Source organism: Leopardus geoffroyi, chromosome D1, assembly GCF_018350155.1.
Source record: "Leopardus geoffroyi isolate Oge1 chromosome D1, O.geoffroyi_Oge1_pat1.0, whole genome shotgun sequence".
NCBI classification, from domain to species: Eukaryota; Metazoa; Chordata; class Mammalia; order Carnivora; family Felidae; genus Leopardus; species Leopardus geoffroyi.
Window position 1 is genome coordinate 17,769,062 of NC_059329.1, and position 483,321 is coordinate 18,252,382.

At 50.2% G+C, this 483,321-nt stretch overlaps 1 protein-coding gene and 1 pseudogene across 4 annotated transcripts; both read left to right on the forward strand.

The window, feature by feature from the left end:
- Nucleotides 1–8,617: 8,617 nt before the first annotated feature.
- GRIK4 (glutamate ionotropic receptor kainate type subunit 4) lies at nt 8,618–440,027 on the forward strand. Of its 4 annotated transcripts, none has more exons than XM_045483193.1 (21): nt 8,618–8,797; nt 135,002–135,107; nt 140,667–140,798; nt 263,210–263,374; nt 275,217–275,314; nt 279,949–280,114; nt 289,859–290,037; nt 294,335–294,388; nt 321,725–321,886; nt 331,976–332,128; nt 332,786–332,890; nt 356,488–356,595; nt 362,936–363,139; nt 395,452–395,565; nt 407,788–407,897; nt 411,868–412,041; nt 415,623–415,788; nt 417,322–417,547; nt 421,453–421,581; nt 435,468–435,586; nt 439,571–440,027. In XM_045483193.1, exons 3-21 carry the CDS (start codon nt 140,717–140,719, stop codon nt 439,925–439,927), a joined length of 2,871 nt encoding a protein of 956 aa, XP_045339149.1. In that variant the 5' UTR covers nt 8,618–8,797; nt 135,002–135,107; nt 140,667–140,716; the 3' UTR covers nt 439,928–440,027. The 4 variants fall into 4 exon arrangements, with proteins under 4 accessions (XP_045339149.1, XP_045339150.1, XP_045339152.1 ...); XM_045483194.1 differs by having other exon boundaries at nt 332,030–332,128; XM_045483196.1 differs by lacking the exon at nt 362,936–363,139 and having other exon boundaries at nt 8,619–8,797.
- A 31,502-nt stretch (nt 440,028–471,529) lies between these two features.
- Nucleotides 471,530–473,150, forward strand: LOC123602207 (annotated as a pseudogene).
- The last annotated feature ends 10,171 nt before the right edge of the window (nt 473,151–483,321 follow it).

Here is a 483,321-nt window from a genome sequence, read left to right on the forward strand (position 1 = left end):
TCAAAATAAAAATTTTTAAACCGAACAAATAAATTAAAAAAAAAAAAATGTATGTCTTACATCAGGATGGCAAAGTAGCGGAAGGGGAATTTTCTGGTTTAAAATCGGAAAATACAACTTGAAGGCTCATAACTTACTACTAAATGGCTTACTCTCCCATCTTTGAGATGCGGATGACACCAGTAAGCCCAGGGCCGTGATGAACAACAGATACGATCGATCGATCGTGCCTTGTGAGAGCGTGTTATAAACTGTGAAGTGTTGTGCTAGTTGTTAGTGCCTGCTGTGTCAGAGCAGGTGGGTCAGGTGCCCACGTGATAGAATCGAAAGGTATTTCTCTTGAGAATGCCTGCTATCTATTTGCATGTATATGTAAGAGATTTATTTTGTTTTTAGTGAGTAGGGTGCATGGGCGGCAGTGTTGAGCTGAGGGCTGAAACTGAAAGGGGCCAACTCCTAAAGAGGCGCCTCTCCATGCCTCTCAGGCGTGAGGGAGCTTCTGGAGGGCAGGGACCACGTCTGCTCATGCGTGCGTCCCCAGCACCTGGGACAGGACCGGGCACGGAGCAGCCAGTGAGAAGAAATTGTTCACTAAAGCCAGCTGAACCCTGAACACCACGCCCCGCGGTAACTGTTATTTGACAAACTTTCTCCCCTCTGCCCCCATCCACTTCTTTATCCAACTATGTCACGAAGCAGATCTTATATATGAACGTGAAAAAAATAAAAATAAAAAAATCTTGTCTCTGGGGGTTGGGAGAGAGGAGACTCTCATTCTATTTTGGTTATTAAATGTCTACCCATCTATGTGTAGGTATTTTACGCTCAGGGCTGCTTTTGCCTTTTTTTTTTTTTTTTCTTTCCCCAAGTTCATTTCTCTACTTTTCTTACCCCGCCAAGAATCTTTTTTTTTTTTTTAATTTATTTTTAATGCTTCTTAACAGAATCTGAAGCGGGCTCCAGGCTGTCAGCACAGAGCCCATCGTGGGGCTCAAACTCACGGACCGTGGGATCATGACCTGAGTGGAAGCCAGACGCTTCACTCCTTAACCGTTTGAACCGCCCAGGCGCCCCTTAACCCGCCCAATCTTTAAGTCGACCGTCTCACCTCTACTGCCGGCCTAATTAGCGTTTGAAAAGCAGTGCATTCCATCAGACTGGGGTGGGGGGGAGCGGAGGAGACCTCGGAGTCGATTTGTATTCCGAGGAACAAGGTGTTATTGTGCAGGCTAAGATTCACCAAAGTGCTTAATGGTTGAAAATGCATGAAGAAAACCATCCTTCCTGCAGCAGGTGGTACAGCCTGACTCCAAGGCATAAAAGCAGTAGATATATTGAGATACGTGTTCATTTTCCTCTCCACTCACTGTTTTCCTTCCTGAGTGTGTATGCGTGTGTGCGTGTTGTAAGAAGTCATTTAAAAAACAAGCACGACGTTCATCTACTCAGATTGGTCTTATTTTGGAACTGCCGTCCTTTCTTGTAAACAGATTTCCTTTTTTAACAAGGCCATTAATGCTATTTACCTAATAACGCTTGAGTATATCAATCATATTAATTTTGTCGATGAAGCATTTAAGTGATTATTGCATTTCCTAATATTAAGTATATTCACTACATTTAAAGGAAAGTGCCCATGCATCTAAACAGAAAAACCCAAAAGCATACGGCATGTTTTTACTTTTGACAAGAGGAGTTACATTTCTCCCAAGATTGAATTTTTTTTTTTTTTTTAGCCTTGGGCCAAGGAGACAGACTGAGAATCAAGGAATTTAGAGATGGAGGAAACCTCATTCAACCTCCTAATCCAATGCTGGAATCCCTTCTCTGGCAGATGGCCATCCATCTGCTTGTATACTTCCAATGCTGGGGAGCTCATTATCTCCTGAGGCGACTCATAAATTCTTTCTTATTTGAGCTAAAATTGGCCTGTAATTTCTATCCGTTTGTCCTGGTTATGGAGCAAATAGGAAAGGTCTTAAGTGTCACATCTTCCTTTAGTCTTTTTTCAATTAAGGTAACCGGATTCTTCTAAATTAAGACTCTTGCCTGGAATCTGGAAGAACGGTAGTGGAAAGAGCTGAGGGTTAAGCCATCGCAGAACACAATACTTGTCACAACTGCGGCTAGCTGGTAAGCACCTCCTCTAGGGGCGCCTGGGTGGCTCAGTAGGTTAAGTGTCTGACTTCGGCTCAGGCCATGACCTCACAGTCTGTGAGTTCGAGCCCCATGTTGGGATCTGTGCTGACGGCTCAGAGCCTGGAGCCTGCTTCGGATTCTGTATCTCCCTCTCTCTCTCTGCCCCTCCCCAGCTCTGTCTCTTTTTCTCTCTCTCTCTCTCTCTCAGAAATAAATAAACATAAAAGAAAAAAGTGCCTCTTCTATATTCAAACTTGGGCATAGCCCACTACGTAGTACAGTTCTTGGATGTAACTCATCCCTCATTTAGCTAGGAGTCATAAGAAGTCTGTCCTGGGTGAAGAGAAATCCTACTATCTCATTCTTTTTACTATTCTGAATTCCTTCAGAGGGCACAGGCTCCTAAAACTCACTATGAGCTAAAATGTAAAGGTTTTCCTTTACAAGGGAAAATTAAGGGCACCGGAACATACATTTTTGAAAGTAGGAACCATGTCCAGTTTTTCTTTCTGTCCCCCTTAGTGCCCGATATCATTCCTGGCAGATAGAAGCTGCTTGCTGATTTATTATTGGTTTGTTGAGCTCAAAAAGAGAACTGGCCAACCTTATGTTGAAATATACACGTATTTGGGAATGCACATACACAGGCATCTATCATGTATCTTCCTACCTACCTATCTGTAGAGAGACACATCTATACACATACACATTTTTTTTTTTTTTTACCTTTATACTATCCTGGGGTCATTTCATAATAGTTCATAGGAAGACTTAATGCCACAGTACAGACAAAACCATTCTCTGGGTCAACTGCAGACCCTAAACACCTGGGGTAATGTGACATGTGGCATCTTATTCATTTATTTACTTATCTTGGCATCTTTGTATCCTGAGGTGGCTGGCTTGGGAAGGTAGACCCTCTCCTGTGTGCCCTCCCTTGCTAACGTGCTTGTGCTTTGCCCCCAGGTAGAATGTGCCCCCCCGGGCACCCCTATTCCTCATCTTCCCACCTCTCCCTCCTGCTCAACTGGATTGCCTGTTGTTACTCAAGTTACTCTTGTTATTGGAGATTGAGAAGGACAACAGTGGAAGGGGGAGAGAAAGCATAACTTCTTTTTTCGTATAATTTTAAAATTTTTATGTATTTATTGAGAGGCAGAGGAAGAGAGATTTTTAATATTTATTTTTAATAAAATATTTATTTTTTAATATTTTTAAAATTTAATTTTTAATATTTTTATATTTTAATTTTAATTTTAAATTTTAATTTATTTTTTAATATTTTTAATTTTTAATAAAAATATTTATTTTTTAATATTTTTAATATTTATTTTTTATTTTGGAGAGAGCCAGTGTGAGTGGGGGAGGGGCAGTGAGAGGGGGACAGAGGATCCCAGCGGGCTATGCGCTGACAGCAGCAAGCCTGATGCATTGGGGAGGGGGGGGGACTCAAACTCACCAACCTTGAGATCGTGATCTGAGTCAGACACACAGCCGACTGAGCCACCCAGGAGCCCCAAAAGTACAGCTTCTTCAGTCTTTGCCTAGTCTACCCAATTTGACTTAGGTGGGCTTACCCCTTCCTTCCTCACAGCGATCTTTGTCCGATGTCCTTCACGCAGCTCCCTCCTGGAGCCAGAAGCCCTGAGTTTTAACTCAGCTTTGCTAGATAGAAACCACTTCACTGAATGGTTTCTATCGATACCGTGGTATAATGGAACCTGCCTATACTGAGTGTGAGAGCAAATGAGGAAAGGTGGGTATGGAAGTGTAAAGCCCACCACAAGTAAAATGCATTTTACCCTACGACCTTGGTACCGGTGACCAGCCTTCATGGTGCAGGTGAATGCCACTGCCCCTTTCCCACACAGGATGCAGGTGCGGTCGAGCGGCGGGCCTCCAGCTGCAGTATAGGTCTGTAGAGGCTCCAGGCAGAGCATTCTGGGTGCCCACCCAAGCCCATGTGTGCTGAGGAACCTCGGTCCCAACGCTGGAATTGCCATAAGCCACATGCCCCTGCCGCCACCCCCACCCAGTCTGCCAGCCTAGACTACGACCCTGCACCTGAGTTAACTGTATGGGAAATATCATACAGAAAACGACCTGGTCTCAGAATTGGGCCATAAGCACTAGAAGGACATGTACTACCTCTACGAACCCCAAGAGGCCAAGCCCTGGATTCACCTCGTCTTCTATTTCGTCTCCAGTGCCTGGCACGTAATAGGCACCAAAGATTTCCTGAAGAAGAACTGACTGCCATGGCAGCTGATCTCCTCTGCAGAGCAGTAAATGGACACTGAGACACAGGGTGGGAACGAATCTGGTTCTTACATTAGGATAAGGAGCAGGACCACAGAAGGAGAGGCAGGTTGTATTCTGAGCGAGGAGGATCCAAGTTTTTGCTGCAATTTCAGTGTGAGCAGTATTCTGTATGTCTAGACTAAGCAAATGGAGATAAGAGAGGTTGGGGGAAGGGAGCTGCATGATAACATAGTTGTCAAGCGGAGGTGGGGCTTCTTCCCCGTTCGACAGAGTCTTCTTCCGAGCAGGCTTGGGGGCTATGTACGTCGAAACCCACATGCACACAACCCTTGGCCATAATGTCATTATGCAAAACCAACACTCAGTGCATCCTTTAAGGCATGAGTAAAAACTTGAAGTAAAAATCAAAGAACAATTCTCTCTCTAATTTCATTTCTGCTTCTAAACTGGTTCTGTTAGACATTATCCTTCAGGAATGAACCATTTATCCCCCACACAGGTGACGAGAAGGACACAGAATTATTTTCATGTAATCTGGAGTTTGAGCGTAGTATGCTAGCGGGGTTGCTGCATTTTTAACACCGCGTGGCGATAAGGATATTCAATCAGGCTCTTGCTGGCTTCACCCTCAAGCCCCTCAAGTCGAACCCCACCTTCAGCTTACGTTTGTAAAGGCTTCAAGCTTAGCAGGGACCTGTGGTTTCATACCGCCGGTCAGGTAATCCCATCTGGCTCATTTAGACCAGCGACAGAAGCAAATTTGATTTTCCGGAATTGCAGTCCTCCGTAGCCCTTACTTCATGTTGCTTCATTCATTCAACACAGTTACCAAGCACCTACTATCCCAGGCATTAAGCTGTTCATATGGATTTTTTAAGTCCATACTCTCATTATGAACTTGTGATCAACCTTCAAAGGGATCTTTGGAAAAGAGATGGTAGGTAAATTTAAGAACAGCTATTCTGCTTTGTGGATATACCTGAGGCTAATACAAAGAAGGGAGAAGCTAAAAATAAATCCAGGAGAACAAGTCTGTAGTCTTTTAGTGAACGCAGACATGAAACAAGTAAGCAACCGTAAGCTCTAATAAGTGCAAGAGAATTCTAGAGAGGGGAGTAATTAATTCTGCTGGGAAGAGACCAGACAGCAGGGTAGGAGAAACTTCTTGTAGGAGGAGATTCCTAAACTGGGTTTTGTGTATATGTGTGTGTGCATGGGGGTGGGGGTGTCTCCAGGCAGAAATCAATGTGTTAAAGCAGAGAGACATAGAATAGGAGAACCAGAGAACTAACTGTGGGCAGCCTGGCATTGATGGGGTATGAGACGGGCAGTGGTGGACGATGGGCGAGGCCGGAGAAGTCAGCAGGGAGCATATATGCTGAGGCGTGTTGGACTCAGTTTTTACTCTATAGGTCATAGGGGGTCGCGGAAGGGTTTTGAGCTGGGGGCTCATTTGAGGTCCATCCCTCGGGCAGCCATTTGTGGGGCGTTAGGAAGCCAGTCTAAAGGCGGGGGCATCAGTTCGAGACTGCACTGGTTTCTAAGAGACAGTGACACACTGATGGCATGTCCCACGAAGTCAAGCGTGGACAAGTCACTTGGTCACGGTGGTCCTCAGTTGGCCCTACCGATGCAGTGGGCTCGTTATGCACTAGTGATAAACCTCCAAAGGGACCTTTGGAAAAGACAGGGTGGGTAAATTTAAGATTGAGTGGTCTTTGTGGATATACCTGAGGCACTTTCAGAGAAGGAAGAAGCTATAAATAAATCCAGGAGCACAGACTCCTTCCTCAGATCCACTAGACTTCCCCATGATGCCCAGGCTGTGAGGGATGCTTTACTCTGCTTTTTCATTCAAGACACCAGGAGCACCCGGGTGGCTCAGTCGGTTAAGCGTCCGGCTCTTGATTTTGGCTCAGGTCATGATCTCACAGTTTGTGAGCTCGAGCCCGCGTCCAGCTCTGCACTGACGGTGCACAGCCTGCTTGGGATTGTCTCTCTCTAAGTAAATAAATAAACTAAAAAAAAAAAAAAAGAGAGAGAGAGTGAGACAGAGGAGAGCATCCTTGAGGGTAGCTGGGCTGGACCAGCCTCATTCCCCTTTGACATAGCCCTCTGTGGAATCTCCAAAATGGTCTGGGCTAACCTCCCCACCCCATCCCCACCCCCCAGCGGAGCTTGGGAACTTAGCTTGTCCGGCATCAAATTCTGATGGGCAAGTGGCACTGAGGTCGAGGAGTAAAGGAAGTAGAGAGCAAGCTGTGGGTACTCAGCAGCCGGAAGTAGAAAGAAGGCACAATCGGGGCGGGGCTGGCGCCAGGGTGGGGCTGACCGCCGCTCTCAACCATCTGACTTGGAAAGGGGCAGAGGCCTGAAGGGAAAGAAAGTCAGAATCACCCCCGCAGGGAGGGGAGCGACTGGGGTCCTCATGAGGTCACTGCCCAGGCCACCTCAGACCTGTTAGCAATCTCTCTGACCTTGTCAAAAGCTCCTTCCCGCCTCCTTGGTTAATAGGCTGGAGTTCACCAGGCAAAAGAACAGGAAGCATTGCACTTTGTGTTTTTCCTCCCCCACCCGACAGCTTCTATCGTCTTGCTGATCTTGCGACCTTCTAGTTTAGGGCCCTGGATCCACGCTTGGCATTTCGGAGTTTGAAGTAACTTTAGAGATTATTTAGTCTGCTTCTCTCGGGTTTAGAGACGTGGAAACGGAAGCCGAGGGACTTGACGTCCCTTGCCCAGGAAGGATCCCAGGGATGCCCCTCTAATGTACTTGCTGCTTAGCCCAGGGCCGTCCTTCTGTCCATTTCGCCAAATGAGGCGCCAGCCCCAGGGACTAGGGCTGGAATTAGAACTGGATTCTGTGTAGCCTGTTCGCCCCCGGCGTGGCTGGTTTGCGGGCTTCCTCCCCTGCGAAGTGGGGTTAGTGTCCCCTTGCAAAGTTGAGGCCAAGGTTATCGAAAACGGCACTGTTAAGTGCGGCAGTCACGGCACACAGTAGGTGCTAAATAATGTCTTCCCCGAAGAGCATGCACCACGCCAGCGTGTGGGGTGGGGGATGGGAAGTCAAGTCGGGAGCCACATTCCGGCCTGCGGCCTGGGTGGGTAGGGGAGTGGGAAGAGCAGGACGGCTGGCCTTCCCTGGGGAATGCACTGACCACGAGAGTAGCCCGTCCCTTCAAGCCCAACCGGTGGGGCTGGGGACAAGCGGTCCCCGGAGGGTCTGTTTAGGCTGTGGGTGTGCGGACAGTGGGTGTGGGGACCCAGGCCTCCGAAGACGGGAGGGCTCTGCGATCAGTTCGCTTGTCTCCTCCCCAAGGCCGACGTGCGGGGTGGAAAAGAGGAATAACGTTTGAGGAGGTCACGTGGCCTCGGGCCTCCTTCCTCGGGATCGGGGCCCGGGTCCCCAGCCTCCTCCTGAGGGCAGCCGCGCCGTAGTAAAACGCGCACCGCCCGCGTGTCAGACAGTTGGGTTGCCCTCCCGGTCCCCGCCCCTCGCTCTCTTGCTCACTTGGGGCCCCGCGCTCCGGGCTGGACCGTGCGCCTCTCCCAGCCTCGGGGTCCTCATCCGTAACCCGAGGAGACGGCTCCTCCCCAGACGCTTGTACTCAGAAAGCAGCGCCCGGGAACTCCTAGACGCACGCTGTGCCTGTCTCTCCAGCCCCCTGGTTACCATTCGCTCTTCTGCCTCCGCAAGCGAAACCTCCCGCTCTCCATCTTCGCCGCCGCGGGGCCGCAGTCTCCGGCCCCCGGGCACGCTCGGCCCCCGTGCGCTTCCCACGCGCCCCACCAGGGGGCGCCCTTCGCCCGCCGAAGCCGGCCGGGCCCTAACTCCGGGGGCCGGAGCGGGCTGCCCCACTCGCGCCGGGCGGTGCAGGGCGCGGGCCGCGCCGGGGTTCCGCCCTCGAGGTCGCTACACCGCAGCGCCCGCTCCCCCGTCCCGCGGCCGCCCGGCCGCGCGCGCCCTTCGCGCCCGAGCCCCGCGCCTCCCGCTCGGCCTCGGTCCCCCCCCCCTCCCCCCCCGGGGCGGCGGCAAGTTTGCCCGCGGCCGCCCGCTCCTCCTGCGCCTCGGCTTCGGGGCGCGCCGGGCGAGGCTAGGAGCGGGCGCCCGGGGCGTGCGGGCCGCCCGGCCGCCGGGCCCCGAAGGGGCGCCCCCCCGGCCGGCGTGCGCGGGCCGCCGCAGTTCCGGCGCTGGCCGCCGGGCGGCGCCCCGCGCCTCGGCCGCGCTCCTCCCGCGCTGCCCGCTCCCCGCTCGCTCGCGGCCGGACACAGACTGCCTTCAGCTGCCGGCGGATCGCGCTGGGGCCGCCGCGGCTGCTGCGGAAGCAGGGAAAACCGGAAAACAACAGCCCGGCGGCCCGGCCCCAGCTCAGCCCCCGGAGTGCGGAGCCGCCCAGGTAAGGGCAGGGCCCTCCGCGGCGTCCCCCCAGCCTGCCCCTTGCGCTGCCCCCCGCGTCCCGGCCGCGCGGGCCCCGCGCGCGCCCCCTCCCGCGCCCGTCCCCCCTACTTCTGACGTCTCCGCCTCTCCGTCCCCCCGGGGCCGCTGCCCCGCACCCTTCCCTGCCCCCCGCCCCCACCGTCTCCCCGGCGCCCTGCCTCCCCTCTCCCGCCTTCAGCCCGCCGGTCCCCTGCGCTCGGATCCCTGCGTCTCCCGGGCTCTGGACCCCCCATCGCTCCGCTCCGTAGTTCCTCCAGTCTCCATCTCCGTTTCCCTCCCTCCGCAGCCCTCCTCCGGGCTCGCGGTGCTCCCGCTCTGGTCCTCCCCTTCCCCTGTGCAACTCCCAGCCCAGCGTCTGCCCCCCTGCAGGGCTGCCGGCCCCTGCCCGCCACCGGCGCGCTCCCCCAGCCCTCGTCACCCCCGCTTCCCGCCCGACCCCGGCTTCACTGCCCCATCCCAGCGCAGCCCCGGAGCCCACGGGGCCCCCCTCCCCCTTTCCTCGCTGCCATCTGCCTCCGCTGCCCCCTGCCCCTGCGCTGGACTCCGGCCACCACCACACCCCCACCCGACACGCCGGCTCGCTTCGGGGGACCGGCGTCCTATCAGGAATGACCCTCTTTTCCCTGGACTAATGAGGCTCCCACCCATCTCACCCTAGTTCACCCGAGTGGGAAGTGAGGGAGAAACTCTGGAGACCTGCATTTGGGCGTGTGATGGGGGAGGGGGCTGGAGGAGGAGGGGGGGGAGGGGAGCTGATTGAGATTCTCTCCAGTGAGGACTGGCAGAGCGGTGAGCTGCTCAGACCTGGCCAGGGTGGAGGGCCGGCTTGCGACAGCTGGGACAGGGGTTTCAAGGCACTGAGAGCACCTGTGTCTCTTTCCCTGGCTCCCTTGAGCTGAAGAAAGTGAGAGAGGAGGCGCTGGAGCCCGGGGAGAGTTGGCCAGCCGGCCGGGGAGGGGGAGGCCGCGGTGGGGGGCTGGGCCAGGGCCCTGGGGCCTGCCTGCCTGGCAGTGGTGGGGCACTGCGGCCGGAGCTTCTCCCCCGCTGGACCTTTGGCTGCACGGCTCTTGGCACCTCTACTTTATGCTGCCATCTTCCTCCTGGTGCTGTTGTCTGGTGATGCCACGAGGTGCCACCTCCCTGCCTCCCTCCAGTGGCTCTCCTGGGCATGTCTCCCAAGGGCCTGGGTTGTCTGGAAAGAGGAGGGAGGGGAGCTCTGGGCACGGCTGGGGCCCTTCGAGACCAGACCAAGTGGTCCTGGGACTGGCCAGGAGTACGGAGTCCTGCCAGGAACAAAGAGAAGTACCTTCACTTAAGCTCCCTATGGTCACCTGGGTGACGGGGACACTTCCCGGAGCGTCTGCAAACAGCAGGCTGTCCCCTGGGATAGAGGCGGTCTGGGCCGGCAGTGGGCAGCTGAGAGAGCAGTGTGGTCCCACTTTGCTCCCTGAGTGTCTGCGCTCGTGTGATCGGGGCGAGGGGTCTGGAGAGGTCAGCGGTGTTCCGCTCCCACCTGGGACGGAAGCCCCAGGAACTCCACCGGGCATCATCAGGCTGGTTGTATTTGCTGAAGCTGCAGCCCATGTCTCATCATTAATCAGGTTTATTATTTTCCACACTGGCTGGATGTGTTCCTCAAGGTCGCGACCCTTTGGAGAGTTAATCTAATATGCACACATTACAGTGTCTGGGTTTGTTTAATTTTCCGTATTTTGTTCATTTCTTTCGGAACGAACCTTCCGCGGGGAGCCATGGCCCGGGCTTGCCCACCAGCTTCCTGCCTGCGTGGCCAGCTCCGTCCCGCAGTCCTCCTGTGGGCCTGCCACCAGAGACCAGAGGCCAGGCTGGTCCCCGGAGCTCTTGGCAGTGCTGGGTGGGGAAGAGGTGGGGTGCAGCGGAGGGGTCCTGGGGAGGACATTCTGGTTTCTCTTTGTTTTCCCCCTCCCCACCCCCCCACCCCCCCCAGGCGTCTTGATCATTGGCTGACGTTTTCTCCAGCACCAAAAGTTCTTCGTAGACACTGGGTCTGCATCTTGGTCTGGCTTTCCAGTCTGCTTTTCCCCGGGGATGGAGAGGGAGGGAACTTTGGTGGAGTGGGAGAAAAGTGGGGACCCTGGAGAAGAGGTCCCAGCCGCTGGGCCGCAGGGGCTCCTGGGAAGGGATGGAAGGAAGGGAGAAGGGCAGGAAGACCTGTCCTGGGTGAGGGAGGGCAAAGCTTGCTGGAAAGCAAGAGGAGCATTAAGTAGGAAGTGGCGGTTGTGTGGCTGGGGTGGGGGGGCAGTGGCAGTGAGCGTGTGGGAAGAAAGCACCTTCTGTTACTTCTGCGTAGTACGAATCCCTTATGCGTGGAACGAGTGCCACGGGTTTCCAAATGCTTCATCTGATCTCTACTAGGGCCCTACAAACATTTCATCTGTACTGTCACCCTCAAGGAGGTATTGTTGAGCCCCCAGAAACCGAGGCTCGGAGAGGTCAGATGACCTGTCCGACGCCCTGCAGCCACTCCCGAGGCCGCCGGACTCCCGGCCCGGTGCTCTTGTGCCGAAACTTGTCTCTGCCCTTCAGCACTCTCTCCCCCATCCCATGCTTCGGTTGGTTCATCTTTATGTTCTCCGGTGTCTGCTCAACATTCTCTCCTCCCCGTGGGGTGGGCCGGTCGTTCGTCCCCACTTCCGCCCCAGGTCTCGGATCTGGCTGATTCTTGGTTCTGCACCCTCAGCCCCTCGCCTGGCTGCTCCAGCACCCCGGATGTCCGGCCATCCCCACCCCAGGCAAGCTCTTCCTCTTGACGGCCTCCTGCAGAGAGTTCCTGCTCCTCCCAGGCACTGGTCTGGACACCTCGGACCCCTTGGTTCTGTGTCCTTCTGCCTCCCCCACGCCACTCCTCTGCGCCTCACCCTCTTGGCCCTCGGTTCTAGACAGCGGTGCCCAGCCTGACCTTTCCTTGCCCACTGCCACTGTCCCGCTTGGGGCTAGCAGCTCACCCCTGGGTTATGCTAACACAGCCTCCTCCCTGGGCAGCCTACAGGCTCCGCTTCCCAGCACCTGCTGCCATACCCCCTTTCCTACGAAAGATGGTGCTTGCAACGTGTGACCACGTCTCGGGAGTCTCAGTGCCCCGCCCCACCCCCCAGGGTTCCTGGTGTCACTCTCTGAGTGACCTTGAACAAATTGCTTAGCCTCTCTGAGCCTCACTGGCCTCACCCATATAATGCTGAGAGCACCTGCAGCTGGGCCCCTCTTACGCTGCCAGCTCCTGCCTGCTACTGCTGCTTATCCGTCTCTGTTTGTCGCCCACCCAGAAGGCAAGTCCCTTGAGGAGCCAGGCCTTTGCCTCGTGCCTTTTGGGTCCCTGATTCCTCACCGAGCGTGCGCGGTCATTCAACACCCATAGATTGGCCCCTTGCTTAGAGTAGGAACGTCAGAAGTAGTTGTTGGTTGGTTGGAACGTTCGGTTACAGAAAGCAGGGTATGCCTTACGTTTAACACGTCCACCACGAGAAAACAATGTATGCCACGGTACCGGGCAAGGTAACTCGTGGGAAGGATGGAGGGAATCAGTTTGAACACTGTATTGACCGCACGCCCTGCTCATTTCACGGAGTCGCCCCAGCTACCTGGTGAGTTACACGTGAGCACCTCCAGTTCTACAGATGGGGGAGGGGCGCCCATCGGAGCCACGTCATAGTTCAGGGAGCGCTCCAGAACCCCACCACTCCCTTCCCCTGCTCCCTGGGCCTCAAACTGGGAGGGAGCGGCTCTTTGTGAAAAGATTCAACACAGGTTTTCTTCGGACAGCTCAATGCTTCCGTCATTTACACACCTCCGCGAGGCAGGGCCCAGCGAAGCAGGTCTGGGGTTTGGGTGGAGAGCACAGGAGGACACACATGAGGGCTGTGTGGCCGTGCTCGGGCCACCGTGGTAGCTGGTGGCTGCATGGGGCTGGAGCTCGGTGAGGAGGAGGAAGGACTCGGTGGGCAAGGCGGGCTGCCCAGGCAGAGTGGGGGCCGGGGACGTCCTGAGGGCCGGGGAAGAAGGGGCCCGGCTGGGCAGGGGCAGGGCAGAACTGACTCAGAGGTAACCAGCCTTGAGAGCCGGAAGGAAAAGGTTCAGGTTGGTGTATCGGGTTCTCGGAGGAACCCTGGGCGGAAGAGTGAGGGCGCCATCAGGGGTCTGAGGGCTCCAGGGGGGGAGGTGGCGGGAGAAGGGTGCATCTGAGTGGCGTTTCCAAACTACAGCAGAACGCACGGACAGATTGGGAACAGCAGATGAGGGAGGGGCAAGTGTCGCCGAGAACTTTGAGATTTACAGCCCCGGAGGATGGTGATGCCGCATCAGAAATAGGGAAGCCAGAAGGGGAAGCCGGCCTGAGGGAGAGCTGACGTCGAGTGTGTTCCCAGACATGCTGTGAGGCAGGCGGCAGGAGCATTTGGGGATGGAGCCTGGGTGGCCTGGGGACTCTGAGCAGCCTTGTGCGAGGCGGGTGCCTCCGACCTGGCACCAGGCTGCTGTGCGGGAAATGACTCCTGTGTGTGTCACCCCCGGGGGGGCCCGAGCCCAGCTTCGCTCTGAGCATCGCTCACAGGAGTGTGTCCCCTGTGCCTGGCACTGGGCAGGTGCTACGTGAGTATTTGTCTTATTAAGTGGCCCCAAGTCCTGTTTCACAAATATTGGTTCCAGAGAGAAATTCCTGGTGGAACACGGTGGGTGAGGAGAGGGGAGGAGGGCCGTGTGGGCCTTGGGCTTCCAGGAGTGGGGTGTGCCGGGGCTCCCCCGGCTGCCTCAGTTTACGCTTTGCGATCTCGGGCACGTAACACACCTGACGTCACGGAGCGCCTGACTCCTGATGATCATTCTCTGCTGGCTCTCTGGAGGGGAGAGGTGGAGGGGGCACGACTCCCAGGATGGAGGTGGGGGTGGGGGGGCACAGCCGGTGGTCTGGGAGAGCGGCTGCGGAGTAAACACAAGTTGAGAATGGGCGTTTAAGGGCCAGAGTTAAAGAGGAGGATTTAATAGAATGAGAAATCAATAGCCCAGAGGAGGCTAAGATGCGAAAGTGAGAGGCTGCCTACAAGGGACACTTAATGAAAAAGAAAGATTTTAAGAAGCCGTGGAGGATGCCATCACCTGTCGGGGCAGCCAGGGTAGTTGCCGTTCTCCAGCCCGGAGGCTCCTGAGCAGGGAGACAGGGTCTCGGGAGTGGACAGTGCTGCCCTCACCTTTTGGGGGCAGCTCTCTGCTGCTCTCGGTCTTTCCGAGACACCCTTTTCCCTGCGCCAGAGGCTGTGTGGTACAGTGGTCGGCCACGCCTGGCCCCGATGGCACGGGATTCAAATCCGGGCCTTTGCAGCTGCAGCGGCACGCCGTTGGGCGGGAGCGAAGGAGCCTAGGAGCAACCCAGCAGGTGCCCCGAAGGCCGGCGAATGGTTGCGGTCGTGGCTGTTACAAGTATGGTTACGTTTCCATCTTTACAGAGTTTCTCATAGCCCGGCTCGGCTCATGAGCCGCCACGGAATCATGTCCCTGGCGAGGCTGGTGACGGGATGGGAGATGGGGCATGGCCCTTTGGGACTTGTTTTTGGTGAAGTCACTTGGTCCAAGTTATAAGGTGGGTAGTGACGGAGCTGGGGTGTCAGCCCAGGGCTCCAGGCTCCCCGGCCTGCGTCCTTTCCGGGGGGCTCTGTGGCCCTCCACACAGGAGCGAGAGGGGAGGCAATGAGCGACGTCAGTAAACCATTTGGTCCCATCTTGGCATCCAAACCCAATTGGATTGGCACCAACCAGGGGAACGATCTTAATTCTCGAAGGCTCTTAGATTGTGAACTCCTTGGGGGCAGAGATATGGCCTGTGTTTTTGTCTCTAGCAGAAGGTTCGAGTAGTAGGGACAAAGTGTAATAATGATAGCTACTGCTTTTCAAATGCCTGTTATATATCAAGCACAATACAAAGCGCTTTCCATATCTTAGTTCATCCTCTTAAGAACTTTAACCTTGAAGATACTCTTTATGGTTCTATTATTATTTTAGGTACTGTTTAGGGTACTGTTGTACCCATTTTATAGGTGAGGAGGCTGAGATTCAGTGTAGATGATTAATTAGCCCAAAGTCCCCTAGCTAGTAAGTAGCAGAGTTGGAATTTGTACCCAGACGGTGTGATTAAAAAAAAAAAAAAAAAAGTGTTTTTTATTTATTTATTTATTTTTTTTTATTAAGTAAACTTTACCCCCAACATGGGGCTCAAACTCACGACCCTGAGATCAACAGTTGCATGTTTTACCAAAGGAGCCAGCCAGGCGCCCCTCAGGTGGTCTGATTTCAAACTAGGTGTCAAAAATTTCTTTGTGCCTGTGTGGGTGCACTCACTGTATGTGACACATGTACTGGGTTTCCCCTGGCCTCCTGGAGTCCCCCTGTGGCTGCTTCACTGTCTTGTCCCCCATCTTGTAGGCAAGGAGGCCAGCTTGGAGGGGCATAAATCTTCCCTACACTCTGGTGCTTTGCTGGTCTTTCCTTGGCCTGATTTCTTTGACCCCCAAGCGCGAGGTCACGGGCAATGTGGGGGAATCGGTTAAAGACCACCCTCATCAGAGCTCCTGAGTGGGCCCTGAATCCTGTGTCAGTTTCTTCCATCCGGGCGAGGAGGGCCTGGGGTGGAAGCCAGACCAGGGCAGCGCCATGAACCATTGAAGAGACTCTCGTCGGAATGAGAAGTTTGAGTGTTGATGGAGCTCAGGTGAACCTTGGCTCCTTGAGGTCACAGCCGCCCCACCCTGCCCACACCAACCAGCATCAGTTTACCAACCATCCCCTTTAGGGCCCTGGGGCCCAGCCGGCTGGCGTGGCTACCTGCATCATCAGGAGGGAGGTCTCGCTGGGGTCTTGGAGTCTCAGAGACATGACGGGGTGTCTCTGGAAGAAATCTGATGGAGCACCCCTGTCACACTTGAGCTTGGTGATCTTTCCAGCATCTCCCCTAGCCTAGTTTAGTTCGTCAGATCATGATAGAAGAACGTCCCCGGCAAGATCGAGACAGGGTGGGAATTTGGGCGTCTCTTTCTGGAGGCAGCTACCTCTCTCAGAGGCGGAGAAGACTAGAGGGAGGGCCAGAAGACCCCTGGGGAGTCATTTCCTGGGGGTGGTTGTGGAGCTTCTCCCCAGCTGCTCTCTGCTCCTGGGCTCCCGTCAGACAATCAGCCCTTATGCGGAAGCTGCCAGTGCAGCTTCCTGGTGGGGATCCCATAGTCAAAGGCTTCCAGTGTTTTTCTTGGTGATTTCTGCCCCTGCCCCAAGGATCTCTCTCAGAGGTAGACGGGGCACCTAGGGAGTATGGTCCCAGACTCTCCGAATTTCAGTAACTAGCTGAAAACCAGTGTTAATTTGGTGGAGAGGTTGGATCAGATTCCAGGACTCCCGTCCCCCGCTCAGGGCTCTGTCTGCACACCCAGTGCCTTCTGAAGGTCACCCGCGCTCCGGGCAAAGAGTGGAGGCAGTGGTCCTTGGGCGCACCTGCTCTGCCCAAGGTTGAGACTATTGCACAGAATCAAGCAGCATTGGTCCAGAAATGCCTGTTTTCCTGCTCGGAAAACTGAAACCCAGGGTAATGAAAAATAGAGCCTTGTTCCTGGAAGGAACCTGATCATTTGTTCAGCATCCTTCCTGATGCTGTCCTCTCATCTGCAGACAGGACGTCCGCTGGCTAGTTATCCAGCCTCGGCTGCCTCCTTTTCCTCCTGTTCCTCCTCTTCCTCCCCGTCTTCTGAAAGCTGACATTACTGAGCACTTACTATGTTCTAGATGCTTTATGTGTGCTAAGTTGACCTACCAACAACCAACCCTGTGAGTAAACTGAGGCCCAGAGAGATCCTATAGCTTGCTCAAGGTGATCTACTAGTGAGTGGTATAAATTTGGCTGTCGGGGCCATGCTCTTGACCACTTGTGCGGCAGCTGGAAACGAGGGGACATGTGAGAACACCCAGCATGCAGTCTGGCATACAGAAGGCGCTCAGGAAATGCTAGCGATTTTCTTCAAAAAATACCAGAAGGTTTTACCTGATACTGAGCCAAATCTACTTCCCATGGGTCCTTGTTCTGCACCCCTCCTGGGAACCCCAGAAGGTACTTCTACCCTTCTTCCTGTTCCAGTCCTCGGGCTGTGAAGATACCTCATTAGCGAGAAGCAAAGCCAGCATTCAGTCTCTTCCTCACTGGGTTGCTTTCCAAGACTCTTTTCCCCACACGGAGTCCCCTGCCTGGGAAGATCAGATGGCTTGGTGGAGCTCAGAGAGATGTCTAAGGCCAGGACGCATGGGCGGGTAGGTGCCTGACCCTTGGCCACAGGGCTCTGTGGGTAGTTGCCACACACCCATTCCCAGTGATCGTTTCCTGAGCGCCTCTGGTGTGCCAGGCACGGCCACAGAGTGGCACTGACCGGGCGTGCCCCAGGACCGGGCCCTTATATGACACGTGCACAGACCCCTTCTGAATCTGTCCGATGCTACACTGGGCCTCGTGTCCTGGGGGCAGGTGGCTGAGGACCGAGGTGGCCCCCTGCTCCTTTGAGCTCCTACGAGGCTAGGTGATGCTGCAGATACCCCGCCCCCTCCCCGAAAGGGCCAGAAAGTTCAGATGACCCAAATCTAGTAGTACAGAGTGGGCAACTAGGTGGAGAAAGCTCACCAGTTTGAGCTAAAATAGCACCACCCCATTCTCCTTTGAAAAGTGAGAGTCCTGCCAGAGTCCAAAGTAAATAGGCTGGAACATGCGATCTGCCAGGTGGGGTGCAGATTGGAAGTAACACGGCCACCGGGCTGTGTGGATAGTGGAGAGTCGGCTGAGAAAGTGCATTTCCATCAGCACGAGGCTGGCCAGGCAGGCGGCTGGCCGGCTGTCCCTCTGACCCTCTGCTCCCCTTTGGAGAGGGGGTTAGCCGAGGGGGATACTTGACCTGGGGCCTCGGGAGCTGGGACGGAGCCGCCCTTTGTCCCATGTTCCTAAGCCGATAACCGCTGCTGATCTTGTTGTGTCTTGTTGTGTCCATTGTCCTGTGTCATCACTGGAGCCCCGGCTGGGCACTGTAGGGGTTATTAGCTCCACCTGACCCAGGAGAGAAGGGGTGCTCCAGGAGCCGGAGTTACCTGCTTGCCTTGGGTCATGCAGCTGAACCACAGCACTGCCCTTTTTCCGCATCCATGGCTTCTCCACGGTGGCCTGTGCTTCTCCAAGGAGCCAGTAGGTGTCTCTGTTCAGCCCTCCAGCCCCCCCGCAGAGGAGGGACTTCCAGTGGAGCAGCTCTCGTAGGGGAGGGTCAGGCCACACTCTGATGCCTCCAGGAGGTCAGCAGGGGTCATGGTCTGTCTGTTCTATGAGACACGAGCTCCTCTGGCCCAGGGCCTGGGTCTGTTTCTCAGCATTGCATCCCCAATAACTAGGACAGTCCCACCATATAGTAGGTGCTCAATAAATATTTGCAGAATGGTCGGCTGCTTTTGTGAGCCCCTTGTCTGCAGAGGCCGTGGATGTGGCATCCCTAAGCTAGTGATGAGCGTTAGTTCTGGAAAGCTTGGATGGGCTGCTTCAACTCAGACTTGTTCAGTTGTGAGGATCTCAAAATACATTTTCTCCTTGCATTGTGGGGTTAGCGTGACCCATAACAAACAGAACCAGTACAAACAGCAACTGTGCGTGGCGGGGGGTGGGGGGGTGGGGGTGGTGCCAGGATGGCTCAGTTGGTTGGGCGTCCAACTTTGGCTCAGGTCATGATCTCGCGGTTTGTGAGTTTGAGCCCCGCGTCAGGCTCTGTGCTGACAGCTCAGAGCCTGGAGCCTGCTTTGGATTCTGTGTCTCCCTCTCTCTCTGCCCCTCCCCTTCTCACACTCTGTCCATCTGTCTTTCAAAAATAAATAAGCGTTAAAAAAAAAAAAAAAAAAAGAGCAACCGTGGGTCTTTCTGGACCTTGGCCCTGAGCACTTCACGCCGACCTTCAACTCAGCCGAGCCTGGCACGAAGGGCTGGGGGTACTGGACGGGGTGTCTAGTGAGAACAGAGGTGGCCCATGCATGGGTGAGGGGCTCTGACTTGAGATCAGAGGGGTGGCTCGGGGAGCAGAGGCCTGAGCCCCGTGGATGCTCCTCCAGACACGCAGGGTGAGCTGGGACCGTGTGTGCCCTGAACTTCGTTCACTTGCACGTGGAGTTAGCTGTGTCGGAGGGCAGTGGGCAGGGCGGGGCGTGGCTAGGAAGAGGGACCCAGGATGTAGGGGAAGAGAGGAGGTCCTGCTTGACCTCCCACCCCCTGGATTCTGGGGCGTGATCAGGAGCTACATGTGGCAATGGGGGCTCAGTGGCTCCGGCCACCTGCTGCTGGCCATGGTCAGCCGTGTCAGCCTGGTTTCCTCCTGTGCCCATTTCTGCTGATGGGTGGTGGTGGGCTGAGAGGGGTCTGGGGCCGGGCCTGGGGTGACTTGTAGCCACCGCAGGGGATTTAGGGATCAAGGGAGATTTAGGCCGACCATCTCGTTTTACAGTTGAGGGAACTGCTCACAGAGGGGAGGTGACTTTGCCCAAGGTCACTCGGCTTGCAGAATCGGGGTTCCCCTGACCCCTGGTTTGCTCTTGTCTCGCGCCCCCTCCGACTCACAGGGAGCCTCCTTTCGAGCCAGGGGAGCCAGTGCCCTGCTCCGCTGCCCCGCCCCTCCCTGGCCGGGGCCCTCCCCAGCTTCTAGCCAGCCCCATCCATCCTGGACAGGGTGCCGAATGAGCCACAGATGCAGGCCCTGCTCTCTGGGACTTGTGATCCCAAGAGACGTGGGGAGAAGAGGTGGGGAGAGGCATCACACGGACCCACGGCGGGCAGTACCCATGGGCCCGTCGGGTACGTGCCCGGGTTAGCTGTGCGTTGAGATCCAGGGTCCGGGTTGAAACTCACAGAGCAGGACAGGCCGACGACTCTCCTCGGAGCGATCCACAGAAGCTTCTTAGAAGAGGGGACTTCCTGGCAGCATGAGTCCCTGTCTCTATTTACTGTGTAGCCTTAGTCATCTCAGTTACCATATCCGAAGCCTCTGCTCAGCAACAAAATGGGGACCATAAAGAGCCTCTTTTCCTAGGGCTTGGGGAAGAACCAATCAGGTAGCATCTGTGAACGGGCATCTTAAATCATAAGGTGATTTCAGTACATGCTGTGTGACTTTATTTATATAAGATTCAAGAACAGGCAAGGCAATCTTCGGTAACGGAAGTCAGGATAGTAGTTACCCTTGCAAGGGGGCGGGGGGCTCCCTTTAGAGACTGGGACCTTCTCCGTGTCTTGATGTGAGAACTGATCATGTGGGAAATTCACTGAGTGCTACGTGTATGTGCACTTTTCTGTATATACGTTATACTTCTGTTTTATTTTGTTTTATTTTAAATGTTTATTTTTGAGAGAGAGAGAGAGACAGAGTGTGAGTGGGGGAGGGGCAGAGAAAGAGGGAGACACAGACTCCGAAGCAGGCTCCAGGCTCCCAGCTGTCGGCACAGAGCCCGACGCGGGGCTCGAACTCACAAACCATGAGATCACGACCTGAGCCGAAGTCGGACGCTTAACCGGCTGAGCCAAGGATACGAGCCATATACTTCTGTTTTAAAAGTTTTTAAAAGTGGTTATAATGGCTAAAGTCTGGTCGCTTGAAGAGGAGGCCTGGAATGGCATTAATAGAAATAGAAGGTGATATTTGTTGAACACATTTTAGGCAGGGTGCCGCCCCTGTCCTGTGCATTTTCTCATTTGATCCCTTACAACGAACCCCATTTTGCAAGTGGGGAAACTGAGGCTCGGAGAGGTGACATAAATTGCCCCGTGTCACCCAGGCCAGCCCGTGGCGGAGGGGGGCCCAGGTCCGGCGTGACTCCGGGGCCGGCGTTCTCGGCAGAGTGTGAAGGACGGAAGCGTTGCCCTGACCGCCTCCTCCGCTAACCGGGGGCGAGACTCCTGGCCTGTGCTGTCGTCGCAAATCCGACTGTGCCAGGCTCCTGCTGGGCCCGGCAGCTTGCGGTGGAATGTGCAGAGCGGCCACCGTTGCCGTGCTGGTCCCAATCTGGAGACGCCTCTAGAATGCGAGTCAGTGGGAAGCAGGAGCCAGAAGGAGCGCGTTTGTCTGGAGAGGAGCGAGCCGTGCTGAGCTCAGTGCGAGGGTCTCCGGGGTCGCGGTGGGGAGGGGGCGGCGTGGAGCCCTCCGGGGTGGATCCCTGCCAGGTGAGAGAGGGGGAACGCAGTATTTCTCCCAGCAGTCGTAGGAGGAGGAGGGAGCCGCTTCTCCTAATGTATTTGCATCTTCATAGACACCTTCCTGCTCAGGCGAAGCCAAGGCACACGCTGGGGGCTGGGGGGGAGATGGGAAGTCAGGTGCTTTTGTTGCCTGTATTATTTGGCTAAGTAAGTCAGCCAAACTCAGACTAAGCCACCCTGACGTGTGGCCTTGTCTGCCGGGAGAGAGGTGGCATTGTGTTCGTGTTTATATGCAACTGGCAAAACGGATAAAGCCTCATTGTTGTCCAAGGTTTCCAATCAGATGGTGAAAAAGAGGGCCTGGTGGCTTCATTCAGGGTGCCGGAGGGCAGACAGCTTCTTTACCAGATGAGCCTGCTCACCTCCTCTGGGGGGCCTGCCCTGATTTAACCCCTTTCAGCCCTTTCCCGTCACATCCCGGCCCTCAGCAAGGACATATACACTGTGAATAGAGTAAATACATTCAGCAAGTTCTGGTTGTTTATGATTTACTTTGTCTGAAGTCTATCTCTAGGACACTGATCCCGTTACCCCCATTTGACTGGAGGCTGACTGAGGGCAGGGAGTATGAGGACCCTTCCTTTGAGCCTGTCTTGGGGATTCCATCTACTTACCCATCTGCAGTGCTCACTCTAGCTGCCCAGTGTAGCCTTGGCTCTCTGCCCCAGGATGTTTGCACATGCTGTTTACCTTGCTTGGAACCCCTACCTCTACCTCCTTTCCTTCTCTTGCTTCACTCCTGTATATGGATTCCTCTTCCAGGCAGCCCTTTCCTGCTGCCTCCTCCAGCCTGAACGAGGTCTGTCTTGTGTGCTCCATAGCCTCCAGCACTCCTTCCCTTTGGAGTCTCCTTGACTGGGCCGTGAACTCTGGGGAACCAGGGATTGGATTGGGCTGTCCTGGCCACTTCTGTGCCCCAGACTCCAACCCAGTGCCTGGCATCTCGCTGCATGTTTGTTGAAAGAGGTGAGACCACGGAGCGCCCAAGAAGGGAGCAAGGTTCCAGAGCTGCTTCTTTGGGAGCCCGGTTGCTGTGCCTGCCTGTGCCGGAAGGCTGCCCTTGTCTGTGACTCCTTCCAGCTGAGTGTGAGCCCCCGAAACAGCTGCTAGAGGCAGGGGTCGAAAGCCCAGCCTGGGCGCCAGCGACCGCATCCTTTTTTGCTCAACGCTGAGTTCCTGGCAGCTGCACACAGGTGTGTGTTCTGTGGGATAACAGTGTTCCACAAATACGCCTCGATAGCGAATGTGTAAGACCCCTGCAGGGAGTGGGGAGGGGACCAGGAAGGGGTCTGGCCATCATTTATCCTATGGAAGCGGGTCGGGGTGGTACCTGTATCCTACGCTTCTTGGTAGAGATAAGCCTTCCTCCCACGTGTCCCCCCTCCTCGGCCACCATCTCCGCTACGGGCGTGCTTCCTTTTAGGTGCTCTCGCATCCAGCTTCTCCATTTGATGCTCCCAGCAACCCCGGGAGGTGAGTGTTACTGACCCATTTCACAGATGAGGAAACGGAAGTTCCGGGTGGTTTCGCAGGGGTGCTTGCACCGTGTCACTTGACTGGTAAGCGGGAGAGCTGGGATCCTGAGATCCGGTTCGTCTGGCAGAACAGCCCTACCATAGCTGCCCTTCCTTCCAGGCAGCTCGGTGCCCTGCTTAGGAATCGGGGAGCCCCAAGGGTGAGTCCTCAGAGCACCTTCCTGTTCTTGCTTGGTGCCCGAGAGTCTGTGACCTTGGAAGGGCCTGTGTCTCAACCACAAAGTGTGGGTGGGAGGGGGAAGTCTGGCTTTGACGAATGGCCCTGTGGTCCCAGGACATGCAGGGCTAATTCAAGTGCAAACAGTGTATTAGTATTTATTACTCATGCTCCGCTGCTAATAAAATTTGAGTTTTAAAAATAATGGTGAGCAAATGAATTGGTCGATGGCCTGTGGGAAGAGGATGCAGAGAAGGATATTTCTTGGAGCGGAGTGACAGGGGGACCTAGCTCCTGCAGGTTCCTTACTGGCTAGGGGGTGGAAGGGACCGTTACTGGGGGCAGCTCTCCACTCCTGGTCTGGTTCGGGGAGTCGTTAATCTGCATGTTAACGTTTGTCAGAGAGCATTTGTCAATGGCGGCAGTGCCACCCTCCGGGCTGGGTGGATGCCTCCCAGGTATCTATTTCAGTTATCTGTGCTTAAAATGCATACTTTGGAAAGTCACTTCCTGCGGTGACCCATGCCCGTGATCGGTGGGCACCTCTGCCTTTGACTCCGGAGTTGGGACAGCAGGCTGGTTTCTGCCAGGCAGGGCAGGGACCTAAGGAATTTCTCAGACAAACCGAGGGACAGACCGTAGGCTCCGCGATGTCAGAGTATAGGAAGAGGGAGAGAGGGCCCTGGGGTGTTGAGGGGACTCGGAGCTGGAGAGCATTTTGGGGGTGAGGACAGCTCTGATCGTTAGACCCCTCTCCTCTGTCCCCTGCAGTAGACCGCACCTCTAACCCCTGTAATTCATCGGTCCTGCTTGCGTCTCAGGAGCAGCGTGGGCTGGAAAGAGTATAATTTAAGAAAGACAAGGCCTGCTACTCTGTGACTTTGAGCAAGCCATTGATTGACTGATTGATTGATATTTAATAAATTATTTAATATTTATATATTATTTATTTAATGTTTATTTTTGAGCGAGAGAGAGAGAGAGAGAGAGAGTGTGAGCGGGGGAGGGGCAGAGGGAGAGAGGAGACAGAGAATCCAAAGCAGGCTCCAGGCTCTGAGCTGTCAGCACAGAGCCCGACGCGGGGCTTGAACTCACGAACCGTGAGATCATGACCTGAGCCAAAGTTGGACGCTTAACTGACTGAGCCACCCAGGTGCCCCCTGAGCAAGCCATTTAACCTCTTTGTGACTTGGTTTCCTTCATCTGTAAAACGGGAATGATGAGACCTGGCCCGTCCTAGATCAAGAGGGAAAACGGGGCCGCGTGAGCAGAAGGGAGGTGCCGGGCTTTCCGATATTTGGAGACTGCGCTCACGCTTTCCTCAAGAAATTGCTTGGCTTCAAGCTGGGCTTCTGGAGGGCTTAGAAAATGGGAGGGGACTTGGGATTTGTGTGTGTAGGTAGTACTCGAGACAGCTTTCAGCATGTACCTGTCGGGAACAATGGAAGGAGGAAGGGCATCTTCCTCTTCTCGCCCTCCCTGCCCCCACCATGCACCTGCCCCATAATGCTGCCCAAAATAGTGCTCGGACACCGGGCGTCACCATTGCGCCGGACTGGGCGCTCTGCACGCCTGCTCTCCAGCTCTCACCCGGCCTTGAGGTGGGCACCCGTATGATCCCCTCTTCCTGCAGCAGGAAACTGAGGCCCCGAGCTGTGACGGGCCTCCCCAAGGTCACAGTTAGAACTGGCCTCTGCCTGGCTCCTTCAGCACCCTGTTGCCTCGAGGTTCCGGCCCAAGGATGTCATGCCCAGGGTCTTGTCAGTGACCTTGGGGTGTCCCCGTGAAGTGGCTGCCCTCCGTTTTCTCCCCTTGACCCCAAAACGGAGGCCTCCGTCCTGCCCTGTGTCTGGATGCCCTGAACGTGAAGAAGGATGTCAGTGCCCCTGGCACGTATGTTGCCTCCGAAGTGCCATGGTTTTCAGGGAGCTGGACTTCCAAAGGCTGAGCCAGGGCCTGTGCCCACTCGCCTGGTTGCTTGATTCTGATTTTGGCCTCTTTGAGTCTGGGCTTGTTTCCCCCGAGTCCTCAAGTGAGCTGGCCATCTGCTCTGAACATCCTTGCCCCAGCCCCAGGCCCGGCTCTCTGCATCTGCCCAGGCCCACCCTGCACCCCAGGGTCTCTTGATCTGTGTGTCCCATTGGGGTCTACCTGAGCAGGGGCACAGTGACCCTGCTGGGCTATCGGGGAATGTCCCAACAACTGGGAGGCATTGACTCAAGATCTTCCCTGAGGGGGAAAGGGTATTGTTTAGACGTTGCGTGTAAATGAGTAATTTTGTAACTGTTAATTGAATGTCCATTGATTGCCTGTCAGAGGTTTGATTTAATCTGTCCTTCCCTTCTGAGTCTCAGTAGACTGCTTAAACAGTTTGCTTGCTTGCTCCTCGTTTTTCTTTCCCTAATGCGGACTCCTCCCCTGCACCCCCCAACCTTGGTTTCATTTCACTGGCTTCATCATGAGCATCTTTTGTTTTCTGGTACCAGCCTTGGCCTCCCTGTAGCCACTAGTCTCTCCCAAGTGGATTCGCATGACTCATTCCCCAACTGGAGTTTTCTAAAGTATCTGGAGACCCAGGTGAGGACAGAGTCGGCCTGGTACATTTCTTTGGGGATTTAAATGCTTTGAGATGTTCTTTGGAAGACAGAGAAAAGGGGTCTGGAAACTTACAGGATGAGGCCTGGTTTTGCTCGTTCGTTTATTCATTTGTTCATTCATTCATTCATTCATTCATTCATTATTTTGGGGGCATCAGCTTTATAGCAGGCCCTGTGTTCAACTTTATACCAGGCCCAAATTGCCTGAGAATTTGGCATGGTGTCTAGGCGGAGGCCAAGGCAGGGAGCCATGGGGACACAGAGAGGACATTGGAATCAGACATAGGCAACAGGGAAGCCTTCCTGGAGAAGGAACAATACTTGTACTGCAGCTTCAGCGGATTTCAAAGTACCAGTTGGAGTTCGTCTGGCAAAGGAAAGGGCAAAGGCATCCTGGGCAGAGGGAACAACATGTGGTGGCTGGGCCAGAGCGAGACCGGGAGAGAGAGGTGGCCAAGAGTAAGGCAAGGGGCTAATCGTGATTACAACCGAGCACCCACTAAACATCAGGCAGGGGCTAAGGGCTTTCCTTGGATTACCTAGTTCACACCTATGACAATCCTATATACAGGTACTATTAGCATCTTTTTTAAAAAAATATTTATTTCTTTTGAGAGAGAGTGTGTGAATGGAGGAGGGGCAGAGAGGGAGAGAGAGAATCCCAAGCAGGCTCCACGCTCTCAGCACAGAGCCCGGGGTGGGGTTCCAGCCCACAAACAATGAGATCATGACCAGAACCAAAATCGAGAGTTAGATGCTTAACCGACTGAGCCACCAGGAGCCCCACCGTTAGCATCTTTAATCACTGAGTTGGCAGAGCTCAGATCCCACATGTCCTTGGTAGAGAACCAGAGATAGGAACTCAGGCAACTGATCCAGGGATGCTGGTTCCTTCAGCACCCCTCTATCTCATACCTGTTGTCTGGCCCCAGGATGTCGGGCCAAGGGTTGGGTCAGTGACCTTGGGGTATTCCCTGCGGAGCCAGATTATGGAAGGTCTTATGTGTGTGCGCTAAAAAAGTTTAAACTTTATCCTGAAAGCTACAGAGAGCCACTGAGAAATGTTAAATAGAGGAATAGATAGATTAGATTTGCTTTTAGAAATAATTGCTCTAGGGGCACCTGGGTGGCTGAGTTGGTTAAGCGTCTAGCTTAACCAGGTCATGGTCTCATGGTTTGTGAGTTCAAGTCCCACATCGGGCTCTGTGCTGACCATGTGGAGACTGCTTGGGATTCTCTCTCCTTTTCTGTTCTCCCCCACCCCCTCTCTCAAAGTAAATAAATAAACTTAGAAAGAAAGAAAGAAAGAAAGAAAGCAAGAAAAGGAAAAGAAAAGAAAGGAAGGAAGAATGAAAGGAAGGAAGGAAGAAAGAAAGAAAGAAAACCACTCTGGCTGCAGTATGGAGGATGGGTGGGACTTGACCCAGACCAGAGGCATAGAGAGCAGTAACCTAGTTTGGCAATGACCCTGTGCAAAAGCTAGGTATTGACTAAGGCAGGGGGAGCGGGGGCTTTGGCGGCAAGGAGGAGGCAGGACACCTAGGGGTTGACTGCATATGGGTGAAGGGTGGTGGGTAAAAGTCAAGTGTTTAGATGATTCTCAGATTCTTATTTTAAATTGTTTAAAATTTAATTCATTTTTAAAATTTACATCCAAGTTAGTTAGCATATAGTACAACAATGATTTCAGGAACAGATTCCTTAGTGCCCCTTACCCATTTAGCCCATCCCCCCTCCCACAACCCCTCGAGCAACCCTCTGTTTGTTCTCCATATTTAAGAATCTCTTATGTTTTGTCCCCCTCCTTGTTTTTACATTTTTGCTTCCCTTCCCTTATGTTCATCTGTTTTGTATCTTAAAGTCCTCATATGAGTAAAGTCATATGATATTTGTCTTTCTCTGACTAATTTCACTTAGCATCATACCCTCCAGTTCCATCCACATAGTTGCAAATGGCAAGGTTTCATTCTTTTTGATTGCCAAGTAATACTCCATTGTCTATATATACCACACTTTCTTTATTCATTCATCCATCAACGGACATTTGGGCTCTTTCCATACTTTGGCTATTATTGATAGTGCTGCTATAAACATGGGGGTGCATGTGTCCCTTCGAAACAGCACACCTGTATCCCTTGGATAAATGCCTCGTAGTGCAATTGCTGGGTCGTAGGGTAGTTCTATTTGTAATTTTTTGAGGAACCTCCATACTGTTTTCCAGAGTGGCTGCACCAGCTTGCATTCTCACCAGCAGTGCAAAAGGGATCCTCTTTCTCCACGTCCTCGCCAACATCTGTTGTTGCCTGAGATGTTAATGTTAGCCATTCTGACAGGGGTGAGGTGGTATCTCAGTGTGGTTTTGATTTGTATTTCCCTGATGCTGAGTGATGTGGAGCATTTTTTCCTGTGTCGGTTGGCCACGTGGATGTTTTCTTTGGAGAAGTGTCTGTTCATGTCTTTTGCCCATTTCTCCTCTGGATTATTTGGTTTTGGGGCATTGAGTTTGATAAGTTCTTTATAGATTTTGGATACTAACTCTTTATCTGATATGTCATTTGCAAATATCTTCTCCCATTCCATCGGTTGCCTTTTAGTTTTGCTGATTGTTTCCTTTGCTGTACAGAAGCTTTTTATTTTGATGAGGTCCCAATAGTTCATTTTTGTTTTGGTTTCTTTGCCTCTGGAGATGTGTTAAGAAGTTGCTGCGGCTGAGGTCAAAGAGGTTTTTGCCTGCTTTCTCCTCGAGGATTTTGATGGCTTCCTGTCTTACATTTAGGTCTTTCATCCATTTGGAGTTTATTTTTGTGTCTGGTGTAAGAAAGTGGTCTGGGTTCATTCTTCTGCATGTCACTGTCCGGTTTTCCCAGCACCACTTGCTGAAGAGACTGTCTTGATTCCATCGGATATTCTTTCCTGCTCTGTCAAAGATTAGTTGGCCATACATGTGTGGGTCCATTTCTGGGTTCTCTGTTCTGCTCCATTGATCTGGGTGTCTGTTTTTGTGCCACCTTTTTTTAGTTTTTTAGCCAAAAGTTACAAAAATGTATTCTTTGAAAAATACACGGATAAATCTCACCAAAATACAGTCTTGTCAGAAGTCAACTTATCGTTATGATTCCCAAATCAATGAGAAATATCTTTGTTGATCATGGAAAGGCCTTACACTCACATTCCCTAAAAATGAGAAGGGAATGCCTGTAGCTGCTACAGGCTGGGTCTGCCTGCTGATGAGGAGACTCACTTACTGCACGGACCTCACACTGAAGACTGTTAGTTGATATACCATCCACTCACCAGCGTTATTTAATAGCATGTTTCCCCAAACACGGAAAAGATGCGTATCGAAACTACACAGGGTGAAAAAGAAAGCATTCCTAGTACTTGGTACTGTCTAGATGGGACTGCGAGGCTCATTAGCTACAGAATTCCTCACCGCGGTTTCCCCATCCAGGACAGGGTGCTTTCTTCTCCCCAGTTTTACTGAGATACAATTGACGTGTGTGTCTCACTATATAGGTTTAAGGCGTCCAGCATGATGGTTCGACTTACGTATATTGTGGAATTGATCAATGAATTTAGGTAGCATCCATCAGTTGGTAGATAAAAAGAGAAAGCAAAAAAGAAAAAGAAAGAATTTGCTTCCTTGTGATGAGAACTTAGGACCAACTCTCTTAATGGCTTTCTTTTGTAGCCTACACCCGTGTTAATGACAGTTGTCACATACATGGCACCCTCTAGGACTTCTATTTCTTTTATAATTGGAAGTTTGTACCTTTTGACCACCTTCCTCCGATTCCCCCTCTCTCTCCCTGCTCCCCATCCCTGGTGACCGCAAGTCTGATCTCTTTTTCTAGGCGTTTGGATGTTTGGTTTTGGCTTTATTTATTTATTTTTTTTAGATTCCACATATAAGCAACACCATAGGGTGTCTGGCTTTTTCTGTGTGACTTATTTCACTTAGCATAATGCCCTCGTTTGATCCACGTTGTTGCAAAGGGCAGGATATCCTTGTTTTTCGTAGCTGAGTAATATTCCACTTATACCGTTTTCGTGTCTTTTCTGTTGCGAATAAGCCTGCAGCGAACACTGGGGCGCAGATACGGCTCCGGCATCGTGTTTTCATCGTCCTTGGCTGAATACCCCGAAGTGGGATTGCTGGATCATATGGTAGCTCTCGTTTTAATGTTTTGGGGGAGCCTCCATAGTGCTTTCCGCAGTGGCTGCACCAGTTTGCATGCCCACCAGCGGTGCACGAGGGTTCCCTTTTCTCCACATCTTCATCAACATTTGTTGTCTCAGACTCTTCTTTTGGGGCAGCTGGGAGTCATTCACCACGGCCGGGCTGGGAGGAGAGGGGAGACCAGGAAAGGCCTCAGGCAGGGGCACAGGTTCCGCCAGGGGTTCCTCAGCCTGAGGGACCTGAGCCCGGTTTACTGGCTGAGGAAGATCAGCAGAGGTAAAGAGCTGAGGGTGCCTTCAGTTGCCAGAACTGACGGGTTTCCTGGGACCGGGGACTAAACCTGGGATGTTCCTGGGCAAACTGGAACGGTTGGTCATCCTGGGAGAGTTTACTTCCGCTGGCGAGCTGGTCAGTGTTTGACAAGAGCTCTTCTGGAGGAAGCCCCGATGTGTAGTATTTACCGAATGCCGTGGTGTGAACGCTCTCGCCGTGGTGTGAACGCTCTCGCCGTGGCGTGAACGCTCTCGCCGTGGTGTGAACGCTCTCGTCACGGTGTGAACGCCCTCGTCACGGTGTGAACGCCCGTGCATGGGGGGAACGGTCTTGCCACAGTCCATGTTAAACCACCAAGATGATGTCGCTGAAGGCAGAGTTGGGAAGAAGTATCACACCTAGTCTTGTGAGCTGGTTTGGGCTTGCTCTAGCTCACATCAGGAGAGAACCAGAGGGAGGGACCTGGGAGACCTGGTCCCTCGATGGGGACCAGAGCGAGGAGGAGGGGCTCTGGGTCACGGTTAATGCAGCGATTGGGCATGGATTTCAGACCAGTCCCAGAAGTGAGACCCCGCCTGGAGGGGGTGCGGTGGGCCAGGGACCAGGGCCGGGAGAGCGAAGAGGTCAGCCTGGGAGGGCACGTGACCCCCAAGGGCAGATGCGGTCAGGAGTGCAGGTTTCTCCTTTTGGGGAAAGAAGAAACAGTGACCAGGAGCCCCGCAGCCCCGGGGAGCCGGGTTTGGCAGGAGGGAGAAACCCCATGGGGGCAGCCAAGGGCATATTTGGACGACCATGTCTGTGCTGTGACTTGGCTGCTAAGGAGGGCAGTGGGGAAACCCTCTTACCAAGCGGGCAAGGTTGGGGTGTGGATCAGCAGCGCTGGGCGGGCCTGAGGAGGCAGGGGAGACGTTGGCGGGGGCCTACCTGCAGGTTTTGGAGCCTCTTTCCTCAGCCAGGCCCCCCTCATTCTGACCGCAAAACTGAACGCCCAGCCTGGGAGACGGCCCTCCCCCCAGGACTGTCCAGGCTCCCCGTTTGGAACAAGGCGCAGTTTGGGGAGTCCCTCTCTCTCTGTGCTGCGCTTTGTCTCTGCTCTTGGGCATGTTTCGGGGGTGACCCAGACAACAGGAGCTGGTGCAGCTCTAGACTAATGACTTCTGGGGCTTAGGGAGGCAGCATAGTGGCCTTGGCATCGGAAAGACCTGAGTTTAAGTCCCCTCCTCATCATTTAAACTCCAAGAGACCTTAGTCAGGATGTTTAATTTCTCCAGCCCTCAGTTTTCTCCTCCATTAAAGGGGAATAACAGTAGCTCTCACCGTATAGACCTGTGAGGATTCGATGAAATAATCCATGGAAAGCGTTGGGCACCATGTGCCCGTGCGCATAGGCATCGCTCAGTTCATGTTAGATGTGATCGCTGTGGACACGTGTCCCTTCCGGCTGTGCCCTCAGATGTTCTTTCGCATCCGCATCTACCTCCTTGGGTGAGTGGGGTGGTTTGACTCCCTGTCTCCACCGCTAGAGGTGGAAGGGAGGCAGCTGAGGGGCCCTGCAGTTTCTCTGAAGCCCTGTCCAAGTTCAGGGTCTTCTTAAAGGAACACCTGCTGGTTGGCATTCTGGTTGGCACCTTCCAGTGGCAGCTGAGAATGAGTCTTGGACTAGGATCCAAAGGGAAAACATCCCTGTCTGTCCCTCCTGCTCTCTATTCCCTCCCTTCTGTATTCCTCCCCACAGCACTTCCTATCTGCTAGTATGCTGTATATTTTACTTATTTTGTTCATTGTCTGTTTCCCCTCGCTAGAATGTAAGCTCCGTGAAAGCAGGGATATCTGTGTTGTATTCACTGCTCTATCTCCAGCATCAAAAACAGCCAGGGGCACCTACGTGGCTCAGTCGGTTGAGCGTCTGACCTCGGCTCAGGTCATGATCTCGCGGTTCGTGAGTTCGAGCCCCGCATCAGGCTTACCGCTGTCAGCACAGAGCCCATTTCAGATTCTCTGTCCCCCCAGTCGCGCTCTCTCTCTCAAAAATAAATAAAACATTAAAAAAAAAAAAAAAAGGAACAGTCAGTGCCTGGTATACAGTAGGTATCAAGTAAATAGTTATTGAATGAATTAGTAAGTGAAAGCCCCAGACAACCCGCAGACTTATCCTTGCTACTTTTGTCAGCTCTTACATCCTCGTTCCAGAATCTTTCACTGTTTATAAAGCCTGATCTAGATGGGCTTGCCATAGCGTAGTACAGACAGCTTGCTGGAGGCCCAGGAGGGAGGGAACAAATCATTCTACCTAGGGGGACCCTAGGACACGATTCACAGAGAAGACGGTATTGAACTAGGCTTCGAAGGATGAATAGGAGTTTTCTGAGTGGGCAAGAGGAGAAAGGCTGTTCCAGGCAGAGCTGGTGGTGTGAACAGAGGGCACAGTGGTATAAAACGTGGTTCACGCAGTGGTGTGAATGGCATGTTCACAGAGTAGCGGGGCGTCTAGATGTAAAGACGCTGAGGTCTAGAGGAGATGAAGTGTAAGGCTTGGGATGGGGTCTTGCCGATGTCTGTAATCATGCCTAGGGGGAGGCAGCCGTCGTTGAGAGCCCAGCGTCTGAGTCCGGGCTGCTTGGGTGCCCATCCCAAGAGAGCTCTCTCCCCCGCTTACAGCTGCAGGCTTCTGTTTGCTGCAAAGCGGGGATAATGGCAGTACTCACCTACAGGACTGTAGTGAGGATTAAGTGCGTTAAATCTATGAAGCACTTAGTACCTGAGCGAAGTGATATAAAATATTAACTATTATTATTACAGCAGGAGCTCAGTGAACACTGAGTTTTTATACACACCCTTGCACATATGCTCACATTTGCATTGCCACACCTATTCACCCCTTGCTCGTGCATAACGAGCCGTCCTTAAGATAGGAAAACGAAGCCGTCACCTAGCGGGCCTGGTGTTAATTTTTCGGTAGGAGGCACGATTGTATGCGCATCAGGTATTTGTAAACTCAGCGGGCTCCTGCTGGCCGCCTGGCTGCATTTATGCCTCGGTGGGACAAAGCCAGGGTTGCATTGGGAACCAGGACCAACAAGAGGTGACTATAAACTCATTCTCCGGGGAGCAGTGGGAAATCGTAAAGGCGGTTCTGGAAGCATCGCGCTGAGACATCGTGGAGAGGGTGAGAGGTGCTGGAAGTCTGCAGACAGGCAGATGTTTTCACAAAGAAGGAAAAGGTAGGCTAAAAAATATGATAAAACAATAAGTATGGTGCCCTCTTCCGCCAATATTTTGAAAGAGTCTGTGAAGCAGATGGTTTTGGAGCTCTGGGAAAACAAGAGAGGCACTCAGCAGGGCTGGCAGCAGTTCAGGAAGAACACACCAGGTCACAGCCCCCTCCCTTTCTTTTTCAAAAGCTTACCACGTTTGAGTATCTTAGACATGGGTGTCTTAATCTCAGAGGGTCTTAAGCCATGTCTTGATGGTGTCTTTAGGGATAAGATGGAAAGCAGAAAAAAAAAAAAAGAAGGTGGAGGAGGAGGAGGAGAAGGAAGGAAGGAAGGAAGGAAGGAAGGAAGGAAGGGAAGGCTATAAACTCCCCTGCGGTACAGACAGGTGGATTCATAGCTGGCTGAACAGTCGGACCCAGGGCATTGATTAAGGATGGGGGTAGACCTAGCAAGAACTCATATTTGTGTGACGAATGTTAACTGAGCCCTTTCTGTAGATCTCTAGTGCCAAGGGCGTCATCCTTGGGTCCGTCCCGGGTGACATATTTATCGAGGTCTTGGATGGGGAGCGAGAAGGCAGACTGTCAAATTCACACGTGGCACCAGGCCGGCCAGGAAAGGGCTACCCCACTGGCTGACCTAATCAGCGTGTAGAACGATCGATAGGCAGAAAGATGGGCCCAAACCAAAGACGATGGAATTAGCCATGAGCGAATGGGAAGTCTTGCGTATAGATTTTCTAAAAAATCAATTACATGGTCGCAGGATGGGGAGGCCGGGCCTCGCACATCCTTGGCAGTGGGGCTGCCGCGAGCTCCGGCTGCCCAGTGCGTGCTGAGGACCACCGCGTGCTCCGCCGAGGGGCGTGTTCTCCACCCTGCACCCTCATGAGAGCGTGCTCACGGTGCTCTGTGCTCCATGCCAAGAGTCTCGCTCTGAGACATGCTGACAAGAGCCGCAGTGCATTCCGGAGCAGGCTGGCAAGGTGGCAAGGGGCTGCAGGAAGGTGGGAGAGAAGATTCCCCGTGGCTGCCTCAGACGTTTGAAGGTTTGCAATGTGGCTAAAGGAGAGAGCCTAACTTCTCTGTGTCACTGTCCCTTACTCTTTGCCCCACGAGTGGACATATAGGGCTCCTCCTTTTCTTTCCCACAGCTCCATCATCCTCTCCTTACGTGGCTAATGGATTGTTTAAAAATGAGGGAATGGAAAGCAGGGGGAAATGTGGGTTGCGGTCAGTGGGGAAAGCACCTAGCTGGAGAAATGTAAATACACTGCGGTCCCAGCTGCATAGCAAGCTTCAGAATAGTCAGGATCACCTGGGTGGCTCAGTCGGTCAAGCGTCCTGCTTGGGCTCAGGTCACGATCTCACGGCTCGTGAGTTCGAGCCCCGCGTCGGGCTCTGTGCTGACAGCAGGAGCCTGGAGCCTGCTTCAGATTCCGTGTTTCCCTCCCTCTCTCTGTTCCTCCCCCCTGCACATGCTCTGTCTCTCTCTTTCTCTCTCAAAAATAAATAAACATTAAAAAAAATTGTTTTAAACAAAATAGTCACTGTCCTTAATAGGGATATTGCATTGCTACTTATTGGGCACAAAGGCAAGGCAGATGCATGTGTATGAATGCGACCTCGGGGACCTCGCCAGAGCAGCTTCCGTACTGCCTAGGGGAGTCCTCCCTGGAAGCAGACGCAAACGCCTCCTGGAAGTTCTTTCCAAACCCCACCCCCCTCCCCTGGACAGAATTAAGCCTTCCTTCTCTTCTGGTCTCCAAACACTTTGTACCCACATCTGCCAGGTGGGTACTGCACATGCATGTATGGCCATGCGTTTGCAAAGCTGCCCTCCCACCCCCACCACACCGTGGAACTGCCTTCCCCTCGTTGTCGCTTCCGCCTTGGCCCCGTGCCACGCACAAAGTAGTTGCTCAATAATGAATGAGTGAATCTGTTGTAGAGTAAATACACATTCTTCTGTGCACAGGTTGGAACGTATACTCATTTGTTCCTAAAAACCGCCCAAACAAACAAGCCTTTTCCTTGCTAAGAGGATGCAGCCAGGGTGGAGGGCAGGGATGTATAGATATTCGTATGTCATACAGCAAGGAAAACCACAGAGCCAGTTTGTGATTTATTGCCAAGGCCAGTGTTTAAATAAGAACCTCGTCTTAATTACTTAGCTTTAATAAACAAAAGTGTGTTTTGATGTCACAGCCACCGACTTTCATACATTACACAGCCGTAATGAGGGCAGAAGGCTTTCTTTGGAGACAGGAAGAAACAGGCATCTGACAGCACCCACCGTGTCTGAAGCTCCGCACATCCCTCCGGGTCTGTGCTTGTCTCCAGGTGGGTCTCCTTTCTCAGACGGGTTTGGTACCAGGTCAGTGGGGAGGGGGATGTTTGTGGAGATGCTGTCCCTTCCTGGGAAGGAAAATGGAGCACAGCAGTTGGTTACAGGCAGGTGCTTGTATAGGGAGGTAGCCCGTGTCCGGGGCCACCCCTGCCCCCACCGCCGTCCATACCAGGCAGGTGTCTGATTCCCCACCACGAGGTCTACCTTGCAGAAGCCTCCCTCTCCCAGGGCAGGCACATCCAGCCATTCCAGATCCTTGGGACTTAACATTCCAAGCATATTTCCCCTTTCTTTCTCCGTGAGTTAGAATCAATTTTCACATTAGTAATGAAATTGTCTGTATTGCATTAGCCATCATCATTGGCTTCCTTGCCTCTTAGGGCTGGCCGGGCACACTGCCTCAGGTTCTCCTTCTCCTTCTAAAGTGCCGAGATAGGCCAGGGGCTGGAGTTTGCTGCTTGTCTGAGACCTTTAAACAGGCAGCCTACTTGGTCAGTCACCTAGAGCTCATCCTAGCGAAGGAGGAAGTCAGGAGAAACAGAAGGAGTCGTTTCTCCATGGGCGAGTCAGTGCGATTCATTGACAAGTTGAGTCTGCACAATGACAGTGGTGACTCCAGGCCAGGACTCAGGGCTCCGACTGTATCCCAGGATGGGCGAGGAGCCTCCCGGCAGAGGGAAGGCCAGTGTCCTTGCTGGGCCAGGGGCCAGGTTGGAGGTTTCTTTTCTCCTGACTCTCTGTGCTGGGAAATTCTGTGCAAGGGAAGGGAAGTGGCCCTGACTACCTGCCCCCAAAGCTCCCGGGGAATCCCCAAGGCCAAAGCCACTTCCAGATCAGTTGAGAGGACTCAGGCTCTGGTTGGGAGAGGGCTCCCTAAGGTAGGAGGTTAGCACTGGGGCACTCTGCTGAGGGGAAGGTGCCCTAAGAGGGATCATCTCCCTATAGGACGAGAGCACAGCCCCCCTTTGCTGGGGTGCTGGGGTAGCTTCATGGGATGGTCCTGGGCCTTGCGTCACTATGGTCTTGAAGAGGCTCTAGGTAAGAGGTCCAGAAAATCACAGGGTGGACCCCTGTGGATGAACCGTGAGCATCTTAAACTCGCAGTGGTAATGGTCCCTTACCTTCATATCCGTGTCACAATGGGTCACCAAAGGAAGCCGTTTTGCAAACACAGTCTCCTTTGCTTTTTACGACAACACCATGGGAAAGAGTACTATTCGCCCTTCTTTACAGTTGGACTCCCAAGTCCAGTGCTCTGCCTGGGATACACAGTTGCCCCTTGTGGCCGTTTACCGTGAGGGAAGCTGGCCAGGGATCTAACTGGAAGTATTTTAGGTCCCACAAATCCTATTTGATCCGGAGCTTAATTCGAGCTGCCATCGGCAAAGTTATTATCATTATCCGAGGTATTTAAAGTGGTTAAATATTCAGAGCCATGTCAGCCTCTCCCAGCTGAACAGGGTCGCCAGACACAGAAGGCAGATGCCTCCACTGGGAGCTGGACAGTGGGTCTCTGCAGAGGGCGTGTGTGCTGGGGTGGTTCAGTGGATCCCTTTGGGGGGTAAGGAGGCAGCCAGGTAAAGGGAACCGGCAGCTGTAGGCTGTTTGGCTCTTGAAGGCCTTCCAAGGTTGCTCACCAAAAGGAATTTAAAAATACTTGAGTTACTGTTGGGGCGGGATGGGGGGTTGGCTATGACTTTGTCACAGGTGCAGAAAGTGTTTGGCAACAGACGGCATAGGGTAGGGCAGATGGGGATGAGAACAGAGTCCGTTGTGAGCTGGCCTGGCCTCGGTTCATTGAGCCCCTGTCCGTGATGGTGACCCCGGGTTTGTCAGAGGGTCTGGCAAGAGATCACCGAGGTCCCACAGAGCTGGGCCTCCAGCCGGGAGAGAGCAGGGTGGCTTTAGCATGAGAAAGTATGGCATGTTGCTTTAAGGGGGGGAAATAACCCAAAGCACACAGTGCAGGCTCTCAGCAAAGGGGTGTGGTCATATTACCAAGTTTCTTCCTGAGGATGCTCACCCGGGGTTTGTAACCTGGGGTTTATTAGCACGTAGGGGTCACTGATAGGGTTCAGGGTTGGGGTACAACGTTGACAGCATTCATCAGGTTCTCAAAGAGGGCTGTAACCTCAAAAATACAAAGAAACGGGGCGCCTGGGTGGCTCGGTCAGTTAAGCGTCCGACTCCGGCTCAGGTCATGATCTCGCGGTCCGTGAGTTCGAGCCCCGCGTCGGGCTCTGTGCTGACAGCTCAGAGCCTGGAGCCTGTTTCAGATTCTGTGTCTCCCTCTCTGTCTGACCCTCCCCCGTTCATGCTCTGTCTCTCCCTGTCTCAAAAATAAATAAACGTTAAAAAAAATTAAAAAAAAAATACAAAGAACCACTTGTTTGTTTGTTGTATAAGCCCCGCCCCAACTGGCCCTGCCCATGACTTCAGTGTATTCCCCCCCACACACCCCACTCCCCGCCCCCCCACCGAAGGTTGGGGTCCAGGCACAGGATTTAGGTATAATTTCTTTCTTTCTTTCTTTTTTAATGTTTATTTATTTATTTTTTTTAAATTTTTTTTAAATGTTTTTTTTTTAATTTTTTTTAATGTTTATTTATTTTTGAGACAGAGAGAGACAGAGCATGAACAGGGGAGGGGCAGAGAGAGAGAGGGAGACACAGAATCTGAAACAGGCTCCAGGCTCTGGACTGTCAGCACAGAGCCCGACGCGGGGCTTGAACTCACGGACCGTGAGATCATGACCTGAGCCGAAGTTGGACGCTTAACCGACTGAGCCACCCAGGCGCCCCAATGTTTATTTATTTTTAAGAGAGACTGGGAGACACAGAACCCAAAGCAGGTTCCAGGCTCCAAGCTGTCAGCATAGAGCCTGATGCAGGGCTTGAACCTGTGAGCTGTGAGATCATGACCTGAGCTGAAGTTGGATGCTCAACTGACTGAGCCACCCAGGTGCCCCTAGGTATAATTTCTTGAATGTGCTGTGCTAGCTCAGGTTTCAGGGACTTTGCTGGCGTCACTCTGTCTTTGCCTTCTTCCCCAGCTGCTGAACTCCTACTCATTCTCTAAAACCCAGTGTAAGCCTTTGCTGGATTGTTCCCTCTGGGCAGAGCTGACTGCCCCTCCTTTGAGCCGCCACTAAACCTTCACCAACTTTCCTGGAGCACCTGTCACTCAGGGTGTTGACACTGTTTATTCCTGGGTCTGTTTCCCCAGACGACTAGGCACTTCCTCAGGGCAGGGCTGTTCCTACTCACTTTTTTTTTTTTTAAGTTTTATTTATTGTGAGATAAAGAATGTGCGCAAGTAGGGAAGGGGTGGAGAGTGAAGGAGACAGAAAGAATTTCCAAGCAGGCTCCACACTGTCTGCGTAGAGCCCGACGCAGGATTTGAACTCACGAACCATGAGGTCATGACCTGAGCCAAGGTCAGACGCTTAACCGACTGAGCCACCCAGGTGCCCCTGAGAGCACATTTGTGTGTTTGGGAGTCAATCTGAGCATGGAGCTCTGCTCACTCAAAACCACCTTGTCTTCTAGTCTTTAGACTGTTCTTTTGGCTGAAACTATATTAAGTCAATTTAATGGAAGGTTATTTTCCTAAGATACTTTGTTTCTAATTATAAAATGATAGATGCTCGTTGAAGATCATTTAAAAATACAGCGAGGCAAATGTGAGAGGGTGGGAGTCTTCAATCATCCTACCATGGAGAGTAAAATTAATAACAGTAATAATGAGTGACATGTGTTGAAGAATTGTGACGTAGTAAGCAACCATTCTGAGGGCTTTAAGACATTATTATTATTAACCCTTATTCATGATTTTTTAGTTTTTACTCAAAAAAAAATTTTTTTTAATGTTCATTTATTTTCGAGAGAGACAGAGCATGAGCTTGGGGGGGGGGGGGGGGAGGTGCACAGCGAGAGAGGGAGACACAGAATCCGAAGCGGGTTCCAGGCTCTGAGGCGTTCAGCACGGAGCCCGACGTGGGGCTCAAACTCACGAACTGCCAGATCATGACTTGAGCCAAAGTTGGTTGCTTAGCTGACTGAGCCACCCTGGCACCCCAACCCTTCTTTATATGTGAGGAAAACAGATTCAGAGATGTTAAGTAACTCAGCAAAGGTCACACAGCCAGAAAATGAGGACATTTTAATGTGTACACAGTTTGGCTCCAGGACCCCTGCTCTCAGACTCCCTGTCTCTTATACGAAATAGCAACAGGGGCGCCTGGGTGGCTCAGTCAGTTGAGCGTCCGACTTCGGCTCAGGCCATGATCTCGCGGCTCGTGAGTTCGAGCCCCACGTCGGACTCTGTGATGACAGCTCAGAGCCTGGAGCCTGCCTCAGATTCTGTGTCTCCCTCTCTCTCCGCTCCTCCCCCGCTCACACTCTGCCTCTCTCTCTCTCACAAATAAATAAAAACATTAAAGAAAAAAAATCACTCTCTAAAAAAAAAAGAAAGAAATAGCAACAGCTATGAATTTTGAAAGGGAGGAGTTGAAGCTGTTTACTAGGTTTTAACTACTCAGGACTCCAGAAATCTTGATTATAATTGTCAGGTAGGGACCACCAATTCCAAGAATCTTTAGATAACAACACCTAGAGGTTCTTTAATTCAGGCTTTATGAAGACAGAGCAAGAGTTATTGAGAACCATTGAGCTGCACTCCATAATGAGAAGTTCATTCGGTTGATGCTGTGTGATGAGCCGTGGATGGAACAGGGTCCTTCCCGCCTCAGCGAGGGGCGTGGCTCAGGGCCTGAGTGCTTCACACTTGACCTGTGGGCCCCACGTTGTGGTCAGGTGCCCCACAGTGTGGCCTGGGTACCCTCACTTTCTCCCTGAGGCGCCCCTGTGGCCAGCGACCAAGAATCCTTGGTCTTTGTGGTTGGTCCAGGTGTTGGCCCTGAGACACAGCGGGTTCTGCGTCCCCCCTCCCCTCCCCCCCCAGGGTCCCTTGGGGCGACATCCTCCCTCGCTGAAAACCACCCCTTACAGCATTAATTTAGCCATTTCAGACTCGTCGATTCATCCCCCGTTGATGGGGGTTTGCTTGTGGATTTCTCAGGGCTGCACCCCAAGAAAAATGGCCTAGAACTAGATGTGGTCCAGAGAAGTGATCAGGGGTGTGTTCCAAGGAGGCGGAGAGAGGGGAGGGAGGGTGAGCCTGTGAGAACAGACCGGACAGTTTGGAACGATTCCCTCTGGAATAGCGAGGGACTTCCTGAGGGACTGTGCCCGCCCGCTTCCTGCCAGGCTGTGGGTGTGTGGCTTCTGCACCTGCTGTTCCAATCGCCCGGTTCCTTCTCCCCAGAGATCCACTCTGAGGAGGGGGGCTGCAGTCTGGGCCGCAGTGCAGCACCTTGAGGGGGCTGGGCACAGCATGACCCCGTGGGAGTCCTGCCACACAGAGTGTGTGGAAGGCGGAGACTGGAGTCTCTGGTGTGCACAAGCAGGGCGCCTGGGGCCGTGGACACCTCCATGTGTCCCTGCCCCTTCTGAGTCACAGACACCCTCCCATCTACCTCCGGCTCCTTACTGTGTGGTTCCTAGGACTAAGGAGGGAATTTGGGGGTGCTTTAGGCCTCCACGGACAGGCTCTAAAACGGAAACATAAGAAGTCTTATATTTCCAAGATTCAGAATCTTGCTGGAGAAACCAATTAGGACTTCGATCTCTAATCCCAGGTTCTGGGACTGAGCACAGCTTCCGAACGGTGAGGGGGCTCTGCCATCGCTTTGGCCGTCCAGCTTAAACCTCCTGCGTGCAGAGGCTCCCCCTGGGAACCACCCCCCCCCACCGCCCCCCTCCCCACCCCGGGCTCCAGCAGCTTTCCCTCTCCACGCTGGCGCCTGGTCTGCTACAGGCCCTTGCCTGGGCCGCCCCGCTACGGAGTGCTCCCTCCTCTCTCTCCCCTCCTCCCCCTCGTCCTCCTCCTCAGGCACTGGTGCGGTGCTCTCCACCAGGAAGCCTCACTTGGAAGCTTTTCCTAGAAAACACTCCTCTTCTCTTGCCCCCTCAGCACCCCAGGCAGACCTCCACCGTGGCCTTTAGTGTCTTTGCTAGTTTGTTTTGACATCTCTCTTTGCAGCTAGACCCTGGGTTCCCAGAGGTCGGAGACCTTGCCTCGGGCATCTCTGCGTGTCTAGCTCCTAGCACCTGGGGACCTCAGCGGGTGGCTGGATGGCTGCAGGGACAGACAGACGAATGTGGTGAAGCAGAGCGGGACTCCCTCAGGCTGGTCACACTGGCGTGAGGTCTCACACACGCTTTCAAGACAGTAATCGGATAAGTGAGGGGAGAAGGTGCCCGAATGGGGGCTGGAGCTGGTGAGCCCAAAGCACAGAAGTCTTCCTCCTGTTTCCAGCCACTCAGAGGTTGTTTTTAGTCCTAACAAAAACATGCGGGTTCTCTGCATGGAACATCAGAAAATCTTTCTTAGGGAGAGACCAGAAATTACATGAGCTCATCATTATTTTTTAATTAAAAGACAGCAACTGCTTGGTATTTGGTACATGCGGGCCCCTCCCTGTGGGTCCACTAATGCGCTGAATTTATTTTTTGTAAGAATCTGCTATGAACCTGCTCGGTGGAGAGAGCCTTGTTAGAGCTTTAAGAAACTTCTCATTAGCGGGATAAATGTGCTGGGTGCAAGGGGAATGTGCAACGCACGGCTGCTGGGCTCCTGCCAGGGTGAGCAGGCTGCCTGGCCTTCTGTCGGGGGGACTCCCGAGTGTTCCTGAAGGAGCACACACGGGGAAAGGACGCCGGGGAGACGCATGCGTAGGCATCCAGCTGAGAGTCTTTACCTGGTGCCAGGATGCAACTCAGCCTGCCGCTCCTTCAGGCCTGCCAGACTCTCCAGAGGCCCCTGCTCCCCTCCCCTCCGCCCTGCCTGCACTGGGCCTCGGGCCATGTTACAAGTGCTGGCCGTGGTAGGCATGTAGATAAGTAAAAGACCCAGGACACGGATGTCCAGGTGATGGGCCTTTAATTCTGACTGTGCGGCAGGGGTGGGTGAGGACGCACAGAGGGCGTTGAAGCGGAGCCTTGATCGTTAGGTAGAATTGCATGAAGTTGAGGAAAAGGCGTGGAGGCCGGGAAGGGATTCCAAGCAGAGGGAACACCCGAGCCAAGGCATGGTGGCATGGGAATAGGAGGGGTGGTCAGAGAAGGGCGCACCGTCTCGCTCTTCTGGACGTCAGGCTTGTGGGAGGGAGGAGAGGAGTAGCGGCTGGAGGTGGCGTGGTTCCCGACTGCCTTGCTGGGGGGGATCAGAACGTTCTTTTTGAGGCAGGAGGGTCTAAGGGGAACGACGGGACCCTATTGGGGTTTCGGGAAGGGTATTGTGATGGCAGTATGGAGGGCCAACCGGTGGAGAGTGGGGGTCTCCAGAGAGACCTAAAGGGCACACGCCCTAAAGTGGAGGCACGTCCCTGGGCCACCTACCCCAGCCCCGAGACCCCTTATGTTGCATCAGCAAACTTCTTTGGGGTCAGACATTTTGTGCGGATGCACAACTCCAGACTCACGTTCCAGGCCAGAGAAGCGTTGCATGTCAGAGCCGGAATAGGCCCAAAGGTCACTCTCCCAGCCCCTTCATTTTACAGACAGGACACCAGAGTCCTGAGGGGTTGAGATTCATCGAAAGTCGCTCAGCAGAGGAGGCGGAATTTGCAGGGGAGAAAGGGCAAAGAACACCTGCGCCCATACGATGCCCGTCAGACACGCAGGCCCAGGCGCCATACGTGGCCTGTGGTCTTGTGCGGGGCCGGGTCTTCCCTCTTCCCTGCTTCACCATGGCAGGCAGCTGAGGGATCGGTGGGCTCGGAAGGATGCTCTCTTTCCTGGCTGGTCCTCCCGTAAGAGACATGCCCCCTGGAGGCCCAGTTAGTGGCAGTTGCGGACAGACGCAAAGTGTAGCAAAGAACGAGTGATAACGTCCGGCCAGATGTGAGCGGTAGTAGCAGGTGTTGAAAGGGCTCTTTCCTTTAAAAGGATTTAGAGAAGGAGAGAGCAAGGGGAGGTACAGCCAGCATCCCGGCCCTGAGCCTGGAAAGGTGTCCCGAAATGCCGCTCAGCTCACAGCAGGAGCCTGGGACAAAAAAGAGCGGAGGCTGAGAAGGGCTGGCTTGGGGGCAGCCAGTGGAGCAGGGGGTGCTGAGCAGGAGCTGGAGAGGCGGGGCCTCTGGGAAGTGAGGGCAGACAGTGGGGGGGGGGGTCAGTCTCTGAGCGGACAGAGCCCCTTGGGCCTGAGCACCACCCCCCCCACCTGACCCCTGACCCCCAGCTGCCTGGGGTGCCATCTGGAAAAGGCACCCGTGGATATCGAGGTATGAAGACGTAAGCTCTGCAACACCTCCAGCCATTCTGCTATCAATAAATTAGCTTTTATCATTTAAGCCAGTTTGAGTTGGGTTTTTTGTCACTTGCATGGATTTGATTCCAAGTGCAATGAAAAGCCGTTAAAGGATTTTGAGCTGAGGGGTGACAGGATCTGATTTATATTTGAAAAATACCGCTCTGGCAGCCATGGGGAGAAGGGACCGTGGCGGGGTGAGAGTGGGAGCTGGAGACCACTCAGGAGGTGGGAGAAGTGGCTTAAACACGGGGGGCTGGTGGTGGCCGAGCGGGCAGATGCCACGGTCACGGCGCACGCTGGCATAAAATCCGCGGGACCGCCACCCACCAGTGATCTGGAGGGATGTGGGGCGCCTAGGAGGAGGACCAGGCTGCGAAGTGACATCTGACAGGTTTGAGGAGGGAGGGGCTGGGGTTTCTCCATCTGAGATGCTGATTATATGACCGAGTACAGAGATAACAGGTCAGCAGTCGGATATGGGTCTCTTACTCAGGCTAGAGGTCCAGGTTGGGGAGTCGCCAGTGATTAGGAGGAAAGACCGTAATGTGCGGAGAAAATAGAGATGCTGAGAAGAAGAGGGGTGGGGACGGAGCCCTGGGGGGCTGAGAGCCAGGCAGAAGTGGAGAGAGCAGCATGGAGATAGGGAGTGAGGAGGCCAGGGCAGTGTGGTACCCAGCATCTCACCGCGGGGAGGGCCTGGAGAAAGGGGAGGGGAGGGAGCAGTCAACGGCGTCCATGGTGCTGAGGGGTCACATGGGAAGGAGACAAGTGCAGAAGTGTCTGCAGGGTTTGGCAATAGGGGGATCCTTGGGGACCTTGATCAGAAGCCAGACAGGAGCTACGGAAGAGCAGACAGGAGGAGGGGACTGGGGGAAAGAGCGTGGGAAGGTCTTTGAGGGATGCTGTGAGCAGACGCAGGGACAGGAGTAGTGGCTAGGGGTTGGAATGGAAGGTGCCAGTGAGCGCGTTTTATTTTTATTTTTTTATTTTTTTATTTCCATTTTTTTTAAGTTTATTTACTTATTGAGAGAGAGAGAGAGAGAGAGAGAGAGAGAGAGAGAGAGAGAGAGAATCCCAAGCAGGCTCTGCATTGTCAGTGCAGAGCCCAATGCGGGGCTTGAACTTCCAAACTATGAAATCGTGACCTGAGCTGAAACCAAGAGTCGGATGCCTAATAACTGACTGAGCCACCCAGGTGCTCTGAGCGCATTTTATTTTTAAAGTCTGGAGACGCCAGAGCGCGTGTGTATAGTGACGGAAATGACAAGGGGTACGGTGACCAAACTGATAATAGGGGAGAGGGGGTGGCTTCCAGAATGAAGACCTTGAAAGAGGGAGGGGTTGGAAAACAAATGGTTTGGCGTATAGTCGGACGGATGACAGAGAATGTGACAAAAGACAGAGGCAAGTCTGTAGACCAGGTGGTGGGAAGTTTAGGGGGCTCCCGTTGACTTGTGTTCTCAGTGGACTGGGGATCAAGGCCATGAGCTACAAGTGATGGGCAAAGGCGTAAAATGCCAGTCTGAGGGAGTTGGGGTCGCTCTCCCAGGGATCTGTGGGGGGAATTGCAGACAGGACAATGATGAGCGCCTATTGGAAGCTTCTGGTTATACACTAAGGGGCTAGTAGCCAGCTGGTCGTGTGGGTTTGTCCAGAAATGTTCGGGTGCTGAGGTGCGGGCGTGGAGAAGATGTGTAGTTGAGGGCAGGGGGACTTGGGATTTAGCTAGGTGAGAAAAGGTGGGGAGGAAGGCGCGAAGGATTAGAGGTAATTTGCAAGGGGGATATGCGTCATTATAACGCGGTATAATGATGCATATCCCCCAACTCTCTAGATAGAAGAGACACTGGAAGTAAAGGTTTGGGGTCATCAGCTAACAGGCAGCAGTGAGGGTTTAGACAGATCGCCACGGGAGAGTGTGGGGTGAGGAGGAGGAAGGTCTGACCAAACCTGAGAGTCAACACTTATGGGGTGAGTGGGGGAGCCTTTCGGGGAGACTGAGGGAGGAAAACCAGGCGAGGCGGTGCCATGGAAACCACAAGGGATGCGGAGATGCTATGGCCAACTGTGTGGCCCGAGGCTAGAATTGTTTACGTGGAGGCCACCCGGGAGAGAGGAGAAGGTGAGAGGAGAGAGGTGGAGGGGCCAGCTGGAGCGGTGAAGGAAAGGGAGGAGGCAGCAACAGGGAGTGGGGTCAGAGGATCAACAGTGTTAGATACGGAGGGAACCAGACCCAGGTCTAGAGAAATGAGAAATCAGTTAATTTTCCAAGAAGCTGTAGGAAAAAGAAGTTATGATCTGAACTCGGGGGTTATATTTGGAACCAGAAAACAGCACTTGTCTTCCTCAGGGCCTGGAGCTGTGAGTGAGAGAGTCCTCTGGGCCTGGAGAGGCGGGGAGAAGTTAAAAGGGGTCAGGGAACAGGCCAGGAGTGAGGACTGGTACTGTTGACTCTGAACAGGCCGAGTAACTGCACGTTGCCTGCCCGTCTGTCACCTGTGCCCCGAGATTTCTCACCCTGTACAGAAGCTGACTGTGGGCTCCCAACAGACTGTGGGCTCTCAACACTGGCAGAGTGGGGGAGGGGCCGGGGGAGGGTCCAGGCCCCAGGGTCAAGGTCAGGCTGTAAACCCAAGAAACCACTTTGGAGGGAGGTGCTGCTGTGATGGGTTCCATGCAGGGACACTTATGTTAAGGCGGATGTTGTAGATTTCGCTCCCCCCCCCCCCCGCCCCCCTACCTCCACAGCGCCCCCCTGGTACCTGCCTCATGCTATCAGCAGCCACAAAGCTCCCTGAATGAAAGAAAGGTGGATGAATATCTGACGTTAAAAAACTAAGGTCAGGCCCAGACGGGATTAGCAAAAATATCCGTGGATTGCACGAGTGTTTTGAACCCAGGCTATCACTGGCAGGGACAAGTTTCTGCTCTGAATAGTCAGCGGGGGCAATTCATTATTCTTTGCCATGAAAGCCTTTGCATGTGTCCTAGCTTGTTCCGCCCTCTGTTTTCGTGTCAGGGCGGTGGTCAGATCTCCGTGTGGGACCACAGTGTCTCTCAGTCTTATAGCACCCCCCCCCAACCCCCGCCCCGCACGGGCTCCTGCCTCCCCCTGGGTTTTCTTTTTCTCCAAGTTTCTCTTCCCTCTCCCCAAGCTGGTGTGTGACATAAAGTCAAGGGGGGAGGTCCGGGGCCCCGATCCCTTCCAGTCTCCTGTGAGGGGCTCGGTTGGAGAGCTCCTGGGCATCTTTTCGCCTCCTGCCAGATGAGGAATGTGCTCAGCTTGGGGGTGTGGGGAGGCCATCCCTGGAGGAGGTGGGGGGAGGAGACTGCAGCCACATGGTAATGCCAGCATCCTGGAAGGGTGGCCCACGGGAGCCCACTGGCGGGGCGGCTGCTCCAGCTGCCTGGGAGACCGGACCACAAGCTGCTGCCCACGCGCCCTCCAGGCTCTGCACGCTTGGGTCAAAGTGCAGGTGTCGCTGTGCCGTTGACCCATCCTTATCATGACTTCATGCTTCGCTCCCACAAATGGAGACGTGAAGCCCCAGAAAGCACGGTGTTCCTGTGCTCTTCGCAGGCTGGGATTCCGAATGCAGAGCCCAGCTAGCGGCTTCCTGTTTATTCATTAGGTGTGGGAGCTCTCATTACTGAGTGGTGAACCAGAAGCCACGGTGAGGCAGCGGGGCCAGAGGAGGAGTGGAGAAGCATCTCTGCAGCTGACACAGCACTCAGAGGTCTGGCTTTTGTTTCTCCGAGTCGGATTTGCACCGAGGTTGCTAAGAAAGCTTTCTACCGGGTCTGCTATGTGCTTGGCTAGCCTAGCCAGCACTCCCAGACTTGCTCATCTTCCCTCAGTAGAATTCACAGTGGGGCTGAGGCTGCTGCCAGATGCACACAGCGGGCATCCTTCCCTCTCCCAGCCCACCTGCCTTTCCTGACCTACCCACTTCTAGGCAGTTTCTTTGGCAGATAGAATTGAGAAGCGTCCAGTGTCTCCATAGGGAGGTGGGAGGAGGGGCAGAGGCTTTGCCCTCCACCTGCAGTTCTGTCGCCTCCCAGGAGAGCTGTGAGTGGCACAAAGTATGCAAGTTCCTTTTATGTCTGTCCCCAGCCACTCTGTCATCATGAGAGGCCTTGGGGCTTGTTCCCACCGTCACCGTTACAGATGCCCCTGCCCACTGAGAATCATGGCCGGGCTCAGGCCATTAGTCTCAGGGGCAACAGAAATTGCTTTGCCTTGGATTTGACGATTTAGGCAATGACAGCGTTTATACGGGCCCTTCCTACTTATGTAGAGGTCATATTTCTAGTGGTTTATTTACAAATTGGCTGTTGGCGACTTGAAACCGGTTCTTAGAGAAATACACTTTCAGGTGCTGATTAGGTTTCCATGCCGGCATACAAAGGGCTGTTGAACTTGGATGAAAGCCGGGGATCAGATAGTTGGAAGGGGTGGGCTATAGGTCAAGGTTTAAACTGAAGAGAAGATTGCCAGGGGTGGGGGTAAGCCTGGGTAAGGAAAAGGTTACTGCCCCTGGGTCCACATAATAATGCAGTCAGACTGGGGCATGCATTCATTCATTCGTGATTCCTTTCATCTCATACCCATATGCAATTCCTGTTTTCTCCATCCTCAAAATATGCCCCAAATCTAACCCCTTCTGCTGGCTACCACCACCCTAGTCCCATTTGCTTTCCCTCTCCACCTCCCTGCTTCCATTCTCCCCCTCCCCATGCATCCTACCTGCCCCCCCCCCACACCTATTCTTAATATCACAGCCAGAGTGAGCCGTTTAAAATGCAAGTCAGCTCAAGTCATTTCGCCAGGATGACACAGGGTGCGTCCAGGAGGCAGCACCTACCCCTCCACCCCCTATCCGATCCATTCCGCTTACCTCCTGCCAACGCCACGGAGAGACGGGGATGAGGGTTTCTCTGGCACCTGCTTTCTTTTGGATCTGCCTAGTTTCCTTTCGTCCCTAGGTTCTTGCTTACTTCCTCAACGTCCTGGGTGACATCTGTCTTTGGAGCGGGCTTAACACCTAGCCTTTGCTTTAGGACAACAAAAATGGCACCTCTTTCCTCTTACCTACTATGTATGCACACGAGAGGACAGGAGAACACTTCCTTCTTTCTTTCTTTCCTTTTTCTTTTTTTTTTTTTTTTCCTGCTGTGCTCCATAGGTTCATAATTGCAGTAATTCATCTCTTCTCCACTCTGTCCTTAATTGTGAGTGGCAGTCACGTTCCCGCCCCTGTGTCAGTCTAGCGCCTCTGATTCCTCCTCCTTAGTCACTCCCCCCTGCTCCGTCTTGCCACCCTTCCCTCCTGGGCCTCCAGCCTCCCCTTCCTGGGGTGGGCTGACACCCCCCACTTGGCTGACCCCTCCGGGCAGCCTCCTGCCCCTGGACGGCACCCGCCTCCCGTTCCCGCTGCAAAGTTGGCCTGATAGGCTTAGATCACCCTGACTCTCGGGCAGGCAGCTGCCTCTTGGAGCTGCCCCGTGTCAGCCTCCGAGGCTGACTGTTTTCTCCTCTGCCTCCATCAGTGCGTTTCTGGGCCCTGTGTGATGACCACATAGAATTAAGGACTGCAGGAGCCCCTGGGGGTCATTTTGCTCTTCCCTTGCCCCCTGCCACTGGCAAGCACCGAGGACGAACCCTCTTCCCCGGCCAGGGCCTCCCATGTCCAGCTCATCTTCCATTCCCTGCATACCTCACACCTCTTGCAGGCACCTGTCCTCGCGTTAGGGGAAAGAACACTCTACCTCCTGCTGCTGGAGTCACCTGCCTCTGATGCTGCACTCCTGCCGTCCCAGCCTCTTCTCTTGACCACTTGTTTACAGCGTCTCAGCCTCTCTGCCGCCTGGGTGATGGGAGCACCCAGCCAAGACAATCTGAATTAATTTGGCAAGTAAAGTTTCATCAGACGACCTATCAAGCGCTTCACTAAATCAAGACATATTACATCTCGTGTGTGCCCTGGGCCCATTTATCATGAAAGTCAGCCCCTGAAAATGCCAGGCGAGCTTAGGCCCGAAAGGAAGAACGTTCTTACGTGAAGCGAGAGGGGTCTTCCTTGTCTCCAGACCCGTGACCCCAGGGGCCTTTCTCTGCTCTTTTGCCGAGAAGGCATTGTTGGCGGTACTCGGGATTCAGGGTTAGATGGTCCCGGAAACAGAACCCCTGCTTTGATGCTTTCTAGCTCTGCAGCTCTGAGCACGTTGCTCAACCTCTCTGAGCCTCAGTTTTCTTAACGCATAAAATGGGAATAATATCTACCTTAGAGGGCTATTACGAGATTAAATGAGACGAGCCTACGTGAAGTGTCTGTATTACAGTAAGTGCTCGGGAAATATTAGCTCCTTTCCCCCTTATGAAGTATGTAAAAAGCCTCATGGATGTTTTTGGTTCATTCAGTCATGCTGAGGTAGAGGTATTTTGCACACAATGAGTCGATGAGGGTTCAACGTATTCAGTTGACAGAGAGGAGCGAGATGGCTTCAGGGGACATTTTAGGTTCACGTAGAAAGAAAGCAGGCAGACGTTTTCACCTTTCGGACATGGTATGGGTTCCATCGGTGGGTCCCTGTCTTGTGTCTTACTTTTCTTGCTCTGGCTCATCACCTGTGAGTGGGTGGTTTTACAGAGACTTCTGGGGTCCTTGATAGGGCCTCACCATAGTGATGCTGAGGGACGCTCACCTTTTTGCTTTGTTGGTTGGCTTTGTTTTTGTCACCTTTGCAGGCTAGAACCGTTTAGGAGCAGGCAAAGGGAGGTAGAGGCACCTCCTTTCTTATGTGCTGACAACCTACGTTAGGATTCCTTCCAGAGAAGGAATGGTGGTGGTGACTCCGTGGAGGGTAGCAAAGACCCCCTTGGGCCAGGGAGTGGCAATTCTGCTCTAAGCTCGGCCTCCTGGGAGCTGGGAAAGTGAGGTCCTGGGCTCCCCAGGCCTGGTTTTGGAGGGGGCCCGGGCTCCCCAGCTTCCTCTATCTTCTCAGCTGTGCATGCATGAGGCATGTGGGCACCAGCACCCCTGTGAAGGCCGGTCATGTTTTGTCGGGTGCTTACCAGTGCTGCGTCCTGAGCAGAGAGGGCCAGACAGACTCTTTCCACCGGGAGCTCCCAGACCTAGTCAGGCTGTGCTGCTTCGCTACAGAATGAGTTACAGGGTATAACTTCCTTCTTTAAGCGCCAAAATGTGAAAATATATATATATTTTGGCCACTTTAAACATTCCCATCCAAATGGCCATGAGAGAAGTATCACTAAGGGGCGCCTGGGTGGCTCAGTCGGTTGAGCGTCCGACTTCGGCTCAGGTCGTGATCTCACGGTCTGTGGGTTCGAGCCCCGCGTCGGGCTCTGTGCTGACAGCTTGGAGCCTGGAGCCCACTTCGGATCCTGTGTCTCCCTCTCTTTCCGCCCCTCCCCTGCTCGTGCTCTCTCTCTGACTCTCAAAAATGAATAAATGTTAAAAAAAAAAGTTACACTAACAGGCACCTTTTTTTTTCCTTAAGTTTATTTATTTATTTTGAGAGAGAGAGGGGAGAGGGACAGAGAGAGAAGGAGAGCGAGAATCCCCAGCAGGTTCTGCACTGTCAGCACAGAACCCGACGTGGGGCTCGAACTCCCACACCGTGAGATCATGACTTAAGCGGAAATCAAGAGGCATTCATTCGCTTAACCCACTCAGCCACCTGGGTGCTCCCTGTACACAGAACACAGTTTGATCATTTTTCTCATTACTCAGGGTCATTATGATAAACATGAGCTATCCCCCGGATATTCTGTGGCCCACATCACGTGGCCCCAAACCGCTAACTTCTTGGGTCTTTTGTCTGTTTCATGATCTTCTCCCCTCTCCTCTTTACCAGTTGCTTCTTGTTGCCCTTGCCAGCCTGCCTGCCTCCCTGGTCTTCATGTCCGTTTTTGCATTTAGTGTGAATAAACTCTATCTGCATTAGGCATAGAGTGGAGTCTGGGAGGGTCTCTTTATTTATTTTGAAGTCTTGTTTCTTCTTTGATCCCAGAGTTGAGTCCCCTGGGTAGGTGGTGTTATCAGACTGCCTTGTTTTGTTGCTGCATTGTTTGCACACATGCCCGGTTTGGGTTTTTTTGTTTTTGTTTTTTTTTGTTTGTTTGTTTGCATACATGCCCGGTGTTTAAGTTCATTTATTGAGACATAATTGACATGTAGCATGATATTAGTGTCAGGTGCACGACATAATGGTTCGATATCTGTATAGATTGCGCAGGGATCGTATATGACCAGTTTTCCAGATGGATTTTCAGATCATGGTAGGCAAGAGACCTCACCTTCTGTGTGTTATGCTCTCCCCACAGCAGTGCTCCGTGTGTGACAGGGACCTCAGACATATGTGCACACTGAACTTATCATTGACTCTACTTAATGAGATAGGAGGTGAAATTGAATATAGCATAGAAGTACTACTTACTAGAAAAAGAGTATTTCTATCGTGTACAAAAGAGACAGTGTGATGGTGGGTAAGGCTCGGTAAAAATTGGTGCTTTAATTTCAGCCCTTCCCTTTACTGGTTGGGTGATTTTAGATTACTCTGTGCCTCAGTTTCCTCATCTCAGAAATGGGATAGTGACAGTGGCTGCCTCATAGAGTTGTGAATTAAATGACAAGATAGCTGTTAAAATCGCTTAGCACGTACCTGGCATGTAGTAACCACTTGGGGATGTTAATAACAACGATAAAAAGCCTAAACGTTTGATTTGGTTTAGGAGAGTGGTGTGAGCTTCGTGGGTGGTTTTCTAGGGGTCATTCCTCTCTGCCCAGGATTTCCCTCTCCTCCTCTTCCCCTCTCCCATGCCTCTGGGAAGATCTTTCTTTGGCCTCGGCGCTAGATGGATATTAATGCAGAAATATGAGGGCCGGAGATTTCCACAGCCTTTGAATAATAGGCATTTGGAAAATTAAATATTTCTGTCAAGTATGCTATCAATCTTGGCTGTTTAGGAAGGTGAGAAATTAAAATTGCAAAACAGCCCGGGAGGGGAGCGAGTTGGCCAGCCCCCTGTGTGTGGTCTCCGTATGAAGGTGGCTCTCAGGGGCAGCAGCTTTGGAACAGGAACGGGAGCGTTCCCCGGGGGGTTGAGGCAGGCAGGAGAGGGTAGCTTGCGGCAGACTTTGAAGTTCAGCCCGTTTTGATGGAGACTTCCCGCTTTATGTTCTAGATCTGCATCTGGGGGCAGCTCCTGCTGGGCTTGAAGCCGCCTTCTCTTCTTGCCCTCCTGCTTTGGCCCTACTGCCCACCCACCAGCCCTGCCCACCCACCAGCGAGGCCCCCTGCCCTCCTGCCTCGGAGGAAGCGGGGGTGCTGCTGACCAGAGCCGTTCCGTTCCATTAGCTCCTTCTGATGCTGGAGAGCCACACTGAAAGGGCATGCCACTCTGAGTGTCCTCTGCCCCGGCAAAGGCAAAAGCTGTGAGAGGGTCTTGTGGAGAGGAAGGGCCTCCCAGACCACACAGAGGAGCAGCACACATATTCCCCAGGGGTCAGGATGCAGCAAAGACAAGGAGACGCGGGGGAGGCCTCTTTACATAGGACACTGTCTGTCTTCCAGAAGAACACGACCATTCCCGCAGCTGCTTCTCTCCTCCCCAAGCCCCAGGGTGGCCCAGAGACCCTCCGACTTATCTGTGTTTCTCTTTCCTGCTGCTTACCCATCCACGTATCGGGGTTTGACTCTTGTCTACACTGCATACATCTGATGTTAGGAGTGTGAACCAGCCCCCAGGTTTTGTGGACCCACATGAAACAGGCTCCCAACAAACCAAAGCCCATCTGGGGGAGAAGGGCCAGGGCTGGTGAAGATACTCTCAGCCACGTGCTGTTCTCCCCTTCATGCAGTCACTTACTCAGCAAGCGTGGATAAGTGGTTGAAACATGCCCTATGTGCTGGATACCGAGGAAATACACGTAGCGGCGAGAACAGACCGCTTACCTTGTGCTGGGCATTGTGCGACATCCTTTAAACACATTAATTCGTTTAGCCCCAAGTCTTACGATAATATTGTTATCTGTTTTAGTTGCTTTTTTAATATTTATTTTTGAGAGAGAGAGAGAGAGAGAGCATGTATGCGTGGGAGAGGCGGGGGTGGTGGTGAGGAACAGAGGATCCAAAGCGGGCTCTGTGCTGGTAGCAGAAAGCCTGATGTGGGGCTTGAACCCACAAACTGTGAGATCATGACCTGAGCCCAAGTTGGAAGCTTAACCAACTGAACCGCCCAGGCGCCCCCGTTATCCGTTTTAATAAGGAGGCGGTTGTGATTCAGAGAAATGAAATGACCTTCCCAGATGGAAGAGCTGAGAATCAAACCCATATCTGACTTCTGATCACTTTTGATCATTTGCCAGTAAGGCCTTGTTGAAAAGTCAGGAGGGAGCCGGGCTCTGTTCCTGAGAAGCTCAGTCGAGGAGGAGAGCAGGTGAGTATAGTTGAGGGGCAGACTCAGGGAGTAGGGAGGGCTTCCGGGAGGAGGTGACGCCTAAGCTGAGTCTAGAAGGATGTACAGGAGGCAGCCAAGGGAAGAAACAGAGGTGGTGCTGTTATGCCCAGAATTCGTGATCCCCAAAGACCACCAGGGAGCCGAGTCCAATGCAAAAGCAAAAGAGCCTTTATTTGAGCTAGCTCCAGTTCAGTCCCCTACCTGCACCGAGGCAGAGGTGAGATACCGGGGAGAGAGAGCGAGTTTCAAAAGCACAAAGGTTTTATTGGGGTCTAGGGGCAGTTGGTGAGGTAATGGCTGTGGCCTCAGCTGATTGGCTGGGGAAGGGTCGGAGTCCTGTTACGCAGGTCACCAGGTGTGTTTAATTTTTTTTTTTAACATTTATTTATTTTTGAGACAGAGAGAGACGGAGCATGAACAGGGGAGGGGCAGAGAGAGAGGAAGACACAGAATCCGAAGCAGGCTCCAGGCTCTGAGCCATCAGCCCAGAGCCTGACGCGGGGCTCAAACTCACGGACCACGAGATCGTGACCTGAGCCGAAGTCTGACGCTCAACCGACTGAGCCACCCAGGCGCCCCACACCGGGCGGGTTTTGATCGGAAAGTTTGAACGGGTGGGCGGGAGGTTACTCAAGGGGAGGAGGCGTGGTCAAGGTGAAGGACACAGAACAAGATGGAGTGGGCCGGCGTAGGCCAGCCCTTTCAGTGCATAGTAAGGCTGAGGGAAGAGCTTCAACAAACACCCAGAATTGAGTGAGAATTTGTGTCTGGGTAACGGCTGGCAGGCTGGAGCCAAGGTGCAAGGGAGAGAGAAGCCAGAGAGGTGGCAGAGATCAGACGTGAAGGGTCTTGTGTCAGGCTAAGGGCACCAGAAAGCCACTGGCAAGGATTTATCCATAAGGGAACAGGTTGAGATCCTCTGGGGATGGTAGGGTGGCTAGATGACAGGAGGTGGAAAAATCACGAGGCTGCGACAGATATTCATGAGAAATGTAAGCTTAAACTAAGGTCTGCAAGTCGACAAACTTGAGAGATCTCTAGAAGGCAGAATCCACAGGACTTAGTGCTGATTAGACATTGGGCTGTCAGGTGGAGAAAAGGGAGAAACTGGGTCTGAGGGACCAGGGTGGGCAGGCTGTCCCCAAAGACGTGTGGCCCACCTGCTTGGTGGCAGTGGGGATCCTCACCACGGACACGAGCCCTGTTCTGGCCTTATGTGCTTGAACTAGATGCATTCTGACCACTGGGCTGTGGGAAGCATGTGATTATTGAGATGTCAGTCATGCAGGCAGGGGCCCAGCTGGCTCAGTGCCTACCCCACCCTCCCCTCCCTGAGGCAAACCCCTTCTTTGTCCCTTACAAACGAAGTAGGCTGTTTCTGTATTGGACATATGGACGGAGTCTATTATTGGCCTCTTTTCCTGTATGGCCTAGAGGGTGCTTGGCCAGTGAGTACTGCGTTTGGACCTAGCTTCTCCTAGGTTACTAGCATATGGCCATGGGGAAGGCAGCTGTCGGGAAGCCTTCAGTGCAGGAGAGCCAAGTTCCAAGTTCCCCTATCCCCCAGCCTCTCTGGGCTCTAGGGGACACTTTCTAGGGCCTGGATGAACTAGTGCCCAAGGAAAGGCTTGTAAAAAAGAGATAAGACAACCCCTATATTTCTGGGTTCCGGGGAAGAAAGCAGGGTGGGTGGGTGACAACCTGAACTTTCTGGAGTAAAATGTGAACTTCTACGAACTGAGGACCAAAAACTAAGTTCAGTCCGAGGCCAAGCTAGGCCAGCGGCTGGCAGGGAGCGGCAGCAGCCATCTTGTGGTTAAGGGTGGGATGGATGCCCTTTGTTCACCATCCAGCAGGCTTCTTCTCTCGGCTTCGCTGACCTAAGCACTCATGGAACTCTGTCCTTTGGTCCTCCATCCAAGGAAATTCCATGTGGCACTCCTGGTTATTGGCTCTGAATTCCCCGCCACCCTTCCTGGAGCTTCATAGAAGCCCACCTCTTGTTCAGAGAGTTTATGAATCCCCATCTGCCTGTTCTGGGATCGGTTGTGCCTCCCGGGCCTACCTTGAGCACCAGCCACCAGTCTCGTTTGACTCCTGACTGATGCCCGAGGGCCTGGCACATTATCTGTCCCTCCCGGAGTAAGTGTGCCAGCTGTGTCTCATGAATTCAATACAGACTTCCAGGGAGCCTGTGGAAGCCTTTGGAAGTTGGGGGTTGGCGCAGGGTGGGGAGTGCGGGGCGGGGGGAGGGGGTCGTCGTCGCCGTCGTGGTGAGAACGTGGGGAAGCTGGGGAGTGGGGTTGGTGACGTCCGGGAGGAATGGATTGTGGCCCGAAGGAAGAGCCCTGGGGCCTGGGCGTGGACGGCGCGGTGACCGGCCAAGCCTGGAGCCCCTGCCCGGCTCCCTCTCACCACGTGTGCGCTAGGCTTTCGTTACTCTGGCAACTCGTCCAGCTCAGACGGCGGCAGGCAGCTGAATCCAGCCCCTTGTTAGGGGGGAAAATGCTCTCATTGAAGCGCCCGAGCGGAGCTTCTGCCTTTTATTGCAACCGGCGCCACCGGCTTCCATTTGTAAACTTATTAGTGTGCGCGCACGGCGAGAGGGCCCGGGAATCCGGGCTGCCGCGCGCGGGGCGACGGAAGGGGACGACGGCCGCCGCATGCTAATCAGGGGGCCGGGCTGAGCCGAGGGGTGGGCAGGGGCAGCCGGCTGTGAGCGCCCCTGCCCCTGCGTTGCCCTTGGCCCTGTCTGCTCCGATTCTCCGACGTTACGCTACGCCAGGAGTGGGGTCCAAGCGACTCACGGTTGGGAAGGGTCTTAGGACCCAGAGAGGAGACAGGTGCTTCCTGGGGCAGGATCCCCCCCACCCCCAACTCGCCCACCCATCAGAGGCAAGAGACTGAGAGGCTGCCTGCCCTTGGGGGGGGGGGGTGTTCCCCAGGCCCTGGGCTCCCTGCAGACGCAGCCCGTGGGCGCTTGCCCACCCCGCGTGGGGAGGCAGCCTGCGCCCGGAATGACGATGCGCCCGCGCCTCCTTATTCTGAAAGGGCAGCGGCCCGGCTGCGGTAGCAGGTAATCAGCCGGACAGATGGGGCCGGGTGCGGAAGTAGATGTTCTCAGTGGAGACGGGCGCCCTTCTCCCCGCCTCGCTCCCTGAAGCCTCCCGAGTGGGATGACGAACAAAGCGTGGGCCTTCCGGAAGTCGGCTGCTTTGGACCCATCTCAGGACTTCGCACAAGGGCAGCTCTTTGTTTACAGCGCCTCCCCCCCCCCCCCCCCCCCCCCCCCCCCGCATTTCCTTCTCTCCCACCTCCTCCCCCTTTCCGGTGATCTGCTCCACGCGGGGGCGGGGCGAGGGGGGCCTGTCCGACACCCCCTCCCCCCTTCCCTCCGCCCCAGTCCTGCTTATCCTGCTGGGGACCCTTCACCAGGGAGGTGACACACGCTTGGGGCCGAGGCAGTGATGCTGGGGCAGGCGTGGGAGGACGGACTGCGGAGCCCGCGTCATCCGGCCCGTGGGGAGCGCTGTGCTGCTCTCCTGCCAGCGGGCGGAGGTGCCCGGCCACCACCGCCACCGCGCGCGCGGCTCTGCCGGCTTTGTCGCCACCAGCTGCTGACCTCATTAGGGCTCGTATCATGGAGGAGCGGGTGGTTAAAGGACCATAAGAACCAGAGCTAAGTGGCTGCGAAGATATTGACAGCCTCCCCGGAAACTCGCTTTCCAGTGAGCTGCTGTATCCCCTCCTTTAATTAGCAGGAGGGAGCTGGACAAGTTGTTACAACTGCAGGGAAAACGATAAAAGATGGCTTTGTATTAGTGTGGCAAATTTTATTAAACTGAGAGAAAGGGTAACTGAAACATGACAGCCGTGTGTGTACTGCCTCCTGAATTTGTAATAACCCAATCTTGTTCTGAATCATCCCTGCGTTGGCAAACGGAATATAAAGCATTTAACAGATCCAATATTGTAGGAGGTACAACAGAGAACAGCCAAGTGGGGAGGGACAGGTAAGGGAAGAGGGCCTCCAACCCAGGGCAGCCTTCACTGGTTAATGAGACCCGAGCAGAAATAGGGGGTCTGGCTCACGGCTTTGTCTCATTAATTACTCCTGCCCCCCTGGCTCTATCTTACATCTCCGCGTTTCCGCTTATAATTCAGAGGTAATATCTGGCCACAAGAGAAAACTTAACTAATAGCACATTAGTTGGTAGGGAATGGACAAAGCCATCTTTTCCTAAAGGGAGTAAAGTAAGACAGGAAATCAAGGGGAAAGAGCTGAGCTATGCGGCTGTTCTGGGCTTGGAGGGTGACTTTGGTACTTAAGCTGGAAGGGGGATGATGCCATGTTTAGTGTGCATTAGCTGTGGTGCCAGTGACTGTCATCTTGATGGACACGTGGGTGAGGCCCAGAGAGATTAAGTCCTATATCCAGGATTTAGTAACATGGCAGCTTGGTCTTGCACTTTGGGCCTTCAGACTCTAGGTCTCAGATTTTAGCTGAAAAATGAAAAGGGGGAAAAAAGGTATTCGTCGGTAGAGACCCTTCAGTGAGGAATTGTAGTTCTTGAACCCTAGGGATTTCAGGATCTTCCAGTGGAGGTAAGGTATTATTTTCTCGACTTTCTGCTCTTTGGGGAAGTGACTGGTCCAGAGATGTTAAGCAACCTGTTGGGGGGTCATCCAGCCTGGAGTTGACTGTGGAGAAAGGAGATCAGATCCCACATTCCTTCCTACTGAATAAGGCCTCAGATGTTAGATAAATCCATGCTTTTTAAAAATAGGGTCTATTTAAGATGATCGAAAGCTACATCTGTAGACTAAGCTTAACAGCTTCTTCCTGCCATTTTCTTCTCTCCTGTCCTCAGTGGAGACAGATGTGCAGATGTGGAGACATGTTTACTTGTCCCTCTTCCTAGATCTGAAGGCTGGCCTTTAAGGCTGACCTCTCCCCTCGTTCAAATTTTTCCTGCCGAAGACTGAGCTAGACCCTCTGAAGGGTTTTGCTTCCCATTCAGGAGTGATTAACATGTCCCTTTTCCCAGCACGGAGAGGAAATGAGCAAAACAGTTCTGTTAAAAAAAAAAAAAGACAAAAATATGTAATACAACCCCAGGCTCCAGTTTGGGTTTGCAAAGTGGAAAACAAAACAGAACCATTTTCCAGGTACTTTTATGTTATTGCCTCTATAATGTGCCCAAAAATATTTTCCAAGTGATTCATCTACAATCCAATAAGAACAACGGCTGTTGCCATTCGTATGAAAGGAGCCGGAGAGCATTAGTGAGCAATTTTATTTTATGAAGGGGAAGTGGCACAGGTGTTTGGAGCCATTTGCCTCAGGCATCAAGGACTGTGCCCGGGGCGTCTGTAGCTTCAGGCAGGGCAGCTGGCACTGTTGCAGGTTGGATAACAGACCAACTAGACAAGAATACCCCATGGTTAACTTTGGGACAGGGCTCCCCAGTGGTGGAGGCTTTTAACTTCAGTGCTCTGGTCTCCCGCCACTCAAAGATCTCTTTGTAGTCTGCTAATTTTCAAAAAGTATTGTTAACAGTCATAATTCACATTTGCGAGGGACTTTGGAGTTCACAGTGCTGCCTTTTATCCATCATCTGATGGGATCTTGAGAACCACCCGGAGATTGAAACAGATACTTTCACCCCCATTTTACAGATGAGAAAACTGAGGCTTCGGAAAGTTTACTACTTTGTCCACAGTAAGAGCCTCCCCTTTTTTGTCCCCCCTTCTCATTTCCATATGTGAGTGTCCCCTCATAAATTATTGGGGATTTTATGTTGAATTCTGGCTTGGAGCAGGAGGTGTGGGCTTCCCTAAAGGGTAACGCTGCACAGTGGCGGTCACCGGGACAAGAGGAAGGCTATTAACTAGGAAACACGAAAGGTCAAGAGCACGTCAGGGTGGCAGAGGAGAAACTTTGGGCCTTACTCTGGTGAATACAGACTTGGAGGAAGCCGGACTGTCTCCGTACAGATGGGCAGGGGCTAGGAAGGGTAAAACAAGAGCCCCGGAGAGGGTCTAAGTGGACCGACAAAGGGCAGATTGTGTAGATGAGTGTCCCTCTTGCTCCTTTCCCCTTTGTATTTCTAGGCTGTTAGAAAAGTCTTATCGAATCATTCTAGTCTCATTAGTTGTGCTTTGGGGATTAAGGCAAAGGAACTGTGTCCACAGCAGAGCATTATTTGAAAGGGATGGTGGCTGTTTTCTGAGACCACCCTGTTGGTGTCTGCAGTAATGAGTGGGACAAGATGCAGCTTGGGGGACAAGGGTAGGGGAAGAAAGAGCCTGCTGTCTGTCTCACCGGAAAGCCTCCCTCTACTGCCAACCGTAGAAGGTCAGGGCTTGAGGATTTTGAAACCTGATTGTACACCATGACACGAATATACTTGCAACTATACTGAACTGCACACTTCAGTGATTGAGATGGTAAACTTCATGTTGGGTATTTTACCAATAAGAAAAATCACTGATTGTAATAATTGCTCATAGTTATAAGTCAAAAGGCCTATAAGGGTTCTAACAACAGCCAGTATTTCTCTGCCTTACCCTTCCCTTACCTCTCAGCCTCCCTCCTTAGAAGCGATGGCTTTCAACTTGGTATGTTTCTTCTGACATTTACATATCTCTATAGGTCTAAATAATATGTATAGTGCGGTTTAATGCATTAATTATATTATCTATTGACTTTATGGTAATGAGGATTTAGTTCTCTTACATTGCCGTCTCCTCTGATTCTTACCCTCTATATAGAATCTTTAAATTTTAGTTAAATCAATACTCGGGATTTACATTGTGCCTATTTATGAGTGTTATTCACAGTGGACTATTATATTATGGTTATGTTTCTTTTTGTTTTTTTCTTTCCCTGAAGTTAATAACTGCTTTGTTTGGCTTAATTTTTTTGCTTTCATTTTCTTGGTACTTACCAGTAGCCTCTCAGGAGAATTTTCCTCGGGGCACCTGGATGGCTCAGTCAGTTATGTGTCCACCTCTTGATCTTGGCTCAGGTCATGATCTCACGGTTCATGGGATCGAGACCCACGATGGGCTCTGTGCTGGCAGCACAGAGCCTGCTTGGGAGTCTCCCTCTCTCCCTCTCTCTCTACCCCCACTTGTGCTCTTTCTCTCTCTCGCTCTCTCTTGAAATAAATAAGAAACTTAAAAAAAAAAAAAAAGAAGAAGAAGAATTTTCTTCTAGGTCAGTCTCATCAGACACTTAGCTCCAACCTGCTCCCTGGAGACTTTGCCTCCACCCCGCTGTTGTGGCTGGATGACCAGGAAGGCTGTTATCCTGGGACTTTTCCTGGGACTTTTCCTCTTCTCTGGTCCCACGGATTCCCTTTGCCTTCCTGCATACATTCCTTATTTCTAGGGCCTCACATCTTCTTCTTTTTTGGCTTGGAGTTTACTAGGAGTTTTCTCTGGTTCAGAAAGTGTGCAGTGGCCAAAGGCCTGGTGAGGACAGTTCGCAGTGTGGTGCTACGTGCCCTGGGCTGGTGCCTTCCGCACCAGGTGCACAGCACTCTCCTCTCCTCCACCCCCATTCCCCCGCCCCAGCCGCCTGGGTAGGATCTCCTGCTTTCTATAGCCCCTGTGACCCTATTTCTTATCCCTTCCCCCTGCTGAAGCATTTTGATTTTTAGGAAGGCAGGGCCCTCAGACATGTCACACTAGTGAGGATCAGAACTGTCTTGAACCCAGATCCACAGGGTCAAGTCCAGTGCTCTTCTTCCCTCTGAGCTGTGTGATCTGTACTCCTCCTACCATGACCAGGACCAGTGCTCCCTGGTCCTTGCCACTGATCATCCCTCTGGTCTCACTCAACATCCCCCCTTTCTTCTCCCCTTCCTCCCTGGCCAGTCCCATTGTTGATGTCTGTTTCTCTGACACCCTGCGCCCTGGCCCGGTCCCTGTCCAGGGCATGGTGTCCCCCGGGGGAAACCCCAGAGTCTGCGAGATGACCCGGCATCTTATCCTTTTCTGGGTGGCCGGTCTGCTTGGTGCCTCCTCCCTTTGTCTGCCACAGAGCCCCGCTCCCTCTGAATTAGCAGGAAGTCAGTGGAGGGGATTCCCTCTACGACAGGCCTGGTTGCCTTTGCCTGGAAGAATTCGGGTCTGAATCAAGCAAGGGAAGGAGTAGCACATCGGGGAGAGAGTCAGGCTCCTCTCCATCAAGTCCCTTGTAACTCAGTAGGTAGGCACGTGTTGTGGTGGCAAACAGGGTGGGAGAGGCTGTCTTCTTCACAGGCTGGCTCTGGGAGGACCTGCCTGGCCCTGCTGGAGGAGGCTGCCTCCTATCCTCTCCTTTTTCATCCTCTCCTAAAGCATCACCTTTCCTGGGAAGGTTTCCAGGCAGAGTGGAAGCAAGACGGCCATGCACAAATACCATCCACGGATAATTCCCGCTCTGCCGTAGCTGTTAGTTTTCATCTGCCTCCCCACAAAACCTTTCTCCGAAGTGCTGAAGGGAACATCACTGATTGATTTGTGTCTTTCTCCTTTACATTTCCTCCGCTCCCTCCCTCTCCCTCTGATTGAGCTAGAAATTAGCAATGAAATGACCCAAGTAAGGCCATTAAATATTCTGCCAGGAGAGAGAAAATCAAGACTGTACACTATTCATTCATTCATTCATTCATTCACTCACTCTGTGGTATCTTACTGATCGAAGAAAACTCTAGGCTCCGGTGTCATAAAAATCACAGCATCTTGCTGTTTGAGGTATTAAGTGTATTTAAAGCAGTGTGACCTCTTGTGGACTGTAGTCACCCCAAGGCCATGAGCCCGGTTGGTTTTGCTCACTCGGTATGGGGCCCTCAGGATCCAGCTTGAGCAGCAGGACAGGCAGTTTGCTCAGAGTGAGAGCCCCATAAATGTTTGTTGTTGATGGTGATGCTTGATCAATAAAGCTAATCCTGCCATTGTCATCAGGGGATAAATCAGTACTCGCGTGTGTGAGAATTTCCCCTTGAACGTGTTTCTGAGGGTGCTTAATCAGGCTCTTTATGGTTTCCGAGAGCTGGGGCATGATGAAAAGGGCCTTGGCAATTTGCTGCTATGGAGAAGTTGAGCAGAAAACAGGGACTCAGTGAATGAGTCCGGGCCCCACCGCCCACCCATGCTACCCCACAGCTGCAGGGGACCCTGGGCCTCAGCTCAGCAACCTTCAGCTCAAGCTTGCAGGTTCTTTGATGTCAGCTCAAATCTTGTCGCCCAAGGAGGGGGGGAGGAGGAGGTGGATGTCAGGATGGAAAGTTGGAACTGGAGCATTTGGGACTCAGATGGTGGGGAGCTGGTATATGAGAGAGCAGAGTGGGAGGGGGCAGGGGGAGTGGGTGGGGCTAGACTTGCAGTCAGCAGGCTGTGGTCCTGGCCACCACAGACGGTGTGTGCAGGGGCCTGAACCAGGAGCCAGGGAGCCACAGAGGTCTAGGGCTTGGGGTTCAGGACCCGCTGCCAGCCCCTTCTGGGTAGGGGCGGCCTGGACCAACAGCTAAGCCTTTGCTCTCACTCTGGCTCTTCTGTACCTCAGAGGCCTGGACAGAAGGTGGCTGAAGCGTGGCTAATGGCAAGGCCTTGGGACTCCTGCTGACTCCCCTCCACTGGCTCAGTCCTGACAGCCTCTCCTGGCACATCCTCTCGCCTCCGGGACCAACCCAGGGCCTCCAGGACAGACTCCCTGATGGGAGATGTAGCTCTTCATCACGTGCCTTCTCTGCAGCCTTATCGTAGGCTTCCTGAGAGCAAGTTGGGAACCCCTTCCCTAGTCCCAACATGCCCTAGCACGTGTCAGGGTGTGGCAGGGGCTCCATACGTGGTGCGTGAGTGGAGCAGTGGGCCACACGCGATGTGGCTATGCCAGAATGGGCGGGGAACCGGGCAGAGAGCAACTATCCAAGATGGAGTCTCTGGGCAGGATGGACCGCCACGGTTATGGTGTTCCCTCAAGGCGAGAATGATGGCGGGATGGTAATAGTAATGACAGCAGCAAACACTTGAACAGTGCGTGCTCTGCCCCAGGACCTGTTGGAGCACCTTACGCAGATATTTTTCACTTAATTCATTTTTTTTTTCTCGTTGAGTTCTTAGTACAGCCCTATGAGGCAGGTGTTCTTATTACTCCCATTTCACAGATGGGGAAATGAAAGCACCTGGCTTACTCCTTGGCATTCTTCACGTCTCTCTCCTTCTGGAAGGCTCTAATGCCCTCCGCCTCCCCGTCACTGCGTTTCTTGCTCCTCCTGGCTGTTGGCTTGTCCCCCTTCCCTAGGACTGACCGTGTCTGGGCAGGGATCAGGCCTGTCTTGCTCATATTGCAGCCCCTGGTGCCTGGCGTGCAGTGGATATGGAGTAGATGCCCAGTAAATGGGTTTGAAGGAGCGAATGAACAGACTGAGAGCATCCTTTGCTGTCTCTCTGCTGAAGCACCCCCCAATCAGTCCACGGGGGTTGGGTGGGGGAGCTCTTTCTTCTGTATTTCCCCACATTGCCCACTGAGCAGAGGAGTGGCCCAGAACCAGGCATCTCTGTTCAATCCATGTCTGTTGAGCACCTGTCCTGTGCCCGGGTCCATACTGAGTGACAGGGAAGGGGTCCCTGCCATCGAGAGGTTTCCCACATCTTCTGCAAAAGAATCCCTTCCCTTGAATTTCTCCTGAAGCTCTCCTGTGCTTTTTTGAGTACCCGCCCCCCCCCCCCCCACTTTGCCTTCCCTGAGTTCTAGGAAAGGGCACACGAGGGCTGTTCCCAGTAGCCTTCAGAGGACCTTGCCATACCCGCCCCCACCCCTTCCCTCAGGTAGACAAGCTGAGATGATTCAGTTATGCACATTCGTGCCACAATCCTTTGCTCGTTCCGTTTGAGGACATGCGTTTTTTGGCAAAATCTGCAGCGTGATAAGGTTTCTGCTCAGCCTGTGGCGGGCTGGGGGTGTCTTTCCATTTGTTGTCTCATGCCTCTCCTCCCCTCTCCTGGCCCAGCCACTGCCTTTTACCTGATTTAGTTTTCGCACCCGATTTGGTGGTTCCTCAAGAAACCCACCTGCATCACTTCCCTCGGGCGTGTGGGTTTTAGCACCATCCTCCAAGCCCTGCTTCCCCACCGTGATGTTTTTGCAGGAGATGCCAAGGGTTTCCCGAACGGGGTGTGCTTGTGAGAGTGAGTGTGTTGGGGGCACGTGCCTCACACACTGACCCGGGTACCACTGTATGTACAACTCCTGCTCTTAGCTGGTTCTCTGCCACTTTCCCTCCAGAAACCACCAGCCCCTCTGACCTCCTGCTCGGCATCGCTACGGATGCCGGCAGAACCCGGTGTGGGCATCCAGCACCCTCTACCCTCACCTTGTGCTGATGAACTGATCAGCAGAAAGCTACTGAGGGGGGCCCTGAGCAGACTGGCTCAAAGGGGGTCCAGACGACATTCAGCCACCACTGGAAGATACAGCCCCTTTTGTTTTCTAGGAGGCGACCATAGGAAAACAGCATGAATGGTCATAATTTACTGGGCTCCTGAGTGAATTGGTATATCATTCTGATTATTGAACGTGTTGCCTAATTGTAGCTATAAAAAGGAATGGTCCATCTTCCCCATGAAAGCCTGGTGCTGGCTAATTGTTGTTTAATTAGTTGATTCCAGTGGTCGAGGGGTGAGTTTGGAATTATAATTACAACTCCTATTATTTCAGGGAGATTGCTGAATTAATTAGTGGGACAATAGGATTCTTCATTGTTGACATCTTAAGAATCCATAATAATAACTTTAAACTGGGTTGCGATAATGGAAGTTGGTAATAGATTTGTCTTCTCTGCTGGGAGAGGCTGGACTTCAGGAGGACCAGGGCCTCCCTTTCTGTCCCCCCTCCCAGGAGAGGGATGGGAGTGTGGAGAGGCAGGGGTTCTTGACTTGGTGAGTTTTGACTGGCCAGGGGTGGTGGAGGAAGTAGGGAGAGATCACACAACTGTGCTTGGCTTTCTCCTGACCTGAGCAGGTGGAGGCCAAAGGGAATGGGAGATGAGAGAGAAGAGGAAGGGAAGGGTCCAGCCAAGAATGTGTAGGGTTTAATTCAAGGGTCGATGAAGAACCTTGCTTGTAGCTCTGGTGATCATGGACAGCCATGCTGGCCAGGAGCAAGTGGCAGTGTCTCTGGAGAGGCAGGCCCAAATGGTGACATGGCCAAGGTCCTGCAAGGAGCTGTTGGAGCTGGATGGGTCCTCGTGAGCCTGTGTTCCCAAATCCCCTCTGTGACTACCAGCCTGTGCCGTGCCAGGGGCAAGGTTGGCTGCTGTTTGGTTCCAGGTGACCTTCTGCTTAAGATCTTACCGTAGCTCCCGCTGGGCATGCCCATGTTGGGGTGGGGAGCTGGGTGGATTCTGCTCCCTCTTCTCCTAAGCTTTGCCCTCTCCTTCCCTCGTCATTTTCCTCCTCTCCCCAGGAGTCACCAGAAGCATCTTCCATTCTGGATATAAAAGAGAAATACTGCACTGTTGCTTCAGCAAGAGAGGTGATAATGAGAATATAGGAGAAACTGTTTATCCAGGTAGTTAATATATGAATCATCTGAAGGTCACGTGGCATCTTTCTTTCAAAGAGAGATTCTTGTCCCAGCCTCAGCTGCACACGTGGAGAAGTAGGGTGGGGTACGGTTTTGTCCCAAATTCTGTGTCTTGTGGAGTCGAGCCGTTAAGCAAATGCCTGAGATGGAGGGGGGCCAGGTGGTTTTCTGGGTGGGTGAGTGGGTGGTGGCCTCAGAGTCTGAGCGTGGGAGGGGGTGAAGTCCTGTGGAAAACACAGGATGGGATGACAGAGATCTCTTGGTTTGGAAGGACCTTCTTCCTTTAGCTTCTGAAGACAGTTGCCCAACGAGAGCTGCATGGGACCCCATTCCGGGCAGCATGTCTTGGGTGCTCATTTTCCCCTTTCCCCCACCCGTGTCCCACTCTGCTCTTCCAGGGCCAGGTATCCACTAAGGGAACAGGGGGCCCGGGGAGCTTCTTGGAAGGCAGATCATTAAGATTTAACGGGACATTTCCTGCCGGACAGGGGGCTCTTAAAATGCAACTCATTTAGATAGCTGGGGATCACAGAGTCGTTTCACCTGTCGGCTAGCAAAGGCCAGACGTGAAATTATGCCAGTCCGTGCTGTTCTGTCTCCAGCCCTGCACAGCCTCACCCCTGGGCTGCAGCTGTGCTGGCCCAAAGCAGCTGCTGGACAGCGTCCCTCCCCCCTGGCGGCCAGGTGTTGCAGCACAGCCACACTGGGGGTAGTTAACAGTGCCCAGAGCTTCATGAGGATCGGTGATGCCGAGCAGGGCCCAGCAGCCACGAGCCCCTGTGCGGTGCACAGACTCCTTGGCTCTGGCCCTGGGGACCACAGCCGCAGCCCAGACATCCTTTTGATCCCCTTGATCCCCTGCAACGGGTTTTCCAGAGCCTTGATCTGTCAGGATCCTACCCTTTTGGCAGAGTGAGCCGAACAGCTGAAGGGAGTGAGTTAGAGAAGGGGGTGCAGTGTGCGAATGCGTGCATGCGCGTGTGTGAGACAAAGAATCAGACGGGCAGACAAAGGGAGAGAGACAGGGCAGACCGGGAGAAGGAAAGAAACAAGGCTGGGGGCAGGGAAAGAGTAGGGCGGTGGTTGCCTTCCCCAGAGCAGAGACGTTTGGTCAAGGCTGGTCTCAGCCGTGAGTCTATACCCACAGGAACCTGGAAATAAGAACATGGAGGGGCCCAGGTGGGCACAGTCCACAGTCCTCTGGGGCTCTCTGGTCTGCGTCTCCACTCTTGGGCTGAGAATGTGCTGGATTAAAGACCTCCAAGAAGCCAGAGAGAGGAGGGGGGTTTAGAGCTGCCCATAGGCACGCGATGGAACCAGCTGTAGGTGTGGACCCCAGAAGGCTCTGCCGCTTACAGTGGGGGCGCCCTCTCTGAGGTCACGTAAAAGTGAGGATGCTGTTGCCAACCGCATGGGGTTGTCATGAGTGTTAATGAGACAACACAGCAAAAACTTCTGGGACATACCGGGCAGCGGGCGAGCCGCTGTTAGCCACCTTCCCTTCCTTCTGTAAACGAGCTGCCTAGTCATACACATGCTTGGCTCTTAGTCCAACACGGTATAATCAGACTCTGGAACCCGAGAACCATTTTGGAGCTGCACAGCAGGATGGGGGAAGGGGGCTGGGCTCCCCCCTACAGTGCCCTGTCATGTATTCCTCCGTCTTGTGTGGCCCACCTCCACAGGTACTCAGAGTGAGAGGTGAGAGATGCTCATGCCAATAACCCCCCAGCGGCCGGGTTTGAGCCCTGGCTCTGCCCCTCACTGGCTGTTTCAAGTTCTGGGTTAGGTGCTCCCACCTGGGGGGGTGGGGGGTGGGGGGTTGGACATCCCGCAGGCAGCGCTGTGCCTTCCCTGTGCCTGAGTCACGTCTCACCCCAAGGTGAGTGCCCTGGAAGGCTCGGAGGCAGATTCCTTCCTGAAGATACCAGAACGTCCATGCAGCCTTTGTGCCTGCCCTGGCACTGAGGATTCTGGAGAGGCTAAGGCTGGCATGATGGCATGTAGGGGGAACTGGCGGGGCACCTTTCCAAGGAGGTGACACTTTACTCTTAGACCTGGAAGGTCAGAAGGAACCCCACACACGGAGGTCAGGGCAGAGCCTTCCAGGGGAGAGGGATTAGGCTGGAGCAAAATCCCCCACGTAGGTCATGCTTGGTGTCCTTGAGAGACAGAAAGATGGCCAGAGTGGCTGGCTCGCGGCACACAAAGGGGAGGGTGTGCGGCCAGAGCTCCAGGCGTGGCCTTGGGGGCCCAGAAGGAATTTTGGATTTTGCTCTCAAATGAGACGAGGAGACAGGGGAGTCTTAAGCAGGGGGTGACATAATCTGATTTATATTTTAAAGTAATTCTGACTGCTCTTTAAGAATAAACTATAGGGAGGAAAAGTCAAGAAGTGACTGAGTAGCAGGCTGGCTGAAAGCTGACAGAGGCTTGGGCAGAGGGTGGCCCTGGTGACAACGACACAAGCCTATTGGGCAGGATTCAGATACGTGTGCTTTCCTTTTTTTTTTTTTTTTTTTTTTTTTTTATTAAGGCCCGCTTCACATGCACTAAAATTCACCATTTAGCGTGAAGTTCTGTGAATTTTGACAAATGCCCACGTTGTGTGACCACCGCCAGTCAAGATATGCAGCGTTTCCCATCGCCCTGCAGATTCCCCTGGGCCCGTTTCAGCCCCTCCCCTGCCACCACCCCTGCCAGCCACTTGTCTGGTTTTGTCCCTATGGGTTTGCCTTTTCTAAAAAGTCATGCAAACGGAATCATACAGGATGTAGCTTTTGGAGTCTTCGCACCATGCGTTCCTTCACTTAGTGTCACGTATTTGAGAGTCAGCCATGCTGCTCATAAATGAATAGTTCACTCCTTTTTACTGCTGGGTGGTATTCCATCTATGAAAGTTCTGGTTTATTCATTCACCACTTAAAGGACATTTGGGCCGTTTTTCATTTTTGGCAGTTTCAAGTAAAGCTGCTGTAAACTATCGCATACAGATTTTTATGTGAATGTAAGCTTTCATTTCACCCGGGTCGATGCCAAGAGTGGAAATCCTGGGTCATCTGGTGAGTGCATGTTTAACTAACCACTGACCTGTTTTCCAGAGTGGCTGTGCCGTTTTGCATCCCCGCTAGCGATGTATGAGAGTTCTAGTTGCTCTGAATCCTCACCAATACTTGGTGGTGTTCTTCTTCTTTTTTTTTTTTTTTTAAAGTTTATTTATTTTTGAGAGAGAGAGAGAGAAAGAGAGCTGGCGAGCACAAGGCGGGGAGATCATTACTTGAGCCAAAATCTAGAGTTAGACACTTAACCAGCTTAGTCACCCAGTTGTCCTTTTTTTGAAAAAAATTTTTTTTTCAATTTTAAAAATATCTTTCTCTATTCTAATGGATAGGTAGTGATACCTCATTGTGGTTTTAATTAGCTTGTCCCCAGGGACTAATGATGTAAGTATCTTTTCATCTGCTTATTTGCGGTCCGTCTGTCTTCTTGGGTGAGGTGTCTGTTTAAGTCTTTTGCACATTTTTGTATTGCTTGTTCGTTTTCTTATTGTTGAATTTTGAGAGTTCTTTATATATTCTGGATATAAGTTCTTCATCAGAGATGTGATTTGCACGTATTTTCTCCTGGTCTGTGGTTTGTCCTTTTCTGGTCTCCCACACTTGCTGTCTCTTGCTCTCTCTTAAATCATAAGACCCCAGGATATTTATGAAAATAGAAGGAACACTAAAACCTCTGTAATTCTTTTATCACAGCCCACTCCTCTGTTGTCATTCGGACAATGGTTTCAGAAGACAGCCTCTATGAGGCTTTTATCTTGATGGTCCAGATTTTGTAGTTTCTATTTTTTTTTTTTTTACTGTAGTAAAAATAACACAAATTTAGTATCGTGACCATTTTTACCTGTAAAGTACCAGAGCACTAAATACGTGTATACTGTTGTGTAACCAATCTCTAGAACGCTTTTCATCTTTCACACCTGAAATCTTACACCCATTAAGTAACAGCTCAGTGTTTTCTGCTCCCCCAGCCGCTGGCAATGACCGTTCTTTCTGACTGTCTGAATTTGGCTACTCGTTAAGTAGCATCATTCCGTATTTATACTTTAGTGACTGGCTTATTTCACTGAACACCGTGTCCTCAAGGTATGTAATCCATGTTATAGTATGGGACAGATTTTCCTTCGTTGTTAAGTCTGAATGATATATTCCATTGTATACATATACTACTCTTCAAATGTCAGTGGACATTTGGATTGCTTATACTTTTTGATTATTATGCCTCTATAAAATTGGGTGTAAAAATATCTCTTTGAGACCCTGTTTTCAACTCTTTTGGCTTCTTTTTATATCTCTTAACAGTGCCTTGGGAAGAGCAGAAGCTCTTAATTTGATAACGTCTAATTTGTCAGTTTTTTTTTCTTTTATGGATTGTAGTTTGGTATTGTATCTAAGTACTCATTGCCCAATGCAAAGTCACAAATATTTCCTCCTATGTTTTCTTCTAGAAAGTTTATAATTTTAGATTTTTTTAGTTTGGTCCGTGATCCATTTTGAACTATTTTTATATAGGTGAGGGGTATGGTATGGGTTAAGGTGTTTTTTTGTTTTTTGTTTTGATTGTGTGTGTGTGTGTGTGTGTGTGCGTGCAAATGGATATCCACGTGTTTCAGAACCATTTCTGTTTTTAAAAATTTTTTTTCGGGGTGCCTGGGTGGCGCAGTCGGTTAAGCGTCCGACTTCAGCCAGGTCACGATCTCGCGGTCCGTGAGTTCGAGCCCCGCGTCAGGATCTGGGCTGATGGCTCAGAGCCTGGAGCCTGTTTCCGATTCTGTGTCTCCCTCTCTCTCTGCCCCTCCCCCGTTCATACTCTGTCTCTCTCTGTCCCAAAAATAAATAAACGTTGAAAAAAAAATTAAAAAAAAAAATTTTTTTTTCATGTTTATTTTTGAGAGAGAGAGAGACAGAGCATGAGCAGGGGAGGGGCAAAGAGAGAGGGAGACACAGAATCCGAAGCAGGCTCCAGGCTCTGAGCTCTTGGCACAGAGCCTGACATGGGGCTTGAACCCACAAATCGCAAGATCATGACCTGAGCCCAAGTTGGACACTTAACCAACCGAGCCTTTGGGCCCCCCTCAGAACCATTTCTTGAAAAGATTAGCTTTCCTCCACTGAGTTTCTTTTACATTAGATATGTTTTTGAGATGGGATTGTTAGGATTTGTGTTTGGCTGTGGAACACGAGGGAAAAAAGAGAGGAATTAAGAGTGACTGAGTGTTGGCTCAAGCATCAGGTTGGATTATGGTGCGATTTTCTAAGATGGGGGAACATAGGGGAGAACAAGTTTGGGAGCTGGGAGTTTGGAGTGGTGTTTTGGAAAAGCCCATGAGGCATAAGAACATTTGGCAAGGAGACAGCTGACAAAGGAGTCTGGAGTTCAGGACAGAGGTAAAGGCTGGAGATATACGTTTTGCAAGTCACTGGTGCATAGAAGCAGGTCAGCCAACATGTAGAGTGCCATGCGCCCAGCGCAGCAATAGAGTTGTGTGCAGGGGGTGGCGGGGCTCTGGGGCAAGGCGTAAGGTGGGGAGCACGGAAGGACCTTAGGGGAGGTCACATGAGTGGGTCTCAGTGAGTGAGTAGGAGTTTGCCAAGAGAGGACTGGGGAATGGCATTTCAGGGGAGGGATTAGAACGTGCACAGGTGGAGGGGCATAAAGTGTACGTTCTTCAGGAAACTACAAAGAGTTTGGAGAAGCCAGAGGAAAGATGCATGGGCAGGAGGATGGGGAGGGGATGAGTCTGGAAGAAGACAAGGCCGATTCAGGAAGAGCCATTAGTTAGAGAGCAGAGTTTAAACTTTCTCATGTGGACATTGGGTGAATCAGTGACAAACTTTCTGTGACGTCTTGACCATCCCTCTGTCGTCACATGTTTGTTTCAGGTAAAGAACCAGGGCCATAGGGACCGGGAGACAGGAAGCAGGAAGGTCAGGGAGGAGGAGTTTGTTCACTGTGAGAAGCAGAGTGCCTGCACTTGACAGGGGTTGGAAGGACGGAAAGTTAGAGATGACAGTGAGGACATTTAGGACAAGTACCCTCCTCTTTTAGTGTCCCCTCCTTCCGCCCCACACCAGCAAGACTTACCCTTCTGAGTTGTAGAGTGTGTTTGTCCCTAGGGATCCCTGATTAGCTGAATCTCTCTGTGCTTTGGCCTTCCCCAAACCTGATGTGCAGTTGAAATCAAGACACCTGCTCGTTTCTCCTGTGCCCGGGCATGGCAGTGAGGGGGGGACCAGACAGGCCTTCCGTGGATGGGTGATGGGTCTGATCCTTCATCTGTTGGCCTAATCAGACCCTGTCTGTCCTGACAGGAATACAGATGCGATGCTTCTTCTTCACTCTGTCTGAAATTGCTTTGTAATAACACTAGGAGTTAGAGAGGCATTTTTATTGATTAAACAATCGAGGCGATTTGTCTTTACAAAACTGAAAATATAGAGGTGTCTCTTTCTCCCTCTGTATACATTACGCATGCTTATTTATTAGAGGCAACAGTCTCTGCTTATAATCAAGCTGATGTTTATGATGGGGCTGCTTTACAATGCCAGGCTGAGATGATATAATGGGAGCTGGGGTGAAAAGAAGCCTCATGTAATGACACTGACAATCAGGGGTGAGAGGCCCCCAGGGAAGGCGGCGCCGGCGGGGATGAGTGGTTGCAGGGAATCGTGGAACCATTTTGATATGGAAAAAGGATTCTTCTAATGTCGCATGGGGAGAACAATATGGCTTTGGATCGGATGGCTCAAGGTTGGAATCCTAGCCCTGCCGTTTATTGCCTGTGTCACCTGGGAGACGTTACTTACAGTCTCTGACACCCCAAATAGGGATAAGGACATCTAATAGGATGGCCTATGTGAATCGCTTAGCACTGCATGAGACATAGGGACAGAAGGGAGTTACTCTCTTGATCTCTCCAGAATGGGGTTCCAGGTAGGGGTGGGCGTGTTAAGGTGCTTGGGACGGCAGCTTGTGTACCGGGCAAGTCGGAGCTGCTCAGGATTGAAGTTCGGGCCCAGCGCATTCATCCCAGATCCTGCTTGCGAGGCCAGCCTGCTGGCTCACACAGCAGGCACGCCTGGTGTTGGGCTGTCTTGAGCCCTGTTGTTGGGCCCGGAGTCCCGGGCCAGGTACCGGTTAGCTGCGGTGCTGGGTGTGTTTTCACGGGGAGGCAGCAGGCGGCTGGAGGTTGGTGAGCTGCCTTTCCCACTGGGTGGGTGGATCATGGCCTTGTTGGACAAGGATGCCGCTGCTGGAGCAGCCGGCTGCATTATTAAGAGATCTTTCTAATTCCAAACTGATACGGCGTAATTGTTCCAGCCCTGCAGGGCTCTGTATGAAAACCGCTGGCAGTCACTTGGCTCCCGGGTTTGCTAAATCGTATTCATGAATTCAGTTTATCACCCTGGATTGTGAGCCTCGGCCCACGGACAGTGGGCATGCAGACTCAAGAGGGCGGGCGGCTGGAGGTGAGCAAGACAGACGTCCGGAGCACTCATCTCTGCCGGTTTGTGGCTAGACTTGGCCTGCCTTTGGGGACGCCCAGAATCCAGAGGGAGGCGAAAGAGCTTAGGTGGGGCTCTCTTCATGCTTCTGTCCTCAGGTTTCGCGGTGCCTGGATTTGGGGTCCGTGGGGGCAGAAGTTTCTTGGAGTATGGTGTTCTTGGTGTTGGAGTGTTAGGGCAAGGTGACCACCCTGCCAGTCAACTCTCCTTCTTACTGCCTGGCAACTGATCAGTAAGTACATATCTGGTACTTACTGTGTGAAAGCACAGAAGGGGATAGGGTTTCACCGGGAGGAGGAGGCAGCAAGTAATACAAAGTCTTTACTGGCTAATCTCGAGTAGGTTTTCAGAGGGCAGGGAGTTACTGTGAGCTAGATGAGTGAGGAAAGTCTTACAGCAGGAGTGGGGTCGGTAGTATTCAGTTGGTGGGGTGGCCTGAGAGGCATCCCAGGAGTCAAGGGTGTAAGCCAAGGGCAAAGTGTTTGGAATAATGAATGGAAGAGTTAGTTTGGTGTCAGGGAATAGTGCGGGACAGTGTTCTCAACATTTTGGGTCAGATGATTCTTTGTTATGGGGGCTGCCCTGGCATTGTAGGATACGAAGCGGCATCCCTGGCCTCTACCCACGAGGTGCCAGTTATGTCCAAGCCTTACAGCCCCGAGTTGTGACAACCAACTATGTCTCTAGACTTGCCAGACATCTGCATGCAGAGTTGCCCCCAGTTGAGAACCGTGGTGTAGGGGATAATCAGAGATAAGAAGAAAGGTTGGCTGGGCCATGTCTGGAAGGGCCTTGGGTTTCACATTAAGAAGGTTGGGACTGTATCTAACCAACAACAGAAAAAAATCAACCTGACTGAAAAATGGGCAAAAGACTTGAACCGGCACTTCTCCAAAGATCAATAAAGGGCCAATGAGCATATGAAAGGATGCTTGATATCATTAATCATCAGAAGGGCAAATCAACATCACAGTGAGATATTACTTCACACTCAATGGGAAGGCTACTACCAAAAAAAAAAAAAATACTAAGTGTCGACAGGGGTATGGAGTTGTGCACCGTTGGTGGGCCACAGTGGAAAACAGTAATATGATTCCCCCCAAAATTAAAAGTACAATTACTGTATGATCTAGAAATCCCACTTCTGGGTATATAGCCAAAAATAATTGAAAGCAGGATCTGAAGAAATATCTGCACATCCATGTTCATAGTGGCACTATTCACAATAGCCAAGAGGCGGAGACAACCCAGGTACCTAGTGATGGATGGGTGGATAAACAAAATGTAGCACATACATAGAATGGAATATTATTCAGCCTTACAAAAGGAAGGGAATTCTATCACAGGCTACACCATGAGGACATTATGCTAAGTGCTATAAGCCAGTCACAAAAGGATGAATATGGTTTGATTTCACTCATACGAGGTATATTGTCAAGTTCATAGATAGATGAAGTAGAATGGTGGTTGCAGAGCTGTGGAGAAGGGACAAAAGGAAATTGTTGTTTAATGGGTATAGTTTCACTTCTACAAGAAGAAAAGTTCTGGAGATCTGTTTCACAACAATGTAAATAAACTTAACACTACTGACCTGTGTGCCTAAAATGGTTAAGAGGGCAGGTTTTATGATATGTGCTTTTTACTATAATAAAAAATCAAAAAAAGAAAAGACTTAATTCTGGAAATAACGGGGAGCTATGGGCAGGTGAGTCAGAGGTACTACTGTGCAGCCATCACCACCATCCATTTCCAGAACTTTTCCAACTTCGCAACCTGAAACTCTGTACCCATTAAATACTAACTCTCCATTCCTTCCTTCCCCAGCCCCTGGGTCACCATTCTTCTCTTTGTCTCTATAAATTTGACTACTCTAGCTCTCTCATAGAGAGCCCCTCCCTTTTGTTTTTTGTTTGTCTTTCTTTTAAACATTTATTTATTTTTGAGAGACAGAGCGCAGGCAAGGAGGGGCAGAGAGAGAAGGAGACACAGAATCTGAAGCAGGCTCCAGGCTCTGAACTGTCAGCACAGAACCTGGCATGGGGCTCGAAGTCACAAGCTCTGGTCAGATCGTGACCAGAGCTAAAGTAGAACACTTAACTGACTGAGCCACCCAGGCGCCCCACGCTCCACCTTTTTAAAAGCTGAACAATATTCCATTGTGTGTGCATACCCGGTTTGTTTACCCTTTCATTCATCGAAGATTCCCCCCCCCTCCCCAGTTCTTTCGTCATCAAGAGCTTTTGCTCTGTTTGGAACCACCTTCTCTGCCAAGGGTCACCAAAGTCAGATGCAGTATGGCACCTGGCTGGCTGGTAACATAAATGTCACAAGCAGGCCAAGTGGAAGGCAGTTGTTCAACAGCTTGTATTGGGTCCAAGAATGACCCCTATCTAGTTATACTAGCTAAGTGGTTCTCAAGTTTTACCAGGCATCCGCATCATGTGGAGAGCTAGTGAAAACACAGATTGCTCGGTCCCACCCCCAGAGTTTCTGAATCAGTAGAGAGTCAGGAATTCTGATGAATAATTCTGATGCTCCCGGTAATTCTGATGCTGCTGGTCTGGGAGAGCCATTCTACTTTGTAATTTTAACTCATTGCCCAGGCCAAACGAGACAGCTTGCAGGCTGTAGGCCTCTTCCTAGCAGAGGTCAACATCCTACCCTGGCCACCTTCTGAATGGTGAAGACCTGCCTTGGGAGGCCTTGACAGTTTGGAGGCTCCTACTTGTGGCCCAAGATAGTGTCAGGAACTCCTCTTGGCTCAGCCACTGGAACCTCCTCCGTGTGGGTTACCCACGTTTCGTTCTACTGGGCCTCTTGAATAAGATGAAGCTACTGGGCTGGAGGGCAGAGCTCAGAGTGTTGGGAAAATGCACAAAGACACTGAGCCTTTGACCCTTTAGCTTTGGGAGCATTTCCTGTTTGCACTCTGTGCCTGCCGGTGGGGGGGGACTCAGGCAACAAAACACGACCCTTCCCATAGAGGATCCCCTTGGGCCTCTCACCACCCCCTGCCTGCATCGCCCGTCTGTCCGTGATAATGGCTGTCCTCGGCAGGGCAGAGCACATTTGTCTCTTTTAATATATATTTAAAAGGTATTGATAGCCAAAAGGGCCGGGGGGACCCATGCACAGCCCTGCCTCGGCAGCTGGCATTTTCCCCTGTAAAGGCTTCTCTCTCCTTCGCTCCCAGAAGGCCAGACCAGGAAAGGGCCTTAAAGGTCATTCGACCCAAACCCTTGAGGCCAGAGAGGGAGGTAAGGGTCACAGGGTCACTACATCAAGCAGGGACAGAGTCAGCCCTGGGACCCTGGTCTTTCTTACTGGTGCATCTTGCCAATTCAAGGACATACCTATGTATGAGGTACGTGCCTAGGTAGAGGTACATACATACCTGGAGGTCTCAGTACCTTGGCTCTTTCTTCTTTCTTTTTAGTGTTTTCACCTCCACCCCAGCACCTGCCCCTGACGCTCCCTCTGCTTCCTCTCAGCTGCCCCGCCCTTCCCCCCAGGCCCTCGTGCCTCACTTCTTGAGTTCATCCTGCCTGAGCAGGACATTTCCTCACGGCCTCTGACTCGGTCTTTCCTAGGGCAATAGAGTGAAACTGTCACGCAGGCCCTGACGTCCTACCTGGAACAAACACTTGGCTTTGCGTATCAGCCTGGTGGCCTGGGTCTGTGGTCCCAGACGAATTCTTAGTTATTAATCCCCTGCACCCTGCTCTCCAGCCACCTGCTGCTGGCCTGTTGTCTCCCTCACTGCAGTATCTCTAGGATGTGCCCAGGGCCTGAGATGTAATTGGGACTCAGTGCGATTGTGGAGTCATAAGTGGGTGCATAGATATGCTTTGTTCCTTCCCTTGATTTGGATTTGGGTGTCTTCTTGGGAACTCCAAATCCGACCTTACAGGGACTCATGCTTGAGCGAGTGACCCATGTCAGTGGGATCTTAGGCCCTTAGGAGGCAGCCTGTGCCACAGGGTCCCTTTCTCCAGGCCCCACCTAACCTTCATTTGTGGCACACTGACTAATGCCAGGCACCTGCTAAGTGATTCACACCCATTGTTGATTCTCTCAGCAGCCCCTGAGATGGGTAGGGCCATCTTTTTTGGTGTTGAGAGGTTGAGGAACTTTTAAGGGTCTTGCCTTAACTAGTCCTCGGCTCCCTCCCTTCCTTGGCTTTCTGGAGGCTGTTCTTGAACTGAGGCTTGAGACAGTCACTTCCTTCTGGTCTGGAGGGGTAAACAGAGGCAAATCACCCCACGTGGAAGGATCTGGCCCTATCTGGGGACTGGGCTGTCTCACCCCTCTTCCCAGGCCTACAGCCGGCCTCTGGCGGGCGGGCCTGGGCATGACGGTGCCCCTGCTTGGCAGGGGAGCGAATCCGTCGCCAGGGCCATCCTACAGCCGCCTTCCCTGAACAAGTCTGTGCAATTCCATGTCACTTCACTCTCCTCCTCCTGATGTCCTCTCGTTGTAGCCAGAGTTCTCATGTCGTCAGTTTAGCCTAACAGCGTGTTGGAAAGGTGAACCCCAGATGACTCAGGGTGCACCCCTGCTCCCTTCTGCCCTTCCCACCCTCCCCTCTACTGCCGCCTCTCCTCGGAAACTTCCCTAGGTCAGGGCAGTCACACACAGCTGTCCCCTGTCTTTGTCCGGGGGCTCTGGTGTTTGTTTGAGGCTCTGGATTGAGGCTCACAGACCACTGTTTTTGGTGTCAGGGAAGTGCTGATACTTCCGCTGTGCTGAGTTGCACGGTCCTTGTTCCGGGCCCCCCTTCGAGCTCCCCCTCCTCATCTGTGTTTGCCGGCACAGGAGCTCGTGTTCCCATCAGATGAGTCAGGGGAGAGATCTTGGAAGAGTAATTAATTTGAGCAGATGCGTGTCAGTGTCCTAGGAAATACAAGATGTCGGTACAAACCACGTGTGCTTGCTCTGACCCGCAGAGCTCCAGGAATGCAGGTGGGCCCCTCTTTAGGAAAACCCACTAGGTCAAGGCCGTTTGCATCATCAAAAAAAAAAAAAAAAAAGTCACTTTACAGAAGGATTTGCTGCTAGGTTCCTTAAAATTGGAGCTCTGTTAGTTTATGTAACCGGTTTACAGGTCATTAAGTACTTGACAGAGAGGCTTTAGGGACCGGAAAACTTTATGTTCGAGCTGAAGAACCAGTGCCAATTACAGATTCTTCCGAAATGAAGCATCTCAGAGATTGTGCGTAAGCCCTTGGGGACATGCTGTCTGGCTCGCCAAAACATGGCCGCACTCACCCTTTTAGAGTTGGTTGCCGGGGATTCCTACAGAAATGTACCTGGTTTTCTTTAATGATGGACCCTGCGCTGCTTTCCCGATTGATCCCTCCGCTCAGCGCTACATCCCCTGGAGGCCGTTAGGGGTGGGAATGCCCCGCCGAAAATCAGGGCTCAGTTCCTGACCTTAGAAGATTTTCCTGTAGTCTGCTGCTTCTCTAGTAGATTCCCGCTCTGCTGCCCAAGGCTCCCTTGCTTGCCTTCTCTCACTTCGGACCTTCCTGCTCCCCTCCCACCCCCCCTCAGGCCGAGCCCAGCATCTCTCCGCAGAGGATGCGGACCAGAGCCTGCTCCAGCTCTGCCCCTCTTCCTGGCCATGAGCGGAGTCGTTGGCACACTGGGCCCAGCTCCCTCACCTCCCAGTGACTCTCCTGCCCGCTTCAGTCTGACCTCTGTCCCCACCTCCCCTCCCCCCTGGGCAGGTCACCGGTAGCTTTCATGTGGCCCGGTCCCATGGACCCTTTGCTCATCTTGGCTTCTCAACAGCATTCGGCACCCTCTTCTGCTTGGAGACACTTTTTCCAGGCTCTGGACACTGCACTCCCCTGGCTCCCTTCCCACCGCCCCCCCTTGTGCTTGTTATCGGATGTCCCAAGTGGCGGCCCCAGGCCGCCTTCTCTTTCGCTTCTGCGCTGTTCTTGCTAGGTGAGCGCACCTGTTCCCAGGCACTAAATACCATCTATACAGATGACTTCCAGATTCCTCTCTTGAGCTCTGATCTTGCAGTTCCTTCCGTGTACTTGGATTTCTCATTCAAATGTCCTACAGGTATCGCAAATGTGTGTGTGTATATGTATGTATATATATATATAAAATCCCCCAACAACCCAAATGCCTGATTTCTTTCCCCAAATCTGTTTCTCCTTCAATCTTCCCCTGTCTCACGAAGTGGCGTCCAGCAGTTTGCAAGGCCAGAAACATGGGTGTCATCTCTGACTTCTCCCATCTCTCACCTCCCATCCCCTATCCCATCACGTCCAGCCAGGGTACCTCCCCCGTGTGTCTTGAATTTATGTCATCTCCCCTACCATCCATCAGTCCAGGCCACCATGTTGTTTCCTGACCTAGGACAGTAGCCTCCTCCTTGGTCTCTCTACTTCCACGTTTGCTTCCTGTCCTTCCCTTAGCACGGCATTTTAAAAACATAGGCCATTTCATGTTACTCCTCTGCTTAAAACCCTTCCGTGGTTTTAAGGATAATGAATAAAATCCTGACTCCTTGCTGTGCCTTATGAGGCTCTGTATGATCTGGCCCTTCCTTGTAATTATCCAGCCTCAGCTTGTGCCCTCTTCTTGATTTGGTTGTCCTCCAAACAGCCATTTCCTCTTTCCTCCCATCTTCCATTGTAGCAGAAGCCTGATTGTGTTCACACAGAGGGGATTTTTTCCGTGAAAGTGGTGGTGGTATTTTCAGGGGAGATGAGCCCTTCCCTCCACCTCCGTGCCAGGAGGGTGATCATGGTAAGGCCATGACTTCAGCGCCAGTGATTGGTTTCATGGCGGGTGTGTGATTGGTTCTGTGCCTTGGGACTCAGGGAAATGTCTACCGGCAGCTTGTAGGAAAGGTGGGAGATTTGTGCATGGAGTTGTTGCCTCCGTGGCACCCTTCCTGCTTCTCAGATGCTGGGTGAGGATGTGGTCCTGGACACCATGAAGCGAGACACTGCCAATGCCGAAGGGGTACAGATGGGGGAGCAGGTCCTCAAAGACATGATTAAACCGCAGAATCCAGCCTGTAATCAACAGTTTCCTCCTGAGTGGGATAATAAATGTCTTTATGGTTCCGGCCACTTTTCGGAAGGCTTTCTGTTGCTTACAACTGAACCCATCCTCACTGATATTCTTCCTCCACTAGCTGTGTCAGCCCTTGGGCAGGCCACGCTCTTTCCTGCCCCAGGAGGTTTGCACATACTGTCCCCTCTGTTTGGATCCTCTCTACCTGGTCATGGCCAGCGTGTTGGGTCCCACGTTGCCTCCCCATCAAGATTTTCCTGCCCCTGTTGTTTCTTTGTCTCTGCTCTGATGAGTTTCGTTGGTAGCCTCTAGCACATTTTGATAGTGTTTCTTGTGTTTTACTCTTTTCTTCCCGTCTAGACTGTGAGCTCCTTACGGGTGGAGACTGTGTCTCTTGTATGCTACTTTGGCCCAGTCGCCATATACAGTACATCACGGAGAGAAGGTCCTCAGCTCCTGTGTTCACTGATCGCATGAATGGAGGAACAGTCTGAGCCATGCTAACTCTCCCACCTTTGTCCTCTGCTACTCAGTAACATCTCATACTTTGTACCCTAGCTGTACTGCCCTATGATATTATAGTTTCTAGAATGTTCTGTAGTCTCTTTCTCTCTAGACCTCTGCATGTGCCTGGCACAGATCTTTCTTCTTCTCACGGATACTCCCAACACTTCCGTAGGTCTTGGCTGAGATGCAACCTCTTCCCAGAGCTTCCCTCCCCAGACCATGTTCTTCCAGGACGTTGTTCTGACCCAGCAGAGCCCTTACTGGACTGTAGCATAGGTCCCTAATTGTCTGCCCCCTCCTCTGACTCTGAGCTCCTTGAGGGGCTGCCTGTTTATCCCTTTGTTATCACTGTACCCCTAACACCCAGCTCATAGTAAGTATTCGAAACTCGGTTGCTGAATTGATTTCCTCTAATGTTTCTGAGTGCTCACTGTGTGTCCTGCATTGTGCTCAGTGTTCGGGATACAAAGATGAATAAGAAATTGTCTCTCCTCTGACATTCTAGAAAGGGACACCACCCTGTTAACCAGTAGGCATAATACAATGTGGTGAGTGTGGGCAAAGGGGCTGTGGGGACACGGATGAGGGAACGGTGAATTATGCCTGGATAGTAGGATATGGGGAGCCAGGGAGAGCTTCAGAGATGAACTGGGGAAACAGCCGGAGTAGGATTCCAGCCCACAAAGTTATTTCCAAAGAGGAAGGATGAATATCTGCTTATGTCTGGGTATCTGTGTCTATAGAATGTATAGAAGAAGGGGCCAGGGTAGGGAGGTAAGTGGATGGGGGTGTGGAGTCTGAAAAGGGGCTTCAGCAGCTAGACATGTGTTCCATCCAGTTTCCTCCTCACCTGGTGCTTCTTTATGTGTAAATACTGGGACGGGGCATCGGAGGGTGGCGGCGGTGGGGCGGGGGGGCGGGTGGTTGCTTCAGGACCTTGGCTTGGTCAGTGGCTACTCTCACACAGCTGAGAACACACCAGCCCCACGCCAGTCCAGCCTCAGGTGACTTTGTTCCTACAGTCCCTGGTCGCCAGAAGCATCTCCATTCACCTTGGAAGGCTGACCTCTTTCCTCCTGGGTTCCAATCTGGTTCTGCTCCTTAGCTGCTGGGTGACAGGGTGCAAAGCCCCTCCCGCTGTGACAGGGTGATGATGCTTCCCAAGTGGGGTTCTTGAGAGGACTCGGGGATGCTGAAGCCTGCAAAGCACTCTGGGAGCTCCGGGATTGCTAGATCCCTCCTTGCTCATCCCCTTCTTGGCTGGCTCTACCCAACAGGTGTTGCCCTCTCCCCTGCTCCTGCCTCAGCCCTCCAACTCCCTCAGCTGAACCCCAAGGCGGACAGCAGAGTCTCGGTGTAACGTGAAGGCAATTTCCTTCGCTGCTTCTTTTTAAACAACAAAAATCAAATTGCCTCTCCGTCGTACTTGGCTGCCTCAGCCGAGCGCCTTGCCAACATTTTACATTAAGGGATCTGCGGGGGTCCTCCAGGTTGTGGGCTGTGTGTGTTGTGCCTCTTTGGTGCGGCTCCCACTTTGTCTAATTTCCTGGTACAGTGCAGCATGCTAATTTTTTTCTCCTCAGGTATGAGAGGAAAAGGGAAATTGCGGCTCTGGATGAGTCCCTCCTCAGCGGCCTCCGTGCGATGCCCCCAAAGTCGTGCTGTAGCCCAATTAGAAACCTGCTTGGCTTTTAGGAGCCAGAGTGCCTGCCGACGAAGATTCCTATTCTGGGCCCTAATTACCGCTTGATGGAATGAATAAAGACATTGTGTTTTCTGCATTTTACTTACAGAGTTGCTGATGCAGTGAATGTTGGATGAAACGTCTCTTTCCTCCAAAGAGATTAAAAACCAAGCGCCTCCGCGACTGATCCAAGTGGCTGTCTTGGCGACAGATTCCCTCCTGCCCCTGTGTGGCCCTGCAGTTTAAGCTGATCTGAGGTCAGGGAGCGTGGGTCCTAAGAGGGACCTGTGCTTGCTACTCTTGTGGGCCTCAAGGTGGAAGGACCCCTTGGCCGTCTAGTGTGGCTGAGTACAAAGGAGACGAGGACTTACGGAGCGTTTGCTGTGTTGTCCAGGGTTTTCCCATCCATTCTGTCATTTCCTTCTCACAACGACATTTTGCAAGAGGTTGCCAGCCCTATCGTGAGGGTGAGAAGCTCGGAGTCAGGATCCTGCCTGAGGCCACACACAGCTAGCAGGTGGCAGAATGGTAGTTTGAATTCAGCCTTCTGGTGCTGACTTCATGGTCTTTCCTCACTGGCCCCCGGACGCTTCCTGGCCTGCTTGGTCCGGTCGGCCTTAACCCTGAGGGAACCAACCAATTCTTTTTCTGAAGAGTGTCTGGCAAGGCTTGGTGGTTAACGTCCACTGTGGAACAAACCTCCCCCCAGTTTAGTGGCTTAATGCAACAAACATGGGGCGCCTGGGAGGCTCGGTGGGTTGAGCGTCCGACTTCAGCTCGGGTCACGATCTCACGGTTCGTGAGTTCGAGCCCCGTGTCGGGCTCTGTGCTGTCCGCTCAGGGCCTGCTTCGGATCCTCTGTCTCCCCAACTCTCTCTGCCCCTCCCTTGCTCGTGCTCTCTCTCTCAAAAAATGAACAAACATTAACAAACAAACATTATTGTTTTTCACAGCTCTGCGTTAGCACAGTTGTTCTTTTGGTGTGGACTGACTTGACTAAGGCAGGGTCTGGGATGGCCTCACTCGGTCTCTGCTGGGGCAAACACCATAGGGTCTCCCCCTTTCCCAAAAGGCTATTCTAGGCCTCTCTTTCCCTATATATTATAGGTGGATGTAGACAGAGACATCGGTACAGATATCCATTCTTCCTCTTTGCCCGTAACTGTCAGCGTGAACCCTGTATTTACTCGTTCATGTGGCAGTAGAAGGTTCCTCGGAGCAGAAGAGGGAAATCCTAATGGACAACCACTTTTAGAGCTTCTGTTATTTTATGTCAGCTCTTATCTGGTTGGCCAAAGGAGGTCACATGTCCATGCTCAGATTCAAGAGGTGGAGAAGAGACGCCTCTTAACTGGAAGGGCTAGGGAGCCCCATGACAAAGGACATGCGTCCAGCGGTGGGAAAGCTGTGAGCATTTTGCGATCTCCCGTAAAGGGTAATGTTCTTCAGAAGGCTGTTTCTCGATTCCTGGTCCTGCAAACTAAGGGCTTGGAGAGGGGGGCCTTATGGACCCTCTGTATCTGGACAGGATGTCACCAAGGCTGTGCCAGACAGATGTTTCTTTTCTTTTCTTTTTGTAACGTGCAGAGAATGAGAAAACAGCACCTCCCTTTGGTAGTTTTTCCACAGCCTCATAACTGGCCATTATCTTCCATTATTTTTTTCTTTCTCTGGACCAGACGCTTGAGAGTCCATGTTTGGACTTGGTGGTAGGGCCCGTTCCTGCTCCGCGGCTTGTGGCTGCAGGCATGATGGAGGGGACAGCTCTGTGCTCCATGCCTCATCCTTTCTCTGGGGCTCATGCCTGCTCTCATTTCTCCGTCTGAATTTTACATCTTTCCACCCCCATGATCTGGGAGATGCCGACCGGAGAGTTTTAGGCTCATCGAGGGAGGGAGAGGTTCAGAGGAATCAGTGCGGTGATCGGTCTCTATCTATCTTGCCAGTTCCATCTCCGATCCTGTATTCCTGGCCCACCAGCTCTCTCCTCCAAGGCCTCCAAGGCCATAGTGACATGTTTTGTGAGTAGAAACCGCTCTCATCAGAGATTTGTGGCACCAGTTCCAAGGCAGCCTGCCTTCGGCACTTTTGGGACGTGGGCTTCATTTCAGGGTTGCTTCTGAAGCTCTCCTTCCAAGAGGGAGAGAACAGGGCAGTAGGAGGTATAAGCATCTTGGGCCTTTCCCAAGCTGCACCTTCTTGGGATCTGTTACTCTGAGAGCAAGTCACACACAGCAAGGCCCCGAAGGCCTGTGACCCAAAGGTGAAAGGCTTTGGGGCTGCTTAAAACTGTTGTCTGGTTTTTGGTTTTATCCTTTCTGGCCTTGGCTTGAGCACCTAGCACAGGGCCCGGAGAAAAGCTCCAGAAGGGAACTGGAATTCACCCCTTGACTCCTGTGCAGGTGGCTGAAGCCCTCTGGCAGAAGGTTCTGGGGAGGACGGTGTTGACAGCTCCCATTTAGATGGAAATGTAACTGGTGGAAGGGGGGGCGGGGAGGTGAGACCCTCCGTGTGGGGGCCCTGAGGCTATCTCACCAAAGGCTACACTGTTTGGGGGCGCCTGGGTGGCGCAGTCGGTTAAGCGTCCGACTTCAGCCAGGTCACGATCTCGCGGTCTGTGAGTTCGAGCCCCGCGTCAGGCTCTGGGCTGATGGCTCAGAGCCTGGAGCCTGTTTCCAATTCTGTGTCTCCCTCTCTCTCTGCCCCTCCCCCGTTCATGCTCTGTCTCTCTCTGTCCCAAAAAAATAAATAAACGTTGAAAAAAAAAAAAAAAGGCTACACTGTTTGCTCTCAGAGGAGGCTGCCTCTGGGGGGGGGGGGGGGTGGAGGGGGTGGGGGTGAGGCACCCAGCCCCTCCGGGCCCCAGGCTGACTCCTTAGGCACCTGTACTGTCAGCCTTTATGGGTCGCTCAGAGCCTAGAGAGTTTTGAAAAGGTGTTATGAGGGTGGGTTTTTTTTTCCTCCTTTGTCTTAAAAAAAAAAAAAAAAAAAAAAAAAAGATAAAGTGTTTTCCTGCAAATGAAATGTCAGATCAGCTTTGTTGGCCCAAATGGCAGCCTTCCAGAAACAGTGCCTCAGGCTAACCCGGGGAAGGTGGGGTTCCCACTCTCAGGGCCTCCCCACAAGGCCTGCCTGGTTCTTGTCTGTTCCTTCAAGAGGGCTGAGGAGGGACGTGGGTCTTCATTTTGCTCCTCCCCTCGGGGCTGTGTGGGGATCCCCTTCGGGAACGTTTTGTATTATGTATTAAAAGTGAAATCGGGGGAGGGGTAAATCTGTCGCTTGCTTCACATACCCAGAGAGGTCGGGGACCTGGAAAAATAAAAAAAAGATAGAGGACTCACGAGAACTCACCCAGCTCCCTCATTTTGGGCCAGAAGGGCCTCGGGCAAGTGACCCGATTCGAATCACACAGAACATCCGTGGCATTTTGTTTAAAGATCAGATCCCCATGTTCAAGGGGGAGGCCATAGCGAGGAGGGGAGGTTTTTTCTCCTTTGCTGGCGATTTGCAAGCAGCTTGTTTCTTAATTGATTGTGTGTGTGGCGGTGCCTTTGTTGTTGTTGTTGCTGTTGTTGGAATCACTCCCAGAAGTAAAGGGGCTGAGATGAGCAAAATAAATAAGGGATAAACAGGCCCATCGCGTGGGGGAAGCGGAAAGTAAAAAGCCACTGAGAGTTTGGGGTAAAACTGACTCCAAGCTGAATGGGGCACAACTGAAGCTGGCCCGGATGTGTTCTTCATCCAGAGTTAATGAGACGGAAAAATAGGAGCATAAATGATGCAAACCTAGGGCGCGTTTCCATATTTTGTTTTCTGCTACCGTGGGGCTAAGGGGTTGGTGTTTTCTTTAAACGTGGAGCCCCGGGCTTGGGGTGGGCCCCGACTTTTGCAGGCCCCCGCGGGCCCAGAGGACTGAAATGGAACTCTAGCCTTCTGGGCCATTGATCCTCGCCTTTGATTTTGCCTGGGTCCCTGCCACCCAGCTCAGGCACCCGCCAGGTACTCTGGGGCCGGCTTGCGTCTGCTCTCATCCTTCTCTTTCATCCGGGCATCTCCTTAAATTTCCAGCTTGCACCACTTATGGTATTGATCCCAGAGCTCCTGAGGGCCAGCTCCATGCAGATTGGCCCCTCCTCTTTGGTTGTTACCTTTGACAGGCTGGGGATCCCCCACTTCTGGTTTCTCTGTAATGATGAGGGTGTAGGAAACAGCCTTTCGCGATTCTCAACTGGTAAGCATTTTTGCTTCCTGGGGCCAGTCTCCATTTAGTGGATAAAATAGAACTCTGCAGGAATTGATTACCACCCTGCTGACTTCTCACAGGCCGGCAGCCCCATTCAGAGACTGCTAGGCCCTTTCTGGGATTGGGTGAATGGCCCTAATGGGGACTGCCTGAAGAGGAAGGAAGGGACCGGCTTGGCATCACAGCCCTTTGGGGCAGGCATTGATAGCCCATTTCGAAGATGAGAAAATAAAGGCCCAGAGAAGTGAAGGAGCAGACACCAGTCTTTTTTTTTTTTTTTTTAATGTTTGTTTATTTTTGAGAGAGAGACAGAGCACGAGCAGGGGAGGGGCAGAGAGAGAGAGAGAGAGAGAGAGAGAGAGAGAGAATCCCAAGCAGGCTTCGCACTGTCAGCACAGAGCCCAACATGGGGCTCGATCCCACGATCCATGAGATCCTGACCTGAACTGAAACCGAGAGTCAGATGCTCAACTGACTGAGCCACTGAGGCACCCCCTTGCTGTGTTTTCATTAGTATTTCGTTAATACTAGAAACATGTCCATTGTGTTCAGTCCTAGCTCTGAAAGAGAGGTTGAAGGCAGAAGAGGAGGAGGAAGAAGGCTGAGGAATGATTTTTGACTGGGGACTCTCCAGAGCTGAGATCACAAACTGGGGGCAAGGGGTTGGGTCCCACGGGCAGACGTGCTTTGTCCAGAAATGCCGTTCCTTTGAAATGACTTTGAACATCTTTGGGCAGGGAGGCATTTTCCAGTGAGGTCACAGGCCCACCTTTTCCCGCTGCCACCTGCCTGCCCAGGTCACACTTAACTTTATTGGCTTGGCTGGCTCAAGAGAGTGATTCTACACATCTCTCCCCAATTCCGCGTTCAGTAACATCAGGTTGGTAGCTTGAAATTGGCCATTTTGGGCCTACTCACAGCATAGATATCAGCAAACACTGCACATCAGAGCTTTTTGTTTATTTTAGTTAGTTTATCACTTGAAAGCTGGTGTACCTGCACCCCACTATGGATGGGCTTTCATCACTTGCTCTAAAAACCTCTCCCAATTTGTTCTAGCATATTCACCTAAGTTAGTTCATTTAATTCGGTCTCATTTTCTTCTCTCAAAAACTCTGCATGGGGGATGTCACTGATCCTATCTTGAAGACAAAGAAATGCATGTAGGGTAGGGCCAGAGCTGGGATTCAAAGATAAGTCCTTTGCCTTCAAGTTCAATGCCCCTTGCTGGCTTAGCTCCTTAGTTCTCAACTGGGGGCAGTTGTGCCCGTCAGGGACATTTGGCGATGTCTGAAGACATTTTCGGTTTTCACAGGTGGAGGTGGCACTCTTGGCATAAGTAGACGGAGCCCAGGGGTGCTGCCGCCCCTGCTACAGTGCACAGGGCAGCCTCCTCAGGAGTCATCCAGCCCCACGTGTCAGTGGGGTCAAGGTCAAGGCGCCCCGGCATAGCTGATGGTGCCCCATCGAATATTTCCCTTCTTTTCCTGTCTCAGGGAGAGAGAAACTAAATGAAGATAACTTTCATTTTGGCCAGGAAGGGGGAGCACTGTCTGGGAAGAGCTGATGGTCCAGCCAAGGCAGATTTCAGAATGGGGCTGGTTCAGCCCTGACTGGTGTAGGCGCAGACCAGGGAGTCCAAATAAGCTCATAGTCACCACCAAGCAGTGGGAGCTGTGCCCTGAATGGAGAGACATGGGAGGATTTCACAAGAAAAAGAAGTAGGGGGAAGGTGATAATAAGCAGAAAGAGTTCCTGTCCCAAGAAGGACAGCCAGCCAGCTGGATTCTGTTAGCCCTAAAATCTGAGCTGGAGAAAAACGTAGTCACAATTCAAATGAGAGGTTTAGAGGGGCCACATTGGTGGTTCCCAAATCTGCCTCATTGTCAGGATAGGCCAGGGAATTTTAATAAGGAAAAAAAGGGGCGCCTGACTGGCTCATTCCGTTAAGCGTCCGACTTCAGCTCAGGTCATGATCTCATGGTCCATGAGTTCGAGCCCCGTGTCGGGCTCTGGGCTGATGGCTCAGAGCCTGGAGCCTGCTTCTGATTCTGTGTCTCCCTCTGTCTCGGCCCCTCCCCCACTCATGCTCTGTCTCCCTCTCTCTCTCAAAAATAAATGTTAAAAAAATTTATAAGGAAAAAATTTTTTTTAAGTTTATGTATTTATTTTGAAAGAGAGAGAGAGCGCGCGCACACACACGTGGGGGAGGGGCAGAAGAGCGGGGAGAGAATCCCAAGCAGGTTCCGCACTGTCAGCATAGAGCCGGATGCGGGATTTGAACCCATGAACTGTGAGATCATGACCTGAGCTGAGGTCAAGAGCTAGATTCTTAACCTACTGAGCCACCCAGGTGCGCCATTGTAAGGAAAAAAATTTTACATGGCCAGTCCCAACCCCAGACTTAACTGGAAATACCAAGAGCGAGGCCCAGAACTCATGAGTTCTCAAAAATTTCCAAAGTGATCGTGATGATCCACCGGGTTGGAGGTCCCCTGGGATAGATGGATGTGAGGGCCACTCAACATCCAAATGAGTATTTGAGGGAGGCCAGGAATCAGTATTCATTCATGCACCAAATGTTTGAAGACTCGCCCCAGGCAAGGCTCTGGGCTTGCTGCAGGAGGGCACACAAGCCTCCTGTCCTCTAGGTGAGCACAGGATAGTGTTAGGCACGGGTGACAGTCGCTCTGAGCCTTGTTTTTCTCACCCGTTGGACAGGACAGGTACTACTTAGAGCATAGGGTCTCCATGAAGTTGACTTCAAAGGACAATGTGAAAACCATCAGCAAGTTCCTAGCTGAGCCTCTGGGCCGTCAGGGTGTGTCCAGACTGTTCCAGGTGCTGAAGGATATTGAAGTGAGGGAGACCTGGTCTCGATCACCAGAGAGCTTAGAGTGTGGTAGGGAGGTGGGTGTGTAAGTCCCCAGCTGTCACGTACAGAACACCAGGCCGCTCTGTACACAGAGTAACACGTGCCCTGCTTTCCATGGGTCTGGGGCAAGAGCGTACAAGGCCAGGGGAAGCCGCTTAGAGAGAATTCCCAAGGAAGTTGCCGGATTTTGCAGGATGAATACGGTTCTGTAGACAAGTAAGGTGCAGAGGGCTTATAGACAGCCAGCACGGAACGTGCAAAGGGGCAGGGGTTTAAACAAGCTGTGTCCCGGGGCCTCTGGATCTCACCTTCCAGAGTCTCTAGGCCCTTCATTGTTGCCCTCTTTTTCCCTCTTTCTTCCGTCTTTTCCTCCTGGGGAGTGGCACATATCAGGTGCAGACACTCGAAAAAGTTCACCTGCTCGGCGCTTGATTTATCATTCAAACCTTCGGTAACCGATTTCCAGTCTCATAAAATATTAAATACATCCATATATTGAATATCACATTTTGATATGTTTTCACGCCTCATTTGCCACTGAAGTCAAGGACAGACTCACATTTTTCATGGCATGGGGCCCAGATTTGTCCTCGTATGGTATTTTATTATATCCCCTTCCCCACCCCTCCGGTGCAGACCCGCATTCCTCGGTGTCTCACTTGAACAGCCACCCTGACAGCCACTTGGCATGGACCTGTGAAGGCCCAGGGCAGGGAGGCCACATATATCATCTCCAGGAAAGGTTATTTACATAGCACTGTAAACATTTGCAGAAGGGCAAGGTCTCTGCCAAGCATCTCCAGATCCCACATCAGACGGTGGCCAAGCCAGTGGCAGAGGGTGAGGGGAAGAGGCTGTATGGTCGTTCTTTCCATCCAGTCCTGCTCTTATGGTTTCAGCCGACATGTAATGAGCACCTCGTGAGTGTCGGGTGCTGAGCTAGGCCTTGGGGATTTTAAGATGCTAAACCATTGGCCTCACCTTCAAAGAGAAAGATATGTACGCCATTCAGGGCACGAGAGTGCCCCAGGGGTCCAGATAGAAGCATAGGGGCTGTGAGTGTGGAGAGGAGGGCATGGAATTCTCTCCTGGGGGGCCCTGGGAGGAGGCTGATGGGCAGCAGGAAAGACTTCATAGAAGGAGTGATCCTTGAGCTCAGGGACTAAGAGTAAGTGTGCAGAAGGAACAGGAAGGATGAGGACGTACCATGAGGGAGCGTGTGCTGTGGAGGGGTGTCCGGGCACTTGCCAGGGGCTGCGGGCAGGGAACTGACAGCATCTGTGCAGTGGGTAAGCGAGAGGGGCATGTGGAGAGTGATTCCCAGGATAACGGGGTGGTGACGCCATTCAGAGAGAGAATTTAGGAGGAATAATCATTTGGGAGCAGAAAGGGGGTTGGCTAGTTCAGCTTGGGCGTGTTGAGTTTGGGGTGCCGCAGGGAAGCATCCAGCAAGTGGCTAATTGATGGGATCTGGAATTTAGGAGAGGGATGTGGGCTCGAGACACAGATTTGAGCTTCATTTGGGTAGAGACGCTGCCAACGCCATGGGCTCAGATGAAGTCACTTACAGTCATGTAAGGGGTGAGAGGAACGGGTGACTGAGGAAAGAGCTGGGGAACACGAGAATTTATGGCACAAGCTAAGGAAGAAAAGCCACCTGAGGAGTGACCAGAGAGGACAAACGAAAGCCAAGTGAGACCGCAGGAACCCAGGGAGGCAGTTTCCAGGAAGGAGGTGGGAGGAGGTGACAGGGGCTACCAAGAGACAATAAGATGGGACTGAAAGCATCTGTCGGGCAGTGAAGAGGTCAGTGAGGGGACTCTAGGCTGGGGGCGGGGGGCGTTCTCAGTTGAGTGGTGGGAGCAGAAGCTAAGAGCAGAGGCAGTTGTGTGACGTTTATGAGCAAGGAAGTGTCAAGGTCAGTGTGGCATTTCAGAAGATGTTTCTGGAGCTGGCGTGCACGATCGGAGAGAGGAGAGGCAGCGAGGAGGCTGCTTCAGGCATCCCGGGTCCTGGCCTGGAATGTGGCAGTGGAAGTGTAGAAGAGAGGAGACAGATGGGCGGCAGCTTGTGTGGAAGACTTGATAGGGCTCAGAATCGCTAGGCTAAGCGGGGAGCGTTTATGGTGGCTCTCGGGCCGGCCCCGCTGGTCACACTCTGCTGGGGGCTTTGCAGACTCTGCTGTATCATGAGTGTGTGTGTGTGTGTGTGTGTGTGTGTGTGTGTGTGTGTGTGCAGAGGGGCGGGGGGGGGGATGGTTTCAGGGCTGAACGCTGTTGTCATTGGCACACATAGTCGCTGCCCAACCCCTACCGAGAGGGTGACCTTGGCCGCGCTCCTAACCCCTCTGAAGCTTTTCCTCATTGTGGGGAAAACAGTGATGCTCACCTCCCAAGTTGTGAGGCTCGAACGGCTGGTATTTTCAAAGCGCCGCATGGGTTGTGATGACCTGTGTGGGTTTTTAACTATCATCAGGACCCGCGTCTTTGGGAGGCCCAGGACGGTACCCGCCAGAGCTGATCCTGCTCTCCTGCCCTGCTTCTCTGCTCGCTGGGCCCCGAGCACCCCCCAGTCGCACCCTTTTGGAAGCGCCGTCGCGTGCTGACCTTGGATGCTTCCCCCTCAAGGTGGACAGGCCTGGCTGGATGGCAGCCTGTGGACAAAAAAGTGACCTAGCAGCAGAAGCCTTTTCTTCTCTTCCCTCTTCCATTCAGGGCTGGTCGGCAACCCACTAGCAGGGAGCTTATTGAATCTGATTTGCTGAAGTACAATAGCAAATTGATTTTGTAGCCACCAGCGCCTGTAACAAATTCCGAGTGAAGTTTGGATAGCACCATTGTGGGGTAATGACATTTTAATTGCGTGTCATATTTAGTCTGGCTACGTTTTGGAGGCCTGGGGCAGAGGCCCAGCCCCAGCCTCTCCCTCCCCCGCAAGCCCAGTCTGTGTCTCCCCTATCAGAGGTGTTAAACCCCCTTGCCCAGCTGCCTCCTGCCTGGGGGGCTGGGCGGTTGGGGGTGACGCTGGAGACCGCTCTGGGCTCAGATTTCCCCCCCTTTCTCGCTCGTCCTTTGTTCTTCCCTCTCTGCTGCTGCTTTCTCTCCCTCTTTGTACTGTTTTATAGACCTGCCTCCTGCCACTTTGTCCTCCTATTGCCTTTTCCTCTTCCACACTCAGTTTTTCTACCCCTTCTTTTTCTGATCTTCCCTCTAACCTGCTGTGTGATCTTGGGCATGTCACTTACCCTCTCTGAGTCACAGTCCTCTCATTTTTTTTTTTTTTTAATTTTTTTTTTCAACGTTTATTTATTTTTGGGACAGAGAGAGACAGAGCATGAACGGGGGAGGGGCAGAGAGAGGGAGACACAGAATCGGAAACAGGCTCCAGGCTCTGAGCCATCAGCCCAGAGCCCGACGCGGGGCTCGAACTCACGGACCGAGAGATCGTGACCTGGCTGAAGTCGGACGCTTAACCAACTGCGCCACCCAGGCGCCCCCACAGTCCTCTCATTTATGAGACCAGCTGGTTAGGCTCGTTGGCCTCTGTGATCTTTTGGTGTAGATTCGATTCCTCCATGTCCCTCTCTCCCTCCCCCGTGCCTTTTGCTCCCTCCTTGGATTTCTCCCCCTCGCTTCTTGGCTTCAGTTGTGCTTTTTATGACCAGCCTGCATTTGGGCCAGGCAGAGAGCAGGACCTTCCGCTCTCCATGGTACGGGCCTAGGCTGCCTGTTATGGCCTCTGAGCCATCCACAGGAGACGGATTTAGGAGACAGCCGACTGCTCCCCTCCCCCAGAACAGCCGAGTAATTGAAGAAAACATGAATGTTAATGATGCATTTAGCATTTGGAAGTTAGAGGGGTGATTAATATGTTGTAAGTTGTATATTAACACCTTCACTGTGGCATAATGAAGACAAAATATACACTCTGAGATGAGATTGTTTATTCTCTTGTGCAGCACTCCTGGATCCCGGCCCCTTAAGCCTGAGAAAACACCGTGTTGCTGTGTGTGTGCAGGAGGGAGTGGGTGGGAGGGACAGCTTTCTGGCATCATGGGTCCTGCTAGTGAGCTGTCCCTCCCACCTGTCTCTCACCTGGCCCAGGAGCTGGGAGCGGAGGGCGGGGGAGCATGGCAGGTGGAGAGCTGGGGTCAGCGGGGGACCAGATGGTGGAGAACGCTGTTCTCCAGAAGCAGCGTGCCCGGAAGACGATGTGGCATGTTCTTCGTGGCTCGTGGAGCAGACTCTAGGCGTTGGAAGGAGCAAACGGGGTGCATCTTCAGACAGCCCCACTTCAGAGAGGGTGAAGTGAGGAAAGACAGGGAGATAGGAACCCCCTGGGGCGTCTTGAACTTCAGGGACTTTGGGGATTCGCCCCCTTGCTCTGGGGAGGTCTCCCTTCCTGGATGGGAGGTCCTTGCTAAGTCATAGGCTGGCCCACATGAAACAGGTTGATGGGGCACTCTGACTACATTCTTTTTCCCTGTTGGTGCCTTGGTCAGGCCTTTTAGACTAGAGCCAGGGGTGCCTGGGTGGCTCAGTTGGTTGAGCGCCTGCCTCTTGGTTTCAGTTCAGGTCATGATCTCATGGTTCGTGAGTTCAAGCCCCGCGTCGGGCTCCGTGCTGACAGTGTGGAGCCTCCTTGGGATTCTCTGTCTCCCCCTCTCTCTCTTTTCCTCCCCCACTTGTGTGCTCTCTCGCTCTCAAATAAATAAATAAACTTAAAAAAAAAATAAAAAAAAGACTAGAGCCAGAGTCAGAGAATGTCAGAGCAGGGAGTCTTGAAAGAGCCTGCCATAGTTGATGATTGGAAGTGGGGCACAGCTTGAGGCAGAACCAGGGATGCCAGACCGGAGCGCTAAGGCTGGGGATGGGTCGCCCCTGCCCCCCCAACGGCGTCGCTCCTTTGGCTGCGTGGACCTGTGGATGGCTCAGTTGTGCAGGGTGGCCAGGGAGGAATTCACGTGTGACCGTCCCCTGCAAGTTCCAAAGTACAGAACAGTAGGTAGTATGGGCGCAGTGGGCACAGATTTGAATCTCAGCGCTGCCGCCTATGGGCTGCACGGCCGTGAGAAAGTCATTGCTGTATCCAACGAGGCACTAATACTTAAGATGTAGTGCCGCTATGAGGACCGCTTGTATCCCCAAACAGACCTACTCCACCGTGAAGTGGTGTGCGCGTGCGCGAGGGGGTGTGTGAAATACCAAGCATGGTTTCTGCCACCAAAGGGAGGCACTCCAAAACTGAGGCTACCAGTGGTGCATTGTAATTCTTGTAATTCTTGTACTCTTGTCATCATCGTCTGCTTGCGTGGCTGCAGCCTGCCCACCCACCTCCCGCCTGCCCTTCAGGATTGAACTGATCGCCTCCTCTGGGGCTGCCGCCTTACTGCCCCCCGCCCGCGTCTGGATGTCCCTCCTCGTGTGTGTGTGTGTGTGTGTGTGTGTGTGTGTGTGTGTGTGTGTGTGTGGTACAAGCATTTATCCCTCTGCATTGTCGCCGGACTGTGCTCGCCTCTCTTCCCCACCTGACCGGGAGCTCAGTGAGGGCAGAGACCGGGCGTCGCCCTCTCTGGCATCCTCGGTATCAGCCTTTGGTAAATGTTCAGGCAATAGATTGAGTGATCTAACTGCAGGCCTGGTGAGCACAGCGTGGAACAGAGCCAGCGGGCCTGAACGTACCAGCTTCTCATTTTCCAAGATTAATCATCCGTTTTTTCACGCTTGGCGGGGAACGCTGTGCTTTTGGGGTTAAGGGTCCCCTCGTAGGGACGGGGAGCCCGAGACCCAGCTTACCTCTTTACAAGGCCAGTGGTAACTTCGGTCCCGCTGCTTCCACAAAACCATCCCTGCTAATTCCATCTTTTCTGCTCATTCTTCTCTTGACTTCCTTGTCATCTTACCTTGTCCACCGCTCACTTGCTTACATAGCCTATTTCCTGCAGGCTCTTTGGGGATATACCTTATCTCTGTCCCTGTTGGACACCTCTCGCCACTTTGAACTTTCAGGGTATGTTTGTAGTAGACTCTACTATTAATATCGTCTAAATGGTATTTCATTGAATAAATGAATGAATGAATGAATGAATGAGTGAATGATTCCTTCCTATATTTCTAGTACAGGAACCTATCAACCTGTTATCTCATTGTTTGTTATGCTAATTTTCTTACTCCTCCAGGGTTCTAAGCTCTCAGAAAGCGAGGATCTTTTGAAATACTTCTGTGTCCTCAGAGTACTGGACAAATAATGTTTGTTTGTTTGTTTGTGTTTTGTTTTGTTTTCTTATTTTTTTTTTTAATTTTTGAGAAAGAGAGAGTGAGAACAGGGGAGGGGCAGAGAGAGGGGGAGAATCCCAAGCTGGCTCTGAGTTGTTAGCACAGAGCCCAACATGGGGCTTAAACTCACGAACCATGAGATCACGACCTGAGCCAAAATCAAGAGTCAGATGCTTAACTGACTGAGTCACCCAGGCTCCCTTGGGCAAATAATCTTTAATGGGTAATTAGTTACCCATTGATTTCTTCAAATTCTCTATCCTATTAAGACTTTTGAAGAAAAAAAAAAAACCTTATTAGCCTTGCTAAGGGGTGACAGCATTCGAAAGAATTGACTGAGCCTGAGTCCCAGCGATGAAACATATGGCATGTAGGATTCCACATGATGGGTAGAAATCCTAAGAGTTTTTCTGATCATGCCCTGATAGGCACCGATTACATTAATGAAGGCAAAAGATTTCAGTTGAAGGGAATTATTAGACTTGACAATAGAAGTTGTAAATGTATCCCTCATTAACAGCTTGGTTAATTGAGCTGCCTCCTGGTGGCTAGTGACTGGCACTGGGGCTTTCTCTGTGACATCTGTGGAAGGAAGAGGGGATCTCTGCTTGCTCTGCTCCAGGCTGAGACCACGCCATGGCTCTGAGCTGCCGTCACGGGTGGAGTCCTGGGCTAGGGGCTCTTGTGGGCATGGGGTAGGGAGCATGGGGCAAGGGAAATGACCTCTGAGTCCAGGGAGGCGAGCGGGGGCCTTGATCACGTGATGTGAACCTGAGTGTGCGTGAAAGAACCACTCCAAACAGTCACGCACCTAGGAAGTGTAGAGCTCTGTGTGTGGGTGGTGGGGATTCTGGGCTAGACAGTCATTTGAGCCGGAAGGGCCGGCCTCTGCCGGGTCATCTTGGGGTGTGAGGATAATGGGAATGATCACCACTATCTGTATGTAGTCGTGGGTGAGAGAGCACGGGTTCTGGAGGCTGGAGAGACCTACGCTTGCAGCTGAGGCCAGCCACTTCCCAGCTGACTGACCTCGTGTGAGTCACTTAGACCCTTTGTTTCTTCATCTCTTGTGTGGGGTATTCTAGTAACTACCGGCACCCTCATTTTATCGTGCTTCGCTTCACCACACTTTGCGGATACTGTGCTTTTTAAAAATTGAAGGTCTGTGGCAGCCCTGCCTTGAGCAAGTCTGTTGGTGCCATTTTTTCCAACAGCGTTTGCCTGCTTTGTGTCTCCATGTCTCATTTTGGTGACTCTAACAATATTTCGAATTTTTCATGATTACTATCTTTTATTTATGATGATCTGTGTGATCAATGATTGCAACTCACTGAACGCTCAGATGATGGTTAACATTGTTTTAGCAATAAAGTATTTTTTGTTACCATTTTATTATTTTTTTTATTTTAGAGAGAGAGAGAGTGAGCAGGGGAGAGGGGCAGAGGAAGAGAGTGTGGAGTCCCACATGGGGCTCAATCCCACGACCCTGGGATCATGACCTGAACTGAAATCAAGAGTCGGATGCTTAACCGACTGAGCCACCCAGGTGCCACTAAAGTATCTGTTTTCATGTTTATTTATTTTTAAGAAAGAGAGACACAGGGGCGCCTGGGTGGCACAGTCGGTTAAGCGTCCGACTTCAGCCAGGTCACGATCTCGCGGTCCGTGAGTTCGAGCCCCGCGTCAGGCTCTGGGCTGATGGCTCAGAGCCTGGAGCCTGTTTCCGATTCTGTGTCTCCCTCTCTCTCTGCCCCTCCCCCGTTCATGCTCTGTCTCTCTCTGTCCCAAAAATAAATAAACGTTGAAAAAAAAAATTAAAAAAAAAAAAAAAAAAAAAAGAGAGAGACACAGAGTGCGAGGAGGGGAGGGGGAGGGAGAGAGGGAGACACAGAATCTGAAGGAGGCTCCAGGCCGTGAGCTGTCAGCGCAGAGTCTGATGTGGGGCTTGAACCCACAAATGATGAGATCATGACCTGAGCTAAAGTTGGATGCTTAAACAACTGAGCCACCCAGGCGCCTCTAAAGTATTTTTTTAACTTAGGGACATACGTTGTTTTTTAGATATATTGCTATTGGACACTTAGTAGACTGCGGTATAGTGTAAATATGTCTTCTGTATGGACCGGGAAACCAGAAAGTTCATTTGATTTGCTTTACTGTGATCCTTGATTTACTGAGCTGGTCTGGAACTGAACCTACAACGTCTCTGAGGCATGCCTGTATTTCTCTGCATCTTGTAGAAGGAGACGTGGCTCCCCAGCTGGGACTAGAACCCGGGTCTTGTTAATTCATGTCTTACACTTTTCCACACGCTACAGCCAAGGGAAAGGGGACCGTGTCTGTTTAATTAGCTAATGTTGGTAAGAGCTTTGGAGATACAAAGCTCTCGATAAGAGCTAATCCTCTTAATTCTGCATAGGGCTAAAGTGTGAATGGAATGTACGAGGCAAATAGCACTGAGGGAATTGGCCAGGAGTGCAGGGCAGTCCAGAAAGAGAGGGGGGGGGGAGAATGCGTTTGTGCATTTGTGTGTGCATACATGTTCCTACGTGTGTCTGTGCGTGTGCACACATTATATATGCTCGCCTTGAGGGTGCTGTGGAAATGATGGAAGGGGAATAATGTATCAGCTCGGATTTGGGGGAGATGCCCTCCATGTCTTTCCATTACAGAAACTGTGTGATTCTATCCTTGGTTGGAAGGTGACCCCAGATTTGGAGACAGGGAAGCTCTTACGTTCTGAATACACATCTATGTGGTCCAAGGGTATGATCTAAGAGCCTGGCACAGGGTGGGCTTTCTGCAAGCCTACCCGCTCATTGTCTCAGGATGTCTGGTAGGATTTAAAAATTGGCCTGATGAATCCTTCTGGCGACGTCAGCAGCCCTGCCGTAACCTGGAATTGGGGAGTGCGTGAACGCTCTGTTCTACTTTGACTCAGTGGTACACGACCTTTTCTCCCAGCGTTCAGTTTTGGTCTTACGGGATTGGTGGGTTCACCCTCTCCTCTGTTCCGTCCTTCTCTCCATAGGAAGGCTCTGCCCACGTCCTTGCCAGTTTCTTTCCTCTTCCCTCCCTCCTGCCCCCCTGCTAGGGGATGAGAGCAGGCCCCTCGCCACAGGGCCCGGCCCACACCCTGTGTCAGGCTTGCATCCCCATCTGGGATGAAGACCCTAAGTGCAGGTGGTTACTCGGGAGGTGATCCCGGGGAACCATCATTTGCCTGAGAAACGAGAGCAAAGAGAAAGAAGACAATAGAGCAGGTTTGAGGTTGTCACTGTGGGCAACCAGCACCCAGACCACTGGGGACTGTGAGGGATCCAGCAGGGCAGTGGGCAAGGTATCCCACTGGCCACTGACTGCACACTGTGGCACGTCTGCCTGTGTACGTGGGCTGCGTGGGCTGCAGAGACCAGAAAGTTCTCGGGTGAGTCGCAGGTGCCTGCAGCTGGAAGTTCTCGGGTCGCTGAGTGCGAGGGGCGGTGGGCGGGGCCCCCTGGCTTCTCCTGGCCACTCTGACCCGTGCTTGGCCCCCTGGGGTAAGGGGAGCTCCTGCGGCCGTCCCCTGCTCGAATTCAGATGCCGGCCACCATCTAGGCTTAGGAGCATTTCTGCAATTTGTATTTCCCGAAGAGCCTGGCAGTGGTGATCTGATTTATGAAAACTGCAAACAGGCAATCATTTGTCTAGGGTTTCCTGTGTGCCCAGACAGCGTCCTAAGTGATTTTCCTGCGCACCTCACCTTCGTTCTCGTGCTGTTCCGCTAAAACAGGTCTCATTTGCTTAGTTTCCATTTGAGGCGACCGAGAGGCGTGGGGTGCTTAGGTGGTTTGCCCTGGTTCATGCAGCTGGTGAGAGGCAGACCTGGGACTCTAACCAGGCCCTTCGACCTGCCCTGCACAGCTCTCCCGCTTCGTCTCAGGCTCTGGGGGCCTGCTTATGCCAGCGAGCATGTCGAGGTGCTGAACGGGGTGGGTGGGCCTCCTTCTGCAGTGACACCCATATGAGATAGAGTTGGTCTCAAAGTCCGTTAATTACCCCCTGGATTATGGATTGATTGGTACCTGTACCTGGATGGATGGAAGCTGCCTTTAAACCAGGCTCTGAGGCATGGCCCAGCCTCCGGCCCTTTGATGAATTTGTCTCTGCCTGGCAGGGTCTGGCAGCTGCCCGGGCCCAGCTTTCTCCTCCATTCCAGGAAGCCCGGCTATGCCAGCTCCTGCTTGTCACTCTCTTTGTCCCAGGGAGCCCCTGGAGATCTCTCAGTAGCACATTCTACCTGTTGGGCCTGGCTGGCACTCCCCTTGCCCCCAGGGCCTGCTGCAGTCACTTTGTCATCAGGCTTCATGATTGTAGCTCATGGACCGAGGGTCCCAGGGCCCTCTTTAACTGGGTGCTCAGTTTTCATTTTAATCGTACAGCTGAGGAGCCCTGGAGTAGGAGATCTTGAATTAAAAACCACTAATTGCTTGTGTGTCCTTGTACTTCTCTTCTCTGGGCCCTAGTTTTTTTCATGTGATAAGTAATAGAATCCATTATCCCTTGTAGCACTTAGATCCCAGGGGTCAGGGAGATGTAGGATGTGACTGGGTTACACCAAGGGCAACAGGCTAACGACTGATTTCAGACACAAGTCTCCCTTGGGTCCTGGCCATCTGCCAGCCCACAGTTCAAGCACCCAGGGTTCTTATAACAGTCACAGAGACCTGGGATCCTGCCTGTCCTAGAAGCTTGAAAAAATTGCTGGCCATTGATCTTTTTTTTTTTTTTTTTTTTAAATATTTATTCACTTTTGAGAGAGCATAAGCAGGGGAGGGGCGGAGGGAGGGGGACAGAGGGGGTGAAGGGGGCTCTACACTGACAGGCTGACAGCAGCGAGCCTGATGTGGGGCTCAAACTCACGAACCATGAGATCATGACGTGAGCCAAAGTTGGATGCTCAACCGACTGAGCCACCCAGGCGCCCCACTGCTGGCTATGGATCTTCATGGGGGTAAGGGGCAGAGGGAAAATGTGGAGACCCATGCATGCCTAGTGTGGCTGGGGAGAAGGGCTGTGGATGAGGCCAGATTTGAGCCACGGGAGCTTGGGCCAGCCCCGGGAGCTGAGGGGCCAGAGGAACAGACCAGGCCATGATGGATTGTACCCACTGGGCTTTTGGGTCAGTAATCCCTTCACTGAGGGATCCCAAGGTACGGCTTAGCCAGAGCTAAGTCATAAAGATAGCACTGGAGAACAGAGCTTTCATAAGGAGGTCCGGAGGAAGTACCCATTAGATTGTTCTTTCAAATTGGCTATGACAGACATGGCCCTCTAGGAGCCATTACGAGCTCTCTCTCTCATCAGATGCAAGCTGGCTACTTTGTTCCAGAAGATTTGACCCTAAGCTGTCCAGCCAGGGTGGATGGAATAGGAGGTTGGCCCTACAGTGCCTTAGCCTGAGCTGGGCTCAGCTAGCATGCCCGAGTGTCTTCAGCCTCCCAGCCAGCCCTCAACCCAGCCCTCTCTGGACACCGTCTCTGCTTTCCCAAAGAAGAAAGGAACATTGACCGAGCCACCTGTTAGGTGCCTGGCACTGTGCTAAACCCTAGGGGATTCACCGGTGGGCCAGACAGAGACCCTTCCCTCAAGGGGCTTAGCTCCCATGGGCAGAGACAGGACATGTGCACACGTTCCTGGCATCTGTGGAAGGTGAGTACAGAAGAGGAGAGGGTGCCGTGGACTGGGATATAGGTGAAAATTCCCCAGGATTCACCAGTGTGAGGGTGGGGAGGGGGTGGGGTTTCTCTCTAGGACAACGGCATAAGCAAAGGCCTGATGGCAGGATCGTGTCCCGGCCCAGCATGGATGAGCCAGGGGAAATGAGGCTAGATCTGTAACAAGCACCTGGGAACAGTGGGCAGCTGTAGCCCATGTGCAAGAAGGGAGGCAGAGCCTTGCGTGGGCGGTAGGAAGCTTGGAGCTGGACGAACGCCAGGTGCCGAACCCCTCCCAAGAATGGTCAGAAAATGCAAGGTCAGCAGGTGAAGCCAAGTTGAGCAGACAGGTTGCAGACATGGGACCAGGCTGCTCGGATTTTACCAGATACCCCCGTCCATCAGGCAATGAACCAATGAGCTTTTCTCGCTCTGAACAAGCCTGTGATACACCATGATGGCCTGTGCGAGTGATGCCAGTCTCCACCCCTCCACATCAAGCTCTTTTTACCAGTCTCGGGGGTTCCTTGAAGGCCCCCCTCAGCCTCTGCTAGATTGGTCAGAGGGGGTTCCGGGAGTGATAATAGACCAGTGCGGCTGGAGCAAAATTCGCTTAGGACAGAAATTCTCCTTGCCAGCCTTTCCTGAGCCCCCTGAATGTTGGTGAAATGTTACACATACGTAGTGATGTGTATTTTTCTGGAAAAGAGTCTGAAACTTTCAATCAGGTTCTCAACATGGCCTTTTCCCCTCCACCAGACGGCTAAGGTTTAGCACCGCAAGGAGGTCGGTGAGAGCAGCATTCTGTCTGCCTCCCTTTGCATTGAATTCCCGGGTCCAGCCCAGCACCTGACACTGACTCAGTGCCTGCCTCGGCCCCTTGGGCCACTACAACCAAATACCACACGCTGGGTGGCTCGGTAACAACAGGCCCTTGTTTCTCACAGTTCTGGAGGCTGACAGTCCAAGGGCATGGCAAGTTCAGTATAACCATCTTTTTACTCTAACCTCACATGGCGGAAGGGGTGAGGGAGCTCTCTGGGGCCTCTGTTATGGCCCTGATCCCATTCACGAGGGCTCCACCACCATGACCCAATCACCTCCGAAGTCTCCCCCTTCCCGATGCCATCACATCGGGGGTGAGGATTTCAACATACGAGTTTGGGGGGCGGGTATATTCGGTTTAAGGCAGTGCTCAATAATTGTTGGATGACTAGATGATTAAAAGGCATAATGGTTCATGTGGATGGGGAAAGCTTTTAATGCAGACGTTTACAGCCCTGTGGAAAACTTCTTGTTCAATTTATTTAATAAGCATTTAGTTAGCGCCTGCCATTTGCCGAGTGTTATAGAACTATTACTGCCTCAGCGACTACCACCACTCTGTCTGTGCTTCTTCCAGCCCCTATTTATTAGGCCTGCATGATGTGCCAGGCATTGTGTTAAGCCCTCTGCAAACACGATCTCATTAATCCTTACAACAGTCCGGTCGAGTACATATCACTACAGATGAGGCTCAGACAACAGCTAAGTCACTTGCCCGAGATCACACAGCCAGGAAGCAGAAAAGCTCTAATTCCACTTCAGATCTGCCTGACCCCAAAACCTACATCCTCAGGTTAATTTCAGGGCTGGGTGGCTCAGTGCTGAAAACAAGGACTCCTCTAGCCTCGTCTCTGTTGCTGCAGATTGGCTGAGTGGTGCCGTAGAGCGGTCTACACGGCCTGCCCAGCCCAGAGCCCCTATCAGCTAGGGAAGGAACATCACTCCGAGTCCTGGGTGAGGTCAGGAAAGCTGCCGGGGCTGCACTGAGTCTGGAGGGTTGGCGGGTGACCCCGAGGGTCCTCTCCCCGCTCATGCCTTCCTCGCGGTCCATTTTCTTGTCTCTGATCAGCTGGCTGCTTGGAGGTCTGCAGGCCCCTTGCCAGATGGGATCAGGGGATCGGGCACTTGGAGCTGTCAGGGAGAAATATTGGAATCATTTGAACAGGTAATCATAGGATATTGTGAGCTTGTTTGGTGCAAAGAAAGCTCATTGGCACAGAAAGCCTCTCCCAGATAATCAATGGGCATTGCATCTGGGGGATTTCCTGTGGGTTGGACACAAAGGAGGCTGATGTAGGGCCCTGGGAGTGGGACAAAGGCCTGGGCTGGAAAGAGGCCACCAGGAGTGGTGGCCGTGCTGTCTTAGGGGGAGTTGGAGTTAGCGTGCCTCTGCCTTAGACTGGCAGTTGAAAGACTAAGATCTAGTCCCATCTTGGTTATTTACTAACCACACGGCCTTGGCCAAGGCATTGTTCTTTGGGCCTCAGTTTCCTCCTCGCTGAAAGGAAGGGGCTTGCTTGCATGATTTGAGTCCATTCAGTCTACACTTCTGTCATCCCTAGATGCTTCTCAGCTGGGGCAGCAAAGGGCCTTTGTAATAATTAACACGGCATGGGGTATAGTTTGTGCTTGTCTTCATGTGTCTATTATTATTAGCCACAACAAGAAATATGGAACAACTAACGTTCCTTTAGGACGCAGTACACAGGGACTCTGTGGGACAGGAGGCCTAAAGAGGGTAAGTGACTTGCTCCAGGCCACGTAGCCTGCAGGGGGCAGAAGTGAGCTGCTTGTCTGCACTTCTCAGCCGGAGAGATGGACCAGCTTTTCCGTCTTTCTGATGTGATCCAAGAAATACGTTTCAGAGCCCAACCCGGATTACCCACAGATAGTTGTATTATCAAACTGAAATACTATGTCTGTGTGCTGTGATGGTTCCTATCTTCATTGCTCTTGGCTTTGTCTTTTCTGGGTATCGTTATTGTATTAGTGTCTCGTGGCTGCCGTAACAAGTGATCGCAAACTGGGTGGCTGAAAACAGCAGATGTTTATTCTGTCACAGTTCTAGAGGCCGGACGCCCCCAGTCAAGAATTGTGTGTTGTCAGAATTGTGTGCCTTCCAGAGGCTCTAGGGGAGAATCTGTTCCATGCCTCTTCCAGCTGCTGGGGGCTTCAGGCCTTCGTTGGCTTCTGGCTACATCACTCCAGTCTCTGCTGCCTGGCCACATGGTCCCTTGTGTCTCTGTGTCACGTGGACACATGTGATCCCATTCAGGGCCCACCTGAAAACCCAGGGTAAGCCTTCCCCCCCCCAGGTCTTCGGCTGAATCAAACCATTTGCCATCTAAGGTAATATTCCCAGGTTCCAAGGATTAGGATGTGGACCTAGCTTTTGAGGGACCGCCTTTCATCCCACTACAGTTATGGACTCGTGTATGTTTCAGTGTTTTTCCATCCGTTACCCTCACTATTCTTGCTCATCAGATAGGACCCCAAACTAATAAACACTGTCTGTTAACTATACTGGAATTTGAAAAAAAAAAATCAATGAAAAAAATACACAAAACGAAAAAAATATTGGATACGCCCTTGTTAGCCTAGGAGCAATTCCTTGCTAACTGGCGCAAGACGTCGCAGGCTTACCTGGGCATTCCTTGCCCTTGCCCTGGAACTTGTCCAGGCTGCCCTGACTTCTCTCGGCGGTGAGCACTATTTCTTTGTGATACAGTTCATCCTATGTCACTAAAAACATATACTGGTTGCAATCTACTTAACTGATTTCAAGGACCCACAGTTTGAAAATTACAGTGCCGGGCTATTCTGCCTTTCCTCGTCCTTCCCACAAATTTCAGGGACTTCTTTCTCCTCTGGCTGTGAAGCACTGGCAAAGGCAGAGCCATAGCTCCATTCGCTGGCCCTCCCTTGGCCCTAGGACCCCTGGCTGACGGCCTCCCCTTTCTGGGCTTCAGCCCTCTCCTCCCTTCCCCTGCTCTCCCCTCCCCCACGTCCTCGCCTCCCCATTCTGCCCCTCTACATCACTGTCGGGCCTCCGCTTTGCCATTCTAAGAGGCTAATGTGAAAATTGCTCACAGATGGCACAAACAATATGGAAAAGAGCCTCTCTCTTCATTAGAGCAACACAATATAGTGTTTTTAAATGATTAAATTGTTATCGCAATAATTATGCCCAAATCCAAACATCTCCGTGTACTGCTTCAGCCTCTCATCAAGGGCTCCTGAGGGCCCCCGTGGGGGTCCTCAGGCAGCAACACCTACAGACCACCCAAGGACGGGCTGCCCAGTCCTTTCTGTGGCCTTCAGTGTGGCACCTGTGGACAGAGATCTGGGCTGTGTGGTTGTGCTCACTGCAGCCTCTCACCTGTAACCAGGTGCAAAGGCTGGGCCCCAGGCCAGGCTCTGGCAAATTTTTGCCTTTGGTGGCCTCCCTCCCCCAGCAGTCCCCTCCTGGCCCCCCATCCAGGCTCTGCACTCTAAATAGCCCACAGGTGCTCCTGGAGGTCTCGCCCGCCTCTCTGCACTGGCCACCCCAGAATTCCTGGTTGTCTCAGTACTGTCTCTGGAGCCAGCTGGCACAGAGGAGGGAAGGCAAACTGAGTGAAGTCCTTCACAGGACAGACCCTTGATCTCTTACCCTTCCCAGAGTATTTTGCATTTTTTGGAATGCCTTGGGAATTGCTGGCATTTCCACCTTCCTTACCCGTTAGTGCGGACCCTCAAGTCTTTCTTCCAGTACTGTGAACAGGCTCCCGCCTCCCCTCCTGCCCTCCAGCCCTGCCCCGCCTGCTGCCCCAGAAAAAAAGCTCAGAAAACCACACCAGAGAGAGACCGCTTCATGCGTCTGATTATCTGATGGGGAGGCCATGGGGTGGAAGAGAGACTTCGGTAAGGTGAAATGCACCCGTGTTAAATAAAAGTAAAGACCAGCAATCGTGAGACTTCATTTTAAACAAATATTTAGAAATAGATTTTAATTTCACAGTGCGATCAGCTGGGAAAGAGATCGAGCGGAGGGCAATAAGGAAGGGAATGACCAAGGAGCAGCTGGGAGGGAAAACGGAGCCAGAAAGAGAAATGAGTGAATTTTTTTACGCTTATTTATTTAGAGAGAGAAAGAGAGTAGGGGAGGGGCCGAGAGAGGGAGGGAGAGAATCCCAAGCAGGTTCTGTGCTGTCAGTGCAGAGCCTGACATGGGGCTCGAACGCACGAACTGTGAGATCATGACCTGAGCTGAAATCAAGATTCGCACGCTTACCAGACTGAGCCACCCAGACGCCTGGGTGAATTATTAACAGACTGCTTCATTTTAGGTTAGGCATTCAGTGTTACTGCCTCTTGTCATTAACATTGGAAATGACTGATTGGTCAGCTCTTCGGCTGCTCTTTCTCTTTAGATCTTGGAGTCCCCCCCCCCTTTTAATAGGGACCGCACCATCTGTCCAGTAGAGGAAACATTTTGGTCGGGGTGTCAGTGGACAGAAGTTCCATCTGGCCTGTGTTGTCTTATCTATTCATCCCCGGTTGCAAGCAGAGTGCCAGAGATACGGTGTCAGCAGTGGGTCTGGTGGGAGGGGGTGGGTGGACCGGTGAGTCAGCACTTCCAGGTGGAGTTGACATGTCGGGGGACCCACTGGTCAGCAGGGGGAGACGGGCAGATGAGGGTGTGGGGAGGTGTCCGTGGTGGCCACCCCTGCCCGTCCCCAGGCTCTGATGCACAGACACCGCTCCACACCCCTTGCATTCAGATTCTACCTCCGATTAAGGGCCCTGACACAATATCTGAAGAAATATGAAAAGCCAAGTTCATCTGCCAGGATAGAATTACATTAAGGAGGATGAAATTAAAGGCTTTTCATGCAAAGAGATCTCTAGGATAATTTGATGGAAGACTTTAATTATTTCAGAGTGCCCCCAAAAAAAGATGCTTTAAGAAAGAATTCATTTGGGGGAATCACATCAAAATGTTATGTATGAGTACCTCTTTGAGTTGTTACAGCTGCTATTGATCTAGAGCCTGTTGGCAGTCCACGAAAGGGGGCCTCAGTTCCCTGCCCATTCCCCTACACGCTGGTGACATGCCCCCAGGACCCTGCCCCCAGGGGAACAGCGACCAAGTCATGGAATGTGGGTTTGAGTTACTCTCATTAGACACCAGGAAGAACTTTGCAGCCATTTTACCGGTTTAATTGACTTGGTGCAGATACTTTTTTGGAAGGAAACTGGTGAGCCTCCCATGCCACCGGAGGAGGAAGCATGACTTGTGTTGAGTGGGAAGGCAAGCTGTTCAAAAGGTTGTGCTGTCTCAGGACCACACGGGGTTGCGGTTCTAGGACCCTGTATCCGATGGCCTGACCGTCTTTCCACCACCAGACCAATACTGCCTGCAGATGAGCTCCCTTCTCAAGCTCACCTTGATCCGGGCTTTCCCCGGGGAGCACCAAGCCCCGAGAGAACCCCAGAGTTCGCGCCGTCCATCACTCTGTCTGAACTTCCATTTGGATCCAATCTCAAGGATGGCCAAGCTGCTGTCCACTCCTTGCTCTGCACCTACAAAGTCTGGAAACCCTCTCGCTGTCCTGTCAGCCCATGCCTCCTTGTCCAGGGCTTTTCAGGAGGCTGGTAGAGTCACCTAGCCAGAATGTTCTAGGGCAGAACACAATAGAATGTTTGCACGTACCTGATGTGATTGGCAGAGAGCCGGCCTGAGCACTGACCAACACCGATGGTCAGCACACCAGTTCCCGAGTGCCAGCTGGTGCCTGGAGGCTCAAGGGTCTCTTCTGCCCGAGGCCCCAGGCACACGAGTCAGTGGCACCCAGGAGCAGACCTGGCCGTGCTGATCTATTCTTGGGAGCCCCTGGGCCGGTACGGGGGGTACAGGGGGGTTTGTATGGTTCGCTGGCCATCTGCGTCATAGTCCAACTTACTTACTGTGAATCCCCAAGGATAGAGCATAGTAGGTGTTTCACTAATATTGGTGGATGAAGGAGCATCACGGAGCTTAAGTTACTCCAGATCTTTATTCATAAGAAGTTACACCACTTGCCGTTTACTCGCAGAACTGACATTAGATGGGAGCCTTCGCTCTCTTGGTCTTCCTTCCCCAGAGGAAAAGGCGCATAGCAGGTGCGGGGAGAGCACCAGACTGAGAGCCGTAAAGCGGAGCTCTAGTCCCCGCTCTGCCGGCGTTGGCTGTGAACATGGGCTCTTCACCCAAGTGTCCATCCGTGCTTCTCTGCAGTGGGGTGGGCGGGCTCCGCTCCCCTCCCCCCCCCCCCCCCCCCGGTTCTGGAGTTTTCTCTCCTTCTGTCTTCCCTGCTCCCTCCTGGGCCCCGTGCCTCTGGGAGCACCAGGCTGGGCAGTGGGATGAGGCCTGCAGGACCAGCTGTTGCCAAGCGCCCTCCCTGTGGTCCTCACCTCCTGCCTGCTTGCCTTGTATGACCGGGGCCTTGCCATCCTTTATCAGTCTGCTGCACACACACAACCCCGGGGCTGGCCAGAAGCTCCTGAACTCCCAAGTCACCTCCTGGGGAGAAAGGCCACCTGTCCTGAGGGGCAGGCACCGCAAAGCTGTAAGTACAGCTCTTGGCCCCTCGGCTCCTGGGCCCCAGGCAGCATGAGCACGCGGCCTGGGGGCACCTGCTACAGCAACGCACAAAGGCCGGACTGTCCTTGCCTGGAGCAGCTGAGCCAGACAAGCAGAGAGGAGCCCTTGAGAGAGGCCCCCATCAGTCTGCGCACTCCCCAATTCCAGCAGGATTCCAGCAGAGTGCGAGTTGGGAAGGGGCAGAGAGAGGGAGATATAGAAGCCAAAGCAGGCTCCAGGCTCTGAACTGTCAGCGCAGAGCCCAACGCGGGGCTTGAACTCACAGACCGTGAGATCATGACCTGAGCCGAAGTCGGCTCATTCTTCAGGTCATAGCATATCCCCGGCAGAATAAACGGCGAGGCACACTCCAGAGAAGACTCCTGAGCTCACGTCAAGGTGCTGCCCACAATCACCGTGCCCCTTCATTCCCCTGAGCCTCAGTCTCCCTATCTGCACGATGGGCGTAGAATGCCCACGATGTGATGGTAAGGGGAGAGCTTGTGACAGTGCTTTGAAAAGTGTAGCCTTGGGGGAGAGGGGGCAGCCTGCGGCAGGGGTGCTAAAGGAAGGCTGGGGGAGGGAGGGAGGCCTGCTCCATGGAGGGGGTGCTATAAGGATGGCTCGGATGCGGGGAGGAACTCCCCACTTGGCCAGCTGGTGGGTAGAGGGAGGGTGAGTGGGCTCCGCCTTTATCCCCTGGGCCTTGATGTGACATCTCTGACCCTGGCTGCTCATGGATTTGAGTGCTGTCTTCTCAGCTTAGAGGAGTTATTTATCTTGCCCTGGAAATATATCTTCAGTCCCTGGCATCAGGAGACCCCAGCCACCCCTGACACCACTCACTGCTTCTTGGCTGCCCGTTCCCTTGGCAGAAATGAGGATTCTGACTCTTGAAAACCTGTTTATTTGGTGTTCACTGGGCCTCTCTGACTGTCACATGCCCCTTTGGGTGAGAGCATCCCTTGGAGACAGTAGGTTCCTAAAGCCAGGAACTGGGTTCCCAGCATCCCCCGGACAACACATAGCCTGTGCGGAGAGCCAAAGCCCATGAAGCCACAAAGATTGCCAGCTGCACCCCGGCACCGTGCGCTGGTCCATGTTATTGTCAGATGGAGGAGGAGAGGGTCTTGTGGGAGCCTGCCCCGCGGGGCCCAGGCGGGCCCTGAGGCCTTGGCAGTCTCGTCAGCTTTTGGGGTGGAAGGTTTCTCCAGAAAGGGTAAGAAACCCCATGCTCAGTTCTCATTTTTTCCCTCCTCCACCATGAAAAATAAATGTGAAGTAAAGAGGGTTTCAGGGAAAAATGCATCCTTCTTCCCTCCTTCCCTCCCTCCGTCCTTCCTTAAATATTTATTGAGCAAGCTGTGTATGCCTTACATTATGCTAGGACATCGGGCGTGAGGAGCTTGTCTCCTGCCCTCTCAGGAACTCACAGCCTAGTCCGGAAGATGAAATAACCACCAAACAAGGTAGTCAAAGCGGGCCTGCTCGCACGGATGGCAGTGCCATAGCCATTCTGGCCTGGGCCAGCTTGGGGAAGCCCAGTGGAGTCCGGGAGGGCACCATGGAGGAGGTGGCCAGAGTTGGGCCTTGGACGATAGTGGGGGTTTGGAGAGGCGGGAAGCACGTGGTGAGAACGGAACTGGTTCAGGGTGGTGCTCGATGATCCGGGTTTGTATCCTGTCTCTACCACTGGATACCCATGTGGTCTTGGACAAATCACCTTGCTATCTGAGCTTCGGTTTCTTCGCTGCAAGAAATGGGGGCAATACCAGTATCTCCCTCATCGGGTTGTTTGAGGATTACGTGAAATAAAATCCCAACCACGTGGGGCCAGGTTGCTCCAAAGTCAGCACACCTTTAAGAAATGGTGATCACTGTTTTTCCCCACCGCTGCTGGTGCTGTCCTCTGCCCTTCGCCTTCCAGCTGCTCCCCCTCCATGCTCCTCGTGCTCTCCCAGCCTCCCTGAATCTCTCTTCTGGGCCACACGTGCACCGGGTTATGTGCTCAGGCCTCTGGCCAATCCCCTCTCCCCAAACAGAGGAGGCCAGAGCATCTCTAGCAGGTGTGAATGAAACCCAGCTTCCCTCCTGCTCTCCTCCAATCGTCCTCCCCGGCCGAGAGTTTCCCCGCCAGCCCGCTGTTGTTTGTATTGACAGCTCCAGCCACCTTGGCCTCCCTGGCATCCCCCCCATGCTGGGCAGCTGGGGAGCTGGCCTTTCGCTGGGAGAGGCGGGATGCTCTGCCCTGAGAGGCACTGTCTGCCCACCCCCGCTGGAGCCTGACATTTTGTCTGCACCAGGCCAGAGGCCGCCGTGCTGATTGGACCCGGCCCAGCCTTCCTAGTGTTAATCCAATATCGTGAGCCTGCGGTTTGGACTGGCAAAACTCTGGCGCAGAACGCCCGGCCCAGACGTGAAAGGTACTCGGTGTTTGTGCTGGTGGCAGGGGCACAGTGGGCCCAGGGCGGGGAGCACCCCTTCCCGGCTGGGGTCTAGGAGCCCACTGAGCTCGTTCTGCAAGTCAAGTGGCTGGAGAGTTGCCTCTCTTTCCTCCCAGCCCCAGGCTGCATGGCTGTGCCTCTTCCCTGTCCTTCACAGCCTTGGCCCTTGGCCACCTTTCACCTGTCAGTCTCTGGGGTGAACAGAAGGCCCTTCAGCCCAGACGTGCGAGCTGGGCCCCGCGGGAGTGGGCAAGCCAGGCCTCCAGGGGCCTGCTCTTTAGCTCAGACAGAAGGCTGCCTGACCATTTTGTGATAATATTCTGAGAGTGTTTCGGAAACAAACTGAAACATGCTCGAAGGAGAGCAGTGAATCACAATCTTGGGCTGCGTGTGTTCCTGGCAGCCTGCTGGGAGGGGGAGGCAGTCCAGGCTTTGAAGCAATACCTGTGCCGTGGTTCTGAGCTAACAGCCGTCTCCACCCGTCCCGGCGCTGCCAAGAAAACGTGACATCCGAAGAGATGCTAGCTCCTGACTCCTCTTCTCAGGGCGCCGGGCTGTGTTCTGGGTGGCTGGGACCCTGTCTCATGAGCTCCCGGTAAGGGAGAAACTCTTGGGGGTGAGCTTCTGTTATGTTCCTGAGTCCATATCATGTTGCACTAATGAGGGGCACTTGGGTGGCTCAGTCAGTTAAGCATCTGACTTCAGCTTAGGCCATGATCTCGCGGTTCCTGAGTTTGAGCCCTGTGTTGGGCTCTGTGCAGACAGCTCAGAGCCTGGAGCCCGCTTCGGATTCTGTCTCTCCCTCTCTCTGCTCCTCCCCCACTTGCGCTCTGTCTCTCTCAAAAGCAAGTAAATGTTAAAAACAATTAAAAAAGAGCTAATGATTTAGTTTTGCCGACTTTAAAATTATTCCAGGTCCCTTTGTGCATTACTGTCAGGTGCTGAGGAAGGGTGGTGTGGGATGCTGGGAAGTACACTGACCAGGTTCTGGAGTCTTGGCTGTGGGATCTTCTCTTGTTAGACCTGTTTCTTCCTCTGTGAGATGAGAACGTGTGCCCAGGTGACGTCTAAGTTCTTGGACAAACCCTCTGGCCAAGGAGATAAGAATGTGCAGGGGCCATAGCGTTGGATGGTTTAGGTCCAGGTCCCTGCTTTGTCGTTGACGCGCTGGTTAGCCCATCTCTGCCTCACTTCTCTTGTTTGTAGAATGGGAGTAATCCTAGCCCCGGCCCCTCCCGGGCTTTGGTGAGAATTAGTAGAGATGCATAGAAAGCATGGAGTGCAGCGTTTAGCTCGGAGACAGCACCCCAAACATGTCAGCTGTCACATCTCTCATTGCCAGCATCATTATCATCACCATGCCTTCCATTTCTGACAGTGCTGGCTGCCAGGCTGGTTGGGAGTTCCAGAACACTTCTCAAACTTTAATGTGCTCACAAATCACTTGGAGACCTTGTCAGAAGGCAGATTCTGGGGCGCCTGGGTGACTCAGTCGGTTAAGCGTCCAACTTCGGCTCAGGTCATGATCTCGCCATCTGTGAGTTCGAGTCCCTCATCCGGCTCTCTGCTGACAGCTCGGCGCCTGCTTCGGATTCTGTCTCTCTCTCTCTGTCTCTCTCTCTCTCTCTCTCTCTCTCTCTGTGTGTGCCTCCCCTGCTAGTGCTCTGTCTCTCTCTCTCAAAAATAAATAAACATTGGGGCCCCTGGGTGGCTCAGTTGGTTGCGCGTCTGACTGTATCTCAGGTCGAATCTCGTGGTCTGTGAGTTCAAGCCCCATGTCAGGCTCCATGCCCATTGCTCGGAGCCTGTTTTGGATTCTGTGCCTGCCGCTCTGTCTGACTCTTTCCCGTCCGTTGCCTGTGCCAAAGAAATAAATAAAGGCTAAAAAAAAAATTAAAAAATAAATAAATAAATAAACATTAAAAACAAACAAACAAAAAGAAGGCAGTGGAGCCCAAGGTTCCACATTTCTCACAAGCTCTGGGGTGATGCCGCTGCTGAGGTCTCTAGGCCACGCTCTGAGTAGCCAGGGCACAGGTGCACATCTCGGGCATCGAGGCACAGATTGGGTAGACGTGTCATCCAGGGCCAGGCCTCCGAGTGGGATGGGAGCCTCTTGGGGTCCAGGAAGAGATGTGACGAGTCTCGTAAGTTCAGAAACCCAGTCATCAGAGGAGAGAGAGAGAGGGTGGAGGCCGGTAGGGGCCATGAGGTCAGGAGAGGTCTTTCCCCGCTGACGTCACGAAAGAGAGTTTGAAGATGATCCTTTCCTTGAACTCTTAATTCTCATAATTTAGGGCTGATTGTTACGACGGCCTTATGCGTCTTGGGCTTGCCTCTCAAATTATGTTGAAGCTCTTTGAGGACGAGGGTCTGTGTCCTATCTCTTCTCACCCCAGAGCTCCCCAGAATCTAGCTGGATTTGCAGGAGGCGCGCGGGACACATCGGCCTGAAGCCCCAGCCTCGGAGCTTGGTGGGGTGCTGGTTGAGGACGTGGGCTTTGGAACCAGGTGGCCCCGGCTGCAGGCCGGCACGGCCACATACTGTCACGCAGCAGGCAGGGGCACGCGCCATTCCCTCCGCAGGCTTCCTCATCTGGAAAACTGGGGACGGGAGCAGCCACCTGTGAGATTCATGGGGATTAGGTGACAAAGCATGTGAAGGGCCCAGCTCATGGCGGGGCTTCCGTACCCGGTTGCTCCCTTTCTGTCCTCCTCATCTCCCTTCTTTATCGTCACCTGCATTCTCAAGCTGCAGCATATGCCCTCTTGGCATCCTGGAGCCACTTAGAGCTCTGTGCTCATCTCTAGGGGCTTTGCTGTGCCGGCCAGGCCTGCCTCCATGTTCGCTCTAGGCCGTGAGTCACGAAGGTCTGAAACTTGTCCCGCTTTTCCTGAGTGCCCCTCCCCTTTCTGCCTGCCCCCAGTTCATCTTGCAGAAAACCTTTAGGAACGGTGCTCAGTGCTTGGTGCTCGAGGCGCACTGCCCAGGGAGTCCTGCGGGGGTGGGGGAGAGGGGTGGAGAAGTGCCAGCTGAATTGGGGATTCCCAGTCCCCTGCAGGTGTCTGCACCCAGAGCCTCCAGAGACCTCTGTGTTCGTGGGTGAACAGGCCTTCCTCCCGGGAACCTGGGCACGTTCGTTCTGTGTGCCAAGAATGGAGACACTAAGGTCCATTTCTCTGCGGGGCGTTGCTTCCTAGGGACACTTGCGTTGGGGGAGTCACTGCTAATGCCTCACCAACTGCCCATGTCTGTCACTCTCCTATTAGAGTTCACACGTGGTTTCCTTCTTCCTCGCTTAGAGCCTGTAAGGCCTGCCACGGCATCATCCTCATTTTACGGACGAGGAGACCTAGTAGTCACCTGGTTCACTGAGGGACACAGATGGCAACACCTCTGTCACCTGGCTCTAAGTTCATTGCCTCTTGCCTTGGGTAACAGCTGCCCTCGGGGCCACTGGTGCCATGGCGAGGACCGGAGTCAAGCAAGAGCGCTGTCTGTGCGGTGACAGTGATTTCCGAGTCTTCTTGGCCTGAACCTTCATTTAGGATGAAATGCCGTCGGCAGGGTAATTATCATCACCGGCATATATTTAAAGCGCTTAAATATTTGAAGCCATGTGAGGCTCGCGCAGCTCTCTGAATCAGAGAGGCAGCTACTCGGGGGCCCGTCTCCTAGGAATCCCAGCCCTTCCTGATTAGGAGCAGACGGCAGGCCCTCTTGCGTCCAGCAGGCTCCGGCTCGTCTCTGCACCCCCGAGCACGGGTGTGTTCTCATGTATTGATCTTAAAATCTTTTGGCTTAGAAGTTTCCAGCACGTTACCCCGCATCTGAAGTGAGGCTGCTGCACCTGCCGTTGGTGGTGTTCAATTAGGGACCCGAGAAGCTATTCACTGTTACCATTCTATGATAAATTCTAAGCGTGAAAACGGTACTGATGGAGCTTTTTCAAGTAAAGAGGTTAAATGAAGATGAAAAGCTTCCTAGGTGAAAGGGGAAGGGCCGTGTTGGGGCGTGGGGTGGGCGCAGGGCTGGGACAGGGCATGTGAACCCCTCTCCCCTCTGCCGGGTTTTGGTGGTGGTCGCCGGGAGGAGCCAAGCAGAGGCAGAAAGAAAGCATGGCCGGGTTGGGAGATTTTCGTGAGAGTAGCATCCCACTCGCAGAACGTCTACCATGAGATGTGCACAAAAGGCCGCCGCAAACCTCTTAGCTTATGCAGCTGAGTAGCTGTGAGCGTGTGGGGGTGGCGTAGCGGTTAGCAGTGTGGACTTTGGGGGGCCAAATGTGGGTTCCAATCCCACATGGCTTCCACTTGAAACTGTGCAATGTCAGAGCAGCAGCGGCACCTTGCCGAACCCCATCTCTAAAATGGGGCTCCTTAGACCTGCTTGTACTTTGTGGGAGGATCAAGAGCGATAATGTACGTAAAGTGCTTGGCGTGGTGCCTGACATGTTGTAAGTCACCTAATAAATGCCAAGAGGTGGACTGTGGTGCCCTGTGCTTGATGGCACTCTCTTTGTCTCTCTCTGAGGTGGTTAGAGTATTTGTTGTTGAACGTGACAGCTGAGATTCGCTGAGACCCCGCTGCATGCCAGGGCCGCGTGTGAGGTCGCACAGCCCATGGAAAGGGCGGGAGGGATTCACGCCTCCTTTCTGTCCGTTGCTGCTGCTTCCCAGGTGGGAGCAGAGGTAGCCCGGAGAGGCCTCCACCTGTTACACGCAGTCTTCTGCTCCCTCAGGGGTCCAGCCCTGGTTAGCTCCCTGCAGAGCCTGTCTGTAGGGCCCTGCTCTGGCCTTTCTGGAAGGAGCTCTGCCAGGTGCAAAACTCCCAGCCTGGCAGCTTGCCTTCCCCCAGAGGCACTTCAGAGAAAGTCTTTGTTCCCCTGGGGATCTATTCAGGGCAGAGTCTGTCAGACGGGGGACCTGTTGCTATGTCTGGAAAACCCACTGATCTGGAGACAGCAGGTTTGGGAACAGAGTTGGGAGACCGTAGAGGTTCATCTCCAGAGCTCTCATGAGACCCTCACAGGCAGGAGGGGGACGATTCCCAGCTCCCAGGGGTTTTCTCTCCTCTCTGCCAGTCTTCTTGTCCAGCTCAGGGAGCCAGCAGGCGCATGACTGCCTGGATGCTGGAGGAGATGGCCAGACCAGGTGGCCTTTATCTCCTCCTTCCCCGGGGAAGCTAGAGGCCACCGTCTCCCCAACCCCCTGCTCAGTTGCGCTCAGTCTCGACAGCCAGGGAGCAAAGCCTGGGAGAAAACGGACCACTGGGACCCTGGGACCTTGAACAGTCATGGGATTTGTTTCCTTCTCTTTTCCCCTTTCCGGACCGAGAAGATGGGAGGACAGTAGGGGGCAGCTAGGTGTGGCCAGAAATCCCTTTGGAGCCTTAGGTCGTGGGTTCCAGCTCTGGCTGCTGTGAATTTTTGTCAGAGGTAATCTGGTTGTGGGGTCACACACCTAGCAATTCCCTCCTGCTCAGGAGCGGGGAAATATTTGGGTAATTCTTAGAAACGACGGAGCTGCCCAAAGCACGCTAAATCAGCTACGTAAACTAAGAGGCAGAGGTCAAAATCCTGTGTGTTCTTTGCCAAGCTGCAACTGCAGAATCCCTGGAGAGCTGTGCGTGGACACACCCGTGACCCCCGCCAGCTTCCTTCTGCCCCGAGCATTTGTACATTTCTTCGTCTGCTCCCTCCAGGGCGCCCTGCAAAAGGTGCCTCCCTGTACCGTGCCCCTTTCTCCAGGAAGAAGCGAGAAACTCCGCATGTCACACGGCCTCCAGGTTGAGCAGTGGCTTCCGGTGCTGTAAAGGGCGCTAGGGAGGTGCCCGCCATTGATGCCTCCTTGTTCCTGCCCAGTAGTAGTTACGATTATGAGTTCAGGCAAATCCACTTGATCAAAAAGGAAATCCCCCAGGGAGGGGTAGTACTGTTGGACTGCTTGTAGTCATGGACAATTTAGTGTGAATTAATTAATCTGATGCTGTCGGTGTGGCTACAGAGAGAGAGGTACAGCGTAGAGTGGAAGGGGCATAAGGTCACTTGGGTGGTAGCAGAGGGATAGTGAAAGAAGGGAGCCAAGGGCATTGAAGATGAACAGGATCTCTACTTTGCCAGCTTATCTCTCATTTGTCTAAATTTTTTTTTAAATTTTTTTAAATGTTTATTTTTGAGAGAGAGACAGGGTACGAGTGGGGGAGGGGCAAAGAGACAGGGAGACACAGAATCCGAAGCAGGCTCCAGGCTCCGAGCTGTCCGCACGGAGCCCAACGCGGGGCTTGAACTCACGAACCGCGAGATCGTGACTTGAGCCGAAGTCGGACGCTTAACCGACTGAGCCACCCAGGCGCCCCTTAAAATCTTTTTTTTAAATTTTTTTTTTTAATGTTTATTTCTGAGGCAGAGAGAGACAGAGCATGAGTGGGGGAGGGTCAGAGAGAGAGGGAGACACAGAATCAGAAGCAGGCTCCAGGCTCTGAGCTGTCCACACAGAGCCCGACGCAGGGCTTGAACTCATGAACCGCGAGATCATGACCTGAGCTGAAGTCGGATGCTTAACCGACTGAGCCACCCAGGTACCCCTTAAAATTTTTTTAATGTGAACTTTTTCATGGAAGTGTGTCAACTGTATAAACAAGTGGAGAAATCATAAGAGTACGGGTTTGAAATTTTACAAAGCGAACACACCTTTATCCAACACGTGGGTTAAGAAACAGCACAGTTGACTCCCCACAGACGCCCAGCTAGTCCCAGGGACCCCAAGGTCTCCACTGTCCTGACTCCCAGTTTGCCTCTCTTTGAACCGTATGAACTCCGAGTCCTGCAATACGCATCTCTTGCGTCTGGCTTTCTTTTGTTCAACCTCCTCTTCGTGGGATTCATCCATGTTACGGTTTGTTTTTGTTGCTGTGTTCCATTGTGTGGATATGCTGTAGTTTATTGATTTTGTGCTTGGTCAGCGTTGGGATGTCTAGTTTTTGACTGTCGTGAATAATGAGGCCTTGAAGGTTCTTGGACGTGTCTTTCTTGTAAGTTATTTACTTTGAGAGAGAGTGTGCATGCCCGCGTGCACATACACACGAGCAGGATGGGGACAGAGGGAGAGGGAGAGAGAGAGAGAGAGAGAGAGAGAGAGAGAGAGAGAGAATCCCAAGCAGGCTCAGCTCTATCAGCACAGAGCCTGACGTGGGGTTCGAACCCACAAACTTGAGCTGAGCTGAGGTCAGGAGTCAGATGGTTAACCGACTGAGCCACTCAGGTGCCCCAGACATGTCTGTCTGTCTTAGTTCTCTTTTACACCTCAGGGTGGATGGTGTTCTCCTGGGAAGCCTCCTCTGACCTCCATCTCCAGGGGAACTTAGGGTCCCCCCCACCCCCCGCCCGTTGCCCCCTCCATGGCACTCTGTAGTACTCCCCGAGGGCAGGAGTGTTGAACAGCAACATTTTAACTCCTTAGGCCGGTGCATGGCACTGAATAGATGCTCAGAAGTGTTGGTTGAACAAACGAGTGAACAGATTTGCTTAGGGCTGGTCTTTATACCAGCTGGTCTAAGAAAAGCAGTTTAGGAAAGCTGTATTGGGTCATCTTGGGGACTGGCCAGGATTCCTCCCTGGAGACGGTGTTGCTCTCTGCGTCCTGAGTCCCTGAGAATGGGACTGGAGTTTAGGACCGTGGTCAGAGATGTCTGGCTGGGCGGGAGCAACCTTTTCTGGAAGTTTCCCAGAGACCCGGAGACTCAGCTCATACAAAACGAGCTTCTCTCTCGTTTGTGTCTGAGGACCCCGGTGCCCTGGGCTGCCCTGGACGTAGGCCTTTGGTAGCCGGCTGGGAGGGAGGAGTCGGGAACAACAGAAGAGAAAAAGAAGATGCAGGAAGGAAGGGAAAGCGGGGGGTGGTGGCAAGAGGGAGAGCAGACACGTGAACAAATATTTTTCCTCTCCTTCCCAGAGGCAAGGCTCGGAGCCTGTGATCTCGGGGGAAGCGAGTGACCTCGTGTTTGGACTGTGTTGTTTTCACTAGCAAGTGACAAAGTGGAAGCAGGAACATGAGGCTGTAGAAATACAATGTCAGGGTGCCCTCAAGGGATGGGCTCCTTTGCCCACCGCCCCCCCACCCCCCCCCCCGCCTCAGCGCTTGGCAGACCCCTATCGCAGCCCGAGTGAGAAGCTTCTCGGGCTCCCTGGCTGAGCAGTGTTGATTGAGCAGGCTCTTCTTTATTCATACACCTTTTGCTGAGCTGCATAGCAAATACGCTGTAAATTTCAGTGCTTTAGAGAGAGCTTGATACATAAAACAGGACTACCTCCCCTAATATAACGGAGGCTGGTCAAATTCCACATCATACATCAAAGCTATTTGGGGTGCCACTGCTGTGTTTCCGAAGTAAACATTACTTCTCAAAGAGGATCCACACCCAGAATAATTACTTCTTGGAGTGATCTGAGGCTAAAGCTGGTTTAATCTATTCGTTTGGCTCAGCCCAGTTTTTTCCCCAGTGAGGAGTGTGCTAGAGCGCTTAAAGCCCACACTGCAGAAGGCTTCTTCCTCCTGAGCCCCTTTGCCTGCAAAACCGCACCTCCCCCGTTCCCCGTTATCTTGTTCCTGGCGATGGCATCTAAATCCCCATGTTATGCATGTATTTTCATTAATTTAACAATTAGGTCGTGCTCACTATCTGCCGGGCCCTCTTTTAAGCTCTTTAGCAAATACTCACTTCACCTTCACGGCTCTAGGCAAAGGCACCTATCTTGAACCCCATTTTCCAAACAAGGGAAACAAGGCACAGAGAAGTTAAGTAACCTGCACAAGATCGCACAGCTAGTTGGTGGCCGAGTTGCGGTTTGTCCCCAGAGTCCGAGCTCTTCATTACCACGCTCTGCCGTCTCTCAATTATGTCTTCTAAAGTGGCCTGATAACCAGGGGCCCACCTTTTTCAGCAGTGAGAAATAGCTTTCTGTGCCTTTCTTAACATCCTTCCTATCCGAGATGGCCCCTTGACCTTAGAAGAGTAGAGGGTATGGGGCGCCTGGGTGGCGCAGTCGGTTAAGCGTCCGACTTCAGCCAGGTCACGATCTCGCGGTCCGTGAGTTCGAGCCCCGCGTCAGGCTCTGGGCTGATGGCTCAGAGTCTGGAGCCTGTTTCCGATTCTGTGTCTCCCTCTCTGTCTCTGCCCCTCCCCTGTTCATGCTCTGTCTCTCTCTGTCCCAAAAATAAATAAACGTTGGAAAAAAAAATTATAAAAAAAAAAAAAAAAAAAAAAAAGAAGAGTAGAGGGTCAGCCCCTGGGAAGGAAGTTCACACCTGCGCAGGGCTCAGCTGAATCCAGAGCACCACGGACAGGTGCAAGAGTGAACTTGGAGCTCAGGCCCAAAGGGTCTGAGCTCTGGATGGGAGAATTCCAAGGGCTTGCTTTTAACTGTCTTCCTGGTTGACAGATGTGCCACAGGTGCTCTTGACCGTCCCGGGGTTCGCTGTCCCTTTCTCCTGATGGTTCGTCCCTCTGTTCTTTGGGGGTGGGGTGTCATTTTCTCCCTGGCCACCCGAGTTTCTCCTCTGGTGGCACCAGCATCCACACAGTTGTTCATTCTAGAAGCCTGGAACTCCTTCCCATTTCTTCCTGACCCACGACTTATCACCAGGTATGTTAGCTCCACCTCCTAAAAAGGTCTCCGATGCAAACTTGCCTCTCCCTGTTGCTACCTTAGTTCGGGTCACCCTTAGATCTCCCCAAGACCTTGGCTCCCATCCAACCGATCGCCCCAGACTCCAGACTTAACCCTCTAACACTGTTTTCAGATTGCAGTCAGAGTGATTTTTCTAGAAGTAATTAATTCTGATTGTGTCACTTGCTTAGTTGTAACCGTTCAATGGCTCACATTACCCTTAGGATAACATTCAAATTTCTAAGTGTGGCTGCCAAAGCCTTAGATGGCAGGGTCCTGCCTCCCTCTGGGCATCATTGCTCACTGCTTTCAGATCCCCGAAGATCTGTTTCCTCTCCCCTTCAGGTCACTCCCCTTCCCTCTGGCTGACTTTAGCTTAAACATGCTTGCTTCTGAGGAGTCCTCCTGATGCCCCGACTGTGGCATGGGGGACCCCTTCCCAGTGTTCCCATGGCAACCAGGCCACACTTCCTCCATGATAACACTGTGCACCTCGTATTTGAATTTGATGGCCGTCTGTGTGTTTATCTGTTTTCCACATTGTCATGTGTCCTCGGCACCTAGTACGGGGCTGGTTTGTGGAAGATAGTAAAAAAACAAAACAAAACATTTTAGGGGCGCCTGGGTAGCTCAGTTGGTTGAGTGTCTGACTCTTCATTTCAGCCCAGGTTGTGAGGCCAGGGTTGTGGGATCGAGTCCCACGTTGGGCTCTGCATTGAGCCTGGAGCCTGCTTGAGATTCTCTCTCTCTCTCTCTCTCTCTCTCTCTCTCTCTCTGTTTCTCTTTCTCTCCCTCTGCCCCTCTCCCCTGCTTGCGTGCATGTGCGCTCTCTCTCTCTCTCTCTTTAAAATAAAGGAAAAACAAAACCCCAAAACATTTTAGTAGTACTCACTACGTGAAAAGGGTGTTGATCAAGTCAGGAGACTTGGGTTTTAGAGCCTGCTCTGTCTGGCACCAGTTCTCGACCTTGATCAAGTCATTTACCCTCTCTGAGCCTCAGTTTTGTATCTGTGAGGTGAGGACCATGTATTAGGTGATTTCCAAGGTACCTTGCAGCACTGAGATCCTGGGATCTGTCTTCACCAAGAGTTAGCTTTCCTTCACTCTCTTGATTTTCCAGGCTGTGAGGACCTGCCGTCACCCTGCCCTTCTGTCCATCTTCCTATCCCTTCGGGATGTGCTGATAAGCAGAGCCTGGCTTCCTGGCTTCAGCTGGGCTCTGACACAGCCTTGGGTTCTCCTTGTATCCAGGACGAGAACGCCTTGAAATTCTCTGATGCCCTTCTCACTTCATCTTGTTTGCTGTCAGAACATTGTAAATAGGAAGCTTCTAATGCTGCCTTTGTGTCTGAATTGTCACAGGAATCGATAGGAAGTCCTCGAATCTTCATGCTCCTGAGGCCTCCCTTCCCCCAGCAGAAAGAAATGGGAGACTCCTGGAGGCCACAGCCCCCGCCCCAGAATACACACAGCCTTATCCGCCCTCTGAGGACGGATCCGCCCACTTACTGCTCACGTGTTTCTCGTATTGCTTCACTACATTTATTGAGCACCTTCTGTATAGTAGGCGTTGCTCTAGGTATGTTGGACACATAAAGAACTAAGCAGACAAAATTCTTTGTCTTGGGGAGCTTATTACGTTTTGGAAGGTGTGTGTAGGGGCAACCCGTATACATGAGGAACATAAATAAGGCAGTAAATTACATAATAAGCTAGGAAGTGGTAAGTGCTATGGGAAGAAAGGAAAAGTAGAACAGGGAGAATGAAGGCCTCCTGAGACTGGGATTTGAGTCGGGGTCTAGAAGAAGGCGAGGGCATGTGCCAGTCTTCTGGGGAAGAATGTTCAAGGCAAAGGGCAGAACCCATGCAAAGGCCCTGAGGTGGGACTATGCATGGAGTGCACGAGGAACTTGGGGGACTCAGGGTTACACTTCAGAGCGCAATGCCAGGTGCATAGTAGGCCCGCCACCAGTATTTATGGGAGGTCTAAGCACAGACTGCTGGGCCTGCAGCCAGACGGGCCGCAATTAATCAGACCGGTGCCATGTACTAAATCTTCTCTGGTCCCGTGGGAGAAGCTGGCGGGTCTGAGTCAGACATGCTGTTTGCATCCTGGCCCCTCGCATATTAGCTTTGTGATCCTCGACAAATCGCTTACCCTTGCTGAGTTGCTGTTTCTTCGTCTTTGCAGGAGGGTTCTGACGAGGGCCTCAGAGGGGTTTTGTGGGACCGGATAGCGAAAACATGTGGAAGAGGCTTACTCACCTGCACATGCATGGCGCAGAGTGGATGCCCAGTGATGTTAGCCCCCGGGACACCCTCTCCCTAGTCTTTGGGCCAAACGTTTATTTTCTCTGAGCCTCAGTTTCCTCTTCCAGAAACAGTATAGTCATTACTAGGCTGCCTTCTGCCTAGACTCCAAGTCAAAGGACGTAGATAATAGTACTTCCAACGTAGATGGCCAGTTTCCAGGGGCAGGGGACCGTGTTTATGTGCGTACGCACAAACGTGTGTGCCTGTGTGTATAAACGTGTGTAAGATTGTGTGTGTATACTTCTGCAGGACCCAGGCGGGTTTCTCTTTTATGATTCGTAAATGCTTCAAGGGCGGGGACCCTGCCATTTTATATAAGACCTTATGCGTCTCACACGCACTAGGTGCTTAGTAAATCCTTATTGAATGAATGAACTTGTGCTAATGGAAATGCTTTTTGCTGGATTAAACGTGTGGACAAAATCAGTAGAGCTGTTTGCTCCCAGGTAGTAGGAATGTGGTGCCGTTGCGAATTAGATTTGGAATATATTTACTGGGCGCTTAACTATGTGCCAGGCACTGTACTGAGCACTTTATATGCATTTCTCGTTTAAAACTGCCAACGGCTGGGGCGCCTGGGTGGCGCAGTCGGTTAAGCGTCCGACTTCAGCCAGGTCACGATCTCGCGGTCCGTGAGTTCGAGCCCCGCGTCGGGCTCTGGGCTGATGGCTCAGAGCCTGGAGCCTGTTTCCGATTCTGTGTCTCCCTCTCTCTCTGCCCCTCCCCCGTTCATGCTCTGTCTCTCTCTGTCCCAAAAATAAATAAACGTTGAAAAAAAAAATTTTAAAAATAAAACTGCCAACGGCCCTGTGGGGTAGGTGCTGTTATCATTGCTGTTTTATAGATGCGACATCCGAGGCTGAGAGGTCAGTGTCTTGACCACAGCTAGTAAATGGGGGAAGCAGGGATTGGAACCCAGCCTTCCGGAGCTTGCACCTTCCTGAAATGTTACTGCCCCTTTTCATGGTCTGATCTCTCAGGAGGAGGAGGAGGAGGAAGGCTGCCCTTGCAGCCAGCCCGGGAGGAAAGTCCCTGCAGTAAAGGCATTTCTCAGGTCATTGGCAAATGACCCTTTGCAGTAAAAGGGGAAACGAGGAAGGGGTCACCTTGCCAGCAGGAGACCATGAACCATGAAGATGGTCAAAGACAAGGCTTGCATTGTGCTGTGTGCCTGAATTTGTCCTTTTCCTTTCGGCTTCGGAGCATGTTAAGAACTTGGTGGAAATATGAGAGCCTTGGGCCTCATGTTTCCCTGTTAGATGCCTAAAACCTGGCTACACGTATATGTAGATGCACATGTGGTATGCAATGCATGTCTGTATGAAGGGTGCGTGTGTGTGCGCGTGTGTGTGTATCTACAGCCTTCAAGATGGGCATAATGGTCTGTCTCTACAAAGCCTCCTGAGCTGTGCTTGGGTAGCGCTGGAGCTCTCTGCCTTATAGCAGCACTGCTTTGGGCCTTCGCTGAGTGACTGCACAGCCTAGCCTGTGCCCAGTGACCGATGTCTGTGCCTATCTCTCCTTGAAAGAACGTCTGTGTCATATTAGCTTTTCCCCCACTTGCTCCTAACGCCTAATAAATGCATATTGGGTGTATGGATGAACAGACGAATGGTCTTCGTGCTACCATGGCCTCCACCAGCTTTGGTGAGCCCGTCGTCTACCCCTGGTCTCTCGTGTGGGGGCTGGTATCACGGAGGGTGCCCTCCTGTGGGGTGGAGCCCTTGGCCATGCTGGACATCCTTGGCATCCAAGCTCATGTAGGAGTATCAGGCTGCGTGGAGCTGGATGTTCTTCCCTTGCTCTCGGATCTGTGGAGGTGCTGGCCTGGACAGCCAGCTGTGGCTGCTGGGAGAACTTTCTTCTGCAGTTCTGGAGCGTTCCCCATCTGGCGCCTGCTGGCTTCCCGTCCCCTTGCCCGCTGGCTTCTCCTTGGGTCTGTATGGAGAAGGAAAGTGTTGGGAAGTCGTTCCTCCCCATGTTTAATGTGTTCCCTGCCTGCTGTGTCCCCCTGTGCTCAAGTTCCGGACAATTACCCTCCTGCCGGGTTTTGTTGCTGAGCACAGCAGGTGGGCCTTGTTTGTAATTCACTTGCACCATTAACGCTGGGTTAGCGCCATAAGGGCGACTGATCGACTCAATGCCCCCCAGCCCCAGATGCCACTTGATAGCAGGATGTGAGATTGGCTTGGGGGTCGAGGCATTTCAAAGCTCAACCTGAGGTGCTTTCTCCAGTTGAGAACTACGAGAAGCTTGATGTATTGGCAGTCACAGAGCGCTCCCAGTCCTCCACACTAATGGGAAATCTGGACCCAAATACCAGTCCCCTCAAATCACGGTGATTTGGCTCCGGACGATAACAGCAATAGTCACAATAACATAGTAACAGCTCTCAGGAAGCTCGGTACCAACACTACTAAGATCACAGCGAATCTTTGAAAGCCGCCTTAGGAACGTCTCACATCTTCTCCATTTTGTGGGCAGGGAAGATGAGGTTTGGGGGAGGCTACCCACTTTCCCAGGGTCCTTGCTGGTAAGAAGCAGAGCCCCGGCTCGGAGAATGGTCTGAAGTGGACACAGAGTTTGTGCTCCTAACCCCTGCCTTGTCCTGCCTTCCTCTGGGAGGAATTATGTAGAGTTTTGTGGATGGAGATGGGGGGCAGGGGGGAGATCTCCCAGCTTGCCATCCTAATTATTTTTTTTCCCTCGCATTGTTACTAAGATGAGTCACTGAGTGGAGGGTGGTGGTGGGGGCGGGAGGGGGGGGGTGACGGATAGGATTAAAACATCCTCTATAGGTTCACTTTTATTAATTAATCATACATTCATTGAGCTCTAACTAGGTGGAAAACCTTGTCTTAGGTGTTTTGGAGGAAACAATGGTAAATCATTCATCTGTTCGATCAATCTGAGAGACGGGGAGTCAAGCGTGTGTTCTAGAACAAAAGACAGAGAATAAAATGTTGGGGGTGGGGACGGAGGAGGTAAGCAGAAACCAACCAGGGAGATCAGTTTAGAAGGAGATCTTCCCGACTTTCTGATTACGTGTTATGAAAACGTTTTGGGGCCACCCTGTGACATAGGGCATGTCGCACTGTCTGCTATTTTATGGGACACTGAGGGGCAAAGAGACTTTAGGACCCGGGACACCACGGTCCTGCAGGGAACAGCGGCAAAGCCAGGTTTGAACACCGGCCTCCTGACCCCGGTCGCTCTCATTTGGGCCCTATGCAGTCTCTGCCAAATGTCTGATGATCCCATGTCCTGCTGAGGCCACAACTCTGGAGCTGCCTCGAGCGAGCTCTGCTTTCCTTGGAGATCCATGAAGTCTATGTTCCTACCCAAAACTCGGTGGCCCAGAAGCTTTGATTTCCAGTTTGTGGGAAAATCTAGTACTCTAATGTTCAGGTAGTGCGGGGTCAGTTCCCTTCAGGGACGACTCGCCCCCCATTCACAGCCCCTCACACGTGGCTAAGTGCCCACTCACCGACCTCCCTGCTGTCCAGGCCATCTGGCACACCTTGGTCACGTTGATTTCCTTAAAAAGCACAACTCCAGTATTGGCCCCCCCTTGCCCAGAAACTTTCGGTGGTTCATTATTGCCTGGAGGATCAAGTCCAAGCTCCTTAACCTTGGCGTTCGAGGCCTTCTAGAATCTGACCCCAACACTTACCTTTCTCTGGATAGCGTGCTTCTGCCAAGTTGGTTAGTCACTGTCCTTTGGACACTGTCCTTTGCTTTTCCTGGCACGTGCTGGAAGGTCTCCTTTCCTAAGCAGTGTGTGCCTCAAGGCTCGGTGTGTGCCCACACTGTCCAAGAATCGTGCTCACCTGTCCGGGCCCAGGGATGCTTTCTGCCTCTGTCTTCCCAGCGCTTCCTTCCCATTTGGCGGCGAAGGCTGCCCTGCCTTGTGGAAGCCGCTTCGTTACTGCCCTGCATCCTGCATTCACCAGTGTGCTGCTTATGACCTCATACTTCTCAGTGAGCTCCTTGAGGACAGACCGCACATCTGAGAGGTCCGATGGCCCGTGACTGCCCAGCACATCACTGAGTGTGCGGCGTTTAGCCCCGCCCAGGGGGCAGCCTCATTGGCTGCCTTTCTCCCCGCTTCTGGCAGCTGGAGCTGGGCTCCCCTGGTCATGTGCCCGTTTTACCACGGTCCCTGGGCGGGGGGTATTGAGTGTGGGGACAGCTCCCCTGCTTAGCTAAGGAAGTCATATTTCCCTGAGGCCGCTCTGAGACTGTGTATGCCCCCGGACTTCCAACCCACAGACTCGTGTCGTGTGCCTGGAGATTCCGTGACTTCTTCTAGGTCATGGCACAGGGAAGGTGATGGGACATCAGCAGGCTGAATGAGAGCTGTGCTCTCTTCTGTGGCGTGGGACAAAGGCAGAAGCCCAGGGCAGCCGCTGGAGAGGATGCCCTCTGCATTCCTGACCCCCACAGAGACTAGCTGAACACAGCGGCACCCCCAATCAGGGTCTCCTTTCGGGGGAAGGCCTTCCTTTTGCCCAGGGCTTGGGATCCAGCCAAGAACTAGAGCTTGTGCGTGTATGGGGTGCTCAGAGGTGAGCGCTGAGGCTGCAGGTAGACTGGGATGGTGGGCGGTAGCTGGCAGGGGTGGGGGGAGCAGAGGGGAGGTGAGTGTTCGGCCTGGAGTGTGACTGGGACGGGAGTGTGTCCTTGGATCAGGCTCCAGGGCCAGCTCAGAACAGCCACACCTGCTCTTCTGGTAGCTGGTGACAAGTGGCCCAGAGAGGCCGCGAGGGACCTGGGCAGGCCCAGCAGTCAGTCACTGAGCACTTGAACCTGAGGTGTTCTTAGCCTCACTGTACAGAGGAGGGGACCCGGGCTCAGGGACGTAAGCAACATGCCCACCTGAGAGCCAGTCATTGAGAAAGTTGGGATTCTTTATTGTTTTTTAAATTATTCACTAGATTTCTTAATTGAAAAAGCAATCCAATCTCTTAACACGCACACAGTAGAGAACACTTCAGAATGAAAAGCAAGTCTCCCTTCCTACCCTGACTGCAGTTCTAGAACCCTCTCCAGAGGGCAACTGGCCAGCAGCCAGTGACTGTTCTCTGCCTCTCACGGAGCCTGGTGCCAGGAGAAGGCCGTCAATGCTAACGGAGCTGGAGGGCAAGGAAGGGGTACATGGACCCTGCACGGGCTCTTAGGTGATTCCCAGAGATTGTGTTCAGCTTGCGTGACACCCCACAATAAGCCCAGTTGCTTTGCCTCTTGAAGGGGACACCCCTTACTTTTTGGTGCACCTTTATTTTACAATATCTAGCTTCCTTATCCTCCTCACCCTGACTCCTCCCGTACCCCTGGGAGTACAAGGGGGATGTCCCAGGCTTCCCCAAGGAATGAATACACCTAGGGATAGCTGCTTTGTCCCCTGTTCTGGCTAGGACTTAGGAAAAGACGACAGGACCTTACTTTCTGCTGATGGTGTCAGAGACACCGAAAAGACTGGTATGCACATGACTGTGGGCAGGACAGACGCAGTGAGGTCTCTACTTGGGCGTGGTGGGGCCAGGCCAAGGGACAGCTCTGTGTCTGGGACCCAGCAGCTCTCAGATCCGGGCTTGCTTCTTTGTCACTAACATCAGAGCACTTTCCTCTGGCTTTAACCTCAGTGGAGCTGGGACAGTGTCTGCTTACCATCACCTGTGAGTCTATAATAACCCAGCTCTGGCTTCGGATGGTTAAATTCTGATGCACCTCCCCTCCCCGCGTCAGGCAGCTCCCACCCAGCCTAGCCTTCTCTTCTCCCAGGCTGCACGGCCTGCCCTTTCCAGATCTCAGATCTCCGTATGCAAGGTTGCAGTGCCGACAAGCCTCTCCAGGATAGCCCCTCTCCTCCCAGACACCCAGACAGCAGGAGAGGGAGAGCTGTGTTTATCTGCAGGTAATTAAAATGCTGTCCTGAAAAAGCAGCTTCTCTCTGCAACTGCCTTGTCCCCTGCTCACTCTCTATTCCTCTGTGGACACCCTTGCAAGGTCTCTCTGCTCTAAATGTGTTACCAACGGCTCCGGCTCTGGGCAATTTTATTTCAAAGCCTCGGCTCACGTGGTCTCTGCTAGGAGCTCGTCTCCCCCAGGGCCCAGCCTAGTGGCCTCAGATAAATGCCAGGGACATTTTTCACCACCCAGAGCCAGTCTTGCCCTTCATATCCGACCCCTGGATCCTCTTCCTGGCTCACTAAGGCGGGTGATTAACTCCCCGTCTTCTCCCCGGTAGCCATGTCCTTTGCACCGGGAAAGAGATCCATATGCTGTGGCCTCCTCACCTTGCCTGTGAAGGAAGCTAGGTCCCGTACGAGGTTCATGGAGGCAGCCGGCATTAGATGCAGAGCCACATCCGGGACCTGGGGGCGCCTGATGAGGGAGACTGGACGTAAACACAACAGATACACGGAGATGTTTCTGTTTTCTAGCCTTACGAATCCCCTGCCATTTCCTTTTTTTTTTTTAATTTTTTTTTTTTTTGACGTTTATTCATTTTTGAGACAGAGAGAGACAGAGCATGAACGGGGGAGGGTCAGAGACAGGGAGACACAGAATCTGAAACAGGCTCCAGGCTCTGAGCTGTCAGCACAGAGCCCGACGCGGGGCTCGAACTCACGGACTGCGAGATCATGACCTGGGCTGAAGTCGGACGCTCAACCGACTGAGCCACCCAGGCACCCCGCCCCTGCCATTTCCCAAACGCACTGCGCTGGCCTCCACCAGCGGTCCGAGTCTCCTCCGTGTCGTTCCTCTGTCTGGGATCTCCTTCTCCCTGCTCCCTCTGTCCCCATTGAGAGACCTGGCCAACTCAGGTCGAACATCCTGTCCTCAGGGAAGCCTTCCCTTCCTGCCACATGAGGTCCCCCTGTCACACACTCTGTAGCGTCCTGCACTTTTCCTTCATTGTCTGTACTTGTGGCACTTGTGCCCTGGCTGTGGGATTAATATCCCTCCCCTGACTGTAAGCCCCAGGGCCTGGACAATGCCTGCTGGTAGATACTCAGTGGAAATATTCTGTTGAATGAATAAAGTATAAATCCTGTAGCGGTATTAAGCGTATTTATACACCTTGGCCAGGCTACCGGAAAGGAGCGATATGCACACCGTTTTGCTTAGAAAGCATTTCACTCACCTGCAAAGTAGCGCTCTGCTCGTTCACTCATTTGGTCCTCTTGGCAATGCTATAAGGGGGGTGGTAGGAGTAGAATTTCCCCACTTTACAGAAGAGAGGTTAAGAGATGGGGCCAAAGTCAGCTCTCCACCGCCAGTCCCTGATCTTTTTCCTCTGCTAGGCTGAGTCTGAGCGAGGAAGGAAGACTAACTTCTTCAGGGAAGGCTTGTGGTATGGGGTTGGCTTGGAGTAGCATTTGGCAGGTTCCTACCCTTCCCCCCCCCCCCCCCCCGCAGTGGCAAGAGGCGTGGGAGCCCGTCTTGTTGGGAGAGGATGCAGGTGTGGTCCAGGGTACCTGTGTACGGGGCCGGAGGGAGCCTGGAATGCGGGTGGAGAGAGGAAAGAAAGGAGGTTCACGTTGACTGATGGCCGTACTAGTTCAATAGCTTTTCGAGGGAGGTCCGATTGCCCTTGGTTTACATTTGTGGAAATGAAGCTCTCAGAGGTTGAGTAACCAGCTTAAGGACACATAGTGGCGTCCAGGAATGGAAGCCAGGGACGTCTGTTCTGGTCCCTGGTAAGAGGCGGTTGTTTAGAAGTGGATTGAGGGCATCAGTCTGATACCTACACAGGAGGCGGCTTGGCGGGGAAAAGAGACTGGTTGTTCACCATGTCTTGCTCATTTGTGTCCAAGAATTGGGGACAGCCGTCCCTTGTCACACGTCCTGAGTACTAGCAGATACCTGGGGTTGCTGTCCTCCCTAAATGTCCTCCCCTGATATCAGGCCTGGGCTGGGCCAGCCACGGCTCTGTATTTTATCTTGTTGGGTCAGGCCAGTCCAACTCTCAGGGCGACACAAGCCACCTTTGGCTAACCTGGCACAGTCTCATCACAAAGTCCTGGGAGCATCTCCTGATGGTAAATGGTAAAAACTGAGGACCCCTGGACCGATCGTGTTGCCAAGGGACACACCCAGACTCATTTTTCTGTTGCTTGTGTCCCCTGATTTGAAAAATGTGCAGATGGGCCCTAGATCTCCTTGGATTCGACTCCCCTTCTCCAACATCATGATAATCATTATCATCACTTGCAGTATTTCCTCAAGTATCAACTGTGTGCCAGGTTTGGGATAGGAGAGACGGCGCGTGTAGAGGATAGTAGGACTAGGTCCTGGAGCTGGTGGCCTGGGGCTCCCGTTGGCCAGGCGAGTTACCTTAGTAGATCTCACTCAGCCTCCCCCCTTTGGTTTCCATGTCTGTAGGTGGAGAGGACGAGAGTATCTGCCTCACAGGGCTCTTCTGAGGAGCAGTGGATCTGAAATAGTACTTTGCACAGAGGAAGTAAATACTCGGCACGTATTACCGCGGAGTCTAATTCCTAGAACTGCGGAATGGCACAACTTAAAAGAACTTAGAGGTCGTTGACTCCAATTCCCTCATTTTACAGAATGAGAAACTGAGGCCCGGAGAGCTATCTCCCAGAGCCAGTGAGCACCCAGGTCCCTGCCTCCTGGGACAGACCTATGTCCTGGTGTCATGCTACTTGCCAGGGACACAGAATACTTATGCATGCTGCCCAACTGTATCAGGTCTTGAAGGTTGATTCTCCCTTAAGGAGGCCATGGAGCCTGGGGGTGGGGGGCTCCGCTCCCCTGTCCTGGCCACCCTGCCATCCTGCCTCCCTACACACTCTGTCCACGCTGTTGGCTGCTGCTGGGAGTTTCTCCCAGCCGGGGGGTGGGGGGGGGGGGTCAGAACAGCAGAGAAACCCACATCCATTTGTCTTGAGGAGCCTGGAGCATCATGAGGAGTAATCAAGATCTTGTTGCCCACACATGAGAGGAAACCTGTAATTAATCTGGCTGCCCCTCTGATTTCCTCTGTCCTCCCTGCCACCAAACACCATCTGGTTGCTGTCAGCCTCCTCTCGGACCCACCCTGGAAAATCACGATTAATAGTGTAACCGGCCCGTGAGGACGAGAGAGAGACCAGCAGAGGGACTGCTGACAAATCGGGAGAGGAGAGGCCATTTAGCACAACTGGGCCAGGGGGGTCCAGACGGCGTGCTCGCTGCCTGAACACAGTGAGCCATGGGCAGGCTGTGCGGTCTGTGAGTACAAACTGACACTCTTGGGGATCTACAGGCACACCTACTAAGCTTCTCCTCGGTATAGGCAACATGGCAGGTGGGTCAGAAAGATACCCAAAAGGGATGTTCCCTTGCATCCCATCACAGTCTGGTGATGGAGAGAGAGGGCATCAGTAAGCGTAGAGTTAAAGAGCCGCTCGCCCATTCATTCACCCATTTCATGAGGTGTATTTGCAGCCATTGCGCCAGGCGCTGTCCAGGTGCTGGAGGCGTCGCAGTGAGTAAGAGGGAGAAGGCGTCGCAGTGAATAAGAGTGTGCATTCAAAATACAAGCATGGGGGCTCCTGGGTAGCTCAGTCGATTAAGCAACCAACTCTTGACGTCGGCTCAGGTCATGATCTTGCGGCTCCTGAGTTCAAGCCCCACGTCGGGCTCCGCGTGGACAGTGTGGCTCCCGCTTGGGATTCTCTCTCTCCCTCTCCCTCTCTGCCCCTCTCCCCCCTGCTTGCCCCTCAAAATAAATAAACTTAAAAATTAAAAAAAATATGTAAGCATAGGGGGCGCCTGGGTGGCTCGTCGGTTAAGCACCCGACATCAGCTCAGGTCAGATCTCACATTCCGTGAGTTCGAGCCCCGCGTCGGGCTCTGTGCTGACAGCTCAGAGCCTGGAGCCTGTTTCAGATTCTGTGTCTCCCTCTCTCTGACCCTCCCCCGTTCACGCTCTGTCTCTCTCTGTCTCAAAAATAAACACTTAAAAATATATATATATATGCATGGAAGGGGGGCAGTCAGAGATGTCTGGAGACATCAAGGAATCCTCTGGCTTGAGGAAGCCGACCCGTCCTGAGATTCTAAAAAAATGGAAATTAGGTTCTCCTTTCAGAAGAAGTGGTGACGTCTGCTTTTTGGTGTTTGGATGAGGAAACATCTTGGGCCGGTAAATGGTAGAGCAGAGGTGGGGCTGTACATAGCACGTCTTCCCAGCACTCATGGGGCAGTGTGCCTGCCATCAGGCGCTACCTGCCATGGTGGACGGTGAGAGCTGGAGGGTCACAGGGGAGCCTGTGCCGTGGAGAAATTGGGTCTAGATTGGGAGTTCCTTGTGGGCAAGGGCTCCAAATGTAGGTCACAAGGGAACACTCCATGCTGACAGAGCCTTTTCCACATGCATTAGCTGACTGGATTCTTTCATTATTTCCACAGATATTTTTTGAGTGCCTACTATGTGCCAGCCTGTGCGAGGCATTGGAGACACAGGTGGAAAATTCCAGCGTGTTCCCTGCTCTCCTGGTGCTCATCACCCTGTGAGGTAGGCATTGCTGCTCCCATGTAAACTGATGAGGAGGTGGGCTTTGAAGGGAGTCAACTACCTGGGAGTGTTCCCTCAGTGAGGTTCAGAGCCAAAACCAGTCTGGCTTCCATCCAGGTGTGGCCCGATGGGCAGACTACCCATGTTGTCTAGAACCATGCCCTCAGTGACACAGCAAAGGGCTGTGTTTACATTCTCTGCCTTCTGGGTTCCCAAAAGTACCTTAGTGAGGCCTGGCTCTATTCAGGTGAGGACTGTCAGAGACCCTGGGAGATCCGAAGCCATACTTAGATACCTGCTTCGAACTTAAATTCTGCCCGAAAAGAGCAGTAAATGCTTGTTTCCCTCCCCATGCTGTGATTACTCTTTGCCCGGATCTATACCGTGATGTCTGCATAGGTCGTTGGTTTTAACCGCGGCAAATGTACAAAATGTACAAGTCAAACTGGGAATTTAGTTCATGTTGGTGTAAACTCAGCAAATGCCTTTTTAAAAAAGGCCTCCTTTGTTATTATTTTTTTAAGTAAACTGTCGCCAACGTGAGGCTCGAACTCATGACCCCAAGACCAAGAGTTAGATGCTCTACTGACTGAGCCAGCCAGCCGCCCGCTCCAGCAAATGCCTTTCTGATGTCATCTGTCCATTTATTCATTTGACCAATGTTAGTTGAGCACCTGCTATGTGCCAGGTAGCATGCTAGGTGCTTGTCACAGTCCCTGCCATCACTGCTGCTGGTTCTGTGGGAAGATAGCATCCTCGTAGCAGGTTGTGTGCCCTGATGAGGAATGTTCCAGGCCTGGTGGCAGCATATGGGGAAGGGATCACAGAAAAACGGAGAGGGGAGAGAATGCAGTTTAGCCTATAGAAGCCGAGGCCACCACGGGTTGAGGCCATATCCGGTGTGGAAGCTGGCACAGAGGTGACATGTTTGAGAAGTCGGGGCTCAGGCTCTGCTAGAGTGTCAGGTGCAGTGGGGGGGGGCGGTAGGGACAGGTGAGCGGGAGCCAGGTCACGAAGGGCTTGCCTGTTGGAGTGAGGAGTTTGCCCTGGATCCCTGAGGCAGCGGAGAGCTCGGGGAGCCTGGGCCTGGATGTGTCATGATCATGTTTGTGTTTTAGTAAGAATCCCCACCCCCAGCCGAATGGGGAGCCACCCAGGGAGGGAAAGACCCGAGGGAAGGAGGCCAGGAAGGCTGCTATTGCCAAGGTCTGGGTCCCTGCCGTAGAATATCCAGATGGGGGGAGCGTGGGAGTCCATGGTGATGCAGAGAAGGTCACGGAGGCAGAGTTGTCGGCAAGTAGTGACTGCTCAGAATGGGGTGTGGGGAAGGAGCAATCTGGGGCGTCTCTCAGCTTTCTGGCTTGGGTGATGAGTGGGGTGCGGTGCCGCCTACAAAGAAGGAAGATATAGGAGAAGCAGGTGGTACGCGTGGTGGAGAGGATACCTTTCGCCTGGGACGGGGAGCGTTTCAAGTGCTCTGCAACACCGGTGAAATTTCAGGAGGCAGCTGTATTGTGCATTCAGCAGAGCGCTGGGCATGGGATGCTGATTTAGAAGCCACGCCACGCAGGTGGTAAGGAGCCACAGGAGGAGGAGAAATTCCCCAGGGAGGGACAGTGTTAGTGGGAAGCGGGCCTTGGTGCAGTATCTCCAGGATCATGTCTTTTTTATCCCTAAATTATTTAAATGTTTTTGGGGCGCGTGGGTGGCTCAGTCGGTTGAGCGTCCGACTTCAGCTCAGGTCATGATCTCGCGGTTCCAGAGTCTGAACCCTGCATTGGGCTCTGTGCTAACAAACAGCTCAGAGCCTGGAGCCTGCTTCGGATTCTGTGTCTCCCTCTCTTTCTCTCTCTCCCCCTCCCCTGCTCATGCTCTCTTTCTCTGTCTCTCAAATTAAAAAAAAAAAAAAAAAAAAAAACAAACTACTAAAATATTTTTAGTTGAGGGGCGACTGGGTGGCTCAGTCAGTTGAGCGTCCGATTTTGGCTAGGGTCATGATCTCACGGTCCATGAGTTTGAGCCCTGCATCGGGCTCTGTGCTGACAGTGCAGAGCCCGGAGTCTGCTTTGGATTCTGTGTCTCCCTCTGTCTCTGCCTCTCCCCTGCTTGCACTCTTTCTCTCTCTCTCTCAAAAATAAATAAACATTTAAAAATGTTTAAAAAATATTTTTAGTTGTTAACGGCTGCCCTCTTTGGTTCTAAGACCAGATTCATCTAAACATTAAAATGAAAACAAGACCTGAAATTTCGTTGTGCTTTTTGGTAAAGAATCTGAAAGCTTAATCTTCTTGTACTCGTATATAAGTGGTTAGGCTAGACAAGAAAAGCCAGTGGAGTCAGAGACCTGGCCAGCCCTGGCTTTGCCTCATAGCCGCCATGTGACCTTGAACTGGGCACTTCACCTTTCTGGGGCTCAGCTTCCCCACCTGTAATAGAGTTTGTCCTGTGCGTTAAATAAGAAAGAGACTGCGGAAAGAAGTTTGCAAACCAGTGAGCGTTACAGTCATGTAACACGATGGCTCTTTTTATTCCTGCAAGGTTTGAGAGGAGATTGTTTTCTCTTCTTTGTGCCCTGGGTTATACAGTCGAGGCTGAAGAGCAGCCTGGGACCTCAGACATTGTGGTCCTCACACGTGGTCTCCAGAATCAGCTAGGCTTCCGCCATGAGCGACAGAAGTCAGGCCTGCACGCACTGGGTGTAGTTGTGTCATCAAATAGAATTTACACAGGCTAATCTGACACCTATTTAGCAGTCTGAATAATAATTACCATGCGGCGTGCTGATCGGGCATAAATGGAAGGCATTTGACATAAATGATTATGGTTAGTATTGCTTTTATATAGCCTAACCAGATTTTTACAGTTCTTTCCTCTTTGACCGTTTATTCATTTATCCATTCAACAAATATTTATGGCAGCTGTAATATATGCCAGGCCCTGTTCCGGGCCCTGCGGACAGAGGAACAAGATTTCTGCCCCGTCCCCCACCTCCTTTGTTTGAGCTTGCATTGCACTGGGGAGACCATCACCGAACGACCAACTTCATCCGTAATGAGCAAGAATGCCAAGCTTTTCTTGAGACGGTATTTGCCGTAATCTGTCATTGCACCAATACCCATGAATTAAAGGACAAAGATTCTGGGCCGGATTGGCCAACAAGCAGAGCTGTCTTTGCCTCTGAACTTTACCTTTATTTCCCTCTGACTCCCAATAGCAGGGTGATTGCTTGAGGCCTTCCATCGGACAAGTACAAACTGTGCATCTGCTGTGTAAAGTGGACTCGGGATTTAACAGCACGCTGGCAGCTGTCCTTGCCCTTAAGAAGCCCACACTCATCCCATGTGTGTGCACATAAAGGCAGCAGCAATGGGGAGACGTTCTGTCAAAGCCTCTCTAGGCCGCTGCAGGGGTACGTAGAGAGGGTCGGGATTCTGGCCAGGGGCAGGGGTGCAGGAGAGGAGAATCAGGCAGAGCAAACAAGGTATGCACAGGAAACTGCCAAGTGCTGGGTGTGGCTGGAACATTGAGTGTGTGTGGGGTGGAGGGGGATGTCGGTAAACAGACTTACCCGAGGTCTGTAACACACACACAGAAAAGTGAACGTAATCGTAAGTATAGAGCTCCGTTTTCACAAACTGAACACACTTGTGTAACCACCACCTAGAGTAAGAAACGGGACATCGCCAGCACCCCCAAAAGACCCCACCTGTTCCCATCCAGTCACCGCCCACCCTCAAGGGTAACCACTTGCTGGACCTCTAACAGTTGTACTTTAAAAAAAAAAAAAAAAAAGTTTGTTTATTTTTGAGAGAGAGAGACAGTGCAAGCAGGGGAGGGGCAGAGAGAGGGAGACACAGAATCCGAAGCAGGATCCAGGTTCTGGGCTGTCAGCACAGAGCCTGACGCCGGGCTTGAACTCATGAACCGTGAGCTCATGACCTGAACCAGAGTTGGATGCTTAACCAACCGAGCCACCCAGGCGCCCCTGTTTTCCTACTTCTTATAAAAAGAATCCTATTGTACGTACTGTGCTGTGCCTGGCTTCTTTTGCTCAAATCACGTTCATGAGATTCATCCGGACGGTTACGTGTGGTTGTTGATTGTTGATTTTCATGTCCACGTTACATTCCATCATGCGAATGTACTCTGTATTTCTCCGTTCTGCTACTGGACATCTGGGTAGTTTCCAGTTTGGAGGAATCCAGAGAGCGCTGCCATGATCATTCTAATCCATCTCTGGCGAGCATATCCATGCATTTTTATTGAAAATACACTCCTTGTGGGGTGGCTGGGGCATTAGGCTAAGTGCAAAACTCCGGATTTCAAGAGCATAAAGACCAGTTTTTCTAGAGTCGTATCCACGGGCTCCACATCCCTGCCAGCATTCCGTGTACTGTCCTTTTTTTAGGTCCTTCCACTGGGTGCATAGTGTTATCTTACTGTGGTTTGAAATTGCATTTTCTGATGCCCAGTGAAGCTGAGCGCCTTTTCAAATGTTAAGAGACATTTGGATGTAGTTATTAGTGGGAGACCTGCTCTAGTCTTTTGCCCATCTATCTATTGGGTTGTCTGTCCAGGGGGTGGAGGAAGAATCATTTTAATACTACTTTCCTAACCCAGGGTGACCCGGGATTGGCATAGCCAGGTGTTTCCTGGCCCCACCTTCACCCCACTGATGGGGTGCAGCCGGCAGGCTATCGCCTCGGTTCTCAGGGTGTCCGAGAGGTCTCAGGGAGGTCCCCCCCGCCCCAGTCCCCTCTATAGTCCTGGTTCTGATGTCAGAGGCCCACCTGCCTCAGGAGGAAGAGGGGTTGGTGCAAGAAGGATGGGGAGGGGTTGGTTTTCAGCAGGTAGCAAGAGCAGGTGTGGAAACCAGCCGATGACCTGGTGTGCGTGCTTCTGTCCTCAGCATTTGCTGAGAACAGACCTCTTCCGCGTGTGCCACGGAGGGACTGTTGTTGTCTAGCCTGGCCGCTTGTCCGGCGTTATCTCGATCTGCAGGACAGCTCTACCACGTGGCTGTTGTCCTGCTAGTCTTAGCCGTGAGGACACGGAGTTGGGTGGCCGAGAGAAGTCCTCAGGAAGGCCACCTAACTAGCGTGTGGAGGAGCAGGACTCGAACACGGCGCCGTCCCCACTCCACTCCCCAGCGAGCGGTGGTGTAGTGTGTCCCAGGGCCGTGGCACCGCCTTGCTACCCCTCCCTCCTCTGCTCGCTCATGGCTCCTGTGTAAGAGCGGATGAAGGTTTTCATCCCCAGTTAGAGATTTAAGAACGGTGGAGCCCCACGCATCATTTAGTCGCCTTTACACCCGTGTGCCCCCGATCTGATCAGCGGGATGGAGTTAGAACCTGAAGCTTCTGTGGGCCTGGGGACAGGGAGGAAGGACAGAGGCCCGGAGCTGGCCTGGAGCTCTCCCACTGGCGGTTCTGGTGGGGCTTGTGGGCCCTCTCCCCGGGGGCCCTCTGGGCACCAGCTCTAGTCGCTGGGCTGGGTGGGTGGCTACCTAGCAGGGGCACGGGACTCACCTGCTCCCCACCCCTCCCCACTCTCTCGCAGAGTTATGTCATGCCCAGACCAGCAGAGGGCTCCATGAGGATTCATAGAAGATGCCCCGCGTCTCGGCGCCTTTGGTGCTGCTTCCCGCGTGGCTCGTGATGGTCGCCTGCAGTCCACACTCCTTGAGGATCGGTAAGTGCTGCTCATACGGCCCCCTGGGGACAGCCCAGCCCTGGGGGATGCCTCCTCCTGTTAATCCCAGGTGTCCACCGGGGACATCTGGCCCCACACTGTGCCCTCCTGAGTTTAGCCTGGCTAGCAGGAGTGGTGGCAGGGGGGCAGCCGACAGGCGCACAGCTCCGGTCTGGTCAATGTGCCCAGCCCCCTTGTGAGACTAAGGGTGCCAAGTCCCCAGTTGCAGTGTGTGAAAGGCTCGGCCTGGCGCATGAAGGGGCAGCTGTTAGGGGAAGGAGGAGGTTGGGAGGAGCTGTGGGGATTCCAGATCCAGGGCTGGAGATCAGGGAAGAGATCTCCCCTCCCCTCCCCGGAGGGTGTGCCTCAGATCAAGTCAGGGAGTGCTCTTAGTGACCCTGGCCAACTCCTTGGCGGGGCCCTTGACTTGGTATCTGGCTTGATTCTGGAGAGGGAAGGCAAGGCCCTTTCAGTGACACATGTTCTCTGCCTGGCCTTGCTGCTGCTGGGATGCCCACTCAAGGTGTGGGCAGGCAATGCTGCCACCTGCCCTGTCAGCGACCTCGTCCCTAGAGCGAGGACTGGGAGTGCCTGGGAAATCAAGTGCCTCTTCTTCCCCAGGACCGAGCAAGGCGCATTAACTGCAGGCTGAGGCGCTGCTGATCTGGGTCCCGGGGACACAGCGTCCGCCTCAGGGACAAGGAGTTGGTTCAGTCCGGCATGCGCTGTGTGGTCCTCTGATGGCCCAGGACTGACGTGGAGTGTCAGGGATTGGGGAATTGTGTGTGTGTATGGGGAAGGGGGTCAGTGGGGACAGAAGGGGGCACAGCAGTGAGAAGCCAAGGCAGGTGGGTCGTTGGTCCTAGGAAAGCTGGTTTAACAGCGGGACACCCCTGGAGCAAGGCTGGGCAACACAGACGGGTACCGATGCCCCTCTTCCCACACCGAGCTGCGGAGGGGGCGGAAATGGGGTAGTGTCAACAAGGCAGGATCCTAGATCCTAAACCTGAACCTGAAAGCTTTAGAGACTGATGCAGAAGGAAGCTATCATGACGCCGAGTCCCAGGGAATTGGCTTTAAGCTGCAGGATTTCTCCGGCTGCAGTCAGGACTGGTCCACAGTCCCAGAGGTTGGCGCGCTGATGGTGGTTGGGGTGCCCAGGGTGGGCAGAGGTGAGCCAGAAGCCGAGACCTGGTGAGACCGTGCACCACGGGCCAGAGGCCGAACTGCATCTCAGCGAGCTGTCCCGTGTGAACTTGTGGGCTCATTTCGCCATGCATATGCAGCAGCAGCTGATTGGAATCAGAAATGCAGACAGGTGACTTAGTGCTTCCCCTCACCCTGCCCTCGACGCGCCACTCTGCATGCTTAGAGAAAAGGAATTAAAGAAACAAAATCTTCCCTCCCTCTTCCCCATTCGTTTCTACCGAAACTTCAAAACCTAATTTAATTCTCCTTAGCGGCAATGCAAAACGGTTCATCTCCTTAAGATGCTTAATTTATAAGATGCCTACAGTTATTCAGCATTTGCTGTGAGGTTTTCTCCCCCTCTAAATGAGTGGATAAAGCGGTAACCCATCAATTTCCATTTGTCGCTAATGGGAAGCGGAAAGGGATTGAGCCAGAAACGGCAGCGCCTCACGGCCTTGGCTCTCCTGACATTTGTTCTCTGGGAGGGAAACAGAAAGAGGAGCTGACAGAGCCCTCTCTTGGCTGCTACGCTGACAACGGAGGGCTTCAAAGGGACCCTTCGTGCTCCCATACCCACCCCTGGAGCATCGCTTGTCCAGTTCTGTCAAGACTCTGTTGGCCCTCTGTGTTTTGGTTCACGCCAGGCCACTTGCAGCCGGTTTCCAGCCAGGCTGGAAGGTCAAACCGGGCCCGATCCCCTGCAGAGGCCAGGAAGCGGAGTTAAGCCAACAAAGAGAAAGAAAAGAAAAGGGAAACCAGAGCCACAGTGCCAGGACCCGTTTCGCCGTCTCCTTGGTTATCCTGGGGGCCGGGAGCTTTTCTAAAAGTCTCCTGAACCTAATGGATGGAAAGGTGCTAATTACTGTGGGCTCCAGAGGGGATCTGGAGTGGGGCAGGGATGGGAAGAGAAGTAGGTCAAGAAAACAAGTAGCTGTGCTTGTCAGCAGGCAGCCCTGTGCACAGTGGGCTGGGCCAGCACGGGTGGTGGAGGGTGCAGGAGTCTCCCCCGACCTGCAGAGGGTGCTGTTCATCCCCTTTCCCGCAGGGTCACGTCTCCCTGCATTTGGTGATCTGGGCTCCTTCCAACCCCCTCCGCCTCAGGATAGATAGCTCGGAGGGTGAGGCTGTGTGAAGGGGTGAGGAATCTCAGAGATGAATTGCCCGTCCTGTTCCATCCTCGGCCCTGCTTGTCCGCCGGTGACAATATGGATGTTTGTAAAGAGGCGGCCAGACCCATTACCGTGCCTGGGGACTGCTGCTTTTCATTCAAGTGAGGCACGGGGCGGGAGATACAGCCAAATTGTCTATTACAGTGCCCGGTGTTTACCCCCCGAATGAGGTTTTGGGTAAGAGAAAGGGATTTTATTTATGACTGTGAGGCTGCCTGCATAAATTCCCCAAACTCTCACACATATGTCAGCCCCCTTCAGTCATCTGTCTTCTGAAAATGTCTTTTGATTTTGCTTCTGTCCCTCTGGGTTCTCTGAGTGATGACTGTGGGAGCCACAAGTTAATAAGTGCTCAGAGAAGACCCCACCCCATCTCTACAGCCCGTCATTCCTTCGAAGGTTCGTCATCTTAGAGCCATGAAGGATTCTGAGGATCCCATTCTCTAAGCTGCTCATTTTATCCATGAGGAAGACGGCCTAAAGGGGACATCGCGAGTAGGTGGCCGGGCTGATGGCAGCCGGCACTAGAACCCAGTCTCCTGGACCCCTCTTACACTGCTTTCTTCGCCGCCCACTGGCGGGGTCCCCTGGCCACCGGGGAAGCAGATTCACCGTCAACAGTGTTGTCTCTGGTGGTTTTCTCCCATCCTGTTCCTGACATGAGCAAAGGTTACCCTTGCCCAGAACACATTAAGTACTCAATGTACTTAAGTATCGAGTACTTAGCTTTCCAAGTATTCCAATACTCCAAGTATTGAGTATTAGCTTTCCAGACTGTCTCCTGTTACTCCTTCCTCGGCCCCTCTTTCAGCCACACTGATTCGCTGTTCCCCAGATATACCAGGAAGGTTGACTCTGGGCTTTCCCCACCGGCCTCGCGTGCCTGGGACCAGCTCTTCCCATTCCGTCTTCTCTGCCTGGAAAACTACCACCACTAGTCTTCTTTCTCCTCTCTCTCTCCTCCTCTCCCATCACTGCTCTCCCTGGCTTAAGTAGCTCTTCCTCTGCAGAGTCCTTTCTCGCGATTACCCCGTCCCTCCTGGGGAGGAATCATCTCTTACCTGCCATTTTCCCATTCCCTGGTACTTAACGCCTGTTCCAGCACCTACTGGGTTGTAGCTACTTTGGCCTTTTCCCACCAGACTCGGAACTCCAAGGGCGATCGACCTTGGACACACTTCGCGTATGCAAGTGTATCACTCAGACTCAATGAATGGGATGTGCGGATGAGTCCCTGGCCCCTTGCAAGACCTGCTTCCCCAAGAACGTGCTTGGTATTGTCGTTTTAAAGTACTGTCTTCTGATCTTACGTATATACGCTTAAAGACATAGACCTACTGGAGGACGGGGAAGAGAAAGGAGAGAGAGGAGAAGGAGAAAATGTCCATCTGTCATTGACAATGGAGAAGAGGAGTGGGCTGAGGATCCTGATTGGGTTCCAAAGCAGATTTTGGCTGTAATGATAAGTACGGTGATATAGTTCTCCATTTATTAATTCGCTGGACGGGTGTTTGTTGAGTGCTCTGTGCCAAGCACTGAGGATATGGCGGCAGGATAACAATCACCAGAGTACCTCCCGCTCGGACTGGCTTTACTCTCTGCCGGGCACCGTGCTAGTATTCACAGATGTAGGGCAATCTTCATGTCAAAATTAACGACCCGATGTTAAAGATGAAGACACAAAGGCTCGGAGAGTTTAAAGGACTCGTCCAAGGTCACATAGATACTGAACTTTGAGCCTGTCCCCAAAGCTGTCTCTTTCTACTCTCCTTCACTATGGCTGGGACACCCCCGGGGACGGTAGGGATATCCCATTATCGGAGCGGTCATACTAACTCTATCGTGTTCTACCTCCATCTGATTTGACAGATGGAGCCATTGCTGATGGAGTTCTAGCTTCTCGTCCACTCTTCTACCCGCAAATAATTTCCTCTGGGCACAGAGAAAGTCCATCTCACAGATGGGGAAACTGAGGGCTGGGGATTTGAGAGCCTTGCTCGTCGTGCCGCAGAAGTCCTAAGGAGTGTGGGTGGCATCAGACACACCAGCAGGTTTTGGAGCAATTGGATCTCTTTCTTGTTTAAAGTTTCCCTGGGTAGTAAAGTAGCAAGAGCCTGGATTTATTTGACACTCTGCCTTACTAGGACACCCAGGCACTTTACAACTACCATTTTTTACTTGGTTGGTTTCCCCCAATGAGCTCCAAGTCCTGGAGAGAGAACGTTAAACATAGAACATTCAAATGTTATAAACACGGAGATAATAAGAGAACTGGGGGAGGTAAGAGGGAAGGATAAAAAACAGTTTGTTTTTTTTTTTATCCTGTTCTGCTGTGTATTAAATATATCTGACACACGGAGATCCAAATCTGCCAGCTGAATTCTGTGTCTTGCAAAAGATTCATGAGGGGGTGTTTTTGAGGAGGGGGCTCTCTTAATGTTGCCACGTGATGTGATTTATGGAATTTTGATGGGCACGTAACTTTTCATCGCTTTTCCAAATTGAGTCACCCATATAGGCAATCAATTGGTCTTTCACATTAGTGACAAATAGAAATTGATGACTTTCTCCTTCATCTGTCTCCTAGAAAGATTTCTGAGACACCGCTCTCTCCCCTGCCCAGCACCCTAGGGGATTTGTGTCTGCCTTATTACGTCCGTATTCCTGGGTCTAGCACCGTGCCTGCCCCATAGTCATACTTTCTAAATGTTTGCTGGATGCATGAACTGATGGCAAGTTTTGAAACTTGAGCTGACCTGTCAGATTTCTCCCTCCCCAGATATTGGTCAGTGCTCAAAAAAAGCAAGCAGCTTTATTTAACAATAAGTGTATAACATGTAATTAGAAGAGTAAATATCTTACCAAAAAAGTCTGTGTGTGTGTGTGCGCACGTGCGTGTGTGTCTGCAGCACGTATGCTTGTCCAAGGCTGTCTCTCCCTGCCTCCTGACTCACCCCTGCTGCTACAGCTCCAGTGGGGAGCAGGGAGCCTCAGCTGTATCTACGCAGGCACCCAGGCCAGTGTTCTGTGTGGAGTCACTCAGCCCACGATGTCATCACCTGCCTTCACCTGCAGCCTGTCTTCTTCCAAGAGCCTCACACAGGATGCCTTCAGGAAGTTTAAATTCTTAGCCTTTCCAGAACGCTTTTGTGAAGCACGGCTTCACAAGACAGAGTCTTGAATAGCTTGTTGGCAGTATTCTCTTGATGGGTGGGACCGAGAGCCACCAGAGGCCAGTGTGCCGACACCCAGGACCTCATGAAATCAGGCTGAGCTAAAGGAGATAGGCAAGTAAGTAGGAAATGTTGTGTTTTCTTAAATCCATCGTGACTGATCTCTGGGACAAAACCGGGAAAGGTCCCGGGAGCAGGGCTATCAGAGTGAAGGGATGGTCTGGTGTTCCCGGATTATGGCTAATTTTGTGTGGCTGCCTCTGGTCACTTGTGCTAGAACGGCCTGCTTCCCCCTGGGCTCTCGTTGTGCCCCTCACATTGGGAGTGAATCGTTAGCAAGCTCTATTTGGGGGGGGGGTGTGGGGAGAAGGTAGAAATTATGGAAAGAAATTTGGATTTGTTGTAAAGAAACGCCTGTTAGATGGACGGAATGACCTGTGCTGGGTACCGAGGCTTGTACAGCTGGAGGTGGCCACAGATAGTTTGGACGGGAATTTCAGCATCCAGGTGGGGGTTGGGCCTGTTACCTCTAAGACCACTTTCAACCTGGGATTCTGGGATAGAATGCTTTGGCCTTTGGTCTGTTCTCCTGCTCCCATAGGGAGACAGTCCATTATCATTGTGTTCTCATTAACAGCCATTAATAAGCCTTAGGATGGAGGTGACCATCTACTGAACTTAGGCCATGACCTCATTTGGCCCCAGTTGCATGGGAAAGCCAGATAAGACACAGAGCCCTGCGGATTCTTTTCATTTCGTCAGTGGAAATTTGTCTAAGTGTTTCTTGTCTCCCTGCGGACGCCGATGGGGGAGTCGGAGAAGCATGGGCACCAGTGGGAGCTGTTGCCAGACCTCAGCCAAGTGCCTGGGTGCATGCGAGCCTGAGTGGGTGGGAAGCACAGGTGTGCACGAGCAGAGCCCAGACATCCCACTCGCAGCCTTGCGGCTTGGCTCCGGGCAAGACAGCGGCCACACTTACTCCGGCCTGCGGGAGGAGGCATGTGATCCGTACCAGCTTGACGGGGCCTGGGCCTTGGCTGCTGAGGAACACTGGGCATGGGGAAGGATGCAGACACCTGTCAGGCTGCTCAGCGCCCCCCCCCCCCCCCGTGTCGTCTTGTGTGCTTCTTCCCGTGGAGCTGAGTCATGGGGTCCAGCTGTCATGGTGGCTGGGTTGGCGAGGCCCACGAAGCCCACGCCACCGAAGAAGGCTGTGGAAAGGGAAGAGAGCCCAGTCCAGCTGGGGCACAGCATGTGCCTGTGTTGGCATACCCAAGCCCCTGGCCGGGCAGATGGTGCCACTGTGCTAGATTTGGGAGGCGCTACAGCCCTGGCTGGGGCTCTCTGGCGTTGAGATTCTCTGTGTGCATTACCCTTCTCGGAGGAGAGGTTCACCATTCTGAAACTCTACCCCGAGGGCAGACATTAGCCACATGCTCTCAGCTCCTCTGGCTCCGTGTACTCCTACTGAGGAAACCTGCGACTGGGGGGCGAGTGACCATCTGTGGCAGCCCATGACAGGGTCCCTGTGGGTCTCTTTCTCTTCATCTCTTCCGCTAGGGCTCGCCCAGGTGTCTCCCATGGCTATTCCAAGTTTATCGGCAGCTGGCGGGCCAAGGGAGCACGGAGCCAGGTGTGTTGTGGATAGCACTGGGGTTGGCTCTGGAAGGTTCCAGCATCGTGTAGATGTCGATGCCAGAGCGTGGGCTCTAGCCAGACTGCCTGGGTTTGAGTCTGAGCTCCACCCTTTACTGGTTGTGTGACCTCGGGCAAGCACTTGATAACCCAGCGCCTCGATTTCTTCGTCTATAAGGTGGGGCAACAGGAGTCCCACCTCAGGCATTTATGAGAGGCTGGTAAGTTGCCACACAGAAAGCACTCGGAACAGTGTGAGGCAGAGGATCCGAAGCCGGCCCTGCGCCGTCTGCAAGCCCGATGTGGGGCTCGAACTCGTGAACCGTGAGATCATGACCTGAGCCAAAGTGGGATGCTCAACCGATTGAGCGAACCCAGGCGCCCTTCCCCTTTTCCTTTTAGCAGCGTTTTCTTAAAATTAAAAAAATATATATATTTATTTTTGAAAGAGAGACAGATACAGAGTGTGAGCAGGGGGAGGACAGAGAGAGGGAGACACAGTCTGGAGCAGGCTCCAGGCGCTGAGCTGTCAGCACAGAGCCTGACACGGGGCTCAAACCCACGAACTGTGAGATCATGACCTGAGCCCAAGTCGGATGCTTAACTGATTGAGCCACACAGCACCACCCCCCCCCAACTTCCCTTTTTCTAAACCCTGCTTGAAATTCATCTCTTTCTCAGAGCTGAGAATCCTCACCTGGTTGGGAAAGTTCTTGCTTCCAGAATCTTCCATGCAAGTCGCACGAATGTTCCCGTGCTTGTGCTTGTGTGTGTGTCGTCATTGATGCGTACCCATCTGTCCCTTATTTGAATTCCATCGACCCCACAAGCCGAAGAGCATCCTGATGAGCTCTGTTGTCCCCCCCCCCTCCGCCCCCAGGTGGGCTTCCCACGCTGGGATGATGGTGCCAGGTCCTGGCTAAGGGATCTGAAGGCTCTCCCATCTTTTTTTTTTTTTTTTTTTAATTTTTTTTTCACCGTTTATTTATTTTTGGGACAGAGAGAGACAGAGCATGAACAGGGGAGGGGCAGAGAGAGAGGGAGACACAGAATCGGAAACAGGCTCCAGGCTCTGAGCCATCAGCCCAGAGCCCGACGCGGGGCTCGAACTCACGGACCGCGAGATCGTGACCTGGCTGAAGTCGGATGCTTAACCGACTGCGCCACCCAGGCGCCCCAGAAGGCTCTCCCATCTTAAAAACCACCCTAGTCCCACATCCCTCATCAGCTAAGCCGCTCTTTCCCTCCTTCCCTTTACATGGAAACTCTGCAAGAGAATTGCCTGATCGAAGCTGCCTCCATTCCCTCTCCTCTCTTACCCTCTCAGTAGGACCCCCTCCCAGCACGTTGCCCCCACCAGGGATGCCCGCCTGGCTACATCCAGTCCTCTGTCCCCAGGCCTCATCTTACTGGCAGCACTGACATAGCTCCTCGCTCCCGCTTCCTCAAAACACTTCTTGCTATTGACTTCTGGTCACACTCCTATCTTGATTCTTGCCCTGCCTTGCCGGCTCTTCCTTCTCCGTGTCCTTTGCCGGTTCCTCCTCAGCTCTCTGACCTCTGGATATGGATGCGCTGTAGGGTTCTAAGACAGCTCCCTCCACACCCGCTCTTTAGACACCTCATTCAGTCTCAGGGCTTTACGGGTTTATGGCTCGCTCCTCTCCTGTCCAGCTCCCACCTCTCCCCCAGCTCCAGACTCCTGCACCTGCTTACCCTCCCCATGTGGATGGCTAAGAGAAACCCAGACTTGACGTATCCAGAATCGGGGTGTGGATTCCTCTCCCCCTGCCTGCTGCTCCTACCATCTCCGCCATTTCCTGAATGGGAGTGCCATTCGATGTGTTTGGACTCAGACCCCAACCTTTGGAGTCACGCTCGACCCTGTCTTTCTCGGGCGTCCTCTCCACCAGATGATCCCGTTTGCTCTACTTTCCAACTCTCCCCAGAGCCCGGCCGCTTCTTACCACCTCACAGTTGCTTTCCTGTTCCAAGACGGTGTTACCTCTCACCTGGGTCACCGCAAAGGCTTCCTGCTGGTTTCTCTGCTTCCCGCTTTGCCCGGTCACTTTTGTTTCCCAAAATGGCAGCAAGAATGGTTATTTCAGCACGTAAGTTGGATCCTGTCAGTCCTCTGTTGACCTCCCCAGGGCCTTCTCATCTCACATCGGAGTAAAAGGAAACATCCTTCCGGCGTCCCACGAGGCCCTCCACGATGTGCCCCGCCGTTGTGTTACTTTTCCATTTCCATCCCATTCCGCTCCGTCTCCTGCTCACTCCAGACCAACCCCGACCCCACGGGTTTCCTTGCTTCCTCTCAGACGTGCCAGGTATGCTCTCACCTCAGCGCTTTTGCATCTGCTGGGCTCTCTGCCTAGAACTCTCCTCCCTGGATATCGGCATGGTCCGCTGTCCTCTCCTGCAGGCCACGCCCTGCCCCACAGGACCCCCTCTCTCGCTCGCTCCCTTGATTTTTTCTATGGCGCTTATCACCACCTGACAAACTCGTCCTACTTGCTTATCGTCTGAGTCTTCCCGTCAGGAAAAGCCCTTTGTTTTGTTCTCTGCTACTTCCCCAGCGTGTCAGATAGTGCGTGGTGTATAGAAAGTGCTCACTAAATAGCTACTGAACAAATGAATAACGTGGCCCCAAGGGACGCCCCAAAGGAGCTTCAAATTTGCCAGCTATTGGAAACCAGGGACGATGGGACTCTCCCTTGACACAGAAGCAGTCCTGAACAAGTGCCCCTTTCTAAGTGCTGGTTCCCTGTCCCTGTGTTCTCTGATCCCTGCAGCAAACCCCGGGTCCTGGGGCCAATCTTGATCCCATTCCGAGGAAGCCTAAGCCAGCAGTTTAATGACTCAGCATCACAGTGAATCTTGGCTGCTGGTCTTACTTCGTCCCCTCAGATCCAAACACCAGGCTGGCGACTTACAATCATCCCCCACCTGTGCTGCCACTGCGGTGCTCAAGTTTCTGTCCGGTCATCAAGTCTGAGACCTCACTCTGACGTGTTGCCTGTGCGCAAGCTTCCCTGCGCCTGTGGTCGGGCCTTGCTGGTCTCCGTCTCCTGAGAGCCTGGGGACCTGAATCTGGACCCAGCCTCCCGGCTGCGACCCTGCCACCTGCTCCCAGCTCTTTCCTGATGCTTCCGGCGTTGGCCAGGGTACCTGCCTGTTGTCTGCCAGCAGATTTTCCCGGTGCTGAACTCTGCCTGTCCACTCGTGCTGAGATTCACAAAATCTTGATGGTGGCAGGGACCCCAGTCTAACCCGTTCCACTTTGAGTAGTGCCGACTATGGGTTTTTCTTTCTCCTGAGCCCACATCTGTCTGTCTGTGCCTTCTGCCTACTGTCCTAGCACTGCCCTTCCCTCAAGAGCATGCAGAGCCGGTCTCTGTTCTTCCCGGTGATGGCATTTCTGAGATCTGTAACACTGTCATTTCACAGCTCCTCCTGTCTCCCTTTTTTCCAGAGATGCATCATCAGTACCTTTGTTCCTTCCTTCTCAGCATCCTGGTCACCCTCCTCCAAATGGGTTTTCTTTTTCTTCTTCCCAGTTAGCATGTGGCCCCCAAATCACAGGCAGGCCCTCCCCTTAACTGCTTCCAGTCGAACACAAGCACCTGTTCTAGGCCGGTGGGGTCTGGTCTCCAGGTTCAGAGCCCTTGGTGGACCCATTCCCACCAAGCCCTGGCTGACCAGTCTTTGGGCTAAAGGACGTTCATCTAGGTCGCACCTATGCCTGTGAAATGTCCCCTCTCTGGCTCTTCACAGGCTAGGCTTTGCTCTCAACACCCAGAGCCGGTGTCACTCCTGCAGCAGGATGCTCCAGTGTCGCCTGGGTAAACACACCTGTGTTAGGGAGCCTGGTGCCGGAGATTTGCTGAGTTGTCACCCCTGTGGCTTCTTCCAAGATCTGCTGTTCCCATCCTTTCTAGTACATGGTCTTTCAAGCAGGGAGTGACATGGGCAGGGGAGGGAATGCCACTTTGCTGGCAACACTCATAAATTCGCCCCAGTGGCAGGGATCTAACAACATGAGACTTTGAGCTTTCAGCTCACAGATGAAAGAACAGGGATTTTCCCCGAGATGACAGAAAAGGGAAACATACAGCCCTGGGGGCCTCAGCAGGAAGCTCTGCTAAGGAGTTGTTCCAAAGAGGCACCAGCCATCAGTTTGTGTGGGAGGAGAATTTCGCCGGGTGGCCCCCAACCCCATCCCCCGCCCACCTGCCACCAGCAGCCACCTGGAAGTCTCAGACCAGCAGACTTTGGGCAAGTGGGCGAGCTTTGCGAAGATCACCAGTAAGGAATTCTCCTTGCCCTTTGTGGAGCTCTTGGGGTTTCTGAACCTAAAGGGACCTTTACCTGGAAATGGTGGTTGAATGCTAATTTCCCCGTCAGAGCCAATTTGGACAAGCCAGAGAGCCAAAGGAATTAAGATTGTTAAGTGGACGTAAGTGGAGTTCGTGGAGATGAGTGAAGGCATCTGTGGATTGCCCCTATTGGAACTCTTCCCGTGTTTAATCAGCTTCTTCCTCGTTGGCCCAGAGAGCAATGTTGGCCCCTGGGCAGGCGGGGGCCATGCTCTCTTGGAGGGCCGCTGCTGTAGGCTTGGGGTGGTAGCCTGGGGTGGGAGGCTCCCTTTTGGGTCATGAGCTAGTGCCTGTCTTACTGGGAAGCCATAAGGGCGGTCCCCTCGGGGAGCTTGGAGTTCACGTTTGAGGCTTCATATCCTGGGCACTAGGGAACAAGTTGGCGTTGGATTAAAAATTCATGGTTATGACTCTCCCTTACTGTCCATATTCCTTTAAGCAAATTACACCACCTTTCCTGCACTCAATTTCCCATCTGTACACAGGAGATAACAGTTTGCCATTGGACGTTATTGCATTAATTGAGAGATGTGTGAAGTGCTGTACCTGGTGTGTGCATCTAGTAATACGTAAGAAGCATTAGTTCATTTGTTTTTTGTTTCTTTAAAAACAGCAACAGTTTGCTCAACGTTGTGGCAAACATCATCTTGGGTCTCGTCATGGGGTAACGGAATGCGGATGGGCTTTACTGACAAAGTCAGAGTTGAATTACAGTTTCAGCATGTGACCTTGGCCAAATTACTCGGCAGCTGTTTTCTAGTATAAAAGGGGAGTAATATCACTCAACCTGGATGATTGTTGAGGCTTATGTGTGTGATAACACATGCAAAATGGCTAGCATGGTGCCTGATAACTAATAGGTCAATAAATAATAGTTATCAGCAGTTCTATTAATTATTATTACTATAATCACAATTATTACAACTGTAGTTTTCCTATTGCTGCCATAACAAATTACAATGAATTTAGTGGCTTAACCAAGAAAAATTCATTATCTTCCAGTCTGTAATTCTGCAGTCCAGCATGGCTCTCGCTGGGCTAAAACTAAGATGTCGCCTGAGCTGTATCCTTGTTGGAGGGCTCTAGGGGAAAATCTGTTTCCTGCTCATTTGAGTTTTTGGCAGAATTCAGTGCTTTGCAGTTATAAAATCAAGGTTTCCGTTTTATTGCTGGCTGTCAGCTAAGGCTGCTCCCAGCTTCTGGAGTCTGCCGCATCCCTTGGCTCGTGGCCCCTCTCCTCCATCCTCAGAGCTGGGGGTCAAGTCATTTTCACATGGCAGCTCAGCCGGGAAAGGCTGTCCGAGTTTAAGAACTCAGGAGATTATATTGAGCCTACTGGGATAATCCAGGATAATCTCCCCATCTCAGGGTCTATAACCTAAATCACATCTGCAACAGTAGATGAAACGTAACACACTGGCAGCTTCCAGGGATTAGGGGGTAGATGTCTTTGGGGGCCATTATTCTGCTCCTCTGTTTGGACAGCCTCCAAGACGGGAGGCTGAGCCACTGGAAAGCCTTCTCATGAGGAGTGCCTTATTCAGGGGACAGTACCTGCACTTGGAAACCGTCCCCAAGTCCAGTCCTCGGCCCACGTTGCCTGACTCCTCTCGCGATCAGCCATCTCGCAGGAGAACCAGGCAGTTGAGAGCAGCCAAGCCAGTGCATTTCCTTGCTGGGTGGAGGGAGCTTGATAGGACGGCCAGGTGACTGTGACCGAGATTGTACCACATGGGGAGAGAGAGCCGGGAAGAGACTGTGTAACAGGAAGCCCTTCATCATGTTCATTTAATATGTCAGGGTTCTAAAGGAGTAACCTACAAGCTGAATGTCATCCTGAGGCCATGGTAGGTGGGCTCAGCTGGGCTTGGCTGGGAGGCTTGGCTGTGTTTATTTCCTGCTACAGGGCCCGGAGAGAATAACATCCCCCAGGGGCTCGCCTGTCATCCTTCCAGAAAGGGACAGATCCTATAGTGCTTTGAGAAACAACATGAGGTAGGAGGTACTGCTCTGGGCAAGGAATTTGGAGACCTAGAAGCTGGTCCAACCTGTCTCTCCATCCCCTGGTACTTACTAAATGCTTTATTGAATGCTGACAGCACCCTGCAGTGGGCCAGCCTCTTTGGAAGTGCAGGACAGAAACTGTTTGGTTAATGTTCTAAATAGGAAAAGGCAGGACTCTCAGACATGAAGGAGTTCGTAGGGCAGTACAAAACAGGGAGGCATCCAGGGCTAGAGGGTCAGCTCTAGAGTTAAACATGGTGACGGTGGTGGTCCGGGGGCCATGGGCACATAGGCATTTTGGGCGCGTTTTGCCTTTCCATCTCCCGCTTCCCTCCAGAATGGGCTTCATGGGAGGGTGATGGACCAGCCCTTGAGAAGGCCTTGTCACAGGAGATGGAATGACATCCATGTTTACCGAGCCCCTAATATGTGCCATCACTTTCTATAGATTGCATAATTTAAATTTTGCGAGAGTCTCCAGAGGTAGAGTTGATAATGTCCGGCATTTAGGTATGGAAACCGAGGCTTGGAGAGGCTACGGTCACTCAAACAGAATCTGGAAGACCGTGGGTTTGAACCCGGGTTTTTGGCTGCATCCCTCTACTCTGTCCGCCACACCAGCCATCTCCCTTTCCTGCTCCCTGCTGTGGTGCCCCCCCCCCCCATGGAGCCCCTGGGGGAGGTGCGGGGAGAAGGTGGGTCTTCACCCAAGACCCCTGGGACACCTGAGTTCTTTAAAGGAGCAGAAGGCAGACATGGTACCTGTGCCCTCCTCCGTGTCCTACCCTTGCAGGCTTCCTGTTCAGACATTTGGGAGAGAGAAATTAACTCAAAATTGAACCATAGGAGTAGCGCTGAAGGCACCTTTAGGCTAAAAATAAGACCAGAGGCTGTACTGCACAGAGGGACGAGTCTGCATGCTGCCTTTATTTATAGCCACTTATTTATTAGATTCCAAATGATGTTTAACCAGGAATCATATGGCAGTGATCTTTGATTACTTATGCGGCTAATGGCTGAACATATATTATTATCGCTATTTATTCAGCCCTGTTAAATGTACCGGGTGCTTCTTTTCCTGGAAGGCACCGAGAAAAAGGGCCTGGAGAATCCTTGAGAAGTACGATCAGCAGGAGACCCCAGGGGAAGGAGAATAGAGGAGGTGGCCTGGCAGGTGGCCCCACGGAGCAGGCAAGGGGTCTCATCAAGAGTTTATATAAAATGGGGGCAATCCGTTGAGGTAGAGGGAGTGGTGATGGGGGTGAGAGGGAGTACTCTAAAAGGGAGAGAAAAGTTGGGGGTAAGATTTGGGCCTCTGGGGGCCAGAAATATCTAGGCTTATAATAATAGCAATGTTTATTGAGTATTTATTACATGCGAGGGACTGTGCTTTTCAAAATTATTTAATCTGGGGCACCTGGGTGGCTCAGTGGGTTAAGCATCTGACTCTTGATTTTGGCTCTGGTCCTGACCTCACAGTTTGTGAGTTTGAGACCCACGTCTGGCTCCGCGCTGACAGCGTGGAGCCTGCTTGGGATTCTCTCCCTCTCTCTGCTCCTCCCCTGCTCTAACTCTCTGTCTCTCTCTCTCTCTCTCTCTCTCTCTCTCTCTCTCTCAAGGTAAATAAATAAAACGTAAAGATTAAAATTATTTAATCCTGATGTCATACCCATTTTACATAGATGAGAAAGCTGAGGCTCAGAGAAGTTAAATGACTCACCCAAGGTCACACAGCTGGTGTGAGGCTGGAGCCCCGTCTGCCTCTGGAGACCATATGCCCGTTATACCAACCTGCCTGACTTCAAAACCAGTGCCCTTCTCCTCTTTTGACCAAGCTTAACTTTTTGAGTAAACAGCTTAGGAAGAGAATGGAAAGCTTCTTGTCCGTGGAGACTGGAGTCCTTGGCTTCCCTGTGCTCTCCTGCGGTGCTTGACAAGCCATTCAGGATGAGACGTCTGCGGTCCCCAGGGTACAGGCCACTTACCTACCATAGACCTGGGGGGCCCCTTGGGGAGGGGCAGGGAATGTGCCATTCGGGATGCTGAGGAAAGGCTTCTCAGATGGGTGGACCCCATCCTGCCTAAACCACGGAGCGTGGCAGCCAAGACCATGGAAAGTGACAGGTGGCGGGGATCCTGGGCACTTCCAGGCCCCAACGCACCAGGATCCAAAGCCAAGGCTTCTCCAGCCGGATATTGGAGGAGAGCGGGGCCTGCCTCATGGGGAGAACTTGGCTCACTGACCTTCTCAACACCCACTGCCACCCCTCCCAGCCCCTGGCGCCCTCCCTGTCACCTCACACTTGCCCACTCTTTCGTAGTCTTGTCTTTCTAGAGGAAAGCGCAAACTTCTTTTCAGGCTATCTGAAGCCTTTGTAGGCAGGCTGCAGACTTTCCAGATGGTATCATCGTTCAGTACCACGCCTTCCTCCCCATGTCTGCCACATGACCACTCACTAGCATGCCTCCCGCCCGCTAGACACATGGGAGTCTCCAGAACATCCTTGCCGCTCAGGTGTCTGGGCCTTTGCTCCTTCTGCCTGGAATGCTCACCCTCTCACCTTGCCGGCCGTTGGGATTTTAGTCATCATTCAACAGCTTGTTGACCCTTGAGCTCCTCCTGTAAGACACCTCCCTTTCCACCCTTTCTAGTTCCAGGACTTTTGCCTCTCCTGTATACCCATTCCACGGTGTGTGTGACTCAAGAGACAAAGCGATGGGAGCTTTTTAGGCATTGGTTTCTCATATTACCTGCACTCCCCAGGCCTTGCTCATAGCAGGTGGTAAATAAACATCGCTGGAATGAATGAGTAAATGAATGACTCATTCTTATCCCGGGCTGCTGTGGAGGAGGAATTTGTTCCACATGGGACCGTATACCCACTGGCTTTGAAAATGGGGACATTAGGGCAGGAAACAGGGACTAAATGAGCTAAGTTATGCATCTCGAAATGGAACAGCAAAGAGCCTGGAACATTCTGGTTGGGGGAAGGGGGGAAGCTGTTAGCTGGCTATGTCAGAGTTTGGAAGGGAGGAAGAGACCTGGGAGGGGGATTTCAGGTGCGCCCTCCCCATACCTCGTCCTATCTATCTGTCACTACAATGTGCTGTCTCCAGCCTTTCTAGTTATAGTGGAAGACGCTGCGTGAAGCATTTGACCTTTAGAGATTGTATATGCGGGGCGCCTGGGTGGCGCAGTCAGTTAAGCGTCCGACTTCAGCCAGGTCACGATCTCGCGGTCCGGGAGTTCGAGCCCCACGTCGGCTCTGGGCTGATGGCTCGGAGCCTGGAGCCTGTTTCCATTCTGTGTCTCCCTCTCTCTCTGCCCCTCCCCCGTTCATGCTCTGTCTCTCTCTGTCCCAAAAATAAATAAACGTTGAAAAAAAAAAAAATTAAAAAAAAAAAAAAAAAAAAAGATTGTATATGACCCGGCATCCCAGGGACCCCCTGCCCTGCTTGGCTCCGATGCCCGAGCCCCACCCAGGGAGGTGCCACCCCACAATGGAGTGGGTTGGCCTCAGGCTTTGTCACCCTTTTACATCTTCCCTCAGTGGCCTTCCCTTTGTGCAGACACGGCCAGCGGCTGCCTGGGGGTTTGGCCAGATGCCAGGGGGCCGGGGACTTGAAGAGAGGAGTCTCACAGGGTCAGATCGGGTTGGAGGGAGGGGTAGAGAGGGGTCGGGGGACAGCCAGGCTGCGGCGGGAACGGTGACTGGAGAAACTCAGGGCTTGGGAGGGAAACCCAGGAGGAGAACGAGTCCCGGGTTGCGGGAACTGCTGACTCTCTGGGCCTCTGTTTCTCAAGCCGTGGTCGCCTCCAGCCTGGGGTTCGGTGTTTCTGTGCAGTTCTCGTCTCTCTCGGGGCTGCAACAGATGCATCGTAACCTCCCTGCTGTCCTCCTCCTCTGCTGTTTTCTCTTCCCTCCCTCTCTTCATTCTGCCCCTCCAAGTATTTACTGTCCACCTGGGTCTGGATTATCCCCTGATTAAGTGCCATTTAGCTGTTGGCTGCCTGTTCGCTCAGTTTTATAGACACATTCAGCGTGGCACAGAGGCCAAGGCCTGATTTTGGAGAGGGAGGGTAATGAGAACAGAGCACAGCGGCGGCCCACTTAGATTGGATTTTAATAAAGTTTCCAGCTAACCTAAATCATCCTCGTCACGGGCCGCTTAGAGACCGCCAACCGTGCCTGTCTGCCCAGTGCTGCCTCCCCAGGCTGGGGCAGGCAGGAGAGTGCAGCACTGGGGCTGGGGGCCTCGAGGTGGGGAGCCCTGTCGGAGAGGACGTGCCCGTCCCCAGCAGAGGACCCTCCTTGCCGGCAAGGGTAGGGCTGTGGTAAAGGCTCTCCGAGGGGAAGCCTGTGGCCTTGCTCTTGGAGCAGCTGTTAATTAGTTGCAGATGATGAGATAATTCATAAAAATTAGCAGTGATTTCCTTCATTGTGTTAATATCACCGGGCAATAAAACTGCTGTTAAGGATGACTTTTCTCTGCATCGAGGAGCAGGACGTCAAGGAAAAAAAACAGCCCTCCACAGGGGTGGAGGGGGAAAAAAGGAAAACAGAATCGGGCAGAGAATGGCAGGGGGAGCGATTTCCAAGCTTTGGCTGGAATCATCAGAACGAAGTCAAATTGAAATGCAAATCCTGGTGTCTCTCAGAGCACTGGCTGGGAAGACAATTTGGTGGTGTCACCTTGGCGTTGATGGGCAGACAATCGGGGCCACGGGGAGGGCTTCCCTGGCTGCCCGGTGGAAGGAAAGATGCCAGCAACCAGAGGCTGTGGCTGCAGCCTCTGCCCCAAGCAGGCCCTTCCAGTTGGCCTGGAAATTTCCAGGAAATTTCTCCAGAGAGGGGACACACTTGCCTTTGAGGCCTATGAGGCATGATCTAGCCTTGACCCCCTCCCTCTCTCCCCGAGCTCTGCCCACACCGACCTGACACACCAGTTCCTTCCCTGTGCCAAGAGCCTTCCTGTGGCAGGGGCTTACACACACACTGTTCTGTCTAGACCATTGCTTGTCCTGCCGCTTCCCCCCCCCCCCCCCCCCCCACCAATCTGGCCAACTCCTATTCATCCCTCAGGTAAGATATCATTTCTGCAGATAAACCTTTGGACTGTACTTCTAGTTCTGGCACAGTCCCCACACTGGAGATGGGGAGTGAGGGATAGATGGATAGAGAGTCTTTTCTTGGCTTAAACCCTTCCTTGGTTACCTGTGACCTCCAGGAGAAGGTCCCAACTCAGGTGCGTGTAGTAGCAATTTTATAGCAGGATTCGTTTGCTATGGCCGCCATGACAGAGTGTCACAGACCGGGTGGCCTGCACAACAGAAATTTCTTTTCTCACAGTTCTGGCAGCTGGAAGTCTAAGATCACTGTGCTGGCAAGTTTGGTTTCTCCTGAGCCCTCTGTCCTTGGCTTGCAGATGGTCACCTTGTCACCATTTCCTCACGTGGTCTTTCCTTCTGTGCAGGTGCACTCCTGGTTTGTCTCTGTGTGTCCAAAATGTCCTCCTCTTATAAGGACACCAGTCAGATCGGATTAGGACCCACCCACCCCAATGAGCTCATTTTAACATTTGTCACCTCTTTAAAGGCCCTCCTTCCAAATACAGTCACACTCTGAGGTATAGGGGGTTAGTTAGTGTTTCAGCATTGAATTTCAGGGGACACAGGTCAGTTCAGAGAGTCCCCCTACTTACCCCCCCCTCCCCCCCAGTCACATTGCCACCCGCTCTCCCAACTCTGGGCTGTGCTTGACACACCCAGAACACGCCACAGTTTTCTACCTGCCACCGCACCCAGAATGCTTTTGTCCAAAATTCTCTAAAATGCAGTTTAAATGTCACAGTCCTCATGCAGTGTTCCCTGATACGTTCTCCTCTCCCTCCCCTCCCTTCCTCAGTGTCATCATGCCTCATAAGTGCCTAGTGTCTAGCAGGTTTGTTTATGGGTCTTTCCTGAGCTTGTCATGCTCTTTTGACTAACACAGAGTGGGCACTCCATAAATTGTCGAGGGAACAAATGAACGAGTGAGTTGAAAGATCAAAAAATAGTTTGGGGGTACCATTTAATAATCCAGGCCAGAGATGATGTTGGCTTACAATCTGGGAACAGTAGAAGAAGTGAATAGTTCTTTTTCAAGTGTCATGATCTCATGGTTCGTGGGTTCAAGTCCCATGTCAGGCTCTGTGCTGAGCTCAGAGCCTGGAGCCTGCTTCGGATTCTGTGTCTCCCTCTCTCTCTGTCCCTACCCCCCTTGTGCTCTTTCTCTGTCTCTCAAAAATGAATAAACAAAAAAAAATGGAGTAGAATTGACCAGTCTTGGTGGTAGATTGGATGTAGAGCATGAAGGAAAGGTCAAGAATGACCAGGTTTCGGGCTTGAGCAACTAGGTAGCCAGAGGTATCATTTATTAAGAAGGGGAGAATGGAAGAGGAGCAAGCCTGGTTGGGGTGGAGGATAAGGGGAGATCAAGGATTCCATCTGGGAATCCACAGACGTCCGAGTGGAGATGCCAGAGTGTCAAATGGAAATAACATGTTAAACTCAGACAGGAAGTCTTGGACAGTTACATAAATCGGGGTGTTATTGGGAGTCTTCTAGGGAAAGAACCATGTGGAGGGCCTATGAGCTCAGAGAAGAAAGATGAATCAAGGCTCAGGGGCCACTTTGCAAAATAGACATAGTCTACTGCAAAACTAAAGGACTATGGTACGAATCTTAACCAGCCCAAAATATTTTAACCAGCAAGAAAGAGTGGAAAGTTGTGAATTTTGTGTCTGAGGAGCATATTGGCTGATAATGCTAGGTTAGCCATAGAAAAGAATTGTCTTGAAAAACCAGTATTTCTTTTGATGGGCCAGTTGATACTGTGGTTAGTGCAGCCTCTCCTCCTGCCCTGGATAAAGTAAATGTTAGTCTCGGAGCGTCTATTTGCCAGGCTGGGAGAAGTGTTCCCTAGTGATGTGTTGTAAGATTCTCAAGGGATACATCATGAATGCAGACTTGCAAATAAGTACAGAACGTTTCCAGACCATTAACAAATTCTGCTAAGCATTCTTCTTTCCTGGAAAGAAAGAGTGAAACAAATAGAATATGCACTTGATTTAATTGATGGCTGATTGATCCAGTCACTCATTCATACTCAGCGTTATGGGCAAACCACAAGTCAAGGTTGAGAGGAAGGATAGTATTTGATTCCTTGACCTCTGAGAGCTTGGGGAGATAACACTAACACGCATGAAAAATTGAATGAGGACGCAAGACAATTTAATAACTGTAGTAAGGCAAAACATTTTAAGTGCCCAGTGTATAGTAGAGACGATATATGGTATAAGAGCCTCGCAGAGGGAGAACTCACCCTCTATCTCTGTTGAAGTAGTCAAGGGAAGCATTTCTGTGCTCACCTGATCCACTTTGGGAAAGTGAATAAAGGGTGCTCTTTAAGGCATCTAGGAAGTCCAGATGGGATGGGATGGAAATCTAGCCTGTGCTTCTGTTGGAAGATGACGTTTAGATCTGCTGCCATCTGTTGGTGAGTGTGGAAAGGAGCCAGGAGTATGGTCCTCAGGTGGTAAAAACGAAAGCTGCCGAGAGGAGCCAGGTGCTGTTACCTAGCTGTCTGGGATAAGGTAGCCTTGGTCTGGTCCATTGTCTTGAAAAATATGGTTCTCAGACTAGCAGCATTGACATCACCTGGGAATATGTTAAAACGCAGGCTCTCAAGCCCTACCCCAGACTTACAAAACCAGAATCTACAATGTAGCCAAATCCCCAGGTGATTCTCACGTTCATTCAATTTTGGAAAACACCAATCTAGTCCTGGTGACTTAAGAATCTTCTGGGCTGCTTCCCAGACTCTCCTTTCTGGAAATTCTGATTGGTAGGACTGGGACTAGAGTTGGAAATTCATATTTTTGAAAAACATCCCCAGATGATGCCTGCCATCGGGAAAGTTTTGAAATCTCTCAGTTGTGCCCACATCCTTGGGTCAGGCCAGCTTTCTCACCATGCATACACCTTGCTGTTGGCTTTCTTCTCTCCATTGAAATCAGAAAGTGCTAAATGGTGCTTTCTTGGTTTTCTTCTCTCCAATGAAATCAGAAAGTGCTAAATGGTGCTTTCTTGGTCTTCCTCCTCCCATCCTTCTTTATTTTTTTTTTAATTTTTTTTAACGTTTTTATTTATTTTTGAGACAGAGAGAGACAGAGCATGAACGGGGGAGGGTCAGAGAGAGAGGGAGATACAGAATCGGAAGCAGGCTCCAGGCTCTGAGCCATCAGCCCAGAGCCTGACGCGGGGCTCGAACTCACGGACAGCGAGATCGTGACCTGGCTGAAGTCGGACGCTTAACCGACTGCGCCACCCAGGCGCCCCTCCCATCCTTCTTTATACCTCTTGGTGACTGGTGCCATTTTGACTACCCCTTCCTTTTTGATCTCAATTTCCATTCGAATCTCTGTTGGTAATGGTTTCCATCAGACCAGAGTCTTCCTTCTCACTTTTTCTACTCTTGACTCCTTTTTTTGTCTTTCTTCGGGTTATTCTTCTTCCTTGAGTTCTTCCTGCTTCCCTCGCCCTTTCTGGGCTGTCTTTTGCACTCTGTGGCTGTAAATACCATCTCTGTGTAAACAACTTCCAGATCATCTGCCACCCTACCCCTCTGCAGCTCCAGCTGTGTGCAGAAGGTCCCACACTTATTGATAGCGCCACTCAGGCCATGGGTCAGTAATGCTACCCTCAGAGACAGGGAGTGTATGGGCTTTAGAACCAAATCCGGTTGGAATAACTTGTATAAAATGATAATACGTAGCAAATGCTTAATAGATATGAGTTTCTTTTATAAAAAAAGTTATTCATGACTGATAACTCTATCCAACTGAACTCAATTCCTTGTACCCACCCTGCATTTTCTTTGCTCTGTGTCTTTGCTCATCCTCTTTCCTCTGCTGGGATTATTTCCAATTTTGCCGTCTTTCAAGGCCAAACCGTGTTGCTACCTTGGCCAAGTCTGTGATCAACTCAATTCCAAATCAGCTTTCACACAAATTCCTGTATTTCTTTAACTGTCACTCCGATGGTACTTGAATCACATTATACCTTGTACGGTCATTAATTGGGTACATGGCATCTTCCCTGGGAGACTGAAATCTCCACTCGGGCCAGCTTATGACCTTACGATAGTTTTATTCTCTAAAAGGCGTAGCACTGTGCCTGTCCATCCCGTGCCAGGGAAGCTCAAATGTCCTACTGGGAGGGGATGGGCTGTGTTGGCTTTACATGTGGAAGTTAATCCATTACTCTCCATTACGTATACTAGCAGAGTGTGGAGAATCAAAATAACAGACTGTCCTGATATTACTGCCGTTGGCTTTGGAAGGCATTGAGGTATTTGTGCTTTAGATTTACCTTGCTGATTATGTTTCATCTGGCATACATTAATATGGGTGTGCATTCCATGAGCATATACCATCTGGAAACCAGGAGGGGATGATCCAGAAGCATGCTGAGCAGGGGGAGAAGCTAGGTTAGGATTTTCAAATGTCCTGTGGGGATAACCCGCAGAGTGAATACTCAACCCCAGCATAACTGAGCATTGGCTGTTTTACTATTATTCCTGTCTTAGCTTTCTCTGGTAAAAACCCTTTATAACACTATGGGCATTAGTCAAGGGCATGCGAATTACTTGTCATAAACAGAAAATACTTTAGGTGATGGAGCTGAAACACTTGCTTTTGAATTGATGTCAGACTATTATATAATACGGTACCTTATATTTGTGTAATGATTGGTCATTTATAAAGAGCTTTCGTGTATGTTATTATATCTTCCTGATGCCCTGAGGTAGATAGAGTAGCTCTCTAGCCTGTTTGACAGATGGGGAAACCAGGGTTCAGGGAAGCAAAGTGACTTCCCAGGCTCTCTTAGTTAGATACAAGCAGAACAGGGACCACAAGCCTTTGTCTTTTTATTCTTGGGTCCCAATGCTTTTCCCACTTTACCATGTTCCTTTAGTGAACTTCCAATTCTTTAAGATGTTTATTATTATTCACTTGTGACATTTCCAGGTGGTTCCAGGTGTTTCCAATTTTCTGGTGAAATTCATTATTTTCATCTATCTTGTACATTCACTTTCCATTTTTTAACAAATTCATCAAAAGTCCTTTTAACTCTGATATCTGAATCACCCATGGATCTGTTTCTATTATCTGTTGTTGTTGTTGTTGTTGTTGTTGTTGTTGTTGTTTTCCCTCTTGGATTTTGGTCATATGGTTCTATGTCTAGGTATGCCTAATAATTTTTTTTTATTGAATGCTAGGCATTGTATAGGCTATAGACACTGTAATCTTCAAAAGAGAGTTCACTCTTTGCTAGGCAGAGTACAACTAATGATCTTAATCCAATGAAAGACGGAACTGAGTCCAAACTGCGTTGTGTTTTGATATGGCTTAATCTACTTCTGATTCACCCCTTCCCGAGGGAGTAGCCAGCGTTGAGAGCCTGGCGTGTTCACTGGTTCCCTTCTCTGCTGGGTCCTGATTCTAGTCTTGTCTCTTCAGTACCTTGAAACTACAGGAAAATCTCTGTTTTGATAGATGCTTTGTGCTTAGGTTGTTTGTTTGTTTGTTTTTTGACCTTCTGCTCCATCAGCTTGAGAATTCTGTAAATGACCTCAGGGGAAAACTGGCCATGCATTTGAAGTCGTTGAGATTTCTAATTTTCTCTTTCTAGTCCTAACTCTGTTGGAAGCTTTGCTGGCTTTGTTTTTTTTTTTTTTTTTTTTTTGGTTCCCTAGCAGCCACCCGATGCCAGTGCAAAGCCTGGCCTTCCAGCCTCTCATCCTGTGCCCAGAAATGGCAAATCCCACCAGGTTAGAAGCTACTAGAGAACATCATAGAGAACATCAGCTCAACTCCCCTCACTTTCCTCTCTCTGTCATTGTAGCCTCTCTGATCCTCGTTGCTCCAACAGGTCTGTGCTGCCTTAAAACAGAAGATTATTGTATTTTATTTATCATTTCTCCTTGTTCTCAGTGGAAGTATTGATCTGCCACATACTATCCCATCCTAGCCAGAAGTAGAAATCAAATGTTTATTATTAACGTCTAAGAGCCACGGAATTTACAAGGGCAATTCTTAGCTGGGAGTCTTGATAGGTGGCCCAGCCTACTGGTGTGAACCTTCCTGGAGGCATTCACTAGGGTGTCTGGGCTGTCCAGCCAGGAAGATGCCGGGAAATGGATGGGTTGTAAGCACGTACGTGGGAGGAAGGCATTCATTAGGCTGAGGAATGAGCTTTCGGCAAGCTCAGGAGGCCTCGCCACTCCATCAGGTTTCTAATGATTTTGTCAGAGTGTTAATCCCCGGGGTGAGCAGCAGCATTTTGATATCAGCAAACAGATTGTGTTTCAGCCCAGATAACCCAATATGGAGTCCTGCATGAGAGCTGAAAATAATTTGTCATATTTTAATGGGGTGGAGAGAGGCTAGGCCGGATAGCTTACAATGGAAGTAGGGCGATGGGGCTCACTGTGAGGGTGGGATGGCCGAGAGGCACTGGACAAGGGACTGGCCCCTGTGTGGACCCCATTGGAGTGTGCTTATGTGTGTGGGTGTGAAAGAGAAAATGCATGCACAGAGAGTGCTTCCGGGATGTTCCCTTCTATCACAGAACCCTTTATGGGTGCCCAGTCTGGACCAGGTCCCAGGAATACAGAGATAAAGAGAAGACCAGAGTCCAACCCTTAAGGACCTCACAGTCTGATGGTAGAGGTTGACAAGTAACCAGATGACTAATAACAGAGGTGCTGGGTTCTGGATGCAAGAATGTCCCTGTGGCATTGGGAGCACAGGGCAGGGACAGGGCTTGGGTGGGCCAGAAAATGCTTGAGCTGACCTCTGAAGTGAGCTGAATGGATGGGGTGCAGAACATTCCAGGCAAAAGGAACAGGTTGAGGAAATGTGCTGCTCCAGTATTGCTATAACGTGCCCATAATTTTGCAGAAACAGAATTCCCATGGTCACTGCCATTACCTTGGTCTTTCTGACCTCTTGCCTGGGAGAACATTCTACCTGCCTCCCATCTCCCCTTCTTGAGTCTGTTGTACACCTTGCACCCGTGTTTTCTTTCTAACATACAGACCTGGCCATTGTTCACAGCTCAAGAACTTCGTAGGGTTTATAAAGTAAAGTACATAATAATTGGTGTGGGTTAAGCCCTTCTGCGATCTGACCAACACGTACTTCCCTTTTACTGTCCTCTTCTGCACCCTCCCCAATCCTACCCTGGGGCCCTGTTCTCTAGTTTTACCGGGCCACTCACCCTTCCTGCAGACATGCAGCTTTCTCCTGACCCCCTGGCTTCGGCTTTGTTCATGGCATTCCGTATAACTGATGAAATTCTACTCTTTCCTCGACACCCAGATCGTATGTCACCTCCTCTCTGAAAACTTCCCTGATCCTCCCCATCAGAATGATTCATTTCTCCTCTGAGCTACCTGATAGTTTGCTCTTCCTTTAACAGACATCACATTCTGCCTCTCTTACTGTGTTTTGTGCCGTCTATTGGTAGCAGCCCCGACCTGCACCAAGGCAATCTCCTTGAAGGCAGGGAGAATGCCTTTTTCATCTCGTAGCCTCCATCAGCCTCACAATGCCTGTGCGTTCCCGGTGCTCGATAAATATTTATTGATCGAATGAATAAATGAGTATTGAATGGGCTTTCTATGTGTTTTGCTCCAGGTGTCTCTTATTGTAATTAAAGTTTTTTTTTGAGTCAATTTCAGGCAAAAAGCAAGATAAATTTTATGTGAGCTTTGAGAAGCACTGTAAAAATGATTTATGGTTGGGTGGGAGGATCTGTGCAAACAGGTTGGGGAGATGCTCACAGGCAGCATCGGCCGGAGCTTGTGCAGAGGCACAGCTGCCCTCGGCAGCCATAGCCAAGGCCGGAGGCCCTCAGGCAGAATGCTGCGCACCCCCACCCCCCCCACCCCTGCCCCAGGCCTGGGAGAAGCTTTAGAGTGTGATGTTCAAGTACTGCATGAAAACGCTCTCTCCTGAGAGTGTGTTAGGGCGCTCGTGAGTAGCATTCACATGTAATAATACTCTGCAGCCCTGTGTTTGGTGATGGGCCTTTTGTGTGGGGCTTGTGCTCTTAGGCACATTTGCACTGGTGGGGATAGCTCTTGTCTGGCACGTTCTGTCACTGCAACCCTGGCAAAGCCCACACGGGGCTCAGACTCGTGACCTTGGCCTCCTGGCCTCATGCTCCAGCCGGCCGAACCAACGGCCGCAGCAGGAGCTGGCTGCACCTGTCTCTCTCTGTTTCAAGAGCGAAGTTGACGCTGGGCAGCTGGGCACCGGGAGCCAGGGCCCTGCCCGTCATGAATCGGATGCCTGGAGACAGCAGTTCAGCGTGGAGAGTGAGAACACCTTCTGAGCAGCCGAGATGGGTCCCAAAGGGGCCGTTTCTCCCAAACGGGGACAACAGCCCTGGGACCTGTGGCTTTCACTTTCTGATGACTTGGCATCAGCAGCCAGGTGCTGTCTTGTCCCCTAACTCCCCCCCCCACCCCCCCCCCCCCACACACACCAGCCATTGTTCCCAAGGTCCAGATTTAAGTTTCTCTTATTTTAGTTTCAGGCCATTTCTTCTTTTAATGGTGTCCCAAGCTGCCTGAAATAATTCTTGCCCTTCTTTTATGTGGCTCTGTCTCGCATATTTATGGGAAGTTATCATGTCCTCGTAGGGCCCAGTTCTCTGGTTTCCACATATTATGTGCCTTTAACCTCCCTTTATAGGTCAAGCCTCCTAATTCCTTTAATCATTTTTATTACCTTCCGTTGTATTCAGTCTCCCTCCTTAGCTTCTTGTAAAAACAAGAGGGCGAAAACTTCAGAGTGTGTTCCAAGAATGACCCAAATGGGGGGCAGTCGGGGACCCCTGTTTTGGAGGCTTTTTGCTCCTTTCCCCCCGATGATGCTCTTGTGTATTTCTTATCTTACCTTGGCCTCACTGTTCCCCGGTCATCTACCCTAAACTTTACCTTCCCATACAATGGGCTTATTCTCACTGTGACCCAATTCCCCGACTTGGGATGGGGATTAGGAGTCTGTAAGTGTGTAGATGCTAAGGTCGGGAAGATTGAGAGTGGAAGGAGGAGCGAACCAGCAGGTACCAGTGCCTGGGCACTGTGGTGTCACGGGCACAGTGTGAGACTTCCACATGCGTTATCTCCGTGATTCACACATAAGCATATATGTTGCTGCCTCCTTTTTGCAGTTCAGGAAACTTGAAGCTCAGCGTTGTGAAGCTGCTTTCCCTAGAGTATATAGCTAGTGAATGATGCATCTGGGATTTGAACTCAGGCTGTGAGGCGACTCCAAAAAAGTCTGTCTTTCCACTCTAGGCAGCCTCTTTTAAAGAAAGTGGGAGAGAGGGTTTTGCAAAGGGAGTAGCATTAAGTTGAGGACTCTGTTTCCTTTGTCTTCATTGAACCCAGCTTCTGGGGGCTAGTGGCTTTGTTCTGACATGGTCTGATAGGAAAAAAAAAATCCAGACAACAAACTCACTTGTTTTAGTCCTTATGCCTGTATCCTGAACTCAGGTCATTTCCCGCCTCTTGTGCAATGGGACGCAGGTGCCTCCAGCTCCCCTGCCCTTGGCCTGAGGGGCACATTGGAGCTACTGTTGTAGTCCCCCACGCACTGTAGAGCTGGATGGAGCACATCCTGTAGCCTAGAGCTTAGGAATTTTCCCCGTAGGTTGACACCGCACCTAACCTTTCACTGCTCCCCTCTGGGGCTGCTGTGAGGGTACCCTCCTTATGTTGTGTGCATTGGATTGGCCTGAGCATGGCCTCTCTCTGGGTGGCCTCCCATCCCATCCTTTCTGAGACCAGCCAGGCAACAGAGGGAAGACAGGATGGCCCAGCATGGACAACTAGCCAAGTTTTAGTAGTACTGGCTATAATGGCTACCTTCCCTGTTGCACGGTGGGAGGTAGGGAAGGGTCTACCATACTGGTGTATATGGTGGGATGTAGGAAGGGTCAACTGTGCTCGTGTACTTGGTGGGAGCTAAGGAAGGGGCCACTCTACTGGTGTCCCCACACCCACCCTGTCATAAGAGTAGACCCACAAGAGCAGTGCCCCGTCAGAAAATGTCACGGGAAAGCCTTGGCTCGTCCATGGTGGAGACACCCGTCTGTTCAGAGCACCCTCAGCTCTGGGGAAGGTTTTTGAGGGGGTCTCAGTTGTCAGAAATAACTGCATAGGGGCACATGCACTCACTTCAAAACCCAACTGTGGTCATCGTGCTGGTCTTTTTGCTGGGCATTGGCAAGACAGATGAGTAAGACACGGGATTGGTGTTCAAGGCGTGTGCAGTCTAGTGGGAGAAATGACACACAGTCAGATTATGATAACTCAGTGTGGCAGTTGCACGGAAGGAGATCTGCACTGTGGAACCGGAGGCAAGGTGCCCACCAGCCTAGAACAGGGGTGGCAGAGGCTGGGACGGCTTCTAAGGGAGATGTCCCCTGAGCTGGGTTTAAAACAAGATAGAAGGATACTCCAAAGGAGAATAAAAAGTAAGACAGTAAGGGAGTCAGGGATGTGAGGCTGGAGAGGAATCCAGGGCCAAGCCATGGAGACTCAGTGTGCCAGAGAACTTTGGGAGTAACAGCGAACTCTCAGAGAGGGGTTAGGTGAGGAGAGTGCCTTGGAAATTTACATTGTATTTATTTTTTAATTTTTAATGTATATTTATTTTTGAGAGAGAGAGAAAGAGAGAGTGAGAGACAGAGCATGATCAAGGGAGAGGCAGAGAGAGAGGAGGACACAGAATCTGAAGCAGGCTCCAGGCTCTGAGTTGTTAGCACAGAGCCTGATGCAGGGCCCGAACCCACGAACCATGAGATCATGACCTGAGCTGAAGTCGTATGCTCAACTGACTGAGCCACCCAGGCGCCCTAAAAATTTACATTTTAGACAAGTCATCTCAGCGGTAAGCTGGAAGGCATATTTGAGGGTGATAAAACTTTACTTTTTATGTAATTTTTTAAATGTTTATTTATTTTTGAGAGAGAGAGAGAGGGAGAGAGGGAAAGGGAGGGAGAGAGAGAACGAGCAGGGAGAGGCAGAACGAGAGGGAGACAGAGGATCCAAAGCAGGCTCTGCACTGACAGCAGAGAGCCCAATGCGAGGCTTGAACTCATGAACCATGAGATCATGACCTGAGCCAAAGTCAGACTCTTAACTGACTGAGCCACCCAGGCATCCCAGAGGGTGATAAAAAAGACCAATCAAGAGAAGGTTATAGTAGTCTTTCCTTCCTTCCTTCCTTCCTTCCATCCATCCATCCATCCATCCGTCTGTTCATTTATCCTTTGAACAGGTATTTACTGAGTACCCAGTATGCGTCTGGTAGTTGGAGAGTGTTGAGTATGCAGAAGAAGGTAAGAAAGGCAGAGTCCCTGCCCTCCAAAGCTGATCTAGGAGAGGTGAGGAGAACTGGACCTGTCTTGTAGAGCAAATAGAGGAAGGACCATGAAGTAAGGAGTCGTTCTGGAGGTCCACTTAGTAGGATTTGGTCATCGATTGGGTGGGGAGATGGTGAACGTGAGGGAGGAGGTAAGGATGTCTCCCATTTTCTAATTAGAATGACTGTAGTGGCTGAGTCAGGAGGACATCTCCCATTACATCCCTAGCACCCCAATTAAGTATATAACCTAAGGAAGAGCAGTATGCCTGTCATGCAGACTTAGCTGTGAGACAAGTTCACTAGCACCATTCCCTCTTTTCAGCCCGACCACCTTTTATTCCCAACCATAAAAATCCTGGAGCTGCCCCTGGGTGCCTGGGTGGCCAGATGATCCATCCAATGAGGCAGGCATCCAGCAAGGGGCAGGCAGTGAGCGGCAGATGCGGGGGACTGCAGGTGCCCACGGACATCTAAGCAGAGACATATTAAGTACTGGTGCAAACACTGAATACATAGCTCTGGGACATGAAGGAGGGGTCTGGATTTGAAGCATTGCTTTGGCATTGTCGGCCAAAGAAGCTATGAGAGCAGACAGCATGGCTGGGGGGGAGAGTGGCGTGGGAAGAAGGACACCGGCCTAAATGTCAAGATACCTTGGCTCGAATCTCCGCTTTGCCATTCATTGGCAGTATGACCTGAGCTCTTTCCCCCTTGGAGAGCCTTGGACGCCCTCATCTGTAAAATGAGATGATCAGACCAGGTCAGTGTTTTCCAAACTTGCTTTCAGTGGTTCAACCTTTTGTGCAGATAAAATCACACCCAGAATCCCAGTAGGTAAAGATGGAACCGCTGTGGTCAAAGCAGAGCATCAGCGGCTTAGGGATGAGGTTCCCTTCTCCCTACCTCCCAACACCCCACTGTGGCCCCCAAGGGTATTGTGGGGAGCACACTTTGAGGAATGGAAATTAATGAGGTTGTTGAGGTCCCTTCCATCCAGCACCGGCCTCCTGGAGCCTGATTCATAGGTCACTGGGGTGTGGTTAAATAGACACTTGAATCTCCCAGAGGTCACCGTGGGGCGAGCGGGAGGCTAAGGAGAAAGAGGAGGCCTGGAGTCTGTTCCCACTCCCCTCCAACAAACTCAGGATAATTTGTATCTTTCTGTAGCCTCATTAAAATCCAAGCCCTTTAATTTGTTTCCCTTAAAAAAAAAAAAAAAAAAAAAAAAAAAAAGAGAGAAGGAAAGAAAAGCAGCACAGACCATAAAACACTGCAGCCTTCCCTAATGTTTCCCCATTCCCTCCTGCGGTTCTTATTCTTCCTAGTTTATCATCCTCAGGCTTGATCACAGGAACCTTATTATTTCCTTTTCCCCTCCAGAGCATTTAGGAAGGTTAAAAAAAAAAAAAAAAAAAAAAAAAAAGAAAAGAAAAGAAAACCAAAAAAAAACAATCCTGAGCTTCAGCTGAGGCTACTTCTGCTTCTCACCCCCTGCCCCCCCCCCCCCCCCCCCCCCGTCGAAGGCCTGTGCCATCTATGATCACAGTCCCACGGGAGGAGACCCACAGACCCCTGGCTAAGAGCCCTCCTCCCGCTCCTCCAGGCCCAGGAGAAGGTGGGGGGGGGGGGGATCCCTCACACAAGCTAAGCTGCGCCTGTAGACAGAAATGGGTGACCTGTGTTCCTAGCTGGGAGTTTACAAACTGTTGCGTGACCCCAGAGGGGTTGTCGATGGGCCAGTGGCCTTCAGCTCTGGTGGCCCTGGGCTTGTGCTTGGAGGCATTCTGTCTGCCACTACCCACCACCGGCACCCCCCCCCCCCCCCCCCCGCCCTGCCCTGCCCCAACTTCCAGCCTGTCATCGCGTCAGTCTGTCCTTCCAGAGAGGCCCTGGCTCTCCCTCCAGCCAGGGTGACGGCCATGACCTGCCAGTGAAGGGCCTCCTGCGGCTTGCCTAGGGATTGTTTCCAAGGCACATATTTCACCCAGGCCCCCGTGAGAACGACTCACTCTGTTCTCACTGCGAAGTTGGAGGGAGGTTTCTCTGGCCACATCGAGACGTTAGCTCTTCGGTGCCAAGGGTGCTTCAGGCCATGCTTGTCAGAAATTTCATTTATGCAGAAGAAGGAGAGAGGTCAGCCTGCGGGATCTGGCCTGGAAGGCAGCCACGGGTGGGGAGGGTGGAGACGGGCAGAGCCATCCCTGCCTCGTTAGCGCAGCCAAAGCCCCGTCTTGAGCTGAAGCGGCAGCAGGCCGACGCCCTTGGTGACCAGGGTGAGTTGCAGTGTCATTAGCAGAGCAGTCTGGCTGGATGTCGATCGGCCCTGTCGAGGCCTGGCGGGTTGGCAGATGGAGTCACCATGCAGACCACTGCCCGTGGACCCAGCTGTGTGCCGCCCCCAAGGAGCCCTCTGACACGAGAGCACCGGCGTGGGCCCGAGGGACCTCGCACCAGTCACGCAAAGCCCTGCTCCGTGGTCTGCCAGGTGGGGCCGAGCACGAAGCTCTCACATGCCTGTCACATGCCTGGGGGCCTGGACACTCTTCTCCTCCCGAGGGGACCTCCCTTCGTGCTCTTCCTGAAGCCCCTGTTCCAACAGCAGACCTCCGGCTCTCCCTCTCCAGCAGAGGGATCTGGGCTACCTTCTTCTGCAAGATGGGAGCCCCTCTGTGACTTGTCCTACAAAGGACAATAGAGCTAACGAGATCTAATTGGCTATTAAAGGAGAAAGGAGCCCTATGGATGCTGCAGGCTAATTAACCCTGGGAGTGCAGAGCAAGAGGATGAATCTCCGCAGGGGCTGTGTATGAGCATGTCTGTGCCGAAGTGTGTCTGCCCCAGTGGCAGCCAGGGAGAGACACGCACCCATGTGGTATCTTACAGTCCTGCTCGGCGGGCAGGGAGGGACAGGGCCCAGAGCATCAGACCAGAATGGAGCCTCAGAATCAGATCCTATGCACTCAGTTCTGCAGATGAGGAAACCGAGGCCCAGGGAGGAGGTGGGACTTCCCAAAGCTACAAAGCCAGCTGGAGCCAAGATTGAACTTGAGGTTTAGGAAGGTCAGTCTTCCCTGCCTCGCGTCTGGGACAATGTGTGCGGGCCCCACACATCTTGAGGTGTTCAGGGTCTAACGAGGGAGGCGGTCTCTACAGATAATTATAACCCAGTATGCACAGCACTGGAGGCACGATCTGAACTGAGTAGCAAATGCTCCGCTCTGCCCAGGGATACAGGAAGGCCTCCTAGCGAAGGTGAAGTCTAAGCTAAATTTTCAGCAAGGTGGTTCTAGAAAGAAATATCAGGGGAGGAGCCCAGGAAGCTCAAATTCAGTGAGGCCCAAAGTGAGAGACCTGAGGTCAGAGAGGGGCTTTGAAGCCCTGTGTCCAGCATGGCGTCAAGGTGTTATCCTGGGAGCGGTGGGGACTCAGTGTAGGTGGGGGCTTCCTCATGATTCTATTTGGAAGGGAACCAGGGGCAACCAGACAGACCTGGGATGGCGCTAAGGCAGCACCAGGGAGAGCTGGGATGAAGCCAGTGCTACAGGCCAGGCGAGGGATGTTGAGGCTTTGGCCAAGGAAGACAGTGGTAGCAGGGACGGACGTGAGGGGCAGGAAGACGCCCGGGGTGACGCCCAGACCCTGGCACCTTCAGCAGTGACAGCGAGCCTGCTCTGCTCTCTGGACCGTCCTTGCCAATGAACGGACCCTCCCCCCCCCACCCCAACCCCAGCTCATAGGCTGTCACGCCTGAGCAGAGGCCTTTACAGATCTTCTGGTCCAACTCCTTCGTGTCTCAGAAGAGAAACAGACCCAGGGAGCAGATAAGACGTGTGGAACAGCCCCACCTCTGGACCCCTGATGTGGCCCTTGTCCGGTGTCACCGCTGCCCTTCACTGGTGTTTGCGTGTTGCCTCTAATGAAAGAAGCTGCCTTCTGCCTCCACCCATCCAAAGTCACCTTTGTCCCTAACTTTTTCTCTTGGCCCCTCTGATTATGGCCCTCCAGTCCCATCCAGGGCCAGCTCTGCCTTGCAGTTCAACTGGGATTAAGCGGCCAGTTCTATTCTCGAAGGAGGGACCGTTCGAGCCCTTGGTTGGCTCTGCTAGTGAAGGGGGACGACAAAGGACAGCCTGAAGCATCAGCTCACTGCAAATCCTAAATGCCTGACAGCACACTGTCTTCAAACTTGTCTCACAAAAGTCTGACCCTTAGGACAGCATGCGTTCCTTTAGCGCCTGCCAGCTGCCAGAGGGGAGGGAGTTCCGGGGTTCCAGATGAGCTAGGAGCGAGCTGCAAAGCACACGGGGACAAGTTCGCCGGCCGCAGAATGGCTTTTGTGAAGGTGTCAGCAGCACGCTCAGGCATGTGGACCACCGCACAGTCCCAGGGTGGGATTTGTATTGGGGTGGTGTGGGGGTGGGGCCCGTCCCTCGGGGAAGGGCTGGTAGCAGCGAGTGGGGGGGCCCAGAGTGGTCTTGACAGGGGGTCTCAGCTCCTGCACTAGCCTGTTCTTCTCTTGTTCCAGGGTCCCAGGGGTCGGGGGTGGAGTGGTTTGGCCAGAGCCAAAGTGATGCCACTTGCCTCTCTGGCCTTGTGTGGTGTGGCATTTTTTCGCAGTTTCAGCCCAATCCATTTTATAACGAGTCTTTTGTAAAAGGCCACTTTGTCCTAAGATGAAATTTAGAGACAGTCTGTAACCTTTCTGCACACGTGACTTAAAAACACATAATGTCTTAGATACAAAGGATAAGTTAAAAGGAAGTAACAAAACGGATTTCAATACATAAATGCCTAGTCATTACTACACATGGAGGGCAACAATGTGCCCCAAGTTTCCAGAAAGCCTCGTAGGGGTTGCTGTTAAGAACCGCTGGCTTTGGAGTTAGAGGGACCCCCTACTCACATTCTGTCCCTGGCCGCTGATTGCTGTGTGACCTTGGGCGAGTGAACCTCTTTGAGCCCTGGCTCCTCGTCTGTAAATTGCACAGAACCGTGGCTGCCCCCCCGGGTGGATGAGACCTTAACACGATGCAGGATTTCGGAGCTCTTTACATGGGGCTGACTTCCCCCCTGCTTCTGCTCCAGATGCCCATCTCCGGGCAATATGCATAATATCCTTACCCTCACCTTTGTTCTGTACTTCATCTTGGGAAGCGATCTTGCTTGCTCATGCCATGACGCCTGGGTTCCCCCACCCCTCCCCTGCCCCCGCCACTCCTCATCTCTGCGGCTCCCGTCCCACCATCCCAGCGGGCCACTACCTGCTTCTTAGTGGCTCTCCAGCCCCTCAAACCTCCCCGAGCCTCTGATGGTCCTGAGGCTTGTTTGGTTCTGCCACCCTGGGACGGAGGGAGTACAGATCTCAGGAGCCCATTTACCCCACCCTGAGTTTATATGTTTTATATATTGTCAGTGCATTGTTGTAATCAGGGCAAGTGGGCTCTTGGCTTTCATCTGCCCCCAGTGTGGTGGCGCCCCAGGTAAGAGTTTTTAATTAACACTCCATTACCCTCCTGCTGTATATAATGGGGAGAAACCCTGTCTGGCTCAGGGAATTCTTCCTGCGGGCATCACTGGCAGCCCCCAGCACATATCTTGTCTCCGCTTTATGGTTCCCATCGCCACTAGGTGTTAATAGAACCAGTCGCTTCCGTTTGTATGGCTGCGTGTGGCCCTCTGGCCCGGGGTGGCAAGGTGCTGTCCCACTGCCCTGATCCCCTCTTGGTGGCTCATGCTCTCCAGCCCCATTCCTCCAAAGCCTGCAGCAAACTGAACGTTCTGAGGAAAGATCAGGCTGGCTCCTCCAGGGCTCTTGCCCTTGAGCTTCTGGACTTGGGGCCACTGGTGACCACGGAGGCCTCCATAGCCCCATGAAGTGTAAGGTCTATCCCAGGGCCTCTTGGTCCATTCATTCACCAAGCAAATATTTATTTAGTGCCTCCTCTGGACCGAGTACTGTTCTAGGCACTGGGTATGAAGCGGTGAATTAAAACAGTCATCCCCGCCTCATAAAGCATATAAACAGTGAACTGTGTGCATTGTATGTGCAGGTACAGGTGTGCATGTGTCCAGTCTGTTAGGGGTGAGTATCGAGAAAAATGAAGCAGGGAGGGGGGCTGGGGAGGGTCCGAGGGAAGGGGTGTGAAATGTGGGGGTGGCCGGGGAAAGCCTCACTGAGAAAGTGACATTTGAATAGAGGCTTAAAAGAAGTGGCAGAAGGAGCCATGCGGATGTGAGGGGAAGAGCATGTCAGAGGGGGAGCCAAGTCCAAAACCGCAGAGGCCCCCGCCAGGCAGGAGCGGGCCTGGCCCCTTCAGGGCACGGCGCCGGGACCTCGTGGCTGGTTGGCCAGGAGCAGTGGCCGAGCTGCAGGAGGTAAGGTCAGGGATGTGGATGTGAGGCTCCGGGGGAGAGGTGTGGGCGGCTGGCACAGGCAGCAGGAACTGGTGGCGTTCTGCACAGATTTTCAAGGTAAACCCAGCAGAATTTCCTGATGGCTTAAACAGGAGCTGTGAAAGAAAGAGGGGAGGCAAGAGGGACTCTGGGGCCTTTGGCTTGGCTCCGGAAGGATGGAGTTGGTGTTTGCTGAGACGGGGAAGGGACCTGGGCCGGTTTCAGAAGAAGTTGCTGCCTGAGTTCGGTCTTGGGCTCAGTCTGAGAGGCCGGTCGGAGGACTGTCGGCCGGCATTTGGAATGTGAGTCTGGAGTTCAAGGCCTGGACTGTGCTGGAGATACAGATTTGAAACTTATCAGCCTACAGATAATGCTCAAAGCCGTGACACTAGGTTTGTGTGGCTAGAGAAGAGGACCAAGGACAAAGCTCTCGGTGCTTTAACATTACAAGATTAAAGAATGGGTGTGCCTGGGTGGCTCAGTCGGCTAAGCCTCTGACTTGATTTTGGCTCAGGTCATGGTCTCATGGTTCCTGAGATCAAGCCCTGTGTTGGACTCTGCCCTGGCAGAACAGAGCCTGCTTGGAATTCTCTCTCTCTCTTTCTCTCTCTGCTCCTTCCCCCCTTAAAATAAATAAATATTTTTTAAAAGATGAAATTAAGAAAGAAAGAAAGAAAGAAAGAAAGAAAGAAAGAAAGAAAGAAAGAAAGAAAGGGAAGGAAGGGAAGGAAGGGAAGGAAGGAAGGAAGGAAGGAAGGAAAAGAGATTAAAGAGATGGGAAGGTGCAGCCAGGATCTAGCAGCAAGAACCAAATGAGTGTGGTCTTCTGGAAGCCAAGGGAAGAGTGGTCTGCTTTAACAAATGCTCCCAAGAGATCCAGTAACATGCGGACTGAGAGGTGGGGCTCACTCCTGTGGGTATTTTTGTTTCACTTTGCTTTTTAATGCTCCCCATTTTCTTCGCTCCATGGGTCACAGTCTGGGAAAGAGTAGCTGAGCCAGGGGTAGGGATGTTTCTGAAGGTCTGAGCCCTGCAGAAAGCAGCTTGGGGGGGGGGGGCAGGGTAGAGGTCAGGGGAGGAAGACCTATTATATCAAAAGGGAAAGAAGAATACATTAGCACACTTGTGAGTTCGTGATCTCATTTTACTCCCGCGGCAAGTCCTGTTAGGGCAGTATTTGTAGTGTTATTCCCCTTTTCAGATGAAGAAAATAAGGTGCAAAGAGGAAATGCAGCTGCCTTTAGGTCTTAGACTATTTTTTTTAAGGTTATTTATTTATCTTGAGAAAGACAGAGCTCACAGGCGAGTGGGGGAAGGAGCAGAGAGAGAGAGACAGAGAATCCTAAGCAGGCCCCACACTGTCAGTGCAGAGCCAGATGCAGGGCTCAAACCCACAAACTGTGAGATCGTGACCTGAGCCGAAGTCAAGACGCTTAACCGACTGAGCCACCTGGGTGGCCGTGGTCTTGGACTTTTAAATCAGCGTTGGCTGATATAACTTTCGGCAATGATGGAAATATTCTATGGATGGTTTGCCTAATATTGGATCTATGGGCTATGTGTGGCCATCAAGCACTCGAAATGTGTCTAGTACAACTGAGCTGTCTTATCAATTGTGTTTAAGTTAATTTAGATTTAAATTTAAAGAACCACCTGTCGCTAGAGGCCACGTGAACGGACAGTGCGGTTCTAAGTGGGGAAACCTGGATCTCTGACCCAAGGCCTAGGGTCTTCTCAGTCTGCCCTCTGCTTCCCAAGAAGGTAGTAGAATGTTCCAAAGAGGTAGCCTCGCCTGAGCTGACGGATATGTTTTGAAGAGAGCAGAGGGGGAGAAGGAGATAATATATACAACTTAAGGGCTCACCTAGACTTGTTGTGTTTATTGGTCAGTTTATAGGTTCTCCAGCGTGCCCTGAAGCCTTTAGAGCCTACTGATCAGCTCAGCCCCAGCTCTGTGGGCTGGGTGAACCGGAGAGAAGCACATACCTACTATTTGTGATCATTTGTAAATCCTGCTGTCCGTCCATTTCCTCTCCTTGTTGCAGCTTTCCTTGTCTCTTGTATCTCCCCCAAGCAATTCCTTTGAAATACTGTTATTTAAGCCTCTTGGGGGGCACTGAGGATCTACCTGGTGTTACTGTGACTGTCTCATTAACGTCTGTGTCCTGCTTTCTGAATCACTAATAGATTCCTGCAGGCAGGTGAATTATGCCAGGTCCTGCTTCCGGGTCAGGGTGGATACAGGATGCTTTGGTATAAAGAGTACTGGTCTCCATCATCATTGTGTCGTTAGAGCCTAGAAAGGTGCTTTGAAAATTGGGAGAGCTCTGTGTATCTCTATTTCGTAATCAAATGGTTAACCTTAGATTCATACAGTCGGGGTTCAGGTTTCTGGTGTCCATCCGCGAGCTTCGTGGCCAAGTGCAAAATACTGAGCTCTTTGAAACTCGGCCTCCTCACCTATCAAATGTGATAACAGACTTTCTTGTGTTCCCGTGAGGACTGAATGAGGTAATAACTAGAGAAGTTTTTGCATAGTGCCTTGCACGTATCAGGCACTCATTAAGTGATAGTGTTTTATGGTGATGTGCGTTTGGTTCGTTTTTCACTAGCCTGGGATCTTCTGCAATGTAGGGACTGTATTTGACTTGCCATTGTCCTCTGTAGCAATGCTGTAACCATATTAGGATCTTTAAAAGAGCCGTATGATTCATTGCTTGCTAGGCACCTCTGGCCCCCACTCCGGAGATACAGCTGAATGAGACATGGACCAACAAACAGGGAGCATTTAGGTGAGCCCAGGCTTAGGGAATTCATAGCTTCTGTCTCAGCTTGGGAGCCTGCTTATAATTTACAGACAGTCTTACTGCTTCTCCTCCCCAAGGGGCCGTTGAATTTCTTTAGATTGCAGGGCTGTCCTGGTTAGTTCACCTACTAGAAGGTAAGCTCCATGAGGATATTTTAGTCTGTTTTATACAGTGTTGTATGTAGAGCAACACCTGCTGTATGTGGTAATTGCTTAATAAATGTTTGTTGAATGAAGGAATGCCCCACAGGTAGGTATGAGAAGCAATATCTTATACAAGGGTCTGCAAACTTTTTTTTTTTTTCTAAAGGGCCAAATAATAGATGTTCTAGACTTGTGGGTTATATTGTCTCTGTTGTGATTTACTCGGTTCTTCCATGATAACACACAAGCAGCCATAGACAAATGAGCAGGGCTATGTTCCAATAAAACTTAATTTACTAAAACAGGTAGCATGTGGTATTCCAGTTGTCCCAGCACCATTTGTTGAAGAGACTATTCTTTCCCCATTGAATAGTTTTGACACTCTTGTTGAAAATAAGTTGGCCATGGATGTTTGGATTCATTCTGGATTCTCAATTCTATTTCATTGGTTTACCTGTCTATCTTTATGCTAGTACCACAATGTTTTGATTACTGTAGCTTTGTAGGTATTTTTGAAATCAGACAGTGTGAGTCCTCCAACTTTTTTTTTTTTTTCCAATATTGCTTCCAATAGTCAGGGTCCCTTGCAATTCTATATGAACTTAAGGATCAGCTTTTCCATTTCTGTAAAAATGCCATTGGAATTTTGATAGGGATTGCATTGAATCTGTAGAATGCTTTGAGGAATATTTCTACCTTAACAGTATTAAGTCTTCCAATCCATGAACATGGGATGTCTTTCCATTTAATTAGATCGTCTTAATTTCTTTCAGGAATGTTTTTCAGCTTTCAGTGTACAAATCTTTCACCTCCTTAGTTTAATTTATTATTAGCTATTTAATGCTTCTTAACATTAACATGAATGGAAATGTTTTCTTAATTTCTTTTTTAGATTATTCATTGCTGATATCTAGAAACACAACTAATTTTTTAAAGTTTACTTATTTCTGAGAAAGAGGGAGAGAGAGAGAGAACGAGCAGGGGAGGGGCAGAGAGAGAGGGGGACAGAGGAACCAAAGTGGGCCCTGTACTGACAGCAGAGAGCCCAATGTGAGGCTTGAATTCACAAACCATGAGATCATGACCTGAGCCGAAGGCAGACACTTAACCGACTGAGCCACCCAGGCATGCCTAGAAACACAACTAATTTTTTTTATGTTGTTCGTGTACCCTGCCACTTTGCTGAATTTGTTTATTAGCTTTAGTAGTATTTTGGTGGATTCTTCAGGATTTTCTATACATAGGAAAAGGTCATCTGCTAAGAATGTGTTTGGGCCCCTACTTCATTCCACATACAGAATTGAACTCAAAGTGGATCAAAACCCTAAGTATAAGGACTGAAACTATAAAACTATTAAAAGAAAACATAGGGGTAAATTTTCAGGACCTTAGATGTGGCGGTGGATTCTTAGATTTTACACCGAAAGCATAAGCAAAAAATAAATAAACAAATTAATTAATTAATTGGATTTCATCAAAATCAAAAGCTTCTGTGGAATCAAAGGACGTTATCAAGAAAGTAAAAAGACAACTTACAGAATGGGGAAAAATATTTGCAAATCATATATTTGATAAGCATTTAGTATCTGGCATACAAAGAACTCAACGACAAAAAGACAACCTAATTTAAAAATGGGCAGTGGTGGGGCGCCTGGGTGGCGCAGTCGGTTAAGCGTCCGACTTCAGCCAGGTCACGATCTCGCCGTCCGTGAGTTCGAGCCCCGCGTCAGGCTCTGGGCTGATGGCTCAGAGCCTGGAGCCTGTTTCCGATTCTGTGTCTCCCTCTCTCTCTGCCCCTCCCCTGTTCATGCTCTGTCTCTCTCTGTCCCAAAAATAAATAAACGTTGAAAAAAAATTAAAAAAAAATAAAATAAAATAAAAATGGGCAGTGGATTTGAATAGCCATTTCTTCAAAGAAGATATACAAATGTCTATCTGTGCACGAAAAGATATTAAACTTGACTGGTCATTAAGGAAATGCAAATCAAAACCTCAGTGACATACTACCTCACACCCACTAGGATGGTTCTATGTAAAAAATAGAGAAGCATTAAAAAACACACAGAAAATAACAAGCATTGGCAAGGATGTGGAGAAACGGGAACCTTTGTGTACTGCTGGTGGGAATATAAAATGGCAAAGCCACTGTGGAAACCAGTTCGGCACTTCCTCAGAAAGTTAGACGTTGAGTCGCGATATGGTCTACCAAATCCACTCCCCAGTAGGTACCCAAGAGAAATGAAAACGTGTGTCCACACATATGTTTGTATGGAATATCTTGTATATGATATTCTTGTATCATATATATATGAACGTCTTGTATATGACTTGTGTATGAATATCTATAGCATCAGTAAAAGGTGGAAACCACCTAAATGTCCATCAGCAGATGAACCGATAAGCAAATAGTGGTCTGTCCGTACAATGGAATATTATTCATCCATAAAAAAAGGAATGAAGTCCTGATACATGCCGCAACATGGATGCATCTTGAAAACACTTTGTAAAGAGGTCAGTCACAGAGGGACAAATATCTTATGAATCCCTACATGTGAAATATCTGAAATAGACAAGTCTCTAGAGACAGAAAGCAGATTAGTAGTTGCCAGGGGATGGGGGGACATGGGATGAGGGTGATTACCGAAAGGGAATGGGGCATTCTTTTGCGTGATGAAAACATTTTGAAACTAGAGAGAGATGGTTGCACGACATTGTAAATGCATATGCACCAAATGCCCCTGAGTTTCGTGCACGTGTATGAGGTCACTTTGAGGCACGTGTATGAAATCAGATGAACTGTATGAATTTCACCTCAAGTAAAAACACGCAGGTGGCAGGATTTGGCCCGTGGGCCATCATTAGCCAACCCTTGTTCTAGAGCACTGTTTCCAAACTGCAGGCCAGGACCCATTAGTAGGTTGGGAAATCAATTTAGTGGGTCGCAACCAGTAATTTTAGCAAACTAAAAAAGAATGGACTAGAACACACCAGCGGCATCCTAGACAGCGAAGAGTTATTGTCTCATGAAATAGTCTTTCAGTTTTATACATAGAGGTATGTGGGTCTTGGTTAATGATGTGATAGATACTTTTTTCCCCATGGGTCATGGTTAATAAAACTTCAAAGCCACTTTTTACACAGTTCCGCGACCTCTTTTTTTTGGGGGGGGGGTCAAGTTCAATGCCAAAGTCCGAAGCCAATCTGCCTTTTCCACTCGGCTTCTCCAGAGGCCTAGTGTCTCAGACTACTGTTTGACATCCTCCTGTAGCTGCTGTGAGGCCTCCAGGACCCCCTTACTCCCAGCACTGGGTCCCAGAACTGCTTCCTGCTGTCCAGTCTGGTCTGAGCAGTGCACAGTTCCATGGTCATGGACCGTGACCAGGCCCATTTGGTATCCACTCAGGGGAAGCACAGAAACCTCCTCCTGCCTGTTTATGGAAGTTTGATGATCCACCCTGAAATCCACGCCTCTCCCAGGAAGGGATGGAAGGCCCAAGGTCTGACCCTGACCTACCCCCAAACCTACCCTTCTAGCCGCTCTGTGTAGGTTCCTTGTCAACATTCAGACCAGGTTTCTTCTGGTCTCCTGTCTGATTCAGCCCCCGTGTTTTGTTCATTTCCTGCTTCCCCACCTCTTTCATTGTGACTGTGTCCATTGCTGGGGCTCTGAGGGAGTGGGTGTGAATGTGCACGTGGGGATGTGCTCATGGGTCTGTACGTGAACCTCTGCTCAAGTCTGCCCTGAGTCTCTCCTCTTCTGCGGAACACGGGAGCACGGAGGCCATTGGATAAGCCACACGGGCGAAGGGACGGCAGCTGGACTCCTGGCTGATAGGCTGTGTGTGGTGGTTTCTGAAGTTTTAGGAGCACAGGGAACCCCTCACAGGTTGATTTCTGGCCCAGGAAATACTCAACCTGCTGGGATCTTAGTCACATCAGACAAACGGGAGGAGGTGGTCTGTCCCATGCCATATTAGAGCACTATGGAAGGTTGAGAGAAGAGGGCTTAAGAGCAAGGCCCTGGGAAGCTGTTGGCTGAATTGATGGCGGCCAGTCCCAGCCCCTCTGTGGCTGCCTGCCCGGGGGGGTCTCCTGATTTCTATTCGGGGGCCTTTTCCCTTACAAGCCCTGTTCTTGTTGTCATCACCATGTTACCATACCGGATTCTGACACCACATTGCCACGGCCTGACACTATGTCAGGCCCCGTGAAAGGAATAAATAGCCAGGGATCCTCTCTGACTCTTGCAAAGATCCTGAGGCTCCTCAGAGTTCTCGTTATAACCAAGCAGGGCTTTTTTGTATTTATCAACATCGACCCCCCCACGCCCAGGCTTGGGTGAACCTGCCAGCACTGGGCTCCTCGGGAGGATGCTGCATCGTGCTGCTCATTTACAGAGACCTGGAGACAAGGAGGGGGGTGTGTGTGAGAAATATGGAGACAAGAGCTAGCTCTAGAGAGCTACAGGGGGTCGGGGCTGTGTACATGAGCTAGAACCACATGCCCTGGGAGCTGGAGCTGGCAGCTCTTAATGTATCACTTCATGGGCTGAGACCCCCTGACTTGGCCACCAGCCTGCCAGGCACAGCCCCTCTGCTCAGGGCAAACCGTCGAGGGGAAGCCTGAGGAGGCACCTGTCCAGGAGGGCAGAATCAACTCTGAACTGTCCCCCTGCAGATACATTTGTCTCTCTCCAAGAATCCATATGGCTTCATAACCTCAGAAAGCCCTCTCCGTGACAGACGGGCAAAGGTAAGGGAGAGGGACTGATAGGCCGGGACAGGCAGAGTGACTTAATGCAACTATAGTCATTTATTTCGCTCACGAACCTTCCGTGAGGCAAGGCTCAGTGGGGGTGGGTTCAGAAGGCTCGTCTCTGCTCCATGTTGCACCGACTGGGGTGGCTGAGAGTAGGGTGTATGTGTGTGTGCGTGAGTATGTGTGTGGACCTAGACCATCCGCTTCAACATGGCTCACTTAGGTGACTAGCAGGTTGTGCTGGTTGGAGACCCATCCAGAACTGAAGACCAGGGACCTCTCTTCCCCTCCGCACGGACCTCTCCATGTGGGGTCCTCTTCAGGCTGCTTCAGCTTCCTCACAGCACGGCTGCTAGGTCCCAAGACTGAGCAACCCCGGAGAACTGTGTAGAAGCTGTATTGCCTTTTATGGTTGACCTCACAGAATCACATAGCATCACTTCCATCGTAGCCCCATCCCCCCGTCCCCAGACTCCGGAGGAGGGCCACAGACCCCACCTCTCAGTGGGAAGTGTGCCAGGGTCGCGTCATGAGACAAGCATACGGAATGGGAGATGTGACCATTTCTGGAAAATACAGTCTCCCCGTGAGCCATGGAGAAGGAGTAGTCATTTGGATGTTGTCACATGCTCGGAACCCTAGGGGACTTGGTGATGTAGTAATGGGTATAAAGGCGAGGTGCTGAGGAAGTGAATCTTGGCCACAACCCTCATTTCTGCTCTGGGTTGGGAGGGGGGCGCAGGCATGAAGCTTTCGATCTGCTTCTTTGATACATGCGAGAGACCCTTTGTGAGAAAAATGCGAAGTGGGATTTGTGTGTGGTGAGTCTCCCCGCCCCCTCCCACCTCTATCTCAGCTCACCAGAAATCCCTGATGAATAATCCTGATCAGGGAGAAACCAGAAATATCTTCCTACTTAACAGCCAGGCAGAGGCGGGGATGAGTGTGGGGCTCGGAGGTGTAGCCCGGCAGCTGGCAGATTGGCCAGCTTCTGGTTTTTTGGTTTTTTTTTTTTTCCTCCCCTTTTTGAATCTCTGGGCCCTGGAACGGAGCCACATCCAGGGAGATGCCCTGAGCCCGATGCTCCTTGTGGGAATGTGAACAGGCTCCAGAAGACAGAGGCAGCTGCTCGTTCCAGAAATGAAGCTGCCCCTCCAAAGGTTAATTGCCCTCAGCTGTGTTGGGCCAGAAAACGGTCGCTGAGCCCCCACTGTCCTTCTGATGTTCTCCTCTCTGGCTGCTGCACAGGCTGAGGCTCTGCTGTGCGGCAGTCCAGTGCTCTGTGGCCGACAGCCGAGGACTGCTGTCCGCAGATGCCCCTTTCCTGTCTCCCACCCCCCACCCTCTCCCTCACTGAGGGAGGTTTGCCTGGGTGTTCCTAGGACTCCAGCAAAGCCAGCTGGCTCCTTGCTAATGGCCCAGAGCCTGAGCAAAGTCTGGGTGGTAACCTTTACCTGCTTGGCCTAGGGATATTTATAAAACCCAAGAGCTTGGGGGCAGACTCTATGGATGGGAGATATATTAATAGCCCTCAGGAGGACTGCCAGCTTGGAAACTCAGAGTCCTTTCCGAGCCGTGTTTTTCAAAGGGCGGGTGGGGGCCGAAGATCACCTATTTAGAATCTTCCCTGGAGAACTTCTTTCAAAAGCAGACTTGCAGAATCTTCACATCTGGCATTTGCATTTTAACGAGCACCCCAGTGATTCATGAGAATCCTAAAGTTTGAGACCCAACTGTAGCCCCTCCCCCGAATCTAGAATGCCAGCGTGCCCACTCTGTGACTTTGGTTGTGTTAGGTGCCGTAGACGTGAGGGTAATTAAGACATGGTACCAGCCAGGGAAGGGATACTCCAGAAATGGTTCCAGAGATTCCTGGACTAAGTGTTATCATCTGAAAAGGAGGCTTCATTTCCTTGACCCCTTTCATCACCTTCTACCAGGGTTTTGGAATTATTTCCTAAGGGATTCTCTCCAAATGCTAACTAGCTTATAGAAAACAAAAGGTCAGTTTGATAGGAGTCCTGGGGAATTAATGCCATCTGGTTTTGCAATGTGGGATTTTAATAGTAACCATACTTACCTTTTATATGACACCTTTGGCTATCCCTGCAAATAGACAAATCTAGAAACTGTTTCATACACAGAATGCTTTGGACAGCTGTTCACGCGTTTCCCAAAGCTCCTTCCTTTCCGAGGCTCTTTTAGGTTTTCCGGTTACACCAAAGAGAGTTTTCAGTTTTCTGAAACAAGATAAAATAAAACAAACAAACAGAAACAAAACAAAACAAAACCCAGAGTCGTGTAGAAGAAAGAACCCTGGACAGAGAGTAAGATGACCAGGAAGTCCTCCCTTAGCCACTTATGACCCATGGGACATAGAGTGTGCCTTTCTGTCTGCATTTTCCCATCTGCCACACTGATCACCCCCTCTCCCCACCCGCCCTGCCTCCCTCATAGGGATCAGACGGTGCAGTAGTCACGCGCGTGCAGCACGTTCTGATAAGTAAAAGGAACTCTGGGTTTTGTTTCAGAGATGCCTCTGGTCGCGGCTGAATCGTGGCCAGCGAGAGGCAAGACAAAAACAAAATGAAATGACTGACCCCAAATCTTAAATCCTGATGCCATAAAGTACCAGTGTCCTGTGTGCCGATGAATCCTTACCGCAGCGTTGAGCAGTAAGGAGGCCAGATGTTCTCTGTACAGCGAGGAGATTGGACTAGATATTTTCTGGGGCATCTTCCAGCCCTAAAATTAAATAACGCCGTTACTTGTCAGATGAGAAAACTGAGTTGAACTGAGCCGGGGCATGGGGAGGTGAGGAGGTCTGACTGGGACACCCGGCTTGTGAATGACAAAAGTCAGGATGCAGCTGGGGCCTCTGGCCCTCCACCCACATTCTTCTGGTAGACCATGCTGTCCCATGCTGACCCCTCACCGGCAAGCAAATATTGGTTCTGAGTCTGGCCCCAGTTTGGGGTAAACTGGTCCCCGCTTCCGGCTGTGTAAGGTACCAGGTTTGTGGGCCCCTCTCTCCTGATCACTGCCACTCACCACTCACCGTAGAGCATTTCTTAATCGGTTGGAATGAATGGGGGTTTCTGTGAGCAGGGGGCGCCAGGTACCCCTGGTATTTCTCCCAGGAAGAAAGCGCACCTCCAGACTCTGACTCCCCAGTGGGTCTGACCTGCACAGATGGAGACCTGCACCCCCCCCCCCCCCTCCTCTCTCTCAGCCGCTTTGCCAGCTTTGGAAAGCGGGATGAACTGTTGCCGCTTTACTACTTTAAATGTTAATGATTTGTATTATTTTAAAATCTGTTTGTGTGCCCAGAGGCCTCTTTGCCAGAGGCCCAGTGAGTCAGGAAGCAGGTAAATAAATAAACCGGGAGCCTTCAGCAGACTCCAAGACTATCATTCTCTGGAGGGCAACGCAGAACCTCCCAGCCGTACCCAGGATGCCTGTAGGAGGTGGGGAGGGTGGCCTGGCTGCCGTAGGGCTCAGGGTGGGCCCCGCTAAGTTGTAAGAGGCGGTGAGCACCTCTGCGCCAGAGCCTGTTATGTCCAGGAAGCGTGCCTTCCTCGAGAGACATTTTTTTTTTTTTAATTTTTTTTTTTCAACGTTTATTTATTTTTGGAACAGAGAGAGACAGAGCATGAACGGGGGAGGGGCAGAGAGAGAGGGAGACACAGAATCGGAAACAGGCTCCAGGCTCTGAGCCATCAGCCCAGAGCCTGACGCGGGGGCTCGAACTCACGGACCGCGAGATCGTGACCTGGCTGAAGTCGGACGCTTAACCGACTGCGCCACCCAGGCGCCCCGAGAGACATTAAATATTAATAGCAGCAGCAGCAAGTAGAGGCAGAGGGCAAACAAAAGTGAGTTATAAAATGTTCATTTTAAGAGCAGCCATGTTCACTCCTCAGAAGGAGCATTTCAGGCATAGGGCAAAGGCATTCATCTTCTTGGGGCTTCACATTTTCAGTGGGCTGGCCAGGTTGGGGTGGGCATCCTGCATTTTATCTGTCGGCCCTAGTTAGAGACCTCCTGGGGACCCTCACCTGTCTCTGCCACAAGCCTAGGTCAAGGCGTGCAGGGGGAAGGAGCATATTAACCCTGGTGTGGTTCATGCCTTTGGGCCTGGGGGTGTTGTGGATCCATTTCAAATACTGCCAAGTCACACCCTGGAACGGGGCGTGTTTTCATTGAAGGGGCATCTCCCAGGATAGCCCAAGTTCAGGAAGCTAGAATCCCAGGGCAGAGATTCCCGTGACAGAAGGGAGACCATCTTTTCTAGTCTCTGGCAAAACCACATCAAACAGATCAGTTTTTCCTGTTTCCCAGGAAAGAACTTCCCCAGATGTTGCTGGCAATGGAACTATCCGGGGATAAGGTGTAGCTAGCTAATGCATCTGGAAGCTGCAAGAGTCCTGTTGGCTTGGAGGGGAAAGGCACTTCCTCGCCAGAACTTGAGGTCAGGGCAGAAAAGCCTGAAAGGTGACATACGGCTCAGAGGAGACAGGAGGGGTGTTCTGAAGGGATGAGAAGCCTAGAAGTCCTGGGTCCACCCAAACACACTGTATCCTGAGTCCCTTCACTTAGAATCCGGTTCATTCATATACTCATGCATTCAGAAATACTTATTTAGCACCTGCACTGGGCCATGCACGGTGCCAGGTGCCCCAGAGACGGCAACGGACAGACCTGCCAAGGTCCTGCCTTCCTTCAGCCTTCGTGCGGCAGAGACGTTAGATTAGTAGGTGGTAACTGTAAAACGTTTAAGTGCTCTGATACTGAAAATACTTTGCGCTAAGGGAGCTGGGGTACAGGGGCACCCGACCTGCTCTTGTGGATGCTTTCCGGAAGCCTCCTCAGAAGAGCTGTTGGAGACGCTGAGTCCTGATGTCCAGCCATGTGGTATGCTGGTGTGGGCGCTGAGCGGAGAGGAGGCAGAAGTGGCAGAAACTGTGTCCCGAGAGGCAGGACTTGAGAGAGAAAAAGGAAGGGTGCCTGGGTGGCTCAGTAGGTTTAAGCGTTCGACTCATCATTTTGGCTCAGGTCATGATCTCGCGGTTTTGTGAGTTCAAGCCCTGCGTCAGGTTCTGTACTGGCAGCGTGGAGGCTGCTTGGGGTTCTCCGTCTCCCTTTCTCTCTCTGCCCCTTCTGCACTTGCATTGTCTCTGTCTGTTTCGAAAGTAAATAAACTTGAAAAAAAGAGAGAGTGAGGAGAAGGAACTTGGCCTGCTGGTCTCTGGGAGCATCTCAGCCAAAGTGGTCTGTAACCGTTGTTCTGCTCAGTCAGGAACTCTCCAACACAGTTCTGTGCTTTGCAGAGGCAATATCAGCTGAGGCCACAGATTCTCACATATTTGCTGTCTCCTAAATGCCTCCTCTGCTTAAATCCTGCCAGGGACAGGTTGCTTGCTGCCTCTCGAGGGTCGGTTTTTCCTGATGTCGAGTCCAAATCTGAGCCTGTTGCTTCCCTCTGCGAGCCCTGGTTTGGCCCTCACGGGCCTAGGGAAGCGGGCTCTTAATTCTTGATGGTCCCTTACACCCTTGAAGTCAGTCTCCATGCCCCTTCCAGATCTCCTCTTCCCAGGATGAGTATTTCTTGCCCCTTCAGCCACTTGTCACGTGGTTTGATTCCTCTCTGTGTCACTAGCTTGGACTCTGTCCTCATCTAGTTTGTCGTTGTCCTTCTGAGAGTGGTGACCACACTGGTCACCGTGTTGAGCATTAATCCGGCTAGAGTCGAGATCAGAGAGGCCGTCCCCTCCCTGACCCACACACTGTGTTATTAACACAACCCAAATTGTGCCTTTTAAAAAATAAGCTGCAATTCGTCACCGTCGGTCCTTATCACGCTTGTGGTTTTAGTAACAAATGAATGAGGAAAGCCCACCTGTTTCTGTAAAAAAAAATTTTTTTAACACTTATTTGTTTTTGAAAGAGAGACAGAGCGCAAGCAGGGGAGGGGCAGAGAAAGAGAAGGAAACACAGAATCTGAAGCAGGCTCCATCCAGTTTTCCAGCTGTCAGTGCAGAGCTTGAGATGGGGCTCGAACCCACAAACCATGAGATCATGACCTGAGCCGAAGTGGGACATTTAACCGACCGAGCCACCCAGGCGCCCCCACATCTTTTTCTTTTAGTAAACCTACCCAAAGTGTCCCCCTGTTTATAGGCCTGCTATTGAATTCTGGAACCCAAATGTAAGACTTTACATTTTCCGCCTGAGATTTTATTTTATCGGGTGCCCTCAGTATTCTTTTCCTCTGGTCCTTCTGAATCTGGGTCCTGTCACCTGACAGGCTGAGTGCACGCCCTCCCAGTTTTGTGCCCTCTGCAGATTTGATCGGCAGGCTCGGGGGGTGGTGCTCCTGTGCCGTGAACCCCCAGACCCTGGCTGGTAAACTCCGTATGGGCTCAGGAAGAAGGCTGCGTGGGCCCCCCGCCCCTCGTGGCTGGCACTGGGCTCCTCAGTCACTGTCATGTGGTAACTGGCAAATGCAAAAGCAGCAGCGTGTTTTGTGCTTCGAGCCCTTTCCCAGGCTAGGTTTAATTGCAGTGGGATTTATGGCCGGGGCTTGTAGGAGGTAATAGATGTGGCTACGTCTCTTTTCATCCTCGCTGGCTACAAAGGATTTCTCAGGGAGGAGGGGAGACAACGGGACCAGCTCTGCAAGGTGGCCACAAGTGACTGGATGAGCTGCGGCCGCTAAGGTCGTCCTAGGAGCTGTACAACATGAATATTCATGGTTCCGTTTGCCTAGGTGGGACTTCGCTAGCCTTATCTCTTCACAGCAGCCTTGGAGGAGAGAGAGAGGAGGGCTCGAGTCTCCATTTTACAGAACGGGAAAGTGAGTCGAGAAGGGATTTGCTGCCGATTCCGGGTTGCACTGAGAGGAACAGAAGGGAGGCTGGGATCTGGGTCTCAGACCCTGATCGTCGTACCCCAGAGCGCACCGCATGCCCAGCATTACTCACAGCATTGCACTTCTGCTCATTGCTCACTCCTCTTCCACCTTTTCCGTGTGAGATAAGGGGTGTGACGGGCATGCGTTAAACTGACGCCTGGCGGTGCTGTCCACAGTGTCCGTCGTTAGGACCGAGAACTTGCTGTGTCCAAGACACGGTGCCGCACCCCACACGGGATGCCGTGTGCATGATGCGCTATCCTGGCTTTTCGGTAGGAGTGATGTTTAATGATGTCAGGAATTCACCCGGCCCGGAGGCTCTTCTTGAGTTTATATCCACAATTTGGGGCTTTGGGAGAAAGGAAAGTGCTGGTGCGTGTGTGTGTTGCAAACAGGAGTAAAGACAAGGGCCTCTCAGAAGGAAAAGACTGATATCTTCCCTCCTTCCTCCTTCCTTCCCTCTCTTTCCACCTCCTTCCCTCCCTCCATTCATTTATTCTCCCAGTTATATTGTCTATCAGCAGCTATTTATTGAGCACCTATTGTGTATCAGGCACTGAACCACATGCTGTGGACCCAGTGGTGAGCAGGCAGAAGCAGTCTGTGGCCTCTTAGGACTTAGAATCTAGAGGACGATACAGAGGACTAAGCGCTGATTGAAAAGTGTCAAATACGTCCCTCACAGGGGAAAGGATGGGGTACTGAAGGGTCACTTAGCAAGGGCCTGTGACCTGATCAAGCCACCAGAGAAGCCTTCCTAGAAGAAATCGTGACATAAACTGAGAACTGAAGTTTAAATAAAAAGTGGGCATTGGCGCGGGTGTAGAGAGCATGGAAAGGCAGGGTCGTCAAAGGGAAAAGCATGCTCACAGGCTTGAGTGAGAGAGTACATGATATTCTCATGAAATGTAGGGGTGGGGGAAGGGCAAAGAGATGGGCCTGGAAGGGTAGATAGGGGCCAGATCATAAAGGGCCTTAGCAATCCTGTTGAGCAGGGTTGGACTTTAGCCTAGTACAGGGGAAAGCTACTAAAGAGTGAGAAGCAGGGAAGAGCGTGGTCAGGTCTCTTTTTAGAGACACTGCCCCAGCTGCAGTGAGGAGAGCGAACTGGAGGTGTTCAGTTTGAGTCCTGCCGATTCCGAAGTGCCTCTGGGCTTCCCAGTGGGGCTGTGCCTCCTGTGGGTAACTTCATATGCACGTGGATCTGGAGCTCAGAAGACTGATGCAGCTGGCGATAGGGATTTACCACGTCTGTGCTAGCACAGGGTCACGAGCGCTGGTCCAGACCAGGGGCTGGGAGTCTGCTTTTCAAACTGTAATTGAGGCCATGGGGGTGGATGCTCCCACCAGAATGGAGCAGAGGGCCGGGGACAGAATCCTGAAGAGACAGGATTCCCTGCCTCCCGTAGCAGGGCAAGCAGATAATCCAGGAAAAAGAAGCCCTTTTTGGAGTCATAGCCAATGAAAGCTGTGAGTCCTCTCTCAAAACAAACAAAGAGACCAAAAGCTCACGAGCCTCCCAGAGGCTGGCCGGTGAAGTCCATCCGGTCAGAAGAACCCGCAGCCCTGGGCACCTCCCAACAGGGGGCACGGATCTCTGCTCCTTCACCCTCCTCTCCCTTTCCCTGATTGTCTGCCCCCGCCCCTTCACATTTCCTCTTCTAGACATTCGTTTTCCCCACCGATGACTTTCCAGTCAGGTATGGAGAATGACATTTGCAAAGGGCTCTAGGATTCTTGAATCCCGGCGGCCCCAAGCCACTGGAAAGGAAGCATCACGCTCCTACAGCGTTCTCTCTCGCGCCAGGCTCCACAGTGACTCGCTGGCTGGCTGGCTGCCGTGGGGGCAGTGGACTCGGGCACAGAGTCTCACTTTGCAGGTAGAACGGGAGAAACTGAAGCAGAAAATACGACACGGCCTCCTCTGGGTTCCAATTTTAATTAAATTCAAATGAATTTAGCCTCCTCTTCCTGAGCCTTTTCTTTGTGGGGAGCGCAGTGGATTCCAGGCGTGGGAAATAAACCAAGCAGAGGCACCCAGTAAGTAACAATCTGAGCAGAGATGGGGCTTTGGGGTCGCTTAAGAACTGGGTGCACGGGAAGTCGCCATGAGGAGAGTGGGGCCAGAGAGTAGGCGGGAGCCTGATGGTGGTGATCTTAGATACAAGGAGGGCAAGGGGTCCAGACTGTTCTGTAGGGCAGTAGGGAGCTGGCCACAGTTTCTGAAACGGGAGTGACTGTGTCAGAGCTGAGGCGGAGGAACCAGAGCCTGATTTGCCGAAGCTCAAACCTGGGTTGGTGCAATTACAGAACTCATTAATTTACCCAACATGACTCGAGTGCCTGCTATTTGCAGGCTCAGATCGCAAACCAAAGGACGCAAAGAAAGGATACAGTCAGTGCCTTCAAAGAGTTGGCAGGCTGGCTGGGGAAACAGAAACGCAGTGTGACCAGTAGACAGGGAGGAAGGGAGCTCAGGCCCCTGGCCCGCCCCCACCCCAGCCATCACTCACCCTGCACAGGATCCCTTCCAAGAGGGCGAAGAGAAAGAGAGAATCTTCTCCTCCAGGGGCTCGGAGAGAGAGCATCCCTGAGTAGACCCCTAATGAGGGGTTCACGGGGAGGGGTGGTCTGCTGCATGATAGCTCCCTGAACCACGTTTAATGGGTTCGGGCCCTGGTACAATGGCCTATTTGCACAACCCTGAGCTGGGATTTTAGCTTGAAGGGTTAGCGATGGAGTCTTGGCAGGGATTAGGGGCCAAATCTTATAAATATTTGCCGTGGGGACCACTTCATACTCAAGAGGGGAGGGGATGGTGAGGAAGCAGCCCCCTGGTGCTCAGACTGGCAGTCTGGGGTCCAGCCAGAAGATTGCCACATATGACCGAATGACTTCTAAATGATGGGCGCCTGGGTGGCTCAGTCTGTTAAGCATCCAACCTCAGCTCAGGTCATGATCTCCCAGCTTGTGGGTTCGAGCCCCGTGTCGGCCTCTGTGCTGACCGCTCAGAGCCTGGAGCCTGCTTTGGATTCTGTGTCTCCCTCTCTCTCTGCCCCTCCCCTGCTCAAGGTCTCGGTCTGTCTCTCTCTCTCAAAAATAAACAAACATTATTATTCTTTTTTTTAACTGGAGGCCAAATGCCCCATGCTTGTGGCAGACCTGGCTGCCTTTCTGGAAGTCAGGGGGCGGGGGGGACTGTCTGGCTGGGCTAAGGCAGCAGCAGGCAGGACTGAGGGCAGGGAAATAGGAGGGACTGCAAACACGGGTGGTGGGCAGCCCTGCAGGGCAGGAGCAGATGCTTCCAGAAAAGTGCTCTGGGGTCCTGTTGGAAGTGCTCCTACTGTCAGCAGGGTGGGGACCCTGCCACCCCTCTGGGTTTCTTCCGCCCTCGTGCAGTCTACTCCTGACTCTGCTCTCAGGTGCTGTGAGCCTGCCAAGGACCCAGCAATGCTAAGGTGGTGCAGAAGGACAGGGTTCGCCTCCCCTCCCTTCCACCCCCACCCCGACCGCCTAGCCTGTTTACAAGGACCGTGTAGGGCCAGGAAATTCGAGCCCCAAAGCCAAAAAACTGGGTTCCAGAGTTTGGTTTGTGTCTGTGGCTATAGCAGCTGACCTCTTCAGTCCCCATTTCCTTGAAAGAAGGGAAGGAAGAATCATCCTGCTTCCTGTCTCACCAAGATGACGTGAGGAGGCTGAACGAGGTGGTAAAAGAGCTCTTCGGTGGAAAGCACCCTCCCCCCACCCCGTGTGTGTGTGTGTGTGTGTGTGTGTGTGTGTGTGTGTGTGTGTGTGTAGGGGCTTCTAGTGCAGAAACCTAACCCACAGTGACGTTCCTGGCTGAATGTGCACATATGGGGACTGAGCTCCGCACTGTGCTGGGGCAGAAAATCACCAAGGCGCACCTCTCAGAGCCTCGCTGGTGCCAGCTGTGTCCCCTGAACTGAGACCATCGCCTGCTGCAAGAGGGCTTGGGGAAAGTGCAAACAGAATTAAGTCAGTGCGGCTTTTCCCCCTTAAGTGTCTGTCTAGACACACACATGGTTCCGGGAAAGGAAGGTCATAAGTCATGTGCTTGCTGCTTTGGGTGCTGAGAAGCCTGTGGTCTCCCTTCTCTTCCGATGCCTTCCTGCCTTCTGATGCCTTACCAAGAACAAAGACGGGGCTCAGCGCTGGAGCCACGAGACAGCGGCCCCAAGACTGTCGCTGGAGTTCCCAAGGAAGCAGCACGCCATCTCCCAGTGCCTCTGGAAGGCAGTCGGGGCCCCCCGGACCCCTCTCCTCTGCCTTTACCCGGGCATTCTGGAAGGGACTACAGCGGGGAAACCTCCCTCTTAATAGACTGAGGAGTGATGCGGCTAACGTGTCTAAGTTGCTAAAGCATTCATATTCAGAAGTGGATGCTGGCCAGTTTCCATTTTCCCTGAGGACTGAGCGAGAAGAAATAGACGTAGACAGCCACAAGCCGGATTTAGGCTGAGGTTAAGAAAGAGCTTGGTGTCGTTGAATAGAGTGATTTGCCCGGCTTCTTGCTCCTGCTTCTCGTTGGTATTCTAAGCTGGGGACACTTAACCTGCAGCTGTAAGTACAGCCTTGTCCCAGCATGAGATTAATCCTGGCCCCAAGACGGAAGAAAGGAGGGAGAGCATCAAGCTCGTGTTGAGCGCTGCCTGGAGGAGGAAGCTGAGCATAGTGCTTTTACCTCCTGTGCTGTCCTCAGCTCGGACAGAGAGATGGATGTCCAGGGCTGGAGTCTGATGCGCCGGGAAGGTCAGCCCCCCTGCTGATGCCTGTCTCCCAGCACACGGTCCGTCCACCAGCGCCCTGCCTTGACTCAGTCTTGCCTTGCCTTGGCCTCTTTGCCTTGGGCCCTTACGTCGAGGCCACAGGAAGCTCCTTACTCTGTCTGCGGCCTGCCTCCCTAGCTGGCTGCCTGGACCTTGTCCCCCTTCCCCGTCATCCTGGCTGGTTTCCCTTTCATGATAACTCTCATCTCCATCGTTCGTGACTGGCTGAGTCTAGCTTTAACAAGAGTTGCGAAACCCGCCCCCCCCCACCCACCCCCACCCCCGGTCCTTTCTAGAACGAGGTAGAGCTTAAAGAAGGAAAACAACGGGTTTTTAACATACAGAAAGAGTATAGCAACTTGCGTAGACACACATGAGGCAGTGTTTCCTGTCCTCTGGCCTCAGAGGTCATTGGGGTGGGGGGGGATTAGTTGCACAGAGGGCCTCCTTCCAGAGACTACCTCGTAGCAGGTGAAGGTTTTAGAGGCAGATCTAAATTCAGATCCCAGCTCAGACACTCCCCTGTCTGTGTGACCTTGGATCCCCTGCCTGACCCCTCGGATCTTGAATGCTGGCTCTTTTGGTAAAGGGAGACTGATAGTGATACCTGTCTCTTAGTTGTGAAGATGGGCTGAGATGTGCAGTCAGGCTCCCAGAGGCCTGGCATCCTCATACATGTTAGTGCTACCTCCTGCTTGCCCTTCTCGTTTTCCTTCAGGCCTCAGGGGTCCAGAGTTATCTGTAGATACCCCTTCCCATACTAAAAAGGTGTTTCAGGGGCGCCTGGGTGGCTCAGTCGGTTAAGCGGCCGACTTCGGCTCAGGTCATGATCTCGCGGTCCATGAGTTCGAGCCCCGCGTCACGCTCTGTGCTGACAGCTCAGAGCCTGGAGCCTGTTTCCGATTCTGTGTCTCCCTCTCGCTGACCCTCCCCTGTTCACGCTCTGTCTCTCTCTGTCTCAGAAATAAATAAAACGTTACAAAAAAAATTTTTTTAAAAAAAATAAAAAGGTGTTTCATTTCAGAACCAGATGCATCTGGCACGGGAGAGCTAGAGATGCCCCTCTCCCACCTCATTTTCAAAATCGGAATTTACAAAACAGAAAACTAATGGGCAATGGCTAGACATAGAGCGGAAGGGACCTTCTTTGCGCATGGAGGTTTTAGCTAGATTCCTTCTGCTACGCAGCATCCTTGCCTGTGTGACAGAGAGGCCGAGGAGAGAGGCTGAAAGCGAAAGGCAAAAACATGAGGAAATGTTGGGAACCTTTGTTTCCTACAGATCAGTTAGAGAAAGGGATAAGTAGACCAGAAAAGTCAGATTTGGGGAAACTGAGATTTGATTTATAAAAATTCAAGTTCTTTCAGGAAACAAATTTACGTAAAGCAAAGTGCACCTGAGCTGAGGAACAATACTCTGCTGCCCCATATCTAGAAAGTGGAGCACGCTGTGTGCGTGTGTGTGTGTGTGTGTGTGTGTGTGTGTGTGTGTGGAGAGAAGAGAGGAGGGCAGGGGGGAGATTGAGAAGCAAGGGCTCCTGCTGGCATGACCATTAAAATGACTTCTCCTGGTCACAGTCATAGCACATTAAGGTCTGCCGAGGCAGGATTGGTCATGAAATTGATCAACACCGTGTTTTGTGTTTGACTCTGGTTTATTGTCGACTGTTTTCTCCAGACATCCTCTGATGTGTCTTTGGCCGTGAGCAAACAAATACAGATTTTCCCACCATACTCCAGGTCTCGAGGCTGACTCCCCTGCAGGTCTACGGCCATGGTGGGGAAGGGGCCATTTGGGGTGGTGCCGGAGAGCGCCCCCCACCCTGGTCCCAGGCCTGGACAGGCGGAGTGTGTGTGTGTGCCCTGCCTTGGTCGGGATTCGCTCAGGGAAGGCAGTAAGGTCTCCAATCGGAAGTGATGGTGCATAGCCATGGGTAGTTGGAGGTTGGAGTGGTGGCAGAGTGGGGGGAGGGAGGGAAGAGGGGAGGAGCCAGCACAAGGATGAGCATTTGGGACTTCATATTTATTTTGGGAGGGCAGAGGCCGGGGAGGGGCAGGGATGGATGTAGACTGACGATTTTAGTTATGTGTTAAGAATTTTACCATGGGGGGTGCCGTATGCATTGGAGGGGGACAAACCGCCATAAAGGAAATGAACAAAGAGGTAACTGCTGTGTTTCTGAGCATGATGGGAAGGACAGAGGAGCCAGGAGGCGGTGGAGGAAGAGGAAAGGAAGAGAGAAGACTGGGGGACAGAAGAGAGAGGGGTGAATAGTTGAGGGCTGCTAAGTTATAAAAACTGGATGAGTTTATGTCCTCGTGCAGTCATTCATTCACTCAAGTAATGGTTACCGAGCACGAGGTGTTTTGCTGAGCACCGCAGGAGGATGCGGCTCAGGCTCTCCTGAGCTGACTTGCTAAGGGCAGGTCCGTAGCCACAAAAATGGGCAATTACAGTCGCCGTGGGAGCACATAGGAGGGGCACCGGTCGGGGAGTTCGGGGAGGTGGTTCAGGAAGGCTTTTTGGAACAGGTGACCTCTAAGTTGTGAGCTAGTCAACCAACCCAGATACTAGAGTAAAAGCAAGAGAAATAATGGACACACACGAGGCCACCCGCTTGGCAATTAAGACATCGTGGATGACCTTCAGGAGAGCAGTTTGGGGAGAATAAAAGCTATGACAAAGGCAGTGTTTTAAAACACAGTGTGTTACTAGAAAACTTGAGGTATTGGTGAAGCCAACAGATCAGGAGATGACTCACAGTTCCCCCAGAGGCGGGGACATGCCACACCTTGGGGACACGTGGGGAAACACCAGGGCCGGTCTGGAGGCAGGGGAGTGAGGCTAACTTGTGGGCAAGATCCGTTGTTGTGGTTTTTGTGGGAAGGGAGGGGTGAGGCGAGGTGAGCAGGCTTTGGATTGGCTGGTTTGAGTCATTCCTGTGGGTTGTGGAGCAGAAGGGCTGTCCCCCGTTGCCTGGGATGGTGAGGGCAGGTGGACGGTGGCCTGGAGTGGAAGAGCCCGATAAAGGAGGTGGTTGGAGGTGCGGGCTCAGGATTGGCTAGTTTGTATTTGAAAAGTAATTACCATCTTTAGGAATCGGCTGACCCTGAGAGAGGGTCAGTCCATCTGTGGCCTGTAAGGCCCCAGAGGTCCAAGCCTCAATCCAGAAAATGACAGACATGGTTAATACAGGCAGTTAAAGGAACCATCATAGATAACATTTTTTTTTAAGATTTATTTCTTTTTGAGAGAGAGAGAGAGAGGGCGTGAGCGAGTGCAAGTGGGGGAGGGGCAGAGAGAGCCAGGGACAGAAGATCCTAAGTGGGCCTTGCACTGACAGCAGCGACCTCAATGCGGGGCTCGAACTCACGAGCCATGAGATCATGACCTGAGCTGAAGTTGGACACTCAACCGACTGAGCCACCCAGGCGCCCCATCCTAGATAATATTTAATGACCCTGTCTATGTGTCAGGTACTCTTCTCAGTAATTTACAGGTTTCAGCCCGGTTTTCACAGCATCTTTAGGAATGAAATACTAGTTTACAGATGAGGAAACTGAAGTTAGCTTGAGCTAAGGCACCCAGCTAGGAAGTGGCTGGAGTCCCACCCAGCACTAGGCTTTCAGGCCAGCTCACCCACTGTGCTATGCCGCCTCCCTAGTGGGTGCCCAGCAGGTTACCGCAGGGCACAAGTGACATTCAATCAGCCCCAACCATTTTCACTCCAGGGGAGAATTTCTTGCCTTTCTCTGGTGGCATTTTTCTTTTCCAGAACCCTCTACTTGATCCTACCGCTTCCACCGTGATAGAAGTAATGGCATTTTGCAGCTGGATTAGCTGAGGATCAGAAAGATTGTGAGGCTTTTCCGAGGAGGCATCTTGATTCAGTTGGGAGCCAGCCTCCTCACTTTGAAAGGAACTGGCGATTCCCACCCTGGGAGGCAGGAACAGGCTTCCCCCAAACATTGCCCTTCCTTCATTTGCATGCACACAAAGTGTCTCCAGGCTTCAAGGAATCTTTTGAAGGGGTAAAGACAGTACTGAAGCCTTTGGAGCATTGAGTGAACCCAAATGAGATTTACTTGGTAATTATGTTTTCCTTAAGGAAGTTTAAAGGAGGCGGTAACTAGCAGGGCTTTATTCAGAAACACAGCCTTTGCTCGTCAGTAAATGGCGCCTCAGTAGCAGAACCGTAAACAAAAGGTTTTGAAGGGTTCAAATTCTGAAAGGCTGCGGTGAGCTGACGAGGGAGAAAGGAAATAGTGAGGATTGGAGTATAGGTTTCCATTTCTGATAACTGGCCTTCCTTCCTGTTTGGGTGGCTAAGGCCCCAGGGTCTGTAACACTCCTCAGTTAGTATTGGCTCTTCTTGAAGGTACCCTAAGGGTTTCGTTTAGAAGCTGAAGCTCAGGCCCCAGCCTGGGAAGACCCTCTAGAGGTCTATGGTGTGAAGTGTCTTCCTTTACCCCTTAAAGGTGATTAGACAGGCAGCCTTCAGGAAAGACTGAGCCGTAAGTGTTCTGTAAATGGGGCAGCAGAGTAAGATGGGGGAGAGGTGGCGGAGGGGGGTGGGAAATAGCCCCTGAGGATCCCTGTACTTCTGGTCATCAAAGAGGACCTCAAACGACCTTGTGGTCCTCAAAGAGGACCTTGTCAAAGTCAGGACAGTTCGCAGCAAGAATGGCCTTGATTTCTGATTTTGTCACAAAGTTGCCTTGCCCAGACTTGCCTGCCACCTTCTGGGCTTCCTATCCCACATGCAAATAGGCACTTGCCTCCAATACCCTTTGCCGGCGATTTCCACCCATTGCTGTGCTTGGGTTTTGTCCCCATCCCCTGGCTTTTGTGCTGACCCTCAGCAGGAGGGGACAGCTGCTGGGTCTCCCTTGTGTATGGCCTGTGAGAAGTCTCCTGTTATTAGCACAGGGAAGGTAATGGGTAACAATCAGGTCAGGACTTCGAAGCCTGTCATTAACCAGCCTTTAACGAGCTCTACAGCCTAGGGCAAATCGTTGAATCAGAGAGTGTCAGGACTAACAGGCCACTGAGGTTCGAGGAGAAATGTTCTTGCCCTGGATCACACAAATATACCCAAGTGGTCAATTTCGGGTTTTGGAACCAGATCATCAACCTAAATGTTGGTTTTTCCGTATAAAGTCCCATATAGTTTCCCACGTGCTCTCCTGCTTATTTCCAGAACTGGGTCAGTGAGTCTTGCCCAGCCTTCCTCACAGTGGGCAGGGCATCTGAAAATGCTTTGAAGCTAAGAAGCTCTGTACCAGTGGTTCTCAGTGGGGGTGGTACGATTTTTTTTTAATACTTTAATAATTTGAGGTATAATTACATATAGTAAAATTCACTTCTTTTTTTTTTTTTATTTTTTTTCAACGTTTATTTTTTGGGGGACGAGAGAGACAGAGCATGAACGGGGGAGGGGCAGAGAGAGAGGGAGACACAGAATCAGAAGCAGGCTCCAGGCTCTGAGCCATCAGCCCAGAGCCCGACGCGGGGCTCAAACTCATGGACCGCGAGATCGTGACCTGGCTGAAGTCGGACGCTTAACCGACTGCGCCACCCAGGCGCCCCAAAATTCACTTCTTATAGTGTACAATTCTGTGAGTTTTGACAAACACATATGAGCATTCAACCCTCCACTGCAATCAAGATATAGACCAGTGGCATCACCCCCTAGAAACTCCCTTGTGTCATTTTGTTGTCAGACCTTCTCCCCACCCTAGCTCCTGACAGCTACTAAACTGTTTTCTAGCTCTATAGTTTTTTTGTTTGTTGTTTCGTTTTGTTTTTTGCCTTTTCCAAAAGATCATAGAAGTGGAATCAGGCAATGCTATAGACTGGTAGATGGTTAGGTTCCTGAGGCCGGAGCCCTCATGAATGGGATTAGTTCCCTTATAAAAGAGGCCCCAGAGAACTCCCTCTCCCCTTCCACCATGCTAGGACATAGAGAAGACACGGCCGTCTGTGAACCAGGAAGTGAGCCCTCCCCAGAAACTGAATCTGCTGGTGCCTTGATCTTGGACTTTCCTGCCTCCAGAACTATGAGATACAAATTTCTGTTGTTTATAAGCCATTTAGTCTATGGTATTCTAAGACCTACAGTAGTATAGCCTTTTTTTCAGTCTGGCTTTTTTTCACTTAGCATAATGCATTTGAGAGTCATTTGTGTTGTTGCCTGTAACAGGAGTGTATTTCTCTTTATTGCTACATAGTATTCCATCTTATGGATGGGCCACAGCACGTCTGTCTATCCGTTCACCAGCTGAAGGACTTTGGGGTTGTTTCCAGTTTTTGTGACCACGAGCAAGGCTGGTATTTTACAGTAATGTTAACAGAGGAGGCATTTTGTAACCGTGTTGGGTCACTTCTGGCTTCACAATGATTGAGGAGGGAGCATTACGGGTGTTTAATGGGCCAGCACTCTACAAGGTTCAGGAGAGTCCACAATGAAGACGTATCCTGCTTCCTGCAAGACTTAGGTGTTCTACTGGACATGTTTGTAAGTGATAAACTTACTGACCTATAAATACCTGAACCTAGACACGAAGTACATTTTATTTATAAATACAGAATATTTTTTTGGAAAAGCTGAGTATGCACTGAATTTTCCACTAATGTTACTACTAAGTAATTTTGTTGTGTTCTGAACTTTACCAAAACTTGTTCAACGTTTTGGAAAATTCCATCACTTTTCATTAGTGTAGCCAACTCAGCATGTGGCCTTTGAGTTGCTAACACAACGTTCCCTGCTGGTCTGAATTTATAGTTGCTGTGCTCACGGTGATTCTGCATAAGGTGCAAACATCTACTTCATCGTGTCTTACGGGTTAGTCATACTCAAGTGTTTGCATAATAAAATAGTTCATTATAAATTACCTGTGAAATTATTTCTTTGTATTATACAGAATTATGTGGATTTTCAAACACAATGAGATAGATGTGTGCAGTTATATATAAATTTTATTTAAGAATAGAAAAGGTGTGTTATAAAATACTGGTTTTAGAAAGGGAGTGTTGGTTCTAACAGAGTTCATGACTCTTTACAGGAATTAGGTGGTCCAGACACTTTATCCAGAAGCCTAGGCAGGGCCTTGTCCTGAGTGAAAGGTTTAGGCTGGCAGCTGGCAATTTTAGGAAAATATTCATGTTCTAGAGTGTGCTGTGGCAGAGGGCTTGGTTCCCTTGGCCACATCCAGAGGTATATGGAAAAATAATTCACTAATATTCATTGAGCACCTAATATGTACCAGGTGGTATCACCATCCACAAGGAGAATTTTCACGGTGGTGGTGGAAGATATACATGCTGACAATATTTATATATGCAAATGAATGAAAAAGAGAAATACAAGCAAAGTGCTAAGAGTAAGATAAAGTAGTGAACAGTTTTGCCTAGGGTATGAGTTCAGACCTATATGATGAGGAAAAGGCAGTGTTAGAAAAAGCATAGGGGAATAGCATTCCAACCAGAGGGAATAGTAGGGGTAAAGGCCCCCTGAGATGAGACACATACGGGGCTCTTTGGGGGACAAAAAAAAACAAAAAACAAAAAACCAAGAGCAGGTGTCTGGAACAGAGAGAATATAGAGAAAGTGGAAAGAGATGGAATCCAAGGAAATGCTATGCTCCAAATTATGCAGGGTCTTACGGGCCATGGTGAGGTGTTGGAATTTGGCGATCTGCCGTGGGAAACCTTTGGGTTGCGTTAAACAAGGGAATGACATAATGTGAGTTATGCTTTAGAAAGACCACCCTATGGGGCGCCTGGGTGGCTCAGTCGGTTGAGCGTCCGACTTCAGCCAGGTCACGATCTCGCGGTCCGTGAGTTCGAGCCCCGCGTCAGGCTCTGGGCTGATGGCTCGGAGCCTGGAGCCTGCTTCCGATTCTGTGTCTCCCTCTCTCTCTGCCCCTCCCCCGTTCATGCTGTGTCTCTCTCTGTCTCAAAAATAAATAAACGTTAAAATTTTTTTTTTTTTTAAAAGAAAGACCACCCTGGCTGCCCTGAAGGGAGAGTGGAGGCAGGGAGGCCAGGAAGCTAGTGCAGAAGTCTAGAAGAGGAGGCCTTGACCGGGGCAAAGCATGGAGGCGGGACCTAGTAATTGAATCAGGGATGTGTTCTGGAGGGAGAATGGTCAGGGCTGATGGAGATGGTGAATTTGGGGTGTGAGGGTAAGAGGTTTTTGGCCTGAGCAATTGGTGGGGGGGTGGGGGAGGAAGTGGTACCATTTATTGAGAGGGGGAAGACTGCTAGAGATGTTTGGCCAGGTTAAGTTTGAGGCACCCAGTAGACTTCCATGTGGACATATCGATTAGTAGTTGGGGTAGATGAGGTCAGGTGAGAGATGCGGCCTGGAGATAATATGTGAACGTTAGCAGGAGAGATTTTGGTGAGATAGTGGTGGCACAGTTTTTGGACCTTCCCAAATCCCCACGTAAAGGAGACGGAACAATGGGAGAGCAAAGCCAAAACCCCGTAGGCAACAGTGACAATGAAACTAGGTGATAGGGTTTCCCCCATGGAGTCCCAAGTTACAATAAGATGGGGAGGACCCATGAAACAAATATAAGACTTGCTGGTTATTGATGTCCATACCTGATGAGCAGGGAGGAGAGAGGAGAGATGGACCTGAGATCAGGAGAACCTCCAAGTAGCAACACATGTTCAGTGGAGATTCTGGTGGGGCACTTCGAGAGGAGCAGCTGAAATTGGGGGGCCGCCTTGGTTCTGCTCCCTACAGTAGTAGGTGAGGGCAGGGAGCCCACCAGGCAGGCCGAAGGGGCTGGGATGGTTCCTGCATGTTCTTGAACCTGACCTGCCAGAGTCCCCACTGGAGAGCAACTGCAGGGGTTGGAATCAAAACCCAAAGCGTTGGGGAGATCATAATAAAGTCCAGATAAGAGATGGGGGAAGAGAACAGGACCAGGAGATCTCAGCAAGCAAGCCTCTGTGTTTTTAACATTACATGAACCGTACAAGAGGGAGCTCTGTGGAGTTAGAAAAGGCACCTGCACGAAGCTTCTTTATAAAAGTTCAGGAAAACTCATTTCACACAAAAATGAAATGGTTGTATCCAAACCCCATAAAAGTTCCTGTAAGAGAGAATGAGAGTAATATCCCTGCAGGCAGTGAAAGCAGGTGTGTCCAAAGCAGGAAGACCTGCTCCAAAACAAAACAAAACAAAACAAAACAAAGCAAAACACAACAACCCACTAACATGCTGTTTCCATAATGAGCTTAAATTTAGCAGTGATACCAGACATGAAACCTAACACAAATCGGGATTAGAAAAACTTAGAAATTTAGTGATAGAATTTAAGAATTCAGGGCACCTGGGTGGCTTAGTTGGTTAATCATCCATCTTTGACTCAGGTCATGATCTCCTAGTTCATGCGTTCGAGCCCTGTGTTGGGCTCTTTGCCCCGATTCTGTGTCTCCCTCTCTCTGTTCCTCCCCTGCTTGCATTCTGTCTCTCTCTCTCAAAAATAAATAAAGACAAAAAAACTTAAAAAAAAAAAAGAATTAGAAATAAGAGAAAAAATATTGTTTTACAGATAAAGACTAAATGACAAAGAACATGAAAGCAAATAAACATTGTCAATAATGCCTTAATGAGAAATAAAAGACGTAAAGGAGGAAAAAAAATTAAAACCAAAAAGAAATCAAGAGGTAACCATGGTTTGAAAGAAAGTGACAAATATTGAAGAAGGCAAAGAAGATTCAATACGTGGGTGATGCGTATCCCTGAAGGAAAAAACAGAAACAAAAAAATTAAAGTGAGACAATGAAACAAATCCTAAAAATTAGAATTCAGGAAAAAAATCTCCTGAAATTAAAAAAATATATATATTTAAAGCAGCACATCGGAAAAGCACACTGTACATTTGAAAATACTGACCCAGAAGGACCAAGACATATTCTAGTGAAATTCCTGAGCTTTAAAGGAAAAGAAAAAAAAAATCCTTAGGGCATCTCAGCAGAAAAGTAAGTGACTGATATGGGGAAGAAAATGAGACTGTCATCAGACTTTTCTGCGGCCACATGTTATGACAGAAGAAAATGGAGTGACATATTAAAGGTGCTCCAGAAAGAAAATGTGAATGTGAGAGCCAAGGATTTTATACTCCACAAGATTGACCTTCAAGTATTAAGAGCACAAACTGTTGTCAGAATAGCGTGTACGAACTCAGAGAATTTTGTTCCCACAAGTCCTTCCTCGGGAACCTGCTAGAGAATGAGTTCCAATAACCAAATGACCAGAGACATGTTGACACGAGCCCGGGAGTGAGCATTAAACATGCAGTTCCTTGTATCACCAGAACCATGTGAGGGTTGGAAGGGCTATAGTATACGATGCAATGTCAACATGATCTGACAGTAGAGACATAGTATTAAGAGAGGCAGGGGGCACCTTGGTGGCCCAGTCGGTTAAGCGTCTGACTTCGGCTCAGGTCATGATCTCGCCGTTTGTGAGTTCACGCCCCATGTTGGGCTTTGTGGTGACATCTCGGAGCCTGGAGCCTGCTTCACATTCTCTGTCTCCCTCTCTGTCTGCCTCTCCCCTACCTGGGCTCTCTCTCTCTGTCTCACTCAAAAATAAATAAACGTTAAAAAAAAAAAAAAAAAGGTGGAAATAGAGATAACATTTCCAAAAACATTCTAAGACTTTTTAATAATCATAATTGCACATAGTAGTGTTTGTATTGATACTATTAGTCTGAGACTGTTGTATGTCTGGTGTGGGATAAAGCAAATGAGTCATTCTGGGTTGTTCTAATTCCCTCATCGCTGTCTCCTTGTGAGCCAGGATGGTCAGTGTAAAAAGAATGGAAATACAGATCATCAGTAGTATAGAAGGGGCTGATAGTATAGTATAGAAGTAGTAGAGAAAGTCAAAACCCTGTTGACCTGAATTGGATTTTTTATTTTATAAATTTTGCGTGCATGTTTTATAGACATTGTATTTATATGTCATACATAATATATGCAATATCATAGCTCTATTTTATTTTGCCGCCCCTGGCTCCGTCCACTGAAAAAGGCATAGAAACTGACCAAAAGATGCAACCAGATTATGGTCTTGCCTTACCATTTCCCACTAAAAAAACAGGGCTGCCCGGAGAAATGGCAGATTCCCCAGGTCTGGGCAGGAAATATACAAAATAAGACTGGAACAGGTCACGTCAGAGGCCAACTTAAAGAGATTCCTGTTGGTCAAAGATGACAATTTGAGCTTTAATAAAGATAATAATTGCAGTGAATTGAAACCCATGTTTATTTTTTTTTTTAATTTTTTTTTTTAATGTTTATTTTTGAGACAGAGACAGAGCATGAATGGGGGAGGGGCAGAGAGAGAGGGAGACACAGAATCGGAAGCAGGCTCCAGGCTCTGAGCCATCAGCCCAGAGCCTGACACGGGGCTCGAACTCACGAACCGTGAGATCATGACCTGAGCTGAAGTCGGACGCTCAACTGACTGAGCCACCCAGGTGCCCCTGAAAGCCATGTTTAAGCGCGGGCTTAATATGTGTATATCCATGAGTCCATAATGACATTTTTTAGGTTTATTTTTGTTAGTAATCTTTATACCCAACGTGAGGCTCGGAGCTGTGACCCCGAGATCAAGAGTCACATGCTCCACCGATTGAACCAGCCAGGTGCCCCCTCATAATGAAATTTTAACACTTACCTAATTGGTCATTATCTGAGGATGACAGGGAGCTAATCTGTTACCTTGAAAACCAGGTAAATAAAAGGCAATGAGCACGTCTGCTATCTTTCCTATATGAACTGTGACCCTGGGTAACCAACTACTAGGTGGAGGTAGCGTCTCTGTGTGAAATGATCCAGGTTGATATATGAAAACTAAAGGAAATATGAATTAATGGATCTAGGTTTAGATTTCAGACACTGAGCAACAACAGTTGCTAATACTGAAAAAAGAATAAAAGGCAGACATTATATGCCTCGTGATGAAAGAACATAGCAGCATTGCTTATAGTCTTGGCTAAAGGTTTGGACTTGAGCTTGATGCAGCCTCTGGATGAGAACACAGACAGTTGCATGCCGAATTGCATTAGGAGTGTGCAGCCTTCAGATTCCAGACTGTGGGAAACCCCACGGGCAGACGAACGGGTAGGTTGTAAAGAAAAGGAGGAGATGAAGGAGAAATTCTGTAAGTTGAAGAATATTGAAAGAATTTCGAGAAATGGGCAAGACTAAACTACAGTGTCACGTGGGTGACAAGACCATAAAAGAAAAAAAGGTACCCAAGAGATTACTATAAAAGTCAGGAAAGTGGCTATGCTCAGATGAGAGGATGGGGCTCTGGTTAGGTTGGAGAACAGCAGGCCTTCTGGATGGCCAAGAGAGTTCTAGATCTTCACCTGTGTAGTTATTATGAGGGCATCCACCTTGTAATAACTCACCAAGCTGTTTACTTGTTTTGTGTGCTTTTCTGTGTTTCTCTTTTATTTTACAATAAGCAGGTAGAACAATATATTTTTAATGTTTATTCATTTATTTTGAGAGAGAGAGAATCCCAAGCAGGCTCTGTGCTGTTAGCATGGAGCCCAATGAGGGGCTCAAATTCATGAACCATGAGACCATGACCTGAGCCAAAACCAAGAGTCGAACACCCAGGCGCCCCAGAACGATATTTTTAAGTCATGAATCTGTAAGTGGAATTTAAAGCCACGGGAATGGTGAGGTCACCTGAGAGAGTGTAGAGAGGAAAGACAACCCAGGGCTGAATCTTGGGGGCACCCCAATATTTGGAAGTCTGGGATGAAGGAGGGATTGAGAGGGAACAGCCATTGAGGCAGGAAAGCAAAACCACAGCTAAGAAGAAACAGATGAGTGAGCTATCAGGGAAGCTTCAGGAAGAAGGTATTTCACTGATGGATGTATCTGAGAGGCTAAGCAGAGTGATTACCCACGGTCTTCAGCGCGATGGAGGTGATCGGTGACTTTGGCCAGGGCCATCTCAGAGTGGAGGAGATGAGCCCAGAGGGGTGTGTTGAGGTGAGCATGAAAGTGAGATGGAGACTATGAAGACCACAGTTTCAAGGGCGCATTGTGTGATATAGAAGAGGGGCTGAGGGATGGGTCAGCAAAGCCCTTGAACAACCTTAGTGCCAGGCAGCAAGGGCATCCTACCCAATTCCATGACATGGGCATTCTGCCCAGAAGACGAGCTACATGGCATATTCTTCTGCCAGAGTCCATCACCTTCCACCCCACACCCCACCCCACACCCTGCCCCAGCCAGTCACCTGGAGCAAGGGGGCCAGCTGGTGTTTTCCATGCTGGGCAAGCAGGGCCTGAAGGGCAGGAGGAACCACGCTTGTTGGCAACAACAGACAACTGTCGGGAGGATGCTACTTGGCTCAACGAGCCATCGGCCCGGATTTCTGATCTCTGGTACCACCTGCTTTGGCAAAGCTGAGAGAGCCGGTTCTCCCCGCGTCTTGTTCATGCCTTCCTTCCAAAGCTCAGCAGTGGCCCTTTCTCATCTCGATGAGACAGGAGGGCCTGGCGCCTGACAACAAGGCAGGCGTGGAGCGGGGGTCTGCTGTTGGAGACACAGCCAGTGGGGAGCCGGCTCTGACTTGTCCAAATAGAGAAGCACAGTAGCCCTTTGTTCGTTGAAAGATCAGAGCCAAAAAGTTGGGGCGGAGAAACTTTAACAGCATGTCTGGATGCCTTCTTCAGAGCAGCCTGGCAGTTTAAAAGGAGCATGGTAGCCCTTGATCCACACCTGTCCCTCAGACCTCCACTGCCCAGTTTGATAACCCCGCCCATCCTGTAGCCACGCACCCTCAATGGTCAGGGGCACCCGAGCAGGATGGCATAGTGATACAGAGCCAGGCTTGGGGTTCCTCATCCGTATGGAGATAGTGTGGAACACCCACCTCAGAGAATTACTGTAGGAGTGAAATGGGTTGCTGTCTCAAAAGTACTTAGGACGCGGCTTGCCACACAGGGGGGCCAGCTTAGCTGATCTGGCCCCGTAAGCTTTCCATGGGTGGTCTGGACATTTCTGCGGTGCCTCCCCGGCAAGCCTTGCTGCACCTCCCAGAGCTCTCACGGGGCTGCAAATCTGCACATTCGGCCTGCTCACTGCCCCGGGGAGTCGTAAGGTGCAAGGGCGCCAGAGGAAGGTTTCTGTAAACAAGAAAACTGAGGCCCATAGGAGAGAAATCCTCCTTTTCTCTTTTGCTTCTAGAGTTTTCTCTCCGATTCTGATTTTCTGGGAGACAAAATGTTTCGCTATCTCCTCTAAATACATTGGAGCCAGAATCGTACACTGCTTTGTGGATAGATAGCCTTTCGATCCTCAGGTGGCAATGCTCAGCATTAGTTCTACATAATACAGTTGTTGTCTCGTACTTGTGGTGAGTTTACACGGAACTGGCCCAGTCCCTGCCTGTCTAATATCTAAAGGGCAGGCGTAGGCTAAAGGTGACTCTTGTGGCTGCAAACAGAATCGCACTAACAGGACCACACGCCCACCAAACCCATTGCCCGTGTCAGAGGACTGTGCTCCAGCCAGCAGACCTCACATGTGCTCCAAGCTTGTCCACCAGAAAAGCCCATTTGGTGGCCAGAGTCTGTATTTGGTAAATGCAGATGGCTGGTTTGCATGACATTGAACAGCTTGGGATCTGGACTCCATGGGCAGTTGGCTGAGCCTGTGCAGATCCAACCAGATGTCTGGCATCACATAGGTCTAGCTTGCTCTCTCTCGCACCCCCCCCCCCTTCTGAGCCCACTCTCAGCCTCCGGGAATTTTAATAAAATGCCTGAGCCTGGCGGGTCTCTAGAATCTACAATCTGTTATACCTGCGCATAGCAGCGGGTTGTAGTTAGGCCACTGGGACAGTCACATGCTGCCCATGCAGCTGCTTTTGATCTGAAGATCAAGGGGACTGAGGACAATCACAGCTGGTGTCTCACAGAGGCAGTGGCTCTCAGCCCCAGACTCCCCACCTTCACATGAAGGGCAGAGACTCCAGCTAGAGTAAGGGTTAGGGCTGGGGCATCCGCTCAGGAACCTGCTGACCCCACATCATCCACGGCTGCCCCATGGCCCTGTCTCAGCCGGGCCTCTGAGCATCACGACCTGCCATGCACCCCACCCATAGAGAGTGAGCCCCAGCAGGCGGAGGGCGGGGGAACTGCCAGGGAAGCAATCCAACATTGCCTGGTGACCTGGGTAGCTATCTCGGGTATCTGCCTGAGATCCTGGCTTTCCCGGGTTCCCTGCCACTGTGTTCCCACGGAGCGGGAGGGACTTTTCTCCTCCTTGTGAGTCGGTCCCCTTCCTTGTGAGTGCCTTCGTTAATGCATCTATAAAGTGCGGTGGCCTCCCTCAGCCTTCTCCTGGCCATGTGCTTTGCAAAACGCTCTGATTATGGGCCATCTCCTGTGTCTCTTCCACCTCTCCTGTGCACCTTCACCTTACCAGGGAGACAGCGTCTTCCTTTGGTTTTATATGAACCCAAGGGCTGAGACTGCTTTGAGGGACCCGACCCTCCCCACCCTCCCCATATCTCTGGGTCTTCCAGCTGGGCCAGGGACCTAGCCGTTGGAGGAGACGGGGCCTCAGAGCCATGGGCTGTGTGTAGGGTGTGTCCTCAAGCACGTGCCCTGGGGCAGACCTCAGAGCCTCACTGCCATCCTCTCCTCCTCCTCTGTGTAATTGCTAGCACTGAGCATTTCCCAGATGCCAGGTGTTGTTCTGAGCATCGGCATACATTAACTCATTTCCTGTTCACAGCATCCCCCATTTTACAGTTGAGGAATTGGGGGACTGGGGGGTTTAAGAAGCTGGCCCCAGCTTTCACAGCTAAAAGGCGGTAGAATAGGTAGTGTCCTTGTCACCATTGTGTAATCCTGCCTTTCCTCAAAGCACAAGCATGCAGATTTGCCTTCTTGGGAGGTTTTCCGTTCCTGTGAATGAATGCCCTGGAGGGGATCTGACCCTTCCAGGTCAGATGTAAAATGCCTCTGTTCTCCTGGGTATCTGGCACATGCACATGCCCACGTATGCAAATACTCACACATATATATGCATCACAATCATTGTCCGTCCCTCCCTTCCTTCCTTCCTTCCTTCCTTCCTTCCTTCCTTCCTTCCTTCCTTCCTTCCTGCAACCAGAACCTGTTGAGTGCCACTGAGCCTTGTGGTAGATGCTGGGGCTTGAGAGAGGAGGAGTAAGATGAGTCCCTGCCTGCCCTGGGGGAGTGGTCAGGCTAAGAGAACAGACCTGGAAACACCCAATGGCTCCAAGCAGGTGCAGCAGTAGAGATGTAGAGGAATGCACCTGATCTGGGAATCTGGAGATGGGGATCTCATTCAGGAACTGAGGAAAGGTTGGGTATCATCGGATCTTAGAGTTAGCATAAGGACGGTCCTAGCCCTGCCAATTACTGTGGAGTTGTTGCATAGATGATGTGTCTAAGGAGGCAACACAGGGTTTAACATGGACGAGGTCTCACAAATGTTTTTTTGATTTATATTTTTTGACTTACTAGCTTTATGCCCTTGAACCAGTTAGCTAATCTCCTTGAGCCTCAATTGTCCCATTTATAAAATGGGACCAATCTTATCTGCCCTGACTGCCTTTAAAGATTATGGTCAGGACAAAATGATTTACTGCAAACGAAAGAGCTTCAGGGTGTGAACTGGCCCCTTCACTGTAACAAACGGCATAGCACTGTGTGCAGGGAAGTCAGGATCTGGGTTTGCTTCAGGGAATGACAGGTTTGGTCCTTTTGGGTGCTCTGCGGAAGGACTCTCGCGACTGCGACTTCAGGAGTGCGATTCTCCCAGCTCCTGGTCTCTCCCATGCAATGGCTGTAAAGCACTTTGCAGTGACAGAGCCTTTCATGAATACTTCCTAATAACAACAACCTATTTCCAGAGGGAGTGGGGCTGGAGGGAGCATTAAAGAAACTGTTGGGTGTCTGTTAAAGCCAGGCTCCATCAGACTCCACGTGGACTTGGGAATGTTCAAGAAGCTGTGTGGGGCTTAAGCCGCCTCCTTGCCCCCCACCAGGCCTGGACATGGGACCGAACCCAGGATACCACCGTCCTCAGCTTATGTCACTCAGCATGACTTTTGGTTGTTTATGCATTTTGCTTTGGGGTTTTAATTAGTACCAAATGGGCGGGGAAAAAATGCTGAAAGCCTTGTTCTCTGGCTGGTGCGGGGAGTAGGGCTGCAAATGGTGACAATAATAACGTCAGCCACCATTTACTCGGCACTCGGTCTCTGGCAAAACAGGTGGCGGCCTCATACCAGCTACTGACTGACCACCCAGGGGATGGAGTGTTGTTTCTCCAGCGTGGAGGAAGCAGGAAGAGAGATAGGCAGAGGGAGTGGGGCGGTACGGGGTGGAGGGAGTGGTGTTTGTAAAAATAAAGACTCATGAGGAGATGTATGTGGAAGGTAGTGCTGGAAAAAGCAACCGTTCTAAGTGGAATATTAATGGAATCCATTTTCTTGCCGTCTCCTGCAGGAACGCTTTGGAAGTGCAAGGGAAAAAATCACTTTGCAGTAATAACAGTTATTTATATAAGAGAACAGCATTGGGTAGATCAAAATGTGAGGTTTCAAGGTAATAACTGGACCCTCACAATCATCATTATCCATTTAAAAGGCAATTTCTGGGCTAGAACATTGATAGAAATAAATGGCCCAATCCTACCATGGTGGTAAATAAATTTGTGTTTCACTTTTATGATTTGATTTTATTCTGAATTGGATGGGCCTTGGGGGCTGAGGGAGTTGGGTAGGGGTGTAACTAGGAATGACCTTGGCCCGAAGCATCTATACTGATGTCCAAATATGACTGTTGGGGAGAAGCCTCGAGATTCTATCTTAGTCCCAGCTGGAGGGCAAACAGTGCAAACAGGAGCAATTCCTGCCAGAGTCGACTGGAATCTTCTAGAAAGTTTACTCCCAGCCCCTGTGGTTTCCCTTTCCCCACCTGCCAGCTTAACCACCATGGAGGAACATTCCTCCAGATTGTTTCCTATTCATACTAAATCTATATACTTTTCTTCTTTCCAAAACAAATGGGGAATCGTCCTCTACGTATTGTATCGCAATTGGCCTTTTCCACTATATTGTGAACAGCTTTCTATTCAGTTTATATAAATGTACCTACTTCACTTTAAAAGTTACATGCTCTTCCTTTATATGAATATTCTGTTTAAGTAACATTCCCCTTTTGATGGACGTGTGGGTTGTTTCCATCCTTGTACTTGAGTCTTTTTTTTAAAAAAACATTTTTTTTTAATGTTTATTTATTTTTGAGACAGAGAGAGACAGAGCATGAATGGGGGAGGGGCAGAGAGAGAGGGAGACACAGAGTCAGAAGCAGGCTCCAGGCTCTGAGCCATCAACCCAGAGCCCGACACGGGCTCTCACGAACCGTGAGATCGTGACCTGAGCCGAAGTCGGACGCTCAACCAACTGAGCCACCCAGGCGCCCCAATGTACTCGAGTCTTTGTACACTTACGGGAGCTTTTATGGAAAGTAATTCTTTGAAGTGAAAGATTGGGGTCAGAGGGTATGAACATTTTAAATTAGAATCAACTAGAGCATTACTGACCTTGAAACATGAGATCAGACAACCTCTGTCCCATACGTCAAAGGGATTCTTGTGATGTCAGACAGGTGGGCAAAATTGTGAAAGATCTTTCTGGAAATTGGTGCTTTTGCTTATTTAGGGGTCAGGACAAAGGTTGAGAGGGAGATGAAGCTGGGTTTGGAGTACAGGATGTCGAGCCCCATCCCCACTGATGATGTCAGTGATGTGACCTGGGAGGGATTCGAGGGTAATGGGAGCCCCTTGTGCTACTTCATCTGGTGACAATAATACCTGCCACTGAACGCTAAGCCTGAATGAAGCCCTCAGGACTCGCCATCCAGCACCAGCACTGGGATTCCAATGATGCTATTAACTCACGATTTTGAGTGTGGTTTTTAACCCCTCCCTGGGTCAGATGGACACCATCGTACACACAGCTCACAGAGTTATTATATGGATTAAATATTATTTTTTCTTGTAATATTGCTTTGTAAGGTAGAAAGCGCTCCTTAAATGTCAGTGTCTTTATTGATAATGCATCTGGGGTTGATTTAAAGCGGACCAGTGTTCTCCCTCCTCCTCCAGCCTCCACCACAGTGCCGAGTGTCCTAGGACCTAAAGAGCAAGGATGTCTTTTTGTTCCTCTGCTCGCTGACCTTGGGAAAGTTATCAAACTTCTCTAAGCCAGAATGTCATGTCCCCTTCTGAAAACTTGAAGGAAACACAGTTGTTTAAGGAGCTCAAACTTGTGATCCATAGCGTCTTTTGCCAGAGAACATCCATCTAGTTTGGTACGTGTAAGCAGAGGTGCTCTGCTGACTAGAGTGTGGGTTAGATAGGTAAGGAGGTAGGACAGGTAGGGAGGGAGGACAGGCAGATAAGTAGGTAAGACAGAACAGTCAGGTAGGATGAGTAGGTAGGAAGATACATAAGTCATGGGAGCAAGATGAGCCGTGCAAACTGCTGCTTCCTCCAAACCCCTCTTCTCTCCTGCCTAGAGGGGAGGGCTCTGTGTCCTCAGAGGCCAAGGACTCAGAACGTGGAGTGCTGGCAGAGAAGACACCCTAGGAGCCAAGGAACTGTCCAAGGTAGCAGACTGGCAGTAGCTTGCACACATCCCAAAAGGTGGAATGAGTTGCCATTTGTAATCAGCCGTGCTGTGGGGGAAATCAAGAAATATGCAGGAGTTGCAGGCATCAGATGGAAATGTCTCTTCTGTCATCATCAGGAAACCCAGATTCCTCAGAAGAGAGGCGGGAGAGCTCAGGCTTTCTCACCTTTTCTTAGCATATCACTCAGTAGAATTTCAAACACAGACAACTCTTGAATTTATGAAGACAGGATGTATGAAGGCAGGTGTTGGAAGAAGGGGACAGTTCAACCGCGTGGTTGAGGCTCTGGAGTTGGAATTCCTGCTGTACCACTGGTAGGCTGTGTGACCTTATGCAAATCACTTAACCTCTCTGAGCCAGCGTTCCCGCATTTCTAAAACAAGGGATAATAATACCTTCGTAGCAGGCTTGCTGGGAGAATTACATGAAGTAAAATGCCTGGAACCTAGCAAGCTCTCAGTACCGGTGGCTCTGTGAGCTAGAGCACCCCTGAAGTAACAGCTATGTGTGTGCTGTTGCCCAGCTCCCAACAACCAATTAAGGTCCACAAACTCAAGCCTTCCCCAATAGCAGCAGGCACTGCCTTGATGTGCTAACAACCCCTAATGAGTACCATGATCATCAGTTACACAAACAAGCAATTAGTGGGCAAGCGGAAGGCGTTTCTTCGGCGTATCCTTTTCATCTGCTGGTCGTTAGCTCACATTAGCCGGAAGCTGTTTAACTAACTGCATGTCCTAACAGGCGCCGGGCGACTCAGTTCTGAGCAAGACCTGGGCATCCCCGGCCTGTCTCAACACGCCGCAGTCCTGTCCCCTCTGAGGGTTTGTGGCAAACCGAGTCTATGTTAGGGGTGGTGAAGGTGTCTGGAAGGAGGCCAGGGAGTGATGGAAAAAATCCAAAACCCCCATAAACGGATTACTCTAGATGTAAAGTCAGGAGTGTTAAGGTGGTTTGAGGCTCATGAGAAACTCAGACAAATAGCTAAGGCTTTACAAATTGCTTTAGAAATATTCAGAAGAGTCCGGAGGTGTGTGTGAGCGGGGAGAGGAGGCATACAGGCTTCCAGGACTCCTGGTTCCATATGCCATTTGCGATACTTGGCTTAATGACTTCTTGCGAGCACAGCCCAGTATTACTGTTAATATGTTTTGTATTGTGGTTAATATTGTGCACACTATTGTCAGATAATTTAATCGGAATTTTAACATGGTTTTTAGAAATGGGCACAGGGCCTGGCACAAAATCTTCGTGCGCAGACACATGCACAGACACACACCCCAATTCTGAAGGCTCACCCTCTCCAAGTATGCTTTTCAAATAAGACCCAAGGTGAGGGCCATGTGGGTTTGAATCCTTAACATGATGTGTGAACTTGACTGTTTGCAGCCCAAGCCCATGATCCAGTAACTCAATGGTTTAATTAAGCTTATCACTGCTACCCCGAGCCAGGCGCCTCTGTGGATTAATGTAGCTAATTCAGTATCCTCTCTAAGAAGCACCGTCCGGAATGTGATTCTGTTCTGAGAACCAGCCTTCAGCCTCTCCATTCACCACCGAACCCTGGTTGGGGGGTTTGCGGTCGTTTCCGAAGGTGGTCTCAGGAAGCCTGCGGACAGGTGAACCCCCCCACCCCCGCCCCCTCTGTGGCCCTCCTCAAGCACTTGGCTGCTGAGTCCACCAGACACATTCCTAGCCTCCTCCTCCTTCCTTCCATCTCCGTCCGCCCCTGCTGAGCGCTTTTAATTTGCTTGAAATAATTGATTCTGTCTTCTTCTTGTACCTCATTTTCTGCTCGCTTTTTTTTTCTTTTATCACTTTTAAACCTCTCCTTGATATAAGCAGGCCCCCATGTCTGCAGGGAGAAGAGAGAGTTGGGTATGTGTCCTGGGCTGCTGTGTGGCAAACAGATGCTGTAATGTTCCTCTAGCGCTGAAATCCACCATTTCCACTTCCCCAGTTCTCCACTATGCACTCGTGACTGCATGGCTGTGACCCCGGTTTCTTGAAAGCACCCAGCACATGAGAGAGTAATGACTAGCTGGAGAGAATGATGAATGAATGAATGAATGAATGGAACGTGCCTTGTCTTTTTCTGGCTCTAGTCTTTGTACCTGGCTCTCATCTGATGCTGAATGCCCCCCTCACTCCTTCTCATCATTCACAATAGGACTCCAAACCTACTTCCTCTGCTGACTGTTGGATGTCATCTCGTTCCAAACTCTCACCCCCACCCCCACCCTAGAGTCACCTTTCCAGGATTATCTCACAGCACACCTAGGGCAAGACTTCAGATCCTGAGACTCCTCTGGAGCTCCCTGCCTCTCTCTCCTGGCAACTCGCCACTTGTTTTCGGTCTTTACTGCTTATTTTCCCCCTACAATTATTTAAGGAGTGGCTGGGGGATTGGCATCAGGTTATTGTTCTTTGAGACCCTTCACAAGATAGATGGCAGTGTTCGCTACCCAGTAGTGAGCCCTCCATTAATATTTGTCCGTGCTTATGAGGATGATATTAATATCTTGCCTCTGAGAATTTCAGTGTCTCATAGATGTGCTGTAGCATTTTGCATGTGGAAGATAAGGTTTCTATTGAAACCACTGGACAGTGAATCACCCAGGGTCCTTTGGGAGCAAGAGAGGCTGGGCAAGCTTCAGCCTTCCATCTGCCTAGGATTATTGTAGAAATCTGCTTCTCTTCCCCAGCACCTCTTACAAACCATCCCTGTCTTTCTCGGGACAATGGTAATGCCTTTTAGCCAAATTCCACACAGTCCATGTCATTGGTATGTGTGTCAGGAGTGGGGCTGGGGAATTGAGCCCAGAAGAGCTTGAGAACCTCTTAATCCAATCAGCCTCCTATGTCTGCTGACCATCCATTGCCTGGATTGAAAACTTCGTGGGTATCTGTTTCTAACTCACTGGCTTGGGCTCAGGGGCTGTTCTTGAGTTTTTTAAGCCACCCTCTCCTCTTTCGTCTTATTGCGCCCCGAGCCTTCAGCCTAGGGTGGGTGTATTTAAGCAGGAGTGAGAGCTGCATGGGTTTGGGGGTTTTGTAGGCAGAGTCACCACTGTACTCGGCCCCCCCTTGTACTGGTTTGTGCTCCCCGTGAGTTCTGCGAACACTTCCTCCCTCTTCTCCCTGCCCATCACAGTCTTCTGCTGATCTGGTGTGGCTGGGGAGGACACAGAGCCCTCCCGGACTCCAGAGTAGCTGCCCTGTGGACCCGGACAGCCGTGGTGCCAGCTAGAAGAGAGCCCCCCCTCGCTCCCGTGGCCCGGGTGCTGTGGGCATGACTTGGGGGAGGGGCTGCAACATGACCAGCGGGCTTCTCTTTGCCCAACTCTCATATGGTGATGAGGAGCTCCAGAGAAGCGAACAGCCCTGCCATTGTCCTCGTGTACCCCCATTTGTGGAAACCATGCTGCCATGTGGATCAGATCAACCTGCTGTGAGCTTTCCAGGCAGCAAAACAGAGCAGAGGAACTCTCCAAAAAGTCAGACCCCAAAGGTCTGGGTTTGCTCAGCTGAGACTCGGAGGCTTAGCCAAGTGCAGTTAGCACAGCCCCACAAAGGAGAGGCAGCCAAGAGACGGGAAATACCCACCGCCACTCTGCAGAAGGGCGGTCCCACTGAGGCAGCCGCGACATGACTCCCCGGGGGAGGGCTAATGGGCTCTGGCGGGATGGCGAAAAGTTTCGGAATTACTTGAAAATTTGCTTTTATTATTTTGTTTTGCTGACGGATGAGAAAGAGAAATCAATCTGGCAGTAGGTCCCAAGTTTGATGTTGTGCTGTGTGTGCGAGAGCCATTTGTTAATGGGCTTTCTTGGCAGTGCAGGGGGAGCCGAGGGGAGGCCAGAGTCTGGTGTAGAGCATCCCGAGGTGTTCGCTCTGCGCGGAGCCTCAGAGGTCCTGGTGTGACCTCCGCGTCTTAGAGGTGGAGAAAGTGAGGCAGAGAGAGGCAGTGACTTGCTGGAATTGACATAGCTACTTTGTAGCAGAGTTGAGACCAGGACCTGAGTCTGTCCCCCACCCCCACCCCCCCACCCCCAGCTGATACCACTCTGTGGAGAGACGAGGCATAAGCTACTGAGCACAAAGATTGAGACTCTTTGTTTCTCCCATGACCATGGTCATTAAAAACATGTTATTGAGGGGCACCTGGGTAGTTCAGTCTGTTGAATGTCTGACTTTCGATTTTGGCTCAGGCCATGATCTCACGGTTTGTGAGTTCAAGCCCCGCATTGGGGTGCGCCCTGACGGTGCAGAGCCTGCTTGGGATTCTCTCTCTCCCTCTCTCTCTGTTCCTCCCTCCCTCGTTCTCGTTCTCGAACACAGGCTCCTCAAAGTGAGCTCTTCCATGTGCCATTTTTTTAAAATGGTATAAGAGTCTACTGATGAGCTATTCTGTACTGAGTACTTTAGATAAATTATTCCACGTGATCTTCACCAAGTCAGGAGGTAGGCATTATTATCCTCATCACCGATGAGGGGATGGAAGTTCAGAGAAATGAAGTCATTTGCTCAGAGTCCCGTGGCTGGCTTGTGGTTGTGTTAGGATCTGAACCCGGCTCTGCAAGGCTCAAAGAAACACATGGGCAATCAAGCCGGTTGCAACGGCGAAAGTTAAGCAAGGAGAAGTCTCCTTGCAACAATGTTTGCATCAGATTTGACTGGTGCAGAGGAGGCAGGGCGGGGGAAGACTCCAGCAGGAGAATCTCAGGGGGGAGAGGAAGCTATGCTTTCACCTTGACAAGACCCCCTCTGGGCTTGCTCACGACCCAGGCCCCCTCCTCAAGCACAGTGAACCGGCTCTCCCAAGCACAGAACCCATGCCTGGCAAGAGGGAGCAGAGCCCTGCCGGTGGCTGCCAGCAGGAAGCACGTGGCAAGGAGGCTGCTGAGTGGAGGGCAGAGGACCAGGCAGGGGGTGCTGCAGTGCTATTACAATTAAAAAAGAAAGAAAAAAAAAAAAGGGGGAGGGGGGGAAGAAAAAAAACCCTTGGTGGTTCTTTGGCTCGGAATCCCAATTTGCATCTCATCTGGGAGTCATTTGCATAGGAAGCCCTATCGGTAGCTTTATGAAATAAAATAAATAAAATGAATGGGCTGGCGAAGCTGGCAGGCAAACTCCCAAAGCCTGTGCTCTGAGAGGGGAGTTATTGCTTTGTTGGGCTCTCCTTAGAGTTCCCAGGAGCCCTTGCTGCAAGGCTCTTTGTGGGGGTGGGGGAGGGGCGGGATGCAGCTTTGAGGGAGCAGGCAGGTCAGGGTCATGGTAGGGCAGCCACCTGGACCCGGTAAGAGCAGCCCCGCTGTTCCAGCAGAACACAGGTCTGCAGGTTGCTCCCGGGCCTTGCCCCTCCCTTCCCAGCTCTGTGGGCCTTCCGGGCTGGGCTCTGTGCTTGGAGAACATCGCTTCTCCAAGACAAGGGAGCATAATAGTCCTCCGCAAGCTTGTCAAAACGAAGGTCCCCTGGTCCCAGCCCAGGGACCGACGTGGTGTGTCAGGAGTGGGGCCCAGGGATCTATCTGTACCTCCAGCACATAGCTGGGGGCAGGGAGCTCACCGTTTGAGAACCCCTGCTCCCAGGCGCTGGGGTGGGCTCTGATAAGACACCCAGTGTTCCCCACCGGGTGACAGTATCCTCATACCAAGCCCTGCCCTCACAACCTGAGAAGAAGAGATGACTGATGAGGAAAAGACCCTCCCCAGATGGGCCAGGATCTGCCCAGGGCCACTCAGCCAGGGAGCAGGAGAGTTTGATTGACGATCTCTTTCTTAAGGGGCGCCTGGGGGGCTCAGCCGGTTAAGTGTCGGCTCTTGATGTCGGCTCAGGTCATGGCCTCATGGTTCGCGGGATCGAGCCCCGCCTCGGGCTCTGTGCTGGCAGCGTGGAGCCTGCTTGCGATTCAGTCTCTCCCTCTCTCTGCCCCTCCCCTGCTTGTGCCCTGTCTCTGTCTCAAAAGAGATAAATAAATACGAAAACAAACCCTTAACGTGTCCTTCCTGAGACTTCAAATCCAGCTCTGTCTTAGTAGAAGTCCTTGAAAATGAGGCAGCGGCTCTCCTGGTGGTGGTCCGTGGTCACGAGTGGGGAACACAGGGCGTCACTGTGCAAGGGGAGTCATCCTCAGCATGGTGGCCCCCTCCCATATTGCCGGATGCTCAGCCTGCCGGGGTGGGGCCAGCCCATCATCGAGGAGTGGCTCAAAGACCAAAGGAGTCCCAGTGGGATGGGGAGTGGGGATCTCCGCTCCCCTCTTGAGTTCCACGGCTTCTTCTCACTCTCCTGGGTAGTCTTACAAAGCTAGCCTTTGAATGAGTCCTAAAAGGTCATCAGTTTAAATTTGTGTTTCCCTTTTAAAGGCACCCCACTTTTGTAGATTGACTGTGTCTCATGGCCCCCTCTATGGCAGCCAGGTGACGGGGAGCTCATAGCTTCGCTGAGGGGCCAGACTCCCGTTCAGAGATCTCCTCGTGGGTGCTTCTCTTCTGTTCTGCTCTCTGGTTCTGAAAGCAGGGGAAAGGGCCACCTGTTGCCATTGTTTGTGCAGCCAAGACGCAGAGTGTGGCCAAGAATGTGACACAGAGCAGGTTTCGGGGCCCGTTTGCCTTCTCTGAGCAGTGAGGTCAGAGGAGCCCCTGTTCCATCCTGGCTCGGAGGCCGCAGGGATGCCGGAATTGGCTGGAAGATGCCCTTTGGGTGCCGCCTCCTGGGCGTGCCCCCCCCCCCCCTCCATCTTGCAGCCTCCAGGGAAGTCATCCTGAGAGTACGGGCTGCTCCTTTACCATGTCCTTGGCGGGGGGTGGGGGGGTGGGGGGAGGCTGAGTGAAGGATGGGTGATTTGGCGACAAGAAAGCTCTGGAGCTTTGCCTGGCTTTCCCCAGAGCAGAACAGAGCTGCTTTGCCTGAGCTCTGCTCTGCATTCAGCCTGTCTAGGTGAATCTGAGAGGTCTCGAGGGCGTCCGGCCAGAGGCTGGGGAACAGAGGCAGATACTGAACCCTGGGCCAGCAGACAGCAGTGTGGGCTGTGCGTATGCGTGTCTGTCTGCCTGCCTGCTGGGAGAGACAGAGCGAGAGAGAGAAAGTTAGGGTGGCTCTGCCTAGCGATGGGAATAGTAGACAGGCCATCAATACTGGAATCTGTTTGTACCATTGTCATTCACCAACTGCAGCCTCAGACAAGGCGTTTAGTTTCAGTGGCCCTCTGTTTCCTCTTCTGCACAATGGAGATCATAGCCGTCCTAGCCAGTTGTGGTTACACAAAAGTAAAATAGGTAAGCGCGTCCCCTCTAGATGCCAGGAGATCAGGACCCTGATGATACTGAATTCAAACGAGAGTCTCCATACCCCGTTTTCATGTTGGGCTGAAATAGTCATGACTTTCAACGCAACGAAGATGTACTGGGTATTGTTCTACACCCAGCCCTGTTTTAGATGCTGGAGGGGATTGGATAGGGAAGAGACAGCTCAAACCCTTGTTTTCCAGAGTTAAGAGTCTTAAGAGTGAGATGTCAGAAAAATGAAATCGTCCGAATCTGTTTTGTCTTGTTATCTGGAGCAGCTTTGCTGAGATAGGATTCACATACCCTGCAACTCATCACTTAGAGGAAACCACTCCGTGGTTTTTAGCACGTGTGCAGATGGGCGCACCCATTAACAGCATCACTTCTAGAACATTTGCGTCACCTCAAGAAAGAAACCTGGTAACTTCCTTTTTTTTTTTTTTTAATTTTTTAATTTTTTTTTTTTTTTTTAATTTACTTTTGAGACAGAGAGCATGAATGGGGGAGGGGCAGAGAGAGAGGGAGACACAGAATCAGAAGCAGGCTCCGGGCTCCAAGCACAGGGCCCGACACGGGGCTCGAACTCACGGACCGTGAGATCATGACCTGAGCCAAAGTTGGATGCTCAACCAGCTGAGCCACCCAGCTGCCCCTAAACCTGGTACCTTCTTAGCAGTCATTCCTCAACCCCCTCATCCCTCCCAGCCCCTGGAAACCACCCGTCTAGTTTCCGTTTCTGTGGATTTACCCGTTCCGGATATTTCACGTGAACAGTATCCTACAAAATGTGGCCTTTTGTGTCTGGCTTCTAACGTGTCATGTTTTCAAGACTCACCCTTGTAGCATGTGCGAGGACTTCATTCTTTTTATGGCTGAATAATATTCCATGGTGTGGATGTTCCACGTTTTATTTATCCATTCATCTTAATGGACATTGGAGGTTTTTTTTTTTTTCCTGCCTTGTGGCTAACGTGAATAACACTGCTCTGAGCGTTAGTGTCTAAGTTTTGGGGTGGACATATGTTTTCGTTTCTCTTGGGCCTATTTCTTGGAGTAGCATTTCTGGGTTATATGGTAATTCTGTGTTTAACTTTTTGAGGAATTGCCAAACTGTTTTTTTGAAGGGGTTACACCATTTTACATTCCTGCCAGGATGTGTTTGTCCTCATCCTGTCTCATGTGGTTTTGATTTGCATTTCCCTAATGGCTAAGGATGTTGAACATCTTTTCATGTGCAGATGGGCCATTTGTATATCTTCTTTGGAGAAATATCTATCCAGATCTTTAGCCCATTTTTAATTGGGTGATTTGTCTTTTCATTAAATTATAGGAGTCCTTTATGTATTCTAGATACAAGTCCCTTACCATATATATGATTTACAAATCTCCTCTCCTTTTGTGTGGATTGTCTCTTCACTTTTTCAGTGGTGTCCTTTGAAGCAAGATATCAATCTGAATTGCAAAAAACGTGTCCATGTTAATTACATTGAAACCCCATTACTTTGGGCTCTGGTAATTTGGAATTAGTCAGGGCAGAGGTTCAAAGTCCATTTGTTCAACAGACAGTGATTGAGATGGTCTCTGGTCAAGGCCTGGGCTGGGCACGGAGGATAGAGGGGCAAATGGGGTGAATAAGGTAGTGCCTGCCTTCGCAGTCCACAGTCTGTAGTGAGGAGAACATTCACGCATTATCCAGCCAGTGGGCTGAGCCCTGATGGCAGAGCCCCGGGGAAGGAAGAGCTAACTCTGCTATTCAGAAAAGGTTTGCTAAGCAAATGAGCAGTGAAGACCATTTAGGAAAACAAAGTGCTTTTGGAGAGCCCCTCAATCCCCGTAATGGCTTTCATCGTGATGCTAACAGAAGACACAGTTGGCCTTGTCCTCCTGTCCTGGGAGGCATCTTGGCTTGGTTGCTTCTGCTGCGTCTTGTGAGGTCCCAGACATTCTATCATCTTGAATCCTTACGGATGACCTGGCGGGTAAACTGGTATTGTCACTATTTACAGAGGAGGGAACTTACTTGGGGAGGTTAAGTGGCTTGCCCAGGGTGGCGGAGGTTAATTGTTGGGGTTGAGTGCTGGACGTGTGCTTCCCCCAGCGGCATCTGTTTACGGGATTCCAGACCCCACCTGTGGTGCCTTCCCTAAGACAGGAGTGATGCTTCCCGGCCTGATGGTAAAGCTGGTCCCCGGCACCACCCGAAACTGATGTATGGCATTGCTCTTGCAATGGGGTGCTCTTGCCACACCGGGCTGGGGAATAACATTTTAGCGTAGGCGCCCTCTCTGTATCGTGCCTCACACTCCAGCAAATGGCTGGAGCCCGCCCTCAGATCCTCTGTGGGCCCCAGTGGCTCCTGGCACGTCTCTGACTCCTGACCCTGAAGTCCTCTGTGGCGTCCTAATGTGGAGGAAATGTGTCCCCCTCTGCTGCACAGGGAAGGAAACCGCACTGGCTTCTCTGCTCAGTATCCTAAAGAAAACCTCTCTCTTGTTTTTGCTTGTTCTTCACTGCATGCCCTCTAGGATTTGACTCAAAGCGTAGGGTGATATCCATGAGCAATGCTGGACCCCAGATCGTTTCTCTTCCTGCCAGTTCTTAAACGCTTAAACCAAGCTTACCATCACTCTCTCTCTCTCAGGGAGAATTTCCTCTCTTGTGTCTTCTCAGTCCCTCATGCAAAATGATCCCAGTAGTCCCACCCTGTAGATTTTCCAGATTTGCCATTGACCTGATGTGAGCACACAGCTCGGATTCTGGCCCTTGGGCGGCTTCATTTCTCCAGAGGCAGGAAGCAGGTTTAGGGGAGCGTTTCGGCCTACCACACCCGGAGGCTGCGACCCGGGTACCTTCTCTGTGGACTTGATGCAGCCCGGATAACTCTGCTCCCCTTCCACTTTGCCTCCCACTGTACAAGGCACCTGCAGCCAGACATCCCAGCCTGTGCTCAGCTCATTTCCTGCCTGAAGAACACAGTTCAGTGGAGCTGATTTTTCTGCTCTTGAAGGAGGTACAGAATTCCACCCTTGAGTGAGCCCCGTGTACTTGTTCATCAGCTCAATGGCCCGTGAGTGTCTCATTGGTGGCGCGGCAGCAGCATCAGGTGGGGCTGCCCCCTCTCCCGGCAGGGGAGGGCCTCCAAGAGTGGACCCAAGAGGCCACTGGTGGCGTGTCCTTGGCCATCAGGAGCCACCAGCCCTGCAGACACCAGCAGACTCCCTGAAAGCAGCCTTTGGGGAGACAGCTGCTAGGCTGGGCCTGGCGTGTGTTGTGTACTGGGCCATGATACTTGTTTTGGGCCTTTCTGGAAGGTAGGGTGACCTACTGGAAGGAGAATGGGCTTCTTGCCAAATCCTGGCTTGACTTTTCTCAGGCTATGTCTTTGGGTAAGTCTCCTAACTTCTCTGAGCCTCAGGTACCTTATCTGCGAAACATGGATGATGATACTGTCTGTCTCCCAGGGGGTTAGGAGGCAGAACTATGTAACGTATGGAACATTCCAGTGGCCCAGGGAGGCCTCAGTAACCATTAGCCTCTCTCTATCCATCATCAGTCTACCTCCTTAGCTATAAAAGGGAGAAAAATTGTGGGGTCAGGGGGCAGCAGTGAAACCTCAATCCCCCAGCCGTCTCTGTTTTATTTTGGGGGTTCCAAAGGAAGACTTGGTCTCCAAAAAGGGGGAGGGCTACATTCAAACACTGGTTTTCCTTCTCGGGCGTGGAGCCACCGGTCTGCAGTGATCAGAGAGCTGTGACCATGTCTCATGTGTCTGTGGAGGAGAGACTGGATGAGGGGAAATGCTGATTCCATGCGGGTCCTGCCCTCTGGGCTTCTGGGGGTGGGCTTTCCACACTCCCGGCACTGGATGCTGTCAGAAAACAAGAAGGGAACCCGAAGCCTCGGGCTGTTCCCCTGGACCTCTTCTCGGCAATACCTTAATGAAAGACTTTGCAGATCCCTTGCAGTTGAGAGAACCGACAGGGTGGAACCCACTCTTATAGCCAGCAGTGGGGAACCATGCAGAATAACTGGCCCCCGCTTCACCAGAGAGAGGAATTATTTCCAGGACCAACAATCCAAGTGTCAGGGATGGTGTTAGCTCCCCGTGCAGGATAAAGGTCAGGCTGAGCTGTGAGCCAGGAGATTGTCCTTGGCCTCTATGGGACCCCTGAGGACCCATTTGCCTGGACATCCCTTACTCTCAGTGCAACACAATCTGTGCCCCTTAACACTACACTGGGAGCAGGGGCGGCTCGTTGTTCAGCAATAGGACACAACCGGTGTTGTGCAGGACCTCCCCTGCACCACACCCCTGCCTTTAGCTATCTGCCTCGCTTTTCCCATTCTGAGGACCTAGGGGGCCCTGTGCCTAACATCCGTGTTTCTGGAGTGTTTTCGCAGACTAGCTACTTTATTCTGGAGACTTCTGAGGACCTCTTAGTGCTTTGCCTCTATATTTGTCTTTTCCCCAAAGGCTATAAACCAGCATTCCACAAACTTTAGGTTTAGTCTAGTAAGGTATGACTTGCCTTTTTTTTTTTTTTAATGTTTTATTTATTTTTGAGACAGAGACAGAGCATAAGCAGGGGAGGGGCAGAGAGAGAGGGAGACACAGAATCCGAAGCAGGCTCTAGGCTCTGAGCTGTCAGCCCAGAGCCCGACACGGGGCTTGAACTCACCAACCTTGAGATCATGATCTGAGCCGAAGTCAGAGGCTCAACCGACTGAGCCACCCAGGCACCCCATGGATATGACTTGCTTTAGAGAAAAGGGTACCACTGGCAGAGAAAAGGGCACCATTGGCAGATAAGTTTGGAAAATGGCGCATGTTACATTCCACTCTTAGCAGCGCCGAATCAGGGCCTCAGCGATGCCCAGCACTGTAACGAGGTCTCTGAGAAATCCTGCGGTGAAGACAATGGCTTAGCTTTGTTCCTTGGAATTATTTAAATCTCAGACCTTGCACACTTGATAACAGTTGAGTGTCTCTTGAATATATAGGTCGTATATGACACGGAGTGAAACGTTGCAGAAGACAAAAGGGAGTAGCTGAAGATAATCACCGGATGTTAATTGGTCTACATAGGCACGAATAAATGAGAATGTCTCGGGTGTCTCACCTAATGACATCTCACGGGACACTGCTATTCCACAAAATATAGGCAGGGAAATGCTGCTTGTATGCCGTTTAGATAACACCTAGTTACCAGGCACCGCGTTGGGCACTTAGGACACAGTGGAGAACAAGACAAACGTGGTCTGGGCTATAACGGAGCGAGAAGACTAGCAAGGAGGCAGGGACAAACACTTAATGGTAGATACATGGTGTGTGTTACAGAAGGGTGAGTCCAGGGCACTGTGGATGGGGACAGTGTATAGCCCTGGGACATTACCTAGTCTAGGACGTCACAGATGGCCTTCCTAAGATGTTGTTATTTATCGTGAAACTCGAAGGATGAGCAGGGCTGACTGGACAAGGGACAGGGAGAGGAGAACCTTCTGGACAAAGGGAATAGCATGTGCAAATGGCCAGAAAATTGAGGGTTGCTTTAGTTTGCAAGTAGCAGAAAACCAAACCCAGTGCAGCTTAATGGATAAGGTAATGAATCGGCTTCCACAGCAGGAAGTGGATGGGGGGGGGGCGGGGGGCGGGCGGGAGCCATTGTTGTTTGTTTCTGGTGATTCAGTGATGGCAGCAGGGATTCGAGTTGCTCCCACCTCTTGACTGCGCTGGCCGTGGCATTGGCTTTATCCTGAGATTGGCTCCCCCTGATACTGTGGGCTTTCAGTAGCAATGTTTTCAGGTCTAGCACGAGAATGAGCACCCGACAGAGTTCTCTCTCCACGAGTCTTAATGGGCCAATTTGGAGCAAGCTAACCACCCTGAACCAATTATTGTCATGGGGGAATGCCTGGCTCTGAATGGCTTAGTCTGGGTTCTTACAAGAGAAACACTGGTAAGAAAGTACTGTGATTGACTTAGACCAGGAATCACCAAACCTTTTCCATAAAGGGCTGCATAGTAAATATTTTAGGCTCTGTGGGCCATGCAGTCTTTGCATATGGTGCTTTGTAGCACAAAAAGCCACAAAGACAGAAGCACATGAACATAGCTGTGCTCCAATGAAACTTTATTGATGGATATTGATATTTGAATATCGCATCATTTTCACGTGTCACGAAATAGTCTTCTTTTGTTTTTTTTGTTTTTTCCCCCCAACCATTTTAAAATGTCACAGTTCTCAGCCTGCAGGCCGTCCAAAAACCCTCACAAAAGATGGGTGGCAGGCTAGATTCGGCTCACGGGCCACATAGCACGCTGACTTCTGATTTAAACTAATCCCAGAGCAGGGTTCAGTCCCTAAACCATGTTGCTGTCATACAGTGTGCGAGGCGGGTAGAATGGATGGGGAGACAACCTCAGTGTCCTTCACTGGGACTCTTGAGGGGCTGCAGGAAGTGGCTTGACTGTGAATATGGGACATTATAACATCTGGGCAGTGCTTCGTGGTGCCCAAAGCCTTCGTCAACAGTGCACGGGCAGCTCTTCCCCTTCTCCCTGCCTGGGTACTGCCATGACACCCTCCCAGCTTAACTAACATACCATTTAAAGCATGAGTTTTGGAAATCGGTGGCTGGGCCGTCTCCCTGACATTTCCCAGTAACATCAAAATCCGTGCATGTTAGCAGGGCCTTCGTGAGTGCAGGACCCCCACTTTTGTTGCCAGACCCTAAGGAGCGCCTGCAATTAGTCAGTAAGAAGTCACCCCGAAAGACTCACCAGGTTTGCAGCCCCCCTGGGTGCAGTCGGGGAAGCAGGAAGGTTGAATGATTCTCCTTTATAGCGAAGGCGTGGCGTACAAAACAAACACGCACAAATCTTTCCAAACTCTGCGGTGCAGAGCCACTCGGGTGACAGTGGCATGATAAAACGACCTCAACTCCCAGCATCTGTTTATGCCACACAGTGAAAGTTAATGAGGGCTGACCCTCAGCAAAACTGGGAAGTCAACCAAAGTGCAGTTTCTGACTCCAGCTAGCCTTTCTGAAGACGCGTTCCCGCCGCCAGAGGCAAACTCTTCCCCAGCCCCATCACCCCATCAGGCTCTGTGTCCTCTCTGACCTTGCTCTGTCCTTTATAAAGAAGGATCTGCCACTGGCCAGTCCCACTGGAGACTGGCTGGCAGGGTGTGCTTAGTTTTGAATGAATTTCAGGGTTTTTTTTTCCTCACCCTGTGTATACATTTTGGTATTTTAGGCTTAATTTTGTATTTCATGCGATGAGACTTTGTCTCTGGGGCAGATAATTTCTGGCCAAAGCAAGCACGTGGTGGGGATGGATGCTGGGAGAGAAAGGGCAGATGTCACAGCAACATCCGAGAATGTTTGGGTTTTACTCTGTTGTTTACAGAATGCGTATGCATGCCTGCACGCACACCCACTGTTTCTCACAAAACTCTGGGAGATAGTAAGGTGATGATAGTGTTGTTACCATTATGCCCATTTTATAGGTGAAGAAACTGAGGTTCAGAGAGACTAGAAGCCCAGAGTTGCTCCATAGCTAGTGTATTGGCGGGACAGAGAGTTGAACCTAGAAGTTCAGACTGTGTCAAAATGTGTGAGATGCCGCTTCTTTCCTAGCCCCTGGCCGTCATTTCCTCCAGGCCTGTTCATCAGGACAGCCATAAAGATAAATCTAATTAGGAACTTTCACAGCTAATGGAGTCACCTAGCTAATCCCAAGGCTGATGGGGCTGCAACTATTGAAGGTTCATCCGTCCTTCCTCCTTCCCTTTTTCTTTTTTCTCTTTTAGCTCATGGGAGTAGGAATAATAAATATTATATCACCATGGGGCACCTGGGTGACTCAGTTGGTTAAGCGTCTGACTCTTGGTTTCAGCTCAGGTCATAATCTCACGGTTTCGTGAGTTCAACCCCCGTTTCGGGCTCTGTGCTGGCAGCACGGAGCCTGTTTGGGATTCTCTCTCTTTCCCTCTGTCTCTGCCCCTCCCCCACTCACACTATCTCTGTCTCTCTCAAAGTACTTAAAAAACTTTTTGCAAAAATATTGTGTCATCACTGGCTTGTAGTCATTCATTTATTGTGTCAGCATTTATCGGGCACCTGCCACATGCTGGGCTCTGTGCTGGGCACTGGGGATGCCAAGAGGAGAGCTGTATGCCCTAGCCTCTAGCGTATGGACAATTACCATGCCGTGCGTAAGCATTGGGATGGAAATTCGGGCAGGGAACAGTGGCTCATGGGGAAGGACATCTGCCCCAGGCTCAGAAGGTCAAGAAAGGAGTTGGTCCTGAAGCTGAATTTGGTGAATAGCCAAGGATATGCAATAAAGAGACCTCTAGTCAAAGAAGACGTGTGTGTGTGTGTGTGTGTGTGTGTGTGTGTGTGTGTGTGGTATATGTGTGTTTTACATGGGACAAATGAGAGCGTGTTATATTCTAAGGGGAAAGAGGGTGGGAAGGTGGAGTTAGGAGACAAAGCATGTGAAGAGGTGGAGAAGGGCAGGGGCTAAGATATTGCTGGAAGTCTTGGTCTTACACAGGTGAGGGGTGTCTCTTCCCCTGGGACGGTAAAGAGAATATGCATAAATATTGATGCATTCATTCACTCATAACATATTAACTCATCAAATATGTATTTGTATTTGCTGTGATGGGCCAGCATTACTAGGCTAGGTAATGAGGATATAAAGTTGAAAATAATGAATTCAATACATATTTGCTGAGCCTCTATCTGCTGTGTGCTACCCTGACGATAATAGCAATATGTATTAAGTGTTCTGGTTTTCATTTGAAGATTTTCGCACGTGTTCATTTAATCATCAACACAGTAGATGCTAATGTTATTACTATTTTTAGATGGCTAAACTGAGGCATAGAGATTAGGCGACCTGCCCAATGTTATATAGTTGTAGATGGCAAGAATAGGCTTTGACCCCGGTCAGCCGGTGCTCTGAAGCCCATGCTTGTAACCACTGAGAGTACCGTCTCGAGGAGCTTGCAGACCCGGGGGGGGGGGGGGGTAGACAGATGTTCAGGCAAACAATTAAAGTACGGCAGATGTTTAGTTCTGGCAATATGGCTGGCTAGATAAACCTCAAACCCCTCTCCTAGAAAATACCAAGAAATGCTGGATAAAATACAGTAACAAACCTTTGAACGCTAACAGAACAAGAAGGGAAGTTAAGAAACCCACCAGGGACCGAAAATGAAGAGAAAGCAGAAAAGTGAAGTGGTAAGCATGTAAATTGATGCTGTGGCAGCCTGGAAAGGGGAAGTAGGGGCATTGCTAGGATTCAAGAAGTTTGGATTTCATTGGCCGTGAAGAGGTAAGAGGCAAGACCTTGGAACTGTGTAAGACAGAGTGTTAGAATTGAGAATCCCACATAAAGACGCCCTCAGTGAAATGGGACTTATAAAATAGTCCACTCCTAAGCACAGGGTGATAACTTGGGCACTGAGTGAGAATAAATAGTCTCTCTGAGACTTTATAACCAGGGGGTACCCTTAATGGGCTTGAGGTTTGAATTTATACTGCCGGCCCAAGAATTAGCAAGTTGCAACATCAGTATAAAAAGTGGTAGCAGGCTGGTAATGATCCCAAAGCTCCTGACCGCAAAGCAGAGCCCCACAAGTGGATAAATCTCTCAGCCCTGGCTGCAAAGGATTTCCACAGATAAAGCCCATGAACGAGGGTTCGCAAGTGTAGCAGACATCAGGATCAGACCCTCAAGAAGTACAACTTGAAAACATTGGACTTCAACGATACATTAGACCAGGTGGACTTAATAGACATACAACAGTCCATCCAGCAGCAACAGAATACACATTCTTCTAAAGTGCGCAGAGGACATTCCCCAGGATAGATCACATGTTAAGCTCGAAACAAGTCTTAATAAATTTGAGAAGATCGAAGTCATATCAAGCATATTTTTTTAACCCATAATGGTATGAAACTAGAAATCAATTACAAGAACAAAACTGGAAAATTCACGAATATGTGGAGGTGAAACAACATACTACTAGATGACGAATGGGGCAAAGAAGAACATTAAAGAGAAATTCAATATCTTGGGACAAAGAAAACTGGAAATACAACATACTAAAACCTATAGGGTGCAGCAAAAGCAGCTCAAAGAGGAAAGTTTATAGTGATAAACCCCTACATTGAGAAAAAAGAAAGATCTCAAATAAACAATCAAATTTAACAACTCAAGGAACTAGAAAAAGAGGAACCGACTGAGCCCAAAGTTAGTAGAAGGAAGGAAATAACAAAGATCAGAGCAGAAGTCAGTGAAACAGAGACTAAAAAGACAACCGAGAAGAAATGAATAAATTCCTAGAAACATACACCTTACAAGATTGAATCATGGAGAACTAGAAACTCTGAACAGACCGAGTACTACTAAGGAGGTTGAATCCGTAATCAAAAACCTCCCAGTAAGCAAAAGCCAGGACCAGATGGCTTCACTGGTAAATTTTCCCAAACCTTTAAAGAATTAATACCAACCCTTCATAAAGTTTTCTAAAAAGTAGAAGAGCAGAGAACACTTCCAATCTCATTTTATGAGACTTTATTTCTTTACCTGAGATCAAAATCAGACAAGCACACTACAAGAAAAAAATATATATTACAGGCCAATATCCCTAATTAACATAGATGCAAAAATCTTCAACAGAATAGTAACAAACCAAATTCAGCAGGACATTAAAAGGTTTATACATCACGATCAAGTCGGATTTATTCCAGGGCTGCAAGGATGGTTCAACATTTGCAAATTAGTCACTATGATACATCACATTACTACAATGAAAGGCTGAAAATCATAAGATCATTTCAGAAGATGCAGACATCCTTTCATGATTAAAAACTCTCTGAGTATAGAGGAAACATACCTCAACACAATAAAACCGCACGAGACAAACCCACAGCTAACATCATACTCATTGGTGAAAAGCTGGAAGCTTTTCTTCTAAGATCAGGAATAAGACACGGATGCCCACTACTCTTATTCAACGTGGTACTGAAGTCCTAGCCAGAGCGATCAGGCAAGAAAAAGAAAAGAATATCCAAATCAGAGAGGAAGAAATAAAATTGTCTCTCTTTTCAGATGACAAGATATTGTATATTGAAAACCCTAAAGACTTCACCAAAAAACTGTTAAAACTACAAACAAATTCAGTAAAGTTGCAGGATACAAAATCAGCATACAGAAACTGGTTACATTTCTATACACTAACAGTGAACTATCAAAAAGCAAAACTAAGAAAACAATTTCCTTCATAATAGTATCCGAAAGAATAAAATACGTAGAAATAAATTTAGCAAAGGTGGTGAAGAATCTGTACACTGAAAACTATAATTTATGAAAGGAATTAAGGCAAATGGAAAGATATTCTGAGCTTGTGGATTGGAGGGATTAATATTGGTGTAAACCCATACTACCCAAAGCAATCTATAGATTCAGTTAATCTCTATCACAATTCCATGCCAATTTTTACAAAAATAGAAAAAAACAACCCTGGAATTTGTATGCAACTAAAAAAGACCCCTACTAGCCAAAGTAAAAGCTGGAGGCATCATACTCTTGATTGCAAACTGTATCACAAAGCTAGAGTAGCCAAAACAGTGTGGTACTGACTTAAAAACAGCCACATAGATCAATGGAATATCATAGTCCAAAAATAAACCCGTGTGTATATGGTCAATTAATTTATGAGAAAGGAGCCAAGAATATAGAATAGAGAAAAGAAGGTCTGTTCAAGAAATGGTGTCGAGCAAACGACAGCCACATGCAGAAGAATGAATCTGGACTTCTGTATTACACCATACATAAAATTAAGTCAAAATGGATTAAAGACTTAAATTTAAGCATTGAAACTGTAAAACTCTTAGAAGAAAAAAATCGAGGGTAAGTTCCTTGACATCGATCTTGGAAGTAATTTTTTGGGTATGAGACCCAAAGCAAAGGCAACAACAATAAAATGAGTGGGACTATATCCAACTAAAAACCTTCTGCACAGCAAAGGAAACAAAAGGAAAAGACAACCTATGGAATGGGAGAAAATATTTTCAAATTATATATGAAACATATGAAATCATATGTGAAACAAAAAACAAAAGAACTCAATCTGATGAAAGTCGGGCAGAGGAACTGAATAAACATCTGTCCAAAGAGGTCATACAAATGGCCAACAAGCAGTCTGAAGGCAGAATTTCTTCTTCCTTGGGAATCTTAGCCCTTTTCTTTTCTTTTTTTAAGTTTATTTGTTTAAGAGAGCAAACAGGACAGGGGAAGGGCAGAGAGAGAGGGAGAGAGAATCCCACACAGGCTCCACAATGTCAGCGTGCAGAGCCCGATGTGGGGCTCGAACTCACAAACTGCAAGGTCATGACCTGAGCCGAAATCGTAAGTTAGACGCTTAATCGACTGAGCCACCCAGGCACCCCTTTAGTTTTTTTCTTATAAGGCCTTCAACTGATTGGATGAGACCCATCCACATGATGGAGAGTAGTCTGCTTTATTCACGGTCTACTGATTTAAATGGAAATCACATCCTAGAAAATGCTTTCACGGTCTTGTATTCGACCATATATCTGGGTACCATCACCAACCTGACACACAGAATTAACCATGGCAAAGTGGGACCCGATAGCCTGTGTTCTCTCTGTCATCTGTAAGGCAAGGTAGGAGAGTGGGGGGTCAGAGATACAATGGTAGGATCATGGCATGGGGTTGCTGAGCCATGTGGTGGCCCAGCTGAGGGTAGGTGAATGAGGGAATGGATGAATGAATGGATGAAAATCTAAGTGACCGCGGAAGGACTAGATGATGCATGTGTGGCCCCTCTGCCACTGAGGTGGGACAGGAGATAAAGACAGAGGTAGGTGCAGCTAGGTGTTGGGGGTGGGGAGGAAAATGAGGGAGCCCAGCATTTCTTCCTTCCCACCCCTTTCTCTGCCCTGGGCACCCTGGGTTGCTTTATGATTTCAATACTTTTAGCTTCATTTGAGTTGGTATTGGATGAGAGCCTTGTGACATGGCACGCCTTATCCCACGTTCTGGAACGCCCCTGGGCCTCTGCCTGTTCTGCACCTGGTCTGTTGACAAGCCTCGGGCCCCAGCTTCCCGGAATGTGGTGTGGATTGAAGAATCTGGACTCTCACGTGTGAAACCGCATGCAAACCACACAAGAAGAACCCCTAAGGGGGAAAGGCTGGGGATGTGCATAGAGGTGCGACGGGGGTTAGGTGGCTAAGAGGCCTGGAAGTTAGTCCCCACTTTTCCTTTTGCCACCTGTTTGACTTGTGCAGACCTAGGCTACCCATACTGGCCCCTTAGACCTCAGCAGGTTATCTAAGGATCTAACGAGGTCACTTCGCAAATTATAAAACATGACAGTAGTGGCAGGAACTGTTTGCGGATATTTCATGGGTGCACGGAGCGCAGAAAAGGGGAATTTCCAGTGTGTTGGTGGAGTGGCATGGGGTAGAATAGGTCTCTGACGTATCATCTGGGAGAAGACCTTTACCGTGCACCTGCTGTATTCCAGACCCCATGGGGGGGCGCTTGATATGCGGCTTATTTAAACCGCATGGAGACTCTAATGGCAAACCCTTGGGTCAGACAAACCACGCGCATTGCCCAAGGGCCAACACGAAATGGTAGAGTGGAAAGTGGAGTTTGAGAGTACGTGACTGTCTCCCCATCACACAGTACACCCCTCTTGGGTTGTTTGCGAGGTATTTTTATTGTCGTTAGGGCTTGGAGATGTAATGCACAGCATAGTGATCATAGTCAACAATACTATACTGTAAACTTCAGAGTTGCTAAGAGACTGGATTTTCATTGTTCTCACCACAGAAAGAAATGTTAAGTGATCCTAATGTTAGCTCAGTGGTAATCATATTGCAGTACATAAATGTATTACACCAGCGTGCCTACACCTGAAAGTAACACACTGTTATATGGTAATGATATCTCAAAAACAAAGAAAATAAAATATGGTCACTGGGGTCAGGCTGAGCCTCTTTTGCCACTCGGTGGTCCCTAGGTAGACAGTTGACCCTGTGGTGCCATGGCAGGCTGGGAGAACTTCCCTGAAAAAGCGTCTGGCGTGGCTGAGAATCTGGGCACCGAAGCCTTCTTATTAAGAGTATTAACGAGGGGGCGCCTGGGCGGCTCAGTCGGCTGAGCGTCTGACTCTTGCTTTAGGCTCAGAACATGATCTCACAGTTCACGAGTTTGAGCCCCACGTCAGGCTCTGTACTGACAGCACAGAGCATGCTTAGAATTCTCTCTCTCCCTCTTGTCTCTGCCTCTCACTTTCTCTCTCTCTTTCAATGTAAAATAAACTTAAAAAGGGGGGGGGGGCGGCTAACGACGCTTAATAGACCTGTCAGAGAAAGGCCAGCCTCTAAGCCAAGTCTGATCTGCCCTGAATCATCTGCTCTGTTACTGCCGTGCAGACGCTACTTAACGGTGCCCTCTGACGAGTTCATGAATTAAATGTTGTGGGATGGCAGTAAAACGGCCCCGTGCTCTTCTCTCTTCCTGCACCTCTGGCACCCATGTGGGCCACAGCGGCAGGTGGCCAGCGCCCCAGAGTCCTGGTGCATCAGGGGGCCGGGCATTCTCCCACCCGCTGGGCTTTGCATCCCCATCCTCTTTGCCTGACCTCATTAGGAATCTCGGATTGGTGGCCTTTACAGAAGGGACAGCCTCCATCTCTATCTACTCCAGTCTCTGTCCCCAAGGCATGGGGGGGGGGGGGGAGGGGGTGTTGGTGGTCACTGGATGTTCTTGAACAGGAATTAGGCTCTATTAGTGATCTGCCACTGCATAACAAATCATCCCAAAACTTAGTGACGGAAGCAGTGTTTATCGTCTCGTGCGGTTCTCGGGGTCAGGAATCCAGGGGCTGCTTACCTGGGTGGATGGGCTCAGGGTCTCTCACAAGGCTGCAGCTGTGCTGTTGACCATGGCCGCTGTCAACTCTAAGCTCACACACGTGGCTGTTGGCAGACCTAGGTTCCTCGCTGGCTATTGGCTGGAGGCTTCAGCACCTGACCTTATGGGTCTCTCCATAGGGTTGGTCGATGCACAGCAGCTTGCTGTCCCCAGAGCAGAGCCTGGGTGGTGGTGGTGGGGGTGGTGGTGGTGTGTGTGTCCCTAAGATGGAACACGGTGTCAGAAGTGACATCCCATCACTCCTATTGTCTGCTACAGGGCAGACCAACCCTGGTAAGGTGTGAGGGCTGTGAATTCCAGAAGGCTGAGGTCATAGGGGCCACCTTGGAGGCTGACTAGCACGCAGCCTAGCAGAGACCTGTACTGGGACAGCAGCTAGGGACCTAGAAACTTCGCCTGGAGGTCTGTCCCAGGTACTGTTAACAGGTTGCTCAACTAGCACCTTTGAGATAAAGTTCAGATTCCTTCATTCATTTAAAAAAATTTTTTTTGTTTATTTTATTTTTGAGAGAGAGAGAGAAAGTGAGAGACAGAGCGTGGGTGGGGGAGGGTTAAAAAGAGAGGAAGATCCAGAATCGAAAACAGGCTCCAGGCTCCGATGCGGGGCTCAAACTCCGGAACCGTGAGATCATGACCTGAGCCAAAGTCGGCGCTTGACCAACTGAGCCACCCAGGCGCCCCGAGTTCAGATCCCTTTAAATGGCCTAAAAGGTCCTTCACAGCCCACCCCCCTCACCACCACCACCGCCAGCTTCGTTTTCTCCCTTCTCTCCATTTACCTCCGGTCCCTGCTGGATGAACGGGGTGCTTTCGTGTCTCTGCCTGTGGACTAGGCAACTTCCCTTCCCCAGCCAGGAAATGTATGTTTCACGACCCGGTGTGACTGCCTCCTGCTCTGTGAAACCTTCCTGGATGACCCCCCACGGAAAGTGGAGGTCTCTCCCCAGCACCCCAGAATCCCTGTATATGTACCTCTACTACAGCATCGACTCCTTCCTCGCCGACAAGTATGGCTCCAGTGTCTGCTGTGTGTCCACTGCTCTGCCGGGGCTGGAGACCTAGCGGGAAACACAACAGACAAAATCCCCGCCCGTCCCACAACCCTCTGCCCACAGGTTTACGAGGCAGTGGGGACCAGCCCGCCACATATAAGGAAACGCACGGTGGGCCGGATGTTGATAAGTGCTGGGGACAAAACCTGATGCACAGCAGGATGAGGGGAAGTGTGGGGGACAGTGGAGACAAGGGGCTATTTCCTACTCGGTGCTCTATTGCCACGCGGAGCAGAGACCGGAAGGAAGTGAGGATTGACTTGGGGAGATAGCTGGAGAAAGAGTGTTCTGAACCTGTCACGTTGGAAAATGTGCTTTCATTTCATTTCTGGATGCTCCTCGATGGCAGGGACCGGGAACACGTCGACTCGGCATCCCCAATGCTTAGCACAGTGTTGCCTTGTAGAAGCTTGAGGGACAATGAGTGTCCTTTTGATGAGTGGGGGGCTGAAAAGTGTGAGAGACGGGATCAGACACCCAGCGAACTCCCACAGACTCCAGGACGACTGATGTGGGGAGAAAACCGAGCGAGAGAAATTTGTTTTGAGGATTGAGGGCTTGCTCCGTTGTACATCCCTATGTTTTATAGACAGAGGTGAAATGAACGTGAATTTAAATAAAGACTTTAGTCTGTATTTAATGATGCAGTTATTAGACTGCATTTGGCAATGCGTCCCCTGACATAAAGTTTTAAAATCAGCCTTTTCAAACACTAAATTACCCTTTGGGTCTGCCAGCTCTAATGATAAATAAAAGCGCGAGTCGACCTCATTACCCTCAGATTCATGGAGTGGGTTAACGTTTGGGAGATTAACCGGTTCTGGGTGCTGAGGAAGGAAAGTACTAAATGATAGATTCTGATGGCGAGTCAGGGGCTGGAGCCACATTCGCAACCAAGTTCATTACACAGAGGTCGATGAGCCTTTGTTTCTAATCAGTGGGAACTCAGATCCCTCCACATCCTTGTAACAGAGTGGCCTGTGGATACCTTTGGCTCAGGCAGCTCGGTATAGCAGACTACTTGGAGGCAAGGGTGGGAGAAAGCACTGACTCAGAAGAAAGAGGTGGTCTGAGATGTCTTTGTGAGTCCAGAGAGTGGGTTCCCTGGGAACCTGTCCAGCCTTGGATGGGACACACCCCTGCTGCTCATCTGTCAGCCTGGGGAGGGGTGAGTGCTGGCTCAGTAGGAGAGATTCATCAGAACCAGTTGTACCTTCCTTCAGGAGGGAGGGGAAGGTCTTTGAGAAAGGCGTGGTTGGCCGGGTGTGATTCTTCTCTGCCCCCTGTGAAGTCCCTGGGAGGTGTGTGTCCAGTGACACAGAGGAGGGACCTATGGCTGTTGGAGGAGATGGTACATAGGCCTGTGTGGGCCAGGAGGAAAGCAGAGGAGAAGAGAAGCTCCCATAGGCCCTGTCTTTCCTCATCCTGAAGCCTAAACAGAGTGGGTGGTCAGGATGGAGCAAAATACAGCTGTTGGGTGAATCCATGAGGAGGGGAGAAAATTTCAGGAAAGCGTCCCCTTTCAGTTCGAGTTACTCTGGTGGGTGGGTGGTGAAGGAAGAGAGTTGGGTTGGTTGCCAGCCAAAGGCGAGAAGACATGGATGCCTCATGCTGGCAACCAAACATTCTAGAACATTCTAGAACTCTGTGTCTCCTGGGAGTGAGAGCCTGAGCCCAGAGTCACACAGATCTGGATTCAAAGTCATAGTGAAAGAGGTCAGACCCCTGATTTCAGGGGGTCTCTTTTCTTTATCATCATCTGTAAAATGATAACCGTAATGCCCACCATATAGGGTTGTGGTATGTGAAAGTTAAGAGGAAAAACATATACCAACTTCCGGGCACATGGTAACATCCAGTAAATAGTGATTTTTCCCCCTTTCCCTAAATCATGAGAGAGGAAGCCTCCTCAAGCCAAATAATTCTTTCTGTCCCCTCCTCCCTTCCCTGCCTTCTTTCCTTCCTCTCAACTAGCCAGCTACTATTTATGCATCACTTAGCACATTAAAGGTGATTTACTACACAGAACATTCTAGGAGAAGCATTGCGATGTACTGGGCAGCGTATTGTAGTGGAGCAGAGGATCTGATGTTTGCTTCTAATCCCTCGACACGTCAGCTGCGTGTTCTTGAGTGGGCTTAATCTTTCTGGGCTTCTGCGTACTCGTCTATGAAAGGGGGACTGGTGGGATTGTACGGTTATTTCCTGGATTAGCACAAGATAGATACACGTGAGATTTGATGGCTGAAAGTGCTTTATAAGCTATAAAAGAACACACAAGTTTTTTGTGTTTTTTAAAAAAATCATTTTTAGGTGTGGTAACATACACACAACACAAAACCATCTTCATTCACACTGTTTTGCAACCATTGCCACCAGCCAGTCTCCAGAACTCTCTTCATCTTGCAAAACTCCGTACCCATGAAATAATAACTCCTCGTTCCCCGCATCCTCCAGCCTCTGGCAACTACCTTTCTACTTTCTGTCTTTATGAAGCTGAACACTGTTAGGTATCTCATCTCATATTGTGGAATGGTACAGTATTTGTCTTTTTGTGTCTGGCTGTTCACTTAGCATAATGTGCTCGGGGTTCATCCATATCGTCGCATGCGTCAGAATTTCACTCCTTTTTAAGGGTGAATAATATTCCGTTATATTTATATGCCACATTCTGTTTATCCAGCCATCTATTGATGGCTACTTGGATTGCTTCCGTGCTTTGGCAATTGTGAGTAATGCTGCTATAAACATGGCTGTACAAACATCTCTTTGATATACACCCGTATACATCAAACTCTTTTGGATATATACCCGGAGGTGGCATTTCTGGATCACATGGTAATTCTGTTCTTAATTTTTTTGAGGACTGTTTTGTTTTATTTTTTGTTGTTTTTTTTTTTTTTTTATGTAATAGGCATCCGAATGGGTGCGAGGTGGAAAGAGGGCACGATATTAGTCATTCCTATAAGCAATAGATTTAATTGGAACGTACCTCCTTCAAAACAGAAAATAAGAGAGGGATTGGAAACAGATTGATGAAGATGGGGTCCCTCCCTGGTTAGAGGTCATGGTTTAGAAGGGATCTGAGATGCCCTGATGAGTGTGTATATTACAGGTCACTTGCAAACAAAATCTGTATGATGGCTGGGCAGTGGGGAGTGGCCCCTTTGCCTGGGGTGACCACTGAAGATACGTGTGAGAGTTCGTTTTTGAGCCAGACCTTGAGAACAACCCGGGTTTCAATGCATCGAGATTGCAGAGGAGGGATGGAGTGGTGCATAGTCTCCAAATGGAAATGGCGTGGATCGAAGACGTATCTCGGAAAAGAGTCAAGTTTGTTCAGGGTGTGGTCCCTGGAGTAGCGATGTCTGCAGCTCCTGGTAAGCTGTTAGAAATGAAGATGCGGGGGTGCTTCCCCCACCGATACTGAATCAGAATCTCTGGGAGCAGGACCTGGCAGTCTTTGCTTTCATACCCCTCCAGGGGCTCCTAATGCAAAGCTCAAGTTTGTACAGAGGAGTAGAAGCAGATGAAGCTGGGCATGGGTTAGAGGCTAGTTTATGAAGCGTAGAGCTGGGCCAGGGAGTTCCGGCTCTGCTTATAACCCTCCAGTGCCTGCCCGTTGCAGCCAGAATACGATTCAACTTGTCACCATGGCCCATGAGGCAATATGATCCCCTCCGTCTCCCTCTTCACCTTCTTCCATTCTCCCCCTCATTCACTAAGCCACTGAGCGCCAGCACCTGCTGAGGCCTTTCTTGTCGGGCTCCTTTGGCTCGGAATGTCCTTGCCCTCTTCCCCGTGGATGGCTTCCTCCTCCTCCTCATTTGCCTCTCAGCTCAGGTGATGCCTTTTCAGAGATGTTCCTTCCCTGACCCCTTCCATCGTGGTGTACCCTATTTTTTTATGGCACTTCCTGCTTTCTGCAGTTATCCGGTACGTCTTTCCTTACATGCTCATTGTCTGCTTTCTCCAACAAGGGCGTGACATCTTGAGTCTGGGTCTCAGTCCAGCTCACCGGTCTCTTTCACAGCCTGGCACCGAGTGGATATCCAGTATTATTTTCTTCATTCCGTAGACCCTGGGATGCTTTTAGGTGCTTCTGAATAGTGAAGGTGACACCCTCAAAGTGCTGGCTGGGGGTGTGGAGCAGGAAAGGAGGGGAGCTGCTGAGGCTAGAGTGGAGTTGTGAGGTGACAGGGGTCTAAGCTGGTGGTTCTCCCCCGGGGGGCAGCCTGCCTCCCCCTGCCCCAGGCCAACGGCAGTATCCAGAGGCGTTGGGTGGGGGAGGGGGGGGCTGTGACAACTGGGGAAGGTGCAACTGGCATCTAGTCATGGTGGCCAGGGTGCTGTTAAACTTACTACGTGCCCCCCCCCCACCCCCGGAAGCCCCTTATAAGCAAGAACATTCCTGGTCCAGGTATCAGCAGTGCTGAGGCTGAGAAACCCCACTCTAAGCGGGCTGGTGGTTGCAGGAGTAGAAAGAAAAAAAAAAAAAGTGAATATTTTCTATTCAACAGGGTACGATTTTGTCCTCATCTGTGCCTGCAGTTGTGACTTTACGTCTTTCTGGCAACAGAATCAGCAGACCCCAAGCACAGAAAATTCCCCTGGGAACGGGCGTGTGTCATGCTTTCGCCCTGTTTGACTTGGCGCCTGTCTCACGCTCTTGGTGATCCGGCTTTTCCCCTTCTTGTCCTCCTCCTCTTCCTTCTCTCCCTTCCTCCTCCCTTCCTCTTCCCTTCACCCTTTCTCTTTCCTCTTGCCTTTTTCTTCCTTCCTCTCTCTGCTTCTTCTCTCTCTTTCCTCTCTTTCTCACTTAACTGCTCATTATGAAGATTCGGAGTTTAGTGGGTTTATGGTCTCAGTCCTTAATTTTTAAAGCAGGTAATTGCATAGTCTATACTAAATTAAATTTACTAGCTTTTTCCTTCTGTGGCATATGGCATCTGAATGGGGGCTGCTTTTTATCTCCTGCAGGTTAGTGCTATTTCTTTTCCCTTGTCTCTCTGTGCGTTTGAATATTCTGATGACGGCCACAGCATTGTCTTCAGGAAACTCAGCCAGTCAGGCGTGAGGTGGCCAAGATCCAGACGTGGTCTGCCGAGTCCCGCCACAGAACCTGGGCAGATGCCCCTGTCAGCTTGTCTCACTCCCGCATCTTGGGCTGCTCGTCCGGACCCTAGGTGGCAAAGGCTGTTGATCTCCCCTGACGGGGCCACCCAGCCCCTCCTCACCATCCCCTCCACCAAGCACTGCCTCCATGATTCCCCAGGGATACCCTGAGGTGCCCAGGGACACCAGCTAAAACGTAAGTTAGTCTCAAGGAGAAATGTGGCACACGTAAGGAGTTTTTGAGGGAGGATAGACCTGAGAGGTATTTGTTCTGGTGAGGTGCTACGGAAGATGTTTGAGACGTCAGTGGACTATGTGGGAGGTGCCAGCCTCTGGGGGGCTGATGGGGAGTGAGACAGAGTTCCTACCTACGTTCTAGACGGAGGCTCCACGGGAACATTGCTTTCCAGCACAGCGAACAGTGACTGTCCTCCCCAATCACAAACAGGAATTACAATGTGAGTTAGAAGTTTGACACATTTTGTTGATATGAGGCTCCTCTCTTCCCACATTAGGAAGAAGGCAACAGAGCAGATGACATTATCTGAATTTTTTTTTTTTTTTTTTTGAATGAATGAGCAAATGAACATTCTGTTCTTCTCCCTTTGTGAGGCCCTAGCTTACTCTCTCAACCCCAGTGTCCTCCTGGACAAATGTTCCCTGTCCGGGTCTCACTCCCAGGGGGGATGAGGACAATGAATAGGATCCATTATTTGTGCTTTGACCTCCTGGGAAAAGAGACAGGTAACCATAAGGCGGAGACCGTCAAAGTCATGGCCTTTTGGATTTTTCTGGCCATGTTCTCGCAGAGAACTCAAAGCTGTTCTAATCGGTCATTATCTCTTACTTGCCCTCTTTGAGTGGAGAGACGTCAGCATCATCCACAGGTGCCAGACTTCTAGTTCCCCTTGTAATTGTCATTTCTGATTGGAGGTGACGAGGTCCTGCGCTATAAGCTATAGGAGGCATGGCCCTCCTTTCTTCACACTCTTGGGGAAAATGCAGAGACAAACACAAGAGCCCCTCAGTCCTCTAATGGCTTAGGGTCTCTCCATAGACTCAGGGAGAGGCATGAGGTAATGATGATGTAACCAGATGAAGACCGATGGGGGAGGGTCACAGACCACGTGGAGCGCCGGTGACTCAGAGGTGGAGGGATTCTGGGGGTGGCACCTGCCCGCTTCCCCGCCGAGCTCACCTGGCAGAGTCTGCCTGGCACACTGCCTGTGCTGTCTGCCTCACTCCCCACTTTTGTCCCCCCAACTAGTCCCTGAGTCTTGGAGACCAGGGGCCCATGTTGCCTCGTGTCTCCACCTCCTGTGTTCTCAACTGCGTCTGCTTTGCTAGCTCATCGACATGAATTCCCCCAGACAGTGAAGCTGACCCGGGCTCAGTGTCCTCTGGACGCAAGGCAGACCTCCCTGGCATCCTTGGATGTGCTAGACCCGTGAGGACTCCCACCAGCCCCCATCACTCCCTGAGCCTCTGTCTTCCTTCTGCTTTAGCCCATAACTCGGCCAGAAGGCTGTCACCGGCAGCTATTAGAAAAGACAAACAGGCAACTCCAGCACCCACTAATTCTCTCCCCTGCCTGGCTCTGTGCGCAGGGAGCCTTGAGCATGGGTATGCCAGGCACTGCCCTGCCACCATCGTGCGTCTGGTCCGGCCAGGGGAGCTGCCACGGGCGAAGCCGGTGGCTCCCTCTGTGACCATGAGAACACTTGGGGACTGTCCTCCCCCAGAGAAAACCCAGAGGGAGACGGCACAATCCAGAGGGAGAAGGGAACAGCTTCGGGTTAACTGGGAATATCAATGGGGCACGCAGAGACCTTACAGAGTGGCCGTATTAATAAGGCACTAAATGCAGATGTAATTGCTGGTTATGGCAGGGACTTTATTCATAAATTTTTTCTCAGGGGTCATGTCCTTTTGTTAACTATGGGAGCATGAAGGATTAAGGGATGAAGCTAAAGGTGAACCGTGCTGTGAAAGTCCAACAGTCAACACACATCAGGCCCAGGTCTCTTGACAAGTCTGGAAGGCACGCGTGTTTCGTGTCTGCCTGGATCTGTGCTGAGTCCGGTGGAGGACACAGGAGACCATGGGACGTGGCTCCTGCGCTCGAGGTGTTCACCGTCCAGAGAGCCACTCGTGGCGCCAGGAAATGGCACTGTGCCCCCCTCTCGTGTGCTGGCCCCGCCGCCCGTCCTCCCTGGGCTCACTTCCCCCTGCTGCTCTGTGCTTTCTCCCCAGTTCGTACCCCCTCTCCGCACCTCCCTGTGGGCCCTCTTCAGCTTGGCACGGAGCTCCATTCTGTGGGGAACCCAAATCTGTCCCATGGAATGCTTCCCTTTCGCCTGTTTCCGGGGACAGCTGTTCACCCGAGAGCGTGGCAGATGTATTTCCCTGCTTCCCAGTGCAGCCCACAGACATCCCGCCCGTCCTGCGGTGTCCCCCAGGACGTGTCTCCATTCACCTCGCACCTGCCGTTCTCGTGCACGGCTGTGATCCCTGGCTCACCGCCTCCTCTCTTCTCTGCCTCTCTGTTCTCGCTGGATCATCTGTGTCCATGAGTCCCTCCCTCTAGTCCCATTACCTTGAGGATACTTAAGGGACACCTCCAGCGGCCTTCTCCTGTCCACATCACTGTCTAATCCACCCTCTGGATTGTGGCAATGCTTGACCCTCTTCTGCCTCCGAAACCCTAAATTTCAAACCCCACAGTCTGCACACAGCATCCTATACTCCCCCCTTTTCCATCTTGCTCCCACTGGTAACGCTCTTGCCATATCCACACGTCCAAGTCCTATGCAGCCTCTCAGCCCTGCAGGGTCAGTTCATTTGGATAACCTTTTGTGGGTTTCACCAAACCCTTTCCTGGTAGTGCCTTCACCTCCTTTGTCCTCTCATCCTGCCCTCCCACCCAGTAACTCCCACTGTTGATACTTCTGGCATCTGCCTGCCCTGAGGCTGCTTGCAGAGAGACACCAACTTCTCTGCCTTTCCACCTGGCTGACACAAAGACATTTATTTACACGTTGGAGTGCCTCTTCTAAGCTTGAGCCTGAAACCGTCTACCCCATCTTTGCCGTGACTGCTCAGAAGGTGACAGTCTTGCCTCTTTTCAGAGAAAATAAAGCTCCCAAGCTCAGTCTGTCTTAACCCCCCTTCCCCCAAATAGTTATTTAGAGTCGTATCGATTAGTATTACGTTTGCATAGTCTAGGATGAGAGCCACTATCTCTTGAGTGCTTGAAATGCGGCTTGTCTGAATTCAGATGTACTGTTGGGTACAAAAGATACATTGGATTTTAAAGTTTTAGTATGAAAACAGTACAAAATATCTCAACGATTTTATACGTCTATATATATTCAATGTTATTTATGTGTTTTGAGAGAGTGCGTGAGTCGATGGGGGAGGAGCAGAGAGAAAGGGAGAGAGAAACTCCCAAGCAGGCTTCATGCTGTCAGTGCAGAGCCCAACTTGGGGCTCGAACTCCCACATGGTGAGATCGGGACCCGAGCTGAAATCAAGAGTCGGATGCTTAACCGACTGAGCCACCCAGGTGCCCCTCAACAATTTTATATTGATTAGATGTAGAAATAGTAATACTTGGAAATTTTGGTTAAATAAAATGTATTACTTAATTTCATAATTTCACCTGTTTATTTTTAGGGTTTTTTTTTTTTTTTTTTTTTTAGTTTTTATTTCTTTCTTTAATTTATATCCAAGTTAGTTAGCATATAGTGCAACAGTGATTTCAGGAGTAGATTCCTTAATGCCCCTGACCCATTTAGCCCATCCCCCCTCCTGCAACCCCTCCAGTAACCCTCTGTTTGTTCTCCACATTTAAGAGTCTCTTATGTTTTTGCCCCCCTCCCTGTTTTTGTATTATTTTTGCTTCCTTTCCCTTAAATCTCTTTTTACTTTTTTTTTAATGTGGCTCCTAGAAAACCTAAAATTACAAACATAGCTTGCGTTGTATTTCTGTGGGACAGCACCGAGCTGGAGCATAGGCTAAGCTTCAGTAGCAAAGAGACCGAACGTGTCGAATTTCAAAGATCGAAGGGTATGGCTCAGGAGTGTGAGTGAGTCTATAGGTCAGTCATGATTCAGGGCTGGCCAGAGGGGAGCCAAGAAGCCTTGTTGCCATTATCAGTTTATAGTTCCCCTCCATTCCATTCCTGGAGTGTTACCATTTCCAATGTCACCATTTCCAGTTGGCAAAAAAAAAAAAAAAAAAAAGGGAAGGAGCGTCTAGGGCATGGGGATGGCCCGATGGTCCGTGGTTACTTCGACTCAAACTCACGGGCCCACTTCAGCTCCAGACCTCCCCCAGCTGCAGAGGACACTGGGAAATGTGGTTTGTAGCTGGGCAATCACGTGTCCAGGTAACACTGAGGGTGTTTTATTGTTAAAAGGAAGAGAAAAAAGGAACCCCTGGTGGCCAGCGAGCAGTCTCTGCCATGGCTTTTCCCTTCCCGCAGCCTGCATGAACCTGTACCCTGTGCTCTAGGCTCTTTCTTACTGGCCTTTTTGCAGGACTTGCTTCCAAAAGTGCCCCCTTGCTGCTGACATTATCCGCTTCTCCCTCCCCTCGGGCTCCTTCTTCTGGGCCCCTGTCCTCTGAATTTATAGCCCCTTCCCTTGGGCAATGTGACTCACTCCACCTCCGCCCTAATCACACTCCTTCCGCAGAAGACAAACTATACCTGACTCGTTGGCCTTCTTAGCCCCTTCTCAAGCAGCTGGGTCTGCGTGCTGCCCCCACCCCTCCCCTCAGATGGCTCTCACCGGGGCCCCTGGTGACCTCCTAGTTGCCAAACCTCATGGAAAATCCCCAGTCCTTGTTTCATTTGACTTCCAGCCGGCCTCACCGCTGCGTCCAGCCTCTTGCATCAGATTCCCTTTTTCCACATTCTCCCCAGGTGTCGAGTCCCCAGGGTCTTTGACTCGACCCTCCTCTCTCCTCACTGGCAGATCCAAATTGTCACTGCCAGCCTCGCCCTGCGCTCTCCCAGGTCTGCGTGTCTGGCCTGGATGGTTCTCTGGGAGCCAGGCCAGTGACTGTCCTCTGCTAAACGGTGTGCCTCAAACTTAAACAAGTACCACCCCAATCTCATCATCTACGCCCTTCTCCAGAAGCAAAACAGAGCAGCCTTCATTTTTACCCCGCTGTGTTCTTGATGTTGGTCAGTGACGTCACCATCTAAGCAGTCAGGCCAGAAGCCCTTTGTATCTCCTCCTACCCCTCCACAGCCGGCCACCCTTGCCTTACACCTCGCGAACCTTGCTCGGCTCTGCCCCCCTTCTTTGATCCTCATTGTCCTGCCCCTCAGTACCTGCCTCACCTCTGTTTCCGGGGCTATTAAAGTCATCCCCAAACTCACTTTCCCTATTCAAATTTCAGTTACCACCCCCCTGTATCTTCAGTGCTGTGAGTGATGGCGCTAAAATGCAAATCTGATGATGTCACCGTCTGTCACAGGCCCTTCTGTTGTTAACCTTCCGGGTCCCTGGCAGGACAAAGATCCTTCCTGCTCAGGCTTCTGTCCTCCCTTCCAGCCGGTCCCGCATCCACTGAACCAGTCACGCCTTTGGGGGCTCTGCACACTGGAACACACCTCAGTTCCCTGCCTTTCTAGGGAGCTCACAGGCCTACTTCGAGGCTGCCTCTTCTGTGAAGCCTGGTGCGTAGGAGGCACTGAACACGTGTGTGTGTGAGGCCTTCCCTAAAACGTCTCTCTTTCCCAGAAAAGCTGGGGGCTTTGTGATTTTTCTCCGTTACACCACTGAGTGTCTCCACCCCTTCCCGGAAATGTCTTTGAGAGCCAAAGACCCAGTCGTAGTTTTCTGCCCTTTCCCAGTGCACCTGGATGGCTCATGGATGGATCATAATGGGGTTCTGTCCTATTACTTACCATATTGGGTTGTGGCCATTTGATTTGATGGCCCTATCTGGACGCTTTGAAAGCAGAAATACATCTTACCCGTCTCTGTGTACATAGTGCCCTGCTTAAGATTGATGTTGAATGGGTATTTGATGAATTAATAAACAAAGGAATGATTAAGTAGATGGACGCATTGCCTCTGTCACTTACAAAGCACCGGGTTAAGTGCTAAATGAATGGCACGGACCGTGAGCACGTTAGGGGATTGGAAGACGGCAGAGTCAGCCTGGGCCAGAGCAGTCCAGCACGTGTCTGGGTCAGGTCGCCGGACCGTGGAGGACGGGGGCACCAGGCAGGTGAATCTGCGATGCGGAGACGCTGGGTTAGCGCAGGAGAGCCTGGAGGCGGGAAACAGGTAAGGGGTATTGCGAGAGAGAGGCAGGGCTGGTGGCAGGGGAGGCAGAAAGGGAGCAGGGGTCCTCGGTGAGCAAGTGGAGTGGCCAAAGGGCCAGAGAGAGTGCAGGACGGCTGTGCCGTGGACCACTTGTAAGAGAAGGGCCATTCATTGAAACTGGGAAGGCAGAAGGAGCCCCCCATTCTCTGAAAAGATAATGGGTTACCTTTGGGACATGGAGTTTGGGGGGACCTCCAAGGAGACATTTCCCTTTAGCACCCAGAGATAGGAGTCTGGCGTGGAGATTGGGCAGCGGGGCAGGGGAGGGGTTTTGCAATTACCTACCTGCGTAGAGCTGTTAGTTGAGAATGAATTCTTCAAGGGAGAAAGTACACAATGAAGAAAATGTGGACCGAGGACTGAATGCGGAGTGTGAGGTCTGGGGAACACTGCCAGCTAGGGCTGGATGATAGAGGGAGGAGGGGCGCCTGGGTGGCTCAGTCAGGTAAGCATCTGACTCTTGGTTTCGGCTCAGGTCATGATGTCGTGGTTCCGTGGGTTCGAGCCCCACGGCGGTCTCTGTGCTGGTAACACGAAGCCTGCTTGGGATTCTCTCTCTCTCTCTCTCTCTCTCTCTCTCTCACACAAAAGCAAATACATAAACCTTAATAAATAAATGAATGAATGAATGAATGAATGAATGAATGAATGAGGGAAGGGAGTTGGAGGCAGAGCAGGGTTGGAGCAAAGGTGACCAGAATGAAAATCAGACTAGTGTCATAGCATGGATGTTAAAACACGGCAACCCAAAAAAACCCTCCAGTCGCATATGACTCAGAGCCTCAAAACCCTAAAAGACCACAGAAAGACCTTTGGATCTGGAAGGAAGGAGAACCTTGGTGATTTCTGGGAATGAATTCAGCGATGGCGGAGGCTCAGGACAGAGAAGATGCAGAGGAATTGGAGGCAGTAGGTATAGACCACAGAGTTTAAAATGTCTCATTTGCTGAGGGTGAGGAGAGAGGGTGGGGAGAAAGTGGGAAGGAGCCAGAAGAGTAGTAACTTTTTTCTCATCACGGCATTTTTTTTAAGTTGAAGTATAATTTGCCTACAATAAACTGCCTGTATTTTGAAGTATACAATTTGATAAGTTTTGCCATATGTACACCCTTCACACCATCACCACAGTCAAAGTAGTGAAAGTTTTCTATTTTTAAATGTTTGTTTCTTTTGAGAGGGACAGAGAACAGGGGAGGGACAGAGAGAGAGAATCCCAAGTAGGCTCCACACTGTCAGCACGGAGCCCCTGTCTGGCTTCCTAAATTCCGTTTTGTCACTGAGTAGTCTTTTGTTGTATGGATATACCACAGTGTATTTATTCACTTCCCTCTTGATGCTTGTTTCCATCTTTGACTGTCACAGAGCCAGTTGCTGGGAACATTTATGTACAAGTTTCTGTTTAAACCCAAGCTTTCCTTTCTTTTGGATAAATACCTAGGAATGGAATGGCTGCGTCGTATGGTTGGGGCATGTTTCACTTCTTAACAAACGATCAAACTGTTGGGGCTCCTGGGTGGCTCAGTCGGTGGAGCGTCCCACTTCAACTGACGTCATGATCTCACGGTTTATGAGTTCAAGCCCTGCGTCGGGCTCTCTGCTGACAGCTTGGAGCCTGGAGCCTGCTTCGGATTCTGTGTCTCCCCCTCTCTCTCTGCCCCTCCCCCACTCACACTCTGTCTCTCTCTCTCAAAAATAAGTAATAAAAATAAAAATAAATGATCAAAGTGTTTTCCAAGTGGTTATACCATTTTACATTCCCGCCCGTAGCTTATGAAAGTTCCAATTCTTCCACATCGTCGCCAGCTTGATGTGGTTGAGCTTTTTAATTTTAGCCATTCTAAAAAGATTTATGGTGAGATCTTGTTATGACTCATGATATGGAGCAGCATATCTTTATATGTTATTCACCACCCATGTAACTTCTCTGGTGAACTGTCTATTCAAATCTTTGCCCGTGTTTTAAAAAATTGGATTGTTTGATTTCTTATTATTGAGTTTTTGAGAGTTCTTTGTATATACTGGATGTAAGTCCTTCATCACATATATGCTTTCTGTATAATATTTTCTCCAAGTCTGTGGCTTGTCTTTCCTCCCATTCATGGTGTCTTTGGGAGAGCAGACATTTTAAATTGTGATGAATTCCAGTTTGTCAGTTTTTTATTTTATGGGTTTTGCTCTTGGTGTCATGTCTAAGAAGTCTTTTCTAATTAAAAGCCACAAAATTTTCTTCTAGAAGTTTTATAGCATTAGGTTTTACATTTAGGTCTAGGATCCATTCTGTGTTAATTTTTATACATAGCACAAGACAGGGTTGGGAGTTCTTTTTTTTTTTTTTTTTTTTTTTTTTTTAATTTTTAAACGTATGGATATCCAACTGTTCCAGTACAATTTGTTGAAAATACCATTTTTTTCTAACTGTGCTTTTGTCAACATCAGCTGGCCATATACGTATGGGTCAGAGTAGTAATTTTGAAGGAAGGATTAGAAGTTGGCATAACATCCCTCAAAAGCCAAGACAGATTTGGCTTAAACATTTACGGAGTGCCTCCTGTTGTCAGGCAGGATGCCAGGCACTGGGGATAGAAAAGATTCAAGAGGGGAAGTTAAAGATGAAACTGATCATTGAAATAGAGTATAAGATGCATGGGATTCTATGGGGATACATGCTTGACGCCCTTGATCAACTTCTGTGTTCAGGGAAAGCTTCTGGAAGGAGGGGGCGTCTGAGTGGAGGACTCATTCTGAATAAGAGTGATCCGTGAGCAAAGGTGGGAAGTCAGAAGGAAGAGCCTGAGTAAAAACGTGCAGGCACTCAACGGCATGTGTGTGGGTTTAGGTGGTGCTAGGGTAGTTTGGTATTTCCAGAAGGTAGAGAGGGATGAGCAGAGAAGCGGAACATAAGGTTCGAGAAGGAGAGCCAGGTCTTGTCTGCCATGCCAAGGAATTCCATTTATTTTGAGACTCAAAGCTAAAAGCAGGGGTTTGCACCTTCGAGTGACGGGCAGCTGTGTGTGGGCATGATGGGGGACTGCCAGGTGGTGGCGGCAAGTTTGGTGGGAAAACCAGAGTCAAGAGGTTGCAGTTGAGTAGCCGACGTGAAAGGACTGAACTTGGACCGTGGTGTTGAGACGGAGAGCAGGGGACTGATTCGGGATACAGTGGGGGGCAAAGCCGGGGCCTTTGGAGGTAAGGAGTTGGGGTGAGGCCATGATGCTTGTGTGGCTGGTGCTGCCATTAGCTAAGCCCAAGGAGAACATAAGAGGGAAGAGGATGAGTTTGCCTTGAGTCTTAATAAATTTGAGATGCTTATCAGACATTTACGTGGAGATGTCATCAGGCAGGTAACCTAGGACACCCTCCTGGAGGGGGCTGTGAACAAGATCACCTAGGAAGCTTCTGAGGGAGGCAACAAGAAGGCTCTGCACAGACCCTGGGGCCTCACCAGTATTAAAGGGTAGGCAAGAGACTGTGGACGTTGAGAGAATGGTCAGAGGAGCAGCAAGAAAACCCAGGGACTTCTTGTCATGGAAGCCAAGGAAATTGAGGGTTTCAGACAAAAGACTCAGAACTTGGGACTCGAACACTCAGCACCCTCCGGTTCAGAGGAAACTGAGACGCAGCTTAACCAAGTGGTCTGGCAGCTCACAGGCTGTGGACCCAGACTGCCATTAAGAGCTGTGTGACCTCGGGCAAGTTGTTTCCACCTGCCCCTGTCTCTGTTTTCTCACCTGTAAAATGGGACAGTAAGCTGTGGGGGAACTAAACGGAACAATCATACGATGTCCTTGGAACAGCACCCGTCAGATAGTAAACAATACTGCCAGCTAGTGATGCGGTCAGACGGAGAATCAAAAGCGTCCCCTGGCTTTGCACACATGGTTGTTGACAGTGACTTTGTGCATACAGTCTGAGTGGGGTGGTGGGGGCGGATTACAGCAGTTTAAGGGAAAATGAGATGAAGTGAAGTTAGCAACAGTTGAGTAATCGCTTGAGCAGTCTGGCTCAAATCGGAGGTAAGATGGAAGGGACAGTCAGAGGGTCACGCATGGTCACTGTGGTCCGTGGAGGGTCCCTGTGGGAGGGGAGGGCCTGAGCACGTTTTAGCAAAGGGGAATGAGCTGGTCTGGGGAGAGACTGAAGGTAAAGGAGGGAAGGGAAGTGTGGTGAGAGGCAGAGGGTCAGGAGAGGACAGCTGGGCATGGTGAGGTGGCAAGGCGGGGGGGTAGGGGGTGGGGGGTGGGGAGGCTCTCCTAGAACCAGAGACCTCATTATCTGAGCCTATTGGAAAGGGGCACCTGGCTGGCTCAATTGGAAGAGCATGTGACTCTTGATCCCGGTGTCATGAGTTCAAGCCCCACATTGGGTGAAGAGATTACTTACTTACTTACTCACATACTTACATGAAAAAAAAAAAAAAAAAAAAAAAGAGGTGGGGGCACAGAGTGAAGGCAGTTCCAGAAAGTGGCCTCGGATTAATCTCTCTGAGGACTGGGAGAGGGGGTGGGAGCTGGGCAGTGGCTGGAGGTGAAGGTCCAGGTTATGGGCTCACTAGTGTGCCCCCCCCATTCATATGCCTCCTTTTTTTTTTTTTTTTTTTTTTAATGTTTCTTTATTTTGGAGAGAGAGACCGAGTGTGAGCAGGGGAGGGGCAGAGAGAGAGGGAGACACAGAATCTGAAGCAGGCTCCGGGTTCGGAGCTGTCAGCACAGAGCCCGATGCGGGGCTCGAACCCAAGAATCCTCAGGTCATGACCTGAGCCCAAGTCCAACATACTTAAAAGACTGACCCGCCCCCCTGCAATTCATATGTTAAAGTCCTAACTAAGAGACTGCATTTGGAGATGATGTCTTTGAAGAGGTAATTAAATTAAAATGAAGTCATTAGGGTGGGCCCTAATCCAGAATGACAAGTGTCCTCATAAGAAGAGGAGATTAGGATACAGATGCAGCTGTGGAAAGACCACGCGAGGACACAGGGAGACGAACTGAGGAGAGAAGCCTCCGAAGAAGCCAGTTCCGCTGACATCTTGATCCTGGACTCCTAGCTTGCAGAACCGTGAGAAAAGAAATTTCTGTTATTTAAGCCCCCCACCCCCACCCCCACCCTCCACGTCTGCCCCAGGAAACAAATACAGTCCAGAACGTGAGGGGGAGCTGGCCGGGCGAGGCCAGGGGCAGATGGCAGTCCTGTGTTGCACCCCAGGTGAGGAAGAAGGGTGTGGGTTTCTGGTGGAGCGACCCACACAGCGATGTGACCTCCTCCGACAGGAAGGATGACAGGGACCATCAGGGGTAAGAAGAGAGGCGCGAGAAGTCAGAGGTGAGCATGGGAAGCTGGTGTCAGGTGAATGGTGATCCTGGGGCTGGGGCTCGGCCTGGGAGCAAAGCTGATTGGTTCTCTGGAGGCTCCAAGCATCTCTTTCTCTGAGCACAGGGCTCTAACAGCTGCGGGCGGTGTTACAGATACTGCCTGTAAAGGCTCTCCCGTAATTCTCTGCAACACCCACCCCCCCCCCCCACCTTACAGAGATAAAAGTTATCAAAGTGCTTGGAAATCTTGGGTAGAGAGAGTCTAGAAGACCCAAGGGATTAAAGGAGGCTGATTTTTTCCAACCTGAGGGGTGATTTCCAGGCTGTTGAGAATTCGAGGAGGGAGAGCCCTGTTCCGGTTCGCACAGGTGGGCCGGCCCCCAGGTGCCCTAGAGGCCCCCACGCGGGCCCTGCACCCTGCACTGCTGGTTCCGAGGGACTGTTCTCAGTCTGAGCGATATCTCATGCTTCTGCACCCCCTCCTATTATTCACTCACTCAATAACCATTCATTAAGGGCCTCCGGCATACGTGTCTGGAATCGTGAGGGTACAGAGATGAATTTGGCTCGGCCCTCACCCTCAAGGAGCCGGCCGCCTCCGGGAGAGAAGACGAATAAACAGATAGGCATAATAAAAAAGTCAAAAGTGATGAGTGTCTCATGAAAGGTACAGAGAAATTTCTGTGGGAGTTTTAAGGAAGAGGGAATTAATTTGGGACGGGGAACCTGGGAGTTTCAAAGGAAGGAGATCACTCTGAGCTTTTAAGGTTCAATCTAGTTGAGGGAAGTTACAGAAAGACCTCGATGTTAAGGTAAGCACCCTTCCAGGGCAATGAGTGGTCGCTGGGGAAATCTCAGGAGAGTACTGGGCTGGGGAAGTCAAGGAGGGCTTCTTAGAAGAGGCGGGTCTGAGGAGGAAGAAGGAGGGTCCTTATAAGGAAAGGAGGAATAGGGGCGGGGCCAGTGTCAGCAGAGGCAATGGAGGAAGGAACGTAGGCCAGTCCTGGTCCTGATATAGGGGCGCTGTCGCTATGGGGGTGAAAGGGAGTGCTCTGTGGAAGCCAGAGTGCAGAGGCCCCGATGCCATCTTAGAGACTCAAATGGGACCAACCATTGGATAATGGGGAGGCCTGAGAACTTTGAGCAGGTCAGTGATAATCACGGCCACACTCATTGGGTGAACCAGAAGGGAGTAGAGTGGGCAGAGCCAGGCCAGCCAGCCCCAGGGGAGGTGTCCTCTCTGGAGTAGACCTCGGTCTGGGTCTGGAACATGGAGGAGACCTTGGAGGGGAGGTGGGCACAGTCGGGAGGCCACCCTTTCCTTCGCATGAGCCTGAAAGGAACTCTGAGAGAACTGGGCAGAGGTAAAGCTCTTGGCTTGTGGGGAGAAAGGCCCAGTGTCGACCTCCCAGCCTTACTATGCTTCCTCGTTGACTTCTCTGAAGAACCATCCCCGGGGCTGGACGATGTGCCAGATGATACTGTTCTTCCTTAGGCAGGCGGCTAGGAACTCTGAGCAGCATCCTGGCGTAACCGGACAGCCAGGCCTAGGGGACAGGAGCGTCAGCTGCGCACTCAGTCCTGAGTACGCTGCTCTCCAGACACACACGGGGCCCCTCGCCAGGGACTGCCAAACAGCAAGCCTGCTCTTGGTGACTGCCTGTTGGGGACATGTTCCTCTGGTGTCCTAAGAGCCTGAGCCTGTACCTCATCCTTTGTGCCCACAGCCCCGGAATCTGGGTTCTGACCTCAATATGGCCGATGCCAACCAGCCACCCAGTTGAGGCTGTTCCCAGACAGGAGTTGATCATTGTCAAAAACCTAAAACCTGAATTGAAAAGTGGTGCCCAGAACAGCATGGAGGTTGGAGAGAGTTGCAGAGTCCCTTCGTTGAACCCAGTGGGGAGGAAAAGAAGAAAGAGGTGCTCAGGGGACCTCATATGCCCCTTAATATAACATTGCCACATTCCCTCTTCCCCACCTGGTCATGATCCCTCTGTCTCCGGGTGTGTCCAGTGATGCTCTGTGAGTTGATTATGTGGTGTTCCATGGCTGGCGGCTGTCCTGTACATCTGGGTTGGTGTTGGCACATTTTCCTTGTCATCTCGGGCCACCATAACGGAACACCACAGAGTGGGTGGCGTCCACAACGGACATTTATTTCTCACAGTTCTGGAGGGCAGACGTCCAAGGTCAAGGTGCCAGCAGACTCATTTTCTGGGGGGGAGCCTGCTCCCTGGCTTGCCTTCCTGCCACACCCTCACACCGGGGGAGAGAAAGAGAGAGCTCTCTGGTGTCCCTCCTTGCAGGGACACTAATCCTCTCAGAGCAGGGACTTAGCCTCATGACTTCATTTAACTTTCATTACCTCTGAAAGGCCCTGTCTCTAAACACAGTCACCTTGGAAGCTGAGGGTTCAACATGTGAAGGTGGGGGGGGGACACATTCAGTTCCCAGCATGTGTCCTGAAGGTGTGCTGTCGAGGAGAAAAGAACCCACAACCCCGGAACAGACGATCGTATGTGTGTTGCCTCCTGTTGGTCCAGGTGGGATTGTGCCCTTCGTGTACTGACGTGACAGAGACAAGTGAGGCGTCGGTAGCATGAGCCTGATCCAAACATCGCTGAGGGAGCTCCCCCCCGCCCCCCGCCACCCTAGAGGGCTGAGCTCCTTCCCAGACTTACAGGGGACGTGGGCATTTTCCGAGAGATTGTTTTATTAATTTACTTGGTTACAAGTGATTTACTAATGTTTACAAGGTGATCGATGGAAAAGTTGGGGAGAGTGAGGTCATATGGCCCAAAGAGAAAAAGGCTCCCAGTTTTAGAAATTTACTGGGGGTTGAGAGCATTAGCTAGGGGAATTTCCAGAGGCCTGGGGTCCTGTCTATTAGTGTTTCAGAGTTGATTTGCCTTGATGAGACTTTCTTTTTTTAATGTTTTTTTTTTCAACTTATATTTTGAGAGAAAGCGGAGCAGGGGAGGGGCAGAGAGAGAAGAGGACAGAGGATCCAGAGCAGGCTCCGTGCTGTCAGCCTGTCAGCAGCAAGACAGCAGCGAGCCCGATGCGGGGCTCGAACTCGTGAACCTCGAGATCTTTTTTTTTTTTTTTAACGTTTATTTATTTTTGAGACAGAGAGAGACAAAGCATGAACGGGGGAGGGTCAGAGAGAGAGGGAGACACAGAATCGGAAACAGGCTCCAGGCTCTGAGCTGTCAGCACAGAGCCCGACGCGGGGCTCGAACTCACGGACCGCGAGATCATGACCTGAGCCGAAGTCGGACGCTTAACCGACTGAGCCACCCAGGCACCCCTGAACCTCGAGATCTTGACCTAAGCTGAGGTCAGACACTCAACCGACTGAACCACCCAGGGGCCCCAAGACTTTCTTTATGGTGTGTGAAAGGCTCGTGCACCCTGTTGCGATGGACTGAATTGTGTCCTCCCGAGATGCATGTGTTAAATCCTAACCCCCAAGGTGATGGTATTAGGAGGTGGGACCTTGGGGAGGGGATTTGATTTTGATGAGGTCACAAGGGTGGGGGGACTTCCGTGATGGGATTAGTGCCCTTCTAAGAAGAGTCCAGAGAACATTGTCCCTCCCTCTCCGCCATCTGAGGACCATGTAAGAAGGCAGGTGTCCACAATAGATCCCAACCATGCTAGCTGATCTCAGATCCCCCACCTCCACGACTGTGAGGAAAAAATGTTTGCTAGATAAGCCAACTAGTCTGTGGTTGTTTGTGACAGCAGCCTGAGCTGATTGAGACGCACCTACCTAGTACACCCCCTTCTCGGCAGCAAATTCCCCTGAAGACGAATTGCACCGAAGGAAATGAGCCTTGGTTCAGGGTCCAGGGTCTACGTGAGGTTGACCTGGGGTTACCTTCTGACTCAACCGCTCACCAGCCCTGTGAATTGGGGCAGGTCCCTCGACCTCTCTGACCTCTGTTTTCTCATCCTCAAATGAGGATAACACACAGAACACACACTTCTCACAGAGTTGTTGCAGAGATTGAGTGAGATCGTGTCCACTAAGCACTTACGCTAATGTTGTCACTGAATAAATGCGTGCCTGCTAAACGTAAAGCTTGCGTGCCATGGATCTAGTGCCTCTTTCCCGTGACTTGTGTGGGATGGCGCTGCCCATTCCTGGCATTTCAGATGTCTCTTTTCTATGCTTTAAGGCTAGACTAGTGATTTCTAATTCTATTTTATTTTATTTTATTTTATTTTATTTTATTTTATTTTATTTTATTTTACTTTATTTTATATTATTTTATTTTACTTTATTTTATATTATTGTGTTAGATTTCATTTTTTTAAATGTTTACTTATTTTTAAGAGAGAGAGAGCATGAGAAGGGTAGGGGCAGAGAGAGAGGAAGACAGAGGTTCTAAAGCAGGCTCTATGCTGTTAGCCCCGAGCCCGGTGCGGGGCTCGAACCCACAACCTGTGACATCATGACCTGAGTGCCCCCTATTTTGTTTTTAATGGTGCAACTTTTTTTTTCCATATCGAGTCTTACGTGGAACCCCAAATATCCAAAACTGATGGGGAGGTGTGCTGGTTGAAGCTGGTGTGGGCTGGAGACCTCCATGTGGCCTCCCCCTCTGCTTCCTAATGGGACCCAGGGCCCTCCAAGGAACACTATTTGAGAATCATTTCTGTAGGTTGCCCTTCTTTTCTCTTCCCAGGGTCCTCCTCCTGGGCCAGCCCCGTGCAATCGTTTAGATTTTTGCTTCCCAAGTAGTAGTCTCATCCTGGTCTCGCTTTTCTGAGGCCACCTGGGCAGGTTTTGTGGGTGTCCTCAGGCTCTTCAGACACACCTTTCTAGCCCTTTGGCCACTCAGGCAGGTGGTGATCACACCAGGTGTGTGAGGACTTTGCTACTTAATTCACGGAAGCCCACTTAAATGCCTACGTCTTTGGACGCACCTCCGTTGCCCAATGTATGGCCCAACCTGTGTCAATGAATCTGATTTTCATCGTTCAACAAGGCAATGCGTATAAATACATCCACAAATCAGAAAAAAAAAAAAGGCTTTGTAATATTCTGTGTCCTGATTTTTGGTTTGGAAAATGGGTCACAGTAGGTATGGGAGCAGGATCCAGAGAAGACAGCATGGGACCTGGGTCTCTTCAGTCCACACCAGCCACAGAGATTCAAGGGCCACGAGTCGGTGAAATCTATTTGGCGTGATTCCCCGTGATGCTTTTCTGAGCCTTCAAACCTCTGAAAGATAAACTTCATATTTCTCCTTTTTTTTCTGTAACAGCTTTATTAAAATATAATTCAGATACCACACGATTCACCCACTAAAAGTATACGACTCAGTGGTTTTTAGTATAGTCACAGCATCATGCATCTATCACCATAATCAATTTTAGAACATTTTCATCACCCCGAAAAGAAACGTTGTGTATGCATTAGCAATTACTCCCCCATGCCATCCAGCTTTTCCACCACTGCCACTAGGCAACCACTAATCTACCTTCCATCTCTGTGGATTTACCTATTCTGGAAATTCCATATAAATGAATCATCCAACGTGCAGTATTTTGCGTCTGGCTTCTTTCACTTAGCATCATGCTTGCGAGGGTCATGCATGTTGTGGCGTGTGTGAGAACTTCCTTCCTTTTTATTGTCATGTACTGTTCCATTGCGTGGATATACCACATTTAGCTTATTCGCTCGTCAGTTGATGGGCATTTGGAGTTTTCCACTTTGGGGTTATTATGAATAGTGCTGCTCTGAGCATTCACATACAAGCTTTGTAGAGATGCTCGATTTTGTAACTTCCTCTGCGAAGACAATGAACGATATCCCGAGCTCGATTTGTCGAGTGTTTATACCATGTGCCAGGTACTATGTTGAGCACTTTGCATACACTGTTCACGTAATCGTCACAGAAGCCCAAGGACTGGGCGCTCTCCCCATTTTCCAAGTGAGGAAACTGAGGTCTCATAGCTAATTCAGGATGGAGCTGGGATTCGAACCTAGGTCTCTGTGCTACCTGAATAGTGCTTCCGGAAGTTGGGCAGCTATCGGTACCTCCCTCCAACCATTCCTATTAAGTCACGCCGATGAAATCCGTGTGATGTGTCACCCACGTACATTATCTTACTGAAGTCACACACCAACCCCCGGAGGTTCTCTTACTACTCGTAACACTCAGTGAGGAAAGGAAGTTCAGAGAAACTGCCTCGCTCACCGGCCGCCATGGTTCGTCAGTGTCTGAGCTGGGAGCACCCGGGTTCGGCAGGACCCTGACCCTGCTCCTTCGTGCCACAGCTCTCCCTCTCATGCCTGGCTTCCTTTAACCCTCTCATCTCAGGGCGAGTTTTGCAGAGGCCCAGAATACCATTTTCACAGGACAGCCACTGTCTCCCTTCCTTTGCGCACGCGGGCCGGTGTGCACATGTAGATGTACACCCAAGCGTATCGCCACGCCTGGGTCTCAGGACCTCGTACACATTGACCCCCGGGGCCCTGCTATGACGTGATGGGGTTCCTGAGGTAGAGATGCACATTAGAATTCATGGCTGCCCCTGGCTACGAACCACGACCCTTAGCACGTAGAGAGCTGGCTTTGGGAATAGTTCCGAGGACGGCAGGGTGGAGGGGGACGCGGGGAGCTGCCTGGAAGAGGAAGGTGGCAGTGGGGGGAGACTGGAGAAAGAGGAGGGTGACGGGAGAGGGTACCAACTGTCTCCGTGTGGTTGCCTGCCCACAGCTGCTATCTTGGATGACCCCATGGAGTGCAGCAGAGGGGAGCGGCTCTCCATCACCCTGGCCAAGAACCGCATCAACCGCGCTCCTGAGAGGCTGGGCAAGGCCAAGGTCGAAGTGGACATCTTTGAGCTTCTCAGAGACAGCGAGTACGAGACTGCAGAAACCAGTACGTAGAATGGGCAGGGCTGCCCTCTGCTTTCCTTGCTGGCAGAGGAGGGGCTGATAGTGTGAGCTGTACCCAACACCAGGCCCGCGATCAGCCGTTCCCAAGAGAGGGAGAGAAACATGCACCAGGAGGCCCCACAGGGCTTAGTCTGGATGAGGTCCCCAGGTTTCGTTGCCAGTTACGTGTGGAGTAGAATTAAGACAGGATACTCATTCGTGCATTCACCCACCCATTCATTCCTTCATCTATTGATTCATCCAACTCCTGGACGTATCGTACGCAAACCGCTGAATGAAACCTTGTGTGTGATCAAGAGAGGTATGGCCAGCCCAGGGCCAGCTTAATCCAGGCACATCTGATCACCTGTCTTGCAATTTTGTGGTGAGGGCAGCACTGTGGGACTTGGGTTGGAGTTTGGCTGTTGTGTGGGTGACCTTGGACAAGTTACTTTTCCCGTTTAACTCAGTTTCTTCATCTGCAAAATGTGAGTGCTAGCCTCTACTTTGCAAATCTTGCAGGTTGGTGTGAGACTTAAATCACTTAAAATAGCACACAACCCTCTGTAACAGGTCACTCGAGTCACATGCGTGGAGCCCCTACTATGTGCTAGGCACTGATTCTGACGCTACTACCCCGAGAGCTAGGTGTTATTGGCCCCACTTTATAAGAGAAACAGAGGCTCAACGTGGGGTATCTTAACGTTGAATATCTTGCCCATCCACAGAGCTAGCTGAGGGCTGAGCGGGTCCGGAAGCCTGCATTCACGTGGTCACCCTGCAAGGCCGGCACCCGGTCTGCTATGCCCTCCCTGGAATTCTCTGGTGTGTTGCTGGTATCCCCTTGACGACTTTACAGGATGAGCTTCCCACTCAGTGCGCTGGTGCTCGTAGCTGAGCTGGAAATGAACAACCCCAGTGCAGAGGGAAGGAGAGGAGCCTCTCAGCCCAGAGAGGTGATAACGTCTCTTCCCCAAGACTTGGCCCCGTCTCCTCCCTTTGTAACACACGTCAGCCTTTGGTTACACTCACTGGCAAAACCAAACTAAAATAAAAGAGCCACCTGCTCAGGTGTACATGTGAGACACCTGGTCTTCTGTGTGTGGACTCAGCACTACTCTGATCTGGACCATTAGTATTGCAAGAGAAGAGACGCATCACACTGGCCCGCGTGTGGTAGGTAGGATGTTGTGTGGCTCCGGAGAGGGCAGGAAGGGAGGAAGCCTAGGATCTTTGTCTCATAGCTCCTTTATGGCTCTTGTGATATCGAATCTATGCTGTTCCCTCTCTGGCTTATTGCTTTCCCTGGCTCATTCATCATGCACCTGTTCCATAATGGCCATGCAGGCCCAATGTCTATTTATTCAGGAAACTTTTAGTGAGCATTTACTCTGTTTCAGGCATGATTCGGAATATCATGCGTTGGGAACGATGCAGAAAACCAGGTAGACGCAGTCCCTGCCATCAGGGGGTTTACGGTCTCTGCTCAGCGTGCACATCAGTGGCAACTTCCCTCGGCCCCTCTTGGTTTGAATTTGCAAGGTAGAGGATCTGATGGGTCCAGCTCATCTTGCCATGGCAGATGTCACAAGTCACAGGTGTTGGCCAGATGGCCTGATAACGACCCTTGGGGAGAGTGAACACTCTTAGGGACCATACAGAACAGGACTGTTGAGTCCAGCAGGATCTATTGACACAGATTCCTACGGACAGGGGAATGAGGGAACAGGTACCGGAAATAGTCCTTCGCTTATTCATTAGTTCAGTCAATAAATATTTAGTGAGTGCCTCTTGGACTCTCTTCTCGGCAATGGGGATCCGGCAAGGAGCAGGTGGAAATCCTGTCAAAGAGATGAAATTCTAGTACAATGAAAGGAAGATTCCAATGTCTCTACACCTTCTGAATGAAATCAGAAATACCAGCAACGTCTTGTGAGATCTCCTAGCCCAGTCTGTCGTGGATCTTTGCCTAGGAGGATGGGTCCCAGACAAGGATCTAGGTTCCTAAATAGCTTTGCAGTGCGTACTTTGAAAAGCCAGCTCCTCCCTCCTTCCCTTTGGTTTCTTGGGGCAGAACAGAGAGCACAGATTGCCCATTGTGGTTGGGGGTCATTAGCAGATGTAAATTTCCTCTCCCAGTGACCCATGCAGCCTGTCTTAGTAAAGTCAATACATCTAAAATATTTAGCCAGATGAATCAGGGGAATGAAGGAAACGGATACTTTTATTCCACGTTACAGAGCTTTGGGGCGTCTTTTTCATGCCCTTCTTTTAGGCGCAAGTATTTTATTAGCTAGTAACCCATGGTTCAGCTTTTACATCTCACTGTGTTTGAGGCATGATTAGCATTTGTTAGAAACAGGGTTTCTGGATCTTTCTACCCCAAAGGCCTTTCATCTGAAGCCAGAGCTGCTTCCCCACAATGGATTTTAAACACCACCCAGATAGTTCATAGGAATGTTCCAGCCCAGCTGTTTCCCTCCCGAAGTAAGGGAGAGAACAGGCGGTGGGTTAGTGCTCTCGGCTGATTCCAGGCAGGGACTGGACTTCAGTGGCCGTGTTGGGGGAAGGAGATAGGAGGGAGATGGGATCCCCGGATCAAGGAGGGACGATAGATCTGCAATCCCTACTTTGGGGAGTCTGTGTTATAAAGAGCGAAACGTGGATATTAGAATCAGACCGGTCAGTTTTAAATCCTGGCTCTACTGTTTATTAGCTATGTGTGCATAGGATGTACCATAGTTTCCTTGTTTTGTGTGTGTGTGTTTTTAAGTTTATTTTGAGAGAGAACATGAGCAGGGGAGGGACAGAGAGAGAGAGAGGGAGAAGAGGAGAATCCCCAGCAGTCACCGCAATGATGTGGGGCTCAAACTCATAAACCAGGAAATCATCACCTGAGTAGAAATCAAGAGTCAGATGCTTAACTGCCTGAACCACCCAGCCACCTCTACAGTTACCTCGTTTGTAAAATGAGGGTGATGGTAATATCACCTCCTAGGGTCGCTCAGGGCACAGCATGAGACGGTGGAGGTGAGATGCTTAGTACCGTGCGTGTTACTGGCACTCGGTAAACGGCCCCTGTGGACTTTGTTGTTGGCTTTCTTTCCTCGCCTCCTTTGAGCAGGCTTCCTTCCTGTCTTATCATCCTCTCCCTCTCTTCTGTGTTCAGAGTCCAGCCACCTGGAGGTGACAGCACCGTCTGCCTCCCAGCTCTTCTCAAGTGGCCTGTCTTGATGTCAGCATGCCTCACGGGGCGTCTGCCGTAACTGGACATTCCCTTTCCCTTTCCAGTTTTCCGGACTTGATGCATCTAACAGCGTGGAGCCTTTGGAAGTTGTGATGGGCCACCCAAAGCCAGCGGCTGCTCAGTGTCATGGGCTGTGTTTTCCCCAGGCTGGTGGCCCAGGGCTAATTTGCATGATTAACTGAAAACTATCTGAGTCAGTCTGGGGCCCTGAGCAATGCCCCCAGACTCACACCTGTCACCCACGGCCAGGAGCTCTGTTCCAAGGGGACGAAGGAGACGCCAGCGGTTCTTGGTGGTGGATGGCGGAGGCCAGCTCTAAGTTTGCGGTAGCAATCCAGCAACGTACCGTGGTGTCCACTTTCAGTAGCGGTAGGTGGGTTTCATGAAGTTCTGGATAGATCACGCTTTAATGAATTATGTTCGGGGCGGGACTATCCGTCGAGGAGAACAATGACTCTTGCAAGAATCTAAGATCTCAAAGTGTCAAGAAACCGAAGATGCTGACGTCCAGGGTTCCACTTCCTCATCTGATGGTTGAAAACCAGGCTGGGAGATGGGAAGGACCAGACGGGGCGTTAATTAACAACAACCCCGGACACTGGAAAGTTACAAGTGCAAAATCACCTCCTCTTGTCTCTGGTTCACTTAGATTTTCAGATAGTGGGTTTATTTAAAGTGAGGGTCACCCGTAAGGCTTCCTCAAGCCCACGTGGGGTTCCCTTCACCCCTGCCCTGTCACCATCATTGCCTCGGGCTTCTTGATGTTTGGCTTCCCGACTCCCTCCGTGCAGCCCGCAGATCTGAAATGAGAGGGATGGACGAGACCTGCTAGGTCATCTCTTTCCCGCCTGGCCCTTTCCCTCCCTGCTTCTGTATCTTATCTGCACCTCAGCCTTTCTCGTGCAGGGAGGTTCCCACAGGCCTTGCCCGGCTCTGTTCCACAGATCAGCATGTCTCCCGCGGCTGCGCTGCCGTATCCGAGCTTAACTGAGCGCCCGCCCCCTTATCACCCAGACGCCCGGAGGCACTGTCCCTGCTGCTGCCAGAGCCAGTTTGAAGTTTAATTTACTGCAGAGCCAGAAGCAGGAGCCTCCCTGTCAACCCCTCGCCTCTCCCTTGGCTTGTCTCTGTGAGGCCAAGCGTGCTATCAGCTGTCCACACTGTTTCCCCTGGAGACCCAGAGGCGCACTGGTTATCCGGCCCCACGCGGCCCCTGTGCCCGTGGAGAGGAGCACGGCGTGGGGTGCTCGGGCCGCAGGGTTTTGCTGTTCCTCCATGAGCTCCCGAGCTCCTCACAGGCTCCAGCGGCATGACCTCGGGTGATGCAAAGCTGCCTCCAGTAAGTGAGGGCAAACGTTCCTCCTGTCAGTTCAGTAGACCAAATCCAAGTCCGCGTCAGGGGAGAAAGTGAGAAGCCAAGAGAAAGTCATATGAACAGCGATGAGTCACTCAACAAACATCCCTCGCTGCCCCCTCTCTGAGCTCCCCACATCCCATGTGCGTAACGTGGACTCAGAAACGCATTGAGATCATCTGGTCCAACCTCCTCATGGTTGGGGGGCAGGTGGGGAGACGGAGGCTCACAGTCTTTCCCAGGAGGCAGTTAAAACCCAAAAACGTCTGAAACGTGACATAAAGTTCAGTAGCTGTGCCGCGTGGCTCAGACGTGGGCAGAGGGCGGGTGGAAATACGTAATGTTAGCTGCAGCTGGTGGTCAGATCGTGCCTCTGGGCTGGACTTTGGAATCTTTGGTGGGCAAAGAGAAGAGAAGGCACCCATGTGGACTCCGTGGTGGCACGGGCCAGCGCTCGAGGCAGGAAGCCACACTGGCTGGGGGCACAGTGACAGTTGGGCGTGGCGAAAGCAGAGAGTTTCTGTGGGGCAGTGGTGAGGGCCGGGGTTGGAGAGCGGTGTAGACTCGGGGTCAGGTTCTAGAGTCGGACGGGCCAGGATCCTAGTCCTGGGCTCTGCCAGCACCTTGGGCTTAGCTCCTGTGCCTCAGATTCCTCGCCCATAAAATGAGGATAATAAAAGTTCTTACTTTAAGAGGGGTTTTGTGAGTGTGTGTGTGTGTGTGTGTGTGTGTGTGTATTAAGTGAGGCGATGGGCTGACAAGACTGAGAGCAGTGCCCAATATAGGGTGAACTCTTGATAAATTTTACGAAGCAGCAGCAGCAATAGGAGAAGTAGGAGTAGGAGTAGAAGGAGAATTCGTATACCAACTTCTCCCTCGCAGGGTGACTGTAAGAATTCAGGGCGCTGGCCCGTCTGCCAGCCCGGCGCCGGGCACGTGGAATGTCCCAGTAAATGGTGGTGCTGTTCAGGACCAGGCTGAGGGCTTTCAAGAGACGCCCTGGGTGGGGGGGAGCCAGCGGCACTTCTGAGTTCTCTGACCAGGGAGAACCCTCCCCCGACAGCGCAGGACGGTTCAGAGGCCTGGTGCTGCCACCCTCACGTGCCCCCTTCGTCGGCTCGGGGGTCCGCAAGGCCCCCCATTCAGCCCTTGTCCGCTCTCGGAGGGTTAAGGATGGAACACACTCCCGCAGGCTCTGGCGCAGGCTGGTTCTTCCAGGGTGATGGAGGCCGTTGTTTGCTTTGCTCCGGGACAGTCAGGCTTCGCTTTGCACTGGGTTTGCCACGTAACCAGACCCAGAGGCCCTGTCCTCCCGCCCGACTTGGGCTTTAGCATCGCGAGGTGTTTTGACGGGAAGGGGGCTCAGAGTTCTCCCAGCCCCCGCTGGTCCACCTCACTGTCAGCTCCCCGTGGCCAGGCCTGTTCACCAAGGGGCTCAGGGAGCCACTGAGTGACTCATCGGGTGCCAGGCTGTGAGTGAGGAGGACCCTGCCCCACCCAGGAAGCTGCCCCTGCCCTGGAGGGCCTTGTAATCAGCGATGCCTACATTTAACCCCTCTTATGCCGTCTGCATCACAGACAGACCCTTCCTCTCCCTGTGAAGACTCGAGAGAAGGACTTGGGGTCAAGGCCAGAACTGGCATCTTGAGGGGAAGAACCACCCCCTTCCCCCACTTACAACACCCCATCATGGTCTTTTATTCCAGCAGCTTCTCTGACCCTGGTCTTCCAACGCCTCTGCTGGCTGGGAAACTTTGTTGCCATGGCAATGTCACTCACTTCTCCATTCCCTCTCTTCCCTGCCCCCCTGGGAGGCAGAGGTAAGGTGCACCTCCCTCCCCAGCGGTCCCTCTCACAAACTGCCCAGGGCTGTCCTGCAGCTGGCCCCGGGCCCATCGAGTCAGCGTTCCAGAGGTTTTAGAGCTGAGGCCCTTTATAAAGTTTCCATTTTTCTTGAGCAAGGCATCCTTCATAAGGAACGAAAGAACGATTCCCAGACCCCAGGAGGTCCCCAGGCCATGGGGATTATTGGATCATTTTGGATCATTTCAATTCAGTTGAGCAAACATCTTTTGAACAGTTCCTTTTTGTCAGAACCGAACTAATGTGACCCAAGCCCTCAAGGGATTCCCAGTCTATTGTGGGAGATGGACAATGGATGGTCGGAACGGCACAGGTCCACAGACCCTCTAAGGCTGGATGTTTTTAGAATCTAGAACTTTGCAGCTACGGGAAAAGTCATGAGGTGCACGCACCATGCATCAAGTAACCTCTCTAGCGGGGCTTCGGGCAGAACCCCAGACTCAAATAAATGCATAATTACGTTCAAATATTCACATACTATAAATAACCTCACATCTGTCTGTTTCGATCAGATTTTGCCACCAAATGAGCTTGATGAAAACTATCCAGTTTCAGAGCCTTTCGGGTTTTTGGAATTGGGAATAAGGGATTGTAGCCTTCTAAAAGAATTTATTTTTAGGAGAAGCTTCTCTCTATTGAGGCCCAACATAATGAACCAGCTTGGGGCAGAAGCTGGCCAGGAATTCAGAGAACAGGGAAGGATCTGTCTCAGCAGCTCCAGGGCAGGACTGACTCAGAGCCACAGTGTGATGTGGTAGAAGGAGGGGGAAGTGTGTTCTTGCCTGGGGGCAAGGTCTGAGCTGGGCATTGGAGGATCAGTAGGAGTTTGCCAAGCCGAAGGGCAAGAGAGGGCCTAGACCCCGGTCACCTGGGGGCGCGAATAGTGCTAATGGACTCCTTCTCAGAGAAGTGTTTTTAAATGAATAAGATAGAAAGGACGACCAAGGAAACCAGTTATATGGCAATGAGTTAAAATATTTGTATAACGATATATTAGCAAATGTGCGTCTTCATTAAGGTATTAAATGGCCAAATCTAGCAACAGGTGCAACTGCTGGCCTGATTTTGAAATAATGATATAAATGTTATCTTGAGATTATCTGAAGCACTGCAACGTGGCAGGAAAAGATGTGGGGTGTCCGTTGGTGACAAAGTCACGTACTGTTATACTGTGGTTATCGCCTATGTTCACAATTGAAGGGAATGCCAAGTTTTACTTAGGAGAGAAATTAATGATGTCGCTTTCCCCCCCCCCCAAAGTGTTCACAGACCACTGACTTCTACCCCCCAGATCTGAGGCAGCAGGTTAAGAATCCCAGGTCCGGTCAGGGAGAACTACTTGGGACCAGGCTCGAGTAGGAAAATTGGGAGTATGTTCCTGGTGGGCTGGTGTGGAATAGTCCGTTGTGGGATGGGAGGAAGGGCTGGGAAGATAGTATCCTTTTTTTTTTGTTTTTTTAATGTTTATTTCTGAGAGACAGAGTGTAAGCAGGAGTAGGGGCAGAGAGAGAGGGAGACACAGAATCCAAAGCAGGCTCCAGGCTCTGAGCTGTCATCACAGAGCCTGATGTGGGGCCCGAACTCACAACCTGAGATCATGACCTGAGCCGAAGTCGGATGCTTAACCGCCTGAGCCACCCAGGCGCCCCAGGAAAGGTAGTATCTTGAGGAAATCACACACATTTGAATTTTACTTCCTCCTTGGAAGAAACTTTTTTTTTTTATGCCTTCTGTATTTTATAATGACGTGTTATAAAATGAGTAGATGCTCATTATAGAAAGTAACAGAAAAGAAGAGGGGGAAGAAAATCATGCAACGTCGAACTGGCCAAAGCGATCCCCATTAACGTCCCAGTTAATCACCGTGGGACGGTGGGAGGCTGCAGGGTGCCAAGGTGAAGGTGCCGACCTGGGGTCAGGGACTGAGGGTGTGAATCCCGACTCTGCCCTTTAATTTTTCTGTCCCACTCTCTCATCTGTAAAATGAAGTTGACAGTCATAGTTCCTATCTCATCGGGTCGTTATGAGACTTAAATACGTCCGTTCATATAAAGTGCATAATTAGCTCTCAGTAAATGCGGGCTTTTTTTTTTTTTTTTTTTTTAATTTTTTTTTCAACGTTTATTTATTTTTGGGACAGAGAGAGACAGAGCATGAACGGGGGAGGGGCAGAGAGAGAGGGAGACACAGAATCGGAAACAGGCTCCAGGCTCTGAGCTGTCAGCCCAGAGACCGACGCGGGGCTCGAACTCACGGACCGCGAGATCGTGACCTGGCTGAAGTCGGACGCCCAACCGACTGCGCCACCCAGGCGCCCCAAATGCGGGCTTTTATAACATCTTCTTACAGGTGTTCCTGAGCGCCTGTTTTTTGTATTTGCTTGGTTGTAGCCTTCATGTAGATATATGTATAATTTCATATCCTGCTTCTCTCTCTTAATAGTATTTCATAAATATTTTTAATACTGTCATAAACTGTTCCTAAGCATTTTAAATACCTAAATAATACTCCATGTGGGTATATGGCCGACATTTAAGGTAAGTGTTCCCTTATGACTGGACCTGTAGCTTATTTCCAGTTTTCCACGGGAAGTGTTGAGCAGGCATCAGGGTGGTTCAGCAACTATTTATTGAGCACATAACTATGAAGCACAGGCCCTGTGTTAAACATGGAGGAGACAGAGGTAAATGAGACAGGCTTTCCTCTCTGCCATGGACATGATGGGTGCGTGATACCAGAGCGAAGTCCCCGTGGCAACGTCTGGCAGGTGGTTGGAACTTGACCTCTAACCCAGGACATAGGTCGGAGTACAGGATCACCTGGGCAGGGAGGAGAGTAGAGGTCAAGGCAAGGGTGAGATTGCCCGGGGAGAGGGAGGCACAGATCAAACCTGGATTTAGCAGGTGGAGAAAGGAAGAGGAATCAGCAAAGGAAGTGAAGAAGACTGACCAGAATCAGGGTTGGACGGTTATGAACTTCAAAAGAACACAGCAGTCAGCAGCATCAGGTGCTGAACTGCTAAGAGGTCACTGGTGACCTCGGGAAGCAGATTCAGCAGAAAGAGATGGGAGGGGGGTCTGGACCGGAGGGGTGGGTAGGGAGGGGTGGGGTGGCTGCAGGGAGCTGGGGGGGCTTCGAGATAGCGAAATGGGCACCGGACAGGATGGGGTCAACACACTTGAATTCCGGTGCTGGCTCTGACCTTTGTTAGGTGCCTGACTGCTCTAAGGAGGAGTCACTGAACATCCCTCAGGAGGTGTTTCCTTATCGGTAAAATCAGGAACTAAGACCCACTTAGGTGCAGGAGTCTGATGGCCGACGAACTTAGAGCGTCTAGTGGCCAGTAAGAGTTAAGCTGGCTGAGATCACATGGCCTAACTTACATGCCAACTGCTTCAACTTGGAAGAGCAGTCTTCAGAGATGAAGCCGGCCTGTGGCTACTTTGCCACTGGGAATGTTTCAGACACAGTACAGATGAGCTCCGCTCGGGTACCCACGGCCCGCAGCCTCTTGGCCAGCTGAGATCCCCGGTGTGGCGGCATCCCTGCGTGAGCCTCAGGCTGGGAGGACAGCCTGTGGTTTGTGTGTGAAATGGCAACACTGGGATTTGGACTCTGGTGCTCCCCCCGTGAGGGCCCATGAGGGCCATCACGTGGCTGTGTGGACCAATGTTTAGGACCCTACCCTAGGAGAAAGAACATCTAGGTTGCAGGTGTGGCTTTGCAGCTGCCTCCTCAGTAAGGAACCTTGGACTGATCCCTTAACCTCAGTTTACTGGCCTTGGAAATGGCTCAGCCTGACTCTTGGCGTGAGTAGGAAGAAAATGTGTCCAGAGTCAAGTTCCGAGTTTTGCAGGGAAGAATGCCTTGCAGTGTGTCCGGGAACCTCGGTGCATATTCCAGCGGGCGACTCTTGGGTTCTGAGACCACGGTCAAGTTCTCTCTGTCACCTCCTTTTTCTCCCATCCTTTGGTGCTCAGTCTGTAGCGTTTTAAAATCTGAGATTCTCTCCTCCTCTTCTGATTGCATAGTCATCCATCCCTCCACTCATTCGTTCAATGACTGTGAGCTGGGCACCTAGAAAACCTTGTGCTGGACACTGAGGAGGTGAGAAGCGGGGTCTTAGAGACAAGTATGGCTCAGCTGCTGCCCTTACGGGGTTTGAAATCTAGTGAGAGCAGAAAGACATCTAAGCAACAAGCTGAATTCGGCACATTTACAAGCGTCTCAGTACAGAGGGACACAGCAGGGGCCTCACGGGCCCTGGGGGAGATGGGGAAGATTAATTCCACATAAAGGAGCCAGGGAAGGCGTAAGGAGGAGGGCATTTGAGGTGCTGTTTGACAGGGTGAGTGTCCAGAGTAGAGGAAGGAAGGGCTCCTTCTCCGTGGGGAAGCCCAAGATCACAAAGTGCCCAACACACTCAGGGAAGCAGGTGCACCAAGCTGGGGTCTAGGTCAGCAAGAGTGACAGAGGATGCCATCGAGACATGAGACTCCTTGCCTCTCTCTCTCTCTCTCTCTCTCTCCCTCCCTCCCTCCCTCCCTCCCTCCCTCTTGTTTTCTCTTTCTGCTTATCTCCCTCCTGCTCCCTTGGCTTTAGCTGAGTCTGATTTCTTCTCTCTGCATCCTCTTTACCACCCTTTGTCCCACTGCTTGTCTGCCTTTCTTCCTCCCCTTCCTCTTTAATTTTTTTTTTTAACGTTTATTTATTTTTGAGACAGAGAGAGACAGAGCATGAACGGGGGAGGGTCACAGAGAGAGGGAGACACAGAATCCGAAACAGGCTCCAGGCTCTGAGCGGTCAGCACAGAGCCTGACGCGGGGCTCGAACCCACAGACCGTGAGATCATGACCTGAGCCGAAGTCGGACGCTTAACCGACCGAGCCACCCAGGCGCCCCTCCCCTTCCTCTTTAGATTTGAGGGGCTAACAGACTGCACGGCAGGTGACCGTTCTGTGAGCTGGGCCCTCAGCCCCAGAGGCAGCCATGCTGAGGCTCCCAGCACCCTCGCTGCAGGTCTGGCAGGATGGAATCCGCAGGTTTCCGCCGTTAGCCCCCGTCCTTCAGTGACAGCCAAGACAATTTACACACCCTGTTGGCTGTGGCCGTATGTTGTCATAACCTGGGTCATTTCCTCATTTAATACCTTCCATAAACTCCAATAAAGCTGTCCCAGAGCCCCATAGTCCAGAAGAGGAGAGGCACTGAGTTTGGAAAGGTGGGAGGAGGCTGGGGGGAGAGTGGCGGAAGGTGAGGGTCCTGCAGGTGAAGGTTGGGTGTGAGCCTGAACCCCAGGCAGGGGAGCCGGCCCCCATCCCGCCTGATGAGTGCCTTGTTTCCTTTCCTGCTGCCCACGCTCCGTCCTGTTGCTGGCCGCAGTGTGTCAGATCCTCCCCAAGGGGGTGGTCGCCGTCCTGGGACCCTCCTCCAGTCCGGCCTCCAGCTCTATCATCAGCAACATCTGTGGGGAGAAGGAGGTGAGTGCTACGCCAGCCTGGGGACTGTCTCCGGGCTGGCAACCTGTGCCCTGGGCCCAAAGATGTCATGGATTCTCAAGGTCTGGAGGAGCCCATTGGGGCCTGGTTGGTGTTACCAACCACAACATCAAAACAGTGAGAAGAAGTGGTCCTTTGTTGGGTACTCACTTTTCTCCAGGCTGTTTGGGTGGAGGGGACACGGAGGGGAGATTTCACAACAGGACTTTTAAACTGAGCTGCTCTGGGTCTTTGAGTCCCGGGGTGGGGCGTTGCGGGGTGGGGGGGGGCCCTTGGCGGTGATGGGTGGAGGGAGAGGCTGTGGACACCAAGAAGACAGAAGTCTGAGCTCCCCAGGAATTGCTTCATGATTCTCTGTTCAGATACGGCGATTCTGGCAAAGAATGCCTTTGCGGGGGAGGCACTGCTACATTTTATTGCTAAAATAAAGTTTGAAACTCTTGCTGTCTAAGTTCTCTAGGAAAAGGTTGTCTTTGGTTTTCTTCCCCATTCACCAATTCCAGTGTTTACTTCTTCAATCAGTGAATTCTTCCTCAGGTGTCACCTTGAACTTGAGCTTCCGTCGTTTCAGTGTTGAGATCATTTCCACTGGTTCCAGTTCCACGGGGGATAAAGACAGTTGGGGATGAGTTTCTGAGTAATAGCCTGCTCTCTGTTCCATCAACTCTCTCCCTCCTTTTCCCCTGGAGAAAACGAACTCGAAACTTTGTTGCTTCGCTTATTGCCGGAACCCTTCCTAGTTTCTCCAGGAATCCGTCAGTCTTCCCTTTCACATACATCCCTGGGAGACAGTGGCAAAGTACCCCCTCAGCCCTTCTCTGCCCTGAAGAGCCTTCTAGCCAGGGTCCTTCGAGAACAGACAGAGCTTGGTGACGGGAGGTGCAAGGTCAGGAGCCGGGGAGAGGGCAGGGCAGAGGGACAGGGGAAGGAAGGATCAGTCTTGCACCTTTTCTGGGGCCTGGAGGCTCAGCCTTCCAGGAGCAGTAGCTTTGGGAGGATCTGATTCTAGAAATAGGAGAAAACCCACCACGGGACAGATACTGCCTCAGCAAGCCGCCCCTGCTGCCTGTCCTCCATCCTTTGGAGGCTAACCCCCTGCCCCCGGTCCCCTGGAGCCTACCACCACCCCCCTACAGTCCCCTGGAGCCTACCCCCTTAATGTCACCCACTTTTCTCATGGTCAGAAGAAGGCCTGGCGAATCCCTGAGTCTTTGCCCAGATATCTATCTTGCCTCTTCATGAACCCACTCTCAGAATTGTTACCTGCACTTTATTTTTTTTTTTTTATTAATTTTTTAAATTTAGTTTTGAGAGAGAGCATGTACAAGCAGGGGAGGTGCAGAGAGAGAGTGGGACAGAGGATCCAAAGCGGGCTCCACGCTGACAGCTGAGGGCCCGATGTGGGGCTCCAACTCGCAAGATCCACGATCATGACCTGAGCCGAAGTTGGACGCTTAACCGACTGAGCCACCCAGGCGCCCCGTTACCTGCACTTTAAAGTGCTTTGCTGTCCTAGCTCTAGTCCTGTGGCTGGTCTTGTCCCCCCCAGCCCTGGGCCACTGCCCTATAGGCTAAGCCCCCTGAGCCTTCTTGCCACAGGCCAGGTCTCTGCGGAGAGCTCCCCATCCCTACCCCCTCAGATGTCCTGAAAGATGACTCTTGACTCATCTTAGGCCAAAAAAGGTGCTTCTGTCTTCACTGCATTCCCCCGCCACCCCTCTACTCAGCACCCCCCCCCCCCCCATCTGACAGGCCTTGGCCCCAGGAAGTTAGAGCTGATGTTTAATTTAAATCTTTCTTGCCGTGCTCCAAGTAACAGCTCAGATCTCTGGCAGGCTGTTATTCCAGCAGTCCCTGTGATCTTCACCAAGTGAGGTTGCCAAGACTTCAGCTCCCCGTTTCCTCTTCTCTCCTCTCACCCCCCTCCCCATCACACTGCCTCACTGTCCCTTACAGTCACCCCCCAACCCCCCACTCCAAAATGGCCTCCTCGTGGAGTTCAGTGGATTTTTTTTTTTTTTCCCTCCGCTAACACATATCCCTTAACCCTGTTTGGCATTTCAGGCCAGAGGCCGAGACCCTGATTTATAACCGTGTTCCCCACCCTGCCCCCCTGCCCCCCCCCCCCCCCCCCCCCCCCCGTGCCACTGACCAGCCAGACAGGTTGTGCTGCCCAGGGAACAGCCAGCCGGTTACCCCTCCTTTGTCTGGTCATGTCCCTTCCAGAGCATCCTTTCCTTTCCATTCAGATTATGCATTTCTTTTCATATTTTATGAGGCTGAACTGCCTCACACTGATTCCCCTCCGCTCCAGGGAAAAGAAATGGAGTTCTCACCGAGGAGTTCATTCCTTTAAATGCTGCTACCCTCTCTGTAGCCCTGTGGCTGGTCGCTTTCTGCCTCACCTCTCCTTCCCCCACACACCTCCACAATGACTTGCTGGGATGCATTTGCAATTGCAAATCAATTACGGATTGATCTTTGTCCTAGAGAGAGAATCAGCTGGATTGGCCTGGGCCATCCCTGCCTGGGCCCGTCAGAGCGGCTGGCTGGTTTTCCAGCCGCTTGCAAGATGGCCGGGCTGTGCGGGAGACTTCCCACCGACTCCACTTCCTGGGGAGGCCCCTCCAGCTTCACCCCTGCACAGAAGAGTTTCAAGAGCTTTTTCAGGAGCCCCTAGATTTGGGGAGAAAAGGGGAAGGGAAGCAAGTAGGCATTACTGGAACACTTACTACATGTTAGGTACTGGGCCATTGTGTCCTTCATACACAGGCTCTCATTTCATCCTCCCCAAAATCCTAGAGGCACGTATCATTCTCTGCATCCTAAGGGAACATAGAAAGGTTACGTAGTTTGCCCCGAATCACACAGCAGAACCTGGCTGCAAACCCAAGTCTATAACCTGGAAAACCCATTTGTCCTTCACTTCCTTGAATATCCGGAGTATTTTTCCTCATCCATCGCTAGGGTCTGTGGATTCAAGGGTGTCTCTAAGGTTCCACTCTGTTGGGGGTGAGTTAGCTGGAACCGCGTAGGCTGGGTGGCCACACAGGAAGCGGCTAGCCAGCCTGGCCACCCTGCCCCTGCCTGGCCTTGGCCTCCATCTTGCTCCTTTGTGAACGGTTCTCCTTTTAAGGTGCATTTGTTCTTTTTAGGCAGATTGTATGGGATGCAAAATACAAGCTGGGAAGAAGGACCCCTTGTGACACCCCTTAGATCCACCTCACTCTTCTGAGTCTTGTCTCCTAACTCGCCAGGGTTTCTCCAGGTGTGCATTTTTCAGTCTCTGCTAGAAAATATTGGGTGCCCTCTCTGTGGTTCAAGGGCTAATCCTAGTTGAATTCAGGAGTTTCCTGATTTCTGCTAAATCTTCGCTCTCCCCTGCCCCCAGTCGCAGAGGAGCTCTGGTCTCTGGCTGACCTCTCCCAGAATCTTAAAAGGACAAGGTAGCAGACCCCTATAAACACCATCTCAACATTATCCCAGACTTCGGACTGGCCCAGGCAAAGAAGACGTCTGCAGTCATTTCTGAATAACCCACTCTAGGAGCCGGTGAACTCACCACCAGGAAGTCCTTTGTGCTGTCTACCCCCAGTCCCACTTGCTTTAACATCATTCCAAACCATGCTGGCTGTACCTTGGCCCTCCCATAGTGCACGGGTCCTAAGGAAAGACAGGGGTTGAGGTTTCCTGAGTCCATCTCTGATAGACGCAAGTAGCCTTCAGCTCTCCTGGCTCTGGCTACCAGGGATGAGGGTGACAAAACCAAATCAAGGTGGATGGCAGCTTATTACGCTTTAACTTTCCTATTACCCACCCAATAGCCTAAGCTGCCAATAAAGCAGCATCACAGCCTGTTAATATCTCTTCCCGGGAGAAGAGAGGCAGCAGGCAGGGGCAGTGCCTGCCGGAAAGATCAGTAATAGATGCGGAGAGAAGCTGACACGGTCCTAATGAAGCCAGAGCAGGTTTTTATTTACCTGGCTCTGTTCAGAGGCTCTCTGGATGGCTCCTTAGCCTGCGGCGGGCGCTCCCTACTCCAAGTGTATGTCTGTGGAGGCACCCGGTCCAGGCTGTCACATGGGAAGTTTGTAGGGAGCTGGTTTATACACTTGTCGGCCAGGCTGGTCTGATGGGGCTCCTTGCTTAGTCCCCAGGGCAGTGTTTTTCTCTTTCTGTCGTCTCTGCTCTGATTTATTAACTACAAATAAAATATCATAAGGATTACGCCTCCACGAGCCTTTTGTCTGGCTGCCTTGCAGTGGGCAGTTGTTCTGAGAATAAAGACCTATTGTTTTGGCCTCTCAGGGCCACAGACACCAGCTCCAAGGCCCCACAGTATGTTTATACGGGTCTCCGGGGGAAGGGGTTCTCATCCTGGGTGGTCCTGTTTTAAGCACTGTCAAGTGCAACATCAAGGATGTCATCTTGTCTTCTTCCTCTGGTGAGGGTCCCGAATCCCGCAGCTACACCTCCACCGACGGGTGTCAGAGGTCTTCCGTAGACCTTCTTACACGGAAGAATCCACCGTCCACAGCCTCGCCTCACTCAGGCTTGCTGGCTTTTTCACTCATCCTGGGTCCTCCCTGCTGCCTATTTTTTGCTCCTCCTCCCAGGTCCCCCATTTCAAAGTGGCCCCAGAGGAATTTATCAAGTTCCAGTCCCAGAGATTCACAACCCTGAACCTCCACCCCAGCAACACCGACATCAGCGTGGCTGTAGCTGGGATCCTGAACTTCTTCAACTGCACCACCGCCTGCCTCATCTGTGCCAAAGCAGAATGTAAGTTTCCCCAGCCGGGCTCCACCCCACACAGTCCTGGCTTGTGGATTTCAGCCTGATCGATTTGCCCCTGGCTGGGAGTAAGCCAGGTGGAGGAGGGCTCCCTCAGATGGCGGGGATGATTCCCATGTATCCTTGGCTGTTTGTCTATATGGTGGCGGGGAGGGAGAGAGAGAGAGAGAAATCCAGGAACACCCTTTGCCAGGCATGGGCGGAGCAGAGAGAACTGGGTTACAGGGAGACTGGCCAACCTCCAAGCCTTTTTGCATCCACAGACTCAATTCCCACATTTTCAGCCTCATTGTTAAGGAGCTACAAAAAAGAGAGAGAGAGGGAAAATATAAAATTGGATGCATTTTGTACTTGATGGGTTGAAAAGCTTCTTCCCCTGGAGAGCAGGTTTTGCTGATGGAATGAGGTCCAAGGGCAATTCCTGATAAAGCATTTTTTTGCAAATGCAGGTTTTAGAAATACGGTGTCTCTGACTGTCAGACGATTTGTAACATAAATTTAGTGTTTATGAGATTTAGCTAATTTAAGCCAGCACTTTGCAGCAAATCTGTGCATCTGTGTGTTCCCAGTGACTGCTGTGTACCCACATGTGGTCAGGCAGGTGCTGGCCACTACCTGCCCCTGGGGCCCAGTGCCCGCCGAGCCCCAGGCATCTGTGTCCTGTGCACCTCGCCTATGCAGGCCTCACCCTGCAGGGCTGGGTGGGCTCTGTTGGCAAAGGTTTGTCACCTCCCATCGTGGCTCCTTTTTTTTTTTTTATGGGTTCCCCGGACTGCTCTGCAGGCTTAAGTCTTTTCTCTACCCCGAATCGCTACACCATCTGTAAACAAAGGTCCTTTCCCTGTCAAGGGTCAAAAACACCTTCTTTACCAGGCACTTGCACCCCACGGCCTCCCCATGATGTGTATTCATTCCCTTATTTGCATAAACACAGATGTATGATTTACTGGGTGCTACCCAAGAAACAAAGTAACAGTCCCAACCCTGTGTGCGTTCTATACAGTTTCTTTAATTATTACAAGGACCCAGTGGGCTTGGAGGTCTTGGAATTCCCCCACGTGGAAGGTAAATAAAACTCAAAATCCAGTTCCTCAGTCTCATTGGCCACCTGTGGCCAATGCAGACACAGAACATGCCCGGCATCCCAGAGAGCTCTATCGGACAGCACTGCTTTAGATGAGAAGTGTTTTGTGGCCAAAATAAAAAATGAAAAGGAGAAACGTTTGGATAAACACTTCATTCTGTTTCCCCCTCATGGAGATTCACAGCACACATTAGCATGGATGCTCTGAGTTGTCCTGTGGCCAAAGCAACCACTTACCTCTTCCCGTCCAAACAGTTTTGACCATGAGTCCCAAAAGGCTGCGGATAGAAAAGCCCACCGGATGCTAGTAGTTGATCTAGAAGGGAGTTGGGCAATGTCGCATTCCACCAGCTGGCCCTCCTCGTACGGCATCCTCGAATCGCTGAATGGTGTCGCAAACTCAAGGATTCTCCCCTAGAAATGTTTGCCAGAAACCCGCTCCGGCAGGACCGAACTGGTGTCCTCCATGCGTATGGCAGGAATGTTAAGAGACAAAGGACAGGCCGTAAATCTCTCCTGGCAGAGATCCTCCTGCAGCCCTTCCCTAGTGCCGAGTCCAATGTCTCACCAGCCTGATGGGAAGTTCTTTCTTATGTCTAGCCTCAGTCCTTCCTGCGTGTAGGGTGAGCCCTGCTCTCTCTCCGCTTCAGCTCTTCCTGGGAAGGAAGTTACTCCTCTGTCAGTTAAGCACCTACTGTGCACTGAGCACTGTGCTAGAGTCTGTTGCCTCCTAGACCAGGGTCTTTCCCTTAGAATCACAATATTCCTTGACATTCATACGAGTCCTTGCAGATGGCAAAGCACTTTCAATTACGATTTTGCCATTCCATTTCCCTCCTCCCCGGTTGTTCCAGAGCCAAGAAAACAGAGTCTTGAAGCTGCTCGGGGACCTGCTTGAGGTCGCACAGCTGGTGCGAGACTCTAACTCAGGTCCTCTGACTCTGGGCCGGAATGTCTTCCTCCACGGCCCCTCCCGCCCTCCTGGTCTGCACAGACAGACTCAGAGCCCCAGCTCAGGGTGGGCACGCTGTCCTTTGAGGGGCAGAGCTCTCTCTGGAGCAGCGTGTCCCCTCGCTCCCTTGAGCGGGGTGCAGGATGGCCCTGCCCAGACCCCGTCCTGAAAAGGATGAGCCTGCCCAAGTCCCAGAGAGGCCGGGCCACAGTCCAGGAGGGACTCATCGACCACACAGTGCTGCCTCTGCTTGAAGAACTCATCCACTGAGGCTTGCTGGGTGACCCCGGTCCCACCCACCAGGGCCCAGGGAAGGGCGGGCAGCGCAGGAGAAGTTCAAGGGCAAGGAGGATTAAAATCTAATCAAAGGGTGAAGAAATCAGGGACTGAAGGGAAATGTAGCTCAGAGCTTCGGAGGAGAAACTCTGCCATCCTTGCTTATTAATGCAGGTCCAGGAGACACTGCAATTTGAATTAGGAACAGGCATCTAATTCTATTTTCCAGCCATCAGAATTAGGCATAACAGAGATCATTCCATGGGGAGTCATACCACTAACTCTCCTTCTCTCCAAAAGTAGATTTTTAATAAGCGGGTTTTGGACCAAGTAGAGTTGTATTGTGTTTTACATTTTTTTTTTTTTTTTTTTCTTGAATCGGGAGAGAAAAATCAGAACACCCACAAGTGCTTAGTTGTAATGAGGCTGAGGGAGAGGCAAGGGGCCTAGGCATGCCATATTGGTCATCACCATTGAGCGTAGGGGACGTGGCTGTTTGGGGGCTTCCAAGGAGAGTTGGGGTTCCCACCATGGCCCCTGAGGCCCCGTTGGTGAGATCACCCAGCCTTGACACACAGTAAGCTTTTGAGATGCTCAGGATGGACCCAGAGCCTTAGACTCCCTTTGGTCACAAGCATTACGTATTTTCCTGGTACCTTTGTGTGAAGTTCAAATCACATGTATGTTTCTTACGTTCGCCTTGGCGTTCTAAGTATTTACGCTCTCTGTGGCCGTGTCGTGTGCCACTATGCCTTCTGCCACCTGTTTACTTCCTGTGTGACCTTGGGAAGGTGACTTAGGAACTCTCTAGCCTCCTGTTGTCTTGTCTATAAAGTGGGGACAACGATACCTCCCTGGAAGGACAGCCGAGGGCATTCAATAGGATGACATACACAGAGCATGACACGGCAGCCGCAGTTAGGAAACAAGAGGCACACGCCAGTTTTTCTTCCCTTCCTTCTTGGAGCCCGTTTTTTGTTTTGTTTTGTTTTTTTTAATTTTTCTAATGTTTGTTTGTTTTTGAGAGAGAGAGAGAGAGACTGAGTGCGTGCGGGGGAGGGGCAGAGAGCGAGGGAGACAAAGAATCTAAAGCAGGCTCCAGGCTCCGAGCTGTCAGCACAGAGCCCGACGCGGGGCTTGAACCCACGAGCTGTGAGGTCGTGACCTGAGCCGAAGCGGGACGCTTAACCGACTGAGCTGCCCGGGCCCCCCCATTGGAGCCCTTGTGAACAATGCCAAGTCAGGACCTGGAGCACAGCGACCAGAGTTCAGCTCTGTCCTCCTGCTGTCCCTGTGCTTGCGAAACTCAGTCCAGGTGGTGGGAGAGGAGCAGACTCCGACCCCAGGGAGGAGGCACGGCTGGAGAGAAGTGCGGAATGTGCAGTAAAAGAGAACTGTCTTTGGAGTCGAACCAAGCTGCTCCGCCACTCAGGAGCTGTGTGATATCACGCACATCACTGGACCTCTCTGAGCCTTAGTTCCCTCCTATGTAAAGTGGGAATAATACTGCTTTTCAGGGCATTCGGGTGGAAGGTATGGGGGCCCAGAACATAATAAACACTCACTGTTACTTTATCCTTTAATGGAGGTCATGGCAGCAAGGAGTAGAGGAGACCCAGGGCCCCTTGTGAATATACTGGGGCACTAGTGAACCTCTCCATGCCAGCCCCAGGAGGCACTCACTGTGGGAGGCCTTATCCTCATAGAAAAAATTAACCATTTGTTGAGCACTCACTGTGTGCCCAAAACCCTGCTAAGGCTTTTTAAATTATCCCATTTAAATCTCACAATAATGGGGGTGCCTGGGTGGCTCAGTGGGTTAAACATTCAACTTCGGCTCGGGACATGATCTCACGGTTCGTGGGTTTGATCCCCACATCAGGGGCTCCTCCCCCTGCTTCTCCAAGTACTGTGGAAAAGGCAGAAGAGAGAGACCTTTTCTTTCCTCCTTCCAGGAGACAGCAGGAGTGCAGAGGCCAGGCTCTTCCCACACCCACCCTTACCATCAGAGAAGATGGCCCACAGGGCCAGGCAAGGCAGAGGACAGCCCTCCTTGAGCAGGAAGCCTCACCTCATCCCCCAGGCCCTGTCCCTCTCCTCCTCTGGCTCCTGTAGTCTGGTCTCCCCTGCCTGGCCTCAGGGCCAACCCCAGCTGTGGGATGAGACAAAAACCAAGAAGCAGGTGAAATGCATCATTCAGGCCCTTGAACTTGTTCTGTGCCTTTTCCCTACTGGCAACACCGTAGACTCTCATTCCCATCTCTCCATCAGGATCTGCTGCCGAGGAAAGGTCTGAAAACTGAAAATGACACACCCTGAGGCCTGTGCGGCCGGCACGGGGAGAAGGGAAATGGAGCCTTTCCAGGTTCAGGGCAGTGAGTGCAATGGTGAACCATGTTATCTCCCTAAATCCTTGCTACAGACCTCTGAGGTCACTATTACATCAGCTGCCTCCCACAAGATGTCAAAGTGCTGTCTGTTCTGGGAGTATTAGCATTTTTCTAGAACCAAAGCCCGTAGCCAAGGGAATCAGCCTGTGGAGAGAGAGGGATGCCAGTCGAAATGGGTGTTTATTCTTTTTTTTTTTTTTTTTTTTTTTTTTTTGATACAAGGGTCCTCTGTGCCCCTGTAGACCCATCACTTAGGTATTTGTGTCCTTGTCCTACGGCCCTGTCCAACCCCGGCTGTGCCTTTCACAGCTCTTCTCTCCTCCTCCCGCCCTGCCTGGCCCCCTGCCTTCCGGTTGCAGAAGCCAGCCTCCCTCCTTCTTCCCAGAACAGCCGGCCTGCTGAGGCTCTCATCGATCCATCCCGTTGCATCCTGAGCGAGACTAATGGGTTCCCCAGGTCCCTCTCAGCCCTGGACTTGGCAGGCAGACCTGCTGCTGGGCCAAGGGCCCCGCAGGAGAAGAGGGCTGGGGTAGAGGTGGAGGGGAAGCTGGGAAGAGAACAGCTCTTAACCCCTCTGGTGGCAGCAGCAGCCTTCGGCGAATCCCTTAGTGCCATTAAACAGATCGAGGGGAAGAGAATGACAATTGGAAAATGCCACACTGCGCTGAAAAACTCCTAATGTTCCTAATGTAACTAAACCATACTTTCCCTTCTGCAAATTCCTTCCACTGCCCAGAATAAAAAAAAAAAAAAAAAAAAAGGATCCCTTTCTGATTCATAGAACTGAAGAATCCCTAGGCTGGAAAAACATCAGTGTTCTTCTAGAGCAACTTACCATTCCCTGGGTTAATTCACTCTCTGACAGTCATCAAGAGGGGCTTCAGGCTTTCCTTGATTACCTCCAGTGACGGGGAACCTACTACCTTATGATGCAGCCCACTGCATCTTTAGACAGCTCAGGCAGAGGTTCTTCCTTAGGTTAAGCTAAGTCTATCTCCCTGTGACCTCCATCCACCCTGTTCTAGGGTGTCGTCCTTCAGGCTGCCAAGAGCAAGTCTGTCTCTTCTTGAGCCAGGCACCCCCTTCCTTCAGCTGCTCCTCAAGTGGCATGGTGTCTGTTCCCCACTTGGCACCGCTGCTCCCCTGCTCTATTGAGATGTAGGGTCTCTCTCTGTCTCCCCCCCCCCCCCCCCGCCACAGTCTCCCAGGGAGTCTTCCCTGGGAGTCTTCCTTGGGAGTCTCTAGTTCAGCCCACAGCCAGCACTGTGCCCCCTGCCTCACACTGGGTGTGTGCAGAAGAGTTTGAAGTGGGATTCCTACCCAACACCATGAAATACTGAGTGCTTATGCATATACTATAATGTATATACATATATGCATGCGTATACGCTACCAAGTATGTAACATGGTTTCTAACCAAGAGCCGTATTTTGCGGATTGGATAATAAATCTGGGAAGAGGAGGAGATGGGATGAAAGGACAGTTAGGATGTGAATGGGTGGGGGAGGGGCCGAATGGAAACCAGATTTGTGAAGCATCTTCTAGGGGACGGACACTGCTCTGCTTTACTTGACATACTCTTACTAACCCTGTAAGGTAGTTGTTATCCTTACTTTACAGGTAAGGACACTGAGGTGCTGGGGAGGGGTGGGGGCGGAGGGAGCCACCAGAACTAACCAATCCCAGCAGCACCGGAGCCAGAACTCACCTGCCACCCTGTTCCCTGTCTGCTGCTTCCAGCCTGGGAAAGGGGTGACGAATCAGAGATCCTGGGTGGGATGCAGAGCCCTCCGAGCACCCTCTGCCCTTCTCCCCTCCCTGCCCCCACCCTGCTTCTCACTCAGCATGTGCACAGTATGCTGCAGGAGATGGGGGGGGGGTGCTGCTTCCTTGTTGAAAGGGCAGCAAAGCACCCCAGGGGCAGTCGGGTGAGGCACGCTGGGCATTAATTGAAGCAGGGTCCCCAGTGTATCTCGTGTCTAGGAGGTCTTTCCTGGAAGCTCAGGGCACCTGCCAGTTTTAAAGGGATGAACTGCCCCTATGCTGCCCTGGCCAAGCGTCTCCATGCTGTGCCTAATCCCCGTGGCATCCTCCAAGCTTCCCTGTCTCGTCCCGCTGAACCGTGCCACCACTCCGAGGAATCCCAGGGGATTTGGCCTCTTTCCCAGCCAGACTCTAGAGACCCTCCCTGCTACATCCCAGGACCGGTGGCCTTGCCCTCTGCCTCCACTCCCTTACTCACCCCTCCAGCTGCCCTCTCCCCCATAGCATGCCCAGGCAGATCTTTTCTTGAGCCAAAGAGATGGCCAGCATTCCAGGAGCACCGGCTGTGGCCTCCCCTGCCCCCCTTGTGTAGGGTCTTTGGGGTCAGGTGCTCTGACCTTTGGGCAGGTGGGGTTTTGCTTTTCACGACCTCTGAGGAAGGCGTGGTGAATATTCTCTCCGTTTTACACACAGAACTGAAAGAGGCTGCCCCGTGGAAACCCAGATGATTTAGCCCATCAAACAAAATATGGGTATGGTGGGAACCTTGTTATAGAGTTAGTTGCAAGTCCCTGCGCTCTAAGCTCCTGGAGGGCTGGGCCTGTATGCTACCTCTTGTCTGCTGACGTCCTGTGGGCCCAGTGCCTGGCTTCTTGGGACGCACAGATGTTGGTTGAACAGGCTTGGACTTTAGTCCCTTTTTATTCTGCCTCAGTGAGCCACACCTGCCTTTGAGCTGTTGTGGGGATGAGTAAATGCGGAAGGAACAGTGAAACCACACATTCCAGCATCTCAGTGAGTTCTCCCCTGTTACACCCATTTTGCAGATGAGGAACGGAGCCTCAGAGAGGTTAGACGACTTCTCAAGATCACACAGCTGGTGAAGGTCAAGCCCCTCCTGATGGGGGTGGTGGTGAGGGGCTGCAGGGGGCACAGACAGCAGTGGGAGTGGAGGTTCACAAGTCTCCTTCGAGACCCTGTGGGGGAAGGAAGGAGAGGCCCACTGGTTCTGGAGCCTCTTTTTTTTTTTTTAATTTTTTTTTAACATTTATTTCTTTTTGAGACAGAGAGAGACAGAGCATGAACGGGGGAGGGGCAGAGAGAGAGGGAGACACAGAATCGGAAGCAGGCTCCAGGCTCTGAGCCATCAGCCCAGAGCCCGACGTGGGGCTCAAACTCGCAGACCGCGAGATCGTGACCTGAGCTGAAGTTGGACGCTTAACCGACTGAGCCACCCAGGCGCCCCATGGAGCCTCTTTTGAATGACCGCCCCTCCCAGAGTTTTCCCTTCCTGCTGCAGCTGCCAGCTTGCCGGACCGCCTTGTTGGGACCCATGGTGGGAGGATGGGGGTTGGCACTACCTTCCCAGAGCCCCTGGCTTCATCGCCGGGCCCTCGGGCTCCACCCTGCCACCTCATCCTTGTCAGATAACATGCCCGGTGTAGGGCTTTCGTCCCTGAGTCCAGAGATGTAAGACACACGCCCCTGAGCCCCTCCTAGGTTCTGTGTGTGCTGCTTCTTATGCGTGTGTCCTGAGAGGCACCCAGTCTCATGGGAAGAGGGCTGGCTGGAGATGACAAAGTGGGGACTCTGGACCCAGCTGCGTCCCTGTGTGACTAGGCAAGTTTCATCATCTCTACAAATCAAGGGAGGTCGAAGAGATGCCCTTCAGAGCCCTCCCCGCCGCCCCCCTCCCGGTCTCTCTCTCACCTTTTGATCTTTGAGGGTCAGGAGGGTGAGGAATCTGCACCAGGGGAGTCTGGGGTCACGTTCAAGACAGGCCTGCAGTGAACATCCTGTAGCTGGGGCAGAGAGCGGAGCCCAGGGGCCTTTGGTTAGAAAGCCAGTCCTTCCTTGCCATCCAGGGTATGGAGCCGGGTCCAAGAGCCTCATGTTTCCCTCTGTGTGTGGGATTAAAACTCATCGTAGGATTGTGGTGAGGACTTAGAAAAGCCACGTAGAAGAATATTTAGCCCATTTTCTGGAACAGAATAGAAACAGAATCAGGATCCAATAAATGTTACTCTTGTCGTTGCTTTTGGGAACGAATGCCTTTGCTTCTCTTTCCATTGGAGTTGAGACCACTGTCTTCCCGGGAGACCCCACCCTCCACCCCTCACACACACCTTCTTCCTGGCCTGCCTTTTCAGAGGCAACGCTGAATTGAGACCCTTGTGTCGCAGTGATAACATTCCAGAAACCCTCCTCCCACCCCTGCTCCTAGACAGCAGACAGCTGAGGGGAGGGGGGGGGGAGGTGGTGGTGGGGAGAGTCCTTCGCTCACAATCCCATATTTTCGCTTTGTTCTGGGCCCACGTTATTGCGCTCTGGAATGCAGTTCAAAGCCTGTCCTCTTATCATCGTAATGATACCTGGTCTTAATGCAGCCACCCTGCTCTGAGGAATTCAAAGGGTTTTGTTAGGCCTGTTAACTGGGCCTTGTGATCTTGAGGAAACGGCTCCCCCACATCTACATGAAAACAAAGGCTGGGCTCTTGTAGGGCTAGATGGAACATCTGTGAACATCCATGGGCGTTCATGATGGGTGAGGCGTGGGCCTAAGCACTTTACAGATTATCTCAGTTAGTCCTCGCCACCGTCCTGGGAGCCGGCTGCTGTTCCTTTCGTTTTTCAGATGAGGAAACTGAGGCCAAGAGCCCCGGCCACATGAAAAGGTCACTTCATGAGTGGGTGGCCAAGTGAGGGGGAGAAACCAAGCCTGCTGGTCTCTGAACCCTGGTCTTGGCCGCTCCCGAGCGCTGTGGGAAGGAGAGTGGACCCTCAACCCACTCGAGGGACCTCCGTCTCTCTTTACAAGAGCCTTGCTGAGGGCTTTGGGGGAGGCCATAGGGGCTCGGGAGCATTCTTTTTACTTTAGAAGGGACTGTGGAAGCCCACAGAGGTTGAGACACCTGCTCAGCACCGGCAGTAGGGCCGGACCCACGACCCCGCCTCCAGCCCCGGTCTTTGCTTGTCTCGCTTTTGCTCCAGTGTCTCCCCAGGCAGCACGGCGGACCCTCAGGGGCTTCATCCTCTCTCCCCTCCAGGCCTTTTAAACCTGGAGAGGCTGCTGCGGCAATTCCTTATCTCCAAGGACACACTCTCCGTCCGGATGCTGGATGACACCCGGGACCCCACCCCGCTCCTCAAGGAGATCCGGGACGACAAGACAGCCACCATCATCATCCATGCCAACGCCTCCATGTCCCACACCATCCTCCTGAAGGTGGGAGCCGGGCCGGGTGCGGTGGGCGGGGAGCATCCTTCTCCCTCCTCCCTCTCTCCTCCTGAGCTGGTGCCCTGCTCCCTCTTTGCCTTGGGTGTTCCCCCTGGGTCATGGCCTCCGAACCCTGGCAGACTTCTCTGTGCTTCACTTGCAATGGATGGCTCCTGCAAGCTGAAAGAAAAAGCAGAATGAGGATGATGTTATAAAAGCATTAACTCCTGGTGCAGCCGGGCGGGCAGCCCCCAGCTAAGACCCTGCCAGGGTTGGTGGGTTCCTGGGAGGGGCCGGGGCAGTGGGGGCAGGGCACTTGGGGCAGAGGCTATGTGCCAAGTGGTTCAAAAGTATTTCCATATTTTGACAAGCTGGGCAGTCCCGTGAGTGTGTACTGTCCTCTGTAATCCCCGTACGGTGTACTAGTTTGCAGACTGCTGCTGTGTAATATCCCAGCATAATCCTCTCGATGACTATGTGGGGCCGGTATCCTGTCTTCCCTCGACAGATGAAGACACTGAGTCTCTGGGAGAGGAACGGCTTTGTCCGAGGCTCCACCAGTGAGGAGCAGAGCCGGGCCGGTACCCGTTGTCTCTGACAGCTAATCAGCAGTTTCTTCTACCTACCCCTCCTCAGAATACAAGGGGCAGGGTGGCAGTCCCTGGATCAGAACTCACAGTAAGAGAAACTGGAGCTCTGAGAGTGAGGCCCATCTGAGAACGAGAGAGCGACAGAGGAAGACCAAGAGAGAAGTCAGGTGCCCGGGGAACAGCTGGAAACATCTGGGCAGCCTCAGAGTCCTCTGCCACCAGTTCCTGGGCTGGTGGCTGGGCTAGCCATGTAACCCCAGACAGACAGACCCTGCTGCAGGCTCCCCTGTGGCTCCCAGCAGCTCCCCCAGGCACACTGGCCTCTTCCAGTGCCGCTCTAATTGCACATTTAAACTCAACCTGCCATCTTCCACTGGGGGAGCGAGGCTCCTTGTTAACCTCTGCCAAGCTGTGAGGAGCCCGCCAGACACTCAGCTGATTGTCTCTTCCTCCCCTTCCCCCTCTCCCTCTCCTACCCACCCCTCCTCAGCTAGTTTTGGTCTCAGAGTTAATAAGAGATTTGAATGAGTTCTCTGAGTACTGAGGGCTGTCCCTTCAGCCCGTTGCTATAGTAATTTTGCACAGCTCCAAACCCACGTCTGTCTGGGAGCACATACTCCAACTCTCACACATACATACACACACACACACGCACACATGCACACACACACACACACTCAAACAGAATTTTTTTCTGTATTTCTTTTCTTATGTCTGGGCCGATGATCAATGAAGTTATCAAGGATGGAAAAAATCCTCTAGGTTTTAGGGGAAGCTGGGGGCAGGGAGTAAGATAATTGTCCCCTCCCTTGCAGAGGGCAGTCAGGACAATGCACAGTCCCCACTGCAGTAGCCAGAGCCCATCCCTGGACAGCCTCCAGGCTGAAGCCTTTTGGGGGCATCCCTTATAATAATAGTGTAATAACCTCCGGAATGCTTTATGGCTCCCAGCATGCGTGATCGGGCTCTTATTTTTTAATAATATGTCTATCGTTGAAATTTTAGAAAGTACAGAAAAGCACATAGAAGCAAATAGAAATCATCATAGCTTCTTCTTTCTTTCTTGAAGCCTTGACTTTGAGGTCTGATAGAAAAATCTTACAGGGACACATGGAAAAGTTAAGACATTCCGTCACCCAGAGACAGCTACTGTGAAATTTTGTGGTCTATCCTATCTACCTTTGTAGACACATTTGTTTGTTTTCAAAATGATCGTCACACGGCCCATGTACTTCTGTAACCTGCTTTTTTCCCCGCTCAATGATATGCCATGCGATTTGCTTTGTGTCGTTACGTATTTGTCTGCAAATGTTTTAATGGCACATCATTTCTTATCATGCGGGCATACCATAATTTATTTAACCATCCCTTTATTGTTGGAGATACAGGTTGTTTTCAATCTTTTGCTGTAATAAACAATGTGGGATGTGCATCTTTGTACATAAATCTTTATGCACATTCACGAATATTTTCTTAGCATAAATTTCCAGAAGTGAAATTACCAAGTTAAAGATATGCATGCTTTTAAGGGTTTTGATATGATTTGCCAGATTGCCTTTTAAAAAGGCCATAACAATTTATACTCCCATAAGTGTATAGGTATCTTATGGCACCCTTGCCAATACTGGGTATTTTCATTAACAACACTTTTTTTTTTCAATGGCTGTGCTTTTGAAGAAAACTCTCCCCGTAATGACGATTATTGGCAAAGGGTTCTGCTGGGTGACCAGTGGCAGGCTTTCCTGGGACCACTTGTTGCCCTCAGCCCTTGTGACCTTAGAACCAAGCCCATCAATGACGAGCGAGGCTTCAGAAACCAGTTCCCTTTGTTTCCGTTTGACTTCCTAGTGCCCCCAGCAGGGATGCCCTGCATTGGGTCTGGGCTGGGGCTGCAGGCAGCTCCTCTCCAGGGTTATAGTACAGCCCTGGGGGCTGGGGGGGTGGGGCTCCAGGAAGGATGATGGATTCAGTGTGGGAAGCAGTGTGAGCAGAGAGCACAGGGAGCTTCCAGAAGGCTCGGTGTGCACATGCAAGCCTGGCCCTGGAGCTTGGCAACACTCTGCTTGCTGTCTCTCGATTTCAGAAGGATTTGCAGAGTAATCCCCTCCTTTATTGAGCAGCTGTTCCGGCAACAAACTTCGTGTTTACCCAGAATTCAGGTCTTAAAAACCAAGGATCTCTTGTCTTTTATCTTTGGGTAGCAGACTTCACAAATGGGTTTTAACTATCTGACGGTGCCCCCTCCCCGTCCCCTGCCCATCCCTGCAACCAGGGGGCTCCCACCCATCTAGGCAGTGATGAACCGGCAACGACACTTTTATATGGACTGTTGGGGGGGGGGGGGATGGGCATCAGGCCATACCAGCCTCTTGGAAGTTGAGGAGGAAGCAAGGCCTCAAGCCCCATGTGACCGACCCCAGCACCGTCTTGCCCTGGCATAGAGCCCTTCTGTACTTCGGTCTCCAGTGGAATCGTGGCAATAGAAGGACTCCAGCCTGCTCTTAAAGGAGTCTGTGGGGGCTCCTATAAGAACGCTCACAAAGTTACCGGAGTTCCTCAAGAGAAAAACACTTTGTAAGAGGAAAATGTAATCACCCTGGCCCTTGTTTTCCCCTCACGCACCTCCATAGTCACGACAGAAGCGGTTTCCCAGTGGCCCTGGGGCTGCAAGATACATGATGAAAATCTGACTGTCAGAAGGCATGAGGACCCTGGGGAGAGCCGGGCTCATTATTTACCTGATCTACTTGTCGGCTTCTGTGGCACCTGTCATGCTCAAAGCCGGGCACACTGACGGGGGAGGTTGGTGTGGGGGACCTGTGATGGCTACAAAGATCAGACAAAAGGGAGGCTGTTCTGGAGTCGCAGCCTCCCAACTCTGGGACGATGACACGCGGGTGTGCTCTGATCAAGGGTGAGGCATGTCACAAGCAGCTTGTTCCTTACTACTAATAAAGGACCAAAGTTTGCAAATGATTCACTTGTTTCCTACATTACTGCAGATTCAAAGACTCTTAGGAGCCTGGCTCGCTCGCATTTGTCGGGTTGAGTTAATTTGGGAATCGCCTACAACCCACAGACTCTCCTGACTCTGCCTCGGCCCCTGAGAGTTGTCAGTACCTCCATCAATATCACGGTCCTCTGGGGGAGAGTATAGTTTGGTTAAAAGGACTGAAATTAGGCTGCCTGGCTTTAATTTCATCTTTTTCCACTTGTGAGATGTATGATCTCGTACCAGTTCCGTAGCCCTTTGGTGTTTTGATGTCCCCGGCTGTCAACGTGGGGGGCGGGGGAGGAGTCATAGTGCCTACCTCATCGACTGAACCCAAGCGAAATGCTTTCTAGTGCTTGGCCCATACTAAGGAGTGGGTACGTGTTAGCCATTGTTATTGCTAATAGTTTGGGAGATAATTATTTTAGTCTGTTTTATTATTTGCTTCATTTCCCTTAAAGTCATTTTGGTTTCCATAATATCTGGTTATATCCGTGGGAATGTGTTGTGCATGAGAACATCAGCTGCTAGGAGTGTCACTGCAGGGGTGGAGAGCAGGGTGGCAGGGGAGAGACCCTCCACCAAGTCATCCTCCAAGTCAAGGGCAATGTAAGAACCGAAGGGAAGGGGGTCAGACAAATGGCGGACACTTGGAGCCCTTACTGCTCATTCACTTCTAGTGGGTTTTTGTTTTCTCTCTAATCTCCTTCTCTTCCCTTTGCAGGCAGCTGAACTCGGGATGGTGTCGGCCTATTACACATACATCTTCACTAATCTGGTAAGACATTTCCACAGCTCACCTCCTTGGCACAGAGTATCAATAATTAGAGTCAGCGGGGTGTGACGGAATGAAGCCCAGGAGATGGGGAGTGGGGGAAATTAAAGCAGAGGAACAGAAGCCAACCAGAGAGGCAGGGCATTCTAGAAACATGGAAGTCCAGGAGCTACTGGGATTCTCGTTTCAACAACTCTTAGCCTTGGGAGGGTGGGAATTGGGGGAGTCTAATGCCTCCATCCAAATGCCACCAGCTACCTAGCACTGAGTCCTCTGATGGATGTGTCTTCTCTGTAGGTCCAGTTACTGGCCTGCAGTCCAACCATGGATTGTCAGACCCTTAATGCTAACTCAGAGGTAGGACAGCCGGGCCACAAAAGTACACATCGTACGAGGTTAGAACCGGAGGCACCTACAGAGGCTGCCTTTGCCGAATCCCCTTACTTTGCAGATGAGGAAACAGGTCTATAGAAATTTTATTGAGTCAGGTTGGAGAGCCAGCTTTGCCACACACTGTGTGCTCTTCAACAAGCATGGAGCGTTGGTTTCCTTATCTGTAAAATGGGGATAGGAACAGATATGTCATAGAGTTGCATGATTTAATCTACACGGAGGCGTTTTGAAACTGTAAAATACTAAGAAATATGCAAGGTTGTGGTGAAGGATGGACACTCAGTAGAAGGAACCTCAGAGAACTGGTTTTTTAAAAAATGTTATAACTTTACTTTGAAATGATTATAGATTCACAGGAGTTGCAAAGATAGTACAGAGAGGTACCATGTACCTTCGACTGAGTTTCCTCCATTTAGTTACATCTGACTAATTGCGGTATGATTATCAAAACCAGGATATCAAAATATCCACTCTATCAAACCTGTGTAGATATATGTAAATCCCACTGTAACCAAAACGACCCCATCTCATCACCCAAAGATTTCCCTCATGCCGCCATTTTGTCTCACCTGCCACCCTCCCTCCCACCATCTCTAACCCTTCACAACCCCTAATCTGTTCTCCATTTCTACACTTCTATAATTTCGAGAGTGTCACATAAATGGAATCATGCAGTGTATGACCTTTTTCACTCAGTGTGATGCCCTTGAGACCATCCAAGTTGCATGAATCAATACTTTGTTCCTTTTTATTGCTGAATCGTATTTCTCGGTGTAGACGTACCACCGTTTGCTTAACCATCCACCTACTGAGAGACATTTTGGTCGTTTCCACTTTCTGACTGTTACAAACAGAGCTGTCATAAACAATCATTCAGAAAAGAGGTTTAATTTTTTTTTATAAATGCGTGGATATCGAGATCACTTAACTCGGTGGCCCCTTCATGCAGACGTGCTTTTGACCACCTCTTATGTAACAGGGACCGGGCCAGGCATTAGGGAGGAAAACGAGAATAAGAAACCAAGCCTGCCTTGGGAAAACTCAAAGTACCTACTGCAGTGCAAAGGGGTAACTTCTAGTAGATGTGTAGACAAAGCACTCTAGATCCTGGAACAGGGACCACTTGCTCAATGTGGGGCAGGCAGGAAATGCTTCACCGAAGAAGAGGCCTTTAGGCTATGCCTTAAAGGGGGTTAAGGGTTTTTTCTAGATTAAAAAAGGAAGAGTATTCTGCCTAAGAAACAGCATATCCACATCTCTGGAGATTTGAAAGGACATGGCAAGTCCAGGAAACAGTGAGTCACTTCAGACTTACTGCCTGCTCCAGGATGGGCATGTTAGCTAATTACTGTTCGTTTATCTATTTACATCCATCCTTGAAAGTTACTTATTGAGAGGATTTAAGGCAGATGTCAATGAATTTTAAGATCCCTGCTAGGTTAGGGAGCAGAACACGACATCTACAGGTTTGACTCTTAAATCTTAAAGTGAAAAAGGCTCTGGAGAAGTTACAACCTTCTCAGCCAACATATGTGATGGGCGGTCTAGGGGATCGTGCAGTGTCCCTCCTGGATTTAGGGACCTGCTTTCCTGAAATGTCCTGCACGGTTGAGGAGATGCCTGCTCACAGAGACAGGCTGGGACTCTGTGATCTGTATTCTTTTCCAGCTGTATGTAGGTTCTTATGAAGAGCCCTTTCTCGGGGCTGCTGTGGAATTGCTATCCCTGAAGCATGCTGAGGCCTTTGCTCTCAGAGTCGAGACATTTTGGAGGAATCGAGTATGGCTTCTTTTCTGGTATAGGGACTCCCTCAACACAGGCTTGCCAGAAAGCCATTCAGCGTTTCCCAGTTCACCACCCCCACCAAACTGCCTACTCGGTTGTTGGAATTTTTTTTTTCAATGCTTAATTCTTTATTTAAAGAGAGAGCACAGTGGGGGAGGGACAGACAGAGAGACAGAGACTCAGAATCCGAAACAGGCTCCAGGCTCTGAGCTGTCAGCGCAGGGCCTGACGCAGGGCTCGAACTCTCGAACCACAAGATCTTGACCAAAACCAAAGTTGGACGCTTAACTGGCAGAGTCACCCAGGCGCCCCCTGTGGTTGGAATTTTTAATGGAGTCCTAGCATACGTATGGAAGACCACACGAATCACAGGTGCACAGATTAGTGAATGTTTTTCAGGTGAGTGCACCTGTGTAAGCAGCACCCAGATCCAGCATTAAAACACGACCAGCACCCCAGTCCCTCTCATGCCCCCTCCCAGTGACTACCGGGCAAAATGTAGAACAGAAAGAATTTCTTTGTTTGCTTATTTATTTTTTTCCTATCCAGCACTGCTGCTGTAAATCACGGCATTAACATGTAAAATGGGAGAAAAGGATTAGACTATTCCCAGAGCAATGCAGAAGCATTTGCTTAAAGTAAGGAGGCATCTGGGGGAGCCTGGGGAAGTTGGCAGCAGAGTAAAGGGAGATGAACGTACAATCAGGTTCCGTCTGGGGAGCTGGGAAGTGGAGGGAAGAAGAGGGAAGAGGCGAGCCAGGGGCTGCCTCGTGCACCCCAGCCAGGGGTGCCCCCCACATTAGGCAGCCACGTCAGCAAAGGAGGACAAAGTTAAGTAGCAAGTCATAGCCGTGACTTAGCAGATGGAGGGAGGCCAGTCATTTGGAATATGAGTTCCCAGGACAGTCACCAGAACAAGGTGGAGTTGCTTGGCTTGGAGATTTTTAAGAACGCGTCACCCACGCTATGTACTGCCAACTGCCTCTTTTCAGGACTGATAATAATGAGTGTGACAATTTATCTAGTGGAAAAAAAGCACAGGCCTGTGAAGTCAGGAGACCCAGGTCTGTGCCCCACTCTGCTTTATACGCTGTGTGGCTTTGGGGGGGAGTCACGCTGACTCTCTGAGCCCGTTTTCTCCTTTGTAAAAAAAAAAATGGGGATGATAAAACCTCACAAGTTTGTTGTGAGGATAAGTCAAAACTGCATTGTAAATTGAAAAGTACTGTGTGTTTTTAAGGCATTGTATTTGTTTTATATATAACACTGTGATACTTGCAGCTTTCAAAGAGCTTTCTTTTCTTCGGGGGGCCCGAAACTGAATGTGATGAGCTCTGGGAACAGGCCTCAGTCAGAGAGTTCTTTGAACCTGGAATTAACAGGACTCACACAGTTTGTAAGTTTGCAAGGAAAAATTAAAAAAAAATTATATCTGTATGAATGATGATGGCTGAATAACATTCAAGAAAATAGGAGCAGAGCCATTGCAAGAATCAGTGGGAGAATATTCTGGAAGCCTCTCGTTAGTGCTTTGGCTTTCTAGAAAGGACAGGCCCCTATTAAGAGTAAAGAAACTATTTGTAAGTCCATTCTTCCTGCCTAGTTGCAGTTGAAGCCTTGGAACAGAGAGGGAGGGGCTTTGTACAGAGGGAATGAGTTCCCTCCATGTTTCTCACATCCCTTTCCCCCACATACACATGCCGCCTGGACTTTAATACTTATATATTCCTTCTCTGAATTCCTCGGGGATAACCTTCATGGCCCAGCTCTCTGAATTCTGCCACAGTGATGCAGCAGGTGCTCAGATTAGCTTTTTGAAAGCTACCACCATGAGCTGGAAACGCATGGGCCTTGACGTTAGGCAGATGTGATTTAGCACTCTAGTTTGACCAGCTACCGGCTGTGTGATCCTGTGCAGGCAACTTAACCTTTCTGAGCCTCAGACACCTCATCGGTAAGTGGACGCTCATAATACCTGCCTCTGGAGATGATAACCACATAGCAACCGCCTCACAATACAAGTTTCGTAAAGAGAAGGTATTATTTTTAGAAGTCCTATTTGTGCTTCCCATGTGTTAAAAAGAACAGGAGATACTTATCTGCTACCCAGCCTCTAGTGGCCTGTAATAGTGACTCCCGTAATGCCATCTTATTTATTTCCAAGGAATGAATAGAACTAGGTTAGTTACTATACATGGCTGAACTGACCAGAGTAGGGTTTGTTTGTGTTGGTAATTACTGAGTAATTGATCAGGTTGTCATACTTCATTCCCTTCTAGGCATTAAGAAGGCTGATGGATACTTCTGTTTTTAGTTTTTTGAGGAACTGCCATACTGTTGTCCAGATGGCTACACCAGTTACGTCCCCGCCAACAGTGCGTGAGGGTTCCAATTTCTCCATATCCTCACCACCACTTATTCTTATCTTTTTTTGTTTCTAGCCATTCTGACAGGTGTGAGTTGGTACCTCATTGTGGTTCTGCTTTCACATTTCCCTGGTGATCAGTGATGATTGAGCATCTTTTCATGTGTCTGTTGCCTATCTAAATACCGTATGGTGCAATAATTCCACTTCTGTCCATATTTACCCAACAAAAGTGAAAACTCCAGTTCAAAAAGATATACACACCCTCTGTGTTTATTGCAGCATTATTCCCAACAGCTAAGATATGGAAGTAACCCAGTGTCCATCGATGGATAGATAAAGAAGATTGTGTATGTGTGTGTGTGTGTGTGTGTGTGTGAGAGAGAGAGAGAGAGAGAGAGAGAGTGATGGAATATTACTCAGCCATAAAAATGATGAGGTCTTGCCATTTGTGAGAACACAGATAGGCCTAGAGGCTATGATGCTAAGTGAAATAAGTCAGACAGAAACAAATACTATATGATTTTATTCATATGTGGAATCTAAAAAACAAATCAACAGCAACAAAAACAGAGACTCAGATATAGAGCAGAAACTCATGGTTGCCAGAGGAGACAAGGGTGGGGGGATGGGTGAAATGTGTGAAGGGGATTAAGAGGTACAAACTTCCAGTTACAAAAAAAATTTACATCATAGGGATGAAAAGTACAGCATGGGGAATATAGTCAATAATATTATAATAACTTTTTATGGTGACAGATGGTGACTACCCTTCTCGTGGTGAGCATTTCATAAAATATATTATTGTCAAATCACTGTGCTATACACTTGAAACTAATGTAATACTATATGTCAACTACATTTCCATGAAAAAATAAATGAAAATTAAAATTTGTTTTAATTTAAAAAAAGAAGGCTGGTTGATTTAGGGCATCTGTAATAAATGAATTCGATTGACTGCTCTAGATTTGATCAGTTGATTACCCATCATAAGAGCTGGGAGAAAAATATCCATCATGAATCAAACTTCTAAACCATCAATTTAGTTGACCCTATAGAAAGCCGTTTTTTCCCTCTGTCGGGGTCTGAGCAGCAGGCGAGTGAGTGTGCCAGTCCCGAGCTTTGGGGGCCAGGGGTGACTGACACAGGGAAGGAAGTGAGCCAGAGCTAGCTGGCCAGGAGGACCATGCAGCTACCATGGACAGAGCCAGGGAGGCCTGGACAGGTCCAGGGAAGAGCCAGGTCTGGTGCTATAGCAGAGGCCGAGGCTCAGTGAAGGAGTGACAGTGAGATGTCAGGCAACGAGAGAGACACTTCAGCGAGAGGGGAGAGACCAGAGTATAGGGACAGACTCTCTCCTGAACAGAGGAGGGTGTCATTGGTGGGAAATTTATAGATGTTAGAGGCACACAGTTGTAGCAAACAGCAAAACAGATGTCCAGGGCTTTTACTTACACATCTATTTCAGAGTGAGATTTGGGATAGTTTGTACTGGGGTCAGAGGTTTGGTGAAACAGCTTCTTGCCCTGGTTCTGGTTCTGATGGGTCGGGATGTAGTCCCAACAAAGCAAATCTCTAATGAACAGGTGGGAACAGGCCTCTGCAGGTACCTGGCTAACGTGGGAGCCCAGGGCAGAGGAGTGGTAACTTCATAACTTTAAAACTTTAATGGAAAACTACGAGCCAGGATGTTCATTTGGCCAGAGATCAGGACGGGAACCAGAAGGAAGCAAGTCCTGGCAGGTAGACCAAAGGGAGGGTGAGAGTCCAGACCCAAACAGGGAACAGAGCAGGGCAAACAAGAAAATTACTTGGCATTAATTACATTCACAATGTCATACAACCATCATCACTGTTTCTAAAACTTTTTTTTTTTATCAGCCCAGACAGGAACTCTGTACCCATTATGTAGTAACTTTTCATCCCCCTCCCCCGAGCCCCGAGTAACCTCTTACAGGTTCTCTGTCTCTGTGCCTTAGCCTTTCCTCGATATTTCATACAAAGTGGAATCATACAATATTTGTCCTTTTGTGTCTGGCTCATTTCACCAGCACACTGTTTTCTAGGTTCATCCATGTTATGGCAGGCATCACAGCTTTATTTTTTTTTACTTTTTTTTATGTGGGAAAATACACAAAACATAAAATTTACCATTTTAGCCCCTTTTAAGTGTAACAGTCAGTAGAAATAAGTACACTCACATTGACGTCGTCACTATCTGTCTCCAGAACTATTTTCAGCTTCCTGAACTGAAAGTTCACACACCTACTGAACAATGACTCCCCATCCTTTCTTCCCCCCACCACCCTGCCCTGACCACTGGCAACCATTGTTCTTTCTGTTGCTATGAATGTGCCTGTTCTAAGTACCTCTCCAAGTGGAATTATACAATATTTGTCCTTTTGTGTATGACTTACTTCACTTGGTGTAACATCTTCAAGGTTCATTCATGTGTCAGAATTTCCTTCCTTTTTAAGACTGAATAACGTTCCATTGTACGTGTAGACCATTCTGTTTATCCATTCATCCATCAGCCGATACTGGGGTTCCTCAATTTTCTGGCTGTTGGAGATAATACTGCTATGAACGTGAGTATATAAATATCTGTTTGAGTCCCCGCATTCAGTCGTGTTGGGTATAAGCCGAGGAATGGAATTGCCAGATCAAATGGAAATTCGATGCTTCATTTTTGAGGAGCCCCCCAAATATTTTCCAGAGTGGCTGCACCATTTTTCATCCCTACCAGCAATGTGTGAGAGTTCCAGTTCCTCCACATCCTTACCAACACTTGTTATTTATTTATTTATTTATTTACTTACTTACTCACTTACTTACTTACTTACTTACTTTTTAATAATCACCATCCTCATGGGTGTGAAGTGGTCAGATGTGTTTCTTATTTCTCTCTGGAGTTTGCAAATCAAAAGAAGCAAGGCTTCTTTGTTGAAGAATGGCTGAAGTTGAGAGTCCTACTGATTAAGAAGCTTTGTGAGGAGAGAAAGTAGCCAGTGTGTTAAGAACCCAGTCAGAACTGGTGAAAACCCCCAGGTCAGGAGCTTCCTGGCTGTGTGCCCCCTGAAGCTCTTGGGGACCTCAGTTTCTTCATGTGTACAGCGGGAATAATAATATCCGTCTCAAAAATTTCGGGTGAGATTAAAAATCAGCTATTGATAACACTTTGCATCTGGTAGGTCATACCAACTGCCATAACAGATAAACCCTTAAATCTCCTGGCTTTACACAACGGAACTATAGTTCTCATTCAACTCAAGCCCCCAGAGGGTGTTCCTGATAAGTGGGCAGCCTTCCATAATGTTGTTTGAGGGCCTAGGCTTCTTCCGGCTTGTAAAAATGTCCTCCTGGTGGCCCGGAATGGGAGAAAAACATGGCGGATCAGACACAGGAGGCTGTGAGCGCAACACACAGTATTTCTCCTCATGATTCCATTGGCTAGCACCCAGTCACATGCCTGCACCTACCTGCCTACCTGCCAGCAGGGTACTGTGCACCCAAGCAGATGAGGAAATGGGTTTGGTGATCCGTTAGCCACACCGCCACATTATTAAATTACTAATCATTGTCACACATCTCTTTCACGTGTGCTGGAAAAACGATTAGCGTGCGAAGCCCTGGCAAGTCTGTTTACGGGACAACTGATCGTGCACGTGGAAGTCTGACCAGCACCTAGTCATAAGGGTGTCAGCTCCCTTAGAACTAAAAGGGTCGGCCCCTGGAGTGCGTGTCCAGGATGGTGGTCCCGTCTGGCACCTCCAGGTGGGGGCACGCTCAGGACTGTTACGGATTCGCCGAGCTCGTTCCCCTCTGGAGTCTGGAAGGAGTCTCTGTCCTCCACTCGGCCTCGGGCTTTGGCAGAGGAACCACTGTTCGGCAAGACTGATGGAAATTCGGACAGAGGACGCGAGGAATTAAGGGCCTTTGGGCAAAGCCCAGTTGGCCGCTGAGACAGCAGAGATGCCGTCTGAAGAGAGAAGGTGAAGGAGGAGGCACAGTTTGAGCTAATAAATCTGGAGGGATTACCAGCTACTAATGAACCCAGGGAGATTTGCAATCACCGCCTAATGGAAAAGATAAAATCACCCTAATCTGTTGCCAGAGACTACAGATGGGCCCGGTGCCAAAGGAAGGAGCTGCAGCCTCTGGGGAGAAGCGTAGAGAGTTAAGGTTAAGGGTCACGAGTGGTGAAATGTCAGTGAAAGGCAGGAAATAATTGGGCCCTGAGCTGGCAGGTGTCGGTGGCATGGCTAGCTGGGTGCCATGATCACCGATGCACTGTGGTGCCCCAGGCCGGGCCTACACCTTGGTGCTCCTGGTCCCACCATTGTGCTGGAGGACAGACTGCCATTTGTGGGGTGTAGAGAGAGGCCACGGCCACCGCAGAGTTCTTCCCTTGGGGAATCTAGAGAGAAGGGGCTGGGTGCTGGCCGTGCCATGTTGGGAGACATGGGGAGGGTTTGCAGCGGCAGGAGCCCTCGTCAGATAGAGGACAGGCCAGAGAAGCACTTATGACTTCTAGTTATAGCCCTGCTGTGAACTAGCTGAGTGACACAGCAGTAATGATGGTTGACTTAGTGAATACCTTCCACACTCAAGGCTCTGTCGTTAGTGCTTCTCAGTTATTCTCTCACGTAAACCTCAAGACCATTCAAGCGGAAGGCACCACTTTATTCCCATTTTAGGGATGAGCTAGCAGAGGCTCCTAAAACTCAAGGTAGTGGAGCCAGGTCATGATCCCAGGTGGTTCTAGCTCTTAACCACTTCATTCTATCACATTTGTGCCCCCATCGGGCTTCATTTCCTCATCTATAAAATGATGAGGTTGTGGGCACCTGGGTGGCTCCGTGGTTGAGCGGCCAACTTCGGCTCAGGTCATGACCTCACAGTTGGTAGGTTCAAGCCCCACGTCGGGCTCTGTGCTGACAGCTGGGAGCCTGGAGCCTGCTTCGGATTCTGTGTCTCCCTCTCTCTCTGCCCCTTCCCCACTCACGCTCTGTCTGTCTGTCTCTCAACATAAATAAGTAAACAAACAAACATTAAAAAACATTTTTTTTTTAATGATGAAGTTGTATTAGGTGATCTCTCGGGGTCTTTCCAGCTCTGAACTTGTTTTATCCTACACCCTGCCAGGGGCATTCCACATCACAGCACCCTCAGATTGAGAATGTTTCCTGGAGGTGAGGGAGAATGACCATGAACTTGGAGGGCCCGCATGGCCCACGAGAGCAGTTTCTGTTCCACCAACAGCTCCTCAGCTTCCCAAAGAGTAGCCAGGTCCCAATGAGTCCTTGCAAGGAATAACCCTTCTAAGCCCCTGTCTCTGTCTTGTTTGGGCAGAAAGAATATACGCAGCCAGTTTTTCTCCTCCAAGTTCATTTTTACTGTCAAGCAGACCAAGCCTATGTTTATTCTTCTAAAGGTCTATCAGAGAGATTAAGGAATTGGAATTGCTGTAATGATTACAGAAAGGGGAGCCAGGGCAGACAGGGAAGAAGAAAACCATTGATTCGAGAGGAAGTGCTCACCGTCCGTCCCTTCCGATCCTTGCTTTGGTGAGCCAACCCTCCCTGTCTGTTTTCAGATCTTACTTCCTCAGGGGGGGTCTCCCGATACCTTCCCAGCACCCTGTGTTCTGTTCACAGAACATATTTGTGAAGGACGTGGAACTCCTCAGCGGGCTGCCAGTAAACATCATTCCCTTCCCTTCCTTCTTTCCCGCTTCTCTGTTGGGTATGTCCATCCTTAAACCTCAGTTTCCCAATTTATTGCCTCTAGTTTTATCAGAGCTAATATCAGAAACATTTCACAATTGGCTTCTCACCTAGTTAGAATGACAGTTCCCACGGTGCTCAAACGTCTTCCGTATCTTAGTCTTTTACCAAAAGCACACACCATACAGGTGCACACTCCTGCACACACACATGCACACACAGAGCTAGCCAGCAGCTAACAATCCATCAGCCAGACAACTTTCTAGTGGCAGAGCAATTGATTCTAAAGCGTAGTTCATTGTAAAATTATTAAGTCAATCTACATATTTCACCTTTATTGAGCCTTCTAGAAGAACTACCCTGCATAATACAGTACACTTTGGTGAATAAATATGTTTTTAGTGTAACTAGGAAAAGAGTAATGGAGTGGAAGCTCCCCATGTGTCTGTCTGAACCTCCATGGTACCACCCCCATCCAAGGCCAACCCTATGACGTAGCGGGTCTGGCAGTATCGAATGTCTCCTGGGCACACACATGGGTATGCCAGCATCTTAAGGAGAAGCTCTTAACTCCAAAATTGTGCTCTCTGGCTGCTGACCCCCCTGTGCCTGCGCTCTGAGCTAGGTCGCTGGTACGGAGGGGGTGTATTCAGAAAGAGGAATGGCAGGGGGAATTGGAAGGAGATTTAGGAGGTATTGACTGAAGAATTACTCGTTGCAGTTGCACTTGGGGAGACTGTGGCTGACTGCTGGAAGCCCCTTGGCCCGAGTTATAGGATTATAAAGTGGTTAGTCAGGCGTGATTTAGCAACTTACCTTTGGAAAATGCTAAAATCGACTATACTTATTCGGCAGAGATTTATTAAGTGCCTACTGTATGCTGGGGAATCCAAGCAGCCGTGTGGTGGGGCTTGAAGAGCTCTGTTTGTAAATGCGAGGTATGGAAGGCCAGAGGAAGGAGCATTTGGTGCTTCTTCGGGAGCGTGAAGAAAGGTTTACAGATATGGCTTCCTTTCATCGTGTTTTAAAGGATGGTGAGAAATGAGAATGGCTGAGGGATACGTAGGCAGAGGTAAGGCATGAGTCTGAGCAAGGGTGTGGTGGCAGCAATGCGGCTGGAACGAGGGAGTGGGGTGGAGACAGATGGAACCAGAGCCAGCAAAGCCAGGTTTGGGTCAGATGACGTCCCATCTGCCCCGCAGAGTTGATGGACTTTTTAGCATTGGTGTTGGCATTGGCAGGCCCAGGATCTTGTCTTGGCCGTCCCACCAACTGACCCTGCGTGTACCCTTGAACAAGTCCTTCCTCCCCTGGCAATAAACTAGAGGGTCTCCAGAGATCTCTCGACTCTGAAATGCTGTTGACTTCATGAATTGGACTCCATTTATATGATAATGGCTGAGTGACTTCTCCTGGCCAGCATGTTTACCACATGAAGTAGGTGATTTTCCTCCACACGGCTTTTCAGTGTCTCTGTCCGCCTTGCATATCTCTCCCGTGGCCTCCACAGGCCAGGTCCCCACAGTGGGACCGAGCACCCCTGACTCTTGAGCTGTGCGGCTCTCTTACTTACCCTTGCCCAGAAGTAGCCATCCTGTCCCCAGCCTGCTTCCCCAATGGATGACGGGCCTCCCCAGTCTCAAAACTCAGTTTGTGCCAACATGGTAATGGATGAGGATAGCATCGAATTTGGGGACCTTTGAGAGCATCTAGCTAAATCTTGTCATTTCACAGTTGGGGACATAACTGAGGAGGGAGTTATGACTCACCTGAGCTCTCCTAGTGAGAGCCAGGAGTGGGGACCGGAGGTCCCCCGGCCCACAGGCCCACACGTTCACTGGATCAGCACTGACGGAGGACTCACTGTGTCAGGGATGCAACAATGAATAAAGTTCCGTCGTCAAGGGGGTCACACTAGATGGGGAGATAAACCCAAGTAAATTATTGTAAGTTAACAGTTAAATAAAGTGAGGAAGATATTCCCAGGGCGTTATGGGACCATCAAACAAGGCGCCCTTGGCCTAGCCTGACAGGTTCAGGGAAAGCTTCCTGGAGGAGGCTGCACCCCAGGGGCCTTTAAAGAATCTCTGGGGATTAGCCAGGTGGTGAAGGGGGATGGGCAGGACGTTCTATCTAAATGAAGGATACACACAGTTTAATGCTTTAGACAACATTTGCTTTTTAACCAAGGCCTTAACCAAGGAAGCAGATAATGTGGAAAATTGTGAAGTTGGTGAGGAAGGTATTTTGGGGTGGGGAGAACCTTTCAGAGCCTTCATTCCTCACACAGGCAGCCAGCTTTGCTGTCCTGTATAAGGCGGGCAGAGAGGGGAGGTTGAGTCCCAAGTGGACCCGAGTTAACACCTCGAGTGTGGACGTAGCTTGTCACACATGCCTGAGACACTTGAGGCTCACGTGGATAGCTGTCAACAGTTGTCCCCCTGCAAGGTGATGTCCCCCCCCCCCCCCCCCCCCGCTGACCTAAGGAGAGAAGTGAAGCCAGGGCTGCCTGGGGAAAAGTAGGGAGATTGGGCCGGTCCCATAGTGGGATGGCCCTGATGTGCTCATGAAGCCAGCTACTAGTAAGTATCCGATGGACGAATGATTCTGCCCCATTCCTTATCGTGAAGCAGGCTCAGCCTGGACTGGCAGAGTGGCCTGTCCTCTGCTCTTCTTTATTGGCAGGACCTTCAAAGCCCGAGCCCTGGGGAAGGAAAGCCGCAGGCGGCTGTGGTGGCCGTCAAGGGGGCAGATGACAGAAGGCACGGGTCCAGACCCGACTCGAGGTACCAGGTGGTGTAGATTAACTTCAGCTGGAGCTCCAGCAGCCCTGGGCCGGCAGGACTAGTGTCTAATACTCAGTCCTCCTGTGTTACTGCTGCTCTTCAGATGGCCACCCCTGCCTCGGAGCTTCTGAAACTTCCTCTCTCCTCACTCTTGACCATACCCGGTAGGGGGCTACGGACCAGGAGGCGTTTGAATCGAGCCACGGCCCGCCTGAGCTGGCAGATGTGTGGCTACGCTCACCGAGTCACGTTGGGTGAAGACCTTCCCCTTGGCCAGCCCAGGTGACCGAGAGAGTCATCCCAAGCTGCCTAGGAGGCTTCTCCAAGAACTACCATATTTGAGATATGCCGCTCGTGTTTCTTCATCTGCTGTCTACCCAAAGCAAGAGTTGGTCTCAGCCGGGGCTGATCAATCAGTATATCTGAGGGGGCGGTGGGGGAATGAGGCACTGTGGTCAATTTTCCTGGAAGAACCAGGCACCGGTAGCAGGGATGCAGGATCATTGAAACTGGAAATGACCCAGTTAGGCCTTTATCCCAGAGCTGGGGTTGGGGGAGGAGCCCGGCATCTGGGCTTCGCGCTGGGGTCTGGTTTTTAAAGCTGAGTCAGGCGCTTCCAGAGGCACTTGAATCCTTACCACGTGGGGCAGGGGATGCAAGAGTGGAATGAATATTGCCAGGAAAATCGATGGAAACCGGAGAAGCATTCGACAGGGGGTTTCGAGACCCTAGCGGAGGGGGAAAAAACTGCTTCGCGTCGGAGGAGCCAATTATCAGACAACCCCTTTGCTGATGTTTGACAAACAGCATGACAGTGAACGTGGGTCCCGCGGGGCTCCCAGAACTAAGGTTGAGATATTTGTGTATCATCCATTTAATAGTAATTGAAAGTTGTTCCCTCTATCTGCCCTAACACGCATACCCACACACGCGCACACGCTCATCTATGCCTGTGTGTGTCGCCGACTGGGTGCACCAGACTGTGCATATGAAATCAATCAAATTGAAATAGGAAGTAGACCCTGGGGACTCCTCTGGTTTAGAATCTCTGGAAACGTAATGGAAATGGACCCCTGTGACTGCCCAGGCCTTCTGTGCAATAGAGCTTTGGGAGAAAGGAAGACTTGCCTTGCCCTCTGTCACAAATTTGTTAACGATTCAGAAGTGCCATTAATTCAGTGAGAGACGAATCGGCCTCCCCTTCTGTCCGGTGACCCAGTAGTCCCCGGTCATGTCCAATCACGGGTCTGATCATAAAAATCTACCCATTTACAGGGCGGCCTGGGTGGCTCAGTCGGTGAAGCATCCAACTCTTGATATTGGCTCAGGTCATGATGTCACGTGGTTGTGACATGGAACCCTGAGTCGATCCGTGCACTGACAGCGGGGAGCCTGCTTGGGATTCTCTCTTTGCCGCTTCCCCCCCTCTCACGCGCAGGCACTTTCTCTCTCTCTCTCTCAAAGTAAGTAAATATTTAAAAAAAAAAATCTACCCACTTCCATAGCTGGCAATGGAATAGTGATCGCTTCCTGATTCTGAGTACCACCCATGTGCAGACACCATTCTAAGCGTTACGTCCAGGATCTTGAGTCCTCAGAATATCACCACCAGATAGGTGTTCCAGTTCTACGAAGCAGGAAAGTGAGAACCAGAGAAGCTTGAGAGCCCGGTCTGGGGCCCTTCAGTCAACATGTGCTGAGCTTGTGGAGCTGAGAATTTGCCCGTGACCTCCCAGCCCACACCTTGTCCTTATCACACTGATCTTTATTGCTTTTTCCGTGCTGTATTAATTTTCTGTTGCTGTGCAACAAATAACTACAAAGCAGCTTAAAATAACCCCAGTTATTAGCTCACAGTTCTGTAGGTCACATGTCCAGCATGGCGTGGCTGGGCCCTCTGCTCGGGCTAAAATCGAGATGGTGGCTGGCCGTTTTCTCAACCGCAGTTCGGGGGCCTCTTCCAGGCTCATTTCTGTTGTCAGGATTCATGTCCTTGTGGCTACAGGACTGAAATCTCTGTTTTCTTCCCAGCTCTTGGCTGGGGATTGCTCTCGGCATTCAGAGGCCACTCTCTGGTCCTCTGTGACTTCCTCGTCTGTGACCAGCCAGAGAAAACTGTTTTTAAAGCGCTCAAGTGCTTAGGTCAGAACCACCTGGATAATCTGTGCCTTATAACATAATCATGGAAGTAGAAACCATCATAGCCCCAGTCCTGACAGAGAGAGAGAGAGAGAGAGAGAGAGTTGTGGGATGGGGGGGACTCTTGGGGAGCCACCTTCGAATCCTCCCTACCACGCTGCCAACCTTGTATGTTGGTTTATTTCTTTGGCCATCTGTCCCCGCCATTACCTGCTGAAATGATAGACAAGAGATACAGCCATGGAACCAGGAAGAAGGGACTGGAGAGTCTTGGGACAGGAAATGACATATCTCCTGAGAGGTGATACAGCCGGGTTCTCCTTGCTGGCCCGCTGCAGGGCTCTGGGCAGGGAGCACCCCAGTTCCTGCTGGTGGTCTGTAAACCAGCCCCAGAGAGAAGATTGAGAGCCAGAGTACAGAGGGAAACTGAGGCCACTTGGCACTGCGTTCGCACCACAGAAGCTCCTGGTCCTGAGGAATTTGGGCCCTGCTGAGAAGAATGTTTGGGGTTTCCTGAATGTTTGGAAAGCATAGGGAGTCTGAGAATAAAAGACATTATGGCAAATCGTATTATTATTATTATTACATTGTAAGTGCTATTGTATTACAAGCACCATTAGGAGTATCAAGTAACGTTATTATTAAGCAATCCAGCTTCTCTGTCACCAGCATCAGGCTCCACTCAGTGTCAGAGGCATCAGCAGCTCAATTAATCACCATCCGAGGCTCCCCCCAGCCCCGTCTTTGCGGTTCTGACACCTCACGTTCCCAGCCCAGCAGTGAACGTGACATCTGCCCAACCGGGTGAAGCCTCCGGCAATAACCCCCATGGATTTCAAAACTGGATTTATCTTGCCCAGGAGTGAAGATCTTCTGGAAACCATTCCAGATGCTCTCTCTTGCTTGGAATCCTTCAGTAGCTCCCCATTACCCTCAGGATAAAGTCCAAAGCAGCCTCTTACGAACCTCCCTCTCTGGGCTTTACCCTGCCCTGTTCCCCACCACCCATAGCCCGCCCCAGCCAGACTGAGAGACGTACAGTTCCCTGAATTTATCATACACTCTCGCTCCTGGGGCTCCGGGCTCCTCCTCCCACCTCTCCATCCGGGTGGCTTCTGCTCTTCTGTCAGGCCTTGTCTTGCAACCAGCCCTCAGCTTAGGAAAATCCACAGAGATTCTGATACAAGGGACCCCCTTGATCCGTACCCCTAGCACTTGTACTGACCAACTGTCTGGGACTCGCCTCCGGCTTGCCACCAAGTAGGTATATATAGACCTTGAAGACAGCGACAGGCTTTGTTGTATATCTAGTGCCTAATGGGATGTGTCATCTATAGGAGATGCTCATATCTTTTGTGCAACGAATGAGGTAAAAATGGCCAAGATCTGAAAGTCTCCTGGTATTACAGTTCCCTCCCCTGTGGGAAACAGTCTGAGAGCCCAGCGGCCTGGGTTCTGGTCCTGCCTTAGTCACATTCGTCCTGACTGATCTTGAGCATGTCAGAGACAGCGAGAGTCCCAGCCGCTGCGGGAGCCCATCGTTTTGGTCCTGCTGCAGAGATGCCGATGGGCAGAGTCAGTAGGAGGCCAGGGCTATGGATTGACCGCATCACTCACCTTCCTCAGAATCTCCTTATGTCCCTTGCGAAAGGGATGCCTCGAGTCTCTATGTGCCTGAGGCTAATGAGTTGGGACCTGGGAAGAGGGAGGTTTAGCGCCTGATGTGGAGATGGGAGGCCTGATCAATGGATCCTGAGTGCAGGGGACCTCAGAAGTAAGGAATCGATGTCTGATAAAGGAAGCAGACCTGCAGAGAAGCAGTAGCAATCCCCAGCCTAAGGGGAGAGCGCAGTGTCCACTATTTCTCATGTCAGTTTGACCCACGGAGGTTTCAGCTTCACAGTTGATAACCACTTATTGAGTCCCAGAGGCACAGAACAGATTTCTAAGTGCAAAACGAAGACGGTCACAGCTGCTGGGGTGGAAATAGGAAGGTCTTTCCCCCTAGCCTCTGCCTTCCTCTTCCTGGGAGCAAATGACCAAAGGCTTTGGAAAGGTGATCCCACCCTGACGGGTGTTTACAGGTGAACGTTAATTCATTTAACGAGTGTATATTGAGCATTTGCTAAGCACAGGCATGGGGTAAGGTACAGGGAACAGATCAATGAACGAGACGGAATATGGTCTGCATTTGAAGTCCTGTTTGTGGATTCGCGTTGGGAAAGAGAAGCAGAGAAGGGACTGGGTCCCTGGGAGGAACAGATACGCGTGTTTAGGTCACGGGGAGAAATGAATAGGAGGCATGTAGGGAGAAGAATCCAGGAGATCTGGGGGCTGAGAGGTTTAGGACCAAATCTCCCCTTAAATGGAATTCACTGACAGGTATGAATTAGCCTCCCAGCTGCTACTTTCTTCAAAGCCCTATTCCACAAAAGCGATTGCCCAGCCTGCAGAGAGCAGAGGCTTTGATGCAGATTGACAGACAGACAGAAACCGGGTGTGGGGAGGGAGGGGATGCACGGGTACCCAGCGCTCTGGACTCCTCATGGCCGGAGCCATCAGGGCTTTCCTGAGACAGGCTGAGAGGGCACTTATGAGACAGGGGTCTGGGACCTGGCCTCCGCCATGCCTTGGGTCCCCGGAAAAAATGAATGGATATAGCCATAAAGAAGAGCCTTGGGAAGTTGAAAGGTGCAGCTGTCCATGGGGTAAGGTGAGGGACAAGCGGCCAGGCACTCTCTTCTTAGGTTCATTCAACCAAAAGTGTTGACTTCTTTATGTCGTGTACCAGTGTAAGTGCTGGTGATATGAGTGCATTTGTCTCCAGAGCACCCAGTCCTTGGAAGGCAGCTTTGGACAAACTCACATGATATAAAGTTCTGATGATAGGTATATCTACAGTGGTGGCCCGGTTGAGGCAAGGGCTCGTCCCGCCTGTCTTGGGGGATGGAGGAGGTCAAGGTGAAGAATGAACAGAGGAGTAGACAGGGTTCACAGCATGAAAAGACATGTGTGTAAACCTAAGTTTGTTTTTGCCCTGCTTGCGGTCAAGAGCATTGGGAAGTAGAGGGGGACTCGTGATCAAATGTGTAGTTTAGGAAGATCCTTCCAGCAGTAGCCCCGAGAAGGAGCTCGGGGAGATGTAAATGGCTTAGTTGGTAGTCCAAGAACAAGCTGGTGAAGATCTGAATTGAGGCAGAGGGGGTGGGGATGGTGGGCAGGCGAAAGATTCAAGAGATGTGGAGGATGTAAAATGTTCTCCAATGACCAGGAATGAATGCATGCACAACTGAATGAGATGGGGAACGTGAGAGAATGGAAGAAACAGAGAAGGAGTTACGAATTCTAAACTGAACGGCAGGCGGATGATGGTCACGTTCACAAGTAGGCAACCAAGGGTGGGAATCAGATGGGGGAGGAAGGATCAGGGGTTCAAGTATGGGAATGATAAAGTCTTAAGGATATCTTGCATTAGTCCAGCTTCATAATAACAGCCTAAGAAATTGGAATCTTTTGGTGTTCTCAGTACTCCTGGGGTGAGAACATAAAAGGCTGTCAGTCATGGGGGCACCGGGGTGGCTCAGTCAGTTGAGTGTCCGATTTCGGCTCAGGTCATGATCTCGTGGTTTGGGAGTTGGAACCCCGTGTCGGGCTCTGTGCTGACAGCTCGGAGCCTGGAGCCGGCTTTGGATTCTGTGTCTCCCTCTCTCTCTGCCCCTCCTCTATTTGCGATCTCTCTCTCTCAAAAATAAAACATAAAAAAAGTTCTTAAAAAAAGGTTGCCAATCGTGAGCAACCTCAGGGAAGGGCACATGTATTTAGTTTATCCTGTGCCTTTTGGTGACCTGGTTCTGGGTGCACAGTCGGGAGAAATGGGATAATAAGCACTGATCTTCTATGCCAGTATCCGGGTCTTAATCCTGTGTCTGTCTTTTGGGTAAGACACTTAACTCCCAGGCACCTTGGTTTCTTCTTCCCGCAAATGGGAATATGAATGTCCTTGTGGGGACCAGAAGTGATCTATGGAAGTGCCTTGTGAGCTATGCAGAGCCGTGACGACAGAAGCAGTGAATGTTATTAACTCAGTAATAAATAGATGTTTAATAAATGACTTGGGCTTTAGGTGAGGTAGGCTGCTGACCTCCCCTCTCAGGCAGTGAGAGGCCAGGGCTGGGCATGGAGGTGAAGGGATCAAAGGCAGAGTCTTGGGCGAAAGCAGCCACAAAGCAAGGGTGTGTTTGAAGACACCACTGTTAAGAATAGAAACCAGGGGCGCCTGGGTGGCTCAGTCGGTTAAGCGGCTGACTTCAGCTCAGATCACAATCTCATGGTCTGTGAGTTCGAGCCCCGCGTCAGGCTCTGTGCTGACAGCTCAGAGCCTGGAGCCTGTTTCAGATTCTGTGTCTCCCTCTCTCTGACCCTCCCCTGTTCATGCTCTGTCTCTCCCTGTCTCAAAAAAAAAATAAAATGTTAAAAAAAAAAATTAAAAAAAAAAAAAAAAGAATAGAAACCAAAGAAAGACAGAACCCAACTAGGTCTGGGTGGCAGAATTCAGGGAGATTCCAGAGGCCGTCAGGCATCAGAATGGCACGTTTTAGGGGTTGCCCGTGGGCGTGGCAGGAAGGGAGCTGTTCAGGTTCTTGGGCCACTGCCACAGGCCACCAGGAGCTGAGGGTTTCACGCAGGAACAGAGAGGCTCGCCTTTGTGGCACAATCTGGGAGCCTCCGCCCCATGCTGCCTCCTCGCTGCCTGTTAACGATGCCTGAAAGTGCACGCAAAATGCATTCCTTGAGTGATTTTATTGTTACTATTACTAATGCTAATCACTCAAGGAGTTTGTATCTTCCTTTGAGTTTGTATAGTGCTTTTCCTGTACATGATCTCTTTTAAGCCTCACTGTGAAGTGTTTTTTTCCCCTCACTTTGTAACGAGAAAACTTGTCTAATTAAAAGAGATAAAAATAAAGAGATTAAAAAATGTAAAAAGCAAAGATTGGTTTCGGAATATGGGATTTCAGTGAGGAAAATCGAGGACAAAGTACCAATAGAGAGTATGTGCCTTAAAACGTTATAACTCTACATTTACGCCTGCTCTGTCCAGAACAATTATTCTCCTAATCGTTTAATTAAACCAATGAGGCAGCTTTGGCTTTCACTGCCTTTCTCTAGGCACTAGGGACGCAGCAATGAGCGAGAGAGCCGACAAGCCAGCAGGGAAGCGTTTGTGGCGCAAACGATGGTGACCGCAGAGGCGTCTTAGGGATGGCTAAGGGTCCTGAGCAACTCACGCAAGACGGCCAAGTTCACGAAGCTGCGTTCACTGCCTACTTCTCGATGCGCCTCAGCCACACACATCTTCAACCATACCGCCTTTATTTCCACTTCCTTCCCACCTGCTGCACCCTGGGGTCCGCTCACTTTCCTTCTCTGGGCTCTTCATGCTGAGCATACGTGGTGTGGCACAAACCTTGGCTCGCCCGTGCTCTCGAGGTCATCGTTTAGTTGCTCGGTCTGGGACCCACACCAAGCCCCAGACCCCTTCCCTTTGTGATTACAATCCTTCTCGTGCCGAGATTTAGTTGATGTGTGGTAATCCCTTTACTCAGTCTATCAGTGTCCGTTTTGTAGCTGCAAATCTCATCGGTCTTACGAGTTGTGTGTTCTGAAATCAGTTTTAACTCCATTTTGCCGGGAATTCTACCGCCTTATCCCAGTGAACTCATAGCACCCCTGACCCTTGGTGGCTCTCCCCACCGCGGCCGCACAGTGGCGAGTAGTAGGTGGTATGAGAACACGGAGCCCTGGCTTTGAAGTCAGCTGGGCCTGGGTTTGAATCCAAACCCCTTTGTTGACAGCCGTGTGGCCTCAGAAGAGCCACATCACGACTCTGGGCCTCAGTTCCTTCAGCCACAGGATGACCGTGGCAGCTTCTATGTCATGGGGCTGCTGTAAGGATGGATTGAAATCCTGCGTGTGAAGTGCTTAATTCGGCCAGGCACATAGTAGGCGCTCAATAAATTGTAGCGGTTGTTATTATTGTGAATATTGCTTTGTTGTAATTATTTATGGCTGGAAGATCTGGAACGCCAAGCCTTCTGTCTTGACACAAATAGCCACACCAAGCAATTAACACCTTATGGCAACTTATTTAGCAAAACTTTTCTCATTTGACGAGTAGCTAAGAAAAGCTTCCTGAAGAGTGAGGGGGAAGAGAAGGAGAGAGGAGAAACCCCCAAGCCCGATATTTCCCTTTGTCAGGATCCAGCTGTAGCGTGGGGAGCAGGAAGAGGAAAGAGAAGGGGGCAGCGTGGAGGAGGGACGGCATTTGGAGGGAAGAGAACTCACATGTTACGAATGCCTACTCTGTGCCAGCCGCTTGCCATGGATTATCCCCGCAGGGCAGGTGTTCTCTGCATTTTACAGGTGACCAGCCAGAAATTCAGAGACGTTACTGACCTGCCCGAGATCACTCAACTAGTTTGTGGCCAATCAGGATTAGAACCCAGGATTGTCTTATTTCAAACCCTGTGCTCTTTCTGCCGCACCCTAATGTCTCCTGATGGGACTGCCACACGGCACAACTCCAGGGGCCACCCCTCACACTGCCATCGATGTAAATGGTGCCTGGGGGTTGTGCAGTGGAGTGGCCATGTCTCCTGAGATCGGACGTGTGGCCTTGGTTAACAGGCTGTTGGAAAGGGGAAACGATGAAGGCCTGACGTGGTGGGATTGGAAAGGGAGGGATGGGGGCGCCTGGTGACTCTTGATCTCAGGGTTGTGAGTTTGAGCCCTACATTGGGTGTAGAGATTATTTAAAGGTACAGTTTTTGGGGTGCCTGGGTGGCTCAGTTGGTTAAGCGTCCAACCCTTGTTTTTGGTTCGGGTCATGATCTCACGGTTCATGAGTTCGAGCCCCGTGTCGGGCTCTGTGCTGACACTGCAGAGTCTGCTTGGGATTCTCTGTCTCCCTGTCTCTCTGCCCCTCCTCTTCTCTTACTCTCTCCCTCAAGATAAAAATAAATAAATACAGAAAGAACTTAAAAAAAATAAAATCTTTACAAAAAAATGGGAATGGAGGGACAGATTTAAGAGACATTCGAGGGACGTTCAAGAGACAGATTTGACAAAGTTGGCAATGGACTGGATGTGGAGTTAAAAGATGAAAGAAAATTTGGAATTTCTAGCTTACGTAGCTGGGGGAAGAGTAATATGCTACTGGGTTAGAAATACAAGGCAGAAGGGACTGTAGGGCAAATAGAACATCATAGAATGCCATCTCCGCTACTCCCCGTTTGACGCGGGCCCAGGCCCAGGTGAGGTAGGGTGAGGTAATGGACTGCACCCGGGGGCCTCTGTTTGGCTTTCTGCATTTCTCCTTACAGTCAAGCACAAGAACTGAATCTGGACCATTCAAACCTCTTGCGCTTTGCGCTCTAGTCGCCCGACCTTGTCCCCAGGCTCACAGCCTGCCCTTGCTCCAAGCTTGGCGGCTGGAGAGCCATGAAGTCTCTGCAGCTGGCACGTGAGCAGATGCCCGTTGGTAGACCAGGACCCTGGAAACGTCCCACCGGCTGGAGAAAGTGAGGGGGCACTCAGAAGGGTTGTGCCACTCATGATGATGACCTCTCCATGGTGTTCTCAAACCCTTCTCCACGCCTGTTCAAAATACCCCTCATCCAAGGATAACCCCTGAATTCATTCACAACATGACCTTCGGCTGTAGCTATCGAGTTCCCTGCAAATCATTGCATACTCAAGAATTCGCACACACGCACTCACCCGTACGTGCGTGCACGCATACACATTTAAGAATGTCCTGATGTGAAAGCCAAGTGGTAAGAAAACAAGCTGTCAGGAATGTGTCTTCTGAAGTACGATAACACGACGTCCAGAGGACAGGCGGGGGGTGGCGCAAATTTTACTCGTGTTCTTACGCCTGCTTTAGGAGCAAGGCTGTGGATTAGTGGTAAGAGTTAGGCGCGCTGAGGACCCCAGGGTCCTCAGTCAATGAGAAACATCTTCAATCAACAGTCCTCAGCCAACATTTACCAAAGAGCCTCTGGGTATCAGGCCCTGCTCTAGGTGCAGTACAGAGCCTGTCACAAATTCATTCAGACTTGGAGTAACAGAAGGTTTGGTCTTGGCGTCCTCTGCCATTCGGCTTTACCATTTGCTCTTCCCCCTGCTTTCCCGCGGTGTCACAACGATGGGATCCACTCCCATTGGGCGTGGGGATCCTTAGGATTTCCCTTCCTGAAGCACTTACAAGAAGAGAATGAAGGCTCCTGTAAGAATCTGTCCCACCCCACGGCTTCCAGTCCTTCCTCTCCTTTCAAGTAAGGTTGCAGCCAGCCAGGCTGTGTGGTTAGGGGAACATAGGGAGCCCAAGGGAGCCAGGTGTGCATTCTTAGAGCTTGTGGTGGGCAGCAGGAACCAGATGGCTTTTAATCCCCTCCAATCCTCAAATGTGTTAACTTTAGGAAATATCCCTCTCGGCAAAATGTTTCCACCGCTTGATTTGGGGTTTATAAGCCATGTTTCCTTGAATGCGTTTAGAGTAGCGTTTCCCTGAGTACATTTGGTAGAGCACTACTGTGAGACGCTCAGGTTTTGGAGGGGAAAAGCGTTCCATGGTCAATACGTCTGGAAGGTTCTGGGTTGAACAAAACGTAAACGAGCTGCTTTGCCGGAGGACGTCTTTAAGCCTTTAATATGCTAGCGTGTGTTACGAATCGTGAAAAGGCAGGTGTCATAAGCAGTCTGTTCTTACCGTAACGTGGAACCTTGCTGTTGTGCAATTCCTGTTAACATCCTGGAAAAGCTAGTGTCCTGAGGAACACACTTTGGGAAACGCTGGCTTAGAAGATGTTCATTGTATAGAAACTGGCGGTTTTGCATATTCATTTAGAAAGCAGCCTTCAACGGCGGCAGGAGAGGCCAGGTTTAGACATAAAGAGGCACTTCCTAACTGAGAGGGCACTCAGGGAGCAGAGTCTAAGAGTGTCCCAGGAAATTTTGATAAGAGAACACACCGCCCCCTTTCTTGTCCTTCCACAAGCTCTCCCGTGAGTCATTATAAATAGATTGAGTTATCAAGGAAGCTGCTGGATCTTTTTATCTTAAGGGGGCCTTTGAAAAAGGATATAATTGAGGGATGAGAAGGTAGGAATTAAAAGCAAAAAGACACCCTGGCTGACTTCTGGAGGGGCTGTCTCTAAGTGTCGGTAATTAACTCATTCATTCTTCCTCTGCCCAGAACATAGAGTTGAAGGGAACGCCTTTCCAACTCAGGTTTCCACAGCAAGTGGAACTCAGGTAGAGGGTCAGAAGCTGCCTGAGATCTCAGGGTCGGATTTGGGCCACTGTCATACGTTGAGCGCTTCTGCGTGCCCAAGACGATGCCAAGCCTTTCGCACGCATTTGCAGAACCTGGATTTGAACACCAAAGCCCTATTCACTCTATGCTCTTATGGCCTCTGTGAGTCTGCAGACACCTGAGACGTCAGGGCTCCCTTGAGATGAGCCTCCTTCTGTCAGCCTGCGTGGGGGAGAGGAGGAAGAGGGAGAGAGATGATCTGTGGCCACATTGACAAGGAAACCAAGGGAGAGGGGACATCTTCCAGCTGGTGAGGCCCCTCAGTTGCCTGACAGCAGCCTGGCTCTTTGTCCCGCCACACCCCTCCCCTGCCAGATGCGTATCTTCTTCTTAGCCACCTGTGCCTTGTGCTGCTGGGAGCCCACGGTGCATGGACAGCTGCCCTGTTTGAGAGCCCGGAGATCGTATCAGTTTATGAATCAATACGTTCTCTGACGTGTCTGTGTTCCCCTAACGGGAACGTGGCAGGATCTAATATCTACCTAATCCTCATCCGACTCCACGCTGTCAGGGGTGAGAGGCTCCAAAGGAATCTTTGTAGCTTCGGTCTGTAAGCTGCAGTTTATCAGGCTAGACTCTGGGCACGGGAGATCAGGCCTGTGGCCTTGGCAGTGGCTCTAGATGTGAGGGGACAGGCCAGGGGCCTGGGGGAGCTAAGTCTTAAGGAAGGGAGTCTGCCTGAAGGAAAGCAATGTTTCTGCCCAGCCGGAAAGTAAGCCCCAGGCACCTCCCATCTGTCATGTCAGGCAGAGTGGCCGATGGGTTAGTCCTGGGGTCCGTAACTACTGTGTGCCCACGGGGTGTGGAGCCGTGTGTGAGGTACTCAGGGCGAACGTGTGACGAATGTGACTTCAGTGGGTGAAAGTGACCTGACTTGCATTCGGAGAATTCTTCCAGGAGCAGGATTGGTGAGCTAAACCAATCCACACCCTCTTGCCTGGTTTCCTTGCCTAGAGCCTTAGACGTCCTGGACGCTGAGCTCAGCCCTGCCTGAGGAGGGCGATTCTTCTCCCTCTGACACGGACTAGCCTTGATGGGACTCATGCCCGCAGGTTCTAGCTTGCTGAGGGATCGGCTGGCTCCGGCCCAGGGATTGCAAGAGGGCCACGGGTCCTGGGAGAATTCCCTTGAGTTTCTAAATGTCACTGCTGCGCATGGGGTTTCTCTGACTGCCTCTTCTAAAGTTGCAGCCCCTCCCCCCCCACTACGGCCTCCCATAGATGGCCAAAATTATATCTATTTGTTTACGGGCTTACAATCTGCCTCTTCCATTAGCCCACAGGCTCCTTGAGGGCAAGACACGTGTCTCTCTTGTTCGTATCGTCTGTACCCAGAACATCCTTTGTGCCTGTGTCTAGCTCATGGTAAACACTTGAATGTCTGTTAAATGAATGGAAAAAAAATATAACAAGTGAAGGCACAACCCTCCGTGCAGACCAGCAGGTTGAGATTCTTCCACAGCAAACTTGGTTTGGCCACTCTTCTGTTGACAGTCCCCTGGGGTCCCATCACCTACAGGAAAAAGCCCCTGTGCTCTGGCCTCTGCTGACCTCTCTGGCCTTATTTCTCACCATCCCCCACGCCCCTGCATCTGACGTGCTCACCCAGTGACTCCCAAACATCGGTGTGCAAACAGCCTTGGCACCTGCTAAAAACGTAGACTCCTGGGCCTCAGCTCAGGTGATTCAGATGGTGTTGGGTGGGGCCCAGGGATTATCACTTTTTTTTTTCTTTACCGTTACCCGGGAGGGGTGCCTGGGTGGCTCAGTCAGTTAAGCATCTGACTTCAGCTCAGGTCACGATCTCACGGTTCGTGGGTTTGAGCCCCACGTCGGGCATAGTGCTGACAGCTCACAGCCTGGCACCTGCTTCAGATTCTGTGTCTCCCTCTCTCTCTGCCCCTCCCCCGCTCACCCTCCGTGTCTCTCTCCTTCAAAAAATAAACAAACATGAAAAAAAAATCTAAAATAAATAGTTACCCGCGAGACTGGGGCACCTGGGTGGCTCAGCTGGTTAAGCATCCAACTCTTGATTTCTGCTCAGGTCATGATCTCATGGTTCACGAGTTTGAGCCCCACATCATCGCACTCTGTGCTGACAGCACTGGGCCTGCCTGGGATTTTCTGTCTCCCTCCGCTGCTCATGCTCTCTCTCGCTCGATTTCAAAACTAAATAAATAAACAAACCGAAAAAAAAGACAGCCGGGAGAATTCCGATGGCAGGTGCTCTGGAGACCACACTTTGAGGAGCCATGCCCTGTCAAAGTACATCGCAGGCAGCTGGCTGGGGGGGGGGGGGGGGGGGTCACACTTCCTCACCTCCATGCCTTTGTATCCCGGCCACTTCTGTGTGGCATCGCTTTTGCCCATCTACATTCCCCACCCAGAAAATGCCTCTGCCTCCTTCAAGACTCAGCTCAGGGGTCGCGTCTTCTTTGGACACAGCCCTGCTTCCACCAGGCACGTTAGTTTTGTTGTTTTCTTTCCTCTCTCCGTACAGCACGTGTCGCACTCACCTCTCTTAGAGATCATTCCGCTTTTTTCGCTTCTTTTCTCCTCCCCTCCCTCAACACCGTGAGCCCTCTGAGAACAACCCGTGGTTCTCTCTGGACCCTGAGTACCGAGCAGGGTGCCCACCCGCAAGTGTCCGTTGGACCAGAAGTCCTTCTGGTCCCCCAGATGTGCCCCCCAGATGCGCCCCGGCCAAGTGCGTCCCCACACCTCTTCCCTGGCTAACCTAACCCTCTTCTCTGACTGCCCGGTCTTCCAGGAGTTCTCGCTCCAGAGAATGGACAGCCTCGTGGATGATCGTGTCAACATCCTGGGATTTTCCATTTTCAACCAGTCGCATGCTTTCTTCCAAGAGTTTGCCCAGAGCCTCAACCAGTCCTGGCAGGAGAACTGCGACCACGTGCCCTTCACTGGCCCCGCGGTAAGTCCCTGCCGGAGCCCCCGCTACCCCCCGTGCCCCTTCACCTGCACACACACACACTCCCTCCTAGAGCCCTGCCCTGCCCGGCCCCACCCAGCTCAAAGAGAGGCGTGTACGGGTGCTGGGAAGTGGTTACGAGAGAGGTTTGACGGGGATGAGCTGTAAACGGAGAGCTTGGTGGAGGGGAGCAGGCCGACCGCCCTGCAGGGCCACGGAGCCGTCGTTTAGTGATGTCTGCGCGTCCCCAAGGCCAGACTCCCGGTCGTGCTGTTGCTGGGGCCTGCCTGAGTTTAGGATCCAAGAATCCTCTGACTGTGGACACCTGGGTGGCTCAGTCGGTTAGGCGGCTGACTCTTGATTTTGACTCACGTCATGGTCTCGTGGTTTGTGAGATCGAGCCCCATGTCAGGCTCTTTGCTGACAGTGTGGAGGCTGCGTGGGATTCTCTCTCTCCCTCTCTCTCTGCCCCTCCCCTGATCGTGGGCGCTCGCTCTCTCTCAATAAATAAACATTAAAAAAAAAAAAAAAGAATCCTCTGAGTGGAGGGTGCTTTTAGTTCATCTGCTTCCTCATTTTTCGATAAAGGAAACTGAAGCCCAGACTGGGAATGGGGGTAAGGGTGGGGCCGTGGAGGTCTTGTTCAAAGTCTAACACCAGGGCTTTTGCAGGGCAAAATTCGATTCGGAGACTCCTGATTCCGGGTCCACGGTTCTCTCCATCACACTGGACCACCGCCCTGAGTAGGTCCTCATCTGGGGAGGCTTCCTTTATGCCCTCACCCACGCTCTTCCTCTCTGTACTCCCTTCCCCTGCGGTGTATGCGATGGAAGGGAAGTCGTCCCTGGCATACTCCGCTGGGTTTGATGTCCTTACTCTGTGAGGACAGGTCAAGTATGTGTGCTTGTGTCCGCCTGGTAAAAGGCAAGTTCTCAGGGGACTGGGATTGCCTGGCTTTCTAGGTCCCGTCCTAGCCGTGTGACATGTCAGCCCCGCGAAGCCCCATGAGACAGCTCAGGTGATGCTCACGTAACTTTCTGAAGGAGCTGCCGTCAGTATCTCCACTTTGCAGCTGATGAAACTGAGGCCCAGAAAGGTTAAGTGAACGGCCCAGGGTCACACAGCTAGTGAACCAAGGAACTAGCATCAGAACCCAGTTCAGAGTTTTAACTCCTCGGCCATCTTACCTCTTTCTAGGGCCATCATTCTCTTGCCTCTGTCAGTCGGCCTGGCGAAGTGAAAGTAGTTAGTGGGTATTTGTCATATGAGCGAGTAAGTGAGGCAGGTGGAACAGTGAGCTAGAGATAGAAAGAACCGGAAAAGAAGTAGGCCTGAGAGATGCAGGGGAATTGGGCACCCCACTGGAATGGGACATTCTGTGGCTTTTAAAATGGGAGCCATATGGGGCACCTGGGTGTCTCAGTCAGTTGAGCATCCCACTCTTGATTTCGGCTCCGGTCGTGATCTCACAGTTTGTGGGATCGAGCCCCATGTTGGGCTCTATGCTGACAGCATGGAGCCTGCTTGGGATTCTGTCTGTCCATCTCCCTCCCTCCCTCCCTCTCTCTCTCTCTCTCTCTCTCTCTGCCCCTCCCCCACTTGTGCACATACTCTCTCTCTCTGAAAATAAGTAAAAAATGTAAAAAACATGTAAAACATAGGAGCACGCCTGCCTCTGATACACGTCCGGGGCAAGGACATTTCTGAACATCTGCACAATGGACACCTAAGTGGTTGGCCAAGGCGGTCATCCAGCGGTAGACTTGCTGAAGGCAGGGGCATGGACAGAGTGACCTCCCAGCAAACGTTGTACGTCTTTGATTGCATAGCCTGGTAGAAATCTTAGGGAGGAGGAAGTAACTAAAGGGTCAGAGCTCATGCAAAGCTCAGGGGGCTTTGATCAAGGAGCCAGGTGGGAGAAGGGCACTTGAGAACTGAGTTTCAGGAAAGGCTTAAGGAGCACATCCCAACAACGTATGTTAGACGCAAAAGAAGTGAGAATCCGTAGAAAGGAGTTGGCAGGGGTGAAACATCTGAAGAAGGGGGATTCTCACTGCCAGTAGACGCGTTAGGGACAGCGCGGGATGTCTTCAAGCACTGTGTCACGGTAGGACCAGGTGCATCCCTCCCAGCCGGATGCAGGCCTGTCTTCCCGGTCCTGCCACCGTGGCTCCGGTATTTGAATGAGGCTGGCGGACCGGAAAGACTCACAGCAGAACATCAGGAAAGGAAACTGCTGCCTGCTCTCCAACCCAGGCTGTCCCACATTTGGCATCTGGCCCTCGTGAAATAAAAGTTCCGTGTGACGTATTTCCAGGTACTCTCTGAGGGTCTCAGCCCTTCCATCAGCACTCACGTTGACCACAAGCAGGCAGGCGAGAGGCCTTCCCTGGGACCCAGTGGGGGAATTTGTAAGGACCGAACTGAGGAAGCCAGCCCGTGCCTCTCACGGGTCTCTAGGGCTGGCCGTGCTCACACGTGCCAAAGAGAGTACTGGCCTCGGAGGCACAGGATCTGGATTTAAATACCAGCCTTGCCGTTTTCTTGCTCTGTGATCTTGGGTCACAGTTTTGAAACGCTTCAGGGCCTCAGATTCTTCTTCCTCTGTAATTTGGGGCTGATTATGCTAGACCACTTTAGGAGATTCTCGGGAAGATAAAATGGGCTATAATGCTGTCTTCAAGTGACAGTTATTCATTGAATGGGCTTATTCAACATGCTCTCTGCCAGCCACTGGGATAGGCATCAGTAAATACATCAGGTAGCTTTTGCTAGAAATGCTGTGTAACGACCAGCCCCTAGATCTCACTAAGCATGTAACGCGAAGCATTTGTGCCGCTCGTGCATCGGAGCACCTGGGGGAGGGGGGAGGGATTAGCTCCGGATTCCTAATCTGGCTGGGGATCAGCTCGTCTAAACAACTCATTCAGTGAATCTGGGCTAGGGCAGTTCTGCTCCACATTATCTCTCCTGCTTCCCCTGGCCCAGCAGGGAGGCCAGCCTGGCATAGTCTCGTGGTAGTGGTGGCAGGACAGTAACAGATCAAGTGGTAACACACCAGACCTCTTAATCAGTTTCCCAGAATGTCCCCTGAGAGGGATGCTGCTCCCCCTGTGGAAGCAGAGTGAAGCCCCTCAGTTGGCCTGGAATGATCAGGGAGGGCATCCCAGAGGAGGAGGAAGCCAAGACCGCCCGGCTGCTCACTTAGTGTGTGAGACGCTGTGCCGGGTGGAGCCGGGGCCACGTGTCCTGTCACATGGAAGCAACCCTCCTGACCTCATTTTTCTCCTTCCCAATCCCAGTCTCAGACCTCCCGAAGCCTCAGCACCTTAATGTTCCTCAAGAATGTTGGGGGGCATTCAGGGAGGGGGCGTCTCCAGAGGCTCCCTCCATGCTGGGGGGCGGAGAACAAGAGTACAAGCCTATTTCAGAGGGGAGGTGTGAGGAGCTTAAGGGCAAGCCTGAGACCTAGCCCCGGTCACCGGGAGGGGACAGCCGGTCCTGGGTCCCAGATTGTGGTTGTACCTCAGTGGGCTTTCTCTTGGCCAAACCCTGTGGTTTTCTTGCCAGCAAAATTGGGACATGCGTTCTTTCTAGCTTAGGGGGCCGGGGCCCTCCCTTCCATTTGTGTCATCCGGGCACAGAGCTGAAGGCTACGGCAGCCCTTCCCACGAAAGTATCCCACCCCCACCTCTTTTTCCTCCTTACGACATCCCAATAGCCAGCGAGAGTGGTCCCACCCCTCCGTGGCAAATGAGGAAACTGAGGCACGGAAGAGTGAGAGTAGAGCCTAAGTCTGCCTCTCGGTGCCAGGAGCCTTGCACCCATGGTCTCGGTGCAACCCCTCCCACCCCCCAGAGAGGGGAGGGAAAGTGTTACAGAAACCCCTCACCTGGAAGAATGTGGAAAGAAAGGGTGAACAGCTTCAAACGGCAACAAATCCTTCTCAAGGATTCTCACTTAGCAACTGCCTTTTGAAAAGCGGTGCTTCTTCCTGTCTCTTTGGGGGCTGAAATTCCCAGCACAAACAGCCCAGCCCTTTCATTTGCCGGGGAGCTGGAAGGCGAGAAGTAATCATGTTCCAGGAAGGCACAGGCTGGTTCTGTCTCCCCTTCGAGCTTTCTAAAAAGGCTGCAGCCAGCAATTCCATGGGGACCTGCTCTCTGCTGCCTCCAGGGCCCTATTCTTTCCCCCCTTCTCCTCTGCCCTCAGTCTCAGTTCCAATCTCTCTTCCTTCTCGTGTCTTCTCCCCGCAACTCTTCCCTTCCCCCGCTTGACATCCCCCATGACTCCTTTCCCTCCCTTTCTCTTCCGCCGCCTCCCCTACGCCCCACGTGCCTTCTGCACTTGTCGCATTTCCGAGCTGCTGGACTCAGGGGTTCAAGCTGAGTGTGGCCACCCGGGCCCGGGCGGCACCACCAGCTGGCTGACCGCAAGCCACACCCAGGGCCCCCTGCCCAACACTGTGCAAGCTGCAGGCGGGAGAGCCGAGGATGGAGACACAGAACCGCCACTTTCCCACGCCGGCCCCATTAATCACGCTGCAAAGAACAAAAATCGCAGAAAATCATTAAAATTACAGATGGCTAGGTTAAGTAATTAGAATTTAGGCTCAAACAGATGTTTGTCATTAAGTGTTTATTTCATTGAATAAAACCCACATTGTACGGACTACTCGATGAGATTTTAATGGTTCCTGTCCTGGTCTGAGATTGAGGGGTAGAGATTAAGCTGCGGAGGTTCAGAGACAAACGGGTATCCAAGAGAATGGGCATCGGGAGAACTAGGGCGAGCACATCGGGGGAGGTGAGGGTTACAGGTGTGTGCTTGGGAGATACTCTTAGTTTTTCCTTCAGGGGAAGGGGAAGAAACTCAAGCCACAACTCCCTGCGTCGGATTGATTCATCTTAATTTGCACTAAGCCTTTCACTCCCCTAAACAATTTACAAACAGCTCAAAAGAAAATAACATCGAAGAACCGAATAAAAATATTAAAAAGCAAGAGAATCGAGAGTTCCTTGCCAAGCACCATTTTGGTGCCAAGAAAGAGGAGAGGATTTTAAACAAGGATTGAGCCGTTTGGGGGATTTAATATTTAGAAGACACAGGGACAGGGAAGAGCCGAGACAAGACAAGGGAGACACCCTCACGGACGGGGCACGGAAGCCACAGGGAGAGGCCGGGCGGTGGAGGGAAGGGTGGTGAAAGGGGTGGAGGAGAGAAGGAGCGAAGACAGAGGGGACTGGGGCCTCAGAGTGGAGCATTGGACAGAGTGCTCTCTTGGTACCAGAGCCGCTTGTCCCCCAACCGCAATCCCAAATGCTTGCCAGAGCTAAATTAGTAAATAATAGCAGAGGGAGGAAGCAAGCGCAGAAGAGGAGCGAGCTGCTTGGGGATGGAGATCTGCGGCGCGATGGGACAGTTGACGAGGCAGACATTACAGGCTGTCGCGCCGGAGGTGAGATGGGCTGAGTGGAGGAGATTGGCATCTGGGGGCAGATGAGCAGGAGGAGTTCAGGATGGGCGGCCGGGGCTCAGAGCAGCCGCTGGAAGATCCAGGCGAGAGACCAGGGCGGGCTGCCAGGAGCCTGCGAGAGAGGGGCGGTCTGGTTCTGTACGGAGCGCCCTGAGGAGACGGGAATCTGGAGGGATGGTGTTCGGGGCTTGGGAGGCCTTCAGCTCAGATCGGCCCAGGCTGAGCCGCGGAGAGGACCGTGAAGCCCCGAGCGCACCGGGGACTGTCACCGTGTCGCCTCTCTGAAGGAAGTATGCGGATGGAGAGGAGGCAGGAGCCTTGAGGCTGACCCTTCCACTGGCCCCTGCCCCCAGCGTCCCCCTCTGGGGTGTCATTACTAGAAGCCCTGGAAGAATCTTGAAGGCCCCAGAGACGTCAAGGAACACGGCAAACAGCCACACGCCAGTCTCCCGGCATCCGGATCATTTGCTAATAAGAGGACATCAGCCAAGAAAACCGCATCCCAGACGAGTGGGAGCAACAGCAAGCAGGTGGCAGGAAGGAGCGTGGGGCCTGGTGGGAGGGTGTGAGAAATGGCGTGGTGAGCTGCGTCTGCCGGTCTATGGGGACTGGGGCCTCTCGGGGACCAGCATGCCGCCTCCTGAGAAGAAGGGCCTCTGGAGGGGTGCGGCCCAGGCCTCTCTGGGGGGGCCTGGGGCAGCTGTGTCCTGGGAGGAAGGGTATCCCTGTGGCCTCGGTACTGGTTCAAGTACATCCAGCTGCCAGCAGGGAGACTCCCGTATTAAATTGCCTTATGCCGAGAAAGGAAATGTGTCACCTCAAGTCACAGCAAGTCGAGAGTCGAGACTCGGGACTGATGGGTTTGGAAATCGGGTTTCCTTCCGTTCCCCTTGGTGTCAACTCCATCCTCGGGCTGGAGCTAGGCCGGCTGCTATCGGCCCAGGCATCGCGTCCCAACACAGTAATGCCCAGTGGAGGAAGAAGGGCTGCCTCTGTCAGAGACAGGAAGCGCTTCTGAGGAGGGACCTCTTGCTCTGGGCCTCAGTTCATGTCTCCTTGGACAGAACTGGGCCACTTTCCCGGTCCTGAATCACTTATTGGTAGGGGGATGGGATGACTCTTGGACCATTCAGCGTCACTGGAGGGCTGGGGCTGGGTCAGCCATGCCTGAAGCACATGGCTGCTTGGGGGATGGAGCGTCCCGCGACAAAATGGGGGTTCTGATAGGAAAAAGGGGAGAAGGGCGCTATCTAAGCAACCGATAGTAACCTCCCACTGCCCCTCTGTCCTGCCTATAAGTCCTGTCCCGACAGAATTTCCAGATGGCTCTTAATGGAGAGGCTAGCGTGAAAACAAACAACCCATCAGAACAGGAGGCGCAGTGGGTGATGGCCGAACCCAGGACAAGAGAGAGGCCTGCCCCCTCTCCTTCCCTGCCGACTCTCTGGCCCAAGAGTCTCTCCTGTCTGCTGTTGAGAAGGTGACCACATCTAGAAGATTGCCCATGTAGTCCCGTGAGGCTGGGCACAAGAATAAATCTGACAGAGTGAGGATTCAGCACCAGCTTCTCAAGAGGAGACCGGGGGTGGGGGGGGGGGGGGTGGTGGTGGCAGGGAGCAGGGTGGAAAGACCATGCTGCAGACACAGGAGGAAAAACCAGACTGAGGAGAGGATCCCAGGCGTCTGGTCCTGGTCCTGCCACTGCCTTGCTTGGTGACTTTGGGCAGGAGATGATTTCTTTGAGCCTCGGTTTTGTCATCGGTAAAAGGAGAGAGTTGGACTATTTGATTTCTAGGATCCTTTCCAACCTAACAGGCTGAGATTTTGAGACTTTGCGGACGGAGAGATTAGCTGGGAGACAAAGGAGAAGGCGGGACAGAAATTAGCCTACCGTACCATTTAAATAGCCAAACAGAAGGGTCTAGGGGCCAATGTCAGTAGGGGTAGCCAACCCCCCCCTCACCTCGGGTCAACGTTTGTCTAAGCTGGAAGGGGAGCGTCTGTGGCATTGATCATTTCCATATGTCCTCTTGGCAAGGAAATGTGAGAGGTCCATTAATAAAGGAGCCACATGTGCACAGGGGAAAATGAATTATGTGCAAAGGACAAGGACAGTTGTAGGCTTGCTGCGAAGCCTCAAGTGCCAGCAGGTGACCCTCGAATCAATGAAGAAGGAGCTGAGCTGCAGAGGGGAAGGGCAGCGGCTAGAGGAGAGAGAGCGGAAGGTGACCGGTGGGAGGGACTCGGGGGAGGTGGCTGGTCACCAGGACTGCAGAGGATTCTATTGGTCCTGGCCACAGGGTGCTTTGGGACCAGGGGACAGAAAAGATGGCACTGAGAGGGAGGAAGGCCCAGTGCAGACACCGGGGACCCGGTGCTCCTGCCTGTGTGGATGTCTCAGAGGAGAATGGGAGATGTTGAGGTCTACAGTGCTGCCAGATGGTAGAAGCTGAATAAATGTGGGAAGAAAGAAAAGAAGGAGCGAGGTGGGGGGGGGGGGCTAAGAAGGGGGAGGAATGAATACACGCACGAGGCAGTTTTACGGTACAAGTGAGCTTGGATCAGGGCAGAGAAACTCTATTGGGCTGTTCTCCCCTGTAATTGCCTTTTAGAAAGATTATCCCGAGTCAGCCTCCCCAGCTGCCGTCACAGGCAGGTAGCAGAAGTGCAAAGGGAATAAGTCATTCTTCCCAGCCTGTTTCCTGCCTCGCAGCTCCCCGTTCTCGCTACTCCCCATAGCCTTAGTTCAGCCAGCACCTGCTTCCTCAGCTGACACCTGCCCGCACCTGGGGGTGCACGGCCCCCACCCTCAGGAACGGTGGCACCTGACCTTTGCAGTTTGCAGAGCACTTGCGGATCTGTGAGGCAGGATGCTGCCGGTCGTTTACAGAAACCGTTGTTCTCTCCAAGGTTCCACAGCGTGTTTGGGATCGCTCAGCACCTGCGCGAGGGCTGGGATCCAGACTCTGGGTTTAGTCTTCCCGCTTTCAAGCTCTTTCTCCTGCACCTCCGGCCTCAAGATGCTTATACTCTGTCTTGAGAGCTTGAAAAAGATCCCAGCGGTCCCAAGGTGGCCTCCCTGCCCCACCCCCCCTCGGAGGGGTGTCTCTCCCAGGGCCTGGCCAGGTAGGAGGAGGCTGTAAGAAGTCACAGCAGGGGGCCGTCCAGAGGGACAGTATTGAATTGCCCATGGCAATGTCGCTCTTCAGTGGAGGGGCTTGCTTGGTAATCGGATGGTGTGTGGGCTTCCGGACCCCAATCTCACTGCTCCCCCGGGGCCTCCCCTCAGGGCTCCTGTATGGTTTGACGCTATCATCATTTACTCCCCGTAGGTTATTCTTGTCAGGGACACTGTGGGCACAGCGTGGTGTCATTGCCTCCTGAGAGGGCCCACCCCTCAAGGACGGGCATCTTCTGTTTTTCTGCACCTCCCCAAAGCTGCGGACATCCAAGTGAACTCATCGAGTAGTGCTCTGGCTGAGTCTTGTGGGCAGATTTCACTCCCAAGCTTCATTCAGTTCAAGAAACATGTCTTGGGGGGTCCTACCATATACCAGGTCCTGGTGCTAGATGCCGTGAGGGATACAGAGTTATGACCTCGGTTGGTCCTGCCCGAAGAGCTTGCAATTTAATAGGGAGATGATAATATGAACAGACTGCACTAGCTTCTTCCTCCGGCTCTAATTCCCTCTGCAGCGCGACCCCTGTCTGCATTTCTGGTTTATTGCTTCTTCCCCTCCCACCTCTCCTCCCCCCCACCCCCCCAAGTGCACACCACACTCTCCACCTCTCCATTTTCTGGAGTGCCTTTCTCCCTTTCCCAGCCGCTCCCCCTCCCAGATCCAATGACAGCCCTACCAAAATCCTTCAGTACTCAGTTCCAACGCCGTGTCCTCCGAGAAACATTTTCTTCATCACCCCACGGGATCCTCCTCTATGGACCCCACAGACCTTTGTGCGCCCCCTCACTCAGTTTCACGTTACTCTTATTTGGGTCCCGCCTCCCCACACGCCTCCTCCATTCCTGCTGTAATCTGTCACAAGAATAGGGCCCTACTCATCTTCGGGCTTTGAACTCAACCCTGTGCTTCAACAGTACCCGTTACACGGAGTGGCACAAAGTAGACTGAGGGTAGGATGGTATCTCCAGGAAGAAAGGACATCGTGGGGTCTTCTAGGGGTCAGGGACCTTCCGCTGAGTGTTGTGGCACGGGCATATCCGAACGTTCCTTCCCTGTCCTGAGGTAGGCAGCTCATCCCCTTCTTGGGGATTCTGAGAGCAATGGAAGTTGCTACACCCCTGGAGCGGAGAGAGAAAGGGATAGCCTTGAAATCGTTTGGGGTCCAAAGGGATAGCTTGACGATCTAATCCCAGAGAAGCCTTTGCCACCCCTGGCTGCCTTGGGCAAGCACCTGGACCCGTAGGTGAAAAGCAGAGCGGGTCCAGACACAGGAGGTGAGCCAAGGGTGACAAAGAAGTGCCCTTATTTCTTCTGTTTCTCTTTTCCCTTGTCTTCCTCTCCTCTTTTCTTCCTCCTTTCCCTTCCCTCCCCCTCCCCCTTTACACCCATCCCTTCCTCTCTCTCTGCCCCGGCCCGCTGTCCGCCCTCTCCCAGCTCTCCTCGGCCCTGCTGTTTGACGCCGTCTATGCTGTGGTGACTGCGGTGCAGGAGCTGAACCGGAGCCAGGAGATCGGCGTGAAGCCCCTGTCCTGCGGCTCGGCCCAGATCTGGCAGCACGGCACGAGCCTCATGAACTACCTGCGCATGGTGAGGGGCGGCCGGGGCCCTGCAGGGCGTGGGGGGGATCCCCGGGTCGGGCCTCCGCCGTACATCACAGTCCCAGATACGACAGCCATCTGCGGTGACCCCGTTCGGTGCACCGCGGATCACATTTGTCCTCTGATCCTGGAAGTGCCACCCAGGGGGCTGGGCTTGGTGCTGTGCTGCCCACGTGTCCTCTAGCGGGATGGAAATGGATCTCTAGCCCACGAAGAAGACCTCTCCCGGCAGAGAAGCCTGGTGCACCGTAGCTTGCGTGTTGCGTTGAGAGTCAGGTCTCCCTGACTTCTTGCAGGCCTGAAGGTGGGTGTCCTCCAAAGAGGACAGCTCCTACTAGCAGCCAACAGCCTGGAGGAGGGACACGGGAGGATCTGAGTTCAGGCTCCCATCTCGGCATTGTGTTGGTTTATACGGCAGCTGCGAGGTCCCTGGGTGTGGGGCGTCTTTCTCCTCCTCCAGCCCCAGCCAAGTCTGAATTGGTTCCAGAGACATCGCATTTGTAGTCACCAGCTCCTGTGGCTGAGAGACAGGCGGGAGAATGGCCTCGTTTCTCTTGGGCATCCTGAACAGCACACGGGCGGAATGCTTGGAGCCAAGTGGCACACGGGGCCTGTTTGGTGCTGTAACTCACTCTCTCTTGGACAGGTAGAATTGGAAGGTCTCACCGGCCACATCGAGTTCAACAGCAAAGGCCAGAGGTCCAACTATGCCTTGAAAATCTTACAGTTCACCAGGAATGGTTTTCGGCAGGTGAGTCCTCGTCTGCCGCCACGGTGGCACATCCTTCCTCGTTGTTCCTTTCCGCCTTCCCATTTCTCCCCTGGGATGAAATGGGTCAGGATGGCCCCTGCTCTCACTTGTCCCCAGGAGCTACAGGCCGCATCCTGGGCACAGATGCTGGCATGCACAGGCCTCCCCGCTTCCCGCCACCGCATCTGCTGGCGTGAGTCAGGGACTGCTGTTCTAGCAGAATAGCTAGAGGGAGCAGTCAGTCATGCTCTGAGGGGACGGCGGGTTAGGGGGGGGGGGGGGGTTGAGAGGGAATCACATAAGGAAGGAATTCCCAGGCCTGGCCCGCTATTTTGGGTTCCTCTACTCCCTGAATTTCGCCCTAACCCTGAAGTAGTGTCAGGCTCCAGAGCTTGCGGGGAAGGAACCGACTGGATCCCTTCAGCATCGGAGTGGATGGCCGGTCCTCTTCCGCCAGCTCTTTCCTGACTGACCCACGCCCGGCTGATGCTGGTCACAGCCCTCCTCTCCCATCTGCTACCTGTCTTCTCCCGTCTGCCCAGGACGTCTCCGGCCTCCGAGGCCCCTTCCAACTCCCCACCCCTTTCTGCATTCTCTTCCATCAACTCATTCTCCCTTTCTCCCAGCCTCTCGCACCAGAGGAAACGGGGATTCTGACAGCCATTCCAGGTGCCTCTGAAGGTCTCCCAGCCTCTCCATAGCCCGGATAATCAACCCTCTATTCTTAGGCTAGCCCTTCTCCAACCTTAGAAAAGCCAGAGAAATAGGAAATGATGCACTGATTAGAGCGGGAAACAGACGTACTGGAGAACATCTGGCTGTCAGAGTAGCTGAACAGGGCTTCTGAAGGGTCTCACCTTTCCGGGAGATCATTAAGATTCTTCTTCCAATTCCTCCTCCTCCTCCTCCTCCTCTCCCTCCTCCTCCTCCTCTCCCTCCTCCTCCTCCTCCTCTCCCTCCTCCTCCTCCTCCTCTCCCTCCTCCTCCTCCTCCTCTCCCTCCTCCTCCTCTCCCTCCTCCTCCTCCTCTCCCTCCTTCTCTTCCCTTCTTTTTCTCTTTCTCTCCTTCTCCTCCATCGTCACTGTCATCACATAGCAGCTTTCATTTCTTAAGTTCTTGCCACAGGCCATACACCATGCTAGGTGTGCCATAGGTATTTTCTCATTTAACCTTACAAACTAAGTACTTTCAATTTATTTGTATTTTAATTTTTTGTCACCTGCACAGAGAGAATCTTATTTCTTCCTTTCCAATCTGGATGCCATGCATTCCCTTTTCTTGCCTTATTCAGTGGCTAGAACTTCAACGTTAATACTGTTGTTTCCGACCTTAGGGGGAATGCATTCAGCCTTTCACCATGAAACTTAAAAACACGCTGCTAGTTGTAGGTGATTGGTAGATGTTCTTTATCAAGTTGGGGGTGTTCCCTTTCCTAACTTCTCGAGAATTTTTACCATGAATGGGTGCTGAATTTTGTCAAGTGCTTTGTCTGGGTCAACAGATACAATCATATTTTTTTCTTCTTTAGCTGGATCATATGGTGGATTATATTAATTGATTTTCAACTGTTTAACCAACCTCACACACCTGGAATAAATCCCACTTGGACATAGTGTATAATTTTTAGACATTGCTGGATTTGGTTTGCTAATATTTTGTTGAGGATTTAGCATCTAACTTCTGAGTGATACTGGCCTGCCGTGAGCATAGGGGGTTTTTTGCTTTGTTTTTACCCGCTTTGTGTGGTGTAGGTAACAGGGTAATGCTGGCTTCACAAAATGAATAGGGAAGTTTTCCTTTCTCTTCTGTTTTCTGGAAAAAGTTGTATATAAATGCTGTTAATTCTTGTCTAAATGTCTGGTAAAAGACTCCAGGGAAGCCATCTGGGCCTGGGGATTTCTTTTTCGGGGACTCGTAAATTACAAATTCAATCTCTTTAATGGTTATAGGACTATTCAGGTTATTTGTCTCATCCTCATTAGGGTTTGTTCGTCTTAGCTGGTAGTTTGTGATAGGTACTTTTATTAATCCCCATTTTATAAGTGAAGAAACCCAGGCTCAAGGAGATGGACTGACCTGGTCTTGAATGGTTGGTAATGGCAGTTGGTTTGGAACCCAGAGATCTCTGACTCTGATGCTGAAGTTCTTAGCCATTATGACAGACAAATCATGCATCAAAATCACCTGGGTAATTTGTTAAAAATACAGATTTTTAGACTCCACCCTATAGGGTCTGATTGGGTAAGCCTTGATCAAGACCCAGGAACTGATATGGTCATTGAGCACCCAAGGTGGTCCCAATGAAACCCTAAGCTACGCTGTGGAGTCCCTGCCACATCTCTGTCCCACCATCCTGTCCCCATGTCTGAGAGGCTGCAGTTCAGCCCTTCTCATGACATTGAGTGCAGTGCCTTCCAGAAGGACAGCGATTATGTTATGCTAGGCCACAAGGCAAGGTCACCCTTCTTGGAAAACAAGATAAAAGGAGAGTCCAGATTTAGGTAGATAGCCAGAAACTCTGGGATAGAATATTACCAAATGGTCATCGCATTTAGCTAACCAATAAATGAGTATGTGCTATGTGTCAGGCACTGTGCTGGGCACAGAGGGAACCAGGCTGCAGAAGGCACAGTCCCTGAACTGAGAAAGAGCTCACAGTCTGGTGACACAGGGCCAAAATAAGTGCAATTTGGGGTTATTAAGCTCAGATCTTGCCCTCGAGCTCATAATTCCCTGAACAAATGAAGCCTCCAGCCTGGAGGGAAATTGCTAGGTTGACTCTTGCGTGAGCCCCCACTGTGCTCAGGGATGTGAAGTGAAGAACGCTCATTCGTTTTTTCAATAAATACCTGTTGAGTGCCTACGATGTTCCAGACTTTTTTCTAAGCACAGGTTTTAAAAAATGGGCAAAGTGTCTGCTTTTGTGGGGCCTATATCATAGTATGGGACAAACACTAAGCAAGCAAATACATGTGTAATATAGCGTCAGTAGTGATAAGTGCTATAGAAAGAAAAATTAAATAGCGTAAGGAAATGGAGTGTGTGGAGATAATCATGGTGGGGAAGCAGTAGTTAGAAGAACATAACGTTCATGCCAAGCCCCAGACTTACTCCACAGAAAGCCCAATTCTAGGCTCTGAAAAACTCCCCGTTAGACCTCAGGCCTGCTTTCTGCCCCCCGGAAAGAGCCCCCTTCCATCACCCAAGCAACACCTGCGGTGGCAGTTGGCTGGTGACCCTGATCCCACCCTCTGCTTGAATGACAGCTGATTAGGCTCAAAGGACCTCTTCTTAACTCTGCTTCTCTAGCAGCTGCCACTCAGCCTGGCTTTTCCCAGCTGCCAGGCTGCAGGACTGGGTCATTAAGAAACAGCATCACCAGCCCCCGGCCCCGAGGTCCTAGCCCAGCCCAGCCCAGCAAAGGGTTCTGCTCTGGGACATCCCAACCAGCAGCTACTGGTCCTTCTTCGGCGGCACATGCTGTCGGTGTAGATAGGGCATCTCCAACCTAGATGTGCACAGGAGTGACCAACGGTGTTTGCTACAATTGTGCATTCCCAAGCCCCACAGCTATAAATTCTGAGTCAACAAAACTGAGTGCCTTTCAGGAATCCGCATATTCTTGGTAGCGCCCAGATAGATGACTACAGTGCAGGTGGGCCACAGGCTGTGTTTTGACAAATAGTGTTCTCTGTGCATAGAATTTCCTCTCGACCTCCCCACGTCCCATCCCCATCTTTCTGAGCCAGTGTGACCATCAAAGAAGATGATATTTTTGACCTTTGGCTCTGCTAAGTTTTTAAGTTTTTATATTAATTCCAGTTGTTTAACATAAAGTGTTATATTCGTTTCAGGGGTACAATATAGCGACTCAACCCTTCCACACATCACCCGGTGCTCATCACAAGTACCCTCCTTAATCCCCATCACCTATTTAACCCTCTTCCTCTGGTAACCATCAGTTTGCTCCCTGTAGTTGAGTGTCTGTTTCTTGATTTGTCTTTCTCTCTCTTTTTCCCTTTGCTCCCATTTATTTTGTTTCTTAAATTCCACATCATATGTGAAATCATTTGGTATTTGTCTTTCTCTGACTGACTTATTTCACTTAGCATTATACTTTCTAGATCCATCCTGTTATTGCAAATGACAAGATTTCGTTCTTTTTTTTTTAAGATTTATTTTATGTTGAGAGAGAGAGTGTGTAAGCGGGGGAAGAGGGAGAGAGAGAGAGAGAGAGAGAGAGAGAGAATCTTAAGCAGGTTCCATGCTCAGTGCAGAGCCCAACACAGGGCTCGATCCCACGCCCCTGGGATCATGACCTGAGCCGAAATCAAGAGTTGGATGTTCAACCAACTAAGTCACCCAGGCGGCCCAATTTCATTCTTTTTTATGGCTGAGTAATATTCCATTATATATGTATATATCTTACACCTTTATCCATTCATCAGTCGACGGACACTTGGGCCGCCTATTGTAAATGATGCTGCAATAAACATTGGGGTGCATGTATCCCTTTGAATTCGTGTTTTTGTATTCTTTGGGTGAATACCCAGTAGTACGATTGTTGGAGCACAGGGTAATTCTCTTTTTAACTTTTTTGAGGAACCTCCACACTGTCTTCCCGAGTGGCTGCACCAGTTTGCGTTCCCACCAGCAGTGCAACAGGGACACAACTCTTGACTGGATTTATTAAGTGGATTGTGATAATCCTCTTTTATTACCCATTTTTCTTCAACAGATCTAGTGACTGTCCTGCTGCTTTCCTGTCTAGCTCAGGTTCTGTGAATATCAGTGAATACTGTATCATGGGCCTGGAGGCAGCTTTGCAGTTCTGGTCCCCAGGTCCCATCTCAATCACCAGCTGAATCTTTGCCTCTTGATAGGTGTCCTTCCCCTGATTATTATAGGATGAAGAAGTGGTTTGGGGAGTGATGATTAATTGGGTTTCTTTTCCAGGGTGGGAGGAATGTCGGTATCTCTGCTCTAATATTCTTCCAATGCCATCCAAGGTGGTGCTGACAGAGGAAGGGAGAGTGGCCAGGAACAAGGGAATTAACATCTCTTGAGGACCTGTCGTGTACCAGACATCACGCAGACACTTTGCACCGATCGCTTCTGACCTGGCGGACAGCCCTTGAAGGCAGATAAACTCCCACTTCACAAATGAGGAAACTGAGGCTCAGGAAAGACCAGGAACTTGACCAAAGCCCACTATTAGCAAGCATTTCGGGCAGAGCTGAAATTCACGCTCAGGCCTGTCCAGCTCCAAAGCCCATGTTCCTGGCTTTCCCTCACTTCCCTGGAATCAATCCCTAAGCCCCCAAATCAAAACACTGTACCCAGGCCTGTGGCTTGTCTGCCACCTGCTCCCAGTGACCTGCTGGGCTGGGCTTTCTTCAGTAATGGTGTCTTCTCATCGGGCTTTGGTTTCGTTCTTTCTCTTCCTGTCTGGGCGAGTGACTATTAAGAGCTGGTTTTGATTATTTAGAAAGCACCACACAGGGACCCAGTGGGTTGTAATTGGTAAAATGTCTGAACCAAATGCCATATTCCCTGCTGGTGGCTGATTAAGGGATTATTACCATTTTAAAAATAGTCTTTCAGAATCCAGGGTTATTTTTTTTACCATTAAAAAAAAAATTACTATTTTGATTCTGTTTAGAGAGTGTTTTCCATCTTGGAATTCTGTTGGGGGGGGGGGGGAATGTTCCCCAGAGTATCCTATAAGTGACATTTCTGAACCTGGACCAGCTCCATATTGCTTATTTATGGCCATAGAGGTCAAGGCAATTGCTTCTAGGTTCCCTAAGCCCATCCTCCAGTTCTGCTGACGTGAGATCTCCCTTCTCCATCCCATAGTCTCCCTTCTCATTTCCCAGAAGATGCCCTGGATGGCATTGGAATAGTATAATCTCCCTACTTCATTCGGGATAAACCAGATTTGAAAGAGACAAGGGGAAAATAGAAGTACAGCATTAGCGGGCCCTTGATTTCCTTCATTTAACTTAGTCTAACGATCAGAGATTCTGAGCAGCCCCCAAGTGACTTTGGGAGGGCTGTAATAAGATGAGCACACCTTTCATCTAAGGATCGGAAGTGACTTAACAGGCTCTAATTAAGCCTTTGGGAGAGGGAGGGCTAAGACATGAGGGCCGGACCTCCCTAGCCAAAGATGCAGATCTCACTTTTCCTGTTAGACTGTATTATCACCAGAGGAGTACCTCCATTTTCTTCCTCTGTGGGATGTGGATGATTTGGCCCCTCGATGTTTGTCCTCGTTAAACCCAAGGATGATTGACACTAGATTTGCTTGGCACTGTCTTCTGCTTGCCTACGGTTGGGTAGACTGACGTATGACAGTATTAGCTCACGGTATTATTGGGTGTCTCCTTCATGGCACCCCATACTGGGTGGTGTACAGAGATGTTTTAAGATTTCTCATCCTGTATCAGCCGTACCTGAAGGCTGCTCTCTGTCTTGCAGGTGAAGAAACTGAGACAGAGAGAGATAAAGTAATGTGTCCACATCCACACAGCTAGTACGTTCCAGGCTTAACTGAGTCCAGGTCTAGTTATCTTCAACGTCCACATCTTTCTACTTTGCAACTTGGCCCCAGAATGTGTTGGGGGAGACCTCCAAGGCTTCTAGTCTAATGTCCCATCCCAAAGCAAGAATGTTTTCTGTGGAGACCCCGAGAGCAGTAGCCACCTAGCTTCTCCTTGAGTCTGTCCTGGGCTGGTGGACTCACTACCTCCCCAAGGACACATTCCCAAGTCTTCCAGGTACTAGATCAAAGTCTGCCTCTTCATTCTGCCCTCAGAAGCAGCTGGAATGGCTCACTTTCTCTTTCTCCCTCTCTCTTTCTTTCTTTCTTTCTTTCTTTCTTTCTTTCTTTCTTTTTTCTTGTTACCAACTCTTCGTATATTTGAAGATAGTTCGATTTCTCTTCATTCATTCTCTTCTTCCTAAAATTTAGCATTAACACTGTTGGAGCACCTACTCTGTGTCAAGGGCTGGGAATGCAAGATAAAGGAGTCGTGGTTTCTTCAAGGGCTCATGGTCTTTGGGGAAAGGCAGAAATTGTGGTCAACAATTACTGTAGAGGCCTCTCTGATTTCTTTCCTTCGGCAAACAGTGGCCCGTAACCGTTCCCAATGCTATGTGGCCTCCAAATCTGGTGCCACTGACGCTTCTGGGTTTGTTTGGGTCTCTCTTAAAACACGAGGCCCCAGTTGAGGACCACACTCCAGATGGGGCCAAATGGCACAGAGCTGAGAGCACCGCCCTCACAAACACTAACTTTCCATTCCCTGCATTAGCTTCCTTCCCGGAATTAGCCTTGGAATTTTTGATTCACTTAGAAATCGGGACCTCGGGGTCAATTCATTGTTCCACGTGCCCCCCTCCCCCCAAAATACCCGGGGTTATTTTCACATGAACTTTTCATAGAAACCATCCCTGAGCCACCCTTTCCTTGGACCACTTATCTACTTAAGTCTGTTCCTATGGAGATGGAGAGATTTGCAGATCTGGCCAAGAGTGGGCGAGTAAAAAGCCTTGGGAACTGATGACCATGTTTTGTTTTCCAAAGCTGATATAAACTCAGCTTTTTGAGGGGCTGGTTCTCTGGAATGACTTGCGTGTAGTTCTAACGAGGCAGGAGGATGGGCCAGATGGCTTTTGTGAGTCACCCCTGCAAACCAAGAACTCAGGGGTCCCGTGTCCTCCAGAAGCTTCAGGCTATCCAGCCCCAGCTTCCTGAGTCCCTACACATCCCACCGCTTGCTAGGAGGACAGGCCGCCTCTCTTGACTTTCCTCTCCTTCTGCCTTTCCTGCAGGCCCACACACAGGCACGCCTGCCCCTTTGGCGGGGACGTCGGGGATGGTCCAGTGTTTGTGGCTTGTTTTGATGGCACCCCTGAGTCATGTAAAAGCAGCCAGCCACATTTCTTATCATGGCCGGGGACGCGGGAAATATCTTCTGCTGCTTCGATGGCAGTTTTAACAGGCCTGCTGGTGGCGTCCCCCCACACCCCGTCCCCACCTCCAGACCCGTTCCCCACTTCAGAAGCAAACAAACCAGGAACACCAGAAACCCCTAAAAACACCCTGTCAGATGAGAGCCTACGCTACCATTGTCTGCAGGTGGCCCTGGGAAAAGAGTGAGGGCCGGGGTTGGGGGGGGTGGGGGGTCTCCTGTCCATGCGGGAGGCGCTGCCCCACATCTGTGCCCTTTCCCCCGGCCCCTGCCTCACGAGCCTCGGTGACAGCCCGGGTCCCATCTGCGCTAACGAGAGCAGCCATCACGGCTCAGACAGGTCGCCAGGGGGAGACGCTGCTCGGAGAGCGTCATGCCTGCTACCGTCTAATACATTTTCAGTCTGGGGAAGGAGTTTACCATAAATATGCAGATCCTTTGAAGCTGTCTGTGCGGAACCTGGCTCAGAGCGCTGAAGAGTGGGCCGGCTGGGGAGGCCACTCGGCGGGCCGTTCGCTGCGAGCCAGCGACGTTGCCTTTGATGAGGAAATTCTGAGGCGGCCTGTCTTGGGGAGAGAGGGGGGCCTGCTTTGAAGGTTACTCAGAAGTCACTTACGGCTTCCTTTTAGTTAAGGAGTCAGGAGAAGGGAATTGGCGTGAGGTTTGAAACAGCCGACGTCTCCTAGAACGTCATAAATTCTTAGAGCTGGCGGAGACCCGAAAGGCCGTCTGGTCCAGCTCTCCCGCCGGAGAATGTGGACGGGCCCGTGTGTCGCCCGGGGCTTCAGACCCCTCAGTGGCCCCGTTGGCTCTCAGAGCGAAATGGCCGCTCCCCAGCGAGGCGGTCACACCCTGGGCCCAGCTCACCTCGAGCCCCCGCTGGTGCCACGCCACCCAGACGCTCTGCCTCTACTGTGGTGTTCTCGGTCACCCACCAGGGCTGGGCACCCCTTCAGGGCAGACCCGGCCCTCCCCTGCCGGGAGTGGGGCTCAGCACAGGCCTGGAGAAAGGGATGAGCCAGCGACCGGGGGTCTGGTGTGTGCCAGGGTCCGGGGACTGTGTGGGGAACGTTCGGGATGTGCCGTTCGGCTCTGAGGAGCCCTCCCATCCCGTAGGGACGCCAGAGCCCTGGGGACCTAGGATGCTGTCACGAGAGCTCTCTAAAGCTACTGTTCCCCAGTCTGTTCAGAGTTCATACGACAAGCCTCCCCGCTGACAGCTGGAATTCGAAGCCGTGCCATGAAAAGGCCTGCAAATCACCATCCGTGTATCTTTTCTCATTTCATTCGATGCCCCCAGAGCAGCACCTCTCTAGTTAATTAAAGGGCTCTTCAGTCCCTCCTCCTGTGAGGGCATCTAGCTTTCCCGGCCACCCCCAGATGACAGCCAAGGGGCAGATGAGCTGGCTTTGGAAGGCCGTGACCTGAAGGGCCCTCTCTTCCCCCTGTCTCCCTGGCCCACATACATCTGGTTCTTTCTCCCAGAGCCCTGGCACTTCCTGCTTATCAGCTTTGATGGGAAATTCACTGACTGCAGAAGCTTATTCACACATCAGCCGGCAAACAAATTAGAGCTGCTTAAATTTTCAAACGGGGGGCCGCGATTGGGCAGACGAGCGGGGCTTCAAAGTGCCGCAGTTTAAATATATTTCTTGTACTGTGCCCCATCACGCGTCCCGCCTGAGCCCAGCCTGGGGAAGTTTGCCAGTACAGAGTGACTCTTTTCTGCGCCTCTGCAGCCAGCTCATGCCTGGGAGAGCTGGAAGAGGCTGACTGCTAATTTGGTCTCATGAAGCAGCCCGCGTCATCCGCTCTGATGCGACATGGGCACGCCACAGACCAGAGGTGTGGGGAGTGAAGGCAGGGGGTGGGGAAGGAAAACCCAGGGAGGTGAGGGGGAGCCGTGTGCAGGGGCCCCGGCTCTCACGGTCCCCAGAGTTCTGTTCCGCAGCGGCTCCCCCGGTAAAATAGGCCTGATGGTCGTAATAGTATCTGCTTTGCGGGCTTTATAGAATTACTGTGAGAACAAAATGAGATGCTGTTTGTAGATGTGTTTGGGGGATTCTCCTTTACGGTGCAGAATTGAGTCCTGTCATCTCTCATGAAGATGTCTGTGTAGATAGTTCTCTGTATCTTGGAACGCGGCATTCCCGGACCCTTGCTTGTCGGCTGGTTCATGGCAGAGAGAAGGGCAAAGCAGGGCTGAGCTATGTGCCCTCATCACTCCCGCTGGAAGTCCAGAGCTTGCAAGCATGCTGTGAAGGCCGGCCCGTGCTGGAGGGAAGTAAGCTCTGCCGTCCAGCCCTCCCTCCCTCCTTCAGGGTAGGCTCCTTACCGCCTTCCTCTCCCCTTCTCTTCTCCATCCCTGACCTCTGTCCTTCCTCTGCTCCTTAACGTGACAGCGTCCCATGTACCACCACTTTGCAGTGGCTCTGGGAGGGGCGAAGACAAGAGCCGGAAGTCAAGGCTCCATTCCCTGGGGGAAATCTGGACCATCTAGGGCCTCTCTAACACCACACTGCTTAGATAAGAGCCCACGCTAGAAACTCCCCATCTGCCCGGAGTACAGTGAGGCCCAGCCACCGCCCTGTGGGCCCACATCCCTCCCGGGGCAGCGATGGGCCATTCTCAGCCCTTCCCTGAGAGCGGAGCATTTTACCAGGTCTTGAAGGACAGGGAACAACCAGCCTCCTTCAAGCGCAGACACTTCATTAGAACCATTAGCTCAATTGGCATCTGCCGCTCAGAGCCCAGAGTTGGGTGTTATTAGTACAACTGGTTTCCCAAGACACTTCTCCACCTGGTGAGTTTAACAAATGAAGCCAGGCTCTCTCCTTGCCCTGACTGTGGCATGTTCATTGGCAGTAATTTCCTTGGAAGATGAAAAATCTCAAGCATTCCTGAGCTCCCTGATAAATTCTCTCCTTGGCAGCTAATTTGCAATACCTTCCGCCTTCTGGGAGGTGAGAGAGGGATGTGCGGCTGGGCCTTCATATTTACAGGCTCTGCCATGCACCCACCCCGTGCCAGTCTGAGCCAGACCAGTTTGGTCATCCCCCCAGACGTTTGGAAGAGAGTCGGTGAGATGTTTGACCACACAAGGGAAAAGGAGGGCCTGATAAAGAAAATTATTCAACTCCCAGAGCACTTCTGTCCAACAAAGAGAAACAAAACCACAAAAATGAAAGGCAGTCTGGGCACTGTCACTGCCCTGAGTAGGGAAATTTAACTTCTGAAGTCCTGAGCTGGTCAGAGAGCCTAGTAAGTCCCCGAGCGCATCTTTGGAGGGTGGCGTTTTTAGTCCGAGCTGCTGTGCACTGAGCTCCGCTTCTGTCCTGGATGGTATTTATCTGTCGCTAGAGTCCCTGAAAATGGCCGCTGTGGGTCTGTTCTGTTGGGCGGAAGTGGTGAGGGCCGGGGCAAACGCCACTTCGCATCCCAAAGGTTCGGGATTCGGGATGGAGGTCTGGGCACATCTTGGCAAAAGCCCAACGTTTGAGCACACACAGAGTGCATCCGATCCTCATTATTGGTGGATTCCATTTCTGCAAACCTGTCCACTCCCTAAAATTTACCTTATCCCAGAGTCTGGGCTCGTGGTGCTTCCTCAGATGGGCAAAGAACAGTGAGGGGGCGCCTGGGTGGCTCAGTCGGTCAAGAGTCCCACTTTCGCTCAGGTCATGATCTCGCGGTCCGTGAGTTTGAGCCCTGCATCGGGCTCCGTGCTGACAGCTCAGAGCCTGGAGCCTGCTTCCGATGCTGTGACTCCCTCTTTCTGCCCCTCCCCTGCTCACTCTGTCTCTCAAAAATAAACAAACATTTAAAAAAAAAAAAAAAAAAAAAAGACGTGCAAAGAACAGTGAAAAATGTGAGTCAGCTGACAGGCACGTTCCCAGCTGAGGTCGAACAGGCAGTGTCTGCCTTCTTGTTTCAGCCCTGGTATGGTAAACACGTGGCCTTTCTTGTGGCCTACTTAGCGTCATGTCTTTCACACCAGTGTGTTTTTTCCTGGTCACTTTGCTGTTGCAAATGACCCCCCAGCTTAGTGCAGACATGCTGTCTAGTGGAGCTAAGCTCAAGAAAGATGTGATGTGCCTTACAGACAAAATACAGGTTTTCAGAAAGCATCATTCAGGCGTGAGTTATAGTCTGTTGTTTAATATTAATGAACTGACAATATATATTCAATAAGGTGGTGGTAAGCAGAAACACGCATCAAGCGAGGTTATGTGTGGTCTGGTTGCTGAAAATGTTGTAAACAGAGGCTCCTAGGAACCTAATCCCGCATCTCCCTAGGAGCAGTGAATCCGTATTCCCTAGTTCAGTGTTTGTGGCAACTTTAGTGAATGTCCTTCAGTGCAAATGATGAGAATCGACTGTGATCAGAGACAGCCAGGAGAGAAGCCCAGGAATGTGTGAACTTGTCCTACGGTGGCCTTTTCTCTCTGTATTCACCACCCCAGACTCCTCCTCTCTAGAGGGCCTCATCTGCTCCTTGAGGCCCTGGCCTTTCTTCTGGTTCCCTTGATATAGGAAGCAGAATCTAGATCTTACAATCCTGGGGCCAAAAACTAATCATAAAGGTCTTCTAGACCAATACTCTCATCAGATGTTGGGATTCTTGCAAATGCGTTCTCCTGACATAGAGCGTGTGCTTGAATGCCCCCAGTGTCGCGGAACTCACTGCCTATAGAAAGTAGAAAGCTCTTGTTAGAAAGATTTTCTATCTATGGGGCAGAATTACTTCTTTCTGCAGCCTCTTCCTTTTGTCCTTATTTCTGTTTCCTGGGTCCACACATGTATCCTTCCCATGTGTGCCTTTCCTTTTTCCTTATATAATACGATTTTAATATCTTTACCTGCCTGCTCAGTTTCCTTGGGAAACACTCACTAGTGGGTTCTACTTAAAGAAGGTGCTCCACTTAAGCTCCACTTAAAGAGGGTGCCTGGAACAACAGTATGCAGTTTTTCAGGTGTGGTCTGAGTAGAAGACTACTTTCTTCCCTCGCATCAAACCAGCCATCCCTTCGTAAATGGTATCCACAAGGGAGAAGTGCTAACGCTTCCAATTTATTTTCATGTTAACCAAACACAGGGTCTTAGCCCCAAGACCAAGCTCTAATGGAGAAATGCCAGGCATCCGTCACGGGGCTCAGAGAGAGCTACTTCATGGCAGGAGGGAAAGGGCCCTTCCTTACACCCTTTTCTTGATGGCCACCTTCATGGTGCTTTTTCTACGTGCCTGGGTAGCCAAGCTTCCAATCACCTGCCCAAGGCCTCTGTGTTGTCCCTCTCGGAGCTCTCTCTCCCTGGCTTTGCCCCCAAGGCACTGAGAAACACTATACCACATCATAAAATATACCCAGCATTTTTAGGAATTCAGGTTAGAGCTGGATAGGACTAGACGATATCTTTCTTTTATAGGCTAAAAAAGAAGTGACTTTCCCAAAGGAATTTCATAATGCAATTAATCAGATCTTTATTGAGCACCCGTTATACATTATGGGCCAAGCACTGTCCTGGGAGCTAGAACTACGAAGAAGAATTTATTAATGCAATCACCAACTACTTACTAAGCCCTGATTCCATGCTAGGCATTAGGGATATGATAGGGAACGAGACAGGGCCTCATCATTCATGGAGTGTATTGTCTAGTAGGGGAGATGGGCTTGAAACAGATAATACCTAAAATAATTGTGTGATTACAAGTGTGATGCATGCTGCAAAGGAGAGGTTCGGGGCACTCTGCGTGAGTCTTTATGATGGGGACTTGACTGAGTTGGGGGTGGGGGGCATCCCCCAAGTAAAGGGGAGTGTGACGAGCCCAAACAAGGGCCTCCCAGAGCGGGTAGTCTGGTGCGGGCCTCTGAGACCAGAGCCGGTTGATGGCACAGCCAGGTTGGGAGGCTGGAATTCTGAAGCTTCCCTTCCTCGAGTTTTATTTAAATATCCTCTTCTAGGTTGGAATCAAAGAGAGGGAAAAGCAAAGGCTGACTTCAGGGATGCAGACTCTCAGGAACCTTACGGCAAATACCAGTGGATAAAGAATAGCAATTCAGATGTCCCCTAACTGTTTAACTACACATCCACAGCCCAGGAGAATTAATATGTTGGGGACAGTGTAGTCCCGTGGACCTGCCCGGGTCTGACTCTGTCCTAACTGTGGAACTTTAGGCGAGAAACCTAATCTTCCCGAGCCTGAGCCTCAGTTTTCTAGTCTGTAAAACGGGATGATAGAAGCATCCACCCTAGTCATGTGGTGGGGAAGATTAAGTGAATGAATATAAAGCATTTAGTCCAGTATCTGGCACGCGGTAAATAAATGTTCAAAAGCAATAGCTTGTATGATTTTCCTATAATTAGTCTTTATAAGTGACTAGGACTAGGAGTTTATTGAGGCCAAAAATGTATTTATTGAGCATCAGCTTTGTTCCAGGGACTCTGCTAGGGGCTGATGATAGTGAACAGGCAAGGTGTCTGATACTTTTTCCTACTTTCGGAGCACGAACCGCATGTAGGTTGCGATCCAAGATGCACGTTAACAGCGCGGCTGCGCATAATCGAAACAAAAGCTTATGGAACAGTGGTTGCCCCGTCACGCGCTTTGTGCTCTGATATAGTCCGGATATATAGTTCACTTTTAAGGTTCAGGTCTTGACCCCACCAAATTGATTTCATAGCCCACTAATGGGGGGCAGCCACAATTGAACAAAACACCGCTTTAGACCAACTGAGTTGTGGCTTCATAGAAATTACCCGTGAAATTCCTTCGATATACCACTGTCTTCCCAGTTTCCTCCGGGCTTGTTTCTGATCTCTTACCTTTGGCATTTGCCATTGTGGTCCTTTGATCCTGAATTTTCACAGCATTCTGCATGGAAACACATATTTTGTATTGAAAGAATATTTTGGCTAAGGGGATGGGGTCTTTGGCCGACATCAGCAACACCCTTCGTTCCCCAAATCACCCCTCAGGCAATCAACTGGGTCCTTAGTTCTGACCCAGTCTCCCACCTCCCACTGAAACTAAACTTTTATGGTTGGAGATATTGGATTTAAACTCAGTAAACATTTAATTCCTTCATGCCCGGGGTGTTTACTGTAGCGGCTTACATTACAAGCCTTGTAACTGGCCTTCAATCAAACGAGGTACAGACCTCTACTGTGGAGACTCTGAATCTGTAAGCCCGTCTCAATTCATTCCTGGGGTCTCTAGCCATAGTGTCTCACACCTGTCATTTTTCCAGCCTATATGTCACACAGTTCTGTGCACTCAACGAGATGCCAATATATATTATTATATGCATCCTTCCTAGTGAGCATTTCGATTTTGAACCCTGAACCTGAGGTTAAAAAAAAAAAAAAAAAAAAATGAGTCCTTGGTTATGGTTTATCCAATTTTGGATGGTCCCAGAGAACAAGGATCTGGAATGAAAAGAGCTTCCGTGTGGATAGGACTTTAAGCTTTTGGCACACATGTGATCACCTCAGATCATCCCAGTAAGTAGAGAAGGGAAGGAAGATTACCCTTATCTTATCGGTAGCAAAATGGACTTCCCAAGCCACATGGCAAGGGCAGGATGAAACTTGAAGTCAAAACTCCTGACTTCTGGTCAGCTGCATTGCCACCAGACTGTACTACCGTTATCTCACATTCATGGCCCATCAAAAGCCATCATAACACTATCTCAGTTGATTATCAAGTCGTGTTGTGCCATATGGACAAGTGGGTTCATTTATTTCCATTTTACGGATGAAAAAGATTTAGGGAGGTTAAGTGACTTGCCCAAGACCACACAGCTTAGGCATGGCAGACTAGGAAAGAAAATGTGGATCTTCTGGGACATCCCTCCCCCCACCGCCGCCCAAACCCTGCATTCCCTTGTGTCAAGTCCCTAAGCAAGAACCCTGCACCTTGACCAGGATCACTTTTGTGGGGTCTGTAGCGGACTGTCTTCAGGGCTGTATTCACCAACGAACTAGTTTAGAGTGATCAGAGAGGTATGTGGGAAGACCCAGGTCTTAAGGTCAAGATGGCCTACACCTGCCCCAACTTGACCAGACAGGAGAGTAGTAAATAGAACAGGGGCTCAAATCCCAGTTTAACCTTCTGTTAACTGGAACCCACAGCAAGTTGCCTGACATCTCTGAGTCTCGGTTTCTTTCCTTCTTTCACTAATTTGCTCATTCATCCAATAATAACTTGTATGAAGTGCCTGTATTAAGCATTATTATTGTCGTCTAAAGTGTCTACATCTCTCAGGTGGGAAGAATAACAGGGCTGTTATGCAGAATTTGGGAAATTTATGGAAGCCAACCAGTGGCTGAGTGCCCAGCACGCAAGGGTGATCGATAAGTATTTGCAAACTCTGACTGTGGAGCAAAAGGACTCACCTGGCCTTGGAGTTATGTCAGCTTCCGTAGAAGCTGGATCCCGACAGCACTAAGTGCAAAGAACAATCATCTCAATGTCCATCAAGTATTAATTGTTGCAGAGTGCACACGCACAGACACAAGCAGGGATGTGAGGAAATCCCTCAGGGCTTTCACAGCGAATCCCTATTTTACCTACTTGGGACAGAGCAAATGGGCAAAACGACAGCCCGGAGTGATTCTAGGCGGGAGGGAGAGGGCTGTGAGGGAGAGGCAGGTGTGGCTGCTCCGGGCAGGACCACCCTCCTCAGGTGACAGCAGAGGGCTCTCCCTTGATGGCGGAGCAAAAGAAGACAAGCAGTGAGCAATGGTCTCGTTGCTAAGTGCACAATTACAGCCTATCCATATGTTCTGAAAGGAAAGAGAATATGGTTTGGGGACAAGTTTGACTTTGGGAGAAAAAGGAAAGGCTTCCTGGGGGGTGGTGGTGGGGGGAGTGACTCTCAAACTGAGGCCTGAAGGATTAACTGTTAGGAACTAGGTCTGGGTTTGGAAAACGTCTACAAAGGTCCAGATAGCAAATATTTAGACTTTGTGGGCGCCTGGGTGGCTCAGTCGGTTGAGTGTCCAACTCTTGATTTCAGCCCACAGTTCAGGGGTTCAAGCCCTGCGCCAGGGCTTTGAGCTGACAGCGTGGAGCCTGCTTGGGATTCTCTCTCTCTGCCCCTTCCCCACTCACGCTGTCTCTCAAAATTAATAAATAAACATTTAAAAAACATATATTTAGACTTTGCAACTTTACCCTTGTCCTTGAAAGCAATCATGGACAGTACATAAGTGAATGGGGGTAGTTAGCTGTGTTCTAATAAAACTTTACTTCCTAAAACAGGCAATGGACCGGATCTAGCCTGTAGGCTGATTTGCCAACCCCCGAAGAGCTGAGAGAAGGCTAGGGGTCAGGGGTGGTATGCAGCAAAGAAAGTTCTAGAGGGGTCTGCGTGCACACAGACCCTGGCAACAGGAGCTTGTTGCACTTGAACACGTAGGTGTGGCTGGAACACAGAGAAAGCTGGAGCAAATCGTGTGAGGTGAGCGTGGAGAGTGGGCAGAGGCCCGCTTTGCAGGGCCTGCTGGGCCGTGTGAAGGATCTCTGTCCTTAAAAAGCAAAAGGGGAACAACTGAAAGGTTTTAAGCAGGGGCTAATGCAATCATATCTGAGATTTTGTAGGGATGACCGCCCACGGCTATGTGGAGAGCAGAACAGAGGCCCAGAGTGTAACCTCGTCCAGGGGAAATTCCATGGGGACCAGGACTAGAGTGGAGGCCCGGGAAGGGGGAGAGTCCGGGAAGTTTGCCCACTTGCTCAGGGCCACCAGGCCCTGTGGTTACAGTGCTAGATGCTAATGCGGGACTCCAGACTCCACGTGACACGCTACCAGCTCTTTCGGGAAGCAGCAGGGGACCCCTGTGGTCATGGCCCTGGATAGGCATTTCCCGAGGCATATTGCTGAAGGACTGAACAGCTTGCTTACACTGCCCCAGGGTCACACACCAATTAAATGCCGGTCCCAGACACTCATTCAGTTGTACAGCCAGTGGCCTTCCCTAAGGACTGTGGGTATTCTGTATCGATGCCACGGATTCCATTCACCAGAGCCCCGGCGCCCCGGCCAGCCTTATCTGTGTTCTCCTTACCACGGTTCCTTCCAGCCTGGTCCCTTGGTTGCTCGCCCTGGGGTCAAAGGCAGCTGTCCCGACAGCACTACCAAGTGACAATTCTTGAGGAGAGCAGACGCTGTGAAAAGTGGACAAATTAACTTCTCAAAGCACAGAAATGAAGGGGCCATCTACATTTCAGCAATCCATAGCAACGTTATCTCACAGCACAGTGTGATAATAACTGGCTTTGTAACAATGACACCGTACCAAGGTCAAGACGCTCACTCTGTTAAAGAGGACAGTGGAAAGTATATTTCTCTTTCACAGAATTTTTGGAAACAGTGCCTTCGGGTAAATAATTGAAATCTCCAAACTGTTAGTGCTTAAGGAGCAAGATGCTAATTAATGTATATGGACCCAAATTAGCATAAGTCGTGTGTCCTTTAGGAATGTTGGGGAAATGAGACTTTCTGTGCCCGTGCAAACACATCCCGTATCATTTATTTTCAGAAATGCTCATATTCGACTGAACACTCCAATCATGAGATATTTCTTGTAGGAGCAGAAGAATGGGTTGTGAGACAAAGTACACATTCATTTTCAAAATTATGATCTCCATTAAGCAGCACATTGGCCTTGTTTTGAATCCTGTTTTTTTTCTACTCACCAGCTCTGTGACTTGGGTTGGTTATGATCTTACATGGACTTTCCTTTCCTTCCTTCCTTTTTTTTTTTTTTTAATTTATTTATTTTGAGAGAGAGAGAGAGAGAGAGAGAGAGAGAGAGAGAATGAATGGGGGACAGGCAGAGAGAGAAAAAGGGACAGATGATCCAAAGCAGGCTGTGTGCTGACAGCATAGATCCCAATGTGGGGCTCAGGCTCACAAACCATGAGATCGTGACCGAGCCCAAATCGGACACTTAACCGACGGAACCACCCAGGCGCCCCTACTTTCCTTCCTAATAAAGTGAAGTGGCAATGAGAGTCGTAAGCATCTACTTCGAGCATCCAACACAGAGCCTGGGAGAGCAGGTGGGCCTCAGTGTGGTGATGGAGCCAGCTTGCCCCAGCTAGCGAGGGCTGCTAAACACATCTCTTCCCGACTCTGTTCCGTGACATCACGTTGGTAGCCTGCACTCAACCTCAGCCGGGAGTGTTTACTCCCCAACGTTACAAATCGGAGCCTTTTTTTCCTGCAGAGCTGGATTTTAAACATTTCCTGGCCCACCACCGAATCCCTGTTAACCTCTACACCTTCGCCTTTCCCCGTCATCATGCTTGTCGTCTGAGCTGCTCTTCCCGCGATGCTCTCCTTCATCCTGCATCGCAATCCCCTGGAGGGCTTGCTACGACGCACATGGCTGGACCCTTCTCCTAAGTCGGAATTTCTGACTTAGTCAGTCTGGAGTGGGGCCGAGGAATTTGTACTTCTGTCCCTGGTACTGCGGATCCCGGAACCAGACTTTGAGACGCTGGTCTCATCGGTCTAATAAACTCAAGTCCACGGTGCAAAGCCCTCTGTGGGCCACAGAAGAGATCCACCTTCTGCCTCAGACCACGGCGTTAAAAATTAATGAACGCTTGCATAGTACTTGCACATACACTGTCTCATTTAATCTCCCTAAGTACTCTACGAGGTAATAATCACTATTTTAACCCCCACGTGGTAGACGGAGGAAGCAGGCTCAGAGGGACTGAGTAACTTACCCAAGGCCACACAGCTCATAAGCAGAGAAACCAGGTTCAACTCAGGTCCTCCCACTCCGGGGCCACTGCATTCGTGATGCACACAGCGTAGCGCTCAAGGGCGAGCAGAGGCTGAAATCCGGCCTGCCCAGCTGTGCACCTGCAGGGCGGGGCCACATCAGCCCAGGAGGAGGGTGCCTTTTCCTTACCTGCATTAAGGCTCCGTATAGGCTAACGGTGTTGTCCGAGTCCACGGACGTGGAGGAAAGGCAGAGCAAGTGGCAGAGACAGAAAGTGCAGAGGGAGGCCCGCGGAAAGACATTATTTGAACATAATCAGGCCCACACATGTGGGCATGTGGAAGAGGCTTACAAAACAGCTGTTCCTGCAGGAGGTTTTGAGGGCAGGCGTCAGCACGGTGGAGCGAGGGAATCTGGCTGGAGGCAGAGTCACAGATTGTCAGCGATGAGAGCCGGATCTCCTGCCCACCGCTGGCATGTGTGTGGCATGGAAGGTGCCCGGTGGGTGGGGCAATTAGCCTGTATCCCAGGGCGCCTGGCTCTGTCTCTCGCTTTCCCTCCCACCGCCTTTCTGCAATTAGATTGCTCTGAGGAATCACTGCCAAGCCGCTTTGTTGCATCTGACGAGTTTATTAATTTCTTGGGGGCTAATGGGAGGGTGGGTGGGAGATGCATTTCCTGACTAGCGCTTAGGGGCTAATTAGTCTCTTTGCTGTGTCCCCAGAGGTGGGGGGTGGGGGCAGTACACTGCTCAGGCTTGTCAGATCTGGCTCCGGGTAAATCATTTCTATCCCTGGCTTTTGTGGGAACTTATCTCGTGGCTTGGGTAAGATCGGGGAGTCCGGGGCCGGGGCAGGCGGTTCGTGAAGATTGGGTCCCCTGAGCACAGCCGAGGTGGGAAGGTGAGGCAGGGGGGAGCTGTGTCTCGCGGGCCCTTCGGTGACTATAGATAGGACTCTGAGAAGTTCACTCCTGTGTCAGACATCCAAATGCCGACATCCAGCCCAAGTGTTCTTTATGTCCTTCTGTCTAAATCTGGCCCTTCCCACCCTCAGAGACCATGGGGAACCATTTCTCGCCATTTTGCAGACGGGCCGGATCTATCTTCAAACGAGCCTCCTCCGAGAGGATAGTCGTTTCCGCCTGACTTTGTGCAGGGCCCAAACCCAGGAGAGAAAAGCTCTGTCCGGGGTTCTTGCCCAATGGCTGAGGCTCCTTTCTCTGGTTTGCTGGGCCCGCTTTCATGAAGCACGTCTCGGCGTCCCTACCCAGGGCCCAGCAGCAGAGACAGGAAAGTCTCGTTCTGGGTGTCGGACAGCTCTGGGTTCGAGCCCGGGTACCACTACCGAGTGGATGAGCTTCGGCGAGGCACTAAACCTCTCCAAGCCCCAGTTTCCTTATAAATCAAAACACCACCCACTATCCGCAAAGTTGCGGGGAGAGTTCAGAGAGATGATAGAACACATCTAGCGCAGCAGGTGTCTGGTCTCTGTTTTTCCCCTTCCCCTTTGTGCTTGAAAAGCCAGAAGCTCATCCCTCATTCTCCCCACCCATTTCGCCTGCAGAGAGAGGCAGAAGGGGAGCGCAGCAAGAAGCTGATGTGGCTGGTCCCTTTGAGAGGCGGTTAGGTGCTCCAGAGACCCAGACGAGGCTCCCTCGCCTTCTGTCCATGTTTCACCAGCAGCAGCAACCTGCTGACATGAGATGATGGCTTCCCCTGCTTCCAAGTACCAGCCCCTAAGCGAGATGCTGGGGCGTGAGCATAAACTGGCCAAGCCCCACACGGGCTGGTGGGGAAGACAGGCAAGCAGAAACGTGCAGTAGGGCATTGGAAGAGCCAGGCAGGACGGTCACGGAGGCTTCTTTGGGAAGACGCGCCTGGGGCTGAAGCTCAGGCCTCTCAGCCAGTGGGTGAGGTGGCCCCAGGACAAGTTGGAGAGGCTCTTTTATTTCAATGTCAGTTTCTTTATCTGTCAAATGGGACCTCCCGTGTGGACGTGCACGAGACGCTGCTTGTAAACTAGAAATGAATATGCGTATGTCCAGGACCCTTCTGCCCGTGCGGAGGCAGAGAAAGCTGCCCACCCCCTCTTCAAGTGGCATCCTCACAGAGTCTTGGAGAGGAGTTTTGGGGTCATCTGGGTCATCTCCCCTTCGGCAGGTGAAAGGCTCACCCGTGGACACCATCGGTCCTGTGGCTTGGCCTTCCCCTCTTCAAGCTCCAGGCCAGGATGTCAGAGGGGTGATTACTGTTCCCCAAGACCCTCAACCCTCTGGCCCTACGGAGTGGGAGGGGGTGGGGACCAAGGGTGAGATGCATCTTCGTTGTTGTTCAGTTTTCCCCAAGAGGAACCCAGAGCCCAGCTCTGGTGAACAGAGCCACGTGGCATCCATGGAACTTGTGACGATTTTCCAGGGAAGCTGCTGCTGGTGCCTGGAGGTGCCTGGCAGGGCCGGATGTGTGCGTTTCATTGGGTTTCCGGCCAGCTGTCAGCCACGTCTCCTGGCTGCCCACTTCAGACACTCAGCAACAGACATGATTTGCCAGGGGCTTCCACTAGTAGAAATACATTGGTATTGGGGCGCCTGGGTGGCGCAGTAGGTTAAGCGTCTGACTTCAGCCAGGTCACGATCTCGCGGTCCGTGAGTTCGAGCCCCGCGTCGGGCTCTGGGCTGGTGGCTCAGAGCCTGGAGCCTGTTTCCGATTCTGTGTCTCCCTCTCTCTCTGCCCCTCCCCCGTTCATGCTCTGTCTCTCTCTGTCCCAAAAATAAATAAACGTTGAAAAAAAAAATTAAAAAAAAAAATACATTGGTATTTACACACATGCGTGCACACACACACACACACATACGTATTTATAAAAAGGGTTCCGCTGAGAAAACAAACCATCTGAAAACCCAATGATGTTGAGCTTAGGTATAGATGACTTTCTAGAACGGAGAGCTGGGTAAGTTGTGTACTTTTCCCCCTAGAAGTGAAGGCAACGGGGAAGAGGGAGGAAAATAGTGTCAGGCTAAATACATTCTGATTATGACCCAGGGAAGGTTTGCTCTTATTCCCGTTTTGTAGATGAGGAGACATGCTCAGAGAGGTTCAGTAATTTTTTGGGGAGGTTACGCATTTGAGGTGCATGCTCCTGAGCCTGGCTGAATAACCTAGCCTCAAACTGGAGCATCCGTGGTCTTGGTTGGCTCGGAGAAGAAGGCAAGGCACCCATTACCACCCCCGTTGATAGCTAGGGAAACTGAGGCTCAGAAAGATCTAAGTAGCTTGCCTGGGTTCTCACAGCCAGCAAGTGAACCAACCAGGGCAAGAACCCAGCTCTTTCCTCTTCGGGTTCGTTCACTCGTTGAACCCTCAGCGACGTTCACTGAAGGACCTAGTGCGATGCCACTTCTGTCCGGTATACCATTCTGATTCTTATCTGGGTAATCAGAATCACGGAAAGGAAAGGCTGAAGCGAAGGAGCTTTGTGGCTCATGCCTGCCACAAGATCATGTGATCCACTGGTCCCCTTCCCTTCTGTGTGAGAGAACGTCGCCGAACTGCATTCCGTTCCTGATTTGTTTCTCTGCTTTCCTCCTCTACCTCTCCTAGGTCTTTGCCCCTATCTTCCTGTCCCCTCTCAGATCCCTCCTCCACCTTCCCTGACCCCCTCAACCCTATGGAACAGTAACCCTGCCCTAATCCCACCCCTCTTGTCCATGCTGCACATCCCTGCCTCCTTCTGTGCCTCACGTATAGCCCAGCCGAAGGCAGGGGACTGGCCTCTCTGCTACTTCTCAACCCTGGAGGCCTGTGTGACCTCAGCAACCCCACTCTCCCCAGCCGCCTCCTCTCCCCATTTCTTCCCAGCCCTCTCTCCTTTGTCTCCTCAGATTGGCCAGTGGCACGTGGCTGATGGCCTCAGCATGGACAGCCGCCTCTACGCCTCCAACATCTCCGACAGTCTCTTCAACACCACCCTGGTTGTCACCACCATCCTGGTAAGCGGGGTGGTCCTGGGCCTCCCAGCTGCAGCTCCTCACGGTGCCTCTTCCAGCTCCAGGAGCTCCCGGGGTCCCAGTGAACACAAGACGGGCGCTCTAATCACAGCACCGAGGCCAATTTATGGCAGTGTAATTAAACTCGAGTTGCTGTTTCATATGGAAATGATATTTGATGAGTTCCAGAGCAGCTGGGGAAGAGCGATGGGGTGAAGAGACACCACAGTTTGTGCATACCTCTTCCAGGGGCACCCTGACAGCCAGGGTGCTGTGCATGGCCCAGGGAAGGGAACCGTATGACAGAGAAGCCCAGCAGGGGGCTGGATCCGGTCCACCGGGGTGGCCCCTACTCTTTCACGGCAGCCTACTTTGCTTGGTGCCTCCTGTGTACCAGATGCCCCCCTGCGGTGGACATCTGAATTCCAGTGGGTTTTTATGGCCTGTTTCTTCATTTCCAGATGGTCAAAAGAAAGTTCTCAATCTATAGAGCAAGGGACCATCTGCGTTTTTTATTTGATTCAATTCTCCTCAACAATTACCAAACCCTTCTCCCCATGGATCAGGCACCGTGTTCATTCCTGGAGACACGAAGATGAAGAAGACTCGGTCTCTAGCCTCAAAGAGGTCATAATTTAGTAGGTGGCCTGGGTCAAGTGCATTCATGGCCAAGGTTGGCCTCTTCCCCCGTGACGATCTCGTGTTTTAAAAGATGTATCCGTTAAACCAACTGCATATATTAAGCAATAATTAGTTTGTTTCTCTCCCCTCACTCTCCCCTTTTGACTAATCAAAAGCATATTTCCCTGCCTGGCACAGTATCTTATCAGCAGGAGGTAACCAATGCTGCCACACTGATATAAGTCCAGCCCAAAGCAGAGACTCGATGCGCTGGGTAGTCTGCTCAGCCTTATCGCTGCTACATGCGCAAGGCCTGCAAATGCGTCTGTTTCTTTAGGCTTTTTGAGATAATGAAACAGCTCAGGGACCTCCATCACTTCATTCATGAACTCCTGGGGCACAGGAACCCTAGACTAGAATTCTTGATCTGCGGGCAGACTGGGGTAAAAGTTAGGAAAAAGGTGCACAGCTAGCCCTAAGGGGGTTGAAGGAGGAAGGGGTTCCCATGCCATCAGGAAGGTTAGCAAAGCCTCCCGGAGAAGAAGGGACACAGAAGACAGGCTCCAAAAGACAGGGAGAGATGGGGAGGGAGAGGTGAATGAAGGACAGCATTGTGGGCATTTAGGAAATGCTGAAAAGGGCTGGTTTTCCAGGAAATGGGCATTGGTGGAGGGGGGAACAGGAGACCAGAAAAGCAGGCTACAGTGCTTGGGAACTTGAATGCCACACTGTTGAGTGTTCCCTTCATGTGAGAAACGGAGTCACTGAATATTTTCATTCGCTTTTTCAGTGAATATTTGGGGGATACTACTGTATGCTGGGTGCTGTTGTGGGTACCCAGGAATAGACAGAGCTGAGATCACAGGCGTCAGTTTGGACCCATTGAGCCAGGGAAATCTGAGCAGAGACCTGACAGGGGGAGGTGAGAGCCAGGTGGTTGTCCGGGAAGGAATATTCCAGGCGGAAGGAGGAAACGGAGCGAAGGATGGAGAGAGCAGTTCCAGCTCCCAGACTGTTGGTCACTTCCCACTGTCAGCTCCAGCTTTTGCCTCTCTGAACCAACCTGGAAATGCCAGAAAGATTGGAGAGTGGTGGTATCACCACAGCCCCTGAGGGCTCCTAGAGCCTGGCTGAGCTGGGCAGTCGTGAGCTGCGGTCCTGGCCAAGGGCGGGGGGGGGGGGGGGGGTCAGCACACAGCATCACTGTTGGGACCTCCCGCCCGCAGGCTTCTGGAGTCCCATGCTGTCCGTCCCCAAAACCCGTGCTCTCACTGAGGCCCATTTCCCTCTTCCACCTGAGCACGACCTCCTGAGAGGCTCCCTTCTCAATTTCTCAGTCTACCCCCCATACTCCCTACCCCTCTGTCAGCGTGGTCTTTCTGAAATCAGAATTATCCTGTTATTTCGTCACTTACAATCCTTCAGCACTGCCCAGGACCCTCCACCCCTGCACTCGGAGTAGAAACCCCTCATAATCAAGCCCAGCCTGCCCTACCTGCTTCCTCTCCACGCAACTTGGGATCTAGCAGTACAAGACTGCACGACACTTCCTCACTGTATCATGCCCTTCCCTGCCTCTGCACCTGCTGTTCCCTCAGCCCAGAATACCCTTCCCCCCAAATCCCATTTCCAACTGGAAATGCCTCTGCACCCACCCTTCAGACCTCTCTTCAGATGTCACTTCCTCCGTGAAATCTTCCCTAACCTGACTCCTGCCCTCCCCTGTCTCTAGCATTTTGCCCACACCTCCGTAGTGGCATTTCTCCTATCAGACGTTGTTGTTTACACTCTATATCCCCTTCTAGAATGGGAACTCTCAAAGATTGGGGTTCCTGACGCAAAGTAGGAGCTCGGCGATTAGAATTTGAATAAAGGAGTTCCTTCCTACAGCGTAGAAGGATGTCCCTTAAAAGCCAACACGAGTTTGAGAGGGAGATGGGGACATTGCTGGGTTGCACTTCCTGCCTCTCAGGGGCTGGAATTGGACGGTGCCGAGAGCTTTGGCACAGACCCACGGGGACACGGAGACCACAGGGGTGTGTTTCCAGATGGGGAAAGTCAATCCGACTCTGTGTGTGTGTGCACGCACGCATGTGGTTCACATATGCACACGTGTGTTCATCAGCTGTGACAGCAGGGCACTTTGGTGTCGGGTGACGTTTAACAACATGGTAAGTATGATCCGGACACACATCTTGTCTTGTGCCTGTGTGTCTAAGATGGCTGCTACAACTCTCACGAGGAACAATTATCTTAATTTAGTCCCCGGTGACCATTTGTGGGTTATCCTTGGCAAACAGTAATCCTGAATGACTCACCCCTTAACGCTCAGCACATATCCCTGTCATCTCCTGTTCCTGTCCCGGTACACTTGGGACATGTGAATGATTTATTGGTTAATAGCAAACACACAGAATTAGCCGTAGGTCTTAACTCCTTGAGCGCTTACCCCGAGTTGAACATTTTGCCTGTGTTCCCCTTTCCCTTCTCCCAACACTCATGCCGGCACAGAGGGGCTCCGGCTCCAAGCCAGCACTCGGCCCCCCACATTTTTCAAAGTGCTGGGGAGCCCCAACCTTCCTGACAGTTTGGCTTTCCCACGTTTCCTCCCTCCAAGATCGGCTTTCTTTTTTTTTGGATGTTTATTTTGTTTTTGAGAGAGAGAGAGAGTGCGCGCAAGCAGGGGAGGGACAGAGAGAGAAAGAAGGAAAGACAGAATCCCAAGCAGGATCTGCACCCTCTGTGTAGAGCCCAATGCAGGGCTCGAACTCACAAACCGTGAGATCATGACCTGAGCTGAAGTGGGATGCTTAACTGACTGAGCCATCCAGGCGCCCCCAAGATTGGCCTTTTGTATGTTTACTATGAACGTGCCTGTGAGTGTTAAGTTAATTTGAGAGTAGAATGTTTCTGGGAAAAGAATTTCATGATACTCCCTGGGATAAGTAAAGGTAGCATGGGATGTGGCCAACCCAGGGCTGGAACCCCCAGCCAAGCCCTGTCCTGGCATTGTGCATTCACTCAGTCCACAAGGGCCTGGTGCCGGAGCCAGATAGGGGTACCAGAGAAGGGGAAGAGTCCGTCCAGGCCCCACTTACATTTTACCTGGGAGCATGGCCTAGAGGATGACTGGGCCATGTGAGGCAGTGAGAGCTCCGAGAAATGAGTTGGCATCAGAGGAGGCGATGCGACCCCCAAGGACAGAGGTGAGTTAGGTTAGGCGGGAGAAAGGGAGGGAGAGCAGCTGGGGCAGAGAGAAACCCTTGAGTGGAGGACAGCAGGTGTGGAAGACAGGAGACTGGCCCACCTCATGGACATGGCAGTGAACTTGGCCATGAAACAGAACCAGGCCACCTTTGACACAGAGCTCCCTCTCCCCGACAAACAACCTCTGCCTTCTTCTCTCCTACTTCACACTCACAAAATCACCCTCCTGTACCCTCCCCTCATGACTTCTGGGCTGTCTGACTCTCAGTCCTCCCCAACCCTGAAGCCCCTTCTGACTTGAGCTCAGCAAACCAGTGTCTCAGCACGTGTGTCTCTTAGCTTCTAGCACGATCTCCACCTTGATGCTCAGCCATCTCATCTCGTGCGGGTCCCAAGCCCGGTCGTCCTCACCATCCCCACTCACAGCTACCCATCAAGGGTCAGCCTCCCGACTTCCTCTGGGCCTTGGTACTCCCTGGGCCCACGTCTTACCCCTTCCTTGTCATATCCCCTGAGCAGTTCTGCTAAGCCCTTTGCACACCAAGCCTTTAGTCCCGCCCCCAACGTGACTCTGAGGCCTGGCACGGATTCCCTCACCTCTGTCCCTTCCCCTCCTCTCTGTGTCCACGTCCATGTCTCCACCTCACCTACAGGCTTCCTTCCCAGCTTCTTTGTCGCCTTGGCCCTGTCTCTTTCCACTTGGCCCCAGGACCTCACTGCACCAGCTAGCACCTCTCTTCCTTCTCTGATCTCTCCTTCTCATGGGATTCTTCCTTTCTACCTGCAAATACACCCTGGTCTCTCCCATCCTCAGATACCATCGCCACCCCCTTGCCCACACCCTGCTGCCCCTCCAGCTGCCTCCAGCTTGGGGGATTGTGAGTCGTGGTGTTGGTGGGCCCTCGGGGAATCCTCCAGCCCAGTGGTTTGCAGATGGGGCAACCGAGGCTGGAGGAGAGACGAGGCCAGTAGAAGGTGGGTGGAGAGGCCGTGTGCCTGCCTGCCTTTATCTCCTGACTTCTCAAAGTTCTGGTACCTTCTTTCTCATGCACCTTGCATTCACTCCCCATTCCTGTGGAGTCCTGCCGCCCCGCTGCACCTGCCATGGGAGGGTTGCCAGCAACACCTGGCCAGGGGCCCCCTTCACAGCCCTGCTTCATCTCTGTGCACCCTCCTTCCTGAACCTCCTTGCTCCTTGGCTCTCATGGCCCCATTCTCCTGATTTTCAACTTTTCTGGTTGCTTCTGCTTTATCTTCTATGGCTGCTCTTCATTTTCCCACTGTCTAAGATCAGGGCCTTGTTCTCTTGTCCCCCTTCTGTCCTCCCTCATTTCTTCCCCCGCTGATGGCCTCACATTTCCTGCAGCTTCAGCCGTCCATTCTCTACAGAGGCCTCCCAGTCCCTGCCCCGGTCTTGCCCTCAGTCCACATTTTAAGCACTCGGTCAGGGGTTTCCTCCGGGATAGCCTGCCGGCCCCCCAAATTCAACACGTCCCCAATCGTCTTCCCTTCCAGACCATCCATGCCCGTGATGACACCTTCCTCTGGACATCCACCCAGGCTCCAACAGTCTGAGGACCCCTACCTTCTGTACCCCACACCCCACCTGCCCTCAAGCCTGGCCCTCTCTGTGTTTCTTCCAGCTCTCTGCGCTCTATCCTGAGCCAAACTATGGCTCAGGACTCAGTATCTCACATCAGGAGAGAGTCTGCCCTAGCCCCAAGATGCTCTCTCTTATTATTTAATATTCTTAATCCTTAAGTCTTTCAAACCGTCCATGTTCCCCTACTATGTATGTAGGCTGTGTACCTACCTTGCCCTGGCACCCAAGGCCCCTCTGACCCTAATTTATCCTCCGGGCACACAAGCCATGCTCCAACTGAATGGAGGGTCCGTTGTCCCCTAAAGAGGCCATGCTCCTTCTCACTCAAGATTATGCCCTTGATCTTGCCTTTCCCCTGCCTCTGATGCCTTTCATTAACACCACTCCATCTGTATTCCATCCCCCTCTGGAACCCAGCTTGGGTTTTACCTCCCCCATGGAAACTTCTCTGGACGTTTTCACCAGAGGGACCCACCCCTCTTCCCAGAGCTCTCGTGGCTGGACCTGCTCTGCCTTGGGTTGCATTTGGTCAGTACATGTTCTTACCTCACCCGCTATATTGTCAGTATCCTAGTATCTCATAATGCCCTGTGACAGGCCCGTGTGGAATAAACAAACAGAAGGGAAAGAAAGAAGGGATGGGAAGGGGGTGAGGTCAAATGATGACCTTGCACCAGAGGGAGGAGCTTCAGCTTGACCCTCTGTGCACTGAGACCCTTGTGTGTTCCTGGTAAGAGAAGTGTCTTGAGGCCGGGAGGGGAGCTAATTGCCACCTCCAGAGCAGCCCATCGCCCCAGTCACTTCCGTCCCTCTACCTCGTCTCCTCCCCGACCTCTGCCCCGGCACCCCCATCCCTCGTGGCTGAGACACCAGGGCTAAGATGAGAATGACAGCTGCCCAGTTTTGCTGCAGGAAAACCCGTATTTAATGCTGAAGGGGAACCACCAGGAGATGGAAGGCAATGACCGCTACGAGGGCTTCTGTGTGGACATGCTCAAGGAGCTGGCAGAGATCCTCCGGTTCAACTACAAGATCCGCCTGGTCGGGGATGGTGTGTACGGTGTTCCTGAGGCCAATGGCACCTGGACGGGAATGGTCGGGGAGCTGATCGCTAGGGTAAGGAAAGAACAGGTGGTCTAGACTCGGGGGTGGGCCGGGGAGGGGGAATTGAAGGGCATGAGGTTTGCTGAATGCTCATGAACCATCCACGTATTCAGGCAGTCATGCCTTTTTCGTGTATCTGTCCATTTTTTTGCACAAATCTTTTCCATGCCGGCCCTGAGCCAGGCACTGGTGGTAAACGTTAGTGATGCAGACCGCCATGATCCCTGCCCTGTGGCTCTCCCAGTTCAGCACCTGTAACAGGTAATGGAGGTCTTGACCAATTAATACGGATTTGAGGTTTGGGTTTGGGGTCCGTTTTCTGGATACGCCTGGTGCTTTCTGTTCGTTCCGATGATTTTGCGGCTCGGTAGCACCCCCTGGCAGAGCTTGGGTGGGCCCGGGAGAATGGAACACGCCACATCAGTTGACTTTGACACTGGAGAAGTGCCGGTCAAGGGAGACATGGTAAAATAACAGGGGGAAAAAGTTCAACCGTCAGAGGAGATGGTCACAGTTACAGCTATTTTGTTATCACTTCTCGTACTACTCTCTGCTGTCGTTAACGTGCTCCTACAGACCCGAGCCAGGGTGCACTTGGACAGGCTGTAGATTTTCAGGGTGAATGTGGGGAGTTGGTTAAGATGCAGGTGAGCGTCGTAGAATGTCAGTCATCTGTTTGGTTAGAGCAAGGATATAGAAAGTTCTTCCTGGGGGACATCTCTTGTTTTCTTGGCACACAGTATTAACAGCTGTACAAATTAATTAAGCCGTTACTGTTTCACGGCCCCTATTTCCGTAACCGAGTTTTTGTGGCCGGGTCCTGGTGATGGGCACTCAGTGCAGAGAGCACAGACCTGGGTTCCTAGCACGACCTTGAACCAAGCCCTTTCCCTCTCTGTGCTTTCCACATGCAGAAGGAGCCCCTGCAGCCTCCCAGTGAATGCCAACGTGCAAGGGCTTTACATACATTATCTTGAATCCTCTTTAAACATACCCTTTAGCTCGATGTTATCCTCACTTTACAAACGAGCCATCTGAAGCTCAGAGGGCCTGAATGACTTGTCTGAAGCCACATCGTTAGTATGAGACAGGGCTGGGATTTGAACCCAGATCTGTGTAACGGCCGGGCCTGCGCTGTTCTCACCGCCGCACCCCACCGCAGCTGGACTTTGATGTCACCAAGAAAGGTACCCTTCCAACTGGGCCCCGCCTTCTCTCCTTCCTTTTCATGCTCCCTCCCTCCACACTGCTCTTCCCTTCTGCCTGGCTTTCTTCTTTTCTTCCCTTCCTTCTTTTTTCTCTGCCCTTTATCTCTTGAGTTAATACGATTTTAACCCTTTATATGTACCAGGCTTGGGGTACGAGACACATTTTTGCCGTGATCGTCTTCAAGGATAAAAATATCTGTTGGGTATTAAGTAAGCAGTCTTTGATGCCTCATGGTGAAATGGTTTGTATAGACAGGAGCATGAAAAGCTATTTAAGAGCTGAGGAGAAGGGTGCTTAGGAGATTGCCTGGCTGTATAGACAGCATTTGCAGTGACCCGGCAGGGTACATAGCAAGACTCTGGACCCTCCAGTGTGAGCTGTGTCAGAAGTGAGGCCTTGCTGACAAGGAGAGGCTCTCATACAGAGGACTGACCAATCAACAGAAGGCCACAGAAGGCCTAGGGAGCCCAGGGAGCATTTCACAGGGGCAGGGCATAGGGGTGAAGATTTCCTCAGAGAGCTGTCTGCTATCTTGATTTTTTTTTTAATGTTTTTATTTAGTTTTGAGAGAGAGACAGACAGAGTGTGAGCGGGAAAGGGGCAGAGAGGGAGGGAGACACAGAATCCGAAGCAGGCTCCAGGCTCTGAGCTGTCGGCACAGAGCCTGACACGGGGCTCGAACTCACACGCCGTGAGATCATGACCTGAGCTGAAGTTGGATGCTTAACCGACTGAGCCACCAAGGTGACCCTGTCTGCTATCTTTGAGATTCGAGCCCACCCTGCTGATGGTGCCCATGCTTCAACCCCCCATCCCCCCCAAAAAAAACCCAGATTTTTTTTTTTTTAATTTCTTTTTTTCAACGTTTATTTATTTTTGGGACAGAGAGAGACAGAGCATGAACGGGGGAGGGGCAGAGAGAGAGGGAGACACAGAATCGGAAACAGGCTCCAGGCTCTGAGCCATCAGCCCAGAGCCCGACGCGGGGCTCGAACTCACGGACCGCGAGATCGTGACCTGGCTGAAGTCGGACGCTCAACCGACTGCGCCACCCAGGCGCCCCAAAACCCAGATTTTTTATTTGCATTTCACTGCAGAGGTGGAGGCCGGTGGTTAAACCCCAGGAGGCTGAACTGCCATGCCTTTTCCTTCTCTTACGGGCAAACTTGGTCACCTTGAGTCCGTTTCTTCAGCCCTCCTTGGCCTGCCTGGTGACTGGTAGGGCGACTTCAGGGATGTCAGAGTTAGTGTATAGCCAGTCCCCTTATCAGCCCCCTAATGAGCTATGACATGGACTGGCAGAGAGAGGGGAGGAGCCTGGGACTCAAGGACATGCGGCTACACACTGAATGATTTAGGCAATTAGCCAGGGATCTTCAGCTTCACCCCAGATTGGCTTTCAAGCCCAAACCCTTGCTGCTTTGGTCTCATCTAGACATAGCTACTCATATCAACTAATTAATTACTGAAACCATTAATTCAATAAATATTTGTTGAATGCCTTCTGCTATTCCAGCTGTTGGAGATACAGTGGGGGGGGGACCCCATAAACGCAGACACTGCCCTCATGAAACTTACCAGCGAGAGACAGAGGTTAATGAAGGATCACATGCATATAGAGTTTCAAACCGTTAGCGCAAGGGAGGAAAAGTAGAAGGAGCCGCGAGGACGTATCAGAGGGCAGTGGGATCCAGTCTTGAGAGGCGAGAGGGCAGGGGAGGGAAGTCTTCCCTCGGGAAGTGACATTGGAGCTGGTATCTGAAGAATGGGAAGAGCATTCCAGCCCAGAGGCTGTCTGGATGCCACTGGGATTGATTCTGGGCTGGAACGGGTGATGCTGGGACCACCACCTTCCCCAGGTTCAACAATTAGATGTGTCTGCCAAGATGTTCCTTAGGTTTCCATTAGTCCTAAAGCCAAGATCCATCTGTCGTACAGAAACATTGCAGAGGCTGGAACGGCAGGGCCTTGAATGTCCCAACCGAAGGAAACCTCAGAGCTCACCACATCTAAATCTGTCACTTTTGCAGACGAAGCAAGGGAGGGTCAGAGAGGTCAAGTAACCTGCCAGAGATCACATAGCTAATAAGTACCGAGTCCACATTGAAGCCCTGGGCTCTCTGGTTTCAGCACTCGTGGTCTGAGAGAGCACAGATCCCAATGTTAGACCTAAGCTAAAATTTCAGTCCGTGTGCTTACTGGCTGTGTGTTCTCTGGCAAGTTATTTTATCCTTTCTGTCCCTTCTGCAAGCCTTCAGTGTTCATTGGGAAGAATTTTAAGGATTTAAAATAACACACACACACGGGGGCGCCTGGGATGGCTCAGCCAGTTAAGCGTCTAACTCTTGATTTCAGCTCAGGTCATGAGCTCACGGTTCGTGGGTTCGAGCCCCGTGTCGGGCTCTGTGTTGTGTTGAGCCTGCTTGAGATTCTCTCTCTTTCCCTCTCTCTCTGCCCCTCCCCTGCTCAGTCTCTCTCTCAAAAAGTAAATAAACTAAAAATAATAATAAAATAACACACACATACAGAGGGTTTGACATACAGGAGGCATAGGAGTTGCCTTCAGTCAGGGCTCCCTAGAAAACTGAGCCCAAGGGGGAAGTTCCCATGCTAATTGAGGGAGTGCACTTCCAAGGCAGCAGAAGTGAGGGGGAGGGGAGGGGAGTGGCAGGCCAAGAGGACATCTGTCCATCCTTATAAAGGAGTACGTCCCTGGGCTGGCCATAGCTCTGCTCCAAGCCCAGCTGAGTGTTCGCTCTTCAGAAAGACCCAGGAAAGGGCTGCCTCACCAGACAGCCCGTAGCGATGGGGAGGAGAATGCGCCTGCTGAGTCTCCTCGGCTGAGGTTCACCCCGCAGGGTGTCACCTCCCCATGTGCCCCAAACCCTGTGGCCGCCTTCAGACAAGTCAGATCCTGAATCAACAGTGACAGCTCCCCAAATCAAGCCGCAGCCGATGGGTGTGAGCAGCTGACGCCCTTCCTGCCTGCGGCCTTGTCCAGTGACAGAATGTGCTGCGGATTGTTAGGACACAGCTGCTGTCGCGCCATCCGTCTGGGGGCCACGGGTAAAACTGAGCGTGACTCCGTCCCCCTCCTCGCTGGGGGAGCCCGGAGGCGAACCTTAGCTGGTTTCGACCAGGAGTGATTTTTTTTTTTTTTTAAGTAAGCTCAAAGCCCATCGTGGGGCTTGAACTCACGACCCTGAGATCAAGAGTCACATGCTCTATGGACTGAAGCAGCCAGGCACCCCTCAGGAATGATTATTATTAGGCTCCTGGAGGTACACCAGGTTGTGTCTCCGTGACCCTCTCTTGTTCAAGGAGAATGCCTTCCCCCATAGGAAAAAAAAAAAAAAAAAAAAGGAAAGTAAGCCCGTCATCTGTTAACAGCTGCAAGTGAAAACAGTTGTTCACAACATCACACTGGGGTAAGCCTGAGATTCCATGTTGGGGGCGCAGCGGTCCTGGGCCAGTGCATCCACGCGCACTGTCCACGCCTGTGGCTTTGGGGGCTGCTCACCCACGTGGCACATGTGACATCTGGGGGAAGAGACCGTGTAAAGGGTGAGGCCCCCGGGGTGTGCATGGACAAGGCTGCCCACCCGCTTCCCCTGGACAACCAGCAAGATGAGGCCTGGTTGGCCTGCAGTAAGAGAGACAGAGGCTGGACGTAAAGGGGAATCACACCCCACACACAAGGGGCCGATGGCCCTTGGCTAAGGAATCTCTTTCTGTAGACAGTCTGAAGAGCACAACAGCTTCCCGCATGTCTGAGTGACACGGAGTGAAGTACAGAGGCGTGGGCCATCTCCAGTGGGTGTTCGAGAGCCTCAGAGTTCACGTCCATTATCACCCGCTTATCCAAGGCTCTCGGGCTTGGACACATGGCCTATTAGTTGTAGAAGAGCATTCAAGCATGTGTTCTGCATCTGTTTGGAAATCATCGGAATATGTCTTTTGGCACAAATCCCATTACAGGTGGGAATGTGCTTGGAGTGACAAGTAGATTCACACAGACTGGACCAGGTGGGTGGCCTCTCCCCCCGGTCCTGTGGTTGAGCCGCAGAGGTGAGCGGGATGAATCTATTTGGGGAGGCTCTCGGATCTGGATTCGTTTGGCCCCGGTCAGATCCTTCCCGGATGAGCCCGTAGCAGGCCTGCCCACAGTGATGGTTTGTCTTGATGGAGGTGAACTTGGAGGGGAAGGGGTGGATTGAAGTAGTGTGAAGAAGGAGGTACCCCAGGAACAGTCTCAGGGATCCTCCTGTTTCACTCCAGTAAACTTACTTACGGTGTTAATTGAAATTGTTCAAGGTATTCAGATACAAAGATGAGTGGATGGTTCCCAGGTCTCTCTTTGATGGGAGATAGTTGGGTAAAAGTTGGGTAAAAGTGAGAAAGGCATTGATGGGGAAGAGCAGGGTATGGACCGAGGGCTGGAGGACCGGCTCCTGATTCTGCTGGTGACGTGTAGGAGAGCCACCTGCGGGAGGTCATGTTTGACCAGAGTCTTTAAGGACGAAGAGAGGTTGGCCAGGCACAGGAGGGACATGGAGAGCAAAGAGTGTGCCGGGAGGGAAGGAGCATGAGCTGCCAGGCTGAAGAATGGATATTTCCATTTTAGGTTAGGATGCCTGAAACAGAGCATGGTGGGAAATGAGGCTAGGAAGCAGGCAGCGGTCATTGATGAAGGTCCCACGTGACGAAGGGCCCCCAGTGTGGAGTGTGGATGGCTGGAGGAGTGGGACAAGACAGAGGCAGGGGAGCCTGCCTGTGCAACAAAGGTCTTGGCTTTCTTAGACTCATTTCAGGAGTAAACTTTTGGATCGTGAGGCTACCTCCTTTATGCCTTGTCTGGATGCCTCTTGCTTCTTTGGTTAAGCCATTAAAAGGCTTATTGGTTTGAGTTGCTATTAATAGATCCTACTTGTCAGTGGTCAGATGGTGAATCCTTTAAATGGGCTTTTTTTTAAAATAATTTTATTTTAGAGAGGAAGAGAGCATGCACAAGTGGGAGAGGGGGCAGGGAGGAAAGAGAGAGAGGGAGAGGGAGAGAGAGAGAGAGGGAGAGGGAGAGAGAGAGAGAGAGAGAGAGAGAGAGAGAGAGAGAGAGAATCTTAAGCAGGCTCCACACTCAGTGCAGAGTCCAGTGCGGGGCTCGATCCCACAACCCCGGGATCATGACCTGAGCCAAAATCAAGAGTCGGATATTCAACTGATTGAGTCACAGGTGCCCCTTCCCTTCTGATTTCTTAATGAATATGTATTTTACACAAGTGAAAATGGGGTCATAGTATATGTTAATTCAGAAGTCACCAGGACACAGGGACCAAATGAGAGTGGACCACGAGAGACAGGTATTTCAGTGAGAAGACTCCTAGATTTCTAACTTGGACATCAGGGTGGATGGTAATGCCAGTTGTTGAGGTGGAAAATTCAAGAGGAAATCAGGTCTGCGAGGAAAGGGGAGGACGAAGTTAGCTTCGGAATGGGGAACTGTGAAATGCCTTTCGGACATCCAGGTAGAGGCATTCAGCAGGGAGTTGGCTACAGTGGGCTCGGCACACTGATGCTGTGGGTGCTAGGGTGCGCGGTGAATCGGAGGTGGTTGCTGAAGCCACGAGTGGGGAAGGAATCACCCAGGAGGAAAACACAGGCTCGGGAGGCTGCCGAAGGCCCTGGGAAGAAAATGGGTAAAGACGTTTTCCACCCCTTGAAAGGAAGTACAGAAAGTTAGCGATACAGAAGTCACTGGCAAGAGCAGTTTCGTGGGTGGCGGGATTGAGATAAGATGGCAGTGGTCGAACCTGGGAGGAATGAATGGTCTGTAAAGAAGCCTTGCTTTTATGGGAAAGCAGGAGAAGGGGTTGTCGCTAGAGGGAGCTGTGGAGCAGAAAGGTTGGCTGTTGCTCAAAATGAACTCCCTATGGACAAGAGCTGCCCGGAGTTGAGAATGGGGGCGGGGTGGGGGGGGGGTGGGGAGGACGCAGAGCCCGCCACGTGGCTGGAGCAGTGTCAGGGTTGGGTGACCGTCAGGACCGGGCCGAGCACGGGGTGGGGGGTGGAGCATTTGTGAAAGGGTTTTGGAGTCCTGGCCAAGACGCGAGAACTTCTTCCCAAGGCGGATAACTGGGAAGCAGCGCCATCAGGGGCATATCCCTCCGGGCCGTTGACTCCGTAACGCTTCACAAGATTCTGCAGTGATTTCCCATCCGAAACCGCTTTGACCAGTATTCACTCCTTACCCGTTTCACAGCAGCGCCGTGAAGTAGATGTCGTTATCCCCATCATAGAGATAAGCCACCGGAGACTTAGAAGTACAAAATGATTCTCCCAGTGTCCCACAGCCAGCAAGCGGAGAAGCAGGGTCAAGCCCAGGCACTAGTCCACAGCAGGACATGATCTCACCTGCTGCAATGGCAGCCTCGGGTCCCCGCAGCCACCATTGGCATTCACTTTGGAGATGTCTTCCTAGGCAGAGGATTTGGAGGGTGCCCAGGACTTGGTACCCAGATCTGGCTCTGGCCTATGAAGGGTTTGCACTCCATCTGTAAAGGGCAAGAGCCAGGCAGATGGCTTCTGTGACCCCTTCCTCTCTCCCCCAGTGTAGGTGAGGCGTTCTTGTCGGTTAAGCCCCGAGGACTGGTAACCAGGAAGGGGAGAGACTGCATTTCACATCCTCGGGACCCAGCTGCAAATCACATTCGGGAAGAGGAAGAGTCCTCCTCTGGCTTCAAAGTTCAGAACCAACCACCCTGTTGGCATTCAACACCGTGTTGGCAGAATGGCACATTTAGGTTCAAAGAGAAAAGGGCTTTGGAAGGCTTAGAACCAAGGCTCGTAAGCCTTTGACATCAAATCGCTCTTTCCAGTGACATTTTGATGAGTTAAGTGTAAATGAAGCCGAAATGCCTCCTTCCATCTCCCCTGCCGGGCCCCTTTGAGAGAGGATTGGGGAGCGAGTTTGCCAGAGGCCTGGTATTGTGGGCTGTCCGTGGCCTCAATCCACTTGGGAAGGTTGTCCAGAGACATTTTGCTGAACTAAAAAAATACCACAACTAGTCCCCCTGGGATTACTTTTCACCATGAAGCCAGACTATTTTAACTGCAAATAGGTCAGAGAATTCTATTCTTTAAAAGAAAGATACCAATCCAAGGGCTAAAACTGAGTGTTCAGCACATTCCCCCATGTGATATCCAAGCTCAGGGAGAATTTGACTCTATCTTCCCCTTGGTTTCTGAATTTACTCAAATCAGGAAGAGATGGGGTTCGGTGATCACTCATTCATTCATCAAAGTACCCACTCCCTGACAAGCACTATTTGGATGTGAGGAATGGCCAGTAAGGAGTCCAGGGTCTACTCTAAGAGCCAGAAAGGTAAAGCAAGAATTACAGTACTATGTGATATGCGCTGTATTAATAGTGATAATAATCATGGCTGACATTTATTGAGTGTTTCCTATGAGACAGGTGCTGTTCTAGGCACTTGACTGTATTAACTCATTTAGTCCACACAGCGATCAAATGTTGCAGATGAGGAACCTGTTCACGGTCAGGTGGGTAGTGAGGGGCAAGGACAGGTCTGGCAGAAGGACGGGCAAGGTGGTACAGGTGTGAACGGGGAAGGGCTTACCAAGGAAAGGAAAGTATTGAGGATGGAGAAGGATCTTCTTGGTAGAAGAGAATACTCTAGATGCGGCAAACGCCAAGATACGTACTGAGCAGCGTGAGTGGTTCTGTGTGGCTGAAGTCAGACATGGGAAGGAGCAGAGGAGAGTAGGGCTGTAGGCAGGGGCCCGTTGTGATAGGACTCGTGTGTTTGGATATTTAAACTCTGTCTGGAAGGCTAACGGGGAGCTGTTGAAGAACAAGATGGTCTGTTTTGTGGGAAGAAGGGAGCGGCATTATTGGCTCTGGCTTGGTTGCCAAGGTTCCTCTGGCAGGAGAGAGGGGAATGGACTGGATTTGGGGAGACCAGATGCAGGCGTATTCACTAGACAGATGTCCCAGGATCCAGGTGGATGGGATGGGCCTCGAATCAAGGCAGTGGCGGTGAAGGTGCCCAGAAAAAGATGGCGACATGTGGGGATCTCACCATTTAATTCTAGGGCCCATTGAGTGGGGTGAACGTCCCTTTTGTGTAAGCCTTTAAGTGTGGGTTTGGGCACCTGCCTCTCAGGGAAAAAGGGATGGCTGTTTGACTCTGGGAATGGCCCTTTCTAGAAGAGCATCTTGAGGGACGCAGGTCAAGTCGCAGTGCTGGCCTGCGACTCCCCGAGACCCGGACGGGAGAAAATCCATCCTGTCTGGCTCATTATTCACAGACCATTGTCCTTGAGAAGAAAAGGGCCAGAGCCCTGGACTGCATGTTGGGCCACGGCCGCCTCCGCCCTCCCTCTCAGCAGTCCCTGCCTTTACACGACTCTGTCTCATTTCTAGTTCTCAAAGCTTCTGTTCTGCCACGCACCTCCTTTTACCTACCTGATAAAAAGCCAATAAAAGCAGGGTTGAGACTGCAGCCACACTCCCATTCTTCTGAGATGACTGTGACGGCGGCCACCAATACAGCTGGGCTGTCCCGTCTACCTCTGGGGACTGCTTCCCTCTCCCCATCCAGAGGCGACCTGCATGCACCCCGCAAGATTGGGACGAGCCCCCAGATCCACCAGAGGGTTCTGCTAAGGCCTTTACGTTTTTTTTTTTCTTCCTCTCATTTCCCTTGGCTTTGTGGTGAATCAGGATGGGGGTCTCCTGTGCTCCAGACATTTGGTCATGTCTCTCCTGAGTTCCAAGCTGAGCCCCCAGGAAAGCGCGTAGGAGGGGAGGGGACTGATCACTCCTGACAAGGGCCAGGCACTTTATAGGAACTCCAGGCGTGGCATTTCGTCTAACCCTCATATGACCCGAGAGGCAGGAATTCGTGTTCCAGCGTGCACAGATGAGGATATGGAGGCTCAGAGTTGAGTGATTAACGCAAGCGCAGATACACCCCGGGTGGCCAGAGCCTGGACTCCTGCCCCCTCCAGACCCCAATCTTGCGCTCTCCTCACTGCGCTGCAAAGAGCACATGTGAACTGCTGACTGGCACACAGAACGCTTGCGGCCGAACCTTCCCGACCTGCTGGAATAACGGGGAGGAAGGAATAGGCTGCAGGTGGCTCTGAGTGGCCGGCTTGAGAGGGACACCCGGATGACACTTCTGTCCTCCCTGCCGTTAATCCTGGGGGTGGAGGCTTTTATAACTGCTTCCTTCTTAGAGGCTAAGAAGGCACAGCCCCCGAGAGGCCAACACCTGGAAGTGCTCGGATTTGAACGCAGGTTCCTTCTCTCTAGGAGCCCTCCAGCTAGAAGGACAGGCAGACAAGCAGAAATTTCTAGAACACAGCAAAGCATTAAGAAACAGTTCCTTCGAATCCTACGGAACGAGGCGCCATACAATAAGCGTTCTTAGCATAAACTTAGAAAGGTCACCCATCAGCGAGTTTATGTCAATGCAGATGTCAACCCAAGGCTTAGAAAACCAGGCTATCAATTGAATAATCAATCAGCAGAAGGTAATTTAACACGTACTATGTGTAGGTCACTGTGCCCTTTTACCCTCGGTGGGGGTAAGAGGACAGATCAGATTTGGTTCTGCCTTTGAAAGGTTACAGACGAGGTGGTGTGGAGGTAGGGGGAGTACAGACCCATCAGAGAAATGTTTGCTCTGGTGTGGCCACGACGGATGTGAGTTTGAGCCCTGAGCAAGGCGGGGCCAAGTAAGGGCATTGTGCATCACCTGTGAAGGTACACAACCTCAATCCTTATCTCCCTTAAAGTGGCCTTGTAGAGTGTGAGGTCCAGAGAAGGTCGGCCCAGATTCAGGAAAAGACCTCGAAAGGAATTGACATGGGACTCTCGGGGGGATTGGGCTTCAGTCGTATTCAGAGTTATATCAGCAGCTTCAGACTGGGAATTCCTCCAAACCCCATGGGCGTCTAGAAGCAGGCTGGGAAATTGTCAGAGGCTCACTTCTTGGGAATTATTTCCTCCTTCCCCACTGAGTGCCAGCTGTTAAGGGGAGCGAGGGGTCTGCAAAAGAAATGGAAATGTATTAATTAAGGCATCTGAAAGTCTTCTAAGAGATTGGCTTGCTGTTCAACAGAAGAGACAGGCAGTAAGGAATTGATGTGGGGCAGGGGTGGGGAAGGAAGCTATAGAAAATGGTATGTTAATATCTTCTAAGGGTACTTTGGTCCTGATTGCCCACCCCATATGGCAGAGGTAAGATGTTATCTGCAGACTCATTCATATTCTGGGCTCTAAGAGCTCTTTCTCGAACTCCGGTTCAACACCTGGGCACTTAACCTCTGTCTCAGTCCCCAAAGTACGTTCTTGTTCACCACCTAGTTTTAGCAATTCAGCCCCTGATTATTCCTCAAGCCTGAGTCTAACCCTGGTCCTTGGGCTCCCTTTCTCCACAGGAGTAAGGATCCTACCCCTGCACCTGAGGCCAGAGCCCTAACTAACCCTGCTGATGTATTTCCCATCCTCAGCCAATATTACTTGCCCGTGGGTACATTGATTCAACATCAGTTGTGGATTCAGGTAGATAAGACACGGTTCTTACTTGCACTGAACTCACATGCTATATACATAGAACCTCCAAAAACAGTTGTACAGGTAGTATATCGTACAAGGAGTGAATAGGGCCTGAAACCTAACACTCGCACTGCTCACCAAGCATGTGCAGTGGTGGGGGCATGTGTCCACCTGTAGATTCTCTTCCTACAGAGAAGCCTTTAGTTTGCCAAACCATGTGCCCACTACGCCTGCTGAGAGGATCAATTTTTTATAAGTCATACAATGGCCCCAGCTATACTTGGAATGAGGTCTAATGTATAAAAATAATGAGACCATAGTATGTGATATACGCAAAATGGAATCATACAAAACTTTGTGGGAACACAGAGGAAAAAGGAAACTGTTCGTCTCTAGGAAGCCAGGCAGAACTTTCGAACAGAGCTAATGATAATAATAGCTATTGTTTATTGACTACCTACTACCTGTCAGACATTTATCATACATCATTTCCTCTCCAACAGCAATCTTAGAAGATAACTATTATGATTCACATTTTATAATGAAGACGCTGAGGTTAACCCCAGCTTAACAGAGAGGCTAATTCAAGGTCACACGGCTAACAAGGGATTGATCTGGAATTCAAAGCCAAGCCTGGCTGACATCAAAGTCCACAGCCCTTCTATGGTGCCTGAAAGGGAGGACAGTCAAGTTGGACCTTGATGGACAAGTAGGAAGTGGACAAGCTCCAGGGGGGAAAGAGTTGCAGGCCGGGAACTGTGTGGGCAGACGCAGAGTCTGAAATATTTGACAGCCTTAAGGAACGTGAGTAGTGCGATGTAGGCTCATTACAGGTTGAAGGGAGGTCAGTAGCTTGAGGTGATGCGGGAAAGGCATGGCTAGGCCAGGTGGTGAGGATCACTGTAAGCAGTTTGAGCTTGATTTTATTTTTTTAAGATGTTTATTTTTTTTTTATTTTTGAGAGGTGGGGAAGGGGCAGAGAGAGAGGGATCCAGAGGATCTCCTGTCTGCACAGAGCCTGATGCGAGGCTCGAACCCATGAACTCTGAGACCATGACCCGAGCCCAAGCTGGATGCTTAACCAACTGAGCCACCCAGGTACCGCAGGAGTTTGGGCTCGATTTTAACGATTTCAAAGATAGTAGGGAGTTTCTGGATTGTTTGTTTGTTTGTTTGTTTGTTTTTTAAGCAGAGGACTGACCCGAGTAGGTCCTTGGTGTAGAAACAGACCCCAAGGAAGTGGTTCTCAAATTGTGTACCTTGAACCAGCAGCATCAGCATCACCCGGGACTCGTGCAAAATCCAAACTCGGGGGCCCCATCCCGGCCTACTGAATCAGAAACTCTGGAGTGGGGCCCAGCAGTTTGCATGTTAACAGGTTTTTCAGGTGGTTGTGATGCACGTTCAAGTTTGAGAGCACTGGCTGGTGCCCGTGATCTCCAGTTCGGGAACCGCTGGTGCCTGTGCCTCTCGACTTTGAGAACCGCTGGTGCCCGTGCAGTTCAGTAGATGGATAGAGTGGGAAGGAACTGGAAGCGAGGAGACCAGTGCAGAGACTACTGAATAATTCAAATGAAGACTTGAATGATGGCAGCAGCAGTGAGAGTCGAGTTGCGGTAATGGATTAAGCAGGCATTGCAGAAGTAAAATGGATGGGGCTTGGTTATTGAATGGGGAGAGAGCAAGGAAGGGAGGGCGAGGGCAGACTCCGGGCTGACTCCTGCTCTCTGTTTTGGATGACAGGTGGCTGGTAAAGTCATGAACTGAGAAATAGTACATGGAAAAAGAGTAGCTTTAGGAGACGAAGACGTACACGGAGTACATGACATGGGTCTGAAGTGCCAGCAGGACTCTGAGGGCGAGAAGGACAGGAGGTCGTGGGTGAGGGAGGCCAGCGGGAGGGCAGAGCTGGGCCTGCTCTCCAGTTGGGAGTCATCAGGATACACGCGGTGCAGAAATGGAAGGAGTGGCCGTACTCACCCCTGTCCCCACACCCCGCCCCCTGGGTCACCTGTGCAGATCTCTGCTCTTCCAGGTGAAAGCTGTGAGGGCAAGTCACCCAGCGTTTCTGACCCCCGGGTCTTCATTCTCCAAATGGAAATAATGGCAGCCACCTCCGGGTTAGAAATCAGTGAATTACAGTCTCCATAGTGTGCCTGGCATGTGGTAACTCGCAGGGAGTGCGAGCCCTCTCCTGTCCCTGTCGCCTGTTACCCCTCTCTCTCTGCAGGAGGCTGTCCTTGTACTTCTTCTCTGGGCCTAAAGCTCAGGTCCTCAGCCTCCCTGCCATCCATCCCCCTCTACACACACACACACTCAGGGATGTGCACCTGCTCCCTTGAGATGTAGGCACCCGGGGCTGGTCCTTCCCTCTCCCAGGCTGACCTGGGTTGATTCCTCTTTGCCACACCATGCCTGGACGCTACCCAAGCTTAGCAGATCGACAGAGCAAGCAGCCCATGTCCAGTCCTGCTCTCACAGTGGGGAGGTCCAGCAGCGTTCCAGAAGCTGCATGCAATGGTGGTGGCCTGCTGTACTGTTCTGAGCCCCCTCTTCTCTTGCCCTTTTCTTGTGGGAAAAGGGGGCACAAGGAGCAGAATTGGAGGGAAGGTTCTCCGGGCCATCTCTTGGGGGAAGAGGCACCCGTGTTAGGTGACAAGGTGCTAGGGAGTCCACATGTCCTCTTAGGCTTAGAGAAAAATACCTTGAGTTGCAAGTCAAGGTCTGTCCCTGAATCGTAAATTAGCAGCTGAATCTTCCTGGGCTACTGTTGCTCACATGTTAAATGAGCATCTCTCTTCCCCCTGTGCCCTGTTTTGCATCAGCCACAATTTCACCAATATTCCTAGGATCTGAAGGACTGATCAAGAGGCCCCAGGGCCCTGTATCTCCCGTCACTTGGCTCTCGCTCTCTCTGCTGCATCACTACTGGCCTTGCCTTGGTTCCTTGGACACAGCATGCTTCATGCCAACATACAACCCGTACATTTGCTCTTCGTTCTATCAAAAATCTGTTTTCCCCAAGTCTCCAATCTACTATTTCCCTCTCATTATTTAGGTCTAAGCCAGGTATCACCTCCTCCAAGATACATTCTTTCTCTGCCACCCTAAGGAACCCCCATCCTTTCTCTTAGTTACACTCTACCACATTACCTTGTTGTATTATCTTCAAAGAGATCATCACCATCTGAAATCCTCTTGCTTATAATGGGACTATTTGATTCTTGTGCATCTCCCTTCACTAGACTGTGAGTTCTCTGAGATCAGGGACTACATCGGTCTTATTTGTGTACTGGTAGCATCTGGAACAGGCCCAGCATACACTAGTACTCAGCAATTATGGGATGGATGGACGGATGGATGGATGGATGGATGGATGGATGGATGGATGAGTGGATGGGTGGGAGGGTGGGTAGATGGATGAGTGGATGGTTGGGTGGGTGGGTGGGTGGGTAGATGGATGAGTGGATGGTTGGGTGGGTGGGTGGATGGATGGACAGACGGACGGATGGAGAGATGGATGAGTGGATGGATGGGTGGGTGGATGGATGGATGGACAGAGGGATAGATGGATGGATGGATGGATAGATGGATGGATGGGATGCTGTGAAGGCATGTGCAAAAGAACAGACCATTACACCCCCTGGTCCCAAGAAAGTTCAAGCCTGGACAGAACAGCCCGATGCTAAGAACCAGCTACAAGTTTTCAGATGATCCCTTTGACTAGCAACAGGGAAAGCACACAGTTGGCCTAGATATGCTGGTGCACTCAGCAGATTGGTGCTGTAGGAGTTGATGTCTTCTTTGGGGCTGCCCTTTCACAGCAGCCCTCGGGCCTACACAGGCTTCCTATAAATCTCTGCCTTCCCTAACAATGCACAGCTGGGCTTCCAGCTCACCCCTCTGTCCTCTCGCCAAGGTATGAGAATGTCCAGGGCTGGGTGTCTGGCTTTAAATTGACCACCCCCCACCGGCCCCCATCTCCTAATTTGTTCCCTGCATCACAGCTCACCTCTGTCCACTCTTGAATCTTCAGTTAGTCTAACTGGGTATCCTCTCAGCCCGCATCACATACATTTATCTTCTAACTGCCTTTGGAGTCAACCTTGTCCCGTTGTACTTGCTGGCTTTGTTTCCTGAGTCTGTGTGTTGAAGGGTAGCAGTGGCCTGAGCATCATGGAGCAGGCTCCCGGACCACCTGCCCGGACGTCTGAGTCACCTCACCTGAGACTCATGTGCCGTGCTCAAGCCCTTGTGGCTCCCTGTGCTGACCTTCCGCCTGTCCCTTGGCTGGAAAGTACTCTAAAGATAATTTACGGGCGCTTTTGACCGAGCACTCACTACGTACTAACAATCGCTTTACAAATATTATCTCATCTAATCGTTAAAGAACCTTACAAGGCAATGTCTTCTTACCCCCGTCTTGTAGATCCGCAAACAGGCCCTGAGGTGAACTCATCCAAGCCACGTGGTGGCTGCAAAGTGGCGGACTCCAAGCTCAGATGGGTCCATAGTGTGTTCTTTTAATTACCGTGCAGAGCCACCCCGAACACATACCAGGCTTTGCTTGCCTAGCGGTACCTCAGTCATCAGACCCTGCTACTGTGGCTCCCTGCCCTGCCCCAGCAGGCAGGCCCTGCTCATCTCTTGTCTTCCTGTGAATAAATAGGCCTGCTTCAAAGAATCTGAATGTGACAGCTCCCTCTGTCCTCTGGCCATCTCTCACTCACAGAAATGAATTTGCACCAGAAGGTCTTGTGGTGTTCAACTTGCTCGTTGCCATGGCTTGGCCTCCCCGTCTCACAGTTCTCGGCCAGAATCGTTATATGCTTTGAGGGGCTTATTCACAGACTATTTTTCTTGCCATCCCATAGCTTGTCAGGAGCAGCTGACATCCCGCCATTTGTCAGCATGAGAACCAGGCCTGTCTTGATCGTGCCAATGGTGGTGTTTTGGCAGCTCTCGAAGCAGCCGGGAGCCCTGTTCTGCTCCACCCTTTCTAGAACCTGTGGAATGATTCCTTATCTTCTGCAGCCCTCAGATACGCTCCCCTGCTTGGTGACACATTCCTGCTCCAACTGCGTCCACATTTGCAATTGAGGCAACAGAACAAAGGCCCACCTCTTTTAAAATGGCAGCCTGGGGTCCATTCAATGAATTTGGACTGCTCGGAAAGATGCTGTCGACTCTTGCCAAATGGATCCCCTATCCAAATCCGGGAGACACCCTGAGCAGACCCACCACATCCTGGATGGCAGTGGAACAGTGGACTGGGGCCCTGGCTGGCAGCTGGGGAGTGGCGAACAGTGGGGCCACAGGCAAGAGATCAAAACAAGGTGGATGGCGTCAGGTAACAGCACGCGTGTACGTTGGTGTCCGTCGAAAGCGAAGGGGACTCGCATAGGAGCAAATCGGGTAGAAGGGCTTAGCCTTCAGAGGACCCACTCCCCCCCCCCGCCCCACCCCAGGCAGGATGGCACAGCCCAGAGTAGAGGCCAGGTCCTGGGGGCTTCAAAGAGAACAGACAGAGGATAGAGGCAGGATGCCAGGATCAGGAACAGCGTGACAGTGGCAGTGAGCATTTGTTGATCAATGAACATTTCCTCTGCATCAGGCCCTGTACATTAGCTCATTTTACCCTCACAGCCCAGTGAAATAGAAGCTGTTACCCTTTCTACTTTGCTCTTGAGACAACAAGTTAAGAGAGGCTAAGTGAGTTGCCCAAGGTCACACAGCTACCAAGAGGCAGACTTAAACCCGGGGCCCTCTGACAACTCTCTGTCACAAAGCACTATGAGAGCATTGCTGTTGAATCTGTGACAGGCTGAATTGCCCCTCTCCTCTAGGTTTCAAGACCCACCTAGAATGGGAACCACTCAGTGCTGGAGGGTGATTGCAACTCCCAGCAGGCTTCCCCAGGGGAAGACCAGGCTTCCCCGGGGCTTTGCCCGGTGTTCATTGGACAAAGAGTTGGCTCGTCCAGAAGTTTCAGTCTGTTCAGCTGTTTGGACCAGACTAGGGAGCTAGACTTTTCTCCATCCAGATGCGAATGCAAATCGCGTTAAAACATCCAGCTGTTCCTTCCCGTCCTTCTTGAATTAGCCATCACTCAGGCGTTTAAACAGAGATCCACAGTAGTGTCCCTTTCTTGGGTGTGTGAAATTCCCAGACTGTGGCACAGTTAATGCAGCCGCTGCAGCCCCTGTGGGTTTCGGAGTCAGCAAGGTACTCAGCGTCAGGCGTGAAGGCAGCCATTCATTCTTCTACTTGGGCAAATCACTTAACTTTTTGAAAAACATTTTAATTTAAATACACGTGTAGAAAAGCACATAAATCTTAAGTGCCAGCTTGATGAATTGTCACCAAGGGGACATACTTATGGAATCACTATCCGGGTCAAGAAATAACACCATGACCAGCATGCTGAGGGCCCCTTGTCCCCACCCCGCCAACACGCCTCCTTTCTCCCTATACACCCCTCCTTCCCAAAGGCAACCATTACCCCCAATGTAATACCACATAACTCTGCTGAGCCTCATTCCCCAGTCTCTAAATTGGCTACTGCTGACCTTGTAGTTGTTGTGGAGCCAAATGCAGCCTTGTGAAAAGCACTTTGAGGATGTTATTATTGGTAGGCACATGAGCCATATGAACAAGGTGGGACATCTTTCTGAAGTCGACCAGATGGACTTTGCCACCCAAGAAGAGTGGCCAGAGATTTATGATGACGTCTCTAGCTCTCTCCTCAAAAAACTACAGGGATCCCTGAGAAAATGCCCTCCCCTTCTGCCCTTTGCAACGGTTTTGACTTGTGCCTATGTCGATAAGAGACGAGAACAAAGCCGGGGCTACCCAGTTCTTGGATCTGACTGGTCAGATCACTGCTCACCCTTGCTCGTGCCATGGGGCAGCTCAGTGGCCAGTCTGAAGCAGAGCTGGGGGCTCCCTCCTGTCCAACAGGACAGTGAGGGGTGAGTGAGACAGTGGAGGGGACTTGTCGGCTTGGAGTAGAGATGGGGGAGGAGGGGAAGCTTCTGTAACTTCAGCAATGCTTCCAACACCTGGTGCTACTTGATTTCATCGCACCGAAACAATCCTAATAACAGGCCTGTGAGTGGCACCATTTTTCATTACAAGACTGACAGGTGGGAAGGGAAATAAAAGAAAGACAGCATCGTGGGCTAGTGGTACTGTCAGATTCCTCCAGCAGCAGAAGCCACTTGCCTGAGCCTGTCTGAACCTGAACGTGCTCTCACAGCGTAGGCCCGGAACCTTGTAGAGCTGGCGTGGTCAGTGCAAGCCCCCTGCTTATGAAGTCAGGGCTGCAAGTTTGATCCCCCCCGTGGGCCAGTTAGCCGCGCTCAGTGGCGGGGCCCCACGCTGTGCCCCAGATCCCACCTGGCTTTTTTGGCAGCTGGCAGGAGTGGGAGACGGGCAGAAGTATGAAGACTTGCCAGTAGAGATCTAGTGCCTCTTAACACATGGCCTGCTGATGACTTTATTGTCACGTGGCCTGGGGGATTTATCAGTTTGGGGGAAATGGGGTATTCATAAGGCTGTAGCAAAAAAACACATTACAGGTTCCTGCCTCCTGGAGCTTGCATTCTAGACAATAAACAGTGAAATGAATGCATAAATAAGACAGCTTTGCATTGTAATGTTTGCTGTGAAGAAGACACAACAGGATAATAAGACAGAGCGTCAGAGAGAGGGGTCTGTTAGATGGGCACACAAGGAAAACCACTTGGAGATCTGAACGGTGGGAAGAAGCCAGCCTAGCCAAGGCCAAGGCCAAGGCAGAGCCCTGCAGCCGGAGAAGAGTGTAGATGTGAAGATGCAAATGAACTTGCCCTGTTGGAGGAGCAAGACGAAGGCCAGCATGGCCAGAGTGTGGTGAGTAGGCTGCGGGCCCTGACGCCCGTGGGTCGTGGTCAACGATTACAGCTGACCCTTGATCAACTTGGGTTTGAATGGCCTGGATCCACTTAGACACAGATTTATTTTCTATAAATACAGTACAGTAGTGTAATACATTACAGTAGTGTAATATAGTACAATGTATTTTCTGAATAGCATTTTCTTTTCTCTACTTGCTTCATTGTGAGAATATGATATTTAATGCATATGACCTACAAAATACGAATTAATCAACTGTTTGTTATCGGTTAGGCTTCCGGTCAACAGTAGGCTATGAGTAGTTAAGTTTTGGGTGAGCCAGACGTTTTATGTAGATTTTCGACTGGGCAGGGGGTCAGCGCCCCTCCCCCTGCATTGTTCAAGGGTCAGCCTGTACTGTTTGTAAGCTGAGAAGTTTCTGTGGGTTCTTTGCCTGCCCGCCCAAGGGTCTGAGGATAGATAGCATCAGAAGAGTCCATAAACTTAGAAGAGAAAAATTTACATCTATTTGGTTTCTAAATTTAAACTGAAATGTGTTATTTCCTTTAATTACGAATGTGGGCAGCAAAGCATACTGATATGAACTATACCTGTGACTTTGTCACCAGTCGTGTCAGTATAGTGCTGGTCTTAGACCTACCTGTAGCTCCAAGGTCACTGTAGCACAAAGATGTAAAAATATTTTACAACTGGATTTCTTTTTTTTTCCCCCAGTGCTTATTTATCTTTGAGAGAGAGACAGTGTGCAAGCAAGGGAGGGGCAGAGAGAGAGAGAGGGAGACACAGAATCCGAAGCAGGCTCCATCCAGGCTCCAAGCTGTCAGCACGGAGCCCGATGCTGGGCTCGAACCCACGAACCGTGAGATCATGACCTAAGCCAAAGTCACACGCTAAAGTGACTGAGCCACCCAGACAGGCTGACAACTGTATTTCTATGTAATACAGTTATGCAATACAGTAAATAGAATAATCATTTTTTAATTTTTTTTAATTTTATTTATTTTTGAGAGAAAGAGACTGAGTGCTAACGGGGGAGGGGCAGAGAAAGAGGGGGAACACAGAAATCAAAGCAGGCTCCAGGCTCCAAGCTACCAGCACAGAGCCGGACGTGGGGCTCGAACCCACAAACCGTGAGATCATGACCTGAGCCGAAGTCGGACGCCTAACCGACTGAGCCACCCAGGCAGAATAATCATTTTTAAACATTTCTAAAGAAGGGGTTCACAGACCTCACCAGAGTGCTGAAAGGGGCCACGGGCATAAAAAAGATTAAGTCAATACAGACTAGAACAGCATAATCTGCTTTAGTTTTTCAAGAGACCCTTGAAAAACTACATTTGGAAGAGGAGAGAGGAAGAGGCAGGACCGCACCTGAGCTCCGTTTACATAGGTTATTACATTTAATCCTCACAGCAAACATAAAAGACATTATTTCACCCATTTTAGAGAGGAGGAGACTGAAGCCCGGACTGGAGGTAATTTGCTCAGCTGGCGAATGGCAGGGCTGGGATTTAAACAGACATCTGTCTGACCCCAAAAGGCAAGAAGGCCCGTGGCCCGTGAACGGGAGACTATGGCAAGAGGTCAAAGGTCACCATTTGCTCAGACCCTCTGGGGCTCCACCACTTCACCGGTGGCTGACCTGCCAACCCCTTCTTACCTTCAGCCTGGTTCTTAACTGAAATCTGCCCGCATAGGCCAATAATACAGCCCTGAGCTGAGCCAACTAAATATTTCATGGGGATTTTAATTTAACTCTAAAGAAGTTCATCCAACCCTGAGAGCAGACTGTCACCTCGAGAAACAGCACCGGGGAGCCCTCGGACCTGTGAATGGCACTGCCGCTTCCCCAGGAATACTAACGCTGTTCTGGCCCTCTGCTCCCTGAGCATTACTGAGGATGGACCCAGCCCAGTGAGCACGGATAAATCCCACACATTTGGGCTCAGACCGGTTCGCAAAAGCTCCGATCAGAGCCTCCCCCTCGATAGGGGCGGGCAGCCTCGGGGGCCCGGGTGCTGGCTGGTCGGTGCGCGCGTGCGTGCGTGCTAACTGGCTGCTCTTGTCTTTGCCCTTACCCCTGTTCCCATGTCCTGAAAGCAGAAGGGGTGGGGCTGGCATCCAGTGTCCCCAGTGGACGAGGACGCCGGACGTGGTGCAGATGGCATGTGAGCCCTGAGAGTGAGTTCATGCTCGGCCCCAGTGCCCACGGGGAGGAGGGGGAAGACAGCCTGCCTCCTGTGGCAGGAGAGCAGATGTGCGCCCTTCTCAGGCATGTTATTAGGAAGGCCCAAACGATGACTTCTGCCGAAGCTCGCGCCAGGAGTGGGAGTGAGCTTCCCCCGTCTCCTTCAGAATCCACTGCCGCTCTGCCTGGTGACCTCAGTGAGTCATTGCAGGTCCCTGGGCATCTCACTAGGCCGGGGGTGGCCGGGAGGGGGGTGGAGGAAGACACCCAGCAGGTAAATCGATCAAAAGACAGGAAGTAAGCAGATAATCTAATTTCAAATGGGCTGAGCTGCAGATGTTAATCTGTTCCACTGCACAGCAGGGACTGAGGGCCGGCCAGAGTCTAGAAACTGGCTCCATGGAGCCAGTCCTTCCTCTTTTCCCCGGCCACCGGGCCCGGCGAGGACGTGACTGTCCTCACCATCCCTAGACTTTCCTGGGGGGAGAACGGACACCTCTCCCCTGACAGCCGCCTGTAAGCACAGAGCCTGGGCAAGCTCTCTCCTGAGCGGGCTTACGGGGGGGACTGGGCCTGGGAGGGTATAAGGGGAAAAGGGAGCCCTCTGGCCGGGATCCAGGGCCCCGAGTCTGCCTTAGGCTGGAGGATGAGGATTGTGTCTGACCGCATCCGGGTCATGACCTGAATCCGGTTGTAACATTCTGACTTCCTGATAAAATCCCCCCTGCTTACAGGCACGTGTCAGACATCTGCCTGATTCTGCTGTCAGCGCGAAGGGACTCGAGGGCAGGCCACGTTTGGTGGCTTGTCCTCCCGTGTCCTGCACCGTGGGCCGTCCTGGTTGTTCATTAGGGACTCGCCGTGTGCCCACTTTGGGAAAATCACTGTGCCCAGTGCAGCCATCAGAAAGCCACATAAATGGTCCTAATACTCCATATGGGTCTGAAGCTCACTTTCTCCTTGTCCTAGCTCTGTGTACTTGAGCAAATTACTAACCTCTCTGGGCCTCGGTTTCTTTGTAAAATGTGACCAATGGCAACTTTGAAATGCTATATGCATTAAATATTTTAAAATCCTTGTCCCTGCTTCTTATAATCCAATGGGGAGCTAAGATATGAATGTCTACAACGACACTAAGAATAATTAGAAGGGCTAATATCTTCTGAGTTATTCTGTGCCAGGCAGAGGCTTTGCACGGCTTCCTCATTTAATTCCCACAGAGGCCCCATGAAGGTAGGAACTGCTGTTATGCCCACTTGATGGAAGAAGAAACTGAGGCACAGAGAAGGTAAGTCCTTTCCCAAGGTCACACAGCCAGTAAGTACAGAGTTCGAGTACGAGCCCTGGCCCCCTGTTCGAATCCAGGGCATTATATGGCCTATGCCACGTGAGTGGTATAAACAGTGTCTTATCACCTTTGGTGATATGAGGACGGGCTCATTCCTGGGGAGGCCATAGAAGTTTTTGCAGAGGAGGTAAGCTGTGAATGGGCCTTGGAGGGTAGGTGGCGATGTGGGTTGGACATTCTAGGTGGAGGAAGCAACACCTTGGGAGCCACTGCTGTCAGGAAGTACAAGGTGTTTGGAGTCAGCCGAGCCAGACTGGTGCAGGGTGGGGGAGCCCAAGGGGTCCTGGGAAGTGAGGCTGAAGTCACAGGAGTCCATGAGGGCGGACTTCAGGGGAGTGAGGATCGTGGATAATTTTTTAAGAGGGAGGAAGGGTAGAGTTGTCGTGGTGTCAAAGTTCATCTTTTTAGAAAAAGAATATTAATAGCCACTACGTATTGAGCATCTGTATATGCCGGGCCCCGTGCTTTGTGCGTTACATGTCATTTGTCCTCCCAACAGCCCTGAGCTGGTGATTATCGTCTCCATTTACAGAAGTGAAAAGTGAGTTTGGAGGGGATGTAAAACCTACCCACTGTCACACAGTCGGTGACTGGCAGGGCTGGAACGTGAGCCCGATTTGGCCTGGTGCCGGTGATGCGTGGCAATGGAGTCAGAGACGTGGAGGGAGGGCTGTGTGTCCTTGACATTGACCTCATTCAGGAGGGCCGGGCAAGGGGCTGAGAAGAATGGCTGGCTAGGAGGTTCAGCAAGATAAGGGCTGGAAAGCATCTCTGGGACGTGGTACCATGTCCAGCTGGCTGATGTTGATGGAGTGGGGGCATGGACATCAGGTTGCCCTGTGTGGAGTGGTATAAATGGCAAACAAGCGGGGCACCTGGGTGGTTCAGTCAGTTAAGCGTCCGACTTCGGCTCAGGTCATGATCTCGCACTCCTCGAGTTTGAGCCCCGCATCGGGCTCTGTGCTGACAGCTCAGACCCTGGAGCCTGCTTTGGATTCTGTCTCCCTCTGTCTCTGCCCCTCCCCCACTCATGCTCGGCCTCTCTCTGGTTCTCAAAAATGAATAAATGTTAAAAAAAATTTTTTTTAAATAGCGAACATGGGAAGATAATAATGAGGATGGTCCTTTCTTGCCTCTCTTTAATCTTTTTCCTTCACTAGAGCCAATTGAATTTGGTGTAGGTTCACGATACAGCCTCTGAAATGAAACTGCCCAGGTTGGAACCCTGGCTCTGCCTTTTATTTGCTGTGCAACCTTGGGCAAGTTCCTTAACCTCTCTATGCCTCACTGTGCCCTGTAAAATGGGGATAATAATAGTAACTCACCTCCTAGGGGTTTTGTGAGCAGTAAGTGAGATGACACACATAATGTGCTCAGTCCAGCTCCTGACACACAGGAAGGGCTATAGGTGTTAGCGGGGTTAGTATTCCAAACTGTATCTTGTAGGCCATCCACTGCTTAAAATACTCAGGGTCATCCAAGTTCTTTTCAGGCTGTCGCCTCTTCTGCCTGCCTCTCCAGCCTCATCTTATAGCAGGCTCCTCAGTCCTGTGTCCTCCAGCCACTCGGGCTTTCTTCCAATCTCTGGAATGCACCAAGTCTCTTTCTGCCTCGGGGCCTTGGCACATGCTGTCCTTCCACTGGGCGTGCTCACCCCCGGCCTTCTCACGGGTAGCTCCTATTCAGACAACTGCATCTCCTCTGGGGGAAGCCCCCATAGAACTCCCAGACTCTGTCACCCCACTCTTGTACCTTCTCATGGTGCCTTACATGACCCTTTTATAAAACCTGTTGCAGCTGTAACTTTACAAATAGTTTGACTGTCTCATGACTGTCCACCTCCCCTCCGGACTGCAAGCCCTCTGCTGCACGGGGCCACGCCTGTATCTCAGCACCTTGCACGCTGCCTGCAGCAAGGCGGAGAGTCCGTAAAGAGGGGTGAGGGAATGCTGAGCGTTGCAGAGGAGGAGGGGACAGTGGGGGCTGTGCAGGCTGTCGCTGCCTACCCCGAGAGCCCACACTCAAGGGGGGAACCCGGGACACAGCGCCTGCTCAGTGGCCCCATATCATCCTCAGCCAGGGCCTAATGTGCGTTAGTTATCCTTCCCTGTCAAGCCTCCCTGACGGACTTGGACGGAGCTCCTCCCTATCTGGGTATTTATATGCGTTATGCCAGCTCCCATTCTTACAGCCTCAGACCGGCCTTGCTTGGAATTCTGTAAGCCTCTTCGATATACAAGGGATCTCCAGACACAATTACCTTGGAGTGAAGGTTTCCAGGAATGCTCAGTACAACCTCATTCTGTGTAGCATTTTCTCATTCCAACTGTAGCCTCCCAAAGCTTTCCAGAGTTAAGTAACACAATTACGGAGTTAAATAAATGGCAGCAAAGAACGGGAGGCACTATGGGGCCTGAGTAGCAGGTGAAATAAGGGATGTACAGATGTGACTGGCAAAGGGGCGGAAAGCGGCTGGCGTGGAAAAACAGCCGGGCCCCCCGCCGCCCAGGGGACAGGAAACTGAGGACTTGGGGGGGGGGGGCAGGGGGACCCGGTAAAAAAAAAAAAGCCAGGGAAAAAAGATCTAGAAGCCCATCAGAGATAGCACAGCGGATCCGAGAATTCAAAGGAAGCTGGGGAGGTCATTTCATCTGCTGTCCCCAGAGGAGGATCATATAACAAGGAAGACACTGTGGGAAATGACTGAGTTTGGTTTCCAAGCTGAGTGTCCATTTTTCCCTGAGTTTTCTAAGCGTGGGGGCAGCATGAGGCCTCAGAGGGTCCTTAGGTGAATCTTCAGAGACAGGCAGCCACACCAGAGAAGCACGTCCTGTCAGCACAGCTCCGTGCATGTCCCAGGTCACCCGGGAAAGAGCACCAGGCGCCAAGTGTCCAGAGGCCTCTGCCCTACCTGGAAGTAGAACAGCCTGGCTGCCCCCGGCACCCCCGCCCAGACGTTCCTACTCATCCCGGGTTAAGATATCGTCTCCAGAGGCCCTTGTTGAGATTATCATCCTAAAGGCAAACATTTACCGAGTACTTACTTTGAACCATTCGCTTTCTCAGCAATTCTAGGAGGTAGGCACTGTGATGACCCCCACTTTGCATATGAGCAGACTGGGGCTTAGAGAGGTTCAGTGTGTCGCCTAAGGTCACACAGCAAACAAGTGCGTACTAACAGAGTCGGGACAGGTCTGCCCCACACAGAAGGCTGAGTCTTAGCCCTGTGTCAACGGCCACTCCAGACATAGGTCCAGCATCTCTCTGGACTCTCCCAGGCATTGTCCACACTGTATAAAAATGAGTCCCAGAGAGGCCGAGTTGCTCTGGGCACATGGCCTTCTGCCCTGTCCCACCTCTCTTTAGCTTGGTTCTCTGGGAGGTGGGAGAGGGAGGCTGGGCTGAGGCCACCGGAGGCCATCGGCCAGTGCTGCTGGGGCACTGCTGAGAGGGTGGGAGTGCATGTTGCCCGAAAGAGGGCAGCAGCTCTCTGAAAGAGGAGAAGGACACAGAAGAGTGTTTGTTCCCTTCCGGCTGTCCGGGATCTGCGGCCATCAGACGCCTTCCCGCCTTCCCGGCGGTAGTGGTGTTCTCAGGGAGGCGCAGGGTGGTGGCAGCAGGTTCAGGCGACCCGGGAGCCCTGCTGGGAACCTGCCGCCTTCTTCCCAGCCAAGCCCCAGCTCCCGGGAGGAGAGCGGCAGCCACACTGGGCCTCCAGGCTTTGATAGCAATGGAGGCAGTTGCATGACCCCTATTAAACTCCACGAGGCAAAGGATAGTCTGTTTTGGAAGTCACCTCCAGGCTGGCTCCAGCCTGCCCTCCCCTTGTAAATTCTACAAACATCCAGGAGATAAAAGAGGGGGATCTCTCAGAGGCAGAACATGAAGCTCTTCAAAGAACACTTTCAATTGAAAATGGGGAGGAGAGCGGGTTTTCGGAGGGAATGTATTTATACGCCCCTGTGTGCCCGCGCGTGCGCGCGCGCGCACACACGCACACACACACACACACTCAACACCCCGAGACCAGGAACACCATGCTGCATACAGAACTCTCTACCAGTTCTCTTTTGTCAGCCCTGCCTCTCTTCCTCTGGCTCTGGGGGTCCCAGCCTTTTCTGGTTTCCCTGCCCGTGGGACCGCTCCCGACCTGCTCCCCAGATGGTGGTGCACTTTCCCGACCTCTCTGGATTTCCTTCCCCTGCCTGGGGGTCCCTGTCGGCTGCTGCTCTTGGCCGACATGTCTGGCAGTTTCCTCCTCCGAGCTCATTCTCCCCAACTGCTCCACAGCATCCGATTCTGCCGACCGCCGTCATCTCCTTGAGCAAAAGGAGTCCGTTAAACTAAGTTCCGCCTCTTCTAGCAAAGCGAAATGCCAAGTGTGAGGTCTGGGAGCTGGAAGAAGAGTTTAGAGGGCATTTGGTCGAACCCTTTCATTTTACAGTGGCTACAACTTTGGCCCAGAAAAGGGAATGACTTGCCCACGGGCGCCATGAGTTTGTGGCCCAGCTGCAGCAACAGCCTGGCCTTGAGATGTCCTGCCTACTGCTTTTTCCACGGGAGAGCACAGCCCTCCTGCTGTGAGCGGCCAAGAGACCCGGCAGGGCTGGCCTGAGCTATCGGCATGCCCGGACTTCCTTCCTTCCCCCACACTGACAGTTGCTAACAGTTTAACATTCCCACCTCCCTTTGGCCGTCCGTTTGGTTTCGTGGCATATCATCTCATCGAAGATGGCTGTATAGCATGATGTCTTTTTTTTTAAGGTTTACTTACTTATTTTGAGAGAGACAGAGGCAGCGTGAGTGGGGGAAGGGCAGAGAGAGAGAGAGGAAGAGAGAGAATCCCAAGCAGGCTCTGTGCTGACAGGGCAGAGCCCGATGCGGGGCTCCAACACAAGGGAGTGTGAGATGGTGACTTAAGCCGAAACCAAGAGTAAGACGCTTAACCGACTGAGCCACCCAGGTGCTCCTGTAGCAGAATGTCTTTTTAACTAAGATGAAATAAAATGCAGGCACGTGTTTTGGAATAACCTGACCCTGAGAGGTTGTTGCTGATACTTCAGGATGCACGGAAGCCAGGGTAGACAATTACTATTCTATACTAAGTTGATTAAGTGTAAGAAACAGCCACGAGCACACCTCCGTGGTTTCTTCTGGCTTTTTCCCACCCCACCCCTCCTTTCCTGCCTCCCCTGCCCCCAACTAGTTTGGGAAGCGTCTCTTTGTGAGTGGACAGAAATGTCCTGTCTGAGCCTGGGGCACACACCCTCTCTGGGTATGTGGTAGTTCTGTAAGCACCCAGGAAAGTATCACTCCTGTGACACCGTCCATTTCCACCTTTCTCTCCATATGGAATTGTTTTACCATAATGTCATTGTTGGCCAACGTTTATAAACGTGTGCCATGATTTCCAAATTTCAATTCAAAGTTTGCCCTTTTTGGAGGAAAGCTGTGTGAGGAAAAGAAACTTGGGGATAGAGGGGCACCTAGGTGGCTCGGCGGCTAGCGTCCGACTTTGGCTCGGGTCATGATCTCACAGTCTGTGGGTTCGAGTCCCACGTCGGGCTCTGTGCTGACAGCTCGGAGCCTGGAGCCTGTTTCAGATTCTGTCTCCCTCTCTCTCTGCCCCTCCCCCCGCTCATGCTTGCGCTCTCTCTCTCTCTCTCTCTCTCTCTCTCAAAAATAAACAAACATCATGGGCGCCTGGGTGGCTCAGTAGGTTGAGCGTCCGACTTCAGCTCAGGTCACGATCTCACGGTCCGTGAGTTCGAGCCCCGCGTCGGGCTCTGGGCTGATGGCTCAGAGCCTGGAGCCTGCTTCCGATTCTCTGTCTCCCTCTCTCTCTGCCCCTCCCCTGTTCATGCTCTGTCTCTCTCTGTCTCAAAAATAAATAAAAATGTTAAAAAAAAATTAAGAAACTTGGGGATAGAGTTGTTGAATTTGGTTAATTTGGGGGGTGGATGGAATATGTGCTCTTAAATAATCAGAGGAGGGACCGGAAACTGTGTACCTTTGCCCGTTTTATGAGTTTTGGTTTTCCTGATCTTTTCTTCAGTTCCTTCAATCCAAACCACTTAACTCGTCTCCTCCAAAGGTTCATGCAGGGCTTGGGCTGCCAATTGGCTGGAAACCCACACTCATGAGTCTGACATCGCACCTGCTGGGCCTTTGTGCTTGGTTGATTTCTGTTGCTGTACACCTGTGCTCTCGAGTGGGCCTCCAGCCAGTGCCGCTGTCATCGGGGGGCTGAGGTTCTGAAAGGCCCCAGCAGCCCTCCAAAGCGTCCCAAATGAAGGTGTTAACAATCTACTCATCAAACTTCATTTTTTAGTCTCAAGGATCGATTCACTTGATAGCAGCAATCAGCGCTCTCTTGGAGAAACGCAGAATGAGCACAGTGAGGCATTCACATGTTTATTTTTTATTAAAAATCTCTTACGTCTTCACCCTTGTTTCTTTTATTTAAGCCCGGTCTCACTTTATAAGGCCCCGAGTTTGTTAACCTACGCCAGGATCACGTGGCTGCTCTGGCAGACGGAACACGAACCAGGAGTGGAGACTCAAGGTTGAGATGCAGAAGAGACTGACCTTTGCCAATGGATTTATCCTTCTTGTACACAAATCTCAGATTCCCTTGTGTGCACAATGAGGGCCAGCGTGTCTATCTCTCTATTTTCTTTGCAGTGATTTAGGAAGAATCATGTACGTGCGTGTGTGTGTGTGTGTGTGTGTGTATGTGTGTGCACTCGTTCAGAACAGCCCGGCCTGTTTGTAGATGGTCGGACACTTCCCTTTCTTATTTCTCTCTACCTCTTCTCCATCAGCTGATCCACCAGAATTAGAAGGAGTTAAGCTGAAAAGGAAATCAGTGGAGGCTAGTCTGAGATACACGCCCCGGTTATAAAACATGGCTCTTCAATATTAGTGGTAGTCAGGATCACGTGGGCAACTTGTTACAAATACAGATGCTGGTGACCCGCCAGCACAGTCTGATTCAGGGGGTCTGGGATATGACTCAGAAATTTGCATTTTAAGGGCACCTGGGTGGCTCAGTTGGTTAACTATTTGACTTCGACTCAGGTCATGATCTCACGGTTCGTGAGCTCAAGCCCCATATCAGGTTTTCTGCTGTCAGCACAGAGCCCGCTTCAGATCCTCTGCCCCCTCCCCATCTCTCTCTCAAAAAAAATAAACATTTAAAAAAATCTTTCTGCCCCTCCCTCCCCCTCAAAAATAAATAAACATTAAGAAAATTTAGAAATTCGCATTTTTGTAAGGCCTGCCGGTGATTCTGATGCTGGTGGTCAGAGACTAGATGTGGAGAATCCCTGTTAGAGAATTTCTGGGAAGGGTCCTCGCCCTGTCTTCACCTCACATCCTTGGCTTAAGGATGAGGTCAAGGACATCTAGAGACATGAAGCGACTAGGCTAAGTTAGTTGATGAGGGCAGCACGCAGACCAGAACTGTGTACCAGTTCTGGGCTTGTCCCCTCCGTACCATGTGCAAAGGGGGCCGACCCAATAGGAAGAAATTGAATTTGCTTTGCCACTGGATGGGTTTCAGTTAGGTTCAAGGAAGGACTTTCTGGCCAAGAGGAGCATCGAGGAAGCCTATAGCATCTCCTTACCCAGAGGGCTTGAATTCAGGACAGACTGTTATCCAAATTGGGCACCTGAGGTGCAAGTAGAAGGAGAAAGAAAGAAAGAAAGAGAGAGAGAGAGAGGGAGGGAGGGAGGGAGGGAGGGAGGGAAAGAAAGAAAAGAAAGAAAGAAAGAAAGAAAGAAAGAAAGAAAGAAAGAAAGAAAGGGAAAAGAGAGAGGGAGGGAGAGAGAGAGAGAAAGAAAGAAAGAAAGAAAGAAAGAAAGAAAGAAAGAAAGAAAGAAAGAAAGAAAAAGAAAGAGAAGGAAGGGAGGGAGGGAGGAAGGAAGGAAGGAAGGAAGAAAGAAAGAAAGAAAGAAAGAAAGAAAGAAAGAAAGAAAGAAAGGAAAGAAAGAAAAGAAAGAGAGAGAGAGAAAGAAAGAAAGAGAAAGAAAGAAAGAAAAAGAAAGAAAGAAAGAAAGAAAGAAAGAAAGAAAGAAAGAAAGAAAGAAAGAAAAGAAAAGAAAAAGAAAGAGGGGCGCCTGGGTGGCTTGGTCGGTTAAGCGTCCAACTTCGGCTCAGGTCATGATCTCACGGTCCGTGAGTTCGAGCCCCGCGTCGGGGTCTGTGCTGACAGCTCAGAGCCTGGAGCCTGTTTCAGATTCTGTGTCTCCCTCTCTCTCTGCTCCTCCCCTGTTCATGCTCTGTCTCTCTCTGTCTCAAAAATAAATAAATGTTAAAAGAAAGAAAGAAAGAAAAAGAAAGAAAGAAAGAAAGAAAGAAAAGAAAAGAAAAGAAAAGAAAAAAGGAAGGAAGGAAGGACGGACATGTCCTTGGAACAGATTCTGGTGGTTTTGCATGAAGGGCCAGAGACCCTTCTTTTAGTTCTATGGCACCTGAATTTTAACCTTAACAGCAACGTAAGTGGCCAGTGGTCCTGGAGGCCCCAGGTCCAGCCCCAGCTCTGACAAGGACAGACTCTGTGACGTCGGGCCACCAGCTCAATTTGAGCCTCCGTGTCCTCACCATGAAATGAGTGGGGTTGCATTAGATTGTTTCTCATTTCCGTGGTTACATCATTTTTGTTTTTCACTGTAACTGCCTCCCACCACGCGTCCTCTACAACCTGGCAACTCCATCAAGTTCTGTTGACAGAGCAAATTAAAAAGTTGAATTTAAAAACTACTTGATGTTGAGAATCCAGCAGCCTATGTGCCAGTTTTCCCTCGCCTAGGGCGTTTCGAGACTATCTCTGAACGGTCTGTAGTGATGCCCCCGGCTTTTTATACTTACTGATGTATTTAGAGGGGTCTGACCTCAAATGACCATAAGTTATAGCTTCAGTACCCATGTCCTGTTATGTTCAGGCCTGGGATGTACTGTGACTATCTAGAGCCACTTCCCACACAGAGAAACCAGACTAGAGTGACATCTCCCCAGTAGTGATGACCTCTGGTCACAAGTCCCCATACCTGCATCTAACATGGCCACCCCACTGATGGGCTTTCTCTGTCCCTTTCAGAAAGCAGACCTGGCTGTGGCAGGCCTCACCATTACTGCTGAACGGGAGAAGGTGATTGATTTCTCCAAGCCATTCATGACTCTGGGAATTAGCATTCTTTACCGAGTTCATATGGTAAGAGACTTATTTTATAAGCATTTATGTCATTAAAGTTATTTGCATGCAAACACTGAGTTATATGGTAATAATGAATGACTCACGGAAATATTTAGATTTCAAGACTTAAATGCAAATGAGCTGGGCTATTTTTTCCCCCATCAGCTGCACGGACTTGCAAACAGGAAGAATGGAAAAGTCACACTTGTGGGCTTTCCAGTAAAAATTGCTTCTGCCTCACTGAATAGAGATGACCAAGAGTGATTGCTCATCCCTTGGTGCACAGGGTGTGGGACCACAGAGTGGTCACTCTGCTTCTGCCTGGGGACAGGGTCCCCAGTCCCGATAAGTTATCCCAGCCTTTTCAAGGATCTCACCGACTCCCCGGTGCACCTTGGTTCACGCCAAGCATTGCGTCTGGTGAGGGAATGTGGACTCTTTCCTCTCTGGGTTATCCATACTGGTGAATAGATAACATCGCTTATCTCTGGTCTGTCCCCTCTTCTGCGTCCTCGAAAAAAAAAGAAAAAAGAAAAGAAAGGCTTCTCTGGTTAGGTTGGCTGGCATGAGTACAGTGAGCATCTACAGGCGTTTGTGAAAGCACACCAATGGGCAGCGGAGGACGGGCCTGCCAGGGTACCCTGGCTGTACCCCATCCACAAAGTGGATAATAGTTATGTTGCCCGTGCAGAGTTGACTTTCCGTAGTTTTCTTACTGAACCAGAAGAAACTTGTTCTCATCCTTTCATCCAAACTGTCTCTAAGCACACAGCTGTTACGTGTATCCCCCCCCCCCCAATACTCGAGTCATTATAGGTGTCCAAGGTCACGTTAACTTGCTGTCTTCCAGTGTGTTCCCTGGCATCACCAAAGGCTGCCCTACAGGGGAGGGATCAAGAGCTCATCCCACGGGCCAGCTGAAGAAGTGACCCTCTGGCTTCTGACTCCTTCCCAGGCCCCAAATCCCAGCCCTGCAGAAAGGGGATTGCCTGTATTCACAGTCCCAGCCTGGGCGCACGGAGCTGGTAGCTGCTACGGCCCATTTCTGCAGGAGGAAAGGTCCCCTCGTCACAGAGCCCATTCAAGCAGCTCGGAAGAGCGCTGTCTTGTGCTGGGCCTCAGCATCCGTCACGATCACGGCCCGTCTTAGGAAAGGAGGCCAATCCTCTGAGAGGGGAGGCAGCATCGAAATCCCAAGCCCTCTAGGCTAAAATAGAAAAAATGCGAGCAGTTGGTCACTGTAGACGCTGTCGCTGATGTGTGTGTCTCGTGAATTAAGGGGGATTCTGATTCCCCCTCCTCTTTTTCACGACGATGAGAGCTCCGGTTCATGGAGCACCTCCCAGGTGCCAGACATTCTTTCAGGCACCTGTGATGTTATGGACTCTTGTTATGGGTTGAATTGTATCCCCTCAAAAGACATGTTGAGGTCCTAAGCCCCAGGACCTGTGACTGTGACCTTATTTAGAAACAGGGTCTCTGCAGACACAATCAAGTTAAGATGAAGTCCTACTGGATTAGGGTGAGTCCTAATCCAACAAGAGGTGTCTTTATAAAAAGAGAGAAATGGGGACACAGGGGAGAAGACCATGTGAATTTTGAGACAGGTTGGGATGATGTATCTACAAGCCAAGAAACGCCAAGGACCACCTGAAGCTTCAGGTGACAAGGAGGGAGTCCTCCCCCAAAGCCCAAGGGGCGCCTGGGTGGCTCAGTCAGTAGAGCGTCCGACTTCGGCTCAGGTCATGATCTCACAGTTTGTGAGTTCCAGCCCCGCGTCGGGCTCTGGGCTGACAGCTCGGAGCCTGGAGCCTGCTTCGGATTCTGTGTCTCCCTCTCTCTCTGCCCCTGCCCTGCTTGTGCTCTCTGTCTCTCGTAAATGAATAAATGTTTAAAAAATTTTTTATAAAGCCTTCAGAGGGAGCACGGCCCCGCTGACACCTTGATTTTGAACTTCTAGCCTCCAAACTCTGAGACAATGCATTTCTGTTTTTTTTAAGCCACCCAATTTTTGACACTTTGTCATAGCAGGCCCTAGGACACCAATACACTCGGGTTATTCTTATAACAGTGAAAGAGCAGAGTTCAAACCCAGGAATGGTGTGATTCGAGCTTGCTCTCTCTGTGACACCAGGCTTGCCACCCCCTCATCTGTGTGATGTTTTTTGGATAACGTGTTCTGGAAAGCATTCTTGTGTGCCTTCTCTCATTCGGTCCTTCGGACTGTTCTTTGAGAAAAGAGGGAAGGTATTATAATTCCAAAGTGACAGGTGAGGAAGCTAAAGTCACATTTGGAACTAATACAGGGCTGGGCCTGGAAGCCAAGTCTCCTAATTCTGGGGACAGTGTTCTTGTCACCCTTACACCTGTCACTACTCCCTCAGCTATTGTCCAGCCAGCACAGTCTCTTGAACCCACCCCACCCCACCCCAATCTTGCTACCGAGGCCTGAGGGAGCATCCCAAAGTAATGGGGACATAGAAGCTTTCTCCATGCCACATTGCTGTGGCCAGGCTGTACAACTAGGCTCTGGCCTTGATCTCTTGATGAATGCCAAGGATTCTAGAGCCTCACTCATGACCCAATGGACTGTGTGGGTGAAGGCACCTGACACCAAGTGTTTCCACTCACTGCCTGGGGACATCTGCTGTTAGGCTGCCCTCACCACCCAGGCCACCACCGCCTGGAATATCAGCTCTGGCCAGATCAAAATTCCCATTCACCAACCCTCTGGACACCCTTAATTGGATTGTTGGCCAAGTGTTTCCTACCACCACAAACCCATGACCGCATTAGTTCTTGGGTTGTGAAGTTTTATGTGTCAGCTTGCCTTGGCTGTGATGCCTAGATTTCTGTGAAGGTATTTTGTAGAGGTGATTAACCGCTATCATCAGTAAAGGAGATTACCCTTGCTAAGGTGGGTGGGCCTCATCCAATCAGTTGAAGGCCTTAAGCGCCAAAACAGGTTTCCTGAAGTGGAAGGAATTCTGCCTCAAGACTGTCGCTTAGAAATCCTGCCTGAATTTCCAGCCTGCCCTATATATTTGGGCTTAACTGCTCCCACAGTGGCATGAACCAATTCCTTGAAGTAAATCTCTTTACACACACACACACACACACACACACACACACACAAACACACACACACACATCCTGTTGGTTCTGTCTCTCTGGAGAACCCTAACTGATACGGTTCCCCTTTCTGTTCAGGACCCCTCCCCTCTTCCAGCCTAGTACGCCACATGGCTGCTCAGATCTGATTTATAACGGGGAGCCGAGCTGGGTAAAAACTGAGTACTGGCGTGAACAGCTTACACTAAGCAGAACTGACAGTTTATGCATTCATTCAACAAATATTTATTGAGTGCATTCTGTGTGTGAGGCAGTTTGCTCAGAAAGTACCAAAAATTCAACTGGGGAGAGAACAATCCTGAATCAATGAAACCAGGGGAGACCTGGTGAGAACAAATTGGAGGTGAACTTGGCCGCATCTGAAACATCTGTACCCTGAACTGGCAGAAACAGCGGATGCCGAAGGATAGCCCAGCCGAGTTCACCACAAAAGCCTAGATCTAAAATTACACAGAGCAGCTATCTTTCATAAAATTGTGTTAAGTTAACAAAATTAAAGTTGAATACTATTTATTATTTTGTGAATTTTCTCTAATCGATAGGTATCTGTGAACAACTATATGGTAATTTAATTTCACTTATAATCTATTCATGACCTAGAATCTCTATCTTTATTCTATGTCTGAGGTCACCTGAGTCATGAGTGATTATTAACAAAAAGTGAGCATCTGGCGATAGTCGAACCTGTGTGCAAAGGTTAAAATAATTAACCCGGAGTATAAATGCCTATTTAGAAAATATTGCAGAACCCTCCAAAAATAATAAGGATGGCAGGAATGTCTGTGAAGTCGAAAGGCAATCAGAAATAATTTGGGAATTTCCGGCAATCTGAGATTACCTAGGGTTTTTCTTGAACATGGGATCACCAAGAGGTAATTATGTGGTCCTCTCCTTCTTCTCACTGTTGGGGTATAATGTCTGTTTCTGCCCAGGCATCTCTAGGACCAAAATCAGAAGAACGTTTCGCTCTCTGGACCACCGACTCCCTGCCGCTCAGAGGCCAGCTGAGCATTCTGGCTTTGGCATTTGTTGTTGTTGATCCCTCCCCCGCTTTTGAACGCTCTCTCCACTCCTGGGATCCAGGTCACGGTTTCTTCCCGCTGTTCTGATCGTTGCCTCTCCTGCATTTCTGTGGACCCCTCTTTCTCTGTCTGTCTACCCCATGAATGTCCCTGACCCATTTTCCTTCTCACTCTGACAACTCTCTGCTTGGGTAATCTCACCCACTACCAAATCTGTAAGTCTGGCCGTGACCGCCCCCCTGAATTCTAGAAGCGTATTTTGAACACATGACTAGACATGACCTAGATGTCTCACGGGCCCCTGGATGTCTCATGAGCACCTCAAAAACAGTGTCAGAAGCTGTATTCAGTCTAGTTCCGCCTGCTTCTCCTCTGTCCCATCTCAGATCATCGCATCTCCGCCCAGTGAGCTGAGCTGCCCTTCACTTCTCTTACCCCTCCACCTTCACTTGGTCAGCTCACCTCCTAAACAGTTCTCAAGTATGCTATCCATCTCCCAATGACTCCACCTGGTTCAGGCTCTCTCTGTCTCTAACCTGCTGCTGCCATTATGGTGGCTTGTGTTCTCCTTGAGGTTAGAGTGTTTCTTATGCAGTACAGTATCTTCATCAAAGGAGCCCAGGGGCGCCTGGGTGGCTCAGTCAGTTAAGTGTCTGACTTTGGCTCAGGTCATGATCTCGCGGTCCGTGAGTTCGGGCCCCACGTTGGACTCTGTGCTGACAGCTTAGAGCCTGGAGTCTGCTTCAGATTCTGGGTCTCCCTCTCTCTCTGCCTCTTCCCCACTCATGCTCTGCCTCTGTCTCTGTCTCTCTCTGTCAAAAATAAATAAACATTAAAAAAAATTTTTTTAAAGGGGGGTCAAGGGCATTGCCAGCACAGTGGAGTGGAAGTCCTGGAACCAGATCAAACACGTACGAGCTGCATATCACCCGTGTCTCAGTTTTTTCGTCCGCGAAAATGGGTTGTCATGCAAATTTGATGAGGATACAGCAGTACATAAGTAATGCACTTACAGCAGTGCCCGACATACACACAAGAAAGTGTTAGCTGTTACATTTCGTAAATGTATGTGACTTGCTGAGGATTGTAGTTTTTTAGTTTACCGTTATTTTTTTAAATAAATGCAATCGTATCAGCCTCCTACTTCAAATCATTCACTGGCTGCCCATCATTTGCAAGACAAAGTCCATCCTTCTCAGCCTGGAGAATAAAGCTGATTTTTCCTGTTCCGCGCCTCACCGCAGGCATCTGTATCCCATACTGCTCGCCGCTTCACCATCAAGCTGGCCTCTTCCTGTCCCCTACCTGGATTCATGCCCATCTGCTTGCCTCTCAACCATGTAACAGACTCCTCCCTAGCCTTCAATACCCAGCTCAAATGGCACTTGCTGTTCAGTGTGAGTCCCCCGGATGGAGCCGATTGCTTCTTTCCCCGAGCAGCTGCCCCCTGCCCACACCTCTAGTATAGCATTCATATGCTGTGTTGCACTATTCTTCATCTCTCCTCAAGTGGATCCTAGTGGGAGATACATTGAGGAGAAGGTACCCTCTTGTCAGGCCATACATTTCTATGATCTGATTTTTGGTATGGAAACGTGATCATCCCAAACAGGCAATATTAGCTTCGTAACTATGGAGAGAAGAAAGGCAGGAAGGAGGATGAGGGAAGTACCCTGTGGTCCTGTGGGTAGTGAGCACCACCTTCCTTTGTGGCTCCTGATGGCGCAGTACAGAGCCCTAGGAGCCTGACTTCCGTTAGGAGGCCTAGTATCCCAAGCAGCAGAACGAATACCCTAAATAGATTTCTTTTTTTTTTTTTTCTTCCTGACCTTGACTCCAGTGGTCTTGAGAACAGGAAGAGATGGGAGGCAGATATCACAGGCATCCTAGGGGCATCTTCTGCTCCAGGCCTACATGGCTGCCACCAGGACTCACTTCTCCCTCCCGCCCTGAGCCCGCGTATCCTACATGCAGCATCGTACCCACCTGACGGGGCATCGGAATCCCTGGCCGGGGCCAGATGATCTCCCAAGCCATACATACAGGGTCCAGCCATTAGAATCTGAGGTGTCCCCTGGTACTCTACGGATGGGAATCAAGTGTCAGGACATCTGAAGTTCAAGACTGTCTCGATTTCCTTGGCATATCGGCTCCTTCATTCTTACTGAGAAGTTCTGCATATACTGTAACAGTAGAACCCCTAGGCCATCTGCAGTGCCGGGTTTAATGATATTGACGCACACCATAAGCTCTCAAAGATCTGTGTGAATGGAGGGGAGAAGAGCCCAGAAAAACGAAAACATTCCTATTTAACATTAGAGCGTCTCATGCAGTTTCTGCTCTCTTTCTGCAGCAGTAATTTGCCTAATGATGTTTTGCTCAGATTAATATTAAAGTAAGTTTGTATTCCTCAAGCACGCACTGACTGTCGTAGCAAGGCATCATCAGAGCGTGCCGGAAGCCAACCTGAGATTTGACATTTGGCATAGATAGCCCCCAGATGCATAATTACATTTAAAAAATTCAGAGTTGACATATTCAGCGAGGTTGGGTGTACGTCCAGGATACTTGTGTGTTGACTAACATCTGCCTGGCATCTCTTTATTTATGGAGCTCTTTCGCCTATAGTCTCTGGTTTAACACAGCAATCCCCTGAGGCAGGTGGTGGGATTCCCGTTTTACACAGAAGGACTCTAAGGCTAGCGGTGGCTAGGGGTGCCATGGAAAGAGGAAAGAGCACAGCGGTGGAAGTTGTATTGAACCGAGTTTCTGGTCTGCAAGTTCATACACTCCCAACTACCCATCTTTATAGTGTAGTTGGGTGTATTTCTCTGCGTCACGGCCTTGTGTCAGCGGAATTTTCAAAATCCTTTCTTTTTCGACTTAGAAAAAGGAGGGAGGCACCTGGGTGGGGGGGCTCAGTTGGTTAAGCGTCTGACTTTGGCTCAGGTCATGATCTCACGGTTCATGGGTTCGAGCCCCATGTGGAGATCTGTGCTGACAGCTCAGAGCCTGGAGCCTGCTTCGGATTCTGTGTTGCCCTCTCTCTCTGCCCCTTCCCCACTCATGCTCTGTCTCTCTCCCTCTCTCTCTCTCAAAAATAAACAAACATTAAAAAAAAGGGGGGGGAGGGTTTGGAAGTTCTCCACGTCCAGTGTGGAGCTCAGTGAGGGGCCTGAGCTCATGACCCCGAGATCAAGAGTCAGGCACTTAACCAACTGAGCCACCTGGGCTACCCTCAAAATCCTTTCTAATCTGAGGATACTATCTATACTATACCATACTATACTATGCTATACTATACTATATTGTACTCTATTATCCTATATGGTGTCCCAAGCCAGCCAGAGCACCTTGGACTACCTTGAAAACGTAACTTTACTGTTTTCTCCCTGTACTGTCCCGCTCTACCTCTGATTAACAAATGGGAAAGTTTTATACTCTGTTCTTTTCCCTTAACTCCTAGCTAGAGTCTTCTCTGTCAGAAAAGTAAAAAAAAAAAAAAAAAAAAAAAAAAGACAGTAATTAAAAAGTGAGAGAGAAATAAATGCCAACATTAAATTAATGCCCAGCATTTTCGCTGGATATATTACCCATGTTTTCAAGAAGGTTGGTTTCATTTTGGAAAGACTGTCTAGAAAAATGGAGAACAATGCTAAGTAAACCAGTGAGTCATTTCTAATACTGCTTAATACGCTGCTGTAAGAAAACAGAAAATGAATCGAGTTCTGTTCCTTAAAGCTAAGCAACATGATAGCCCATATAATGGAAATATGGTTTCCTGAGCATATGATCATTTTAATATGGGTTATTTATTGAGCGTTCCTATCCCAAGAAGCTCAAGGTGTTTTATCAACATTGCTGTAGTAATTCTCACATTCCCCCTTCATGTTGATTGTTGGGTCCCATCTTCTGGAAGAAGGAAATCGCACCCAGAGATGTTGAGCAGCTTGTGTAGAATCACTCAGCAAGTCAAGGTCAGTGCCAGGATTAGAACTCAGGCCTCCTCATACTAGACTTCCAATCAGCAGAGTGAAAATAGATAAGCTAGTATGTGGGTTACATAGGCAGCAAACCCATGTGGGTAGTTTTTGTGAGGAGGGATTAATTGCTTGCTTTTTTTTTTCTTCTTGGCTTCAGGGGTGGGAAGTGCACGGTAGACCCAACTATGATCAAGACAGCCCATTGCAGACACACTGAGGAAAGCTGTCCATGGGTTCCCAGGGTGGGACAAGAGGAAATCATCTTCTTCTGCCTCTTCCAGGAGGCATGGAGACTTTGTTCTTTTATCGCTTCAGCCCTAAAGAGTTTTTATTGACCGCTGACGACAGCCAGTAGTTGAAAGAAGACTCTGAATATGCTGCCATTTAGTTCTAAAGACTGGCAAAACCACATGGAGGGCATGGGGAGAGCAGAGGGGGCAGGAAGAGAGTCAGCGTCACTAATTGGTGTGATGTCACCACTAAGGAAATGGTGACTAGGATACACAGCCCTTCCAGAAACACGGAAGAACTCGCCACACATCTGACCCACTCTGTGACTTTGGCGGAAAGGCTGAGGCGGAACTGAGTTCCAAAGGTTGGAATCACTGGCTTCTAAAAGCCATGTTTCCAGAAGAGAGCCTGGTATTGCGCTAATGGCTTCCCTGGAGAGCCCTGGCAAATCCTCACGATTCATGTATCCTAACACACAGGAATGCTAGTAGGAGTTATGGAAAGTGACTGTGGCCACGTGGCATTCTCCCCCCAAGCATCTTTAGCATGTGTCACTACAAGACAGAAAAAGGGATTTCTTGTCCGCTGAGCAAGAATCAATATAAAAAGAAGTTCCATCCTTTGTCACTTACTGCCTCCTCCCTCCCCCTTCCCTCATGGCTACCATTAGAGGGAAGCCAACACGTATGTAGCCCTTACTGTGCGTTAACTCATCCAGCTCTCAAAACCACCCCCTGAGGTAGGTTTTATTGTTACCTTCATGCTACAAAAGAGGAAATGGAGGCCCAGAGAGGTTAAGTCACCTGTCCAGGGTCACTCGATTGTAAGTGGCAAAGCCGGGATTCAGTCCTGAGCAAGCTAGCTCCAGAGTCTGTGTCTCAATTCACTGCCTGTCCTGAGTCACCTGGCTCTGGTGTCCTTACGCATCTGGCTCCGGACCCTGGGAGAGCAGCAGCATTCTGACTATAATGCATTTCTTCTAGTACACATAGAATTCAGTATCACTCATCAGGTTGTTTTTGTGGATAAGAGGGATTTTCTTTATTTTTAAAATTATTTTTTTAATGTTTTTATTTATTTTTGAGACAGAGACCAAGCATGAACAGGGGAGGGGCAGAGAGAGAGAGGGAGACACAGAATCCGAAGCAGGCTCCAGGCCCCGAGCTGCCAGCACAGAGCCCGACGCGGGGCTCGAACTCACAGACTGTGAGATCACGACCTGAGCTGAAGTCAGATGCTTAACCGACTGAGCCACCCAGGCGCCCCGATAAGAGGGATTGTCAACATGCAAGGGAAGTTTAGGGCCACTTTGCAGGTCCTGTGCTAACATTCAAAGGGCCTTACCATGCTGGGATTGCCATCATTTGGTGACCAGCCCCTTGAATCTTTCCCACCATCAGACAGCATCATGAGTGCTGGCGCTGGTGTGGTCAGTCTGAAGTACGGTACAAAAGTCAAGGAACTAGTTAAATTTTGGTGCCATCTGATTTTCAGCTCCATCCGTGGGGCTTGGCCTGTCCTAGATGGTTGGGGCATAGACTGGATATAATCAGTTATCTGCCTCCAAAGTGTCTATCGTCCCCAGAAGCAACCGGCCCAACTCGCAGTCAACAGAGACAGGTATAAATCAATACAAATGCCTATCAATATGACAGAGTCAAAATAAATGATGATGGGTATAAATAAATAATGTGTAAGCGCACTTTGAGGGGTTGAGATGGAGTAGGTTGGGATCCTGCTGGCATTGGGGAGCAGGCGTGAGATTAATTAGGGAGTTTATTGGAGCAAGTTGCAAAGATAAAGGAGGAAGAGGGAGACGCGGTACAGCTGCCATCTGAACGAAAGAGAAGTGGCATCTCTATGGCGCAGCTTGACGAACGAGCACCGGAGAAATGGGAGGCATCGCCACTGATTTGAGCAAGGCACTTAACCTCCCCGGGTCTCAGTTCTTCCATCTGTCAATATAGAGGACTGGGTATTGAAATCAAGGGAACATTGCGAAACGTTTTGAGTTCTCCAGAAGGAAAGTATCACCATCATATACCTCTGGGTTAAGGAAAAGCTGTTATTCAGAAGAAATGCCCGTGGCATATAACACCTGATTTGCCCCCCAAGCACCAGTAACTCAGATGTCTTTGGGGAAGGAAGTGTTCTGATGCATCCGCATAGAAAAAAAAATAAATAATAGCAGGTGTTCAGAGCCTGCAAGGAACGTACCTCTCTTTGGCATCACCTAAACAGCTTGGGCTCAGCCCCGACCAAGGCGGTAGACGCCCAGACCCAAATCTCAAATAACTGCCCCCTCCTTGCTCTTTTGGTTGGCGTCAGTCAATCGCAAGAAGAATCAGATGTTCCCTTGCCAGCATGACTGATACATTTCCAGTGGAGCTATGTTTATGTCTTGATCCTCGTTTGTGTGGTGTTCTGTGTTTTATAACTTGAGTCTCCAGGAGTTTTTCCCATGACTGTGTGTCATTCCTTATCACCCATAACCAAATATGGCAGCTTTAAATAGTGCTGTCATTTTTCTCGATTCACTCGTTGTGATATAATCAGGTATAGATTTCTGACACTGAGCATCTAATGGGGTTTCAGATTCAGAAAGCAACAATGAAAGATTTTTCCCCCCTGGGTATTTCTCAATTGAGAGACACAGAAGGAAGTAGTCATGAGCGACAGGGCACTAGAATTCATGTCTGTTTGCCCAGAGAAACCGCAGCAGTATGGAAGGACAGAGAAAGACGAGCTGGAGAGAGCAGGCCGTATGTAGAGGGGGCAACCACCACTGAGCTCCAGCCAGTTGACAAGGTGGGCCCAGTGTTTCTAGAAAGCCCCATTTTGCTGGGGAAAAAAAAAAAGAAAAAGCCGGAAAGCTGGATTTTTACATGACATCTCCCAATCATGTAACGTTAGCAACGGATACAGAATAGGTAAACATTGCAGGGTAGACAGATTAGGGGAGGGCTGTCTGTGTGTCACCTTTGATCTAAGGTACCTCCAACCAAGACCAGAGAAAGGTGTGCACTCGTCCAAGACCACACAGCTGCAGACAGCTCGTTCCAGTTTGCTCTCCTCCAGAAAAATGTCTGGGAGCTTGGTGGCCAGGTGTCTGTTCCTGGCTCCATCCACTGTCGCCTCTGACTCTGGCCAGGCACATCCCTGGGCTGGGGACAGCCCACATTTCCCCACAGCATTATGCTAAGAGCCCTGAGCTGTGTGTCAGAAGGCATGCATTTGAGACTCCACTCTTCCACTCCTCAGCTGTGTAACCTTGGACACACCTCTTGACTGCCCTTGGCTTTAGGTTTCTTCGCTAGTAAAATGAACATAATAATCTGCCTCATGGCACCGTCCTGAGGTTGACAGGAGAAATCTCACTCGGTGTGAGATCAGCCCACAAACAAAAACATCAAGGGGCCTGTCACGTTAGCATCCTCATGAGAAAGACGTGAGAGTCCGAGAGGGGTGCTGTTGTACTCCAGCACAGACACCAGTGGCTCTAAGGTGCCCCTGAGCCCGCCATGCCGTCCCCGGGGGCGGGGGCGGGGGGGACACAGGGCAGTGGGTAGGGGGCGCTGAGCACTGTTCCACTTGCCCAGCACAAAGCCTTCCTCAACCTAGGAAGTGACATGCCTCCAGCTGTTCCTTTGTTTCATCTGCTGAGGTCAGGGCTGAATAGGTCTTGGAGCAGCCCCTCTGCACCTTGGGTCCCAGTGCCATTGAAACCGGTCACCCAGAACCCGACGCAATGCCATCTGGGGCCAGACCCGCACTCCCCATACCCTCCGCCCTGCCCTGCCCTGCCCTGCCCTGCCCAAGGGCCATCCTAACTGAATGTGTATGGTGAATCTTGGTTTTGTCTCCATTTCCAGGGGCGCAAACCTGGCTATTTCTCCTTCCTGGACCCATTTTCTCCAGGCGTCTGGCTCTTCATGCTTCTAGCCTATCTGGCCGTCAGCTGCGTCCTCTTCCTGGTGGCTCGGTAACGCTCCTCTCCCCGTCCCTGTCCTCACACCGCCACCTCGCGTCCGCTGCGGAGAACTGCATGGGAGGGGTGGGGAGCAGGACACCTTGGCACCACACAGGAGGGGGTAGGAGAGGGACTCAGGACCCGACCTGTCCTCTGCCCTGCTGTCCACCTGGCACTACCCATTCCCCCACCTACATGCACATGTTCCCTAATGTGCATGGTGAAGACAGGTGAGCTTGTCTGAATTTGCTTCTGCATCCCTCCCCTTCCCCTTCCTCTTCCCCGCCATCTCTGGGCCCCCTGCTTGTGGGTGGGGGGCTTGGGAAGAGAGAGTGGTGGGGAGGAGAGAGACAGGATTGATCACTATGCATTTGGCTGTCCTGGCATCAGACCTCACCAGGATCTGCTGCAGAGTGCTAAGTGACAAGAAACAGAGCCTGTGAATCCAGAGTGAGGGGACCAGAGGCCTCATGGCATGGGCGAAGGAGGAGGTTCCCTCTGGAGAGGGTCTGGCCCATCCCCTAGCCTGGATCTGCCAGTGAAAACACAGCTGCCTTGGTGAATGGGAGCCATGGAGGGTGGTACACGACAGGAGGACGGGTTGGAGAGAGGCATTTGCAAGTTGTGTTGAGTTGAGACGATTGGTCCAGATCAGGGGTTGGCGACAATTAATCCCTCCCCTCTCGCTAGAAATAGAAACTATCCCTGGGCCTACAGAAGAACCTGAGAGCATCCCGTGGCTAAGACCGCCCATGAATGTGCACAGAGAGGGTTGTTTCTCTCTGGGGCTGGGCCGTTGGATCAGCCTGGGCTTCAGGAGAGCCAGCTTACCTATCTGGAAACAGAACAAGCCCTTGTGGTTCACAGGTCACTCATTCGGAATCCCAGCTCCCTGCTCAGTGCTCAGCTGACCATAGTGGGGGACCAGAAAGGGCTGTTACCTAGGAGCAGAGAACCACAGAATGAGCTTCAAGGGAACTGGCAGGGACTCTGTTCCAGCTGCCTCCATAGCAGTCTCCTTTGCCTCAGGGCCACAGTGGCGGGGCCAGATGATTCTAGCGTCTGTCCCAACTCTGCCTGGCAGGGTCTTCCCCAAGGGCATGTCTGCTCAGTGGCTCAGGGAGAGCATGTGCTCTCTCCAGTTGGAACACGGAGCCCCAAGGGACAGCGGAGTGCTTAACCCCCAGGGCAGCCCCCAGCCTGCCCAGGGAGTATTCTGTCACCCAGCCTGTGCCTCTTCCAGTGGAGATAAAAGCCAAGTTGAGGAAAGTCATCCTGAACCCGTGAGATCCAGCCAGACAGAGGAAGGCCTTGCTTATAAGCCAGTAGTCTTCAAAGGCTGCTGTGTACCACTCATCTACCCTCTTGGGCCTGTAGGCATTGCCACTATCAAGGATCTGTTGTCAGTGACAACGGACGAGACACGCAGGAGGTTGGCACGCTGCATGACACTTTCCCTCTCCACTCCACCGCCCTGTGTGCTGCAGCTTTTAGGAAGCTGTCTGCCTGAGCCCTGGCTCCACCTCTCTGAAATCCACTCTTGCCCCCTTCAATTGAGCCCCTGCGGGTAGCCAGCCACAGCTCTCGAGGGACCCCGAAGGCCCTGGAAATAGTCTTAGGGCTTGGTTCCTAGATATACAGACATATAAGCCCGCTTCCCCATGCCCACTGCAGCCTAAAGCTTTTCAACCAGCCCCAGGGGCTTCAACAACCCTTCTTCCCTGCCCTAGACGCGCACACACGCACACACACACACACACACACACACACTCTCACTCACTACCCCCAGGATCCAGCATTAACAAAAAGATTAACCAAAAAAATGTACTAAAGGTCTGATTATACCACCTTGTGTGTGTGTGTGTGTGTGTGTGTGTGTGTGTACATGAACATAGGATAATTTACCGACCTGCGGTAGGTACTGGTTTTGAAATAGGGTTCCATAGGGCAGGAAGGCTCTTGGGAGGCACCAGAGACTCTGGAGGTGAGAAGAAGCCTGAGCTCTGGAACCTCAACTCCTCTTCATCCAAACCAGTTCTGCTTTTATCTCTTGAGCTACCGTACTGCTGGGTAAGATTTTAGAGGTGAAAAGCAATGTTTGGAAACCACTGATCTAAGGCAGCCGTTCCCAAGCCAGCTGATATCTGAGTCAGACAGGGAGCTTTTAAAAAGTTTGATTCCCAGGTCCGATCATCTCAGCACCTCTAGGGACGGGGCCGGGGAATCTGTATTTTTGGAGCTCACTTCCAGTGGCCTGTAGGCTTGGGAACCACCGAGCGCAAGCCAGCTCCGTAGGCCACAGAGAGAAGGAGCACATGTCAGGACGCGGGCCAACGATGACACGCTGACATCATATTCAGGAACAAGAGGCGGCAGTGGAAATGTGGGCGAGCCACTATAGAGTGAGTGCCGACGAGGCTGGGGGAGGGACAGGAAGACCCGTGATGCGAATAGTACCCTGTGAGCACACGGTGCCTGCCCTGCTCGGCACACGCCCAGACACATCTCTCTCGTCAGAGCTGGGATGCTTTGCGTGGGCGACCGGCCAGGGCCACTGAGCAGAGGAGGGAAGGCGTGTGTCTGGTCGGCAGGAAGACGGGGTGTTCTGGGCATCAGGGAGGGAAGGTGGGGGCAGGGAGCTTAGAGCAGCCCTTCTCGACCCCGTGTGCCCATCACACTGACCTGGGGGGCTTTAAAAAATTCTGATGCTCAGGCTCCACCTGGACAAAGTAAATCAGAACCTCTGGGAGCAGAATCTGGTCTTTGACATTTCTTTCAACGCCCCCAGGTGAGTCTGAAACAGAAACAGGGTGGAGACCCTCAGCCCAAGGGACGGTCTAGGCCAGCGTTTCTTTCTCAGCGTGGTCCCTGGACCAGTGGCATCTACATCACAGAAGAACTTGCATATTCTTAGGCCTCACCCAGACTTACTGAATCAGGAGCATCAGGGGCCCAGCCCAGCAGTCTGTGTTTGTTTGTTTTTGTTTTTAAATTTTTTTTTAATGTTTGTTTATTTCTGAGACAGAGACAGAGCATGAGTGGGGGAGGGGCAAAGAGAGAGGGGGACGCAGAATCCGAAGCAGGCTCCAGGCCCTGAGCTGCCAGCACAGAGCCCGACGCGGGGCTCGAACTCACAGACCGCGAGATCATGACCTGAGCCGAAGCCAGACTCTCAACCAACTGAGCCACCCAGGCACCCCATCAGCAGTCTGAGTTTTAACAAGCCTTCTCAGTGATTGCAATGTAGGCTAAAGTTCAAGAACTTTAAAGTTCAAGAACAAGTTCAAGAACTTGTTCAAGAACAAGCTGTTCTAGGCTGAGAGTTTTCTTTTCTTTTTTTTTTAATTTTTTTTTTTTTAACGTTTAATTTATTTTTGAGACAGAGAGAGACAGAGCATGAACGGGGGAGGGTCACAGAGAGGGAGACACGGAATCCGAAACAGGCTCCAGGCTCTGAGCTGTCAGCACAGAGCCCGATGTGGGGCTCGAACCCACGGACCGCGAGATCATGACCTGAGCCGAAGTCGGCCGCTTAACCAACTGAGCCACCCAGGCGCCCCTAGGCTGAGAGTTTTCTAACTGGCTCTGTGGGGCCCTGGGATCCCTCTGTGACCACTTTGGGGACTAGGGGGTGCAGAAAACAGAGCTTCCCCGCTGTCCACCCCTGACACTCCCAGCTTCCAGTCACTTTATTCTAGATTTGGAGTTCCACCTCATAATTTATTTGGGGAAAAAAAAAAACATTTTTTTTTTTTTTTGATGAAAGAAAAACAGTTTGAAAACTGCCAACATACTCCAACCCCCTCAATTTGGGGGTTGGGAAAATCCAGGTCCAGCAGAGGGAAGTGGCTTACCCAAGGCCACAGGCCAGGTCCTGAAGCACAGAGGCGAGGCCAGAAAGGAGAGCCGCCCCCACTGACTCCAGCACTTTCCATCATGCCCACCCTCCGTGGCACTAGTCTATGTTCCTTTTCTCCCACAGGTTGACCCCCTACGAGTGGTACAGCCCCCACCCCTGTGCCCAAGGCCGGTGCAACCTCCTGGTGAATCAGTACTCCCTTGGCAACAGCCTCTGGTTTCCTGTCGGGGGATTCATGCAGCAGGGGTCCACCATCGCCCCCCGAGCCTTATCCACCCGCTGTGTCAGTGGCGTCTGGTAAGATCCGGGGCAGAGAAGGGGCCAGGCCCAGTGGGGTGGGGACACCAAGGGAGTCCTCAGATAAGCCCTGCTCTGGCTGCGGGTAGGCAGGAACCTCACAGAGAGCTCTGCCTTTCAAAACAGATTAGCAGGGAGCTGGGTTGCATTCCGCCAGCTCAGAAGGCCTGGGAGCACGGGGTTGGGCACACTTTGTGCCATCTTATCTGGTTCCTCTTTCCCTCTGCCTCAGAGGTCTGGATACAGAGGGGAGCCAGGGCAGGAAAGGAGATGCAGAAAACAGCCTTGTAAGGCCCACGGCAAAGCGATTGTAACTTGCTGACCTGAAAATGACCTGAGGTCGGGTGGCTGGGCCTGCCAAGGCATATGCAGATTTATGCAAATGTGAGTGAAACAGGGCTTGGCTGCTGGAAGAATTCAAGCCTGGCTGTCACATCTCTCCTCCTCTACCAGCTTTCTCCAACTTTGTCCCTCTGCGCCCGGCTCTGGGGCCTTGCCTGACCTGTCCACCTCGGCAGGTGTGGGGAAAGGCAAATTCTTAGTGGCTCAGAGCCGGACGGGACATCAGGAGCCGTCCACACGGGCAGTCTGCCAGCCTCAGCCTGAAACTCCCTTCTCCTCTTGGCTCGTTCAGGGCGAAAAGAATACGGTCGAATGATTCGATGCATGGAAATGCAATTTGCAAACTTGAAAATGATACATAAATGTGTGGACTCATAGTTGCTATTTGAGCATTATGGGGGGGAATGAAACAGACATACATGTGTGTGTGTGTGTGTGTGTGTGTGTGTGTGTGTGCGCGCGTGCGCGCGCGTGTGTGCATGTAGCACAGAGAGGCACATTTGCAGAGTACCGGTTCCCCACCCTCACGTAAAAACCCGCTGTCGGGTTTGGCTGTCACAGCCTATAGGCCTTCCAACCCTGGTTCTCTCCCCTCCTTCTCAGCCTGTGTAAACCAAAGGAAAAGTGGCGTTTTCACCCTTGGACACCAGTGCCTGGACATTTACCAGAACCACTGGACTAGAGCTGATGGAGAGGTGAAAACGCAGCTGGGATTTTTGTTTTCTCTGCTAAATGATAAATACAGTAGGATTTAAAACATCTGGGCAAGGTGCTCCCCCATTACCAGATTGTGCCCAGAAATCACCAAGTGGATCAACGGGGACAACCCGGTTTAACATTCCACCGGGAGAAAGGGGCGGTCTTGGCAGGGAAAATCACAGAGTTCCCTCAAAATCCTGGAAATCTGGACAGAAGCCCTGCAGACAACAGAAGTCAGCTGCAGACTCTGATCTTTCTACCTGGGGCTTTGCCTTCCAGAGGGGTGTGTTCCCATGCACTGCACATAAGGCCCCATTGTCAGGTTCATCCACCTGTCAGATCCCTGACCCCCAGGACTTCCCTCCTGAAGACAACGTCTGCCTGAGCGCTTGGGAGGGCCACCAGTCTTGTAGGCTGTGCCGCCCTGGCCCACAGGGTTGCCAGTACTTTAAATAGCTGTCCTAGGGGAGCTCCATTACGCCACTCTCGAGGGTGTGTGGGAAGAGTGGGGGGTGCCTGAGTTGTTAGGGAGCCCCTCTGCCTCTCGGAGCTCTGAGTTATCAAATCAGGGTCTCAGTTTGGTCAGCTCCCTGCAGGAGTGTGAGGTCAGAAGACAGGGCCATCGCAGCCCCCCTTAGAGTCCCCACCCAGAGCAAGTGACGGAAAATACCACGTTGCTAACAAGAATGCCAACTTTGCAACCAGTGATGCCCCTTTCACACGGGAGCAGGGGTCCCCTGAGCCCTCCGGAGAGAGTGTGTGATTTGCTTCCTCAGCAGAGAAGATAGGCTTGCCCTGAGCTACTTTGTTCTCTGACCCATTCCCTTGTGACCAGTGGCATAAAGAGACACATGGCCACCCAGGGTGGAACAGACGCTGGAGTGTAGCCGTGGGGCTGAGGGAACTTCCCCAGCCAACTCTGAGGTCAAGGCCACACCCAGGGCTCACTAACTCTCGGCACTAGCCAGGGCACAAGCAGCTTCAGAATGCTAGCCTCCACCTAGGGATGGGTCACCCCACCTCCCTGGCCTCCTCTGGGGGATGGTCATGAGAAAGAACTTCCAGCAGCGTGTATGAGCTGAGGCAGCAGCAAGGAAGGCAGGTCTTAGGAATGGATGGACACCGGGCACCTATAGGTCACAAATAGGGAAGTTGACCAGATGGTCGTCATCCCATGTTCGGTGTAACGGTCTATCCCTGCATTTCTCTGTATCTCACATTCATCTGGTCCTTTACAGATTATTAGTCACCAATCGTTTGATCTCACAGTTCTCCAAAGACACGCAGAGCAGGCGTTATTCTCCCTGAGCGGGCAAGCTCAGAGGAGGAATGTGGCTTTTCCCCTAAGGTCTCACAGGGGGACGGGAACAAGGCCAGAACTAAACCAGCTCACCTCACTGGTGGTCTGGCATACGGATGCACCCACTGAGTCGGCAGATGCCCCTGTCACTTCACATCTGGGAGGCCGCCAGCAGGGGTCCTTGGACACAGAGGCCAAGGAGACAATGGGACTTCCCACTCTTAAAAGTCTCCTGGAAGCTGCTGGCCTCTGAATCCTGTGGCAAACGCTACGCTTTAGTTGGCAATGTCTTCATAATGACTAAAGCCTCATTAATTCAGACTCCACTAATTCCGAATTTGTGATTATCCAGCCTCACTTGTGCTTGGATATGTCTTTGAATTCCCATAAACAAAGGGATTGGGATGCAGATCCACACTGCTGACCAGATGGCAGAGGGCTTATTTAACCTACTTAAGTGAACAAACTAGTTTTAACGCCTTTAACATGTATACCGCCTGACTTGCAAAATTATTCTAATTTTAAATGAGTTTGCTCTACCCAATAAAACACTCTTCTGTTTTGAAATAGCTTGCCCATTGGAAGGGTAGTTTCTAATTCCAGCTTCTTAGCACTTCAAAGGTGCCCGTCACCAGTTAATCTCAAAGGGTTTCTGGTTTTGCAGGACTGGTTTTAAAATATGGATGTATCACTGTGTTACTTGGCAAGTTTCTCATCAGCAAAATTGGGATAAGAATTTTGCCTCCCTTCGTTGTAGGGGGTACATGAGATTGTGTCTGTGGCTCAGGGCAGGTGCTCAGTACACGGTTGATGCTCATCTGATGGTTGACCGCATCATGAGAGGACAGGGGCAGCCGACCCAGCTCGGGTTGTAAACAGAGCCCCCAGAGCCGGCACCCTTAGCTCATTCCCTGTCTCATTTCTCACGGTCTCCCGGACGGTCTCATGTGCATGGACACACCTCTTTTGAATAGCAACCCAAGAACCACCTCCTTTTGGAAATAAGAAAAAAAAAAAAAAAAATTAATGGTCTCCCAAGCAACCTCACACACCCGATTCATTTCTGTTGACATCATATGCCCTGCCTCCTTTCTCTTCCCCCACCGACCCCGACTGAGCTGGGAGCTCCTTCCAAAGAGGGACACCTGGTCTCTCCTATGTCGCAGCAGGACTGGGGACGGGGGCTAAGACTCCTGGGCGTGCCTGGGCAACGATGACTTCCTGGTCTTTTCCTACATAGGTGGGCATTCACGCTGATCATCATCTCATCCTACACGGCCAACCTAGCAGCCTTCCTGACTGTGCAACGCATGGATGTGCCCATTGAGTCAGTGGATGACCTGGCTGACCAGACCGCCATTGAGTATGGCACAATTCACGGAGGCTCCAGCATGACCTTCTTCCAAGTAAACCCATTTGGTTGCTCACCAACATGGGGAATTGGGCAGGATAAAGTTGAGATGTTTGTCCTCTGGAGAGAAAAACATCAATCCTCATCCCATTATCTCTTTTGAACATCTAGTTTGGAGATTCACTTGGAGCTCGTTTCCCCCCCCCCGCCCCCCTTCTGCAAAATACCCCTGGAATGAGGTCCCCAAAGCACTTTGGGGTTAATTTCAGCCTCCCAAAGTGTTGTGCAAGAACCGTTAGTGGGAGTCGAGATGCTTTTAAGTATAATGTGTTGAAACTATCTTTGAATGGCAATAGTTTCATATTTGTTTTAGTGGAGATTAGAAAAATACCCGTAAATGCAGCGAATCTAACCTGTACGTTTATTTCTACTACTCCATAGGTTGAGGCTAACGTATACATTTAAGTTTGGTTAAGTGGGTTAAATTTTATCGGCAGTACTTACATAAGGCAAGTTTAGAACACTACACAAATGTCTGAAGTATAAGGAACACGAAGATGAGTATGAACTGATTGCATATATCCCAAACTAGACAGGTGTCAGATCGGGACCCTGTTGGCTTTGAGGTTTCCTAGCAAGGCTCTGGAGAAGACCTTGCCGCAGTTGTGTATTAGCCAACAAACCAAGTGACTGATCACCAAGACTGGCAGATCTGAGCCAGACAAGAGGGGCAGTTTTCATCTGCTTCGGGATCTCTAAGAAAGCAGACTTACCCTGCAGTTAATAGGTGTCTAACCAACCTACCGCCCAAGAAGTCCATTTTCACAGGAAACAGGTCCAAGGCCTTCCGTTTTCTGTTTCCTAGACAGTCTCAGTGTCTATTGGCCCCATACCCACTGAAGGCATCATGCAAACCCAGGTGTGGATAGACTCCCAGAATTCTCTCGGCCTTGTTCTTATTTGTAAAAGAGAAGCCAGTCCTGGATATGTGATTGACAAGTTGGTTTAGGATCAACAGAAAATAGCCGGGACTCTTCCTTCAGATGGTGTCTTTAGACGTCCTGATGAACCTGAATCCACCACCTCCAGCCTGCAGGACAGCAAAGGATAGTTCCAGAATTTCCGTTCTTAATTCTATCAGAACATGGAGGTTGGCAGTGGTAGACCTCTCAAGGGTAGATGGGGCAAAACCAGTGATCAAACCAGTAGACAGAGTTTATAGTGCCTTAGGACCCTGTTCTTTCCTTGCTTTTCTGTAAAAGTTTATCGTAGGCACAATCCCCGCCTCCTGCCGTGATGCGGTGGCAGTTGAGAGATGAAAAGGGAAAAGATTATTGAATATAGTGAGGGGGTTGAGTAATAAAGGGGCCAGGATTTTAAGGTCTACTTTGATTCCCTCCCTTTTAAAACCACCATTTCCTGGGGTGACTGGGTGGCTCAGTTGGTCGAGTGTCCAACTCTGGATTTTGGCTCAGGTCATGATCTCCCAGTTAGTGAGCGCGAGCCCCACATCAGGCTCCACGCTGACAACGTGCCCGAGATTTCCTTCCTCTTTTCCTAAGCCTGCTTCCGTGTGTTCTTTTCCCAGAATTCCCGCTATCAGACCTACCAGCGCATGTGGAATTACATGTATTCTAAGCAGCCAAGTGTGTTTGTGAAGAGCACAGAGGAGGGGATCGCCAGGGTGTTGAATTCCAACTACGCCTTCCTTCTGGAATCTACCATGAATGAGTACTACCGGCAGCGAAACTGCAACCTCACTCAGATTGGGGGCCTGCTGGACACCAAGGGCTATGGGATTGGCATGCCAGTCGGTATGCAGGAGAGGACCAGCCTCTTTGGGTAGCTCCATCCAGGCAGGGTCAGAGTAGCTAGGACCACGGAATGCAACATTGAATTTGACAACCCCGTTCTAGAACCACTTAACAGGAACTTTAGGTGGGCATTTTCCAGGTTAAAAAAATAATAAGCAAACCCCCATACTTCCACTAATCAGTGATCAGTTCTCAATCTTTAGTTATTGAAGGGCTAGCTATCGATTTGTTAGTAGTTGATTAATACTAAAGGGCAGGTTGATGCCCTCGGTGGATTCTTTAGGGCTTTTGTTCTCCCTCCTCCTGCTTCCTGCCCTTTGGCCATATCCCTTTTGATGGTCTCTCTACTAGCAGTGGGAAGGAGAAGGAAGAAATGGTGAAGCTCCATGAATTTTGCTGCTAGTGTCCCTGGTGAAAGGCTCATTACAGAAGGAGACTGACATGATAGATGGGGTAGCTTCCAAATCATTTGTGGGTCTCGTGGACCCATCTACTCCAAATCAGCGTAGGTAATTGAGAATAGGTAGTGGAACTCTGTATTTAGCTGTGTACCTTCCAGTGTTTTATACCAAGGTAGGGATGTCTGGCTTCCAGAAAGGTATCCCAGCTGTGTTTTCTAAAGGATGTTCACACCTTGATAGTACCTCAACCGGAAGATGAGAGGGAACACGTTGACCGGCTTTTTGGATTGAAGAGAGAATCTGAAAATGTTCCCCAGATGCTTGGGACATGGACCCTTCCCCCACCTACCGCTGAAAGCCATGCTGTATAGGGCTGTCCTCGCCCAACACTCTTCTTATAGGAGGTTGTCCTGTACAAGACAGCAGAGGGAAAGGCAGGAACTGAGGCCATCAGACCAATGTGGGGAGATCAACATACAGTATACACAACTTTGCTGTTACCTTACATATGCCTTCTCTTGATCTTTACCTAACTCAGAACTCTGTAGGCTTCACTATATACCTGTGGAGTGTGAAAAGCATGGTTTTGGAGTCAGGCAGACCTGGGAATGCACCTGGCTCCGGCCTGTGGGACCTCAGATAGGTTATTTAAGCTCTCTGAATCTCAGTTATTCTGTAAACTGGGGCAACTGAGGGATAAGCCTAATAATCCAGTCAAGTGCCTTACTACAGTGTCTCATACTTAGCCTGTTCAGGAGGAACACTGGTGCCCTCCCCATTTTTTCCATAGTCCCTTGTGTTATTTGATAAAAGCAGATGACTCCTTAAACACTGATCAGAAACTAAACCAGTGACCGTAGGCAATGATACGGTTCATCTTCGAACTCTGTGAATTCTGATACTACGAATTCTATAAACTAGACGCCTCACTCGGGGCCCTTGAAAACCCATGTACTCCCTTCTTACCATCATATTTCATTGATGTTCATTAATATGCAAATTACGAGCCCCTTTGAGAAATGTATTGGCTTACATTTTATTTCAAGATGGTGGAGTAAACCACAAAACAAATGTATGATGCACCTTGATAATACTCCAGCAGTTTAAGAAATTTAACTGAAATGTCAAATGCTTCCAAAGTTTTCGTGGAACACACCTATTAGAGAGTTGACCTAAAGCGGACCAACTCTAGAAATTTTTATCAATGACGAAGGAAAAAGGGAAGGAAATGCATTTATTCTATGTCTGATGTGATGCTATTTTCTTTTTTCTTTTTCTTTTTATTATTATTATTTTTAATGTTTATTGACTTCTTGAGAGAGACAGAGTGTGAGCAGGACAGGGGCAGAGATTGAGGGAGACACAGAATCTAAAGCAGGCTCCAGGCTCTTGAGTTGCCAGCACAGAGCCCGATGTGGGACTTGAACTCACAAACCTTGAAATCATGACCTGAGCTGACGTCGGATGCTTAACCGACTGAGCCACCCAAGCGCCCCTAACGTGATGCTATTTTCACACGTCATCCCACCTGTGAGTTAGATGTGGTCCTTCCCACTCTAGAGGAGAGAACTGAGATTCAGAGCTGGCAAGTTTCTTGTCCAGGGTCACAGAGTCAGTAGAGGAGCTGGGTTTGAGCCTGTCTCCAAATTCAGTGCTTCGCTTACTGGACCATGTTGCCGGAGGGGTCCCACCAGCTCGACAAGACGGGATAGGTGGGGAAGTGAGGTACGGGCTTGTCCGGGTTCTCAGATCAGGCTGAGAAGGGCACCACACCACCCACTGATGAGCCAGAACTTATCTGAGTTGAGGTCACGTCCAAGAAAGCATGTGTGTCATTCTTACGCGGGAGGTAAGGGCATAACCAGAGAATAAGCAATGTGGTGGGACCGAGGGAAATGAAGAGAAACAGTACAAGGAATGAGATGGACAATTAGTCAAGTGGTTTAGGAGCAAAGTAGGCAAATGTGGAATAAACAGAATAATCCTTTCTCAAGGCCCCTGGTGTGCCACTGAGGTTGGGTTGGAAATGCTAGAAATGCCTGGCTGGGCTGGACAGTCGTCTGTAAACCTGGAATGTTCATTAGTCTCACCACCTAGCACCATCTGTTAGTTCGAGTAGTCATCCACTGCACGAGTGTGTTAAGTACCTACTATACGTGGGCGCTCTCGATGCTTGCCCACATAAGTTGCATAGACGTGTTCTGTGCTGCGGGCTTGGGGTTTACCTGCCCAAGCATGGTTGTATCTCCAGTAGGGAAGGTTCCATCTGTGGTGTCATGGGCTGTCAGAGTCCAAAGAGATCTGGGAGCTGATCTAGTTCCTTGCCTGTCAAAGCGAGGTCTGTGGCCCAGCAGCGGGGCATCCCCTTGGAGCTTGTTAGAAATGCGCAATCTCAGGCCCCACCCCAGACCCACAGAATGAGAGTCGGCGGGTCAGTCAGATCCCCAGGTCATTCCCGTGCCTGTGACGGTTTGAGAGCACAAACCTACGTGTTCTGAGCTTTTGCCTCCATCCTTCATCATAGCCCTCCCCCACCACCCCCCGCCCCGAGGCCTCTGTCCACATCAGGCCTTCACAGAGCTTGAGCAAGAAAACTGAGCAGCTTAGTTGGTTTCCAGCCTCTTGGCAGCCTTTTCTCTATGATCTCCGGCCTCAGCTTGTGCTGGGACATTGAGCTTTCCACGGTCTCATTTAAGCCTATTTTTGTGATTAAAGCTAAATTCCAGAACCAAAGCTCCTTGACCATATTCCATTAGAAAAATTAAAAAGGAATTGCACTGAACAGAAGCCTTCTGTTTGAGGACAGAGGGAGGAGCGGTGTGCACAGAGTGATGGATGGGGACGGGGGCTTGTCGGCCACTCAGCAGGCAGGTGGGAAGTTTGGGGTGGCTGGTGACCGGATTCTGCACACAGCTGAGAGGTGGCTTCCGTCACACTCTGGGGTGATGCTTCTCTCACTGGAGGCTGCTCTGGGTAAACAGTTGTCAGGGGTAATGTAGCAAGAGTTGCAAGTGCCTGAGAAATTAATGTAGGTAAAGTAGAAGACAGGCAACTGACCAAGGGAGAGGTTTATGGCACAGATTTCCCACCCGGAGGAGGCAGACGGGAAGCCTTGCAGCCAGCTTCCTGAGTGTCAGTGGGCAGGCTGGGTAACCTTAGTAGAAAGTGGTGGGTGAATAGGGCCACAATGCTGTCTGAAAAGCTTCCACTTGACCCACACTGGGTTCTTGGCCATGGGCTGAACAGGCCAGTCAGCATAGAGAGAAGGAAAGTAGGAAGGCCCAAGTGCCCTGCATGAAGCCAGAACTCCCTCCTCTGCACGGAGGGTCCTCAGAACAAGCAGAGGGGAGAGCCATGCTCCTGCAGGGACCCCCACCACCTCTGTTTCTCTTCTCCTGATGTTAGGTAGGAAAACTGGTAAGGAGGTCTACTGGGGAAAGGAGCAGAGTGATGCCTGAGAGGGCACTCACGCCCTGTGTTCTGGGCTCTCCTGTGACCCCACAGGTTCGGTTTTCCGGGATGAGTTCGACCTGGCCATTCTCCAGCTGCAGGAGAACAACCGCCTAGAAATTCTGAAGCGTAAATGGTGGGAAGGCGGCAAGTGCCCCAAGGAGGAAGATCACAGAGCCAAAGGTGAGTGCGTTCAGCGGCTTCCCCCTCCTGTTCTAGAGGAGCGCTTGTCCCTTGTTTCTGGTGTCCGAAGTCCAGCTGATGATTGCTGGAACACACGGACAACAAGCCTTGCAAGCTACGGAGGGCTGGGCTGGGCTGGGCTGAGGGCCAGTCCTGGCCCAGAGTCTGGGCTGGTTGGAGGCATCCAGTGCCCATCGGCTCGCTAGTCCCAGAGACGCCATCTTTACCATGCTTCCCGAGTGCAGCCAGCTCCTACCCTGGCCCGTGCCCCCCTCACCTCTCCACCATCGACTGCTGGTCTCCCTTTCCCATTCTTGCCCCTCGACAGCATCTTCTCCACCAGCAATCAGAGTGAGTCTCTTCATGATGCAAGGAAATCCCAGCATTCCCCTGCACAAACCTTCCCTTCTCAGAATAAAACACAAGCCTTCCGTGGCTTCCTCCTGGCCTCCCTGGGGAGGGTCCCCGAGAGAGGTCTTCCCTCCCCTCCCCACACATCCCTCCCCTCACGTGAGCTCTGCTTTGGTTTTCTTTTCAGACCTCATCACTCCCTCATATTCTGTTCTCTATTCATTTCTTTGTTTACTGTCCACCTCTAAGGACTGTCTTCTTCATAGGGTGGTCCACAGGGCCTGGCAGGTGGATATTTGAATGAATGAATGAATGAATGAATGAATGAATGAAATTTAAATCACGCTGGATAGAAAGCAGTCGCTGACTGATATGTGTGGTTGAGGAGTTTGAGGGTCCCTGAGCACCCGGGAGATTTTGTAGGGGGGTTGCCCAGGATAGTCCCATGCTACATCTGTTATAGGTCAGTTAATGCCTCTTGGTTATCTTTAGAACTCCCTTTAAGTCTCACAGTGTCCTGGTTGAGGCAATAAATCCTATGGTCACCCTCGCAATCTCCTGCAGCCTTGCTAAAATATGCAACAAATTTACCTCTACACGCTGTCCCCCAGGAAGGCAGCTCAGGAATAAAATGAATAACACCATGCGCTTCCATCTCTGCTCAGAGTGAATGATTATCCGTGATGAGACAGTGAATGAGTGACTTTGTGTTTCCAAGTGTCTGTCTGTGGATCTCTCTCCTGCAAGGAAAGAGCTCAGGAATATGGACCTAGGGGGGCAGGCCCTTTGTAATTTAGACACTCTGCCCCTCCCCTCACAGGAACCCACTGAGACCACACATGTCTTGGCTCTCCACGCCCCAAAGATCAAGTGGGGAGGAGGCCATAACTCTGTTCAGAAGAAAAAAAGGAAGAAAGAAAGGAGGGTGGTACAGAGAGAAGTTTCCGGAAACTTTGGTGGATTTGATAGAATGAAGTAGGTGTTGAAGAGACTCAGGACCCGACCAGGGAGGGAGGGGCGGAGGGGGTACTGCAGGCAATAAGCACCCCGAGGAGAGACGCAGCAGCTGACATTTGTGCTGTGGGTGAGGGCTCTGTGTGCTGCACGTGGAACAGAGCCAGAGTCCCACGAGTAGCTCTGACGTGGACAGTGGGTCTGTCCTTAGGGAAGACAGGGTAGCAAAATGCTCCTGCACCACCCCCTCCCCATCCAAAGACACATGGACTGAAAATAACCTAAAGAGGTCTGGGCTTGGAATAGTCAAAATAAAAGGAGATCCCTGATAAGCTAACTTATGCCAATGTTGTTCTGTGGTCACAATGAACTTCAGAGTGGTAGCGAAGGGCCCTGTCTTACCAAGCAGATGGAGGGAAACCGTCGTGGCTTTTGATCTGGAGTACTGTGAAATAGAAACAGAGAGGTAGATCTGGGACCCAGAGCAGAAAGATTTTGAGTTCTTCCCCTGCCTGATGAGGGAAACCGGAGAAATGTCCAGATATGTCTCTTCCTGGAAGCCCTCGGTCCCCCTCCACCCCCTACCTCCCACAGGGGGTTGGGCGCTTCTGTGACTTTGGACAGAGAACTCAACACTCTGCATTGCAGCTCTCAATCTCCTCTGCTTGGTAGACGGCACCTTAGATGTGGACCCAGTCTTGTTTGTTTCTGTGTCCCTAGCGCCCCCTACAGAGCCTGGCACATAGTAGGTACCCAATACATATTTGTGAGATGTGTGATTAAAGCCGCCGGCTGCTAGTCGTCCAAAGCTACCAGTGCCCTTGTTCTCCTTGGTCACGTTAGTAAAGCAACCAATGAAATGGTGCCTCAGTGACTTCCCTGAGCAACCTTCAGACCCAGAGCTGTCCCCTGGGTCCAGTCCTTCCTGCCTCTGAGCAGCCAACCAAACTTACGGGTTAACGCAGAGACACTCTCGATGAGGGAGGCTAGAACACAATGGGAGGTGGCCAGGAGCAAGGGCTCAGAGCAGTGCGGGGACCCCCGCACCCCCCGCTCCCCTGCCACCCAGGCCTGTACTGGCTCTTCCAACTCCAGATCTCCCTCCCCTCCTGCTTCCCACTAGTTAGTTGCAGGCTTCCCCAGCTCCCCTGCCTTTTTAAACCTGACCCCATTTGATCCACATGTCCCCTTGAGGCTCACTGCTGAGCTGACCCCATGTCTCCAGTTTCCCTTTTCATCCCTGACCCCTGAACTCAGCCACCGGTCCTTCCGTTTTGTGCACCTGTTTCTTTGTTTGTGTTTATTTATGCATCCTGCTAATCCTACAGAGGAACAGTTGGAAGGCAGCAAAATTGGCAAGTATAGGAATGATGACACAGGATCTGGGTGCCTTAGAGTTGTCACTCACAGTCCCCAGTCCGGATCATCTCTCTCCCTCTCTAGGTATTACCTAAAGTCTAGTGGACTTTCCCCAGCCCTCCTTCTGATGAGTAAAAGCTCATCAGACTTCTACTCTCCTGCTTACCTGTTGGTTCTACTGTCTGCACGAGGCTAGGTCTCTTCCCTCAGGCAGTTTTCATAAGGGTTCAGGATCATGGACATTGGGTCAAATGGACTCCGCTCCATAAAAGGCCTCGTTATAATCACTATGAGACATCTTTGAGCCTCAGTTTCCTTCTCTAGAAAATAGGGATGATAATAATAATGTCACTTCCCGGGGCTATTGTGAAGAGCGAATGACACAAATCGTGTTAAACCCTCCACAAAACCGACTGTCACAAAGGAAATGAGAACTAATTTTATCCCAAAATCTAGGCCTAAGGGAGCAATTAAGGCACAGTGAGAGGTCTGAACAGTGTCCACAGCCACAAGTGTGGCTGTGCTCCTCGAGGCTAGGTAGCTCTTCTAAAATCAACACTTGTGACATCTATTTTGTCTCCATTGACATTTGTCCCCCATGGAGTATGAAAAACTCAAAGGCAGGGACTGTGTCTTATTTATTTTTGTATCTCAGTGACCAGCATGATCATCTGACATCAGTATTTGATGAAAGGATGAACAATGAATGAATGAATGAATATGAATGAATATGAATGAATATGAATAAATGAATATGAGTGAATGAGTGAATATGAGTGAATGAATGAATGAATGGGTGGGCAATCATCTCATGGACCTCCAGACTGGTACCACTTCCTATGTCTGTTGGCTCCCCAAACAGGAACCTTGACACCCCAGGTGTCGGCATAGAAAGTGTTCACATAGCCTCCACTGCATCCAACACACATCGTAAACCGCGGCACATCAGGCACTGTGCTAGGCTCTGAGATTATGAAAAGGAGTAAGACATGGCCCTGTCCTCAAGAGGTTTGAAACCTAGAGAGAGGCACAGATGATCACTCTAATGGTTGCACTGTAGGAATGCTTTATGAGAACTATAAAAAAAAAAAAAAAAAAAGTGTTTATGAAGCCCAGGGGAGGAAGTGATTAATTCTGAGCAATGGTCAGGGAAGGCTTTAGGGACATTTGGCCTGAACCTTGCAGCATCTATCAGGAGTCACTGCTTTCGGAATGTTGTAGAGCACAGTCACCACACTCAGAAGTTGGTTTCGATAAGTAAGATGGGGTTGGAGTTAAGAGAGCATTGAAAACTAGATAAAGGCATTTGGACTGCACACCAGCATGTCCCAGGATTTTCCATGGAAGGAATTGGTAGCAGCAGAGACTGAACATAACACTCCGGGGGGCTGGGGCCATAGTCTAAAACGGCTCACCATGCTTGGAATATCCCGAGTCCTGTGTTTTATCCAAAAAACATACAGGAATTCTGCAACTTACCACAAAACATAGGCACGTTTATTTCATGTAAAAATGCTTTTTGTACCTCAACTCTGAGTGAAATTAGTGTTCCAGGGCGATGCCCCATAAACATCCTGAGCATTGCTTATGCCTTGGCACGCCGATAGCACACTGGACTGGGTTTGAGAGTGTTAGTTACGGATCTCAGAGGTGCCGGGGTAAGATGTGGCATGAGAAAAGCAGGTGCTGTGGGGTGGAATTCTGAGCTCTCGGTGGCATACGTGGTCTCAGGGGACAGTCATTGCCTTAAGTTCCAACAGTTCTTGCAACTCGGCAGAGACACTGTTCTTGGAAGTCAAGGTTTTTGATTTGCCAGAAGAATATTTTGCAATACAGAAGGCTAATAACTAAAGGAAGCTTGGCATGAAGTTAGAGAGTGGAAAAATAATAGAAAACCCAGGCCACCCAGTCTGCAAACCAGACAGAAAACACCCTGGCCGGGACAGCGAGCTTCTGAGCAGGAAAAGGATATTTTAGAATCGGGAGGGTCCCTGAGAAGGAGCCTTGTGCCCTGCTGGGACACAAGACAGTAGTAGATGGAATTAGTTGGGGATTCTAAGAGGTAAAGAGACTTTTGCTTACTTCTGGAGTTTGGAAAGCCCCAGAAATATGTGTCATGCCACAGTGAGGAAGGGGCATGAGGGATGGGACATGGGGACCTAGGGCAGGGAGGGTCCTGTGGCAGGCTTGCATTTTCCTAGGCTCCAAAGATACTAGAAATCTAAGTGGAATCCTGCGTTAAGACCAGATACCTAAACCCACCCCCATGGCACATCACCTCCTTCTTATCCTCAGACCTGAAATATATCCGGGGTGAAGCGGGAACAGAGACAACACTGCCTTTAGCTAAATTTAAACCTGGAATGACGGAGAAATCTACATTTGTGGCAATCAGGTGGAAATGGGGGCTTGAGGTAGACATTCGGTAACTTAGAGAAAACCTACGTTAGAATTTTTGCCGAGTGACTGGCTTTGGAAATCCTTCCCCAGTCCACAGAGGTTGAGGAGGACCGATCTGACAGCAGAGTTCAGGAGGGTTGGAGAAGGGAGGCACACAGGGAGATCGGGCTCCCAGGGAAGGTAGGACATAGTGACAGGAGGCTCCCAGCTGCACTTGGGGACCAAATGTTCTCTGGCACAGAGAAGAGAATGGAACAGATGAAAAGGAGAAATAAATAACACAAGTCCTCCTGCCCGGGACCCAAATGCCCCAGAAGATGCTAGGGTTCTATCAACTGGCCGGGGTTAACTTGCTTCTGTGCCGCCGTCCTTTGGAAGAAAAGGATGTGAGCTGTATTAATACGCAGTCTTGTCCAAAGGGTGCTGTCTGGGAGACGCGGTGCAAATCATCATAAGAGCTGGGGCTTCGGCTCCCTTCCCAGCCACGGCAGCTAGTGCCCGTTTAATGCAGCGGCCCCATTTCTGCCATGGCTGAAACCCAGACAAACGTTACTCAGTGAGGCGACAAGGCTTCCTAAGCCAAGCGAAAGTCTGTGTGACCTCCTCCAAGCCAAGCAAGAAGCACCAGCCTGGAACGGAAGGCACCACTGCATTGCTTGGCCTCTCTCTGGCAAATTAGCCATCGGACTTATGGAATATAAGCTACTGCTCAAGGGAGCCCCTCCTGCGGCAGAAGAACAGGACCCGTGTAACCCGAAGGATCTCTTCCTTTAAGTCTTTAAGTGGTTGCCCGGAGTGGAGTCACAGGAACATTTTTTTTTCCCCTTGTGTCTCAGACTGAACAAAGGGCAGTCGCTTTAATTTGCTTTCCAGAGTAGCTCGTAGGTGATCTTTCTTTTCGTGATGTGAGTCAGTGGGCTCTCACGTGTGCCTAAGGGAAGGGGGAGAACGTGGAGCACGCAAGACAGGGACGGCAATGAAGTGAACTGTGAAGAAGGTCCTTTTTGCGGAGACTTCTGAAGCTGACAGTGGCTGTGGGCACTTTGCTTTCAAGTACAGACGGTCCCTGACTTACGATGGTTTGACAATGTTTCGATTTTACGATGGTGCGTAAGCTATACACGTTTTAATGTACCGCGTGCTTGGAAGTTTGAATTTGGATCTTTTCCCAGGCTAGCGATATACGGGGTGATTCCTCTCCTGTGACGCTGGACAGCAGCTCCCCGTCACCCCGAGATCACCCCGGTCAGCAGTCGATACACCGACCACCCGCCGGTGCCCGTTCAGTCGTTCTAGTTTTCACCTTGGTCAACACTTTGTTACAAAACAGGCTTTGTGTGAGATGATGTTGCCCAACCATAGGCTAACGTCCTGAGCCCGTCTCAGGTAGGCTAGGCTAAGGCATCCCGTTGGGTAGGTTAGGTGTATTAAATGCACTTTCCACTTAACGATACTTTCAACTTACAATGGGTTTTTACCGGGGACGTGACGCCGTCGTAAGTCGAGGACGATCTGCAGAAGGTAGCAGGCAGCGTGCAGTAGCGATGTAATCCGTCTCTACTTCATCATCCTATTAAAATGCGAGCAATTTCAAAGAAAAGGATCTGGTGCTACCCTGCTTCTAATCCAATATTACAGTTCAAACGGCGCTGCCAAATTTCGGAGAAGAACCCTAACATTGGGATGGGGCCACTGCTCCTGAGTCTTTTTCCCAGGCCTCCCTTGGCTCTGGTGGCAACCACAACATTACCCCTTCGCTTTATCTCCCCAATTTCTTTCCCTGCCTATGGCCCAGTGACCATCTGCCTTCATCTGCAGCTGAAAAAATGAAATGGTGGAGCGTGTGGAAGGCTACATGGGAATTTACAAAAAGCAGCAGGCTTCATTCCAAGCTCTTGCATTTTCTTCTGCCTTTTCTTTTCAGCAACACCTGTTTATTCTCTCACTCCGCCCCTATAAAAAGAAATCTCGTTAGCCACTCACAGAATGCCGGCACCCCAATTCAAGGGGATTGAGTTACTGAAGGCTTTGCAGAACAATTGTCAGACAAAAAGGTAGTCGGTAAATTCCAAGGAAATTAAATACCTTTATCTTGAAAAACACAGGCTCACAATCGGGCTTCAAAGGAACATAAATACACCACCAGGCTGTGAAAATCAGGGTCCCCTTTCAAGGATGGAAAAGAGGCCAGTGGTATTGACTCACAAAATCCTTAGAGAGCAGGAAGTTTGCTGTCTGGCACAGCGGGAATGAAAGTGTGAGACATCTTAGCAAGAGGGGGGTAAGGGGTGGATGGGGGATGGATCCTGGGGCTGTTATCCTCTCTGTCTCTTCTCAGGGGGCCCAGCCTGATTATCCCGGTTCTCTGGTTTCTCTGGAGAGAGCCAAGACGGGAAATCTGAATATGGGAGTTTAGATAGTGTCTCAGAGAGATGCTTGCAGAGGAAGCCTCTCCCTCATCCAATCAGATTGATTGCTGAGAGACGGAGAAACTCCCGGGGGGGTGCCAGAAAGCACGATCAGGAACAGAGGTTGACGGTGGTCCAGTGCGTCTGCATCCGAGGAGGTCAGCCACTCCGAAGGCTGCAGCCCAACTTTGGACACTGAGCCAAGGTTAAGTCGATAAAGCATCGATTCAAACATTCGATGGAACGTTGTCAAGGAGAGAAGGGAATTTTATAAGCGGAACTAATAGGACCCTCTTTCTGGTCACTCTAGGTTGGGGGAGGGGTCCCAGGAATGAATTCAGTCATCAAAGTGTCAGGGTGAGTTCTGTATCCCTCTCCCTGTAGCATCAGGAACCCTGGTTCCAGGGAGAGGCGGTGTGGGCTGGGGGTAAGGGCTCAGGCTCTGGCTTCAGTTTGGATCTGACACTTCCTACTGGCCACAGGACCACGGACAAGTTAGCTGACTCCAGAACCTTACTTGCCTTGTCGGAAAAATGGACGTAAACACAGTGCCAATTTCACAGGGCAACTGTTAGGATGAAATTAGAATGTTTAGCCTGGTAACCTTGCTCATAGTAAACAGTCATGAAGGTCGGCCCTATTTTTATAAAGAACATGATCTGGGTAGTCAGATTTATGTAGATTTCACACCTCTGGCCTGAAAACGTGGGCCACTTCGCTTAAGTTCCTTGAATTCCTGTTTCTTTAACTGGAAAATGCCGACAGTGAGCCTTCTTCACAGCGTTTTTAATGATAATTGAATGAGATAGCACATGTTTTTAAAACCAGGCGCTCGCGCTCATATTTTGATAAATTGTAAAGTGCCTCCCCCAGGCTTATGTTTTGATAAATTGCAAAATTTATCAGATGCCTCTGCCATCCCTCTTCTATCTCGTGTCCATTCGCCTGCTCTCCTTCCGTCACTGTCTCCAGACTCAGCCAGTTCTAGTCAATGAATGTCACAGTAAGAGTAAGTGGCATGCCTACTGTCTCACAGTCCTCAGTCGTGCAAACCTGACGAATTGTTCTATGTTTTCTGGGAAGGTCATACAGGTCAGCTCCCACAGGGACTCGTGAAGTTGCTATTTACAATCAATGAGTCCGTGGAGATGAGACCATTGAAGCTATTTGCATGGATGTAGGTGAAGGTGATCCCGAAATAGAAAGTGCTGGAAAGTCATATTGGTCAAGGAATTCATGTTCTCGTCAAGCGTTTTCAGCGTGGAACTTCGCACAGCACTTCAGCACACAGCGGAGGGCTCAGGTCAGGGAGGTTTCTCAAGAAAGATATGCTGACTGTTGTTCAAGAGTAATTATACTCTCCCTTGCTGGGATGCTGATGCTAGTCTCTCTTTGTACCTACCTCTGTGGCTCTTGTGGCCTCTGCCTTCTTGCCTCCCAGGCTAGCCCTGCCCCTGCCTTGTTCAAAAGGAACTTCCCTGCGTCTCAGTCACAAATTTCCCCGGTGCCATCTGGAGGTATTAGAGGGTGTTAAGGCCTGAGACGCATGTGCCCCTGAATCCAAAAGGTGATTATTTCCAGGTCAGAACTGATGGCAGAGCAGTTGGGTGGAGATTCCAGTCTATCACCGGTACTCCCTTCTAGGTTGCCATTTCCCTCTGTTAGTTCTAGACACGGAATGCTGTTTGTTTGCATTTGCCAACTGTAATTTGTATTTGTGGACAAGCTATGAGCGACACCGGTGTTAGGATTGAATCAACCAAGACTTTGCAGGGGGAGTTCGATTCTATGTCAGTTAATGCAGTCTCGTGGCTGGGGCATAGCTGAGGCTCTGAGACTTACGTGTCAAGAGAGGCTCTGTCTGAAAGCCATCTGTCTAGGTGGCGTCTGTGTGGGCCGTCTGAAGAAGGGAAGGGAGGGGTGATTAGCGGGCCGTCCCCTCGCAAGGGCCGAGGCGGCTACGAGCACGACGAGGGCCTGTGGTCAGACTGGAGGGTGCCCATGCCAGCGTAGAGGCTGTGTGCTGCGGAAGGCATTTGACTTTAGCAGAATGACTGATGACAGTATTAAATGGAACCACTGTGTTCTCCTAGCGCTCGCTGCCTGCTCCCGCTCCATCTGTTTCTCAACTCAGGCTCTGCCAACAATCTATTCTTGCTTCCACTTTCCAGTAAGTTCCTAAAGGCACCGGTGGTATACAAGCCTCGCTCCTGGGTGGGGAGGCCGCTCAGCCAGGAATCGGCACTCTTGAGCCAACAGCCATGATTGACACGCTGGCCCTGAAACACGAGAAGCTGAGAAAGAAGGACCATGGGGTGTGTTGGGGACTCATGCTTTCTACCCGCATCCTGTTAAAACCTCAGCTCCTCCGAGAGGCTTTCCCTAACCTGATCAGACTTCTCCCAGCACAGATCACCTGTCCGTTTATAACCCTCCCCAGTTCCCTTGCACCTGCCTGGGACCCGGTACCATTGGTCCACGTGGTAGGTTCACCGTCAGTGTTCAGTCCCACCTTGGCCCGCCACTCTGTGCAGTCTGGGCCTTCTGCCTCTGTGATCAGGCTGCGAGCACGCGACAAGGGCTGTCGCACTTTACTATTATTTCAAACTAAAATGAATTAGGAATGAATACATTTCACAGTATGGATCCAAAGCTTTTGATAACGCAGGCTTCCACATATGAGATGTCTTTATCCTCTTGCTTTCTGTTCATTCTTTCTGCAGACATTTATTGGGCTCTTATTATGGGCCAGGCCCCATGATGGTGGAGTTACAGAGTTGATCCAGACCTGGATCGTCCCCCTTATGGAACTCACAGTCTAGCGGGAAATCCAGATTTATCAGGTTAAACGAGGGTATTATTTTATGCAACGTTAGAATGATTCACGGTGCATTGCCAATGAAACACCAAAGCGGTATAACTCACAGAGCCAGGTAAGATGAGCTAAGTCTTGAAGGAAAGGTTAAGGTTGGCCTGGTGCGTGTCTGGGGGCTGAGGGGGTAGGCTCCAGGGAGAGGTGCCAGTGGGAGTAAAGGTGCAGAAGGTAGGGTGCTGGGAACAGAATGCTGTGCGCTGGGAACTGGGAACAGTTACTAGAGATGTTACTGCGGTTGGATTTTAGCATCTTGGAAAGATCACTCAGGCAAACGTAGTGGAGGGTAGAGTTGAGTTATATGACTACAAGCAGGGAATCATTTTGGAGGCCTCATGCAACAGTCCCAGCAAGAAACAGTGGGGGCCTGAGCTAGGGAAGTACTAGCAGGGTAAGAAGTTGAAAAGCATGTAGGAGGTAAAATCACCAGGACTTGGTACGAGCCAGTGCAGGAAGGAGAGACAAGAGACCAAATTCAGGAAAATGAGACAATGTGCCTCAGAGCAAGGGGAGGCACCGAGGAGGTTGCAAGAGAGCGATGTCTTTATAAAAAGCCAAGAAGGGAGAGTGCTTGGCAATCCCAAGTGCCCCCAGAGGTCACTTAAGATCAGGACTGGAAAACTTCCAGTAGGTTCGAAACACACTGTTCGTTGGTGACCTTGGTGGGGGTGGTTTTGGTGATGCGAGACAAAATCACGTGGGGATGATGAGTGAACAGGAAAAACAAAAAGTGAATTCAGAACAGAACCACTTTCTTCTTCAGATACCCAGGGCCTAAGAGCCTTTCAAGAATCCAAAATTATGTTTGAGGTCTGAAAAAATGTATTAGCTCTAACACGCAAAAAGAAACGGCAAAATTAAATTAAGACATGTTTAATTAAATATCCCCAAAATGTAACATTGTTTCGACTTCATTAATTTTTAAATTTAATATTCATAAAAACTTCATTATATTTAGAAACAATTTTTTTGCTTAGATTTTTTTTCCTCGTTTTGCAAACATTCCCTGGTATGCGCGATGATTGCTGAGAAATCACAGCCCATTATAAATTAACTGTTGCCTGCTACTCAGCCACGTCACGAGCGAAATTTTTAAAACGCATTGAACAGGAGATGTGGGTGCATTTTCTTCTTCTCGCTTTTATGTGAGACGGGGCCTTCAAAGGTACGCGGTGTTAAGGGCTTGAAAATGTCTTGAAACAGTTCTGATATAGACAACTGTTTCAGAAAGCTTGGCCGGGGAAGGAAGGAGAGAGAATGGGTGTTCACTAGACGGAGTTGGAAGGGGAAGAAAGGCTTCTTATTTTTCTCCTCATGTTCCCATGGTCACAAACTTTCTGCCCAAATGGTCCCAGTAACCTGGGGCTGGTGTTCAAAGGAACCCCAAGCATCTTCCTCCTGGAAAGTAGAAATCTCCTCCAAACCCTCTATGCCTTCCCTTATAATTGATTTTTTAACTACCCCGCTGCTTTTGATTATTCGAAATAGAGGATTCATATCTGCACTGGTTTCCAAAAGTCAACTGCGTAGACCTGGAGACCAAAGTATAGAGTCCTTGCGATGCATTCATGGTGTAAGCCGTGGTAGCAAATTATCAGCGTGGGCGGGCACTGCACCCAGCCGGGCTGTTGTACAAACAAAACAAAAAAAGCAACACTTGAGGCTTCGTGAGAGGAAAGCCAGGGAGTCTTGAAATGACTAGGTGGGGCTATTTTTCCAGCTTTCCACGGTGCAGAAAGTAGTGTGGGATTTCTGCTCCTGAACTAGGCTCATTTCTTAGTGTTGCGTGAGGCTGGCTTTCCCTGACACTGACATAGCTCCCTATCCCCTTACTGATTAAACAAACACTCAAACATGCAAGCATTCTAGACCAGCCCAGGGTGTAAGCTACCCTCCTGGCATTTTCCTGGATAAAAGATGCTTTTTGATTTATGAATGTGGCCCCTGGGGAGTCGGGGTCTCATGTGCTTATGACACTGCCCCTAAGGTTTGGGTTTCTCTGAGACCAAGCAAAGCATCCAGTCACGTAGCTAAACGCAGCGTTTGACACTGTGCAAATGAAACAACCTACAGATATTTACTGAGTACGTGCTGTGTATCATGCTAGGCAGCGAGGAGGCAACTGGGAACTGCCTGACTTCAAGGAACTTAGTCATGTACATTGCTTCTGAAAATACCAATCTGCACACTCATTTTAGGCCTGGCTAGAAAAGAGTCACTGGTGAAATGTATTTTAAAATGCAGATTCCGGGGCTCCTGGGTGGCTCAGTTGGTTGAGTGTCTGGCTTCCGCTCAGGTCATGATCTTGCGGTTTGTGGGTTCAAGCCCCACGTTGGGCTGTATGCTAACAGCTCAGAGCCTGGAACCTGCTTTGGATTCTGCAGCTCCCTTTCGCTCTGCCCCTCCCCCACTCATGCTCGCTCGCGCGCGCGCGCGCGCTCTCTCTCTCTCAAAAATGAGTAAAAACATTTAAAACATTTAAAATGCAGATTCCTAGGCCCCATCTTCAGCGACATGGATTCCATAGGTCTGGTGTAAGGACTAGAAATCTATATTTTGAACAAGCTTCCCAGGTGGTCCTGTTGGGTAGCCCAGTTTGACAAACACTGGTCTGGAGGGATAAAAAGTTTTACTGTCTAACTAAGTAACATGTTGACGCAGATAACGTAAACGGAATTTTTTCTACCCACAGTGCAGTTAAAACAACTGCTTTATATCCAATAAACCCAGTGTTACAGAGATTCACTAAATTTTTTATGAAACGTCTAGACTTTATAGGTGTTTTGCTATCATGTCTCTGTAGGCTAAATCAAATTTTCACTTATCCGTTTTTGTTTTCTTTTCTTTTCATAAATTTTTTTTAAATGTTTATTTTTGAGAGACAGAGAGACAGAGTGTGGGTGGAGGAGGGGCAGAGAGAGAGAGAGAGGGAGACCGAGAATCTGAAGCAGGCTCCAGGCTCAGAGCTGTCAGCACAGAGCCTGATGCAGGGCTCGAACTCAAAGACTGTGAGATCACGACCTGAGCTGAAGTCTTGAGCTGGTCAGGGCACCCCTCATGTTGGTTTATTTTTAAGAGAGAGAGAGAGAGCAGGAGCCGGGGAGGGTCAGAGAGCGAGAAGCAGACAGAGGATCCGAAGAGGGCTCTACACTGCCAGCCAGATGCAGGGCTCATACTCACGAACCATGAGATCATGACCTGAGCTGAAGTCAGTCGCTTAACCGACTGGACCACCTAGGTGCCCCTCAATGACCCTTTTCTTAAAATGACCTTCCCCTCCCACCCCCAGATGGCTTTTTGAAGGCTTCTCTCTAGTCTCCTCTTTTTGCAACCAGATCCCTTCTCCCCTCTTTTACTCCATCAATGCCGCTCCTTTGTTTGTTTGTTTGTTTGTTTCAAAAGAATAACTCTATCAAGGAATATGTGTGTAAAGTATCTACACGACTCAAGTTCTGGCTATGTAAATGACCTTCAGCATCTTTGGTAGAACAGTAATGTCTTCCAGCCCTCTTACGTTACCTTTCGTTCTCACTTTCTTACAGGACTGGGAATGGAGAATATTGGTGGAATCTTTGTGGTTCTTATTTGTGGCTTAATCGTGGCCATTTTTATGGCTATGTTGGAGTTTTTATGGACTCTCCGACACTCGGAAGCTACTGAGGTAAACCTTCAAAGGGGTACGACCTGTAGTGTTGGCAGACGGGCTCGGGCATGTACAAAGATCATTTTTTGAGACCCCATAAAAGGGTGGAGTGCCCACGAGACAGTGCAGGGGAAAGAATCTCAATCCTGAGGGCAAGAGATCTGGGTTCATGCTTTATCACTTACTAATGATGCAGCCACAGAAAGCGCACTTAACCTCTGAGCTGCAGATTCTTTTCCGAAACGGCCCGGCAAATACATATGGGATGAATGTTTTATGCACAACGAAGCCTTCTACAACTACAATTTAAGATGTAGTATGGCAGAGAAAAACAGGCAAAAGTACCAGGCTGCCAGTGGAAACCGTTGACGTTAGTTCTTGGATCTTTAGGATGTTTTTAACTTCCCGGCAAAGGTGTTTAGAGATACCCCAATTTACGTGAGCCCAAGAATTACGTCCTTTTTCCCCGGGGATTTTGAGTAACTTTAATTCCCGAACCTGTGGCTTCGCAACTGGGTTAATGTAGATTTCCCACAGACTGAAGGGTCTGGTTAGAAGGAAGAAGACTGTGTCCTTTTCTGCCTCAGAGAAGGGGCACAAATCCTTATGTGCTGATGGCATCATTCGGCTTTTAAAGTACAGTAGCTTCTCTCTCGGTTTCTCAACGCTGGATCTCCCTGAGCCTCCTGGCTTCACTGATGCTGGAGAAACAGCTCCTAGCAGGACATGAGTGTACGTGTGCCCGTCCATCAGTGGAGTCCAGCCTCAGGCGGGGGTGGGGGTGGGGGGAAGGCCGTCAGTACAGCACTGCCTGCTGGTCCTTTTACTTTTCTGTGCTCAGCCTCTTTCCCATACCCACTACTACTTCCAAACCGTCACCCACTCCTCACATCTCTTGGCCCCTCCGTGCACAGAGGTTGATTTTATCTCCCATCTCCCCAGGAAATCAGGAGTGGGCAGCCCCAAGTTACAACTCCCGCTTAAAACTCTACCCACAGCTAAAACCACCCCTGCGGCCCACCGCAGATGCTCCCGGGCATCCCTCTCTCTCTCCCTTGATCCCATCTTTCCTTGGCTATTCTAGGGTCCTCCTCGTTCTCCCCTTTATTTTTGCTGCCTGCTGACTCCCCAAAATCTAAACTTATGCGCAAGTTTATCCTCTGTTTTAAAATAATAACAGGATCACTGTTGGTCTTGCGCTGTCTTTTCCCTCTGGCCAACCAAGGTGATCCGACTATCTCAGTCTCCATTTCCGGACCTCCCAGCCAGTCCTTAATGCAAGGCAGTCTGGCTCCTCCCCATCCCTGCACTGAAAGGTCATTGCTAAGAGGTCTAACCCCTCCCAATGGGCAAAACCAGAGAGCCCACTGGGCCTTATTGGACCTCAGTGTGCCCCTTGATGAAGTGGACAGTTCCTTCCAGGAGCTCTCTCCTCCCTTGCCTTTCCCGGCACCAAGCTTCGTTGGTTCCCCTCCTGTCTCTCCCTCCAGCTTTCCTGGCTTTCTCTCTTTGTCCACTGCCAAAATGGTGGTGCTACTTACTTGGTAAGACTTAGTTCAACCTAAGTGTTCTTCTCCCTGTGAAGCTTTTTCTCGTGCCTTCTGCCCTGGACGAGAGGAGCTGATCATTTCTCCTCCTTTCCATCACCACTATCACCTGCGCACTGAGCACTCCTACACTGTGTTGCAATTATTTTTGGATCTGCCTTCCTACTAAACACTGCCTGAAAGAAAGCACCGTGTCCTCTGTCTCTATATTTCCCCCCAAAGCACAGTGCTTGTTAAGTAATTGACATCCAACAAACGAGTGTCTCGCCACATATAACAGAGTAGGCAGGTGGTATTGTTTTAGCTGTTACAGTCATTATTAGAAGCACAGAGATGTTAAGGGGCTTGACCAGAACCTCTGATATTTAGTAACGGTAGGAGGTCCAGAACCCCCAGGTCTTCATTCTTGATGCCGGCCGTATCCCATCAGGTGATACTACTTCTCCGTAGCTGCTTTAAGTAGAGGATCTGTGCACATTTGGTTATTCTCCCAAGAGTTCACCCATGGTCTGGATGTACCTTAAAAAATTCAGCGAGGACTTCCGAGAACCAAAATGAAGAGTAAAGTCTCCGTGAGCTATCTGGCTATGGTAGAACAACTGTCCCGTTGATAGAACTGGGAGATTGGAAGAAAGACCAAGAAAGAGCGGGTTTCTTCTTCCATCAGAGTCCAGGAAAGCATCCCTTCCGGCACAGAGTAGAGAACTAAACTGAGCATACATGTGCTTTGGAGTAGGTGGGTTTAGGTTCAAAATCTGGGTCAGCCATCAATGAGTCAGGTAATTTTTCACAAGGTAAATAACTTCTCGGAGCCTCTGTTTCCACTTCTGTGAAAGGGGTATCATAGACGTAGCCGCAGGAGTAGTAGATGTAGAAGTGAGCAGCAGTAACACGGGCTTGTGATTCTTCACCCACAATTCTGAAGCCTAAAAAGCTTAGAAAGCGCCAAGTTCTTTTTATAAATTTGATGCAAAACGCATTTGACGACAACATTCGAACCAGTGCGAGGCTAATGTTAGTATTTATGGTCTTTATCTCACTCGGTGTAAGGTACATAGGCTTTGCTACATAAATAACTAATGTGCTTTTTCCAGTTTTATTGCCAAATAATTGACATACATCATTGTGTAAGTTTCAGGCATACAGGATAATGATTTGATTTCTACCTATTGTGAAATGATTACCACAATGGGTTCGGCTAACATGTGTCATCTCACACAGATACAAGAAGAAGAAAAGAAGGAAAAAAGGAAAACCAGTTTTCTCCTTATGATGAGAACTCTCAGACTTTACTCTCTTAACAACTTAAAAAAAATTTTTTTTTCTTAACGTTTGTTTATTATTGAGAGACAGAGAGAGACAAAGCATGAGCATGGTGGGGGGGGGGGGGGTGGGTGGGCAGAGAGAGGAGGAGACACAGAATCCGAAGCAGGCTCCAGGCTCTGAGCTGTCAGCACAGAGCCGGACCCGGGGCTCGAACCCACAAACAGCGAGATCATGACCTGAGCCCAAGTCAGACGCTCAACCGACTGAGCCACCCAGGCGCCCCACTCTTAACAACTTTTAATGTGCTTGAATATATAGAGTCTGCCCTAGACCCCACGGGGTATGACGCGCAATATATTCTATGTATGCTTTATTACCTCTCTAAAATCTAAATCATTCTTTTTTTTTTTTTAATGTTTATTTATTTGTTTTCAGCGGGGGATGGGCAGAGAGAAAGGAGAGAGAGAATCACAAGTAGAATACAACGTGGGGCTCGATCCCACCAATTGTCAGATCATGACCTGAGCCGAAATCAAGCGTCAGTCGCTTAACCCACTGAGCTACCCAGGCGCCCCTAAAATCTAAAACGTTCCGAAACATAGATGGACCAAGGGTTTCCTATCAGGAGACTATGAACCTGGAGAGGTGGTGATTGTCGTTGCTTTTGTTATAGTGATTATCATCTCCAGCTATACCCAGTTGATCAAAAGAATGAGTCTTTAGCTTGAGAACAGAGCGTTCCTGGAGACATGGCTTTTTTCAAATACTTGACAGACCTGCAGAAGAGGGGATATTTATTTATTAGGCTTCAAGTTACAAATTTAATTGGGATCGATGGACGACAATTTCACGCAGAGGGATTGTGAGCTCAGTAGAAGGAAGCACCATTTCACGGGCTATCTCCCAACATGGTGAGGACACTTCTCTTTGGAGGCCTCTGAACAAAAACAGGACAACCAGCTGGCAGGGCTGTTGACCTCTAGGGTATGGAGGGCGTTGGAATGTTTAGTGGCAGGTGGAAAGAGGGGGTGGGTTGCAAGGCCTTCATGTTATCTTCATCCCTAGGATCATGTGATTCTGAGACACGGGCCCCCCAGTCCCCCTCCTGCAGAGACATGCAGGGGACGCTCAAGAGACCCCCAGGGGCTCTTTCTGAGAGGTTAGGTTGTGACCTCCTCCTTCCCTCCAGGTGTCTGTCTGCCAGGAGATGGTGACCGAGCTCCGCAGCATCATCCTGTGTCAGGACAGTGTCCACCCCCGCCGGCGGCGCGCTGGGGTGCCTCCGCCCCGGCCCCCCATTCCCGAGGAGCGCCGGCCGCGGGGCACCGCCACGCTCAGCAACGGCAAGCTGTGCGGGGCCGGGGAGCCGGACCAGCTGGCGCAGAGACTGGCCCAGGAGGCCGCCCTGGTGGCCCGCGGCTGCACACACATCCGCGTCTGCCCCGAGTGCCGCAGGTTCCAGGGCCTGCGGGCGCGTCCGTCGCCTGCCCGCAGCGAGGAGAGCCTGGAGTGGGAAAAGACCACCAACAGCAGCGAGCCCGAGTAGCCTCGGGGGGCGCCGGACACGCAGAGGCCAGGTGGGGAGGCGGGAGGGCCGGGGGGGGGGCAGATGCTGCGCTCCGCAGGGAGCCCGGACTTGTACAGCGTCCACGCTTCTCTCCGGAGCCTGGATCCAGGAACTTGACACACAGATCGGAGAGCCTGACGCCCCAGCCAGAGCCAGCGCCCTGGTCCGGGAGCTGGGTCCACCCAGAGACGTTGCACCCCGAGTGGCGAGGGGACGCCCGCCCTCCCGACCGCAAGGACCCACCTTCTCCCAGTGGGCCTTTCCCTCCCGCCAAAATTACAGAGTCTGGGGTGGGGGGCCTTGCCCAGACCTGTCCGATGAATTGGTGGAACCATCAGTGGAATTCTCCCCTAGGAAGGGGCCATTGTACCTTGGGTCTAGTTCTTACAGGAAAACAAACAAATTAAACTAAACAGGGAAGTTTTTCTTTTCTGGATTTGTATATTTTTGTTAATGCTCTCTTATTTTCCTTTTCTTTCCCCTCCCTTGCACTGCGCCTCGCCCCCCGCCCCCCCCCCCCTTTTCTTCTTTGTTGTCTTCTCCGTTCTATTCATTTGTTTGGGATTTGTTTTTGTTTTTGTTTTTGGAGGGGGAGGCTGGGTTAGTGAATGGAATTCTAAATAATCTCTGTTTCTTTTTCCTAAGTTTTAGGATTTGGAGCGGCCAAGTGCGTCTGATTTCAGGTGCTGACCTCTCTCTTCTGAGTGGGGATGGGGGATAATGGGGAGTATAGGAGAAGAGTCTTGGGAAGAAGGAGGTGGAGAGTCTCAAAAGTCCATTAAAGTAATTTTTTAAATGCCAAAATCCAACCCACTCATAGTTTACTCAGAGAGACCTTGAAATGCCTGGGATTTCAGGGGTTAATATGTCTTCTCTTTCTCTTTCTGACTTTCACTATGACCGGGTTCGATTTGGTCTTTTGTCAATGTGATCTCTAAAGAAGAGAGACAGGGGAGGAGAGCAGAATGTACAAGGTGTCCTGAGGCCTTGCTTAAGGAGCAGGGGCAGGTGATAACACTTTTCCCACACCCTGGCCTTGGCTTCCCCCGGAGCGTGCTGTTCACAGGGAAGGAAGGATGGGGCTGCCCTGTCGGTATGGTGCACACTCTGTCAACGCCATCTCTTTAACCAAACCCAGTAGCTGCCTGTGAAGCCAGATCCCCTAGGCTGTCACGGATCGGGTGATTTCTTAGATGTGAGACCTGGGTGCAAATGTGTGTGTGTGTGTGTGTCTGTGTGTGTGTGTCTGTGTGTGTGCGCGCGCGCGCTCTGTGTGTATTAAATGGAAAGACCTTAAGTAATCAAGAATTTGCCAGCTTCTTCCGAGACAGGTGGGGTCTCACAGCTCATACACCGGCCTGGGAACTCTTGAGTCCTACCCTCAGCTTGGGCAAAAGTCCCCTTGCGTGACTTTAAGTAAAGCATTTAACTTCTCTTCCATCTGCAAGATCTGAGTTACCGATGCTTTCCAGGCTAGCAGATGGCTGCTAGTTACTGCTGTACTTGTGAGATGTTCGCAGGGTACGTATGGAGCGCTCATCTGATGGGCGGGGTGAGGCGCCCCAGCCGCTGCTTCACCTTGACCTTGACCTTGACCTTTGCTTGGCTTCACCAGTTGGGAGTTTCATGCAGAGAGTCTTCACTTTCTGATGGAAAACAAATTCTATGCAATTTCTGATTGTCAACTTCGAAAATCCAGAGGGAGAGAGAAGTAATCAGCCGCTCCCAGCCCCACCCCCCCACCACCGCCACCACCTTGAATCAAACTGTCCTCACATTTCTGTTCTGAATGTACTAAAATAAAGACGTCTTTGGAAGATGATGAGCTTAATTCCATGGGGTTTTTTTTTGTTTGTTTGTTTTGTTTTTGTTTTTTTTTACCATTTGGGTAGGTTGACATCCACCCAACCTTGGGGGGGGGGGGGCGCAAATGGTCTCCTGGTTATTCCTGTAAGGGATGCCAGTGTTGTCCTAGGCTGACCTTCTCTGTCATGAGTCTCGATTTTATTTCCTTTTCCTCTTTGACCATCAAATAAGGACAAGCTACAAGAGGACACGAGTATTTTTTTCCACCTTGCCTCAAGTCCCACGGATTTGGTGGGGAGGACACCACAGGCCCCCTGACCACAGACCCAATGGTGCCATACTGCTCCAACCCACAGCTTCATCACTTCTCACAATGTGGTCCCTACTGTTAGATCACATTTGGGGCAGGAAGGGTTGGGTATTTTTTTTTTTTTTAAACAACAACAAAAGAACCAACCTCATTTTTATGAGCAGGATATCTTGATCAATAGCAAACGTTTTTTAATGGATTAGGGAAATAAATGTCCCCATGAATCATTTATAAAGTCTGTTTCTTTCACTGCGTGGAATAAAGATAAGACTGACAGCGCTAGACAGTTTCTATTAGCTGCTGGACTATCGCTACACCTCCAGCTGGTGAGTGAACCTGCACCCAACTAGTTGTCTTCCTTGGTATGTCTCCGCTTTTTATCTGTTTGTCGTTGGCTTTCTTTTCCATTCTGTATTTTCTATCTGACTCTGTATACTGTACAAAGCAGTTTTTTCTTGTCTGTTTATCTTTCTTCAACTGGAATATTTACAATAAAACAGAAACAAACCCTGAAGTGTTAGTGATGGATGAAAGCTGTTTGGGTTTGGGGAGAATAGTTTGGTGTGTCTGACCTCCAGGTACCCTAAAAGCAAATAAAAATATAAACCCACTTGGTGTCTTCCCCTCCACCTGCCCTTCTCTCTCTCTCTCTATCTCTCTCTCTTCCTCCCCTTCTCCCCTCTCCACTCCCCCACCCCCTTGAGCTCTTTGTTCAGATCCCAGGAAAGTCTAGGTGGCTTCTTTCAATTTGTAGTCCTGGGAGTCTGAGCCAACCACTGCCCCCGCCCCCCCCAACGGATACACATGTTAATGAAGTTCAGGATTCATAGGGTTTTGTCTTCCTAAATGCACTTTCACAGAATAGGTATCTATTGATACCTAGGGTAACTCTAGTCAGATATCACCCCAGATTCCACTGGGAGCTTGAAGATTACATCAATTAAAATATAATACTTTGCTTTATTTCTTTTAATTGCCTTGCAGGGCCCCAACCGTCACAAGATCTCTACCCCAGAACCCAGGTGGGGTGTAAATTGAGCGTGTAGATGGCCGAAAATCTTTTGGCTTCCTCTAATCCAATGCTCATATGAGAATATTCATCCTGGGAACTTGCCAGCCGGCCGTCTTATTGGCTAGGTGAGACTGACATATCATGATAACCAATCCACCTGGGGCCACTCTGTGAAAGTTTATTAGTTTTGGATTCCAAGGAGTTGAATTTTCTTTTGGAATCCAAGGGGGACTTCCCCATGGTGTAGGAGTCAAATACATGAGGCCAGAAAGGGCTGGGGCATTTCAGACACGGCAGATTGGTGGTTGGAGTGAAGCTTGAGAGAACCATTTGTGCCTTTCCTGCCAATGGGGTGTGAGCAGCAAGGTAAAATAGTCTGGAAACGATAAGGGAGATTTAATTCCCTGACTGGTTGTTCACTCTCTTGGGGGAGTAACAAAGAGGCCTGTTTGGAAAATTCAGAGAAGGAATCCTTTCATAAAGATTTTGCTTAAAGCTGGTGCTTCCTATGGGGCCTTCTGAAGACAGAAATTAAACCTTTAGTTGCCTTGAGCTGTGAGTTATTCCCAGCCTTTCTACGAAAGGGGACTTTCTCCCCATAGGCAAGTCCCCACCATTACCCAAAGAGTGTCCCCAGGGTCTGTTAATCTGGTCATCCAACAGTGTCCCTCAAAGATTGGTGATGTCATACCTTCAAAAAGCTCTTCTCCTAGAGAAAAAAATAAATATTTTCCTTTATTAAAATATCTTTTTATATAAATATGAATGTAAACTTATATGTATCTCTATATAAAAAGATATAGGTATATTTCACAACTTGGTGTGGCTTCCAGAGGAAAAAAAGGCTCCCAAGTTTTAGAACTAAAGGGGTCAACAAACCTGTTATATATTAAGGACAACCAGGCACGAGAGGTTGTCACTCTGGATAGAACGTAATTGTTCAAATTTTTATTAATGTCTTACTCCTCAATCAAAAATGAATGAGGGGCACCTGGGTGGCTCAGTCAGTTAAGCGTCTAACTACGGCTCAGGTCATGATCTCACAGTTTGCCAGTTCAAGCCCTGTGTTGGGCACTGTGCTGACAGCTCAGAGCCTGGAGCCTGGTTTGGAATCTGTGTCTCCCTCTGTCTCTGGCCTTCCCCCACTCACGCTCTCTCTCTCAAAAATAAATAAACATTAAAAAATTTTTTAATGAGTGAAAAAATACTAATTTTACCCTGACACAAATAGCATTGGTGTTGAGAGAGAAAGAAGTCTACAAAGGCAATAAAGTAGAAAACCACCTCTCTGGTTGGAAATGGCAGACTTGAGGCCCTAAGAAGGAAGGGGCATAAAGCAATTGAGCATATAAGCTGTCCTGATATTAGCTAAGAGCATGCATACAAATATTTCCCTGGCTGGAATGTACTGAAGCGTGTGAGGGAATCAATGCGTTGTGACTGCGGTCGTGTCTGGGGATTTGACCCTAGTAGTGGGTTAGAGTGTGTAGAGCTCATATCGTGGAGGATGAAGATCAAACACGTAAGCGCAATGATCTGCTAGAGAATTAGCTGAAAGATCCTGCCGGCTTTCATATTCTTGTGCCTAACCTGATGTTCTCTTTTGACTATGCCAGAGGAGTCAGAGGGACCAAAGGACCTCTCATCCTGCTGGCCCTTTTTCAGGTTGGGGAGTGATCTTGAGAGGGTATTTCTTTAACACACAGCGCCACATTCGATTCTGTGGCCAAGTAGTGGAGAAGTGGAAGAAATTATCTGTACTCTGCCTGGATAGACAAAACTCACCTAGGAAGTAAAGCATGAACTATCAAAGTGATTTGGACTATAAACCATGTAGAAATTCAGAAGGGCTAAGGACTCTGGGCAGTTGAGATGGGCTTAGTGGAGGAAGCAGGAGTGCTTGTGACTTGGGGGGTGTTGAAAACCTTTCTGATGGCTAGCAAAATGAGACTGCTTCCTCTCGCTTGGAGTGCAATATGGTTAATTCGTGTTGACGAATGGGGCGCTCTTCTGATAAGAGGTAGCTTGTCGTTGCTATTGTTTTGTTTGTCACCCACGGTGTTCCTTTTGGTGAGATTCCAGCTCTCCTATTATGTTTCTTCATGTTTGCTGCCAACACTGTGACACTGTTTAGAGATCTTTTACCTCTATCTCGTTCCAGGGCTTCTTTAAATTATATTAATGGGATTAGCTGCAGAAACAAACAGCCTAGCCCTATAGAATGCAGAAAGACTAACTGAAATAAGCAGTGAAATGGTCTGAAGTGGATGATGAGCTCTTTAAATATGTGTGTGTGTGTGTGTGTGTGTGTGTGTGTGTGTAAAATATTTTTAAATTGCGGGGGTGGGGGGGGGGGGGAAGGGAGTGTGAATACAGAACCGAAGGTGTGGAACCAATGTGAAAAATCAATACAGAACCAAACCCCCCAATTTGTGATGTACAGGAACATTTTAGAACAATTTTCCTTTTCAGTCCATTAAACCGTCCTGTTATCCATAGCACACGGAGTCCGCCTGGAAAGTTATTCTACTTGGATTGTTCTGATTAGATTCTTGGTAGCTTTTCCATTACGAATAACAGATATGTGACTTCCATTTCCACATCATCTGTAATCCTGTAGCACCAAGTGAGCATAGGCAAGCATTTCAAATCACCAAAGCTTGGTCAAATGTGAAGGTCAAGGAGAGAAGTCACAAGTAGGTAAACAGCCCCAGGCGGCATTACCACGAGATGGTGCATGCCGGCTAGCTCAGATGCAGTGACAGGACTTGAGGAACCAGTTTAAAGAGGACCAGATGAAAAACAGTTCAATACAGAGAGATTTCAGTTATTTTTTTTTTTTTTTTTCTTTGCGGCTTCCCTCTCCCCTTAACGCAAGGTAAACCGAGCGTGCGTGCGCATGCGCGCACATGCGCATGTAGCGGTTTGGCACAGACCTTCTCTCAGTGCTCCTTATGCCCATTTCAAAAGAGAGAAGATGCTCTCTACATGATCACCTCAGCATGCTGCTAGATAATATTGCTGGGTTTGATCCTCTGGCTTAGTTCTCACTGAGTGCTCTTTGATGTCATTTATTTCTAAGCCAACCGTATATGTAGATGCATGAAGTAAAAAGTTGTTTTTCCCGCATTCCCCAGTTGAGTGTGAAGATGCCTGAGCTGACTTCTTAAAATCTCTTCCCTCCACCCCTGTCAGCTACAAAGCAAAGTTCCTCTAGCGTTAAGAAGTGACCAGACAAAATGCAAAGCCACTGTTGTTACTGAACACAACCAGAAAGTAGAGCAATGCAGGTCAACCCATTTTACACCCCATACTTCCATCAATAGCCTTGTCCATGTTAGGCAGAAAACAATGTTCAGAAAGGTCAGACAATGAAACTGTTAACATTTGAGTGGGTCGGTTGGCCAGTAAAGTACAGAGTTCAGAAGTAATATCTTTATTCAGCTAGCACATCTTTTGTTTCAAATAAAGCAGCAGATTTGCTGAGGCTGCCGTTACTTCCCGAGGATTTAAGGGCCTCCCTGATCTGGCCCAGGCTGATCTTTCAAACTTCTCCTGACACTTTTGTCACCTGCCTTCCATCTACCCTGCAATAAAACCATACCAGTTCCCAGTCTGTATTTATCCCATTTCTTCCAGGCTTTCCTTCTAGGTCTTTGCTTTGGCCATTCTCACCTCCTGGAAAGCCCTCCCCAGGCATGTCTATATTGCCAACGCCTACCTATTGAAGAGCTAGCTTATGGACCATCTCCACTGTGAAGTCCTCAATGATCCCCATCCCCCAAGGACAGAGGAAATAACCTCTCCCTCTCCTGAGCATTCTCAAACTTTTTCCGTGGCCCTTAGCATTTCCATCATTGAAGTATCTGTGCTTGACGCATATGTTGTTCTTACCCCCACTCACCAGAGGAAGGTACTTAAAGAGCAGAGCAAATGCCTTTTTCATTTTTTATTCTTTCACAGGGTGTAGGATTCCTTGCACATCCTGAGTTCCCATGAATGAATGCATGAATGAATGAGGCAAATTCACCCGAGACCAAATGTACATGAAAATGCTGCAGGTAGGACACTGAGTGGCAGGAATATGCTAATACACCCTTGATTTAAAGCAATCGTGCATAGAACAACTTAATAATTTATGCCAGACAAAAATATGACTTCATTTATTTTACTGGGCATGAACCCAGTGGGGAGAGCAGCTTGATAATATTCAGAGGCTGGTGGAGAGTCGGTCCAGTTAGTAGGTACAAGGGAATGATTTCTTCCAGCAGTCTACAAGCTTTCTCTACAGGTTAGAGGGATTCGGCCTCCCAACTCCCACACCAGCTTTGGAAAAATCAATCAGCCTTCTCCCTTCTCTCCTCATTATCCTCAAAAAGTGATTTCCGTCCAAAATAATATTACCAAAACTTGGTTCATGGGTTATCCATTTCAGTGTAAGTCCACCAAGGTGGTATTTTCTCAGAACAAATGGGATTGATCTGCTTTACCAAAATAATTGAAATCAGCTTTAGTTTCCTCATACTTGCCAGGAAAACCAAATATTTCCCCTTGGTGGTTTGCTTTTAAAATGTGAAAACATCGTAACTGTTTGAAGGTCAACAAATTACAACTCTAGCGGGTAGACTGATCACCATACTGACAAGTCTGGCTAGTTTTGATGAGTTTGGAAAAATGTCCTTTTCCTTAACGATTCTTTAAGGTTTCATTTTTATGATTAATAAAGTAATGCATATGCATTATAGAAAATCTGGAAAATCCAAAAAGTAGAAGGGAAAAAAAGAACCCAAATGGTAGTAACTAAAGAAACTCGGTATTAAAGTTTTGTCTTGTAGCGATTTTTATGTTTTTGAACCATTGTGATCTTACTGTATGTGACTGCATTAGTATCTTTCTCTCCGTACACAGTGAGTTTAGCCAACAACATTGTGAGCTGCCTGGAAGCAGAAATCTCTAGGGTCTCTGCAGTAGCAAAAAATTAGCCTTGCTCAGTGCTCTCAGCCATCGTGGGTGCTGGCAAAATGAGTGGCTTAATCACTGATTTGTTCATCAGTCAATGAATGAATACAAATTATAAACCAAGGTTTTTGCCCTTGAGGCATTTACAATCTGTGTTAAAAGGCAAGTACACAAAGCACTCTAACCTAAAACAATATATGATTAAGGGTTCAATGGAGGACAGGATACTTGTAGGAGACTCCTCAGAGGTGATTTGTGGTAAGGAAAGTGGCCTGGGGCATAGCTGCAGGGGGTACGTAACATGGAAGAATCTGAGGTTATTTTTTCCAATAAACCCCCCGTAGAGACAGGTCGATGTGTCTCCAGCTGGTGCCCATTCTTCTGCCCAGTGCCACGCAGCCTTTCCATCCACTGTCTCCGATGACTGGCTGCTGTATCCTCTACCGCAGAGGAAACGCCCCTCTCCGCACAAGGGGAACCACCCAGCTGGTGTTCCCTCTCAGCTCCGGGACAAGGAGGGAATTCTAGGCTACACAGCCATGCGGTGGATGCCTTTCTCCACTGGTCAACCTATGAGAAAGGGAGTTTTCAAACTTTTTCTAGTTCTTCTCTTAAGTTTGTCAGCTCGGATGGAAGTGCTGAAACCCCATTTTCTCCCCCCTGGCTCTCAGATCCCTGTGGTCTCGGGCCCCGCCCCCCATGATACGACTTGTACCAAAGCAGGCTGGAGCTGGGTAACCTGGCTTAGCTCTGATGGGTAGCACGTGAGGGGACAGCCCAGGGACGCGCCTGAATTCAATGACTAGTTCGCAGTTTAATCAATAGGGGCATAGCAATCAGGTGGATGTAAGTGAGACTGGAGCTCAGTCTCACTTGAGACTGAAGGATTTCCAAGTAATCATATTGGAGGATTGCCCTGGGTATAAAGAACGGTACAATATCAAGCCACATTGGGCACGCTCCACCGAAGGTTGTGGCATCTTGTCTGCCAGGGCACCCGCCTCTGGAACAGCTCTTTTAATTCCAGATGAAATGAAAATTCCCTCCTTAGTAGTCATTAAGGCTCCAATTTTATGTCTCATTATTAAACCATGAAGTTGGCCAAAACATTTAAATTAAGCAAAATGAAGAGATTTATGGGCAAATTGGGAGTCTAGGTGAAAAATTGAAGCTTAATCTCCAAAGATTAAGAAAAACACAATAACACACTATTGGAGACCAAAAAAAAAAAAAAAAAAGCAAATCTCAGAGTAAACAGGGGGAAACGTTCTTTCTTATTTTTCCCAAAGTACCAGCTCTTTAAAATTGAGTTTTTAGATGATGATTTCATGCTTGGTAATACCCACATGATTCGAGAAATGTTGGAATAAGACTTAAATGGTATTTTAGTCTCCGTGTAGAACGAGAGAAGTATGTCAGATTGATAGCCCTAAGCCGCCGACAGCCTCCTGCAGAGAAAGAACACTGTATGAGGGCAACAGGAATTATTTCAGATCCCCCTTGCCCTGAAGACACAATCCTGCTAGGTGGCCAGTGTGGGGGTCAGAGATTAAACTTGTTTGATCTTCAGTTTCTCCACTGAGAGTGTCCGTAAAGGGGCTGTGGTGCCAGAGGGAAAGATGTTTCCAGCCAGCTGGGTGTCCATGGGTTAGCGAGGGGCTGGGGCCCCATTCGGATTCCTTATCAGCGGCTGCCTTCTTCCCAGAGGAGAATGCAACTAACTGCAGGGGCAGATCTGAAAGGCTAACTGAGAGATGGAAAGTTCCAGAGGCAGTCACCTGAGCCAGCCACCAACCATTGAAAGCATTTTAATTTAAGACCAAAGAGTGTCACGGACCATCATAATCTCATCTGTTGGTCCTAAATCTCTCCTGCAGTGAGGAGAGGCAGTTACCCTAAGGGCAGTGAGGACAATAATGGTTCCCTCGGGGCATTCAGAGAAAAATCCATTTACTTCAAAACTGAAGAGCTAAGACTTGGCCTGAAGGTAAGTGGTATGATCTGGAGGTTAGTGTTAATTATTGCCAGATTCCTGCTGTCCCCAGATACTGCAACTCCCCCATAAATCTGTGGTAACTGAAATTGTCCACAGAGTATAGGGTATGGAGATAATCACTATAAGTCAGTTGTTGCCCAATAGCAGAGACAAGGTCTGGGAGAGGTCAACTTCTATGAGGGTACAGAAGCTCGCGCAAGGTCCTGGGCCAGCACACCTGCCTCCGAGGATCCTGGGGGGCTGAGAGTTGTTGGGGGAGGGGGCAAAGGGGGAATGGATGTGTGGGAAGGCTGGTCCCAGAAACAGAGGGGTGGGGTGGGGAAGGAAGGGAATTAATGTTTCTTCCATGTCTGTGGTGTTCCAGACATTACACTAGGTGCTTTTACCTAAGTGATCATCGATGAGGTTTGGGGAGTGATAGTGGGGTTCGTGGGGTCCGGAGCCGATGACCAGGAAAGAATTCTTGAAGACGTCTTTGGTGCGAAAAGATGATTTTATTAAAGTGTAGGGACAGGACCTGTGGGCAGGAAAAGCTGCCCCAGGACCATGAGGAGAGACTGGTTATACGCTATGGGTTTGGGGGAGGTAAAGTCTGGGGAAGTTTCCACTAAGATTTTCATATGCTAAAGAAGACTCCAGGGCGCTGGGTAGCTCAGTTGGTTAAACTTCCGACTTGGGCTCAGGTCATGATCTCGCGGTCCGCGAGTTCGAGCCCCACATCGGGCTCTGCGCTGACAGCTCAGAGCCCGGGGCCTGTTTCAGATTCTGTGTCTCCCTCTCTCTCTGCCCCTCCCCCGTTCATGCTCTGTCTCTCTCTGTCTCAAAAATAAATAAACATTAAAAAAAAAAAAGAAGAAGAAGAAGACTCCCAGGATACTGGAGGCCTAGCTATTGTCAGGCCAAGGTTGTTTTTCCCTCTAGCAAAACATTAGCATTAAGACAGTAGGGAGTCCTGGAGAAACATTTCACTCTGCCAGCCTCAAGTGTTTGTCAATGGGCTGCAGGTTATAAGGAAATTTCATTTTATCTGCCATTTCCTTCTGCCTTTGTTTCCCATGTCAATCATATTTAATCCTCATAGTAACTCTCAGGCAGTCACTCTTACCCTCACTGTAGAGCTGAGGAACTGGAGGCTCAGGATGTTAAAGTGATTTGCCCAAGTTCACAAACCTTTCCCAGCATGGATGCGAACTCAAGTTTGCCAGCTTCAAAGGGCATGTTCTTTCTGCCACATCACGCCGACTGCCTGGAAATTAAGGAACAGGGGGGCTGATTTCACAAAGGAGTCAGCCAGGATTCACCTGCCTAGCAGCGTGTGAGGGAAACTGTCTCCCTTAACAACCCGTCTGAGATCGGAACAGAGGTAGAATCTCCTGGATTGATCATCAGATTTCGGTCCCCTCAAGATTCACCTTTGCCTTGGAGTCTTGTCCCCCATCACTGTTGCTGCTGCCTTTGTCTCCAGGGCCACTTCTACTCTTTTATAAATCGGACTCAAGTGGACTTAAGATTCTTTCCTGCATTTCCTGTAGCAGGTCTCAATAAGACTAAAATGATGACATAAGACTTCATTAAAGGCTCCGAGATAACAAAGGGAAAATAGACATGGATTATCAGGTAACTAACTAATGAGGCCAAGGAGTTGTGGCTGCTCTCCAGAGCGTGGCCCAGCCTCACAGGGCACCGTCACAGGCACCTGCCTGCTCTGCAGGGCCGAGGCCAACTCCTCCACCCTACCCTGCTGCACCCTAAGCATCTGAGAGCATCTTCAAGCCCATCCAAGGAAGCGCAGCACACTGTTTAAAGCCAGGCTTCACATGTCTAAGCACCTGTTTCCTCATGCAGACGGATGCCAATCTTGACTTGTTCATTTATTGCTAGCACCAAATTCATAACCCAAATTGAACAGAAAAAGGTAAGTAGCATAGGAAAAGGGGAAGAACTTTTTCCAGCTTGTTACAATATGAATACCAGTGACATTTTTATTTCTTAATACAACCGCTCGAAGCCCTGGCGGCAACTTGTTTCCTTGACCACAGTCACTGGACCTCGTTGAATAAATTCTTCTCATGCATTATCGATTTCAGTTGGAACAAGCTGCATTGTCACAGAGCTACCGAGTCGGCTCTTTTTCAAACACTTGAAGACCTTCAAAACAGCAATGAAATATTTCACCCCCATCAGGTAGGCAAAAAGAAAGAAATCAAAATCTGATAAAACCAAGGGCTGATGAAGACGTGTGGTCAAAGACAGTCTCATACGTGTGCTGCTGAGAGGAATGTAAAATGGAGAATAATTTGGCAATAGCTAATAAAGGTAAAGATGAGGAACACCCAGCGAATCATCAGTTCGATAGCTTATCAGGCACTCTAGGAAAATTCTTTTTTTTTTTTTTTTTTAATTTTTTTTTTCAACGTTTATTTATTTTTGGGACAGAGAGAGACAGAGCATGAACGGGGGAGGGGCAGAGAGAGAGGGAGACACAGAATCGGAAACAGGCTCCAGGCTCTGAGCCATCAGCCCAGAGCCCGACGCGGGGCTCGAACTCACGGACCGCGAGATCGTGACCTGGCTGAAGTCGGACGCTCAACCGACTACGCCACCCAGGCGCCCCTAGAAAAATTCTTGCAAACGTGAACAAGTAGACATGGGCAAGAATATTCGCCGCAGCGGTTTGTCACGTCAAAACAAACAGACTTGTTTTTTTAAGAACAAGTCAAGGGATAGATTTTTTTTTTTAATTGTGATTGAATCGATATGCTGCAACAATTCACAGTTGTAAAAGTGAATGAACCAGTTCTACGTATTTCCATATGGATAAGCCTTGACGCTACAATATTGAGCGGAAACCCTACCTCTCGAGTGAACTAGGCAGTCTCTCAAGTTTCATCAGTGACCAAGAAAAACGCTTGCTCAACTCTTCGTTCAAACCAGTATTCTTCATTATATGGACGTGGCCACAGCTAGGTGTTGGGGGAGGTTGAACAATTGATCTCATGCCGACAAAGAAGGTTTTCCTTAAGGAAACTGCTCATGGTTGGTGTATATCTGTAATACATGAAGGGTCATTGTGCAGCGCTAGAAAGGACCTGATGCCAGGACGTAGACCCCCAGAGCAACTCCCCATCACAGAGGCACAGAAAGGACAGCAACCGCAGTAAAGAAATGCAGATAAGTGGTTTTTAATGAGACTGTGTTAGCCAACAGGAATCTGGACTAGACTATTCGAGAACTCAGGTTGCACGGTTGCTACCAATGGAGTAAAAGAATAAAGAAGTGCTTTCTCTCTCTCTAAGGGTATTAACTCTACTCAAAAGATCAACAGAGTGACTTTGTCTTTCAAATGATGTTTAGTCCTATGTACCACTGGGGAGAAAGTCACACAAAATGGAAAGGGATTGCGAGACACCAGGGGAAGGGAGAACCTCCTAATTAAATGGTAGGAATTTGGAGGTGGCATGGTATGATGGGTAGTCAGACTGGGGTCACAATCTGCTCCACCGCTTCTGAGCTGGTGGCCCTCTGGGCAATTCATTTCATGGCTCGACAGGCATACCTTGCAGATAGTGTGGGTTCAGTTCCAGACCACCTCAACCAAGCATGTCAAATGAATGCTTTGGTTTCTCAGCGCATGTCAAAGTTATGTTTATACTTTACTGCAGTCTATCAATTGCATAATAGCATTATACCTAAAAATAACCCTGTACATACCTTAATTTAAGAATACTTTATTGCTAAAAAAAAAAAAAAAAATGCCAACCATCATCTAAGCTTTCAGCAACCCTCTGCTGGTGGAGGGTCCTGCCTCGATTTCATGGCTGCCCACTGACCGGCGTGGTGGCTGCTGAAGGTTAGGGTGGCTGTGGCAATTTCTTAAGATAGGACAACAATGAAGCCTGCTGCCTCGATGGATTCCTCCTCTCCCGAACGATTTCTCTGTAGCAGGCGATGCTGTTTGACAGCATTTACCCACAGTAGACCTTCTTTCCGAATTGGAGTCCGTTCTCTGAAACCCTCCCACTGCTCTATCTGCTAAGTTCATGTCACGTTCTAAATCCTTGGTTGCCACTTCAACGGCCTTCACAGCATCTCCCCCAGGAGTAGATTCCATCTCAAGAAACCACTTCCTTTGCTCCTCCCTGAGAAGCAAGTCCTCATCCGTTCGGGTTTGATCCTGAGACGGCAGCCGTGCAGTCTCATCTTCAGACTCCGCTTCTGATTCTAGTTCCCGTCTTATTTCCACCACACCTGCAGGCACTTCCTCCCCTGAGGCCTGGAACCCCTCAAAGTCGACATGAGGGTTGCAGTCAACTTCTTCCAGACTCCTGTTAATGTTGGTATTCTCTTCCTGTGAATCACGAATGTTCTTAATGGCTTCTAGAACGGTGAATCCTTTCCAGAGGTTTTCAGTGAACTTTGCTCAGATTCATAGGGGAATGGCAGCTAGAGCCTCATGAAATGTCTTTCTTGAATAATAAGACCGGAAAGTCAAAATGACTCCTTGATCCATGGGCTGCCGAATGGATGCTGTGTTAGCAGGCGTGAAAACAACATTAACCTGGTACATTTCTGGCAGAGCCCTTGGTTGACCAGGTGTATTGCATGAGCAGTAATATTTTGAAAGAAATATTTTTTTCTTAACAGTAGGTCTCAACAGTGGGCTTAAAATATTCAGTAAACCGTGTTATAAACAGCTGTGCTGTCGTTCAGGCTTTGTTGCTGCATTTATACAGCTCAGGCAGAGTCGATTTAGTATATTTCTTAAGCGCCCTAGGATTTTTGGAGTGGTAAATGAGTATTGGCTTCAACTTAAAGTCACCAGCTGTATTAGCTTCTCACAAGAGAGTCAGCCTGAACTTTGAAGCTTTGAAAGCAGACATTGACTTCTCTCTAGCTATAAAAGTCCTCGATGGCATCTTCTTCCAATAAGCTGTTTTGTCTACATTGAAAACCTGTTGGGGCGCCTGGGTGGCTCAGTCGGTTGAACGTCCGGCTTCGGCTCAGGTCATGATCTCACGGTTTCTGAGTTCGAGCCCCGAGTCGGGCTCTGTGCTGACAGCTCAGAGCCTGGAACCTGTTTCGGAATCTGTGTCTCCCTCTCTCTCTGCTCCTCCTCCGCTCGTGCTCTCTCTCTCTCTCTCAAAAATAAATAAGCATTAAAAAAAAAATCTGTTGTGTAGTATAGCCACCTTCATTGACTATCTCAGCTCGATCTTCTCTGCAGCTTCTTCTACACCAGCACCTGCTGCTTCAACTTGCACTTTTCTGTTATGGAGATGGCTTCTTTCCTTAAACCTTGGGATCCAGCCTCTTCAAGCTTTAAACTTTTCTTGTCTCAGCCTTCACAGAATGGAGGAGAGTCAGAACCTTGCTCTGGATTAGGCTTTGGCTTAAGGGAATGTTGGGGCTGGTTTGGTCTTCTATCCAGACCACTCAAACCCTCTCCACATGAGCAGTACGGCTGTTTTGCCTTCTTGCCATTCATGCGTTCACTGGAGTACCGCTTTTAATTTCCTTTAAGAGCTTTGCCTTGGCATTCACCACTTGCCTAACTGTGTGGCTCAAGAGGCCTAGCTTTCTGCCTATCTCGCTTTCAATGTGCCTTCCTCACGAAGCTTAATCATGTCTAGCTTTTGATTTGAAGTGAGGGATGTGTGACCCTTCCTTTCAGGTGAACACTTACGAGGCCGTCGTGGGGTCACTAATTGGTCTAACTTTGATATTGTGTCTCAGGGAATAGGGGGTCCTGACGACAGGGAGAGAGATGGAGGCGTGGCTGATCGGTGGAGCGGTCAGAACGCGCACAACACTTATAGATTAAATTTGCCATCTTATGTGAACGCCCTAAAATAATTACAGTGGTAACATCAAAGACCACTGATCACAGGTCGTCATAAAGAAATATCATAAAGAAGCAGTGTGAAATATCGCAGGAATTATCAAAACGTGACACTGAGACACGAAGTGAGCAGAGGCTGTTGGGAAATGCCATGATAGTCTTGCTCGGTGCAGGATTTGCCACAAACCTTCAGTGTGAGGAAAGAAAAGTGCGATCTCTGCAAAGCACAATAAAGCGAGGCTCGGTAAAGTGAGGTGTGCCTGTAACCTCCAATGTCTTATTTTGCAAAATAGGACCTCTTGCAGCATCCCTGGGAAGATTACAGAGGTAATGCATGTAAAGCGCATGTGTACAGGGCTTGGTAAATAAGAAGGGCCCAAGAAAAGGTAGAGCTTGTGATGATGATTATTATCCTCGTTCAATCTGTGACTACTCAGTGCTATCAACTGAACCCTCCTGATAGTTTTGCTGCTGATGAGAAAGACATAGGAAATTGACAAACGGATCAAAACGTAAGTCAGTAAAGCATCTGCTAGCAAAATGTAACTTTTTTGTTCTCAGATGATAACCAGCCAGTCCCTTTTATTAATAGAGTGTTTTCTGGTTTCACTTTGCTTTATTGTTTGCACATCATTGATCAGCAGAGGGCTGGTTATATGGACTAGACCGGGCCTCTGTAGAATCATTCTCACGGAATTACCCTTTGGTGAGGATGCATATCTGGAAAGCTCAGCGTGAGGTGTGCAAGCTGTTGTCACTGTGCAGTTGTTTTAAGCCTCAACTTGGAGTCATCTTTGTTCCTGCCTTTGTTTTTTCTTCTTCTTTCACCCTGCTTTTAGCTGGGAGAATACACCTAGATACATACATGTATACAATATAGTGTTCCCTACTAATCTATAAGAGAAATTATGTAGGATTGTCCCTCTGGGTGGTCTAAGGCTAGATTAGCATAAAGCAGACTAGTCTCAAGTTTTGCTTCTCCCATAGACCCTCCCTACATGCATGTCAAAATGCAGCTCTTAAAAAGGCAGTTAAATTGTTAACTCCCAACTAGACCCTAAGTAAGTGTTTTCCCAGTATATCGTTTATAATATAGTATTGCACCTCAGGGGATGAGGTATTGAAGTGTGCTTGAGACATGCAGGGAAAACTCTGGAAAATAACTTGCTAAAAGAAAAACAGTTCAGGAAAGCAATTTTATGTTCCATTTTCCTGGTGGGATGCTCTCCGGGATGGGTTGCCATTGTTTATGTGTGAGCAACAGTCTCTTCCACTTGCTGAAAGAATGGGCAGAACAGTGCCAACATGAGACATTAAGAAGCGGCACGCAGCAGATAATTTATGGGGCAGAGAGTCAAGGACTCAAGCACTTCCGCAATCATTGTCATTGTTATGCATGAAGGACCGTCATTACGCTTTCTGACTTTTGCTCTCTGGTGTTTCTGCTTAAAAAAATTATATAGATTAACATTTGCCATAGGTTCAAAGGTATATCTTAACTCATTCAAATCAGATGCCTTGTCCCTGACTGAGAAGAGGGCACATAATTCAGCATGATGACCAACGGTGCAGTGATAGGCTTCAGTTCTGAACCATGCATACTCCCCTCTTTTAGGAGAGTTACAGTGACATTTCCCTCCTGCCAGACTATCTTGCGTCATAACTCTGTCCTTCCTTTCTTCCCCAATTCTTTTTGAGCCAAATCCTGGTGAACTACTGGGGAGATGGATGGGATTTCACGGGGGAAACGTGTGAGGAAAGGTCCCTTCTTTCACATCTTCATTTTCCTCAAAATGCTGGACCGCATTCTCTTTTTAAATATTGAAATTAATGGAGAAAAGGGGAGAGTGTGGTCTTGTGGAGGAGAGGGGCACAGAGACGTTCCTCAGGAACATGTAGGAACAGAATGGCTGCCGTGAAACAGGACACAAAAGCCTCCATTCTTACCTGAAAAAGCTCAGACACATGGCTTGAGCTCCATTCCCTTCAGGACAGGTTGCCCTGATGAGGGCCACATAGCCTAACAGTTAAGCTATAGGCTCTGGAGTCAGGCTCCTGGGTTCAAATCCCAACTCCACCACTTTATATTGTGTGGCCTTCAACAGATTGTGGCACTTAATGTCACTAAACCTCACTTTTCTCCATGAGGATGGTAATAATAGTACCTGCTTCATAGGATTGCGGTAAGGATTAAATGAGATGGTCTCGAGAAAGTACTTAGTATAGTCCCTGAGCATATTAAGCACCAAAATATGTTAGCCATTATTATTTATAGGATCAAAGTCATTTTAAGGATGGTTGACCCACAAATTTTTACTTATAAAGATCCCTTAAAAAATTTTTTTAATGTTTATTTTTGAGAGAGAGAGAGAGAGAGAGACAGAGTGCAAGCTGGGGAGGGGCAGAGAGAAAGGGAGACACAGAATCCGAAGCAGGCTCCAGGCTCTGAGCCATCAGCACAGAGCCTGGCACAGGGCTCAAACTCACGAACCGTGAGATCATGACCTGAGCCAAAGTCGGACGCTTAACCGACTGAGCCACCCAGGCACCCCTAAAGATCCCTTTTTAATGAGAAATTCTTCTTCATACTCCCACATATAGGATCACAGTTATAGGTTTAGCATTGAGTGATTAGGAATTAGTATTTTTAAAATTACAGATATTGACTTAATTTTTTTTCAGTAGCCATGTGTGTTTAGGTACTGTTATTGATTCAGGGTTTGGTGCACACAGGGATTTGCAGACCCCTTGTAGATAACTCTCTGGGACTCCCTGAGTCGAAGTCCACAGCTAAGGAAACATGTCCTCCCTGTCATCAACCCTCTGTTCGTGGAACAGTAGGGGGCAGTGACATTAGGTATTCCATGACAAAGGGCTCTGAGACCGAACATGTTTGGAACATGCTGCATGAAATAAAGTTTCACCATTTTCTCTACTGCAGGACATCTTGGAGTATGTATAATACAAATATGTGTAATGACTCCCCAAAAGGGTGATAGAAGATGCTGCTTTTCCCATTTTTGACAAAAGCTGTGTGTGTGTGTGTGTGTGTGTGTGTGTGTGTGTGTGTAAGAGTGCCTATTGCAACTTGAGAACATGGTCACCTTCACCTCCTTTCCCTGGCAGGAATGCTCAGTAGCTTCTAAATCTCCCCTGATGCTTTGTTACTGCCACTGACTCTGCTGTTGACTTCCATGCTACCTACTTCAGAGCACCCCTCTTCTTAAGATGCTATAGTCCTTTAAGTAGTACCCCCAAAGGGTTGCTTTGCTCTCTGAGTTTACAAAGTCTTCCATGAGGAAAGTTGGGAAAAGTTCTCAAGGAGTGCCCTCCAAGAGTTTCTTGCCTATTCTGTGTGAGTGTTCCTTCCTGCACACCACAGCATAGGGACTCAAAATGGTCTAGCCACCTGGACTCTTATCTACCCCCAGGCAAGTTTCCTTTCTCTCCCAGAAGCTGGAGAAATATTTTTCCCACTTCTTTCCAGTGTGCTTTAACTCCAGTGTCTTCTTATCCTGTTGACAACAAGAACACTGACTTCTCATCCCACAAGACTCCCAGGAACCTGTTCCATGTTTCTCTGGTGGGCAAACATAAACCTCTTTCCTCTTCATTTGTTCATTAAACAAATATTTATAGAGTGCCTATCTGAGTCAGGCATCTGTGGAGATAGACAGAAGTATATTTTGGAAGGAGACGGCATTTGGTAGAGTCAAGAATGAATTTCATGTTATTGGCTTTGGCAGCTGGTGTGGAAAGTGGTGCTGTTTACTAAGATGGGGAAGATGAGATTGGGAGGGGAAGCAGGGAGGGGGTTGAGATTCCTTTGGCGCATGTTAAACTTGAGATGTCTAAGGACTATCCACATGGAAATATTAGAAAGACAGTTGGGAGATGCAAGTCTGGGGACTCAGAGACGTCTGGGCCGGTGATTTAGAATTCATTAGTATAAAGATGTTCTTTAAACCCAGGATAATAGATGACACGACCTAGGGAGAAATGAGAAAGGACAAGTAAAGAAGAGGTCTATGGAACCTTAGGAAACTCTAATACTTGGAGGTAGGGCAGGGAAGTTAGGCTAGCCACGGACACTGAAGAGGAGCAGTCAGCGTGACAGAGGAAAACCAGGAACAAGTAATGTCCCGGAAGCCAAAAAGAAGGAAGATCTTGAGGGAACCAAATGCTATTGTGAATTTTAAATGAAAACAGAAGCATCCATTGGTCAACCTCACAAGAACGGTCAGTGAAGAGCATGCAAAGAGAATCCAGATTGGAGTCAACCCAGGAGGGAGTGGTGAGAGAAGCAGCAGAGACAACAAATATAGCAACTATTTTGAAGACACTTTCCTGAGAAGGGAGCCGAAAAATAAGGCAGTAGAAGAAAGGGTACAGAATGTGACGTCAAGAAGATGGGAAATACTGGAGCATGGTTATGTTGTCATGGGAATGAGCCAATGGACAAAGAGATTGGGGAAGCATGGAAAGAAAGGGGAAACCAGAAGGTAGAAGACTCTAGGTGGACCCAGAACACAGTGGGAGGAACTGGCCTTTGATAGGTGGAAGGATACACCTTGCATGTTAACAGAGGAGGCAACAGGGGCAAGTGCTGGTCTTTGGGGAGAGGTGTAGAAAGACAAGTAAATCCCCACTGCTGTTATTTATATTTACTAATGAAATCTGAAGTGAGGTCATCTGCTTAGCAGGAAGGAAGGCCAGGGATATAGGAGGTCTGAGGAAAGAGAAAGTCATGTTAAGGAGTGGGAAGCTAGAAAAAGTAAGATAGGTGAGCGGTAGTGAATGCCCACTTGCAGTTAGAGATGACATTAAAGTACATCCGGTCAGCTCAGTTGCGTGATAGTCTCTAGCAGCACTCAACTCCTCTAGTCCTGGCACAGTTAGGTTCATCCTTGGGCACTGCAGTTGTGGGTATTTGCAAGGGGGCACGTATTTTGATGGACCACGGAGTCTAAGCAGTATAGCACCCACTACCGTGGCTGGTACACAGTGGACAATTATGAACTGATGAAGAATGTACATTTCCCCTTACATGGCTTTCACAATTCATTTATAGATCCTCAAAAAAGTGGGAAAATTTAAGTCTTGTGAGTGGAGAGAGTTCCCTGGCAGGGACCCAAATTCTAGAAATCCTTGAGTCTTGTCCTATAGTCATGTATTTATTCTTCACTCTCCTTTCCTCATTATGGTATTTGATGTACATATATATCAAATACACACACACATACACACATATACTTACACAAGAGACAAGGGTATTCTTTATTTTTGTGAGGTCTTTGCCTTAAACATTTCCCTTGAGGAATGTGGAGTCTAAGGTGGGGGGGGGGGTCACATATACAATAAGTTACTTGTCAAAGTCAAAATAGAAGAATGTGAAGAGTACTGGGAAGCATAATGGAAGGAGCAATTGAGTTTTTTTCTGGTAAATGGGGATGTCTTTACAGAGGAATTGACATACGAGCTCAGACTTAAAAGGCAAAAGTTTCATTTAAGCCTTAACTGTTCAATAGAAAACTCACTTAACAAGAATAGGAAGAACGTATAATAAGAGCTAACACTTACTGAGTGTTTACTATGTATCAGGAACTAAGCACTTTATATACTTTAGCCATTTAATCTATAAATAGGTTCTATTTTGATTCCTATTTTTCTGATAAAGGTTAGAGGGATTGATTACTCTGCTATTGAGAAGCCCAAATGGGACTTGACCCAGGTCTTAGTAGTGCTGAAGCTCAGGAAGGGGAAACAGCATTAGCAAAACCCTGGGGAAGGTGAAAGCGCGTGAGATGGCCTTGTAAAGAAGAGCAGACCGGGCAGGGGCAGAGTGAGGAGAGAATAAAGGACTATGGTACAGGCGAGGATAGGAAGAACAATGGGAGATGAGCCAGGAAAAGTAGGCGGTGCCCAGTTTCTAGTCCTCAACTATGAGTGAGTTCTACTTATCTATTGCTGTACAGCCTACTTCCCCAAACTTAGTGGCATAAAACAATCATTTTATTACAGTCACAGATTTGGCAGGTCCGGAATCCAGAGAGAACACAGTGGGATGGCTCGTGTCTGCTCCATAACGTCTGGGGCCTCTGCTAGGACTACTCAATGCTGAGGGCTGGAAATATATGAAGGCTCACTTACTCACATGTCTGGTTGTTGATGTTAGCTGTGGGCTGAGAGCTTAACCAAGGTTGTTGGCTGGGGTTGTTGCAACACCTTCCATGACCTCTCCATGTGGCTACATCGGCTTCCTCACAACATGGTGGCTGAGTTCTAAGCACAATTGCCCCAAGAGAACGAGAGCAGTAGTACATGGCATTTTGCTCCACTGATGGAGGCGGTCCAAAGGCCCACCCAGGTTCAAGGAGAGAAGACACAGACTGCACCGCTCAGTGGAAGGAGTGTCCAAGAATTTGTGACATGCTTTAAAATTACCACAGAGTCAGTAAATGAGGTCATTAAATAGAGATCTTTAACTTTATGAAAAGCTAGTCTGCTCCCACCAAGGTGATGTCTATTGCTATATAACTTTTTTTGTGTATAATGTATGAAAGAATGCACACTGTTCTTCCAAGGTCCCTCCTGAACCTTTCTTTTTCTCATTTTCTTTTTTTCTCCTTTCCCCTTTCTGTAGTCTGCCATACTTCCCTCATTTACAACTTTACATGAGAAGAGACACGTTTAAAAGAGTCCTATGGGAGTACCTTGAAGATTTTTAGAGAAAAATAGCTATACAATTCTAACAAAAAAAATAATGAAATAGCATATAACAGGAGAATTTTATGTTGGAGAGGATTATCTTCCCAATACCTCAGCAGTTGGCTGAATCTTTTGGACTAAAATTATGTATAATATTTTTATTTTTATTTTTATTTTTTAAGACCCTGACTAATCAAAGCAATTTTTTTTATTTTTTTTCAATATATGCAATTTATTGTCAAATTGGTTTCCATACAACACCCAGTGCTCATCCCAAAAGGTGCCCTCCTCAATACCCATCACCCACCCTCCCCTCCCTCCCACCCCCCATCAACCCTCAGTTTGTTCTCAGTTTTTAAGAGTCTCTTATGCTTTGGCTCTCTCCCACTCTAACCTCTTTTTTTTTTTTTTTCCTTCCCCTCCCCCATGGGTTTCTGTTAAGTTTCTCAAGATCCACATAAGAGTGAAACCATATGGTATCTGTCTTTCTCTGTATGGCTTATTTCACTTAGCATCACACTCTCCAGTTCCATCCACATTGCTACAAAAGGCCATATTTCATTCTTTCTCATTGCCATGTAGTATTCCATTGTGTACATAAACCACAATTTCTTTATCCATTCATCAGTTGATGGACATTTAGGCTCTTTCCACAATTTGGCTATTGTTGAGACTGCTGCTATAAACATTGGGGTACAAGTGCCCCTATGCATCAGTAGTCCTGTATCCCTTGGGTAAATTCTTAGCAGTGCTATTGCTGGGTCATAGGGTAGGTCTATTTTAATTTTCTGAGGAACCTCCACAGTGCTTTCCAGAGCGGCTGCACCAGTTTGCATTCCCACTAACAGTGCAAGAGGGTTCCCGTTTCTCCACATCCTCTCCAGCATCTATAGTCTCCTGATTTGTTCATTTTGGCTGTATAATATTTTTAATTGCACACAGTGTTATTTCAAAATTGGGACAGTTTTGAAAATGACATATTCACATTGCTCCCTGGAACCTCCTGAGGTAGGTGAACAGCTAACCCTTCCAAGACAGATGGATACTTATGAGCAATATTTAATCTTAATTGCAAGCCAGGTTTATGTGTGACAAGTTCCTGGCTTAGAAGCAATGCTTACTGTGACACAACTTTGCTGAGCTAAATGGTTACAGAGAATAGAGAATAAACAGCTGCATTATTGTGAGCCAGCATTTAAATCATGCCTAAGAACACCCCTGATTAGATGCTTCTATGCATCTTCAATTGTGCCTACAAATGCTTCTTTAAAGTGTAACTCAATAATAGTTCAATAGTTCAATTACATTCCAACGTTCTTTATTAATTCATTTATTCCACAAATTTTGTGGCCTAACTACCATGACCAAGTCTTGAGCTAGTCATTGAATGCGATCAACAAACTACAGATCAAGAACTGTGCCATTTTTAGAGAGATTCCCACTTCAATGATTACTCTTTACTAGAGAAAATACCTTGGCTTTACATAAAATTTCTCTCTAGAAGCTAAAGGCATAAGTGCATGAAAAACTAAGAATAATATCTGGTTCTAGCAAGAGCTCAATGCATGTTTAACTGCTTTTATTATTAAGCCTTAAATGCGCACTAAAATTCTCTCCAGTTCCCATATCCATTCTCACTATACTTCTTGAATAAGGTCAGAGATTAGCAACAATTGCAAAAAAAAAAAAAAAAAAAAAAAAAAAATGTTGTGGTAGAAATGATTTGGCAACTTCCATTTCTAGCATGAACTAGAAACTAGTCTCCCTTTGAAAGTAAGTCTCCTTTTGAAGACAACTAGAAAAACTGGACACAAATTTTTGTTTGTTTGTTTGGAGGCATCAGATAGCTAGGAAAGAGGCAAGGAAAGAGGTCAAGATTCAAGGGAAGACAAAAACCAGAGAGGCACAGAGGCTGTTTTCTCCTGATAGTGTCTGCTGATTCAGGAAGAGACAACTGAGAGGCTTCTAAGCTGAGCAGTGTTTTTGACAGCCTCACAAGACCAGGAATACAAAACCGAAGACAACAATTTTTCCAAGACCTGATAAGGAAGGTCTTGATAATCCACCATGTTTTGATTAGGTCTCCAAAGGACTACTTCTTATGAACTGGAAGTAGACTGACTTACAGATATTTTGAAGCCTAAATTCAAGTAATGTCTGAAATTCGATTAGAGTGTTCAGAGATTACTGGGACCCTGGTTTCCTGCCCAAAGCTAGTCTAAATTCTTTCTGGAGAAATACGGTCATTTTCTGAGGCCCTAAATTATTGCTACAATGTTTAACCTACATATATATCCTGTAATTCAAATTAATCAGGCATATGAGGAGACAAAAAAAAACATGAAAGAAAACCAATGTGCAGTTGAATCACACCCACAAGGGCTTCAAATAATAAGCTGTGAGACACAGACTTTAAAATAGCTATGATATATTCAAAATAGATAAAAGATTGAGAATTTGTGCAGAGAACTTATAAACTATAAAACTAAAAAATTAAGAACTCAATAGACAGACTATATATCTGATTGCAGAAAACTGAAGAGAGAGTTAATGAACTAGAAGATAGGTTAGAAGAAAATATCCATATTAGATTGTAGAGAGATAAATAAACAGAAAATTCCTAAGTGAGCATAAAAGACATAGAAGATAGATCAAGAAAGTACAACATACATGTAACCAGAGTCTCAGATGGAAAGAACAAATGTGTCAGATGGAATATCTGAAAAAACAGTTGGTAAAGTTTTTCCAAAATAGACGACCTTTCAAAAGAAACAATGGAAGCTAGAAGAAAATGGAATGATATTTTCCAATGCTGGTTGGAAATATCTGCCAATCCTCAAGTCGAAACTAACAAAATATCTTTTTGGAATACAAATGTTAAATAAAGACCTTTACTTAAGACAAAAGTGAGAGGGGCACCTGAGTGGATCAGTTGGTTAAGCATCTGGCTTCGGTTCAGGTCATGATTTCGCAGTGTGTGAGTTCAAGCCTCGCGTCGGGTTCTGTGCTGACAGCTCAGAGCCTGGAGCCTGCTTTGGATTCTGTGTCTCCCTCTCTCTCTGCTGCTCCCCCACTCACACTCTGTCTCTCTCTCAAAAATAAAAATAAAACATGTAAAAAAAAAGACGAAGGTGAGAGAATTAGTAACCTCTGGTCCATTGCAGTAAGAAATACTAAAAGGCATTTGTCACACACACACACACACACACACACACACACACACAAAATGATTCCAGAAAGAAGGCTGTAGATCACAGGGGGAATAAAAACCAATAAAATTGGAGTTATGTCAGAAAAACAGAAGACTTGGAAGCTCCGTGATTTTGTTTCTCCACAAACCATAAAAAAAAAAAAAAAAAAAAAGCTATTTGAATAAACTTTGTAGGAGCTTTGAAAACAATTAAACCAAGCATGCCTAATCAAGAGAAAAATCTTCAAAACTATAGGAAAGCACGGTGGTACTTTTGTGGTATCCTTGTCCCACCACCTCCCTGATGCAGTGATGACAGTCTGGGTTTTCAGCACTCAGAAACCTAGTTCACCATCTTGAACCAAAGGGAGCAGAACAAACCTTACCTGAAAAGTATTATGTATTCAGTTCTGATATGACTGACACACTCCTTTCTGTCTTATATACTTTGGACTGTGGTTGGAGAAACCGGTGAGCCCTGCTAGTAAAGGTTATAAAGGGACTCTAAGCCCACCGACACCGCTCCCCACCCTACCCCCCTCACCCCCAGCCTGGGCAAGAGGTTCTAGGCGGAGACATACAATACAGCATCGAAAGCCCTGAGAACAAACTGAGGGGAGACCCTGGAAAATGAGGACATTCAAAAGCAACCATATATACGGAGGAATTTAGAAGTCACCTGCGTGCCCAGAAATATCCGTTCTCAGAAAAGTCTTGACAAGACTTTAAATTTTGACCATAGGCTGATCCCTCGGCTCAGAGCAAGTGTAGCTAATCTGTAAAAACTGCCTCAGTACAGGTCCAGTCTTCGAAGACTGGGACACATGGCTGTTGTCTCCCTGTCGATCTCTCTATCTCCGTCTCTGTCTCTTCTCTTCTTTCTCTCTCTGAGTGTGTGTGTATTTGTGTGTGTATATGTGTGTGTTGTTTGTTTGTTTGTTCCTGGCTTTCAAGGGAACCTCCATCAAAACATTAGCCGAACATGAATTTTAAAAACAGAGACTTGGGGCGCCTGGGTGGCGCAGTCGGTTAAGCGTCCGACTTCAGCCAGGTCACGATCTCACGGTCCGTGAGTTTGAGCCCCGCGTCGGGCTCTGGGCTGATGGCTCAGAGCCTGGAGCCTGTGTCCGATTCTGTGTCTCCCTCTCTCTCTGCCCCTCCCCCATTCATGCTCTGTCTCTCTCTGTCCCAAAAATAAATAAACGTTGAAAAAAAAAATTAAAAAAAAAAAAAAACCAGAGACTTAAATGAGCTCATCCTTCCAAAAATAGTCTGTAAAAGTCTCAAAACAAATAAGCTATTATAGCTTTCAACAATTACAAAACAAAATAGAATGTGAATCCTGGGGAAGTAAACAGTGAATCCTGGGAAAGGGAATCTGAAACACCATTTCCAGAGTTACCAGATTATAATAATCAAATATCCGATTTTCAACAACAAAAATTCACGAGGCACACAAAGAAACAGAGAAATATGACTCATTCAAAGGAATAAAAAAAATTGACAGAAACCATCCCCATGGAAGCCCAGACATCAGGCTTCCCAAAGACTTTAAAACATCTGTTTTAAATATGCTCAAAGGCCCAGGGGAAAAAATGGACAAAGAACTAAAGGAAATCAGGAAAACAATATATGAACAAAATGAGAATACCAACAAAGAGATAGAAAATATAAAAAGGAACCAAACAGAAATTCTAGAGCTGAATAGTACAATAACTGATATTAAAAAAAAATTCACTACAGGGGTTCAACAGCGGATATGAATCAATAGAAGAAAACAGAAAACTTGAATTTAGGACAACTGAGATTCTTATGATGAGCAGAAAGAAAAAAAGAATGAAGAAAAATGAACAGGGCTTAAGGGAGTTGTGAGGCAACATCAGTGTACCAACGTATGCATGATGAGAGTCCCAGAAAAAGAAGAAAGGAAGGAGAAGAAAGATTTTTTGAAGAAAAACCTTGGGACAAAACTCCCCTAATATGATAAAAGATATGAACTTACAAATCCAACAATCTCAACAAACTCCAAGTAAGAGAAACACAAATATGCCACCCTGAAACACATTATAATCAAACTTTTGAGGTCAAAGACAAAGAGAGAATCTTGAAAGCAGAGAGAAGCAACACATCACATATAAGGAATCCTCAGTAAGATTATCAACCAATTTTTCTTCAGAAACCTTGAAGGCCAGAAGGTGGTAGGAATATATTAAGGGTATGTGCTGAAAGGAAAAAAAAAAAAAACATGTCAGCCAAGAATTCTATATCTGCAAAACCGTCCTTCAAAAATGAGGGAGGAAGTAGGGTGGTTGAGTGTCTGACTTAGGCTCAGGTCATGATCCAGCTCATGGTTCAAGAGTTCAAGCCCCACGTCAGGCTAGCTGCTGTCAGCACAAAGCCTGCTTCAGATCCTCTGTCTCCCTCTCTCTCTTCCCCCCGCCCCCACTTGTGCTCACTCTCTCTAAAATAAATAAACAATTTAAGAAAATGAGGGAGGAAGTAACACATTCCCAGATAAACAAAAGCTGAGAGAGTTCATTACTACCAGGTCTGGCCTAAAAGAAATGCTAAGGGGAGTTCTTCAGTATGAAATGAAATACTGTAACTTGAAGCTGTATGAATATATAAATTCATGGGCAGATATAAAAGTTAGTATTATTGTTATCTTAGTTTGTAACTTCAATTTTCATTTTGTACAAGATTTGAAAGACAAATGCATAAAATAATTATAAATCTATGTTAATTAATACACAGTATATAGAGATGTCATTTGTGACACTGATAACATCAAATGGTGAGGAAGAGCTATAAAAGAATACAGCCTTTGTATGCAATTAAAGTTGAGTATCAGTTTAAAATAGATCGTTATAACTTTAAGATGTTATATGTAAGCCCACAGTAACCACAAAGCAAATATCTATAGAATATACACAAAAGGACATGATAAGGGAATCAAAACATGTTGCTACAAAAAAAAAATCAACTAAACACAAAAGAAAGCAGTAATGGAGGAAATGACGGACAAAAATTCAAAAGGCATATAGAAAACAAATAATATCATGGCGAACTTAAGTCCTTTCTTGTCAGTAAGTACTTTAAATATAAGTGGACTAAACTCCCCAAGAAAAGGACATAGTTTGGAAGAATGGATAAAAAAAAAACAAAGCAGAATTCAAGGACAGTCTCTAAAGAGACTCCCTTTATATCTAAAGACACACTTAGGTTGAAAGTGAAATGATGGAAAAAGGTATTCTGAGCAAATAGTCAAAAAGAGAGCAAATAGTCAAAAAGGTATTCTGAGCAAATAGTCAAAAAGAGAGCTATACTAATATCAGACAAAGTAGACTTTAAGTCAAAGACTGTTATAAGGGACAAGGGCATTATATATTGAGAAAAGGGTCAATTCACCAAGAAGATATAACAATTATAAATAAGCACAAGACAACAGAGTTCCAAAATACATGAATCAAATATTGACAGCATTGAAGGGAGAAACAGATAGCTCTACAAGAATACTAGGAGACCTTAATACCCTAGTGTCAAGACTGAACAAACAGAAAAGCAGTAAGGAAACTGTCTCCATCCATTTGGGCTGGTATAACAGAGTACCATAGACTGGATGGCTTATAAACAATAGAAATTTATTTCTCACAGTTCTTTTTTTTTTTTATTTTTTTTCAACGTTTATTTATTTTTGGGACAGAGAGAGACAGAGCATGAACGGGGGAGGGGCAGAGAGAGAGGGAGACACAGAATCGGAAACAGGCTCCAGGCTCTGAGCCATCAGCCCAGAGCCCGACGCGGGGCTCGAACTCACGGACCACAGGATCGTGACCTGGCTGAAGTCGGACGCTTAACCGACTGCACCACCCAGGCGCCCCTATTTCTCACAGTTCTAAAGTCTGAAAGTTCAAGATCAAGGTACAGACAGATTTAGTGTCTGGGGAGCATGCTTCTTGATTGATAGATGGCCATCTTCTCACAACATCCAAGGTAGAAAGAGAAAGGGAGCTCTCTGGGGTTTCTTTTATAAGGATACTAATCCCATTTTTGAGGACTCCAACCTCATGACCTAATCATATCCCTAAGGCCCCACCTCCTAATACCATCACATTGGGATTAGGACTTCAATATATGAATTTGAGGGGGTCATAAATATTCTATTGCAGAAACAGAGGACTTAACACTGTGGACCCAATAGGCATATAAAGAATATTCCACCCAACAATATCAGAATACACAATTTTCTCAAGCACACATGGAACATTCTCCAGGTTAGATCAATTGTTAGGCCATAAAACAATTTTTAATAAATTTTAAAAGACTGAAATTGTACAAAGTAATCTTTCCTTGTCATAATGGAATGAAATGAAACCAATGACAGAAGGAAAATTTACAAATATGTAGAAATTAAACAACACACTGACACAATCAAATGGGTCAAGGAAGAAGTGACAAGGTAAATCAGAAAATATGTTGAGATAAATTAAAATGAAAATACAACAGACAAAAAATTGAAGTGTAGTCAAAGTAGTGCCAAGAAGGAAACATAGCTGTAGATGCTTCCATTAAAAAGATTCCAAATCACCAACCTAACTTTATACCTTAGAGAACTAGAGAAAGAAGAATAAACTATACCTAAATCTATTAGATGCAAGGAAATGATAAAGATTAGAGCAAAGATAAATAAAAGAGAGTATCAAAAAATAATAGAGAAAATCAAGTGAAACCAAGAGTTGTTTCTTGGAAAAGATTGACAACTTTGACAAACCTTTAGCTAGTTTGGTGAAGAAAAAAATGAGTGAAGGCTCAAAAAACTAAATTCAGAAATGAAAGTGGGGATATTTATACTGATTTTACAGAACTAAGAAGGATTATAAGAGTATGAGAAACTATGGTATGGCAACAGTGGATAGCCTGGATAGAATGAACAAACTCATAGAAACAACAGCCTACAAAGACTAAACCTTCATTAAAGAAATAGAAAATCTGTATAGGCTTCTAACTAGTAAGGGATGGAATCAGCAATCAAAAACCTGACAGCAAAGAAAAGTCCAGACAAAATAGTCTTTAAGGTAATAAGCATTACTAGAAATAAGTGGGATATTTCACAGTGAGGAAGTTTAACTTACCAGCAAGAGAATCCATTTTAAACTGGTTATTTATCCTACAACATGTTGTCAAAAGACCCAGATCAAAAATGTTCAGAACTACAAGGAAAAACAAATTCATCCATAGTCATAGTCGGAAATTTAACATACCTCTGTGGCAACTAATAAAACAAGCAATGAATCTGCTTTAACAATTGTTACAAAAGTCAATTTCTAACAAAAAGTCAATAAGAATACAAGAAGTTTGAATAACACAATTAACAAGCTTGATCTAATTGCTTATGTAGAACACCGAACTCCACAACTGTTGTATAACATATTTTCAGGCCCTCAAAAAAATTTCTCTCAAGTTTATCACATGCTTAGCCACAAAGCAAAGCTTGATAATTTCCAAAAGATTGAAATCCTATGGCATGTGTTCGCTGACCACAGTTTCATTTGACTAGAAATTGATTTAAATATCCCTTAAAAATCTCCATATGTTTAGAAGTTAAGAAATATACTTCTAAATAACACAGAGGTCAAAAGAAGAAATCACAAGGGTAATGGACTGCCTATTTGTGTCCCACCAAAATTCGTATGTTGAAATCCTAACCTCCAAAAGAATGGTATTAGGTGGGCCTTTGGGAGGTTTGGGAGGTAAAGTTTAAATGAGGTCTTGAGGCTGGAGACCACATGATAGGATTAATTTACTAACAAGAAGATAAAGAGACTACCTTCTGTGGGAGCAAAGTGGTAGCTGGGCTGCTCCTGGAACTGTCGCTGCTTCGGGTTCTCTGTCAGGCTTCCTAGCAGTGGCCTAACGGAAAACTAAGAAAAGATGTCTGAATGTATTCGGGGAACCAAAGATGAGAATGACAAGCCCACTGAAACACCATCAGAAGACTATGGGACAGTGCTGCTGTCCACAATTACAGCCCAGTTTCTGGGGGCCTGTGGATTGAGCTACAGGAGTCCAGTGTCTCAGTGTGTGAGAGGTGTCTGGCTGGTAGAAGGAATTCTGCATGCCTCCGAAGCTGGCTGGGGAAATCTGGTATACGTTGTCAACGATCACAAACTTTTTGTCAACAAAAGAAAAATGGATGAGACGGATGCTTCTTCACCAGTGAAAGTGAAAAGAGCTGCCCAGAAAACATCAGATTTAATAGTGTTGGGTCTCCCGTGGAAAACGACTGAACAGGATCTAAGAGAATATTTTAGTACCTTTGGAGAGGTTCTTATGGTTCAAGTCAAGAAAGATCTTAAAACTGGTCATTCAGAGGGGTTTGGTTTTGTTTGTTTCACGGAATACGAAACCCAGGTGAAGGTAATGTCGCGGCGACATATGATAGACGCACCACGGTGTGACCGTAAGCTTCCTAATTCTAAGCAAAGCCCAGATGAGCCTTTGAGAAGCAGGAAGGTGTTTGTTGGGCGCTGTACAGAGGACATGACCGCCGATGAGTGGCGGCAGGTTTTTTTGCCAGTACGGAGAAGTGGCAGACGTCTTCATTCCCAAACCGTTCAGGGTGTTTGCCTTTGTTACATTTGCAGATGATCAGGTGGCCCAGTCTCTTTGTGGAGAGGACTTGATCATTAAAGGAATCAGCGTCCATATAGCCAATGCTGAACCTAAGCACAATAGCAATAGACAGTTAGAAAGAAGTGGAAGATTTGGTGGTAATCCAGGTGGCTTTGGGAATGGGGTGGATTTGGTAACAGCAGAGGGGGTGGAGCTGGTGTGGGAAATAATCAAGGCGGTAATACGGGTGGGGGGATGAACTTTGGTGCTTTTAGCATTAATCGGCAATGATGGCAGCTGCCCAGGGGGCACTGCAGAGCAGCTGGGGCATGGTGGGCATGTTAGCCAGTCAGCAGAACCAGTCAGGCCCATCGGGTAATAACCAAAGCCAAGGCAACATGCAGAGGGAGCCAAATCGGGCCTTTGGTTCTGGAAATAACTCCTATAGTGGCTCTGATTCAGGTGCGGCGGCTGGTTGGGGATCCTCATCAGATGCAGGGTCAGGCAGCGGTTTTTTTTTTTTTTTTTTTTTTTTTTTTTTAATTTTTTTTCAACGTTTATTTATTTTTGGGACAGAGAGAGACAGAGCATGAACGGGGGAGGGGCAGAGAGAGAGGGAGACACAGAATCGGAAACAGGCTCCAGGCTCTGAGCCGTCAGCCCAGAGCCCGACGCGGGGCTCGAACTCACGGACCGCGAGATCGTGACCTGGCTGAAGTCGGACGCTTAACCGACTGCGCCACCCAGGCGCCCCCAGGCAGCGGTTTTAATGGAGGCTTTGGCTCCAGCACGGATTCTAAATCTTCTGGCTGGGGAATGTAGACGGTGGGGTTGGTCTAGACTGGTGGGAATTCAGATTTTTCTAAACACGTGGTAAGTATGTTGTAAAATACATATGTACCGAGAATTTTCAGAATTGGTCTGTTCAGTGTGGAGTATATTCAGCAGTATTTTTGACATTTTTCTTTAGAACAAGAGGACAAGCTAAAGGAATTTTCTAAGTTTTGTTACATAAAGGGTTGAAATATTGAGTGTTTGAAAGTGAACTGCTGTTTGCCAGATTGGTAAAAAAACCCAACACACTACAATTGATATCAAAAGGTTTCTCCTGGAATATTTTATCCCTGGACTTGTCAAGTGAATTCTTTGCACGTTCAAAATAGAAACCATTGATTAGAACTACACTGTTTTCTCCTTGTTTTAATTTGAACCCCACCATATGAATTTTTTCCATAGGAAAATCTCCTCTTTTGGAGATCATGGTGTCACAGTGTTTGGTTCTTTCGTTTTCATTTTTGTCTTTTGTTAACATTTGTCTCCCTTCATGTGCAAAAGTACAATACGAAGGCTTCATTTAATGTCTGTAGTTCAGCTCATTTCAAATGTTTATGGAAGAAGCAACTTCATTGAAAGTAGTGCTGTAAATATTCTGCCATACGAATACTTCCGTCTACAGGCTCTCTCGTTCAAGACTTCGTCATCACGCTGCACAGGCTGCGTCTTTGATGGTGGGTGTCCCATTTTTATCCACTACGCTTTATTTCATGGAGTCGTATCAATGCTATGAACACAAGGCTGTGATATGGAACCAGAAGGCTGTTTGAACTTTTGAAACTTTGTGTGGGATTGATGGTGGTGCTGAGGCATGAAAGGCTAGCGTGAGCGAGAAAAGGAGAGAGCGCGTGCAGAGACTTGGTGGTGCATAATGGATATTTTTTAACTTGGCAAGATGTGACTCTCAATCCTGTGGCTTTGGTGTGAGAGTGTGCAGAGAGCAGTAATAGCAGATAACGTATGAATGTGTTTCGCATTCAAAGGACATCCACATCTGTTGGAAGACTTTAAGTGAGTTTTGTTCTTAGATAACCCCGTTAGTTGGATGTGTTAAGTGAAACGATACTTGTATTTCCCCTCCCCTTTTGTCAACTGCTGTGAATGCTGTATGGTGTGTGTTCTCTTCTGTTCCTGATCTGTAAGTGTGGTCCTGTGAACTGAAGCTGGTGGGTTGAGAAGATGGACTGAGCTTGTGGTGTGCTTTGCAGGAGTACTGGGAAGCAGAGTTCACCAGTGAGCTTGGGGTGTCGCCAAGAAGGGTGGAAGTTCTAATGTCTGTCAGCTACCCATAAGAATGCTGTTTGATGCAGTTCTGTGTCCTGTGCTTGGATGCTTTTTATAAGAGTTGTCAACGTTGGAAATTCTTATATAAAACTGATTTAAATTAACAAAAGAGTGTGAGTGTACAAAAGAGTAAAAAATTGCAAAAGAGTGTAAATTAACAAAAGATAAAGAGACTATAGTTTGCTCTCTGTCATGAGGATACAGGGAAGGAAGATATCTATAAGCCAGGACGTGAGTCCTTACCAAACACCAATCTACTAGTGCCTTGATCTCTTGACTTCTTAGCCTCCAGAGCTGCGAGAGATAAATGTTTGTTGTTTAGGCCACTCAGTCCATGGTATTTTTGTTACAGCGGCTTGAAGTGACTGAGACCACAAGTGAAATGTGAACTAGGTGGGAAAAAAAATACAACGTATCAAATTTTATGGGATGCAGTAAAATAGTGCATAGTGGGAAATTTATAGCATTGAACGCCTGTATTAGACAAAGAAGTAAGATGTAAAATCAGTCATCCAAGCTTCCACCATAGGAAACTAGAAAAAAGAAGTACAAATCAAATCCAAACTAAGCAAAAGAAAAAAACAAAACAGAAATCAATGCAAATGAAAACAGGGAATTAATAGAGAAAATCAATAAAATCAAAAGATGTTTCTTTTAAAAGATCAATATAACTGATAAGCCCTTAGCCAGTCTATCTAAATAGAAAAGAAAGGCAAAACAAATTACAATGATCAAAAATGAAAGAGAGGGCATCACTATGGACCCCATGACATGAAAAGGATAATAAGAGAATGCAATGAACAACCCTACACCCAGAAATGTGATGACCCAGATGAAATGGACCAATTCAGTGAGACACAATTTGTCAAAACTCTTATAGGAAGAAAGAGTCTGAATAGCCCTATGTCTAAAAAAGAGACTGATTCAAGAATTCATAAACTTTCGGGGCACCTGTGTGGCTCAGTTGGATGAGCGTCCGACTTTGGCTGAGGTCATGATCTCCAGGTTTGAGAGTTCAGGCCCCACGTGGCTCTGTGTTGACAGCTCAGAGCCTGGAGCCCGCTTTGGATTCTGTGCCTCCCTTTCTCTCTGCTCCTCCCCTGCTCACACTCTCTCTCTCCTTCAAAAATAAATAAACATTAAAAAAAAAGAATTAATAAACTTTCAAAACATAAAACACCAGGCCCAGAATTCACTAGTTAATTCTACCAAACATTTAAGGAAGAAATTATATAAATTCTCTATAATCTTTTCCAGAAGATAGAAGCAAGAGTACTTCCTAGTCTATGAGGCCAGGATTACCCTAATACCAAAACTGAACAATGAGATTACAAAACAAGCAAACTAAAGACCAATATCTCTCATGAACATAGATGCAAAAATCTTCAAAAAAATAATCACAATAAATTGAATCCAACAATGTATAAAAATAATTCTACACCATGACCACTAGGGGTTTATTCCAAGTAGGCAGGGCTGGCTCACTATTCAAAAATCAATTAAGGTAATGCACACGACCAATAGACCAAAGAAACGAGGAAATATTTAAAACTGAATGATAACAAAAATGCTATATATCAGAACTAGGAGACACAACTAAAGCTCTACTTAGAGGCAGAAATGTAGTTCTAAATGTATATTTTAGAAAAGAAGAAAGTTTGGGGCGCCTGGGTGGCTCAATCGGTTAAGCATCTGACTTCAGCTCAGGTCATGATCTCACAGCTCGTGGGTTCAAGCCCCACATTGGGCTCTGTGCTGACAGCTCAGAGCCTGGAGCCTGCTTCGGATTCTGTGTCCCTCTCTTGCTCTGCCCCTCCCTCACTCATGCTCTCTCTCTCTCTCTCTCTCCCACTCTCTCAAGAATGAATAAACATTAAAAAAATAAAAAAAAGAAAAGAAAGTTAGAAAAAGTATTGTAAATTATATTTAATAAGAAAGAGCAGAAGGAAGGAAGCAATAAGTAGAAAATAATGAAACAAGAAAAAATAAAATAGATTTCACAGAACTGATCATTGATTCTTTCAGAAGACCAACAAAATTTGGAGACTAATAAAGGAAAAAAACATTGAGTAATTAACCATTATCTAAAATAAAAATGAAAAACGAACTATTGGGACCTCATCAACATAAAAATCTTCTGCACAGCGAAGGAAATAATCAGCAAAACTAAAAGGCAACTGACAGAATGGGAGAAGATATTTGCAAATGACATATCAGATAAAGGGTTAGTATGCAAAATCTATAAAGTACTTGTCAAACTCAACACCCAAAAAACAAATAATCCAGTGAAGAAATGGGCAAAAGACATGAATAGACACTTCTCCAAAGAAGACATCCAGATGGCCAAACGACACATGAAAAAATGCTCAACATCACTCAGCATCAGGGAAATAGAAATCAAAACCACAATGAGATACCACCTCACACCTGTCAGAATGAGTAAAATTAAGAACTCAGGAAACAAGAGAAGTTGGCAAGGATGTGGAGAAAGAGGATCTCTTTTGCACTCCTGGTGGGAATGCAAACTGGTGCAGCCACTCTGGAAAACAGTATGGAGGTTCCTCAAAAAATTAAAAATAGAACTACCCTACGACCCAGCAATTGCACTACTAGGTATTTATCCAAGGGATACAGGTGTGCTGTTTCGAAGGGACACATGGACCCCAATGTTTCTAACAGCACTATCAACAATAGCCAAAGTATGGAAAGAGCCCAAATGTCCATTGATGGATGAATGGAGAAAGAAGATGTAGTATGTATGTATGTATATATATATATATATATATATATATATATATATATATGTGTGTGTGTGTGTGTGTGTGTATACACACACACACACACACACACACACACACCAGAGTATTACTCGGCAATCAAAAAGAATGAAATCCTGCCATTTGCAACTACGTGGATGGAACTGAAGGTATTATGCTAAGTGAAATTAGTCAGAGGAAGACAAATATCATATGACTTCACTCATATGAGGACTTTAAGAGACAAAGCAGATGAACATAAGGGCAGGGAAGCAAAAATAATATAAAAACAGGGAGGGGACAAAACACAAGAGACTCTTTAAATATGGAGAACAAACAGAGGGTTACTGGAGGGGTTGTGGGAGCGGGGATGGGCTAAATCGGTAGGGGGCATTAGGGAATCTACTCCTGAAATCATTGTTGCACTATATGCTAACTAACTTGTATGTAAATAAAAAAAATAAATTAAATAAAAATGAGTTATCACTGCAGACACTGCAGCTCTGATAAATATAATAGGATATATTATAAACATCTCTATACTAATACATTTGAAAATTTATATGGAGTGGACAAATTCCTAGAAAAATACAACTTACTGAAACTGATACAAGAAGAAATAGGAAAACTTGGATAGTGCTATAATTAAAAAATAAATTGACAAAAAAAGAGAAAGAAATTGAATCTATAATTTAACACGTTCCATATAGAAAACATCTACGTCAAACAGCTTTGTTGGAGAACTTTGACAATCAGCTAAGGAGTTAATAATGCTAATATTACACAAGATTTTCCAGAGAATAAAAAAAAGAGAGTAACTTTCAATTAATCTTATGAGACCAATAAGAAAGAGACCAATTCAATAGAAAAAAGGACCCAGACTCTTCATGAAAGAGAATATCAATTTGCCAATAAACAGAGAAAAAGAGACTCAACCTCTTTGTCATTAAGGAACCACAAATTAATCCAAAATAAGATACCATTAGAGAATCATCAGAATGGCTAAAATTAAAAAGGCTTCCAGTACCAACTTTGATGAAGATGTGGAACAACTGTAACTTTCTTTTCTTTTCTTTTTTATTTTTTTTTAACGTTTATTTATTTTTGAGGGAGAGAGAGAGAGAGAGAGCATGAGCAGGGGAGGAGCAGAGAGAGAGGGAGACACAGAATCCGAAGCAGGCTCCAGGCTCTGAGGTGTCAGCACAGAGCCTGATGCGGGGCTGGAACTCACAAACCGTGAGATCACGACCTGAGCCAAAGTCGGACACTCTACCGACTGAGCCAACCAGGCACCCCTCCCCCTTTTTTTTTAAATGTTTATCTATTTTTGAGAGAGAGAAAGACACACACACAGAGTGTGAGCAGGGCAGGAGCAGAGAGAGAGGGAGACACAGAATCCCATGCAAGCTCCAGGCTCTGAGCTGTCAGCACAGAGCCTAATGTGGGGCTCGAACCCGGGAGCTGTGAGATCATGAGCTGAGCCAAAGTCAGACGCCCAACTGACTGAGCCACCCAGGCACCCCAACAATTGTCTAACTTTCATAACACTGTTTGTCAGGAAGGTAACCTGGCACAACCACTTTGGAATACCGTTTGGTAGTATTACCTAGAGCTGCACTGGCCAGTGTAGGAGTTCATAACCACATTAGCTATTGGACACTTGAAATGTGGCTGGTCCAATTGCTATAAATGTAAAACACACATTGAACTTTGAAGATTTAATATGTAAAAAACAATGTAAAAATATCTGATTAATAATTTTCATACTGAGGACATGCTGAAATGATAATATTTTGGATGTGCTGGATTAATAAAATGCACGCTTAATATTAACTTTTAAAAAACCTTTTTAATGTGGCTACTAGAAAATTCTAAATTACATATATGACTTGACTTGTACTATATTTCTAGGATGGTGCTGATCTACAGCTAAGATTCATTCATTTTTTATTTCTGGGTATATTCCCAACAGAGATGTGTATATACACGCAGTAAAAGTGAAGCACAAGAATGTTTATAGCAGCATTATGCGCAATAACTAAAAACCGGAAATAACCCAAATGCCCTTCAACAGTGGAATGGATAAATAAATAAGGGGTAATTACAATAATGAAATACTATTTAGCAACAAAAATCAGTAAACTATAACTGTATTCAACCACCTGGATGACTCTCACAGTGCTAAATATTAAATCATCTCATTTGATTCCATATATAAAGTTTAAAAGGGAAATTAAGCTACCGTATTAGAAGTCGGGATACTAGTTTGGGGAGAATACTAGCGGTAGTGACTGGGAGGAGGCTTTGGGAAACTGGCAAAGTTCTGTGACTTGGTAGGGTGGTGTTATGTGGGTTTTTGCTTTGTGATAATTCATTGGGCTGTACATTTATGTACATTTGTATGTGCAGTAATCTGTATGTTGTTATCCCTTCATAATAAAAAAAAAAAACTAAGAGGGGTTAGTGAGGCTTATATCAATTTGTTGCAAATCTTTTTAATAAATGCAAGGCCTCTTTGAAAATAAAGGTCTTCATGACTGATCCATTTATGTAAATTGCAGAAAAGCAAATTAAGAGTTGTTTTTTGAAGACCATATTTTGCCCAGTAAGGAAATCTGGATACTTTCTAAATAAATCGTTCTAGGTATGACTCTCTAGTTTAAAATAAAAATATCTCTGCCCTTTGCTTGGTCAGGAAGCTTGGCATGACAGTCCATTTCCTGACAGATATGTCAATAGTGTTGACAAAAATAAAATAAAGAATCTCAGAATTGCAGAATTTAAGGGTACATTGAAGCCTAGCCTTTTTTTCTGAGTTGTGATTTCTTTGTGAAATCGATGGAATCGAGGGCACTTCCTCTTGAAAATGCATATGTGTACAATACAGGTATATATATATATATAATATTTTACACATAATTTCAGTTGGCTCACCATGGTAGTTTGTCCAGTCCAGGTTATTTGGTAGATAAAGCTCTAAAGCAGAAAGAGATCAAGTGACATGGCTGGTTAGTGGAAAAACCAGTACCAATATTGCAGACTCTTAATTTCCAAACCAGTCATTATTCTTTCAAGTAAAGCAGTTTCCTTCTCCTGTGTACCCATATATGTATTATATGTAATATATATGTATGTAATATATATATATGTTGTATATAATGTTGCATATAATAGATATATATGTATTATATGTAATATATATATAACATATATATGTTGTTCTCATATGATTCTCATATATGATTGAATTCTCATGTAATTCTGTCCTTATCCCTTTGCTTACTTGAGAGATGCTTTCACCTAAGAAGATGACTCCCCTTTTTAAAATAATATCCTATAAATTGTTCTCTATCACTGTATTTGAGGCTATGCATTGTCTTCCCGACCACACTACAGGAACCATGCCTTATCTGTCTTTGTTTTCCCCAAACCACCTAGCTAAGTGCAAGAAATATATCCATTATAAAATCAACATGTGTTGCATTAAAAGGACATGCAAATATATGACTGAAACTTCATGATAGAATGATATCCTGTAATTACAGTGTTATTAGGAGCTTAGATTCTGGTGTCAGACTGACCTAAATATGAATTCAGCCTCTGCTATTTACTAGCTCTATGTTTTGGGTGTATTACTTAACCTGGGTCTCACTTGGTAAATCCGATGGCACCAAACTGAATTTATACGATCATTGTGAGGATTAAGGAGATAATCTACGTGAAATCTGTTGAGCAGTATCTGGTACATAGATTTTAGTTAGCTGTGATTGTTGTTATGACATACTCAACCCTTGAATTAAAGACTCAGTTGGAGCACAACAGATTTAGATTCTTAGAATTATACTGGTCAACCAGTCTACCCAATCCTGGAATTATTCACAGATGGTTCTAACAGATTCTGCTTTTGCTTAATACATTCCAGCGACAGGGAACTCATTAGAACCAACTGAAGCAGCTCCCATTCTTCCAAAGTTCTTCCTTACTATTAGGTTGAGTCATGTGAAATTGCTATTTCTGGGTCAAAACAATTAAATTATCAACAATGTATTTAAAAACACCAGGAATTTGTCTTTCTATCCTTGCCTCTTGCTTTAACATCTTCTCTCTCCTTTTACAGGACAATCCTTTAGAGACAATGGAGAGTCAATGGGGAACAAGACAGACCTAGCTCCTGCCTTCACTGAGGTTTACATGCTTATTAAGGAGACAACAAAATAGGCAATTGTGTATCATTTTCAGATTCAAGGAGCTGGAAGAATAACGTTGCAAGCAAAGGGCTTAACTGAGCGAATTCCCAAGGAATGTATCACACATGAGGAATTGAGAGTATACAGCAGCACTGCCGGAAGACTTTTCTGTGATGATAAAAATACTCTGTATCGGCACAGTCCCTTATGATAGCCACCAGTCACCTAGGGCTACTGAGCCCTTGAAATGTGGCTAGTGTCATGTCACTCAGGAAATGCAATTTTAATTTAACTTAATTTTAATTAATTTAAATTTAAATAGCCATATGTGGCCAGCGGCTACCAGGCTGAACAGAGAGTATAAAGGAAGAGGATAAAAGGACAAAAAGATGAGACTGGAGAAGTCAGCAGGGTTCCAGACCATGAAAAGCCTTGAGGAGCTTGTTAATAACTATGATTTTAACCTCAGAAGGATTTTACATTCCAGGGTATAACATGATGAGATAGGAGTTTTAGAAACATAATATTGGCTGCCTTATGGAGATAGACAGGAGAAGGGTAGAGAAATGGATCTTGTCTTTAGGAGTTGGCTCTATAAGGGGAGAGATGGGAACAAAGGCAAAATGACTCAAAGATATCTCAAAGAGACAAAGACATATATAACTAATCACACCCAGTCAAAGGCATCACTCATGTATATGTTTATATACATTGTGCACTCATGATCCACATTTCTTGCCTTTTTCTAGTTGCTCACAGGACATCTACCCTCCCAAGTATTTCTGTGTGTCCCCAGTGGTACCTGAGCTCACAAGGAAGTCTATTAACAAAATATCCACGCAGCATTCGCCTTGTTCTTCCTCCTCTGTGCATTTATCACTTTGTTCTTCTCTGGTCCTTGCCACTGACAGTACTTTGAGGTACTCTGAGGGCACTGCTCTGTTCTCTGCAGAAGGAGGAGGAATGTCCCCATCTCAGCAACCTAAGCCACACTGCTTGGCTCACCCTCCCCTTGATCCTCAAAGCATTTTCTTTAACCAGCTCTTTTGGGCTCCCTCCCCCAACTTCTCTAAGCTCTACATATGGGGTAAGACAAAACAAAACAAAACGAGAGAAGTACCTAATTGCTGATGGTAATAAGCCGCCATTGGGTCCTTACCCCCCACTCTAGGAACCAATATACATATATATACACATACATACATATAGACATATCACAACTCCTCCCCAGCTCCCTGACACACGCCACATAAAAGCACACACATCTTATGTGTGTAGCACATAGAACTTTGCAACTCCTAGCACGTCAGCTGACATATCCATACAAGGCTGAATTCTCTTCAAGATCAGCCAACACCATCCCTATTCCATATACGCCCTTGCAAAAGAAAGGGACAAAAAAGTACATAAGCAATCACAGTCCAACAGCCACAGATAAGGTGTATGGGGCTGAAGCAATAGCATGTCATAATGTGAAGTGCATGGACTTTTACTTTGGCACCAGACTGACCTGGATTCAAATCTCAGCCGGATCACTTTTCCTAACTGGGTGGTCTTGGGCAGATCGCTTAACCTCTGTGAACTTTAGTTCTCGGTTCTACAAAATGCCTACGTTTGCGGGTTGTGAAAATTAGAAACAGCCCATGTGCAGTGCCTAGAAGGTGCCCAATGAATGGAAAGGTGCTGGGAGCATTGGAAAACTCAGGATGCCAGAGGACCTTGCAAAGGGGATGCAGAATCAAGGCCAGAGTGAGTGCGACCACATCCTTATGCAAAAGCATCCTGGGACTTTATTAGATTACAGCCTTGAAGTCGCCTAGTGAGGAAACTGAAGCCAGAGGCAGGAAGTGAGTTAATCAGGGTCACGTAGCAAACCGGTG

Bases quoted from the DNA above. Each gene is read 5' to 3' on its own strand.
- GRIK4 (XM_045483193.1), top strand. From the start codon at position 140,717: ATGCCCCGCGTCTCGGCGCCTTTGGTGCTGCTTCCCGCGTGGCTCGTG. The intron at 356,596-362,935 runs GTAAGCGGGGTG...GTTTTGCTGCAG, and splicing joins TGGTTGTCACCACCATCCTG to GAAAACCCGTATTTAATGCT. The intron at 412,042-415,622 runs GTAAGATCCGGG...TTTCCTACATAG, and splicing joins CGCTGTGTCAGTGGCGTCTG to GTGGGCATTCACGCTGATCA.